The sequence below is a fragment of the Anser cygnoides genome, chromosome 11, assembly GCF_040182565.1.
Source record: "Anser cygnoides isolate HZ-2024a breed goose chromosome 11, Taihu_goose_T2T_genome, whole genome shotgun sequence".
Taxonomy (NCBI): Eukaryota; Metazoa; Chordata; class Aves; order Anseriformes; family Anatidae; genus Anser; species Anser cygnoides.
In genome coordinates this window covers 9,220,362-9,787,934 of record NC_089883.1, presented here as the reverse complement: position 1 = coordinate 9,787,934, position 567,573 = coordinate 9,220,362, and the positions used below count along the sequence as shown (strand labels likewise).

Here is a 567,573-nt window from a genome sequence, read left to right as displayed (position 1 = left end):
AATAACTGGAACTTGGCAATTTTGTGAGTAAAGAACCTCTCTTGATTGGACAGGTATTTCTTAAATGTCTGAAACCTTTTTTCATTTATAAACCTAGTGCTAGACAAGTACCATTTACACGTAAGGAACAGAAGCCTGTGGATCTGCTTAAACCTTCCACGGTGTGACTTGGCAACTGAACTGGAACTGGGAATTCAGGTGACTTTTCTCTTGGCCTTCATCGTATCAACTTAAGTTCTGTGGCAGGATATCTTGAAGTCTTGTTCTTGTTTTAGGGTTTCTTCTTTCTATTTTAGTTTGGTTAAAAAGTCCTGTGTAGAGTTTTTCTGAGCTTCTTCCTAGTTTTCTTTGTAAGCAAAGGGGCACAAGCTGTTTTTATGAAAAGCTGAGGCCATCTCCACAGCCATAACTCAGGCTTCTTGGGATTTTGTGAAGGTGGGATCCAAAAAACTTGGAGAAAGATTGGTAGAATGTGGTGTAGGATCTCTAATTTTAGACCATGCACAGATATGTCTCAAATTTGCTAATATCTGTAATTTGCTTTTTTAGTACAGTCCTGAGAAGGAAAGCAGTGTGTTAACTTGAGATGTCTGTGCAGGCCTGGCTGACTTAACTGGTGCTCAGGAAAAAGTTTACATGCAACATAAAACATTTACATGTAAATACCATTTTGATGTAGCAATATTTCTGAATTTTGGTCTCTATTTGATGTGGCTTGGTCATATTCTTCATTGTGAATATGTGCTTTTTGATCTGTTTTGTGCTTGTTTGGATCTACTGAAAAGTAGATAAGAAAAATGAATATTAATTTTTATAGTTTCTATTAATACATTGAACTAAAAGGTTTGGAGGCACTGGTCTTTTACAGCTGTATCATTCCATGATTATAAAACTCTTGCAAAGCATGACTAACAGGAGGAGAAAATAGATACCATAAAGTGATGTGGTTTGGGCTGTTTGGCAGAGACTTTTCTGTTTCAACAGATGCTGTTTTCCTACAGGAGCTTTATTTATTTATTTTTAATTTATCTTTCCTCCCCCTCTACTCATTCTTCCTCCTTCGCTTCCTATTTTACCAGGGATCTAACTCCATAAACTCCCCTCCCCCTCACTGATTCTTTAGAGGAGTATTTTTATTATTGATTTACTTACTTATTTTTACTGAAACCATTCATCTTCCCAAAGACTTGCTCATTCTGGAATTTAAACAAAAAAAAAAAAGGCAAAATTTCAGTTGTGTTTTCCTGTTTGCATTTTTGATGGCCATGTGAAAGGATTGTCCTTCAGCCTTCAAAAAGTGGTATCTCTCATTGTTCTCCAGTGATATTCCTAGGTGCATTTCCCACCCCCCCCCCGAAAAGCTGCTGGTGTAAAAGGCTAACAATAAATAATAATCTACACAGCATCAAAATAGGCATTTCTCAAAAGAATCTGTAGCCTTTTTAAGCTCTGCTTTTCCTACATGTTCACAAACACGTTTGCTATCCCCCGAGAGGGAGGGGAATTCAGTAATGTTATGCTGCTTTTTGTGAAGTGGACACAAAGCACAGCTAAAATATGCATCTTCTCGAGAGGAATTACAAATGGGAGGCAGATTGATCATCATCACCAATTCAGTGCTGGCTTTTTTCCCATCTGTGGAGAGCTCTTTCCAGAATTTTCATATGGTTCTTTTACACTGTAATAAATTAAGTCAGGTAATGAATAAATCGCTCTTGTTTCATTGCTTTCTGAATGATTTATGCCAGTGTAAACTGCTACCCTGGAGTATAATGCCATTTGTTTTGCTGTAGCACAAGTCTTAAGAGGTCTTAAGTCTGGGGCTTCAGTGATGACTCCACGACAGTCATGAGCACCATTGTCCCCTCTGTCATATTGTCCTGCAAGCAATAATTTCCTGCTCCCTCACACTTTGCAAATAAAAATAAAAATAAAGCCCAGAAACTTAAGGTAAAAAGAAGGCTATGGAGGAGCAAAAGGAATTTTGGAGAGGGTTAGCACAGAATGGCCTCCTAACTAGGTGCACCCTATGAATGCAATTTGTTGCTGTATTGATGACTTCAAACAATTTGAAGAAGGGGGTGTTCAGCTGTCTTGTGATTGTAAGGAAATGGTTTGGAATGGTCACTGTGCAATGCAAGCTGAAGTGCTGTCCGCAGAGGAACTGTAAGAAGGTTGATCATGATGAAAAGGCAGGTTTAGTCATGATTAAAGAGGACTTGAACTCCATGGCAGCTTCAGGAAGTCCACTCCTTTGCCACATGTGAAAGCAGCATAACTTTTTGGGCTAGATTTAATGCCTGAGTGCTCTGAGATCTTAATCCTACTTGGTGCAAAGGGGAGCATGCAAAGTCAACGTCAGGCATGTAGGAGTAGGGACTGAGATGACATAAATAAATCATAGTATGTGTGATACAAAATAGCAGTTTCTGGTTGCCTCTAACGTGTGTTTGAACAGAAGTCCTTATTTTTTGTTTTTCTAATGCTCTCCTTTACGTGATGAGCTTACAGCAATCCACCTAACTCCAAAGACTGATTTATTTGCTCAGTGACACAGATGTATCCAGAGCCAATTGGTGCTGTAATACACTAACAGGTGATGGAGATGCTATGGAGCATACTTGAAGCTAATTGTTTGCTGTCTTTCTTCTCTTGTCATGGTAGCATTTACCTTTAGGAGGTCAAGAGAATGGCTCTTCAGAAAAAACTGGCATTGCTTCAGGGAGTGAGTGACTGACAGAAGGAGCTGTGTAAGTGGCAGCTGAAGCTGCACTTCCCCTGGAGACTAGGCACAGTATGTTCATGACAAGTGCTGCTATCACTAGTCTGGGGATTGAAAGCTGATCCTGTTCAGGAACCCAAGTCTTCTCCTTGTAATGTTGCTGTCGTGTAGTATGAACAGCTTAGGAAGGTTATTTTAAATTAACCTTCTTGTAATAAAACAATGTCTAGTCTGTTCCTATCACATCCAACATTGTAAGCATCAAGGCCAGTGCGTAATTCAGCTGCAGTTGGTGTGAAAGAGAAAGGCTAGAGAATAAATGTAAAAATGCCGTGAAAAACATCACATTGCACTTATATGGGTGCCTTTATAGTAACTATATTAATTGCATAATCAGATTGCATTGTTTCTCTACAAGTGCTCAATAATAAATAGTGTACAAGCACGCTGTATGAAAAGATAGGCTGTCCTGACAGGCAGAGTGTAATTACCAGTCAGGGCATGCCTTCTGTGCCATCTTGCCTTTGTGATGGAAAGCATGAAGAAACAACCTCTGTAGCTTTTTCCTCTGTCTCTCTTGCTGTCCTGTGGATTTCATAGCAACTCCTTGACTGCAGCAGGCTTATCATTTAAGGGAGCGTGGTGCATTCCCAGCAGCAGCAATTCCCTGGGTTCCAGTTTACTGACTGCATTGAAAGCAGTTCTGTGTAACCTTGTTAAGCCCTTTCTGCTGGGACCCAGCAGTGAATCATGACTTCTGTTGAATCTTTGCTGCTGGGACAGGTGGAGTCTACAGAACTAAACAGTATCTGTGTGCAAGGATCTTTGAAGAGATGTTCTGAGATCCCCAGACTGCGTGAGAGTGGGAGGCCCAGGGTCAAGGAATTACAGAGCTTCCTCTCCTCTTGTGTAGGAGAATGCTGTAAGGGAAACTAAAATTTTCTTTCTAACGGTTCTCTTTCAGTTGAGCACCCCAAAGCTGAATATTGCTAGGAGCATGAAGCTTGGGCTGGAAGAGTTTAGGCCTTAGGAGAGGGAAATAAAGTAACTGTCCTGCTTTCTGATAGCTGCTGGTTGTGCTTGAGCTTGTCAACACCATTTCTTCCAAGCCAAACAGAAGTTGCTAAAACAGTGCTTGACAAAGGAAAATATTTAAGTGTGTAGACAAGAGAGGTGGTGACTGACATACTGGATTCTGCAAGCTCCAGAACAAAAGCAGGTAACTTATTTCTCTGAACAGAAAGACTGAAGCTATAGATTTCCTCATAGCTAACTGAAAAAATTGCCAAATGGCTGCATCTTCTGAACATATTTGAAGGGTGAAGTAACTTTAAGGTTCCCTTGCTTTTGTTGTATAAACAGCTTTAGTATTGATATTAGCAGTTTGAACTTGAGCAATGTCATTGTCATATGATGTGTGATTCACTCGTAGACAATCAAGAGAGAAGTTACCCAGTTCATACTTTTGGCCATGTTAACCCAGAGACAGTATTTCCATTTAGCAGGCTGCCAAAGGAAAACAGAGACCAAAAGAGCTGGAATTCAGTGAAGCTGGATATTAGCTTTAACCTGGGCTGGGAGAAAAGTGAAAGAACAACAAAGGAACTGTTTGGTGAAGAAAATCATACACACTCCCAGTTGCACTGTTAGCAAATTTTCAGACAGCCTTTGGTGTTCTATGTGACTGGCATGGCATTTGCATTAGGGTGGTAAGTTGCCTCTGTGGAAGATACGCCCTCCTTTGTGACCGATTACATGGAAGTGTGGTGTGTAATACAGCCTAACTTTCAGTTTTAATACATATAGATTGAGGTTTAGGACCAGAATCTCATTTTGGGTAAATCATTGTGGTTTCTGTGACTTCAGTTGAGTCCTGTTTTGATTTCTGCCAGATGAGGAGCTGGGTTTTGTGCCACTTTCATTTTGTTCTTGACTTGCAAAGTAACAGGTATTTGTGGTGATAATAGCAGATCCTTTTGTATTTATAGTATTTTTTTATTTTTTTTTACTGGAGAGCAGCAATATGTCTGCAGGCTTGTGAGCACTCCTGTAAATAGCAAGCTACTGTGCATAAGGAGAATGTTATTGTTGCCAGCTACATGTTTTTGTGACAAATCTTGTGATATTTTGTTTTTCCTAAAAACCTCAGGTCTTGCATTTCATCAGAATCTCTGTTTTCATTAAAAAAAAAAAAGTTTCCAGCTTGAAGTTGGCATCAAATTAGAGGAGAACATGAAAATGTTTGCAGATTCACCATGATGGCAGAAAAAACCAAATGCATACAAGAACCCCCAAATATAGTATTTTGCTTTAAAAGCAACAAACAAAAAGTCCCAAACCACTAAGCAAATGAAAGACCTGTGGTTTTGAAGGACAGACTCTTAATGTCTGTGTTGTGGTCTTTTACTGTAACTGTAAAAGTGACTTTTGTAATACTTTTTATAAATGATTTATTTATTTATTTATGTTTCATTACAGATAAGCTTTTTGCAAAATCCTTCTTTAAAAAGAAAAGATGCTGAATCCTTTTGAAACACTGGTCACTTTATAAAACAGAGAACTGCTAATAGTCCCTGAACAGATGCCTTTTTCCTTAGATTTAATTCTTGATTTGAGTCTGCATGTTCCAGAGCAGAAGGGCTGGAGGCTGACAGTAAATCTTGTGCTAAAATATTGAGCCGTTGGGGGTAGGGAGGGGAATGATAGCCTTGGTTCTTTACTCCTTGTAGTATGTCTGCTGAGTTATTCCTGCTTTTTTTCAGGGTAAATGTTCAAAGAATAGTTGATTGTTTTATTTTTTATACCTTGGGTTTTCTTTTATAGACTTCAGGAAACAAAAAAGCACAGCACCACAATTCCTTTAGCCTCTCGCTTGCCTCAGAGCAGACAAACAAGCATGTTTGTACCGTGCATTTACTGGAGAAGTCAGTGCGAATTCTGTGAATCCAAGTGCTTAGGCTAAATCTTTGGGTGACTTAGGCAAGTGATACTGAATGAACCTACAAAATGGACTGGATCTTTCCTTCTTTCACTGATTCTTATGAATCAGCCTTTCTTTGCTCAGTAAGAGAGAAGAAAGACTTGATACTTCAGTCTTGCACAATACCATCATCCAGCCTTTCAACATAAGTGACAAAAAAGACAAATTATGTTTGATATTTTAGATGTAAAAATCTATTTGAAATTGAATACTTCAGATCAGCTTTAACCATCCTGAATAAGTAATGAAGGGCAACAAATTACAGTGTGAGCTTTTCACTCTGCATCTGTTGACAATAAATTCTGTTGTAGGTACAGCAGTAATCAGGGACAGAAGATAGAGAGACGGTTACTGGAGAAATGGGCAAAATTTAATTTTGAAAATTGTGCAACCAGAAGTAACATTATAGCAGTGAAAATAAGAATTTGGAAGATTCAGAGACCTCGCTACAACAAATACTATTTTGGAAAGGTTGATGGAGTTGTTACAGAAAAGGTTTGCAAAAATGATTTCCTGATAGAGATTGAGATCCTGCAACTTTTGTTATTCCCAAATCAAAGGATATTTTCCATAACTTCAAGCTACATTGATTTTATTATTCCCTAGAAAACATTTTCTGTTTTAGATTCATGACAATGTAAGAGGTAACTGTGGATTTAAACAAATATTTTGAATCATAGGTGTAATTTCAGTGTTTCAAAGCAAAGCTGGGGACTTCCCCTGTTGTGGCATGTTTCTTCTTCTGATGCTGTGTCAAACCTCTTGGTGATGATATTTATCACTGGCTGAAAATGACACTCCCAAATAGCATCCTCCTTTTCCTTTGAGGTATAAAAATAGGAGAGAATATCCCAGGAACTCATCAAGATATCAAAAAATGTGTTTTCTCTTTTGCTTGAGCCCTGGCAAATGTCTTTTTGAACACTGCATAATTTGCTGTACAATGTTTTTTAAAAAGCTAAATGCATACTTGTGGGAAGCGAAATGAATGATTTGTGGCTTGTGCAGCAGAGGAGGAACTGATGGCAAAATCTGGGGTGTTTTTTCTAGGCTGATTGCTCAGGGATGTATTATAATATCTAATCAGAAGTCATTACCGGTTTATGCAGCATTAACTGATAAAGCCTTCCATACATAGACCTTGTTGTGTCCCTCAGGGCAGGATGGTTCTTCAACGGGCCACATTCCTGTGATCAACTGATAGGGCTGTGTGCATCATTCACCTTCACCCACACAGAGGATCTGCAAGGTGAGCAAACATTTAACTACATTGTGAGACAAGTCCAAAACTGCATTTCCACTAAAGGAACAGCCTTGGTGTTGTGTTTTTTTTTTATTATTATTATTGCTGGGTTTTATTTTTTTAGTTTTTGTTTGTTTTTAGAGGTTATCCTTACCTTCTGGAAGGAATACCCAGAGGCAACATATTGTGCAGAGGAGTCTCTTTTCTCATGACAATCGGACTTCCAGCACACCAGTATTAATCAGTAAGGAAGGACTTGATTTTAGAAACTCCGTAGGCTATACTGGGATATTGTGATGGCATCAGGTGGGAATAGCTGTGAATCATGCCTACCACCTAGAGGAGCATTCCCTGTAAACTCAGAATGCGTCACAAAATTTTGTCAAGCAAAAGTGTTAGAGTTTTGGTACAGGGCAAATGGAAGGAGGATGAGTGTTGATGCTAAGTGATGCAGGAGTTTGGAGGTAGATCTAATTTTACTGATATATATAAAAAGAAAATACTAAGTTAATAACTCCTTTTCTAAAGAATGTTTTGAAAACTGAGGAAGTCCTTCCCCACAGCTGTAAGATGCATTTAAATCACCCAGCGGAACCAGTGATCTGTATTCATGTAAATGTGTTTTGATGTCCTCTTAGAAGTTTAAATGAAACACCCACATCCAGGAAGCGAGTTAGCTCATGTGGGAACGCAACTGCAGTTCTTTATTAAACGGCCTATGTAGGACTTCTTTTTCACTTCAGAAGCACTGAACTTTGGCAATTCATATTTATCTGAGATGAAAGAGGCAAGCTAACAATTGAATGCTTATAACTTCTAAATAAGAGGAGACCTCATTACATATTAACCATTTGTACAAACTGTCTTAATTTGAGAAAGTTGATGAACTGTTGATACTTGTTGCAGATGATTAGCATCACTCCCTGTTCTGGAGACACAGGTTTTCTTTTCACCACAGCACAACCACCACTTCCCTCCATGTCTATAGGAGAAACACAACCTATAGGATTCTGTGTAAATCACTCTGGGAGTAACAAAAATGAGGATCTTTACTCAGCTAAGTGTAAACTTGTGCAATTCTATTATCTTGGTAGCTAACATTATTTAGCCAATGTTGTAGCTTTGTTAAGTCAATGAAGCTAAACTATTCTGCTTGAAGACCTATGAAAATCAATAGGGGATTTTACTATTTAGACTGATTCATATCTTAACCAGCCTGTGGAATTTTAGTGCAGGGAAAAGATTTATTTTAAATCTTGCATAAAGGTTCAAAAGCAATCTTCCCTTTTCTAGTGAGTCCTATTATTTTGTTCCATGTAGGTACTAGTGCTTCTATTTGAAATGGAACCAAATGTACTTTCTGTTCAAATTTACATATGTTTAACATATTTTCTTTGTAATACTTTAGCAAAAATAAATGGATCAGGACCCTTGCATAATAAGCTTTTTCATGAGTGAAGCTTGAGAGCAAAATCTACAGTGCTCTACTGTATTACGTTGGAAAAAGTGCTGCCTCAGTAGCTTTTATCTAATGCTCAGCATAGTCTTTACGTGTAGGTTTGCTTGATTATTGCTCCTTGGAGCAGACAAGTATATGGAATGATCTCATTCTATTGTTAAGATAATTTGTCTTTGGGGATTCTGACCTTCTTCACATTTCAATGACATCACCCTTTTTACAGACTGTAAATCAGTAATGTTGACTCCTGGCCTTGCTAATAAAACCTGCAGAAATATACTGTAGAATACAATGTGCTTATGTTAATATTGTTAGATATGCAACTACCTTAGCTGCTCAAAACAACATTTTAAAGATAATAAATTGGGATACATAAAGCCACATTTAATGTTTCTAACGTGCCTGTTACATGTCACTCTACTGGTGTGGTACAAACATCCAGTAACTTAGGCATTTGCTTTTAATTTTGTGATCAAAATAGCTTTATTAATTAGCCTGAGACACAGCAGCAAAGATAAACTCTTCTCCACAATCACCAACTTTTAAATTTCAGAAACATAGCAAAAAATCAAAATGTATCAGTTTACTTCCAGCAAATGTCCTTCATTTATAGAGAAAGCCAATCTTATGTGAACCAACAAACAGTTTTTTCTCATTTAACACCACGTTTTCAGTAGAGCTTCTTGCAAATGGTTCTTTCAAAATACTTCTGAATGGTGCGTAGCAGTTTCTTTAGTAAATACTTTCATGTAGTCATCCAGGGTATTGCAAGTAGTGAAGAACTCCAATTTCTCTGAGTCTGAAGAACTGAATTTTCTTGCCACAGCCTGTAACTGGGTTGAAGCAAAGAAAGCCTCTTTCCTTTGTTGGTCCTTCCCTGTGCTGGCCTGCATGTATTTTGTCTTCAGAGCGTTACTGCTTTTCTCTGTTATTGGTCTTAAAATTTAGTGCCTAATGAATGCCTCATATAACTGTGCTAAAATCAACCAAATCAAAGCAGTGTCTTCACATTGATTTGCATACGGTAACTTTTACTCTTTCTCCTGCTTTTTCAGTTTCATGTTTTGTTGTAAGGCTTTTGACATGCAACAGGAAGAGAAAACTGTCCCTAGGAAGATACAACTGCAAGGTACCTATGCTGCCGGACAGTTTGGGAACTGGTGGAAGACCATAGATGGTACTTTTGACCATTTTTAGATAGACGTCATTTGAGGCCGACATGTCCTTTTTGGCTTATTAATGTGATCTGTGTCCTGTCCTAAATTAAAGGGAAAATGAGTAAAAAAAAAAAAAAAAGGCTGCTTGGCAGTAGCTGCCAATGTGTACAGTGATGTGCAAATACAATTTCTGTGAAGTTCCTGTCTCTGGGATTAGTTTGCACGGAAAAATCAGAAGTTCATAAGCCCTGCATTTCTGTACAAAGCTAATTGCAGTTGAAATAACCTCATCTTCACTTCAAGTTATGTATCAGTTCCAGGTCCAGTGATTCTATAAATGTTTTTAAAAACTTTGCTGTACAGAAGTGAGATTCACTTGTAGAAAAGATTAGGTTTGTCCCCTTTTCCTTTCCTCCTTCCAGCGTGTTCTTTTTTCTCTTTGCCTCTTTTGCTTTAATCCTTATTTTCCTGGGAAGCTCCAGAGCTGTTGAACATCCTGCAGTCTTCCTTGTCTTTTGACTGTTCTTCCCAACCAGCCAGTGTGCACTGTTTCGATAGTTAGTTTATTTAACAGTACTCCCCTGAGCTAAAACTAAACCTGAAATCATCATCCCACACTTCAGTGTCATTCTTCAAGTTTCTTGCTGAAAGAATTGTTTTCTACATAAGAGTCCAGGGGAGGTATATGTCATGTTAAACTTTTTTTCTGTTTTAAAGGAAATGTCAATAACAGCCAAGTTATTGACAGACAAGTGAGACTGTCCTCATATATCCAGACATTTCATTCAGAATTACATTTCATCTCACAGATGTGTTTAAAATGATCTGTGCAGTTTCCGTTTCTTTGTGTACAGAATTATGGGCTGTAGACAGCGACTTCTGGGCCTTTTAGAGCTGCTGATCAGAAGGTAAATGGGACTGTGTTGTGCTCTTTATGCATTTTCCAGCTGGTTTTGCTTCTAACCTTTAACGTTCCTCATGGGACGCTGATGCAAATCTGCATTCACTTTTTTTCTCTCTATGTATAATACACAAGACCTAAAGGAAAGCAATAATTTGCAGTATTAGGAAATGTGGCTTGGTGTCCCTGTCCCCAGTGTAAACGTGCACATTTAAATATGAATGAAAGTGGGCCAGCACTGCCTTGTAGCTGAGGCACAGACTGCCTGTTCTTTCTGGTTGAAGTACTGTATGTTGTCGGCTTTTTTTTTCCTTTGCTGAACAACACCTACCATATGGGCTGAGCTTCAGCCAGTCAACTACTAAATTACAAACACTCTTTTGACTGTAAATTGAATGGAAAAGGATGACAGTTATTTCTTTCCTCCCGTGGCCCCACCACAAGAGCACCTGCAGTCAAAAGCTGGCATTCATGCTCTGAAAGGCACCACATGCTTCTGTTGTTAGCCGAGCAGTATCTAACCTTGGCTTTGCTTACCCTGCTCCTATCGCAGTGAGAAGATTACAAAGATAAGAGCCTCGCTTTTGAACACAAGCTCACTTAGAGACATGTCTCAGCACTTATCCACAGTGTTTTGTTTCCACTGAAGGAAGTGCAGCTACGCTTAGGAAGATGGCTATCTGTGGTATCCTTCACAGAGCAGTCTGTGACTTAGGCACGTTTACCTTATTTATTTTGAAGTTTGTTATGAAATTGTAACTGCTGTCTCTGAAAGCTTCAAAGTGGCTGGTTCGGCTCGCTTGCAGGATTGTCTGGTTTCCAGCCTGAATGCCAGAATAAAACGATTCTGTTTTTTACCGTGGAAAGGTAGTGCGGGATGTGACCATCTCTGCATCCCCGGGGCAGGTTTGAACCGGAAGCCGCACAAAAGTGTGCAAAGAGGATTTGAGCAGGGAGAAACTGCTGATGTCTGGAAGCAGTGAACTGGGCAATCCATGAAGAGAGACAGCTGCTAGGCCGAGAGAGGTTCCTCGTATTCCAGCCCGCAGTGTGACAGCTGAGCTGGGGAGCAGGCTGTGAGCGGCCTGCAGCTGCTGCTGTCAAGGGCCCACCAGCCCTTGTGTTCTGGGAAGGCTGGTGAATCCGTCACCTGCTACATCCATTAACTCTGCCTTTCCCAGATATGTATGTGTTGTTGTTGAACTAGTCACAATGTTTATTCAGTCTGCGATTTAGAATTATTGGAAGGAGTGGGTGGCTTATTAATTAGGGCATTTTCTTTTATCTTCAGAGGCCTAAAGCTATGCGGCTGGCTAAGGTATTAGTGTTTTTGTTGAGTTCCCCAGTGGATTCATAGATGCATTACACATTTGCCTCATGGCTTTCATTCAAAGACTCCTTAAAGTTCAGTGCCTACAACCATAAACTCTGCTCTTGGATCACTAGAGGGTAGTCGTTAGGTCAAGGCTGAGTGCACTGAAGAAAGTATCCAGTCCTAAGGAATTTATGAGGTGACCAAATAACATTCAGAATGTTAATTTACAGTTACTGCTTATGACTTAAAACTGTACCTATGGAGGCCTTAAATATTTCTGCTAACATTAAAGCCTCTAATAGTTAAACACAACCAAATAATTCTAACATTAAGTCAGCTGTGCAATTCTGATAATTATCTGACAGCATATAACATCAAACAAGTCGTGTATTTTTATACATCATACAGTGTAGTTGCCCTTCTCCCCAAAAGTGAGCGTGGCTGTTCATTCTTGGTTTCTCTTCCAGCCCTGGGCCTTCTTTTGGCATTCAGGTGTATAACTACCTTAACTAACATGTCTGGAAATTAATTCCCTGTAGTTATTAAGTTCAGAATACGAAAGTTAAATGTCTTTGGTGATTTTTTTTTTTAGTATATTCATTTGGGCCCTTGTTTACCTATGGTCTGTGCAGTTTTGAACGTTATTAGCCCAGGTTTCCATTACCTGTACCATTTACTAATATTTAGTCTTCACTCTTTCTTTGTTTCTGATTCTAAACATTTTATAGATAGAGCAGGCATATGAACAATGCTTGTTAATTTTCAGTAGAACATCTAGGTTTATTATTATTGTTGCTGTTGTTGTTGCTATTTTTCGTATTATTTAAAACAGGTTTGGAAACATGCTGTGGCATAGCTGACAACTGGAAATCTTGTAAGCTGTTTCACAGCTAATGTTGCACCTCGTCTCTCATGGTGAGCCTGCTTTTCACATCTTCTCCAGATTCTTAAAAAGTATTTTAAATGTGGCACATCATCTAGGAAGACAAGTCCAAGTTTGGGATAGCAATACAATCGTTTATATTTTAAGCTGCACTTATATTGCTAGCTTTTCAGCGTTTGCTTCTTGACAGTTTCCCCATGAGTATCTCCAAAATGTCTTGACTGACAACACTCCATCTGTTTTTTCTTCTATTGCCCTGTATAAAAACTCCTTTTTTGAATTATATGGGAAGGTGCATTGTTGCAGAAATGTCTTCAGTGTTCATCTACATAATACTGTAGAGAGGATAGGGGAAGGAGAGCAGGGAGAAAAGGTATGGGATTGTGCAGAGTCAAGTGTGTAAAGGAGAGTGTGAAAATGTTCTGATGTGGATAAAATGCACATCTTCATTTCTGCTTTTCTCCAGCACCCACTGCCCCAGTCTGTTCCCACAGAATGGTTAAGGTTGGAAGGGACCTGGAGGTCATCTTGTCCACCCCCCTGCTCCACCAGGGACACCAAGAGCAGGTTGCTCAGGACCAGCTGCGGTCAGGTTTTGAATATCTTAAAGACATCTCCCAAACAGATTTGTGCATACACCTGCGAGTTCTTGCTAGAACTGCCAAAATCTTTCAGAAAGGTGATTTCTCCAAAGAGGCATTCTAAGACCTGTTGGACCACAGAAGGTTTTGCATGCCAGTTTTGCCTATAATTTAAAATTTCACTTAAAAATAGAAGAAAAACCTGTGTGGAGTGGGGGGACAGAATTCCTAAATAAACAGCAAAAAATGTACATGTGGGGAGGAAAGCATGTATAAATGTCAACATCTGTTAGGCTTGATCACACCTACAAACAAGTTTCTCCTGTACAAAAACTTTTCAAACCTTAGAGATTCTCTGAAACATGCAGGTAGATTCAGAAATTCATATTTCTGCTGGAATTAGGTGTTTGAAGAGTGATATATGTTTCTTAACTACACTCTAGATGCAATATTATGAAGGATGAATCCCATTCCTACCCTAGTGTCTTTGATAACTCAGTAGGAGCTCTTATTAAGATATGCTCATTCTGGATTTGCATTTGCTCAGAAGTGTTTAAGTGTTTTAAGTCAGGCAGCTGCTTTTATATCCTGTTTTTCTGTCTTTTGCTAGCTCTGTGCCTGGTATGGGACTTGTTGCTGCAGTCATTCTGCTTTGGACATGCCAGTTACACAAACAGAGAAAGGGATAGGTGTTGCTTCTTTTGGACTGTGTGAAAGTGGTGCTGGCAGCACAGAGAGACTTGAGCTGAAGTAACTTTCTTCCTTTAGAAGAATAAAAATCTGAAAATAATAAAGATCTGTATTGCGCATCTAGAGGTAAGGTGAATTTTCTTCATAATCTAAAATATGAATCCTTGCTTCTTCCTTCCTCTGAATTCTAGAAAATCTGATTTGCCTTTGATTATGGGTGGACTGAGATTTTTAAAGAAAAAAAAAATTAAATGGGTGGTTTCTTTGATATGCTGAAAGAAAATAAATATATTCAAAAGGGTTGAGTATTTAACCCCAGGGAGGAGCTAAAGAAAAGCTAGACAAATTCTTGTACTGATTTCACAAACCCCTTGAGGGACAGGTTCAGCAGAGTTTTCCCATTCACTTTACTGACACTTGGAGTAATCACAGAGTTCTGTAAGCTCCTGTCAGGGCTGGTCTGTGGAGAAGAGTTACACAGAAAGAGTCGTGCAATCGCAGGAGCTGAAAGTCAGAAGGATACTGATGCATGCTCTGCTGCTGTGGGAGGAGGGGAAAAAACCCTAAACCTCTAGCAAGTTACACCCACGCTGACGATTCCCAGAAGGCTTTGCTTTTATTTCTGCTTGCTCTCGCGGAGGATTCTCCTGCCTTTCAGTCATCAGCCTCTGAACAGTTTTCTTCTCTGGCCTCCCCAAAACAACTCTCAGGGAATTATAGCTAATAAGTGAGTAGCCCACAAAAGTCTATCACCTAGCAAAACTCTCTAGGATCTCCTATTTTAACCAGATGTTACCTGCATCACCCAACTCACAATGACAAATATTTCCCCAATATTTTTTTAAGGTGTAAAATACAGAGCTGGAAGAAACACTAAGAGGTTAATGAAATCATTTGTATTCGCTGTCTGGCTGGCACAGTGCAACCCAGCCAGGCGCTATCCCTGACTTAATGCTTCAAATAACCTCCTGCAGTTTTCTGTTATGAAACAGACCTGATCTTGGAAAAAAAGAGTGATTTGATAAAGAAGATGGCATGGGAGGCTCTAACTCTCCACATTTCATAATGGGATGTCAATAACCTACCAGTGACACCGTTGTTTCCTCAACTCTCTTCCCTTTGTGTTTACAGCATTTCTCCTGACAGCTGAGAAGGAACAAATTTCCAAAGGCTCAATTTTTTTCAGAAGCACCCAGAAGTCTGGCACCTTAGCCTGACCCTGTAAGTCTGCAAAACTGTCCTGGAAATTAAATGGAAACAGACTCTCACTTGAGAGTCCAGCTCCCTCCTACTCCTGGTTGGGCCAGAAACACTGTGAGAACAGGCAGATTTCCTACCGGCATTCTGGCACCTTCCTATCCAATCCCAGCCAAAACCAGAAAGTGTTTAAAAAAAAAAATCTATAGGAAGTAGGTGGAGGGGAGAGCACTTGATATTTTTAAAAGCCAAATCTTTTCTGAGTTTTGAGAAGAGAGTTTTGGGTCAGTTACTTCATCTGACTGGTTCTTCTACCCCTCTCCTAATCCCTGAGTTTACTGGAGAGCTTTGTGGCTTCCTTCTTCTGGTCCCCTTGGTTATCTGGGTTGGCATGGTGCCTGGGTTCTGCTTCCCTTCCTCCTTGTGCACCTTCGTGTCCCCAGCCACTGTGTCCTGCAAAAGCAAGTCTTAATTCTTCACACACTTTTGGGGATATCCAGCTACTGAGGCGCACCCTTTGCAGACTGTTGTGCTCAATCCTCACTCTTTTGCCTTCAGTTTGGCCTGTGGTTTTTGGTTTCCCTCTTTTTTTTTTCTTTTTTTTTTTTTTTTGGCTGCCCTGAAGTGCATAAAGAGCTGCTGACAACCCATGGAAAACTCAGCAAAACATTCCATGCAGAGCTCCTGCTTGCCTTCAGCATCCTTTCCTGTGCCACGTTCATTTGTATTAGGGGTAGCTGAGAAAACACGATCATTGTGCTTTGGCTCATCTGCTCCTGCTGCTTTCAGACAATGTGTAGGTCTGGACCTACCTGCTCCTACTGCAGCAGAACCAGATGGAGCGCAGTCTCCCATGCTTCCAGCCCAGCCTTTTAGCCCTGTGATTGTTTCCTCTGGTTCCTCAGCAGGAACTTGCTCTTCAGTCAGCTGCACAAGCCAACTGCTTCTAGCTTTCCCTAGGTCTACTATTCTCTAAGCTAATCTTTCTAAGTTCAGCTCCATCATTTTTGATTGTTCCCACTATCTACGGATCCCTTTCTCCATTGTCTGATCTGACAGCAAGCCTCCAATGTTTCAATACCCAGATTTCTGTTTGCCTGCTAGATAAGTAGTGATTTTATAGGGAGTTAGGGAGGCATCAGCTAACGTGAGCATGACTTGGTCCTGCCCAGCTCCTCAACTTGATCTGTGCTGTACTAACTCACAGGTAGTAGTAGGCACCTAATTGTAAGTCACAATGAAAGACGCTTAGCAGCTCAGAGAAAAGTGATGTGACAAACTGAGCCCACCCTCTGTCAGGCTGCCTTATGTGGCAAGCCTGGAGAAGAGGCTTCTGTCCTAGTTAAGGAATTTCAGATGATTGCTGGTCCATCTTTAATTAGGAGTGTTTGCTAAGATTTCTTTAAATGCAACTGTCACAAGCAGATCAGTTTGGCTGTAGGCTGAGACAGCATGTGATGAACATTGTAGCCCACCCCTTTTTGAATACTACCTAGCATCCTTTTAAAGACCTTACACAGCATCTGTGTAGATCCGCTCCCAGTAAAAGAAAGGAAATTTTACTATTGCGTAGGGTGAGCTCAACAAACTCAGAGTTTTGAAAATTTTTTCCCCAGTTTCTTGGAACCACATAGACTGTGCACCTACCTGTGGATGCTTGCCTGTTCTGCGCAGCCATATGTCACTTGGGAGCTTTGCTTTAAGGTACAGGTAACACTTCCTTGCTAACACAAAAACATCCTGAAGGATGAGAAGCCAGTCTAAAGGTACACTGGGAATGATTTGAGAATGAGGAGCTTTTTCTTTGAAAGCCAGCTGAGTGTTTTAAATACCAAACTTGTAAGCAGGTGGCCTTGTCTGTGTTTCTTCCTACCTCACAATATCTGTTTCATGCACTGGAACTGGTCTTTGCAGGTTTCTTTACTATACTGGTAGAACCTACTTTATTCCATTATTAATAACTATGTTGGACTTTAGTTAGAAAACATTTTCTCTATGGACTCCCATCTCTCAGATTTCATTCCAAACAGTTTTAAAGATTGCAGCCTCTGCAGGAGTCCCTACAAATCTTATGACTGGATCTTATGACAACAGCTTCTTCCATGTTGTTGATTAATCTTTGTTCTCCTGAAGGTTAAGAAGTTTGCACAAATAAGAAAGCCTTCTCTATTACTCAATAACCAGCCCAATTTACATCCCATCCCTAACAGTGGAAAATTTGACTGTTGAGGGCCAGAAGAATCTAACCGTGTTACCAAAGGCATTATGCAAGACTAAATGAAGTTACATTTTCTTCAGACTATTCAGATCTCTGCATAATTTACTTAGTAGTTTAATCATCTTTTTGAACAGTCCTTACTCTCGGAAAGGTCAGAAGTAGCCTAAAAATAGTCACCATCCTCTGATGGCTGCTTTGCTGGATATGAGATTTGATGTCCCAACAGACAAGATTTTTCACATGATGAAAGTGTAGTTATCCTGGCAATAATTAGCACCCTCATGGATGGTCTGATACAGAAATGCAAAGCCTGACTTTTTGCTTTCAGAAAGTGCTATTAATACGGTAAGCTCTTTGGGGCAGGGACTGTCTCACATTATGAATGCTTCATACAACTGAATCTTGAATTGGTTGAGGCCTGAAGGCACGAATCTAATTCCAAGAATAGTATGATTGAATGGACGTGGAGACTAAGCAACTTTCTCAGTCCTAGACATGACGTCAGAGCAGGATCGAGGTGGAAGCGGGAGAACTTGTACTGTGCAGGCTATCTGCTGTTCGAATGGAAACAGGACTTCATTCTCTACGTTTATCAATGGGTCACTGTTAATGCTTACCCTCAGTCCTGTTAAAGTTTAAGATCTGTCTGAGTACAGGAATTGCTCTTAAAACCTTGAAATAGTCTACTTCCTCCTTTAAAATACCGACAAGAGAAAAGTTTTACTTCCTTTGATTCTGCAGTGAATGTTGTGGTGGCTGTCGGTTGTTAGTAGAGAGGGTACATGCAGTAACAAGTGCCAAGTGGTAAGGTCATTGCAAGCTTAGGATTAAGGCTTGAGAAGACATTAGGAGAGTCAGATCTGTTCACAGGAAATGAAGATTTTTTTCTATACTTGTTTTGACTAAAAGAATAAAATCCAATCTTATATAACTGTTTGTTTCTTGATCAGGACATGTAGGAGAAATGAAGACAGACCTGGCAGGCAACCTTATAAACATTAATCTTAAGAGTGAAATGCCCAGACGTTAACTGGATCCAGAAAAGTGATAAATATCTTTCTGCTTTTAAATTGAAGCATGGTTATTTCTATTAGCTGAGTTCTTACCATTCACTCATTGCAAAGCAGCATTAGTAATGAGGAGCTGAGATGGCCTGGAAACTCCCACTGTGCCCCCTCCAATCTTCTGTATCACTGCACCTCGAGGTCTTATTCTTTGAAGATCTTTACTAATGTCCTCACAGGCTGGAAGTTGCAATAATGTTTCTGATACTTATTATTTAACCTCCTCTTTCTAAAGCTGCTATTTCTTTCCCTTCCTCTTCCTTTGCACCCATCTTCATGTATGGTAGGAGGAAATCATGAAACCCACCTAACACTTGTTTTATCCTGCATGGATAGGAAAGTTCATGCTTGACTCCATAAGCTGACCTGGTTGGTTCAGACACCTGGTCTGACAGCTATGCTGCCACCACGCAGTGGGCAAGGCAACTTTCAGACTGAAACTGGTCGTTCATCCCTTCTGTTCCACCAGCACAGCTGTACTGGGACAGACCAGAGGTCTGCCTGGGCCAGCATCTTGTTTCTGATGGAGGCCAACCGTTTATATGTATATATAAACATATACATATAAGACAATACGTATGAACTGATTTTCCTCCGCTGACTTTTCTGAGCCACGTCATTGTCTTAAAATATGCTCTGTTCTTACAGTCTTCTAGCTCGTGTTTCCTTTGTATCTTCTGAACAGAAGGAAATGTTCTAATCTCCTCCAAGTCAAACCAAATACTTGTAAAATTGAGAGGATGTGCAACCAGAACAAATGTTTTAGACATAGATGAGTGGTTTGAGCAATTTGTGTTGTTGCCACACACCTGTAACAGAGATATCACTAGCCAGCAAGAGTAGCTGTATGAAAATAATTTGAGCATGAAGGGATAGATGTTTGCTACTGAGAAGTGTCTCCATTACACCATATGCGTAAGCTTGTACCTGGAATTGGAAAAATAACTGTGTGTGTCTGTCTGTGTCACAGGAAGCTGTCTCTGCACAGTTTGGCCATGCCCCTGCCCTGCTCACCTACACATCCAGTTTACCCAGAACAGCGCTGTAGAGTGCCCCTCGTTGCAGACACTTTCTGTGTTATGTACAATTGGCCATCTTGCCAAATACATTAGCGCCTGAGGGTAAGTGAATCCCCCAAACCTCCCTTTCAGCCAGGTTCTGCTTTGAAACTCATGGTTTTTAGCACTTCCGAAAAATACCTGGCTACACCTTTCTCTTGGCTCCCCTCCCTTCTCCAGGGTAGATCACAATACTTCAACAGAGCTAAATAGCTGTAATTGGGCATAACATTGTGTCTAATGCTGTTTGCTAACATGCTTGGATGTGACCTCTTCTAGTCAGGATAAGGCCACAGTGAGAATGAAGTTTAATATTGAAGTAGAATCGTACAAATTTAGAGAAGACACCACTCTAGGTCATTTTGTCCTACGCTTTCATCCAGGCAGGACTGAATGTAACTGATTTCTGTTCTTGAAAGGCTGCTTGACATTTCTGTCTTCTGCAGCGGTTAGACTCCGGTTTGTACTCGCCTGCTGATGCAACAGCTTTTGCTCAGTTTGAAAGCAACGGAAAGAATAGCGAGGGGTCCTTGATATGCATCTAAGCAATAACTTCCTCTTGCAAGCAAACCTTGCTGGCACAGGTCAGTACATCAGCGCTCTGAACTGAGTCTTGTAGATGAGTAGCGTTTAAAATTCATACAGCTTTTACTATGCCCTGGGCCAGCCAATTTTCAATTACACCGATGCCTGCGCCTTCCTTTGATGTGCAGTGGTTAACCCTTTTGATGCGCTCTCACCTGTGCCAGTGATGGTGTGTGCCTGCCAGGAACAGATCAGTGTACACCAACATGCTTCCCAAGGCACAGAGCCGGCCCTACACTCAGCTGTTTCCTTTTTGTTGCAGTTACTGTTTTAAATGTCATTAGTGAGGGGTGAAAATACTCTTTTTCTGAGGGGGTTTGGTGGGATTTGTCACAGTCTAGGGCACGACAAGGTGTTTTTTCTTCTATTCTTCTGCCATATGTGAGTGGTACTTGGGCGTTTCCCCTTCCCCCCTGAGAACCATCCAGCTGTGGGGAGCTATCAACTTCTTGCTGGGCACTGGCAGCAGCTGTTGGGCTGTGGGCATATTTATCTTCATCGGATGCCCCTGTCAGCCTGCCTGTCCTGTGGCTTGCACTACATTTTATTTTTCCTTATTAAAAAGAGCCGTTCCATATTCTTCTAGGATCTGGTGTTGCCACTGTTGTTTGACAGTGTAAATAGTTAGAAGGGTCTGCAGAAAAGGCTGTCAGATGGGTTAAGCTGATGATCCCTTAGTTATGATCCCTAGCAATCTTGACTTTATTTGGCAGGAAAAGTAATTTAAGGAGTGAACTGCTTATTAAAATGACCTCTACTGCATGTGTCTGTGCTCAGTAATTGATACAGATTAGCCAGGAGTTAGTGTAGCTTTTGATAATGGATTAATCTTGGAAAGCTGAAGGGTTTTTTTTTTTTTTTCCTTGGGAGCAGTGCAGAACAAGAGTCTATGGTTGTTGCAGGCTTCTGTGTCTGTCCTGTGCAACATCCCCTTACTCCAGCTCCTTAACGGGATCAGTGCATTCAAAATCTCTGAAAGAGATATTGCACTGTGCAATGGTACATTTCAGCAGAAAATGCCTTCAGAGCAGGGACATGAAAACAACAGTTATAGGTACAAAACAGCTGTGAGATTTAGAACTAATGGGTGGTTAATTGCATTTTATTCTATATTGCACATGGAAGAATGCCAGGGCAAGCATGCACACATTGTCCAAGGAGCTCGCAGCAGCAGTTGTGTAAATTAAGGGAAGAGCCTTAAGTTATTTCACTAATTCAGTTTCGGAGTGTTGATATTCTTGGGAATGCATGCATGTACCAGCAGAGGGCATGCAGACTTCATTCAACAGGGACATGTGCTAATTAATAAATCTCAGATGTAGGTAGGTGTCTACCTGCATCCACGTTTGCAGACAAAGCGCTCATTCAGCCGTGCAGGAGCTGCCCGCTCCAGCAGACTTGTATTATCCGAAGCAGGCAGGAAGCGAGGGGGTATTGAAGCACATGTTTGGAATTACATAATCCGTCATCAAACTGTGATCGTGTTTCATGATCATGCTTAGTCAGACTGTGGCAGTGATTAGGGTTGACTAAACAGTTACCGTACCTCATTTTTTCCATCGTGCGGCATCTGCTAGCTCTGTTGATCATTAAGGTCTCAATCTAGGCAAGTGACTTGTATTGTGGATCAGACCCACAATGAACCGGAGGAAATCAGGGGGAGAGAGTCAGCAGTTTTTATAATATATTAACAGAGGGTTATTGGGAAATGTGAACTTAAAATGCAGATAGCCTTTCTTTTAGAAATAAAATCAAAGATAAACAGTACAGCAGAATTTTCTGTTTTATCCTGCCCGATGCACTCGCAGTACATTCATAATCTTCATAAAGGAGAAAATGAATTGGTGAAATAGGCTGTTTTATGATAATATCCCATATGTTATCAGATTCATGCAGGCAGAATCACGTTAATGAAGAGAAATTGCAGTTTATGTAGGGCTTGCAGGCCTTGCTCAGGCAGATTAACAGTGGCTAGGGTAAGAGGCAGCACACTGCCTTGGCAGGCTGCCTGAGAGCTAATCAATGCAGATGGAGTCAAAGGGACTGCCAGTCTGATTCCCAACAGTTTCATCGCAGAACAGGAATGACTGCATCCATCAGTGCTCCTTGATAAGACATCCTTTAAGCTCGTGGTAAGAACGAACCCATTTGGGGAGGCAGAGGCTGAGCGATACTAAAAGCGATGACTCCACATGCGGTGCAGGGTAGAGGTGGGTGTTTAATTTTAGCTGCTGACCTGATTTCGTGCTGAATGACAAGTATCTATAGGAATCCTCAAGGGCCAATCAGTTGCTATGTTAGTGAAGCTTTTGGAGAAATGCATTTAATTTTATACAAGTGGTGTCTTTAAGGAAGCAATTATGATTTCTGACTGCTTCAGGTTGATTTCGGCTAGTGTTAAGCTGAAATTCTTCCATGTTCCATGTTGATGAAGCTGGAGTCTAACTCTGTTGTGTACTTAACATGGCACACGCCAATGTTTTGAAATGCCCTCTTTTTCCTATGTGGCGTTCAATTTTTTCACCACCTGAGAAGTAAATGCAGTGCAGAACCAAAATGATTAAAGTCCTTTTGCCATTTGCATGCACATCCTGAAATGAAGTTTAGAAAATGAAGTTTAGAAAATGAAGCAACTGCAGAGTCTCGTCTCTGAGGGAAGTCCTTTGCAGAGGGTTCTCCTTTGTGGCTTTGTACTTGAGGAAAGTGTACTTGTGGTGACCCAGTAGAGGGCTTTCGTTTTTCAAGAGGAAGGCTAGACAAGGTCTCTCAGTCCACAGATTGAGTTCAAGAAAAAAAAACGAGAGTTGAGCCCACACACGGGGCAGATGCTTCACTTTTCACTGGTGATGAATCCTGGCCACTGTGAACATTAGTCATGGGATTATTTCCCTTGGTGTTGTGTGCTTCTAATCAAAAAGGAAGGCTGCTTTCAGCCAGGAGCTAAGCATCAAATTGTCCGCTATTATTCAATGTTTAAGTATGAAGCAGTGGGGCTTTTACTGCTGCTAATTTTGTGGCAGCATACTCAGTTGTTCTGTCCATATCCAGTTCTGCCACTGTTGTTGGCTTATAGAGGAAGGGTTTGGATCCAGGTTTGGTTCAGGCCCAATTTTCCATAGTTGTATTGATTGATCTAAAAATTTGTTTGAAGATCACTTTGCATTATCCCCCCTCTGCTTTTGACTTTAGTGAAAAATGGCTGGGCCCAAATGCCGGGTGTTGTGGATGGCATTTGTTCTTCTCGTGGCTAGCTGCTGACTGGAACCTCATCTGCACGTTTGTATTAGCTTTTTATTTGCAGTTGTCTCTGAATCTGTGCAGTGATTACTTTGTTGACAAATGGTTTTTCCCTTGAATAAGATACAGTGACAAGATGTTCTGAATGTCCCAGAACGGCTCTGGTGTTTGTCCTCAGGACAATGAAAAACACCCTGGCATTTTCTGCCTTCTGTGAATCTGCCTTTCATTTGTGTATTGTATGGATTCTTAGGATATGGAAAGAAAAATGTTAAAATGTGGTCATTCCAGGAAAAGTGACGGCTCAGAAAAGCCTTTTACTCAGCATACCTGCAGTTTTGGGGTATTGCAATTCACCCTTACTTGCTTCAGTAAGTAAATGTGTTTTTTTTTTACCACAGTTTGAAGCTGACACAGCAAAAAGAGAAGGATAGATTTGATTCCACTTGCTTTGTTTTGACTGAGTTCCCATCCATTGCACCCATGCAAATGGTTTGAGGCTCTGAGGTTGCACGAACAATGCAGACAGTACAATAGAAAGACAATGGGGTTTTCACACGGGTATAGTGGGAGCTGTGGGATGTTTCCTCAACTGGTGATGTGTGGGGAGAAAAGTGCTTAATCTGACTTCGGTTTGAGCTTGAGTCTGCAGGGCTGGCACCTAAGGGAGAGGAATATCCCTCTCCCTATTGTTGGTGTGCTAACTAGTCTGGAAATGGAATCATGATTGAAATGCAGAGAAATGCGGCATCCTGGGATGCTAGGATTGGTCCATCTTCAGAAGGGGAAAGAAGCTCAACATTTTTGTACTTTATATAATCTCTTAATCACAGCTCTCATGAAACAAAAGCCTTCCAAAAGCATCCTTTCTTTAACAGTTATAGTCCAAAAAAAAAATATAGAAAAAGCCTCATCTAAGTAATGGACTTGCTGAACCCACCCTGCTGCTGCAGCTGGCTACTAGGGACAAATCCACCCTTTTCCCCAGCGACAGTGATGTGCAGAAATCCACCCTCTACCTTTTTTTTTTTTTCCCTGCATCAAATTCTTCATTTTTGCAGCATGTGAGTCAACTTGTAAAAATGACTCACAAGCTCATTCCAGCCTTCTGAATTGGGAGCCCAATTAAAATACTACTTGTAATGCACATATTGAAGAGAGCGAAAAGTGTCTGCTCCTGTGTGTCAGGCATTAGCATAGCATATCTGAAGATCTGTCTTGAGCTAGTCTGGTACTTGCCAGCAGGAAACCTTGTGTTTAATTAATATATAAGTAACAGGAAAAAATATATATTTTGAAAATCTACTACGTAAAAAAATATATAATGGAACTATAAATTTGATTAATTATGAATACATCAAAGTTGTTTTTTTTAATTTGTTTATTTATTTATTTAAAATGACATTGTTGAATAGAATGTTTTATTTATAAAGCACTGAAGAGGTTGTTTTTCTGCAGGGGTGCAGTGCCTGGCAATCAGCTTCTGCTGCTGGTCTGATTGTTGAATAGCCGATGTCTTCAGTTTAACTCGGTGCCATGTTGGGCAGGTGCTCCCTGTAGAACTGCAGGGCTGATTCTTAACAATACCAATCTTTAGCCTCCCATAACCTATCAGGGCTAGCCAATCTTTCTGATGTTATCACCCATGTACCAAGGTCATCTCTGGAAGGCGATGTTGTGGAAGAAAAGGCAACAGCTGTACTGCAGCACCGGGACAGAGTTTGGGTGCACCGCGGGTCCCCGAGTGACTCAGTAGTGTCAGCCTCAGCTTTCCTGACGCATTTCTTTTCACAGGTGAGGACTCAGACAGTTGTGCTGCAGGTCATGTTAACATAGTCCCAGCATCAGACTTGTATTTTGACTGGTGGTAAGTCCTATGTAGTCCAAAACTACTACTCATCCCCACCAGCATTTCATCAGCAATCAGATTTTTGCCAGCAGGCAAAATACTCCAGAGAGAGCATGCAGGGTGAAAAACATTTCATCCAGGCTTGACAGAGATGATGTCCATGGTATTTGCATGTGGCCCTTTAACTATCGTTACTTCCTGGCATATATATCACAGCCCTTTTAGCTCCAAAATATTTCTATGGCATCACAGTGAACCTTAGGGCAAGGAGGTGAGAGTTGCAGCAAAAGGCAAGGCGTCTGTCTAGGTGAAACACTCAAGGAAAAGGTGTTTGTGTGTGACTGCTGCCTGGTGTTAGCTCCTCTGTCCAACCATGGCCCTCTATTTCAGAGGCTTTGTGTGGCTGATGCAGAAGAGAGGCCGTACCTAGGACCAGCACTTAACCAATTTCTCCTGCCTCGTCCCACGCCACCATTGTAATTTATGCCCAGTTTACCGAACGGTGAGTGTAAATTGCAAGGTCTGAAACCTGGTGGTACCATGTTACCAGCCTCCTCTTGTTGAGCAACAAAACCAGCCTCGTGTTAAAGGGATTCACTGGCAAAAGCAACACCATTAAATGAGAAATATTTAAATAAACAGCTATTATTGCTTCAGTTCCTATTGAAAGGAAGAAAATAAAAGCTGGTCACATGTTGTGGAACTACATGCACAGAAGTACGTTTGTCTTCAAATGCAAGTCTAATAAATGTAGGTATGAAGCCTGGTCTTTGTCCTAGCAAAGCTCATACAAACCAAATGTGCATATATTGTTACCGTTTATCAGTATGTAAATAACATATATGAATAATTGCCAGTAGGTGGTGGTGTGTGTTTTTCAGATAACTTTGTAAGCTAGAACTGCAAGTGTTTCATGTTTCAGGTGATATAGAAAGATCCTGTCATCTATAATGTATGATCTTAAAACATCATTGCTTTGAATTCAGTCCCTGATCTCACTGATTCAATAGTTCTGTTTCACAAACACCAGCGCATCTCAGAGAGGTGTATTTTGATTTTTTTTCAAGTTTATGGACAGACCTGACTGGAAACATTTTGAAAAGTGCCAATTAGTATAAGCCCTGAGAATTCAAATATGTGCATTCATTGGAATGACTGCATTGCTCCCTAGTGTTTCATTTTAGGAGGTGAGCTTTTGATAAATAAATACATTATTTTAATGATTTAGGAGTTTAGAATTTCTCTTCACAGAAGCTGTTCTGATAATTCCTGAAAGAGCTTGCTGGAAAAGGAACAGCACAGTTTTACTGGGCATCCACTTCTTTGCAGTGCTTCATCGTGCTTTGCAAAGACAGCAAAAAAGCAAGCAGCTGGGAGAGACCGGGTGGGTTTGGTGGCTCCTTGCTGACAGTAATCTGTACCAAATTAATGGTGTTTCCCCAGCTCATCACACAGGAAGAGATGCCCGTCCTCCTGCGAGAGCAGTTACTGAGGCTCCTACGAGCATGTTCCAGGCTGGGCGTTCATCCTTCCTCAGGTAACGACCAAAGCACTCCTCAGCCAGCTGGCCTCTTGCTGCCTTCGCTGTGTTTTTGGGAAGGGACTGGGTTTTTGTTTGGCGGAAGAAGGGGATGCCAGTGGTAAGGACTCTTTCTGTGGTGTTGCCTGCCAGGAAGCGAGGCAGAGGTCGGGAAAGGCTCTATAAATACTTCTGCAGTAACTCAAACGCGGTTAGCGTTTTGGTTCATTTGTTTTTCCTGGGGTGTGTGAGACCGCTCTCCTCTGTGCAGGTGTCTGATTCATGTGGGGCTTCCTTTTTCTTTCTTTTCCTACTTATTTCCTGCCTCTGTAATTGTTGCTTGCACTTGCAGCACTTTTACTCAGCCCGGCACTCCCACTGAATGCTATCAGGCTATTTGTGCAAATGTTTTTCGTCATGAATATGGTCTGCAGAGTCAGACCTTTTGCTTCTTCCTTCTGCTTGTAACCTGTCCCTCCCAAGTTTCCTTTCTCATTGTTTCTCCTTTCACTTATGTCTGCCTGCTGTTGGAGCGAGCTTGCAGAGAAGGAAGTGGGGGAGGGCTGCTTCTGCAGGGCTTTCGGTGTGAATAGCTGTGCAATTTATAATTTCTCGAGCAGATTAGGTTCTTGTTGGCATGTGCTCAGGCTGAGGGAGAACCACCCGCTGCCAGGTGAAGTTAATGGGCTTGTGGCATCGGGGCCCACAAGCTACAATGGCAGGAATGGCAGTGAAAGTAAGGGAGGAGTACTAGGGCCTACCCAAAAGCAGAATAAGCGTCATGCAGAAGGGCTGTGCTTTCTGTCAGAAAGCAATACTTGTGTCTCTCATTAAAGAAATAAAATGCAATGTGATATAAATAGGTGTTGGGGGTGATCCTGTGAGCTTGTGGCCTGCGTTGCCCCATGCAGCCCCATCTAACTGCTCTGGGACAGAGGTGAGGCGTAGTTAACCTTCCCTGTTTGCCTTCCTGTACTATCTATCTATTGTTCTTAACCTCTTCCCTTGGGACCTAAATTGACTGTGCTGTGGATGGAATCTGATTTTGCTAAGAAATTACTCTTATTGACTGGAAATGGTATCAAGTTAGACGTCTAAAGCCAGAGTCCATTCAGAGAACACTGACCTTAGTATTTCTGTTCAGCTTTCTGTGTTTCAAATGGTAACTCTTAGAGGTAAACTCCAGTAAGAGATATCGGTGCTACACTGATGTGTGTCCTCACCAATATATAAACGTGCCTGTCAGTATACTGATAACAGAAAATAGATTAGTGAGAGTGGGTTTCATGCTAGGAGACTGAGTTTCTTGAGAAATGTAGACTACCGAAGGGAAGAACCTCAGGGATGGAAGCTGGTGGTAGCACGTGGAAGGAAAGAAACCATGAACTCAGTAGGAGAGAAGGGTTATAGAAATGAGAACAGAGATATTAACTAAGCAAATGAAATCAGTGATGCTGGAGGCTTTTGTGCTTTGTTTGTATAGAAACAAATAGTCCATCCTGGAGCAACCGTACCTCTGCTGGGTGGTGTTCTTAGTGCACTGGTAACATCGTGCTGGGTGGTGCTAGGTCTCAACACTCCTCTGAGCTGTCTATTCAGAATTGAGGAGAAGAGTGGGAGGTAGCTTTATCTAAGTGCACACAATATATAATCTGTGAATGAATACAAAGTGTGAGCTAGATAGGACGTTATTCCTGTAACAGGGCCAACTCATCATCATTACAGAACTCTAAAAAAAAAAAAAAAATTCCTTCTCAAACTAGATATAAAATGGGGTTGTGCTCATAAATGTGCTTCATTTCATGCACACTCCCTTTGCTCCCTATAATTCTCCTTAAATATGGCTGAACTGTCTTTGTCCTTGTCTACATAATCTCAGAGTGGGGGTAACACTAATGCTTTTCATCAGAACCCCAAAGTGCTCTTCTGGATTCTGTTCACCCTCTTGAGATCAATCTCATCAGCTTTCACCAAACACCTTCGCTTCCTGTTGGAGACAGTGCAAGTTAAAAGTACAACTGAGGGTTTGGGTTCGTTATCCAAAGTATAATTTTGACTGAGAGTTACTAAAAGGCAGTAAAAGTGGAAGCATAATACGCCTTTTTCAGAGTCCCTTCTCAGTGATTGTCATTTGAGGAATGAGGATGTTGAATTTGCCACGTTGCACAAAGTTATGGCAGCTGTTCCATATCGCTAGATTGGAAATTAAAATGGAGATCTATTCAAATTGTCTGACACTTCCAGCAAGCTTGAAAGCAATGCTTTAAAATATAACAGAACTCTAATTTGGGTCCTAAAAGATACTCAGTAACATTGGAAGCAAACTTCTTACTTTTTCCAAATGGTCTTGAACTGCTTTTTTGTGTCTTTTCCTCTGCCTTGCTAAATTCTGCTTTCCACAACAGCCATGTGATCCAGCTGAAGTCAACAGGATTCCTGAGGATGTCAAAGACCAAAACCTAGACTAGAACATTTCAGTAGGTCTAGTCTGTTATGACAATAAATATTTTCAGGAATGCTTAAGCTATGCTAACCTTTAAAAAAAGAATGTTTCACATTTCTTTTTCTTTCTTCATAAATGTGTGGTGCCTGAATCTTCTTAATAGTTTCTTCATCTAAAGATAAGACTGGATTTATCTGTATCTGTAGACAGTAATGCAATCTCTTAGTTTAGGAATTTGTAGAGGTCAGACTTTGCCTGTCAACACACAGTCAAACCTAACTTTTGATCCTAGTGTGGCTGCTTTAGTAACACTAACTTTAACTAACTTTATGAAGGCTAGAAAAACTCATCTAGGAAATGAAGTTCCTTGAAACACACACAATGCCAGACCTGTGCTTTGGAACTCAAAGCAGAGTTTAGGCAGCTCGAGCTGTTGTCACCAGAAAATATTATTTGAATCTATGGATGTTTTTATCTAGTAATTCTTATTCCAAAGAAAGAATGCACTGTTGACAACTCTTAGCATTTGCTTTGTTGTCCTGTATATGCCAGTTCATCACTCATACTGAGCATTAATCACTGTGGTAAATGTAGCATTGTGATCTGTTCAGGAAATACTTGTCAAGGCTTTATAAAGACACTCCATAAAAAATCAGACAAAAGTAGTCTATTTTTTTTCCTTGTGGGTGAAATTCACCTGCCCAGAGCTCAAATAAATACATGACAGACTCCTGCTAGCACAGCTCCAGTCCTACTGCTATCTGTTCGGTTTTGCTTCCCACACATCCTGTAATGACAAAGATAATCTCTTCTAAAATGCCATTTGCTTTTCAGGGTGGCACTGGAAACTATTAAGGACTCAATGGGCACTGGAAAGAGCAATGTGTTATTGATTAATCTGCCCTCTGAATGAACTCTGGTAGAGAGCAGTATTTCCAAAATTCTAGATGAGAGAATTTGTGTACAAATAATGGCAGGATGAGTGCTCTCTGGGATGATATGACTACATAAATAAGCAGTTCTTCAGTGCAGCATGTGGTTTTCTAATTTCCAGTAAAATGGAATGAATCACACATGACAACACCATTGCCACTAACCAGTGTGGCATGGCATCTGAGAAAGATAGCACTGGAAGGGTGTGAACTGGAGAGCAGATGATGGGGCTTGAAACATCTTGTTTGCTTTGGCAGCGTAACCAAAATCTTGATGCTTTCCCACAATCTGCTCCAAGGATGTAGGTTTTGCTGTGCTGTATCAGATTATTACTCTGGGAATTTGTGTGTCCTGCCTTTGCCAATGGACAGCTCTTGATGCTTCAGATAAAGATAAATGCCCAGACTACCCACAGGGGAATTCCAAAGTTAGATGATGTTTCTTCATGTAGGGTTTACATTACTGCAGAATTACCAGGGGAGGTTTTCTCTCTCTCCCCTACCAAATCATAAAGGATACCTCTACTCAGTCAGGCAAACAAAGGTCCAAGGCTGCTCTCAAGTCCAGGCTCACATACCACGCATATTAACAGTATGTAAGTACATGCTCTGGTATGGGCCTTAGGCCGAGTTCACTCCTGAGGGGAAGTCTTAGCCATAGCCATGTCGTAGCCCAGTCCCAAGGTTTTCCACCCCAAAGGTGGGGCCTGGGTGCCCCAAAGGTGGGGAGTGGGGTGCACGGCAGCCCTTAGGGAGCAGCTCCAGCTGCCTCCCCTTTCCCTGAGCACTGCCTGAGTGAAGAGAGCCCCGGGCAGGCCAAGAACCAGCGCTGCGGCCTGTGGGCCATAGCTTCACTGGCTGGAGCTCTCTCTTTGTTTTGTAGATGTGGCAGCAGTTCTCAGGAGATCTGCTAAAGGCGAGCAGACAGCAATCCCTCTGACACCCCTGCCAGAGCTGCAGTGCCAGTGCAGCTTCACGCGAGCAGAACTCCCCGTTCACCACTCCTGCTGAGCCCCAAATCTGTGAGTTTCAAAAGATGGGGGGCCAAATTAGAGGGATTAAAAACAACCCCGTCCTCTTTATTTCTGCTCTTGTGCCTCCTGAGCTGTGTATCAAATCTTCTGATGCCAGAACACAGGAAAAACTGAAATTTGTCCTGCAGCCTATCCCCAGCAAAACTGGCTGCATCTGTTCAAAAGAGCTGAAAATGACCTGGCATGCACTCTTAGACCCTGCAGCTGGGCGTTAAGGTTGTTGACTTGGTGGTCATGAATGACTTGGGCTTTGTTGGATCTATTATATGAGAATGGCACCAGACACTTTTTCCTTTGAGGGTTTCTCAGAATGAATACTTGTTAAAGGCGGGGTGGGAGAGGGACACGAGTAATTCTTTTTCTCCTTCTGACACATTCCCAAACACAGCACTTGTGAGTGCTATATTTAGGCAGAGTTAATGATGATCTAGATGTCCAGCAGACATTTATTTGCATTTGCTTATGTTGTTCCCCCCCATCAACATGGTCCATACTAAGAGCTCAGTAAGAGCAGTAGCGTAAGCTGCAGTTTAAAATGCCCTGTAGATGGAGATTTGCTGTGACAGAAATGCCTGTCGTCCTGGCAGTCTCTCACAGCTGCTGGAGGCAGAAGAATATGTGAAACAATAACTCTGCCAGCAGATGTGGTTCTGTAGGGACAGTAGTGTCTGTGGTACGAAAATTCCCTCCCAAAATACAGATCGGTGGGGACAGTGAGCGTCTGTGTCAGGGACAACTTTGCAGCATCTGCTGGGACAGTAAAGTCTGTGATACATAAACACATCTCTGCATCTGCTGGGTCAGTCAGAGAGAGATGTATTGTATATGTCTGGTTTTAGATGTGCAAATCCCCTTCACTTTCCTTTAATCTGGGGAATTTGTTTGATTCTTCTTCCCACAGAGCAAATAAGAACCATCTGATGCAAAAGAGCTAGAGGTATTTGTGAGTCTTTTCCATGTAGGAGAGGCATTGCCACATTTCAGCTGCCAAGAAATACTGCTACATTCTCTCCTACCATAGTATTAATCATTAATGGCTTTGTTCTCAATGAACAGCCTGAGTATCTTCAATGATGCTCTTGTGAGTGCTAATGCTTTGTGGCTGCAGTGAGACCATCAAATGAGAAATCTGTTTGTTTAGAGCAGCGATGCGCCACAAACACAGCATTCTGACTTGGACAATATTTCAAACATTTCTAAGTACAGGTGTATGCAGATAAAAGAAATTATTTTGGGCTCATCTCAAGTTTAGGCACCAAACGCGGGTTAGGAAGGATTGCACTGGAGACAGTCAATTTTCCAGCAGAAGCAACTCCATTCAGATGTCAGGGTATCTTGCTGCAACAAAGGCTGATGTTGACATTTTTCTTGGATAGAGACAGATGCAAGAGCTTCTGCCTCAAGGTTATCCATTATACAGTATATTAACTAGATGTTTTAACATTGTGCTTCCTGCAGAGACAGAAATGAATGATGATTAATACTTATCAATTAAAATCTAATCTTTTCCCATGTGTATTTATATGCTGAACTTCAACCTACAAGGCAATTCTGTGACAAGAATTAGATACTCTTTTATTGGAGAGCACTGGAATTATGGTCAGGGATATAATATTCATTCGTTTATTATGAATATTGCATTTGTGCCTAGAGTTTGCCTAGGCATTTTATATAAATAGTCTCTTACAAAGGAGTTCATGAACAATTAGCATTAAAGGACAATTGTTTTATCTTTCTTATAACAGCACTAAGATTGGAGAGGTAAAGGAAGCAAAGGTTATACATGTTTTATGACCATAATTATAATTAACTATTTCAGAGATTAAAGTAAATTAAAATGTAATTATAATGTACTATTTCAGAGACTAAAACTGATGAATAAAACTCAGTTGTGACCTGTCTCACAAATCTGTGGCTTATCCAGCTTAGTCTAAACATAAAATCTTTTTTTTTATTATTATTATTAAATCTAGCTGCTGTTTAATAGACAGTGCCCACAAGCGAGATAGGTGCTTTATAGACTTGAGACGCCAGCGCTGCGTCGCAGGCTGAACACTGGCCCAAGGGCCCTGGTAACAAAGAGCTCCAATCCCGCAGCCGCGTGCGCAGGAGAGCTCCGCTGGGAGGCCTGCATGCGGAGCAGCCGGGAAGGCTGGCCTCTGAATATGCGACGGGAGAGCAAAGGAAAGGCAGAACGAGTTTTCAGATTTGAACTCTGGTCGGCTCGACTGTTGAACGCCATTTAGCTCAGATATACAGTGCGATAACCTTTGTTCTTAAGTGAGAGGCAGAATGGAGCACTGAATGAAAGACGCCACTTAGACTCCAGGTGGAGGGTTTTAAAGTGAACAAGTGATCCGGCTGGTTACTTCTGATTTATTATAAAGGCATCTTTATGCATTTTGAATTGCCTTCCATCAGTCATGTCAAACAAAACTGCATTCTTATAAGGCAGTTCATCCCCTACAAACATGCATGCTCTAATCACTGATGTCAAACTAACAGCAAACGTGTATGAAGAAAATAAAGCCTATGATGACTACTGCAAAAATCTTTTTCATTTTAATGTACTAGAAACAAGCATTTTAGTAAAGTCATTAGCAGCTGACATAAGTTTATATTACAGTATCAATATTTTTTGGAGCCTGATTGTGACTGTTAAAGGTCTGAGATTCATTCTGGATTGGGGCAAAATTGCTTTTCACAAGGTGTCCCAGAAGATCTTTGTGTTCAAAAACATATTTTGCAAATGATTTTTGTAACAGGGAGAGGTGTAGAATTACAGGTATGGAAGTACACATGGGGAAGCATCAGCATCACCTCCCTGTTTGTATTTCTTGACATGACAGTCCATATCACAAGGGAAAAAGGCACTTCTGCATCTTCGTTACCCCTGAGCCTGCTTCCATCTCAGAGAGGCATCACAAAGCCTCTCACTAATCTATCTCCATTTTATTTCTTGTAGTCTATTAACACACCTATGCTGTTTTGAGAGAGCTCTCCCCACCCTTCATCAAAAATCACCCAAAATGCTTGGAATGAGTGGCATGAAAATAATAAACATTTTCAGCTGCCTTTCAGATTCTGGATGAATTGTTTGTAAACATCTTGTCTCGAACCATCAAGAGGCGGAGCTAACATCACTGAAAGATGATAAATTCCGACACGGCGCTCTGAGATTTCACGGCCACTGAATGTAGGTTAATATGGGATTCAATAGGAAATCTGGCTTTTGTGTTGTGATATATTATGAAGGAACTTGTCATTTGTCTGCAGATTGCTAATTGCTGCTTACTGCACGTGCAAGAGGTTAATTTGGGTATGTTATGACAGTAATCATATGCACTATCTTAAAATATATATACTCATAATCTGATTGATAATCTGTCCTGTGGGATTTGGGACATTATTTTGTAAGATTATGGCAAAAAAGAACTTTACAGTAAATGCTGTCACAGTAGGCAGTAGTGTCCTTGAGTGCAGGCACATGGGATAGAGTGGAATCATGAGTCTGGTATGAAATACCTTTTTCCTTGCCCCTTAATTTAGTCATTCCCTGAGATGTGTGATTTATTCTTTGTGATGATACATTGAAAACAGAGGTCCCATCTATTCTAAATGAAAATGATATCCTATTCTTATTATTGTTAATGCTTTGTATGCAGAGTAGCATTTAAAGGCCTCGGATTAATTTGTGACCTCTTCATGCTCAGAGCTGTATGTACACACACAGTAAGCTCACTGCCCCAAAGACCTTACACTTTAATTAAATAAAGGTTGGAGGAAGGAAGTTTTATTACCTCTGCCACAAATGGGAAATGATAAGAGAGAGAAACTAAAAGGACTGAGAATTACAGTCCTCCTGCAATAAGTCCTGTATTTGCCTGTAATATATCCTCCCTTCCTGCTTTTGTTAAGCTGCTGTAAATTGGTAGATGGTTGGTCTCTTCCCCAGAGATGGAGCTTACTATAATTCTGCATAATTTTCAAGGTTGTATGGGATGAAAGGAGTTACAGATAGATAACCCTTTAATTTACATCTGATCAAATTATTCTGAAGAAATACTTCTGTGGAATAAGTACATGCATATGAATCTCACATGCATTACTTGTTGCCACATGAGCATGCTATTGCATAGATTCTGTATTCCCAGTGGTGTGTGCAGTTGGTGTGTACATGTTTTAAGGTATGTCGGTATAACTTTTCAATGGTGGTTGTTATCTCTTTGTATCTCTCTGTAGTTTGCTCTTAAAAGTTTTCAAAAATATTTAAAAGAAAAAAAAAGCAACAGCCCTCAAGATGCTGGACTATTCCACCAGATTCATAGGAGACTTAAAACACCAGTGCACACTTAGTCTCCCAGAAATGCATCATCTTCTCCCCTCCCGGGAATCTTATTCTATAGAAAGGGCTGAAATTAATTTTAAACATTTTTAATTAGAGCTTCCAGCTTAACATCAAAAAATAAAGCTAGATCAGTACAGATCTTGCTTTGAGAATAAAATTTTCCCTGTAGAGGAACATGAGCCTGAAGATAACTTGTTTTCCTTTTACTTGTAGTCAGTACATGGATGTTTAGCATAGTGATCTTGGGCAGAAACTCTGATAGTTTTAGATATGATGGGAAGTGGGGGAGAAAAAAACAAAGCAAAAAAAAAAAAAAACCACACAACGAACAGGTAAAATCCAAGCACACCCAACCACTATCTTTGTATCACACCCAACCACTCTCTTTGTATTTTAGTAATTCTGCCAGTCACTGCTGTATGTCAACAACAGTAATCCTCTATAATGATGTGTCTGCCTCACAGGTACGGTCCCCTCATTTCTGTCTTGTCCTGTCCCTATCTGGGAAATGTGAACAGTTATTTTCTTGCAGATTTTGGATTCCCTGAATTAAAAGGACTCCAGAGAAGCAGACTTCTTTTTGAAATGTATTTAATAAAGAACGTTATTGCTGTCAAAGGTTGTGTCCATCTGCCTTTTTTTTTAAATGCTCAAAACAGTAAAAGGCCTTTACTATCCTTGACCATTTGTAAATAATCTCTTATTTTTCCCCCTAGAAACTGTCACTGCTGGAACTGAAGTGTAAATTTGTGAATTATGCCATCTTTTAAATATGAAACTACAGAATTTCCACAGTTGAGGGGACAGCCTCAGCACGTAGGAAAGCACATCACTGGTGTGTATGCCCGTGCTAGCAAACAAGCCACAGGAGCTTTGTTATAAAACATGCAAACATCCTGAGGAAGTGGCAGTCATTTGCCATAAACACGGCGTGTAAACAATTACCTGTAACTCGTTACACTCGTTTGTACAGGCAGCTGGCTAAACACATCCCTGTGTGCTTGTAAAGGGCTGTCCCCACCGAACGTGAGGCTGTCAGGCAATTAGGGGGTGGCTGCCTTCTCTGAAGCCTTCTGCACATGACAAGTTGGCACGGTCTATGTAAAGGGGGCCAGATGATCTTGGAAGTCTTTTCCGCCCTTAGTGATTCTAGGATTCTGTCACAGAATGACAGAAGTTTAAGTAGGGGTGCTCACGGATATGTGGGGGAAAGAGGGAGAAATACGCTGTGGTGGTGACACTTCGGTGACAACAGCGAGGGCTCTCTCAGCGGGTGGCAGGGTGGATGTGGGGACGGGACACTTGCAGAAAAGGCCATTTATTGGGTGCGGGGGCACAGAAGGCGACGATGGGGGTGTTCAGAGACCGAAATGAAGGGGGCAGCAGGCGGGGAGCCCCTCACGCGGGCTGAGGGGGGGCGGGCCGGGGGGGCGAGGCCTCGGGCCGCGCTGAGGGCGGCGCAGTGCGCATGGCGCGGGGGAGGGGCGCGCAGGCGCCCGGCGGCGGAGGCGGGCGGGGACGGGGACGGTGGTGCCGGTGCCCCGGGGCCGCTCTGCCGGCCGGGGGCTGGCGGCCGCCGCCCGGTGGCACGGGGCAGCCCGCTGCCCGCTCCGGGACGGGAACGCGAAGCGCGGAGCCCCCGGCACACCCCTCCTCGGGTTGAAGAAAATTTAAAAAAAAAAAATAAAAAAAAATTAAAAATAGAAAATATATTTTTTGAAAAAATTAAAAATAATAATGGGGGGGGGGGGGGGGGGGGGAAACGAAAAACCCCGGGAGGGGCGGGGAGGGGGAGGGGGGGCGCGGCGGCCCGGCATTGTTCGGCGCGCGGCAACAAAGAGCGGCGCGCGGCCGGGGGGCGGGGCCGGGGGCGGGGCCGGGGGCGGGGCCGGCCAATGGGAGCGCGCGGCGGTGGCGGCGCGCCCCAGCCCTCCCCTCCCCGCCTCCCCCTCCCCTCCCCTCCCCTCCCCGGCTGCCCCCCAGCCTCCCTCCGGCCTCCCTCCTCCCTCCCCGCCCGCCTCCGCCCGCCTCTCCAGAGCCGTCTGGCTGCAGCGGTGCCTCAGACAGAGGAGGGGAGAGGAGGAAAAAACGCTGAGTGAGTGGAGTGGAGCCTGGGAGGGGCTCCTTAAAGAAACGCTGCCATCGCTTGGCATTGTGGCCGGCGAGGAACTCGAGGGGGGGAAGCCATCGGAGCTCCTCTCGCTCTCCGCTGCCCACCCCCACCCCACCCCCCCCACCCCCGGCCGAGGGGGGGGAAAAGAAAAAAAAAAAAAAAGGAAAAAAAAAAAAAAAGAAAAAGCCTCGAGGGGGGAGGTCGTGTGTGGGGGGGGGGTCCTGAAACCATCTTATAAACCGGATTGCACTGAGAGGAGGAAAAACAAAACAAAACAAAAAACCCCACCGCCGCCACCGCTACCACCACCACCAACAACAAAAAAAAACCAACAAAACAACAACAACAAAAAAAAAGGAAAGATACAAAATATACAAGCGAAAGGCAACAGCTCCCCGGTCTCCAGCAGTCGCCCACCTCCCTTCCTTCTCTGCTGCTGGCCATCTGCCTCGGGTTTTCCTTTGTGTCTGATCTCTTACTACTGAGCCGGGCGCAGGAGGAGGGTGCAGCGCACGCAGGGACCATGCCCAGCTCGCTCTTTGCAGACATGGAGAGGAACGGGAGCGGCGGCGGCGGCGGCGGCGGCGGCGGCGGCGGGGGAGAGACGCTGGATGACCAAAGAGCCCTGCAGATCGCCCTGGATCAGCTCTCCCTGCTGGGGCTGGACAACGACGAGACGGGCTCCATCTACGACAGCGAGCCTCGGAAAAAGAGCGTGAACATGACCGAGTGCGTGCCGGTGCCCAGCTCGGAGCACGTCGCCGAGATCGTGGGCAGACAAGGTGGGTACCGCGGGGCGCGGCGCCGGCTCCCCCAGACAAAGAGAGCGCGGCCGCGGGGCTGCCGGGCGGCGCTGCCCGGAGGCGCCGTGAGCGGCCGGCGCGCGGACAAAGCAGGAGAACGATTTTTTTTTTTTAAAAAAAAATCTCGCCGTTCCTCTGGATGCAAAAGTTAGATTTGCAAGAGGAAAAGGGGGGAAATCGCGAGCCTCGGTGCTCTTTTTTTTTTTTTTTTTTTTTTTTTTCCTTCCCCCCCGAAGTTGGAAATCGTGGGGTGTTTTTAAGGACAAGGAATGGAGTGGGGAAGTGGAACAATGGGATTGGGATAAAGCATCCGCATAGGGGAATGTGGCTCATTCAGTGCAGCCGCTGCTCCTCACCTTCCTCAGAACCGATCTTATTTCATTTTTTTTTTTCTGAGAGGAAAGTGCTCAGCAGGAATGCGGACTGGCGCGTGCGGTGATTTGTTGGGGCAGCTCACATTTTATTTTTATTTTATTTTATTTCATTTTTCCGGCCGTGCAGTTTTGCTGCACGCTGCTTTTCCTCCGCTGTTGCCGTTCCTCTGAGCTGCACGTTGGTAGTTTTGGGGCAGTTGCATGGCAGATGCGGTGCCGGCCACTTGCAGTGCCTTTGGGCGTGTGCCAGGGCTGGGGCTGGCATCCCTCAGCGCCCTGACCGGGATGCCTGGACGAGCTGCCAGCCATCACCTGGGGTAGGGGGCAATGTGTTTCGGGTGGGTGTGTATTTTCCCCCCCCCCCTCCCCAGCTGCACCCAGCTAATGGGTTGTAACCGGTTCTCTCCCCCCCTTCCTTCCCCTCCCCTTTGCCTGCCATCTCCCGCATCTTGTTCCCAGGTTGTAAAATCAAAGCTCTGCGGGCAAAGACCAACACCTACATCAAGACCCCGGTTCGCGGGGAGGAGCCGCTCTTTGTTGTGACGGGCAGAAAGGAAGATGTGGCCATGGCCCGCAGGGAGATCATCTCGGCGGCCGAGCACTTCTCCATGATCCGAGCCTCGCGGAACAAGAACACGGCCCTGAACGGCACCGTTCCTGGCCCCCCGAACTTGCCCGGCCAAACCACCATCCAGGTGCGGGTGCCTTATCGCGTGGTGGGCTTGGTCGTGGGGCCCAAGGGGGCCACAATCAAGCGCATCCAGCAGCAGACGCACACCTACATTGTGACCCCCAGCCGGGACAAGGAGCCAGTCTTTGAGGTGACGGGCATGCCCGAGAACGTGGACCGGGCCCGGGAGGAGATTGAGGCGCACATCGCCATGCGCACCGGCGGTATCATTGAGCTGACGGATGAGAACGACTTCCACGCCAACGGCACGGACGTGGGCTTCGAGCTGAATGGCACGGGCAGCCTCTGGAGCAAGCCCACTCCGCCCAGCATCACGCCCACGCCGGGCCGCAAGCCCTTCTGCAACTACCGCAACGACAGCTCCAGCTCGCTGGGCAGCGCCTCCACCGACTCCTACTTCGGCGGCGGCACGGCGGGGGGCAGCGGCGCCCGCTTGGCCGACTACAGCCCCCCGAGCCCCGCGCTGAGCTTCACCCACAATGGCAACAACAACAACAACAGCAGCGGCGGCAGCGCCAACGGCTACGTGTACGGCGGGGGTGGCGGGGACGTGCTCTCCTCCCCAGACTGCTGCTCTGAGCTGCCCTTCGACTCGCCGCCCGGCTTCGACCTGGCCCCCGCCCCACCGCCGGGGGCCACCCTCATCTGGCCGCAGTTCGAGCGTGGCCCTGCGGCCGCACCGCCCTCACCGGCGCCCTCGCCCGCAGCCGCCACCGCCTTCCCGGGCGCGACGCCCGCCAATGCCAACCTGGCGCTGCTGGTGAGCGGCCCGAGGCGGGGCGGCGGCGCTGCTCCGCCCCCGGCACGGCTCTCCCCGCCCCTGCATGGCCCGGTGGCGGCGGCTGCGGTGGCCGGGCCCGAGCACCCACTGGCACGGAGGGTGCGCAGCGACCCGGGTGGGCGGCTGCTGGCCGCCTCGTACCCGTTGTACGCCAACGGGCTGGGCTCCCACCTGCCGGGGCTGCCCTCCGACTCGTCGGCCTCCTCCTCGTCATCATCCAGCTCGTCGTCCAGCTCGTCGTGCTCGTCGTCTGGCGTGCGGCGGAAGGGCAGCCGCGACTGCTCGGTGTGTTTCGAGAGCGAGGTGATCGCGGCGCTGGTGCCCTGCGGCCACAACCTCTTCTGCATGGAGTGCGCCAACCGCATCTGCGAGAAGACGGAGCCGCAGTGCCCCGTGTGTCACAGCGCCGTCACCCAGGCCATCCGCATCTTCTCCTGAGCGTGACTGGGCCGAGGGGTGCTGGGGATGCTGGTGGTGGGGTGCTGGTGGTGTGGGGGTGCTGGTGGTTGGGGTGCTGGTGGTGGGGGTGCTGGTGGCGACCGCGCGTGCATGCTATAAATAATAACGGGCGACTCCATTCTAGTGCTAGGCTAGTTTTTACACTGTACTTTAATACGAAGCTTCCAACCCCCCCCCCTTTTTTAAAAAAAATTAAGAAAAAACAGAAACAAAAACAAAAAAAATTGAAAGTAGGAGATGCTTATGATGATGACAATGGTGTGTGGACTGTTAGTAAAATGTGCTGGTAGTTCCTAGGATGCTTATTACGAAATAATTAAATCTATGGGTGGATACTTTTCTGAATGTTCTTGAAAGGGCAAGAAGTTCCTGTGAAAACCATGATACTGCAGCTTTATCAACGTTAAAAAAAAAAAATATGAAAAAGAAAAAAAAAACAAACTGTAACATATCTCTTATATATATTAAAACGTTTAAAGGTTTTAAAGATAAATTGCATTAATACAGATTGAAGTATTTTATTCTTTTTTGACTTGAAAAATTATATTTCATATTGCAAAGATGTTTACAAGTATTTTAATTTAAGTTCAGTGAACTTTTTGTAGCTGGGTTAAATCTTTTTTATTTTAGTATGGCCTTATGGCAAAGAACACTGTATTATTTTAATATCACACAATTGTGAACGGAATTACAAACCATAAAATGTGTAATGCTTTGAACAGTATTCTGTTGGGATGGAGATTTTATAGGTTCAGAAAAAAATCTTTTAAATCTGCTTCACCCAGCATATTTTCTATTCAGTGATATAAAGCATATTTTATTCTATATTATTACAAAAATGGAAATGTATAAACATATGTCAAAAGGAACTGTTGAAGCTTTCTAACATTTGTATAAATAGAATTCAGTGGAAATTACAAAAATTCTGTTGCACCACTATAGTTTTAGTATTTCTATTTTAATACATTTGTTTACCACTTGTTTATGTATATGTAGGTGACGTTACTTGAGCTTAAATGTACTTTACTGAGCAAAGTTTAAAAACAAAGTATATTTTATTTTATGATAAAGGGCCTTTAACCTCATGGTCAAATACTAATATTATATTTGCTGAGACAAGATTTGAAATTGTATCAAGAGTTTTATTTTTCTGACATTTAAAGTTCTACATAATAAAAGTAAAACTTAAGTAATGGTGCTACTTCATGTTTTTTTAAGTATTTCTATATAAATAAAATATTACAGAAAAAAAATGCCGTGTGGTGATTTGATTTGATTTGATGTGCTGAGAGTTTCTTTTGGAATTTTTGTTCCCCGCTTGTGACACTCAGGCATGTTCAGAGTTTGAACTGTGTCATGTTCATGTTGCTGGAACCCTTCAGCTCGTGAAGGCTCCCAGGATAATTCTTCCAGCGATAATACCATAAAATATGGTTTTAGGGAATTTAAATATTATATTTTTTTATATATGTGGCATACCTCTGGGGGTAATTCCATATGTAAAATTACTCTTCCTTAAGAATTTTTATTCGTGAAAAATAGTCTGCTTCATATGCATTGGTACTTTTGGCAAATAGAGTATATGTAAGAAAAAAAAAGCCTGCAGCTTTCTTAGATTTGTGATCTGAAAGCAGAGAAGAGGGGAGGGTCCTTTGTTGTAATGCGCTGGTAGAGGGCTGAACCCTGCCGGTCCTTGCTCCGTCCTTCCACAGGGTTTCAGACTCGCATCCCAGACTGAGTGTTTCCTAGAGCAGAACAAGGGCTTTTGTGTCTTCCCTGAGTTCTTGAAATTGCTTCTTGGTATTTGGCAGTTGTGGTTCAGATAATTGGTGTTGACAAGCTTATTTGAATAAAAAATGTATTGCTGTGTAAAGTTTGTTTGCTTTTGATGATGCCCACACTGGTATTGGGGAGAAGGAAGTACAGAAGCTTTCTGACTAATGAGTCGTCAAACCCACCAGGCAAACACTGCAGTATTTTTGTTGCTGATTGTAGTCAATGTGTTTAAGTGAACTTGCTGGATAAAGCATGTTAGAGCAGATTTCAGAAGGTAGCTGCGGACCATTTTAAATGTTTGTTTTTGAACGTGCCAGTGCACTTTTCAGCGGGCTAGCGAAAACAACAAAACAAACCCAAACTGTGTAGCACATTTCATATGTTTTACTTTGTACTTAGCAGTGTATGCCAGAGCTGCTCTGCTCTGATCTCTTTTATGGAATCCAGAGCTGCTTGTTGGGTGGGAAGGGGAGGAGGGAGGATGCGGCAGGGGATGATGGGATCTCTTTGTTTGATTTGATTTGATTTTTGCTTCTTTCATTTAACTGTGATTGTGGTATCGGCTGAGTTACGGAGTTAAAAATTCCTCACTGAAGTGCCGCGTTTGTCTCAGGGAGCTTGTCATTTTGAATGGTGAACAAAAAAAAAAGCAACAATGCCGTGGAAAGGAGTCCAGGGAGTGGCAAAGGTGATGCACTTAAATGCAGGAGTGGCACGGGTATCAGAAAAGCCTTGGCTAAATTGGTTACTTTAAAGGGGTCAGGAAGTTTAAGTCCAAGTGTGTATGTTCTTAATGACGGGTGTTTAGAAATTGACTCAAAACGCGTCAATCAATTTCTTGTTTCAATGTAAACATCCTGTGCTAGTGTCTGGGAAAAGTTGTGAAAATGGCTATAAATAAGAGTGAATTTGATCGCTTTGCTTGATCTCCCAGGCTCAGTGACACCGAAAGGTAAATAGGATGAACAGTGAAAATTAAATACTCCTTTTTCTTTTCCTTAATATACGATGCCGTGTGACTTGATGGCATTAATAAGAGTGGCTGAGAAGACCGAGGGCAGCCCTGGCACCTCTAACGAGCAGCCCTTGTGCGGCAGTCACAAAGGCCCCGACCTCAGCGGTGTGGTGTGGCCTGGTTCAGCGCGCTTGCCAGCCTTCGCTGCTCCCCGCTTCGTTAAGTGTTGCCAGCCTCGTCACCTGTGCTTGTCCTGCAGGACTTATATTCTTCAACAAACCGTGGCTAAAAATGAAGCAGTGACCTCTCTGCCCGTGTCCCCGGCCCTCTTTTTGGCCTCCTGGTGCTGTTGGGCCGCGCTGCTCCTGTTCCTCATGTGTATCGTTTTGAGGAGGGAAGATGACCTGCTCGGACTCCTGTGGTGCCTTATAAAAACTGATTGTGCTTGTTCCTCGTCAGCAATTATTTCACCCACAGAGGGACTGGTCTGGATTATTTGTGCTTTGGCATCTGATGAGCCAGTCCTCAAATGCTGCCAGCAGCAGAAGCTGCTGAGCCAGACCCTTCCCACCTGGTGTTGGCACGGCCAGCGGTGCCCACCTGAAGCTCCTCCACCATCAGCCTTGGGCAGGGTACATCCGATGGAGGGCATTTCCCTGGTGTGCCAGCGCATGCCATGTCTATTATGTTCCTCTTCTTGTTGCTTACATGCAGCACTGTGTAAAATCTGTTGTCTTTCGTTGGTAGAGACCAATGTCCCTCAGCAGAGCCAGTATGGGAGGAACATGTAGGCTGTGCATGTGTGCTGCCCCTCAGCTGCACATCCTGGGCCAGATTTATGCTGTAGGTCAGTGCCTCAGATTGCAAGGGCCATAAATCGGTACAGAATTCGTCTGAGGGTCTGGGGCCATATGCTGTGTGTGAGGGGTGCCCACACGACCGGAGAATACAGGCCTGTGTTTGGCGCAGGAGTATTTCAAAGCCTGAGAAAGGGGCAAAGTTCAGCTTCTAATTGAGTGCTGTGAAATACATACATGTGTATGGTCAATGTTTGTCTTCCGGAACAAAGATCACTTTGTTTTCCAAAAGTATGCCTTAGTGCCTTAGTGATGAACACGGTACGAGGGGGTCTTCACCAGAGGCTCCTCAGAAGCCTGGAAGGACTCAGGCTGTGAGCACTCCGCTGCGCCCCAGTGCTCCTGGCAGCCATCAGGCCAAGCTTGTGCACTTGGTGTTGTCCTGTCTGCACAAATGTAAGGGTATGGGTCCCAGGGTGTATACACATTGTTTTCGCAGAAAGGGGTATGTTTTACAGTTGGGAGAATTATTATATACAAAGCCCTAAGTTCAATTATTCCTCTGTCCATATCTTGTACTCCACATAATTTGCATAACAATCAGACATCAAAGCTGGAGCCATTTAGTAGAAGAAAGGTCTTTTTACTATATTATTTTGTTGCCAAATAAATTATAATGATCAATTTAATGTAAATTTACTCTTTAGATATATATATTTTTGGCAAATCAATGAAAACAAGACTTAAAAGCAAACTTTTAAGTTAGTAGTAAGAATCTAGTTCAGTAAGGTATTTTAATTAGATTGCTCTTTGTTTGATGTTTCTTACTCTTCTTTCCCAGCCCCCCTCTTACCCTTTTAAAATTTTTCTCCTCTTCTCCATTTTCCTTGTCTTACCATTCTGGAAATTAAAATGATGCTTTGCTGTCAATGAAGTGAGTGGGAATTCTGCCACCGGAGAGGATGCTGGTGAGTATTGCATTTAATCAATCTAGAAATAGCAAAAAGTAATTATTCACCCTGCCTCTGCTTATTTGTGTTTCCTGTACTCATTGTCTTTCCAGTAGAGATGCTTTAATTAAAGAACAAAAACTATTTTAATGCCAATGTGGCTAAGGGGTGTTTCAGCCTGTATAAGCATTTGAATTTCTGATTTACCTATTTATGATTGCCTACCTGGCAAATGTCAAAGGGGCCGGGCTTGCAGGTAGGTAAGCACTCTATCCAATGGCGAGAGATGTAAGAAGACACTCTTACTGCGATCACTTACTTTCTTCTCAGTGTAAACATACGTACACACATATATATATGACTGTATATTCAATATATACCTGTGTACATTGAAGTCAGCTTAAAATCCTCCAGAAAAATATGGATTAGAAAGTCTTTCCTTTTTCAGTACATAAGTGTTAACAGAAACTCACTGTAATACTAGAAGAAGTGTTATTGTAGTTTTATTACTTAATATCAAGGCTTTTAATGAGGCTTTCACAGTTGGCTATGTAAAATAATTACATTGCATCCAATTTCTAAGTTTGATTAAAACGTAAAAAGGTTATTCTGGCTTAGTTTTAGTGAATTTACCTGTATCGTGATGTGTTATATAGTGATGAAGCTGTATCAGAAACAGTAAAGCTTTTGGTATACAGATTATTCTTTGATGTTATCTGTACAAGTGTAGCATGTGCAACTCTGTGTCATAGATATAAACACAGATGCATGTAAAATGTTGTGAGTACAATGTAGCCCTGGTCTTTTAAGATGTGTGTAGCTGTGACAGGTAGCTGCTCTTGTATCACATTGAATTTGTGGCCTTACAGAGTATCAGGTGGGGTCATGGCGTCTGAAACTGTCTCTGTCCATTCTGGACTTCATTCTTCTGAGTTTTCGCCTCCATGAAACCACCAGCAGAACTTCCATTTGATCAGAATTTGGTCTCCCCATGAACTGAACTCTGGCCAATAAGGCTCCTTTACATATAGAATGTTATCAAAGGTGCACAGATAATATTTCTCCCTAATGTGGGTTTGTTGTTTTATTTTTATTTTTGTTGTTGTTGTTGTTGTTGTTTGCTAGGAAGGTTATTGTTATTTCTTTTATAACTAGTTATAGCCTTCCGCTAATATGTTGATTATTAGTGAAAAAATCAGTCAGTTAAATACATTCATACTAAATGCACCTTATACCTGTAGCAGTACGTGTGATTGATTAGCTGTCTCCAGACATTTATAGACTTTTGTAAGATTGCACTGAGAAGTGGCCTTGTTAGTTTTAAATGGAGAGAAAAAAAGAGATTTTTGATATTCCTCATTACTGTTTTTCCACTTGTGATGGATGTAAAATACAGTAAAGTGCTTTTTCCTTTCATGTATAAGGGCTCTTCTGCCTTTCATATCAGGCAGAATTGGTTGGCCCACTTTACATTAGTATGAATGGCAATTGCCTTGTAAATTTGACTGTCATGAATGGCTGAATAGTCTGCTGTCTCTTGTTTTGTCCTTTGTCTTTATGTTTTATTCACTTCTACCCTCTACAAAAGAGCCTTAATTTAAACCTGAGAAAGTAGTGGCAATGCCCCAGTTCATTGTGGATCTAGTGGCAGGTTTTATTTGGTTTTGATGTTCTTTATATTTTGATGGTTGTACTAAACAGTAGAAGCTATTTTAATCAAAAGAAGATTTCAACGAGAGCATGACCCATAAATAGTGTTTTTGCTAGAGTCACAAAAGTTTCTGTTGCACATTTGGAAATCGTTTCCACTATTTAGCTGCAATGGGCAAGTAACTTGTGCCACTTTAAGAGTTAGAAAAAAAGGAGTGTTTTTCAGGATCTTTAGTTCTGCTACAGAGTCATTGTATCATCTCAGCTAATTAATTTCACCTTTTATATGCTTCAGTATTTCCATCTGTGAATGAACTAATGACACCTACTTAAAGGCAGCATTGTGAAGATTAATTAATTGACATTATTGAAGTATCCTGAGGTGGAAATTCTGATGTAAGTACAAAATATTGTTACTGATACTTCCTAATTAATCAGCTCATAGTAGCCAGCATGTGGTAATCATATTGGTCTAGAGCAAACAAACAGAACTGGATTATATTTGAAATCTGTGGTTCACTCTCTCTCTCTCTCTCATTTCTGTTTTCACATGTTAAAGGAACAATCTTATGCACTGAGTGTAAGAATCTCTCTTCTTTCCATGGCACTTACAGGTGCGGTGGGTGGGATGAAGGAGGAATATGTGATTACAGTCTTACACATGTAGGCCTGATAGGCTTTGCTGTGGTTATGGAAAGGCAACTTTGGATAGCAATTTTCTTGCCTCCATTGGAATAGCATCACTAATCCTTGAAAATCTGATGCTCTTTTATAATGGAGGTGAAAATGTTAGCATTATAGAGAAACATATAGAACTGATATAGTATCCCTATGGATGTGAGTGGATATTACTGAATAGAGCTTTTCTTGCATGAAGGAGAAAGAGAGGAATGATTTCTTCCTTCATAAAGAATTGCAAGGGAGTCGATGTTGTGAAATTGTTCGTAATTTGTATGGATAGTAAGATCTATTCTTACCACTCATGTCTATGTTGCTGTTTGCATAAAGATACGGTTACAGCTGTGCAGGTCTTAGACCATGTATTTTAAAATGGTAAGAATAGCTGGAAACAGTGGAATGTGTATGAGCTTTGTTTTAATTAAATAATATGGAATCTATACCTACGTTTTCATAATGTTGAATGTACGGCAGGCAATAAGGTGAATGCAGTTGCTGCATGTGTTTCTTTCCAGAGACCAATCACATTCCTAAATGACACAATGCTTTTTGTTGTTGAAAATGTAAGTCACAAGATATTGTTTTGGAATTATTTGCAATTGTTGCACAAGTGCAAGAGGGAGGTTTTAAGCTTCACAAACATTCTTATTTCTTTCTCCTTATGTCATTTCTTAAAAAAAATAAATAAATCAATCACATGCAATTATGAAACTACTTTATGTTTGACGCAGTTTAAGATGTTTTCAGGCCACAAAAATGTAACTTTCTATGAGTAATTTGAATTAAAAGCTCACTCCAGCAGAAATTGTCCTCAGTCTTTGGAGTCACATGGTTCTTGGAAAGCTCTTTCTTGGCTGTGCAGGAAGTCAACCTTTTAAAGGGAGAGTCTATGCACAAATGTGCAGCTCTGTTAATGAGAGGAATTTCACACTTCTCACTCAGCCATAAGCTCTGTGTTCAGCCTGCTGACTGCTGCCTCAACAATGTTTTGCTATTAGGCTGGATGGATGCTGGACCATTACTGAGCCAGAGCAGCAAAACGACATAACTCTAGCTGAAGAGATGGTTTCTAGAATTTAGGGTCACCCACTCTGTAAAAATAAATTAAAAAAAAAAAAAAAGTTTTAAGTAGGGTCTTCTGTTTGTCTGCAAGTATGTCTCTGTTATACGGCTGCCTTTCCTTTCCCCAGTGGTGATTTTTCAAGTCAAACGGCCCTTTCATCACCACTGTGGCTTTGCAGTGAAGTTGTCTGTCGCTAATAGCAGGCTTCACTTCTTCCCCAGCTAACTGGTAGTCAGACAGGCAAAGAATGGCCTATCCAAAATTAGGATATGCTTAATGCACTATCCACTGGTGTTGTTCCCATAAGCCTAATTATATGACTTTTGGGTCAGACAATGTCTCATTGTGTGGCCCTTGGCAGCTACAGGATGCCTAATGCTGCATGAATGTCTAATGTGGAGTTTGATGGCTATGACCGAGGCTACTGTTCCACGGTGGAATTGAAAACATCCGTGTAGTTTCCATAGAAAACCAGGTCAATGGTGCTTCCATAAAGTATTAGCCCCAGGGAAAGCCCTTGGTTGCATGTTGCCTGTACAAATCCATGCAGGGTGAGTAGCATAAGGTGCATTTCTCTTTCAGGTAAATTACACTTAAGGAGTCAGATCGATTTAGTCTTTAGTGACCTATTTCAGAATCCTTCTCCAGACGTTAAAGTACTAATTGCAAGTACCATCCCTCATCCATTTATGTCTCTTTTCTTCTATTTTGTGCATTTAGGAACACTTATGAAGTATCTCACGAACACCGCATGCACAATGAATATGGTTTTGTATCGGTATGTAAAAAAATCATTTTATGTTTTCTTTGATTGTAAAATTTTAGGTAGAACTATCCTATCTTTATAACGTTTCCTGTAAAATCTTGCCTTTTTTTTTACAGGCAAAAGCAAGGTATGAATGTAAAAGAGAATTCATTGTAGATGAAAGCTGTAATATGCTTGTTCATTTCAAAGGAGAATGTATAACTAATTACATTTTAATTAAATCTCTAACGTCAACAGCTGTTTTTAAGGGATCTTTTAAAGCTACATTTATTTTTAGTATTGTTTAAGATCCTCTTTCTTTGTGTGCATTTCACTTCATGCATTATTGCCTTTTTAAAAGTTTTCCCTCTTTTAAAGTATCAGCTACTGCTGGCATATATTCAAGGCTAAGCGCTGGTAAAATTAGTTTTTTTTTTTAAGATGCTGGCTGTTACTTTTCTAAATAGAGAGCAAAAAGATGTGAAAGCACCAAAATGACGTTTGTTCTCTTTTCCTTCCAGAAGTAAAAGGTTACGATTCTGAACCCCAAATCGCAGAGGCCAGTTTTCAGCTGACAGTAGTTCATGCTGTACGTCTGTTATCAGTTCCTTTATAGTACAGCTCTTAATTACAGTGATAACACAACTATGTCTTCAGACTGTGATCCCTGCAGATTTCATCTGTTCCCCCTAAATCAACAGCAGCACAGTGAATATCCTTTACTTAATTTGTAGAGGGGAAAAAAATATCTAACCTCTTTTCATATGAAAAAATGTAACCAAATTTAGGGTTTCCGTGTATCAGAGCTTTGTCCTGTTGACTTTCCTGGAACTTGCGTTAGTCCATAATGCTTCATATGTCATTGCAGCTTCTTAGTGTTCTTTGTCATTTCCAACCGCATCCTCCAGAAGGTAAAACAAGTCCTTGCTCAGCCTGTAGAAAGAAGATTGGAAAGTGTTTGATGGGAATTACCAGAGCCTGCTGCCTCCCAGCTGCTGCCTGACTTTGAGGTGAGCTCTGTGTCAGGCATTAGGGTCAGAGCCACGCTAGCGATCTCTGTGCCTGGCCCGCTGAGACCCAGACCCCTTGCTCACAGCCTGGTCTGAGGGGACGCAGTTTTCCTGCACCTCTTTATTGCCATCTGAGTTCATCTGGCAGCCGCTAGCTTGGTTCTGTGGAGGAAGGAGTTCACTGCCTGCTGTAGTGCAGCTCCCTATGGTTGGTCTGAGCATCTCCAGGACCCTCTAGTAACACTGTCTCAGCCCTGGTAAAATCATTTAGAGGAATCTTCCAGACCTGCGAAGAAGTTAAAATACCCACCCTTTCTCTCTACTGTGATCAGAGCGGTGGCATTCACGTAGAAATAGAATTGCAGATATCCTATGTCTTGCTGATTGCCAACAGCTATTTCCCTGGAGTCAGTGAACTTCCTGTAGTTGTGGGACCAACCCACACTAAAGATACCCTCTGTAATCTCCTCTGCTCCCGGTATCACCTCTCCTCTTGCTGAGCCTCATGTTTTTGCATGATTCAGAGCGCTTAAAGCACTCTAGAAATGGAGAGAATTATTTGAGAGATGATTACTCTATTGCTATGCAGAAATATGTAGCTAGTATCCGTTTACAATCTAAGCCCTAATTTTTTGTAAACATCAAAACTCAGTAATCATGAGAACCCTGTGTCAGTTCTGGAAGGTAGCTACATTATAGATTGGAATGACAATGTATTTGCTAAAATTGCACCAGCAATAAGTAAGAATTCATTATCTCTTTCATGAAACTAGCCAAGAGGCTCAGAAAGACTTGACATCTGAGGCTAAGATAACAATTGATGTAGTGGTGGTAAAATGACAGCAAATCAGAAAAACTGGTGAATCTTCCAGATAGCACTCTAAATGCACGGTGTTTATGTTTCTTACTAATAAATGGAGATTTGTGAGACCCATGCTTTGTGAGAGCGGAGTTGACCCTTGTGTTTCACTGTTAAATTTTTCTTTTCTCCTTATAAGTGGGCTGGATCTAATTTTGATCTCAGCCAAGCATAAATCACAGTTCACACCGCTGACATGACTGTAATTGCGCATATCTGAAGCCAGTGTATTTGAGAGAAAAGCAGACCTGTTTGGTCAGATTCCTCAGAGGGGGGATCTCTGAAAGCAGAGCAAATTCACACAAGTGATAGGAGTTGTTCTTAGCCCTACGCTGCTGTAAATGAAAGCTGGATCTGACCAGCTTAGCTCGATGGCTTGAATAGTATCTTTGATGAGATATGCCACAGCAATATCTACAGCAAAAAATGTCTTTTATTTCAACAGTGTCAAGCAATCAGAAATACCAAGATGTGTGGCATTTCTTCAGGGTGGTGAAGGGCAGTTTTGTTCGCTTCTGACAGGTGGGTCAGCCATTCTTGGAGCAGCAGACAGCTCGAAGTGTGTTAATGGGGTAACTGCCAAAGTGTGTTAATGGTGTAACTGCCAAAAAATGATCCTGAAGGCATTCCCAATATTTCCAAGAATATTATACCAAGCAAAACCACTTCTTATGGTCATATGGGACACACACAGATCAGAGTTAGAGTTGGGCTAGCAGCTATGCCATGTGATGTGAGTAAATTACCATCTCTCTCCTCTCAATTTAGTCACTTATTAAACTGGGAAATAGTCTCAGCATGTTGTACGAGGGTACTGGGAAGACAACTTAGCCTCAGCTAAAAGTGTGCTTAAAATTTTGCATTGGAGAGCATAATAGAAGTGTGAAGCATCTTATGTTAGACGCTGTGGAATTAGCAAGCATGGCTAATCCCTAGCATTCAACAATAATTTCTCTGTACTGGGACAGAAATACAACACCAATAAGAAAAGTGCAGTGGCTAGACCAATGGCAGCTGCAATAAAGCAGCATTTTGATTTGTTAGTCTCTCAGAACTTTGCGTAATGTGTTACTATTTCTTCTTGTTAGGGCTGATTGAATCACATAAAACTGAATTCCAGTAGCTGAATAGCTACACGGCATTGTATTAGGAGACATACCAATCACTCTAGGATTGCTTTCCTGATGTCAACAGCAGCTACTGCATACCAACATCTGCAGTGTACCAGAGAGGCTCTTCTATATGTCTGGAAAACTGCATGACAATTTGTGCAAAATGAGCATATCTTGCATGCTGGGTTATTGAAAAGTCGAGCAACTTGACTTATGTGATTTTTAATAATATTTACTAGCAGACTCTATTTATTGACTTTTAGATATACTGTCATGTTGGATTACCATTCCTATCAGGTAGCAATCGCAAAATTCTTTTCTTTAGTTTTCCCAGGTAACACTTTAATTTAGCAGAGAGTCATGTAGAAAGCTCCTGTATTTTTTTATCTGACTTCCCTCCTACCTCTCACCTTTCAGGTCATAGTAGTTTACAGACAAGCAGCAGCAGATGAATTGTGAAGAGATGGTGAGGATTTTCATGATGCACTGAAGCATTCAGAATTTTAAAAGTCCTGGTGAACACTAAGCTGCCCGAGTCAACGTGAGCTTTGTTACTGACCTCAGTGAACTCAGGACTTCACTGTCGTGTACGTTTGCTGCCTATAAGGCAGGTAAATACTTCTTTGCCTGTATGATCTCGTAGTAAGGCTTCACAGAGCAGATATGTTCTCTGTAGCAGGTAACTTGGGGAATGTGTGTTGTCTCCAGTCAGGAACATGCTTTTCCTGTTGCAAAGTCTCTGGACGTAACATCAAGAGCTGGAAGAGAGTGGATTTGTGACCTTTGAAGAAGCTCCTCCAGATTCTTTTTGTTTCTCTTTAGTGTGATACACTGCTATTTAAATTATTTTTTCTCTCTCTCTCCTCTCTCTTTTTTTTTTTTTTTTTTTCCGTTTGCTCCTTTCTTTCAAGCACTTAGAACCTGTTTTTGCTCTTGCTGGTGGGTGTAAGTTTTCATTTCAGCATATTACTGGATTTTGTTGTTCTGTTGCAGAAGCCAAGCTGTCTCCCAGCATCTCCTCTTTTCATTAGGCTGTGGCAGGTCTTACACTGATGAACTTACTAAAAACTTAGTTATCTATTAATTTCCTCTTCACTATCTTGGGGTATTTGCCTGGACTTTGAAATGATCAGTCATACCTTTTTCATGTTGTCTTGCTTTTTTTGTTCTCTTGTGTCACTATGGAAAGCCATGGAGTGGTACAGGACTTGCTTTTGGAAACTGATGTTTCCAACCCGTTTATTTGTATGATTTTTTTTTCTAGATGATCTTTTCTGCTTTTCTAAATTAAAACTGCTAACATGAAGACTCAATGACCTTTCTTTTTGCCTTATTTGCTGAAATATGGCAAAACCTTTATATTTACAGACCTTACTGAATAACCTAACATTTTTTTTTCTCATTTCTGTGGAACAAAAACTTGTCCGTTCTCAATTGTTGCATTTTTATACCTGCCTTATTTTGTCTTTTGCTACTTAAGACCCTCTTAAATGAACTGATTTTTGGAAGAAATAAAAATAACATATTACGGTAGTGTCTGTTGGCCTCATAGTGCTGGAGGTCTGGCTGCTCTGTTTCCTAGCTCCTGTAGCTGAGAGAGCCCTCGGAAATGGAAGAGAGAAGATTGCTCTGGCATCTGAAAATGACCCTGCCCAGCACTGTCCTAAAGCCCTGGCTCTTGCAGCAGGGTGTACAAGGCCCTTCATTTCACACAGCCACTCCAGCTGTGTTCTGGCAGGAAGGTAATACACGGGCTGTCTCTGCCCTTGGTCCAGGAGAGACCCTAGCAGGAGGGGATGATGTGCGTGCACACCTGTCCTGGAGAAGGGAGAATAAGCTTGACTTGTTTTGCATAGTGGGGAGGAGCTTTCAAAACAGCTACCACCCGGTAGGGATGCCCAGGGGTGAAAGGATGGTTCAGTGTGAGAGTTTTGCTTCAGGTTGTGTTACCCTGCAAGGTTTTGGTGTTAATCTTGACTGAGAGAGAGAGCTGATTTAAAGAGCCATCTGGGAGAAACTGGCTCCAAGCTGCAGCCCACTACACATCCTTTTGAAGCATTCTACTTGAAGACTGGAGATGTAAATAGCATATTGCTACAGCCCTCAGAGACCAGACTGGAGTGTGTGCGGGACGAAAGGGGCTGAAGGGATTTCTCCTCCTTTGCTATGTTACTTAAACAACAGAAAGCCAGGAGTTAGAGATTTCAATGGGAAACAGCAAATAACACTGGAGAGGAAAGGCCTAGGCACAGATAACCATGGAGCTTCCTTAAGGCAAGCAGGTATCTGAGCATGTAGAGCGATAGCACACGTAAAGCAAGAAGTGAAAGATCGGGAAGACAAATAGGTAAATAAAGGTTCTGAATCAAGAAGTTCCACACAGCGGTTTATTTCAGGAAAACGAGCATTTGCAATCTCCTGGGTCATCTGCTAGTTCCTATGTACAGGTGCTGCTAAATGTTTTAAATTCAAATAGTTTAATTTTGAGGGAAAACCGACTAGTAGAAACCAGTCTGGAAAGACTCTTCTTCATACAAATGCGAAAGGGGGAGGCTTCCTTTAGAAGCACAAATTTAACAGACATTGCAAAACAGGAAAACTGCAGGTATTCTGAGAAAGCAGCACAGAGGGAAAACCAAGTGTCTGGCAGAGATAGGGAAAGGGCCTTTTATAGCGAATTCACAGCAACGTGGTGACTACACTGAGAAACCCTAGCAGTGCCCTCTGAAAGCTGCTTGGTTATCAGAATTAAGAGGAAATTTCCTATCAAATCAGTCAATGCTCTAGATGGCACACAAATAGGCAATTTCCACGATGTAAGTTTGTTTTTCTTTTTCTCTTTTAGCAGAAAATTTGCTTTTGTTTTTGAAGAGAATGGATGTGAAGCAACACTGGGACATGGCGAGGTTATATTTTCACAAATGCCCTGATCATTAATAAGGGGCTGTTCACAGTGCAGGTTATCACCTGGTAATATAAATTTGATCTGAATCAAGAGACACTGCACAATCACACTCCTGTCAAATTAGCTAGGATGAATGATGCAAAGTTTATGCAGCTTTATGTTTTCAGATTAGCTTTATGCTTGCAGTGGGAGGATGGCTGACAGTGAGCCAGACGAGGTTAGAAGCTGATCTGGCATAAAGTTTTCCAGTACAGAGTTACCCCATTAGACACTTTAAAATAAATTTGCAAAGGCAAATTTACATCAGCTCAGTGTTTTCCGTCCAGTGGTCACAACATTGTGTGATACCATAAAACAGATTTAATTTCTCCTCAGGTTGCCCTCACATCTCCCTGAGACTCAGTTTTCCAAGGTGCAGGATCCCAGCAGCCCCAGGCTGAGCAGGGCAGGCATTCTGCATGCTGAGTGGCAGCCTGGCAGGTACTGGAAGTGCATGTGAGGGGTGTGGAGTGATTGTGGCTATGTGTGGAGAGCCTCAAATTGCACTTACAACTTAATTGTGGGCAAGTGATTGGTTTGGGGTTCTCTCTCTTTTTTTTTTTTTTTACATAACAGTACACAAGTTAATTCTGAAAAGAAAACTGCAGATGTTTTCAGCACAACAAGCTGGAGAAGAATGATCTCACCTGAAATGGTACGTTAATATCTGAGTTTGTGTTAAAGTTGGTTTTGTTCCCTGGAACCAGCTGTAAAAATCTCTGCTGACTTCCATACTGACATTAAAAGCTTCCTTCAGCCAGCTCTGTCCCTACCCTGTGCCTCCTCCCAGAAACCTCTGGATCTGAAGTGAGTCTGAAAGGGGCTCCTCCTTCTCCCCACTTCCTTTCTCCACCTTACACGTTCATGCTGCCCTTTTCTCCATCCCTGCCCTCACACTCTTCAGCTGTATTTCCCGCTAATAGTTAATGCTGCAACATACATATGGTAACAAGGCAACCAAATGAACCTCGTGAGTTAAATGCTAATGGGAAAGTGATGGTCACGCAAATATTTGTGGACCGGGGCCTGATAGAAGGAAGCTGGCATACTTACAGGGTCAGAGTGACTCTTCTTTGGTTTCATTGATATAATTCACTTTCACTTGAATGATGGCTCTCCAGGGTCTGGTCCATCAAAGGTACTTGTTTGACTGCAGCTTGTCACTCCCTTCAAGCCTGGAACCAGTATCAGGCATACTTTAACATAATTTAGAACAAATTGAGAAGCCAGAAATATTGATGCAGGATTTTAAAACCTCCAGAGTGTGACTCTGAGGTCACATTTCTCTGTGGTTTCTGCCTTCAGTGCTCTGTCAGTCAGGATTTGAAGGAGGGTGTGAGCACTATGGTCACCTACTGCTGCAGCCAGGGATGGTGAAGTCCATGTGGAAAGCTGTTATTCTAGAATTACTTCTGACATGCTTTCTGCGTTGTTCATGCTTCATTACAGATAGGAGTAACTCTGAGCAGCTGGCTTTGTGATCTGTTACCGCAGCTTTGGTCAAACTGTTCCATATGTAGATTTGTTAAAAGATATTTAACACTTTTTTTTTTTAAGCAGTGACTGCAAGAGAGGTTTCTCCTTGTGATTCCTCATGGGAAGGATTACCTGCCTTTCTGTTTATCACATAGCTGCTCTTGCTCGAAGCTATAAAGGAAAAGGGGAAATCTTTGGAAAGAAGACAACTGTTTGGAGGTGTCCGTCTTTTTTCTTGGTTAGGTGAAATTCGGGGAACCTTTCTGGTGACTGCCCTTGCTTTTGTCATCTTCACATCACAAGAGAAAGCTGCAGGGCGAGGAATTGGTAGAGCAGGACTTGGCCATGTGTTTTCATAGTACAGGGTGGTATTGGCTTGCAAATTGTCTTCTCCTCCTGGAAGAATATAGTGATTTCCGACAACAATAGCTGAGTCATACGGGAGACAACTTCTTCCACTCATTTGCTGAGTAGTGCCTTGCTCCAGTGGAGCTCTTCTGCTTATTTCTTGGAGTCAAATTGACATAGTAAAGCTTGCAGAATTTGCCTCTGAAAGAAAACTTGCTGATCTGAACTGATCACAGAAACAGCAGACTGGTCTCTGTGAAAGAGGGTTCATCAGCTGTACTGGACGGGAATGAATTCTGTAAGAGCAATAATCTATGTCTGTCTATTAATTTACAGATGAGCTTTGAAACTGGTGTTTAAACCTCATTATTTGCACTATTTGAAGTGAAAGGAAGCCACCCAAGTAAGAGACCAGAATCAGTTCTATTGTGTTTTCAGTTTCTCTGTTAGAAATGCTGCTTTTTCTTTGCCTCTCCAGGGAGCGTAGAGCCTTCTCCTGTCACAGTGAGCCAGCACCAGCGTTTGTGCAGAAGTTCTTGCTCTGGCTTCCCCATTGTGATCTCTCTGACCCCGCTGCCCACACTTGCTCTCTAGAAAGCACCTTTCCATCAAAATCCCTCAACTAACTATGAATGGTGCCAGGAAAGCACCTGACCCTGTTACACCTTCACTGACCCAGATCTGGTTATTGGCTGAGGGGGTCTCTGTATGGTTTAACTTTTGCCATTTCTTTCGCTTCTTCCCAGATAAGCCAACAGACCTGGGAGTCCACTTGGCCATAACTAAATTTAAACGGTACATAATCACTTGAGAAAAACAAAAGTGAAAAGCCGGAAAAATTATGGTTTCTGGACAAGGCATTTAACTGGACTGAGGCAGGTCTGCTTTCAAACATCAGCTGTAATTTTATGCAAGTCACTTCACTCCTCCATGTCTCCCTTTCTTATTTGAGCAAATGGAGGTAACAGTGCTTCTGCTTCATCTGTCAGCCATTGTTTTTGATTGTTTGTTTGTTATTTCCCTGTTCATCCCTTAGAGCAAGGCATCTCTTTGTTTATGAGTTACCCAGCATGAGAGTGATATGATCTTGCTTGAGGTCTGTGCAGTCTTTAGTAGTAGTAACACAGGCAATCAGTTAACTGAAACAGAAACAAATATTCAAACAATATGCCCGTGAGGTTTCTCTCTCCATTGGATTTTATTATGATATATTTTTCCTTTGATTTACTTCATACCTCTAGGAATATTTGTTTAGCTTTTACATGACATTACGGCTTTCTTGGAAAATCAAAACATGGTTCTGAGTGATCAGATGGCTAATGCCTTTATTATTGTTGCTTCCCATGTAATAATCTGTAGCCTTGACTAAAACCTACTTCAGGCACTATATGTATTAAAATTCTTGCATAGTTTTCCTCGCTCAGATATCATGAAATGCTTACCCTCAGCTGGCTGGATTTGACCCTCTCTTTGGGCTGTGACAACCACATTACTCCACACTCAGTTCCAGTGCATTGCCAGACATCTCAGAATGAGTAAGAGAATCTAGTTAGCAGCAACAGTATGCGCTTTATTTTTCCCTTTCAAAGGTTATATCTGGTGACTGTGTGACTGGAACAATGAGACTAACCTCAGTTTTACTGTAACAAAGCAGCTATGAGTTTTCTGGGTAAAGTATATTTTGACTGACATACAAGTAGCTGTAGCTTTGCTCCACAATGGAGAAAATTACTTCATTTAACAGCTCTCTGTGCCAAGAAAGAAATAAAACATTTCTGAGAATGTGGAAGATTTTTTTTCCTGTTTTAATTTTAAACCTAAAAGAAAAAGCAGTTGCCATATAAGTCCAAGTCAATGGAATATATAAATCTTTAAAAAGGTTTCATAAAGTAATAATGACTTTAGTATATGTACCGAATGAGATTAAAGAGCTACATTTGGTTCTAATACAGAGTTTCACATTGAAAAGAACCATCAGTTTCCTGTTTAAAATCTACTTATATTGAACTGAATGGAGTTCAAACAATGCCATTGTATTTCAGACATTTATCTTAATTTAAAACAACTGAAAAACATCAATAACAGAGCATTTTTTAAAGTAATAAACTCAGATGTAACGTATTCCTGCTTACACTGTTCTGTTGGTCTTGTAAGAGACAAGGTGTAAAATGTTGATCCCATTGAAACCATTAGAATAATAATCTTTTCAAAGGAGCAAAGGACATGGGTGAAACTTGCTTCACAAAGTGTCCGTTTCTGAATAGGCAGGTTAACTAAAATGATTTATTTAGGCAGTTTTTACCTAGATCATCTTCATGAAACACTTCCAATAGAGGCACACGAAGCTGAAACATATTGGAATGAACACTTTTCAGCTTTGATCCCAGTCTCCTCTTTCTTTCCAAATTCTGCCTCTGCCATGACTATCTTTAAGCCTATAATATTGCAAATCAAACCATCGTGCATTTTATATGTTCTTCATACAAATGTAACCTTCTACATTGTGATTCCACAGAAGGATAGTTAATTTTGTGTCAGTCAAGAGCTTTTCAGAATTGTTCAACTTCTTGAGGCTCTGAGTTATTGTCAATAAAAATTAAAGTTGATTTTTGTATTCCTATTAGAGCATCATCTCTCTGGAGGACTGGCTGAATTTAAAAATATGAGTGAAGAAAATGAATGATAAGAGCAACAGAGGTCAGTTTTAGTATAAATAATTGAAATACGCTAATCGGTGCTGACCATTCTTGTGCTAGGTGCTGTACAAACACAGAGAAGAGATAAGTCCTGCCTCTGAACATTTATAACATAAGTAAGCTTTACAATAATTTTCCAGTGAGTATTCCTACTAGAATAAATTACCCTGAAACCCCTTCAGAACGATAAAGGAATGTTCTAGTTTGATGTTCCACTTATGTGGGAACACCTTTTCCCCAAAGACGCCAGCTATCCCACCAATCAACTTATCTGTCTAGTGGAATAATGTTAGAACGTAGTTTTTATTATCAGGATCTTCCCAGACAGCTTTAGGTAGTGCTATATTCTTTGCGGTTCTCAGAATCCTGTGCATTAGAGGTTGCTTAACAGCTGGTGAGTCACACAGCTTGTTCTTTGAGCTCGAATGCTCCATTAGGACACATCCACGAGAGGTAGTTTAACCTTTGAAAAAATCAATACAAGTGGCTTAAGCATAGGTTTTAAGAAAAAAAAAAAAAAAGGTGGGGTGGGGGGGAACAACAGCAGAAAAACCCCCATAACAGCAAACCGTCTGCATGATGTGTAATAAATTAATCTCTGATCTAGTGGGTACATCTTAGGGTTGTAGTATTTGGCAGAGAGCAGCAAAGATCTGGTTTAAAAAGTCACAGTCCTTTAGCACCTAGTAAAGCTGAGCCTGTGGAAGAAGTAAAATATCTATTGAGTTAAAATCTCTTGCTCATTTCATTTGACATTGCATATGGGGACAGGAATGGCACTTGGAAGAAGAGTACTCCCTAATTTTGCTGGGGATTTGGCTCTTTTCCTAGACCATGAACTGCATTTACTGCAGATAATTGCAAACATAGCAAATAAGTAACAAGCCACAATGCTTGACTAAATAGCCAGAATGAGGGAGAAATTTTGCAGGCAGTATATATTTCCTCCAGTTTAAATGTATCTGATGTTAAATGAGTTGAACTAGCCCTACTTCAGCCAAATTTCTTGAGGAAATAAAAATACCCACTCTCATTTTGCTGGTCAGTGCCAGTGCCTCTCTGTGATATAACTTCTTGGCTAAGAAAGGCTGATTTGATTCAAGTTTGAGTATAAGATGGAGTTCTGAAGGATATTGCAATCCTCCAGATTTCATAAGAAGAGGCAGTCCAGCAGAGGGAAATACAAATTAGTGTTCCCTTTAGGGAAAATACAGCAGAATTAATTCAGTCTCATTATTAGACACCAGTGAATCCAACCCTCCACCACATACGCACACGGAAGACATAACTGAAGAAAACCATATTTTCCTAACTTCTGATCATGGAATGATTCCTTTGCATAAAAAAGCAAAGTGGTTCAATTTTCTTTTACAGTATGACCTTAATGACTTCATTTCTCATTAAATCTCCTTGAGATAAATTACCAAGCTGTATAAAATCACTACACAAAGGTAGTCCTGCTGCATCCCATTGCTCCTGGATTTCCTCTACTTTGGTTTCTTCGGCTTTAATTTTATCCTGAGCAGAAGGATGAGGGTAAAAATGTATCATTGTGTCTTGTTGCCTGTCCCAGATTTTCCCTGCTCTCACCCACGTGTCCTGCATGCTCTCAGCCGTTTGCAGTAGCTTTGTGGAGAGCAGCCTGGAAGTCCTTGTGCGTGTCCTCCACCACGGGACTGGGTGGTGTGGAGATGTCCTGCATCGCCTCCGCTCCTCTGAGCCACCAGGGTCAGTGCTGATGGCAGAGTGGGCTGGGAGCAGTTGGGGTCACAGCCTGATGTCAATATGCAGGCAGCATATAAACAGGCAGTGAAACTCTGGCCAGGCTGAGGTCAGCTTAGGATCTGGCTTGAGGTGAGCAGAGGGCAGTTCCCTGCACGTGGCAGCGATGAGCTGCCCTGTTTTTAGGACGCAGTCCAAAGCTACAAGGCAGCCTAAATATCCCAGGCTTTGAGCACGGCACCGGGTTACCATCTCTGTTAGGAACAGAGTCTGGATTGGGTGGAAAAACAGCCATTTTGCTGTGCTGGAGAACAGGCTGTGCCCACCTCCCTAATGATGGTGTGCACCAATTGCAACATGCTGTTAAAATTTGCTAGGATTGCTGAGAGGCAGAGCACAAGAGAGGAATGCTATTTAATACGAGAAGAATTTTCTGGTACTTAATGCCACCAGAATGTCAGAAGAGTTAATGGCAGATGTGGCTGTGAGAATGTTCTGTATTTTTAGACAACCTTTAATTAAGACACTTTGTATGTAGCAGCGACCAAATAATATGCTGCCACTTGAAAGCTGTCAGAAGGGAAAAAGTGTACAAAGCTTCTAAATGCAGCCCTCTTTATTTTTATCTGAAAGTGAATTAGGAAACCTTTCCAGTAACAATAACTGTCCTTTCGCATGAAATGATTTATTTAATGCACACTGTAAATACTTTGGGCATCTATATGGATTTATACTTAACCCCTTTCACTTCGTGTTGTTTAATCTAGCCTCATATTAAACAGATTACATCTGAAAGCTGAATGGGTTTTGTGATCCCAGCCTTTTCTTCTGAGACTAATGTTTTATATAATTGTTTTGATACAGAAGAATTTTTTTTTCCATCCTATAAACCTTTGTAAGAGGTGAATAGACCTTTCATTAAAAAAAGGCCTATTTAAAAAAAAAAAAAGTTTTCAATTTGATCAAATTAAGAAAAAACAAATGTATAGAGTACAATTCCACTTTGAACTTGAATCTGCCTTTATTAATAGATTATTTATTTGTTTATAAGATTAGAAAGATGCTCATGTGATAGAGGATTCTCTAGCAGAACACTAATTCTTACTTTGGTATAACAGACATAACATTTATTGCATAAGCTCAGGCTTGGATGGAAAGCAGTGAAGTGTCAGTAAATCAACACAAAAAAATCTGAAAGAACTGTATAAGCATCATTTTGACATTCCTAGAATTTTTATACCCATCACTGGTAGGATAAACACAAAGTAAATAGCAATTAGATTATTAGTTAGCCAATATATTATGCACATTTACAGAATTAAATTGGTTAATGTATTTAAACTGTTCCCAGCCTGCATTTGTAGGCTGCCGTTTGAGGTAAGCAGCAGGCTAATTGAGCACTGCCACGTCCCTCATTATTCAGCTAGCAGTGTGCGATGGGATGAACAATACGGAACCAGGCTATGAGTGGAAGATATAATCTCTAAGAATTTCAGCAGCAGTAAGTCTCCTCTGTGCAGGTGGATATTCATTTACAGACTCACTCTGTCACCTGTGGAGTTACAAAATCGCTGTAAGACAGAATCGGGCCCAAATCAGCCCAGCACAATTTTGCCTTCTCCAGGGCTGTTTATATTCAGCTTCAGCTACTCACGAGTGGAAATGATAGCAGGCGTGGTTATTTTCTGGTTACTCAATTCAGTTTCAGCAGGTCTCCTTCATGCTTTGTGTTTTGTTAATTTTGTTGTTGGTGTATGCTTTGACATGCTAATGTGTAGGAACAGTTTGCCAGCAGTTGCACAGGGGGAGACAATCAGCCTTGCAGGCTGATCAGGTTGTTCTTACAAGTCCACGTCAATGTGCATCACGGCTAACCAATTCCAGCCCACTTGCTGTTGGGTAGTAGCTATCACAAACTCATCGATACCTTTTGTAACAGCCTACAGATTATTGCAATTATTTAAACCATCTAAATAATGCCATTAATGTGTATTCTGTATTAATACAAGCAAAAAATATTGCCTATATGTTCAGTCAGTAGTAATGCTCAGAGAAATTGGTCTTGGGTTTTCAGCTTCTAGCGCTTCTAATCTCAAATGCAAAAGCTCACTGAAATACAACCTGTGTGTGGTAGGGATGGTAAGAAAAGAGATGGGTGTCCATAGACTTTCAAAAACAATGGGGCTGTACTCTGTGCAAGTAGATAGTGCCTTGTGCATATGGACTGGCTGTTGGCTATGGATTATTTTTAAAAACATCCTTCATATGAAGAACACAAAAAATATCAGCAGAAGAACATGTCCTATTGCTAAAAACACCTATATATGTATTTTTAATTCAAAAGCTGTCTGTAATTCAGTGGGGCTTTGTACCTCTGTACCAATTTGTTTGGCAGGCAATAAGTTTCACGATTACCCTCTTTCCACAGGTATGTTCTAAGACATCGCTACTTTGCAGTGGATTGGAGACCAGAAGAGGAAGCGAAGGGAGAACCCATTTCTCATGTTATTTCTCAGAGATTCTCTTCTAATGCCTCTGGGAATGGTATCTCAAATATCAGCATCTGAACCAGATCTGATGTCTTTGCTCACACTGAATAGCACTCTATTCTGCTAGTAGGCCTTCAAAAACACTTGAAAGCTGTTAGTCACAAAAATGCTACCTCTAAAAATAGTACTTTAGGCAGTGACTTTAGGCCAGAAATCAATGGGATTAATAGTAGTGCAGGTGATAATGGTTGTTACCAAAGGCATGAGAATTTGTCCCTGAAAGGCTCTTTTTGAGCACCTTATATTGGTGGTTAACAGCACTCAAGTGAATATTATTTCAGAAAGACAAATTTTGTACTAAAGGTAATGTTTCTGTTAGACTGGCTGATATAATGAAAATCCATGGTTGCAGTTGTAGGCACACAAACCCTTCTTCAGGGCTGATACTTAAACTCCAGACAAAAAGAATCAATTTATAAACTGTAGTTCTTTTATTCTGGTGGCAAAATACCAAAGCTGTTAGAAGCATCAGCGTGCCTAGCATCAAAGGCACCTCAGTTCTCCGTACCACCAGGCCCGATCAAAATCCATGCTATAAAAACATCTGGTGTATGGAACAGGGAGGGAAAATATTGAAGTATCAAAAACTGGAACAAAGCGATGCTGTCCCTTTCAGGTGTGATAAAAGTTAAATAGTAGAGCTCTCACTGTCCTGGGCTGCTAATGGATTGTGTTGGGTTGAGATCCCTTCACTAGCTTTCTATGAAGCTGAAGGTGGGGAGACCAGATCCTGACCTGTTACTTCTATGTAACAAGGGGTATGTCTGTGGTTCAGTGATTGCCTCAAACACATATTCATGAGTTTTTACAGAGATATTTTGACCAGGAGTGTACTGCAGCTGTAAAACCCACTCAAGAAACTGGGTAAAGACTGGTGATTAACTTGTACGAAGTCGTTACCATCAGCTACAGAGCTGGTTTAAAACCAGCTTTGATAACATCTATGGGAGTTGCAGTGTGTAGATATACTCGAAGTTTAGGTTATTACTACTTACTTGTGAATCTACATAACATTATAGCGGCAGGTATTTTTCCTTTTGTCACCTGAGCTGTATGCAAGGAAAAGGGAATTAGCCACATGCTGAATTCTGGCTTCTTTGGCCAGCGGACAGTCAAACAGCTTCTAAGGAGGTAGTATCTGCTTCAACAGACTCAAACTATGTGTTACCTAGTTAAAAATTAATTGCAAGCTAGCAGGCAAGTTTACTCTGGTGGTACTGAACAAAGAACGTCTTTATGTTATTTTTCAGTATTTGTTCAGTATCACAGAGTGCTCATGCTTGAGTCTAATTGCTTTTCTATGCAGCTGAAAATCAACATGCTGTGTGGCAGTTGAAGGTGATCACTGGAAGCCCCATGGCTTGATGTGCTCCAGATGGGGAGCTGTTAACGAACATATAAAGAAATTAGGTGCTTCACCCCATCCTGCCTAGTGCTTTATGGCGTATAGAGCTGTAGGTTTGTTTCTTTGGTTTCTTCCCCCCCACATCTTTCTCTCAGGGCTGTATGGTTCAGCTGGGTTTAAAAATGATTTGGCGTGGTCTTCATTCCTTTATCTAGGCTGTAGTATACCTTTGAGGGCATGCTTTTTAGTTGCTCTTTATTCTTATCTCCAGGACTTTTTCTCCTCAAAGAGGCACTGTACTGATTTTTCTGGCAGGACGTTGCTATTGTAGCGGTAGAGGGCTGTGAGTCCTCATCGAGAAATGTCAACCCTTTGCCATGAGGCAGTGTGTCCCCATCTGCAATGCTTCTGATGGGAGGTATCACGACTTAGCGAAGAGATTTTGACAGGTGATGACAGTACTTCAGAGGGTAAGTTAAAAGCAATACACACTTGCTTCACTAAACTGGAAATGCACTTTTACTTACACTACCTGCTAACAAAGAATGGCAATGACTAATCTTCATTTAGAGGCTTCAGTCTTACACTGCATATAGTTTGTCATTTGAAATATGTCCAGAGAGGCTGACTGTGTTCTCAGTAAATCCCTGCGTGGTGCCAGCCTGGTGCTCAGAGATAGTGTCTGTGTGTCCTCGCACTGACTGTCAGATTGACTTGCAAAGGGGGCACCTGACTGTGTGGTACTGTACGTGTGTGGTACATAATTTTCTGCTTCACAGCGTGCTAAATTACTTTTTATTGGGGGCTGATGGGCTGGGTCTGGCACTAGTCCTTGCTGAGCCTTGGTCTCTGACAGCTCTTGGGCTGGCAAGGCAGGATGAAGACCAAGGGTTTGACTGATAGGGACCAGTGAACTACCCCTTTTGATGATTCTCAATGTTACTACCTTATTTTCCCCGTTAAACTTTTAAAATTCCCTCTAATAAATGTCTTTTGTTGGATTCCCTCCCAGATTCACTTCCAGTAAAGCTGTGATGCCTTGGAAAGCCATTCATTCAGGCTCTTGCCCACATGGACAGGAGCAGGCCTTTCTTCCACGTGCAAATAAGCAGGCCATTGCCATGCCAAAAAGGAGACACTCAGCCCTCCGAGACAGCAGCTGCTAGGAGATGCCTCTAGAGCTGCATGTCTCCACCACAGCTACTTATTCCCTGTACGTTTTTAATAAACATAAAATTGCCTGTGCCTGACCAAGGGATGGTGGTGCACGGGTGATGATTAGGGGATAATTAGTGTAGCCTGTTCTCTATTATCTTTGTCCTCAAATTTCCTTGTCTGCATCTGGACAGCAATGTTTCCTCTTGCCTTGTTTTCTCTTCAGCACTCTTTCTTCTATTCATGCTGCTTTTTTGGACTTATTGGCTCTCTAGTATCCTCCAACTCTTTTGCTTACATGGGATGAGTGTTTGAGAATGCTTTGTACAATGCCATATTGAACTTCCTACCTTGCTGCTTCCAGAAAAGCTTCCAGTTGCTCTCTGAAATGCTGTGGCTATCAAGCATTGTCATTCTCTTCTTGCTGTCACACCCAGAGTACCTTTGTGTTGCAGGCTTCTTGAAGTAGAGGAATTTCTTGTCATTATTTACCTGTCCGCTGTGAGCTGATGCTTACACCAGTGTGCTGTATCAATAATATTCCTAGCCCAAGTCACAAAATGAGACATGCCATACTTGACACAGGAACACATGCTCTTCCATTAACATTCATTATTTGTGGTCACAGTCAGACAGATCAAGATTGACACTGATAACTGCCTGAGGAGAGGAGCTGCACACCAGCCAGCCAGCGCTTTGCTTGCTGCTTTGATAATGCTGGGATGAGAAGGGAACAGCCACACGTGGGGGGAGTGGCTCCTTCCTTGCACTGGGTGGCAGGTGTTTGGCTGTCATCTTCTATTTTTCCTCTTTGGAAAGGCAGCACTGGAAAGGAATTCCCATTAACAATTCATATTTACTTAATTCAATCACACTCACCTGCTAGCCAGCAGTCAGATCACTGAGACTACCTGTCCATAGGGATGAAAACAGATTTACTGACAGATTTTCCTTTTTGCTACCTATTCTTCACTTGGTATTTATTTATTTATTTATTTTTAATTTATTTAGTCTTCCCCATCTTGTGGCAATACCTAGACATCCCATGCATGGCCACACTGTTATTTCGGTATGCTGTAAAGACTGTAGTAAGCAGGGCAGCTCAGAAGGACTTAGAAGGTAGTTGTATCTGTTACACCTTTCCTAACCTGCGCTGGGAGCTTGCTGAGGCTTCTTTCTTCTGTTCATTTATTGGGTGCTGGCTGCAGTGGGGGTCTTAAGCTCACGTTCTACAAGAGCTACTGGCTATACATCACAACACTCTTTTGTAAGTGTCTTGATATATGAATTCCCAATCAAGCCTTGTTTTTAATTGTTTGAAAGGGCTTTTAGTGCTGCAGTATCTATTTACGTGACCTTTCTGCTTGCAGGCAAAATATCTATTATCTGCTTTTTGAAAAATAACAATTATACAGCTAGGATTTTAAAAGAAACTGAATCCCCCAGCTGCAGAATTCTCCTTGAAGGATAGTCAGGAAATGGGTATCTAATCAGGCTGCTTTGGAAATGCCAAAGTTTTACATGGCTTATAGCCACCAAATGGGCTCTGTAGAAACCGTACGTATGGAGCAGGCAAGCTGCGACTTACAAGCCCAGGAATCCAACCAGCACATTTGTAATGGGAAAGTTTTTGGAAAATCTGTCATCTTTGAGAGGTGACCATTGATGTAAGTAATTAGAATTTTTGTGTTGCTTGGGGATGATAAATGAAAATGGGTTATTAGACAGGTTTTACTGGAAACAATTTGTGAATAACTACCTACAGAATAATCAGAAACACTAAAGTAAAAAAGAATAGATCTGTCATTTGAAGAAAAAAAAAAAAAGGAGAGACAGGGGATCAAAAGGGATCTGGAATTAGCATTCTTCATTATTTTAATGCCAGAACATGCTTCTGTACTATTAATAGAAGTTAAAGCTGCTGCAGATTTTTCTAACTACATTTCTACAGCTTGAAGAATCGTAATCATCCTACAGCTGAATATCCCTTTCTTAACAATAGCACCTGTTTTACCTTCCTTAGTTTGTCTCCCAGAACAAAGAAGGTCCTGTAAGGTCATCTTCAGCTCTGTCCAGAACCAGGGTATTTTTCTTTGGTTTACTCATCATAGACCAGGCAGACAAGGTCTGAAGTCTTTTGAAAATTGAATAGTCAGGTATTTTTTTCCTCTTATAAGCATTTTACAGTACAGCATTTTGTTTCTTACCCCTTTTAATGGTATTTCCTTCCAAATACATTTTTTCTCTCTATGTAACATGTCATTAAACTACAGAGCATTTCAGTTTGGACTTTCCCCAGGCATTATGGGACGTTTACAGCTGGCCCCGGGAAGTCGGCTATTATTCCTCATAGCAGGGTTTAAAAATAATTGCCTGGATCCACACACACACAAAAGCTAGACAATGATTTAGTCTACATGGTATAGTTACTGCTACAGAGCTTGGTAATGATGCAGATCTATTTGCTTATTGGGTCACAAGTACAGGACTGATGCTGTGTGTGTGGAGGGGCTGGCAGCGAGCCCAGGGCTACCACCCTGGGGGTCTTGAGAGGGAACACCCATGGGTGCACATCCCCACCCTGCTCCAGGCAGCTGGCAGGTGGGTGCCCACGCCGAGATTTCTCCTTGAGCATCTGGACTTAAGCGAGAGCGTAGTCGTATGCTGATGTGTCCGGGAAGTCATTTCTTGCAGCTTAGTTTTGAGAGGGGGCAGACCCAGAGGCAACCCCCGAAAAACCTGGTATAAGGATGATGAACAGGTTAGGCAAACCAACCCTCATTTGCACAAGTGCTGTTGGGGTTCTCTTGGGTTTTAATTTAACAGCTCTGTTTTGTTTGAAACAAATAACTGCAATTTGTATCTTATATCAAGTCCATTGAAGATGGTGGAAAGACTGCTGTTACTCATACTGAGTTTTGGTAATAGTTATTTCGAAAGACTTTTTCTCCCCCCTCTCAGTTTATTAATTAACCCTCTTGGTTTTCTTTTTAATTGCTGAGACAGAAATTCGATGGGCAGAGTGGCATTAAATCATTCAGAACATATTTGAAAACTGTTTTCACAGGGAGGTGGGGGATATTATCCTTTCCTAATGCACTGAATTAATCCTAGAAAAATAACAAATTAAAGTAATAGGAGGATATAACCAGACAGCCACAGCTGAGAACAGGTTATTTTACTTACTTGCCCTGTGATTCTGTGGTAGAAATATGGGGTCAGGTAATAAAACCAGAACACACTCCCACTTAAATGAATGGAGCCATTCATTTCAAGGACAGCTTCAGGGTTTTTTAGTCTAGCAATGTAACTAGCTGAATTCCCTGCAGGCAGATGAGCCAGTGGAGGAAAAATGTTCAGAATAAGGGTTCCAGGTTATATGCTTTGGAGTCTGTTTTTTTTCTTTTTTTCTGTTTTTCCTCCTCCCTTCATTTCTCTTTAAATGTTGAACCTAATTATTCCAGTGGGGATGGGGAGGTGACTGAGAGGGGAAAGCTTGGTTTGGTAGAGAGGAACTCTGTGAATATTTCCTCCAGGCTGCAGGAGCAATTGAACCATTAGATCTCTGCAACTCTAAAATTCATCTCAATTCAGTAAAACATAGGCTGCCTCTTTCTAGGTGTTTGGGACAAGCTGACAAGAAATCCACTACTCTGATGGAGACCAAACTTCCAGGGATCTAAACAATGAAATATGATTATTATGTTTTAGTATGAAATATTTTAAGATAATGAGCTCAGCTCTCTTAGAGCCAGGTCATAAAGATAAGCACTTCTGGAGCACTTCACCCCTTCCAAGTGGTGTTCTGTTAACAATAACATCTGTGATGCTGAAAGCAGATACAGAAGGCTCTTAACTTCTCTTTATTTCTGCGGAAGGCTGGTGTTGACTGTGGGAAAATTCCTATTAAAGAATAAAACGTGCTTCATATGAGCCTTTTCCTCACTCAGGATAATGGTCTCTTTCACAACAGATTTTCAAATGAGGGGAGAAGAAACATCTTCTATGGTCAAAACAGATTGTAACAAGAAAAAAAAAGGTAAACCAAATGAGCAGATCTTATGGGTGTGACTGTCCTGCTAGGAGGTCTGTAGCAATGCAGAAACATGACATTATCCTTTGCAAGCCCAAAAAGTAAATAGTGCATCATCATCTGTGCCCTATAGGACCTTACTTAAATATGCACTTGTTTGTGATTGTGGGGAGTGGTGGATAAGTGGATATGGCTTTGTGTTTTTGTCTGAGTCACCTGGTCCATACCCTTCACAGTGGAACACCAGAAAGGCAGAGGGAATTAGCAGGACTCCCCCCCCCCCCCCCCCCATACAATCAAGAATATGAATGAAGAAAGCGTCACTGTTCTCTTCCTTGAGAAAAGTTCGTCTTCTACAGGAGAAGCAGAAAGCAGGAGCTACCAGGTGGGCTAGCTGTTAGGTATCACTGGTGCTTCAAAAGACAAAAAGAGTTGGAGGCCCATCACTCCCCCCATACACACCCATCATAAACTCTGGTTATCCTAAGTGCTCACTTCGTCCTCAGTGAAGAGGTAGAAAGGGATCCTTCACAAATCAAGGGGATTGCATAGGATGTCAGTCCTACCCGAAGTGTCATGTCTATGTTTCAGGGTGTTAACGAAGGCTTTCCCCTCATCTGGCACTGCTGTCAAATGCTGTTCTTTCTTCTTGCCTAGCCCTTGAAGAGCCATCTCTTCATGCCTGTGGGCTCATGGGATCCTTAGCATTTCCCAGAAGATACAACAGACTTTAGCGAACGCTTGGCTTTCAATAGGAAGTTGAAAAGACTGGGTTTGCTTTCCCAATTTTCAGCATATTTTGTTGCATACATGTTAAGATAACTAGATGCCTGGGAAAGCATAAATGCAAAACCACTTGAGAACATGGAGAAAGAAATTATTTCACAACTGGTTGTATTTCTGAGTGAGTTTAAAGATGCTCATTTGGTACCTGCATCCACTAGAACAGAGCAGTTATCCTAGCCCCAAACTCTGTGATAGAGGTGATGCTTCTGGAGCAACAGAAATGGGAGAGAGATTGCAAGGTTGTCTAGCTCAGTCCACTGCTCTGGGCAGAGTCACTCCTGTCTAGGTCATTCCTGATCGATGTTTATTTGATATGTTTTTGAATACCTCCAGTACTGGGGTGCTTCCAGCTTTCTCAGAAGTCTTTCCCTGGGTTTTCCTAGTCCCAGGGCTTCTGTATTCTTACCTTTGTAAAACTTTTTTTCCTGTAATATCTGTTTCCTGCACATATGAGCCCATTATTCTTTATCTGCTACATGTGTGGTGAAAAGATACTCCCCTTCCTATTTTAAATGTAAAAATTACATGTATTTATTAATATGCTTCTCCTTAGTGCCCCTGTTCCTGGTTTTCACACTGCCCATTCATCTCCTCAGCTCTCTTTATGTACCTCTCTTCATTCTCCTTTCTGCTTTCCTTTGTCTCGAAAAATAAAATCCTCCTCAGACAAGAAAAAACCCAACTGGAGGAAAAAACCCTGAATGTAAGATGTTTGCAAACCCTCACCCAGCATCGTAGCCCTTTGTCTGTCTCCTCTGTTTAGACAGTGAGCTCTTCTGAGGAGGGGCTCCTTTCCTGTGTTTGTACAAGTGCTTAGCAGGCTCTGGCCCTGATACAGCTTGGTTCCTTAGGGGCTATCGTAATGCACAATAATAATGAACCATATGTCGGTTGAGCCAGGAAAATACTGAAGCAGCAGGCCAGTAGGCAGATTTTTCCTTAGTGCACCAGGTATTGCTCAGACAATGCAGACCGTTTCCCCTCCTATCCCACTAATAACACACTATACTTCTAGAGGAAGTAGTCCTAGGGATGATGATGTGTTTTAAACTTTGTGGGCCTTATTGTTAGTCTAATTATATTGTGGACATTCAGAAGAATGCTTCTGTAGCGCCTTGCACAGCGGGCGTGCATGAGGTATCTGTGCCTTGGCTCTCCCAGGGCAGCAGTGGTGAAGCAGTGTTGGTGCGGGGGCCAGCCCTGACCTCAGATGTGGCATAAGCAGCAATGCACACTGGCTTGGGCTCAGCATCCTGCCAAACTACTTGCTTTATTATTTTTTGGATTACTTTTGGTTTGGCATGCTGGCAGAACAAGCTTGTGTCTGCTTGCAGAGCTCTGCCCACGTGTGCTTCTAATAAATAGGTGCAGTTATTGGCTGATTTCACATAGGGACCAGCCTCAATGTTATCAGCAGCTTTGGTAGAGGGATCTGGTAGGCATCAGCAGCATTGGTCTCTTTTGCAGCTAGATGGGAATTTTCCTATTAACTTTTTTAGTCTTTAGTGAGGTGCTATTAACATGTTTTATTTCACTCTTACCATTTGTGTATTATTATAAAAAAAATATTTTTGAGTAAAAATTCAGTTGTGTAACAATGCTTGGAAATGTTGGCACTAAGATGAAGCATTCTGACATTTTTGAGAAGAAGCAATTTGGAATTTTCATTTCATAATCTTGTTTTTAAGTGGCTTGAGTCAAAGCAAAAGAGATAAAAGGGAGTGTTAAAAAGTACTTAAAGGGATATCAAGATTCCCCACCTTTCAGACAGAATTTGAGATAACATCAGAAACTGAATACCCAGCTCTGGAGGAGCTAGGCAAGGTGAGGGTTGAAGCAGTCCCCACAGCTGTACCATCATGGTCTGACTCTGCTAGGAGGAGGGTGTAAATCTGGCAGAACTGTCGAAGGCTGCACCTCTGCTGTACATGGCTGGGTTCTGCAGGAATTGCTGGGAACAGAGGGAGGGAAAGCGAGCATTTGCCGCTTGGTAAATCCTCCCACTTCCCTCCTCCCAGCGGACGCATTTGTGATAATCATGGAGAATGCTACCACTTCAGCCTGCAATAATAACCACAGAGCAACCCTCTCACTCGTAATTGCTTTGCTGCCCAGGGGACAGAGAGGACTGTTTTCCTTTTATCATTGTCTTCAGTAGTGGGTTTGGTTTTTCCTCCTTCTGCCACTTAAATATTCTTCCATTGCATCATTTTGACTCCTCTCACCAAGTAGCATGCGGTGTTATTTTTAGGTGGTGCAAGGGGACATGCAGGGCATGTCCTGAGATGGGTCCTGAGATGTCGGGGCTGATATTTATGAGTAAATTCAAACTGGGCATGATCTGCACAGTCCTGTAAACTGCAAATCTGTTTGAATCAAGAGAGGTATTTTAGTGGATTTATTGTTGCCTTTGATATGCTTTTTATGTGTTCTTGTCAGAAGCTGAATTAAAAAAAAAAAAGTGCTGCAGTTCAGTGTTAGCCTGTAAAAACATAAAAATCTGGCACAGAAAGACCTGTCATCATAACTTTCATCATGTTACAAATCCTTACTTTGCCACATCTGCTCATTACATGAGACAGGCAAGAATTCAGAGCAGCTGAGCTTCGAGACATTCTGTTGCAGAAGGTAACAACTGATTAAAAAAGGTCAGGAGATAGGAAAATTTTGGGAGCTATGGTCTCTTTGGTCTGTGAATTTCATAAGCAGGATGTCAGTAGACTACATTGCTGCATATGTTTAGATAGAGATTAGGCTGGGGAATGAATTACAGTGAGGTGTAAAATAAGTGAAATGTAAACTGTACAGTAAGAGTCCTTTTTGAAATGGTTGGGGGGTTTTGTGCAATAAAAAGAAGAAAAAATATATATTCCATGGCCATTTTGTGAACACACTGGGCAAGATCAAGTGTGGAGTGGTAAAGTTAATGGTGCTATGGCAATTCATCTTAGCTGATGATCTTGCCTATGGGCTCTAACTCTGCCGCATGGTCAATAAATGTGATTGCAGTTATTATGTTTAAGGGAAGCTATGGATTTTCAGTCAGAATGATCTTTGCTTTTGTTTTTGCCGTTATTCTCTTTCCATCTGAAACATGGCCTCCTGCTGGAGTCCTGTTTGGCTGCATCTCCTCTCAGCTGCCAGCCAGGTCCCATTGCGGGGGGTGCCTGGGCCACCCCACACAGGCTCAGCTCCCTGGGGGTGCAGCTTCTGGTGGCCCATGGGAAAGCTCCCATGTTCTGCCCTTCCTGAACAGCCTTCTCCATCATCAGAGGTTAGCACCTGTTCTATAACAATTCACAGCCTGAAAGAATGAGCATTTTATTTAGGTGTCTAATTCTTCTGAGCTCTTGGGGAGATTTTAAGCCAAAAAAAAAAGTGATGGTCAATGACTCCAGAAGCTCAGGATTTAAAAAAAAAAAAGGGGGGGGGCTCCAACATTGTGATATTTATTAGTTATCTAAAGAAGACTGGAAAGCAAGGTGCTAGTTATGCTTTCATCTGGTCAGAGGACTTCAGAGGTTTTGCAACTTGTACATGGAGGAAAAAGGCTTTCCCCAAGGCAGTTTGTTAGCTGGTTTTTAAGGTCTTTGGCTTTTCTGAGTCACCTGGAGATGAGCTACTTCACAGCTGGGTGGTGTCAAGGCCGCATATAGCCCTCTCATGCAGCTCTGTGTTTTAAATGACAGTATAATAGTCCTGTGTTGCAGTTGCAATATCCTCTAATAGATAACATTTTAAAATATACAAAGATATATTTGGTATAAATATAGCTCACAGCATGAGGCACTGAATAAAACATTTCTCTTCACTCATCGGGGAGGATCATGCATAACTTACTCTTGGATCTGCTTCATCACTCAGGCGTTAGAGAGTCACCCCTAATTTGTGAAAACATATGGCTTATTCCACCCTTCCACACTGAGAATTCGTTACAGGCATGCTTGCCTGCAGTCTTGTGTTCACCATCTGGATCAACCTTCTGCAAGTTGAGGTAATCGGAGTTACAGTAAAGGGGAGCAGGGAAATGTGTTCCTCCTTCTCCTCTGCTAAAAGCAGAGGATGTCTCTTCTAGCTCTTGGCTTCGTTACAGCCTGATGGGCTGAATCCTGGGGGAGAGGGGGGTGGCAGCATGGACCAGGCAAATAGCCAGGTTACTGTAAAAACATTTAGCCAATAATTATGAACTATAGAATTACTTAACTCTTAGATTGCATCTTGATTAACTACCTAGCAACAGTGAGTTAGGGAAAACTGGCTGTGGATCCAGTAAAAAAAAAAAAAACATCCGGCATGTCCCAGACCTATTGTCTATCCTGAGCCACAGAGCATAGCTTCCATCCTCCCAGAAGTTGAAGTTCCCATTATTCACATTCAAATTTGATGTAATAGGCAAATCCTGGGTTACTTACACTACAGTTTGGCAGGAGTTTTGCACAGGCCGTGTTACTCAAGCAGGAATGAAATATCTACGTATTTTTTCACCGGTTCCTCGATCTCTGTTGCTCAACAAGAGACAATTGATTAGCTGCATGGAGGATCATTTGGGTTCTATTATTTACAGTGGTCACTCATGACTCAATCAAGTCAATGGCAAATTAGCAGCTCTGTTTACTTGTTCTGTTTCAGTGTTTTAACTGGTGTAATCACGCAAGGATTTTTTATTCTGTTTTGGCTCAGAAAAGCAGTGTATGGCTGGTTCACATCTTCCTGTTTAATGCTGAATCCCCGTTCCCTGGAGGGAGCCTCAGGCAGTGGTCAGAGCCCCCTTGCTGTGTGCAGCTTGGCTGGGCTGTGCTCCCCAGTGTGCATATATCCAGCTGGGCAACCTGCAGGGATCAATAACAAAACACCAAGGTGTGATGGCCACACCTCACTCTTTGCAGCCCTTCATCTTCCCTTTCTTGTTTTTTTTTTTCTTTTTTGGTCATTGTTGTTGTTTTTTTCCCCTTTCATACAAAGAACTTGTAGCTCATTCTGGGTTTGAGTGCAGTCTGTGCTTAGTTTTGCTTTGTGGTCCTCTGTAAAAGCCTGTGGTACTTTAACAGTGTGTGTGGACCTGTTTGTGTCCTTCTGGTTTATTCCCAAACAGAAAAAGTAAGTATTGGTTTAAAGCATCCTTATGTTACTGAGATTGGGAGCACACTGGTGTTTGTAGCAATGGTAACAGTATAAATTTTTATTTTTATTTTTATTTTTTTTTTTAGAAAATAACTTGCGGCTTTATCCTACATCGCTATGCTGATACAGAGCCCCTGTGAAGCCATCTCTGCTTCTTTCAATAACTGTAACCTCGTACCGTTTAATTACCGTTAAATTAGTCCTGGATTGGTACATCACTACAGAGCCATATATCCAAAAATCAAAATAGAAAACTGAAAAGCTTTCTTATAATGATTGTAAGCCACTAACAGTCCATTTACTGGTTGTGAATCCAGGGCTGTAAAGCACAGTCTGCTGTTACAGCTGGTTTCCTCACCTAGCTTCTCCCATGTATGTTTTCAGTGCCTTGAATTAACAGGAACTCTTCCTGTCTGCTGGTCAAGCAGCACAACTGTGCTCATCCGAACTCTGCATGTGAATTAAACTGGAGTTTGCACATTTCCTGTCAATCCAGCCAGAATAGGTATTTAAGCAGATAATGGCGCACGCAGGGCTAAACTGGGGTCAGGATTTGAATGTGATTCCTCCCAGATGGGTGAATACCCATTTTTCTCTATAGGAGAGGGTTCCCTGTGGCCATGTGCATGTCAAGCGATTTGTCAAGACCCAGCAAACAAAGGAAGGCTGCCAAAGGCTGCCACCTTCCCTCAGTTGGCCCCTCTGGAGTGGTCCTTCTGGACCCCCCCCCCTTCGCCTACCAGCTCTGCTGATTGCTGCAGCTAAAGGAGACCATGTTTGCGGGAAGGCAAACCCAGCCTTTCTTTCTCAGAGGTTGCTACTGTTTGCTTTCTTTAAAAATAATTTGCATTTTCTGAGTCTGTCTTTCTAGCTTGAGCTGTAGTCTATTTCCCCCCCTTTCAGGGCTGGCTTTTAGGTTCTCATGGCTTTGGGGATGTTGAACATAAATGCAATAATACATTACTTGTTTCAAAGTTGAGAAAGACATAAAATTATTCTGCATTGGCAATGCCTTCAAATAGCTTTCACAATTTCCTCTCCCCACCACTCCCACGTACTCTCCTATGCATTTCTGCAGTAATTTTGTGCAGTGCTTAGTGTGTGCCAGAGTCAGCTCTTTCCCCCATCACCCAGCTTTTGTTCACACAGTTGTGTATTGCAGAGAATCACCAGCATAGTCTGAGCTTTGGGGTGGTGAGAGGTGCTTCAGGACAGCAAAGCTGGTCTTACTGTTCTGGGGATAGTGCACAGCGTGTGTCCAGACTTCACCCTGGGATCCCAGGCTCAATGCACTTAAGGGTATCTATGATAAGACTGTGCCTGTCCTGATCTACCCTCTTTATTCCTTCCCTCTTAATTATAGCATTCAAGATGATTAAATCAGATTAAAATGCAAACCGGCACCATAATCAAACAGAATGTAATAGCTGGTTTTTGTGAAAGAACATTAAAATAAAAGATAAATGATTTACACCAAACTCCCTCTTCAACTTTGGATGGCCACAAAATGATGCTAACGAACTGCTGCCCAGACCTCAGGAATTCATGTACCCAGACTGCTCAAGCCTGGCTTTCTTCTCCAGGCCTTGAACGTGTCTCAAATAGCAACGTGCTCTGTATGCCTATGTTACAACTTATACTTTTTTTTTTGGTGTGTTTATAAATGTATTTATTTTAAGAATTCGTGCTTGCCTTTAACTGAAGATGTTCAGTATTTTACAAATATAACTTTTTATTAATGAACCTGCTCAAGTCATCTCTATGCCTGCTTAGTCATAACCTGGATTTACAGAGAGATGCATTTGAGAACATCAAGAAACAAAAGCTCAAGCAAGATGTGAAAGAAACCTATGGCATAGCTGTAGCCCAAGTTACCAAGCTAGCAGGTCCTGGATTATGGTGTTTCTGAAAGGCTTTGCCACCAGCATTTCCAGTATTTGCAGAATACCTCTGAGTCAGGCAAGTCATAGCAATTTAAAGTTCTTGAATTTAAAAAAAGAAAAAATAATACCAAAAAAAAGCTATAAATAAGCATCTGTACCCCCAACATTAAAAAAAAAAATCAAATAGTTTTGATGAACATAATGAATATTATCTCTAAAATGGGATGAGAGCATGTTTCTAGATGTAAATTTGATGGGGTGAATAGCCTGAGAATACTTCAGAAATGCTTGAGGAGTTTCTTTCTGTTCAGATTACCATTTTTTTTTTGCCATATGGATAGGTGTAAATGTAGATTGATGGGAGCTGTTATTGAAATGTACCCATTAGATAGTTCCTTTGTTTCAATATGTAGATTGCATTTTGGAAAAGATGTGAAGCTAGTTTAAACAAAATGAGATGTATAGAAACTTTGTTCTCCTTTGTCTTCAGCTTCTGATCAGACTCATGTAATTTTCAGGAAAAGGTTGATAGTTTGCAGGGGTTATAGCATATTGGTTCAGAAAGCAATTTCTTTTCTCACCCATGGTTTTTGAATGAAAACAGCAAATTCTGATGAAAAATACATTTTAGTGAGGAGGGTGAGGAGATCATAATCTGATCAGCGTAAACTCATTCATTTTAGAATAATTCTTGAACTAAAATGTGCTGTCAGTGTGCAAAGAATTCAGTTCACTTCATGTTCATAAAACCCAAATGTTTATGAATATTGATTTCAAACCTTTTATCTGCCAACCAGCATTCGATACTGTTCTTGGGTGGGACACATGGGGGAAGTCCACATCTATGTGCATAGTTTCAGGGTTGCTTCAGCTGTGCTTTGCAAAGCACAAATCTGCAGTGTTTCTCTTCCCTACCCTGGTGAAATTCCTCCCATTTGCTGCAAAGAAAGGATGTTCACTTGCTTAAACACATTTGGTGAAGGAAGGTTTTATGAATTGACTATGACAGTCAATGAGTTTCTGTTTTACTTGTGGTGTCTCATACGGAACAATATTCTGGACATTCGGTTAAAATGAAGGAAGCTGCTTCCCTTTCTCCACACATCTTATTTGCTTCAATTTGTGTGCTATAAATATATGGGTATATATATGTATATATATAAAACAGTTTAGTGTTTGTAATCTGTTTACTTTTCCCCTCTAGCTCATTTGCAAGCTGAAGCAGGATGTTGCATTCTAAGTTTGGAAAACATTTGATTTTGATACAAAAAGTAGATCGATTGTAATTCCCAAGATGAGAGTATGGTTACTAATTTTATTGGATATCACAGTCCTTTCACTGGCAAGAAAGAGCTCTGAACCTTTTCTGCTACAGTGAATTCCATCCATTTTAATGGGTAAATCTGTATTTTATTTATTTATTTTTTAAATTACACCCCTTTTAAATTCTTTTGAAGACATTGATTGTCTGTTGGAGCATACCATCCAGTGCTAGCTTTTCTTGGCAGCAAAATATTATTCATGTCATGTATTTTAGCTCCACATTGTCTTAAAGAGTTTGCGCATAGCTGGGAAAGACAAGAGAGGTATTTGTCTTGTGAAAGAAGCTTCCTATGTGATTTCAGCTGAGAGGTGGGTTTTGGAGCCACCTTAGCTTTTAAAGGCTAGGCCCACTTGAAAATATCTAATTACTATTTAGACTAAATGGTAGCACTAATTGCAGTCAATTCTCTATAAAAGGAATAAACTATCACTTAATTGCATTTAAATTCATAATACAAAAATGCATCTTGATTAGAGAAAGAAATAGATCAGGTTAATTCTTTTCTTTGGTAATGGCTGAAATTTATACAGAAAAACTGCATTACCCTGACGAGCTGTCATTGGTTTCTTCCTGTAGTTGAGTCTCAGTCTTCAAATAGATATTTGAACACCCAACTGTCATTTAAGCTTTGGATATTTCTCCTTCTCAGACAATAATTCTCTGCACCCAAAATTGAAAGCTTTCCAGCTTTATGCTATCTCTCTTCCGTGGGGGGTGCAGGTAGGAAGCAACTGTATAAATTGGCATGTGTAGCTCCTCATGGTACAATTTGCAATCAAGTGGAAATGTGACTATTTCTTTTTTTTTTTTCTGTGATTCAAAATCCTGCTTAAAAATTCCAAATGTTATTCCAGGAGAGGCAGGAGAGAAAGGACACATGTCCCAAAACACTGTTAGGGAATGAAAGGTGCTGAACAGAATTATTTTCTGGAAGATTGAAACCTGGTGTGTTGTGTGAAGTCTAATTTTAGACCGCATTATGCTGCAATATGGTATCAGATTCAAAGAGCAGCAGGTGTCAGAATCTGCTAGCTGACACTCTATGTTACAGCAGAAAAGCTTTATTAAATTCATTTTCTAAGCTGCAAATAGGACTCTGACATGGTGTGAAATTCAGCTAAACTGAACTTCTTCAGCTCCTGCTCCTGCATGTCATGGATTTGCTGTAATCGCCCACTGTGATCTGGCTAGCCCAAGTTTGGAAATGCTGGCTATTAGCCCTAGCAGGAAAATGCTTTGCTTTCAAGTACCGCGTGCTACCCACCCGCAACCTAATGAATCCTCAAGGAGGTCTGAAATGAGACAAAACTCCAACCTGAACCAAGTGAGAACAGGAAAATCTATTTCATGCCATTCCCACGGGAGATGAGTCTAATTCACTGGCAAATATTTTGTGATGGGGCTGGGGTTATCTGGGTGAAACAGCTATTTTTATTTAGAGTATTTGAAATCCGGCTATAACCTCAATTTTTGTATATAAGATCTTTTCCTGAAATTTTAAAAAGTTTGTCAGGATGGAGATATAAATTGTGCGGACACAATTTATCACAGCGAGGTGTTGGATTTTTTTAATGCATATTTTTTTTGTGCCAGTGAGCAAGCAATGCTGTCCTGGCCAAGGAAAGGTCTTCTAGAGATGGGTGGATGGATGAGGGGAGGGAATATTTGTAACACTGCTAATTTTGACTGTGTAGTGCCCTGATTTTGCCTGTAGTTGTTGTCTAAGGGGAATTCAGTAGCCATAGCAATAGGGACAGAGTTATGAGAAGAGTTGCCATTCATTTCAGGCTGTTCTGACTGGGTTTAAACATCTCTGAAAGTGTTAGAAAGCAGCAGAGAGGATCAAAAAGGAATTGTTAAGGCTCTGAGAAGCCTGTGGAATTAATTTAGAGAGCTCCCCTCGGACAAAACAGTGTCAGGTAAAGATGGTGTTTGATACAGATCACATGCAGTCAGCTGGGTATTGCTGGCAGTCCTGGGGAGCAGCAGAACACAAATGAGAAGGAAATGTTCAGGCTGGGATTTAGTCCTTCCTTTGTTTTTATTATTTACTTTATTTATTTATTTTGCAGGATGCTTGCCTGCATCTTTTTTGGGAGATGGCAGTCTGATCTCATAAAGGCTAGAGTTATAAAACACAGGCATACTTTCTAGGGGTGCATATAATTGATGGGTTTTCTATTTGCAGTTTGTGTCCTTCTTGGGAATCTGAACTGCCTTCAGCCAGCCAGGCTGCTTTGTCCTGGAAGGTCCTTAGTAGCAAAGGAAAATAGATAAATAAACATAGACTCCTTCAGAGTTGGGATGCTTGGTTGTTCATGTGAGCTGTGAAAGGCAGTGTTTATGGGTAAGGTAAGGTACTGTAGGTCCAGATTTTCACCCAGTAGTTTGATGCAAGTAGTTCTACGTTCACTGATTATGAAAAATCATATTTTTGGTCATGTTTCAAATACATTAGTGATATTTGACATAGGGATACTTTTCTTATACGTAGAAAGTGTAACTGAGCAATGATCTGGGGGGATCAGGGATCAGATCCCTGATCAGGGATGTTAGTTGAGCTGTATGGAGTCTGAACAGTTTGGGCTCCTGCTACACAAAGTGCATTGAAGTGCTTATAGTAGCCAGAAATATCAAGCGCCAAGACTGTGCGGGGGGTACTGTACAACTTGATGTGCGTTGTTAGAAAGGGCCTCTGTGGCTTGTATCGATATTGCTGTTTTATTCTAACAGGTAAAACTGTTAGATGTGTTCGTATTTGGCATAAGAATTTTTATTCTGTTCGTGTATATATAAATCTTTTTATACAAAAAAAACAAGACTTCAGACTGGGATCTTCATCATTACTTGGGAGAAGAAGCCTAGAGTGTTCCATTTTAATTTCTGGCATTGCTGTTTTAGTGCAGAAACTATCAATATCATTATAATGTATTTTCAGACCATATTATGTGGAGGAAATCTGACTTCATCGCAAAGGTGACCCACAAAGGAAACTTTAAAATTGGCTTCTACCACTCCTTTTTGTTTTGTTTTTCCCTTTGGGCTTTAAAAATGTTGTGCAAAGGTCTGGGAAGCTTTGAATATTCCCAGCTTTCTGCTTGCAGACTTTTTTCTTATTATATTTAAAAATAACAGGAATGCAAAGTCTGCTTTTGCTGCTCTCCTCCTCCCCCTTTTCCCCTTGGACAATTCCTCAGGGATTTCAAGGGCAGAAAAGTGAAACATGGCTCAGAGCTGGAGGCATTTAGTTTTTAGAAGAGCTTTTGTCTAAGTGCTTTGACTCAACAGGTGCTACTGGAACAAGCAGATATTGGATCTGAACAAGCCTGACTGGAAATTTCTTCTTTCTCTGTAGCTCAACTTTCATCTCCTTTTGCAGTCATAATTACAGTAGTTTTCACAGGATCCTTTTTAGGATAGATGAGGTATTAATTTTTAATGTTAAAAGTTTTTTCCCCCTTTAGTCATCTTATATGTCACAGATGAGAGGAAAAACGAATTTCTTTGTTTCTAAAAAATTATTATTAAGGCTCCAGAAGCTCCAGGTTAGGAGCAGAAGTGAAATCAACAGAAACTCCAACAACCTTTTGTATGATACAGAGGTACATGGCATCACAAGCCATGGTTGCAGTGTTATGCAAGATTAGGAAGGAAACCATTACTTTTTGGCTGATCTACCTAAGAGAAGTTGGATGTTTATATACAGCAAGAATTCTACATTTGAAATCAGGTCTGAGTGGTGGGTTAGCAAGCAAACATATGCAGTGGAGGAAAGTGAAAACATTCATTATGCCAGCAGCACCTGAAGTCTCCTGCTGGCAAGAGGATGGGGTGGACCAGCCATACTGCGTTTGTACACGAGGCTTTTGCTGGTCTTACTCCGCTGCTGAGTTTGAGGTGCCTCCTAAAAAGGTGTGGGCTGGGAGATGTGTGCAAAGTAAATTGCTCATCTGGCTCAGAGCCTGCTTTCTACTTGTGCCTTGGGGGGCTTCTGGGGAAAATGATGTCTGGGAGCAGACTGACATACAAAGCCCATGGGTCATAACTTGTGTTCCCTCTGTGTTATTTTGTCTGCTTGGATGGGACGCTAACGTAATGAATTTTAATTGAAAAAGAAAAATCTTCTGGTGGAAGCGTATTCTCAGACGGGGAAGTATAAATTACAGAATAATTCATGGAGTATTTGTAGCTCTTGAGAATTCAGCTGGTCTAAATAATGTATGTTTATACATACAAATTGTGTGTGTCCCTGCATACTTAAAATGTTTGATTGTTTCATATTAAGAAACAAGTGAACAAGTGCTGACTGCGGAAGACTGGAACACTTGCCATTTTGGTTTAAATTCTTCGCTATTATTATGAATCCCACACAGATTTTTATCAGTATGGTTTTCATACCTGCATTTTATTGCTGGCCTAAAACTACATAGGCATAGCAGATAGACAGCATCTATTTAAAGCCTGAAGATACTAACGAAGAGTGTCAGTGGGGATAGGACAGCCATCACCCCACAGCTAATTAGGGGTAGGAAGCAGTGGAGGATCCAGTACTACCCTCCTTCTTGTCCTGCCTGTCTGGTGGGCTTGCTCCATCACATAGCTTGGTATCTCACGCAGAATACAATTGCGTGAGAGGTTTTCAGTGCCTGGTGCTCTGGCTGCTGGCAGAGCTAATGACAGAGCAGTCCTTGTGTGCTGGCAAATTGCGAGCACAGAGGCGTTGGGTCTGCAACAGGGGGTTACTGCTCTGGCTTGCGCAGGCCATGGCCTCCTAAATCTGCCTCTTTGTAAGTAAAGGGAGAGCTTCCCTCAGCTAGAGGAACAGGAAATAAAAGGCTTTTCAGTGTGTGCACATCCATGCAAATGTCATAAAAATCACCTGTTTCTTTAAAGACCGCGGGGTGGGGAAGGGTTAAACAGCCGACAGTAAACATTTGGAAATGTAGCTGAGCTTCTGGATGGTGGTAATCCAGTCACTCAGGCGCCCAAGCTGCTAATGATTTGCTTCTATGGATGTGTTTAGGCCTCAGGCTGTCATCGACTCTGGAGGAGACCCTGAAGATGAAAGGATTTTGGTGTACAGCGGTGTCAAAGGCTGGTATTGTATGGGCACAAGCCTTCAATGTCTGCAGTGCTACCTGCCGGTGTCTGTGCACATCCCCATCCTGATTAGGGAGGACAGTGTGTTCTTGTATAATTATGCTACTGGATTGAAGCAGTATAGGTATATCCAAGTAAAAGAAGTGAGTGATAAATTTAAGGGAATTATGAATTAATTGGAATTCATAAATTGTCACATCTGAAATAGGGATGAAATGAGAGGATCTTCAATTCTTCTAATTGTGACACCACATTTGACAAATACCTGCAGTTTTCATGTGCTGTCTGAGAAGGCCAGAGTGAAGCAATGGTAAGCAGCTGGAAGAGTTCTGCCTTGCATAACCAACCTGCAGGTCTTGCTGCCCTGGGCTGCCCCACGTAAATAGGGCAAGCTGCGCTGTTCAGCAAGTGCAGAGGCTGGGGTTGAAATGCAGGGGCAAAGCACACCTGTAGCTGTTGAAGCTGCTTTTGAAAGATTAGGAAAGAACCCTGCTATATATATTTTGCTTGGCCAACATTAGATGGATTCATAATTTCTTGCACAGATTGAAACTAAAATGCACTCAACCCAAAACAATGTGGTGAGATGCGAGAGCAGGGAAAAGATTTTCAGAGATAATTCAGGTTCAGTATTTTGTAAAAGTTCTGTTGGAGAAGGGGCCAGAGTCTGAAATTAGATTAATTGACTTCTGTCATGTTAGCATCTAGTCCTTATTTCTTTGTGAGGAAACTTTGTAGTTTCAGGTCATTTAAGACTTAAGCATGCAGGACAAAGGTGACATCAGACTACCAAGCGTACCCTGGGCTCTGGGGAGTGGGGTGACACAGCTCTCAAGCCTGGCAGTGGCCCTGTTGCAAGGCTTGCGAGCCAAAGTGAGACTGTACCTGTAAATCAGCTTGTGCAGGTCACTGAGCATCTTCTCAGGGGGACTGGTTTGGGTCACTACTGATTTGAGCTGGATTCAAAGCAACAACCTAGAGGCAAAAGCTGTGATTTTTGTAGGGCATGATGGCTTGCTTACTTGCAGTGTTTTGGTGATAATTCTTTCACCTTAGGACAGTAAACTATCAATAGCTGCATATTAAATAGCCTTGTCTTTTAAACAAGATACTGGTAGTAACTAGCATTCGCTATTAGGTGTAAACAAGTCCCAGAAGTGTTGCCAGCTCTGTGGGTTTTCTCTAATCTGCATAGCTATTAAACCTGCTTTTTTTGCGGTCCTGGCTAGCTCTATACTATATTATTGTCACTGCTCCTGCTCCTCACAGGTGCAAAAAGTCACTTCCCAGCAAGACAGGTTTACCACAGTGCTTTCTTTGTTGGCTCACCTGACAGCAGCACTGCCAGGGCCCCATGAGGGTCCCAGTTTGAGTGCTGGCCATGGCTGTGTGCAGATTGCACGCGGAGTTCAACTACCAGATGGGGGACACTAAATCTGCTCTGTCTCGCCAAGAGCTGGCAGACAGAGCACCGCTGCTGTCAGCCAGAGAAATACTGAAAATTGCTCAATCAACATAATTCATGAAGCTTTGTGGCAGGTCTGCAGCTCCACAGGCTGGTGTGGGAGTGCCAGGTAGGCCGCGGAGCTGTGCAGACCCATGGCCCTGCTCATCGCCTTGGAGGGCGCGTGCAGCCGTGAGGTGTTCTCAAAGGGAAAATACTGTGAATGACACTTTTGCCCAGTAATTCCTGCTTTGTTTGCTGAGAGGGGTCATGGCTAAGAGCTGTGTCCCTGATCCCTTTTATGATGTTGCCTTAAAGCGCTCTGAGGACTGTGGAGTTACTTGGCTCCCCCTGCCCCACCTGCACCATCCCCACTCATCGTACACTACAGGCCTCGAGGTGAGGGGAAAATAGCAAACAAGTTTAAATCTTTATGGGCTGAGCTGGGCAAATAATCAGGCAACTCTTCTCAGTCATTCCTGCAAACAGAAGAAGGTTTAATCTCTTAGATGGTATTTTCAGCCCTTTGTTTGCTTTTTGTGCTCTGGGGCAGAGGGGTTTCAGTGAGCTCGCCTTGAGCAAATGGAGTCTTCAAAGGTCCCGGCAGAAGTGAAAAGTGCCGTGAGCTGTGGAAATATACTGCCTCCTGGGCCTAGTCCAAGCATGTGTTGGTACCCAGCATATTCGTGCCCAGCTGAAGTGTCCTTTTTGGTCTGGGGAGGTGTTGGGCCAAAAAGCACAAGAAGGGGCTGTCCCTTGTGCAAAGCAAGCAAGTAGTGTGCGATGGGGAATGGCTCACTGGTGGCATGAGGCTCGCTGGTGTGAGTGTGATTTAGCCAAACAGATATAGGCCAAACACCAACTGAGTTTAGGAAAAAAATACATTTTTCAGTAAGCAAGGAATAATATAGAAACAGTATATTTCTTATAATCTTCCTAACTTCTTATGTCTCTAGGCTATAAAATGTGTACCAGGTGGCTCCTCTCATAGATCCGAATCCTCCTGGAGATGTCTCTGGGTGTCTGGAAACCCTGAGCTGAAATTTCAGCGTTAGTAAAGCCTTAGTAAAGCCCATGAATGCAGGGTGGGGAATTCATCCTCGAGGCATTCCTGTTTCTGTTGCCACCCAGCCCATCAGGCCACTGAACTCCCTGTATGTAGCTTCTCGCCCTTCTTGGGAAAGAGTGCTGGATAAATAGGAAAACTCATGACAGAAGTGTGCAGCCACAGGAATACTTACTGTACAATGTCAGCGTGTTACTCAATATAGCCAAATGAAGTATTCTGACAGAAACAACAGGTTCATTTTCCCCGGAACTTTGTAGAAAGGAACAGAAAATGGTCAGTTTCAATGCCTATGTTTTTGTGGGTCAGTCAAAGCATGCTGTGAATAATTTTTTTTTGTAAATATGTATGTGCAGTCTGAACAATGAGATTGTTAAAGGGAGGAATTTACATACAGACATGTAGAAGTCTGCTTGATTATAGATCAGATGAGTCACGTTCTGAATTGATGAAAGGTATATATTCCTCTCTCCGGTCTTTTGTATTCTAGCATATATGTGTAGACATGTAACAGTTTGTACGCATGCAGGTGCATGTATGTGTTTGCATCTTGGTCTAGCCTTTCTCAAGGCTTGCAAAACTGCTTTGCAGCATGCTGTATGGAATATATCTTGCAAATATTAAAGAATCAATTACAGAGTTAATTCAATAGCTATTAGTAATGAAACATAAATGCAACTTTATAATTCTGCCAGCTGGCTAAGGTACCATGCTTTCATCATCTACAGAAGCAAAACATTTTTCAAATCTCTGGCTGAATGTTAAAATCCAAAATTAAATTATAATTACCAGAGGGTTTCATAGCAGGCTCTACCAGACCAAAGTGGACTCCTCCCTCTCGTGTGTCCTGCTGGGGCTGCTGGCTGAAGCCTGGACCCGTAGCTCATCACATCTGCGCAGGTGGGGCAGGAAACTGTCAAGAAATGTGTTTCTCCTGCACCTAGTCAGGATTTATATGAAAGAATGTAGATTTCTCTGCTTTGGATTGTGGCTATAGTCTTCAACTTGTTTTGACCTTTTTTCCACTTCTGTCAATGGCAGGGATTACTTCTGATGAGAGCAGCCATATTTCTAGGCCTCTCTATTCCTTCACTGGATATAATATTTTTGGCTGGTCCTGCTCAAGTTCCCCTTCCTCTCAAACACCACACTTTCAGGCAGGATGTCTTTCTATCACCTGCATGTCCTACTGATATTACACTTTAGCTCATCCTCAGTGATCCTGGACTTGATACCAGAACAGAGGCACATGGTGTTATTTTATAAGCAGCAATGCAGAAAACAGCAGTCGACTGCCATGCTAATAGAGTATTTCAGTAACTAGGATGGTAGCATACTGTATTTTTATGAGGTGATTTATTTCTGTTAGTGGCCACTGGGTGGAGGAAAAACAGAAAAAGCTGAAAGTAGGAGCAGAGAGGAAAGCGGCCTGATTTCCAGGGCATGCAGAGCGCCTGCGAGTCCTCTCGCCTTGCTGACAATGCTTGGCAGCTCCTGGAGGTCAGATCGCTCCTTTAGGTGCCTGATTTTGTAATACGGCAGCCGGGCTTGGGCTCGTGGCAACTTCAAGGCACCGTTAGAAAAAAAGGTCAAGAAAAAAGGAAGCAGTGGCTGAGTGAAGGAAACCAGGGCAGCATGCGGTGGCACGCATAGCCAATGCCAGTAGAAACAGGGCTTGAAAGGGGAATTTGGGGAGGAGCTTTTGTGAAGAGAGGGCAATGCTTATGCTTGCTTTTTCTTTATAATTTTCCTCCCTATTCATTTGAGATGTGGAGGACCAGAGGATTTGCAAAACTCAGTGGGAATGTGCCTTGGCCATACAAATGCTTTTTTCTTGACTGTGTTACATACTGCATATAGAAATTAACAGTGGGTGTAAGGATATAAAACGCTGTTTCCTTTGACCTACCCTGTTATATGTTAATCTGTTAGCATGCAAGAAGTAACTGTTTATAACCCACTTTCCTGACTCTCCTGTGGGCTGGGGTTGGGACTAGCCCCTGAAGTTGCTGCTAATGCTTCTGCAGCATGGGCTCAAAATGAAAATGAAGCAGTTGCTTGGAAACCCTCCTCCTCTTTGTGCTACTTATTTTACTTCTCAAAATGCAATTAATAGCCTGGAAAAAGACAAGTGGCAAAAATATTACAGGCGGAGCTGCTGATGTCTTACTTGTTAATGTCTTGTAATAGTGCCTTTTACAAGCTCCTGTTTTGATTGGCTTATACTTTGCCAGACTTCAGCCATTTTGAACAAAATTTGGAGGGAATTTTCCTTGCTGGATGTCTCCCTCGAGCTAAACCCTTCAGAAAGATCTCAGCCTAAATGATTCCTGAAAACAGAGCTAGAGAACAATACCCTGGCAAAACAATGCAGTGAACTTTGAAAAGGTGAAATACCTCAAGGACACAACATTTGGTGAGGGAAGCAATGTCTGGCTTTTTACCTAGGGATCTGTGTTTTACCATTTCTAATCTATGCCCATTTGGCTAAACTGCTAGGATTTCCATAGCTGCCCAAGAGGGACAGCTTTGGTATATTTAAAGGCTAAACCCAAAAGCTATTTCAGACTGGCTACTCCAGGCCTAACTGAGGTCAGCAGCCCAGGGGTTCTGCCTTCTTGAAGGGATATGCGGGATGTGCACAACCTGTGTGCCGAGCAGTCCTAGTCCTGACGCTTCTCAAACTGAGTATTTCACTTTGCAACTTCAATAATATTCTGATAGGACAGTTTTCTTGTGCAAAGTATGTATTTTAAATTGGGCAATTCAAGCATCAACTGCACATATCTCAGTTCTTCTGCAGTACTTTTCCATACGGAAAATAGTTCCTTCCCCCCCCCCCCCCCCCCCCCCCAATTTTATTACTATCCATCTGTTGGCAATTCCAGTAGGCATGGGATCCCGTGTCTTTGATAAGAGGGATATTAGTGCAAAAGTCTATGTATAAAATTCAAAGTGCATGGATCCATAAAATGCCTCAGGGTTACCCCTATTATCTGTAGGAAACAGTCCTACAGAGAATACCCAGAGACTGGATAATACTGGGAAAGTAGCTTTCCTGACACTGGATCAATGATTTATTTTATTTTGGAAGTCTCTTCTGGGGAGTGGGGTGGGGGCAAGATAATTCTGAAGAGGACTTAGCAGCATGAGATCTCTTGTGCAACTAAGCAAATAGTTGGGCAGTCTGGTTACACAGAGTTTCAAAGTACACTAATCATGCAAATATTTTTTGAATAAAACAGTGAAAAATGCTGTTTGTTTCATTGGCATGCCTAATATGATACATACTAAATTTTTTTTTTTGTGGAAAAAATATTAGGAAGCCCTGGATTGTAGGAAAGAGACAGCAATTATTTGCTTCTGTATTTTTAGATGTTAATGCAAACCATTTTTTTTTCTCATGTGCTAAGGGCAGTGCTGTGTAACTGGGTGTTTGGAGGTGCAGAAGAACCATTCTGTGTTCAGCAGACTCTAGTGTCTTTCTGGGACTTGCATCTCCTAAATGAGGGCAAGATGATGGGTATGTGCAGGCTAATGGGGCCACAGAGCATCATTTGGATTAAACTGAAAGGGTTATGAAGTAGGGAGGAGATCAGACAACCTTTTTCTTGACCATGAGCACTAGTTTAAAACAGATGCATCACCTTATATTCCATTATGTTCCACTCTGGATTACCTTTTTCCTGAGTTAGTTGGTGCTTCTTTTTCCACCTGAAAATTTTGGTTGGAATTTGAGGACTTTGGCCATTTCTGAATGTTTCAAATACCTGGAAATTCTGGAGACACAGTACCTTGCATAAAGTGTGTGTCCAGACACCCATCGCCCTGGTCCTGCTCTATTCTGGAGCATCTGGACACCTCAGATTTCTCATAGGGTCTCATTTCTGCACCTCTCCCTTTGCCTCAAACATCCATGTCCCAGAAAGCTGGCAGAAACTACACGTCAGCAGGGCTAAAATATGGCTGAAAGCTGCATGCATCTCTCAGGAGCTGTGCGCTAGCATTCCCGCACTCAGCAGGGGTGTGATGAGTTTTTCATTAATATTAGCTCTCTGGAAGGAGCAGATGGTGCCAAGATCTTGCACCTCAGAGCCAGAATTGCAGTTGGGAGCCAGCTGCATCATTTTCATTACCTCTAGAGTTTCACAGGCCCCTTCTAGCCTTCATTTACCTTTGTAAGTGGGGTGAGAGTGCCAGCTCAGTGAACTGGTGTGTTAAACATGAATAACGCATTGAATGATTACTCTGAGCATCCGTGCTGACTGATGAGAGAGTACCATGTTTCCATTCTCCCTCTTGCTGATGGCATATGTTACTTTCACCAATTAAAAAATCTGTAGACTGTAGAAAGCTGGCTCTCCAGTCGCATGGAGAAGGCTGTGAGTCAGCAGTAGGATTGTCTGAAGGAACTGGAAAGCCAGCAGTGGTTCTGCATAACTCGTAACTGGATGGCGAGGGTCTTGAGAAGAGCTAGTGGAAAGGCGACCTGGGAAGAATGGATTAGGTCAATTTTTGGACTTGGGTTGGTGAATGTTGAGTCATCATGGGCATATTTTATAATACAGAAATGAAAGACTAGAAGCATTTTTTTTAATGCTGTAAAATACAGTAATAAAATGAAGATATGTTATGGAAAAGTGTAAGATACAAGACTTACAGGTAGAACAGAGATGGAGAGGAGAACCCTGAGGATCTCAATGCAAATTACTCAATGGCATCTGAAATAGAAATAGTAACTTTCTTATGCATTGGTGTGCCAGTTTTCCATAGGCGGGTTCTATTAACTACATTCTGCTTATGCTCTCTAGGAATGTGTTCAGACACATGACTGAGGATATGGTGTGTGTAGCTTGTACCAGCAGCAAGTGGAATTTTGAACAGTTGGTTTAAGTAATGCGATGTGTCATTCGCTTCCCAATGTGCTCTAATCTGCTTTAAAACATAGATGGGTTGTCCCAGTAACACAGTTACAGACTTCAAATGTCCTGTTTGTGGCAAAATAATTTAGCCTGAAGAGAAAGGATGTTTCTAAGTGTTTACAGCCATTTGTCGAAGAGTTCTGATGCTGGAATATAATCCCTCTTTTCCAGGGACTGATCTGCATACAGTCAATGGGAACATTGCTCTCAGCTTGGCAGGGGCTATAACCAGTACTGATGGAGATTACCGCTCTTGCTACACTGTAAATTTGGACAAGCTAGCTAAATAGTGCAGTATTTTAAGTGACATTCTTCTGAAAAGCTTTTAAATCTGGCCTTTTGTCTCTTAATGGCTTTTCCCTGTTTGTTTTTTCTTGTTGCAGTTGGTTTGATACAGATGCAGTGAAACCATCCAGAAACACATAAGTTATATCAGAAGACAACTTTTAGAACACTTTAAAAAAACAAAACCAAAAAACCTATAAGACTTCAGGTAGGTATAAAGAGATCTCCTGGTAATGTGTTTGTTTTTATTTTAATAATTTGTTGGCTGCTGCTGTTCCTGGATTTAACAGTGTGATTTGTTCTTTCTCCTAAAAACTTGTGATGAAACACAACAGGGGAAATACGTCCCACTGAAGTAAAGGGCAAAACTCCCACTGTCTTCAGTGGGACCAGAAATACACCCAAAGTATACATGGAGAAATATTTTGAACACAGTGCTATAAGCTATTCTTTGTGGTAGAAAAGATTTTATTAAGCTCATAGCTATAGCTATTCACATAATGCCTTTGAGTGGTCTTTTCTACATAGCTGTTTTTCCTGACTACTTAAAGGCACATATAACTAATTATAAAAGGAGAATTGGTGGCTGCATGTGTTGGTGTGTTTCCTTCAGGCAATAAGTGTAAACAGGGCTTCCACATACCAGACTTGTGCTAGCAAGGTGGAGGAAATGAATCTTTTGTAAGAGTGAATAAAACAACTTGCAAAGTCTCATCCAAGCCTTTTTTTCCTGGGCCAAAGGAAGGATTAGAGTCAGTTGCACCAAGTTTCTGCTCTAGCCTCATACTCTAGGATCAACTGACACTGTGGCTTCATTAGCCGTGTTCGTTAATGAGAACATGTCTCTTGACTGGCTCGTGTCCTCTTCTCCCCAGGCGGAGTTGCTTGTCTTGCAGTAAGGCAGTTAGAGTGATATCCACGTTAACAAGTCTTGTACAGCCACATGGCTTCTTGTCCGCCTCTGCCTGCGTGCCAAAACTTGGTTAAAAGAACAATTGATCTCATTAGAAAATTAAAAATAAATAAATCAGTATGGGAACATACTAAATACAGTTTGTGGGCTGAGAGGGAAAAGAGAGGACCTGGGGCAGGGATTAATAATTACTATGGCTCCAGCTGGACCAGTACCCAAATACTCTCATAGCAAAGAGCTTCTCGTTTAATAGACACCTTGGGCTGCTAGGGACTCCTCTACCCCTGTGTCTCAGTCTGTTTTCTGCTTGCTGTTTTCCATTGAGGTCTTGGGAGGAGGAAGTGGGGGACAAGAATTCATCAGAAGGAGTGAAGCTAACTGTGAGACTGTCAGGGCTGTGGGCTGGTAACTCATAGAGATATTGCTTGTTACAGGAGTAAAGAGAAAAAGAAATGAAGCCATGAAGTTGAACAATTTAGCCACAAAAGTATATGGTAGTCTCCTTCTCGAGATAGCCTCTGATAGAAGGACAAAATGATGAATACAAAGCATGCCTGTGCAGATCCCTTTCTGAACGGCATTATGTATGCGCTTCACGTGGAGGTTATTTACATGCTTTTAAGCAGCGATCATTGTCCATTGCACTTCAGTTCCAACAGATGAAACTCCCACAAAAACAGCTTCTGCTAGACCCTGCCAAATAAGCCAGATAGTTTTGTGGCTGGCTGGTGTGCTGGCAAAAGCCATGCTCACTAGTATGCTGTGCACAAGCAAAGGAGGGCCCCAAATGGGTCAAGCTTCAGCTTTCTGTTAACATTTCTTCAACGGGTGTGCCTTCTTCTCGTATTAGAATGTCAATAACATGGAAGTGTATTGATAACACATTTTTTCCACACTTGAACAGAGTGAAATGAAACTCCACCGCGTGTAAGTCAAGTGCTGTATCTAAATCAATTGAATTACCACTGGGAGAAGAGCCACAGACTCTCCAGGTACGCAGGGTGAATCTCACACCAGTGAAGCTGGAGAATCTGACTTTGAATTGACATAGGATAGAGCCCATACTCTGTGGGGGGATTCTTAAAGAAACGTGTTTAATTCTTGTTCATATGTAAGGCCCACATGTGTGGGCTTCCATGGTATGAGAAATCATGGTTTGTGGATTTGGTCTTTTTTTCTTTTAATTGGATGTGAAGATTGACTTGAAGAGCTTCTTTTGGCGGGGGGGGGGGGGGGGGGGGCAGCAGATCAATGAACAAAAACTCACATAAAAGTGTCTCCATTTAGAGAGGAATATTAACAACTGATTCTTTGACCCAGTATCATACCCCATATAGTGAATTCTGTAGTTGTTACAGCTTTCCTGTGTACAAAGCATAGGATAGAGTAACAGTTTTTTCAATTAGTATAATATTAAAAATATACAGCATGGTGATACAGAGCTGAAAAATTGTGGCTTTGTGATAGTCATGGGAGTAAAACAATGAAATGTTGGAAAAAATACATTTTCATCTAGTAAGACTTGACATATGCATCTACTTCAGGTTTTGTTAATAATGTTCTTAATTTGCAGTGTGTCATAGGAGGGCAGCATTAGTTATTGTAATGCTGTATTTATGATGTTATCAGTAGCAGAGCTGCAGTATGGTTTTCACCACAGAGCAGAACTCAGATTACTGGGGTTTTAACATGAAAGTTCAATAACAGTAATTTAATATGTACCTTGTACAGTTAGAATGATAGCTTTTCTTTCTATCTGCAGGAAATAAATGTGTTGTATCATTAAACCTTGCAACCCTGTTTCCCATTCAGAGAATAAATATATGTATAGGTCCATATTGTTCCACGATTTCCATCTTTGCAGTTACATTGGCTTTTGTGGTGTGACGCTGATTTACATTAGCAGAGCATCCAGCCCACCTGTCAAAGATGGTGTCTTTATATGGCCATAAAAGTCATGGAAAAAAATATTAGATATCAAAGGTATTGAGTTTATTTGAACATACTTTGGTGAAAAAGAAACTGGGGGTTTGGGTGTAGGGGGCAATCCTTTTCATTCTGGCTTCTAACTTCTTGTTCAGTGTGAGCTGTCAAAGACCAAACACTGACTTCTAGAACTTCTAAAGTGAATGTATTGCTCATGATACGTGCTGAATTAATGGTCTCAGGGACTGAAGCCTTTTATTTGGGTGGATTTCAGGATTCCCACACAAAGCCTGATTATTTCCATTTTTGGAAAGGGACTCTCTAGTTGTCCCTTGTACAGTTCCAGGCATATTGTCGGTGCTCAATAAATAGTCATAAATAACAGTGAAGTCAGAACAACTTGATCTGTGCAGCTGTCCTGCAGGGGGCTTTGAAGATGAGCCCCTCTTTGTTCTGGGTCCCAGTGCTGCTGCACCTCTCCAGGCTGTTGCTCCGATACATACTGCGTAGGGAGTGTAGGAGTGGCTTCTGGCCTCTGCCTGCTGCTATAGGGGCTTTACAGGGTGTCCGGCCTGTTCTTTCTTTTCTCTGACAGTCTTCTAGGCTTCGTTCACCTTCCTCACCTGAGGTGTGCTCTGCTGTGCAAAAATTACTTTGCTTCAAACATCCCCTGACTGTGTTTATAGCTTTGCTGTGATACTCCAAGATTTACTCAGGATCTCCACAAACTGGGGCCTCCTGCCCCAGCGGTGGTGTGTTGTGCAGACTGTGTACCCTCTCGGTGCTATCAGGTGCCTTTCAAACTGAAACTGCTACATGAGTCAGGAAAGCTTCCCATTTAGCTTCTGCTTAGACTTGAGTACCAGTTCTTGGTTTGCTCTGTTGGTAGGCCAGGTAAGATCATAATATGCTGCTCCTGTAAGGTGTCAGCCTAAATGTTCGCTCCTAGTGCCACCACAGGAGCTAAGGCCAGTAGCAGCTTGCAGGCAACACACATCTCGCAGGATTAGCAGGCGAAGTCTTTCTCCTTTCCCATCCAATAAATCCACTGGATCTATTGGGTGAGTGGAATGACAGACCTAAAGTGTGCCATAGGAGGAGTATATGTTGGTGTTTGGACTTAGTTGTGTGGCTCTGTTAAGAATGATCTTGAGCAGGTCATTTGTGCTTGGAAACAAGAACTGGACAAAAATGGCCAACGTAGGATAAGAGTGACTTATGCTAAAATCAGGATGCGGGACAATTGTGAAAAAGCAGAGCCAGGTTTTTGCCCTTTGAAGACGGGAATGTCTGAGTAATAAACTCGCCTTTATACAAGACTAAAAAGAAATCATTCTTTTTTTGTTGTTGTCACGTTGGCATGAAGTATCACTGTGAATACATCTAGCTGTTTCCAGTTGCCTTTAACTGAGCTAGATATTGAATATTTGAGTTCTTTATAAACACAACATGAAATTATCGTCATTTTCTGGAAGGCTCACAATGCAGTATAAACAACTCAGCTGAAATAAAGTATTTATTAATATCTCTGAAACACTGTAAAGATTATTTCTTGGTCTGTAGCTTGAAAATGCCACAGTCCCTGCCTCTGCCTCCACAGGAACAATCTATTGCTGGCTCCCAGGCACTTCCTATGGGAAGGCAGAGAAAGAGCCAGTCTGTACAGCATTTGGTATCCAGCATCTGCTGGTTGCGGGGACAGTGATTTCTGGTAGCTCTTGGTATCTGGCCATTTGTCAATGGTCATAAGACTAGACATTAAACTTTCAAGTCCATTAGCAGGACTTGGGCTCATGTGTTGAACTGATTGTTGCTGCTGTATTGTCAGAGCTGACTTCCTTCAGACAAATTAAAGAGTTGGTTTTTTTCCCTTTCTGACTGATTCTGATTACTGTTCCACCTGCAAAGGAATGCCGTCTCTTCTTAATGAATTTCGAGATTTTTGCCTCCCCATTTTCTTCCCTCTGTTCCCCCAACCAACAGGTGGTTGCCCTGCCAACTCAGCATACTTCTGATTAACAGGAAAATATTTTATCTGTCTTTAATGTTAAACCAGTCTGTTTCTTTGCCCTTGTGGGAATGAAAAAATCCAATGGCATTACAAAAGGAACCATGAAGACTCCTAATGTCATCCTGTTCAGCATTCCCCTTCTTAGTAAAACAAGCCTTAATATTCAGGGCATTGAATAAGCTGTAGTGAGTGCCAATTTCTTGCTTGTATACTTGTTGCGTTGCCAAAGTCTCTTTGGCTCTCCAACAGGGATGCACAATAGTAGAAATGAGTAAAGTAAAATACCAGATCCAGCTCTGATCAAACTCTGGAGAAGTTTTTATTTAGATTTGAACTTTCTCACACCCATTTCTATGCAATAGTTGCTGGTGGTTGGTGGCTTGCCACAGTATAAATATCATATATTGGAATGTGTTTGGCTTTAGAGGATTACCTGGGAAAAAAAAGCCTTTCCAATTCTAATGCTTTAAAAGGTCTGCTTCAACTCTGACTTCCCTCACCCCTCCTTTCTTGCTTTTTAACATCTGCATGTGAATATAATAAAGTGCAGATTGAAGCCGGTCATTTACAGAGAAGGAAGAGCACTGGTGTTGTAATTGAGATGTTACTGCCTGCCTCTATGGCACATATTAGCTGAATAAAACATGCAGTCAATAAAATGAAACAAAACAATAAAACTAAGCCCTTTGGTGCTCTGTTATAGGGTGTTATGCAACATAGAAACCTGCAGTCGTAAAACTGAGAATGAGGGAAACCTTACACTTTCAAGAACAAAGGCATCCAAGCATTAAGTTGGAAACAGCACTAAACCTCTATTCTCTTTGCACCTGGAAGCAGTTAGTTTTAAAAGCCATACAGGTTTATACTGTTCTCTTCCAATTTAAATAGGGCCTTCATGTGTTCTTGTTAGATGCTTATACAGAAACACGGTTTTAATTAAGGCATGCATTGATCCAAGTCCAAAAGATACATTTATTTCGGAAGATAAATTCATTAGCCATAGGCATAAAAAGCTAGTGTTCTTACCGAGACGGTTCCAGCCTTGGGAACTATGTTCTATATCCTTTCTAAATGTATAGTATGCCATAGAGCTCTATTTTGCATGGCATCAATCAAATATACTGTATCCTTAAGCCGTTTGGCATAGTTGATTTTGAGAAATAAAGACAAGCTGAAGGAGGAAAATTAAGATGTATAAGCATCGGGAGGACAGATGTTTTCAGCTGTCAGATTTCACTAGTGTTTATCAGTAATTTATGCATGATACTTCGTTATGGAAAATAAATATAAATGAATAATTTATTGAAATATACAAGCTTCAGTAAATTGCCCAGACACAGTAGCAAGTTTCATGAATGTCTTTGTAGGTACTCATAGCCTAAAGATATATTTTTTTCAATACTACTTGGAGTCTAAATGAATAGACCTCTTGGGGACATGCTATATTTCTCATCAGATGGGCATAACTCATTCCCTGTACTTAGAAGTTGAGAAGTGTAACTTTTTTTCCCCCAGTTTTTAGCTTGTTAAAATCTATTCCTCCCAAATACCCTCCAATGCATATTTCTGAAACTTCTTGTGGCACATGGAAAGCATAAAATGTGAAAAATGTTGCACAAATAAAAATGACTATTTATGACCGCCTCTTTCCAGTTGTAAATGATTAAAATATTTATAGAGTTATATAAATTATATACAGGGAGAAGTTTCAAAACTATAATGTGAAAGCTTAGGAAGAGTTAGGAATTTGGAAAAATGACATTTTCTGCCTTACTTTTTTACCTTTCTCCCTCTTCGACTTCAAGATAAAGTCTGGTGTAAAGTGCTGGTTTTTGAAAATGTACCATGTGTACATTTATAGATGTTAAGAACTGTACATCACTTTCTGATAGATACTTTACTAAATTCTGGCATTCTTCCATGAACTCAGACTTGAAATGATTTTAGGTAAATATATCCTTGACTATCTTCATTTGCAAGAATGGCCGTGTCAGACTTCTGACCACTTTCGTGCTTGATGTTTATGGACCTCATTTAAAGTCCAGGCACATGACAGATGTGCCTTGACATCAATGAACTTTGAACATGGCACTGCAGGTTCAAATGCTTGCGGGCCTGGGTCATTAGTGTGCCATCTGCTTTCCATGGAGCTACAGGATAGACATTATTGGACCATTTAAGGGGAGTTAGACTCCACGATCCGAAATAAAATCACTGACATACCTCTTTTTTGATTTTACTATACTAAGCTAAAGAAAAGAATGCTCTGATAATACTAGTAGAAATAACGTGAGTAATCAGACTTCATTGTCTGCGGCTTTCTTACTTCTTTAATATGGAGTTAAACAGTTCAACGTAGCTTGTAGCTTCCTGCTCTGTATAAAACTGTTGGATAATCCATATCCTAAATCGCTAGATTTGGCTGGTACAGCACTGAGGTTTTAGTGATGGAGCACTGCAGTGGTTAATGAACCTTAACTTTTTTTAAACTGATATCTGTGAAGGTAACTCACAAGGCTGGATAAATGCTGAAGTTCAAAACATTGTCATGGGTGGTGAAAATATTGACAGCCATTGACCTGTTCAAAGTGAATAAACTTACTGTGAATTGGCGTGTTCCAATGTTAGCATTGCTACAGAAACATCCTAACATCCTGTATGGATGGGATTACCCCTTCTGTTTTCTACTCCACTTCAGCAAAAGCTCAGCATGAAATAAATGGTTTGCCAAAGCTACTAGGTAGTCCAGCAGAGACTTCAATGTGTGTATGTCTTTGAATATAGATTACTTGAAAAACCATAAAAAGCTGGGTTAAGGCAGTCAGATTAATGTATTTACCGTTAGAATAGAGTTTTATTAGAAAATCCATTTTCTTTGGCTCCCTAAAATATGATCCGGTATTGTTTTGAAAAGCAGAGTGTATGTTTTCCTCATGTAATGAAAGCTTGTATTTGTTTCACTGAACTTAGTTTCTTCATAGGTAATTACCAGTTTCTAATTTGTGATAGGCAAGAAGTCTAAGGAGGATGCAGTGGTTGTGGTAGTGAATTAGCAGATACCAAATAATATATTTTTTTTCCACCTCATCATTTGCCTGCTTCCAGTTTTATTCATCCTAAGAATTGTTACTAAGTTTTCAAGTGAGAAAACTAACCAAAAATTGCAAAAAATTGCAGTTGGCTTTTTTTTTTTTTTTTTTTGCTATTTAGAAAGGCCTCCAGAAACAATAGAGGCATTCTCCCAGCCCAGAGTTAACAGAAAATTCGTGCTCGCAACATCTGTAGGCGAAGATGTGGTGGAGAACGAAGAAGAGTTGAAAGTGACAGTGATTCTTCTCAAAAGCTTTTAGATCTAGTAACATCAACTTAGTGTGCAGCCTTCAACCAGATGACATTTATTTTTCTTATCTCTTTTCTTGCTACCCCTCTGATGATTTTTCATAGGCATTTTGAAGGACATTGAAGGAAAACTAAGACTCTGCTTAGGAGATACTTTCCATGATGTCACATTGTTTAAATCTTAAGTCCTTTTTGTTCTGCAATGGTACAGCATCTACTATGAGCAGACCTTGGTCTATGACCAGAGGTCCCACTTGTTACTCTAATTTCTAGAGGAAAAAAAAATGTATTGAGACTTTACATCCTCCAGGACAGGTTTAGATAAGAAAAAGTATCTCAGGGCTATGTCAACTTTGATTTGAAGAAATAAAAGTTGTTTTTTCTACTTCAGGCAAAATGCTTAGCAAAACTACAACAAATTGGTGAAGTAAGTTTGTGGCCTCTTAAGTGAGTGTAATACAACTTGGTGCCCTGGCTTTCTGCCTCCAATGCTGCTCTCAAATCACTAGAGAGGCGGACTCTGTTCGCGGTAGGCCTGCATGAGTTCTTCAAATGTTCAGAAACTTGCTCCTTCCCTAGGCAAAAATCCTTTGAACTTTTTCATGTTCGAGTCATTTTGTGCTCTTGTCTCTCTTTCTGGAAATTAGTCTCTCAATTGGTATAGATATAAATAAGCATACTAAGCACAGTGTGTGTAACTATACTGTGTCCGTTCACGTTAAACATTGAACATGCAGCTAGCCAGTGAAGTATGTGAATAAAGGTTATAGAAGATTAATCAGTATGCAAAACGCTATGTAAAATGGGAGAATTAGAATGGCTTTCCAAGATTTCATTTTAAGAATTCAACAGTACAATTTACAGAATATTACAGAAGGGTTTTATAGACTAAATAATGGTTGTTTGTGAACTTCAGTGCCAACATAGGGATTTACTGTGGTGAACTACAGCATTTCTTCCTTGCAGAAAAACACAGCCTTGCTCTACATCCTCCAGTAAAATAAGCATTTTAAAAGGACTGAAGTTACAGTATAATTTATTGCTATCATTTTAAGCATTGAATTCTCAGACCATTTCCCTCTATTTTTCTCACTGGTGAGGAATGTTCAAGTACTGTAGTATCAGCATGTCTCCTATTACAAAGTTAAACTCCAGAAACATTTAAGAAGGTGAAAGTTCTAAAATTAGCCTGTTTTCCCCAGCCCACATATCACACACCTGGGGGAGAACACGACCGTGTGTAGTGTACTCTACACTTACTTTCCTCATTACAAATCAAAACACTCTAACCTAGCATACAAAACCAAGCATTGCCTATTTTCATTAAATAAGGAGACCTATTAATTCCAGATGTAAACTGTTCCACTCCTTCTACAGGCCATGAAGCATGTTTTCCTGTACCCATGTCTGGCCTTTAGCATGTGAGCTCTTTCTCCCACATCCCCTGGCATGCCCATTGCATGCTGCGCCACTGCAGGTTTGTTGCTTCAATTGCACAACTGATGCATGCTAAAGGCATATGTACGTGTAAGGGGTTCAGCAAATTCAAACTTTTAAACCTGCTCCCATGCTTCTGAGATTTGATCAATGTGTGCTCATTTTCTGTATTTTTTCTGACCAGCGGTTGCTAAGCTTGGGGCTACAAACCCCTAACCGTTGATGACAACTTTTAAGGGTTATGCGACAGATGTAACAACCCTAAGAAAAACAAGAGTTTTGGTATTGTTCTGCTCTTGGGGATCTTTTGTTTTGGCTAGAAAATAATTAGATGCTCACAAACAGAAGAGGAGGGGACCACTGATTCAGATAACAGGGTTTCAGAGTAAGGGCCACCTTAATCCTGAACCATTTTTGGATGTTTGTGTGTCTAAATTATTTGTTAGCAAACCACCTGTTTTACTGATGGCTTTGCAGTGTTGTTTTGCTGGTCTGCTGGTGTGAGGTCTTCTTTGTGTACTATGATAATTTCCCAGAAATCACAGCAATTGGAGCAGTTTGGGGTACAGGTAGCAAGTCTGTAGGTGTAACTAACAGAAAAGACCACAACAATTCACGTGCTGATGGTTTCTGTCACAAACAGTTTAAAAGTTTGTTGGTTTTGTTCTTATTTTTGTTCTTCTTGTTTGTTTTTAGTATTCACGTGATGAAAGGACCTGACCCTTCAGTCAGTTAAATATGCGTGGATCTGAATAATCCTATTGACTGCCAGTTGACAGTAAATTTATCTGTGGTAAAGTGCCTATGGAAGCTGGTGTTAGCTGTAGATTTTCCAGCACGAGGAAAAGAGAATCCAGTCCTGTTGTGAACTGGGCAGGGGATGTGCCTTGGCAGCCCTCAGAAAAGCTTGTTAGGTCCATTGCATCTTGACTAAGCAGCGGCAGCAGTGTGATATATTGCTGTCACTACTGAAATTTTATACTTGTGTTGATGTGCACAACAGTAAAAATTGATTTTGGTCCTAACGTTAAAAAAAGGGGAACAAAATTGTGAATATATGGATAAACTCATCAACAGCTGGTCTGGGGCATAAATTTTACAGGGGAAGTTTTCAGGGGCAGCGATTGCTGCTTTGATGTGTGTTGGCTTCGTGACTAACACCGAGGGGTAGCAATCTGTGCCTGTGGCTGTAAATGCTGTGATAAGACAGATGACTGCTAAATTGCCCTTGCTGCTGCTAGCTTTGTGATATATCTGAGTATATAAGTGTTTATAAAAATTATTTACACCATACCTTCGCTTTCTTTGTATTTCAGGGTAGCACTTAACCGAGATAGAGAAGTAGGCCTGTGAACAACCAAGGGGAATAAAATTGGCACTGGATTGCTGGCAGACTTTGAAATGAAAATGCCATGTATAATGTTTTCAATGTTTTTCTTTAACTAAGAATAAAAAATGAATGTTTAAGGCACAAGTCAGGTTGAAAATGATAATTATGGAAAAAATAGAAAAAGAAAATAGGAAATTAGAGACATGAGTCACATGATTCTTAGGTGTAGACAGCACATGAAATTCACTGCTTGGACTGATGCCTTTGCAGCTGAGAAATCCTTTAATTATTTTTTTTAATAGTGATTCATTTGGCGCACTGAAGTAAAAGAAATAGAGGAAAATATATTTTTTTCAAGTCTACTGTATCTGTAGTTTGGAGTTAGTAATCTACAGATATTTCCAGTGAAATTTTTTGTTGTGTTGCATTGGGTCTTGTAAAAAGTGAGGATTTTATGGCATTTTCCAGCTCTCTGTTCTCAAGTGGACCTTGAATGCAAAGACTACAGGAAAAAAGCCTATTTGGAAAAGTTAGTTGTGACTGCTGAAACACTAACTGTTAGTAAATTAAAATAAGCATTCTTCGTATAATTTATGGTTTGTTTGTTTTAGAGGCTGGAAAGTCTGGAGTGGTGCTTGCAGAAGTGTTTTTTTTTTTTTTTTTAAGCTTAGCTTGCATGGCTTGCAATGAGAGAAGGCATCATGTTAATCATATGCAAATGGAAATGCAGATTTCTTATGAGAGGTATCAGGAGTAACATTTTCCACTGTGTTACTATGCTACTGTAAATTGGGACACAGTTCATTAGGAGCCCGTCTTGCTGCAGGCTGGCTGTCACTGCACGTTCCCACCCAGTGGTGCTCATGAGCAGTGGGATCAAAAATAACCAGTTGGGAGACAATAAAATGAGAAGGAGATAGATGATGATAAAGATGTCTTGGGAGTGAATTCCATCTGCACGGTGCTCTTAAAGAGCCGTTGACTGCATACAGTGCATTAGCCTGTTAAAATGCGTAAGAGGAGACTTAAAGCAGGAAGCTGGCTTGCTGATGGCTACATGAACCCCATAAGGGTTGTGAGGGTCCATGCGCTGTGCCCCTGCACAGCTGGTGCTGGATGCCATTGCTCAGAAATCTTCATGCTACTTTTGAGCAACAGGCGAGTCTCTATTTTGAATATGAATGAGTGAAGTCAACTGCCCCTTAATTTATACACATTGCCAGAGACTGTCCCAGGGTTTGGAATTAAATACTCCAGCACAAATCTCTTTAAACCTCTCCTAAATAAGAAATTATGCTAAAGCTCTTTAGTAAGGAGGTTCTCCCCCCTGTTGAAATAAAAATCAATTATGTTTGCTCTGCTGTGAACAATGTCGCTCCGTAGCCTTGCTTTCTAATTGGGTAATGCCTTAATGACCTGCTGGGAGGCTGTGATGCATTGCTTTGGACCCTCTCTGCAGGCTTTTAGACTACCAGTCAGATGTCAATGAAGCTTGACTCAATAGGGGTCCTTTTTCTAAAATTCCATTATTCATCAGGGTTTATGCACTAAAATGATCACAAAATAAAACCTTCACATCAAGCAGAGTTAAATAGAATTATGGATGCTTTACTTCATTGTTAGACTCTGAGATTGTCACTGGATTAAAATTAGGTTCTTTTTTATTTGTTAAATTTGATGAAAACATTTTCTCAGTTTCGGGTTTTTCTGTTAAGAAGTATTGAAAGAAGCAACTTTCAAGTTGGTTTTTATTTTTTTTAAAGGTGGTTTATATGTATTTTAAATGAGTTTTATCTATTACCTTTTATTTTAAACCATGACATGAAACAAATGCTTAAAAAATCTTAGTCAGTCAGTTAATGATAAGTGTGAGACCATTTATTTCACTTAATAACTTTGTTGAATCATTCTGGTTTTCTATCAGAATTGACATGAATAAGACAAAAGTCCCATATTTGCTCATGTTTTTTTCCTAATGGCTAATATAAACCAGTAAAATGAAACTTTAAAAAATCTTGTAGGCTGTTTTACTAAGCTGGTTCCTGAGGAGGGTTGCTGCCAGTACTGGAGGGAGTTCTCTTCAGAGCAGCAAGGACCATCATTTCCTTCTCATGGAGAAGATGCTTTCCATGATGAGAGCCTGAGGATATGTAAAGATAAGAAAGGTAAATTTAAGCTGGAAAAGCATAATTAGTACACATACATATATATACACAGATATATGTATTATTCAATTTGGGAAGTAAAAAGGAAATGAAAAAAGAAGGTTTTTATAACAACATCAAGAAAAGTTTTGAAGCCATTTAAACACAATTCTCTTATGCAGTAAAAAATTAGGAGTTACCATGGCAACTGCATGTAATAATTTATTCATACCACCTCTGGAACACATTACCTTCTTAAAGTGACTGACTGTGTTGTGTTAAATGTATGTATTTCAAAATTAGCAAGGAAGTCATCTCATTACGATCAAATAACACTTTTTCCTCCAGGTTATAAATGAAATGGACAACAGTTTATTTGGCTTTACTTCTTCAGGTCCACATGTTAAGAAAAATTCTCTAATTTTTATGATTTTTCCTTCTGGTTTTCAAATAAGGCCAGAAAAGTAGATCTCTGAGGATCTACATCGTACGCACTGAACATTGTATTTCAGCCACCCAGTTCTTTCCGTTGTTTCCTGATTAGTATCATCATGTTTACTTTTAACAAATTGCAATAGGAGATAAAATAATCCATATACTTATTAAAATCGTCTAGCATGTAGGTACAGTCTATGATTTACAGTCTATCTTTAGGAATATATAGGATCCTCTCATCTTCCTCATTATCTAGCACAGAGGAAAATGAATGATGTTTCATTTCACACATGAAGGAGATTGACACAGTTGTTTTCCTAAAGCCTTGGAAAGCTGCATTAAAACTAGGATCCCAGCCATTTAGGCAATATATCTTAGTCCAGTATTTAGACATTTTTTTTTTTTTACATTTATGAAGGTTCCATCAACATCTGTATCTCTTCAGTTGCAAACTAGGTCACGAAAGGTAGTTCTAAGTAGAGTTTTCAGCATCTGCTTGCAACTTCTAGAAAGCCCATTTTCTCCTCTGTTGTTCAGTATTTAAGCAGCCTGTCCAAATGTGCTGTGTGTTAAATTGTCTCCAGGAAAGAACACCCACCACAGTTATGACTGACTACACCGGCTTCTCAAAACAGCGGTACCCAGCCCCCAGATCCGTTTTGCCCCCGCGCACAATTAGAATGATAAGCTTTGAAATTTCAGAAGTTTGCAGCGTTATTTTTTTTATATGAAAAGCCTTTAATCCTCGATTAATATGTTACACCTTGTCAAGAACAAAGCATATTTAGAATAATTGGAGACTTCATAGTTTTAGCATCGATCAATTATTTAGGGTGAGAGCATGAGCTGGAGATCTGGTATGTTACAGGCTCAGCAAATGCTGGCCTTGGGAATTCAGAGAGGCTTGTTGTGGATACAGCCCTTGTGTTTGATCTGTAAAAGTTAAAGCTGTTCTGTTGTATAACACCATACCCTCACCCCTGTCGTGCAAGAACTGTTCTCTGCACATCTAATTCTAATCATTAAAGTAAATAAACTTGAACTTGGAATACTGTCAAGAGCACTTGCTCATGTTTTCATACACACTTAGGAAAGGACCCAAGTTTCTGGTAGCCAGTATTAAAACCTTAGCTGGAATACTCATTCCAGCTGTCCCAAACTAGAGTTTCTTCCAGGATGCACTTAGAGAATTATGAGACTCTAGGAGGTGACATGACACTCCTCAGGAAACCATAAAGTCTTCTGGCCCTCAAATACAGGACTGCAAAAGTCATTAGAATTACTTTATTCATAATCCTTCTGGAGGTATACTTCATACTTCTCTCTTCCATCCCTCCACCCCCCTTCTGCCCCCCGAAAATGAAAACAAAACCAACCAACCAACCAACCAACAGAGACAAATGCCTGTAGATCTATTTGGTTGTTGGGCTTAAACACTTTAATTTTCATGTTTTGTAAGGCGTGGTGGGAGACAAGCCTCGTTTGTATTTGAAAGAGTACAAAGTAGCTACAGAAATTAATATACCAATGATGTTTGCTGGCATCGAGATACACTTTCAAGGTTATAGAACATCAGTGGGCCAATGGGCTTACCATTACCAGCAGTGCAGACCTCTCTGCTTGCTAGGGAATGAAAGGGTACATTTAACTTTGATACACGTAGAAGTTTATGGAAGGCCATTAACTTGTTGTTGGGTGAATTGATAGTATAAGTTTGAAAAAGCTGGACAACAGACTGGATCAGATCTTGAGGGAGATCTTCAGATCTTCAGTACTTCTCTGTGTTGTCGTCTTAAGTGCCCCCAAAATATCACAATACTGCTTGAGGATTTCTTTCACAAAATGGTGAGGGTCTGGGGAACACCTGCCCCACTTGAGACAAGTATGAGACTTGTCCAAGCTTCTTCAGACTGAATTTCTTAAAATAGCACCTAAGTGTTATCTAGGATTTGTGCTGTTCAGTTTGCAAGGAGTTGCATCACCCTGAAGGATTGAATGCTTGACTTCTCCTGTCTGGTAACATCCAGTTATAATTTAAGCAGCTTTTTATCTAACTATGGGACAGCCCTTGTAAGTTTTCAAAGAAAAAACAAAAAGCTTTAATGAGAAGACCTGTTAAATTCTAACTTAATTTTAAATATTCTGTTTTTCTTTCTCATAATATGTTAAGAAAAATGAGAAAGTAGTTGTTGCTTTATAATCAGTCATATTTGTAAAAGAAATGTTAACAGTGGGGTTGATACTGAAGCAGATACCTTTTCTCAGTAGGAGTCCAACGTTAGCTCAAATTAGCTTATTTTTTCACTGACGCATCCACACATGCACTCATGCATATACATTCACTGTGCAAAAGGAACTCTGAGAAAGAAAAGTGCATATTTCTAGAAGAGGTGCCCAGCTGAAATTTTTGGCTGCTACACTTATCAAAGACAAGAGCTACAGAAATAAAGCAACTGCTGTGGATTGTCAGCTTTTACATGGCTTCCATGCCTTTGCTGCACGGTCCCACTTACTGGAAAAACCAGAGAGAAAAATATCTTCAGGTGTCGACTTCTCTCCTGACCCATACCTTCCCTGTTTGATTGCAGATTTATTTTAGGACCTCAGCTGATAATTTTGCAGACTTCTGCAAACTTCTTGAATGTCTTAAAAACATGGTATTTTCTGGTAGACTTAACTGTAATAGTAACATTTTGGTGTAGAGCTGAATGACAAAATCTTTTCACCTTTCCTTTTCTTTCACTTACTGAAATGTTGACATTATTATAATGTCATGTCAATACATGGCTCCAAAAGATTGTGGTAAGTTTTCAGTTAGTGGATTTGTAATGAATACTTTACATATGGCATCACAGATTTTTCTAGGCCAAGACTCTACTATGTGAAGTCATATTAAAAATACTAAGCTGGGTTCATAGTCACTATGTTAACTTTTAAAAGAACTTTTATAGAAAAATAATACTTTACCATCAGAGTGCTGGCATTTTCTGTTTCTCAGATGCAAAGTGTGATTCTTCAGCCATTCTGGTAATAAAACCCTTGTTGAAATTAGTTTACTGAAAGGTATTTTTCCATGAAAATATTACCTAATGCCACTTAGAAGTGTGACTGAGATGTCTGTCTTTGTGCTAGCACAGGAGGTTATTAGTCCCTGCCCTGATCACAAAACCATTGTGAATAAATATAAGTTCAATAATTTCATGAGCCTACTGCTGTATCCTTCCTGTTTTCTTTCAATTCATCTTGCAAATTGCTCTCTTTTATTGCTTTTAATTTCAGGGACTCTTTGTGATTTATTAGTATTTGTGATGTTCACCATGAGATGTCTTATGCTATTGCCACATTAGCAAATAAATCAGTGCAATAAGAGCAGATTAGTTGACTAAAGAAGTTGGTGCTGAGGTTTCTGTACCCACTGCAATACTTCTGAAGAACTACATGTACTTTAGAGGTTTTTCTTCAGAATAAATTCAGTCTGGTCTCCTGAGCTAAGTTTCAACATTATGAACATGGTATAAAGCCACCTGAAGGGGCAGCTATTGGTTCAAACCCCACGTCCCTGTACATAGGTTCACACCTGAGGACAAAATTCCAGTTCAGTCCTCTCTGAAAGGAATCAACATTGCTTCGTGAATCAAACCAGCACACAGTGACTGGGTTCAGGTGGAGCCTTGCTTCAGAGCTGCTCCACTGCTGCAAACCAAAATGCACGTGTAGGCACAGGTCACCTTCTGATTTCTTATGAGGAAAGTTCTCTGAATTTCTGAAAGCTAGATCTCTGTAAGGTATCTCAAGTTGGACAGTTAGAATATTAGTCAATTTTGAAAGTGTAGATCACAGTAAAATAAATAAGAGATGGTTTAACCGTGTCGGTGCATAGGAGTAGTTGTGCTGCCATTACATAGGAGTAGTTGTGCTGCATAGGAGTAGTTGTGCTGCTGATACAGAACAGTAAAGCGGCTTCACTGAAAAATCAAGTTCCCAGAGACTGAAATACTAAAAAAAATTGGATAAATTTGGGGGAATTATTTCAACCATAATTTGGAAGCTTAAGTAGGATAGCATTTTTAACATATTAATATTTTATTTTATAGATGGAAGCTTTTCAGACTTTCAAAACATTTTACATTGGGTTGGAAGACAGCTAACTTTTTTTTTTAATTCTGCCAGAAAGCCAGAGACATTTCTGTTTCAGTTCATTTTTTTTCCTGATTTTTTTTGTTAAAACCACAAAATGGGAAAATCAATTTATTCACCTGCTGCTTCTTATGTTTAATTAGCTTCAGATGCAGAATCTTAAATTCTATTCTTCTCCAGGGACAGGCTGTGTCAAAATTTTCTGTAAAGCAGTTTCTGTAAATCAGAGCATTATACAAATAAAAGGAATGGAGCTTAGAGCATTGCCACTTCTCTGCTTTCATCATCAGCCAGAGACTTCTGTATTTTAAAAAAATTCTTGTGCTCCGCTTCTGGTTCCAGCCTGAACCAGGAATTTCAGACACCTGATGAAACAGGAAGAGAAGTGAAGTGCTAATCGAGCCTGGGTGCATTCAGCAGTGCCAATGCAGGACACCACCACACTGGACTATCTGCTTGATGCTGTCCCTTTTTGCCCTTTGTAGGCACTTCTCGCCCCCACGGTGATGTAGAAGAGATGGATGCTCGTGCCACTCCACTTCAGTCTGGCATCCAGGTGCAACCCACCTTCTTTGGCAGTTGAAACTAAAAGGTCTCAGCTGGCCATGCAGCACTGGAGGTGGACACACGGCAGATCAGGGTTCCCCTGTTGGCTGCTGTTTCTGGAGTCTGCCCGTCCAGCAGAGCTCTGACCCAGGCAGGCTGAATTCAAATTTGAGTGCATCATTTTGCATCCGCGTTATCTCTTCAACATACATATTTTGGGGAGGCTGCTTTGTAATATACCATACAATATATTAGAATGTTTAACAGTAAGCCACCCCTATCCCAGTAATTTGAAATCCCTGAACTGGAAATTAAAATAAAGCTACAAGCAAGTGCTCCCTGGCCCTTTAATATCTTACCATTGTTAGAGGATATTGAAGTGCTTTGCCAGGGAGATACCTCCTTTCTGATGTAGTACACAGGAACCTGGGTTTGAAAAGGTTGACTGATTTACCCAATAACAGTTTGGTGGCAAAATTTAGTTCCCAATCCCAGGCCCAACCAATAGCTCTCACTACCTCTCTTTAGGGATAAGCTGATTTAAGTAGAGTCATAAAGCTGCGCTGTTTGGGTGAGCTAATAATTCTGAATCATCCCAGGATAACTGGTTTGCAGTAAACAGACAAAAAGTGAAGGGAAAACTCTTGTCACAATTTTGCATGTGAATACAGACATGCACCAAGCTGATGAAAGGGATAAAATGGTCCTACAGCACATCTTTACTGTGTGATTCTATTTCACACAATTGGCGCTCCTGGTTTTTGTGGAAGCCGATCCTAGAATTCATCTGTCTATGAGGAGGCAAAAATGCTCTGCCCTAGGGATAACAATTGAGGAAAAAAAAAGTGTTTCTTAAAATCCTCAGTAAAAGCCTTTCTGCTTTGTCTAGAGCTCATTAGAAAGTTTAAAGAAAACCAAATGTCATGTTTAAATGCTTTTTCCCCCTCAGTTTTATAGATAGTTAAATGGCACACAGGTTGTGGCTGTCTCAGCTATCAAAAGCTAAGAAAAGAGGTTAAAAGACCCCAGGGATCCTTCACATTAATTACTACCACTGTCAGTTGGTGTGAAACCACGTTTGGGCCTTTAAGAAAGGAAGAAAGTGTAATTTGTGCTTTCAGTTTAGTCTGAAACAAATCCTACACATACCGATGGTATATACTCACGTGTAAAAATGACTAATTTCTTTCTACTGCATTCTTGTAGTTAATGTGGAAAAAATTTATGGGAAACCCCCTCACCCTGCCCCAATAATTCCAAATGAATTTTAGCAATGCGAATTGGCAGAGTCTGTAAAACTGACTTGAATTAATTGGAAGCCTAATCCACGGAAATTCACTAAAAAATGCATTATTCACTCCAGTGTAACAGCAGGGAGGAGAAATGAAAGAAGCAGAGAGGAAAAGCAGAAGCAGCACCTAAGGCAAAGGGCTGTCATTTGAATTTCATAACCGAGGGTGAGACAAAGACACCTCTTTGTCCAAGTAAACTACCTTCTGAAAGGGAAAATCTGAAGAAAATACAGGCCTACACAGCCTGGACTCTGCATCTCCCATCTTTTACAGCAATGCACAAGAACAAACAAAGTGCAATGAAGTTTCCACAGCACTGCAGCACGGCACTTGGGATGCATTTGCCCCACAGTCTCCCACTTGATTTTGTCTTTTGTTGACAGCCTGCTGAGAGAGACATATAAAACAGAATTGAGGTGCACCACAGCCACAGGAAGGCTGTTTTGAAATCCCTTCCCACACCTGCATTCTGCCCCATGTGATGGCAAACAAAATAGAGACATTATATGCAAGCTACTAATTTTCTGTATGCATGCAGAGAAGTGGCAAAGGTTGAAAAGATGGAAATTATCGGAGTACGTAGCTGACAATTGACAATTATCTTGACAACTGGTGATTCTCTTGCATTACCTAACAAATACACCTCAGGAGGCTAGAGAAAGACAATAGGAGCTGGAAGGAGAGCAGACGAATACCTGTTTTTCATTTTTAAGAATTAGTTGAAAAGCCATAGACTATAGCATAATCCTATTCCTTCTTATGAAGATAGATGTTATAATTAGGAAAGATGACTTCAAATTCAGTCCTCTCCTGAGTAGGAAACATCCAGAAACATGTTTGAGGTTGTTCCATCACACAGCCAAGGTCCTAAGCAGGGCACTGGCTGCAAACTGATGCAGCAGCACAGCAGAGTGGTTGTCTGCAGGTTCTGAGAGCTGAATGGGCTCTGGGGTGGGCCAAGCACCAGGCGCTGGGCCACGCTGCTGCATGGAGAGGAGCAGAAGGAGCCCTTCTGACAGCAGGGAGTTGTTCGATCCGCTCAGGCATCTGCTGAATCCTCGTCCTAGCAAGCCTGGCCCCTGTAGTTTGACTCAGCAATGTTATGCTTCTCCTAAAGTCCTTTGTAGTATTCTGCATGGAGCTCACCCTTTTTGAAGAGATACCGTGTTAATTCATCCTGGTAACGAGCATAGTTTGCCTACCAAAATTTGGCATGCAGACACATTTTTATCTTGGGAATGCAGCATTTCAGAAAAAAAGAGAGAGCAAATAATTTAAGTCTTCCTTAGGGGAGGAGAAACCGAGAAAGCAGTCTTGTTCTTGCAGAAATACAAACTGTCTTTTTCACCCTCCTCAGCGGAAGCACAGAGAAAGTTAAAGCATGGAGCTGCCTTGTTATTTTTAATTAGTGCTGCATCCCCAATGCACTATGACCTGCTTTTTGGCTTTGCCACATCCATGTTTTATGATGTGTAATCTCCCACTGTCTGTTTCCGTCATCTATAAATTGGGCTGCGTGCAGCCACGCTGCCGGCTGTACGCAGGCACGGGGGGAGGAGGAGGAGGAGGCTGTGCTGCCTCCCAGCTGCTCCCTGGCGCTGCCTGCAATACGCACGTAAAACCGCTCCTCTGCTTACATGTGCACACCTTGCAGGCGGGATGGGGACGCTAATTACTTGTTGTTTAAGGAGTGCTTTAGGATATTTGGGTGAAAGTGCAACTGAATAGGAAATGATTGAATTAAATTTTCAGGTTGGTGTAATCCTGATACAAGCAGGGAAGGGTAACCATGGCCCACATCCACTTTGGACCCTGACCTGCACAGGCACAGATGGAGAGCTTCTGCGTTCCTCAAGGGGAGCAGGTGGGGCAGAAGCTGATCTTGCTGTGGCCTGAATATGTGCCTTTTGTTAGACTCTTTTGGAGAAGGTGGCTGCTTCACAGAGGTTTAACATGTTAAAAACTACAGCCGATTCTGATGAAAGTCATGTTCTTCATGCCTAACACAGGTTATTTGGTGTTTGGTGATGGGATCGGATACAGGTGTGCCATAGAGCAGCAATCCTCTGCAACAAGCTAATGAAGGGCCTAATTACTTTCTTCAGCCGTTACTGAGAAGCTGATTAGAAGCAGCCGCTGCAACTCTGGCTACCCTGGTTAGATGGGTAGGAGATAGAGGTGTGGGGCTGCCCTATGAGCTACCAGAGAGAGAAGGTAGGGAGCAGTGCAAGGCAGAGGAGTGAGGTTCTCTGCTGCTCACCAGGTATTTGCATGCAAAGCGCGGAGAGAGGGTCTTGGTTCTTCTCCCCTGCTAATCTGGGGGAGAGCTAAAGGTGCAAAGGGCAAGTGAAGTCTATAGGGGGGTATAACCAATGATTCTTTGGTATGTGAAATTAATCCTTGTTGGACTGGGAAGGGTGAACCCTTGAGCTATGTGGAAGGAAAAATCTGTGCATTTTGTGCCCAAAATATGGTATGAAGAAATTGTCTGTTTGGTACTCTAAGAGTCTTTTTGCAATTTAAAACTCATTTGCTGTGGAAACTCTATAAGCTTCTCTGTAATCTCTAATATGTTTGATTAGAAAAATCATATATGTGTAATGATGTGAGAAGTTGGCCACGTGTCTGGTTACTCTGGAAAGTAATATCCTTCAGCTCTAGTTTACAAACCTACATCAGCAGAGAAGAATTTGCAGAGGTCAAACTCCTCTTATTTCTCCCTACCAACATATGATTTTCTCGGTTTCTCAATCTCCCTCAAAAATAAAAGAGACTTTTAGAATTCAGTGGCTGAAAAAAATAATAAAATCTTAGTCTCTGTCCTCCTTTTCTACTGTATAGAGATCATTGTGTATGTAGTACTAACGTTGTTAGGAAAGCTCGAGGAACACCCCCATCAGCCTCTCTGATAGGATCTTTCTTTTTGGCACATACAGTCATATTCTCGTTCTTCTCATCACAAAACCAAACAATAACGTCCAGTTAATCAAGGTTTGATTTTTGGAGCCTATGAATCTCCCATTGTTTTTGGGCACGGTATGAGCATTGGGCACTTCTGAGGTCTCTACATTTAATTATTAAGACAGAGTGATAAGGGGTTTTTTTTGTTTGTTTGTTTTAATACGTTTGTGCAAATGAAGGATTGGTATGGTTTTGGAAGCCTTTCTGGTGGTCTGCTGAGGCTGAGAAGTCCTTTGCTATCTCCCAGGAGCAGCCTGTTGGCTACTACTATCAGAGTGCTTTGTACTTCGCTTTCGCAAGGAGCCATATACTGAATTATATTCTAGTTATTGGTTTAGACTTATTTACCTGAAATGTTGCGTAGAATTCATCATTCAAAGGGGAGGTGATACTGCAATAGGATTTAATGAATTGTGTGCCTACAAACGTGATGAAGTTCACGGCATACTCAAACAACTGCATAACTGATCGTCCTTATAAACACAACAGCTGAAAGCTGCCCTAGTCCTTTCCCAAGCACTGTCAGAATCTGCAAATTAGTTTTCACAGCAACAAGGTAACGATTAGTCACTGATGGGAAACACATGTGCAATTGTGTTGGGCTGCAGTTTGGGAATGCCTGGTTGTGATTCAAGGACTTTGCATTTAGTGATCCTAGTATGGAGACTGTCGTTGGCTTCTTTGGTGCAAAATCACCCATTATGAATTTATGGGTGTGAAATTAGCATGGTGCTTGGAGACATGCTGCCATCTTGTTGAAGAACTTAGCCTGCTCTTTATTCTTTTTTCTTTGACAATAAGATCATATAGATCTTGAGATAAAGCTAAATATATGGTTTATTCATTGTTTATTTATATCCATATTCATGGCTTGAATCAGTGCTGGGGCCTGTACTGCAGATTTGGTCTGATTCCTGGAGCTTTCCAACCAGCTGCATCTGGTGCTAGAGACTGGGGTGAGTGAGCATTGCAGTGGTGATGTGCAGCACCTAAGCCTGCAGCACCATTTTCCGAATGGCCTCTGCCATCACAGGGGTGAGATGCTTAGTGGTGGGTGGCCTAACATGGGGAGGGGAACAAACGAAGCCTCCCATGAGCAGCAAATAGCAAAATCAGAGGTCTGTATATCAGGGCAGAACTTTGTGGGGCAACTCTTAATGTGGAGATTTCTTCCAGGGCTATTTCTGCCCCCTGGGAAAACAGAGCCCTTCCTTTTTGGGGTGGTCTGCAGGAGAAACACTTTGTGACAACTTCTCTCAGTAAGAAAAAAATTGCAGTAATGACAAAGTGCAGCTAATGGAGGGAGGAGAAAAAAAAGGGGGGAAAATTGTAGTAGTGAGACAGAAAAAGAGGGTAAAAGACAAAAGGTGAAAAGAGAGGGAAAGGTGTCAGATTTCTTTTGGCATTCATGTGCTCTCAATATAGAGTTTGAATATATTTTCCAGAAGAGGATTTCCCCTTACATTTGCAATTCAAAGCTTCTAGCAAATTCCACTGTTTCCCCTGGCATTTCTTCAGTCTCTGTGGATTTTCCAGTTCTGCTTTTCAGATGCAGTGCAATTGTCAAACAGTGGGGTTTTATTTATTTTCCTTCCAGAAGTAATGTGGCTTAAAGTGTACTATGGTGTTCCTTAAGGTTTTTGGCTCAAAAACTGAAAAGGTGCAGAGACTTCACTCTGTTATAGATTCCTGGTTTAATTTATGGTCATTAGGTCTCCTTCGATGTTGAATGTTGTCTGTATTCCTTTGCTTTATTCCCATGCGTGAATAAGAAGATTTGGGATTCTCACTGGTATGGGTAGCTGATGATCTGCAACTACTGTTCAAATAAAATGCCAGTGATGGGCTGTTTAGGACATGCTCATAAAAATAAATACTATCAAATATTTGGGATAAGTACAGAAAAGGACTTGACATGGCTGTCTTGGGAACAAAAGGGCTTCAAACATATGTTGTAGCCAACTCCATGTCCATGTGGGCCTGTCCACAGTATCTCTGGAAACATGTGGGCCCGTCCAAAGTGTATTTAGCTAATCATTTTGAAATTGCATAGACAATATTTATCTCAATCCAATGATAAACCCTACTTATAGTTTCTCTTAGTTTTGTCTCCTAGATCTCCTGGTGTGTAAAGTTAATGAATACTTTTTAAAAGTTTTGATTAACATGCGTGTTGTTGACAAATAGGAAATATTTTCAGATTGTTAAATCAGGACTACAAAATAGAACTCTGATTAGAACTCTGAAGCCTTAATATCTGGAGAGAGTCTTTAAGTTGCAGAGCAGAGTAGTTAACGTGGCTCTTCAGAAGTCCAAATGTGCTGAAGATGCATTAAAAAAAAATGAAAGTTGTTTCAACTTGTTCTGAACTGAAGTAGGATTCTGCTAATGGATCCATTACCAATATGAAGACGTGCAGTAAGGCACTTGCTAATCACTGCTGTGACGGGCTAGGGAAAGTATTTGGGATAGGCCTCAGTAGTAGCTAATTGTACGTGGAGGCCCAGCAACTTGACCAAGCAAAGGGTTTCAAAGGGCTGCATGGGAGAATTCACTTCACAAGAGGCCCCTTTCAGATACTCTCCAGGTTTGGAGCTCCTTTCCTTTTAGTACACATTCTGGGAAAGCGCTTTTATAATCCTCCTTTAGAGATATTGCAAGCGAATGCAGTGATGGTTCAATGAAAAAGCACGAAAACAGTAATGGAATTTCTTTTCTTCCCCTTTTCCCCTCCTTTCTTTCCTAATAGGCTCTTTAGAAAGTCAGGCCATATGTGTAGAAGCCTTACTAACTAGAGGTCAGATTTGTAAAGAGCAGTGGTAAATTACCAAAACGAATTTGAAAATAAATCTAGAAAGCACACATTCAAGTTCAGAATTGGTACTTAAAAACAAAATTAAAAAACTTACAATTATTTGGCATCTTATGACAGTACAAATGTTTTGTATAATTTTTGAGACTGAAATTTCTTAGGCAGAAAGAGTACTGTTAGGAAAAATATAGAATGCTGCATATTTCACTTAAAAATGACTTTTTTTATATAAGAACTTTATTTTTACTTTTCTGTGTCTTAAGACACTTAATACACCTGCAAAAAGGAATTTTGGTAGACTATGTAAATGTTTATGGTGACCTACATATGAAATGTATAAATGCATTAGACTGTTTTATGTAACTGAAACTTGGAGAAAGCTAGGGCAGGAGGTATTATTTCTATGTCAGTGTACGAGGATTTTTTTAAAGGAATACCAAAACATGTTTGGCCTACGTGTTTCTCTGTTTATACTTGTTCCTGACATGTTATAGGTATGTGCATTGTAGGGCTGTCTTGTTTCTTGCTATTGTGCCAGCATAAGCAGAAAAGATGAACAAATTAAAGAAATGATGAGCCTATCTTAGGAAGAGTTTTATGCCCAATTCAGGTATGATCTGAACTTCCTGTCGATTGCAAAGGTCTCTGAAAACCATCGTTTCTACCCTCTCATCCATAAGAATCTATCAGCTGTCCACTCTCTTGAAAGGTGAAGAGCTGTTAATTGTCAACATAATTCAAAATTAATATCGGTATGGTTGGTGTAAAATTAGTGTGTTTTAGAACAAACATTCATTGCATATTTAGTGTGATTAGTGTTTTTTTAAAGAAAACGTATTTCTCATTTCTTCCACCAAAGTGCAGTTAGTTACAGCATAGTCTATCTGGTTGAAGTAATACCTCTTTACATGAACTTCTCTTTCATGATGACGTGATCCTGCAAACTATTCTGACCAAAAAAAATAATAATAAAACCCACCACCACAAAAAAAAAAAAGCAGACACAAGAACCCTCCAGAGCACAACTGGTAGAACTGACTATCTTCAAATAGCTCAAAAGTTTTGAAATCAAGTGAATCAAACTTCCTAGCAGCTTGTTTCTTTTATTAATTAGTTACTTAAAAGTAAATAAATCTTACTGCCGAAACGTCTTGGAAATCACCAAATAGAGCATGTTAATGGAAGGTAATGAGAAGTATAAACAAGAGAAGGTTTTTCTTTTATACAGTTTCCATTACCTATTATAAAATACACACTGATCTTCTAGTTTATAAATTCCTTAAACTTTTCCTTTTTCCTTTTTCGAAGTGATTTCTCATATGTTATGCTTCTTCGACTGCTATAGAAAGGCAGTGTAGGCTGTTAAACTTAACTGACTCAGAAAACTGTGGTACTACTTCTTCTTGCTTTGGTCATTTTGCCCTAAGGTTTAAATGTTTTTAGAGGTTACTGCAAATACTGAGAACCAGGAATTTGGAATGACGGTGCAGACTAATTGGCAACAACAACAAAATTAAGCACGTTTAAGATGGCAAGAAATAACTGTCCTCTGGTTACCTTTAGGTGAAGGGAGAATAAAATTGACATAAGATGCTGTTTTTTTTTTTTTTCCCCTCCTTCCTGGTGGGTTTGGGAGGTCCCTGGTCTCTAATGCAAGTCATGGAAAATAGGGTAGACTTGCTACCTTTCTATACTAGAGAGACAGAAATGGTTATAACATGACAAAGAAAAACTGCCAATTGAACAAGCCCAAAGCAACATGGACTGGAAGAAAAGTTTGTGCTGGAAGCTTCCAGGGCTGAGAGGTACTGCATCACTGTTTCACTCCATGTGAAATGGCAGCAAACTAGTAACAATAAAGGATTCTCTTTTAGCATCCTTATCTTAGAATGTATCAGACTGCTGTTTCTTAAATTATTGGAAAATTACTTCCTTTTGGTGGTCAAATTAATTGTAAGTATGTATTTTAAGCATAATAGAAGGCAATGTTTATTTAGAAATGTGTTTTTTCACTATCTTGATAGTTTACTGGACACACTAATTGAGCACAGCTCTTCTTCCTTGTGGCACCACACAAATTAGGTAGAAACTCTGTGAATTAACATAGATTTGGCTACAGATGGAACTGGTGGCAAATCACTATTATGGTCGAAACCTATTAATGTTTACAACTGTTTTAAATCAGTTTTTTTTTTTTTAGCTAGGATGATTGTAAGAATTCTTCTGGGTTTCTAAGATGAAAGACAACAAGCAAAGAGCTGGTTAGCTGTGGCATGTATATTCATTGTACCTTTTGATTTTTAGAAAATGATATAAATTGCAAAATAGAGCTCAACTCTAAAATTTCAGTTATGCTTGTGGAAAAAGATTGCTATTATCACTGTTTTGTAGAATTATTGTAAATCTCAATAGTGTTCGTTGCCTGGGCTTTTGGAAAAATCAGAGATTGAATTGCTTACTTAAACAAGAATATAATAAACGTAGTGTGAATGTTTCTGCTTTTTCAATTACTTCCAGTGCATCTTAAAAAGAGCATCTACTACTGAGCTCACAGTAAAAAATTTTTAGTCTGAATCTTCTATTTTTTTCCTTCAAGAAAACTGATGATAAAAATGGCCTAAGGAGTGTTCTGCAAGGCCTGGACGTGTCCTGGAAACCTGGGATAGTTAAACAGCTATGAAGCTCTGTTTTGCTACTGCTGAGGTAGTATGTCATGTTTGGCAAACAGCTGAACATAGGAGGTGAGGTTTAGCCTTGGCACTTATATCCGATGGTGAAACTGTAGAATGCTCCGCTGTGCTGGGCATTAAGATATACATTAGCTTCTGCAGTTCAAGTTTCTCTGAAGTCTTATGGACTCTACTGAAACTCTTCACTATGCTGGACTTGCTTGCATTTTAAAAGAAACAGGAAAATGAGTGTTTAAAAAAATAAATTAAAAAATCCCCCAGGCTAGAGCTCCCAAAGAGGTCCTTCATTTTCATAAGGAAGATTAATGAAGGGTAATCATTCATGTAGGAAATCTGTTTTATATTTGAAGTAGACTTCCAATTAAGTGGCAGAACTATGTCATTTTTAAAACTTATTGGAAAAAGCTTTGCTATATACTGAACACAACTTATTTTCCTTTTTTCCCCCTACATTTTTAACTATCAATTTTCATCCTCCTCTAAAGTGGAATATTGACAAAGTAAGAGCGGGTTATTCACAGTGCATCAAGGGCATCTCGGCAAGCTTTCCATGTGTTCTATCAGCTTTGATATGAGAGAAATTGGTGCTGTGTCTGAGAAGCTAATGCTAAGTTAACGTCCTTTGTGTTCTTGACACCAGTCCTCAAGAGTTCATGAAGGGTAGCTGTTACCACAACTGTGTTTGTAATGCAGGCACATACACATCTAGAACAGTTTTCTGAGCAGCAAACAACTTCCAGTCTCCAGTAACTGTTGCCCACAAAAAGGTCTTTAAAGAAAAAAGAGCTGAGGTTCCTGAGAGGCCTGACTGATTAAGAGCTTTGTGATCTGTATAACAGCGATAAATACAGGATTGCCTCAAATGAGATGCTTATCTAGTCACAGTGCTGGCCTTCAAAACTTTAGCACCCTGAAATTAGGCTTCAAAGGTTATGTATTTAGTAAGCAACTACATATAGGTCATGTGAATTTATTTTTTAGATTATTTTAAGGAGCCAAGTCACACTTAACAGTTTGCTTTTGGAGTGTTTTTAACGATGGAAGTCTCTAATGTCTGTCATTCAGCTTGATTCTGCCTGGCCATGAAATCACTATGAATTTTGCTTTGTTAGAGCAGCTACACCACTGTAGAGGGAAGATTGCTGAACTTGCATGCTGCTTGTTTCTGCTGTGCAAGCATTCAATATTTCACATGATAAATTTAATAAACTTCATGCCTCTCTTTAGAGGGACAAGCCTAATAAAGAAACATTTAAAAGCTATTTTTAGTTAACAGCTAACATGACCAAGGCAAGTTTCAGACAGGTTAGTGGGAGGTGAGAAGTTTCCAATGTCCTCAGGCATCTAGTACCATTGATGTTTTCATATATGATTAAATTGCTGTTTCTGGGTGTAAATATTGCCAAATAGCTGCTGGCTTTTTATATAAATTATAAAAATGTAATAGTGCAAAATAAACTTGATAAGCTGTATGGAGGCAAAGAATGTGTTGCTTATGCTCTTCTCTGGGCTAATTGCTTGTATTCACCAGTTAGCAAGAACTCTCTCCAGTCTTTTTAAGCAAAGTGCTGCTACGAATTGTCTTGTGCATAGTGGCCAGAGCTTAATGTATGTGTATATATACATATTTATTTTTGTGAGCAGATACGGTAAAATAATACTTCTATTTATTCTTTATCTTTGTTTTAAGTAATCTGACTGGATGGCTGGGCCCAATGAGTAGTGGTGAAAGGAGTGAAATCCAGCTAGTGACTGGTCACCAGTGGTGTTCCCCAGGGGTTGGTGTTTGGGCCCATCCTCTTTAATATCTTTATTGATGACTTGGATGAGGGAATTGAGTGCACCCTCAGTACGTTTGCAGACAACACCAAGCTGGGGGGTAGTATTGATCTGCTGGAGGGTACGAAGGCCCTGCAGAGGGACCTGGACAGAATAGGTTGATGGGCAGAGGTCAATGGGATGAGGTTCAACATGGCTAAGGGCTGGGTCCTGCTCTTTGGCCAGAACAACCCCATGCGGTGCTACAGGCTTGAGGGAGAGTGGCACGAAAACTGTGCAGAGGAAAAGGATCCGGGTGTGCTGATTGATCCTCGTCTGAACCCAAGCCGGCAGTGTGCCCAGGTGGTCAAGAAGGTCAACAGCATCCTGGCTTGTATCAGGAATAGTGTAGGCAGCAGGACCAGGGAGTTGAACGTCCCCCTGTACTCTACTCTGGTGTGGCCACACCTTGAGTACTGTGTTCAGCTCTGGGCCCATCAGTACAAGAAGGACATTGAGGCCCTGGAATGTGCCCACAGAAGGGCTAGGAAGCTGGCGAAAGGCCTGGAATACAGGTCCTATGAAGAGCAGCTGAGGTAACTGGGGCTGTTTAGTCTGGACTAACAGACTAGAACAGACAATGTATAACAATGCAGAGGTTGCACATTTTTCAGGTTCAAGGGGTAAGTTTTTCCTGATCAGTAGTGACAGGCTTCCTTTTCTGCTAGGCAGTCTTGGCTGACGCATGTTCAATTTTTTTTCTGTATTTAAAAAAAAGACTTTGGGGCTGTTGCTTAGTGAGGTCTGTTCAAACTGATTGTGCTGCTGTTGGGTATACTTGATGTGGTTAATGTCTTCACTTGTTGGGACTTTCCATCTGCTAGCCCACTGTTCCATTTTCATATTCTAGTGTCCTCCAATTGAGAAGCAGTTTTTAGGTTGGAGCGTTGGAGAAGCTCGAGAAGAAAATGGAGATGCTGCTCTGTCTTGCTGTGTAGGCAAGATGGCGGCACAGGAATGACTATAGGAGTACCCCACCTTTGTGCAGCAGGCACACAGGATGACTGCTTTTACCTGTGACCTTCTCCCTGCCCTCTGGAGTGGGTGCAGAAAGGGACATTGGGATTAGAGCAGAAGGAAAATGTGGTTCTCTCTGATATAGAAGCCTGTAATTACCTTCCCCTGATGATAATATGTTTTTAAAGGTAACTGCTTACCTCTGTGGAGCAAACAAAACTAAATGCCCAGCTTGGCCCCTTTTTTGGAGGTGATCTTTGAGTGTATAGTAGCTCTGAGGCCAGACATTATGTACTGAAAGCTATTTATTCATTATGTCCTGTAAACAGAGCTAATTGCCTTAGGTGTTGTGTTAGTGCCATGTAAAACAGGGTAAACCCAAACTAGTTGAATAGACTTATCTAAGTATGAATAATTAAGTTGAAAGCAAAATGCACTCATGGCAGATTTTTCACTCTTCACCTCCATCTTGTAGTGCAGCTCTCTGAGGAGAGTGCAGCAACCATCTTGTCTCATAAGCCTTCCTGTTGCTTATGGGGGGGGGAGTAGCAGGGGGGAAGGTGGAGAAAAGAAAATGGCTGCTGCTCCTGGCGCTGGCTCCCCAAAACTGAGATGTGGGTGGCAAACCTTAAAAAAAAAAAAAAAAGGCAAGGTGCAGCTCCTCTCAAGAGAGGGTTAAGTGAGCTAGGCTCTTAAAGGTTTTAAGTATTTTATTCTTTTCATACCCTGAGAGCCATGTACAAATTTGTCTGCGGTCCTTGGGCCTAGTCAGCAGCAAGGTGCCAGGCTGGAGGGCTATGGCAACAATCACTGTACCTACTGAGCAGCTGACAGGGGGCTGTAGTTAGCTCCTAAATGCAGGAATCTGCATCAGAATATGGCCATGAGCATCTGGTCTAGATCAGAGTGGGAAGCAGTGCTCTATAGCCACTAGCGAGGTTTAACTTTGTTCTTCTCTTATTACAGTCTCTTACCTGCAGACTCCTCTCTGAGACACTTGGCAGAGTTTGTGTCAACCCTCTTTTGTCTTGTTTCTGGGAGGAAGTTTTGAAGTCATAATGGTTCTTGCTGTCTGTATATAATTTTTTCTTTTTTTGCTGGTGCTGTTGATGTGCCTGTGTCATACAGTGTTGTTTTTGTTTTTGACTATGCATCACAGCACTTAGGACTAAAAAGGCATCCAAAAGTAATTCAAGTCTGTGCAGGTTTGCCTAGCAAGTCTTATCACTCTCTATTCCAGCACAGTTGTCCCAGTGCCATTTCTTCATTGAAATCTCACACTCCCTCTTTCTGCAAGAGGGCAGTCTTTAAAGTTACTTCCCCCATGCTGTCATGTTTTCCATTCCAGTCTTCCTCTGTACTGTAATTCTATTTGGAAAAAGTGATCTAACTTTACTGCTGTTATATGTAGATGATGTGGTTACAGTTAGCAAACTCAGGTCAAGGGGCTGTTATTTCTACAGCCCCAGACCACAGGAATATTGGCTGGCAGAAAGGTCACCCTAAAGAGTGGGGAGTGACAAAATAAATTGGCCAAGACATTAGTGTGTGAGAATACTTAAAAACTTTTAAAATGTCTTGAGCATATAGCTCTCTACACAGTTTTTAAACTCTGTATTTTCGTGCCGAAACATGTTTGGGATATTGGAATATGACTTGATTACATCGAAATAGTATAGTGTAGGTCAGACTACTTTGTGAGGCACTTATTAAAGGATTAAGCAAGTCCAAGGAGGATGGCTGGATATCTTCACCTCAGAGGCGAGTCCCACAATTAAATTCTCAGCTGTATTTAAAAACAAAACAAAAACAACCCCACCCTGTACTGCCCTCCCTTACCCCCAAGAACAAATTCAGGCAAAAATCTTTAGTTACTGCGAAGTTCTAACACAGCCTTGTAAAATAAAACTCTAAGGCCCTTGTGTGATCATCTCAGAGGTTTAAATGAAAGGAAATTCAGAGTTAAGGTTGCATCTGAGTCACTGTCTCCAAGTTGTTTGCTTGTAAATAAATGTGCAGTACTGCGTGTCTACAGTTCAAATGCTCTGAGCAATCAAATTGTTCAGTTCTTAATACTTGCTTATAGCAAGTGCTACTTAAAATACATACTAAGTGTCAGTCCATAAATGTAATGCATCACTGCTTAACTGGGTCCTGCAGTGGATGCAGCCAGCAGCTCTACATTTATCCTCTCACCAAATCATTTTTAACAGAAAAGCAGTAAGAACTAATTCTGTAAATATTCAACATTGATGTTGAAACAACTCATTTGTGTTTACATACAGTTAAGTTCTAGTCTTCCTCATTCTCTTGAGTATTCATGTTTTCTGGAGGGTAGGCTTCAATAATAGTTCTCTCAATAAAGATATTCAAAAAAAAAATTAAAAGAGAGTGCCTCTGGCTCTGACTTAAGTTGAACCTCTAAGTGTGGTATGATTAACAGCTAACAAAGAGTGGAAAGATGTTCTTAATTTTAAAGAAAGCCAACAACTTTCACTCTGGAAAGCATTTGGAAAACGATGCTTACTTTTTGAAACTCATCCTGTTGTCCACGTGTCACTGTAGTTTATATGAAAACATGCATTCTAATACATTTGATGATGCTTAACAGCTTGCTCAGTATGCTTGCAGTTGAGAACATGCATGGTATATTACGTCCTTTTATGACTGCCAGTGGTGAGCAGCAGCTTGCTTGTCTTGCTTTTACAGCTGCTCCAGGAGGCAGGTGAAACCTTTGGGGTTTAACCAGGCAGGTTCCTCCATGGCTTGCAGGGAGGGGAGGCTTATAGGAGGTGCCAGCAGAGGTGAGCAAGTAGGCAGCCTGCAGCAGCAGTTCAACCCAGGAGGCTGGTGAGAAGAGTAACCCCCCAGGCAAACTTCAGAGGTGATGGAGAGGAAGATGATCTCCTGAGGACTTGGATGTGACTATAAATTTGAGACACCAAAAGTTGTATTGAAGCAAAGGACCAGACCTGCAAGTGTAATTAGGAAGATTTGTATTTAACCTTATTTTAATCCAGCTCACCTGATATACCTGAAACAGTTGATAAAATCTTAAGGAGCCTGCGGTACCTTTCACTGTATTTATTTTAAAGAAGACTGTCATTTTGCTTAGGGTACGCTTGCATGGCGATTCTTTATTTCAGAAATAAAGATGATCCAAAATCAGTGCCTTTTTTTCCATTACCTTGTTGTTTCATGAGGTTCTTTGATAGAGAAGACAGGATTTGGCAGTGTTCTGCTTTTCATTGCTGTTGAGCTGGACTGTACTCAGGGAATAATATGTTGATGAAAACTAGAAAGAAAACAGCCATCCCACACAATCACCACATCTCTCAGACTGATCCTCCTGTGGTTTTCCCCTTATCGTGCACCCAGTTCTTATCTTAAAAGCAAATAGATACTGCTGAAGAAGGATAAGAGAAAAGGAGGGATACCAACACTTTAATGATGAAGCTAAAATCCATGCAAGTTCCAGATTTGGATGGGGCTTTGATCAACCTGGTCTAGTGGAAGGAGTCCCTGCCCATGGCAGGTGGGTTGGAAGTAGATGATCTTCCAATGCAAGCCATTCCATGACTTGGCTGTGCAGTGTCTTCAGGATGATGTGCACCTACCTATGGCCACTAGTATGTTTTTACACTCAGGACTGTTGTCTGAGCACTTTCAAAATGGTTGTTTGGGATTTGTTGTTTGGGTTTTTGGAATTCCCTCTAGCTGCAACACCTGTCCCTCTGCTCAGTACCTGCACAGTAGCTGTGCTTGCTGAGGTGTGTTTTTGTGTGCACTGTATGCTGTTTGTGCTTCTATTCAGAAATAGGATCCTAGGTGAGTTATTGACTCTTATTTTGTACCAAAGTGCAGATTGCTTTGGGTGCAAATGAGACATGATCTGCCTTAATCCCAAGAACTGAATTAAAAAAAAAAGTTGAATGTTGCAGGATCATAGTCCTCATAAGGAAAAAATGTGTGATATGTTTTTAAAAACAAACAAACAAACAAAAAACAAAGCCCAATTGTTTTCCCTAAATTGATTGCAAATGTGCAAGTATAAGTAACATTTGGGTTTCTTTAGCAAATTCCCAAGTGGTTCAGCAGTTGCCAAGGTAACAGTGCTACTTTTAATAACAATAAAGAAAGCATATAAAACTTTCACATTTCCCATTGTCTAAGATAATGCCGCTGTGATTCTGTAATAACATTATTAGCATATACTTTCTTTTCTTCATTGAGAAGCATGTCTGGTTTGTGAATTTGCTGTACAGTAGTGTCTAGCACGGTGTGGTCTGGGTTCATTAGGACTCCTGTACACTACAGTAATATGAAGAAATAAAGTATTTTTTAGCTCATTTCTTAGAACGTCCTTTTTGATTTTGCTTCCTGTGGATGTCGTTGTAGTATGTGGTTGCCTTAGATTAGTTAGTTGAATATTGCTGTGATCTCTGTAATGCAAAAGCGTCAGTATGTTATAAGCAAATGTTGCAGATAGCCTTCATGACTGAGCTACATTTCATAAAACATTGGGGGCGCTTCTTTATTATTCATGGGAAGCTGTGCATTACTAAAGAAAACACGTTTTCTAGTTCTAAAGTGTTCTTGCATCTTTTAGAGCTGCCCTTTTCGAGTCTAAATGGATGTGTTCTGTTGTGCAATTTTTTTTCCTGAAACTTGAGCTTCAATTGAACTTTGGCAGCTATCTCAATGTGGTGACTGTGGATATAAACTCCTAGGTCTGGGTGGATTATTTGCATTCTGAGTACTTGACCTCATGCGCTTCGTTCTAGCAGTTTTCCACCTTTCTGTCAAGATTTTGGCACTTCACAAATGAGAGAAACCTGGTTATTTCCTTAGTACTCTGCAGTCAAACATCTGATTTGAAGATTATTCTTTTTTCTTCTCTAGCTGTGGCAAAATGGAGTCTTTTAATTAAGATCAAAATAAACATGCAAGAGACTTTCACTGGATATGTGGTTTTTCTCTTAAAACATTCCAGTTCTTTTTCAGTGTTCTTGTTTGTAGGAAACTGCAATGAAATTGTTTGAGTAATTATGGACAACTGTCGGACCAACTGGGTTTCTTGTTGATTTGGAGATACAGAAGTATAATCCAGGCCTCTAGAACAAATGCAGGCCATCTTAAGTTCAGCCCTCATGGGCTGAAGTTGAGATGTGGAAGGAGGAATTGCTTCCCCATTTATCATCTTGTCATCACTGACCTCTTTGGCTGGTCGTTTCTCACCAACGTTTAATGACCTCAGGGGAGGTCTCCTTCCTGCCTCAGCATCCTTTTTCTTCTTAGCTTCCCATAATCTTCAGCCCCTATAATGTGGGGTCTGTAGCATGGGGTCGGTGAAGGCTGACAGAAGGGACGTGCTGCTGTTATGGAGATCTTGTACAGGTCTCCGGGTAGCAGTACACCTGGAGCACACAGTGTCCAAGGCACTTGTGGCAGAGCCCAGAAGAGGGTATCAGTTCTGATGCTCTGTAGGGATGCATGTCCTTAGAAAGCACAGAACACCTCCCAGAGGGAAGACTGGTGTACGGGGACACCATTGACCTACTCAGTGCCACTGTCAGCATTGGAAACCCTATTATGTTAAAGATGTGAAGTCATTAATACCAGCTTTGTATATCTGCTGTGCTTATGTTGTGTAAACTGCCTGCTTTGGTAAACTATGATACTGAAGGATTAATGCTTGGCGAGTGCATTTAAAACAGTATTTTTCATCTTTTATCTAGCACCTTTTGTTACATGAAAAAGGTTACTTTGTCTGGCTCTGTATGAGGGCATATTTTATTCATGACAACTACTAATATTCAATATTTATTTGAAGAATCCTGGCTACATTTAATAGAGAAAAATCTATCCTAGGGCAGAAAGTTTGCTGAAGGCATTTATCCCAGTGAAGACCTCCTTTTATTGGTCTTCTATGCAGGAGTCAGTTCCAGCTTGATCCTCTCATTCAGATTCCTTTTTGCTTACACTGAGATGCTTTGGGGCAGGGACGGTCTCTTCTGATTTGTGTACACAGTGCCTAGGACAATGTGGTCCTTGTCCCTGGTGGGGCCATCTAAGCCGTGCTGTAAAGCAGATAAGGGGTTACTGGAATTATGAGGAGGACAGGTCAGGCTGTTTTGTGGCTTATTTACTTATAAAGAACGATATCGCCAGACAGAAGATATAAAAGAACAGAAGAGTGGTGATGACCATAATAATGATATGTTATAGAAACAGACTAGAGCAGATAGCATAACTACCAAAATTTACAATTTGAGATAAAACATTGCTGACTTAAGCTCTGGACAAGATACACTGCTTATAAATCTTTTCACCTCTATTCCAGGAAAGCTTGTTCTTTTTAGGATAAGTATCTGGTGAGTGTAACTTGAGAAGCGTAGAGCAGTTTTTTTCTTCATTGCAAACTTCATCCTGTAGTTAGGATTACAGTAATGGGTGTTTGTGCCTAAATACCAACATCTGCTCTTAAACATAATAATATTGCTTTCTATCTCCCCTATCCAGGTGTGCATACACCAAAAGTGCAAATTTGCAATTTCAAAATAAATAAATAAATTGCCTGTTAGTGGCCAGAGGCTGATGTAACGGCAAACTGATGAATCCAAGATGTAATTTTTGACATCTTTCCTGTTGGTTGGGTTGGCATTCATCATGCTGTTGTCTGTTTTTGCTGCTGTGCAAATGTTATTGATAATCTTCCTAATATAAGAGTCAGTCCTTAGCCCTCTGTTCTTCCCTCTTTGTTCACCCTGCAATTCTCTGTTGGACAACAGTTTTAACAGAAGAAAGCCTGTAGCTTGGTGCAGGCCTGTAGGAAAAGGGAAAGTATGCATCACTGAGCTTTTTGTTTGCTTTCTTAGATTTTATTGGTAAGGAAGCAAAAGTAATTGAAAGTATTTTGAATTGTCTGGTTCTGCTCTGTCAGGGTACCCAGTTTGTGCTCACCACTTGTCTTCTGAACACATCTGGCAGTTGTCTGCTTAGATGGTGTTGCAGAAAACTTTATCTCCAAAGTTGTGTGCCCGTGACCAGCACCTTGTCTGCCACGAGCAGAGGTATGGCTTGAAACACAGCAGCTCGCTTTGACGTGCAGTGCAACGCCTGGACCAATCGGTGATGCTGGAAAGGAGTGTTTGAAGAACATCTGAGAGAAAATGGGGCTGAGGACTAGGGGGAGAAGTTCAAATCAGTGTCAAAACATTTCAAAGATTTACTTGGATTGATGGGCTTCTGCTGATTCATTAGTGGATCTGCCAGTAGTGCTGCTGCTATGTTAAAACACAGGCCTGCCTGGCCTTGGATGGAAAAGCAGGAAATAGCCTAAATCCAGTTAAGGGCTGAGTTATTGCAAGCTTCTGTCTTGGCCTAATTGGGAGCAGCAGTGGACTTCACAATATACAGGCTGAGGGAGCGTTTGAGCTTTTCCTGTAAAACTTCATGCTCAGCAGGGAAAAAAATGTGCCAATTACTGTTCTTTTAAATTATAATAGTCAGCTGTGAAGAGAGCCGTGAATGTAGCCCTGATGCTATTTGGAAGTTGTTTTACTGGAGATGGTTCTGTAACACACTGGGATTCAGAGAAGCTTAGGTGACGTTTTGATCAACTTCCACCCAAAGGTGACGCAGCCCAAGGCCAGAGCTGGCAAACACTGTCCCCTTTTCTAATCTCGAATGAAACTCGACTGCTACTCTCCCGCTGTAGTCACAAACACATTTTATTAATTTTCATCATGGACTGCCTGGTAACTCTTCAGCTATACACTCTGGTGGATGCCTAGCCCCTTGGCTCACACAGCATGAGTTATTTCTGGATGGATGGCAGAGATTTTTCTTTTTTACTGCTTTTTTTATGAAAGCTAAATGACTAGTTTGAAATAGATCGTGCAAAGCATTTCAAGATAATTTCCAATAAATGCTGCGTCTTGTGGAATACTGATATCTGTAGGACTTCGCTCATATGAAAATAGCTGGAGTATCCTGTCACCGTCTTATCAACAAAGAGCAGCAAAGCCAATACTTGTATTGGTGAAAGCATTTGCTAACAATTGGTTCTAAAGCTTGATCAGCTCTGTCAAACTGTAAAAAAAATTGATTAGTTGAAGGTGGCAGTTAAGAAAAAAGTCAAAGTTGTAAACCAATCTAAGACATTCTCTGCTTGAAGCATTTAAAATCTCATTATGGATGTTTGAAAGGGGTGATTCTGAGAGCAGAAACCATTTTTACCTTACTTAAAAAAAAAAAAGAGGAAAAAAGGGTGGGCTGGTTGAAGGGCTTAGATCAGTACAGAGCAGGAAGCTGATGTAATTTGGCAGTTTGTCATGGTGTCAGGGTATAGAAAGGTGCTGCTGCTTGAGAGGTGCTTGGCGTGTGTAGACACCAAATACTGAAGACTGCAAAGTAGTCTTATGCAAAGAGAGCACTGAAGAAACTGTCGAGCAAGTTGGGATGTCTGAGGACTGTTACTGCTGTCACTGGATGGTGGAGTCCTGCTTTTCAGGTTTTTAGAAAACATTTTATATGGCATGACACTTATGGTCATGCTGATAGCTTCAATGAGTGCCTAAGACTGAAGCTTGTAAAGCTGTGAGTTCTGTCTGATCGTAAATCACTTTGCTAAGCATGTAGTGGCAATTACTGCTCAAGATCAAACATCTTTGACAAGTGCCTGTTGGAAGGGAATTACCAATAACCCTCCTGGTTATACTCAGAGCAACATTTGTTCTTTAAATTGGTAGTTATTTAAAAAGAGGCGTACATGGATTCAGTGGAGGAAGAAGAATGCAGCATACCCAAGGAAAGGTTCAGAAAAACATTCCTTATAATCACTTTAATATGATGAAACTAAGTAACAGGACACTTGCTATGGAAATATTCATGGTTGGAGTAACAGTGATCCTGTTATTTATTGCTACTTAATGATTCCAAAAATGTATTTGAAAGATTGAACTTCAGGAGTGGTGCTGATCAGGCTTTGATTTGTAACTGGGAGAAATAAAACTCAGTAGTTTTGGTCATCTTGCATGTAAGCAAGCAGTTGGGTAAATTCAAAACAGTTCAGGGCTTGTGAACAGACAGGAAAAGCTGGCTTAAAACCTTGTTTTTATAAATCATCCTCAGGATGTGGGGGCTATATGGAGTTAGTGTTAGCTGTTCAAGATGGCTACATTTTCTGGGAACTGAGGTAGTGCAGAAATAACATCCGTGATAAGAATCTTTGCTGTTCTGCTGTCTTCTATAGCTTCCATCAGTCAGGTTCTCCCTTGCTCCACTGACATTGCATTTGGAGGCCAGTGCTGAAGTAAACCAAAAAAATCGTATCCTATCCAATCTGTGGGAGACTGATTGCCTCTCACAGAGGCACACTGGTCAGGAAGTGGAGGTAACTGTTGTATTCTGATTCCAAGCTGCCCTTCCCAGCTGTGATGGACGGCTTTTTGGTTTGGTTTTGGCATGGGAAAGTTTCTTTAAGGAACGATTGGGTGAATGCTCTGGAAGGAGGGAGAAAGTTCATGAGGGGAAAAAGTGATCTCCTGAACAGAGTCATGGGAGAGATTTGTAGTCTGTGGAATGAGGTAGATGCAGAGTCATGGGAGAAGAGGCTACTTAAGAGTGACTGAGGATGCTCTGCAAAGGGCAGGGAGCAAATAGCCAAGCCTTGGACAGAACAAGAAAGTATTGTGAAGGACCAGAGCACTCTGGGGAGAGCTATTTGCACCTCGGACTCCGTTGCCTGCCATAAAATGCAGCAAAGAGCCACAAAAGTAGCTTGAATGCTGTGGCTTTAGCATTTGCTCTTGCTTTTTGGTGGAGTTTCATGCTGATGATATGGAAAATGCTGCATTTCTCACTGTTTGACCCTTTGCTGAACTGTAAGTGTCCCATGTGTGAACATTATACATAAAGGTGGTATTGTCTGCGAGCAGTGCCATCAAGGCAGCTTGTCATGTTGTTAGGGAACTATAAACTGGATGATGGGTTGTAGTTGTAACACGTCTAGTTTAAGATCTTTGGGATCAGACTTTCCCATAAGACCTGACAGAACTGAAATGCATGTTCCTTTTCAATGTGCAGCTTTTTATTTTCTTTATTTCTTACGTTTTTAAATAAGAAATCCCTTGGCACAAAAAAAAAAAAAGCCACAGAAAGAAAGCGCTCTTCTGTGGCTGTCTTCAGCCTGTGATGTTTTTCCCAGGCTTGGGAGCAAGCCAGTGTCCACACATTGCACTTAGGCAAGGCCGTGTCTTGTTAGTGTTTCACAGATCAAAAAATCTCTTCTGCCATTCATTCTGAACTCAAGGGATTTTTCTGTCTGTAGGAGGAGAGATGAGCTAGTCCTCATCATGCTCAAACTCTAATGTAAATGACTTTCCTTTGTTGGTCAGCATTTGTTTTTTACCCCAATATAATTGTGTTAGTAACAAGCTGCCACATCCTTTTCTAGAGTTGGTTGCTTCTAGGCAAAGGGGCGAAATGGATTTTTTACAGGGAAAAAAAAACTGTAAAGAGCTTTAAGGTCCTTTATAATAAGTGTGAAAATGGTTTATAATGTAGACTGTAAGTCAGACAGATTTTAGCCCAAACTTTTCTGCTTTCTCTTTGTGAGAATCAGATTGGGCTGATAGAGGTAACATGAAAACACCTTTTTGCAGTTGTAATTCCAATGTTTCTTGAAAGACTTACTGTCAGGTTTGTGTGTGAACTGTTCTGTTTTTCTTTCACTTGAGCAGAATTTCGAGCTTCAAGGGCCAGTATGTGTATGATATCGGTCTCTTTGCAAGGTAGTGTAATCCTCACTTTTTTTTTTTTTAGGAAATAGCCTTTCATTCTCAGTAAATTAAATAGTTTAGCCAAAGGGAAAAAATGTAGACTTTCAGTTTAAAGAAATCTTTATTTCTGTTATTGCACACCTATAATTAACAACTGGTGGCATAGCTGTGCAAGCTTTTACAAGTAAAATGCTTGTGCTCTTGATTGTCTGACTTACAGTGGCAGATCAGGCTATTTAGTCATTGTGATAAAATGAATCGAGTATCATGGCACTTAAACCTCTTGAATACTAATGGATTTAAAGCACAGACTTTTTGAAATGGTGCCCACTCATCCTCGTGCTATTCATCCTGCTTCTCTGGCTCTGCTCTTTACTAACCACCGGTAGCAATACTCAAACATCTGGACATTTAAGGAGGGGGGAAAAAAAGAGGATGTAGCAAAGCACATAGGATACTACACATATAATTTAAAACAAATATCTATGGGATGAAAGGAATGCCAGCAGGATGTAGTATAGCATTTGCTCTAGATGTTAAGGTTCTCCTGGAAAATTAATTTAGTAGCCAACTTTCAGGATAAACGTGTTTTGCAGTAGGGGGGCTGGGGAGTTTGTGGGTTTTTTTGGCTTTTTTTTTTTTTACTTGTTGGCTGCTTGGACCCCTTTTGAAAATCTTCAGCTGCTGAAAGATGTAAGGCTGGTCCATGTCGGGCTCAGTCTGCTGTCTCTTAGCTCTCCACTGCCACCCTTCTCGTGCCTCCCATTGGGAACAACTTGAATGAGTCTTCACAAAAAGTGCATTGGGTTGGTGGGATAGGCACGGCTTTCTTCTTAGGGCTCCTTAATACTTGAGATTAACAGTTGTTGTTTGCAGGGAGTTGTGTGCAAGCAACTATCCTTTCTTCTGTGCAAACCTAATGAGAAAAATATAACCATATGCACCTTTTAATAATGTAACTGACTCAAGTTACTTTGTTTGAGCTGATTACTGTAAACAGGACGAGGAACCAATATTTACTTTTGCTTTAATCTTTTCCTGGTGATTCATAGCAACTGGCGAAATTAAGCAATAATTAGGATCTTATTCCTGCATAAGAAAATTAATACCATTTAGCATGTGGTGTTTCTTTGGTTAAAGGTCTGACTTAAGAAAATATCTCAAATCTTCACTTCTTGGTGAAATTTGAATATTACTTCTGACTTTTTGTGGCCGCATCTGTTGGAGAGGGTGCATGTATGCATAAATTACTTGATGTATGTTTTCAGGATCACAGGATAAAAGTTGCTGTATAAATGTGAATTAAGGTATCTGATGAACTATAGCTTTAGGGCAGGGATGAGGGTTTTTGGCTAGGGCAACTTACACCTCTTCTTGAAGGTGCTGGAGCACCATCTATCCAATCCTTTCTTGTTTAATTGGCCTGGGTGATTTAAATGCTGCTGTACTCTGTTGTATGACAGGCACTTCTTTGGTCACATGTCACTGTGATGGTTTAAAGGATGCACAGTCACGCAATAGATTTAGACTTTGCTAAAAAAGAATATTGGGATCCTGTCTAAGAAAGACTAAACAAAAAGTGCTGAGGGCTGTAACATTTATAGAGCCTATAGAGCCCTTCCAACCAGTGATTGCAAGTGCTCTTGCATGGCAGGTCAGGAAGGTGCAGAGCCAGAAGCAAATACTGCTGTATGATGAAGCCTCAGCACCCCTCCATCCAGGAGGAACACTCATGGACTTAGTCCTGGGATGCAGGACTTCTCCTGGGAGGTGATTCCCATCCCTGTGCTTTCTTCAGGTTTTTCTCAGCATTATCACTTCTTTGTTGTAGTATCCCCTCTTGGAACTTGTCCGTTCTCCTTTTACAACCTGGACCTGTCACTTTTACGCTCTCTTCCTTTCTCTCCAATCTCTTCTTCTAAATATCCTCACTTCAGTCTTCTCTTTCCTTGCTCTTAAAGGTATTCTGATGATGTTTCATGGAAAATCTGGCTTCCAACCCTTCATCTGGGCACGCCAGGAAAAGATCTACATTAGCAACTGGGAGTGCTGTCTGTGCTGTGCTCTTGGGAGATGATGCACTCGAAAAAAACATGCCAAGAAAAGATTAGTCGAGGTCACGGGCAATCTAGCCTGGACTTGTCTGGGTCAAAACATGCCTCCTATTTCGAAGTGCAAGCAAAGTATCTATTTTTAATGTCTTTCCAAGGCAAGGATGTTTTGATTTGCATCATTCCAAAACCTCTCTAGGCCATAGGTATAGCTAGATTCCTCTGATCTGCCTGTGGCTTCATAAAGGTGGTAGATAGGTATCCGTTGTGTGATGCAATTAAAACCCACCTCCAGCCCCTTTGCTGTGTCAGTGCAGTTCTAAGAATCAGCTGCTTATGATACTATTGCCTTGCTGATAATGAGTAACACTTGTGATTGATTACTTTCGCCTTTTTTTTGAAGGTTGAAATGTAAAATGTGTCACTTGAGGATCCCTTGGAGCTAGGAACATGTTTGATCACATCTGCTGGCAAGCAGAGGCCAGTGAGGTGTGTGAGGGAGAGTCTGGCCGTGGGATCAGGTGTTTGCTTTCCCTGCTTATTTGCTCTGTCTGAGATGAGAAAATGGGGGATTTCTGAAAACCTGTTCCTCTTGGTCCCAGGCTGCTGGGGAAGGGCTTCCCTCCAATTTTTCCATCCTTTTTCGTGATTTTCTGACAGTCCTCACCTTCTCTCTCTCACCTTGGGGCTAAAAAGGGGCTGGAAAAGAGAAAGACTGAGTGATGTGAGAGGAATGAAGATATATGTAGGGTTAGGCAGCAATTAAAATGGGATTGTCTGGAGGGTGGAAGGGGAAGGAGGAAAACTGCTTATGGCCTGAGTCCTGGTAGTTTTATTAACTCTGTTGACATGCTTAAAAGGCCTGCAAATACTAGTTTTGAGCACCTGTGCTCATTCAGTGGATTACTAATTGAGACCTGTGAAGCAGGTTTGTCACTCAGGGCTTTTGTTCACTTGTAACATCATAAACCTATGTCTGGAAGAACATATTGTTTGTCTTGTTTCCACTGCTCTAAGTATACCCAGCCCCTTTCCTGGGTGTCTCAACACAGGAGCTGTTTCAGCTGCGAAAGTTGTAGCACCGTGAATCAAGAAGCAGCAGACCCGTTTGGATGAGATTTCCTGCAGATTCCTCTCTGAATGCTGGCAATGATTTATTTACCGCATTTTAACCTCTTCTCATTGCTTGCAGATAACGTGCAATTTTCTCAGGTATATGGCTTGTTTGATGCCAAATAACATCTACAGAGAATTGTAGGACTTTATTTTGACAGGTATATATGCAATTAATTGGTCAAATTGAAACTGAACATTATGGTTTCATTTTTATTAGACATACAAATAATCTTTTCTGTTTTTTCCCCTAAAAGAGTTCTGATCTGCTAATATTCCTGCCAATAAACTCATCTACTGGATTATTCCTGGAACATGAACAGACGACTTCATAAACTTTATGTAAATTATTTCTTTTAATTTGAGTGCATTTGCATGAAAGTTTTTTTATTTTTTTTTTAGTGTACTTCTTTAACCAGAAAAATAGCTGCTTGCCAAGCTCCACCTTGACCTCTGTTTACCTTTGAAGGCAGCCAACCTCTCTTTTCATCATTTTATGTATTGAACTTCAGGGTTTCTGGCTGGTTCAGCAGAAAACATCCAGTTTCCTGAAAAGCAGCCTGAGAGGTTGTTTTTGCAGTACCATTCATGCTTGAACAGACATGGGAAGTACTAGAAATCTCACTCAAGGTGTTCATGAGGCTTCCAGCTCTGTTTTGCAGAGAACTGAGTTTTCTGAACTTCTGGGTTCCTATCCTGAACCAAACCTCCAAACATCTTTTGAAGCCTGCCTGTCCTTACAAGAAAACTTAGTACAGAGGAGGTTTGTTTATGAAAGGATATATTAGGCTCCTTCATTTGCAGCCAACAAAAGCAGCCTCTCTTCCTGGCTGCTCTAATTGATTTTTATTTTTTTATTTATTATTTTGAAGTTAAACAAATCATAGATTAAAAAAACCCTCCAACCAATGTCTCTAGGTATTTTTGCCACATATTAAAAATAGAAGTACCAGTGCAAGTGAGAAGTGAACCACTGAAGCTTGGAGCATAACGTTGCTTGCAGACCTTTTGTCTGTGCCTGTTAACTTGCTCGTGAGTGCATCTCTTTGTGGGCTCTGCTGCTCTGAGTCTGGTATTGAAACCAGCAGTGGTAGCAATGCCTGAGTTCAGAGGAAGCTGGCAGACGTGTAAGAAACACACAACTTGTTTTGATGCTGGTATAATAAGAGTATCTAAGTGAATATAATAAAGATTGTTTTTTAAATGGACTTTTTCTTTCCCAGGAAGAGTATAAGCAAAAATACTGTCATGACTCAAAACAAACAGATAATTCTACTTTTGACCCCAATTCTTGAACCCAGGAAGACAAACAACGTGTAAACCCACTTAAGAAAACACAAAGCTTTTTGTTCCCTCTGAAAAATTTCAGTATAACCTAAGCCTAGTAATGTTTTCAATCTGGTTAGACTTCACCTACCTGTCAGTTGTTTTCCTTTCCCCTTTTATTGCACACAGCACTGCTGTTGGCAGCATTTAACGAATATTTAAATGTATGTGATGAATAGGCTAGGTTGCTTAATAATAAAATATGAAATGTCATCCTGACAGAAGAAACTTCTAGAGTCATGATAAAGCCATTGGGGGGAGAACAAACCAAACAACCCAAAAAACAGCCACCACCCTTTCTTTGCCATTCAGTTTGGGCCACTATGTTTGTTCAGAATGTAATTAAGTTTGTAGTCAATACCTGGTTTGATTTTTAGCCTATGTACATTCACAGGTTGGTTTATGCGTAACAACAGGCAGTGGATCCCTGTGGATTTCTTAGTTATGGAAGCAGAGTGCGCTTCTGAACCAGTGATGGCAAGATACTGCACATCTTTGAGACCCTTTATTACCCTTCCTAAAGAGGTCTTAAGTCTTCCTTCCATCACCCCAACATGCCAAGTAATACAGGGAAGATTTAAGAAATCCCTACTTAAAGGAAACTGATAAATGGTTAAGCTTTCTAAAGGAACTCATAAGATCATAAGAATTAAGGAAAAAAAAAAAACAGTAATCTGAGTTATTTACAATGTAGAACTGGGCTGTTGCAGTGTTGAATCCAAGTCACTAGCTTTGGGGACAGAGCACTTTGGAAACAGTCCATTGAGATGAGAGATTGTCCTATTAGATATTCACGTGTTAAATGGCATCAGAACGTTAACAACTTCCACTTTTCAGTCAAATGGACTTCTTAAACTTTGACTGAAATGTTCTTAGTTCTTGCTGCATAGCAAGATAGAAGAAAAGAGCTTGAAACATTTGTTAAAAATAATCAAAACCCCACATCCACATTAATTTCATGCCAAGTTGTTCTGTGTGTGATTTGAAATGACTGTGATATTCAACTTCAAGTATTCCCACTATAATGGGAATTTTAATATGCCTTTATAATATTACCATACTAGTGCAAATGATGCAAACATTTCCTTTGTCAACTGAGACGCATGAACAAATGTTTTGAACCGGCTGATCTTTAAAACTTCTGATGCATTTCAGAATTTTGCATATTGTTTTAACTATGAAGGGAAGGAAAATAAATCGGCCAGATGTTCTGCTTGAATTAACAGTATTTTAAATAGATTTAAATGTCATTTGTACTTGCCTTGAAGAAATTATAGCCTTCACTTGAGGGAGGATGGCTTACTCCATCGTCTACAATTGCTGTTCAAATTCAGTCTCATTAACTAGTTTCCTGAGAGTTCTTGGCTCCTGACTTTACTTTTTTAACACCCGCCTCCTTTTTTTTTTTTTTTTTAAACATTGATTCTGAAAAAATCTGAAAAAGATGATTGAAAAGTACCTTGGGCTACTGCAGGCATGGATTTTCCAAAATGACACATCGGTAGGGTCGCAGTGTTCAGTAAAGCTGCTGTGGATAAATTAGACATTATAATACCAGAGCCAGTCGTTTACAACTGTCTAGTGAAAACAAGATAATAAAGGCAGAGATCAAATTACCTGGAAGTCTGCGTTAGGGCTCTGTACTCCTGTCCGTGCTGCACAAATACAGTATCATGTATATTACAGCAATTCCCTCAGGAATGACAAGAAATACTGTAATATTGTGGCTGTGGTAACAGATAAATGCTGCTTGCAGGGAGGGATGCTTTAAAGACAGTGCCATGTCTGTTTGCTGTAGGAGTTGATGAGCATCTCTGGATACTGTTAAAATTATAGTCCTGGCACTGTCAGGGCTACATTAGGAAGCTTGTTTTGATATGTTTAGAGAAGTACTTAAATTTAGTTAATTTTGAAGCATCTGAATTCCTGCAAGTTTGTTCTGTGAAGGAGGAACGTAAGAACCCCCACCCCAAACTTCTTGTTTGACATGAAAAGAGATGCTCTTCAGGCAGTCAAGGTGTTGATGTTGGTTGATTAATTAACGTTTTGCTGTATTTAGATATAGGTGTTTACTAGAGAAAGTCAGGTACCTAGTGCCTGACATACAGGAGTTTGTGCATAAATTGGCAATGGTCTTTATGTCAGAATTTAATAAGAAAATGAACAAAATGGGCAGTACCCACAATCTTTTGGCATATTCCATCATGTTTGAGAGATGTTACTGTTCTTGAATTGAAAAGTCAAAGGAGAATCAGGTGGGAAAGAATGAGGTGTGATGTGTTGCTGTTCTTCTACCAGAACAAAACGTGTTTGTTCACCCCTTTACCAATGCTTAAATGTTTTGATATAGTGCGTGTCCTGCAGATGCTGCTCAGCAGGACTCCTTCTGTATGTACAGAGCATTATTGCTTTGTGCAATACTGTAGCAAAACCCCAAAAATTCTTAGTTGGTTGTCTTGTGTAGAAACACATAAGAATAGGTAAAGAAAATGTGTTTGTCAATAGCCCTGTTCAGCCCTTCTGCCCTGCACCTCTCTCTCTGGGGTGAGATGGTGTAACCTATTCATGTGTGCTGTTTTTAGTAAAATCAAAATGGAGACCCCTGTGCAGGATTTGGCTGCATCTATTCCCTTCTTAATCTCCTCTAACACCATGTAACTGTGCTATTCTCTCACTCTAGCAGAGAGCTTAAAAATGAGCTTTTGTCCATTTGTCATCTGCTGCTTTTAAATGTGGGCAATTCTTCTCTCAACAGAAGACTCCTGAAGAAAGTACAAGTAAATGGAAAAAATGACAAAGCTTTTCTTAATTATCAGTGTAAAGGGCTGGAAGGCTGTTAAGCTCTTTCACGTTTATGTGGTCTATATTGTGTATCAAATGCTACATACTAGGAATAGGCTCCAAGTCGACTGATTTGCATGAATGTAGGCATTAGGCTAAAAACTGTGGAGGAAAAGTAGTATGCTAAATTGGGATCAGTGAAAGTATGAACTTTCATGTTCTTGTGATGTCTGACTTAAATATTTGTCTTCCTTTTTCCTAAGGTTGAAAAAAAAAAAAGTAGCATAGCCTGTGGAAAATATCCAATATATGGTTTCAACTTAATCACTGCTAAAAAAAATAGCATCCATTGCTAAGAATTACACTGAGGGACTAAAGGAGTTCTTCACTGGGCTACCTATGGAGTTAGAATAATTTTCTCTTATTACTTTGTATTTATAAGTCCAAAGTGTAGCACAGGGAAGTCTAGTAACCCCAGTAGGAAAGCAGTGATTGATTTTTGAGTTGGATAAATTGAATTTGATAAATTATTCTGACTTGTGATGAAAGATTTGCAGGTGCAGTAACTAAGTGGTAAAAATGCAAGGATTGGTTTTTATCTGAGAAACAACAGAGGAATTGTTTCCAAATGATAGAAATAGTAAATAACGTGGCATGCGTAGCTGATATCCTCCAGTATTACATGGGCAAATAGAGACTTAAAAGCTTTTGTAGCTTTAAGCGGACTTTGAAATAAATAAAACGAATACAAATTCTCAGTTTAAGAGATTCCTGAGGTCTAGAATGTGACTAATGCCTTGAGAGGGTCAAGTAACATACTGGAAAACTTTAGACTTCACTGTTTGATGTCATTCATTTGGAAAGTCTTAGAAGCTGTTTTAAAGTTGACGGGACTTTTAATGGACCAAATGAGAAAACACTTGGAAAAAAGTGATGTTTAACTGTTTACCTGCTGAAGCATAAACCAAAGGATGATGAAAAGCCAAAAATAAAAAATCAAATCCTTCCAGAAACATTAAAGCTTTGACAAAAGTGGAAGAGCTTGGGGAGCCAAATTCAGGAAGCAAATGAACCATCAATATGCCCTACAGGCTACAAAGAAACCATAGTGCAAGATCTTGGTATCTGCAGTGGGATGCGGGCTTTCCTCATGTCCTGTAATTGCCTCTGAGGGTGCTGCACAAAGTGAGGATTTCAAGGCTAGGAACTGGTGAAAAGGCACAACAAATAACGAGGCATCCCCCACTACAATTAGATACAGGAGATTCAGATCATTTAAGCTTCTCATAAATTGCAAAATGCAGTCAGTTAGGAAGCTATAAATAGGGAGGAAAAAAAAAAAAAGCCTAACAGGAGACATTTAAAACATCATATATTATGGGTGAGATTCCGGAGAGTGCTGCCCAGGAAAGACACTTTCAAGTGAACATAAAAATCCCTGAAGTGCTGATCCCAACATGTAAGCTGCAGTAAAGAAGGCAAAGAGCGTCACTGCCAGAGGACTGCGGTGTAAATAAGGGAGCTGCCTCTTCCTTATCTCCTGGTTGGAGCATGAGCTTGGGGTAGCCTGCTCAGTGTATCTTTGGCAGGAAATAGCTCCCCCCTTAATGGGATGTGAGGGAGATGAATCCAACTGGCACCATCAATCTTGGAGGTGTTGGTAAGCATAAGGAAGTTAGGACCCTTTTCCCTGCAGGAAAGAGACAGTTTTATTACTTATTTTCAACTGCATTTTTCCCTAAGTGATATAGGTGCCTGTTTTGAAACGAGTTCATTTAGATACTGCAATGACTGAGGGAAAGTAATCTCGACGGGAGAAGCAATCTGAGCAGGCTATTCTATACAAACCTGATCCAAACCAGCTGTATGCTAGCTTTAAATAATTCAAAGTAGGGTTTGGTGTATTCACCCACTGTGCACACTGTGCAAATTCAGGCTTCCAGTACGGTTGCCCAGGCGGTGTTGCAGAAGAGCTGCTTGGCAGGTGATAGTTAACTGCTTCTCCAAACAGTGCATTCCTTTTTCCCTCTTAATCTTGGCCTTCAGTCTCCCTCACTTACCAAATCCCGTGGTAATCTTTTGGGTGCAAGTGGCGTCTTTGGACTAAGTGCTTCTGGGTGTGAGGATGGCTCTGCAGGTGGCACAGGGCACTGGTGGAGGAGAAGATGGGTAGAAAAGGGGATGCGTGTCTGTCAGTGCAGCTGCTTTCCCAAACAATTGCAGAGTTAATGTTTACATCTAGCTTAGAAAAACTTGCTTTCCAAACTTTGCCTTTTCTGTGTTTTTTTTTTATTTTTTGTTCCCCCAAGTTCTAATGCAATGGCCAAAAGCAAGTTCAAAGCTATCAAATGCTGCAGATGAGGCACTCCATAGGACCTAGCTAGGTTTCTCCCATGCTAACAGGCGTACCTCTCATTTTTTGGCACAAACTATGTCTGACCCCATTTAATGAACAGCACTAATAGAGGATTGTGCCTCTTTCTGTGTAAGCGGGTGCTCTTTGTTTTTATTACTTGCTCATCACCATGATATCTGAGCGCTTTTTTTTTTTTTGCATTGATAATTTTGGAGCTTCTGCTAATGTATGGAATCGTTTTTTTCCATTACTTTTTCCTTAAAGACCACTACCTATTTTCCTATACCAGCTGGGGAGATCACTATGGGTTAGCACTCCTACCCCAAGCTGGAGGGGGATGGTTTATTCAGATTTCCTTCCTTCAGAACTGTGCAAGTTCTGCAGTAAATGGCATACACATTATACAGCGTATTTGTGTGGTTTCTTTTGGTGTTCTTGTATGCAGACTACAAACATATTGCTACCTGCAAATTGTTCAAATACTTCATTCTGGTACAGAAGTAGGGCCCCTGCTTTGGAAGTCTGTTTTAGAAACACTTTACACGAACTCTGTAGTATGGTTCTCAGTTTTTCTCCACCCTGTCTGCATTATAGCTTTGTGTGCAATCCGGATGCTGAGCTCTTAGTCACATATCAGGGGAAGAGCAATTGAATGTGGTGTGCTGAGGGTTTCATATGTGACTTGTCTGATTCCTGATCAAATTGTCTGAGTCTGAGAAAGAAAAGGCTTTTTCCATTATTTGAAAGGGCTGCAATTTCCCCTGGATCTAAAATACAATGTATTTCAATTTTTACGCACGTTGCTAACAGTGATTTCAGTAAGTTTATTCTGGTCTTAATCTTTTTCTTACTTCAGTGTCTACATATTTGTGATGCTTACAGTTGTAAGGATCTGTCACCCTCAGTGTTGATACAAATAATAATGAGAGGCATCCAGACCTTTAGGCATGCCTGTAGGTTTCAGTGGGTCATTGTAGATATAGGTGTTGTCAGTGAGGCAGCATGTGTTTAAATGATGACAGTTTGTCAAGGAAAAATATCTTCTTGTAGCCATAGGATTGCGCTGTGTAAATAGCTTATTTTCATTTTCTGAAGTTGTATGAAACGGTCCCACTGACAGCTCATTTGGCTGGTGTCTCCACTTCTGATTCCTCACGTAGTCTGGTAGCATGGTCTGTGAACAGGGCTTGAGTTCGTCTGCAAACTTCCTTACATTTGATTAGGGCTCTACCCCTGAGAAAGCTAAGGTTACAAAACTGATGGTTAAGCAATGAATAAAAGTGAGAAATAAGTGATACCAAATTCTTATATAACTTTAGGGAACCTCTGAGTGAAAAAATTCCAAGTGCAGGGGTATCTGGTTTGTGGCATTTGTTAGGGGAAATGAAAGTTGCACTTAGGAAATTGAAGATCCAGAATACAGTATACAGACTTTGGGAAATGATCAAATGGAAGCTTGTCTGCAACAAATTGCTTTAATGATCAGCATAAATGTGTTTTAATTTGGATTAATTACAGCCTGGGAAGACTTTACTTCTAAATAAACTTCAGGAAAATGTCATCCATAATGAATATACTAAATAAACTTCAGTATAAATAAATGGGTCACAGCTCTCCTTCCCACTGAAGACTTGCTGTGTTTAGAAAATGTAAACAAAGCCCTGCATATATGCTATACCTTAAGGTATTTATGTAATGACAAAAGATCGCTTTTTCATTTTCCAACCATCACCAAGGGATTGCAAAGCAATCAAACTTTAACAGCCAATTAATCTCTCTAGATGATGTTTGTGTAGCACTTAACCAGTTTCAGTAAATTAGATCCCTGTGGGCTGGGCTGTTACATTGATAGAAATGTTACTGCTAGCTGGAGGCATTCATTTACTAGTTTGTAAGAACAGCAGTATTGAGAAATCATGAGCATATGGAAACAAACTCTGTACCTTTTTAACAGAAATGCTGTTTGTAAAGAATAGGAGATTCTGGGAGTCACCCAGCATGGAGCCTCCCTAACTGAGTAGCTTGTCAGTTCTGTAGGACTTCAGACTGCTGTTAAATTCCCTGTAAGAAACATAAGAAGTCCATTGGGAGGCAGCTGTGGCTAAAGAAAGATAACTCATTGCAATAGCATCCTCTTAAGCAAACTGTTAAAGGAGCAGATTTACTTAAAGCACTTCTCCGTACCTAAGCAAAATACATTAAAAATCATAAAAAAAAAAAAAAAAGTATCTAGGAGAGTGTAAGATTTCAGTATACACAAGTTTTTTTTTTTTTTTTTTAATTAAAAACAACGCTATCAGAAAACTATCATCTTAGAATGGAACTGGAAACTTTCCTTTTCAGTGTAGTGGTTCAAGGTATCTGTGCTGGTTTTCGGGCTCCCTGTAGCTTGAAGCCTACAAAGCACATCTGCACATCTCCATGTGGATTGCTGCAGGACTGATGCTTACCCCGGACAATGTAGCTACAATTACTGGGTGCTGGCTTCTCTGCCGGTGTTCTGCAAGGATGCCAATTAGCACCATGATTTCTATGCTAAGTCAGTGTAAGGATTCCCTTGCCTGTGGTGAGGCTCTGGGAGATGGGTCCTGGGGGGTTCATTCATGAGTTCAGCTCTATCTGCTCCTTGCTGTGGTCAGCTCCAGCTGGGAGCAAGGCAGGATTGTGCATCAGAAAGTTCCCGCTTGCGTCTGCACTGGTGTTGCATTCAGGATGCCAATAGAAGGAAAAAGGAGATGACCTCAGTAATAGCTTCTGATCCTAGAAGATGGAGGGATGTGTTGAGGAAGGAATTAATTCCTGCAGAATTAAGGCACTTGGTAAAAGTCACAGCTCAGACTGCTGCTCTTGAAGCAGGTGTGGAGTCAGTGACACACGGCTAGGATTGCATCCTGGTGTTGGCACCATGGATCTGGAAATTCTGTAGAAACGCTTTTCCTGGTAAGCACTGGGAGGCTATGGAAATTTAGAACTAGCTGTTACCTGGTATGTAAACTTGAGTGTCATGGCCAAACGTGTTGGTGGGCCAGTTGGAGAGGCAGTTGGTTTACATAGCTATGAATTTTTATTGCATGGTGAACGTGCTGAGTGTGACCAGGAACTTTCCTTTGGGAAACAGGGTCCCCAAACCCTGCTCAAGGCTGCAGTGGTACTTGCTCCCAAAATTCACTTGCTATGAGGTGTGTGTGAATATCTGAAGCTGTTAAAGCTATTCACCATTCTGTGGGTGTTTGCTGAGGAAAAGGCAGGGCCGTGAGCACCTGCTAAGAAAGGCAGGTGGTAGCAAATAGGAGGTGACCTTTGGACAAGACCTTCTGCTTTATTCCTTCTGATCACTTATAATATCACGCGGTGGCTTGTGATGTGTCCTGACCATATGGTGCTTAACAGGAGAAGGTTTCATTATATGGTTAGACAGACAGCATATATACTTGGAAGGCTAAAGAAAAAGGTGGCACAACAAGCTGCTAATATGTGAAGGAATTCTGTTCCATTGCTGTCTAGGCTGATTGTGGCCTAGAAATGATGCTGTTTGCTTAGATGCTGTCATTCCTGGTGGCCTGTCTGGCAGGACTGGGTACTTGTTCTGGTGCTGAGCATGGTTTAAGACCTTCAGTTTCTAGTGAGGATGTGCTGCATCTGCAGTGGTTCTTAGCTCTCCCTTGGTCAGGACTGACCCTTACTTATACCAACTTCTTCGGGATGTTTTGTTTGGTATTTTCCAAATGCAGCTCTGAACTTTTGCAGTGAATAGAGGGGAAGGACAACTTGAGCTACAGCTCTAGATTGCTCCATAGGCAACTGGAAACATGATGGGGAAATGCCTTGCATGGGTTTACTTAGCAGACAGTACAGCAGCTGTCATAGAATGAAGGAGATAAATATTAACCAGGTGAGCAGCAAGTAGCCCAGCGTATATGGGTACAGTCGGACTAATTGTATGGGCCCTCATAGCTGTCTCCCAGCATTTTTGGAGGACTTGTACTGCAAATGTGTATGTTCAGAAATTCTGCCTGAAAGCAAAATTGGAATTTCTCCCCACACTGTAGCAATTGTAGCACTAGCAAGGGTGGACAGGAAGGTTTTTGAGTGTGGATAATGTGGTCAAAGCATAGTTTAGGACATAGGAAGCCTGTAGCATAAATGTGCTATTCATTACTGTTTCCTAACAAAACTGTGGTCTGAATGGTTGGTAATGAAATGCTTTTTCAATGCTGTGATTTTACTTACTGTTTAGATACGTGGTGGACAAGTTTAGATAGATGTTCTTTTTTGAGAACAGATGAACAACTTAATGTATTGAATAAAATTACAACTTCCTAAAAAGCCATGCTGGGAAAATAAATGCATCTAAGTGATACTTGGCTCTAGGGGTGAGATGAAAGAACAAAACTGCAGGCCAGTCTCCAGCTAAGTGAAGTTCTGACAAGGTCATATAACAAAAGCATAATAATATCACTCCGGGTTTCTAGTTATCATTTCAGTATGTGCTCTGACCAGTGAAAGCATTGCTAATTTTGTTTTGTGCAGCTGTTCTCCATGTCATGACTTTTATTTTTGCATTGTTGTATCTTGTTCTCTCCCAGATACGCCTGTTTTCATTCTCTTCAGCAGTAATAAGCAGGTTTGAGACTGTTAAAACGTTCTTCTTGTAGTTTCAGCTGGAAGTGACAACAGAATATTTTTCTGCAATTTAAGAGTTGGATGTAACTGAAAGGTTATACCATGTATCTGCTAAATATCTTCTCTGCAATGCAGGCAGGAAAATGCATCTGACTTTAAACTGCAGAATCTAATCAAACACTGCTGAAGCAGGAATGAGTGGTGTAAAGATTCAAGAGGTGATGCTTCCTCCTGTTCAAACATTAGACCTTTGTAGAGCACTTTAATGGGGTGGGAAGGTGCAGAAAAAAACCATCTGACACTTCACTGTCTCTTCCTGAGATCTGCAACTTGGGAAACTGCCAGCCACAACGGTACAAGTTAACATGCTGCTCCTGTCATTACAATGAAAAAAAAAAAAGATACCCCCCGTCTTAAATTTATTAAGGTTTTCACAAACAATTAATTTTAATGGCCTCTTGCCATCCAAAGTAAGGCAGCTGCCATTTCCTGGAGGAGGCCAAAAGTACAAAACCTAAGCACGTGTTGTAGGATGCTTCAGGGAGCAACCAAAGTTACACTGGAGTTTGGATGGCATCCATGAGACATCCCTGGAGCAGTGGAGTGGTGATTTCAAGCAACCTTTCAGACTGTCCTTCCTTAGAAGCAATGCTCAGTATCTGAATTATCAACTAGATTTTACAGCAGTATTTAAAACACTTTTTTTTTTTCTTCAGGCTAACATGTTGTTGCAGGCCTGTGAGACTCAGCTGACTTTGCTGTGAACTAGATCTGTCAGGTGGTAATTATCATGTTCACATGCTTATCTTCTATAAAAGAGAAGGGAGTAAACTCAGTAAAGCTCAGATAGTATGTTCCCCATCCCCCCGTAGCCATCTGTATTACACCCATGGCCCAAAATTCAAACTGAAACTTGCTTGGAACAGGAATTACACTTGGTTTACTCAGAGGCTTTTCAAAGCTATGCTTTTTAGATGATGGGGAAGAACGTAGATAACGGGTTCAGGGTTGACATCTTTGTCTGCTCGGGTCACTATTTGAGGTTGCTAGTTAGAGAGCAAAAATTTTAGTTCCTTAGTTCACTCAGTAGTGTTGGAAATAGCTGGCTTGGGTAAAGAAACTTAATGGTGATATGAGGCAGGTGACTAGACTTTTTTCTGAACTGGAAACTGCCACTCATGTATCCCTCGTGAAGTGGAAACTTTCATCGAGTTAGGATTTGATCCTATGGGTATCCTGGATGTTGTCTTGCAGAAGCTTGTAGTGGGGCTTGGCATCCTCTTTTCCAGGGTCCCTTGGTGCCTTTGTAGGCACCAGACAAATTGGCGGTGTTCAGTTCAGACTAACTTTGTGGGTTCACTTGAGGGACACTGCTCCTAGGGCTGTAGAGAAAACTGCTAGTTTTCTTGTAACACGATCTAGGCAGCAAGGAAAGATGCAAATGGTTTGAAACAGCCCAAAAGCTGTATGAAACATGTCATGTCACCTGTAACCAAGTAATTTACCTCTTTCTCTGGCAGGGACATGGTTTGAATTGCAGTAGAGATGTGGAGGGGAGAACACATTTTATTGTATCAAAAGCCTGTAAGTTTAGGAAGACAGATGTACTATTTGGTGAAAGATGTTGAACAGTTCCTGGCAATAAATAAATAAATAAAACTTAATTCTGAATTTCAAAGGGTAAGGGGGCTCTTTGCACTAAATTGTTTTATGAAAAGCCTTCTGAGCCAGCAAGACAGGCCCTGCTATAGGGGAAATATTGATCCTGTCCCTTCTGAATTGTTTGGTAGCTTGGTCTTGTCTGAACTGTCTGAGTAAAATAGCACATGTTCATCCTGACTTGAAGGATGAGGGAGTTAAACTTGTTTAAAAAGAATTCTTAAGAAGGTATAGATTTTTCTCATCTTCTTTCTCCTCTCCAGACAACATGGCACCTACCTAGGGGAATGTGGGAAAATACCCAACACCAACAACCAACTGTTATTCTGGAATAACAGTTCTGCACTAGGAAAAAACACGTTCAATCACATATGCATAGAAGTGTGAACAAGCTGCAGTAATCTATGCCCCTGGAACTGGCTCCATTCCAGAGGCTTGCTTACACTGCAAGGGGGAGCAGGTGGCATCTTTGCACAGTCTCCGATTTCAGATTGCATGTTATCTTTAGGGCAGCTTTAAATTCTAGCCAGCGCTCTGTGGGAGTCTCTTGGCACACGCCATCTGGTAGAAACACTGAATCAACCTGGTTTGGTCCTGTCCTCTGGCTGAGGTGGTGGTGTTGAGGAAACTTCTCTACAACCTGGCCTGCTATGTGCAACTTGAAATGGCCTTTCAGCTGGGGACTGTGAACTGAGGAGCTGTCAGTGGCTCTCTGCCACGAAGTCAGATCCTCCAAGTTGATTTAAAGAAATGTTCTAGTGCAGAGGAGAAACTTTAACTCTAGAGCTGTGTTGTGATACTTTATTTTCATGTTAATCATATCTTTTCCAGTCTGAAAGAGTACGTTAGTTCCATGTTCTTCCAGAATGAATGATGCTTTATATCTCTAACTGCCATTTTCCTCTACAATTTCCTTGTCCGTAGTGTTCCCGTGGGATTAGAAGCAGAACTGAACACAGTCAAAAATAAATAAATCAAAACATGCACGTGCCATAGGTTTGTGGTGACAGCCATTGAGATATTTTCTTTCATTCCCTGCTCCTTGAAGGATTGCTCTTCTGTTTGATTCATTTTTGCTTTGTTGATGAATGCTGATCTGACACTTCTGTAGGACTGTCCGCAGATTTCTCTTCTGAGTGGCAATAGCTGATCTAATCACTGTGTATCATGGCTGGATTGATTTCCCCATCACGCCCGCAGAGCACGACTTTGAAGTTGCTGATGTTGAATTCCATCAGATAAGGGCCTCTGGTCTCTGCAAGAAACTTTGAGGACTGGCCAAGGAAACTTAGAAGTCACCAGGCAGGGAATAGAGTTATTTTGTATTTTGAGTTGTTGGCTTTGGCTCTGTCACTTTCATCTGTTCGCACCTCTGGGTTATTAAAGGTTTGTCCAAAAAGAAAGGGGAAGGGGGAAGAGTAGCTTAAACAGAGTGCTAGCTGTTCAGTCTTCCGGGTTTATAGGCACTACTGTACTAGTTTTTTTGTTTGCTTGCTTAAAATAAAAGAGAAATTTAGCTCCAAAGGCTGGAGGAGATGTGAGGATGTCAGCTCAGGCTGTGTTCTACCCTAGCATGACTGTGGTGTAGGAGTGGGGGAGAGCAAGGGGCCATCCAGCCACAAAAGAAGACAAATTAAACAAGCTCCTTGGTGCCAACCCTCTTGAAAATACCAGGAACTCTCTACGCAAAAGTGAAGAAGTTTAAAACTGTTAAGTAACTCTAATAACCTCATAATCCCTCTTTGGAGAATATAAGATAAAACAGCAAGAAGCTAAATTTTGCTGTCACCACTACTATTTTTTAAAATTCTTAATTTTGTTTTGCTTTTTCATTTTGCGTGGTACCCAGCCAAAGCTGTGCTACAGGCTGCTACAGGCTAATATTTTCATTAGTATCCTTATTTATTTAGTAGAAACTCTTCACATGTGAAGAAGCACGTGCACAAGGTGTGTACAAACTGTGTCCTCGTTTTGGAGACTTTCTTGTCTTTTGACTTTACTGTAGCCTTAGGGCTCTCATGCTGACCCTGTTAAGCACAGAGTACTGTCACTCACCAAGTGCTGTTTGTTTGTTAGGGGTTTAAACTTTTCTTTGCAAATATTTTTACTAGATTTGCTGTGTTCTTTGCCTTTCAGCAATTTAGGTGTTCAAACTATACAACCAATACTCTATTGCTTGTTTCCTCTTCTTGCTGCTTTTCTAAAATATTACTCTTGTAATACAGCAATGGGGAAAGGTTCAGAAAAAGAGTTCCTGGACTTGGACACTGAGATTGGTAACGAACCTGTGAAGTGTTTCAGCAGTTCTGGATGGGATGGAGGAGGAAGAGTGTTTTGGTTTAATTGTGGACTTGGCAGTGCTAGGTTAAAGGTTGGATTAGAGGATCACAGAATCGAAGGGGTTGGAAGGGACCTCAAAAGATCATCGGGTCCAATCCCCCTGCCAAAGCAGGCTCCTTAGAGCAGGTTGCCCAGGTAGGCATCCAGATGTGCCTTGAATATCTCCAGAGAGGGAGACTCCACAACCTCCCTGGGCAGCCTGTTCCAGTGCTCCGTCACCCTCACCGTGAAGAAGCATGCTGGTGCGGAACTTCCTGTGCTCTATCTTGTGGCCATTGCCCCTTGTCCTATCCCCACAAACCACTGAGAGGAGGTTGGCCAAATCCCTCTGTCTGCCATACCTCAGGTATTTATACACATTGATAAGATCCCCTCTCAGTCTTCTCCAGGCTGAACAGACCCAGGTCTCGCAGCCTTTCCTCATAGGGAAGATGTTCCAGGCCCTGTATCATCTTTGTGGCCCTCTGCATGACTCTTTCCAGGAGTTCCCTGTCTTTTTTGTACTGGGGAGCCCAGAACTGGACACAGTACTCCAGGTGAGGCCTGACCAGGGTGGAGTAGAGCGGGAGGATCACCTCCCTTGACCTGCTGGCCACGCTCCTTTTAATGCACGACAGGATCCCATTGGCCCTCTTGGCCACGAGAAAGAGATCTTAGAGGTCTTTTCCAACCTAAATGATTCTATGACCAGACACTTTATGTAAATGTGCATGGCTTGTTCAGGAGGAGAAACTAAGATCTGCAAACAACTTCATCGCAGCAACACTGGACTTTCATTGGCAAAAATCCAAGCTCAACCTTTGTTAAATGTAGCTAGATAACTTTGCATAAAATGAAAGTGCATCAGTAATACGTTCTCCTAGTCTTCACTGGGGCCAGCTGCACAATATGTGAACTGTGCTGGGAGTCTCCTGCCTTCCCACCTGATTCCTGGGAACTGCAGATGAGAGCCAGCAGACTGCTCAGGAGCTCAGCAGTAAATGTAGAAGCAGCTTGCTGTGGTTGTGATAGCTCAGCTACTATAGATACCTCCAACATGTTACTGCCTGAAGACACCGCCGCTGTTTGCAGAGCCGTGTGCTCTGCATCACCTAAGGCAATGCTGGGATCTGCAGAGTCAGGAAAGAGATTGAGGAAGGAGCAGATGGGCAGGAGGTGAAAGGCTTTGTGGTGGGCTGGGACTATAGGGCTGCGAGGTATTAAGCCTGGAAGAAAGGGATATGACAATGAGGTCCTGATTAGGGTTGGCAAGATGTGCCATAAGGGAAGGGAAGAGGTTGGAGCTCAAGGCTTTTGGGGTGAGGTTTGGGCAGACAGACCCAGAGTAAAGAGACAGTAAAGTAACAGAAGAGGCTTCTGCTTCTCAGCACTATTTGAGGTCTTTCATCTAAGACTGGTCCTGATTCCACATCTGGCATCCCTACATCTAAACAGCGAGAGAAATAAAACTGCAACAGGGAGTTGTCTCTTGCATATTAATATAAATTAGAAGGAAATCAGTTGGGAAGACTGCGTTATGCTGGGCCATTTCAAAGCAGATGTGAATGTGTCCTGGTACCATGCATGCATGAAGTCTTGCTAGCAGTACGTGTGCCAGGAGGTTTGGAAATAATTAGTAATGTGGAAACTAGCACTGGGCTGAGTTCTCAATTTTGACTTGGTTAGGAACTTTAAAGAAAAGTGAAAAATAAAGATCCTTGTTTTGAAAGGAATAGCACTTTGTAGGCCACCTTTGGAGGGACATATTATTGGTGCTCATATGTCATCAGTTGCTTTTTGAAAGTCCCAACTCGTAATTTCTAAGCCAACAGAATATTGAATAAGTGAAATGTTTAACAAAAAGGAAAATCTGTCAAAAATATTACCTCCCCTGCAGGAGAGGGTAGCTTCTTCAAAAATGTGAGAGACGCTTAAAAAAAAAAAAAAGAAAAGCGGTAGTATTGCTGTCTCTTTTGAACATATTTCATCCTTTCAGTTCTTGCTATGTTGTTGTCTGTGGGTGAGACCCTGTACTGTCTCCCAGGAATGATGGTGGAAGGCTGAGACGTATGCCCATTTATATGCATCTAAGAATTAAGTCACAGGCAACATAGTTATGTAAAATATATCCTGCGGAAAGGTATTATGGTGTAACTCTTCTCATGATGAAATTCTTTAAATAAAAAATTAAAATGTTAGATGAATCTTGTTGGTGATAGTGAGCTCTGCACCTCTCTCCATGAACTCCAGAATCCTTTAATCTTTTGCATTTGCTGCAATTGCACCTACTTCAAAGCATTGCTGCAGGCATTGGAAAGGATTCTGGCACTCAGTGGGAATAGGGCGGGGATGCAAAATTCTGTCATCACTTGGGGAACTGCAGCCATTTCTGAAGTGCCAGTGTCATCTACCTTTACAAAAAGGCAGCAACACAACTGATTTGGGAATGCAGGGAAATATGTATTGGCTGTAGTTTTAAACAGTTTTCTTGTTGAAACAGTTTTATTTTGGTTTAAAAAAACAACCCTTTTATTTTCCAAGCACATCTCAATTTTAATCTCAGAAGAGAGATAAATATAGCATGGTAATGATAGCTGGACATGTATACGGATATATGCCATTCTGTCTAGTGGCTTTGAAACCAGCCCTGGACACAACCCAGGGGCTTGCTATACTGGAATGTAGCAGAGGGTCTCAGGGAAGGGCAGGAGAGGGAGTGAAAAATGTGCTGTGTTAGTTTTAATAAAGATGGCTTGAATTTTAGCTGTTATCACTTGTGCCTCTCAACTGTTTTTTCAAGAAGTATTCTACTTCGGTGCATGCTAAGTTTTAGGTGAGCTAACTTAGTTTAGTGGAAACTGAAGGTGGTGATGCCTTAAAAGAAGCAAATCCTATCCTACCGTTATCAGTAGGAAGAGTACGACAAAACTCCTGCTGACTGCTGTGAGAACGATCCAAGCAGTAATGAAAATACTTGTCCTTTTTTAAGCCTTATATTCATATGAATACACAAGAGCATGTCATTCACAAATACCTTGGTGTCATATTGGCTCCTATTCTGAAGAAAAGTCTTGATGGTTAATGGCATCTGCTTCTACTGAGTTGTGCTTTAGCTTATACAGCTGCTGCTTTGACTTGCAAAATTACAAGATACTGCTTTTCATTGAAGGAATTTAATTGTGGAAGTAGCTGTAAGGTTTTTGTGGTACTTAGATTGTGTTTTATTTTAAAGGCCATGTTAAGAGCATTCTACAATTAAGTCTCAAAAGAATTAGGCATTGTAATGCATTTCAAGCTGCCACTGTTGTAAGGAATTACAATCCTTGAAGTATAAAAAGTGACAAAACAGCTTCTAAAAGTGAAATCCAAGTGTACTGTAGTTGTTTATTGTGCAGTGCGCTTAAGTTATGAATTCACATGGTGCTAGGAACGGAAGGCAGTTTTCAAGGTGCTTTCAAAATTTTGGTTTTTTTTAATAGTGAGTTTTCAGCTAACCTGTACCACCAATATCTTGCTACTAAAATGCAGTAAAAGCTGAATTGGTTGCAAGGATATCTAATGTGGATAAAATAAATTTTAAAATAATGCTCAGACTAAGTTTTGTCATATTACACCAACAACACTGTTCACTCTCAGTAAGAGAGAGCGCTACAAGTCTGTGCTCTCAATTAACATACATCCTAATGTTGGGAACAAAGAACAATTTAACAGTTTGAAAGTTAGAGCTAGGAGAAATATGGATTGCAGTGTCCAGCAGTTGGATTTTTAAGTTAAAATATTATATTGCAGAAATAACCTGTAAATATAAAATTTTCTATAAGAAACTTAACTCCAGTCTTTAACCGCTGTTGGAAAGGAAGGAACTTGACTGCACTTTGATCTGTGCTTAATAAACTTGATCTTGGTTTACACTTCCTTCTGTTATGAAAGATCAAAGGATACTCAAAGCTGAAACCTTCTTGGATTTTGCATGTTTAATATGATGTTATTTTGTTTTTGGTATTGGAGACAGTGCCGTTTCCTCAAGGCAAGAAGATCAGAACAGGTAGCTATTATTGGGCCTTTGTGATAACCGCTCTGTGTTAACGTTATAGGTGCCCTAACAGAATAAAATCTATTCATAACATATGACTTCATTTAGCCCAGTTAGTTACATAGTGTTACTAGGAAAGTTGAGTGTTTTTTCTTGTTTCTTAAATAAAAGCTTCCATATTGTGCAGTGCTTCAGAAAAAAAAAAAAAAGTATATTACTTTTCTCCACAGAGGCTGTAAAATCCATAGGAAATCTACAGTCAAAATCTCAGCCAAAAATTAGTACGCTTAGTAACTAAAAAAAAAAAAAAAAAAAACCAACATTGCCAGTGCTGGCATGAATTAATTTGTATATTACTAGACATGAATGACATCATTCACAAGGAACATGTGTTCTTTCTAAGTAATCTTGAATAGGACACAACCTCTTACCTGCCTGGGCAAGAAGATTAAGGCTGTCATATTGATTCTACCTCTGTAGCTTTCTGCATAGGTAATGTTTTGTAAGTATTATTATTGCAACATGAGTATTGAGTTTTTAATTGCATGATTAAAACAAAGATTTTTATCAATGTACCTTATTCCCCAGGCATTCCACTACATAACCATATGCAACATAACCATGTTTTTGTTGCACAAATATGAGTTGTGGAAACAGTGAGTGGAAGATGCTAAAGGAAATGATAAGGAGATAGGGGAAAAGATGTGTATAAAAATTAAGTTGAACTCATAGATGATCTATATAACATCCTCCACAACTATTTTAGATGTGGATATCTTAGATTGACCGTAAAATTGTATTCCCCTTGTGACATTTGCTGATGTCTCACATTGTCCGAGATGATATAAGGTGAAAAATTTGGTCCAGGGTGGCTGGAATACTAGATAACTACAGAAAAATGCAGAAACTTCCTGCTACCAATTTTACCACCTGCTTATCTTTGATCTCCTTTTTTAATTTATCAAATTGCTGTGTTTTGATGATAATTGCTTGCTCGCTTTCCCCAAAACTGCAAGACCTAATCTTAGTGGACTGCATAATAGAGTATTTAGAGCATCTAAGAAATGTCAGTGTTGTGGGTTTTGCTAGTCAACGCTGCCTCAACAAACATGGTCTAGCGCAGATTGATTCTGCAAGCTCAGCAGTCCTAGACTAGGTTAAATTTTGGCTGAGAGGCCACCTGGGAATCCCGGGTACTGTAGGAACAAACCGAGAGGTCAAGATTAAACTCTTGGCAAGTATTAGACCACAGATGCTGAATGAGCAGAAAGACTTCATTCAGCACCATTGGTGCTGCCGAGCTGACAGATGGGAATAAAAACCCACCAACAGCCCTTCCCCTCCTTGCCAGTGAAAGCTTTCTGTTGATCTATGAATAGCTAATCACACCCAGGGAGCAGCATTCTGCAGTTGCCTCGTTTGGGGCTAATGATACTGTGCATTGCTGTCCATAAATGGCTTTCCTCAAAACATTTTTTTCCAAAGAATTCTCTCGGTTTCTCTCATGAGACGACGTAGGACAGATTGCCAGGAGACAGAAGAGGGAAGTGTGGACCTGTGGCTGAAAAACCAGACTAGAAATTGGGTTTTGCCAATTCCAGTCTAAAGAGTGGTTTTGAAGCATAATTGTTCTGTGGAAGTGGTGATAAAAATACGTATCTGATAGGTTTGTTGTTGATGAAAGTCTGTAGTAAGAATGAAGAAGAAAAATGAGAAGTAAGTTTCCACTGGGAGCCAAATTTTCTGTCTTTATGACCGTCTAGCATTATGAATGAATATTATGAATCTAGCGTTCCTAATTATGTTGTAGCTAATTTGTCCTGCCTTCTTCATATTCTTTTGTGACTTTATATCTGATAAAGCATATCTTTGACTGTTGAAAATAGTGACATGCAGCTTTTCTGTAATTCATTTTTTGAATAGCTTCGTTTGCAGACTTACCAGATGATTAGTGCCAAGAAAAGACAACTATTTTTCAGCTGTTCTCATAGAGCTGGTTGGTGTCTCCTCTCTTGATAATTTATGCCCTCAGAAGATTTATTTTGAAGAAGTAAGGCAAAGACTAAATTTCACTGAGTAAATTTCACTAAATTTCATCAGATTTTCAAAAAGTTGAGCCAGAAGATGAAGATGCTTCTGTCTATTTTTGATAGCATTGCACTTCTTAAAAATTGCATCTCTGATCTCTCTACTTCAGTGATCATGGGCTATTAGTCAAAATATTCAGCCTCTTTTCTAGGAGAAAGGCAAGCCACACAGAGTGGACTGTGAAGGAGCTCAGCCAAACTGTGGAGTTCTTGTTCCTGTTCTGAAATTCTTGTATCACGTTTCCAAGTCTGAATTAGAAGAGCAGGGCAGATGAGTTCCTGTCTGCTACTGCTGATTTTCCAATTATAACTGTGGTGATGCCATCTACATACCTCTACAGAAAACCGATGTCATAAGCAGAAAGGACAGTTAGCAGGAGATCCACGTAATGTTGATTGACTGACCATAGGCAGGTTCATGGCTTTGTGAGAGGTTCTCAGGTCATCATCGTGTAGCACAGCTCAGCTGTCCTTGGCTCAGTACTTGAAGTAGTACAAGATCTATGCCTTTGGAAAGTTCTTGGGTGAATCTGAAGGACAAGTCTTTCACAGCACTATTTAATGTCGCTAAAGCACATCAGATAACCTGCAGTTCTCCAGTAGGCCAGTACCTGACTGTGTAAATTACTAATTTGTTGATTGCCCATTAGAAAAGCTTTGCATTTTTCAGTTTTATTCAGTCCTCATCTTTGGAGGGGAAAAAAAATAAAAAGTATTCTCGCCCTGCTACTTAAAGGAAAAGCAAAGCAATTGGGTACAGTGTCACTACACCTACAAAACATGCTATTAAAGACATGATTGTAAAGAGGAAGAATTAAAAACTACTTTTCATAATGCCTAAAGTTCTGCGTGCTCTTTGCCAGTGTTCAGTGCAGAATTATTTGCCCCCTGGAGGTATAATATCCAAACTGCTTATGAACTTTACCCACAAAAGCCAAGAAATATTAATTTTCCAGGGATGAAACTTCCCATCAGTGTGCTCGGGTGACAACCATGTCACCCACACCGCTGCTTGTGAGAGCTGCCTTCCCAGGAGAGCTCGGTGTGATGTACTCTGGTAACGCGGACAAGCCACCACGATGCAGTATCCCATACGCTGTGCACAGTTAACATCTACTCTGCTCTTTCAGCTGAGCGCATGCGTGGGAACAACTTGTGCTATCAACTGACCTGCATCTTAATATTTGTTTCCATCCGCATTCTTTCAATACTGCAGAATTCAAGATTATGTACAAACCAGCCTGGTAAACTTGGCAAATTTTGACTTCATTAAGGAAGGCAGTTCTAATGTTCCCTAACAAATTGTTCCAGAGAAACTCTTGTAAGATGCAGAATGCACCAGTTTGTTTTACTACCAAACTATATTTCTATTAGGGCATAGTGTTAATGATTCAACGTAAAATGCAATGCCGGATGTGGAGTGAATCTGAAATCATTTAGCATACTTGATTGTTAACTGAACCAGCTCTCCTAGAGTGCGTTGGCTGCCATCTGTCCGTTTACTGACAGCCTTGTCGGGGGGGGGGGGGGGGCGAATCTTGAGAGCTGGCAGAGGTCCAGTTTGCCGCAGGTCTGCTTTCTAGTGTTTTTGTAACAGATGTTGTGCCACATGCCCAGAGCTGCTGCCTATAAGCTGCTGTGTGCTCAAATTTTTAATTCGGGGGATGCCTGACTCTCTCTGATGCAAGATTTGCATTTATCTTAGCAGCCTATTATGGGGTTCCTTTGTTACCATGACAGTCTGATGAAAGAGCGGGAGCCAAAACTCAAACCCCCTAGGCCTCTGTCACAGGTTTTCTGATGACTTCAGTGGTCACTGGATTGAACCTGGGCTTGCTGGTTATTAATAAGATACTTCTTATCTTTTATTTTTTGAAAGATGTATTTTTGAGTAGTATGGAGTTCCTAAAGCATACAGTGTGGAGTCAGGGAGCCTGCAGGTCTGCATGGTGCTTTTAAGGAATTCAGTGGCGTCTGTCTATCCAGGATGCTCAGAAGTGTTTATACACGCAGACACCTTGCCTCCTATACACAAACTAGAAATTACACTAATTCTTCCTCCTCTGTTATCTTCCATATATAACATAATTCGACAGTGAAACAGTTCAATCTGAATTTATGTAAATCAACCAAGGTGAGATGAAGCTTTAGGAACTGCTGTGTTTTTCAATTCCGTGATTGAAATGCTTTGCTCCTCCTGTGCAGCTCGGTGGTTGTCAGCAGCATAGCAGGAGGAAATTATCATCTTCCTGCAGCAACCCCTGCTGCTGCTGATAGGAAAGATTTCTTCTCCCCTTCCTTTCTTTTCATGAACAAAAAGCAAAAGAAAAAAATAATAGATTAATGGGGTAATACAACATGCAGCATCATGCATATCCAGACGCTTTCTACATATGTTTTCTGTTTCCAGGGTTTTGCTATATAAAACTAATGCCACGGTTGTCCACAGAATCCTTCTTCCAGCCTAATTTATATTTCCACTTGATCATTTTTTAGTGGCCTGCCTGCATGATTTCTTGGAGGATGAAAAGTGGTTTGGCTATGTGTCTGTTCAGTTGTAAAAGAAACTGCCCATTGATTTGCTGCTGGAGCTGTGCGTGTTTGTGTGTGTAAATATGGTACAACAGGTGACCTATTTTGTGTGCTGAGCATGCAAAACTTTCTGATCTCAGCAATTCACTTATCACATTGCTGTCCGAGAATCTCTGAGTTTAAAATATTTGGTCCAGAGACCCTCCTTTTCACAATATTAATTGAAGGTATGTGAAATAAAAAATGTAGTTACAAACCTGAATCTTTTTGGTTAGCTTTCATCATTTTGTCTGTTAAATGCCATTTACCTGTCAGGGAAATGCTTCTCATGTGCTGAGATGCAGCAAGGATAATATGTCTGGGACATTCTGAATTTTGGGGAGGCTTTCATAATCCTTCATAATCTAACTAGAACAGTGACTAGCTAGTGATCCTAGCATTTTAGGATCTCAGTCTGAGAAATGCTGCTACTAATTCGTGCTGTGTATGCAGACAACTGTTATTCAGCAACAAATATTGCTCTCCTTCCCGATAAGTTATTAGCAAGTCTTAAAAATACAAGTAGACAATAAATGTTTAATGCCCATGAAATGACTTGGAAGCCTACAAATACCTTAGCATGCAGAATATAATTGAGTCATGAGAAGATGAGCATTCCAAAGTATGAATGATGATTTAAAATGAATAAATAAAGAACTCTCTCCCTCCTGCACACCCCTAAACAGCTGCCAGGTTAAAAAAAAAAAAAAAATCAGTTTACCATCCCAACAATGCATGCTCCACAGATGTGCATGCTGTACCAAATGTACATGCTATGGTTTACAGCAGGCATTTAACTGAACAAGGTGACGATTTTTTTTCTGCCTTGAAGTAATATAAGATGCAAAGTATTTGTCTACAGTTGAAACGGTGTCGTTTTCCTAAAGATTGGAGGTAATCTTACTAAGAGCAGAGCAAGAATGTTGCAATACCAAGATATCAGTAGAAAGTTGGCAAACTTCACTGAAGTCGGGTGAAGCTACAGCATGTATGTATCTTGGCTGATAAAATACCTCTATAGCTAGTAGCCTAACAACGGAGTTAGAACAAGCTGTTGCTAACACAAGCATTTAATTTTCCATACTGTGCATAGTTTAAGTTATGTAAAAACACGTGTCTGCAGTATTTCTCTAAAATACAAGAGAACAAATTCTACAATAGCTATATCAGGACAGTTTCTGCAGTTCTTACCTGTTTAATCCGGAGACAGATGTTAACAGTTCTGGTGCGTAACTGCTGGTGCTCCAGGATGCAGCACAACCCTCTGCGAGCTGGATATATGTTGGTACAGATACTGAACCAGATCTGATTAATTGAGGTATGAACAGTTTGGAAGACAGGCAAGGAAAACACAGAACTTTAATGTTCACTATAAATAAGGCTATGTAGAAACCGTGGTGCCTTTTCTCCTCTCTGTTCTTCTATAATCCTAAAGTCAGGCACTCTCCCTCTCTCTTGCCTTCTCTCCATTGCTTAGCAACACTCATGGATGAACTTGCTTAAAGCAGAGCTTTGTTCCCAAATGTGATTTCAGTAATATTTGTAGGCTCAACAATTCTGAGATGTGAAAATCAGCCCCCTTTCTCCCCACCACCATTAGCGTACTTCATTAAATAATCTCTTCCTCTCTGCTTCTGCACCCTGGGCATGTTTCAGTTTTTGTCTCTACTGTTTTGATCCAACCAAGAGTGATGGAGAAGGCGGGGGGAGATTTGAATAAAGGTTTAATTATAGAGGGCACTCATACAAAATGTACAACAAAGCTGTGTGTTGGGTGTAGATTGGAGTACAAATGCAGAATGGGTCAAGAAAAGAACCATTATTTTTCTCCACTCAGCTTTCAATTTGATTTTAAAGTTGAGATTGAATAAATGGTATTTTTTTTGTGCCAACAGTTGCATGCTGAATATGGTATGACCAACTGCATATTACAGCATAGCCTTGAACAATCATTTTAAGTAGGGAGAAACTACAGTAGCTAATTGCTACCTGCATAGTTTCTCTAATTTCAGCAACACAGTGAGGTATCAGCATTTCCTAGAAATTCACTTTGCCAGGATAAATCTGTATCTGCCTTCCATCCTTTTTCTGGAGGATGCTCTGCTTTATCCATTCTATTTCTTCCGCCCTAGTTCTTTTTCTGCAATTCACTGAACTTTCAGTTGTTAAGAACTGAGGTATGCACTCTTGTGCTCTCTCAGCTCTAAGACAAGGAATAAAATGAGACATCTTAAGAAAAGTCAGTGTATAAAATTCCATAGCAAATCTCTAGCATGTTTTGTAGGGATAGTCATAAAACATTCTGGGAAAAAGCTGCAGAATTTTTCAGGTGACTTGGAGAATTGTAACTTACCTGAATCTAAAATCTACTTACCTCACAGTTTGTCTGGATAGAAACCAAATGAAATTGAGTTATCGTGCTGTCTCTCACTGGGTTTTGTCATGGAGCTTGGCTGTAGGATATTGTCCTTTCAACAAGAGATTGAATCAAAAAAAGGCCCAAATATCCTCATGTGAAGTTATTTACCAAGATAAGGGGATGTCTGAAAGCTCTTATGGCAGGAGTACTGAAGAACTTTGTGATTCCTTGTTCTCTCTCGTATGTTAGCTAGTGTGCGTCTGCCCCTGCACCTGTTTCTGCATCGAACTTGTGCTATTGCCTTCATCGTGTTTCATAGTAGCTGGATAATTTCAGTACTTAGTGTTATGATGAAGAAACAACAACTAAATTGAGGAAAAGAAAAACAGGACAGAGAATGTAAGTTTATTCTCTTGTGTGAGAAGTGGGTTTCTTTTGTCATTGATCTTAAGATATCAAATTGACCCCTGCCCCTTGACTTTACCTTTGCAGACCAATTTCTTGGTGGGATATTAGACGAAAACGAAAACAATTACTAGTGTCAAATGTTTGTTAGTTCCTCAGAATACTGCAGGAAAAAATAGTCCATGGCAGTCTGTGTCCTGTACTTGTCTTGTATGTTGACATCTAACTTTGTCGTACTTCTGAACTATGTTTACCTGGCTTTGCTTCTGACATCTGGGAATAAGAAGTCATATGGAAGTTAAAGATGATACTCTGAAGGAAAGAAAACTTGCATTTATTTTCTATACAGTGTAATTCTATCACTTTTCATTGCCAGTAAATGTGCAATCAGACAGCAGAATGTCAATCTTTTTCTCCTCTCATCCATTTAAGTGAAAGCTGCTTTTCAAGAGTTAATTGAAGTCTGGGGTTACCACTTGCAGCGGTACTGTTGTCTGAATTCAGTCTAACCAAGAGTGCTAAGTGAAAGGGTTCCTCAGCTTTGCTCTGAGGTCTTAATGGTAGAAGTGATTTTCAAAGGGAGGTAAACAGTCGTAGGACCACCAGACTGGGCCTCAGGAGTTATGATGTTTGTGTATGAAATGTCAAAATGTCAAAGCCAGAGAGCTGATAATTGCTTTGTTACTGTCACAGCTGCTTATGCTTTACACAACAATAATAGTGATTTTTACCTTTATTGTTGTATTTTTTTTAACCAGAATACATTAGGATTTACTGTTGTGCTGATCTGAGTGAAAAGCAGATTATTTTTGCAAAAGATCTCACCAGTGATCAATTGTCACTTGCTTTAAAAGTATGTAAAGATTTATTTGTAGTATGGCTAGATATTCAATTGAAAATGTACTGCATTTTAATCTTACAGTCTTCCTAACATCTTCAAACAACTTGAACTATTGATCAGAGTGAAACTGGCCATGGTTCTGTCTGAGGCTATGCAAGGATGGAGCTGGTTCTGCACTAAAACAGCCCAGTATAACGCCCAAGGTTCACAAGATACCTTATACTGTTAGGTAGGATTAGGCATAGCGGTAGCAATGAGGCTGAAGACAGCACATTTATCTTGTGCTTTTCATGTTCAAAGCACTTTAAAGACAGTATCTAATTAATCCCTACCACAGCCAGATTAAATAATTCAAGTGCTTCTCCAGCTCAGCTGCTGTCATTATCAGCGCTTTGCAGGTGATGGGGATATTCTGCATTTACTCCTGCGTTTATTCCTGTTGCACTTGGTTGGAATCCTGCTGACCTTGCTGTTCTGGCAGAAACCCTGAAAAACACTTTTTATTGGAACAAAATGAAATGCTTGACTCTGAGTATGTGAACAAAAAGCTGTAGAAAACCAGGGATGGAAAAGCGGAGAAACTTAAGGCCTGTTGGCTAAGTGACCATCCTTAAGGTTTGTACTAGAGAATCACTCTTGGATTAAGGTGATAGTTGTGAACCGAGATTACACAGCTATGGTGGGAGAATCCTGAACATGGGGTTTGGAAACAGCTGGTATAATGAGGAGAGGGGAATGGGAAGTCATTTCCTCAGGTTTGGTGGAAGATTCTCCCCCTCTACACTTGTTTAGTAGGCAAAACTATTCTCTGAAATTGCAAATTGGCTGAGAAAACTCAGGCCACTTGAGAAAATTGAAGTGCCATAGCAGGCGGCACTACGCATCTGGAACGCTTTTGCAGCTGAGTTCTAGCACATGGTGCTGTCACATTGTCTTAACTTTCCAACTCTCTCCCCCTCATGATTCAGTATCTTTTTCAACTCTTTATCTCTGTGGACTTCATGGAAGAAAATGTGCGATGTTTGTGCCCAGCAGAGGACAGATGGGGGACTTGGACTGGAGCGTTGTTCTGATGCAAACAGTCAGTAATAACTGCAGAGCAAATTTGCTGTTACAGACACTGGCCTCTGTGCTGCACACACAAAAATCTTCCATATGACATAAAAGTGAAATGTTACCTTGTTTTTGCAGGCAGTTATAGACAAAAGCTAGGCAATGACACTGATCTTCCCTTGCTCCTGTGTTTTCAAATTAAAGAACCAAGAAGCGCGACACGTAAAATCCTTCAGTAAGTTGCTCCTATTATGAACCGCAGAGTTGTCTTTCAAAACTTTGTAACCCTCTTACAGTAGAGCTTGCATGATGTCTAAATAACCCTGCTAGATAGACAGCTGTCATTTCCCATTCTGGCAACCCACCTTTTGTTCCGAGGTGTGTGCAGCCCAGAACAGAGATGGGGAGCAGTAATGGAGCCCTCCTGTGGCTCACTTGCTGCCTGCTCCTTCCCATGAATGGGCTAAGATTTGGACTGGGAAGCCCTACAGTTTTATTAGGATTGCACCCTATTAATGTTACAGAGGTAGTGGAAAATCTTGATTGTTTACCAGTTGAGAAATTGATACACCTGACGTGGATAAATTCTGCTTGCGTGTGTGGATAAATTCTGTGTTATGGTCATACTTCTATTCTCCCTGCGTTTCTAAGGGAGGTGGGGTGGAGGCAAGTGGCTCTAAGAACCCAGGCAACAACTTGAGCCCCAATCCTGCAAGCTGTAGGCACTTGCTAAATTTATTTGCAGACAGTTGTATTTATTCTTCAAGCTAGCTTTGTAGGTCTAAGGGGTTTTAATATTGGGGCTTGAAGGTATGATCCTGTTCTATTATAATAGACAGTTTTGTCACAGATGTCAGTGGGAGCAGGAGTGAGCCTTAAACAGGTAAGATTTTTTTCCTAACATGGCTGCTTTAATAAGGGCATATTGTCTCATCAATTTTTAAGCTAAACTCCCTGTAGAAATCAAAGAAGAGTTCTGCCAAAAAAATCAATAGTACAGTATGACCCATAGGTACTGCATGTCTTACAAGATTGAACTGTTCTTTTTGCAATTTGGCCTATTCCCCACCTCCACCTTTTTTTCTTTTTCTTTCTTTTTTTTTTTATTTTATTAAAACAAAGCAAAGCACGTACAATCTCTTTGGAGCACGTATTTAAGCATGCCATCTGATGGCTGAAACTGCTTCATTTCCCTTGGCTGTGGTGGATAAGTTATCTCCACATGAAGCTTTGCCTCCTGCAGACACCAGAATAGTATGTGAAATATTTACCATTTTAATTGTGTAAGGCTTCATTGAAAACCTTATTTTCTTTGCTATGTGTCATTTAGAGAGGCAGCACTGAACTATTGCTGAAAATGGGAGCCCTGACAGACAGGGAGCATGGCACTTGTTTAACAAAGAACAGCATGCAGGCTCCACATACCATAATGCTTAAGGCTATATAATTCCATTTTCTTCTGTAGATTTTGTTTCATTGCTTTAGCGTCTCAACACAAGCTTTTAGTATTCAAGAGAAAAAAATTCAAAGCCTCCACAATGCAATGCCATGTGCAAAATAATTTAGGTTTTTTGTAATCGAAATTCACTTTTTAAACTTAAATGTGCTATACAATGAATATAGAACTATTTCAAAAAGCAAACAGAAACCTAAACTCTTTTCACATTAGTTTGTTCATATAGGAAAATCTGTATGCTTTTAGTATCCCTGTTTTTGAATTTCTGATTCAGAGGAAAATTACTTTTTCACACCAAACGAAATATTAGTTCAAAAGATAATGATTTTCTTGACACTCTAAAAGAAATGTCCTCCACCAAAATAATTAATTTTTGCTTCATTACCATGTTAGGAAAATTTGGCTTTCTCACAGGGGTGAAAACCAGCTTTTCCTGGCAAATTTTTCTCATACTTCCTTACCCCCAGCCTTTAGTCATGAAAAAAAATCTGATAGTGAAGCATGATGTATGTTATTTGTGTAAACTTAAATCACTCGTTGCTCTAGCTAATAGCTCATATCAGTTGTCTCAAGAGCATTCACCCACGTGAAAAGTCGAGTTCCTCAGTCTACGGTTGGCTTTTCATTCTTTCAGGGACATAGTACGTATACATGTAATGTACATGTCTTAGGTGAACTCAGTTATGTTGAGTGTGAATTAACACGTGGCTTCTCTATCCCAAATCCAAAATGCTTCTGTAACTTTCCTTTACTTCTTGTGTGGGTCTTAAACCGCAATTCTGAACTTCAGCAACAACCAGAAGCAGAAATATCAAAGTCCTACAAAAATAACGCTTCTGTTACCTCTCACCTGGATAGAAAGCTGAAAGTGGGGTCGAGAGATTTTCACAAATGCTACCTCTATCTTCACCCTGGTTTTTCAGATTTATTTAGTTCATATAAAGTTCAAGAAAGACCCTTTGTAAATGGAACCTGAAGCTTTTCAAGATTCAGCCATCATCACTAATTCTTTCTCCTGCTTTGACATGTTTATAATTCATTTTGTATCATGTACAATTTGTTTATGTAAGCCTATTAAATTATTCTATGTAGAAATTATAGGGTAAAAATAAACTTTGCCAGTGTTCCAACAAGAGTAATTATGTAGCGTATTTGAGACTGTCAGTATGTATCCAGCATTGATAGGAATTTTCTTCAGTAGTTATCTGTCCGTAGCTGTAGACTAAACAAAATTATATGTATATATCATCTACATTTAAGATATAAATACTCAAGAGAACTCTCCAAGCTTAAAAGAACTGTCACATGCAGTGTTTTGGTGGCAGGTTGGGCCAACTTGCTTTGGTGTCAGTAGTTTTTCCATTATGTACCTTTCTATACAAATAACGTGAAGCATATTTTCTCATGCTGTATGTAATCTTTTAGGTTAACTATATGAAAAGTCAGTGGCATACAGATTTAAAAAAAAAAAGGGGGGGGGGGGGGGGACGGGGGGAACCTATCATTTTTATTTGTGTATCCAGACGAATAGGTTCTTTGACTTTGCTTAAATTAAGAATCAAGCATCCAGGTCAATCAGGAATTCCAGGCAGTCCTTGAGGTGGGAATTTTGTGAATGCATGCAAAAATGCAGGTCGTTCCCTATTCATTCAGTTAATAAAGTACACACAGCTGGATTTTTGTTTTGCATGTGGGGAAAACGTATAGAGAGCACAAAGAAATGTTGCACCATCCCTGAAAAAGAGAAGATCTTAAGTGTAGTCTATGCAGCGAAATCCTTAATAGTATGCTTTTATATTTGCTCTGTGCTGACATCCTAAGTAGTTTAGGAGTCTATAATGGCCCCATTATATATCAGTGCACCCCTTTATCCAGCTTCCCCTTGAAATGGAGACAAGTTGCACAAATTCTGCAACAGCCATTTGTTTTGAGGGAATTAAGCTGTAAAGCTGTGGGCTCGGAGGGGAATCTGAGCACGCTTCCTGAATGTGCTTCCTCATGTCTCTGTAGTCTTTCATTATCAAATTTAACCAGGATGTTCCAGGGATGGGAAAAAGACCAAAAAGCTTCCATGTACCATTACAGTATCCAAAAGTTCCTCTTGCATTAATTTCTCAATGAAGTATTTTTTTTCCATTTGCTTGAGAAAAACATCTCTTAAAAATGAGAGCAGCAAAATAAACACCACCACAAACTAAGGAAAACAACAACAACAACAACAGTGCTTTCCAAGCCCTTTGAGACCCTCTATTTGTGTTTTTGCGGTAATATAATTGCGATGGCTGTCACACCGTGCACTTAGTGCTAGCACTTCTTCCTGGAGCTTATGGCAAGTGCTACAGTTACAGTGGTAACATGAAAAGAAGTCCAAGTTCAAGTAGTGTTACTTTGGGAAATGGGTACTAAGTACAGATTTGAGTGTTATTTTGTTCAAAGAAAATTGATGCAACTTCATAGTGGTCACCGGTAGTTCCGTAACTTGTTTTCACACTGTTCAATGACGGTTTTGTTCTTGCAAACAAATCTGGGAGCACTACTACTTTTGTAAATCTCTTCCAGCATAAAACCATATGTATATATTATATGTTGTTGCTTTGGGATGATATTTAAATTCTTTGGTTGATAGATTTATTTTTTTAGCAAAATGGTCGAAGTTTACCAATCTGATAGTTTTCTGTTTAGTTAAGCACCTGAGTCTGTACCAAGACATTGAAAATAGATCATGTTTTAGAACATATGAAGTGGCAAAATAGGCTTTAGTCAGTGGACTGAAGGAATTGGGACTCCTGAAAACTAGGCAGCTTCTTTTACATTTATTCGTACTTAAGTAACTAGGCATAGGTGTTCAAGTTGAAAAAGCATCAGTTGGACTTCTTCATACAAGAAATGTGTGAAAAGATCATAAGGAAAAATGGAGTGGTCAGTGGTCCCATGACTGGAGATAATGTTACTAGTAAATAAATAATTCTGGTGAAAAACAACTTTGGGTATGAAAAGTTGGCAGGATTGAGAAAGATGCAAAGAATAATCTTTGAACAACATGGTTGGAGGTGAAATGCCTTTGGAAGCATGTCAGGCTAAAAAGAAGCATTGTTTATAAAATTGAGGGGAAATGCAATACAGTGTTTTGCAGTAAAGTATCCTACTGATTTGGAGGGCAAGGAAAGAGAAGGAACAGGAGAAGAAGAGACTTGAAAGAAAGATAGAATTTTTTAATCTAGTGGTTTTGTTCCTCAAAATCTTGTTCTCTTGCTTCATAGTATTTTTCCACTTTGTTTGAAATAGTACCTGTGAATACTATAAAAGTTTTATATACACAAACCAGTTAGATTGTGAGATTTGCAAAATGACTGGAAGTAATCTCACAGTGGTTATAAAAATACCCATGTTATATGAGGTGCCGTTATCAGCTAACATGGGTGAAGAGGTTTGCACTGTGTAATGTGCAGGAATGAACCGTAGTTCCTTTGCTTGCCAGAATTTATCAGTGCAAACTGTGTAGTTATGTATCAATAACTCTACGGCATCTCTACCTTCCAGTGACGAGACAACTCGATTTGTGATTGACCTAAGTTGTAAAAGTGTTAACTATAACAGGAGCTCAAAGAGTTTATGCATATGTGTATACACTTCAAACCTCCAAATCAAAGAGTAATTATTGTAACAATTTGGAAAAAGAAGAGAGGTGCTCTGTATAACACATTAATGCACATGTTTCAGCAAGATGTGTAAAACATCTGCAATTATGAATGAATGGACTTGTTATTCTACCGTGCGCTCACTGTGCTGAACAGAAAGTAAAAATAAATCTTTGAGACACTTCTATCATTTCCTTTTTTGTCAAGAATTTACATCTGGAATCCTCATGGAATCTTTCAGACTACCCAGCCATGTAAAGTGATCTGCCTGACTAATATGGCTATTACATTACATTGGTTATGGCTTTCTTATGGTTTAATTGTTGTAGCCCCTGTAATGTTAGCCACTGGAATGGAGAGATGCTGATCTGTTAGATGACAGATATTAACCTTTTGTTAACCCTGATCGATATCTTCTGAAGAAGGTCCTTTTTTTCCTAAAGAAATAAGCAAATTTTCACCCAGGCTGCTGCTGTTAAACTGAAAGATTGAAATTTATTTTTCTTTAAATAATTATATGAATTTATGGGTATTTCATAGTAGGTACTCCTAAAGAAAAATCATGAAGGTGTTGTGTTGTTTTAAAGACTTACTACATTTTCATCTTGAAATCCGGTTTAACTTTGAGCCAAATGGATAATCCTGAAATAGCTTTCTCTGCTTCCTGTCAGCCGCATGCTTTCATTCTGCAGAGAGCAGCAGGAGGCCTTTTGCATGTTTGGAGTACTGCTCATAAATATAAAATTGGACTGGACGCTGGAGTTTCAGAGTGAAGAATAAGTGTGAATAGGTCACTCAAATTGGTCTCTGTTGCTTCCAGAGCCTATAGCATGAGGACTACCAATTGCCAGGCAGAGAGAGTTGTACTAGGATGTAAGGATGACTTTCTTCAATTTGTTTCATGCAAGAATAGTACCAAGAAAAGAAAGTTTCCAGATTGCTCAATGACAAATTGATGGGTAGGTTCTTCCAGAGCATGGAGAGATCATCTCAAGATGTAAGACTGTGTGTAGTGCTCGTTTACCCAGTACTTATTATTGAGAATTTCAGCAGGGGTTTCAATAATTATTTTTTTATTGCCTAGTGTATAGTTTATAAAGCATTCATTTTCTAATTATTTAGATTTGTGATATGCTGTGTTTGAAAGACTTTACCTGAAACAGCAAAGTTAACTAACTCAAGTTTTTCATAAAAGGTGAAGTATGTAATGTAACCAATACCAGCTAAGGCTAAGAAATAGATTATGGAGGACAGACCACAGGAGAATGAGCTTTTCTGTAACCCGTGTTGAGCCATGTGTCGAGATGTGATCTTGATTAGCACAGTCTAATTACAACAAGAGTTGTATGTAAGAATTGACCAGGTGGCCTCATGGTGAAGAATGAGTCATATGTATAACTTCCTGTTACATGTATACTGTTTAGCATTATGAATTATATTTTACAACATGTGAAATCTAAAATCTGTTGGAGTAGAAGCAAGCAGACAAAGAGGCAAAAAATTTGTCTTAAGTCACCGGGTAAGCGCAGCAGAGAAGGGGGGAGTTTGTGTTTCCCAAGCTTCAAACGCAAGATTTCATCACTAGATTTACTTTGTTTTGTTTACAAGCCCATCTGGAATTATATGAGAGTTTCTTCCAAGTCGACTTCATTTTTTTTGGTTGTGTAAATTGATTTTAGTTGTGTAAATGTAGCTTGAAATAGACTTGGATTTACCAGGGAGATTATGGGGACATTAGTCCAGGCTGGTGGGCTGTGTGAGGTCCTGCCCGTAGGATGAAATATGATGACGTGGCTTCCTAGGCTGTCCATCCACCCCCAGCATGTGCACTGTGGCTTCTGCCTCCGGGTAAACAGTCCCACTTCTTAAAATTCAGGCACTCTATGTATTTCCTGTCTAGCCTTGGGAATTCACCCTTGAAAGGCACCTAGTTGTAAGACAATTGAAATTAGTATATGTCTATAGTGTATGAAAAATGATGTATTCTAAATACTAAAGATTTGAAAAGAAAGAAAAATTACTGGAACTATTTAGTTACTTTTAGCTTTATGCTTAGCCTGCTTGACTGTGGCAAAGGAATAACTTTGTACCTAGATGAATTCCAAGGTACAACAAATCACTAGCACAGGTGAACAAAGTCTCTCTGGTGGAAACAAATCGCCAGAGAAAAAGCAATGCTTGAAGAATTCTGATTGACCCTTGAACAAGATAAAAAGATAATTAGGGAAGGCTTCAAATTGGAATAAGATGACATGTGGAGCAGTGGTCATGCGGTGAGAAATTAAAGCTCTATGAGACGTGTACTCAAAGTTCATATTTTAATGAGAATTTTTCTGACATTTGGGAAGATGTTCTCCAATTTCAGATTCAGAAGATCTCTGAACAAACAAGACGGAAACCTGGTCTGTCCTGAAGGAACAGTAGATGTAGATCAGATTAGGTTGCTCATTCAGAAGAGCTCTTGAATAATATCAATATACATTAAGTGCTTGCAGAGCCTTTGATTTAGGTAAGAGGTCCTTATTTAGGGTAATGTACCTGGGTAATGCAATAAACACATTGATAGCAAATGTAAATTCTTCATAAGCACATGAATAGTTACCTTGTTTTCTTAAGAAAGATCTCATTTAACCTGTTTATGCCTATGTAAAACTGAAGATCTAAAAAAATAAAACAAACTACCAAAACAAACAAACAAAAAAAAACAACCAAAAAAATGACAACAAGAATCACCATGATTGGACTTACTTTCTGTTATGGGATTTCAGTTTGAGATCTAATGTGCTTCTTGAATAAAGACATGCATAATGATTGTCTCGAATTTGCTTCTGACATGTATTTTTAATGTTGTTTTACCCAGTTATTTAAGAGGCCTAATGGATGATAAAGTTGGCATTCCTTACTGGTTTTGCATAATTATTTTAATAACAGCTTTCCTTCATGACTAGAGTATCAAAGGCTTTGTGGCTTAAAATCTGAAAACAAAGATTTACATGTCACCGTTTTACTGAACTGTCTTAACTATGCCTTTCAAATATGCTTGTTCTTCTACATAGTGTTTCATTAAGATGTGTGGACTTTAAGCTCCATGATGACCTATAGTTTTTGGTGCTCTTGCTTTTGTGGCAAATATTTAGGGGAGCAAGTTTCTTCCAGAAATGTGGCACGAGTTCAAAGATTGGTTCTGTGGATGAAAGATCTTTTGGGGTAATTGAATGTTGGGAGTTCAAAATAAACAATGCAAAAATTTGTAGAAAAAGAAGAAAACTATTCATATGGGAGAGAACTATTCTGAAAGAGTACTAAGAGCAGCAAAACATGTATGTCTAAACTCCTGCTGAATTTTAACAGAAAAAACATTCAGCAAATGCTTGACCTACGGTTTGCTAATTCAGTAAAAAGACTCCTGATAATTAAAATCTGTACCAGATGGTGGATACTGAGAAAGGTGAAGGCAGCAAATGTGACTGGAGGCCAGATTTGTGGTCCCAAATGCTGAAACTGAGGATTGATCCAGTCTGTTTGCTGACACAGGTTAGGGGAGTCTGTGTTATATGCACAGCTGCCTGCAGCCGCAGAAGGCGTGTGTTTGGGGGAATTCTTGGGCTTAGTTTGGAGTCTTTTATAGGGGAAAAAAAGATGAAAATTGAAGTGATAAAGGTTGCATTGAGGAAGTGATGTGCTTAGTTAGAAATCAGATTTAAATTTAGGTTCAGTTAGACTCGCTTCTCAGTTTCAATTCTAAACCTTTCTCCAGCCTCTTAGATAATTCTGCTTGCCTATCAGATAGGGTTAATGAGAGAATTAGGTCTTTTTCCAAGTTAAGTATGATCTTAAATTTAACTCCCATCTAAGCACTTAGACGAACTGTGTTTTGTGGCCCAATTTCATCCACCTTAACTCCACGTAAATCCATATGTTGTATCCTACGATGAGGTAAAAGGGGAGAGACTCGAGTGAAATTCAGGCCTGGGGAGCCCAAACTGAGGACAAAAAAGGGCAGTTGTGCTCCCAGAGGGGAGTCTGGCTCTCGCACAGTGCTGAGGCATGGCTGGACTTACTGAAGCCTTCACAATGCTTGGGGGTTGTAATGGTGAGTAGAGAATAGTTGGAGTGGACTTTTAGCACCTGGTCAGTCAGGTGTCATCATCTGAGTGGCCTCTCTGTCCCCACAAGGCTTATAAATACAACAAATTCCTTTTTGTTGTAGCTCCCTAGCTGAAAGGGATGAGTCCTGAAGAAGCACTTCATAGGAAAACAAAACAAAACAAAACAAAACAACCACCATATTTTAATATGTGAAATCTGGTCAAAATTCTCCAATGCAAATACCATTTGATGCCTTATTCAGGGGCATTGGGCTCGTACACATTTTTCCCGAGAGGAAGAAAAAAAAAGGCAAGCTGAACCTGTGCAAGCTGAACCTGTATTTACCTTATGTGTATTTTTATGAGATGTATTATGAGAGATTTGTTTCCTGTTTGATTCTGTTTATTTTAGTTACTGTGGCATGAGAGCTCAACAGGTAATTTTAGAGCACTGTGCTGTCTGTGAATGAGATGGGTATCTGTCCTCTATGGACATCAGGTTGCTGATGCTTACTGGGAAAAATTCAGTACATAGAGTGGAGGACTCAAATTGCAGAATAACATGGAAGTTCCTTAAGTATAGTTCTAGATCTGTTTTGCATCTTAAGTTATCAGCTTGCCCCGTGTTATGATGGAGAAATGAATTTTGGCGTTTTTGGGTTAAGGTATAATTTTCTCATATCCTCTCCTGATCATTTCTGAAAATGAAATGGCAAAAAGCCATGAGAATTGGCTTGAAGAAGGAAAAAAAAAAAAAAAGGCACACAGACGTAGTTATAAGATTGCAACTCAAACATACTGAATCATACAGCAGAGTCCTTGAAGTCTCTTCACAGGTGACTTGTAAGTTATCATCAAGAAAGGCTTTGGATGGATGATTTAGTGATATTCATAGGATATTTTGAATGTTGTCATCCTGTTGTCACTGGGTTATATGAAACTCCTTTTGTAGAATATCAGTGAAAAAAAACTTTGTTCTGGAGTGTTTATAAAAATCTCCATTATGAGAGACTAACAAACCATAGGAAAATAATCTGTATTCCAGACATGCCCAAACAATGGCTTAACACTGAATATTCAATAAATAAGTTGTCTTTTTAATAGTCATTATGTTCAGTATCAATGGCTGACAACTGCTCTCGCCCCATCGAATTGTGCTAAATCCTCCTAAACAAGACACCCTTGCAATAAAGCTTCACTTGTAATCATTTTTTGGCAAGCACATCTTACAATTGTTATTATGCTAACTGCTCACACTCGCATACAGCATGAGGTGCCAATGTTTTCAGTTCCAAACATTAAAGATGTGGTGATAGAGAAGGCGAACCCTTATTAATTCTGAGAGATTTGCTTAATTGGGACACAATGTGAAGATTCTCAACAATAATAACAGATGATGGGGAATAAATAGGCACGGCAGGAGAGAGGCAGTTTCTAGTGTGAATTTCCCTTTGCTTCTGTTTAATTGCATTACATACTGTGGGAAGTATCTGGAGTATGCATTTTCTAGTTAATTTTTCTTGACTGCATCCATCTAGCTGCTGCTCCTGGACATTTTAATGTTTGATAATACTCTATTTGCATATGACTACACATCTATAGCTGTCATTAGAACCAATTTACACACATGATTTGCTTCTTGAAGTGTCAACGTCTGAATTTTATCTAGAGACAGGAATAGGGTCAGGGAAGTTTAATTGATTGTATAATGCAATTGAAAAGGCTGGCAGGGATCTAGGGCAATTTTGGGACATCTGTCTTTGAGTCATCAAAAATAAAGCACATAACAGCTGTGATAACAGCAGGATTATGATTAGATATACAGCATTCACCATCAGATTGAACAAGGACTGAAAAACAAAAAGGAGGTAAATAAGTCAGTTTCGATAACACGAATTTTGAGTAGATCTTTATTTTATGCCCTTTACAAGTTTATATGTAAATTCCAAGTTGAACAGAAATATAAACAAAAGTGCTGTTTATTTTTCTTCTAGCAAAAACTTTATATTAGTCAAAAACAAAGCTTTTTTTTTCCCAATAGCACAGTTCTATAGCTAAGTGTTGCATCCTGCTTATGACGTTGTGTGTTGAGCAAGCAATTCCTGTTCCAAAATTGCAGCTACCAGCTTCTGCTCTTGCTTTCTACTTAAAAGGGCCAGTAAACATTTCTGATTGATTCTGTAGCAGGAATGAGATTTACCTTTACGTCCATGTTGTGTATCTGTTATGATTATAAATACTGTTAAAATAATCCCTTCAGAAACAAATGTAGTGAGCTCTACAGTGCCCTTTCCAACCAGAAGGCACTTTTAAATCTACTCTATGTGTAAAGGTATACCTGTCCTCTTTTCATCTGCTTTAGGCTTTGCCCTGCATGGCCCTTAGGCTTCAGTTACTTCATAGGTGAATGCCACCTGAAACTGACTTTAGTTTTAACACATTAACATTTAAACTACTGCCTAATTCATATTATGCACACATAAGAAGCATTTCAGTAATGCATCTGAAAAATTAAGTCAGTTGTTTGCAATCTGAAATTTTCTTAGTTTCAGAACTGATTGTGGAACATGAGGAAGAGCCAACTCTTTATGTGGCGAATCTTACATCATTTCTAGTTAAATGTAATTTCTAGTTAAGCTTACAAAAATTCAAAAGTAGCCTTGTATATCTAGATATCCTTCATATTATCAATTTAAATCTACCTCTTTAATGTAATTCTGTTAAATTTGGTTGCATGCCTCTGCAGCTAGAATTGATGTACATTTCATATACTGTAGTCACCATATGAAATAAACTGAAGAAAATGCAAAACTTCAGTATTCACTTTCTACTTAAATTATGTAATTTTAATTAATGAAAACTGGATAGATAAGTAATGACGCTTTCAAAATTAAAGCATCATGTTCGTTCTATCTGTATGAAAAACTGTCATGCTACAGCAACATAAGGAAAATTACAGAATGTTTGCAAAAATACACAGCCCAGAGCTGTTTCCCTGTTCAAAGATAATCAGTTACCAAATTCATTTTGAGGTCGAAGACCAGCATCAGTTTGAGTTACTAAGATGCTCTGCGGTTGCCTAACGTTGTGATATTGGCTTTGCAAAAACATTTCTGCTTCTGAGAATTCTCAGCAACTATCCCATGTGATATAAGGCAAATTGGAGCCTTGGAAACTGTCATTTATTTTAGATACCCAAATTACTGCTTCATTTAGAAGTATGTTTTGGCACAGAAAAGCATCAACTGTGGAGAAGTATGCATTTATGCCAACTTATTTTTTCCACCCCTAAGTGTCAGTGCAATAATGATCATGTCATAATCAGGGTTTAGCAGATGCACTATTGATTTAATTCCTGCAGCTTCTGTAGAGTTTTGTTTCGGAAACTTCATGTGAACATAACATCTTTTGCTGCAGCAAGTGCATGTAAAATTTTTGCAATGCAAACATATATGCTGCTTTACTGATAGCTATTAAAATTTACCAACAATCAGTGGGGTTCAAAAGAGACAGGTAGTGTGTCTCAATTAAGGATGGATACTGTATGATAACCTGGCAAAGTGATTTAAAAGCTGCTGTTGGTTAGTTCTGATTGTGGCCATTAAAATCCATGGGTTATTGACTGACCTATCATACGCCAGTCAGCAGCTGTCTTCCACTTCGGACTAGTGGCTCGCTAGTCTCTTTGAAATGAAGATGAAACTTCAAGGGGGAAGTATTAAATATGGGAAGAAGTAAAGTATGCTCATAAAGTTTGCCTATACAGCTAGCATAATGCCAGGTAATGCTCACATGAGCAATTTGCATAAATGTTGTACAAATTTGTTTCCATTGATGATGAGGATTAATAGTTTAGTGGAAATGGAGACAGAAAAATTCTTCAAATCTCTGAAAAATCAAAATAGAGCTAACTAAAATATCTTTAACAACTTGAATAAATGTCCACATCACTCATTACTGCAAGCACAGCATACATTTCTACTGAAATAGAAACGGCAGTAAACGTCCTCATCTGAGAAGTACGTGGAATATATCAAGTTTGAAAAACCTATCACAAGGCCTTGGATGGCGCAGAATTCTGCTCACCAGCTGATGTCTGCCTTGTGCATGTGGGCTTCCCCATTGCTAAAGCCCTGGATGTTCTGGGAGGAGATGTAAATGCCTGCTGACCCAGCAGATATTGCTAGGCCTGCTCTGAGTCTGCATCTGGCACGTTATGATATTAGTAAAGACAGAGGAAGAAGGATTTTGAAGATTGAGCTGAAAGACTTTGAGGGTAAAGGGAAGCCATGCAGGAAATTGCTCTAAGTGTGTGCAGCTTGGTGCAAAGCTGAGTTCAGTCAGAGGGGGGAGAGGTGACCAGTGCATGGCATTTGTGGAAAGTAAGAATATTCTACTGGCAGTGCCTTGACAATGAGGGAGATGTTACAAGAACAGAAACTTTTTCAAGAAACCTTTTCAAGTTTCTTGCGGATTTGGAGGGATTTACTTGCTTCATCTCCCAAGTAAGGAACTGCAACTTAAGCTTGTAGACCTGGTCTGTATTTCAGGCTCCTTTGCCAGCTGTGTTCACCCAGTGCCAAGGAGCTACGTCTTTAAGATGCTTTTCATACTCTTCCCTCTTGCAGTGGCTCTGTGGGGACTGTGTGATGGTATTCCCAGGACCCAGCAACGTTGAGGGTACTGCTGTGCATGGGGTGTCACAGAAGAAGTGGGCATCTTCATTAGCTCTTTCTTACTTGGATTATGAAGATAATATGCATTTCCATTGTTCCTTTTCACAAAGAAAACAATTCCTAAACAATTCCTTTATGTAAATGCAAGACAGTAATCAACATCCCTTCCATTGAGGTTAAAATTGCAGGCACAGTCTGGCAGTCCCCCAAATTGAAGTCTTTGTTTTCCTGTTCGGGTGTGAAGTATGATCTAGCCTTTTCTCTTCCAAGCTGACATTTTGTCTTTAGAGCAGAATTTCATGAAAGAGGGTCTTCTCTCACTTCTGTAAGATTTGAAAGTTAGCTTTCCAACTCACTATGTACACATGAATTGCAGATAAATGATTTTGATCTTATTTCATGAGGTCTTGGGAAAGGCTAGTGTAAGTCCTAAATATGATTGACAGCTCTGTTCAAAACACAGCAGTTTTAAATCAAATCAAGGCTCATAAAAGATGGCCATGTTTTTGGCACAAGAATAAAAGACAATAAAATGAATAATTATTTTGCTTGTGACACCCCTGGGCATGTGAGGCAGTTGCAATCTTTTCTGTTGAGAGGCCAAGGAAAACACTTGGGGTGATATAGCTGCAGCTAGAGAGAATCTTATTGCTCAGGTGGCTGGAAGCATAAATGGGTTGCACAGTTTTTTTTCTTTTTTCTTTTTTTAAGGCTTTCATCTGCTGAGGAGGTTTAAATCCTTATAGAAAAGCTACTGCAACAAAAGTGCTTTTACATGCTTGGATTGTTGTACGTGAATTATTTGGCTTCTGCAGCAGGATCTCAAATATTAAAAGCAGCAACACCTTGTCCTGTTTTGCTAACTGTGCCAGCGTAACTGATAGAATCTGCGTAATCTTAGGTACGAGTTTAACAGAATTTAGAAGTTAAACCTTACCACTACTTCAAAATACTGGAATTGCTGGCTTGGGCTCTACAAGGGATATGGTGGTGTGGCGGGCTGCCTTGCTTGGCTGCCAGACCCCTCTGTAAAGAGCCCCCCAGTTGGGCTCTCATTCCCCTTCCTTAATGGGCCAGGGTGAGAAAATAAGATGGGCAGGCTTGTGTGTTGAGATGAAGGCAGTTTAATGAGAAAATCAAAGGCTGCATGCAAAAGCAAAGTGGAAAAAAAATTTATTCACTACTTCCCATCAGCAGGCAGGTGTCCAGACACTTCCTGGGAAGCAGGGCCTCAATACATGTAGTGATTGCTTTGGAAGACAGGCCATAACCATGAATGTCCCCTTCTCTTCCTCCTCCTTTCCTTCAGCTTTTATTGCCGTGCATGGCATTGTATGGCACAGAGCATCCCTCTGGTTGGTTTGGGTGAGCTGCCTGTGCCCCACACCAGCCTCCTTGCCTCCAGGGACAGGTTGGAGAGGGAGCCTCAGCGAGGGCACTGCTCAGCAACAGCCAAAACATCAGTGTGATATCAGCACCCTTCTAGCCCCAAATGCAAAGCATGGCACTGTATGGGCCGTGATGAGGAAAGTCAACTCCATCCCAGACAGACCCAGGACAGATAGTATTGAAAGAAAAAAAAGCTGAGAATCCTGCTAACCAGACTTCATTTTCTCCTCTTTTCCTTGCATTTGCTGCAATGTTATTGATTTCCATTAAATTTATCTACAGTAATGTCAACCTCTGATCCGAAGCACAACAGGAAGGCAGGTCTACAGGTAAAAGAGGATTTGTCAGGAACCATGTTGTTCATGCTAGCGGGGTGGATGTGTTGGAAGTGCATGCTGGAGCAATTCTGAGAGTATGTTAAGTTGTGCTTGTAATCTAAACCTGATCAGCAGTGAGGCCTGCAAACCTTGAAGGTGACTTTTCCTAACTTCAAACAGTAGTTCTGCCTTGAAGTAAAACATAGGTCCTCTGCTAAGACAGTTGGCTGGAAACCGAATGTATGTGATAATGTACTCATGTGCAAGGTTCTCATGAACGTGCATGATGCGTATGTACAAATCTTGCAGAGCTCATGGGGAATTTGTACAAGGAAAACAATTTGTGGTGCTGGCTGACTTGGTTACGAGTCCATCAGTGGATTTGGTTCATAAACTCTGCTGGAAAGGCGGCACATACTGTGAATTTGGTTGCTTTTAGCTCTGAGTCTTTCATGTTCCAGACTTTTGTGTTACGCAGTCCGCTTCCTTTTCTGCTGAGCTTGAAAATACAAGGCTTCTGAAAGAAATAACATGTTTTGGCATGAGTTTCTCCAGTCACTTTAGCACTAGTGTCTAAGAGCTTTCCTGTATTTATGAAGATTAAAGCATCCCCTGATTAGTGCAACATTTTGCAAATTGCACAGAGCTGGTGGTGAAGGACTCTTGCAGATTGAGAGCCTGTTCCAGCAGCCTCTGAAATTGACGTAAAGATGAGCATTAGCAAATGCCACTTATAAGTGCTTTAGCAGAGGAACAGTTCATTAAAATCAGTGGCTTTTTCACAAGTCAAATGCAGCCGAAACAGAGCAATTCTGTCATCTTTTACATAACTTTTTGTGTGCGAGAGGTTTGGCAGGGAACGCTCAGCAGCAAGCCACTCTGCAGCCTGTAGCTAAAGCCAAATGCATTCCTCCTCACTCTCTGAGGACCAGAGATAAGATATTATTCTGGCTATAAGTTGGGATCGATTTTCATAGAGTGGGGAAGGAGAAAATACCAGAGTGGGAATTATGATTAGAATTCCATTTTCTCTAAGTGTCATTTTGACGGGGGGGGTACTTCTAAGCAAGATGCATTATCTAATACCTGGGAGAACTTAAGCTATATACTGCAGACAGTGTCTTTGTATATAGGAAGCGTTTTGTTGGCTCTTACTTGTGAACTTTTCTCATAGTATTGCCAGGCAATGTGGCTCGGGTATCTGAAGGGCAGTGGGAGTGGGAAGAGCATGTCCAATACTGTGTGTACTAGAGCTGGCGTAACAGCACTAGAGTCTCTGAAGAGAGAGACCCTTAAATGCAGTGTTTTTCCCAGCTGGACTGCCAAATGTCTCTTGATTACCAGGCTCTTGACGGTCTGCAGATGAGGGGCAGAATGCACTCAGCTTTCGGAAAAAAATAAATAAAATTACAGCTAACCCATCTCTTCTGCCTTAGTACTGTAACTCTTACTGCTCTCAGACTATATAGACTGATGCTTTTGCTTGAAATTTTGAACTTATTTTAAAATATTTATTTCCTGAAACACTGCTTAGGCATTTATTATTTGACAACATAGGAGTTATTTTAAAACTCCAAATTGTACACTGTCAGGTTTTCACTCATAAAAATTCAGTCCGAGTCCTTTTTAAAAAAGTCTGAAGATATGTAAAATGTTCTGTTTAAAAATGGGAGGGGGAGAAGAGCAATTAAAAATGTAAGAATAGAAGCTAATTATGAGCAATTCAGGCAGAGCTTTGTTTAGAAAATGTATCAGTATAAAATGGATAGGTGAATAGATTAGCGCTGATTGCAGTTTTTACATATAATAGTCTCTTTTTCATGAGTAATCATTAGCAATTATAATATAGGCTTTAAATCAGCCTGGGAAGGGACTGCACTGTAATATGAATACTAAATAATTGTACGTTCCCAGCTAGAAGAAGAAAACTTTGATTTGGTGATAAAACCCATAGCCCTAGTATTTCCTTGGACTCTGTTTGTCACTTGCTTTCTGTACTTCAGCTCTGGGTTCAATAATGTCAGTATTGACTGCCAAGGTTCATCGCACAAATGATCATTACCTTGCGTTAGTTGGTGGTGGAAGTTGCAATAATGCTTTTAAAGAAGTTGGACTTCATATATTAATCACGGGCGTTATCATAAATTGCCAAAGGAAGAAAATATGGTCCAGGACATAAGGTGGATGGATAAATGTAACACACTATGTGGCTGTAACAGTGCAAATGTGTTTGGAGGCTGGCTATGTCACCAGTCAGTGATGATTTACTTCCCAGACCTGAAGGTTCTGTGCATTAATGATTGTGTAGGACTGCATGGGAAGACCTTTATTCCACGGTGCCTGTTAACACCTGGGATACCGTTTCCTTTTTGGGGTTGCTTGCAATGAACTTTCCAAAAGCAGGCTTGGTTATGCAGAGTGGTATCAAGCTGCAAATGCAGATGTAGTAGAACAGGAGCTTAAACTGTTCTAGAAAAACTTCTGTTTTATTTTTGAAATCTTCAAATTAAAATGTCGTTAAAAAACAAACAAACAAAAAAAAACAGCTAGTCCTGGTGGCTAGTTCAATTTTCTGGGGAGTGCTAATGAGCAATTAAAAAATTGTCCCAGTAACGCATCTAGGTTTAGGTTTAATCCTTCCCTTAAAAGTATTCATTTTAAAAGGATACACACTTGACCAAGACTGAATGAAGCAGTCCAAGTAACAGCAGCAAAGAGTTCTGTGAAAACATAGATCCAGATTCAGTTTCCTGTTGCCTTTAATTTGTTGATAATGGTTTTCTATGGAGAGGAGGCTTGTGCTTTCTGTCTGTCCCACTGCCAGTTTTTGTTCCACATCCTACCCCACTTAGTGTCTAATTTTAACCAGCCAAGACAGATGGTAGAAAATTTATGGAAAATTATAGAAATTTTCATTAGGCTTTGTGAAAAATCTGTATCTGAGCAAGGAAGAAATAGTTGTTTGCAGCAAGAAGAGTGAAGATGGTGGAAAGGGAAGGAGAATTGAGCAGGAAAGTGTGGGAATATAGATGTCAACCAACAGGAAAAAAAAAAAGGCTTTCAAGTGCAGCGACTAATATCTAGGCTTAAAAAAGGCTTTTGAATGGGAAAGCAGCAATCCCAGTTTGGCACTTCTCTAATGTGTTGATGCTAAGAGGTTTTTACCTCTTGCTCGGTACAACATTTATAATAAAAATTAGTTTTAGTCTAGCTTTTTGTTCCCCCAAAAAAATCTTGGATACAGGAAACTGCATAGCGTTCCTGTACACCCAAACAGAACCTGGAAGTAATTAGGTAGAAAATTTCCATAAATATATAAGCTGCTATTCAGATATCCGCTAACTGCATGGACTTTCCCACAGGTATAAAAGTTTCAGTGCCTTGAAAAACTAGGAAATGTTCTAAAATATAGCAGCCAGCCAGGTGCTAGTTCACCATTCACTGGTGCCGCCATCCCTCCCTGCAGTGCTTGGTGCCGCGTGTTTTTTCTGGTGACAGTGTCGTCTCTCAGTATCTTCACACTATATCTGCATCTGTTCTTGTTGGCAGCATCATAAATACTAGTGAACAAAGGCAAGCTGCTGTTTCAGCATGATGGTTTGTGAGGGTTCATCTCATTGGCAAAATCGGGGTGGAATTCTGAGCTTGCCCCATCAGTATCAAGCAGGGTTTACAGGACGTCCCCGACAAAACTGCACACACACCCCTTTTATGGGTTTAGATCTACATTCTTAGGTACCAGTTCATAGGAAACGGGTATGTATTTTCTAGAAATGTGGCCTGGTGTTTTTTCTTCTACTTTCAGATTTCATTAGGGAAAATGTTGAGCTTATAGCTTAAATATCCACTAAAAACAATGCCAGCCATCAAAAAAAAGGCAACATATGGAAAAAATGGAAGTAAATGCACCAGGACAAAACTCCAGGGCCTCATGACTGCATTCTCGCCCCTCCCCTCTCTCCCGCAAAAGAAAAAGGGGTTTTTGCTTATAAGGCCTGAAATCTTTGTCTGTCGTTGTTTTGAAGGGGAGGTAGCTGACCAGCACCTCTGCATTTCGATTTTGTAGGTCCTAGCTGTCCCTTTCCTCCCTGGGGAGGACTAACTTCCAGAAATATGGGAGAGGGAGACCATAAACTGCAGATATCTGCATTCTAACATGCTGGCTCTACCCTGAGGAAATGCCCTGCAGGTATAAAAGCACTGCACACATTATGCTTGGCCAGTCCAAAATGAATACTTTCCCTCCTAACAAGGTCTCCTTTCACATGAGTCCTACAGGTTTCTATAAATAACAGTGTTTTTAATAGCCCAACCAACACACTAAAAAAATATTTTGGGAAATGTGGAATTAATTGACTTCCTTCTCCCTATTTAGAGATTTCTAGGACTACTTTTTTTTTTTTCCCTTCCCAGTTCCCTGTTAGAGAAACATGCAGCAATTCTTTACCCTGTAAGGGCTGAATTATCCACCATTTTCTCCTCAATTTGGCTATTACAACTGTGTTAATATTAGACTGTGAAAGAAGTAATCTTATTTTTAATGGATTTACCCACCTCCACAAACAAACAAAAAAACACAGCCCACAAACATTTAAACTTTAAACAAAATCACTTTTAAGGGAAATGGTTCCAGTTTTCATTAATTCTTTTTAAAGTTAAAAGTAACACTTTTCAGCGATGTCTGAAATCTTATATTAGAGTGTATTAAAGTAGAGCAATTCATTTTTCCCCCAAAATGTTGAATATTCTTTTTAACTGCAGTGACTCAGAAAGTTGTGGATTACTACAATGTGAATTATTTTGGCTCAGCCAAATCTCAATATTTCAATGAACGAGTACCGGAGAAAACATTCTGTGCTGCTGTGTTAGCAGTGGTGGTTAAGCTGCTGCAGCTGGATCTGTGATATGGTGTAGCTGGAGATATGTGATATGGAGGCGACCAGTCTGCGGGCACCTCTGGACTTTCTGTCCATTTAATTGTGCTCCTTGGTCACCTTCCTGAGCCTTGTGTCCCCCGGCACATGTGCTTTCGCCCTGCTTTCTGCTCCCTAGCCAGGCATGCCTGGAGCTCCAGGAGCCACCTGCCCTCTTGGTCTGAGAGCCCCCCGCTCTCCAGATGCCCCTGTGGATGCCAGTAACAGGAATGTGACTCAGCATAAGAAAATCCACCAGATCCTGGCTGCTAGTAAGAAGCCATGATGGCTCTGATCACAGCATACTCTTTTTTTTTTAATATCTTTTTCTTTTTTTTTTTTTATAAATAGATTGGGTCGCTTTAGGATTGGAGCAGTCCAACTCCCACTTTTCATTGGCTTCAGGAGACACTCTGTATTTTTTTCACTTTTTTTGTTGTTTATTTTTAGCAGTGATACTTCATAAAGTCAAAGGAACAGCCTTGATACAGAGTGAAGTACAGGGAAGGAGGGCTTTACCCTCTTCCTTCCCAGTTGCTACTTTCAATGTGGTGCAGATGCTGTGGTTCCCCACTGCTCCCCCCAGCAGCAATCTGGTCTTTGAGCAGTCGCAGGAAGGCATTTGAGTATGAAAGAAATGATGCATCAGGTGCCGAAGGAGAGGTTAAAATGTCTGTTTGCCCGGAGTCAGATAATAGTGTATATACTACAGATAAACAGATGCACAGCTGTCCTTAATCTTTCACACTTTTGTTTATATACAGAAATAAATGTGTTTCCTCAAATGTAAAGTTACTATATCCATTTAAACAAACGTTACATGTGTATGGGAAACCTCAACCTTTATCTAGTCCATAAAGGAGATAGAGATTTTATTTTCTCTTCCTATAGGGGAGCTTCTGGAAGAATAATCTCTTAGCCCTCCTTTAATTTTTTTTTTTTTTTGCACTGTCCCTTGAATAACCTTGTGGAAGGCTGAAACAAATGGAAATTCCTGTGTGAGCAAATAGCAATATGCAGCAAAATGGGGATTAAGCAGAACTCATGTCACTTCCTCAGTAATAGATTGCCATTAAGGAATGCAAGTAACAAGGCAAGCTCTCCGCCTGCACTGAATCAAGGAAGTTGTTCCTGCCCTGACCCTCCTATGTTTTTTCACCAGAGGATTGAGATTTAATTTCCATATATGATAGAGGGTTTTGACAGCTGGAATTTCTGTAGTGCTCGAGCTAAGCACCTCTGAGAGCGCTCTCGTTTGCACTCCTGCGGTATTCGCCGCCTGCTTTTGCAGACAGTTTTTTGTACTTGAATTCTGCTCACCTCCACATCTGGCTCGTCTGTGGTGAGCTGATAAGATATCAGCATATCTAAACGAGGAGCACGTGAATGATCTCTTCTCGCTCTATTCTTTTCCTCCCGTGATTTGTAAGTGTTAAAGCACTCATCTGTTCTGGCAGTTAATGTATGCAGCCTCTCAATAGCTAATATCCTGTCATAGGCAGTGCAAACCAGCTTAATCTGGTTCACTGCTTTAGCAAGTAGTAGAGAAAATATAGGTGAAATGAAGAACTCAGCTACTAGCTTGCAGACTGGCACTTGCTCGGCTGTAAAGCGATACAGAAATATTACATGGAAGATTGTGTCTGTAACAGAAAGATCTACACTTTGTTGCTCACAACAGACTAGCCATAGCTCTTTGTATCACTCTGCAGCTCTGAAGTCTATTACTTTGCAATAAGAATGCTTATGTTTGAAGATTTAAAATGCAGATGCAGAAAATCTGCAATGAATTGTAACTTGGCACAGACGACAAAAAGTTGGGAGAAAATTTGATATATATACATTTTTTTTTGTCTGCAGAATCCATCATTCTAGACGTTTGGAAGTCAGTTTCATTTGTTTCGGTAATAAAAAATAAATAAATTAGTCATTTGGGCTCCAAATGCTTTTCTGCCCTGATATGTTGGGAAAGGAGTTAATAAAAATAACTTAAACCCCAGGCTCTTTCAGAACCTAACACCGGATTTTGCACCTATGGAAAACCTGGTGAAGTTAAGCTCTGTGCCATTTTATTGCCAGCTTTGTCTTTTCTTTTGAGTTCCCCTTAATGTTTTCACAACTTTCCTTCCTGCTTTCCCCCTGTGCTTTCACAATATGAATATTAATAATTAGAGTGCAGACCCAGTTGAACCTGAGTTTAAAGTTCAGTGTCCTGACTTTGAACTTTTTTGTCATCTCTGGGGATTTTTTGTGATGCACCCTAAATTATACAGCATCTCAAGAGAGGAATGGAAATGAAGCGACTTTGTGGTGCGTGTCTTGGCTCCCCTTGAAAGAGCTCAGAGCTTTTGGGAGTTTCTCTTGCTGTGCCAGGCACTTCTTTGTGGTGGAGATGAATGGTAGAAACCTCCAAAGCTACTTTGCCGGGAGAAGACAAGACTCTTACTTCTTCTTAAGAGAACCAGGTGGGATTAAAAGTGAGGATATGGTGGCAATGCCAGGGGCTCAAGGGCAGGGCTGGGGAGATGCAGCCTTTCTGTGGTGATGATGCTCTTTCCTTGGGGCTGATGAAGCACAGAGGCACGGACAGACACTGGTGTGGTCGTACTGCAGCCCAAAGCTCCCTGTCTGGTGGGGGACTGCCAGTGGCTCCTCCGAGGTCAGCCTGGCTGTTTGGGGGAGAGGTGTGAGAGCGTAAGACGGCCCCTAATGCATATGCTCGTGGTTATGTTATTAATTAACTGCATGATTATGAGCTTAGGAGATGCTTTTTGGAGATGTTGAGGATATACTGTAATGTTTGTGGAGTGATATGTTTGTATGTTTAGTGACGAGCCTACAGTTGTCTTCATCGCTGTGTAGGTCCAACATGGCTGCAGCACCTCACCCCTCCTCTACCTGCTAGAAAAATCTTGAACCACCCCCATGCCACCCTTTCCTTCCACTTCTCTGTTAAGGGAATAAGGAATTGCAGGCAAGAATCTCTTTAACATGAGGTTGAGATATCTTCCTGAGGTGCAGAGGTTAGGGTAACTCTGTTCATCTTTTAATGATAAGCAAAGGTATGGCTTAGTGATCTGTTTTTGAATATAGCTCCCCTTAAATGGAGGTGCCTGGTGAAATGTTGTCTTTTCTGCTCTTTTAGCCATGTTATGTGTTAGAAGGAGCTGGCAGTGACATTTCTGAAGAGAACTCCTACCACCTTGCTAGAGGGGATTTTTGCGGTAGGTGGAGAAGCTCAGCGCTTCTGCTGTGTCTCCAGCCTCTGGGAGTCAGCAGAGAGAAGTCTTCAGGCAGCACCATTTTCTTGGTGCATTGGTTCTGTTGGTGCATGAATTCTGTTCCGTCTAGGCTCAGATATAGGCTGGTGATCATCTTAAATTTCCTTTTTTTTTTTTTTTCTCCCTACAATAAAAGTGTTGGTATTGGACCAAATAGTAACTTCAGCAGTAAGTCAAAAGCCAGTTTCTGTGGTGCTGCCGGAGCCTTGGAGGTCGTGGCTCACAGGGCCTTTGACAGAAGGGGGTGGCCATCTGCTGGGCTGCCTCCTGGCCCTTCTTGAATCAGCCCTGAGGTGTGCTAATAATGGGGGTTGCTGCAGTCCTACAGCTTTAGAGAGCTACGCAGTTTAATATTCATCTGAAAAAACGATAGCTGTTGCTGCAGGGCCTGATTGCGCTGAGGCAAATCCCCTCGGCAGACGGGCTTAGTCACCATACCCTTGGATACAAGCCAGATATTCCTTGCTCTTTTAAGGAGCCGAACTTGGTCACCTTGCCCTAGTGGTCATTAGGTTTTTTTTTCTTTTTTCTCCTGGAATAACAGCTTTCTTCTTCTGCTAGCTACTATATTTAGTCCTGCAAAAGTGTGATAAATATGCAGCGTGATAGACATTCATTTATAATCATCTATGTTTTCTTGTGTGATACCTCAGTGCACTGAGCAGACATGCAAGAAGGAAGGATAAAGACTGCACAAGTTGCCATGAATCTGAATTCCCCAGCTTGAGTGTGTGTTATCTTGCTTTCTAACTAATGCTCTAGCAGCACAGTTTTTGGCTTTTAATTTGCACCCAGAGTTACTTTTTGTGTACTTGTGCTTTCCCTAAAATTAAGGCTTTTGCACTGATCTCCTCAGTGCTCACATTTTCTCATTAGTATTTTGCTTAGGGAGTGTTCTCTCAGGCTTCTACCCTATTGTTTGTAAAGGAGCGCTGTGGGATGCCATTATCAGGCTTGCACAATCCACTGTGTGCTTGGCGTTATTTATTGTGGAATGGTTAGTGCATGCTGCGTCTAGTGCTTCTTAGGTAGCAAGCATGGGAACTTTATCAGTCAGAGTAGCATCTGCTCACGCCTGGCCTTGCTCTCTCCCTTTTATATGGGTTTTACGGCAGTGCAAGTGCATTGGTTATAATCACACAATGGTTGAGGTTGGAAGGGATCTCTGGAGATCATCTGCCAAGCAGGGTCACCTAGCGCATGTTGCACAGGATGGCATCCAGGCAGGCTTTGAATATCTCTAAAGAAGGAGACTCCACAACCTCTCTGGGCAGCCTGTTGAAGTGCTCTGTCACCCTTTCAGATGTAATGAGCTACATTTGGATCCTGCCCTACAGAAGGATGATTAGGCTTATAATATTTTCTGAATTATAGGAAAAGTATAGAAGTGATAAAAACGAAAATATATCAATAATGCATAAATCAATGATAAGTCAAGTCACCAGCAAGAAAATGAACTTTGAGCACTGCTTTCAGCACTGATTTTTTTTTTTTTTAAATTCCTGTAATAGTTAGAAGTTCTAAAGTATAGTGGAAAGCTCCCAGAGAGCAGCAGTGCTTCTCGACCTTTTAAATCTGTGCATCATTTCAGTTGGTTACAAATCCTTTGTATGCTTCACTATGCTGCAAGTTGCAGGAGTTTCGCAGGGTCCTTGTACCTTCCTTATGCAGACACCTCTCGGGCCAAGGTGGGATTACAGCTTTCTAGCTGACAGCCAGGGGCCCTTTGTTCCCAATGCAAACACGTGAGAGTAGCTTGATATGTATTTTATTTTCTCTTTGCTTAGTCATGATATACAGTCTTAAGGATGTTATTACCTGAAAGTCATCTTTGTAGCAATGAGAAACCAGCATTATAGACTGTTCCTGATTTTTTTCACCAGCGTAGCACTGGTGTTGGCTTAGAACATGATAAATGTCAGCTGAATTGAGCTGTTGCCCCGGTCATGTGTAAATATTAATCTGAAAACTCAATGTGAAGGCTAAACTTCACACACTAGTGTCATTGTGGTGATAAGAGGTGTGTGTGTGGGGGGGAGGGAGTATGTGCTACAATGGAGCTTCTGCACCTACGAGGGCAAACCTGGTGTATGCAGGAGGAGACTTGTTTAAAAAAAAAAAAAAAACAAAAAACACTTATGAGAGTATACTTCTTAATTTATTTATTTTTCACTATTTTATTCACAACCGTATCATGTTTCTTACAGAGGAGAGTGCCCAGGCCAGGTGGAGCTCCCTGGGAGATCAGGGGAGCAAGTTTTCAGAACCTAGCAGGCAGGGCAAGGAGTGGGAAAGACATACCTGGGGCTGGAAGGAGTCTTGGAGATGGTAGTGAGGAGTGTGGAGCAGGCAGGCTTCAGGGGAAGTCACAGGCTCATTTTGCTGTGGCATGGTCACTGAGTTAACTGAAACCAGACCTGGAAGTAAGAGCCTGCCTGGAGGGGCACAGCAGGCAAGGGGAGACTTGGTAAAAGCCCTTAAAACACTTCTGTTGTCTTTTGTCTAATGAAATGGGAACTTTAAAGGAATGCTTATGCTCCAGATGGAGGGTTGAGGGCTTTTTTTTTTTTTTTTTTTTAAAAGAGGTTTTGAAGTTGTAGTTCTATCTCCCTTGGACTGGGTACTACATTAAGTTTAGTTGTCTGTATTTAAGTAGCCCAGGTTTCATTCCAAGACCAGGTTGTTTAAGATTTGTTATAGACTAAAGCTTTTAAAATGTCACTGCGTAGAAGTTGGATTTACAAATCTCTCTCTTTGTGTGTGTGCTTATTCTCTAAAACAAAATTATACCAAGAGCTTCAATCTTCAGGCCTCCCTTACCTGAATTACTGGTATCCAACTGCTGAGGGAGGGGAGAGCAGCTTGCGCTCAGGTCTCTTATTTCATGGTGCTTCAGAGTTGGCCTCTTTGCTCTGGGCACAGCTGAATTTCGTAACATAAGCTGAATGCAAAGGCCAATGTCATGGTCCACAAACAAAACAAGAAGCAGACTGTGGAACTCATTTGCAGGAGTTTTAAAAAGTCAATGAATTAGGCTTAATGGAAGCAATTTTTCCCCTCCCTTCTAGTTGCGAATGCTTTTGCTGAATTCCTGCAGAGGGCTTACATATGTTGTAGCTTGTGACCCCGTGACATAAAGGACTTAGATTCCCTCCCCAGGAAGTGGTCTGGTCAGGAGTTGGACCAAGCATAGGTGAAAACAGAGTAATTCCCAGAGAGGGTGAGTCCAGCTGCTGTTTAGTTAAAAGCTACTTTTTTGGCACTATGAACATAAAGCAAGGCAAAGAAAAAGAGAAATCCAGGACATATTAATATGACTGAGTTATCATTTAAAAAATATTTATCAATAAATAAATATTATCAATGTTTATCAAGTGTGATTTTTCAGTTTTTAAAACACTTTTCTCATTGAGAACATGTTAGTGCTTTTTTTTTTTTTTCCATTATAGGAAAAAGCCTGATGAAGGGTGGTACGTGCTTTTCTGGTCGCACTAAACCTCCCCTGAAATCTCTGACAATTTTTCTTGATCTCATAAACTGCATCCATTGTCTTTGAGGCTTAAAAGTTGGCGTTGCTTAGGAGAGGTGGTATTTGCATCTGTTGTGGAAATATGAGGTCTTTTCATCACAGACCCTTGGGCTGTGATGAAACTTACGTATGATTACCACTGCTCCTCGCTTTGGAATAAGCCTTCTCCAAGTGACATGAGTATGAAGAGATTTCAGTTACAACTAAACCCTTGCTGCCAGTTTTGTACTGACGTGCTGCCTCATTCATCTGTGTTTTGCAGGACTGGGACCCACCAGCCTCAGAGCTGTTGGGTGCCAGTTTGAGTCTCTGAACTGATATCTGATGGGCAGGCAGAGTGCCCTTGCTTGACAGCATCATTTTGAGCATAGTGGGGTTTCGTAAGGCACCTTTGTCATATGAAAATTGGAATATGTACTTTAAAAATTTGGGACTGGGAATCTTAACCCAAATTCCTTAAAAGTAAGATGATGAATAAACGTGAGGAAAACAATTTTTTTTCTCAAAACATTCAATCCCTATCAGTGTTGCCAGGAATTCAAATAAACGGGCAGCAGGGCTTGGTGATGCATGTTGCTGCATTGCCACCTAATGGCAAGGTAGATAAGGAAGCGGTATTGCTGGCGGTGGTTTGGCAGTGGCTGGGAAGGAGCTTGAACAGAAGAGCCTAGCTGAGCGCTGGTCTCCTGTGACTGGGTCATAAATATTAAAGCAGGATCTTCTGATGGGGTTGAACACGAACTACAAGAGAGATCTATGACTGGGAAACACCTGTAGGCCTTTCAAGGGTGGTACCATAGGGAATTAAGTAGTCTGGTGTTTGCTGAGCATTCACCTGAATGTTTTAGGTTAGTTGGAATTCTTCAGTCTTGCTAGTTGAGAATTTTCTACAGAACAGTGTTGTTTTTTTTTCTTTTGTTTTTCCAACAACTAGCTTGGTGGCTCTGTGTGTCTTTCATAGGTAAATATAAGGGTTCAGGGTGCCCCCAGCTTAATGTTTTCAATGGGTATGGAGTAACAGAAGTCTGAGAGAAGTTAAGGTCTTTCTGATACTATACTCTCATTTAAAAAAAAAAAAATCCTTGAATTGTAAACAGCCCATATATTTTAAATATGTTTAGCTGAAAGGGGCGTTTGCCTTATGCACTGTACTTCTAAATTAAATGTAGTCTGGATTTCAAGAGCTAGGATCAAATATTCAGTGTTGGTCTTGTACTACTGTAGAAATGTCAGAATTTGCTTTCAATGTGCAAACACATGCTAAGGGTGCTGGCAAATATTTAAACGAACCTTTTTGCCGACTTTATGCTTAAGTATTTGTTGCAATCATGTGTAATGTACCTGTTGGATGCTTATGCTAATGACCAGTCAGAAATACTCAGGTTAAAATAGTATGATCACGCTGTTGCCAACCCCAAACATTACAAACACTAATATTCTTCCTCAGAAGTTACGTGCTTAGGAAATTGAGGTTTCTCTTGTGCCTGTTTTATTCTGGAGAATCTGAACTTGTATCTGCTCATGATTAAAAATCAGAGTGGCAGAAAGCCAACTGTGCATCACTTGCTGAATAACCTTCAAGACACCAAAGCTCCCTACAGCTTGGCACAAGGGTGGTAATGTATTTTGCCAACAAAAATAGTTTGTTCTGTCTCAAATGCTCTTGTCTTTGTAAGGATGGTATGTTGGCATATTTTTCGTAATCATAAACTCCCTACATAATCCAGTTGAGAGGCTTTAATCACGATTTTGTGTGTGGAGGTCTTCAGTTGGAGTGTAATATGGTGGATTCTGTTTGTTTTAATTTTTATAGCAAGATACAGTATATTGCCATTTCCTGCATGGAAAAATATTTGCACACAATTGTGTGGTTGGTGAATAGTAACTTATTTTCTGAGAGTGAAAGGCTGTGTACAACTTCAGGTTTAAGATTTTTTGTTTGGTTTTTTAGAGTCAGAGATTGTATTTGGAGGTGATACTATGCCCACTGCAAGGCGGATAACTAAGTAACACCCAAGGATTTCATTCCAGAGCATTGCGTTGTTCCGGCTTTTGTCCAGACACATTCATCATCTTCTGTGCATTATACATGGATTATGATTTATACATTAAAAAAGTGTTTTCTTGCGGTTGCTTATCAGACTTGGCAGATGCTACTGGACAGAAGAATGTAGCTCTATGTTGTCTGATAGTTACACAACTGTATAGAATTGTATTTACTTTGTCTGCAGCACATTTATTATTATCGCTGAAAGATTGTTAACATAATGTAAATACCCTATTTACAGGAAGGCTAAAGGCTAAGTTAGATTTTATTAGAAGAAGCCTACTTGGCTACCAGCTGTGCAGTAGAGGCATTTCAATGCATAACCTGCAGGGCAGCTTTCCTGCTTTAAACAGATGTTTTCTTAATGACATACATTCTAAGAGGGATCTCATTCTCAAACAAATGGTTTGTCATTGTATGCAAACTGAAGGAGAGAAGCCTGCCTCTTTTGGTAAGATCTGGATGCTGGATTGCAAATTCCCATTTTAAAGCTAGAACTCTGGTTCTGTGGAGGATCTTGGAGTATTTACATAGCCTTAGAGAATGCTTGGCTTGATTCAATGTACTATTTTAAATATGAGGATGTAACTTTCTTAAAAGAAAAGGAGAATACTAATCTAAAATATATGGGTGAGAGTTTTTCCCCCACTGAGAATGAAAAAGAAAAATGTGATAGTGTTTTTCTTCACTTCCCACTGTGTCATGTCTTTTTAACCAACGAGACCCATAGAGGACAGCTAAGGAACTGTAGTAGCTTCATTACACTGAGAGCTCTATTGTTGCTGTCCTGATGCTGCTTTGAATATGGCTGGAATATGACAAGGCAGGAAAATCTTGACAAAGTGCTTCACCATTCCTGAAGTTTCTAGTACTGGCGTTGAATTTTACTAATTTCAACTGGTGTTGGAAAATGAGCATTCAGATGTTTTCCTTATGCAAAACATTTCCCTCGCTGTAAATGAAATAGAGCCTTCTCACAGGTGGCTGGTGGTCCGTGTTTTTGTGATCAGCAAGGAGTGTTGAGGATGTGGGGCTTGGAAGTGGAAAGGTGGCATTCTAGGAAATCCACGTCCTGCCATTCCCACTAGTGGTCTTTCCAACACTGCTGAAAGATGAAAGCTGTACACCGGGAGGGACCGCAATTACTGTCACAAGTAAATAATGCCCCTTGGAAACATGTGCCCATAAATCCACTCTGGGGAGTAGAGCCTGTTGTCATCTCAGAAAAGCTAAATTCCTGAGCACTTGAATGAAAAGAGGCACTCGCTGGTTGCGCAAGGGTCTGTATCCCTTTTGGAAAACTCTTGAAATGTGCTCTTGACAGGTCACCCCCACCTGTTTCTGCACCCTCTCACTTAACCTCATTGAGAGCTCTGCAGACACTGCAGTGTGTCAAAGCAGAGCTGATTAATATTGTCTTCCACTGAAAAGCACTGCTGCTTTCTGGTTCACCAGTTGCTGTGCCCACAGAGCACATGTGTAAGTCAACAGAAGTCTTTTTTAAATTTTGAGCTCTGGGTGGAAAAAGTGCCAGCCCAGAGCTCCCAGAGGTATGCATGTGCATTGAGAGCCCAGAAGGTGCTCAGTTCCCTCCCTGGAGAGGGTCTGCTGGAAAACCTCCTTGGTGGGAAAGGCTATGTGCAAACAGAGGTGCCCTGTTTGGGTGGTGTAAGTTGGAGATTCCCAGCCTGGGGTATTCAAGCAGCTCATTCTGCCCACCTAAAGAAACTTCTGCTTCATCATAAGGTGTGGAACACTTGCCGGGGGGGTGATGGAGCTGTACAGCTTTAAAATTTCTCCTGCTGCTGTCAGTAAATGGTTGGATAAGGGATGCACAGGGGGGTGAGGTAGAGAGAATTGTCTGAATTTGAGACTTTTTCAAAAACTCCTGTTCAGTTGTTGGTCTGAAACTAAAACGCTTTTGCAGCTTTCCATTTTCACTTCTTAAATAGCTACCAAAGGCTTGGTACACTGTTGTGTTACACATTTAAACAATCCTTTAGAGGAGTTTGTGGAAATTGGCTTATTTTTCCTTTTGCTTTTATTACTTGTGTTTTACATGAGGTATGCAAGAAAATATGTTCTGTTTAATGAAACGTTGGTGATTTCCTGCTGTGGAAAAGACTGGCTTATCTGAGGCTGTGACACTTGCCTGATATTAATTGATTAAATATTCATTTGCTAATTTTGAATCCTGTGGTTTTGTGAGCACAGCGATCAGCCTGCAGAGGTCAGAGCCATTGCAGCTGGAGCATGAACGTCAAGTTGAGAGGAGCTGGGCGCTGCTGGGAGTTGGGGGGGGAGATGTAGAAGGGCCCATCCAGCACAGTTCCTACCATATGCGTCTCCTGTGGTCCTCCACAATGTGTCCTGCACCCTGAGCTGGTGTTTCTGCTGCTGTTCTCCTGTCCAGCTGCAGCCACCTCACTTCATGACCTCCTTTTAGGCTGTTACAACATCCCTTGTGAGATCGGGTCTTGTCCTGTCTGCTCCCCCTGCCCTCAGTTACAGACCCCAAGGTTGTCTTATGCTCGGTGGTGAGGGATCTTACCATCTGCCCACAGGGCCTGGCTCTGCTTGAGAAAAACTGCTGATGGACACCATGCTCTGGAACGGGTCAATTCCTTGTACCGAGTTGCCACGTACATCTTTAGGAATGAGACCTGTGTGGAAAAACAGTGGTAACTCTGCCAGGAAAATGAGAAAACATTTGCAATTAGATTTCAGCTACACAGGGAAGGGAGACAATAGCATTTTCTTGTATTTATTCAGGCCGATTCCTTTTTAAGCCATATTAAAATGCATCAGAAGTGCCAACCATTATAAAGCTCTGAGATACCAAGCAAATGAGGTAAGTAAAATTAGCGGCAATTGTGCTCAGACTACGTTCTACTGCGAAATATTAGCAAGATGGCTCCCTGGAGACAGCTGGGCTTTTAGGGGAAGGATCGAGATGGTTGTAGTGAGCTGATGAGGTCTCATGACTTAGTTATGAGACATCAGATTTTTATTTTAAAGCTTACATTATTGTAATTTCAATATTTTACGTGCCACTTGAAGCATTGTCTTAGGGCTGTACCCTTGTTGCTGATTATTTTTATTCAGCCCCCCTTGAAAAACAAGCCTGAATTGAAACGCATACGCTGTACCAAAACACTGAAGGGACCATGTTCAAATGATAGAACCAAAGCAACAATTTTTGTCCAAATAGGTCTCAGAAATTAATAAAACAGGTTGCAAAATAATCTGTGCATTGAAACAAGGGAATCTTAGTACGTTTGGGAGTTCTGGAGGTGTGCTTAAAGCTTGTAACTGGAACCAAGTTGAGTTGCTTTCCACTGCTTCATTATACAAATACCTATACCATTTGGAGAAGAGTTAGCACATCTCTTTTTCTGGATGCCAGCTCAAAAACTCAAATAAGATTTTGGAAATCACAAGTAATTTCTGCATGCCTGTTTTTTCAGGTTCTTGACATAGAAGACTGTATTTTCCAGACTACTGCAGGCGCCAGCAGACTTGAGATCAGCCTGGAGGAGCTGGGATCTCCTTGAGATATTTAAGCAGTGGTGCAGTGGAACCCAGGGAAATGGAGGGTGGTGCGGGAAGGCAGTGAGGAGCAGAGATGGCTGTGGGGACATTGCTCGTAGGCCCAGCCTCTCTGCCTGTTGTCCCTGGGCTACCACCAGGCTACAGACTTTGTATGTTGGTATAGGGGAACAGTTTTTGGTAGAGGAACGAGGTAAATGTCTGAAAAGAAGATTATACATCTGGCTGTCTCTCCTCATCACTTTTTGTTTACCTGCCGATTTCTGTGCAACTGATAGAATTATAATATTCCCAGGGAGCAAATGTAGCTCAGATAGGCCAATGTGTTGAGAAGCTGCTGGGAGGATAGATAGTTGGACAGGCACATGTATGTGTACCATGATTGCCCAAGACTGACTTCTTTTTGAGAAATTGGACTGAAAAACCTGCTTTGGACAGAAACTTTTACATAAAGGATGCTTGTCTGCTCATTGTGTATGCATGAAACTTCATTTAGCGTTAATGAACATCAAAGGGACTCAGTTATGGGGCTCAACTTATTACTTTTTAAAAATTTAAATTAAACAAAAACACTTTTGGAAATTGCTAGGTTATAAAAATTGGGAAGAAAAAACCTTTAGTATTATTGGTACATTAGTATTTGTACTCAGTGTCTGATAGCTGTATTTGCCAGGTATTGGGTAGTCATCTCTCTTATAAAGTAATAAGCTGAGCTGTTTTGTTTATACAGGGATTTCTCTATGCAGTGTTTGGCTCCAGACTTGCAGGTGTGAGACTTGCTCTGAGATTTTTTTTCCTCTTAAACATTGCAGTTTGCTATATGGGATATGATTTTTTTGCAAGCACAGCGCAAGCCTCTGGCTGAGGTCAAGAGAGACAGCAATGTGTGACTCAGTTTTCTGTGCTCACGGGTGTACAAATACAGTCCTTCAAGTGACTCCTAATGGTTCATACCATACAGTTCATGAAGGAATCCTGTATTAGGAGAATACTGCCAAAATCTGGCTATTTGATTCCCCCTCTATCTTATTTAAAACGTGCAATTAAACTGATGGTAAAGGACATTTTGCCTTGAAAGCACGGAGATGTGTAATTAGGATAGTTGATCCCTTTGCATTACAGAAACCTCAGCACTGTTCACCAGTGACTTGTACAGACTAATTTGTCCATGTTGGTACTGCTGGAACCAAAAGTTTGTAGTAGTTTCCAGTTGGAAGGCTGGGACAGACTAACAACCTAAGCATTAGATAACCTCTATTAAATGATCAAATGTAAGGTGTGGCAGCAATGCGTTGCAAAGCTACATGTGGCATACAAGTGCAGTGTTTCACTCTTACTGATTCTGCCTCCCAGGATTGGTGCTGCCATTTGAGAAAAACATGAGAGAACACTGAAGTCTCTCATTATTCATAAAGTAGAATCAACCATCCCAAGAAATACTCCATCACTTATTAAATGTGGAATATTTTAGTCAGAATTCCTGTAGACTTTGATATTCCAATAACTTCTGTGCCCTACCATGTTCCACAGTAAATGATGCATTTCTGCCATGCAATGTTGTTGTGTCTTCATCACCTATCTTATTCCTTCAGGTTATCTAGATTTACTAAATTATCTGGAAATTGTATAATTCAATATTAATGATGTGATTCTTAGAATAAAAGGGGGAAGCAAGTCTATTTTTTTTACCAAATTCACATGGTCTCTGATCACTTTGAAATTTTATATTTATTGATTATTAAATTGACAGCTTTTTTGCGGATATCTGTACATTTTCTTAACATACTTAACCATCTTTCCACATCCTTTTACTGTTATAAGGGACTTAACTTCCCCCCAGGTTTGAGTATGCTGTTAGCACAGCCCTGCTGGAGGGAGGAACGGATTTCCCTGACTTATGTTTGTCAGAAGAACCTGGCTTGGAAGCAGCGCTTCTTGGGTCGAAACCTGAAATGTCTTGCTGCTTTGATAGAATTTTGTGCAGGATGAAATTAGTACAAACTGCTTAGAACCAGGGAAAATGGGAGGTCCTAAAATGTCTGATGTTGCTCGGTCCTTACAGCCTTATAGTGCCAAGTACTTACAGGCAGAAGGATAAAGGGTACTGTGTAACTGTCTGCATTAGTATTTTCATAGGTAACTTACAAGTATGTAATGATATGGAAAAATCAATTTTGACAAACACAGTCAATGACTCTAGTACATCTAATTTAAGTGTTCTAAATTAACACAGTCATTTCTTGACAAGTAATGCTCAGTTATGTGCTCTTGGGCAAATAATGCTCTAGCCAGCTCTTTCTTCATTACTGATCACAAAATACAATCAACAATGCTCTTCACCGCAAGACCTTCACTGAGGCAGGAGTTTGTTTCAACTTATGTGATAGAATTATCCAGTCATTAAAAATAAAACACACAGAAAACACCCTTATTTAAGTAAATGAGATTTCTTATTTGTGTTTTTTTTTTTTCATGCTTTAAAACTGTTTGAGAAAATTAGTTTCTTTGTATTGCTGAGTGCGACTTTTGCTATAATTGGGAAATTTGTTGAAAGGAGAAGTTCACTTTCTGTTTTTTAAACTTGCTCTACTGTGTGAGTAGCAAATTGCCATTGGCAATAGTTTTGCACATTAACCATATCCAAAATGTTTGCATTGGCACGTGAAGAAGGAACTTCTACATCCACAACTAAATACACTTTTCAAATTGACTTGTTGTTTGTCCAAAAATGCACTGATTCAATAGTGATGTAGGATGAAAGAAATCGCGTGAAATCATGTGCTATATTCATCTATCTGGTTTCCCATTCCTGATCTTGAACATGGAGGAATAGTCCTTTAGGAAAATAATTTTCTGGGCATGTTTGTTTGCAGTCCTTACTGAGGCTGTACAGACCTATGATCTTGTTGCATAATAAATATTACTGCTATTGAAGGTGTTTTTGGGTGGTGTAAACCAATTGAAGAAGAAAAGTGATGTAGTGAAGCCAATATTGTTATAAAGTGCTAAAAGTTATGTATGTAACTGAAATCATTGTTGTGTAATTTTCAGATTCAAGATATTTCTTTGTTTTGTTACAGGTGCTCATCTAGGAAGACGTTGTAAGATTGCTTGAGGTGAATAAGTCTCTGGAAATACAATTTGCTTAGCAGGTCAGTTCGCTTGTTTTGATATAAACTGCAAAACATTCTCAGCTTTTGTCCCTTTTCTGATAACCTTTATAACTCACAAAACATAAGTATTTTAAGTAATTTGTGATTAAGACTAAACTAGTGATGTTCACTGTCAGGGACAGTAACATTAGCTTTTTCCTTCTGTTCTCCTTTACAGTTGCTTGTAATTTGTGAAGAAAGTTGCTGATTGGCCTTAGATGTTGAGGCCATGTGTTAATTTTTAGGAGTGCAGACCCATCTTTGACTCTTAATTACTGCATTTTACCTTTTAAAATATGCAATTTCTCTCTACTTTGATTGTTTCCTCCCTGCCAGTTCTATCATGAATAATTTTTTATGCACTTGTGTAGCAATCTTGTGTTCTGTAATCAACATCTACAAGCTATTTGGGATTCATAGCATAACATATTTGTTTATTAGTTCAGAAAATATATGTTAATGAATTTTAAATCGTTATGGGGAAAGTATGTCTCCATATGTTATTGATTTATCTATAAATTAATTTGCCAGGTCATCCAGAATAAAACCAATCTCTTGCAGTAATAGGAAATCTACATTTTCATTTCAAATATTTAATATCTAAAAAGGCTCCTAGTGTATTTAGCTAATAAGATCATGTACGGGTTGCTTCCAGTCAATGCAAGTGTAAGACATTCTGTCAGTAATTAGTATGCACTGCCAGACTTTGATTATACCAGCTCTTTGACCTATTTTTAACAGAAACTAGGGCAGTCCGTTGGATTGCCTTTCCCTGTCCCTGGACACCCTGCTGTGTTATGTTCTTCATATTTGACATTATAACACACAGCTGCGGTGCCAAACTGCAGAATATTCCCCGGGGGTTTTCATTGAAACAGATGTAACAGATGTCTGCCCACTCTGAAGAGCACAGTGGTTTCTGATAATGGTCACACAGTAAATGACTTTTCTCCATTGTTTATTAAAGATTGCTTCAGTCAAGAGTGCCTTTTGGAGCACACTGTGTAGAAGATTCATTTGGAAATAAGTTTCAGACTGATTTGAAAAGACTCTTTGCCTCTTTCCCTCCCCACCATGTTCAATTGGATCTCAGGCTGCAAGGGTATGGCTAATGACTTAATAGCCTGGTGGGTATCCAGGAGATAATAGTATTAACTATCAAACTATCAGGCACATGCATACTGGTGTGAATGTGCTGGATGCATGTTAGCTACTGGGAATTAAAGAGCTAAAGCCACTGTCAGGATATTCATTAATCCGTGGTTTTGCTAGGAATGCTTTAAGGTGCATTTAAACAACAGCAGCAAGGCAGACTTGAAACACGTCTAGTCCTGAAATACAGGGCTAGACCAAAGCCTTTTACTTTGCTCTGTTTAAAAGTGTTCTTGAATATCTGTCCTTACCTTTGGGGAACTGAGTGAGCGTGAGTGGCAGCTTCTATACAAGCTGAACAGGCAGATGAACTGAACCACGCGAAAGAAGAAGGAAGGAGGGTTGGCTGTGGATTTGAGGGTAGCAGAGGAAGAGGAGGAGCAAGCATTAACAGGGAGAAGAGTGAAAGACAGGAGCTGAGTGCTCTACTCAAGCAGTGATGTGTGGAACAGATGCTTGGGGCTGGAGTGAATATTTGTCTTGAAAAGAGCTGTCTGGCCTGGATGCTGAAATGCCAAATACTACCATCTACTTAGGGGATGGGAGGGCTGTACCAGACGACACTAGCTCTGTCCTGTTTGCATCCTCGCCTGCACAACCTCATCTGTTTGCATACAGCCTTTGTGCTGGGATTAAATGGATCAGCAAATGGTATCAGGTTGCCCTTGCGCAGACTTGCTAAGGAGAAGCCATGCTCTTCATGGTTGATTGAACTAGCAAGGAGACTTTGGTCCCACTCTTGTTCGGAAGTCTTGGTGTTTCTCTTTAGGAAATAAAACCGTGGAACAAAATAGGCAGGTGTTTTTGTTTTCTATATGAGTGGGACACAATGTCAGACACTTTTCTGAGTGCAAGAATGTGAAGCCACACAGTTCTCCTTGAGAACTTGCCTTGCTTGGAGATAAACTACTGTTTCGGAAAATCCCCCTTGATTTACTTGCCTGAGCTAGGAAAGATTTCTTTCACAGTTACGCTGAAAATACCAATTTGTCTCTTGGGTTATGATGATACACTTGTTACTGAAGTTGTATCTGATTGTTACACAAAGACACTACTTGATTTTTAAATCAACATTTGATTTTTTTCCTCTGTCACATTTATTAATAACACTGTCTTCTAGTTGGCAAATTAATTCCAGCCATCATGTACAGTGTTATCCTAGCAAGCAGGATCACTCCATGCATATGTAATACTCTTACCATGTCAAAATTTCTTATATTTGGAAGCTGCATAGGAGTAATGACTGAACTTCCTCTACTTTTAAAAAATATTGCAGCACTTCAAGTAAATCACTTTGTGGTAGACTAGATAATCTGGGGTAGATTAATGACCCCTCCACTCCAAAAAGTTTGTGTTCATGCCTGGACATATCTTCTTTGCTTGCTTGGGTCCATGTAGTTCAGTTGAGCCCATTGGAGTGCTTGGGATTCATCTGGATCAGTTTTGCAGGATGATGTTTGAGAAGGCAGAAGCTGGTGGAGAGAACAGCCTGACTTATGCTGAGCACTGAGGAAGGGTGGCCTTTTGAACTAGGCAATGCCGTCATGATGATTGTTTGTCTTTTGGTCCTACAGCAGGTTACACATTTTTAACGCTGTAACTAATGAATAGAAAGAAAATAAAATTTCAGCTGAAATTCCAAATCTGCTGAAGATGTCTTGGAAACTAAAATCATTGGGAAAAGATCATTTGTAGGTTCTAGTGCAGTGACTGACCTAGCACTGACTCTGACCCTGGGAAGTAGTGTTCTCTTTATGCAGCTTCAAAGTTACCATCTTTGTTTCATCATGGCACCTTTGTGAAAATACTGTGCCCCCCACAAGATCAAAGAAATCACACTTCATCCTTTTGCTTCCTTTAGTAGTCAATCCTGTAATTCATTATAAACCCAGTCAGAGCAAAGATTAATGTTACCACTTCATTTAGAATAGAGCTCTCTTCCTAGACCATAGCAATTGTACAAACACATTAAACGGGTCCTCCAGACAACTTATAAAACACAGTGGGTAATGTGGAGGCAGAGCTGGTTTATGAACTTGTAAAATGAAATACCCTGAAATTTGTGCTATGGGCCTACAGTTGATTACTAAGCACACTTTTATTTTTTTCTTTTGCTGCTACTTCAAGTGTTCCCAAGTATTCCCAGTATAATACAGTGAATCCTTCTGGGTTTGGGTTGTTGAAGTCACTGCAGTGTTAAAAATCAGTGTCACTGCAATTTTATGACAGACATCACTAGATTGTCCAAGTTCTTCTGTAAGAGTCGCGTAGTCTTAAACTTTATGCTTACATTTATTTTTGATGGAGCTGTTGCAGCTAGTGAGTGGCTGTCCTTTCTTTACATTGAATAGCCAAGCTCAGTTCTTGGAGCAGCTATTTTTGAGAACTGGAGAACCATAAATAGGCTTTAGGACAATTGAATTTAGATTTCTGCAGATTAAGTCCAAGGACTCTCAGCAACAACTTAATGGAACAAATCTGGTTTCCTTTCAACTTCAGTGAAGACACATTCTTTCCTTGAGTCAATTGGGTCAGTATGAGGACATTATTTCATCTAATAGTGGAGTGATGATTGCACATCAATCCAATCACATTGTTAAGGTGCCAGTGGCCCAGTTAGGAATTCTGGTAAGCATAATAGATAAATAGTAATGAGAGTAAGAAGTAGAAAAAAAATCTTAGACAGAGGTTGCTAAAGTTGTGAATTAAGTAAAATTTCAATACTTGCATTACTACACTGAAATGTAAGTTTTATTTATATATTGCAAGCAGAAGGTACGGGTATCTGAGTTCTTGGTTCCATTTTGTGAATGGACGGAGTTCTGTGTGGGAGAAAACTTAATGCTAACATGCTACAGAAAAAAGTCTGTCCTGTGACCAAGAGCTTAGGTCAGAAAAGAAAACAGGGTAGTTAACTGTAATTTTTTCTCTCATCTTGGTTCAACACTACTATTCACATCCACGTTTAATTATAGAGGGATTGGAATATACTTTGTGCTCTAAAAGAAAAATGTCGGATTTAAACCTAATTTGCAGCACATGCCATATGCTTTAGGTTTTCTTTCGGAAATTCACACAAATGAAAAATGCTGTTACAAAGTGCAGCCTGTTTCCTGATCTTAAACGCTAATGTAGTATGCTAATCCCATCCTGCCTAAATGTGTGTTCCTAACAACCCCTCGAGGTCAGTGGTGTCATGGCGAGCACCTTTCTTCATTTCTGTCTCCAAAGATGTAGTATAGATTTATAAACTCATAGGGGAAGAAGTGACCTGTAAAGAATTACACCCTTGAAGGCGTACTGACTTATTAAAGCCATTTACCCCCCTGAAGGTATAGTTTTATTGTGAAATGCTTTTGCTTTCCAAAACTAGGACATTTTTGTCTCCTTTTAGGACTTAAAATATGTTGAATAAGAGGATTTTTTTTGTTTATTCAATTTACCCTCATATCATTTTTAAATCTACCATTTCCATTACACACTTGATTCTACTTACGATAAGATTTTTCAAAGGAGAGCTCCAGCTAGACTGTAGCCTGTTTGGGGTGTGTTGATGAACCAGAGCCGTTTTACCCCTCCGATCCTTGGTTCCTTGTGAATCAAGAAGTGGGGTGGGGGGGAGTAGCTACAGATGGCTGTTCCTCATTAGGACATCATTTACTTTTTTTTTTTCCTGTTTCATTGCTGTGTTTTCTGGTAGGTTTTTAAGAGCTAAAGTGGAATGAAATGCCCGAAGTGCTTGTGTTGAAGATGGTGAAACTTCTCTTGCATTGAAAGGAAATACTCTCTACATAGGGTAGCCAGTGGTAACAATTGCTCAGAGATCTGTTTTCACTTCTTAAATGTGTTTTCAAAATTATTTTGTATTTTAGTTTAATCAAATAAAATAACATGCCTTGTAAAAGTCAATAGCAGAAGACAAAGTAAAAGAGTATTATTATATATAAATATTATATTTCCCTTATAAGTATAGGGAATGCTGCAGAAACCACAGCAGAGATTAATACAGGCTGCATTAAATGCTGTTTTTATGGTAACTATTATTGGGATGTTGCAAACTAGCAAATACTCAAAGCCAGCTTCTTTGCAAGATGCAGTAAGCCTGCTGGTTTACGCAGTGGTTGCTAAAGCAAAATCTTGATCCTGCAAAACTTCAAACAAGTAAAAAGCTTTGCTCTGGCTATGGATAGGTTGATTTATTTATTTTAAGCTGGCTGTGAGGAAAATAAACCTGTGCTGGGGGAGAATAGGTTTTCTGTGTTAGTATCTTTTTGTGCAGTGAAGGTACATGTTGACTTTCCTGTTAAAACTGCTCCTTCCCTCAGGCAAATAAAAAGCTGTGTTGAGGTAGCTTGTCAGGTTATGTAGTGACTTTGGCTGTTCTGTTGCAAAGTAGGATGTAGCAAACTTTTTGTCAGGTTAATAAGGAAACATACTCCTTCCTAAGAAAGTTAAGCAACTGTATGTGTCTCCTGAATGTTAGCCTCTAACTTAATAAAAAGGGTGAAAGAAGCTACAGCCAGATACAATCAGACTGTGGATGCTTTTGGCTGGCTGGCTGTCACATGTGGCTCTGTGGTACAGCCATTTACCAGTATTTTTGCTATAAGGCACTCATTTTAGTTCCTAAATTCACTGAGTTCTAACTTTCAGGGTGAACTTCTCCACAGTTGAGTTTCAGGTTTTCTTTCGTTTAAGTGATGTAGGCACATCAAAGAAAAATGGTTGGAAAAAATATAGTCCTTTATCCTTTTGAAATAAATACCTTCCAAATATTTTATTTACAAAATTAATTTTGTCATATCATTCATAAGATGTTCTTTTGACAGTCCAGAATGTAAACAAACCTACCCAAATCTGGCCAAATTTGGAGCACATCTAGAAACATCAACCTTTTTAAATCAAAATTTGGTCTTTCATTTCCTATTAAATGGAGGTTAGCACAGGTATGAGCAGTTTTGGCTTCGAAGGTGAGCATTGTGCTTACAAATACTGAGCTGGCTGGTAGTTGCTAATTATCGTTCCTTACAGTCTCGCTGGAGCTAGAACGGGAGATTCTAACCAGAAGAACAGATGGTGTATTATTTCTTTACAAATCTCACATGATTTGCATATAATGGAGTAGGTTTCTACTTTGTATTTTCAAAATCAGTGAGACCATTGCTGTCTTTTTATGACTGTCCTTGGGAAGAATTTATATCAAATATATAACTGGATTATCAGTAAAATATATTTTTAATGGGAAAAAAAATGGTTCCTATGAATATTAAGTGGTGAGAATTACAACTTTAAACAATTAGGAAATGTTTTATAATTTAATGCTTCATTTGAGAGCACCCTCTGGAAGCATGTAGCATCTGTTTAAAAGAAGCAAATATTGATGTTTGCCAGTGTGCCCTGATATTGACTTGGTGTGCCCTTGTAGGCCTCAGTTCTGACCTTACTGTCCTTTGCAAGTTGGAGCCAAATCCTGCATCTGCTGAAATCAGCGGGATTTTTTCCTGGCTCTGGCAAACCTGACATTTGGCCCATTTATTTAAGCATTCTTTGTGTAGCTTAGTGTTATTTTCTAAGCCTTTTTCTCTTTGTACATTCCTGCTATTAATTGAAATATTTTAACGTGTTTTTGGGTGGGGTAAGAAATTGATTACTGATTAAAATATTTCCAAGCCTATCTATAATTTAAATGTAAAAACATCATTTAAATATCTCATTGAGTTTAAATGGAAATTGTGACCAGATTCATAATGTGTTGAGTTTGTGTTATGGCACATCTCCAAAGCATCAGCTCAGTGCAAACTGCTACATCTGCATTTCATGACTTCAGGGGAATACCAAGATATTTCGATGGGGTCCAACTGCAGAGCTGTATAACAAGGCAGTGAATGCCTTCTGGTCAAACATGATTGTAGAAAATATTTGAGCAATGTGTGGCCTAGTAGAATGTCTCCCTTGCTGATGTTGCAAAGCTTTAGTCAGAGAATATTTTTATATGCTTTATTTCTTCAACTTTTAGCACAATAACAGTTTTATTTAGACCTATAAGCATGTGACCAGGTAAGAAAACGAGATTAAAGGTGGAATATAGCTATTAACAGTGAAATATTTGTGTTCTGTTAACACATTGGTGCATGGGATTATCTAAATCCCAGAGCTGTTTGGAGAATGGGTGTTCAGGTACCTTAATCTTGGAATGGCGCAGAAGCATGAGGACCAGAAAGAGCAGTTGGGGGGGGGGGGGGACACTAAAAATTGTGGAGAGAGCTTCGTTGTGAAGCGCTAGCAAGCTCCTTTGTGAAGGTGTGGCTTGTGATTTGTCATATAGCCAAATAGCTATTGCTATGTAAATTAGAAACAGCATCCATTTCAAGCAAGGGAAGAACTCCATGGGACTATAACCATATATGTGGATTCTTGAATTTATACGGCTTTCATAGGAAACAGTCTTACAAAATATAGGTTCCCTGGAGAGAAGAGTCTTGCTTGGAGTCTGCTTGCTTTCCCTTTGTGTATTTGCTAGTAGGTCATAATCTTCCTGATCTATACAATTGCTGATGGAGAAGAGTATTGGTTTAGCTTCAGACTTGTATGGATGCAAAAACATGGCACTTTGCTACCTGTTTTATTCTGAATAGATCAGAAGTTTAAACACAGCTGCAAGACCTCATTCTCTGAGATGAGATCTTAAACCAAGGTGTGAAACCAAACACAGCCCTAACTGTGGCCTTCTAACACTTGTTCACACCATTTCTTTGCTGTTAAGTTTTTGTTGTATTGTCTTAAAATCTCCCGATGGCACTTGTGAAGGGCAGGGTAGAGCAGCCACAAACACTTCTGCATTGTGCCGGAGCACAAACAGCACATCCTCTGCCACAAACCTCTCTCAGGATCCAGTAGCAGTGGCTAGAGAATGGTCTTATGTTTCTGTTTCAAACAGCTAGGAGGCTGAAGGCTTCTGAGGCAGCAGTGAAGCCGGTGACTTAACTGCTGTGACAAATCAGTGGGAGGTTCATGCCTCTGTGCTGCTGGGCTCCTGTGCTCTACCTGTAGAGTTTGTGCAAGTTAAGCCTTTAGCGTATCTGTCTGAAGAGCGAGGTTCTAACTCATGGTGAAAACAGACCTGTAATACACAAATTTGCTCTTAGTATAAACTTGCAACGTTAGATAAAAGAACACAGTGTTTCCTCCTTCCTTCCCTTCAACTGTTAGGAAGGAATCTGGATGATATTTAAAGAGCAGACAGACCTTCTGCAAATAGTGGCACTTGTTTTCCAAATTTTGAGGACCTACCAGATCACAAAACACTGCATTGCCTTTTTGTAACTCTTATCGCAGGACTGTTGTACGCTGAGATTCTTCCACTGTGACTTACTTAACAAGTGATAAGCAGTATTGATAGGTAAATTTCATATCGTAAAATCAAAGATAAATTTCTTATCTCTGTAATGAGCATGTCCTTGAAACAAATGACAAGTAGGGTAGAGTTCACTGATATACTGAGGCTTAGAGTGTATCTGAAGTCTTTCCTTCTGGATCAACCATGCTTTTCAGTGTTGAGTCCTTCCATCTGAAATGGCTTTTGTACATTGCCTTGCAACGGAAGCAGGGAGCTGCAGAGGGGCTGGGAAGGGACCAAAGCTATGGATTTGATTAGGTGTTTCAGGCAACTATGACACGAGGTAAAATATGGATCAGATAACCATCTTGGCTGGGACTCAAATGCTGTTGGAATTAATTATTGGACAGGGCTTCTTTCCTTGCTGCAGGAAGGCCTGCATGTAGTCAAGGGATTGATTGGAAAGAAATGTTTTTCTGAAGTCTGTGTGTAGTTTGTGTTTTTCATTGCTCACAAAGGTTCTTCCATTTTTGGGATGCTTTGTGGAAAGCAAAGCTTGTTAAGAACTGGCTGCTGAGGGACCAGTTCCCCAGTTGTTACCATAAGGAACCTGGATTTTTGCCTTGGTCTCTTTCTGTCTTAATACACAGGGAGTAAAAGATTTCTGGAGGCGGCTAGCATCTGCCACCCAGACTTAGTTTGTTTCACATTGATTTCTAATAAACTAGAAACGTGAGGAGAGCAGTAAGGAGCAACGTGAGTGCCAAAACATCTCCGTTACTTTCCAACCAGCCATAGCAATTATTTGATGTGGTTTTGTCACATTGCTGGTTTGAAATGCATTTCCTCTCCAGGTACTTTATGGAAATTTCAGATTGACCTACAGGATGTTGTGACAAGCAATCTCAGTTTCACCAGTTCCTTTTAAGATACAAAGGATCTTGCTTTTTGATCTTCCATTATTTGTCCGTTACATTTGCCCTGTACATATTGCAGTTGTTAATGGACCTTGAAATTATCAAGAATGAAAATTTGACCTTCTAAGAATTATATATATTGCTTACAAAGCAGGGGTTTGCACTTAAAAGGGTTACCCACAACCGGTAAATGAGCAGAGACGCATGGGAGGATGTTTTCCAGTGCATAACTGTGCTATCATGCCTCATTTTGTTGGATGACATGAGTTTCATTTCACTGTACTCCAAGTGCAAGTCTTTGCATTCAGACTGGGATGACTTTTGTTTCACACTAATATCTTAGTGTAGCAGATGGTGGAGATGTCAGGAAGCTGCTGAAAAGAAGCTGCTGAAAACTGCCGTGTTTATTATACCTCCTTAGCACAGAGTAGCTCATCTGTTCCTGCTGGCATTGGTCCCCAAGGGATTAGATGCAAGTGAAGATATTTAAAGTTGTGTCCTGGCCATGTTCTTGCCTGACCTGGCATGCTCTTGTCTTTGATCGTAAGGTTAGGGTTTGGTATAAGAGAGGGGTACGTGTTGGGCGAATGATCTCCAAGTTGAATTTATCCCTAACAAACACAAAAGTGGGAAGAGTGAGTGCTGCTAGGCAACCTAGTCCAGTGCTACCTTTCAGTGTTCAAATGGTTATAGAGCAGGAAACCTTTGGTCAGTCCTATGAATCCTCTGCAAGAGGGCAAGGTTACGGTGGAGTCGCATTTCTGCAATATAGCACGAAGATGCTGAAAATAGTGTTAAATATAGCTCAAGAGTAAGCAGGGGAGCAATTCTGGTAGCCCAAGCTGCCCATGGTCCTAGTATTTGAGCTGTATTGTTAGAACCTAACCTAGCAAGCTGCTGCCATGAGTTTGGCTGTGTTGTATCCCTTTACACTTAAAGTTGCTTGATAAATCAAAACACAGCACTTGAAATCTGAAATTACATCATTGCTAAATGTGTGAACATAATTGTGTAATTTCTTTTGATTGCACTTCTGCAGACAGGCTTTTAGATTAGGACGGGAATGAATCTGCTTTCATCGATGATTTTTTTTTCTGAAGCTTCTATATAAAGACTATTGTTAATATTCTTACAAACCAATTAGACTGTAAAATTTGTAGAAACAAATGGACGGCAAGTATTTAGCTTAATCAATGTTAGTGTAGACTAGGAAGGAGTTAAGAGAATGTAACCAAACCACGCAGCATGGCTGAAGTTGCATCTGATGTGGAAGGAAATGGTGTAAAGAAAGTTCACCTTTCTCCTCAAGTGCCTCTGTGTGCCAGTACAGCTGGCCGGTGTCATGTGAGATCCTATACCCCTTTTCTGTGCCCAGTCCCACGGTCACTGTTGTCTGTGTGGCTCTATCTGGTGCGAACAGCTTGCCAGCAGATGAAAGCCAGTGTAGGTAAGTGTGAGGTATCTTGCATCGGAAGGAACAACTTTAAATTACTTGCACACGTTGCTTGATGAGAAATTAACTGCTCGGGGAAAAAAAAAAAAAGGAAAACACCATCTTGGCATCATTGTAGATATATCACTGAAAACATCTGCTCAGTAGAGAGCACTGGTCAAAAGAGGAAATAAATTTCTTCTCCAACCCAAATGGTCAGTGAATTCCCTGGGGCGTTGGGATGGATAGTATTTGTAGGGCCAAGTTTTTATCAGAGTATGCATGCTTGGACACAGCTCACTGACAATCTATGACATGAGCTTGCTGCTTGAAACAGTTGCTTTTCCTTTGCACTTCGGTGTCTGTTGCAAGAATAGCTCATTGTGCTACCTGACTGAAAGTCTCAAAGCTTCCATGCAGAAAAAGATGATGATGATGAAAATCCAGGATGACTTGAAAATAAACAGAAAACAATGCCCTGTCCTTAGCATGATGATAGATACAACAGCTCCTTTGTTCTTGAGGCTAACCAGGTTCTCTTAGGGAAACTGAGGTACTGTACGTGGGAGTTACACCATGTGGGATTGACAAAACACAATTTCCTTTTAGCTAGAGGTGAAACAACCAAGTATATATCGACGATTAAAAATACAAGCTTTGCTTCTTTCTTAACAGTTTGCATTTACTGATGTTTCCTATTAAGCTGAAAGTATGTGAAATGTTTTTACATGGGTTGTTTTGGGATTAATTTTATTTTCTCTACACTGCAACAGGCTAAAACCTAGTAGGAAATTATTTGGGCTGAAACCTTTCATTTAGGAGCTTGATATAGTATAAGGATTTTTAAATATTATTGAGGAATAACAATGGAAGAGTTAAGTTTCTGATTTTGACAGCAGTGGAGGGTGCATGAAGGTAAAATAAAGTTATATGTATGTATTCTTCCTCTGGAAAAATTGCTGTCTGAGAGTGGTGCATGTCTCTAGTATTTCATTGTGTGCACGGTTCTGTAAGGAAAAGGTGGTGCTGTGTGATGACAAGTTAGCTGCCTCCTTTGAGAAAGAGATTTTAGCTGTGGGCAATGAAAATCAATCAGATGAGATCACCTTTCTCCTTCGGTTGATTGGCAGCAGTGATGAAAAGAGCTCAGGCACCAAAATCAGCTTCTGATGTTGAAAGGCTCTGAGCGCCAGGACAACCTGAAGCTATTGACACAGTTTTTGTTTTGTGTTGATTCCAGCACATCCTTGGCTATGATTATGAAAATATCAAGCAAAAATTTCAGGGGTGTCTTATAGATCCACCTGAGGGAATTTACACAAGACTAGGATTCCCTTTTCTTTGTGCAGAGCTTGCGTGCTCTGGGAACTTACTTAGTCTGGGGGATGTCAGAATAGTATCCCACAAGTTTTATACCTCGCAAGGAGTATTTTTCAGTGTGTGCTGGGAGAGCTCAGGTTCTGAGACCTCAATAATCCTTTTTCCCTGAAACAATATCCTGGTCCAGCAGTGATGATCTGACTAAAAATAAATAAATAAAATATTGGAGCCACTGTTTTTATAGGGCTGCATTCAGGAGGAAAAGATGATTGCATTAAAGGATTTTTGTCTTATCACTTGGAAGGAAAAGGATGGCAATCAACACAATAATCAATAACCAACACAGTAACCACTCCTTTTGCGTTCCCTTTGGCCATGTTACTTGCTTCACACTGCTGTACCTGTGGTGTGGCCGCAGCCGGACACAGCTGCCTGGTGGGGCTGACGTGGGAGGCTCAGACCTTTCAGAGCTTCCCAAATGTTTCCCTCAAGGAAGAAATGTAAGGCTATTATGTTAAAGCACCAGTGTTGCCCTAGATAATTTCCTCTCCTCTCCACCCTCACTTGCTTTTTTCAGTTTGTTCTTCTAAAGGGCCAGGAAATCTTTTTATTTATTTATTTTTGTTTTGCTTGTGTTTCTAGTAGATTGCTTTTTGGGGGAAAATATGGCTTATAACAGGCTGTTAACATCTTAGCTAAGATTCATTTGCAAAACTGTGAATTTTCTGAGTAACAGTATTTCACACTTCTGCATGTCAGTGATGGACGTTGTTGTGGAAAGTGTCCATGCTTTAGCTGAAATCTGGGCGGAATTAATTCTCTTTCTCTATTAGAAAGAGAGAAGGGGGGAAAAAAATTACTGGTGGTCCCCAGAGACATGACTGCTTACACAATGCTGACTCCTCCTCTGTATATATGTTGCTAAAACATATTGTGTTATTTCTATAGTGCAGTGAATTACTTTTTTTTTTTCCCTATGTAAAGTAATTGCTGTGGTTACCTCATGAGCTTTAGGAACTCAGCAGTGGGCGGAGAAGCGCTAGTGAAACACATTGTATAATATGTTGTGAATCATACCAGGAATAAGTTTGTGAGGGTTTTGCTTCAGAATGTAAAATCAATATCTGGGCCACCCACAGGTCATCCTCTTTATGCAGTGCAGAGTTTAACAGATGCAGTAACTGCCGAACGGCTGCTTTCAGGAGAAGTTAACAGGGAATCTTTTGCAAATGACTTCAGCCAAGCTTTCCTGTGTCAGGGAGTTATCTTAGAGCTGGCTGAGGTGCTTCTGTGATTTCACTGTTTTGCAATGAGTCAGTGAGGAGCTGGAGTTTAAAGTGAGTTGGAGATACTGTAAGATATCAGAGTATCTGTTATCTTTGGTTAAAATAAAAAGCAGCTGTATACTTTAATCTGAATGGGTTTATTTCATATCAGGAGCATACAGGAAATAGAAACATCTTGAGTTAAAGGGATGAATGTCTTCAGCAGATTTGTCAGCTCTGAGGACTTGTGCAAAAATCTCATGTTTTGAGGTTTTCATAAAGGCTTTTGCGATTAAGTCACAGTCTGGTCCACGTAGGAGGAGGTTTCTAGGATTTATTTTATTATTTATTTTTGGAAAATGTTTTGAAGTGCTCCCTATTGCATCATCTAGCTGAATTGCTTGGTTTCAATTTTTCTCCTTTGGCTGCCCTGAGCTGAAGTTGATGGGAATGTTGTACTTGAGGTCATACATGGAATACTTTCATAACAAAAGCTCCCAGATAATAAGGTGGTGTGATTCAGGGGAAAAAAAGTACGCCTGTTTCTGATATTGTGCTGCAGTTTGCTTAGTGAAAAGCTAGCTGTCAATTACTGTCCCCACAGGCCCCTTCAACATACTAGCAGAATTGCATAAACATATATCCTGTGGCTGGCGGCTTTTGGTAGCCCAACTAGACCCTATTCCTAGAAGAGTCTATGCCATGAAGCAGAATTTTGCTGAACAGATTTCCCATGGTCCTAATATCAGAATCATTGCTGAAGAATTGAGTTCTTAGCTAAATGTTATCCAAAAGAAAAAAAAATCTATTGCTGTCCCCTTTTTCTTTTTGTGGTGTTAACCCCCCCCCCCCAACTTTATAGTCTAGTTTCCATCTTAAACTGCAGTATTAGGAGAGGTGGGTGTCTGATTATTTGGGCAATTCTGGCAAAGTTCCTTTTTAACATCCCCAAAGGCCACGTAGAGTAATATGAATGTTTTAACAAGTCAATGGATGACTTCCCTGCATGATAAATGCCCATTGGGCAACTAGAATGATTTAACATGACTAAATTTCTTTTGTCAATGAGTGCTTTCTGTTACATTACCTGAACAGCCTGGTGCAGTGGCCATAATTGGTTTAGATGTAAAAGTGCACAGTCATCGACAAAACTGGCTGCCCAAGATTTTCAGAGAAATCTATTTGTATAATGTGAAAGAAAAATGATCCTCGCCATCTGGCCTCTACAGGTAGCCAGTTTGAACACAGGCGGAATTGGATAGTGCATCATCAAATACTTTTTATTTTATTTTTGTTTTCTAAGTTAAGATTGATAGAGCTGCAAAACGTTGGCCAGAAGATTATCCCATATCTCATTCTAATGTCAAAAAGCAATGTGATACAGTCGAGTATATTATACATGTCAGGCCAATGCTATTTAGTGGTTCCTCTGATCATCGGATGATGTTAAGGCTCAATGATTTAAGCCAAAGGGGAATGATAAATCTTCACTTCTTTTTTAATTAAGTGCAAGCCATACTACTGTCGCCATGACTGTGGTTTTGAGTCTTTTCCTGCCTCTCCAAATTAACAAAATGCCCTCAAATAGCCATGTAGCTAAAGAGTAATCAGCTGTCTTTACTGACGTCAGTGAGTGGATTTTTATTCCTGACCTGGAATGAATTACAGGGGTATACATTTGGTCACCAAAGATGACCTTTAGTGAAGCTGCTGAAACACCTGGTGGTAGGAAACAGAACTGAGCATAGGAATAGAAATTATTCTCACAAGTTATCCAAATTGTAGATACTAAGCAAGAGAATGGAAGTGTGGCTTAGAGTGAAGAATTTGACTACTTAAATCCAATAAACCAGGACATCCAAACAAGCCCTTCAAGAGACAGTGTGTTTAACCACAGCTTAGAGGTGTAGCATGTAGCTAAAGAACTGACCTTAAAACTTGTGCTGTGGATAAACTAGACAGGCACCATTCATAGCATTAAAGAAATCATCTTAGTTTCTTTCATTTTAAAGAAGGCATTGCAGGGACACGACTAACCTGCTTACCTGCAGGTGTTATATCAGGCAGTGTTCTCACACAGATGTATTTGGGCAGTAGCCCTGTGCATCAGGGTGCCCCTAACAAGGGTGGTGCAAAAAGCCTGTTCCTCTCTGAGCTGTCACAAGCTTCAGACTTTGCTAGATACACCTAGAATTGACTGGGCAGAGCTCTGGCTCAAATGTGTGATTAAAAGATTCGTCAGAAATGGGCTGGTTGATTGCCTGACAGGTGAGCTAATATTTATTACAGGATTTGGTTTTAGATTTTTCTGGATGTGATTCATTTCCAGCCATTAAGACATTTTTCAGTGCTGCATTATGTGCATCCTAAATGAAATATCGATCACTTTAATGTCAATTGTTTTACTTTTTTATAAATGACTTAACTTATGCAAAGGTTTACTTTTTGGAAGAGGACGTAGTAGGAGAAGTGGTATTTCACAGCAGGTGCCCTCTATTTGAACTCTAGGATGGCTGTGGGTGGCTGGTTACACTCGGCTCTTCAAGCTTCCTTGTACCTTAATGCATGTCTATATATAACGCTGGTGATTTGTGAATAGGCGTGCACAGAGAAGCCAGGAATAGATAAACTTGGATATTTATTTACACGCTTTCAAGAACAAAAATAGTGATTACCACTTTGCTTTCATAAAGGTGATTACTTTGTAGATGAACCAAATGTTAACCTGTAATTACACAGAGCAGCACAGCGTGATGTTTCCACTTATTTCAAAAATCTGGGAAGAATGTTCTGCATAAATTCAAATGCTTGTTCTTTGATTTAGAGATGTTCCTTTTAACTTAATTTTGTAAGGTTTTAAATAAATATATTAAATTTAGCGCAGCCATTACTATCTTGAAACAACCTTATTTTTATAGTGTATTTCTTTTAATTGCAGGCTAGATAGAAGATCAAATTAAGCTCTTGCTGAAGCTTTTAAATTTGGTTCTGAACAATTATTTTTTGAAGAGACTGTACTTTTATGACAAGGATTGTGGTCCAGGTTGATAAGAGGGGAGAAAAAATCAATTTAGACCTTTACATACTTGAAATCGTTAAATTGGTCTTACTGTATTAAAAGAACAATTAATTTATGGCAGCCAGTATTATGTAATTGCATTGGAAGGAAAAAAAATGCAGTGTAATAATGATGATAGATTTATCAAGTTACATGGTTGGAACTTATTACCTTGAGTGACATTAATTTTGTATTCAGTTAAAAGATTGTAGTTAATAATAATAATAATAGAGTATCCAAGGATCAGGATTTGAACTGATAGATCCCTCTATTCACTTTAGCTCTCTATATTGCAAATAAGAATTTGGCATTGATGTAGCAATGAAAAAAGTCTTAACCGAAGCTCATTTTTATTCTTCAAATAAAATTTGAATAGGTCTTTAAGTACTTTTTGTCTCCTCTTGGCACACTTTGTACTGGTACCTAAAAGCAAGCTTTAGTCAGAACTATTTATATGTAATTCTGTGGTTAATGCACCAAACATTCTTGAAAAGTATATTACTGTCTGTAAAATGTTTCTAGCTCCGTGGAAAGCAGAGCAATTAGTACCTAAGAGAGATTCTCTTTTAGCTTTTCCTTTTCAGAGAACATTAACCATGGCAGGTTAAAGACTGATGTTTACTTCATGCTCTTACAGGAAAGCTTTACTTTTTCCATTGGTAGCCTATATATCACCAGGCACTCGCAGCTTATTGCATCCCAAATCTAGGGTTTATGTATGTATTGCATCCCAAATCTAGGGTTTACAGTATGTTCTAAGCCATTTTTGAAAGGTTAGATTGAAAATACAGTAATATGCCAGAATTTCTCAACAGAAATGGTCAATTGTAAATCCAAAGATTCTCTAGGATTTTGGTGGTGGTTTTTGCAGTTCTTGCTGAGACAGCTTTAAAGAAACATGAGTAGAAAATTCAGTGGGTAAACTGATGATAAGCGTCTCTGAAATTGACTAATATGGGGTTTGGTGAGGAATTAAACAATTGTCACATATGTGAAACAAGTAGCTTTAAGTTGCTGTTGGATGCTGCTGTGTTAGTGGCCTGACTGACACCATACCAGCCTCCCTCACTGGTGATGACGGGGGGGGTGGGGCGGGGGGAGAAAACAAAATTCTTTAACTTACTTAGCTTTCATTTTTTGTGAAACCACAGATGCATTGCCAAACTTGCCAGTCTTGCTAATTTAACTATGAGAAGAGCTTAAAAAAAATAAATAAATAAAAATAAAGCTACCCTGGAGCCCTGGGTACCCCAGTGCTGTGCCAGGCTGTGCACATGAAGACTGTTTTTTTTTTTTTGTGGTGCCATCAGAGATGCTCATAACTGCATTGGTATTGCCAGGATCTGTCTGTCTACTCACTTATCCAGGCATTACAATAACTATGCAGTTTCAAGTGAATTAAAACCAAAATTAATCAGCAAAATGCCTGCTTCTTCCTCTGTTCTTTCAACATGGCAGAAAATACAGTGGGATTGTGCTACAAATTGGGATAGTTGCTCTAATTTTTCAATGAACTTGGTATCAAAAATGTAATCCTTTTAATACATTAGATCCATTGACTGGAAAACTAGATCTGCATGGCTTAATCTGTCATGCCAAAGGTAACAGCAGCACACCAGCTGTAGTGCACCTGCTGCACAAGTATCCCCACCTTCAGGGTTAGTAAAATATTTGTTTCACTTGAAATGATCTGTGTTAATTTAATCAAAGGCTTCCAAGTTCCCTTTACTTGGTTCTGTAAAAGTAGGTGTTGTGTCTCCTGGGGCTAATATGAAATTGTTACATCCTGATTTGTGGTAGTCTTGCAGTTTGAAGACCAATTAAATATCCAGCTATGGCAATGGTGAATGAGGTGATCTTAAAACCTTTGGTTACAGATGAACGGGATAAGTAGATTCAGCTTAACACCATTCATATTCAAGCACTAGCATGACTTGAAGAAATCTGGAAGATCCGATTTGGCTCAACAAGTGCAATTGCCATTTCAGGGCCCTGAGGTCCTTGTGGGGTATGATTCTGCCTGGCACGGCCACAGTGAGGTCTGAGCTGTTACGCAGGCATGTAGACCTGGGCCAACAACCTGCCTGAGGCCTTTCCTAGCTGCTTATGCTTTCTCAGGGCACCAGACAAAATCAAAGGTAAAATGAATTCTTATGCATGCGTCCCTTCCAGGAAAAGGGAACGCAATATGCACACAGGCTTTCTGCTGAGCCCAGTCCCTTGGTGTAGTGCTGATGGTTGTTTTAAGTGCATGAAAAAACCTATGTTGAAACAATTGCCATTTCTAATCCTTCGTCTCCTCCCTCTTATCAATTTACTTCAAAAAGTAGGTGACAAAAGCTAAAGTGAAGGTGTGAGTTTCTCTTTTTGTTCTGACAGTGGTGAGAATCGTGGCCCAACCTAATGCTCCCTTGAGGATGGCAACGTCCAAGTTGCAGCCAGCTGCCGAGAGCGTGGTTTCCTGTGGTTGTGGGTGTTGGCCTCTGGCTGGTGGCTGACCCCACAGAGTCACAGGAGGGGCCCACCTTTCAGAGGGCTGAGAACAACCCTCAAGAAGACTTCAAAGATTAGGACTGAAACTTTGGGTTTGATTTGTGTTAAAAGGAGAACTTTCAGCATAGTGCCTGGAGCCCTGAATGATATGTTCCTGGTGACCTGCTGTGAATCTATAGCATGATATAGCCAATAGTACAATAGAGGCGTAACAAAGCCTCGCTATGTTGAATAGGAAAATCAGATGTGGAATGCTACACTGCCTTAAGTTTGTTTAAAATCAAAAAGTGGTTTATTGTCTCAAAAGTTACCCAAGAGGAGGAAGTCCAAGAGTAAAAGTTGGTGGTGGTATTTAAATTAAAAGGGGGAAGGGAGAAGGTTATGATTGATTTGTGAATGCTGTCTCTGGTGTGAGGTTTCTGATGAGAGAATTCTTTCAAAGATGCTAACTAGCCCTAAGCAAGGGATTCAGTAGAAAGGAACAGATAAATATATACATATATATATAAATATCCTATTGCCTGTTTAACTAGATTCCCAGATAATGCTCGTAAGTAGCAGGAGATGCCTTGTTATAACTGTTTTTGAGCTCTTTGTTTATCGGTGATTTATAACAGTTTAGTGCACTTCTATGTGGTATGTAGTGGGGTGTTAGAACACGACGTGTTTTCTCCTAAGAAGATGAGCAGAAAACCCCAAGAAGGTGAAAGTCAGCGTTTCGTGTAAATAGCCACTGAAACAGCTCGTTGTGAAAGCAACTGTTCTCCTATTACGTGACTCCTCAGAAATCTTAACCAAGCTCCAGCAGATGCAAACACTGTGCAGACGGTCGCAGTAATTATGCTAACCAGCGATAAAAGCTTCCATTTATGTGGCCCATCTACATCCTCGATGCAATCACTTCCAATTGCAAAATGCATCTAGCAGTTGGAAACCCAGAGCTTTATTAGATTGCATTGACTCTGCTCCCCACAGCTGAGGGAATGCTCTTTCCCTGCAATACATTTTCCTAACAATTTCAGGACCATTGAGATACACCCTTGAGTCAATTAAAATTATCTCCACTAAACTAGACTGCAGCTTTTAAAGTGTTGTCTAATAGCTCATGCGAGCAGCGCCCATCTAGATTACAGTTCTGTACGATGGTTTTATAAAATATAATTTGTATTCTCAGCATGTCAGTTCAGAATGGAATTCTTATTCATTTACAGTGATTTCATTTTACTAACAAAGCAGTGCATAAAGCCATTTTTAGTACAATACAGAGTATTGTATTAATCTTACAAGAAAGAATGAGCAAATGTAAATTGGGGTATTTTCATCTGTGTAGCTGTGCTTAGGTGCAGGGAAAGCTGCACTTGCCTAAAGAGAGGCAGGTGACTAGGAAAACAAAATGCTTGTATGTTCTGATTGCTATTTCTGCAGATCCTTTTTTTCTTTCTCCTGTTTGTTTCATAACTTTTTCTCACCTCTAGGTTCATTGGTAAGCTGCTGTTGAGCTCCTGCTTGGATGTAGGGATGGCAGTTACAGGTAGCTTTTGCTATAGGGTCTGAGCAAGGGCAGTGGTAAGCTGCTAAGTGACAGAATGATGGCAAACAGGCCAGCTAACAGGGAAGGAAGGGTTTTCGCTATATACACATCAGAATTAGATTTAAATTCAAGTTTAGACGTAAACCTCAGTTTAAGCTTTTTCTTTAAAGAGACAAGCAAAGAGGACAAAATGCTGCTTTTAAATTGACTTAAAAACCATACAACTCTACTGTACAGGGTTGGAAGAAGGCTGAGCCCATGTCTACGTGGTTGCATGTGGCAGTTTATCGTTATGAATGTCTCAGAGGATTGTGAGATGGAAATTGATGTTCTGAGCTTTCACTTTATTTGAGGGATGCAGGTAGTTTAATTTAGTAGTAGTGGGCTTAGATAGAAGCAATTCTAAGAAATAATATATTGCTTGGAGATGGTTGTGTTCTTAGAGGTAGTTGGAGGGATTAGATACCACTTCCCAAGAGGATGATTTCTGCCCAGTCTAGAGGGCAATCCACTGGCTGTAGGACTTCGACTGGGGGGGGTCTGAATGTGGGACATGTTTGTAATGCAACAGCGTAACATCCACATATATGCTGACTCTGAGGCTGCTATAAGCATTGGAGTCTCTATAACGTTTTGGGCGTTATCTTGTATATGGTGAAGTGTTTCTTTAGAATATTATTCATTAGACATCTGTGAACTTTGGCACACCATCCTGCTGTGGATTTACAGTTCTGGACTTGGTCATCTGTTCTGTAATGCAGCCTTGAAAGGACCCCAGAAAAACTGCATTACAGAAGCAGCAGGAAATTCCGATGTCCCTGATTAAGCAATAAAAGATCTGCTGGATTCAGAATGAGATCATTTCCTCACGTTTCATCCTTTACACAACTTTTGGTACGTGTGAGTCAAACCTGATACTGGCTTAACGTATGTCCGTGAAAGACAGAGAAAGGGGGAGTGAGTACCACAGCAGGCCTTGGGAGTGCGATATTTGGTGTCAGCTTTTAGACCTGGAGGCCTCGTCAGAAGCTGAGCCCTGATGCTACCTGAAGCTGAGGCCTCTTCAACTGTGCCTCTCTAAGTACTTACACATTTGCTTTCTTTTTTATTTTTGTGAGCATTAAAACATCAAAGACGCTAAAAGTTTGAACAGAGTCCTATAGTAACAAGGCTCGAGTTCAACATTAAAACTGATAGCTATTAGCATGAAATTAAAACACAGCAAATAATTAAAAACATGAAATGACTAGTAAAATTTAACCTTCTGCTGATTACACTTTTTCAAACCCCTCTTTCTTTCCACAACTTCTTGGATTTTCTCCTGTACCAGTCTATTCATGGACCTCATTGTTAGTCTTGTAAATAACGCATTGCGTCCAGCCATCTGACAGTGTGTAAAATTTAAAAACCCTTCTCATAATAAGCAATATAGTTACCTAAATGATGTTTATCTAAGTGTACATTCCTGTTTAGCAGAAGTACCAAATTTTAGGATAAAAGTTCTTTGTATTTGCCTAATCAGTGGTGTACTACTAATGCAGTCAATGAGAATCACACTTTGGTTAGGAAAGCGGCTGAAAAATAAAACCAAAGACCAAGATTAAAATCAAATCCTTAAAGCAAGGCTTCTAACTTGAAGATTGACATCAGGCTGAAGTCAGTGATTCAGATCATCCTGTTAGTATTAACGCACTCTGGGTGGATGCTGTATCATTTGTCTTAGTGCACATCAGTTAAAACCTGGCACAGCTTCAGTCGAGACATCTGGGAGAGCATTGCTCCATTTGTGTGTGGTTGTATGGGGGGGGGGAGAGGTGCTGAGCCTGCAGCATGTCGCCTCCCGGGCTCCCCTCTCCTCCATCCAGGGCCTCGGGGTGGCTCCTGCTCTCCCTGCATTGGGAGCTTGTTGTCTCCTTCTCAAAGTTTTCATGGTGCCATGCCTTGTGGGGTGGGATTCAGTCCTCTCTCCTGGTCTCTGTATTGTTTTGTCTGTAGATTACTTTCATTTCTGTATTTAACCTGCTAAAAAGGAGGTAAAACAAAATGAAGTCAGAAACAATGCAACTTGATTTCAATGTAACGTTTAGGGAAATCATGGCATGTGTTTTATGGGGAAAACATACTTTGAATGAGCATAGAGTACCTTGATGGCATTCATTTGGCAAGTCACCATTAAAAGTAAGTGTGCAATTATGACAGTAGGCATCCAAAGCAACTGCCAGGATCTGAAACACTTCTAGCCGGTACTTAGTGTGCCAGGCTCAGCTGCCCACCTTGGCCAAGACTGGTTTCTGACTTCTGACAGTGCAATGCAGGGTTAGGGGTCTGTGTGTGTGTTGAAAGAGCAGTGATGTACAATGGATGAATACCTGAGGAATAAAGAAACAAATAAATGAAATAAGGAACAGTTACATTTATTTCTTGAATACATTAAGATGTGGAGTGGAGATGGATACAAAAACTTTGGGAAAGATGTTAGGGAAAGTCTCATCCAGAGGATGCTTTTAATTCACTAAAGAGTTTATTCTGCAGTTTGAAGTTGTGAGAGGTAAGGAAATATCTTTAGAAGGCTGGAGGAAGGATGTGCTGTTTGTTAACTTTCATAGAGGTCAGAAACCTTTCAATATCCTGTTCAGAAGAATGAATGAAAAAAAAAATACTGAAAAAGGATACTGAGGAAAGATGGCATTAGCGGTGTCTTCCGGGGAGCAGCTGCCTTTGTTTGGCTTGGCTGTGGGAGGGGGGAGGTTCCTAGCCACGTACGGCTGGAACATTATCTTCGTGGGGGCCAGAAGGGAACGTGCTGTGCTGCATGAGAAGTTACTAAGTGAATTTTCAAAACTACAGGTGAAAAAAGTACAGACTTGCCAAGTCTTTCACTGAACTGGTGCTGGAACTGGCAGGCTGAGAGATGGGAGGCCTGCAGCGATTCACAAGTTGAGGGGGAAGCGCTATTCTTGAAAAGAGGGAAAAATAGCTATATAGTGAGAATTAAAAACATTTATCGTTGATCATGCAACTGAATCCTTGCTTGTGAGTAGATTATAAAATTCAGTTGTTCAGGGAGGCTTTAGTGAAGGTATATCAACAAATACAAACGAGGAAACTTTAGTGAGCTTGCTGACAGTCCCTCCAAACACACATTGATATAGGAAACATCCCTCTTTGCCATTGTATGTTACAAGAACAATGAGAGAAATGGTGATGGAGCATTGGGAAAGCATCCCTGAGGCAGAATACAGGGAACTTGCAAACAAAGAGGTTTGTATTAGTTTGGAGTAAGAGTGTGCTGTTTTGGCACTGAAGAAAGGAGATGAAAGTGAAGATGCATACAGTAACAAAGGGCTTCATTTCATTTGATTTTGGGCTGCTGTGCAATTATTTTTATTTCTTAAAACTTCTGAGGCCTTGCCAGCTGTAGTTACTGCCTTCTGCTCTTTCTGAGGCTGCCCAGTGCCTGTTAAGCAGCTTGCGAGGTGCCAGCCCTCGTCCCCGTTATCGATGGGCGGACACGAAAGGAGGGGTGTGAAGGCTGGCGGCGGCCTTGAGCTGTTCTCCCAGCCCCACGTTTGGGTGGCCAGTACTCACCGTGCCAGTAAGGGAAGCGCAGGGCTCCAGCTGGAGACAGCAGGCTTTGATAGACGCTGAGCCATAAAATAGTGGAAAAGACGAGAGAAGGATGGCTAGGCTGATCGGGGCCATTACTTCTGTGTCAAATTTAGCCAATTTGGATCGCCACCTCTAAGTTTTAATTAAAGCTGGTGCTTCTGCCATTGATTGTATATTCTGCTAACTTTAAATAATGCAGATGATTTTTATTCAGTTGTCCTCTCCTGGCCTTGCCCCACTGAGATCACTGTTAATTAGATACTACATTACAATAGCAATGTCTTTATTGCTGTTAATGTTGCTGTCTATATTATCGGGATGGCTCCAAAGCAAGAACATGCTGAGAATTTAATAAGATGACTGGTAGTTGAGGAGCAGATATTAATGTGCTGTAAAACATCTCATATGACACTTTTTTGAATAAGCGGCCATGTCATGGATAGAACAGGATGATGCAATTCATGGCCAAAACAGAATTAACCAGTTCAGCTGCTGAGAACTTCCTCCTCCTCTTCAGGACTTTTAAATTAAAGTAAGGGGTACAATGGCCATACGCAGAAAGGTTTCAAAGTCTCTCGCTCATGTTTGCCCTGTGTCACAAGGATGTGGATTGGCACTGTTAGAAAAACATTTGCGATGAACTTGATTTTGACACTGCTGAGTTGTAAAGTACGATAGAGGCGTTTCTGGGGAGAAGAAAACGGCTGCTGGGGGAGTCGGTGCCCAGAGCCAGCCTCAGGCATGGGGCTCGGCTGGACGCTGCTCCCTGCCCTGCTGCCTTGGGGGAAGAGAGGGAGTGCTCGAAGCAACCCATCAGGCTCTAGTGGGCAAAAGAGTCTGTATTTATTTGTGCCTTTTTTTTTGCTCTTCTACACGAGTGCCAGCTAGAAATTAAAATTTGGAAGAAAAAAAAATGGTAAATTGTGGAACTTTTGACATTTTCAAGATTGAAATGTATTTCAGTCACTGTTATTTCTGCTGCTGTTGTCACAGTGAACCTACTCTTTTCTTTTTTGAAAGAAATAATTTTCCGGAATCTAAGAACATAGGATATTTTTCAATAAAATGAAATTTCAATTTAAAGTGGGTAAAACCTTGTTCAAATGTCTCTGTTGCCTGCATAGGCTGACTGCTCTTTGTGCAAGCCTCCTTGCAGCACAGACTAGAACAAATCCCAGAGGGCAGCGCCCTGTGCTGCGGGTGGCTGCCTTACAGATAACATTGGGCATGAAGCGGGCTGCAGAGAAGCAGTGCCAGTCTTTCCACTGATAAAAGCTTTCCTTTGAAGCTCTTGAGCTGTTATTTTGTCTGCCTGTTTATTTCTGAAGAGCATTGTGTACGTTTAGCGGCGTAAATAAATAAATAAAGCCTTGCACATTTATCTCTGATGAAGGCTTGCTGTAAATTTATACGCAAATGAAGCTCAGCTCCTGGTGAGGTGCCAGTGCGGCCTTCAGGGATGCTCGGGTTGGGCACTGCAAGTCTTACCCTTAGGAATTCTTCCCTGATATCCAGACCAAACTTTTTTCACCCTTCGTTTAATCTCTTTACTAGAGTTATAACAATATCAGTCACTGAGACTGCTGCATATTTCAGTGATGTTTTAGTCTTGTAATTACAATGGGAAAAGTTTTCACCCTTCACTTTGCATTGCTGGGTGGAACTGGACATGAAAGCGAATTTAAATACTTTGATTCTCGAGTAACAGTAATAAGAGGTACACATTCCTTCAAGTCCTATAGATGCAGATGAGGAACAGCAATCTAGTTCTGTAGAAACTGTTGATGTATGGTAATTCTCTGTATGCTGAAGATACTGAATGATATTGTGAACCATTTTTCGCTGCTTTCCTTTCCTAAGGAAAAAAAAAAAGTTAGTATGCATTGTATATACTTCAGTGTTCTGCATACGGGGATTAAATTACAAACTGTTTTCAACATTGCTTATGAATTTAAAGTCTGGAAAAGAAAAGATCTTCCTTTGGGTTATGGGTTTTGATTATATCTTTCTAATTGCACACATCTACTGAGATTATATCATATTCCGCAGACATGACCAAAGAGTATGGCTCAAGATTTATGAGATAAACATTAAAGTGCAAATGCATAACTGCAGAGTAATGTAATGTCAGTTAGGAAAATTGGGCTGAGACTTCCAGACTAACCACAAGTGGATCCAAAGCAGAGGGGAAAAATGCACTTTTTCCTTCATCTGCTATATATTAGGGATTGCATTTTACAGATGACTCTGTGGGCATCGTACTGCTCTTTGCCAGCATTTGTACATAAAGAGATATTTGTGGAATCATCCCAATGGTGGGAGTAACTACAGGGAATTGTGGGATTAAAAAAAAAATATATTTTATATATGCATACATAAAAAAGCAATGGCTGTGCTTTTCTTGTTATGCTCAGTGGTTTCTATAGCCCTGAACTGTCATTCTTTTGCTGCCCAGCTATTAACTGTAGATACAATATTTTTCTTGTTCTGGTGAGGTTGAGCAAGATGCATTTGGTTTTAGTTTGATCATGACCGTGTCACTTGAGCTGTCAAAAGTTTGAGCTATTGCTTAATGTGGGGAAAAGAAAAGAAAAAAGGTATAACTCCAAATTTCTCCAGAGCCTGGATCTTTAGCCTTCAGATGGGGCAAGCAGCATCATCCACCAGCTGGTAGGGAGTATCACACCTGGTTAGAAACGGTGCTCTGGCGCCTGTAGAGTGAAATGCAGAACAGGAAAAGGAATTTCTGCTTTGCAAAGAAAGATGTTGCCAATCTATACTTTTTCATGACTAAGGCTTCCAGTTCCTATCATTTCCTGTTTTGGTATGGGGGCAATTTGCCTTGCATTTCAGCAAATTAGTGCACCTGCTGGAATATTGCCTCTGCAGCCCTGCTGAGCCATTTCAAGCACTCCTAATGCAGTCATTTGTATCAGAAGGGTGGCAGAATGGGGCTTTTAGCTTGCAAACCTGCTAGAATGTACCACTGTATTTCAGACACTGAGGGCAAGCTGTCTAGGTAGTAAAGCCATAAAATATTGCAAATAAAAAGAATAATTATTTCAGGAAAGAAATAAGTCTTAAGCATCTACTTCCATTTTAATATTCATTTAGTTCTGAATGCCAATTAGATCTATATAATCATTTTGACCTCATTTTTTTTCCAATTCGAGTTCCTAATGTTAAGCATCTAAAACTATATTTAGACATCTCAGTGAAAGTGGCCTGATTTTTAAAGGTGCTGAGCAATTACAGGGATGGGAGAAGTGTGATAGCTTTTGTCCTGGATTCCTAGGCTTAAAAAATTAACACAAGAGCTTGTTGTTGGAGAGTATCAGCCTATGAGCTATTTTAAAAGACTGAAGTCATATGACATTGCATGCTAATGGCAATTTATCCTTTAAGTAGAAAAAAGTTGACTGTGGATGTTCAAATAAAAACTCGTAAAATTTGAATAGTAAAAGGAAAAGAAAAAAAGTAATTTTTTACATTATTGTGGAATATGAAAATGCAATATTATAAATAAGGCATTAAAAAAAATATCTTGTTAGCCCATGTCTGACCTCAATCATTTTGTTTTAATCGTTATAAAATCAGGAAATTAAGGCATAGGATGGAAACACCAACACCCCTTCAATTTGTAATGGCAGAAGGCTGGTCCTTAAGCAGCACAGTTGTTTCTGTAAACCTGGGCAATGCCTTTAACTGCAGGCGGTCTTCACATCTGGTGAACCCTCATTTGTGCACAGGATGTTTTAAATGACTGCATCTCTTTCCAGTTTAGCAGTTACTGACGGGCATTTAGTTTTCGTAATGTTGACTCTAGCATTCTTCAATGATCTCTGCATATGTTTGTTTTATGGCCTTTTTATGGTTCCAGTGGGTTGACACAAATTGTTTGGGAAAAATCTGAAAATGACAAAGAAAATCACTTTTTCCTTACAGCACATGTTTTGAGCCTCTTGCTTTGTTTTGTTTTCACTTCCTTGGGTGAATGTGAAGTGCCCGATGTCATGGGTATGTTTTTCAGGTATGCTAAAGATTGATTTATTTTTACTCTGTCATAACATCAAGTGGCCATAAATGGAATTGAAAACTCCCTGAGAGTACGTCCTGTGGGTGAACCTCACAAGGTGTTTTGGAGCCTGAACTAGGGACTTTTTTATTTTTTGGGAAATTGCATTTGTAAGGGTTGTGGTCAGTTGGGCATAGCATTGAGATGGGTGAAGTTGCTGAGCACTGTAAATAGGTAAAGCTCAGCATTGCGTGGTTAGGTGGGGCTGTGGAAACTGTAGAGAGCCTGTGTACATATTGTGATGGCTTTATTCCTGCTGCTTGGGCCTAGCTTTCCCTCTGCTTTGTGTGCCTCTAAGGGGAGAGAATGTTCTCCTGCCTCAGCCTTGGTCGAAGAGGTGTCTGAGAAAGTGATTTCTTTTTAGAAAAGGTTTCATTTATCTCCACACATTGCTTAAACCTCCTGTACAGGTTTAGAGGTAGAGACTTTCCCAGAGGTGATGACTTTTCATCGCAAAGATGACTTAGGTTACCCTAGAGTGTGGGCTTTATCGAGGCAGAGCATTCTGGCTCCCGGGTCCATCTTCAGCCTCAGGTGGGCAGGAGCTCGCTGCCTGCATGGAGCCAAGAACCAGCACCGAAGGGATGCTTGAGGAGGCCAGGAGTGAAGTTTTTGAAACAAGTCTGCAACAGAAAGAGATTTGTCTGCTCTGGTTTACAGCAGGCAACGGAGAGCTCTCTGAATGACCTCTTGTATATGAAGAATAGAAAATATTTTAAAGGTCACTCCAAATATAGCAGAGTAACACAGAATCAGGCCCATTACTTCTCCCTCTATCCAACAGCATGACGTTCCCCAGCTGCACAGGTACCACAAATTATTTTCTATTCCTAAATGCAGGCTGATGTGATGTCTAAACCTCAAGGTTCTCTCATTCTTGCTCCACGTTAATTCCAGTTTTCTTGTAGGCTGAATTTTAGTACTGTAAGCATACTTCCACAAATACACACGTACTTGCATTTAAATATAATATTCCTAAATCCTGAACTCAAAACTGATCTCTGTTACTGGCGATGCAAGGAAGAGCTAATATGAGGGTCATTAGGAGGTTGGAAGAATACAGCTGGCATATGATTTTCAACAGCTCAGGGAGTGCTTGTAGTGAGGCTGCTGCTCCTAATGTGCATGTGAAAGCAAATCTGGCAAAGGAAGGGTGGAGAAGAGAACCATGCTGAATTGGTGGTACTTCATTGCTATTGTTGTTATCAATTATTTGTAAGTCTGGGTGTGAGATGTAGCTTAAAAACAAGTGCAACTGCCAAACCACCTTTTGCTTGGGAGGGCAGCTAACAACATACTGCTCTACTGGCCTGCAAAAATGCAACAGTGGAGGATTTGTGTTGTCTGTTTGTGTTCTCTGAATGACACTGAGTCATAAAAGGTTCAGCTGAGGTGGCTACCCACTGAGAGGCGTGGAGAAACAATGTTTCCCTTCAGTAATAAATTGACTTTGGAGAAAATATGTATTTTATTAAAAAGCTTGATTAAAGCAGACTGTTACTGCAAAAGAATAAGGGCTGAATACAGCATGAATGAGGTCGCGCAGCTGCTGACTTGTATGAACACCCTGGCATCTTGGGAAGGGGAGCAGTGGCCCTTTGCGATGTGAAGATTGCTCAGCAGTTTGTGGAGGTTAGTAGCGTGCACTGAACATGCGACAGCTGAATGTAAGAGGAGTCTTTTTCAAGTGTACTGGAGCTTACTCAGACCAGGAAAAGTTTTGAAGAAGTCACTGCCCACAGCTTTTTTAGCTGACATCCGTTCTAAAGTTGAACGAAAGGAGGAGGAAAAAGTTATATTGCTGGAAGAATTTTTTTTTAAATGAAGTTAGAAACAAGAAGAATCTTTGTGCTCTGCAGCCTGTCTTGTAATCTTCAGCAAAGAATGAGTAACATTGTGGCATAAAACCTGATTAAGCTGGGGCAATCTGTCTTCTAAGCAACCTTTTATGGGCCAGATCTTGATCCATTTTCCTATGCTCAAAGTTATTGCCATGGCATCATTAAGCACTATGCATGCTGTTGATGTTCCATAAATAGGAATAATTGTTGTTCTAGCCAGAAGGCTGGTCTGCTCCCAGCCCTTGTGCTGGGGAGATAGTAGGATTAAAATGAGCTTTTAGATCCTGGGAAGTTGAAAGAGCACTTTCTGGAAACTGTCTTGTGTGCATTGTCATGTTTTTAGGCCAAAGAATAGATTTAGCTTATTTCTTTCAGGGCATCTGCAGGAGGACAAATATTCTTCAGTTTGGTTTGCTTTAATACACAGTATCTGTGAACCTTTTGAGATGCCAGTTGGAAAGTGGATATTTTGAACTACTACAAGCTATAGCATTAGTGCTTCTAAAACATAATCTGAGAAGCTCTGTGTCTGAAAATATATCGCCAATTTAGTATATAACCAAAACACTTTTCCATGAGTTTCTCTGACATAACTCACTTTACTGCTTATACCAATACTCAATTTATAAACAGCTTGCTATTTACAAATGATATTTCTAAGTGGTTTTATGCTAATTGAGAACTAAAATGGCACTATTATAGTTATTTTACAGCACACAAGAAGGAAATCCCAGCAAAAGACTAATTTAGCCTATTTTCCTGTGCTCTTCTTACAGAATTTGACCAACCACCAATAGGTTCATGGTTACTGCAGACAGTAAAAGTAATTATGCTAAGCAGATAAGAAAAGCTCCTATTGTTGTGGTCCATCTTTAAAGCAATCACTTTTTGTGACAAAATGCAGCCAGTATCTGGAAAGAGTGCCCACCCTTAAAAGCCATTGACTGAAGTACTCACTGCAAGGGAAGTCACCTTAGCAGTGCATTTTCCCAACAATCTGGGGACCTTTCATATATTTAAATATTTGGATTTGTCTTCAATTAACTGGTCTGAGTTGTCTATCAACACTATTAGATCATATTAAATCAATACTTGAATGTACTGTACAAATATGCAGCATTCAGCATATATTGAGAAAATTAAGCTTACACTCTGAGCTAAATCCTTATTTGATATTCAAATGCTTTATAGGCATAGATGAAGGCGAAAAGCTCGTTCAGCTTTGATCATCTTCTAACTCTGCTGATTGTGGTCAGATGGGAGGTGAAAAGGCTCCTCCTAACTAAACAGCAAGGCAGTAGGTCACATGTATAGAAGGTACTCTGGTTTGCTCCACCTTAAGGCTTTTGTCACTGGTGGTACTTGGCTGCCTGCTCTATATAGCTTTCCAGTGGGTGTGCACCCTTTATAAATCTGGGTCTCAAATCTGGTGATCTTGTTTCTGTAGAGGTTTGCTCTTCCTTATGAAAAATACAAGGCCTGACTTTTGTCTGTGGGCCAAGCGACTTAATCGTAACCAGCCACAGGAATTTTTTGCTCTTGTAAACTCTTTATGAAGAATATAAGTGTGAAGGAAATTGTGCTACTCGTTTTTAAGATTGGTAGAGTTGTTTTTAATCAATACTCTTTTTATCTCTTGTTTTCAAAAGGAAGAGAAATTTTAAACTTGTCCAGGACTGAACAGAAGAAACTAGAATAAGTTCACTATTGCTTTAAGTTTGTCGTCGTGTGCAGTTATGCCAGTGTCTCCTCGTGACTTCATTCTGTTACATAAGCTACAATAACACAAACACGCATGAGATTTACTTCACTTTTGCAGTTTGTCTTACTGGCATAATGTAAGGAAATTTAAATATGTGCTCAAGTGTTTGCTGTATTAAGTTAGGATTTACGCGATTTCAAATGTTTCAGTGGAAAACTTATAATTTAAACCAAAATTTTTTGTCCTTTTGCAAAAGTGCACTGATGTAATTGTTACAGAATAGCTTGCTATTAAGAGTTGTCTGGATTTAATGTAAGCCAAACAAACTAATGACTTTGACTTTTTAAATGCTGTGATGATTTTTATTTTGTTTTATGGCTTTTATTTTAAACAAAAGTTACAACATTTTCGCAATGCAAATGCTCATTTAAGCAAGCAGAAATTCTGCATAGATTTTACAACAGATTTTACAACTGTAGTACTGAGTACAACTGTAGTACAACTGTAGTACTGAGGAGCTTAATGGCTTCAAGAAAAAAAAAAACTACCATCTTCAGCAGTAGGTAAAAAGGAATGTTTATAAACTTTTTTTTTTTTTTAAAGGCAATTAGAGTCCATTCCAGCTGGGGTTTTGTGTTCTTGCAACTAATTATAGTGAGTGCTCCACTCTTCTGGAGAAGCTGAGCCGAACTGCTTTGCAAATGTGGCCACTGTGGCTGGAACGAGCTGGCTCAGAACTAGGTCAGGCCTGGCTCTGGGGCATAGCCCTGTGTGCCTGGTGCTGTAACTGCTGTCCCTCCTTTGTAAAGTTTGAGCAGTGCTTGAAGATGTTGTAGTTAAGAGAGTTACCAGCGTGCCTGTGCTAGCCTTGCTGAGCTTGCTGCTGCTGCTGTGGTGGAATAGGTGGGAAGTCCTGGAGAAAGCAGACCGTTTTTCCTGGGGTTACAGTAATAGGGGAAAAATTCTGTAGGAAGTCATGGAAGAGATGAAGGATAGATGATATTGTGTCGGAGAACAATGAGAAGAAAGATTATTTTCCATAAACCTTTATCCATCTTGAAGAATAACTAATAAGCAAGTAATTATATTCATTCAAGCTTGCTAGCCCATTTACCCAAAGGCGAAGTACAATGATTTCCTAAATGATTTCATTCATAAAATGCTTAAATGGGTAAAGTAATTTTACTCAGATACTGAAGGATTCCATTGTCTTTCTCGCAGTATGATGTGTGAATGAGGAAGGAGAGGGTAAAAGTTTCAAGCTATCAGAAAGAAATGACATTCAGTCTGCTTCTGGGTCTGCTCCTGTTCAGCCAGGCAATTTTAGCTGGCTGAAACTCTTCACTAGGCTTGAGGTAGTAATTCTGTGGCTGTGATTATCTGAGAGAAGTGAAGTCCTTTGGAGAAGGTACGGCTTTGTGTTAGATGACTTAATGTAGCTGGAGTAAGTGAAACCTCTTCCTGAAACCTCTTGGTGGAAGATGCCTTTCTTGGCAGAACACCAGAACAACGATCCCTCCTTCACCTGTGAATTGCTATCCCAGATGTCTGCCCCTTTTATAGCAACCCAGCATGTGAAGTCTCACATGTGTTAAGAAGCCTGGCAGTGGTGCTTAGGTGCTGCAGAAATGAGAATAAATAGCATAAGTTGTCACCTGGGCACTGAAATGCAGGGATGAATCAATTTTTTTTATCCTTAATAAAATTGAATCCACGTTAAGAAAATCACTGGAGCTTGAGACATTCACCAAGTCCTCTTTGTTATCAGCTGTCTGTGTCTTCCCTTGTGTAATATCATGTTAGCTCTCCAATTGCCATATGATCTTCCAGGGTCAACCAGCTCTCAGTGTAAAATATTCAAGGAAAGCCATGTATCTGTCAGTAAACCTTCCATGTAACTCCCCATTTGATAGATTTCCTTACCTGATGTTGCTGTTGGATGTTAGAAGATCTTCCAGGTCACACGTGTGTTGAGCACAGGCTCTTGCTGGGGAAGTCTAATGGCACAGGACTTTGCGAAGGGTGAGCTGGGTGGAAGGACCATGGGTGCCTCAGGCAGAGGTAGCTGCAGGGCAATGCCTGGCAGCGGCTGCAGCAGTGTGACCCTTCATTTAGGAGCCTGCCTGCCCTCCAGCTGCCAAACCACAACCCTGTGGCACAGTCCCAAATGCAGGAGAGGGGCAGACGTGGAGGCTGCAGGTGTCATCCCAGCATAAAATCATCTGCGTGAGGTCAAAACGAGTGATGCTTCTGGTAGGTCTGTGTATGCAATTTATGGTTAAGTAGCAGGAAGATGGGAAATGTACCAGAAAGAATGAGGCAAGTGAGAGCAAGACGGTGACCTGTACAGTTACACACACATATTTTTTGCCCTGTTATGACAAAGACTCAAACACCTCTGAGACACTGCTGTCTTAATACCTGTAAATGCTTAAGTACTGTCAAAACGTAATTGTTCCATTTCTGGGAAATGTATTAGGCTTTGATCCCTGCAAGACATAATCAATAAATTTGTCAGGAGAAGAACCTTCTTACTAGTTTATTGTTGTGAAATGCAAAGGTAAGGTTTTTTTGTTTGTTTGTTTTGTTTTTAGATCTGTCTCTTGACGTAAAAGTGGCTAGCATGAAATGCATTTACTTTAGCTTTGGAGTAGAGGGTATAAATAGACATATCTGTAGCAAAGAGGATTCATAATAAAATCCAGCTTTGTGATTTAGATTTCAGATCAATGGAGTGCAAGTCATTCTTACAGGAAAAATAAGGTTTTTAATTATTTCTGTGTACATGTGTAATTTTGATCATGTACCATCTCTTCTGTTTGTTAATGGTATTTTTCTCTACTGTGCAGAAATCTTGTCCAAAGTAAGACATTACTTTTAGTACATTTTTTTAAACTTTAGGCACACTTTTATTGTGATTTTATAGAGTTTATCAAGCAATTAATGACCTCTAAAATAACAGGGTTCCAGTATTGTGCATTTACTCTAAATTTCAATTTATGGTAACTTTCAGTCCTTGGTTTTCTTTTGTCTAAGAATACTCTCTGCTGCTGCAGGTTTCTGGTAAATGATCAGCCAAAAGCCAGTGTTTTTAAGTGAACTTTAGTGCAATGTGAAAAGAAATCTCCAGTTGTTTGAATTGTGCTGCAACAACTAATACCTGTGCTGCTGAGCTGCGTTGTTCATGCCCCAGCAGTCAGTGTGCAGGCCAAGGCTTGTGTCTTTAAAAGCAGAATCTCAGATACTGATTATCTTGAAAATGTCAGCACAGCTTAAAATACACATTGTGTCAATTAGCAACTACAGAAAATGAGAAAATCTGGATTTTTATTTATTTTATTTTTTTCTGAGGGAAGCTTTCTTTAATTAAATTGCGTAGCCTGCTCCAGAGAGAGCTACTTGTTCATGAGGACTTGGACATCTTGCCAGCAGTAGCTGAGGCCAGTATTAACTCAGTGATTCAAGAGCAGGTTATGAGTGTATTACAGTGGAGTTCTGCAAGCTGCCAGAGCAGCAGAATGAACTAATCTAAGGTATATTGCTGGAACCTGCTAATTTTGTTTTTGTGTCTGTGTTACAATGAAAGGGACAACTGCAAGGAGGAGCTCATGTTTTTCTTGTTGTTTTTTACAAATACTTTTCCAAAGCTTTCCATGTACACTGACTAAATCCCTGAACCGAAGGGATCTTTTTTCTCACCTCTGTGCTGGAACAGTGTTTGGTGTAAAACTGCCTGAGAAACACTGCAGAAGAGCCCCCTAACTGAAGCTTCCAGAGGAGCTGTTAGAAGTCTGCTTCAGTAGCTGAGCTGGTGATGAGCATAACAGCAAAGAATGATGAATGTCGCCTTGTGCAGTATGTCGTTTTTCTGATGAAGTCTCCAATATAATCCCTTAATATCTTCCTCTGGTAGTGCTTGTTACTGATTCAGAAGCCAACATATCTCCTGCTGAGAGGTTGTTTCTGTACCAGTTGCAGTGAATAATCTTTGTTCTTGTGACTAGTAAATGCTGTTTAAGGTGCAGAATTGCACATCAATTTACAACGTACTTCTGCAGCACCTAGTTCTTTTTGTGTGATTTCATATCCAAGCTCTAACTTGAGGTGAATTCTCAGGGATCATACTGTTGTGTATACTTTGGTGTGAGGTATGTAATTCAACATGTTAGCTAATATTTACTTCTGAAACTTTGTGTATTTTTATGATTTACTGTAAAAACAGTTAATCCTGCTGGTTGTTGTCTCCCAGGCATCCATAGGACAGTGACTCAATGAAACTTTACAGCAGTATTTAGAGAAATATATCCCTTAATTTATTATGACTAACCTTCAAGGGAATCAGCCAAGGTTTTGAAGGTACTTCAATATTTTACACATCTTTCTTAGAAAGTATAAATATGTTTGATAGGAACTGTGATTTCAGTAGCAGTAGTACACATGGAGCTGCACAATATAAACAAAATCATGTATTAAAATATGCTAACAAATGGGAAGTAAACACTAAAGAACAGCATCTTAGGCCCAAACATATTGAAGGTGCTTTCTAGTTCCCCTCCAGCTTAGAGGCTTGGTGGGGTGGTGCAGAGCTCTGAGTGTCTTTAGGACTGCAGTGCAAAAAGTACTACAAGGATATGTTATGAAATCCAGAGATGTGATGATCACAGGCTTTCTGTTTTCTGCAGCTCTAACACTTTTTTTTTTTTTCTAGGAACTTATTAGGAAAAGTCTGTTTCAATAAAGTGTAGCTTGAGCTGCAGAAGCACAGGGTTGCATACTGTTAGTAAAGTGCAAGTGTGAGTCACCCTAAGCATTTCCCTCAGTCTCTAGAGTTGAAGGCTCTGAGGGGAAAAGCAAGAAACCTGGGAGCTAACAATAAACACATCTGAAAATGCTTTGAGGAATAGCTCAGATTTCCTATCATCTGCAAGATAGGAAAACAGAGAAAACATGCATTGGGATGGTGGTGCTGTGCTGCTCAAATGGTTGGCAAAATAAGATGATCACAGACTAATTTTGGAGTCTCTCTTATGCCTCACTGACTTATGCTTCATCCTCATCAGGGTGCTGTTCCCTCCCCTGGCAAACACAGTGAGGTTTAACCCTGCAGGAATCTGTGGGCTGCTGCCACCTGTGGGCATTACAGGTGAGGGACGTGGGAGCATGAGAAAAAGTGGGGCATAGGCATTTCAGAGTTTGTAAATATCTTAGCAGAAAGGTTTGCATCCTGTAATGGAGAGAAATCTCAAAGTGAGGAGAGCAAATCTTGTTGGTTTTCATGTTGTTTTTTTGTTTGTTTGTTTGTTTTTACCAGACCACAGCTGCCTGATGGGGCTGAAGTCTGTTCAAGTGAGCCATTTGCCACCAGGCTCCCTGAACTTGGGAGGATGTCAGAGGCTCACTTCTGCAAAGAGAGGAAGGAGGAGGAGAGGAGGCATCCCGTAATGGTAGCTCAGATACCTCGGTAAATGCTGACAGCCAGGCCAACACGTAGTCCTGGAGGTGAATTGGTCTGTGGTCTTGCACCACAGGGCTTTGGCCAACAGCAATTTCCTCCAGTAAACAAGGAACTCTGAGAAGTTTTTATTCCAAGCAAATCCTGGTTGCTGCAAAAACCAGAAAGTCACATGAGGGGGCATATCTCATTTTCAGTTCATCAGTTAAAGGCCTGAGGATTTTTTGATTAACCAAGAAATTCTTTCTAATCCCTTCTTCCAATTTAAGCTTTCTGGTATTCATCTGTAGATGAATCAGCTGCAACCTTATCTCGGTCCAGGAGAAAACCTGCAACAGATGCATCATGCCAGTAGCAAACGATTTCAGCTAAGCTACTCAGTGTGCTTTGCTCTCTTTTTAGCCTGGTCGCATCCTAAAATGGCACCTTGACTTTTAGTAGCTGAGAGAAATATGTAATTGAATGGGAGGTAAACACTGCAGAAACAGCATCTTAGGCCCAAAGGCATTGCAGGCACTTTGTGATTCCCTTTCAGAAGTCCTGCTGGACAGGCGTGATGTGAAAGATGTATTAAAAACAACCAACAAAGAACCACCTTGTGGAATAAGGAGAACTTCCACAATTTGAAAGAATAAGCCCTGATTTTATTTGTTGTTTTACCCTCCTGGGAAGACGATACAGCCTTCAGAAGCAGTTGTTCCGAATCAAGCTTTACATTTAGGTGGGGCAAAGGATTTTGTTCCTCAGCCTTGTACCAGTGCATTTGTGTGGGCTGACATGACAGCTCAACTATTTCCAAGAGTCAGACCTAACCAAACATTTTAAAATAAACTGAAATGCTATCATGGTATGCTGCCACAGAGAGCCTGCCATTCTCCTTGAAAGTTCTGTTATTAATTTAAAATAGCTAAAGATCATCCATAAGTAAAGCCCATATTAATTCCTTGGTTATTATAATTAGGTCCACTAAATTTTACCTCTGTGTGAAACAACAGATACGTAACCTGAAGTGCAGTAAACTAAAATTTTCATGTAACTTTGGAAGGTTTTTAACAGATGTTAGTATTTTCTGTTAGCTTGTGTCACCCTTAAAATTGCTTTAAAACAGTGCCATAGTTTCATTTTTGTGAATTGCTTTAGAGATGAAAATGAGTCAGTCTCTTTTCAAAATAATCAGATTCCTATGAAGTGATCTCAGTTTGATATCAAAGGGAAAATACTTAAATCAGTCTTTTTGTTTCAGATTGAAACATGACTTGTACTTGTCCTACACAGCCTGTGGAAAAAACACCAATTAAATATGCTGCTCTGGAGGGCTCACAGATTTATTTCTAAGTGTTTCCTAACTACCTTACCAAAAAAAGGGGGGAGGCAAAACTACAGCCAACAAGACAGAATTTGTTATGCTGTATTAAAGGCACTGCATGAGCGACAGAAGAAATATTAAGATTTCTGAAGAGATCTCTAGCTGCAAGAAGGGCTATTTGTGTTAGCGCAACTGCATCAGTCCCTATGGATATGAAGCAAAAGAAGTGGGAAAATAATTCAGATTGCTTTAAATTAAATTTGAGAGGTTGTCAGTGGAAAATGGTCATCATAAAGCCTAGAGACGTAACTTTTTTTTTTTTCCCAGAACAACAGAAAAGGGATTTCTTTTTTGCTGGTCTAAATGATGCTTGGCTTGTATATATTTCCTGAATGGATAAAACAAGCAGAAAGCTCTTTTAAATAGACCTTTGGTGGCTTTTTTGGATGTCCTAAAACCCAAGGGAGACACCAGGGACTGCGAAAGGCCATGCAAGTGGGCTGCTGGTGTCCACTGACACTGCTGTCAGCTCTGCCGAGCAGGCAACTGGTGGCACCTCTGCCACCTCACTCGCCCCAGGTTCTCCACAGGGTGAGAACAGAGGGAAGAGAGGCCAGCAGCTGCTAGCTGGGATGGCAAGGAAAAATGGTCTGTGCCTCCCTTGGCTCCCAGAAGTCACTAGTTTTAAGCTTAATTATGGCTGCCCTTAAAAGCTTTGCAAATACGTAAGCTGTTTTTAATAGCGCCTCGGAACAGAGGTTTGTTCACCAGCACCCCACCACAGGTGTGCCATCCTGGTTTGGGTCTTGCTTTTAGGAAAAAAGCTTTTATAAGCCAAGCTGTTCTTCAGCAGAGGAGCTCTGCTGGACCTGCTGTGTGCAAGCTTTTGGGGAATGTGGGGAAAAAACAAAAAAAGTCCCCTTGGATCTTTGAATGTGACACTTCCCCCATTGTACCTGTATTTCATAAACTGAACTTAAACCTTTAAAGATATTCCTTAAGTGTTCACGTAATCTTATTACAAACCATCACTAGGAAAAATAAGAGCTGTACGGGTATGTGCAGCTTGGTTTTAAGATAAAGGGGTAAGCAGATAATAAACGTATGGCTACGTACTTTTGCTGAAATAAGCTTTCTTTCGATCACTTTTTCTTTTTCCTTCGTGTGCTGTCAGCCAGATGCTTGGCCAGTTTCTCTTCTCATTAATGTTAGTATAAAAACTCAAGCCTTCAGTGAAAATGGAATGTGATCCTTTTCTAACAAGCAGTTGTGTTTATTAAATGTCAGTGTTTTCATCATCTGTGAAAGTACTCTGTAGGAATAAACTGTTGTGGTGGTGGTGGCATGGTGTTGTCTTATCAGTTCCTGATAAGGAACATTTTACTGAAGTTTCATGTATCAGTTAACTAAGGTAGCTTCTGGGTTGGACAAATAAATGTCTTTTCATTTAGAGTCAATCTGTTTGTCCACAATATGATGAAAATTTGAAGCAAGTTTCCCATTTGTCTTAAATAATTTCAGTTGCATCTTCTGATGTCCTTATTTAATGCAGACTTTTCCAAAGAGATCAAGGAAGAGTGTAGATAAATAATTTTTCATACTGAACGTGCTCTGCAAGGTGTATATGTATCTAAATTTTTGTTTGTTTTTAATTGTAATTAACCACATGTCAGTTGCAAATATTTGCAATGAAAATCTAATAAAGCTTCTCTGAGATTGGTTTTCATTACCATTGCAAAACTAGGAACAAATGAATAAACATGTATAAAAGGATCAAAAACCGTATTGAATGTACGAGGGATTACTTCCAAGCCTTCTAGCTCCCTTGGATTTGTGAGCTGGCCTGGTTATGGTTTTTGCAAATGCTAGAACTTGAGACAGATGTAAAAAGAGACTATCCGAAGATTTTTCTGCAAATATTCATAATAACAGCAGGAAGTCTTTCTTAAAATTACAAGTCCTTCTGTAGATTGCTTTTACAATTTTGTATCACAAATCATATCTAGACGTAGAATTTGGGATGCAAAAGAAAAGAAAAAACTGAACAGCTTCTGTCTTGCTGGCCTTGAGTCTTGCTGACAAGTAGTGATGTAAAAATTGTAAAACTGCTAGAATCACAGTGTCCAGAGTAAAGCCCAGACTTAACTTAAAAATCTGATTTTAATAGGAAAAACTTTCTTTAGTTTTTTCTTGCAGCTTCACTAATATGTTAGTCTGGGCTTCACTAATGTGTTAGTTTGGGTAACTCTTAAATATTTTTCTACTGGTTTCTATTTACATTTGAACAAGAGACTGTTTACTGTACACTTAGAAATGAACTCTTGTGAACAATTCTTAGGTGAAAAGAATGAAATAGCTAAATAAATACTTCTGTTTATGCCAATCATCAGGCGGGATTTGCTGTATTTGTTTAAGATTTTTTTTCACAGATCTCATTAGAGTAATTGTAGTTAACCTCTACTATCTGTACATCTGTTCTCAGATTAGCTTTCCTTACAGAATTATATTATTTGCTTTTACAGAGATTATCTCAAAGCTCTGGATTCCTAAATCTATAGATTAATACATGGAGCCTACAACAGATACATCTGTATATCTCCTCCTGTCCGTCTGCACCACCATCATCTGGTTGAGGCGTAGGATTACTGAGACAGTTTGTAATGGAAATACATTGCGATACCAGAGTTTGGAGAAAGTGAGAATTCACTGTGGAAAATAAGAGGCTACTTGAAATCTGAGGCAGCAGCCTGTGTCGTTATAGTAGGGCTGCCTAACTTTGCATTGAGAACTCAAATAAGAATTTTTACAGCTGGCTTTGAATCTCTAAGCTTCTGTCTTTCAGACTGTCTGAAGCTTCTCGGCTGTGACTGAAAACCCACTATGGGATTTAGTCTTGCTGACTTTCATAGCTGTGGTTTAACATGCTCAAGATGAGAGCTTCATTATGGAGCCTTTAAAATTGTTAATTCTTAGCGAGAATACTAATAGTGATAGAAAAATAAAATCTGCGTGCCTGTAGCAACAGGTAAAGTACAATCCCTGTGAAGTAGATGGGTTGAGAAGAATAGGCACAAGATTGTTTAAATAAATAAATAAAAATCAGTTTGAATACATGTGCTTACCTTTCAAGTGACTTGATTCGGTTGTGCCTGTTTTCCTTCTTATAAACATTTACACATTTGAATTGGCATTAATGTTAATGGAAAGCAAATTCTGAACTCACGTGATTACCTTCTAGAGCTGAATCTGAAATGCTGTATCCTGCTGGGAGGGGGAAAAAAAAAAAAAAAAAACCTTGCTAAATGTCAAAAACATTTACAGGTACTGGTAAAATTGTATTCCAGGCCTTGGACCTAAAGATATGCTTATTTCAGCCTAGTTATCAACAGTTTTTCATCCTTGTCTGAACAAACTTACCTGAGAATATGATACAAGGATATTTCCATTTTTTTCACCTTTTTGACACCTTTTAATTTATTAGCATGACACCTTCTACAGTAGAGAACACGGAGCTGTTCTCTTGTCCGTGGCATTCAGGTAAAGATCACGTAAAGCTTTGTTAATTTACAGGGATCCAAGGTTTTGCATGAACCTTGAGCTTACTTTGTGGAGGCACCAAACTCTCTCTAGAGTTTGAGCTAGAGGCCATTATGGTGGATGAAAGACTCTGTGACTTACTGGGCACTGGTTCAATACTTTGAGCTTGTCCTGCTTCCTTGTGGTCCGTTTTCTTCACCTGATTATTAGGTGACTTCACAGGGAGTTGCAATATCATATTTGAGGAATGCGCTAAATAAGTGAAAATAACATTCTTGCACTTTTCGAAGCTTTTTCAGATGTATTAATCTCAGAGGCACAATGAAGCATAATGAAAATGTTATTAAAACCTCTATTTAAATGTGAGAATGAATGCATTATAGCTGCCTTAAAGGGTATTTGAAATATCTGTTTCATGGTCAGACCGGATTTCTTTGACCCCAGCTGCTTGGTGAAGTTGTTGTACTGTAATCTTGTGCAGAGGTTAAACGCAGTGTGCACCAAGCTAAAATAACGAGACATGCAGATTTAGAAACACACTCATGCAGCCCTTAGCATTAGTTAAAGTGTAGGTAGTACTGTAGTTTAATACTGAAGATTTCACAGTGCTGATCAAACCTTAGTACCAAATTTTCCTGCGTGCTTGGGCGTAGCTGCGGAAGGACTGCCCAACACGGCGCTGGCTAGGCATGTCTCCATAGGTAAAAAAAAAAATACCAGCACAGAGTACAAACAGTTGTGTCATCCACATTATGCACTTTATTATAGGCTTTCTCTACTTTAATATGTGCAAATCTGTTGACTACCTGTCACGGGATCCATGCTACTGCCACAGGAGCTCTTTGTGGAGGGACAGGGTGCAATTATATCCAAGGGCTTCTTAACCTCAAAAGAAAGATTGCTGTTTCCCACTCACTCTGGTATTTGCTTACACACAGCCCTGGGCCTAGGTTTTTGTAAATAATAATAAAAAGCAACAGTAGCTTCATTTAGAATAAGGCTAATTTTAAAGCATAGATAATGCCTAAGATACACAAATATATGAAAAATATAACCACCCCTCACCTCCCACTCTAATGTGGCATTAAATTTCAGCTGGGGAGAGGACACCTAGACTTCCCCCCAGAATGCAGCTGAGCAGAAGCTGGAATATGTTATTGTCGGCCCCTTCCATGTATGTATGGACAATGGGAGGATCTCAGCTATTGTTACTACTTTTTTCTCCTTGCCCTACACGCAAGATAACTATCGCTGGTTGGCCCTGGTGATGTGGAAGTTAAGATGCATGCACCTCTCAACTGGAAGGACACTTTTTTTGCAATCGCCGTCTGATGCAAAAGTAAATTCAGTCCTATTTGCAGCTGGATTTTTCAAAGGTACCGATCTTTGGAGAACCCTTGTTGCTTCACTGAGGGATTTGTAAAAAAGATTTTTTTTCAAAGCAGTTTAAGGAAAATTCTAAACACTGAGCCAGCCGTATACATTTTCATTTTAATGTTTCTAATGAGATTTGATAGCATGATATTTAATAAGCAGCAGCACGTTGAGTGTCCTGGCCTGAGCCTGTTAGAACCATCTACGCTGGCCTCTTATGCTGTGTAATGAAATAAATGTAACCCGCTCTGATGCATCAGCTTTGAGATGTCACTCCTGCTGGGGCTGGGGGAAGAGGACAATGAATCACGATGCTCAGCAGCTTTCCTATCAAGAACGTGTTACAGATATTAACCAATGCTCATCAGCAAAATGCAGTTTTAGAAAAGGTGGCTTAAGAAAGCCGAGCTGTTGGAAAACAGGCAACAGTACAAATCAGAATACTCATGACTTGTGAGCATTTTAGTGGGTTTCTTTTTACTGCTATCGAGATAAAGCAATTCTGGAATGAGCGTAAATGTGAAGTTGCTAATTAGTTGTCCATATTAGCTCTGCCTCATGATGATAGGATAGAATGTTTTCAGAATTGTCCAGTTTTATCGCTTCTTTCCTAGAGGCACAAAGCATCATTTAATGTTGCAACTTCAGCTATGTTCTTCTTTTCTTACCTCCTTTTCATGCCTTCACATAAAAGGAATGTAGTTGTCAAATGGTGTCTGTAGGAGCTGAAAGACGACTGCTAACATTCGGATCTGGTAAAGAGCTCAGCACCTTCTCTGTTGTTTATTATGTCAGCAGGCTTGTGGATGTCTGGCATCTTTTTTCTGACTTGAACTTGGGACCTCGTGCAATTGGGTTGTGTTAGAGTGATAGTCTTTTGAATTGAATGTGAAATAAAGAGTTCAGTAAGAAATTGTGAGGCCAAGTTTTTGGGCTGCCTTCTTATCTCTTGCTCGGGTTTTGTTTGATTTATAAGAGCTGTTGTCTGCTAACCAAGCAAATCAACACTGAATCTTTAAATGAAGATTTGTCTATCATCTATCTACATCCTAGCATATCTGTGTTATATGTCTCCAGTAGAAATGTTAATGAATCAAGCAGCACTGTTCTTCCCGTGAGGTGAATAAATACTACTTATCCCTTGAGAGGCTGGAGTCTGGGGAAGGCTGTGGTTTTTCCAAAATCACGTAAGAAACTAGTAGTATAAGATGCATTCTTTTTCCACAAATTTGTTAAACTTCAGTGATAAAGCATTTGTGGAAAATGTTGTTGTTTTCTATGCAAAGTATTATCAATGACATTTCTGTTACAGGATTAGCCAGAGTAGCCTTCTGATTTATGCATTAAATCTGTGAGCCAAGTTCTGGGAAGACTGAAGTTAAAAATAGGTCAGTAATAATGAAAAAATTGAAGTAATTTGGCCATGGAAAATGTTATAGAAAAATTCAATAAAAGATGATAAAATGAATTTAGAAGATAGTCAGTTTTGATTTAATAATCAGGGAAAAAAAGGAACTCGTGAAAGACAAGGATCTCCCTTCTGCCTGCTCATCTTTTCTCTCATACTTCTGTTTTTTAATATATTGAAATATGTCTTATACCATGCAGTAGTTTGCGCTAACTGTGATGGATTTCGTTTTGTGGTTGGGACTGGGGATACCAGCCATTGCCAGCCAATCCATGGGCTGTGCTTGGCCTCGTGCTTGCTGATGGATGGCACAGCAACGCGTGTTGGAACTAGCCAGGCCTAGAGCCGAGCGAAGCTCCCTGACAATCTGCCAGTTCAGCATATGTCCCTGGGCAGCGTGTTTTAGCAAGGTTAGTAGGAATCCCTAGCAGCATTTTAAAGCCTCTCATCGCTACTGAAAACCCTGGGGAAAGAACAGCTCCTCCAAGCACAGCTCTACTTGCGTGGTCCTGGGGCATTTGCACTTTAATGCCCTGCAAAGTTACCTCGAAGTTCTATACTTTTGGCTTAATTGTTCTAGTGTACACCTGTTCTCCACGTCAACTTCTGTTTCTTCCCCCTCTTTTCCAAGTGTAGTTGTAGTTCCTCTAAGTTGCTTTGGAGAAAAGTGGCTATAATTGTGTTACTTAAGAATTTGAAAGTTAAAAAATAAAGCAACCCCCTGAAAGTTAGAGAACAGATCAGAACTCTGCTGCCGCTGATCAGTTCAGTAAGACAGAAGAGCTAGGTGGGGATAGGGCCCTCAACCTTTATCTCTTCCAATGAATAATGCAGGTGTCAGTTTTGCCAGGGGTGTACAGCAGGGGTGGGCCGTAGGACCTCCAATGTGTTCTTTCACAAGCAGATAGGGAACAGGAACAGTTTCAGAATGATCGCACCCATAGGGTCATTTTGCTTTATAAACTAGCAAAGAACTCGACTGTTGTAATGACAAGAATAGTGAAATCTGTTTCAGCATGAAGACGAGCCAGTAACATTTCAGCCATGTTCCAGCCATGTTCCAGCCATGTTCAGCTGCATCATGTCAAAGGACCACGTTCACCATGTTAACAGTTAGGAGGTCTTTCTTCAGGCCCATGTTCAGGACAGACAGAAGTGCACCAGCCCTTTTGGTGGTTTTTATTGGCATGTTTCCTTGTGTTTGAACCCTATGCAGCACTCTGATATTTGCTAGCTTCTGTTCCAGGGAAAAACTGATAAAGTGGACAACAGGGGAGAAGCAAAGGGGGTGGGCATTTCTGATTTCAAAATCTGCATTGTTTTGAAGCATTAGTTTGCATTATGCTGGTAAGCACTTGAGTTATTTGTGGAGCATGGTGTTGCCTGTCTCAGTTGCTGAAAGCTGTTGCGATGAGGCTCTGCAGGTAGAACTTCACACAGATAATTCCTCTTAGTGTAGGGCAATAAGGTGAGCTGCCTCTGTGCTTTTTGTTGTTGTTTTTTTCTTTTGTTGTTTGTTTGTTTTTTTTTTTGCCTTTGGCAAATATAGAGAGGTGTTACTTGTTTCAGTCCTAGGAGGAATTGTTTCTACTGTGTACAAGAAACCTTGATGGGAAGCATATTTATTTAAAAAAAGAAAAGGCAGACTGTTTTCTGCTGATAGGCTTGGGATTGGTATAATTGAAAACTTCTTTCAGGATTTCCTATTACGAGTTCCTTTGTATTATATTCCTAGTGAGTGTGCTTACATTCATTTTAAGATACCATATTTACTGGAATTAGGTACAGACGTTTCCCATGGTTTTGCTTAACGTGGCCAAAGCAATGATGTAACTGCTGCCTGCTGTCTGAGTGTGAATAGTCACCTAATGCATTCATTACTACCATAGGGCTGTAATTTGAACAAATATGCTGATTTGATTATCTGCTCTAAACCAAAGAATTCTGGGATGGTTCAGGATGAATTTTCATAGTGACTCTGCCATCTTTGCATTCCTTCTTTATCCTTATAGCTATTTGCATGATTCCTGTCCTGTGCCAATCAGCTCCGCTAATATTCCTTAATTTTTTAATGATAGTTTCCCATATAGCTTTTTGTGGTGCAGATCATTGCTTTTGCAAATTATGCAGGCATTAAAGAAAATCCTGTTTTTTCTGATAGAAATATTTCTGAAACTGGAGAATATAACCCCTCTCCCTTGTTTAAGATAAACTGGAAAAATAAATTGCCTCTCCCCCCATTATGAATGCTAATAACTAAGTGTTCGAGTTCAGTTGTGTGATGGAGGGTTTTATTTTGGAGACTGAATCATTAAACAGAAGAGCTGGGGCATAGGTTGGTGGAATTTCTTGTTTCAGAGAAGGAATCAGCTATAAGGAAACACATAGCTGAGTGTGCGCTTTGGTAGAGTGATGGCCTAGAGATGAGAACAAAGAATTTTCTTCAGATGGTTTCATTCCTGTTTTATTCAAGGAGTAGGATTTCTGGGACTCAAGTAATTTTATGCCAGTTCTCCAGATTGTTGCACTGTTGTTCTAGTGCCTATTCAATAAAGTCTGATTCTTCCCCAAAGTGTTGGATTATTACACATGTGCTGTTGATTTCTGGATATAGAACAGTCCTTGGCAGAAACATTAGATATATTGCATATGTGCCCTGTGAGGGTATAACATGTCTGTAGTCAGTCTAGGGTTTTTGCCAGGAAAAGGCTACCTCATGTCTGGAAAGCCCAGACAAATTCCTTACAATTCATCCAGATGAGATTAGAAAAGGAGGGAAAAAAATATATTGTACACCCACTCCCCCCAGAAAGACCCCAGGAGACCTTCAGGAGTTACCTGTTATGTCTCCTTGGTGGAAAATGATGTCAGCTACACCTATGACATTCCTAATTAATGTCTCTAACCTGCTCTGAAAGACCTCCAGGAAAGGTTCTCTAGAGCTTCCCTAGGCAAGTCATTCCCATGCTCCGCTGTCCTTAATTTAGAAAGACTTTTCCTAAAGTCTAAATTTAACCACTTCTTTTAATCTGTTTTCATAGATCACATTTTCCAGCACTTGATTATTCTAATAACTTTCTCTGTACTTGGTTTGGGTCTATTGTCACAAAAAAAAAAAAAAAGAGAGAAAAGGGGAGGGTAGGACAAAGGGAACCCTAAACCCTACTTTACGTATCTTTGTGTCTTGAAGCCTGTTTATGCTCCACATATCCTTGTGAGGTATTTTTTTGTTTGTTTTGTTTGTTTGTTTGTTTTTGAGGAAAACCTGCAGAATAGCATAATTGACTCATGTTCATCTTGGAGATCCCCTGCAAGGATTCTGAATTTTAATCCACCTTCCAAAGTTTTGGCACTCTTGCTCTACTTTGTGATATTTGCATTTAATAGAGCACTCTTCCATCAGCAAATCATCAGTGATGATTTTGAGGGGAATGGCATCTAGATGGTGCTTTGTGCAGTCTTGTTTGATACCTCTCTCTTCTTTGACAACGTGTGGGTCACTAATCTACAGCCATAATTTTGCCTCTGTCATACAGGTGTTTGAAAGAGTAAACTTCCCTGGTTTGCATAGGAGGACATGATGGCGGCATTAGATGCCTTAAGTCAGAGCTTTTTATTTTGTTTTAGAAAGAAATTAGGCTGGTTTTCGTGTAATTTGCTTTGGACAAATCCATGTTGGCTGCTCATAATCTCCTTGCTGTATTCCAGGTGGTTACAAATGGTTTGTTTGTTCCAGATTTTTTCCAGGAAACTGCAGTTAAGCTGCCTAGGCTATAATTTTCTTCTCCTCAATTCATCTTTTTTGATACTAGGCATTAACTCTATATTTCTCTGCTTTTCAGTGGCCTTGCCTGTCTCCTACAAGTTCTCAGAGATAACTGCTAATCATTGTTCCATGCAGTTGTTTAGGTAAAAAGGGGATGTGGGATATCCCTTGTACACCAGAAAAATATGACTCTAAATTATCTTCTTGGAAGGAAGAAAGCCCCCCAAACCCTGACAATTGGCTGTATGTGTGGGTCCAAGCATTTTATAATTCTTCATTTAGCAAACCTGAAAGTGGAGTGCAGTAGCATAAGAAGTAGGGGAGAGAGCACAGTCTGCCCGGTGAATAAATTGCCTTCCTCCTTTGTCTCCTGCAGACCATCTTGTTGTCTTTAATAGCTTGCCTTGTATTTCAGTAGTTGCCATGGCAGCTAATAATTTATTGTTGAGCTAAGTAATAATTGCTTTATAATTATAAATCCAAGCAAGATGCTGGCACATCTATCTGAAAACTTATGCACTAATTCTTTTCGTATCAATCTTCCTCCTCACTTGATCTTTTTGCATTTGTGAATTATGTTTTATCTCACCTGTTAACAGCAAGCAAAATTAAACTAAAGCCTTTGTGTTTTAACTTTTTAAAATCCAGGTGCTAGAAAGCCTCTCTGACCAGCACAGCACTAGGTTACCTCTTTGGATGCCTTGATATAAATCAAGCAAAAAAGAAAGTTGTTTAAAGCCATCCCTATGTGGTTCTACTGAGATATTTTCTCTGCTTTGTCTTTAAAAAAAAAAAAAAAGGCGATAATACTAATAAATGTGCTTTGTTTTTTATATGTATAATATTAAACATTAATGGAAAAGATGCACGTGGGCAAGAATTTTCATACATTAAGATGGAAATTTCCAATGGGAACCATCCTTTGCTTAGATATTGGCAAAAATTGAGCACTGATTTGGTTGCTGATAGCTCGTCTTATTGCATCCTTAAGTTGCTTCCAGTCTGTATGATCTGTTGCCTCTTGTAGCCTAGGTTTCAGCTATTTAGCAACTATATTTCAACAGGTTGAGATAATTATGAGTAGAGCAGGGAACTGATGTGGCTGAAAATGGAATTATATTGTATGTGTAAATGACAGAAACACTCTTTTTCCAGCAGAATATTTTCAGATAAAGTACATTGTAGATAAATGCATGTTTTTCTATGTGGGAGCTGCATTTCTCATGCCAAAACTGAGAGCCATTTTTATTTAGTAACATTTCTAAGCCGCCTGTGCAAAGCTTTAGTGGTAATGCAACAAATCCAAGTCTTGTTATATCATGCAGTCCTCACAAGCTAGATGACTTTAATCCTCGCAAAGTCCCTGTCTTGAAGTGTTTCTAGGTAAACAGGCACAGCATACTAGTTTTCATGACCAGTGCATCTGCCTTGGATGTGGTACAGACCACAGCAAACGCCCGATGTGCAAAATGCATGTGAACTGCTCTCCTAAGGATGCTGAGATACTATACACACGCTTGATCTCTGTGCTCACTTATTTGAAGATTAATCTTGATTTAGGAGACATTGTACTTTGCTTGGCAGTGTGTCAGTTCTATGAAGGCACTGTAATAGGCTAAAGTGTTTCGTGAAAGAGGAAGCAAAAGCAGTTTAGTCAACAGTTCAGTAGTTATAAATCTAGAAGTAGAGCAAAACCAGTGAATATAGGCTTCACCTTTTTCTAAATGGATGTTTCTTTCATACCTGCAGTAAGATATAAGAGAAGGATTGTGTACTGCATTTATAGTTTAGGATCTTCACAGTAGTTTCACTTGAAGGCATTTGAGATGGCTCTGCAGCTAAATAACATTAAACCTTGGTGAGTAATTTTAACTGCTGCATGGTAGAGAATGTAAGCAAATATTTCCAGGTAGGTGATAGCATGGAGATATCTTTCAAGAAGGAGGCTTTGAATTTCAAAATGTATATGAAAGCTGTATCACTTGCTGTGTATTTGTTTTGTAAGACAAAATGTTTTCAGATGCATTTTCATCTTGATTTATTTTTATTCTCATTGATAACCAACGTAAAGCACCCTTGAGCATCAGGCATTTACTTGCTTTTGCATCTAAGCAGGCCCAAGTACCAAATGTACCGTTGGGCTGTGAGCATACTGTTAAGCAGGCTGCTGATGATGGCCAGCCTAGGGAGCCTTTGTGAATGCAGGCATGTCTGGAAGCCCATACCGTAGCCTCAGTAGTGAACACACACCTTTCACAGCACCATGCTGTTTATTTTTTGCTGTAGTTTCTGGTATCTAGTTGATTATAATATATATATATATATATATATATGGCATTAAAAGCCTTAAAGGTCTCATGCTGAAAAAGCGTAGTCACGCTGAAATGACAGATAAAGTAGTTCAGCCAAACCAACAACAGCCTTCAAACTTGCTTTCCAGGTTAACTTGGACCACTTAAATGCACAGAATGGCTTTTTTTTTTTTTTTGAGGTTGAGATGAGGGATTTGGCAGAACTCTAAGTGCCCAAATGATGTTTAAAACTCAGCAATTATTTAGAATTGCTCAGACTTGCCCGTGAACTAAAATATGTACCTTAAAAACAAGAAGGCAAATACATCTGGATGGTAAGTAATGATCAAACCCTTGTCTATTTACTGTTAATGCATGTGGTCCTATCTTCTGGGGGTCAAAGAAATCAGCTCTGGTAGTGAAAAATTGCTGCTACCTAGGGAGAAGTCATGACTGAGCACCACAGGGGCCTTTCCGCATGGTTGGGTGCATCAGCTATGAGCTGTTCTGCCATGGCCAACCTCAGTGCTGAGCCCGAGGGGTTCTGGTGGGCAGCATCCATGTCAGGGTGAGCTGGTGAGCTCAAGGACAAAGTCCAGCAGGGCTTTGAGCTATGAGTGTGGGCTTTCTGCTACCATGTCAGTGACTTTATTTTTTATTTCAAAGCTACTTTGTGATTCTTACAGTACTGTTACAGGATTGATCCAGAGCTCTGCTCTGTCTTTGACCCCGTTCTTTGTTGCAAGTGTCAGGCAGGGCCATAGCTCCCTTCCTGTGTCTGTAGCTGGTTGCACTGGTCACTGCTTTCTGTTTCAGTGTGCTGTTTCATTTACCACTAGCACTTGCCTTCTTCCACTGCTTTTTTCCCCTACTGACTATAAGGGATGGTTTACTCATGTTACATTTTAATTTTGCCGTTAATGTGCTTGATTGGAAAAATGGTCTTGTAACAGTAACAGAAAAGTGTGTGCAAGACAGCACAAATGACATGTAAGCTTATGCTGTGAGGTTTGGTTAATTGAAGATAAACAAATTTATTATCTTGCAATTAGTGTGGCTTGTATATGTAAATGGCTTCCTAGCAAGTTCAACAACTTGATTCAACATGCTGCTTTTGACTTGGCACCAGGTTTCATTTTAACTTAAAAGCTTCTTGGAAGAGTTTTCCTCTTGGTTCTCCTGGCTCCTTGATATATAGACTAGATACCATATCATGCTCTTTCAAATTTTTCTACAGAAAACTATGTGATGGTAGGGAATTATAAGCTCTCTGGAAAATGCACTTTTTTTGTTGTGTGTTTTTGCAACATCCTTCACAGCTGATAAGTGATACAGGGGCTGTTAGACACTTCAGCAATACAAATATGAATGTGAGCAAGCACAATACAGATGTAAAATGCTTTTCTTTTCTAATTTCAGAGTATAATCCAGCTCTATGAGATGATTCCTAATTGATAGGAGTGATTAGCTTTCTTTTATTGTTATTGTTTTCATAAGAGAAGAGGCATACAGAATAGGAGAAATTAGTAGTTTGGGATCATGGGAAGGAGTGCTGTTGAAATGTGAAACTGTTGTTGGAGCTAGGCAGACTCATTCTGCCATAATTACCCCATTGACCCACAAATGAACTTTACTTTTCAAAGAAACAATCTTGGAATGTTTCCTGGGGAACATTTTGCTGTTGATGTGTGAGCATACAGTGCAAGATGCTAAAGATATATCAAAACTTGTGGCTACGTATTAGCATAATGATGAATGCAGCTGCCTAGCACTGCTATACAGTCAGTTCATAGCACATCGTAACTTTTATAGGATTGCTTCGTGTCCTTGTGAACAACTGTCCATGGAGCTGTGTGATGCTCAAAGATGCCATTATTTCTAGATGTTTAAAGTGCATTGTTCGAGTGAGTATGGAAACCTCGGGGCCTGATGCTAGATAGTGCTTTGTATTGAAGGGAGACTCGGCACCTTGTAAATAGGACCAGAAGTATTTTACAAAAAAAGATGGCATGGAGGGTTTGTTTTTAATTCAATCACGTAGCTTCGCCTTCTCCCATTTAAAGGTATGGATGTGGTTGCCTTTGCTGGTGCCTGATCAGAAGCCAGCAGAGAGATCTATCCTGCATTAGCCAGCTTCTAAGCCTCTTTCCTTCTAACCTGTGTGCAGTGCAAGGAGCTGTGAACCAGGACTTGATCACTTGAGGTATCTGTAGATTAAAAAATGTGTTATAGCAAGGAGCTAAACATGCTGGAGTATGAACTTTCTGATTAGAGTAAAATCTAGTTCTTTTCATGAAATAGCTGTTTCTGAAGAGTAGGTTTGCTGCAGCTACTCAGATTTCCATTTATGTTATCAATGAAGTCTTTCAAAACAAATCCCTGGTAAAAGAATAATCCTGACAATTCAAGGATGAGTTGTAGCTGATTAATAAGTTAAATCATAATATAATCTAAAATGGTCTAACACATTGAGAGTTAATTAAATAGACAAAATTCTTAACATACTGATGACCCAATTCTGGAATTGATCAGTAAGCTTTTGCCTTTGTAACAATAAAGATTTTTTTTCAATTCTTTGACATGGTTTTAATAAGGTAGCTGTGGAAATTCTTAATGCTTATAATGGCATTTTTTCACTGAACTAATTTGTGGAACTTATCATAAATATGAATATCACTATTAGATTATATTGTGTGGAAGTGACAAAAGCAAAGTGTTTCTGAATTATCAAAAGTTCATCTTGAAAACACTTCTGAGCTTTTTATTTGTTAATTGTATTTTCCTCAGAGGTAAAAAGTCTGTTTCCACAGACAAATAGTCCCCTGATTCTTCGGAAGATGCAGCTCTCAGGTACCTTTCATTCCAAATCCTTGCCCGCATAATTAAAACACAAACTCGAGACCTTTTTCTCAACATTTCCATCGTCTATTTCTCATTATGCTTCTTGATGAGATTTTTAGGCTTCACAGAACACCGTCTAGGCAGCTAATCCGATGCAGTGCTAAGATCACAGCACTTCTTGTGTAATTCTTATTAGGTTAATCAAGAAACTTACTGAAGCAGGAGGTTTTTTAAGGCCTGCCAAGTCTGAAACCATAGATCAAAGTTCATAGCCCTCTGACCCTTTTGCCCTAACTTGCCTCAGCAAAGTCTACATGAATGGCCTTATTGTGGTTATGGCAATGTCCGAGAGTCTGTACATTTGCAATTGTTTAGGCTTAAGAGAGGCATTGTGTTGTGAGTGATGAAATGCATTTTCTTCCCTTTCCAAAGTGTAAAGGTTTCTACCTCCATTGCCTATACAAGTGCACCGGTGATCACAATAGCGCTTAGGTGATCCTTGTTCCTGTCGGACTGAGCACCCGGCTTTATGACAGGGTGTAATTAAATGCCTCAGAAGGCAATGTTAGGAAAACAGCAGTGAGGAACAGGGGAAAAGCTTAATTTCCATATGGTCAGCCAAGCAAGAACAAGACCATCATTGTGATCTGGAGTAGACAGTTTAAGCATTATTAAAGAGATGTCTATTCTTTATGTTGTCTCTTGAATGGCCCTGCACTTCTTTGATTGCACTTCTTCATGCTCAAAACCTCTCCCTAAACCAAATGCTTTTTGCATGGCGTGACTTCTTTGGTCATTAATTTATTATTAATTGAATAGCAAGGATTATTTTGAATAATAACACTGTTCTTAAGAATGAAAGTGAAATAGTTTAATTAAATGAAGTTTGACCCAGAAGGGCTTAGGAAATTTTCATAAGGTTGCCTTAATAACATTTTGATTTACTACTTCCTTTTTCAGGGGGAAATTACAAAACAAGATCACAGTAGGGTTTGGTGCTCTTAGGTAGGGAACATGGGGTAGAAATGCAACCTGTACTTCTAAAGGGGATCTGAAGTTCTTTGGACAGTTTAGATTTCATTCAGTTTTTTTAAACTTCCCAAGTTAACTTCTCTAAAAGATAACCAGTGGCTCTCTGGAGTTAGCAATTAGCTACAAGGTTTTCGGTCTTGTGTGCTCTATTTTACAAGAGTGAGAGCTACGTAAGTACTCAAATGTAAAACTGACGCCCTTATTTTAGATGTGCACGTCATCACACAGCTGCTATAATGCTGGGGTGATCTTGTGCTGCACCTGACAACGCTCGCCCCAGAGCTGGTGGGAATTTGGGTGTTTTGGGCATGAGCTGTGGCTTTAAGAAATTTGTCTAAGCAGGGTCTGTGTTCTCTCATGGTCAAAAGAGCATGGGTAAAAGTATGCAACTTCCACAGTGTAGAAATGAAGGGAGAGGGGGGGCAACACGGATATTTTTTTTCTTGATATGATTGATTAAATTGAAAGTAAATGTTTAAGCATAACACTGTTTCTGGAGGAGCTAGCTTGAAAGTCAATACTTGTATAACAATAAAATCTGGCATTTCTGAGCGCACACTTATGTATGTAGCAAAGCATAGGAACGTGGTACCAGACACTGCAGGAGTTTATTAAGAGAAAGCAAGAGATGTTCAGATCACAAATTTACTAATTAAAGAGGAGTGTCGATTGATTAAAGCAGGATGTTCATTTACAAAACAAAGCAAACAAAGCGGTTCTGGCAATTATGGCCCTCCCTCTTATTGCAGGAAAACATTTGAAAGTTTGACAGGCAGTTGTTTACTTAGTGTGTGCATTCAGTTCTCCTCTGATCTTCAAATCTATAGAAAATCGCTATCACCTGCAGGAAGTTCTCAAGATAAATACCCAATGGCACATCTTGTGCAGTCAGGCTGCTGCCTTTCAAACAGGAAAAGTGAAAGGCAGAAGCAATAAAAAGGGTGTCTTTGAGGGGTCTAAATTTTTTCTGCTCAACCCCATCTTGACTACAGCTTAATATTAAGATGCATCCTTTTGCCTGCCTCAGCCAAGCCACTTTCCACTCTGTGTAAAACAGAAGTGTCAGTTTTGTTCGATCCTTAGATACTGAACATTAAGATGCATTAGTATTAGAGGAGGCAAAGTTTATTTTGGTAGATTGATACCAATGGCAGTGTGACAGATATGATACAACCACACACTGCATCACCTTGGGAAGAAGCATATGGGCAGAAGAGAATATTTTCATCACCCTAAGCAAAATAATATGCAGTATTACCTTATTTATGGCTTGAAAAAGTGACAGAGACAGTTAAATCTTTGTGTCAGTCAAGTCCTGATTTAAAGCTCCAGCTGTCAGTATTCAAGAATTCAAGAACTCAATTACATTATGACCTTTCATCTTTTTCCACTTTATGGCCCAGGCTCCTCTTTTTTTTTTTTTTTTTCCTTCTCCTTGTGCTCTTTTCTTTAAATAAAAGCAGGGGTTGAAAAATCTCTTTCCCACAACTTTTTTTTTTTTTTTTCCTCTTACATAATTATCATTTTCACAGTTGTTATTCTATGGCATTTCTTCCTGGTGTATTCTCACTTGCAGAGCCAGTGGAGCCAAATGGGATTTACCAATTTACTTCTGGAAACTAAATGGCCTAATGTTCCTCTGTGGTTATCTACCCTTTCAGCTGGTGGGATATATGCTCTGCTTTCTGCCTGCTTAGTGCCCTGTAGATAAATTTGTACAGAATTTCTTTAGCTGTCAGGGTGATGGATGGGCGGTACAGTGGAGCCTGGTCAGCCAGAGCAAGTGGCTGCCTTTGCCATCCATCACTCTTCTGCTGTCAACCCCCTGATCGGGACTTCAGAGCAGGTCCAGATTTCGTCTAGGTCACAGTGCCACAGAAAAACAATTAGTTTGTCAAGGATATACATATTTTAGCATGAGGATATTTGACATCTGAAATGCTGCTGTGTCCAGTATTCCATAAATCAGATTTTTGTTTTAAGTAGGGGCTGTGTGCAGAGGAGAGAGTGGAGTGTGTCACATTGGGCATTGCTGTAGCTATGACTGTGGATGGTGGGGGAGAAAAAGCACGTAGCAAGTTAGGAAAAAGAAAATGGAAAAGAAGCGTTTGATACCTGAGCACTTGAAGCAGATGTATATTTTAACAGGGATGTTAAAAAACAGCTCTGGCCTTTTTAAGGATTTAGGTTTTCTTTCCTACAAGTAATTTTTAGTAACTCTGGTTGTCTTTGGGCTTTAGATCATTCTCTGGCTTGATTTGTTGGCTCCTTTGACTCACCAACTATTTGCAAAATAGAGAGAAAAGTACCAAACTAAATTGAAGTATTTCTTCCTACTTGTGTTATATTTCACTAAGACTTGGGTTTTTCTCTATGTCACTACATTTCACGCGTTTAGCTGGTAATTTAAGTTGCTGCTCATAAACACCAGTCAGGATTTTTAATTCAGGGCTGTCCTTAGCTCTTGCTCATGAACTTAATAGAACTTTTTATTTTTCCCCAATTTAATGCTGTTGGAGAGAAGAAATGAGATACCTAGGCTGACAATTCCTTTACTTGGCAGTGAAACGGGGTTAACTGTGTGTTGATTGTCCTGCAGTGGTTTTTTGCCGTTCTGTGAGGGACTCCTCCACAATTCACAGACCTGCTCAGCTTCTGCTGGGGCCAGCCCACCGCAGGCATGCTTCCAGTGGCTAAATGTGGCTTCCCTTCAGAGGTGCTGGTTGTTGTTGCCTGCTGGAGAATACCTGAAGCATGGGTCGTGCTGAGAAGAACCGCTTTTGGTGTGAAGAAGGCTATAGTGTTACTACAAACCTGCTTTCTGGGCATGAATCTCTTCAACAAAAGATGGAAAACCCCAGGTTTGAGGTTGTCAAAGTGGTTACATATGTACAATACTACCCTTGAGCGGGCCGTGGGGTAAGAGAACAGATTACATGTGCTTTGTAACCCTCTCCAGGCTAACAGCAGTGAACCTTGTGACAACCTGAGCAGGGTTTCCATACTGGCCATGCACACCCACTGAGCCTGTTGCAGCACTAACATCCTTAATCTGTATGCAAGCCTTTGTTCTTGGGTCCCAGCAGTTCTCTTTTGGGAACAGACGTGGTAACAGTGACTACTTACAGTCTGAACAATGTACTTGTATTTGCGTGTATAAACCAATTAGCTACAAAGCGTGCTGTGGTACTAAAGTTGTATTTAGCATTTCAATGCCTGAAGAAGGTGTTGCAGCATTTTGCAAATTAAATGGCTTTGCAAATAACTATAATGTTCTGTGCTTAAGTGGAGAAGATGCTTAAAATCATAGCCTTTCTTTCCAACTTGTGTGGCATGCTAGAAGTCTGTGGAGACAGGATAGCTGTGTTGTGGGTGTGCTGAGCAAGCGCAGCAGTAAGTCAGCTCCTTGTTCGCTTATATTCCCGTTATCTGTCACCATCCGCTCTGTGTCAGTCTGAGCAACTGTGGTTACAGGACTGTTTTCTTAGGAGACTGCTACATATTTATATTTGAGCGAGGAAGATTTCTGCTTGGAGCTGTTACCAGTGGATCAGCAGGGAAAATAAATCTTTGCTAAATTTGCATTTTTACATTTTCAAGTGATCAATTACATTTATCAAGTTTCTGGATAAACACAGATTATCTCTTCAGCTCAGTAAAATTAAAATGTTTCTTCTCCATATGCAGGGCAGAAGCTCTTGCTGCATGGATGCTGTGCAGACAGCCTTCTTGATGGCTGTGAGAAAGATGATATAACTAAGTCTGTGTTGACATATTTAGAAGGAATTAAGCCCTCCCTGCACATCTGTATTTTAAGGACGTGGCTTTTTCAGCATTTGTTTGCACAGTGGAACAAATCGGAAATAGCCACTGTAGCTGAAAGCAATGGAGACTTTAACTTGAGCAGTGGTATTTCTTTCCCAATCCTCTTCTGAACTTCTTTTAGACAACTGTTTGTTGCACTATTGTATTCAAAACTGTCCTTCCTGTTTGGGAAGAATTTAAACCTGATCCTGGTTTATTGAGAGAGAAAATGAGTCTACAAAATGAATAAATAAAAAATATTATCATAGTGGGGAATAGTTATTGGCTTCTTGTTTCTGGTAACTGATAGAAGTTCATGGAAGCAATATGCTCAGGGAATGACTCTGAACATGGGCCAAGTGGAGTGTTTTCATTCTAACTTCTTTCTTTCAAATAAATGGAGGACCTGGGCTTTGGCAGATGGATAGCCAAGAGTACAGGAGTATTGTAACTGCTACAGGAGCTGCAAGCCAAGCACCAGGCTGAGGGGTCACAACATAGATGGTAAATATTTAAATGCATTTTGAAATGAGTGCCTCTGATTTTTAAAGCCTTTTAACACCTTATACAATATTTGGACAGAATAATGATTCTTGTGCTTCACTCATCTTGAAAAATATCAAGTGACAGTTCAGCTAGCTGCTATTTTATGCTGCTATGTCTGCTTATTTGCATTGCAGGTGGCTGTAAAGTCAGCTTTATGAGGAAACTAGGGCTAATATTTCTGAATACCTGTAGGATCATCATCTGGGGCTCTAAAGTACCATTGCAGGTAGTGTGATGTGTGTTCACATGGGCATTGAGGAATTGTCCATCTAGTTTCAGTGGTCACAAGCTCCATATAAATATAGTGACTGAAGTCTGATGCTGCCAAAGAAAGGAGAATGAGCAGTTTAAAGCAGTGAATGAAGGACTACTGAAGAAGGAACAAAATGGTAAGAGTTTGTTTGGAAGATAAGTATTCAATACGGCAAGGGCAAGGTATGCATTACATAGTATCTAGGGATTTGACTTAGTTACCTGTGACAAGGCCCTGAGATTGTGCAGTTGGAATCGCTGGGTGTTCGGTATGTGGAACTGAATTTTCCATCTGAATATCACCTTGGTGTTTTAAAGCTTGAAGAGACCACTACAGCCACTCCTTTGTTTTATCAAAGAGTACTTGTATATTCAACCCCAAATCTGTTTAATCTTATTTTCTGTACCTGTTGTTGTTTATCAGTCCTTGGTTAAAGCCCTATAGTTATCAGTGCACTGTCATTAGGGGTGAGATATCAAAATAATGCAACCGATGTGTCCTATGTGTACTGACATTTAGTGACTCCCACAGTTCCACAAGAGCTGCTTTTTCTCCAGGGCTCTGGTATGAACATGACCTTCTATAATGCTAAATATTAAAACAACTGTTTTAAGCTTCATGTTTTAGTTCTAAAAGCAAAGGAACAAAGTCACAGTGGAAGCCAGCTGGCAGACTTGCATAGCAATGTGCAAATCTTTCCCCTTTAGACATACCAGAATTTAAATTTGCACTTAAATCACAAGTCAATATGAATTTGAACTATCCAAGAACTCATTTATGCACATCACAAAGCCAGCCCACAAATTGGTACAGTACTTTTCACTTGGCAGTCCTTCCTCCAGAGATATCCAGGACAGAAATAGCAAGGGTACCGCAGGCCAGATATATGCTGGCAGAGCTGCTGAGGGTAGAAAACTTGCTCAGCACCTGCCTGGTTGTGCTGTGCCTGGCTGCCATCACCTCCGTCAGACTTCTGCATTTACAATGACTGAGATTGTCTGTGTTATTTAAGAGTAATGGTGTGTGTTTTTTATTGTTTAACCTGAGCTAAAATTTTAAATGCTATTGAAGTGCACAAGAAGATAGGAGAGCACAGCAGGGCTGAGCAGAATCAGTGTTCAGAAAATTGTCACTTCTTGGGACTCAGGCTTGCAATCAGCTGTGCCTAGGCAAGCACTTGTTCCTCTTCCCTGCTGTGCGAAGCTCTGTCGGGGCTGACAGTTCTCCACATGGGTGTGGAGATCTCTGAATATAACAACTCCTTTTTCCTTAGCATTTAGAAAGTGAAATTGCTATAATTGTTAATCAGCCTGTTTATTTCTGTTTGCTTGAGTTAATATCTGATGGTAATCCCAATGACTTTCAAGTGAACTGTGTAATGTCAGGAATAAATGTGGATCATTAATTAAAAAAATAATAATAATGAATGTAGGTCAGGATGAACTTAAATCCTCTCAAGGCTATGTGGTCAGCACTGGAAGACATGAAAGAAATCCTCAATCCAACTTGTTTTTGAGACCCTGAAGAAAGAGGTTCCATGAGTGACACAAAAACACCATGGTGGTCTTACTTGATATGAAACAGAAAACTGTGCCTATGGTGCCTGCAAAGTCAGTGGCACTGCAAAGAATGTAGGAAAAAAAAAAAATTTACCTGGGGATTTTTGCTGAACACTAACCTATCATTGAATCCTGCCTGGATAATTCATGAGATGGCTAAGAGTCTCCTCTTATATGCACGCTGTCTCCAGCACCCTGGCGTGCTTTACCTTCTGGAGAACGAGAAAAGCTGGCAGGGATTCCTCTTGCTGGCACTGACAGCAACATGTTCGCTGGCAGAAGTATAAAGTTCCACTCCGCAGAATTGCTTTTAACGAGTGTAGGATATCTTGGAAGTACAGAAGACTGCAGCCAGCATTGATTGCTGTCCCAGCTAAATTCCTTCTATACGCTGTGCGTAGGACCTGTTGTATCCAAGTTGCAACCTTTTAATTCTTAGTTTGTTTTGTATCTCTGCAAATCTACCCTTGCAAATTCTGAGCAAGATGATGAGAAATTCTTGATCTTACTTTTGCTGTGTACTTTTTAAATAGTTGTGTTAGAAAAAAAAAAAAAAGTGAAGCCTGATCCATTTCAGAGAAATAAAAACATCGTTTTTGGTTTTTTTAATGGCTTCCTTCAAAACTTTCCTGAAATATTCAATGATCATTTAAAGTGACTGAGAACCTGGGGAAGAAATGGCAGGCACTAACTAAAGCAGTAAGTACCCTGAGAACCCCTCTTTCCTCTTGTGTATGCCAAAATTGGGGTGCTCTCAGTGCAGAACTCTTGCTGTGGCAAAAAATAGCAGCCTGTGTGGACCTAACTCCATGCTGTTCTCTGGGAGCGAACCACAGGTTCCCTCGGAAGGGCTTTGCTTTTGATGGGATCGCTTTGATCCAATTGTGTTAATCTGTGTTAGTCTGTCTGCTCTAATTACACCAAGGTTTTAATGGCAGTGATAAGTGGAGTTAGTGCTCGTTATCTTAGTTGGGAATGACTACAGTAGTAGCCTGTTCCAGCAAGACTGGAAGATTTTAACTATGATTCCTTCATGAAAGGCCATCATTTATAAAGACAGTGCTGCACAGCTGGGGAACACCCCTGCTGGACATCCCCCGCCCGCTCTGGGTGCGTCCTGCCCTACAGTCTGCGGCTGGTTTGCAGTTCCTGAGGTTGAAACACAGGAAGGATGGGCACTCTAGCATGGTTTCTCTAGCATGCGTGCTCGCAGGTCACAGGCTGGCTGTTCATTTTCATAAAAATGGGACCTCGTTGCCTAACTTTTCTGTTCTGGATCACGAACTGCCTTTTGATACACAGCTAGCTGCCTTCTTAACTTTGCCTCTGGTCTGCTCTGTCTGTCAGCAGCTGACTGGAGAGCCTACCTTTATAATTTCCAGTTTGCTTTTGGTAACCTGCTCCTGCACCAGCAAAAGTCAATGAAAGCTGCTCAATCATTTCACAGGGAGTGGATCGTGGTGTTGCTCTATAGATGGTGTTTGGTAGAAATACTTTTTGAACTATGGACTACAAATCTTGTAATTCTTGTTCATGTTGTCTTTGATGTCTATGGCTGAACTGTTAGGTTAACGACTTGTTTGCTTTATCCTCATTTATATATTTGTTTTCTGGACGAGATGGTTCAATAGAAGTGTTTGGAGGGAACATTGTGTTAGATATCTGGCTTTTTCTAAGAGAAATATTTTTCAAAAGCAGTAACAATGTCTTATGAGACTTTCACTTATCTGTAGTGTGATAGGATGGAGGTTTTTATAGTAAATCTTCAAAGAATCTCCGTCTCTGATTCATGTAGATGGATATCTTACTGAAACACTCTTCTGGCATGTGAAAGCAGATGAATAATTCTTGCTTTGTTTTCTTGGTTATAAAGGGAAATGATTTCTCTTAACAGTAAATGATTGCAAGAAGCTTATTCATGCCATGGTTTGAGAAAGTATGTGGAAAATATGGCCATGGCAGAATTGCAGTTTGGCCGTAATCCGAAATTCGCATGGGTACGGGGTTCACCTGAAGGACTCTATAGTACAAGAATTGTGACCACAAAAAGAGAGCTAGGGAAATGGATGAAGCATAAATAGGACTTCCAGACCTGGATGCTACCTAGCAAAAAAGACATGCATTGGGTGGAGAGAGACCAGAGGTGAGCAAGAAGGATGGCAAAAGAAAATGCAAGCTATGAAGGCAAACTGAAAGAATTTGATTTGTTTAGTCTAGAGGTTAAGCAAAGAAGACAGAGAAGATGTAGGCAAAAAGCTGCTGTTTGAAGGAAGAGAATGATCTGTTTTTCATGTCCGCTGGGGACGGGACAAGAACTGATGAGCTTAAATTAAAGCAAAAAGAGATTAGAAGTTAGATATGAGGGGAAACTTTGCAGTTGTAAGGATAATTAGTCACTGGAATAGATTGCTTAGGGCTGCTATGGAATCACTTCAGCTCTGTAAGAACAGGCTTGGCAAACATCTGCCATAGGCAGGGATGCCTGTGCCTGGGAGCAGCAAGGTAAATGAGGGATGGCTGGGGCACCTTCCTGTCCTTCATCTCCTAATTTCTTTGATGTACTGGTTGTATTTTTCGTTCTCACACTGCTGCTTTTTGGCACCCCATCTACCCGAAAAATCTCGGGTAAAATGGAAGATGTTTCTTTGCCTACTTCCATCAATTGTCAGGAGAACAAATATAGCATAAACTTTTATGACTGAAGAAGAGTTAGCCTGTAGCTGATTTTGCTCGGGAGCCCAGCTTTAGGACTACCACAACTCCTGCAACATCTGCTTCACTGTGGGGTAGCAGGAAACAGCTTCTATTACGCTTTATCAGCAAAAAGTCAGATCCAAAAGTGACAGGGCAAGCTCAAAAGGAAAAACAGCTGTTGATGAGACTAGTGACTGTGCTGTGGGCCTCAGCAAAATAAAACTTGATGGGAAGGGAAAGCAAAGTATCGCTTGATTCAGCTTGAAGAAAAATTTCCATGGTCACAGATTAGCAAATGGATTTATTCAGCAGTTTGCACAACCTGTTATTCACACTGCTGCTTTGCACGTTATTGTCAGCTGTCTCGGTCACCCTGGCAGTGCCTTCCTCAAGGCCCCAGTACATGGGCTGGTTTTAACCTAACAGCGGGGGTTGTTTGACAGAGAAAACAAGGTGGGGGTTGCAGTTGCATAGGTCAATTCTGTTGGATAAAAGGAAATGGTGGATATGTTCAGTTGTGTAATTGTACAGGCTTCATTAGAGCAGTAGGCTACAAGAAGGGAAAAGAGGGAGGGCTGAGGTATAATTCAGGAGTGCATAACGTCAAAATTGCCAGCACTCAAATATTGAGCGGTCTGTAGTACTAAGAAGACATAAACTATCATCCTCAGATTATTTTCTCTCAGATTTAGGGCTAACCATTGACTTTAAAACAGAATTTAGCCATAAAATCAAGTAAAAGCTTTATTGTACTAAATAAAGTGGTGTTAAAGCATCCTAGTTCCTTACTTGTCTTTTCAGGAAACACTTCAAAAACTGTGGTTGTTATTTAGAAGGAGAAGCCGGAATTCTTGCTACAAGCAAGACATTTATTGTCAGTGGTATCTACAAGGGATATTAAAAAGATAGCGTGTCATAGTGTCCACTCCTTTAAATTCCTTCTTTCATCTTTGGTTTAAACCTTTTATTGAATAACTATCAAAATATTGTTTGAATAGAAAGACATATTTAAAAGCAGAGGTGTTAAATTGTGCGAAGTGTGTGTCTGTGTGTATCCATCTATATAGTTACAAACCTGCATTGCATAAATGCGAAAAAATACCCCAAATTTGGTGAGGTGTCTGTGTGTGTGTAGCTGTTAATGAGCTAAGTGAGCTGAAAAGCAAACAGGATGTGCCTCATTTCCCCTGATGAGCTTTTCTGAGCAGGATCCTGGAATTTGCCTTCAGGTGAAATGTCAGGGATTGCACTTTCCCTTGGGAGAGCCAATTCTAATTAAGCAGCATACAGTCAAAATCATCTCTTTGTTCTGCCTTTATTGAGAAGCACTTGAATACCAATTTTGTCAGCGCACTAATGCTGAGATCCTGACAGTTGCACGCTACCTGAATGTATCTGAGTACTGCGGTATTACAGTGGAGTGTAGGAGTGAGTATAAAAGTGATGGTGCCTACAAAATCTGCTAAGTGGAAGGAGCAATAGCTGATCCTTGTTATACCGGCTTTGTTTTCAATTTAGACAAGGCGCAAGTAATGAAAACTTGTTAATTAAATAACATTTTGTTGGATTTATTTAACCTGGTGACATAAATGGCACACTTAAAACAGTGAAAGCTAGTCTAGCAAAACACTATAGGATATAGAAAACTTACCCAAACAATACGGAGAGACTGTAGTTTATGCAGGAGAGGAAATTATTTTAATTAAATAGGAGTTGTATCTGTTTAACCTGAATTTTATACTGCTTTTTTTCCTAAGCATTCCAGGAGATAGTATTGCACAGTGTGGTACAGAGAAATCTCTGTATGATTTTGTATGTTGATATATGGACTCAAGATAGCGTAAAGATGCAAAAACAGATTTCCTATGCACATTTGTGCCTCTGGAGTCCAAGAACATTCAATGTGTGGTTTTTAAGCACATCAGAAAAGAAAAGCAGAATCAAATGTGGGTGTACATCTGGCTTTAAATTTTTTACTTCCTTTCAATTTTAATCCATTTTGGTTGAGCTGAGCTTTTATTAGTAAAGGACTGATTTACTACCCATATCTGTGCGTTAGTTGTGTAATAAGGCTGATCTGCTCAGAGCACATCTCAAGATAAGCCTGTGAGATATTGGACAGTGACACCTTCTTTTTCAAAAACTTTGTAGGCATTGGGCAAAGCCCATGGAAGAGGCATTAAAGTGAGATTTACTGATTCATGGGTTACAGTTTGCCCTGTCTTCAGTGGTATGCTTAAGGCAGTGATTTACTCTATTAATGTTCAAAAAAAAAAAAAAAATCTGGACCACGTTGGCTTATGCTGAACTCGGCCATGTTATTTTTCAGAGATGTTTTGAAACTTCCTGGGGTTGGTACTGGAGTGGATTTACATTCCTTCAGTTTTTGGAGCAGGTTACAACTCAAATAATTCTCCAGATTCTAACACGTAAATTATTCAGCCTTGTCAAATTTCACCCATTTTTATTTACTCAAAGTTGCCAAATTCTGCATAGTCTGTATAAGATTTTCAACTGACTTCACTAACTTGCAGGTAAGCCTTTGCATATGTAGTGAAATCCTTAACCTTGGGAGAATTGTACAGCCTGTGTTTTTGTACTTTCCTAAGAAGAGTTCTTCTGAGCTGCTTTGATTTGAGACTTGTATTTTACTAATGGACATTTTGCTTTTACACTATGTGGAATCAACTGGATGTGATTATAAATGAGTGTGATTATGACAATGAAACAAGATTTTTAGAAGCATCTATTAGTATTTAGTTGTCCAGCTTTTGGGATATGTTAAAAGTTTGTGATTTCAAAGGGAATTGAGATCTGTTTCTGAAAATGGGATTTATCTGGAACCTCACGCATTCATCATTAGTACTAAAAGTTCTCCAATGAGAAATAACACATTGTTCAACTTAAATGTGAAAACGGGGTGACGACTTTTGGCAGTAATTACTCAAGAAATCTTGTTCTTGACCTTAAGAAATTCTCCTTGAGAAATCCTGTAATCACAGCTGGTGAGGCATGATGGGTGTATTTAGTAATTAGGAAGTGGCCATCAGATAGCATAAAACTGCAGGTCACTATCTTGAAATGTTAAATATGTCAACCCTCGGCCAGGCCTGCAGCCTTCCAGATCTTCCATATTATGGCCATTACTGTATTTAGCAACCGAGACAGCTTTGTTGCACAGGTTGTGGTGGGACATGATGCAAAAAGTGCAGGAGCTGTGTTCCCAAGAGATCATTGTGCAAGTTGCGAGGCATCTTTAAAATGCTCCCAGAAATGACATACCGCTTGCAGCTGAGGCAGAGCAAGATGCTCATTTGGTGAGCATGCCTCCTTTTGGCTTGAGCAAGATGACTTCTTGCCATGTATGTGCTTCAGGCTCTCTTTTCTTTTATTTTTCTATTGTCAGACATATAGTAATGCCAATGAAGAACTGAAGAGCCACTTGGATTAATATTGGCTAATGTGATGCTGGCATAGTTAGGCATCACAACTGTTCTGCTGGCAAGGAACATTTTTCTTTCTTCATTTTATTTCCTATTAAGCTTCGTTCCCTTTGAGAAACAAACTGAGGTATCACTGCAGGAATCAAACAAGTGTGCATACAGGAGAGACATTAACGGTCTGGCTCAGGCATTTATGTTAGTGAAGAGCTTCCTGGTGGTTTTCGTAACGCTTGTTTTCCAATACATTTTCTGTTTGAATATACCTGAACATAGCAAACAATTCCTAATCTGTTTTGGTTCTTCCAGAATACTATTTCTGTACCTTACTGTAACTCACCATTCTGACATATTTTGGTGAGAACACTAAAGGTTGCTTTTTTAGTTTAGTAACTCAGCTTCTGATGCATGGATGTTGCTGTAAGTGAGGCTGTGAGAGTTAATTAAGCTTCATGGTGGAATGCTTTATTGATTTGACAGATTATTCACTCTGTAAAACTGAAAACATTTGTATGCATGATGTAGTACCATAAGGAAGTTTGGTAAACATTTTGAACAGATATCTTTTAACCTGGAAGATTTATAGGCTCTTCATAGGCCTGTAAGTTACATTAGGGGAAAAACAAAAACAACACACACAGAGGATGAAAAAAAAAATGACACTGTGACTGATGAGATTAAAGAACTTTGTAGTATTTTTGGCTCTATTCCAAGTTTATGTAATATGAATAATATAGTTTAAATGTAGGGCAGTTAATAGTGATTGCCACTTGGCTAAAATCAGGGCTTGCTCAGGTTTAAGGTAACATTGGTTGCTAGAGGAAAACACACATGCATTGTCATCTTTGTTTCTGAGATAAACAGGAGTTAGTCTGAATTCAAATGAATTAAAAATTTGTTTTTGTTGGTTAGAGAGGAAAGAACCTGGCGGAGGTTTGTCTGTCCTGTTGGTTTTGTTGGTTAGAGAGGAAAGAACCTGACGGAGGTTTGCCTGTCCTGTACGGCAAACAAAACGCGAGGCAAGAGTGAGCGTTGGTAAAACAGAAGGTCCTGGGTGGAACCTGTCTGAGGTGTAAGTGCTGATGGAGGTTCAGTGCAAATAAGATAAAAGTAAACTTGTCCCAGAAGTCTTCAATGTTGGAGCTTACTTTGCTGTATTGCTGCAGCTGGCCGTCAGCACAATGTGAGTGGGTCGAGAGATCTATTCCTCGTGCCGTAGATGTCTGGGCATACAGCTCCAGTTCTCACCAGTGCTGGGAAAGCGGTGAGTTTGTTTAGGTGGTACAGAAACAACAGCAAAACTCCTCAAATAATAGTTTAGATAATATCGCTCGTTTGAGATTGTATTCACTGCTACTAATTAAATTGTCGGCCTAACAAGCGAAGAGGTAAATTCTGGCACCATACTAAACCACAACAATTATTAATGTAATTAAGCTTAGTTATCTGTGTAGATTAGCAGAATGGGGCATTTAGTATGGCATAAGCATGTAGCTTAAGCTGTGTTGTGTAATGGGGTATAACATAGGAAAAATCCTTCATTTTTTCCCTTGAGCAAAACAGCAGTAAGAAGAGAGGATGCCTCAAAGGTACACTTTGCAGAGTTAGAACAGAACTGCTGATTGATAACAGAGGAAATTTAATATTCTTATTCTGTGACTAACTTTGTAGTAAAGCCAAGCTCTTAGAAACAGTTGATTACAGTTTCAGTAAAAATATTTAGATGACAGCTGTAAGCCTTCATCATTTCTACACATATGTTACAGAGCTCTTTTGTTGTTTCAGTATGTGTAAAGGAAGAAGTCAAGACGAACAAGTAAGAACAGATCTGACATCCTTAAAGTTATTACCAGCAAAAGCACTGAAAAGACAAGGCAGGTCGTTTGCTCCCACCCCCCGAGTTTAACTAAACATGGTGTGAATTATTGATGGATGGGGTTTGCGCCTCAGTCAGCATTTCTCTGCCAGGCTGCACATGCCACGTAGTGTGAAGGGATCTGTGAGGTGGATAGTAGTTGGGACACGCTGAAGAGAAGGGAAAAATCCCTTCTTGCCTACCTAATAATAAAATCTCATTATCAGTCTAGGTTTGAAATCTGTTTAGACTGTCGGTTCTGTGTGAGAATATTGAGGCTTTTTCTTCGCTCTCCAAAGGTGATGGATTGATGAGAATTTCCCATTCTCGGTATTGAAGTCCTTAATAGCCTGGTGCCATGTTGTGTGGCCAGCACGTTGCTACAAACCCTATTGAATCAGCTAGCTGAAGTGAGCTAGGCATTGTCAGCAACCCGGTGGTGCTTCATTGATCCTGGAATCAGACTTCATCTATACCGCTTCTCAGGTAGCTTCTCTGCTGATGCATGTTGGTGCTCGCTGTGCTAGTGATGGGGTTGGCTGCAGTCAGAAACAGCTGGCGAGGATTACCTTCCTCTAGGCTGTCATGCTGGCTTTTACAACTGATTTTTTGGCAGGGTGAGGGGCTGAGCTGCATTCTGCAGCCGGGGGAAGATGCTGACATGGCTAAATCCCATCCTTTTGTGGCTTTGCAAACTTGCTGCCAAATGGCTGCAGTTCTGAAGAGCTGAACTGTATGCAGAGGAAATGATTCTCTTCAAGCCTATGGGTTGCTGGAAATTTTAAAGAGAATCCTTTTCCAGGGATCACAGACTTTTATTGAGCAGTGTTTGAAGACAGGTTCTGTTTTGGACTTACAGTTTCATGTGTTTATTTTCATGAGAAATGTTAGTAACAGATGTTCCTTTGGGAAAAGAGATCTGTCCCTTGACAGTATTTTTTTTTTTTTTAATTTCTTGATCTCATGTGTTTATAATCAAGGCATTTTCTGCCCCACCAAAAATACTGTTTTGGCAGTGCTCTCGTATTGTGTGCTTTATTAACAGTGAAGCAATCATACACTGTAAACAGTTTCAAGCAAGCTGAAAAGAAGGACAATGCCATCCACATGTGCTGTATAATGAAAAATCCTGAAGCAGGAATTGGGGGAACTTCCTATGGAAGTGACAGTGCATTCTCAACAAGTCTCTTCATGTCAAGTATTCTGTATGCGGACTGAGAGGTGATGTTTACATGCAATCAACTGCTGATTTATTCATAATACTTTGAGTCGTTTGTCCTTGTCTTAATACACACTGTAGTTTTCTGGTATTTTTATAAAAAAAAAAAAAAAAGGAAAAAAAAAATCTGATATCTAGAAAAGTATATTTTGACTGTGTTCACTCCATTTAACTCTGTTCCTTTTGTTTTCTTCCTGAAAATTATTTTTGCTTAAATATTTTGATGTGGGAAGGTCTTGACAGGGCTGTTTACTTTGACAACAAATTCAAGTGTCATATAATAGACTTATTTATGGCAGTGGATTTGAAATGTGTAGCTGTGAATATCAAGAATGGAGAAGAAGGTTCTTGTCATGCTCTGGAGAATTTTCTAACATCCCAAGCACCTGAGAGTCCACCCAGACTAGCTGGGAATTTGAATTCTCAGTACTGCAATACACTGTTGGAAAGGATTATTTGTGGAACGGTTCAAGAGTAGTATTTAATCATGCCTTTCGTTCTACCTGTGTGAATAGGAACACAAGTCTCAATGCAGGTTTTGCTTAGGCTTTGTCAAGTTGTGACTGGCTAGCCTCATAGGCAGAATAGAACTGAAAATGTCTGTATGTTAATGCATGGAGAACAAATGCTTGTGAGGAAACCTCTAAGTCTGTCTGTGTGGAAACGTCTAACAGTGTGCAAGCCTGTTTTGTGTGGTGAGATAAAAAGAAAACAAGCTCTAGATGAGGTCTCTGTCATGATCTGCTGTAGCTGGTCTTGATCCAAGCTCTCAGTTGACCATTATCTAATAACATGCCAGGAAAAGAGCTGTAACTCTTTTCTTTTAAAGTGTTTGGTAAAACTTTGCCCCAAACTAGCCTAATGGGAAGATACTCCACTCCAAGTAGAGTGTTTATTTTATGCCGCTGTAAAAAGGTCTGTCCTCTTCTTCCCAAGCTGCACCAGAACCCCTTGGTTTGGAAAACAAAGCTGGTGTCCTGTCCCAGTTGCACAATAGCTTCACCCTTGCCGGGACAATGTGGGAACGTGGTGGCAGCAGATTCCAGGGAAAAAAAAGCATCTGAACACTTTCCCTAAATTATCATTTACCTCCTAGACTCTTACCATCAAACACTGAAAGGTACTCGATTTGACTTGGAATCCAAACCAGGCCTTAAAATTAAACAAGCGCCCAGACACCAACTCAGTGCCCCAAAAGTGAGAGGCAGGGAGCTGCTGAAATGCGAGGTCATGTCCAGAGCAGGATACAGGCTCCGTGAGCTCATCCGAGCTGTGGTGGTGGCTGTGTGTGCATGCACACGTGAGAGATTTGTGCCTGAGGCTGCTGGGTGATGCCTCCAGCAAGGGGAACCCGAGGAAGGAAGGAAGAGAGGAGGGAGCGGGAGTGTGGATGGAACAGCAAACCACAAAAACATCTCTTTGATCTCTGGGGGGAAGAAAAGAGCACTTAAAGTGAAAGGCTGCGAGTCAGAAAAGCTGCACTGCTGAACTAATTGTAAGATAAATTGCAGGACCTTCAAAAAACAACCATAGTAGTCAAGGTGGTACATTGTACGATAGCCACATTACAGAATTAGTAAACATACCATAACTGATTGCGTATTTTTCTGTGAACTTCCGAACTGCCCTCACGTAATACTTCACCTTCCTACTGTTTTATTAGTTAGCCAATGCAATGTATTCAGAGAAATTTCAACAAAACAGTTGCACAACTAAAGTCAATTGGGTGTTTTTGTGGTCTTGGATAACTTAGCTCATGATGCATCATAACCTGTTTTTTTTTTCAAAGAAGCTTTGATATTCTTTGATCATTTGTAGCCATTTTTCAGAAGAGGTCCCTCACTCATTTTTTTGGATTCTTTGTGGTTACAGTGTGTGAGCTGTGCCGTGCATAACAGCACATATGGTGCGTTGGGACTGCCATAATTCCAGGGCCGTGCCACCATGTGGTACGTAGAAAGGGAATGAGGGATGAGCATATTGTTTGTTGCCAAAGAAAGTAAGTCTGAGTTCATTCCTGAAAGCTGTAGTTCCTGATGTGTAGGCACTTCTTGAGAGCTCAAAATCATGAGATACAGCAGTGGGTCTTGCAGGGAAGGCTGTGCAGCATATGTCCTCTGGGGGCATCAGAAAGCCCAGGAAAGCTCCATCTGAGCTTTGCGTTCCTTCATGCCCTCCTCCCTTTCTCATCTCTCTCATTTCTCCACTTCTGAAAATGTTCTCCTCTCTGACAGCCATATGAAGAGTGTGACTTTTATTTTAACTGCTGGGCTTCAGTCTGAGATTGAGATCTGTTGTGTGCATGCAATGGCAAGAAGCTGACAGGGAGGCTGCCTCCTCCCTTCCATTCCTTTCCCCTGTCCTTGGCAGGCCGAGAAGTGTGTGAGGGATGTAGGCTGGCAGCTGCTTGGCTGTGCTTCCTCCTATGAAGCCTTCAGACCCGAGCACTGTGTCTGTGTGTGAGAGAAAATGAGGGGAAAAGGAGTCCTTGGTTTAATACTTCAAAGAGGTTGTACCTGGAGTGGAAGGGCAAGAGGGAATGTGGGTGAGCAGGAGGGTAGACAGCTGGGATCGGGGGACAGGCTGGCCATGCTGAGGCAGCACAGAGATGAGGTCCCAGCTCCTGGGAGCCCTCTCAGGACACTACAGGCACTTGCGTGCACAAGGGGTGCCTTGAAAGTCCTGCACGTGTCTGTGTAACTGCTGGTGGGTGGGTGGACCTGTGTCTGGACTCTCCAAGTGCTGTGGATGTGAGTGGAACGGCAGTGCATGCAGGGATGCAAATTGTAAGCCTTGTCTGAGATCCTGCTTGGTGCCTCCCTTGCTGTTATTTGACTGGCAGCACCAGATTTTCTGGCTTTTGAAGTTTTTAAAGCATGCTTGTATTTCCAAAGAGAGAAAAAACAGCAGTCGCTGTAGATCAGCTTTTCAGTCGAGGATTTTTTTTTATTATTATTTTTTTTGTGATTCACTTAAGAAAATGTTGACTTAAATAATGGTATAAACAGAATCCATATGAAAGTTCTTGTTATTCTTTCTTTTGTTTTCTATATGTTGTATTGCTGTGATGGCATCAAGGAGATTACCCTTTGCAGGAGTGCAAGACACCGAATCCTTCACAGCTCTGTGCAAAATGTTGCCCTGTGGCATTTCAGCACAACAGTGCAGCTTGTTGCAATTAAACTGTTTTTCGTTCCATGTTCCTATCTAAATGTGCCTCCTTCTTCCTGGAAAATTAAGTGGTTTAAACCCTAATGGGAGGGTGTGCAGACTGTAATGTTCCTTCATGTGTTCTCAGATGGGCTTGTCTGATTTTTCTCCTTAAGCTGCAGGAGGAAGCTGATACTTACAGGCTTTTTACCTTTTAAAAGAGTATAGAATTGGGGGGTGGATATTTTTTATTCACTTTTTAGAGGCAGAAAAATCAAATCACTATTGTAACAATTTTCAGTTTTTGATTACTGCAACCACAAAGTGCCTAAGTGTAAGTTGTCCTAATGTAATGACTAAAAGGATGTTGGAACTCTTCTCATGAATACAAAGACGTGCATCATGCCAAGCTAACTTGCTAGAATTGCATCTGTTGCTTGGTTCTGTCCTACCATTTTGCTCCAGAGCTGGGGCAGGCATGAGAGTGCACTGTGTTCCCTAACAGAGCCATCCTGCTGCAAAGTGTCAGACCTTTTCTCATCTGAAAGGACTGGCCTTACACCTTTCTCATTGTTTAAATAAACAACAACAAACTGATTGCTTTAGGGAAGCCATAGCAGCTGTCAATTTAACTTCTTTGAGCCTCTTTGTCCCTAAGATTTTTATGGCCATTGTGCCAAGAAGCCCTGCCTTTTTACAGTAACATAAACATGTTACTTAGACTTATTTTGGTATAAAAGTGAATTTGCATAAATGCGATTTGTTTTTCTGGTGCTAGCAAGCCTGTCAACTTCAAATGGAAGCCTTGTTGGTTCTGCTGGTGCCCATTCCTGGCAGTGCAAATGTATATATGAAGAGATGATAGAAAAAAAAAAAAGGGGGGGGGGGGTGGGTGGTGGAGGGCAGAACTTATTAGATTACATTCAGCTCTGTAACTGCTAGGTTTTTTTACAGCTTTCTGAAAAAAAAAAATGCTTATTAGAAAAACAACTACCACACTGAGGAGAAGAATCAAGGCTATTTCAAGCATATTATTTCACTGTTTCTTGCCAGTGGGAGACTCAGGGAGGGGGCTGGGGGTTTACAGTGGCTAGACAGACCATTAAATTGGTATTAAACACTTTTCCATATGAAGGAAGTCCCCTTCTGCCAAATATCCAGGAGCAGGGGGATTGGTTTCAATGCAAGTACTGCTGGGATGGGGCTAGATAAACTTTGAAATATTAAGAGGTCGCTGGGGTCAGGGCGCAGGCTTCAGAGCCCGTCTGGCTGGCTTCCTTGTAGACTCTTGGAGAGCTGGCACACCGAAGCAGCATGACGTCCTGCATAAACATCTGATCCTCCTGACCAGTTTTTTCCATGGTATTAACTTTCTTAACGCAGGGGGGAGGGGGAATAAAAAAAAAATGACCAAAGCTGTTTTATGTCAATTTTTACCATGCGGAGCCACAGCAAGATTCCTGTGCTGTCCCACACAATAGAGAGGGCAAAAGAAGAAAAAGCAGGTTGCCAAGCTGCTTGTATAGATTCACAAACTTTGCTCTAGTTCCTAAAATAGCAACACAACACAACGGAGGGCTCCTCTGAAATTATGATAAAATGCACTGCTATTGATTTTTCAGCTGGTTAATCAAATGGAAAAGATAAATAATATAGACCCTGCAAATCTGGAAAGATGCAGACGAATGCTAAAACTCCAAATCAAATAAGTGGTAAGAGGACTGGCTAATTCCCCAAAGCAAAGAGAACCCAAGTGGAGCAGCACTGTCAGGATGGAGGCCTGGAGATCAATCCCAGGTTGTGTGGGCAGTTGGCACCTTCGTGTTGCTGGTCGTTGTCCCTTTGGGGCCACAAGTTGGTGCCACAGGAGCTAGTGCTGTTCCAGGCTGCTGAAGCTGCGTGTTGTCCTCCGCAAAGGTCTCTGGAAACGAGTTTGTCCCACGGGACTGCTATGCGCAACGCAGTCATGCTTTCTGTTTGGAAACCAAGACAGCTAAGGGGTAGCAATGTCCTGGCTAAATTGAGTAAGGTGGGGCTGAAGCCTTGGCTGACTGGATATGTTTCACTTTCCTGGAGACTAGAGCCAAGAAGAATTAAGGATTTGGCCCGTAACTTCTATTATTAAGAACATCTCTTCTGCCCAGCTTGGCTTTTGTTCACTGAAAAGCAATCTTTCGACTTCAAAATACTGATCTCAGTTCAGTAAAAACAAGCAAGCAGAAAATCTCTGCTGTGTTATCATAAACTTCTCTTTTATACGCTGGAGTTTTGCTTGGTTGTGCTTTAATACAGACTCTGGAAATAAACTAATAGGTTTCCTTTTCTGAGCTTGACCATGTAAAAGTTCATTAATGATCCTGTATACAGCTCGGTACAAACTTAGACAGCACTCTACATGGGAATCCACCGGTGCAGAGCTTGGTGGAGGCAGCTCTGCTCATTTCCAGGGGAATTTGCTTGGTATCTCTGTACTAGCAGATGGTATTGTAGTAGCTGAGCTTTACCCAGAGAATGTGGAACCATTAAGTAGTCAGTGAAGCAGCTCAGGAGTCTGCATTGTCAATACAGAAGCATGATGGTTTGTTAAATCTGCTAGTTGGTTGTGTAAAAGAAAGAATTGCTTTCTATTTTAAATCTGGAAACTATTTTTTCATAAACATAGCTTCACTTGCAAAGCTGTTTTGTTGTTTCTGTAAGCAGTGGTGCCTGCCCTCCTGCCTACAGAAATATAACCTTTTCTGGAAGCCCTTGAGGGCCAGATGCTACAACCCTATGCCTATAACCTGACCAGAGAGCAAAGCAATTTGATCATAACAGGCATGCATATATATGTACAAGTGCAATAGGACTGACTCTATGGTTCATAGCTTGCACGTGATCAAAATGCACTTTGTGGGTGATAGGTTTGCATCCGAAGCATATGCATTCCTGCCATAAGGCTGGAAGAAAATCTGCAGTATGTTGGGAGTTTTTGTTTTCTATTGCATACAACATCCAAATCTGTTCATCTGAATAAAAAGGGACATGCCAGGTTATACTCCGAGATATTGTGACGACTAGTCAGTCAGCCATGAAGGCAGAGACTCTAATGACACAGAAGACCAGTGAGTGTAGCATGTAGGGGGAGAGCAGGAACAAATTAAATGACAAAGGCAACCAGAAAAGATGGAGTATGTTGCACTAAAAGCTGAAAATAACTCAGGGAGATGAGAAACCCTGTGGTATGGGGTGTGGGGGGGAAACTGGAGCTTAAAGAAGAGAGCAGTGGAGACCACAGCAATGACCGTAGTCCATTTTTATTTTGACCACTTACAGGAAGGTGGTGAGTCACCTCTTCCAGAGCTCTTTGATTTATTAGCGAGGTGAGTTTCCTGCTATGGAAATTGGAGCCAGAAGAACTGCCAAAGAGGGAGGAAGAGTGTGCACAGATATCTTTGTAAGCTCTGCAAGGGGAGGAGGAGGAGGAGGCAACCGTTTGGCTGGGGAGAGGAACATAGCAGAGACACAGAAGTCAGAGAGCAAGAGTTATGTTAGCCCTCATAAAGGTGAAAAATATAAAAATATTGTCGGAATTTCAGATAAAAAATGCACACCAGTAAATGAAGCATTCTGACTTTTATTTTTATGGATTGGTGAGTGCAGAAAAATTCAGTCTTGAAACTATAATACTCCAGAAGGTCATTGGAAGGTCATCTGTCCAATAAGTTACAGAGCTATGTTAATTTGTTCCACATTGGGCTTGAAGCCTACAATGAGGTGAAACAGAATTTTATGGAAATGTTTTTACTGAAGAAAAGCTCAAATTTTCAGGTCCTGTCATTTGTGTGCTCTTTCTGGACCTGACTAGCAGCCCTGCTGGAGAGCTTCAGAACCTTTTGGTAGTACGATGTTGAAATGCATATTCTTCGTATATGATTTTGATTTTAAAAGATTTTTTTTTTATTCAAATTTTTCCACTTAAATGTTCTGTGAAGTTGTAATAGACAATAAAGCCCATCAATACAGTAAAACACTTCTGACAAAAATGCAACATGCTGGACTGCACGTCTGCATCACCTGTATGCTGCTTGCTTCTCCTTGGAAGGAAGACAGGTCACTTAGAGGTGACCTTAGCTTCACCTTCCAGCTTCTTCCTTAGCTGAAGTGCTCATGGATTTGAACTGAAGTAGGTGTGTATGTAGATGTGTGGGTATCGATAAAATATTAGCACTGGGCACTAGCAGAAAATAGGATAAATCTGTTTAAAATGCTCTTGAGTAATTACACAGCTGTAAATAAAAAAAGAATATGTGCTGTGTGTTCACTCACCCACCTTGTCGAGGATCTTTTTTAGCTGTAGAAATTCACAATATCTGAAGCTGATCTTCACAGGAAACCAACAGAAAACCAACTTGTACTTTTTTTTTGGGGGGGGGGGGGGGGCTTGACTGGGGTTCAGGCTACTGCCACGTGTTGATGGAAACCTTGGTTTCCATCAAGGTGGTTTCCTTTTGGAGCTTCGCGGTTCAGGCCAAATTATTGGCCAGGTGCTATTCATCCTCACTAGCTTAGATAAAATATTCATCATCATCAACATGTTAATATTTGTTATGTGGATTCATTTTATGTTTTTTTTTCCAATTTCTTCTACCTCTTCAATAACTCCTCAATTTCTTGCTAACCTTAATGCGAAACTAAGTTTATTATTTCGACTTCCAAAGATGATTATTCGGCATTGAGTAAACAACCTTGGCAATGTACTTGCTCACATTCGTCCATAATAACTCCCTGCCCCTATTTTATCGTTTATAGAATTGCTTTCTAATCCTTTTCATGGTTCTTTTTAAAATAGCTTTCTTATATAATAGATAATAACATTTGTTATAAAATGAAAGTAAAACCAATTAAATCTGCCTTATTGTACTTGCAAAAGATTGATGTGTGTAAAGTCTAACAGCTTATTTGGGGATTTTAATCTAAAAGTGCCCTGCAATAACATTCTGTTGTGTTCTGGGAACTAGCCGTAATAGAGAAGCCACTGCCTGCAGAGATGCTGAACTAAATTAAAGTATTGTGTGCTGGTATTCTAGCATCTGCCTCCTACGTTAATCTGTGGAAAATGCCTGAAAATACCCTAAAGTAGCAGCCATTTCTTTGTTTAAGTTTGAAAGCTTTTTGTATCTGTTCTCATTAATGCTGCAGTGCAGAAGATTCACTGTTCAGTAAATGAATTGAACAGAAGCTTCTGCAAACCAAGACCAGACTGCAGTTTTCCCATTTCTGTCTCCATTTTATTTTTTTTGTTCATAAAAGGTTTCAATTTGAGCTCTAGGGACCTGGGTTTTACTATGCTTGCTTCAACATATGTATTTCCTGCTAGGAAGAAGCAAACTAGTTAAAACAGAATGAACACTTCAAAAATTTAAATATTATTCTATCTGAATGATTGAGGATTTCTTGATCTACCTTAGTCTTTCTCTTGAGTTATATTTTCATATATGAGACTGTAAGTGTATACTTTCTCTGAAAGGTGTGTTCTGAAAATGCTTCATCTTCATTGTAAAGTCTCTCATTTTGCTCCTCCTTTATAACACTTTCATTCATCCAGCCCTGGATTGAGAAACAATGCCATGTGATTTATGACTGTATATGATATAAATAGCTGAAGCTCTAAGAGCAGCAAGTAGTAAACAGACTGTAGGCAGTAATATATTTGTGGTATTTTTATACATGAATAATCCATGAGTTTATTAAAAAAAAGTCTGTTTCTAGATAATTTAGGAATAGAAGAATGCTTTAATTCTTGAAATAAGTTATCGTCTCCAGCTTCAAAAATAATTCTGTGAAATGAAAAATAAATAATATAGAAAATAACTATGATGTATAGACTTGTCAAACTTAGCAGTTGCTATTTCAGAAAATAAAATATACATTCGCTGGGACAAGGGCTGCAAACAGAGTATGCATCTCTGAGGGTGCTCCCCCAGCTGCTAATCTCCGCCATCGTACCTAAACTGTAGGTGAACATCCTTGAGCATCCTCCTTTGGCTGCAGCTGTACTGGTTGAAAAGGTTCCTGCTTCCAGCTGCTTGTCCCTGTCCCATGTCTGGACGTTATCGCCCCCTTTTAGAGCAGACAAAACCATGCTGTTTAAATGGTTTTAGGAGTTTCTACACACCTCACTGTCTCTGGGCCAGTGAATAAGTTCAGTATTGTCATGCCAAGCACTGTCCTAGCATGCAGTATAGCCCTGCTTGGAGATGCTCTTGGAGTGCCTGGGGCAAAGAAGGCCTTCTTCTATACGAGACAGACCAACCGATTTGTAAATCTGGCCTGAAAGAATACCCATGCTTTATAAATAATGATTATGGTGTTTTTGTGCCCTTTCCTTCATTGTTTCCTTTAGCCAAGGATATCTGTTGAATTTGAACCAAATTACATCCATAGGTTATGACTGATTTGAAAATTATTTTTATAGCTGAAAAACTCATTTCCTTCTCCAAAACAACAACAACAAAAATCCATCAATTCCTTTCCCATCTGAGCTCTTTTCTGCTTCTGATTTAAGTTACTTTTATGGGTTGTAGCAAGCTCCTATATGCCTTTCACCTCAGGTCTCACATACTTAAAAACTATTCTTAGAAAAAAAAGAGGCTCTGTTAAGATAAATTGATATCTTAGAGTGCTTGCAATATGAAAGGTCGTTTACTAATATTAAGTAGGAATAGTAAAAACTAGTTTTAAAATGGTTACAAAGGCAACAATTTGAAATGGGAAATCAGAAAAGGACTGTGAAGAGAAAATAATGAAGGCATTAGGAGAGTGTCGTAGTGCTTCAAACTGACGTTCCTAATATGTATTTAATTAAGAGCCAATAAAGTGGAATTTAAATGTACATAAACTAAACACAGTAGAAACTTGTTAATTTGCACTCTAATAATTTGCAGACTTTATAATTCATGAAAAGAAAAAAAAAAAGCTTCCTTCTGCCTCTCAGCAATGGTTTAAACTAGAGGCAACAGTGAACTAGCCTGTTATTAATACTTAGTTTCTTTGGCAAGTATATGAGGAAGCGGTGGCTAGTGTGTATGACCATATTGTAAGGTATTAACTACTGGATCAGAGTTAATGAAATGAAGTCCAATTTACAGTGCATTATCTTTGTATTCCCCCCTCTTTCAGACAGCACCCAGTGCAACTCCAGGATTTTCACTGATTCAGAGTTGATCATAACAGAGCACTTTTCACAAAGGCACAAACGCAGCAATTCGCAGTAACTCTCAGGCATTAAAACCACAAATCACTGCCACCAGTGGCCCAAAGGCCTGATCACAGAGGCTTATGAAGGTGCACCTGGAAATTCCTTGGGCTTGTTCAAGTTCTCTTCCAGGAGGCTTGAGTGAGTTGTGGTGGTGGCAGGAGGTCAGCTCTATTGCTGATGTGCAGTTCAGTGTCTGCTGGAAAGCTCCCAGTCTTCACAAGTTATTCTCAGCTCCTTTGCCTTAAACAAGCTTTCAGATTGATATGAAGTTTTCCGAGATGAATCCCTATAGGGACAGTTCCTGTCCATTACTGGTGTTGGTGTTTGTAATCAATGTAGGTCTGATTTCATTGCCTGCTCTGACTTGTGCAATATATCCAGATCGTGTTGTTTGGTGATGCAGTTTTACTCTCTCTTCCTATAGGCATATTTACATAGAGGGAAAATTGAATTTTATGCTATTCCGTGACACAAGAGATGGTACTAAATTAATATTTGACTATCATTTTTCAGCCACTTCCAACCTGTTATTCTCATGTTGTCTGATATTTTCAGCTTTAATGGGTGAGAGTTCACATGGCATCTAAAAATATTAATCAAACCTAGGGAAATTCTAAACATAGCATATCCACTTAATTCATTTTGTAATTAGATTGAGTTATTAAGTAGATTTTTATTTCTAAACTCATGTTTACTTGAATGAATTATGAATCGTTGATTACCACCACAGTATTTATAGTACTTTCCTTTGAATTCCAGGTGTGTGAACTGACCTTGACATACTGCACCAGCTCCACTCTCAATCAGGAAAAAAACAACGAAAATGAGTGTGACTGTGTCAGATGAAGATGTTCCAGTCTGCTTTAATTCTGACTCTAGTTACCCAGAAACTGTCTATCCAGTTGTATGTGAAAACCTGGAGTAAGGGATATTGAGCCAAATTTCATCATCTGCCAGGTAATTATAGGTCTTGTTATCTTCAGCTGGGAGTAACCCATGTAGAGGTATGGGCAGAGTGGGACCCATTTGTATTTGTTCTTCTCCTGTGGTGTATTTGTTTAACCAAACATACTTACCAGCAGCTTTCATTTTGCAGCTAGAAGGCCTGTAGCAAAGTAGAGGAGCAGGCATTTGCATTGAGATTCCAATTAAGTTGAAATTAGCATGAACTTCTGTTCAGTAGCTGATGTTTAATGTAAGGCAGATGAAATGGTACTTTGATAAACTGACTCCAAGGATTGTTATGACATTTCTTGTCTGCCTCCTACAACGTGATTAGACTGCCGTAGTACCATGTGCTTAATAGTTAGTGCTATCTTGTGCCATACCTTTCTGGCACAAGAACTATCCAGATCAGTGTGTAAGGCAAAGCTTGCTTGTACAAACAAACCCCTCAAAACCTGACACGCACACCACACTCCACTTTAAAAAAAAAAAAAAAAAGCCCCCCTAGACAATTGAAAAACCCATCTCAACTGTTGTGGCAAAAGCAAGGATGAGAACCATTTTAAAATGGCATAGTAAATTACTTTTCTGCTTTATTTTATTTTGTATTTTCATTTAAATAGGTGGTCTCTTAGAAATAGAGTGCATTAGAAATGCTTGCATTACATTCTCTTGGCAAAAACCAACCAAAAAGCATTAAGTACTTCAGCCATATCATGTGTTGCAGAGGCTGACCAGCTCCAATTTCTTCATAAAAGAATTGTTTTTTACTATCATTTTTTGAGGAAATGTGGGTTACTAAAGTTCCATTAAATCTACGGTGCTGAGGCTCTAACAAGAAATCAATGTGCCCTGGTGACTTAAACACTTCCCTTTTAGGTGGTCTATGTTTCTAGAACATATCTCACGTTATGAATTTGCCAAGGCTCATTTAAGCAGAAATTGGTTTGCTTCTGTAGTAGGAGAAATTTCCCCCAGAACAAAAGGAATCGGTTCATCTTGTGCTGCTTCTGTTGCAAATGGTACTGTTTCTCTTCACCACATTGCTCTGTTTTTTCCTCCCATTGCTTGCAAGGAAAGCTGCTCAGGCCAAGAGGCAGCAGGAAACTGTTGACAATGCAGAGAGGCCCCGAGACAGGCCATAATAGCACAAGCCAAGTGCTAGGAATTTAGTGCAACATTCCACGGCTGAGAGAAGATGAGCAATAAGACAAAAACGTTATCCTGGCAAGGAAGTGCTCAAGGATGTAATTAACAATGGTAAGGGAAGAGAAGAACAGGTATGGAAGTGTGAAATTATCAGAGCGAAGAATGCAAACCTACTCTTGTTGGCCAATGTTAATGGTTTTTAAACAAAGTACGACCGGGGAGCATCAGCTGCATTTGATTTAACTGCTGATCCATGTGGCAAATTACCATTGCTTCCATTCGCAAAAAATGTTATTTCACAGGGTGGCACTGAAAGGCATGGGGCTTTCCTGTCCCATGGCACCTGTCTCATGGAAGTTCAGCCTTCACAGTTCCTGGGGAAGTTGTGCCACAGCTGAGAGCCACGTCTTTGCTAGGGCAAACCATACCACATGGGCAGCAATTTTCTAGTGCTCCTTTTCTGAAGGTGAGGCCATCTTCATGCTTTAGTTTTAAAACATGGCTGACAAGATGATTTATCTCATTTTTGTACTAATGCAGTTGTTCAGCAATTTTTTTTTTATTGCAAGTTATAATTTAATTTGTGTGTCTTTGAAAAAATGTTTTGAATTCCTCATGGTAGTCAAGATCTTTCTCAGTCTATTTTTTAACCATTTTTAAATTGTATTGCCTCTTTGGTAAATATCAGTAATTTAATATTTATGGGTTTTGTTCTTTTACATATAAATGTTTCTACTAGGATTAAGCTTGAAATAAATTGCTTCATGTTGTTACCCATTACTTGTATTCATGGGTAAATTAAAGTGTCTGGTTCCCTGTCACTGATTTTTGCAAACGTTAGTAATTAAAACTGTAGAAGCATTTTTAGTGCCAAAGATTAAACAGATATTGGTGGACACACCAGCTTTAGACACAGATTTGGCAGGTAAAATTGAAAGTAAGAATGGCTGATTTTATATTCATCTTTAATTTTAACTTTTCTGACCGTCCGGGTGTGTTTAAAATGAAAAAATAGATTATGAAAGAGTTTGCCACAATTTTTATTGGCTTGCATCTCTAAAATGAGAACGTGTGAGAAGAGAAACTTGATGTATGTAGAGAGATGTATGTAATGGTTGGTATCAAAAGTTGTTCACCCATTCTCTATGAACTTAACCTGAGAGCTCTTACTCGGTTCATTACAGCAGCTGAAATGACTCTTCCTGCTATAATCTGACCACTTTGGGTTCTGTATGTACTAACTCCAAAGCCCATTCCTTATGCTGATGAATGTCTTGCTTCATATGGTCCTAGAACTTACTGTTGTTCTGAATGTCTCTCCCTGCTTCCCTGCTATTGTTACCTTGTGATTTCTCATGATTACAGCACATTTTTGTGAAGCCACATTGCATCTTCTGTCCTGCCAGACACGGTCCTCTGTGTCTTAGTAGGTGGAGGGCAGCCAGAGACGATTTTGCAGCTGCCTTGTGAAAATCCCAGTGGCTGAGACCTCAGTGCTGTTAGGATATACAGACGTCCAGATTTTCAGAATTCATGCAGGACCCTTTCTGAGCCTCAAAATGTTCCCAAATTCCTCCAATAGGTGCGCCCTGCCTGTCTCACTGTACTGCACTGTACTACTTCAATGTCTATTCTTTCTCCAGAGCATAGATATGTATATATACATCATATATACATATATATATACATCAGTATAGATGGAAAAAAATGGTTATAAGCCACTTTATACTTGTCTAAATACAGGCCAAACCTCACTGTAATATAAAAATCAGAGATGATTAAAAAATACTCTACTGTATTTCTAGATGTTGGAGTGTTCGAATACTAAGTGCTGACTCTTGCCATACTCTCCTGTACCAACAGCCCACCAAGGACTAGCAGATTGCTGATCTATACCATGACATGTGAGGGGTTCTCCACCCTTAGGGGATTCTCCCAGCAGACTAGGAGCTCATCTGAAGACTGTTTTGCACTACTGGAACAGTTTGAAGGAGCTGCCTCCCATCAACAAGGGGAGCCTTTTGTGTTTAACAGATATTCGCGCTCCTGTCTCAGAACTGCGTAAATTCACATCTGAGTCTTATCCTGACCAAGTATGTTTGAGTGGGGTCCTTTCACTTATGCCATTTGTGGGTCCACCCAATTTAGTCTGCCAGTCTGTCTGCCAATGTTGAGGTTTAGAGGCTCAGGGTTTAGAGGATTTTGGGGGGAGCTTTTATGTTAGCTGCCCGAGTTCAGCCTTAGCTGTCTGAAAGCGGGCAACTGCTCCAGCTGGTGCCTGGATGGGCTGGTGTCTGGCAGGGAGTGGCTCTATTTGGGTATGGGGACAAATGTCAGACTTTCTCAGTAACAGGAGAATTTTGCTCTCTGATGTGGTCCTTTAGTGCTTTCTTACTGAACATGCATTTAATTTTCCTTTGAACTGTCTGGTACATTTAGTAGTTGGAAACAGCTTTCTTTCGTTCCACCAAGTCCAATCAAAGATGGCATCCGTCTTGTATTCCAAGTGTTATTACCTTTACGGGAAGTTCACATACCTTTTGAAACAGTGCATTAGGCTCATGGCTCTATTTCTACGTGTTCATATGATTGGCTCAATCAAAAGAAAAAAAATCTCATTATGTTTGTGAGGACATTTGCTTTCCTAAATCATTTGAAGCTAACTTTATCAGGCCATTTCCCCAGAAGGTTTGTGATCTCATCTTTTATTAAACTCTGACCTTACCTTGTCAACAAAGGTCAGATGTATTAGTTTATAGCTCCCTAGCTTCATTTTGCCCGAGTGGCACCCACTTTGCTATTTCTCTCTCATTCAGAGAGCTACTTTTCTTCCAGCTGTGCTGCAACTCCTTAAAGGTAGGCTGAAAATGATTCATCCCTGGAGTTCAGCTTTTCTCACTGTTAGTATGTGGGTGTGGTTTGCTCTGGGCTGTTTGTCGTTGCCTTAGTTTTCCCCTTTCCCCTTCTCTAAGCATGTAGCCTGATCACCCACTGCCAGCCTCCAGCCATGCCAGTTAAAAGGGTTTGTCTGCAACTTTATTTTACATAGAAAATCATAGATGTGCCTTAGCTACTCAGAAAGCTACAGAAACCTTCCTGAAATCAGTGCTGAATCCAAGTCTGTGTGACTGTGGTATCTGGATGCTAATTTCACCAGCTCGGTGTGATTCAAAGACCCTGTCTCTCATCCCTTCAGTGCCAAGGGGTGGCTGTCTGTCCTCAGCTCCCAGTCCTTTCTGTTGGATGGGGCATTTCTCATTTCCATCCATAAACTGTTCTGCTGAGCTGCTGAACATTGTACAAGAGTTACAGGAGTGCCTCAGAGGTGGGAGCTTCGGTAGTTTATGTGTTGAGGTTTGCTTGTGAGTCATGGAAAACTGGGGGAGTTGGACTTGACTCTATGTTTTTCATTACAATTTTACTTTTATCCAAAGGGTTAGGGTTTTTTTTTTGTGTATTTTTTTTAACTTGCTTAATCAAAGCAAATTTTTCGTCATCTTTGAAATGAGCGTGAACAAGTGTGATGTGTCTGTCTTCAGCTGGGCTTTAGCTCTAGGAAAGAGAATCTTCTCCATGCTTCACTGCCACTCTCATGCCAAGCGAGTCCATGTCTAACCAGGAATGTAAATGTCTGGTTGTTGCCTCAGCCTAATTTCTGACAAGTTTAGAAAGTAATTTTATTCTTGTTGAGAATTAAGAATGTATCATATCTTAAGCTAAAACAACATCTGCGAAAATATAAATCAGAGTTTCCACAGCATTTCTGTTTCTTCTCCTGGAAGATATAGTCCAATTTTGGGAATTGGTTGGCTGTACATCCCTGTTGATATTGGGGCATAATATTAATTTATCATGTCTGTGAATCCTGTGTGTGTTGTCGGTAATATACTCATGCAGCTGTTCATTGAGCCTCATCTGATCCCCGAGCCATCCTGGAAATGTGTGTTAGTGTGTCACTGTTGAATGAAATTTTCCATTTTTACAGTCTGTGCCTCCACCTATTTATCACTTGTATTGTCTCAGATTAACTCTAGTACTTACCGGCACCTTTTCTGCCTTTCTATCTTTTTACCTGTTAGTTATGTCCTGTTCTGGCTACCTTTCTCGCTTTGCCTGCTGCTGTATTTGTTGATGAATGGCTCATTTCACCCCAGGCCACATAATCAGTACTCCTCTTCTTCCCTTGTTGAAGATTTGAAAAATGTACTTGCAGAAATCTGTACAGATAGGACATTTTGTGCATTCAGACCAAAGTAGAGACACAAATCCCATTAACTTTAAGGTACACATTTAATATGTTGTGCAGCTCTTTGAAAATTTATGCTCTTGCCTTTGTTTCTTGTTTAGGTCACAAATTATCCCTGATTGTATTATGGCTACCACTGCATCAGGTGTTTTTTTTTTTAATTATTGTTTTTGTTTTATCTCACCACCACGACCCCTTTTTTAAACAGTTCCCATGCTCTTTCTTGCAGGTAAACTATTTAGTGGTTTTAGTATTTAATTCAGTGGTGAAATCGTCACTGCCTCCAGCATACGCAGGATCAATCCTTACAGTTTTCTGTCTGAAGTCTTATTTCCCCTCTTGGGCTGGAGAGATGTGTGTATTGTACACCACAGTGGGTGGGGTATGGGCATGCATGCAGTTTCTGGAAACATTGCCAAGGCAATTGTCACATGCTGTTACTAAATATTGCATTTCTTTGGGCTCAGAAAAGCAAAATAGCCCTCTTCCCCAGTCTCACAACATGAGTTAGACATAGAAATAGTATCAATGCCTCCTTTTTAAGGCATGGTGTAGAAATACAATGGGAACAGAAGTCCAAATCTGTGGGGAAAAAAAATCCACAATGTATATTCTCTGCATTTTTCTTGTAGGTTTGCATTATCCTTTATCAAATCTGTGTGGCCACCTCCTTATCTTGCCTCTAGATTTTAGCATCTCAAATGGCTTCCCAATTTCTCCTTATTTCACTGCCTAATTTTGTTATCAAGCAAACAATGCTCTGCTGTAGGTTGTTAAGTTATGCTTTAAGGTTGTATACAGGGAGAATCACTTTTTGCTCTGAGTATTGCAATAAACTGATGCTTTTGTTCCTTACTGAAAAGCTCAGTGAAAAATTCTGTTCTAAGTTATGGTGGGTGGTGATCAGCGTGTTGGATGAAATTACTGCTATTTCATGCTGCTGCTGAGTGAGTAAAGGAGACCCAAGTTTTAAAACATGACTGTCAGGTTTGGGGTTTTGTGCTGGTTTTTGGTACCGCATTTGAGGTCACACAACCTAACTAACAAAGTACATTGTTTTGTCTTGAATATAATAATTGGTTCTGGGGAATAACATTCAAACCTTGCTTTCAGTTGTTTGGAGCTGCTGTTAACTGATAACTGACTGCTAAAGGGAGGAGGAATGGTCCACTGAATTTACCCAACTTTTTTCTACCTGTTCCTTTGCTATAGTTATGTGCTTTAGTTTCTAGAGATGCAGTAAGCAAAGTAACCTCCTAAATGAGAGGACAAATCTTGTTTTCAAGATGAGTGCTGTTCTTCCATGACATCCTTTCCTTTTTTTCTTCCCTCCCAAACACCTTTGCCTCCTCATCTGACAAGCTGCACGAACCCATAGTGTCTTTCCTAGTGTGTATTTCCACAAGGCATGGAGATGACTTTTATTTTGGGATCATCACAACTCCTGCTGGATGAACGCTGGAGAAAGAGATGAATGATGTGGGAAGCTTGGGATAGTTCAAGTCCTTGGGTGACATAAGATAGGTGAGATATAGTGAACACGGGGGAGGATAGCAGGATAGGCTGAGTGGCCCTGTGATCCCAAACTTGAGGTGGTTGCCAGCAGCTTGCAGGTGCTGTATATTTATGGAAAGCTTAAAGAAAACAGCTGGCCAAAGAGTCCTACTCCTGCATGATCTTTCAACTTTGTGTGGCCCTACATCCCCCTGAACTCCTGAGAGGTTTGAAGTACCTCCTGCAGTTTCTCAGCTTTGGCCTGAAGCAGAGGATAAAGGATTAGTGTTGTCACTCAAAACCATCTGGAAAAGCTTTTTGTGGCACTGCTATGCCATTTCAATGACCATGAAACAGTGGGAATATGAGAATTTTCCTGTGCTGCTATATTTCCATGCCCTGCTTTTGCTGTCCATTACTTACTGTTAGTTTAAAAAGCATTTGAGAGGCTGCTGAGGTTACTGTTTGCCCTTGCTGCTCTGAAGGCCATGAAGGTAAAAATGTTTGCCATTCTTTGTTTTGTCAGTTTTTTGTCTCTTGGTGTTTCAATAAGATTATTGGCTTTACTCCTGAGATCAAAACAAGAAATAAAATTGTTCAATAAGAGCTGTAATGGGGATGCTACCTACTCCAAGAAAAGAAAAATATCCTACATTTTACAGTCTTCTTCACATGATTTTTACGTGTAATCAGGAGCAGCCTGTCCCTCCAGTAGCACACTACAGGTTGTGACCAGGCTGCCATAATCTCTTATTTCCAGATTTTTTTCTTTCTTGCATCCACAAATGAGAATTTATGCCATTTGTATGGATGTAACGTGCTCAGATCACAAGCTCTCATCATTCTGAGATCTGTGTCTGAGCTGTAACACTAATTTTTGTCACACCAGTATCTCAAAGACTAAATTATGGGGTTGCTTGTAATTCTGCAGTGTATCAGACAATCTGATCCCAATTTGATTACTGACTGCAGTACAGACCACAGACATCAGGTCCTAGCCAATATGCCTACATTATTTATATATGGTATATTCTATTTTTATTTTTGTTGACTTCAATGCAGCTTTATAATTAAAATCTCTCCATGATATCCTGGAAAAAAAATAAAAGTGCCCTGTCGTCATCGCCAGTTGGATGTTCTCATTTGTTAGAAAATGTTGCAATGATAGTTATTGCACGTTGCTTCTGCCTTTCATTATAGACTGTGGTGTTCTAGGGATCTTTAATACATAGATTATTCGACCCAACTGAGTGAAGTTCCTGTTCTACTTGTGAATTTTAATTTTAGGATTATTGGTTTGTTTACATTCAACAGTTCTTTCTGTCAAAACAATCAAGCTTTTAAGATTTTTCTGCTTTATTTGTGTGTTATGACCTAATTCTTATACATTTAAAAAAATAATAAGAAGAAAATACATGTAGATAATACAGCAGTCATACAGTATGGGTAGACCCCTGTACTGGAGTCTTATACATTTAAATGCTCAAAAATAAACGTGTACAAAGGCTATTGCATGTAAAGTCAGTTACTCAATATTTAGAAAACATCAAGATTAAAATTCTGGCATGCAGACAGGCATTTACAAGGATTTTCAGAAGGGTCTAACAAGATAAAACGTTGAGCTTCTGTTTAAATTTTTGAAAACCTGGGCCTAAACCATTATACTTTTGAAAAACCGTACAGGTGCTGCTTGGATATCTGTATAATTTTGAAAATAAGTGGTATGTGTTTCACTGGAAGTCAGTGGGATTTGGCCACTGATGTTTTTGTATCAGTATTAAATACTGTATACATATCAAAAGAGTCATTCTGAAGTACTAGACCACTTGTCAGAAATGTGGATTTTGTTTAGATGTTTAGGGGATTTTCTCTAGAATGCACACCTGAAAAACTTAATTGGAGCAACTCAAAGAATATAAAACTTCTTCACAGAGTGAGGCATGTGAATGCAAAACTACCAGACATATAAAGTTCTTTAGAACAGAAAAGGCAGGTGCTCTTTGCTTTTGAATGATTAATCTAAATCCAAAACTATTTTTTTTTCAGGCTAAGCATGAATTTCCATCATTTTTCAGTCCTGAGCCAAGTCTTTACTCTTTGAAGATGTCATTAAAACCACCTCAAAGTCCCTCTGCCTCACACTGTTACTTTCAGGAATTGCTTAAAGGTAAACAGTAATATAAGTTGGTGTTATAAAGTGAATAATTAAGAAATGAGAAGAAAGATGAATTAATGTGCTATCCATGAAAGTATCTTGCTGGTAATTATATGGTTTGCAATTATACCTAGTTTAATCTGACAGTAACAGTGAGGAGCTGTGGCTTTTTAAACCATCCTTTGTTTGGGGGAAAAACTCTAATTTGTTTGACATGATTCATTTGTGTCTTTGTTTTCCTAAGTGTTTTTTTGTTGTTCTTGTTATACTTTGAGCCATTCACTTGCACAAATAGATGCATTAAAATGGAAGAGAACATACATTTTAAAAAGAAGAACGGAGGACCAAGCTGAACATTTGCTGTTGGAACTAAAAATATTAATCTTTATGTTGCTGGATATTTCTTCCCATCTGTAAATTGGGGAAACAATCACTTTCAGAATGAACTCGCAATTTAAAACTTCAAATTACAGTATTTCTACTTATACACTTAATGGCTTCCCATAGAGGACTCTATTGTGCATAAATTGCAATAGTACTACCCAAAAGAGTTAAGCTAATATTGCTTGATAAGATAAGGTAGATGAACACAATCAGTCCACTTGGGAAATGGAATGGAAAACTGTTCTATTGTTTTAGGTATCTTTCAGGTGTTTTCTCTTGTCCTTTCAAGTGTGATCTTTCTGTATGTATGTGTAAAATATCTGTCTCTTCCTATATGCTATTTCATTTTGTTAAAGGCTGTTTTTCTACTAATCTCATTTTAAATCATCTTTGTTTTCCATTATTACAAAAAAAAAAAATCAGATCATTTTTAGATGGTTGCTGTTTGTAATCATATGGCAAAAACATTTAAAAGTTATTGATGAAAAATGGAACATCCCCCTGGGTTTTATTGCATTGTTCAAAAAGCCTTACTGCAGTTTTGGCCTCTGGTACAGTGGATATGTAGTGTAGCAAGAGAAGAAAACACTAATCACTGTTATCTTTGTTAAATCTTTCATAGAATCTTGTATGCATGATGCAGGAGTGAGTGATGAATACTGTGGATAACGCAACCATCATTGCACAATGAAGCTTTTTAGCTTGTATAATTTATACTTCTGTTGATCCAATTCACTGCAGATTTTTTTTTCACTCACCAAACTAATATTTGGGTTCAAATGTTCACTCTAATGTCAGGGTCTGATATTTTTACCTCTCCCTTTCTCTTAATTTTATTGATTTTCTAAGCCAAGCATTCCGTAAATTAGTTAGAGTAGAAGGCTTATTGTGGAATGTGATATAATTGGCAACTGATTGTTGATGTAGGAGATTTATGTTGGCCTTATAGTAATAGTTTCTTATAATTGAAAACATATGTGATTTCTAGTGTCTAGACTTGGGAACTTTCCCAGGAAGGGAGTTCCAGGTGGTTATCTAAGCAGAATAGGCCAAATGGCTACCACTTAAAGTCTGCAGACATGGGAAATATGCAAATGCTGCTGGCAAATATAATTATATCATAAATCTACGTTTTAAAATTGTAATATATCCATTTACATCTAATAGTTTGACCAGCTGATTTGTTTTATAGATTAATTTGCAATCTGGTTTTAAAACTTGAAATTTGCTTTCCCTTGATTGCTCCCTAAACTGAAATAATGCAAAATGCTGAGGTGAGAAGTTCTTGATATGCCTGGATGTCAAAAAGTTCTAACTCTACCATGTGCCTGATTTAGTTGGATTAATGTGTGTTTATCTTGAAGTAGCAAGTAGTTACACCGCAATATTTATGAAATTAATTGTGTGAAATTTTGTTTAGAATAGGTAAGTTACATGGCACTTTGAGTTTTCATTTGCTAATTGACTAATTTGTGGAAGGGTCTCAGGAAGGAAACATGTCTGGAAGCTGTACAGCCTAGTAAAACATGTGGTGATTTGATATTGTCCTGATCCCAGTTTGCTTCGAACATGCTCTGCACGTTAAAATATCCCTGGAGAAGGAAAGCACAGTTGGCTATCCCAGCATGAATACTCTGCAAATATTGTTCTGGGACCCGCACAGCCTGTGACTCACAATGAATATTTTCAGCTCTGGTTCTTACTGTACAATAGGAAATACAAAAGAAAATAAGTAATTTGCAGGGGCCTAACACAGTATGACTTGATCATTGTGTTGCTAACAGAGAAAAGAGAAGAGCTACGTTAGGAGAAATGAAAAGTCCTCTCAACTCAGGTTTCAGATGCCAGATGGCTGTTTCTTGTTGTTGTTTTGTTGTTGTTGCTGTTTTGTTGGGTTTTTTCCATTTTTTCTTTTTTCCTACCTGTTAAGATAGCAAAGAATGACATACGTTATCTGGCTCTGCAGCCAAGTGTGTGGTCCAAATTATTTTCACAGAATGCCTGACAAAGTCTGCTTGCTTGCCTGCCCGCCTCAATCATTTTTTCCAACTAATTAGAAAAGTCTGCCAAACATTGTTGGGCTAAGGCACTAATTATTCTCAAACAAATGTTTCAATTTTGCACAAGTTAGGAAGTGTCTCTGTTTTAAATGACTACATGCCAAGATGCCAGAGTAGTCAATCCACTTTCATTTATCAATATGTCTGGAAGTCCTGGGGGACCAGGGGATAAAACTTAAAAGCACCATTTTGAAGCAAATGGAGGTCTCTGGACTTCGGTGCTTTTTAAGGAAGTAATGCTGCAATACTTATTTTGTATACATGAGTTTTAATGAGAAGTAAAAGGTCTCTCTTCCTTCTAGAAATGCTGTTTCTTGTGATATTTGTAACTGTGTTGGTCCTTGGATTCTATTGTTTCTGGCATGGAATCAAAGGAAGTTTTGTTAGTCATGCAAGACTGGTCTATCTAATCCTGTCTCAGGTTTTATAGCCCACTCGTTACCACCCTATCTGAGCATTACAGAAGATGGTCTCTGATGCCAAGAGCACTGGAAAGCCTTTCTTTGTAAAAGTTCAGGTTGAATTTGGCAATCTGAAGAAACTTGTATGGTTTAAAGAAAGCTTGCAGCTAGTTTGCTGAGCAATGGCCCTGAGTCTGGATTCCGTACTTCCCTACTCAGAAGTAGCAGTCAGCTTCCAGAGCAGTCTCATCCCACCTCAGATCTGGAAATGTTTTGGAAATATTGATTTATCTGGTACAAGGTTCGTAGTCTAATGGTTTGGTGTGTCACTAATGAGATAAGTGCTTCTGATCAGCTGTATGTGTACTGATATGTAATACTTCTGCCATCTGTCTCATACTGTTTGCCCTCATCCACAAAGTTGCTCTGTACGAAGCAAATAGATTACCATACTTGAGTTTCTTTGGCTTCTGTTGGATCTGCCCATGTATAATCAACAAAAAGAGTTTCCAAGAACAGCCTTCCTCCATTTCTTGAAAGTGGGGGGATGCGTTCTTTTCCAGAGAAAAATGTTTATTTTATGCTATGAGATGACAAGAAATTCAACAGTTTATTTCACAGGGATAATTGGAGTGGTTTACTCATGAGCCAACTCTAGTTTGTTTTGTAGATGTCTTAGCTCAAAGTTGCTGGATTATTATTTTTTTTATTGTATATTAAGGGGGTGTGGAAAATGAAATAATTAAACCATCAGAATGGCAGAAGAACTTGGAGCATTTCATTATTTGGTCAGGTTCCAGCAGCCACCTGTGCCAAGGAAGAAAATGTGCCTAAGTATTATGGTATTTGTATCTCCTTGAACAGTTATTCACGTTAGGGTAAATGGGCAGTCATAATTTGTATTTGAATAATGTTTTTTATGTGTTTTTCTTTTTAAAGCTTCCCCTTCCTTCTTTTAGGGGAAAATATTGAACCTGGTGCCTGATTACTTTGTATCATTAATTACTTTTGCCCTGATCTGCACAAACTGGCTTAATTGCCATCTGTCTGTGTAGAGTGTTGTGTGTGATGTTTTTCAAGAATTTTGAGAAATTATTTGTAAAGAGGAGGTAGACACTGAAAAATGTTGTCTCTGTACAGTGCTGGCAGCTCCTAGAACTGAATGCATGGCAGGGGTACATGCAGACAGATGATCTCAAGTGAAGATGTTGCAAATAAAACATTCCTGGTTCTCAAGTATGATGCAAAGCAACAAAAGACAAATGAGATGTGATTCCCAGGGTGTTCCTCAAAGTTCAATCCATTGTCATCTCTCACACAGCAAGGAAGGTTTTAAGAGAATGGTGTTACATGCTTAAAAAAACTTTATTTTTCTATTTTGTTCCTCTTTTCCTTCTTGTCCATTCTGTGCATTGTTATTTGCTAGATAATTATCCCTGCTGGTTTCAAGGTACTGACTGCCCTTTGTGAGGACACGAATCTTCCTTGTAACATCAATTACCTGGTTTACAACTGGTTATAAGCACTGAATGTATTAGACAGTTGGTAACTCTTGTTTGCATTTTTGACAGCTGGATATCTGCAGATTCAGCCCTCTTCTGAGGGGTAGGGCAACATGGGGGCGGATATGGATTTGTTCAAGGTGGCAGCTGCTCCCCAAGACCGGTAAGAACCTGGGGGCAGCAAAAATATCAGGTTACCTAGTTATGCAAAGGTTGTGATGAATTCAGGATCCTCAATACTTCTGTGCCATGAGGATCCCCCTGTAGCTATATAAACTTCTCAGGTCCTGCTTCATCCATTTGAAAGATTCTTTATACATAAAAACACTGCAAGCATTGTTAGTATAGCAGAGGATCCCATTCCCGTACATCAGTTTTTCTTCGATTTGTATTCTTCAAATACAATTTATGCATCCTCTGTTTGCTTTTTGGAAGTGATAAAGGCACAAAAGGAGCAGGCTAAATATTAATGCATAACCTGTTATGAGTCATCTTTGTAAGATAACAGAATGGAGTACCCTGAAATCAGCCCCAGTTACAAATGAAATATTAGGTGGAGTATATTATACTCCTTCAGAAACAAAATAAATTTTTTTGGAACAGATTCCATTTTCATTGACACTTGGTAAATTTAGGGTAATTCCAAGCAGTAAGTAAGGTTGTTGGAGGCCAGAATTTAGACCCTGTACTTTAGCACAAGTGCTTCTCTTCTCATGAAAATGTCCATAAATGACTTAACTCTTTTTTTTTTTGCATAAAAAATAAATTTGTGGATGTCCTTAGAACATGGTAAGTTCAGCTGTGTGTTTTTATGCTATATAATCCGTTGTACATTGAAGATCTTGAGTTTTATGGGAAACCACAGTTGTTGTCTCTAGTGAAAAGCTATACTTTGTCTGAGAACATTTCCTATTTTGTTTATCTGCTCATGTAAGTTCACAAAAGTGCAATGGAAATCCAGTGGGAGTAGCATTCCGTTGTAGCTATATGACTGTTGCATTATTTTAAATCAAGCAATTTAATGGTATAAAACCTGTTGCTTTTCTTTCTCGTAATGCATTGCTAAAATTAAACTTGATTCAGTAGAGACCTGGTTGTACTTCATTTTTTAATTTGCTCTTTTTGGAAGTATACGTTTGGAACTGTTTTCTGATATCTTTTTTCACAAAAACAGACAAACAAAAAAACATTAAAATATGCACAATTGAAATAACTGGGAGGAAATTTCCAAGTTAGCAAATTTTTCTTCAAACGGAGGTAGCTGAACGCTCTCGCAGCAGCTTGGTAGTTTCCCCATTTGCACATATTATGTAACTAAGAACAAATTTCATCTGTGAACTGATTTAATATGGCTTGTCATTCATACCTGACCTTTTTGTTTCCTTAATGCAAACTAGAGGACATCCTGATTGAAAGCAAGAGGCTGGGCCCTTGGCTTGTTTTATTCTGAGGAGGAAATGTGTCAGCACTGTCCAAGAAACCAGTAAATTGCTCTTTCTGTGGTGTTTGGGCGAGCGATGAATTGCTCTCTCAAGGGTGTCACTAACTCAGGTTGTTTCTCAGCGCGTCAGTGAAGTCTGTGCATTGCATAAAGTAATTTCCACATGAGAGAAGAGCATGCTCTTACGAAGGTTAACTGTAAACTCACCCTAAGGGGCACGGAGTGCAATGAATGAGCGTTTGAAGTTGTCAGGTACATGATTGCACATAATACTATTCTAATCACACTCCTCATGATGGAAAAAAAATTGGCAGAAATGGAGGAGATTCACTGTTCCAGAGAGAAACACTGGCGCTGGACAAGTAGCAGGGATAAATCTTTCTGTTCTCTGATATATTGGTGTGGTTGCTGTTGTGCTTGGCAGAAAGCATTCAACCTAAAAGGTTGTAAAGTTTATAGCTGTTCACACTGTGTCGCCGTGTTATGGAACCCAGTAGGGCACAGCTACAGAAAGAGATTTCTTGAAAATCTTGTCAATATATTTTGTCATTTCATGATTGATTGAACTGCAAGCATAAGCTGTGTATTTTAAGACAACACTTTTTTTGTTATGAAATTACTGTATGGAAACTAAAATCTGCTGCTTGCTATAGGTGCATCATTCTAATCCAGCAATAGTCCTTCCTCCCTTTTTAGTAGGAACGTCTCCGTGTCCCAGCCTATAAGTATGATGCACGGGTTTTCAGCTCAGAATGGATTTGGTTGCAATATATAATTGAGCAGTGGAGTGAGAGAGTTTTTAAATTATGGAGTTGATTTTAAAAGTTGACATTGGCATTAAATGTTCTATATTTGGAGCTCCTGCCTAAGAGGCTAAAATGGACATTTATAGATAGAAATAGTGATCTGAATTCCCCTCGTGGGTTTGGCAGATAGGTTTGAAAGTTGTTTCATTTTTGTGTGCAATTTTCTTTTGGCAAGAATGTGTGCAGAGGGGTGGAGGAGAGGTCAATTTGTCTATGTTTATAGGTGCTGACAAGCTGTCTGAGATTTATTTTTAATTCAGCTTGTTTAAAAATTGCATAGCAGTGTGTTTTTTAAAATACACTATTGCCAAAAATATTCGTGTTAAGTTGTATGTGTATACCATAGATTTTGTGACAGAAATTGGCTTCATCAATGCATAGTGCATTAGTTAGACAATAGCTGGTTAAATCCGAGCTTCCAAAAGTAAAAAAAAGAAATACATTTTTTTTGAAAGAAGTGGTGATGACTGAAAAGTTATGCATTCTGTGGTTTTGAGAACTAGCTTATACTTTTACTTATTAATCCAGTTAGTAAGGTAAATGCTTTTTGGATGTTTTTTCTCTGATGTGCATCAATTTCAGTGTGAAATTAATGTTTAATGGTAGTTTAGAATATATGTTTTCTAGGTATTTTTAAAAAAGCTGCTTTCAAGGTTGGCAACATTATCGTAAAAGCTCTGGTTGTTTCCAAATAAAATCAAATTTACCTGGTTTGAAACAAATTACAAAATAATTTGATTGAAATCTGAAGTAAAGAGCTAACCTGTAAATGTTGTGGTTAGTTCACGTGTTTTCAGCCCACATGGATTATAACCAGCACGGCTTTATTTGCCATACAGGTCCTTGGGGAGGGTGAGCGAAGGAGCAGCTCACCTGGACCCTGCTTAGGATCGGAGCCTCCTTGCCAGCAGACTGGCTGAGTGTGTTTTTGCCAACCCTGGGGGGGTACTGGAGCTTTCTGCTGCATGCAGTGGTAACTTTCAAGCATAATGTTGATGAAGTGAATTGCTGCGGTACTGTGTTACCAGCCAGATTTTCTCTCAACTGTACTGCATTGATACTGAAATGATATCAAATAATTGTCAGAGAGTGAGCTAAGACCTGTACAGCAATGCCTGCTGTTTTCACAAAGGCGCTCTCTTCCTTAGCATGGCAATTTCAAAAGGCTGTAGGCCAAGCATTGCAACCCAGAGAAGATGTATAATGAAATTCAGTTAGTTATTTTTGTCTAATTTAAAACAGCCCAGGATGTGAATCGGTTAACACTTCTGTAGATATAATTAGCCATAGCAGTCTGCACTTAGGTAGCTTTAGCCTCGAATCTTTGGTGCACCTTCTCTTTCTGAAGCAGTGACTCTTCATCCAGAATTTGATGCATCACTTGACCATGGACTGATCTAAAATGAAAACTTATATTAAGAACAGTGCCAGTAGTAGCAAATGGTTACGTTGCAGGAATCATAGCCAGTTAAAAATTGGAATTTCTGAAAGGGGGGCTGGAGTCTTAATCTCAAACAGCTCTGGAAAAATTGCAGCTCTGGTCTCCACAGGGAAGGAGAAGGGGGAAACATTAATTCAGAAAACATGTGCAGCACTCCACTGTATAAATCTGGAGTTCAAAAATAAACTTTTTTTAGCATGCTTGAAAGTTGTTGCTGACTACTGCCAACTAGAAGATTTAATAAAGAGTTTAACTTTGTGCAGCCCAAGCCAGCTCTGCAAACACATGCTTTCCCGCTGAGATCAGAATGAATATCTAGTGCAGTGTGCAAGAGCCAGACTGTACGAGCAGGCCTGTCTACATGCATCCCTCATCTGACTTCAGTTATTGTTATGGTGGGCACAGTTCCATGGCTGTAATCATTGCAAAGAGTGTGTGTCCAAAGCTCTGCTCCAAACTCTATCATGCTGCTTACATTTTTCAATTATTTTAGTAAGGTCGTTTCATCCGCAAGATTAGGCTGTTTGGTAAATGGACACATTTACCTTCGCAGCTATAAATCTCTTTATAGAAGATATCTTGTGCTCTCCTTACATATCTTCCAGCGTAGGATTTTATACTTCTTGGAGCTTAGCCCTGGCCATTTTAGAAAAGTCTTGTAATATAAAGAAAGCGAATTAATAGATGGTGTAAAAAGTCACATTTTTTGTTAGTTCTTTTTAAGGTGCATTTTCAAATCTAAATTTAATCTTAAACATACCTCAGTCAGTATCTTGATGGGGTAGATATGGGAATGGAGTTGAAAACATATTTTTGTTTTCAGCCAAGAATTCGGCTTTTGTCTAGGAATGTGTGCTGGTGAGAGTGTTTGGGAGAGCAGCTCATCAGGCTGTGCGTTGGAGTTTGTGTTTTCAGCCTAGACCTTCAGTCTTCTCTGAGAAGGGCCTCAGAGTACTGAGAAATGAGTTTACTGTGCTTGTTCTGGAAGGGATGAGAATTCTGTAACGTTAAGCAGCACTGATTCAGAGGAAACTTGTCAAGCCATGTCCAAAATCTGTTTAGCCGGATATGTTGTGACTGGGGAAAGTCAATAAATAAAGGAAGGAACCTTTTATACCCATGGCCACATGATCAATCACTTCAGAAGATACCATCTTTGGTTCTATTCCTTCACATAAACACCCCTTTCCAGAGTGGCTTGTAGGAGGAATATGTTTTGTTTATCAGAAGGTAAACAGACTAAAACATTGCCAACCTGTCAAGAAAAGTTGAGGGAAAAGAATGTACCTTCCTGATATTTGGGTGTAATGGGACCAGGGGACTTAGGGAATAGCAAGGAGAAAGAGAGTTCTTTTGACTCCTCTGAAAAGCAGATTGAAAAAGAATACTTCAAAATGAGAAGCTATTGGTGATGGGATAGGACATGGGATAGGACTACAGTTGTGCACCAAATCCAAGTTCTGCAGTGATAAGCTCCCTGACTCCTGCTTTGACTAGCTTAGGCTTCTTTTCTTTCTTTTCCTGTCATTCCCTGATTACCAAGTAAATATAAACACTTTGTATTTTCCTGTGAAGATACAAGAATTAATACTCTAGATCCATAGATAAAATTTTGCAAGCTAATGCATTCTAGGATATTGTGTGTCTATAGAGAAACAGGTGAAATTAAGCTCCCCTTGCTTAGAAACTGAGTCTTTTGCTTCTTGGAGGCTTGTTCTGAAGCCTTACATGAACATTGCTGTTTGTGGTTTCACTCCCTTTGTTTGGTTTATTTTGGTTTACAGTCATGATGAAAAAATGAAATGAAAATAAAAATGAAACAAGCACTAACCAGAGCCAATTGGTCTCTGCATATTTGTGTGAGAGAGAGTATTGAGGTTTGGTTTTATTGTGTCAGTCTCAGGCTGGTTCAAGGAAACAGTTGGCAGTAAGTGTTCTGCTAACAACTAAGCAGTTGCATTAAAGTAACACTAGAAGACTGAGAAACCAAGAAAAGAAATGAAATTCAAATGTAAGAACTGTGCAGTGTTCAGGGGAAAGAAAAAAGAGTGAGTTTACAGATGCTGGTGGCTTTGCTACTTATTCTTGGAGCTCCAACTGTGTGTTGCTGGGGAAAAAAAAAAAAAAAACTTGCCATGAGGAAGTGTTTTGGATGTGAACTAGAGTGTTTTGAAATGCCCATCTTGTAAAAGTTTATAAGGACAGCAGGGAAACCTGATAGCTGAAGTTTCAATGAATAGCCCCATTTGGCAATTATTCCCAACAGAAACCAATGCCCCAGGAATTTTGCTTGGCACAGCCTACTACAATTTTTGCATGGCCTGACTTTAGCTGTGTAAAATCCACCTAGGAAAAAGTGGTTTTAAGATTTTAGCTATTGGCCATAGGGTTGAGGGTACTGGGGTGTAGGGAGTCTGGCTTAGATTTTTAGCTGCTTTTCTGTTTTCATCTAACCCCAGACTGTTTTGTCCTAGAAATGCGAATTCCCAGAGTCATCCCACTTAACTGAGCTGTTAAATTTAGGATTGTAAATGTCCTAGATTCTCAATATAGTCAATGAGATATGAGTATCTCCAAAGGGTAATTTGACCCCTCCAATAGCTGAATCTGCCCCTGAGGGTAACTCTTCTTTGCCTTTATGGTTGTGAGAAGTCCTTAAGACTTCACAATTTATGTGCCTAATTTATGTAGCTATGAGTGTGAGGATTGCACCTGAGCATGTCTTACCTAGCTTTTCTTCTTTAGGCAAAATGCCTTGTGGTATTTTGATACACAAAAATTTGTCTTAAAATGCCTGAAAAGAGATTGCTTCTGACGCTGAAATTCTGGCTTCAGCTGCTAAGCTAAGGCAGAGTGGGGCAGGATAAAGGAAGGCGGCAATAAATATTTTCCAGCAAATATTATCCAGCACATAAACATGGCAAGTGCACAAACCTTGGAGATGGGGAAAGATGCCATAAGTCCTCCAGTTCTGCGGAGAGATGGAGCAGGGAAGTTGCTGTCTGGCAGCTGAGGTCAAAAGAAATCGGGGAGGCAGAGGAAGATGTGATGCTGTCAGAGCACAGGTAAAGGGATGATAGAAATGATGTCCTCGGTGCTGAGGACAGAACACACAGATCCTAGAGAGATACTGTGCCCATCGAGTAGGGGGAAAGGGGTCTGCTGTAAAAACCGTTAAGGGTTATGAATGATGTTCTCAGTGTTTTCCCCTGTTAGAATAAAATCAATGGTGCTGCCTCATTTTGAATGCTTTGTGCGACTCCAACCGTCCCATCTCAAGAATGGTGTGATGGAAGTTGTAAAAGTGCAAGAGAAGGTGACGTGATCAGAGGGATGCGATGGCTTCTGTGCAAGGGAGGTTTCAGTAACCTAGTTTTTTTTTTTACAGTTTCAAGAAAAGGTGACTAATCAGGGGAAACAAGATATATTGGAGCTACATAAAGTCAAAGTGATATAAAGAAAGTGAAAAGATAGTGATTATTTATTATTTCTCACTATACAAAACCCAAGTGAAATTATCAGGCAGCACATAATTAAATTACGGAAGCTATCGCTACAGGATGTTGCAGATGCCAAAATAGAAATGGTTTCTTAAAGTGATTAGATAAATTCATGGAAGAATAGTTCATAAAGAGCCATTAAAGACACTGATGTGGGGCCAGCCTCCAGCTCAGGAAGTTTCTAAACTGCAGGTTTGCTTAGAATTGGCAGGGCATGCCTTATGCTTGTCCTGTATTCATACCCTTTCTGTAAGTATCCGTTTTGGCTGTTATCAGAGACAGGATACCAGGCTAAATGAATCTTTGGCGTAACCCTCTGTATGGCTTTCTTCTTGCTAAAACACACAATAAAGGTCTGCATTAAGTATCTGCGATGCAGACCGGATGCAATTTAGCTCTGAGAATTCTAATTTCTGCATATGATATTATTCTTTCATTTACAGTGTTACTTAAGCACTTGCATAAAAAACAATCTAGAGGACTAAATCCAGTGGTACAATTATGTGTCAGTTCCCAGTGCGCTCTCCTGCATTATGTTCTACATATGCTACGTCGCTACTGGCCCATATTATGTGTATGTTAATCTGGTCTATGCAAATTATCTTTCTGCATTTCTCTGTAGCTGTTTAATAAGAATACTGACCTAGGTCAATTACCTTTAATTATCTAGGAGGTTTCTTTTTAGTGTTAGTATAACCTTGGAAAATTATTAACTAATATGTAGACCCTTGTGTATAGGTCTCACTGAAGGCTGTTTCTACTAGCAATTAAGAAGTGAAATGTAATGGAATTGCTACTATCTTCTTGGAATTATTAGTCACATCAGTCAAAATAGTTTTCACTCCGGCCCCCATTACTCTAACTTCTTTAGAATAGCAATGTTTGTAGTTTCCTGCTGAAGTAGTGCTGAGAGCCAGAACCAAGCAGCAAGCACAGTGGGATGCTGTATGTCTTCTGTAGCTTTTCTAGGGTTTGTCCTAAGAAGAATTTCATACCCATGTGACAGTTGCTAGCAGGACAAGAAGCTTTTGTTTAATATTCAGCATGCAAACTGATTTCTAGCTTAAATTTTGGGTGGCATTTCCTTTGAATGTAATTTGTTGGAGAGTATCTGCCTTTCCCTATGTATGTTTAGTATATGTGGGTTAGTAGTCCCACCAGTGCAAATTAAATGAGTTCTGTCAGTACCCATTTAAAGTTTTATTTGTAGTAGACCCAGTGAATCCTTGTGGAAAATTGCTCATACAAACTTGGAGTCATATAGGTGTATTTACTGGTGCATTTAATGGGTTGTTTACAAGCAACTTGGATGAAATATGCAAAATTTGACACTCCTGCTGAGGTAGAGGGGGATTCCAAAGTCTTAAAAATACAAGCAATAAAAGTCTGAATATTTTACTTTTGTCAAAGTAACAGTTAAGTGTTATGACTTCCTGGGCTCTTTAGCTTCCCATGATGCCAGCTGTGTGTTCCAGGAGTCTGGAAAGCATGCAAATCCTTGAGGAATCAATGTAATAATCTTTTGTTGGTGTGAGTGAACCTCATATTGACCTGAAACTCTCAGAACACCCAGCTTCCAGGTGTTTGGCCCCAAAACTATAGGATCTATAAGTGTAGTGCTGTTTGCACGATAGGGTGATCTTAGAGTTTAAGGCCATGGGAACCTAAGCCTTTGCAGCACCTTAGAGAGGTAGCCTGAGAGGAAATCAGGCGCTCTTTTTGTGTTTTCTTATTCCTGTCATTCTGTTAAAGTGGGGACAACCACTTTTATGGGCCCTCTATGCAGGAGCAGGACTGTGCTTTGTGTGGAAACAGGTTTTCTCTTTTTTAATTCTTAGTTTTATTTATTTTGATTATGGGTGTGTATTGTCCTCTCATCCTTCCCACCCCCACCTCTGGAAGGGTGGAAGGGTCCTTTCTAGAGATTTGTTATTCACATATAGCATTTGCTTTTGAAAATTTTGGAAAGCTGCCAAGCCAAAGAAAACGCTTCTTGTACAGTCTTTTCTGAACATGCAGGGAAACCTTGCAGAGGCTTTAAAGCTGCAAAGTGTTGGAAAAAATCAGGGACATTTGTAGTATTTGTATAGTGCTACAAATGTGGTGAGATATGAAAAGCTGTGATGGGGGGAAAAAAATCTCTTCATTTGTCCTATTCTAGAGAGAGTGCTGTGACAAACATGAAGAGAGCAACTGCTGCCCAGAGAACGGAAGTGGGTTACAGCTCGGAGGCAATTTGCAGGGGAAGGAGAACATGAGGTTTGATCAAATGCCAAATTAATTTGTTGCAAGTTCGCTTGTGTAAATAGACATCATCTAAGACCTCCTAGTGTGTCATTAGAAGGGTAATATCAGACATGTCTTACAGATGGGAAAACTGACGAACGGAAAGATTAAGTGACTTTCCTATGGTGTAAAAACAGGTCACTGACAGAGCTGAGAGAAGAACTGAAGCTTCTGGAATCCCGTATTTTTCCTCTGTTGAACCATGTTATCTCAATTACAGGGATGAGAACACTAAGAAAACCAAGCCTGGGGTGCTGTTTGCCTCCAACCTCATTGCATTGGTTGCATGCTATTCTTCTAAGAGAACTACTTCAAGGATTGCAGCAGAAGAATGTGCTTCTAAAAGCCATTTTGATGAAATCCCAAAACTAGCAACAGCAAGCAAACCTTTCTCACTTTCCAGCTTGATAATAAACCTCACCAGTTGACAGTTTATTTTCTATCCAACAATCAAGTCTTGACTGAAAGAGCACTTGATTCTTGAGTAGGCAATAACAAGCGTAGGCATGGAGTTGTTGCCACTTGTGCTTTCATTTCAACAGAAAAGTAGAAAACCAGATTTGCTGAAAATGAATTGAAATGTTTCCCTTAGCCCTCTTCTCCATGTATATCTATTTTCTGTTCAGTTTTCTTAAATGGCATTCACAGAAGCTGACAAAGATCCTCACTTAGATTTTTGTCTTTTTCTTTTGGCTTTTCACTTTAGGCTTATATAACAAGGTAAAAGACTTGTCTTTCTTTCCAGCTTTTATAATGAGGTAAAAGACTTGATTTTCAGTCCAGTTATGGAGGTGGTGAACAGAAGAAGTGAATATTAAATAGAAGTGTTAAATTGAAGCTGTATGGTTCACATAACCTGACTATATGCAGTGAACTCAAATGAGCTGGAGGTCAGTGAGCAAAGAATAAAAACGTGCCCTTGGAAAATTTGGTTAAATCAGGGGATGTATCACCTCGCTTGTGTGTTTATAGTATCTAGAGGAGGAGATAACACAGAAATTGCGGATTTGACTGATGTATCTGTTTTGAAGGCAAAATAGGCCTGCTGTGGGGCACTTTGCCATTCCTATTCCTTGCAGCGTTATTCCATTCCCAGAGCTATGTTTCAAGAAAGACTAGGACATAGGTATGCTTGCTAGCTTGGAGCTCTGGGGGGTAGGAATTGTTAGTTTTATACAAAGACTGGAGCACTGAAGCATTGACCTTGATTTGGATCCTGAGGTGTTACCATATAGAAGTTTTCAGTGCGTAAAGGAATAGGATTATAGAATTACTGCAAAATGTTCCCATGCATAGCACCATACAAGCTACTATGAAGAAAATTAACTCTATCCCAGCCAAAACCAGTATAGAGTGTCATGTCCAGGGAGACATCTGGTATGTTCCCATTCATTGGAGTAAGATAAAGCCATTGGCAGCTACCTCACAAAGCTTCCTTTCTTAAAACTACGTATCGTATTTCATAGGTTAGCTAAAGGAAACTTTTTTTCTCAATTAGTATAAATTACCATGGCTTCATTAATTCCTTAATAAGGTTCCTTTGCATCAGGTGTTGCTACCACCCCAGAATTTCTGTACTGTTTGAGTAGAGAGAGAGAACCTTTAAATCCCATCCTTCATTAGAGTAAAGCTCTTTTTTCCTTTGTTACCCTGCATAACAGCTGGTAATACAAGAAAGTGGTCTACCATCCCCCCCAAATTCTTTGAATTCTACTTCTAAAGCTCTTCTTTGAATCATATTTTCTAACATCTCTTGGGGCTTTGTGAAAAAAAAAAAAAAAGAAAGAAAAAAATCATTCTCTTCAGCATTGCACAGACATTGACTGGGAAATCTCTTTATCAGTGGTTTAAATCAAAAGTAATTTTTTTTTTCTCCAGAATCCATTTTAGTCTCCTGTACTGCTGTTTCTCAGTGTGAAAGAATCTATTTAACTGCCTGCTTTTTGGATGGCTTTTAATGTTGTTTTTAGATTTATACAAGGGGTATTTTGCCAATGAGTCTCTTCATCTTTACCACTAGAATGATTTTTAATGGACATCCAGTAGTTTCATACTAAGTAGTTTCTTTCAGCTTTATTCTCCCTAGGGAGGAATGCACTGAATGGCTGGAAATGTCAGCAGCTGCATTAGTCGAAGCAGTTTAGCTGCTGCCACCTCCTAGATAAATCTTGCCCTTTTTCGTTTCTGTGTTTCTGACTGTTTCCCTCAAAGTAAGAGAGCCAAAAAAACTTCCTGTCTGGCATAATACAGATTAGGAACTAAATTAGCTGCTATTATAGATGGGCATTTTTCTATTGATTTCAGGGTGAAATCCATTAAAACTGGCAGAAAAGTTGGCTGCATTTCCGTAGAGTCGATGAAATAAAATAGAAATATGAAGCTGAGAAAAAGGAAGGAATGTGTGCGGCTGTGTGAAGTAGAGTCGAGCTCAGCCATTGGAAAGTGGAATGAGGACCTTGCCTGCCTGTCAGAGAAGGTAGGTACAGCATGGGCACTGCCACTCCTCTTGGCTATCGCTTGACACACAGATGAGATTTAACAAGGAAGCAAATTAGCCAGGATACTCATCCTGTCCTTCAGAGCATCTGAACATGGGCCTGGTTGGAGGCTGGAAATGAATTCAGTGAACCTTTGGTACCGTGCAGCCAGGCATTGCCTGTCTTGCCCTGTTCATAAGCTGGTGAAGTTGGCACTGCAGTTGCTGATGGCTTAGTCGTGTATTTTGTCTGAAAATGTGTAGAGCCAAGTCTTCTCCCAGGAGTAGAAGTTGCTGATAATAATAATTCTTTTACTTGTCTTCATTCATATACATGTTGCAATGATTAAAAATAGCAGCTAGATGGCTGGAGAAATTCTCCATATAATAAAACACATCTGCCAACATATTTTGCAAGTTGGCCTGTCAGGAAAAGTCCATAGTCTTAAATATGCTTGCTTTTTTTTCATGTTAAGTGATCAATAAATTCAGAGTTCTGGCTGTATAATTCCTTATGTTACCTGGAGGCATCACAGGTTGTGCCTCAGAGTATAGCTGTGGATCTGTCCGACATCTAAGGTCCTCAAAGAAAGGAGAGATTGTGCTTTAGACCAGTAGAATTACATTAAATGTATACATAGCTGCTTGATTACAACTGTGATCTTGTGTTAAATGTTCATGATACTTGATACTGGAGCCAGCATATCCCACAGCTGTGCAGTTGTTTGCAGTGCTAAAAATCAGGATTTTAGGAAAGTGATTGTATGTTTTGAGTCATCAGCACGGATTAGCCCCCAGAAATATTTTTTAGTGTAATGGGTTATCAAACTTTATGGTTGCTTTCAGAATGTGTGTTTTTACTGCTTCCTGGTACAAAAAACTCTATTTTGAAACTATTTTTTTGAACTACTAAGGCACAGTGACCACCTAATTGACAGGGTGTTGTTAATGAGAACACTGGAAGGCTTTCCGAAAATCTATTGTAACTGTTTCTGAGTTAGTCAAGCAGCCAGCCTGACAAGTTTGTTCCAGTTAGGAGAATTTGGTGCTGGAGACAAATGTCTTTCATGAAATCCTGTTTACTTATAGAGATGTGCCAAGCACCTTTTCCCTGAGCATAGGAGGATCAAACAACAGGAGATTGTTTTCAGCTGGTACTCAGACCCAAAAGCTCTGTCTAGGATTTTCTCAGTGCTGCATCCCACATTTGCCCAGCCTGCATCTGGATATCCTTTATAAAAATCTGTTTGTATGTGGTGTTTCTGCTGTCCTCTTAGTCACACCCACACACCAGTCAGACAAATCTTCTTTTGCATAATTCAAATTCCTGCTTTGGCCTGTGACAAGCTGTATGGTAGGATCAAGGCTGTTTATATATTTTTTAATAAAGGAATTAGACTATGAATTGTTTTTTAAAGAAAGTGTATTGGTTTTTGGTTATAATAGCAGCTCCCATAGTCTATTCTATATGGATATTCCTTTTTTTAAGCAATGATAAAATAGATATTGTGTGGACAAGCCCTAAGTAAGCACCTCTCTTGCACAGGGAGGGTTCTAGAAGTAGGATGCTCCCTGTGGCTGTGGTTTTCTGTGAGCATTAGGAGGATTGTCATGTGAATTGCTTGTTTAGCAATTTTTGAGTTCAACATCTGTATTCATCATTGTCTTTGAGTGAGTGGGTGTTTCTTAGCTTTGAGAAAATGCTCTGCTGTTCATCCCATCAGTGTGTGAAATATTAAATGCAAGCAGGGAGGCTCTGACTCCAGGTCAAGGTCCAGAAATACTTTGAGTCAGAGAAGTGTCTCTGACAGAAGTCTTACCCTCCTGTCACCTTGCTTCTGGGAGCAGTAGTTGATCACTGGCCAATACAGCAAGTGTCTGGGCTGCAAGGAAAGTGAGAGCTGAGGCTTGCTGACCTCTTCCTGTGGAAGGGAGGAGATGTTCGGGATAAGGGTTGTTCCTCCTGGGAGGAGATGGCTTTGCAGCAGTGTGGATGGAAATCCAGGTCATTTGCTGCCATTCCTGTTTTCCTTCAGTTACAGTTTCTACGTACTGTCTAGGTACGCCATTGTTTAGTACTGATATTGTTAAATAGTATTCCCCTGGTTTGTACTACCTGTGAACACTTTTCGTCAATCTGCTTCTTGGGGAATAGAGCTGCTCTGTGGATGGTCAGACTGAGAAAGATGTTTGCAACATAGAGCAAACACCTAAGGCTATGGTTACCTGCCAAGTCATTGTAGAGGACCAGGAATGTGTATATGCTTGCCTGAGTGTTCATTTCAGAGGTGAATTTTATTGAACTTTCTCTTTTCAGCACTCAAGCTACAAAACAAATGAGCCAGAATTCTTAAAGGGGTGATGATAATACTAGTATATTGTCTAGAAACTAGCAACTTCAGGTTGTGCTTCATTATTTACAAATCCCAGGCATATTTTAATACAATTTGTACAAGCAGCATAGTGCACTTTTATCATGTTCCTTCCCCAGACCATCTTTCCTCCTTATCTAAGTGTCCCCAGATTCTTTCATCTCTCTCTGGGAAGCAATCAGATGGTTATGGAAATCCAGCAGGCAGGACGAGTCTTTCAGTGGTGCTCGTGACTCTGAAGACAGGATTCTATCCTGCATAGAGCAGCCCTTGGGCAAACTAAAAGACCTCCCATTTGCAGGACCAGAATTCAAGTTTCACATTGCTTTTTCTCGGCACCCTTAAGCAGAAACAGACAAGGCACAGGGCTGAATTTGCTGCTTCCATACATACTTAAGGATAACTTACTTTTGGAATATCAGATTTGCAATAACCTAAAGCCATTAGGAATGGTTCATGAACATTCAGGCATGCATATATAATTCATGCTAACTGAATACATTTATGTGCACGCTTGTAAAACGGAAACAGGTTGCAACTTATTAGTGGAATAAATGGAATTGCTTCTTTATAGCATGTTTTATGCTTCTCTCTAATTTAAAGCTAGATCATTGAAATATAAAATTGGCTGATAATTACAATAAATATTCCTAGAATGTTTCTACTTTCCAGCTTATACATAATCTTTGTTTCTTTTTTAAGCGCTTTTTTCTCTTTTGGATCGTTCAATATATACTATGAGGTTTTCAAATCTATGCTTGTGGGTAAATAGCTTCTAAATGAAGGCTTGAGGGAAAATGTCAAGTTTTACCTGAGTTAAATTATTTTTACTGGAGATTCAATGAAAGGACTGAATCCACTTCAAAACAGCTGTTGCTCTTAGCTAAATTCCTCCTATATTATTAGATAGCTTTACCAATATTATGTTACTAGAATGAGTTGGGGAGGGATGAAAACAAACAAACAAAAAAAGCATTTTCTCATGTTGTATTGAGTAAGAAAAAGAGTTGAAATGGGAGGTTGTTTCTTTTTCATGTGTAAAAATATCCTGTGTTTTATGATCTAAATCCTCAAATGGAATAACTCTCAGCTGTACTTTTTGATGTCCATGAAACAATGGAACAGCTCATGCACAATACGTCTTTAGACTCATAAGGCTGATTAGTTTGGGGAAGTATGTACATCCACAGCTCTACTAAGAGAAACACACAGGCTTTCTTAATATTGTTTCTTCATAGTGTTTAAGAATAAAATTTTTGTGTGGCTGTGTTTCTGAGCTATATTGCGGTCAAAATAATTATCCCTATACTCAAGAATTAATGTGGATCTCAGCGCTTGAATTTTTAGCAGACTAATAAGCAGACATGTAAGTGAATCATTATCAGGGCCTCTACAGACAAGATGGGTGTGGAACTGAACATTTGCAAAGGTCTTAGCTAGTATCTGAGTCTTATGACCACAATTTAAGATCTTAGTTTAAACTTTTATTTAATTGAAAGAAATAAAAACCACAGTAGACGTTTCTGATTTAGTTCTGATCAGATAGATTCAGATCATAATGATTTCTTTATTCTTATTTCAAGAAAAAAAATAAGTTATGACATGTTCATTACTTGTTCTTGATAAGATAACTACTATATTTTGTGATTAAAAACCATGTGGAGGAATGTGGTTGCAAAACCACAGCGTTTGCACAGAGAGCTAGCTAAAGTTAGAGCAATTGGAGTGACTTCTATTGATGTATTTTTTATTGTTTTTCCTCAAAGTGAAACAATTATAAATATTAAATCTCTAAATATTGATATAAAATATAATACTGTTCTTATATTTAAAGGAATGAATGCAGGAAGTTTTTTATCTGCCCTTATTTTAATGAGTTGAAACACCAATGGAAAAAAGAAACAGAGGAGAAAATTCTGTGGATTTTTTGAGATTCTGTGGCAGATGGAGCTTTGCCTTTTCCTTGTGTCAGGTTTCATTTTCAGTACTTCTCTTTCCTCCTTAGAATGAAAATGTTAACTAACGCTTCCTCCCTTACTTAGTCCAGCTTTATCAAAGTCAACACCCGAAGTTCTGTACTACACAGCTCTCCTTTTTAGAAATGTTCCAAAACATTCTGTTGTTATTTTTGTCTGACAGAAATCTATATGTCTTACAAATGCTTTCTTATGTTGTATTAATGAAGGCAGCTAACATGGCTACTACGTGGTTATGGTGGACAGGAGACATGAATGTTTACAGAAGTGCTGAACTTTGAAGGCTGGCCGTGGCATACTACCTAACTAGTAATCATTGCAATAATCACCCTAGTTTTTCTATGTCAGATTGGTTAATAACAACCCAGGATTACACGGCCGTGAGACTGTCGTCTAGGTCAGACTACCCAGAATGGTTAGAATTTTAAATCCCTTACATTAATCCTTTTGGTGTATATCATGAAAGTATAGCCTGTAGCTGTCAAATTACATATGCACTGTGAGTGTAGTCTGTTTAAGTTCAGGACTTAGCATCATGTATTCCAATTCAATTTATTTTTATATCTCATCTTTCACACAGAGGGTCTGAAAATGCTCAACAGTGAGAGACAGAATAATGAGATAATGCTTTACAGAACTGTGTAAAGTGTCTTGCATATAGATAGCAAGCAAGGCAGAGGTTGGATTTCAGTGAGAGAAGACAGTTGCAAATTAAAAGCAGTGGTAGTATAAATACAGAGCAATACTGATAAATGAGACTTTAAAGGGTGTATGTTACTTATGGGAGGAATAACACAAGGATGGAAAGGTAAAAATGGCATGATAACCTCTGCCTGAAGATGAACTCAGAAAGTTGCTGAGGGGCTTTGAAAGGACATCAGGATTCAACTGTGAACAAATGTAAAAATGAAAAGAAAAAAAAAGATGTTAAGGTTCATTTTAGACAAAATTAATCCCGGTCTGAGCAAGAGTCACAGTGATGTTATAGAAATAGAGGGAAGCAGGGGGGAGGGTAGCGGATGGAATCAATATATATGAGTGTGGTGAGATGAGTAGGTATCTTGGATTGAGTGTTTACTCCCAGATTGTTTCACATCTAGGACGTGACACTTTTCCCATTTCTCCCAATATGCAATATCCGGCATTCCAAAAGCAAAGTGAGAATTCCCCATTGTGGGATTTAATCTTTTTTTTCTTTTTTTTCTTTAAGACACTGCCTTTCCTGGACTGAGTCTCATGAATTGTAGTAAGGAAGTAACACCAAGTTCTTATTTGAAGACAGTAGCAGTAGAATCAGGGAGAATATTCAAATTGCTCTACAGGAAAATCAATGTAATTTAGATTCACGTTCCTGAACCACCTTAGTTAACTTGTACAAATCTTCTAACGTAGACCAAATTTGAGTTGAGGACTACAAATACATTTACACTAATTGCATAAAACTGATGGGCCAGGCTGAAATAAGCATAGATCAGGAAAAAAAATAATATATATATATATATATATATATATGTATAGTTAAAAGCATAGAGCCTTAAGCAGTAAAGAATGGAGATGCTACAAAACCAGAAAGTAGAAAAAAGCTTCAAATGTTTTTTGTTCTTTGAGGACAGCACAAAAGACAGATTGTTGGAAGTTCTGGGAAGGACAGACTAAAAACCAGTGCTGCCTTAGGAGAAGAGAGAATAATCTATGTCCAATAATAATTTAAAAAAAAAAAAAAAAAAGGTAGGGATTCAAAGTGAGGGGGACGGTATTTGGGAAGAGGATATCATCTCATCTCCATTGAATTTTCAGAGAAATAGGCAATGAGAAATGAAATGGTGATTAGGTAGTTAAGGCCTTTTAAGGTTGTGAGTAGAAAGAGCCAGTGAAGGAAATCATGAAAAGCGAGGGATGGAGAAAATGGAATGAGAACAGGATGGTATAATGGAGAAGAGATTGAGATTTAAGAGGATTCAGTGCTACCTACTGTAGTTTAATTATATTATACCATAATTACATTAATTACTTTTCCACTTCATGTTTTTAGGCAAAACGTTATGCTAATTCTAGAAGAAAAAAAATAAAGTTGTCCCTCTCGAATAAACAGAGTTTTTAGAAGGAGACTGAGGTTTCTGAAGGGATGCAATCAATCCATTGTGAGCAATGAGTAAGTGGATGGATCTCTCTGAAGAGATGACTCTCTGAAGAGAGGTTGGATGCACCTCTGGGCAGCCTGCTCTAGTGGTTGGCAACCCTGCCCAGAGCAGGGGGATTGAAACTAGATGATCTTTAAGGTCCTTTTCAACCCAGGCCATTCTGTGGTTCTGTGAAGAGGAGGTAAGTCCTGTTCCAAATACTTCCAACCGACTGGTTGTCTTTGCTGACCTTCACTCAGCTTCTGGAAAGACTTGGCTTTAGAAGGTAACCTCAATCTGATTTGATGAGATGTGTAGCATCTGTACATAGTTTTCTGCAAAGTTTTGATACACACCTTAACGTGTTATAAGATTGTATAGCGTGCTATGAGATTGAATTACAGCAGTTGCTTTATTCCTAAAGAGCGTTTTATATAAATGAACTGGCTGGAAATCTTAGACAATTGTGATTTTTTCCAGAGATGAATTTGTCATAGGACTACAATAAGACTAGTTATTAAATATTGTTAATATATTAACTACTAATAAAAAAGTCAAACTGTTTAATGTCATGATTTTTAAAAAAATGACCCTTAACATAAGTCTTGACATAAATTATAATTGTTTACACAGCCCTCCCAGCAGTCTACTAAATGCAGCTTGCCACTCAGAGTTTTATAGCTGTTCTGCTTGAGACAAGCTATTCTTTTACATGTAGTACTGGGCTGTAATGCAAATTATCACTATAACAGGGCATAAATAAACCCTGTTTTTTGCATCTTTTAATTATATCACATATGTTATAAAAATAGAAAATATTTGAAATGCTATCATCTCACATGAACCGGGCAATCTTTCACATTTTCTCTATCTCTTTTATCAATAGTTTTCCCCTAGTTGTTTTAAAATGTTAGCATGATATGAAAGGTTTCATATTTAAAAGATTTCATCACCTTTAAATGACATTAAATGGCTGAGCTTAGTTGAACACATGCACTTTCTGCTCTGTGGGGTGGTTAATAAAATATGAACTTAGCACACAGTCTAATATTGATTTCTCTGGGAAAGACTGGATTGGTATTAGGTAATGTTGTTTCATATGGACAGCAAATGACTTAAAAGACCTTCTCAGCTTTTTGATACTCACACTGTACTTTCAGCACTTCTGCAAATATATCTGTACATTTTCTGTCTGACCAAAAGTAGTGTACCTGATACATGTCAGAAAGTTGGTCAGGATTTGCTTTGTCTCTCTTTGAAATGCTTAAAGTCATCTTTTGTAATTTAGGGGCTTGGTTACAAAAAGCCGTGATATAGCCTCTGATATTCAAATAAGAATGCCCTCAAACAACACAGCCATGACTTTCTTATCTTCCGGAAAGAGAGTTTGAGAATGTTTGGTCTGTCTTCTGGGGAAAGCAAAACCTTAGCTTTCTGTTCCCTTGCATTGCTAGTCCAAGATCCAAGCTGTATTTCTATAAAAACATGAGCAGATTCAGGAAAGTGTGAGGGAATACTCAAAATTTCATTAATGCAAGGGCTTGAGAGGGAAGTTAGAAGATTTGTGTTAACTTCCAGAGAATGGTGGGTGTTTTTCAGTATCCATTGATACTGAATTTTTCCTAAGCAATTCTGTGTTTAAACCATGTCATCAAAGGACCAACTATAAACAATTCTTCTTTGGTAATGTCTTCTCTTTACTGAGACTGTAAGTACGCTGTGTAGGGTAAGGGACCATATAAATGAGAATGTCTATTATTTTTGGAACCTCGCAGTTTTGCAGTGAGCCTCAGCCACTGTTAGGGTAAAGTGGTCATATAAAAGAAATGTTTTACCAGTGGATAATGAAAGCCTAGCAGGACAAACAGGATGGAAATGTGAGAGTTTGGAGATCTGCTCAGAGGTGAGTGGGTTATAGAGGGCTATAGTTAGATAGGGATAAATTTTGGCATTAGGGGTACCTGTAATTTTGTAAATAGTGGCCTGAACAAATTCCCTCAATAAAGTCTGGGCATCATTATAAAGAAGCTACTAGAGCTGAAATGATGGAACAGATCTAGTAATAATTGAAAGAGAATCTTCAATTTGTGTTCAATAGCTATTAGACCAGATCCTTTCTGACTTCAAAACATTTGACTGTTCATTTCCCAAAGGGTCTGCTTCATAAGCTGAAAAACTCCAGTATTTTTGTTTTCTTTGTCATGTAAATGAGCATGTTTGGAGTCCTCTTACACGAGATTCTTAAAAACATGAAAAGATTTTCCAAATATCAAATCAAAACACCTAAAAATGAAACAAAACAAACACAAAAGGCCTAGATACCACCCCCACCCCTGCAGCTGGGAGACCATTGTGGAAATATAAGGAGTGCAGAACCACATCTTTTTTCTTGGTAATATTCTAGTAATATCCTCATTGACTTTTTCACTGTACTTGTATTTATTGTATATTTATTATATATCTGCAGTGCATAATGTAATGTAATGCAGAGTTTCTTTTGCCCAGATGCAGGTGTAGTTAGACCCCCAGATAACATTTATCCGATCAGAACTTTGCTGAACCCAAACCTTTGCTGAACCTGATTATTTTCCCTCTAAACTGAACGAAGTAAACATGCTAAATTTTTTAAGCTCCTTTTCCTTAAAGACTCAGGACTTAAATCAGGTTCATCAGGTTTGTTGCTTTACATGTGAAGATTAGGATTGGAGTTACTTTGAATACGAAAAACCTATGGATAAAAAGCTGACATATTGGAATTGGTTTAACGATTGGCAGAATTCTGTAGGTAGTAACTTGGTCCATGATGCTTAAATCCTTGAGACCACCTTGTACGTTAAAATAAACAACCATGTGCATTTCCAGCTGCACATTTGTCTTGTAAGTGGTGGATGTGTTTTGAGTGTTTTCGTAGTTCTTTCTGAAAAGTGGGTTATTTACTTATTACATATTTAGAATAGTCTGAACTGTCTTTTCTGAGAATTTTTTTGAAAAACATTGATTTTATTTTCCTTTCATGGTCAAATATGAATATAAATCATGACACAAGGGATAAGTTAAAACTGAATCCACTAAGGGAGGTATTAACTCCTACAGAAAAGCTGTGGCAAAACTTTCTTTTTACTGACTGTCTCATTCAGAAAGTCTTGAAGCTTTCGAAGTGGTCACATACGGCAGAAGGCATGTGATAGTATTGTCCTGGTTTGAACAACCTGAACTGCAGATGTCTCCTGCTTGAGAAACTCAACCCTTTTGCTGTTTGGTTGTGCAAGCCATCAGGTTGTGCAAGCCATGAAATTCCTTACACTGTGGAAATGTCAGGTCGAAATTTGATGGGCTGCAACTACCAAAAGGGAAACTTGAAGAGGATGCTATGATTAGCACTAATATTCTAGAAAAGACACTTTGGGATCTTTGACCTTGTGCAATTAAAGGTCTCTCTTTAGTATCTGCTTCATCATTTAATGTCCCCGGTGCCTAATATGCTGGTGCTTTGTTTCAGTACCAACTCCAAGGGAAGAGTGCCACCTACTGAACTACCAGTTCTGTTTTCTGCAACATCTGTATTCACCAGTTTTCACCCAAAATACTAAATAAATCCTGTCTTGCTTATTGTAAGAATTATGAGAGGATAAAGGCCTTTACGTGGCATGGGCATATGTAATGTTTTTAATCTGGATGAGATTACTACAGTGTAATAATGCACCCTGCATTTGCAAATGTATTTTTTTTCCAAGTGTGGACATTGGAACTTGTATTTTAACATGCTAATTATAAGAGACTGCAATAAAAGTGAAATTAATAGCAACCCACAAAACATTACTATTACCTGACCCTGATTCGAACTCTTCACTGCTATAAGTGCTAAAATATACTGATTTCTTCAGAAATATGCTAATAATTGATGCAATATTTCAGTCTGTGTCACATAAAAACTAGAAATGTCCTTTAAAAAGAATTAAAACAAAACTTTGTGCATCCGGCTAGATGCTCAAAAGCATATCATTGAAGTCTCTCATGCAAAACCTTTCAATTATCCTTCCATAAATATGGATGGAATAAAGTATATATTTATTCCATAAACTCTTCATTCCAGCATGACTGCAATTGCAGATCTTTCTATGTTTTTTCCTACTAAAATCTTTCTTTTGGCAAAGCAGAGGGGAAAAAAAAAAAATCCATCTTTGGACATGTGTATTTTCATTTCCAAAGAAAAAGAGGACAACCTCAGTTTTGTAGAAAAACTGAATCTCATGGAATGAGTATTTTGAATGCTTTCCAGACAGAACTTCAAAGTTTTTGTTCAAAGTTGGTAATTTGGATTCCCATGTATTATTTGGATTTAGAGGATGACTATAGTAACAGCATGAAACCAGCCCAAGTGTCAGAATAGAAGTCTTCGTTTTACATGCCTGTGCTTGAAGAAGAGATACTGAAGTAGAGATTAAAATAGGAATAGTGAGTCTTTCTGATGGGGTGAAGTAGTTTGAGAATTTACATTTTTTTGCTAATATTTGCATCACAATCCCTTTGTGACCTCATATAAACAAGATTCTGCATCTGACAACTTGAAGTCTTTCCTTTAGGAAGTTGCTGGACCATTTGTAAAATTAAGATGGCTCATAGTTCATGTCAATTCATCAAAATCTTCCACAGACATTCCCTCAAAATTTGGCAGAAAAGACAACAATGGGCATGAAAGGGAGTGGGGGGAGAATATGCACAAAAAAAAAATGCAGAGAGAGAGAATTCACATCTGTTGTTTTTGTGTTGTTTTGTTTTTTTTTTCCATTGACAGGATTCCTCTGTCACTTTGTGAAGTAGACTGTGCTGCCCCATGAATCCAGCCTATCACAAATTTATCTCCAAGTAAAAGCAGCAAAATCTTGTTGTCCGTACCCCACCCCTCCACACCCCTGGGCACATTTTAATATTTGTGTTCCTTTTTATTGTGTAGGGTATTTTTAAAAGCCCTGAAAGTTTGCAATCAGTATGCTTGAAGTAAATGCACAAGTTGTTCCAGGTGGCAGATGGTTCTGGATGTTCCACTCACGGGACAAAGCAGGTTATAACTCGGCCATAACAGAACTTACTTGTATTTCTTCGTCTCATTTTTTTGCATTTAATAAAGGAATTAGCTCATGGATCCACTCTTGTTCCCTTCAGGCAATCAGAACCATGGCTCTAGAGCTGTACTGTGAGGAGGGTACAGAGGATACCACGGTGGAAATTAGCCAAAATGTTCACCCCAAGCTCAGCAGTCTAGATAACTTCAAATCTGTGTTCTCATCAAGTCCTGTTTTAGCTCAACTTCATCAGAACAACTTTAGGCATCCTGAATGGTTATTTTGTTTTGGAAAAAAACAGCTGACATAACCATTCTTATTTTGTGATGAAGCAGAAAATTTGATAGAAACAAGCTGTTATAATGTGCTTTTAAGCCTTTTTCTTTGCCCTCCTCCATAGTTTCCAACCTTGGATTCTTTTCAGGTGAGTTCTTCCATGTGTGAAAGCTGACAGGTTTCAAAGGCTGTTCAAATAGCTGCTTCTGACAAGAAGGTTGCCTTTCCTGGCATGCATCGGCTTCAGATGCACCAAATATTAACCATCTTCCACAGGGATCAGGACCTCAATTCTGGAAAACACTGAGGCATCCATACACTTGTAACCACAGTGAGATTACTCATGGGCTTAAAGTGCTTAGTACCTGGCTGATTCATGGTTTAATAGGAAGCTCTTTTTACTGTAAAGAAAATCAGTAAGACACTTGACTCTATCAGTTGTTAGGTGAAGTTCACTGGTAAAGCTCTTATCCCCATACAGCCCGTATTTAGAGGGTGATTATATTCACAGAATTCAGTGATGATGAGGAAGATTTTTATGCACATTTTTTCTTTTATTTCCTTGTATTGTTTTTTTGGAGATGTATCTGTTCTGATTATCATAAATACGTAGGTTGCTAGAAGTGTTTTTATATGTCATGCTTCTTATTGTATGCAAGAACAAACTGATGCTTTATCCTTTTCGCAGCAAGATGTTGCTGAGTATAGATGGTGCAGAGCATCGGGTTTCATGTGTTTTCTTTGTTTCTTTGCAGAAAAATGAAGTGACAGGTGCTTAGCCTCATTTTTCATGCTAGCTTTGCCATGCCATTTTCACCAATAATGAAGGCAGCTGCCAGAGCTTGAGGAAATCAGGCGAAAAATTCAGCTGGCAGGTAGACCCAGTCACTTTAAGAAATGTAATCTTATGTTAGCAGATGGTAATTAAAAGGCAGAAGAAATAAAATTTTGTCTCAGTTTTCTGCACGGTTACATCAATTAAATCTGCAACAGAAATGCAAGCAGAAAATATAATTTATTGTCATGTGGCTACACAGTATGATTGTATGCAAATCTAATGATTTGTTTTACAAAGACAATTGCAATTTTTTAAATCTAAGTAGAATAACTGATCGTTACTCCAGAGAGTATGTGTATGCTGTAAATCTTCAATTTTCAATATGCCTAATGTAATGAAAAGCATCTCCTTGTTTTCTATTCATTGTTAAACCTCAAATTAGGGTTCCACTGCCTATGTGCTTCCAGCTTTCAGTAACACCAATTTTAATTCTAAGAGTTCAATAAATCTTAATGTGGAGAACTAATCTAGCTCAGGCCTCAGCAGGAGTACATCCTATTAAGAGAATATCAAAAAAGTGCAAGATTGAACCTGGTAAGAGTTATGATCTAGCAGGAAAATGATGTTAAGGTTGTGATGAGATTCCTAAGGTTTTTCTGTTGTTCCTTCTACTTAAAGACATCTAGTTCTGAGAGCAGAGCCGCATCAGTCTTCATATGTTACTTCTTATAGCTGCTAGGATTATGAACATGTGCAAATCTGTTGAAGTGTGAAATAATTAAAGCTCATTATGGTAGTGACGAAACTGTAATGCTACTGTAGCTACGTCACTGTTTCCATAGCTAGCTTTGATTTGCAGGGGTTTTATGAGTCATGCATAAAAATTCACCCAATTTTATAACCATTCACCCAATTCTGAACATTATGGTATAGTCAGACTTTGAATGATATTTTACTAAATACAGTGATTATTTTTAAGACAGGGAGTTGCTTAGTTCAAAATTGATTGAATAACTAGATGCATATTTTGTAATTTTGCAAATCCAAGCACATTTGGTTTGTGATACTGAAACTGTATGTCCATTCTTAACTCTCTTGCACAGTCTTCATTAAAGACAATGAGAAATAACTAAGATACGTTGCTTAAATATGCTGTCTCTGGTTCTTCTGTCTTGTTGACTGATTGCTGATACCTCTAAGCATAATGGAAATTTTATCACTGTAGCTCCAGTCTAGTGAGACTGGTATAACAAGCAACGCTTTTTAAAATAGATTTTAAGTGCTCAGTCAAATAGAAATGCAAACACAGTCTGTAGAGCTGATCAAACAGATTACTTCAGATCCACTAGTTAACTCTAGCTGAGTCTGGTAACATCCCTGCTTGTGTGTGTGTGTATATATATATATATATAAATAGAAGATCATATAATGATGTAGGATTTTTAATTTTTTATGGGTAAGAATGAGTATTAGTTTTGAATAACAGTCATGGGTTCACATTTATTTTGTGTTTGCCTGTGGAATATCTTTAAACCTTTGCGTTTAAGAAAATGAACCATATTTCATTGAGAATTTGTTTAGTGACTGCTTATGAGAGAAGCAAAACGGGGGGGGGGGGGGGAAGACATCTAATGTGTGGGGAGACAACCATACCGCTCTCAGCTGGGCTTGCTTTTCTTTGTTTTTCATTGTGGATCTCAACATTTGTCTTGTGGTCTCTGGTGATGGGCATTCATGTCTACAGTTCCTGTTACCATCCCTTGGTATCCTGGATGCTAGATGGCAGGGTGAGGAAGAGGTGAATTTCAGTTATTCTGGGTCTTAGGTGGTGCCTTTTATATCCACAACAAGTAACAAATCTCTTGGTAAATCACTGAAAGAGCTGGAATTGTGGGCAAGCAGAGCGGTGGAGTTTGACTTCACTGGAAAAAGCCTTTGTTCGTGGTGCCTGAGCATCGGCAGCTAGCTGAGCCTGTGGCTGAGGATGTCCTCTAAAATTCCTAACACCAGCTATTTGCTCTTACCACCATCCTGACCCACAATACTCTTGTTACACAGTTCCTGAGCTCTTTTTCCCCCACTAGTACTTCTATTGCCATGTGGTGTGGTACTCTGTAAAGTGTGTGTGTGTCCAGAGAGACCAGAAATGCATTTTCCCGAGTGACCTAAGCCAGGTCTAATTCTTGGACTTTGCTGAAAGTCTAGGGCGTGTAACCTGTCCTCCCAAGTATCAAGTTTTAATTTCCTACTTTTTGTCACTTATGCCATATCACATGGTTGAGTCTTTAACCTTTTTGAGTATCAGAGATTACAATGGGACAAATGAATGAAGGAATTAGTAAAGTAAAAGTACAAGTGGATGAAACTTCCTCTGCCTTCTGCCTGCTAAACACTTGATACTATTTCTTCTTATTTCTCCTTTTTTTAACAACCTTTTAATTGTATTTTGGCAACAAGGAAGGTTCTCCAACACTATTAAACCTTTTGCTTTCTCTAGACACTGACATTTAACCTCTAAGTTGTTCAGCCCCAGGTTTTAGATCTGGGAGCTGTGTTTGTACTTGCCTTTGCTACACACAGCAAGTCTGTAGTAGGCTATGAATTCCTGGGGTATCTGGGGGTGTTCATTATTGTCCAAAAAGCCAGTGCTGCAGCTTTTGAAATTTTGTGTCTCCTCTGAAAAAGGATTATTATTTTATATATATGTACCCAAAAGGATAAAAGCCTTTTTCAGCAAAGGCCTTCGAAAAAATAAAAAAAAAAAAAAAAAATGAATGCTATATTTCTCCTGCTGGGACTTGGTGTTGAAGAAGGAAACAGATGCTTCATTTGGTTTCTAATCTCACACAAAAATCAATGAGGAAGGTAATATAAAGTCAAGATTCAGAAAATGTGTGAAGCAAAACTGATGCGCTTATACTGGGCATTCTCTAAAATACTTAAATGTGAATAGGGATTTTCTGGCCTAGTCTTTAAGGGGTCACTTAGAGGGACCTAGAGGAAGCTGAACCACTTCTCTTGACAAGCTGGGGTTTCTGTGTACTTCACACCTTTCGCAGAAACCACTGTTAAATAAATAAGTCTTGGCTCCAATATTAATTCCCGGTCCCTTACAAACCCTCTAACCAGCTTCCTCTTCCATTTTCAGAACTAAAAGATGGTAGGGTTGGGCTGGTTTGGAAATGGCAGGGGTGTTGGGGCTGGGACAGGCTGCGGTCTAAAAACTGAGTCAGGGGAGGAGATGTGGGAGAATAAGAAAATAGTTTGGATTCAGTTTGATGTTTTCTTTTATGCTTGCCCTCAGTCAGCTCATGCAGCAATAGTAATTTCTCAGCGCAGTGTCGGGTATGTAGATAAATGTGACAGCCTTGCCTGCTAACCTAGGCCACCTGCTAGAAATTATCATTAGTTATCATTATTATTATAGCTAACTAACTCTGAGTCTGATCCCACTTCAGTGGTACAGAAATGGCAAAAATCCCAGTCGCATCAACAGTGTAGGCTCAGACCTGAAGCTCTATTATTTAAAGAAATCCAATGGTGATTAGTGACCATAGTTCTGCTATTGTACCTGGGATTTATGTTCTGTTTCTAAATGGAGTGTGTTAAATGAGGAGCTGTAAAATAGTAGCTACTATGAGAAAAATAGTTTAATGTGATTTTAGAGTTTTGATCTGATGTGTTACCAGATGTAGCCTCTCGATCAGTAAAACAGCTTTTCTTGGACAACATTCTTCTCCAGTGGATAAACTTTAGTAATTACCCTGCCACCACAATTAAAAAATAGAAATAAAAGTCTTATTTAGACTTCTCGTTTGTTCAAGCTGATGAGAAACTGATAAGATGGAGTTTCAGTGCCTGTGACATGTTGTTATCACTTGGCAGCGTTCAAATGCAGAGTATTTTAAAATTAAATCTGAAAGTCTGCGCATTACTTTGAGGAAATGTGTCAACAAAATGCTGTCAGCTCTTTGTCTTTTGACAAGCTGTATGGATTTCAGACTACTCTGAACTGTAGCTTGTCCATCAAATCATCAGATGTCCTTTTTTGGCACTATTGGTAGAGTCGTTAGGTTGCTTGTTGGCTTTTTTTCTTTTTTATAAAGAGCAGAAAGAGAATCTGATTGTAACTGAGGCCTCAAATCTGGTCTTGATGGAGTAAAGATGAGCAAGTGAAGCTCATTTTCTGATGAACTGGCAATGAGAAGGGAAGCCCTGAAGACTTTCATGCTTTGCTCATTTGATTTCAGATAGGACAGGGTGTCCTGAATGGCAAGAATGGCTAATTGGAAGCTGCTTCCTTCAGCCCTACAAAAGGAAATAAACTCCTGCAACATTTGTTCAAACTGTTAAATGTCACATCTTGAGGATTCTTACTCTTGTCATTGTAGTGTATAATTTTCTATCCTCTTAAAAGGATCAGCATTGAAATGGCACCTATTTTCCATTCTGAGAAAATCCTCTGCTTGTGAGGTACTTCTGGTTGCTGTTATCTCCACATCTCATGAATTGGCTTGGCTGGAGAGGTTCAGCTGTTCCTAGTTTGCACTGAAAGAGAATATAATACACAGATTCAGTAGGTTTAATATTTTACCTGCCAACTTAATGGATTGTTAGATTGAAGCATCTTGTCATGAGTTGAAAGATGGTAGAGTGCCTTTCTAGGTTAAGTCTGTAGATTTACTTGTGCACAAGTGTTTTATGTGCATCCATGTACTGTGCTTATGGATTGCCTTCTTGAGTCCATAAGCTGCTTTTATTTCCTAGGATCAACGTGCGTGTTCTTCTCAAATAATACAAAACTAAAGACTATTGTATAGGGGTTTGTGGAAAGGAAAGCTGATCTTTTCTATCATATGCATTCTTAAGTTTTGTTGCAAAACGTAGGCTGGCTGAAGATCCTTCATGCGGTTACACTTTCAAGTATATTTATTCAAAATTCATGCACTGTGACTCTATCTTTTGTTTGTAAATTAAATCTGATTTCCTTGCATTCTGTAATAGCCTGCAAGTTTTATTTTTCCTGGCATAAAAGCACTTTCCGTATGTCCTTCAGTTAGTCAAAGGTAGAAGTCTCTCCCTGAGAGAGAGATTAGTTTGTCTCATTGGAATTTTGTACTGCAGGATGACAGTCTTCTCTGGCACAGAGTAAGCTCACCACCATCTACAGTATATGTGAAATCATAATCAAAGACAGGTGCTTTTCCCTGTTATAAATAATCAGTGCTGCTTGCATAGGCCAGGAAAAAATCTTGTTTAGACTGCTCTTACTTTCTTTCTTGGACCTCTGTATTTCCCTTGGCCTTCCCTTTTTTCATCTTTTCTGTCTCTAATTCTAGATAGTTGCCTAAGGAAATAAAAGGAATGGGGAAAGTAGATCTTGGCACACTCTGAATTCTCAGAAGTTTACCCTATGGAGTGAAATTAAATACACATGACATATAAAAGGGAATGGCCTTTTAATTTATAGCAAAAATCCCAGTTCACAATAAATCCGTTCTTTCCTGTTTGTTCTTGTGCATGATGAGAACATGTCATAGGCTTCTGCGAAGCTGATATAAAAGCTCTTTGTTCTATGTAGGATTATTTTTTTTTGAATTGGTGAATGTTTTTTATATAAATATCAAATAACAATTGTACACTTTTAAATTGGAATTTACTTGCTTTTCAGCAAAACCTAGTACAGTACCGTCTATTTAAACGGCTTCTTACAAAGGCCCAGTCCTTCAAATTACAAATAGTCTTCAAGTAGTTGTGAGATATTTGAGACGTCAGGACTCCAATATGAAAGCCTCTTATGGATAGTATTTTCAGACCTCTTGTGGAAAAATTCAGTTCGGGGTAGATGCCAGTAAGAATTTTTAACCTTGGGCAGTGCACAAAACACTTTGAGCTTTTCAGCTGCAGTCACTACCCTACCAACATGCATCTTATTTAGATTTTCTGCACTCTTTTCTGACTAAACTGTGTGTGAATGTTTGGCTGTAGTGTTTTGCATTCTAGGCTTCCAAATTCTTGTGCTATTTTCTTTCAAATATAAGTAGTGTGCCAAGGCAAGGACTGTGAAGAGAGCATTGCATGATTGACTGGTTGCTGCTGCACAACCGACATTGAGTTCTAATCCTTTAAATATCTAAGCACTACTGAGGTCAGTTTTTTGCCATGTTCTGTGCTCTTACAGGAGTTTGGCAAGAGCCTGCCATTAAGAAATGAAAACATCATTTTGCTTTGCAAAGAGGCTCAATCAATGTGCTTGAGGTATCAGTTTTACTCCATTAGATTATATTGCTGCAGAAATATGCTTACAAAGTGCCCTGGAGTCTGATCTCAGTAAGACTGAAACTGGTAGCACAGCAGATCGTGATCGTTCTTACACCATTCATCAGCAAAACCTTCTAATGTGGAAAGTAATTTAAAAAATATCTGACTAGGGTGGGCCATTATGATGGAACAGCTGGATTTTCTTTTTTAAATCCTAGTAGATTAACATCTAAAAATAAAAATAAAAATAAAAACACTGCCAGTGGGTGTGATAAAAATTCTGTGCTGGTCTCCTATGAGAACTAACATTTTCTCTTCAAAAGTCATTTTTGCTTGGGATAACATGGGGGCTGAGAAGCAGTTTTTTCTTCCAAAACATGTGGGCCAATTGCAGTCTTGACCACTAAAACTCTGTTTTCTTGCCTGGTTTAAAAAAAAAAAAAAATAAAATAAAGGCCATGGTGGTTTGCCTGTTAGTATTTGTAGTTTTCTCCTTTACCTAATGTGTTCCTCCTCTGCACAAGACCATAAATACATTAGGGGGGCAAAGGAAGGTCTGATCTGTTTGCCCTTGAAACATACACTTGAATTTGTTGACATTAGTCACGTTAATTAATCATTTTATAGACTCCAGGTTTCCTAGCAGAAGGATCATCTGATTCAAGCAATTAATCCATTCATCTGATAAACACCCACTCCTGGTATTAAGGTGACTTATACCTGTTGCCACCAAAAAAAAATAAATAATAAAAATAAAAACCTTAGCAGACAGGTCAAATGCAGCTAAACTGGCTCTTAGATTTCAGTGCATGGCAGTGAGTGTTTGCCTGTCATAAATTTGCTCTGTTTTCTACTTCTCCAGGAATCATTTAAGAATATAATGACACAAATCTAAGGAAATGAAATCCCTCAGCTTGAGTTTTCTTGGTAAGATTTTGGTTTTTTCCTACCACAGTGAGAAGGATCTGACTACATTCAGCCACTTGTATTTCTTTCTCGTTGAATAGACAGATGGTTAGCTGTGTAGGACATGGACAAGGAAAACCACAAATCAGTCTGTGCTTGCAGACTGACTCTGTTTCTTAGCATGTTCAACCTTGGCACAATTCTCTGATTATAAGAGTCTGGGCAGTGAAAGTCCTATGCAAGCTACATGCTCAAACAATCATCAAAATTCCTGCTCTATCTGGAATGCCATGGAGCGTTTCTGAAACCTTTGTGTTAGAAAATAGCATGTTTCCTGATAGCTGATACTTTGAATTTTGGGATAAAGCCGTGCCATAAATGTCATGGTGAAGAATTACCCAGTGGATATTTACACTCAGTCATCCACTGGAGAAGCAAGGCACTCACTGCTAGTGATATGGATGTTGTGTGTTGACTTTCCAGCTCTACTGGATGTAGCTTAGTCTTATGTCTAAGTTAATGAAACCAAAACTTTAGCTGTGCTCCATTCTCTGAAAGAGGTTTCTTTTTTTCCCTCTTTCCCTCTCCCCATATTGCTCAATTTCTCTGCCCCTGATAAAATGGCAAGTTAGAATGGAAGCCAGTTAAATCACTTCACTAGGGAGCGGTGAATCATCCTGTCTGTGGGTGAGAGCCACAAACAGTAGCTTGACGTCCATAAGCATGAATTTCACTGCACTTTTGTTTAAAGGCTGTTTAGCTAAACCAATGCAACCCGTTTAAATGTTTGTTCTTGAAGGTGTGATAAACTTAGCTGATAAATATTTTAGGCTAAATAATGCAATGACTAGGTTAAGGTAAATTGCTAAAGGAAGTTTTGCTACAGTTTGTGCTTCTGTGATTGACCAGCCCAGGTTGCTTCCCTGTAAACTGGCTGGTAACACAGTCTGCACCTCCAGCCTTTTCAGGTTCTCTTCCACCAAAACTGGGCAAGGTAACAGTATCCCTTGCGGTGCACTCTGTGCCTAAATAAGACTTTTGTTTCTAAAGCTATCCATCAGACTAACTTTGTGAGTACAGGAAAAGTATAAGCACTTGCTTTTCAGTTAGTAATTGTACAGTTGACCGAGTGCACTGTTTGCAATCCTCTTGACTGATGTCACTTGAAAGTAAGTCTGTTTCCTCCTTCCCTTCAACCCACGCAGGATAAATGTAAACCAAAAACCAAGTAACTGTGATTTCATCCTGTTACACTACTGAGAAGCCTGGCCTAACATTGCTAGGAAGTAGCCATCTTGTCTATAGAAACAGTAAGTGAAGAAAATCATTCAAAATTTGTGCATGGGAATGCAACACAGGGGACTTAGGTAGGAAAACTGTTAAAAAAAAAAAAAAAAAAGCTCATTACAAAAAATAATTTATGAGGTATCTTAGAAAATTTCATTCTCAAGCATGAGTTGTTAGCCTCTAGTAACTGCTATATTCATCAGAGCTAGGATGTTTAGCACTATGTGCTATTTAAGCCTGGTTTGGTTTCTGTGATGTGCACAAGCCCATGTCACAAACTCAATTTGAACAAAGTGGTTTTGGGGGCAAGCAAGAGTCAGCAGATCGGAGCAAGTTGGGTGGTTGGCATTGCAGAGACCTTCAGCTCTGTTTTCTGAGGTGTGTGTGAGTGTGTGCCTGTGTGTCTGTGCTTCAGAAGTAGGTGTGGCTAAATGGGAATGGCCAAGAGCAGGGACAAAGGCAATACCAGACTGATGAGGAACAAAGATGGAAGGCAACATGGGACAGATCGGAAACAAAATGCCTCAGAGCTGGAAATGGGCCAGCCTCTTGTAGTTTTCTGGGGGAATTAATTCTCTCCAGCACATTCAATTTCACATCCTCTGTCTTACCTTTCCATTCAAGACTTCCAAAAAATATCTGTTTTAGGTATTAAAATGGCCCTTCTTAGTTGTTCCTTATCTTGGCAGTTTTCAGCAGAGCTGCCAGGAAAGCAAAACAGTCGTCTTTAATCTTTGAAAGTGTCATCAGGGAGCTAAGAGGCCAGGATTAGGTTTTTTAGTAAATGTGTGCAAGGGGGCTCCTCTGGGGCTTTCTGCTTTTCTAACTGTTTGCTTTAAGGATGATGAGTTTGTGCCCTCCCCCTGTGAGACAGTCGGAGTTTGCCTGTTGTTTCCTCCAGTCTGTTGTGGAGAGGAAGAGAAATAACCCAATCAGTCTGCTCTTCAAGTTCCTGAAAGATCTCTTTTTCAAGCTTTTTGGCTGTAGCAATTTTGTGCTTTCCAAGGGTATTACTGAGTCACTCGCCATCCCCCAAAGATCTGTCATCAGTGCTATCTGGTTCCTCCAGGGAGTAGCAACAGGGATCATAGCTCTGTCAAATTACTGTGGGTTAAGGTCACCATCCCTTGGGCTAGCTGGCTGGCTTGCCTTGGAGAATGGGGGCGAGGCTCTCTAGGTAAACAAAAATCCCTGTGTGATAGTGAGCTGACATTCACACATATTAAGAATCCTTATTTGAAGCTGCTTTACGCTGTGTGAGAACACGTCTCAACATATCTTTGTCCAATCTCAGCCAGTGTGCTGCAAAATGAGCAGACACTTGAGCAGGTCTGGAATTTCCACCTGGGGAGGGAGGAGAAGCACACCAGCCCATCAGGCAGCATGTTGGCCTCTGTCAAAACCAGGCAAATGGATTCAGGCTGCTCAATGACTTTGTGCTGGCTGCAGTCACTAGTTACTCCGAACCCATTCATAAATTACGGTTTAAACAGGCTTTTTCAAGAGCTTGAAACAATTAGGTGCATAGATCTAAAATAATGCACTGCCACAGTAATTTTTGTTGTGTGTCTTGAGTATACAATACTCAGTCTTTGGTGGAAGCCTCCATCTGTGCAAACATTATTACTGACACTGTTCTGAAAGAACTTTGAGTGGCAGAAGAGAAATAAGTTATTTTATTAATTATTTGGCTGCACAGATGGATATGTAATCCCTAGCCAGATGAATGTAGACATTTTTATATAAGCAACAAGGTAGATCTTCAGATATCCAGTTACAGGCATCCACTATAAAATTAATATCGTCATGATCCCATCTTGAATGTCTCCCCCCCCCCCCCCCTTTTTTTTTAAGGCATCCCTCTCCTCCTCTTGTGTCTCAGCTTTTTCCTTTTCAGTTCAGTAACAATCCCTTCAGCAGAGACCCTTTAGATTGCTTTGATAAAAGCATTCAGAAAGATCAAAGAGAAAGCACAACTCAGCTGGTGGCCTTTCCCTTCAGAGCACTGGCTTTTAGGCCACGTCTCAGCTACAGATGTTTGCTGGCAGGGCTGTGTCAAGCCACATTTGATAAGGAGTTTGATCCCTGTCAGGAGAATTTGTGCTAGGAGAAGCCCCAAGAGCAGATGCAGTTTTTCTGGCTATGCTGTATGTACTTGTTGGGCAGGAGCGAGCAATAAATAGGACCAGAAAAAGCTTCGTGGTGTAAACGCAGTTTTGTCAGTACAAAATGCATTCTCACATCCTCAACGCTCCTACTGCAGTGGCATTCACCTGCCTGCAGTGCCATTTCTAACACAACCTCAGCACATCCCAAAAGTTTTTGCCTAAGTCGCTGTGCTGCACAGGAGGTAAAGAAATTGGGCTTAGAATGGATATAGCTCTATGGGTAAAGACCCTGGAGGAATAACATGGTAAAATATCGCTCTAGGGTTGGATTATCTTATTTATTTTTTTTAGCAACTGCTTTAGTCTAGAGCGGAACAGAAACTCGTACTGATGCAAGTTGTTGGTTTTTGTTTTTTGTTTTGATTGATTGATTTTTACAGCTGGAAGGGGTTTATATTACAGTTTAATTCTATCTCATTTGCTGGAAAACCTTTATATAAAAGCAAGGCATTAGATTCTTCCAAGTAGCTGGGTTTTTAGTGGATAGAAATCCTGCTGTGAAGATCAAGGGAGAGGAGATGGACCTCTAAAAGGTGACTGGAGGCCTTGGAGGCCTTTCCGTTTTTGGTGGAAATGCAGCTCTTCAGTGTTTGCCAGAATGGATCATAATTCTATTCTAATGAACATTTCCTCTTGGTAATGACTCAAGCAAGTCAGTAATTTATGTACTTAAATACAGAATTCCTTCCATTTTCAGGATGTTGTGTTTGTAGTGACAAGGAGATGCATTTTGGGGAGGGCACCTTCCAGCTTAAATGCTAAAATACCAGAATAGAATTATGGGCTGCTGAGAGTGTGTTTGACAGTGGTGCAGGGTCAGGGTGGACATCAAAGGCAATAACTGTGATTCAGAGCTGCACCTTCTTGAGCAGAAGTGGCTCTCAGTTTTGCAATGAGAGCTGCTCTGGGCTTGCTTATTTCAAATGAAATGTAGGGCGTGACATTGTTCTCTCCTGCCGCACTCAAGACAAAATAGCTTTCTTTTAAATTTGTATCTTATTGCATTTGTTTTAACTTGAACAGGTGCAAAAGATGGTCCAGAATGTTGATTTCATGCTACCTTTAATGCTTATTACTGAACTCCACTGCTGTGAAATCAGGTAAGTGCTCTTTAAGCACAGGGTTGGTTTGTTTGTTTGTTTTAATAAGAGCACTTACCTTTACTGAATAGCAAGTGTTTATGAATGCTATTGCCTAATACCTGCATCTGTTTGAATGAATGTGAAGTTTACTCCCCTTCCTGATCAGCCCTGGAGTTTTTTGGCTTTTATTTTACGTGAGGTTTTTGCAAGGGGTTCCAATGTTGGTAGTCTTACGGGGCTTCCAGTAAAGGATTTTTATTATTATTACTTTTATTTTAGATAATGATCTGATTAACTTTTTTTTCTTGTTATATTTTTAGTTATTTTTTTCAAAAAGTATGCTCTTCAATCACACTTCTGCAACAACCTACTCACTTGGGAGACTGATCCAAAGCTCTTTGAAATCAGTGGAAAGCCTCCAGCAGGTTTCATGAGATTTGGCTAAGGCCTTTTTTCAGAGCATGAAAATGGAAGCTTTTTTTGTTTCTTACTGTTGCATTCTTAAATATGAATAAGTAGAAATTTGAATTTATAAATCATAGTGGATCTACAATAACAAAGGACTTGTAGTTCTCAACTCTAAAGGATATAGTTTGGCAAGATGTAGAGCAGGTAAATCTTACAATGTGAATAATGTAGACAACCGGAATTAAATGCAACCAAATGTACCCTGGATCCAAGGCTGTAATTTATAATGTGGTCAAGAATGCATTGCAGACTCCTCAATCGATAAGCTAACGAGAAAAAGCTCTGCAATTAATTACAAATCAAATGGGTCAATATCCTGTAAATGAAAGATATGAAATTGCTAACATTTGGGTGAAATTTCTTTGCCAAGTCTATTTATAAACTGTGTATAAAATATGATATTTATAAAAGAATAAAAGCTTCTTTCACTGTTCAAAGGCAGCACCCTGAATGCTGATTTCTTTTGCTCTGAAAATTCAACTGAACTGACTTTATTTCATCAGCTTTTTGTCTGCGTGTAAAAGAACTGAAGACATTTTTTACCTTTAATTTAAGACCTTACAATGAAGCAAAAGAGCTATAAATAGGGCTCCCAGGGTGATGCTACCCGTGACTTAATGGTCAAACATCTGAAATACTTAGAGTTTGTGGTCAAATGATTCTCTTAGTAGATGGCAGGACTTGAAATGTTCTAATCAGCAATCTTGGCAATCTAACATCTTGTCACATTTATAGAAATAGTCCCAAAAAGGGCAGCTGGGGAGTGAGGAGGTTGGCTAATGCTTGTATTTGAAAGCAGCTTGTCATCTGCATGGGTCTCCAACTTCAAACGGCTCTATGCCTTTATAACTTGCAAAACTGGGAGTGCTACTTACCCGTAATCCTTTTCATCTGGCAGTGATGATTTTTTTCATATATATTTTATAACATTTCTGCTTTTTATTAAAAAGACAGAGGATGATCATTTCCAAGCAGGAAATAATAATATTAAACATGTGAATTTCTCATTTTCTGTAAGATAAGGTTGTTTTATTACCTTGCTATGTAATTCTACTTCCTTTTTTTCAGGGGCAAGAGAAATCTGAGGATTGTTTTGTAATTATATACAACAGTAATGAGAGTTTAACTAAACAATAACTGTTCTTGAACTGTAACACATTCATTGATATTGGTGAATTCTTTTTAAGCAGGTGGACAAAATGCCCTTAAAGATATTGACAAGAAAGGAAGGGGTCAGGACTTTATCACCTAGTTTTCCCCCATACATTGTCTGTAAAGACTCTGCTGGTTTTAATTTTGGGGTTCATAGGATTTTACAGAGATGGCATTATTATTGGTGTATTGGTATTTCCAACATAATGCTGCTAGGCTACCCGGGTTGTCTGAGGTTCCTACGGCTGCTTGTTTGCGTTAAAAATGTACTAGTCCTGTTTGTTGTTGCAAAGAGGAACAATTTTTTTTTTTTCAATACATAAACGAGGAAAGCAAACCCTTCCCACACAATGTTCCTGGTTTTACCATGGAAATCAAAACCATAGTAGCCATGGGAGTTGCTGAGACATGAAGAGCTTGCTGTGAACAGTGTCCCTTTGTTTTCTTCATCTCTCAGGGTAGACTGAGGCTGCACTTCTTAAGTCAGTGAAAGGAAATCTGAAAATCTGGAGAGAGGATCTGAGATAGAATATGGAAAGCAGTGAGTACTGAAGGGGGGTCTTTTCTCTACAAGGGGCAAATGTCTGGAGTGATCCTTAGCAGGGAAGTATAGGAGTAAGGATGTTTACAAGCTTTTTTAGGCTTTCTGAATTCAGAAGTACTTACTTCGATTCTGCTTTGCCATTGTTTTATTACTATTGTTAAGAAAGCCATGGTGCAAAGCCCCTGGAGACCCTTTTTATTTAACTTGAAAATACTACTAAATCAAGGCCTTTTCATTTATATTAAAATGCTGGTATTTATAAAGTTGACTGTTTCAAACAAGTATTTCATCTAGCACACCAATTAATCATTGACTATGGGGTTAAAACACCAGAATGTTTGATTAAAAAAAATATGCTAATCCTTCAGACTTCTCTTATGTATTAGGAAGGATACATAATAATAAATATAGCTAAGGTACAAAGTATATGATTTTAGAGAAAAATATCTGGCTGACAGCTTACATCATCAGAAATGACAATGATATTGGATTACTATCATCAGCTTTAATTGCAGCTCTACTTTCATGCTTTTTCTGTCTGAATTCAGTGCAATTGCCTCCACACCTGAATTCAAGCATTTCATGCAAATATTTATAGAATATGGAGTTGTATTACCTATTTAGTTTTCTGCCTATTTTGTAGTGCTCATGAGTCTTAATGTTTAATTTTTTTTTCATTTTTTCCTTATTTCCAGATTGTCATGGTTAAGAGATGGTCTCCCCATCTGCCCAAAACCCATATCTGTAGACCTACAAGGACAACAGTGAAGGAAGTCTTTCTGGAGTCTTGGCTGCTCTGTGAGTTTCATGAGATTTCCATAAAACTGAGATTTCCTTTTCAATCTGGGCTGTGGTTTTCTTTTCAAGAAGGACGTTGCTAAACTAAGCTAGCTCTGTTGAGGTTAGAAGAGTTAAATCACCAACAACCTTCCAAGTCATTATAGATGTGAAGCATGGTCTGTCTTCACATGAATGATGTACATAGCACACACACACACACAAAAAAGTAATAGTTTTTTTTTTTTTTTTTACTTTGAACAAGAATGAGATCTGTTTCCAGTCCTCTTTGTTCTTTCTTTTACCACATCTTTTCTCAGCATCTTAAAACATTTTGTTGGTGGTGTTATAATATTATAGTACATTAAAATATCTATATTTTATTATATATTTTCTACCATTAGACTAATGGCTATAAGAAGCCTTCTTGAAGGTTCATAATGAAGGTTCATGATTCCATTGACGAAAACTTTTTTTGGAGTGGAAAATGTGTGTTGTGATGATTGTGTGTTAACGCAGCACGTAGAATTTCGTATGTCATTTAAATTTTTCAGTATGTTTTATATGCAGCTGCAAAGATCTCTTGCCATTTCTTTTTCTCATCAAGGCATGTGCCTCCAGGCTTTTAGTATGTCTGTCTTGGTTTCGTTCTAAAGACTCAGCTCTGATCTGAGTTACTATTTCTCACCTGCAGTAACAGTGAGAAATATTAGTATTTAGTTGCCTCCTCTGAAAGAGGGATTTGTTGTACAAATATATAAAATAAAATAAAAAGGGGGGCGGGGGGCAACAGAAAATTAAAAGAAATATTCCCAGTGGACACTGGGAATGACTTCAGGCAACAGTGAATAAATCAACTAATGATTGTTTTAATAGAGTATAATTTTAATGCAACATTGAGAAATATTATTGTATCACCACCAGTGATGTCATTAACAAGTAGATTAAAACAGACACCTGCAAAAATGCTAGAGAAAATGCCTACATTTCGTGTGTGTACTGTGAAGCTAGAACTCTTCCCATTTCCAAACCACTCCGCCTCCTCAGGAAGTTGCATATAGATTAGAAATGTCTAGGAAATTTGTCCAGAAAGAACATTTGTTACAGTAACATTAGTTGGTTTCCATTCAACCTGGAGAAGCACAATCATTGTTTTGTCTGCATTTTCCTTATTAGACATTCAAATGAAATTTAAGTACATGAAATCTACATTACTATGAATATATTTTTTCATTAAGCTAGAGAAAGTAATTGGCACTGAAATTAGATTTCAAATACAATTCATGATGTTAAGTCTCTTAAAAAAATAAAAAACAAACGCAACAATTAAAAAAAAAACTGCTATCAGTTTTACATCTGCATTTTTAGTCTGGTCAGCTTACAGATGCTGCCTCCACAACTCCATTATAGGCCACTTTTCATCTGACTTTCTCTTCAATTAATCACTTGGTTTCCTAAGTAAAAATGCATTATGTCAATAATCAGGTTTTAATTTAAATGCATTCCTTAGTTTATCGGGTTGATCAGTCTTCCTTTCTTCTGATGTGTTTTTTGGGGGGAAATTGTAAAGTGTAATATCACAGTTTCTTTTTTTCTGTGTTTGTCATTGTTTAATCTATTTATTAGGAACAGACTGTAAACTTCTTATAGTCATTAACTTACTGAATCTATTGGCATTTATTGTTCTAATGGTGTGAGGTTGTGGAAGAAGAGGGTCTCAGGATCATCATCTTCATGAGGAATTTGTAAGTGGTGCAGCACAGATGAGTTGAGGGAACTGGGAGATGGAGATGTCTTGAAATATGCATCTAGAGGTAATTTCTTGTCTTACACTTTGCACTGCTATTTTACGAGTTGCTTAGGAGACCCTGCAAAACCAGTAGTCCTTGAACAATATTTGAGAGTGAATTGCAATAGCAGTGTTCAGCTATGAAAACAAAACAACTACAAAACTTACCCAGATTTTACAGGCTGCACATATTGTTTGTTTTCAGGAAAAAAATTGAGACATACTATAATGGACAATTAATAATTAAATGACAAAATAGAAAAACAGAGCAACCTATTTCAGGTTATCTTCCACCATACGAGCATGTTCCTACATCTCAATTGCAAAGACAATAAAACATTCTTTTCTTTTAAATAAAAAACTGTAGTTTATATTGTTCTTTTCTGTTGCATATTCACCATTTTCAGCAAGAAAGATGGCTTTTAAGTTTGCAGATGACACAAAACAACAAGTAGAGCTCCGGACAGCTACAAGCCTCTCACTCCAAGACACATCTGCTCAATGGAGAAGGCATGCAGTGAAAAGTGTGTCTCATATGTTCTGCTTATATCCGGTGGGCTTAGTTAAAATAAGTAGCTAGGTAAGATTTTTCACTTTTATTTCCAAGTCTCCTGTTACTTTGTTCCCTCACCTTGGTCAATTCAATTCAGTTTACCTAGTTGTAAAATGTGTTCCATAATATTTATTTGATTTACTGTGGTTAAATCTTCTGTTGTTAGTTTAGGTCCCCTTTAGGTCCCCCCCTATTGTATACATATATAAGCAATCAAACTCCTGCTTCAGGGAATGTATTGCCTTCATAAATAATGTAGGTACAGGTAGCAAAAATTCTAGGATATATTGGGGAAGCTGAGCAGCTGGGATCACACCTAAATAACATGACTTTTTTGGGGGGAGGGGAATAGTCAGGAAGTGTTGGAAATTGAATCAATGAATTTATGAATAAGTGTTACCTGCCCTTCTAAAAGGGCTAACTTAATTTTTTGACAATTTGTTAAAAGGATTTTCTGAAATCTTTGAACCCTTCCAAAAAATAATGATATAAACCCAACTAAAGCATATATGTTGGGGTTCTTTGACCTGTATGAGGTAAAGAATATAAAAAGAATTTCTGATAGGAGTGGGCTTTTTAAAAACATATTTTTAATGAAGTGACAATTTTTTGAATTAAAACAACAGCCTATTTATTATGAATTTTAACATGAACTAACTTTTGCGCTTGCTTCCTTAAATTTCCTCATATAATTTCTGGAATTGGTTTTATCAGCTATGTAGATTTGTTTAGATGCCTTATCTGGAGTCAAATGCTCTTTCTGATTTAGCTTTCAAGTTAAAATCACACATGTTCATGATTCATATTCAAGGCAGCCTATAACAAAGCTCAACTTAGTTGTTCTGTTCTTACCAGGCAGTAGCATAACAATATTATATATGGGTTGCTTGAAAGTAACTGCATAAACCTATGCTGTATAGAGCACCCTCCTTGATAGTTTTTTTCAGAGGTATTTTAGTGTCCTGACACAGTGTCTCCTTGGTATAAACAGTAAATACAAATCAAGTCCATCCCCAGCCTGTTTTGTGAAATTATGGCACAACATTTTGAAGTTTTGCCAGTTTAAGATACAAGCAGAAGTGCTGTTGGCTCTGGCTTGCTACTGTAAATGTAAAATGTTAAAATGGTGAGTAATGAGAAATTGATGTAATTCAATCCTGCCCAGGAAATTCAAGGACATAACAGGGAAAGAAGGTAGAAATATGTATCCTGGCTCCGGAGCCTGATTTGCTTTCTTGAAACTTGATTCTTCCCTGCCTGGGGTCTGCTGGAAGTTACAGAAGATCAATAGCAACTGATTGCATGCCCTAGAAAGCAGGGATTGCTAGGTGGTGCTAACCACTGGTAATTTGGTTTTGGTGCTGTATTTCTGCCTCCCACCCCCCCTTCTCTTCACTTGGCTGCCAAATTCACTTTATCACTGGTTGGTCTGTGACCTTTTTATCTAACTTGCTTCTGGGGCTTGCTATTTTCCTTCATTACCCTCCTCATCTAACTGTGTGCTTGTCACCACTTACACATCCTTCTCCAAAGGTAGGGGTCATCATTCAGATAGAGAATAAGCTTGGCCAGCATTAAGAGCTAAACATCAGCTAGTAGGTTAAAAGTAAGTAGACTGAAGAGTTAATCAGCTGTAGCTTTTCTCCTTTCTTTAACATGGGTAACAGGCAGCTTGGAGAGTCCTAATGTCCAAGGGAGGCTTGAAAGAGAGGAGATGTCTGCTGAGACTTTCACTGTGCTGTCTGAAAAGCTCTGCTTGCTTTTACCCTTTCCTGGTATATATTTTATCCTTCTTCCAAATCTTTCTGTTGCTGCCTCCTCAAGACTCTCATGCTTCTTGGTTATTTCCTTATTTAAATACTACTACTAATAATAATGACATCATCTTGGGTGATTTTAAGGCTATTCGTTCATCTTTATCATCCTCAACTTTCTCAGCTGTACAGTAGCAATAGATATATGCCTAGCTGCTGCTATTCCATTCAGTGTGTAATGTATGAGGTATTATTAGTCATATTATTATTTAGATAAATATAGATATTTTGTTAGCCTAGCAAGGTTTCACTCTAGACTTTCATTTTAATTGCTCAATAAACTTAGTCTTCAGAAATCCTCTTCTCCCCTGTAGTTTGGAAACATAAATGGATTTGAGTGACACACAAGCCAAATCTGACTCAGGACGTGTCGATATGGATAGAAGTACAAGTGGCACGTTCCTTAATGCTGTATTTATATGACAAGTGAAGTCAAGGGAACAGCAGAGAACAGCCATGTCACTTATGTAGAAGACTTGTCAAGAGATTCTCCGCCGGCACTACTAGAAATGCACACGACTTCGTTCTGATCCCATCCAGGTAACTTAGCTCTTCAGTAGTTGGTGGTACTTGTTTTGTGCTTGTGCTACGGTCGTGCAAAAATATTGAAAAGAAATAAGTAACATAGCTGGGGTGAATTTCACTTCATTAAGTTGAAGTGTATCATTTTGTTTAAAAAGTGAACATGGCAACAGATTTCGAAAGTGTGTTAATTAATAGATACAAATTATCATAATCACGTCGAGATAGAAATGACTGTAATCATGTCCGCTTAAATCTTTCAGTGATTATAATGCCATCATTTCAATGCCATGTTCCTAACAAGATACTAATTTCTTGTTGTGAGTAATTTTGGAATTGTTATAACTGCATTTTGATGACCATTGCGCTTGGGGGAGACAAATAGCACTGTCAGTGGAGAAAAAGATGCTCAAAAGCAAGGGAAGTTAATGTAGATAGGCACACTAATAGGAATACCTATATCTAAGAAATCACTCGGATAACTGTGGGTCCATATTACCTAACTGCCAGTGTGCCATGCCATTGCTACTTTTTTTTTTTTTAAATGATGGTGGTGACTTCACAGAGAAACTAGAATCCAATAAGTCATCCAGTGGGGGACAATAAGTGATAAATTTTCAAAAGAGGAGATCTGTTGTATATAAAATAAAGAGAGCATTGAAGCAGTGTGATTCCAAGGGTTTTAAACAGCCATTTTTTCTGCTGCTATATGAAATTCAGCAGGGCACTGCACGCACAGTGCACGGATCCTCCTTAGAGAAACACACGCGTGCTACCGTGAATGTTTACAGTGACTTGAGAAGATTGCCATGGCAGTGAAAAGGGCTGCTATTTTCCATAAATCTAAGGGCCAGCTGCTGTACTATTTAGTTCCTGTTTCCATCAAAAATAGCGTAGCATTTGTGAGCCAAAACAAGAGAGGAGTCTGGTTTGTAACATTTTTCTGGGTGTCACTTTTCTTGGTGTGGGTAAGGGAAGGGGAACTATTTGCTCTGGAAGCTTCAGCACTGTAGGCAAAGGAGGGTGTTCACAAGTTACAGATGTTTACTGCATTGGGGATTTTTTCCTCTCTTGTTTTTTGTTTTTTTTTATATTTTTGCTCTTTTTTGTTAGTTTTTTTAAGTGAAATGTGCTTTGCAGGGTCTAAACTGATTTCCAAGCTTCTGATTTGCTTAGTCAACTCCTTCCTTGACAGCATATTTAACCCCATATAACTCAAATAATTCTATTTGTGAGAAATGTATTTATTGTCCAGTGCACAGTCTTTTTTTATTTCCTCTTAATGACTGGCTCTGTTCATTGGGAAATATGTAAATAACGTTACAGCCAAGGAGGAGAGTTAATAGATTTTAATGGCTTAAGTTCTGTAAATGATGCCTAAGAGGAACTCCTTGCACAGACAGTCCTGGGGAGCTCAGTGCTACTCCTCACACAGTAGATTTACTCATGTAAGTAAGTGTTTGAGAGTAAAACTGTTAGTGTTCCTCTCCAGCATTCCTCTTATTCTTACTCCATTACAAAAGCAAGCCAGCACATGAACACCAGAGGGCATTTTTTAGTCTAATATGGCCCAAATAAGGATTTAATCTAGACTAAACAACAGTTTTGAATATTTGCTGTAACTATTAATTATTGAAAATGTTTTGAATTTTTCTACTTATTTCGTAGCTTTTAGTTCTTGATTTAAATCATCTGTAATATTCCTACTTAGTGTGTTTAATTTATATTTAATGTTTATTATATCTGTTTGTTACAGTTTAACAAGCTCTACAGTTAGCTGCTTTTTACTTAAAATGAATTTATTACTCTAAAAGGTTCTGGAATGAGTTATTTATCAAAGAAGCAAAAATAGCTCAATCTTATGTACTGCTAACAAGGCGCTGCAGATTTGTTTAATTGTAAATGCATATTCAAAGCATAAGCAATAAGTTGTAGTGTACTTATCAAAGGTATGTTGTCTGTAAAAAGCTGTCACGTTTGCCTGATATGAGGTTCCTTCAAAGTCACAATTTCCCCTGCAGGTACTGCGTGTTTTCCAATTACACTTCTTATTTATCTATTGCAATTATTGCATTCCTGGTACAGCTGTTTCATGGATACATGTTTTAATTAATTGATAAAACAACTATTTTTCTCAACCAGTTAGTAAAATTGTTCACAATATACACGTGAGTTTCTAGAAGTCAGTATGTCGGTATGCAAAATTTCCCATTGATTTTTTTTGGGGGGTGGTTGTCATTGTTCAGTCTTTTTTATTTCCTTTTTTTTTTTTCATTTTTTTTAGTCCATTGTATTATCCTTTATCCTAACAGTAAATTACAAACAAACTGCATTTTAATTTAGGCTTATTTGGAGTCAACTATTATCTGATCTGCAACTGCTGAGAAAGCTGACTGGTTCACCCTGTAATTAGTTCTCTGCAGCACCTTCCTCCCACATAAATGGACAGATGGAGTCCTGGTTGTTTTCCTGTGGTCACCAATGCAACTGAGGGACACATCTAAGTGACAGGCACTTAGATTCATTTGGAATTTTTAATCACAGATTAACACTTGTCAGCTTCAAAGTATACACTGTTGGGAAATTAGTGTCACATCATGCGATACAGCAGTTGTAAGTCTGCAAAGAAAACAGATTTTTTTTTTCTCTTCCCCCTTCCCCCCGTCCATGGCTAAGCTTAACTGTCTGGACAGCTGTGAGTCAAGCCTTCAAGACACACTGCTTTATCTGATTGGTCTCAGTCTTGATCTGGCACATGAAAGGAAATGTGAGGAAGTTTCAAGCAGAGATCATTTTGCAAGTCCAAAGCCGAGGGTGAGGTCAAGTTTGCTGGCATTTTCGGAGTATCACATTGCAAACATAAAACAAAGTACCATGCAGACGATCTGAGGTTTAGTGGAGCAATGGTTTCAGCTTCAGATCTCCATTTCTGGAGTATTTTTTGTTCTGTTTACTAGCATAAATGAAAAATACCGCAGTAAATAATCAGCAGTTATAAATATATTTTAAAGGTGACTCTTCGTTCTAGGCAATAGGCATATGGTGACTTTTTCGAAGTTTTGATGTTTAACTTCCGCAGGTGTTGCCACCATCTCATGGGGCTGCAGGGTAATGTTAGCATATAGTTAAAGAGCAAGTTGTTATTACTCATGTTACATTAACTTAGCCCATAATGTTACTGCAAATGCTTTCCTCCTGCGGCAAACTACCTCTTTTTCTGCGCATTCAGACCTATGGAGATTACTGTGGGAATCTATGGGGTGGCAAAAGCAGATTTTTTTAACGGTGTACTTTGTTTTTTGTGAGCTGTATGTGAAGCTTTGGGGTGTTAGTGTGCAAGGTGGAAGGAGCTACCTTTGCACCATGAAACTCACCAAAACCACTCCCCAAGATACGGATGAGTGTTGCATTACAAAGCTAATCCTACCGACTGCCTTCCTTCTCGACAAACTCTGTTCTAGTCTCAAGGCTGGCTCTTCAGTTTGTAAAAAATAAATAATAATAAATTGTCATAGTTCCACCATGGTCTTATGAAATTTCCCAGTCAGTCCTTTTTCTGAAGATGTTTAAGCCTTAAATGTATGCATTGTTATGCCACCAGGCTTTACAGATATATGTAATAAGTTTTTTTTCTTGTTGGTTAGCTGTACATTTCAGTACAAACACACTGTCTAACATTTTGTTATCTGTAGTAACATGCAGTAAATTCTGCGGTTAATGAAAGAGTATATTGAGTAAGACTCTGTGTGCTCTTCAGCTTAGTTGTGTAAAGTGTTATTTTGTATGCTACGCGTGAGGAATGGGTCTCATGCTTGTCACTGTTGCAGTATGAATGTTATATTTCTCAACATCTACCACAGAGAAGCTGAAGTTGAGAGGTTTTTCCCTCCAAAAATAGAAATGCAGAAAAGATATGAGCAGATGTTGTTATTGGTTATATTTGAGCAACTTCCAGGGGGTCACGGGGAATCAGCATTTTTGCACTTTGCGTGTTCAGGTAAGCATGGGGAGCTTCTGTATGCAGCCAAGGTAGATGCTTAATGTGATACATAGCCAGGGAAAGCACTTTGTTTCCTTAAGTATTATCACACTTCTAGCTTTTATTAACAGCTATTACATGTCGGAATATAGGTGATGCAGTCATGTGATGGAGAATTTTTCTGAGGCCTTCAGCTGAACTTTTAAAAAGTAATGTTCCCTCCAAAGTAAAAATCTGGGCAATAAAATACATCACTCTTCCATGAAGGCACTAATTATAAATGCCATTAGAATGTAAGATTATAAATTACTTGTAGAATATCTTAATAGCTTGTATGCAAATTTTTATTACGCATTATGTAAATGACCATAATAATAGGCTCCTTTCTGAACCCTTTTGCAATCTTTGTTCAGAAAGGTAACTACAATTGTACTATTTCTAATGTAGAAGTGAAGTGAGTGATGTGTTGCTAGACAAAACTTGAAAGGATAGACAGTGATCTATTAGCAATCCATCTATATTTTTTATTTTGAAATTGTAACTTCTCTTCATTGTCTGTTTGGGATTGCAGGATGGGGCATGTCTTATTTTTGTCTTCAGAAGAGCATGTTTTACAATCAAAAGGGCACAGTTCTCTCATCACTTGTATACTTGTCAGAGAGAGCTCTGCACAAGCTGGAACTAAATTTAAACCTCAATACAAATCCCTATGGTGCTCTGAGAGGAGGATAATATGAAAAGGAGCATGACATGGCCTTGAATCTCCCTTGCCTTAACAAGAGCAGGAAGAATTTCATGGGGGAATAACGATACTTGCATCTTCAGCTATCCTATAGAAATCAATACAGAAGTGTGCTCCCGTTAGGGGGCAAAAAGGCTCAAGGGCTAAACATGTTATACCAATTCCAGCGCAATTTTTATCATTTCCTTTAGAAGTCATTACTAGCACCGAGTCTCAAAGTATTCCTCTGCTTTTCTGTGTTGTTTTCACCATTTTATCTAATACCAGGAAACCATGTTTAACTTAGTATAGCACTTTCTTCCAGGCAGAGCTGATCACCACACAAATTTATCCTGATCAGTCTGCGTCCAATCTGTTACTGGCTTGATCAGATAGAAATGGATGAGATCAGTGAAGCTGGCATATTGCTCCTAACCCTTCCTGATGGTATATTCGGTACTTGAAATACCAAAGGTCTAATTTAAAGGAAGGTCTGTAAAATCATCGTACCTTTTCTAAGAAAAAGGAGCAATTCCCTATAATACATATCTTCTCTCTCCAGAAGTCTCAGTTCAAAATCACTTTTTGCTACTGTTTGGTCTTTATTCCCATTTAACGTCCAAGATGTGTTATATTTCACCAAAACACATCCTTAGCTTTCAACTTTTCCTCGTTATTTTGCAAGGCTTTGTGAACAAAAGTAAGGAGTGTCTGCCTTTAAGCAGACCTGTTTTTCCTTTCCAAAGCAGTGTCTTTCATCATTAACTTTCAAATAGCAAATCAATCACACTAAACTGCCACAATTCTTTTCCTAATTATTTTTCCATTTGCTGTGAGTGTTTCTTTTTCCACATGTGCATTAATATAATTTTGGTCTTCTCCCCTTTTTTAAGTACAATATTAATACTTATGTCCCTTTAATTTCCAGCTTTATTAAGCCATTATTGACTCTCATCTTTGTGATTGTTTGCCCTTGAAATTTCAACTTTTGTGATAAATGTGCACTTTTGCTGTTATCAGTAACTATAAATTAATTACTTAAGCTCAAATTCAGCTTCCAGTTCTCCCTGGGAGAGAGTAAAGCATCCTTCTGCTCCTAGCCAGCCCTGCACCAGACGGTCTGGGAACCAAATTTCGCCATTTTAAGATCTGCACCTCGGTATGTCATTGTTTATAGTCAAGAACGTCTCCTCCTTTTCTTGCTCTTTCTTGTCTAATGGAAAACCTTTGGATATTTCTGATAGCGTATGTACTGTCTGTGCTGAAATACTAAGACATTCCAAGACAGTGGTATTATAATCCTGACTCATGACTCTAGTCACTTTTTGTGGGTGATACTACCTTTTTTGTGTCAGATCATATACTTAATCTATGAAATAAGACTCTCCTCTGTTGTTGTGACTGTGCATGAAGAGAATAGGTGTCCAGTAATATAACCCATTTCAGTGCAACATGCTTGTGACTTGGATAATTTTGAGGTGCAATTACTCTCTACAAGAAGAATCTGGCAACATACAGGTTCTTATTTTGGTCCTTGGATTAAATGTCAAGTCGGCTGTATGCATGTGGTAGGCCCTATGAAAGACAATATTCTCTGTGTTTCTCTGATAAATCTGCATTTTTAGATTCTTCAGTCAACTGCTTGAGTTTGAAAAGCAAAGATAAAAAAAAAAAAGATTTGGAGACAAGAGACAGACAATCTCTGGTATTAGTTCAGAAAATTTCAGGGGAGTCGTAGGTTGCTTGTAAAGAGAAAGCATGAAGACACGAGTTAAATTCTGACAAGATACCGCCCCTTAATAAGAATTTGTTCTAGGAATTCTATACAGTCTGATGTGGCTTTGTAGTTGGCATCACGTTTACACATACGCAGATGTTTCTTAATTGAGCAACATAGGTTGTTTAGATGTCCTGGTAAAGTCCCTTTGTATAGCACGTATGGCAGCTTTACCTCACTGCAAAGACGTAATTTAGCCTTTTCGTTCACTTCCTCTCAAGTTTATGTGGATTCCTTGTTTGTTGACATTTTTTGTGCCAACAATGTATACTTTTCTAAGGTCTTAAAAGACTAACACTAGCTTCTTTTCACTGGACCAGCGGAAATGACCTGAGTAGCAACTACTCTAGATGATGTTCTAAAATATGCTGAATAAGATTTAAAAATCCTAGTCCAAGGGAAAGGGTACAGCACTGTCAAGTGATCCTAGAATATTTTATTTGTTCCAAAAGACACAGACTCAAATACATTGGAAATTTGCATATTAAAACGCTTCTTATAGGGTCAGTTTTTGTAGGCACTGCACTGTATAGGTCAGTAGAGTCTCTTCCTAAACACTGACACCAGAGGGAGAAGAACCAGCTGAGCTTGCTGATACAAACTGCACAGCACAGAGGGGTTTCTCCTGACCTCACCTGTCCATCACCACTGAATGTGCCCCTTTAACACAGAACGTGCACAATATGTGGCAAGCCCTCTGTGATGGAATGCGTTGTGTCAAAATACCACATCGGATTTAACAGAGAAAAACAAACACTGCAATTACTCTACTTCCTAGCTACAAGGAGAATTAAACACCGTGGGTGTGTGTGGCTTATTAAGCTGCAGTGTGAAATTCATTGCATCTCTTGAGCCCCCAAAGGACCCTTCTCTTGACCTATCTGACTGCTTCTCGGCTTGGTGGATTGGGCAGCTCAGCATCTCTGTGAGTTGCTGTCATTCTGGTGGTGCGCCTGTTTGCCGCCAGCGCAGTCACCAACTGAGCCCAACAAAGAAATAATGTGGTGAGGCTCACCCATGAGGGGTGGGATGGAGGGGAGGGCTGCAGTAGGTGGGGTGAGACTATTGCAAGCTGAAGGCACTTGTGTAAAACTTGTGTAAATGTTGGTGACTGAACAAGACCCTTGAGCTGTGCTCGAGCTGCCACAGCCCCTGGTCCCTTGGGCCTCCAGTCCTGCTTATGTTTTTTCACTTTATTCTGCCGGTTCTCTCATATGACAAGTATAACAAGGGACTATTTCTAACACGCTTCGCTGTTGGTTTTTTTTTTTTTCCTTTGTCTTGGATTTATTCTGAATGTACCTTAAACCCTAGTGCCCTCTTCTGATCCTGAAATAGGTGTCAGCTCTCAGCACACCTGTCCCTGCAGCTCCAGCTCAGCAGAGAGGGGCAGCCAATTGTTTGAAGGCACGCAAGCATTTGGGGACAGACAGATTTTAATTTGTAATCAGCTTTAAAATTTTCAACTCTTGCTCTGTTCAGAAACAGGAGCTTAGGCAGAAATTTGTCTTTCCTACTTATAAAAAACATTTTTCTCCCCTGGCAGGGGCCATAGGTTTGAACTGAAGTCCACTGAAGTAAAGGGATAAACCCTTATCAGTTCTGGTCCAGCCCTTAGCATAGCAAGTTCTTTAGCCAGTAGAGTCACTTAGGCTGGAGGAAGCATACTATTGCAAGATCTTCCAATGATAAATACTAATTAAGAATAATTCTGTAGAAAATATTACTTCTTTGGACATTTATCTTGGAAAATATCGAGAAGTGATAACTCTAAAATTCCTTACTTTTGGGACTCTTTCCAGTGTTATTAAACCAAATTCAGTTTGTGTACATATATCTAGACAGATGTACGTAATGCATATTAGATCTCTCTTACACTCAGATAGCTACAGACTCTATGAATAAGTTCATTCATCATTTATAGGCTGCCACCTCTGGGATGGAAGGCAGCGGTTGTCAAGCAGCACACAGCAGTGCTTCACAGCAGTCTCAGGACATATTCAGCATTTCTGCATCCAGTTAATATTGTCATGTGATTCTGTGTGACTGGACAGAGAATCCTCTTTTTGAGTTAAGAAAAATAAGTATATTTTTTTTCTGAAATCTTGATCATATTTTTTGAGTACCATTTAAAAACAATCCAAATAAAATGTTTGCCCTTAAGGCACTAACATTTAACAGACTTTGGGAACATTACTAGGTCTTGTAACATTAAATTTACTTCAAAATAAGGTTATGAATTAATCTTCTCAGCACTGGATTTTATAGTCTGTGGCTGTTTGCTTATGTTTTAAGCAGCTAATATTCTGCAAATTGGGAGTTGTGTAACTGCAAATAAACATTTTGTACTAACAAAATTATTTGTTGATAATTTTAGATGAGAATTACTGAGACACTGATGGGCAGATTAATACCAGAGGCCTCTCTAGCAAGAGATTTATCAACACATTAAGCAACAAAAGAGATATTTATAGTACTCTCCTAGAATACGCTTTTTCTAGCTCTCTATTGCCATCTTGAGTCTCTTACCTTCAAGAGAAAATCTGAGTTGGGGCATATACAAAGTGAAAATAGCTGGCCAATTCTGTTTACTGTACACGTCTCCAGTCATCAGATGGAAGTCATCAAATATATATTTTAAAAAATTATTTAGTTTGAGATTTCCTATAGTTTGTCACGAGTCATATAAGAATTCTGGGATGTTTTGATGTTAGTGGAAACTTGTAAGGGGCTGCAGAATAAGGTTCTTAGAAAGGAGCCGAGCTCAGGTGTGGAGTGCTTGGATACATGCATTGTGCAGACAGCGCTGGCACTGGCTGTCAGATGCTAATGAGATTTTAGAATATATTTGCAGGGGGATAGAGGAATACTGGAAGCTATAAGTCACCAGTTATGCAGATATTTTGATACCACAAACTGTTTTTCCTATAATTGCCATTATAAATTTTTTCACCTTCCTTTGAAAATCAGCAACGCGTATTGTGTTTCCCATTACTCTATGTATATATGAAGAAAAATCAACGTTTTTCAAAGTCCCATGAGAAAGCTGGCATACAGAGCAGAATGCTGAGGTCTTCTCATGTAGGCATTTCTCCAACAGCTGCTGCTTTATCCTTCATCACGTGCAGACTTCTTTCTGTAGGTTAATAACTTTTACAAGTCTTTCTCTTATTATTCCCCATTCTGTTACATTGTATTATTTCACGCTTGGTGACAGTATTTTCAGTCAGTATTCACAACTCGGTATTTTATGAGTAACCAGTGTCTCAGGCAGCAGTAACATGACTGAGAGATCATTGTAACTAATTGAATATTTAATGGGAGAACTCTTCTCCTCTAATGAGTGCTTGATATGAACTAAAAATAAGTTCCTACAGTTTGATTCTAATAAAACCTATTGTCCAAAGCCTGTTTTTATAGTCTGAGCATATTTGGGCATACTGTTAGGAATCCTCTTCCAAACAGAACACACTGTTTTAAGGCTACATTTACACTCCTTTCTAATAAATCTTACAGTGGTAGCTCACAGTAACACAGCTTAAGCTGTGCTAGCACAGGGTTAAATAAAACCCTGATGAAAACAGCCTGAGCTGGTTTTTCCACCCAGCTTTCTGCTGCTGCTCTAGTGCAGCAAATATTGGCCCTCCTTTGTTGCCTGTAGACAGGGGATTCCTGCAGTGTGTTCCAAGCCAGCATGACCAGCTTCTAGACCCTCCTGACTGGTGCAGGGGGTGTGCTGCGTTGAGGTATTAAAATGGTTTATTAATTCTTCAATGAAAGTACACCTCTGAAATTGTTTGACCTCAATACCATTACCCTATAGCATATTGGCACAAAGGAAAAACACGTTTTATGCCCCCTGCAGCTGAACAAATAGTTGTCTTCTCAGTTCTCTGGAAACCAAATCATTATCTATTTGTGGTTGTGTATTCAATTCAGTACTTGTGATGCCTTCCAAGGAACTGGATATTTCTTCAGATACTGGTTATGTATCAACTCTGTCATTTCTTCAATAGCATGGCCTAATTTATCAGATTCTTCCTCCTGTAATCTGACTGCCAGTGATGGTCTTCCAGAGAAGTACTACAGTACCTGCTAGAAGTACCCGTTCTAGGCGTTTGGAATTCATAAAGGTGATTATTTTCATACCATTCTTAGGAATAATCTTTGGATGATGTGTATTTACATTTCAAGTCACAGCACTGTTTTATTTTCCTTTTTTCAGTGCTCCTTTTTATGTGTTTCCTGCAAGTGCCACATTAAATGATCATGGGATTCTTGGAAAAGCAGCAGGAAATGATATAATGGTGCCCGCAAGTTCTGTGTATTGACTTTTCCACAGACTTGCTAGTCTTTGAGCCTAAGAGTTGCTGGTAAAACCAAGATATTTGATCTTATTCTCTTTTTCTTTATTCTTGTTAGTGTGCTTGAAGCCCTGACCTTTTGCTCCTTTATTAAGGAAAAAGAAAGAGGGGAGTTAAAACAAACAAACAAACAAACAGAAAAAGCTAATTATGGAGATTATTGTGGTTTTGATTATAGGGATAGTTGTTTATTTTAGTTGTTTTGCATTCCTAAGTAACTATTAGCAGGCCACACTGTTATCTGCTTACAGCTTGATTTGAGATAGAGCAGAAAAGTCTGTATAATAGAGTCATAGCTCCACTATAAAATTTGTAAGATATGCAAATAAGTAATCGCAATTTAAATCTACCTAAGTACATTGAAACTGTAGAGAATAACCTGAAAAAAAAAAAAAAAAAAAAAAAAAACTACAGGGAAAACTTTTCTGTGGCATTGTTCCTCAGCAGCTTTACTGGGGTTATGTGCTGTGGAGGACAGGGCAAAGATTTCAGTGGGAAATGATAGAGAATCACCCAGTGCCAGTGTTACAGAAACAGAAGGAATAGCTGGAAGATCTGTGCTTTTGGACATGTTTAAGGAGATCTAGAAGTGCTTCTTTGTAAGATTATGAACATTTATAGCTGGGAATTTTAAAACTGTATCTCTTTGTTGGCCTGCAAATAGCTTTGCTTTTGAGATGACTCTTTGTGGTTTATCGTAGTGAGTTTACCAAATAACTTTCCCCTCTTATGGATTTAGTTTCCATCTGAGGGATAATTTATCCCCTAGATGCTAACAAGAGTAATTACATTGTTTAGAGCTTTCCAGCCTCATTTGGATGATCCCTTCAGTAAATTCCCTTCTCATTTGTGATGATTCCTCAATAAATTCCCCAGGCCAAGCTGGGTTTTCACCACATTCCTTCAGAGTCTTGTCACTGGTTGAGTCCCGTTAGATGTATTAGTTTAGCAAAGTGTCAGGGTGGTGAAACTGTGCGTCCTTGCCTGCCAGGCATAGTGCTGTTCGCTCGTGCCGCACCATTGAGCGGTTTGCTGGGAGCCTACTGTGGTGCTCCTGCCTTGTGCATTCCCCGCATGTGTTACTGTAGGAGGTATGAATACACTTTTTAAGCCGATGGTCACAAAGCCAAGGAAATGAAAAAAGCAGTATGTCTTCACAGAAACCTGCAATGAAATTCTTCACTGTTAAAATCACTCTGGTACCAGAAACAGACTTCTCTTACCAGCTTGAGGTCAAAATGTGCTATTTTACTCTAAACTGTACCCAAGCAGCAGATGAAATTAATCTCTCCTGATCGCTCCATTGCAACTGCTGGATGGCTTCCAAGACTCAAGCAGGCCTGTGTAACATTAACTTGAGTAATTCAGGATTCCTGCCGTCTGAAAAAAGACACATCCTATAAATGCCATTTTAGTCCTTCATTCGTGGCGCTCAGTAATGAGGCAGAGGACAGAACATGATGGTAGACCATGGGGGCTGTGTTTTCTGAGCCTTTTAGAAGGACACCAACCAAGTGCAGTTGCCCTGCCTTTTATAGCTTATCAGTCCTAGACTTTTCCCTCTCGCAAGCAGAGACACTGTCATCCTAAACAATTAAGCACTTTCATGTTAATAAAAGAAAAAAAAGGAGGGGAAAAAAAAAGCTGGGGTGAGACTACTGTGCTTTGCTGCTTTTCTGTAAGGGATACCCGCCCTAGCCCACAATCATTATTAATTTTTCCCTTAGAAATATCTAGGCTGACTCTCCCCTTTACTCCTTACCACCTTTTTTTCCCCTTGAGAATTGTCCTATTGATGTAACTTTAACTGATTACATGAAGGTCAGCATGGCTTACTGCTGTTATGCATATAAAGCAGGAAGAGTAACAGCAGGGTCACAATTCACTGCAGAATTTTTCCCAAGCTTGGGCTTTTTTTTTTCTTTTTTAATAATTTCAGTTGTAGTGAATTTTGTTGTTCGCATATTTTGGGGGGATGCAGGTGTCAATCACATGGTTTAGCTGCTTAACATAAATAATACTATATTATTTTCCTCGTAGTCTGATTCTTATCATACTCTTTTGAAGAAAAAATAAATTCATACAAGTCTTTTTAAAGCACTTTAACTTGACAGATGTGAGATTCTCAGACTCACTGTGACTCCTGAATTTCCTACTTCACAAGTAATTGAAATGGCACATGGATTTGTATCTTCTGAATGAGAACAGTCCCTCTTCAGCTTTTATTTTAAGACAGAATACATGCAACATAAATTCTGAATAAAATTGACATCAGCTCAATGTAGTAAAATACTGAACAGAAATTTTACTGAAAGTTCTTAATTTTTTCCTGTCCAGCATGAAAATTTTGTATTACTGTGCCACGTAAGCTGTTTGCTGTCTGCTGTTTGGGAATTTAGACAGTTTGCAAACTGAAAACAAAGTATTGGAAACTTCTACTGCATTTATTGAGGGAGAAAAAATCACTTTTATTTAGTTGTTCACTTAAATCTTTTTTCCCACAGCAGATTTCTGTAGCCATATTATGGTATGCAGAAGAAAAGACTTGGTTTAGCTGAGGAGGTAAATGAGATCAGAGTGTTCTGTCAGGATTGAGAATGAAGAAAAAGTAAGCCTCTTTCCATTGTAAATACCTGTTGAGTAGTGCAAAAATTTGCTTTGGGATAAGTGTTTATAGTGATCATTCTTTTAGTAGTCATACTGTTATGAATGTTGTTGCTAAAGTTTATTCTTTTATTGTTTTCTGATAGGCTGTATGAACTGTCATGTAATACATTTTTTTCAGAGCACAAAACATTGTGGTGTTTATCTGTTTTGATCAGTGTTAAATTATTTCATTCACTATCCAATTACATTTCTGAGTATGCTCAATTTAATAGGCTCGGTATTTTCCTAATTTATCTGCTAATCACTAGAAGCACATTCGCCTCAGTTCAGAGACTGTTGTGTCCTAAGTTTCAGGCTGGGATTAACATAGTACTAACAAACCTAATGTGTAATGAAATTAGAGTATTTTGCGCGCACGCGGGTGAGAACAACTAGGGCTGATCCTTTGTATGCTCAGGGTTGTGTTTACTCATTTAAGTTTGCACCCACAAAGGGGTCAGTAATTTTGCTGGTTAATGCAACTTCCTCAGCAGGTTTTAAGTACCAGAAATAAAAGTGCATGCAATGACATGTCAGTTTACCATGTAATTAAATAGGTCTTGCACTGTTTTAGAGAGTTTTTTTTGTTTGTTTCTTTGTTTGTTTTTGTGACCTGGATGAATAGTTGTATATACTTGCTGTGCAGTGACAGTACTCTAAGTGGATTCATGATTCTTGCCTGGAATGAAACATGGTCTTCTGAAAATGTGACACCTCGTAGGAATCAGAAAAGGTGAGATTAGCTTCTGGCACTATCATAAAATTGTTTAGCACAAATTTTATCTGTAAGTCTAGGATGACTTTAGGAACCCTCCCTTCACCTTAGTTAAATACCTGAAAAAAATTGGTCATCTCTTATCTAACTGAAAATAATCTTTATTATTTATTTATGGAAATTATTATAATTATCAATTTTGACAGTATCATCTATAATAATGAAATATTTTTTGAAATAAGCCTGAGCAATATAATCAGGTGGTTTTTTAGCTCACCAAAATTTGATCATGTTTTAACTTGGTCTTGCCATGAAGATAGTACCAAGAAAGGGTTCCAATAAGCATGAGAGCATTCTGCTAAATAGAAACTGACCTCAAAACTAATCTGTTTTAAAACATGATTAGGAGATTTCATAAAACCCTGAGTCTTAATTTCACTACAAATGGCAGTGCTTGGACATGGTATAATGTTCTGTTTCCTGTTCGTCTATTCTTAGACCTAGGGAACCAAGCTTCCCAGACTTCCCCGGAAATAGGCTTATTCCCAAAAAGAAAAGCTGACAACAAGAATTATTAATGTCCCCAAAAGCTAACTTCTACTTTGCAAGATAAATAGAAATAGTTCAACCATCTGCAGTAATGTTAGTAGAGTTAGAAAACTTATATCTAGAGTCAAGAAGGAAAGATAAGGAAATAATTAAAAGTCATCCTATGGGTGATGTAATTCTTTCTGTCAGCTGCAATGTTTAGGAAATTATATGTAGACTAAACATAGTTTTGGTTTCACTCCAAGACACCTACAAGAGAATTTACATAATTTTAACAGAACTCCTTTGACTGAGATGAAATGTCTGGTTTGATCCCCTCTTGGAGAACCATATTCCAGGATGATGTACTTGATGTTGTTAGCTTTTTTTCTTCCTTTTTTTTTTTTCCTCTTTAGTTATGCAGTGAGAGTTGACTGACAAACAGCAAATGTCATATGCCTCCTCCTCACCCTGTAACCAGAAGGTTGGGGTTAAAAGTGGGAGGGAAGAACAGGAGATGAATAAATGAGAGCGCTAGAAATTTGGCAGCATCTGAAGTCTCTCTGTACAGTAAAGTGCTGAATGACGCATTAAGGCGGCACACCTTAATTGTAAATTAGATGTTGTAAATTATGAGATAAAAGTATTTTAGAAACTAAATCCATCCCATATTGGTATGTTGCATTATCCTGAAGTGACCCGGGGCAGCCAAATGTTCTTGCAGTCTGTCCTTGGCTCTTTTTGCATTATACAGGTTCCTAAGCCAAATTTGCTAAGTTTAACGTCTGAGCTGTAAATAAAGATCCCCAAAGCCTACTGTGTTTTCTTTGTTCTACGAGTCCCTTCACAGTATGGCCCCAATTCAACTAAGTACTTAATAAGTACTTAAATCCCACTTAAATCAATGGGATTTAAGCATTTGCTTAAATGCTTTGCTGAATCTGGCCTATTAAACTGTCTGTGTTGGAGATCAAAATGTAATTTATATTGCAGTGATTTCTTTTTCTGGTGTTATATACAAGACCCCAAACTACATTTTACTGTAGCCTTGCTATAACCAAAGCTGGAACTGTTTAGAGGGAATGTGTTCAAGACCTGTATTCATCATGTACAAGAAATAGGTTTTTAATTATTTTGGGCATCAGCTATTGTAAACTTTTGTTCATGATAAATGAAGTGAAACTCAGTGGAGAAGACTGATTGTTTTTCACGCACCATGAAATCTTCATTTTGAAGTCTAGTAATATGATTTTTTTTTCTTTTTCAGTAATATTTGCAATCCTAATTATACATGGGAACATAGAAATTTTGAAGAATGTAGATACATGAAAGTATTTGAGGAGGAGGAGAGTTGCAAGTTTTTTCTTCTTTGGCTGATTTGTTGGCAATCCTTCCCCCCCCCCCCCCCCCAACTCAGCAGCAGCAAAGGAAGGATTTTATAGCAAAGGAGGTGGCAAGAAAAAAAGTCACCAAAATAGACATCAAGAATCCCCAAGTCATTTGATATGTAGGGAAAGTATGTCAAAAATACTGCAACTGCATATATGATGCTAAAATTTTTTGATGTTTGTGATATGTCCCCCTATGCCTGGGGTGCTAAAGAAATTACATTGGCCTTGTCACTTCCTTTTTGTAGAGGAGTGAAGATGGATGGTGGGAAAGTGAGGACTCTTCTTGACTTCTCCTATAATGCAAGCTCCCTGCTTGTAGTGGAAATCAGCCAAAAGACAGCTCATATGCCAAGAAAGCCCAAGTTAAGAGATGAGTAGAAAATACCAGATGCTTAAATTTCTTGTGGATTTTCTCAAAGCTGCTAATACTAGTTTCTTTCTTAATTAGCCAAATAAGGGATGGACTGTGTTTCACTATTTCATGTATAGATCTTTCTTCCATCGTATAAGAATGTTAGCCACTTCGAGGACACTACTATCTGTGTATGGGAAGAGCTAGATCATGGTTTCTTAGTTAAATAACATTAATAGAAGATAATTGCTATAAAGCAGTTATCCTCACACTGAAACCAAACTCCTCCTCACGCTCCTCACACTCAGAACACAGTTACCCTGCTAGAATTTCCTTAAGGAAGGGATTCTTAAGACTGCTTTGTCTGGAAGATTATTTAGGCCTCTGTCCCAGGAAGAAATTACTGTCTATTGTTACATTTCCCCAACTAGGTAAGTTTTACTTGAATTTGAAGTGTCTCTTTTGTTCACCATTTAGTTTTCCTTTAAGCAACTAGGATTTTCTCAAGATACTTCAATATTTTGTCTTAAACCTCAAGGGTATGGATGGGCAAATAAACTTGCCTCTCTTGGGCATGAAGTAATCTTTCTGTAAGGGATGTTTCTGATGGCCATCTGTAACGCTCTTCAGCTTTTCTGTGCCTCCTGAAACGTGTGAATAAGTCAACTATCTGTGGAGGCTGTTTAAACACGCAGAATCATTGGAACATATGGAAGGGCGTTAGAAGTAAAGAAAACCAGCCGAGTAAAAAAGCAAACATGTTCTGGAGAACAGTAGGTGGGAACAACAAAATCATCAATATTAGATGCTGTAAGACCATTTAAAGTATACTTGTTCTTGGTGTCACTTGTTTTGTTGCAAAATTAGGAAGCCTACAGTACTTGATTAGTCTACCCATTATATATGGGTATATATATAATATATATTATATATGGCCTTTTCAGACAGTCTGAACACAAATAACTTCGTAGTAGTTTTATTATTCCATTTGTTTCCAGAATTTGATAAATACCATTTATATTCATCTGTTTGCCTTTACAGAAAAATGAAACACATTCAGAAAAGGTTTTGACTTAAAACAAATGGATATAAAGGCAATGGTCATATTCAGAATATAGTTTAATAATTATTTAATACTATTTTTTCCAAAGGATGATGCATGAATTTTAATCCTACTTCAGAATGTGACACATTCAAAAAATTAGAGTTCATATCTGATTGACAGTTATATGGTGTATTAATTGGTATATATTATAAAAGTTTTTCTTGCCAGGATATTTTTTTTAACATCTCCAGTGTGGCTGAGCCATTACAGGGTTTCTGTGAAAGGTAGAAAATAGTCATTTGAATAGGGAAAGTAACTCTGTTTTCATAATACATCTTGATGATACAAATTCTTAAACTTTGTGTTTTCATTGAAGAAACTTTCTTTTGCAACTTCCTTTGTTCCCAAGTCTGGATAAAATTTATCACTTCTCTTTAAAACCTTAAAATATTGCAGCGTGCTTTGTTTCACCTCAAAGACTATGATTTGTGATTTGTACATGAAAGGGTTTCATGTTTTCATGTTGTTTTTTGAAGATTTCACATTTCCCCAAATATTTTATACTACTTATCCTTTTCTCACAACAGTGAAGTGTAGTTATAAAAGGATGCCCCTTCCCATTTTCACAGTTTCCTTATCACATATTGTATAAAATAAGAAGGGAAAATGGAAAAGAAATTAATTTGCAATTATTACTTTTCAAATAATCATAATTTGATTTAATTACAAAACAAATATTAATAAAATATTTTTTCTTAGTGAGAAATTACGTCAATGGAACAGCTTTCCATGGTAAAAGAAAAAAAGTGTTTAACTGTCCTTTCTGCTTTTGGTAATGAGATGTCTAAAATATGTAATTTTGACTGGTTCAGTATTTATCTCTGAACTTATGCACAGGTCTAGGACCTTGGCCTGTACCTGGCATATTATAAACTTTGTTTTGTGGTATATATATAATTCTCACTCTTTTTAGAAGTTGTAAATTAATTGCATCTAATTTCCGTAACATAATGACTGAAAGTATTTTTTGAAGAACACAAGATATTTCTAAATGCAAATTCTCATGAAAAGCTTCAGAGTTTCAAAATTACATAATTTTAATGTACTCTTATGGTTGTTTTTCAGTTAAAAAAAAAAATTAAACTCCAGAAAAGTCCCCCTAATTAAATGAGGTTTCTGCAATGTTGAAATTAATCAGCTCTTCGATAAGAGCCAAGCCTCAAATCCTCAGGCATGAAACAACAGCTAGTAATGACTATACAAATTGATTTCAGAAGGTTAAATGTGCACATTCAGGGTCTGGAGAACAAAGTCTTATGGTCTTATCCAAAAGGATATCTGTGTGACTCACACTACTTTACATACCCTGTAATCATGAAAATTAAGGGCCTGGGTTTAGATGAGGCCATGAAGTTTGATTTATGTTGAGAAGTTGTTTTTTTCCTGATGAACTAGGTCCATGGATGTCTGATGCTGAATAATTTTGTTTGTTGCTGGGGCAGAAAGAGGGATTTAAAACCAAAGGCATTAAGTATTTTTGTAAGCGTAGAGTTTTTGGTTGATGTTTGGGCACAGCTAACGGACGAAAATTAGGGTTGCTTGTTAGACCTAGATGGAAACCAAGGTCAGCAAGAGTAGCTGGCTCCACGATGAGGTTATAGCTGAAGCTGGCATCAGCAATTTGACTAAGTTTCGAAGAACCCATCTGAAGAATGGGTGCATAAGAAGGGCATGTGAATCCATAAGTAATCAGGCCTGAAGTCTGACCGAGTTGAAGTAGATGGGCTTTGCTTCAATGTTTAGACGAAATGTTGCTCCACTACAGGGATATGAAATAGATTTGAGTAAGTACAAGAATTCTGATCAGCAGGGAAAACTTATAAGACCTAGATTTCAACCAGGGACAGGATAGAAATTCGTTTGGGAGTAGTCTTCTGTAGGCTTTCTTTGTGGGACTTTCCAAACTAAGGCTGCAATTAGTTGTGGACTAAAAAGGGATCATGGACTATGATGATACTTAATATCTGTTTCAGAAGATGTTCCCAGACTAAAATCAATGTTACGTCCTTCAGACCTCAGGAAGTTAGGGCTGTGTAAGGGCATGTAGATCTCCCTGGTTTAAAGCTGTTGCAGTGCCTGTGCTAAAACTGTTGCAGATAGAATGAGGCAGAATTTGGATCACAGCTGTTCACATTAAGACACATTGAGTACATATCCTTGGCTTAGATTTCTGTTTAGGTTGTGTTGATGTTCTTTTGTCAGGGCAAAGTTTCCAGGGCTAGGTGACTGGCCAAGCTTTTCATACCCAAGCTTATGTCTGGATTTGTGCTTGTGTTCCTTGGCTGAATTAGAGCTTAAGACCCACAGCCAGTGACAAGCAAGGGTGTGGAATGGCCAATTATCAAAAATTATAAGCTGGGAAGGGACAGGAGGTGTAGTGAACAGTAATAAGAACAGCTGAATGACAGCCAAACATGGGTAAGAAAGCACGTTTGACAATCAGTGTAATCAACAGAAAAGTTCTATCTGCAGAAGACAGAAATGCAATGTTTTCAAAAGGTCTTTAAAAATAATAGTAATAAAAAAAATATATTTCAAAATTTTTAAAAAAAAGAAAGAAAAAAGAAAAGAAATGCAGTGCTGGTGATTTGGAACATGTGCTTATGCAGCATATAAAAACCAAAAGCTGTGAAAAACTGTATGAGCACAGGGATGAGAAAAACACCTCAAAAAGGGAGGAATGTTTCCTTTAAATCTTACATCTTTTTTCATGAAGTTTTGAAAAATATCTTGGGGATTTGCATTTTTGAAAGGTGCAGCTTTCTGTAGTGCCCATGCGCATTTGAAATACTCCGAGTATCTTGCCCTTGGATTGAGATGCCGCAGCTTCAGCTATGATGCTGCAGTCTCTGCAGCCATCTCGCGGGGAGTCTGTGCACGTCTGCTGAGGCAGAGCTGCCAGAGGGATTCATGCAGTAAGCAGCGTGTAGCCTTGCTGGTAACATCCATTGAAGCTTTACTTCCATGCCCCTGTGAATTTTTGCTGGGTCAGAGTGAATAGAGTCCTGTGGCATATGTCAGTGAGTAGTGACTAGGTACTGGTAGACAATTTCTCTTTTACTTTTAAATCTCGTCCCCACCCCACATCACCACAGACTTACTAGCAGGGCTGAGGAAGGCTTTAGTTTTTTTCCACCCTCTGTGGCTACTTGATCTTAGTGTGCAAAACGCCACTGAGCTCGTAGGCTTTTTCCAGCCCCTGGAAGCTCGCTTGTGAGGTACATTAAATCTCGTGTTAAATCTGCTGAACCCGAGCTGCCTGTCCAGAGAAAAGCCACGTTACTGCCCAGCTCCTGGGGCTGCATGCTGCTGCCAGGCACCAGCCCAGCACGAGGGCCTGACTCTGCCTCCCGAGCTGCCACAGGCTGACAGGAGGCTGAATGCAGAGTTTGGGGTGCAGGCTGCAGAGCTGAAGGCCCCTGCCACGATGAAGCTTTAGCTTCATAAGAAATTACATCTATTGGATTGTGGCACAGCAGTTGTCAGAGTCGCTGCTGACTTCCCTAAGGAGTTTTGGAAGGATTAGCTGTTTGACAGCACTACAGAGAGGCTGAAAGGCTGAACAGGCCATGTCTGTTTTATCCTTCCGTCAACTAGATGCCTTCTATTTTCCCACTCTCTCTGATTATACCCTTACTGTTCTTATCCTGCCAACTCAACCAGTTGAATTTGACTTGGGGACGGCATTTCCTTTCTTTTCATAACTGCTTTACTGTCCTCCCCTCTTGGCACTTTGCTCTGCAAACCAGCAAAACAAAGGATGCTCACTTCAGTAGAAATAGCATTCATTTCCCTGAGGGTTTTGTGGATTCAGCTCATAGGAAGGCAGAGACCAAGCAAGTTTCCTTTGGAAACAGATTTGTACCGACTGACAGTATCAAATCATGAAGGTACAGGCCATTCAGTTCATGAATTCCCCTCTAAGAACTATTGTATATTGTATCATTTTTCTTTTAATTCCTTAGTGGAACTTGCTGAAGCTCTCTAGCAAGCTGCCCTACTACCATTCTCCCCTCCTGACTTGTGTTGGCCATGTTTAACCACCCAATTATTGATAGGAGGATTTCAGCACTCAGGGATGTCTCCTAGTATCCTTATTTCCTCGTATAGTGGGCAGCGTGGAAATGGCTTCTTGGTGATGGCTTATGTCCTTGTTCTAAATTTATTCCTGGTTTATCGTGGGGAAATTTATGCACTGGAAATCAAGGTTATCTGTGCACCATTTGGGGAGGCCGTGGCAAAAGGCTGCCACAAGAATCTCGTGACCAGATCTTCGTGGAGAACTGAGCAGCTGGAGAGGCTTTGGCCTTTGCTTCCTCCTCAGGTTCCTCCTGGCTTTACTCCACTGTTGAGGGTAGCTCTGGTGGATATATTTGAGAAATATGTACATAGAGAGGGATTAAAACAAAAGAAATTCGCTTCCTGTTTGATCAGGAAATTGCAGTTTATTGCAGCAATTATTTAAATGCTCACTGATAATTACCCCCAACAGATAATCTCACAATGAAAAGAATTAAAGACAAGCCATCCACATTAAAAAAAAAAAAAAAGACCTAAATTGATTAAGCAGTTGTCAACAGGGTCTGAGATGTGGGATGAGATTTGAGAGCTGAATCAAAGTGTAATTACCAAGAATGTAATCAATATTGACATGTTTATCTGGGTTTGGACAGATGTTTATTACTAAGAGAAAATCCTTAAGCATCCCCATGATTTCTCTGTATCTTCTGTTCATAGCAATCTCTTAAGATTGTCCCAATTAATAATTCATCTTCATATTTGCTGAAACATTGATGGTTCATGATCAGTGAAACTCATTGCTATAATTGAGCTTTTAGATTTTCTGAGATCTGAACTTTGTGGCACATTTAGAGATGACAAAGTGCTGTTTATCATACCGGTCTCACAAAAGAATTCCTTTTGTATTGGTTTGGATATATGGCAGGAGTGATGACATCCTGAATAACTGAGCTCTAGTTCTTCCTGTTGGTGCCTGGTAGGTGATGCATTGCTACATATCCCACTTTCATAAAATTGTATCTTGCAGATGCTATCCCTAATCCAGGGGACAAACACTTTAGGCATTGCTTTTATGCCTTTTTTTTCCATTCCTGAAACAACTGTTTGCTCCTGCACTGGCCAGGGTGAGAATAGATTGCCAGTAATGGGTGCATAAGAATTTTCATCTTCTGAAGCAGGGATTTGTGACCCAGTGACTTGAACCTTTCTTTTTCAGGTGTTCTTGGCTCCTAATTGATATGTAGCAAATCGTATTAATATTAAAGATTCCAGGAAATGATTGCATCTCAAATGATGGAATCTTGTTTTGCTACATTCATCTCAGATTCCAGTTGTTTTGTCTCTGTGTATGTCTGTGGATTATTCTATTGGCTTATTTCCTTAGAGAAGTGTAGGTTCCTAATCTCATTGATCTGGTTTCTTCATATTAGGTCATGTTACAAATTCCAAATCAGATTAAAACAAAATCTGATTAGTTTCTTGTTCTTAAACAGAACAGCTTAAATGTCTGGGCTTGGTACTTACAAATTTATATTTTCTAGAATTTGTCTACTTCAGGTGTGCATGAGGAAAAGAACACTTGATATTGGATGCATCGCCCACTTTTCAAGGAGTTTTTCCAGTGTACGTAAACAGTGAATTAAGCTGAAAAAGTAGTTTTCAGAAAAATGCTCTGGCAGTCAATACGTCAAGTGTTGTTCCCAATGTAAGTTTCATTTACCTTCCTCAAAAACTTCTATGAAAGTGACAAATAATGTGGTCTGCACGCCGGGTTTGTTTTATGTTCTGGCATGTACGTTATTCATTATTCATCATTACGAGAAGAAATTTTTCTATGACAGACAGTAGAGTCATGTTACACATTTCTAGGAAATGTGGTATATGCACTAGTCATCTGAATCAGACACCTCTTTTAGTTTCAAAAATATCTCATTTATTATGAGAGCTTCACCTTTCCACAGAGGATGCTGCTTTTGTAAATGGATGAGTTTGTTCTAGGTAAGAAGGCGTGGGATTAGACTTTGAAGAAAACTCTGTTGCATTGCTACCTTTTCCGCTACTCCAAACTGGGAAATCAGTAAATGGTGGTAATATTCTCAAGGTCTTTATGGCTGGAATCCCTGGTGTTCTGCTAGAGCATTTTAAAGGCCTTAGAACACACTGGAAAAAATAAATAATAATAATAATAATAATTAAAAAAAAACAACACCTTCAATAAGGTTTTGAACCAGAGCCTAAATGAGAGCCTAAATGTCCACTCACTTAGCTTTCTTGTCAATATGTCTTAACAACAATAATACTTATCTCTATAGCCATCTACAGATATTGAACATTTTAATAGGGCATTGAATATTTATGCTTCACTGAAGAAGTAGTGCTTAAAAGGCTTACTAAGGAGTTCAGCAGAAAGGATGAAGTAAAAACATTCTAAATGTTTTAAATATTAAAAATAAAGGAAAGTAAACAAGAGAAAGAGATGCACCCTATATCAGTGAGGAAAAAAGAAGGATATAAAGTAAATAAAATACATTAAAATAACTGAAATAAATGTATCTTATATGTTACATAGACTATCTTTTTTATTCATAGTTAACTGCTCACCATTTCTTATTAAAGAATCTGAAGAATATATATTTTCAGTTTTAAATGATTTCATGTAGGGATTTAATTGTTTCTGGAATTTCACATTCATTTTCTGTGACTTTAGTATTCCTCATCTTGCCTGAGCTTCCCAGTGCCATCCCTTGCTCTTGCTGTGCAACTAGATCTGGAGTGTAAAACTGGATCTGGAGCAGTTTATTAGCTAGAAATGTCTTGTCACAAGTGTACTACAAGTAAAAATAAAAGGGGGGGGGATAATATCAGCAAAGTTTGTATGAATCAGGATGATTGCTATTTGAATAGACTGTACATCTAGAGTCTCCATTGTACCAATTACTAGTTCAGAGGCTGTAATTGTCATTGTGTTCTAGTCAAATGGACAAGCAATACGTTTTAAGTATTCCAAGCGAAATTGTGATAGCTGAAATAATAGGTCAGAATACGTCTTAATAAACTATCCACCTGTTTTTTTGTTTAGCTGAAAAAAAAAATCTTTTCAATCTGTTGTTTGTTTTCCCAAGAGCTAATCTAAATATTACTAGGGTTAAAACACATTTACAAAGGGAAACCATCGTCTCTGGTAACAAGCAATTTACAAGGAAGCAACTTCACCACATGGTGGAGCTTTCTGCTCTCCCCGCAAGAAAAAGCGTGCTGATTGCCAGAATCCTCCAGCAGAGAAGGAGGTGCCAAGTCCTGTAAGTTCCCCCTAGAAATGCCATTCCTTATGTGGGGGAATTATCCTTATACGTGTAACGAGAAGTGTGGATGGATGGCTTTCATTTCTGGAAACTGCATCTAATTGTGAAATTAATTACCAATTCAATCAGACCAGCAAATTCCGGTTTATTTCCAGCATTATGGTTGTATTTAGCCTACTGTCACAGGCAGATGAAGGGGTCCTTGGCCTATTTTTCATGCCTAGATGCATCAAATTCTGATATACACAGTTATGTTTACAAATAAAAACAGCATATCATTTGCACCCTGTTTCTTCTCTGGGCTTCTGCCTGTAAGAAGCTCATTATATACTTTGTTTTCTTCTAGGCTCATTTCTTATAGCACTTGACTTGGACCACATTGAAGGGAAAGGCTCAGGACCAGCAGCAGATGCAGGAACATTACTAAATAAATTGCTAATCTGTCCTCAATAACAGTGAAGTCCTTCCAGAGTGGATTTTAAGACAAAGAGCTTTTGGCATTTGTGCAGACTTAGGGGAACATCTGTGTCTGTGATGGCAGAAGATTCACTGTGTGATAATGGAAATGAAGCCTCAAAGGAAAATCTTTTTGCTGATAAAAGTAAGACTTTTTTTTTATAAGAACTCTCACTGATTATTTTTTTCCTACAGATTTTATTTTCGTTACCTTTTCTTACCTATTGGTAGTCATGGCATCCCCTTGGAGCTGGGTGCACATTCTGAAGGAACCGATCAGATCATAGACTAGTACTTCGAGTGGGTGTGTTCTCTGACTCTTTCATGTGCTTTAAATTAAAATGCAAATGTGAAGGTCTGTCTGTATGTACAAATTGCAGAGGCTGAATTAAATAACATCCTAACGTAGAGTTGGTTCAGTTTAATTCTTTAGGTATTTAAACCAGTTACCTGATTTTAGTTACCAATTAAATCAGTATTAGTTACAGCTAAGATGATTTAGAAGTTCATAAGAGATGGCACTGATTTAACTAAACATGAAAAAAAATTGCTTTAATTCCATTGATACAATTTCTGTGGTTAAATTTATTCTTGGGTATATTTTTAAATTATGAAGAGAACTGGGTATCTTAAAACCTTGAAAAGAACATATGTTTTGGTTTTTTTAAAGTGTGAAAATTATTTTTTGTGAGTACAGGAGAACTGTACAATCACATGATAGATAAGCAGGAAAAAAGAAAGGGGAGCAAAACATGAAGCTGATCAGTCTAATTTTGCTGTACAACAATAATGAAAAAATATTAACGGTAGGTTGTGATCCACAATCCTTTTACCAAGGCTTAAACTGCTTTGCATGAGCCGAGCCTTAGGGTTTGCCCATATGAATCTTCACAACACATAACAAATCTTAGATAAGTTAATTTAGCTAAGCCCATACTGTCTGTTTCTCAAAACATTCCACCTACTAGGCATATAAAAATACCATGAGACCAATGAGCACAATAGACTCTTAAGAAAAACAGCATGTGTTTCATGCATGCTGGCAGGAAGAAAAAAATCATTACCACAGTATCTGAGAAAGTCTCTATGCTGCTTGTATAATTTGAGCTTTTTCTAACTTTTGGGGCTCAAAACTCCACATAAATAACCTGGTTGATAACAATTCAATAGCAGAGTAAGGCTTAGGTATTTGCATCATGAGGCCCTTGGATGAAAGGATTATTTGAAATGCAGAGATATTACAATTTTGTAATACTTTCCTTAGTGTTTTAAACTATATTTTGCTTTTTTGCATTGTTTTTATAATTCTTTTGTGTGGAGGATAGTGCACACAAAAGCCCACCAAATCCAGACAAGCAAAAACCCAAGATCTTTACCCTGTTAAAATAGGTTAAGAAAGAATACCCCCTAGAAAATGTGATGGTGTTCTGTGCTCCCCTCTAGAAACTAGACTACGAACATTTAATGCAAAGGCTGTGGGTCTGACTTATCATCCACTGCAGTTAAGGGCAAGAATGTGATTTTATTCATCATTGCAGTGTTCTTCTGTTGGCTCAATAGCATGAGTTCAGAATACTCTAAAGCTCTACAGCTGTGTCTTTTCCTTTTGAGAATAAAAAGCTATTATGAGAAAAATTACATTGAAAAAGTGAGGGTGCTAATGGATTATTAAATGTCTGGGTTAACCTTACTAGAAATGTTTTCATTGGTATAACTCAATTTAATAAAATATAATAGAATTTGCTAGTATATGTTAAAGTCCAAATAGGGATGTGTAAAAGCAAAGAATGAAAGTCCCTTTGAGAAATCTGCTTGAATGCTGATTGTTTGAAATTGCCATAACCTTATAACTCTTTATTCCTGTGATGAGATAATATAATTCCAAAGCGGGTGGCTTAGTGATATATGTTGCATTCAGATTCTTTCTACCAGGTGACATTTATTGAAAGCTGACAGTTCAACTGTGTTCCATGCCTTGTGCTATTTATCTCCTTGGAACTGTTGGACACTGTAATTACATTTTGCTTCATTTCCTGTATAATTTATGTGAAAATCCTTCCATGGTAGGAAAGTACAAAGTCCAGATAATGAGAACATGACAATGTGTATGATTTAGGATGGTTGTTTAGATGGCAGCTAGAATTGCCCATGACTCAGGCACTTTCAAGGTCATCCAATACAAGGGGAGTTCAGGCAACAGGGCACTTTAGAAACTGCATAAAACAAAAACATTTTGAAACTTTTAATAAACATCAATCTTAACATCATTATTCCTAGAAGTTGAGGCGTATTTTATGGGTAGAGTAAGAAGGAATGACAAATCTTACTGAATTACTGTGGTATTTAGCACACTGTTTTTGCGTGAAGGTATTAAGAATGGTTTTGTGCCAGTGCATAATGTTTTGAAGTCTTCAAGGCTTTGGTATTTTGTTTTATTATACTTTCAGAGTTTCCCCCTTGGCAGTTTCTTGATGTTGCTAGATGTATTTATATTTCTTATATATATTTTATATATATACACATATCTATATATATAAAATAAATGTAAATATATTTATATTTATGTATATTGAATATATAGTATATATATTTAATGTGCTTTTTAATGTCTAATGTGTTTCGTAATGTCAAATACGTTTTTTTCCCTTAGAAAACTCTTCTAACTAAGTCATTATGCTGCCAGTTTCTCTCATCACCAGCCTGGTCTAAATTACATCTAGAGACAATCAGCTCGATTTGTTTTCCAGGCAAAGGATATTATATATCTTCATCATGCACAGTTGACTCTGATGGTTTGTGGATTTTGTCTAGGTAGAGCTTTTGAATCCTGGTTTAATATTGCAAACTCTGTATATGCTTGACTGTCTTTCATTGTATTTTTACTGTGTACTTCATGCGCTGAGAAACAGAAATGGGCCACAAGACTACTTCCAATGAGCACACTGGTGGCTGAAAGCTGGGTTTGATTTGCTCTGCCTCCTTGGTCTAAAGAAACAAAGTTTGTGCTGGCTGAAGGAGTTTGGGACTGAATAAGGAAATAAGACAAGCTTAAGAGAGGAATCAGGTACATTTCCAAGGGAGGAAGGAAGGGACCAGCCAGAACTTTGAAGGTAATACTCTACAAGAGGCACAAGCTGTGAAAGAACTACTGCAGTGGGATTTTGTGGGCCTTAACAATTCTCAGGTAGTTACAACTTTCTTTTGACATAAATCCATACTACTGTTGAAAGGGATGAGCCTACCCAACTGGATGTATCCTCCTTGGTTCATTCCCTCCACCTCTCCTGCACTCACAGTAGGGATTATGCTGCTGAATGGGAGCTCAATCAAAGAACTGAGCTGCTAAAACCTACTCTTGGAGGTGGGTCAGTATAGCCAGAAGTACTGTGAAGAGGTGCTGAATTCAGGTGATCATGTAACTGCAGGCTGGTGCACCTGGCTTTTCTGAGGAATTGTGTGTTGGAGTATCCTGGAGAACAAGCTCATGTCTTTGCAGACAATACTTTTAATAGCTGTGCTTGGGATTTTTCCGTGGACAAAAGATTATTTGCTGATGAGATGACTATAGTGTATCTGAAGTGTCTTCCTATGTCATACTATAGTAGAATTAATAACATTCCTTATGCAGTCAATTAAGTAGATCTGGATTTTGTGTTCCTCCTGACCTCTCTGAGATCACAGCTCATGAAAAATGGGAAGTTCAGAGGCTTTTCTGTTGGGGCACAGAAGTCCTTGCCTTTGCTGGAAAAAATGCTGACTACCCTGTTTCAATTCTCCTTAGCATCCCATGTATTTCAAAGAATTGCAAAACCAAAGTTGTGTTTTTAGTGAGCATTAGAAATGGTGCAAAACTGTGTTTTAATGTTTGGAGGACAATGAAAACCAACTTGAATTGAAACAACCATTCTGTGTTTCAAAACATTGACAGCTCTTCATGACCTCATTCTGAGCCAAAATGAGACTTTCTAATGGACAAATAAGTTCCCTGCAGACTATTAGAAGCAATTGTGCAAAAGTTTTAATCTCATCCAAAAAAAAGAAAAAAAAAGTGGGGGGGGGATTCTGATTACTTGGTTACTTTTTGCCATTGTGAAAATTCTTGATCTTCTTTTCCTCTTTTTTCTTCCAAAAAAGTGAAAATTCTCTCTCTCTCTCTCTCCCCTCTCTCCTTTCTCTTTTAATGTTATAAAATTGTCTTCTGCATTTTCAATGACTCCTAGGTCTGGCTTGTAATGACTCACGTAAGCCTGGAAAATAATTTAGTTACAGTGCTTTCAGAAAGGTCTCTGGTGAAATGAATATGTCTGTAGGATGCACGTCATACTGCTGGATAGACAAAGCTGCACAAAACACAGATTCCCTTATAGAAGTAGTAGCTACGGCCTATGGCAATTGAAAAGTAAGTTTATCTAGGTGTCCAGTTACTTTCTTGCTACCTGAAAGTAGGAAGCTGCAAGTTGGAGGGCAGCGTCACGCACGTCAGGGCAGCGCTGCAGGCCTTGTGCTTTGGTTGCATTAGCTGTAAAAGCTGGTGGGACATGGTCTGCCCCACCACGGGTGCTTGGCTCTGCTTGTGGCTCCCTTTGTCTTTCGCCACTGTCAGCGTTAGGCTTTAAAATGCTCGTGTAAGCATTACCCTGATTTTGCTCTTGACGGTTTTCTGAATTTGATGTATTCTGTTGTGGTTTGTACTGTCACAGAAATGTATATTTTAATAGTCATGGTAATCATCTAATGAATAAAAATATACCTATTATGATGATGTAAGATCAGTTAACTACATAAGGAGCTTTTTAAATGAAAGATTTTTTATGTGGGATGTGAATTCACGAGAAAATTGAACTGCAGTGGGAGTATTCCCCTTGATCCAAGTCTGATAAATGTCAGTAAGAGTTATGAGCATGCAGAAATTGAAGAGTGAAACCTACTGTATGAAATTAAGCTGTCCAAACAAACTCATGGGGAGACGATGATTTAACAGAGTCCAGTAGATTAATTTTACTCTCAGTTCATGAAGACAATGGCTTTGGCAACATTACCCAGGAAATCCCATATCTGCTTTTTTATCCAGCTGTGCATCTCTAATATCTTTGGGGCCTGAACAGGTGAACTGAGATTATAATTTGATAATGGAACGTATTTCTTTGAAGTCCAACTGGCTTGTCTTCTGATCATAGCTCTTCCAGCTCTAAAAGTAAATGTTCGCAAACTAAGAGGGGTTTGTGTTTTCACACAAACCTGAATGCTGAACAGCATCACTACCTATCACTGTATTCTACAGAGCTGATTTTTTTTTTAGCACTACTGATAATTAGTTCTCTTAAAGATGCACAAATTTCTTTCTTCAGTGTTTCTGAGTATTTTTTTCACCATCTGTTTTATATACTTAAGAATCTGGAGGGGTAGTACTTTTTTTTTTTCTTTTACAGACACCACTGAAAACATCAGTCTTTTCTGAATTTTCACCTTAGAATTGGGATGTCCCCTTCCCATGTAAGAACATTTTGGAAAGGTCCAAGTTTGACTGCAATGCTGAAAGAAAGAGGAGATTTAAACTGAATCTTCATAGGAATGGACAAGCATGGGGAAGATAGCTCCAATTACTCCAATTTTCTATGTGCAGAGTCTACCCACTTGTGTGTTTTTTGGTTTTTTCCCCAGCTAAGTATTTGAAAATGCAACATGGCCCTATGCATCAAACGTGAGATTTGCTTTTATGCACAGAGAGGTGCCACTATACATGTTGCAGTAAAAGTTTAACATCCTGTTTTACATCCACTTAATGACAATTGAAATCAAATCTATAACAATTGTAGTATTCATTCACAGTAAAACAACCCCCAGTACATTTCTGGATTCGACAGAGCGTATTGAAGCAGGCTGCTAAACTGCTTGCCGAGCTGAACAGCCAAACCTGAACCCTGTTTGTGATCCGAGTGAATCCTAGAGTTCTTTAGAGAGGCTATTGCAAAGGTCATGGGTAACGGAGGATGCCTCCAACATCAGGGATAAACTCTTGAAGCCAGCTTTCTCTTGTCTCTTAAAAAGCACTCTGCATCCTCCTGTCAGATGGGCTCTGAATTCATGAGTCTCTGGCTGCTCATTGTGCTTTTAGTGTTTGGTAGTAACTTCAGATTGCATATGTGATTCCAGCACTGGCAGTATTAGAGCCATATAAATGTCAGGCTTAAATTGTCCCCTTGTTTTAATACTTTGGGCTTTCTTCTAACAAAGGGAAAGGAAATTAATATGTTCCCTGTTGATGCGTTAAGATATACAAGCTAATTAAATCTATATAAATCATTAATCTTAGCATTTTAATGTCTTTGGTAGTGCTGTACCACCATCGCATAAAAGGACACCGCTTTATCTGTGAAATGTAGCAATCCCTGGGAACTGCCATTGATGTGAAGTCTTAATCTCCCATGTCGTTTCTTCAAATAAAAACTGGTGTGTCTGGAAGCCAAGCAAGAGGTGAGAAGTAGGACCTGTAATACAGAGGGAGAAGTGGACAGGTTTTTCTCCTGTTGTTTTTGGAGGTCTAGATCATGCTCTCTGAGGGATTTGGGATGTTAGTGTTAACTTATTTTCCATGGGGGAGGAAATTTTCCTTAGTAAGACCTCTATCAGTGACGTGAGTTTAATGTTTCTACATGTTTGTCACATTACTCAGGGCTCTTTCTCAGATTATTCTGCTTCTGTTGGAGTTTGTGGTGCAGGCAAACCACAAAATGAAGACCTAAAGCTGGATACCCTGGCTGTTAGGACCAGCACAGCGGCAAGGTCAGCTTACTGTAAAGATACCACCAGGTGTCAGGTGCTTCAGGTTTTATCTAGGTTTCACCATCTTGATTAGCTTGAAGCCTTCAGTTTTAAGGGTGTGTTTTGGTTTATTAAATGTGTAATAAGTTTCAGGTGCACTGAGTTTCATAGGGCATGTTGTTACATTGATAATGGATTATGCAGAGATCTTCAGCATTAACCAACTGGCACTAGTCAATAAAAAATAAAGGCACGTTAACAGTCAATTAGTGCTGATGGAATGGGCTTGTTACCTGGACACAAAGCTGCACTGCTCTTCTGGCCCAGAATAGTCTCTCCATATGATACAGGGTGACACACAGCCATGTGGATGCTAGGTTGCTGCATTGTTTGAAATTATGTATATATGGAAAATATTTGATTTTTTTAAAGGAGAGCAATGACTAAACATAGCTGGAATAAGTAGCAAACTAATGGATTTTAGTAGGCTGTCCTGAATAGAGAGGCATTTATTCTTCTGAGCAAAGCGGCAGAATCTGGTCCCCATTGCTGTACCACTGGCCAAAATGCAAAGCAAATAACTAACTACAACCCAGAAAATATATTTGAACTGATGTTTCATTGCTTTCAGATTATAAAATTGAAAGCATATCTTGCAGCAGGTCACAAAAGTGGTGATGTGGGTGTGTTTGCAGTACTGACTGAACATCAAAGCTTTAAAAGGCTTTTCTGGCATCCAGAATAGTTCCTCTGTTTGTTTTTCCAGCTGGAAAGTGGTGATAAGTCTTTTGATGGAGACATGGTTCTGGGCTGAAACATGTTCCTTTTGGCTGCTTGCTTTCACTTGATGGTGGTCTGATGCACAGAGAGGATGTTAGGGTGCTGCTTCTGGCCTGTGAACTTGAAGCCAAACAACAAAGCCATTCCAAGGCTGGGGAATTTAGGTAAGGCACAGGTAGCTTGATATGCCAGAGATCTAACAACCTTTGTTTTACAGAATTCACTATGAAAAGAATAAAATACAGCACAGAAAAAGTAGGATTATTATGCTCCATTCTTCTTGGGAAGCTGAATACTGGAGCCTACACCCTTTAGTCTCCATTGCTGCCGAAGGAGGTGTGTACAGAAGATGCCCAGAATGTGGTTGGGATGAGTGAGTTGAGTTCAGAGAAAAATCTACAGAGTAAATAGAACATGGCTAAGTGGTGTTTCCACCAACGTTTTTAACTATGTTTAGAAGCCATGCACATGTGACAAAAGGAGGAATTAAAGGAGTGGTGCAGAATACAGGTGCCTGCTTTCACTGAGCTCTCGGTGGGGCATTTCTGGAGCTATTCTGTGGCTCTTCCCCTTTGTGCTAATGGAAGTCCCAGATTTCTGGTGAGGCTTCAAACAAGATGCACCTGGAGCTCTGGGCTTCACAAGCCTCATTATTTATGGTCTGAGAGATACTTGTGTGGTAATGAGGCTTGTGACTTTTTAGTCCCTTAATTATTTAGCTAAATAAGTATAGTACAATGGACTGAACCATAATAATGGAAAAGTAGGATTTCTCAGCTAGTGGCAGTATTTTTGATTAGCTCAGGGCAAAGGGGAAAAGCAGTCTGTGCGCGTCTCTACAGGAAATGTAGCAGAGAGAACTTAATGTTCTTTCTTGTCAGAGGCTGCAAATAAAAGTTAACTACAACAGACCATTGATTTATGCAACCGAAACCTTTGCCACATTGTGCACAGAGTTATTACAGAGAGAAACACCAAGTTAGGAACAAGTGAAAACTCTCTGTAAACTCATCCCTTTCCTCCCAAGTTCTGAGCAACAAATTATGTCCATAGAATCTAATAACAAAGGTGGTTTTTTGGCCCATTTTGCTCTGTTTTAATAACGTGACCTAAAATACCTGTAACTTTTATGATGGAGAAAGGCTCTGGAAATTCACTTGACGATGTGGCAAGTTGCTGGTCCCAACAAAACTTGGAGCAGTCTATTCTGTCCTGACAATCCAATACCAGTACCGTGGAGAGGTGGTGTTGGAGTTGACTATAGGAACTTTAGGAAGTTTATGCCCACAATGACTGTTAATGAAGTGCATTACTGTGAATAATACATAATCATCATATGATAGACACAGAGTACCTCAAAATTTGTGATAAATTGCATGCTATTCCTGTGAAATGCAGAAATATTCTGTATTTGTTGGTGGGAAGCGAGGCATAAAAATGCAAGAACTGGCCCCAGGACTTGAATAAAGTGAGAGAAAGATAGTAGTTACTTAATACAGGTCCTTAAACTGCCATCACTGATCCATTCGTTGACTTTTAAAGTGACTTCATGTTAGGTGTGCATTTAGTATCTATGAAATTAATTTTGTAATAAAATTAGTTAAGTAGTAGGGCTGAAGAAATGGGAAACGAACATCAGATGACAATATTTTCCTGTGTTTAAGCTCTAGGAATAATTATTAATATTGATAATCTGAGAAGATGCATAAAGTAAATGGCGAAAAAGTTACAGTAGTTAATGGAATTGAAAATAACTAAGATACTACAAGTTTTGAGAAAGAGTGAATTGCTTGGTAACATGTACTTGTCTGAATGGCAGGTATTTTGATGCCTCCAAAAGAGAAGTCATAAATCCAGGGCCAGTGAGTGCAGGTCACGCTGCAAGGTGGGGCCAGGGCCCAGGAGGGCAGCAGCTCTTGCATTGTGGCAGGGCTATCCCCTTGGTAGTCCTGTGGGAAAATGCCATCACATTTTTGTCTGTCAGCAAAGACCAAAATACAAACAATTCCTGCTTTACACGAGCAAGAACTTTCTCTCAAACACGTGAAGCAATGCTGACAGTCTTTCCAGCGCGGTCATTGCAAACATCACCCAGCGTGATTCAGCCTGGTTTGGTGGGGCGGCACTTTGAGGGATCACCTCATCCGTCACAAGGGAAACTTGGCTCTGCTTTAAGGACTGCAGCTGGCCCACCCTTGGATCCTGTTCCCTACCTCACTTCTAGGAAGTTCATTTAAAAGCACCCTGGCTGCTGTGTGCTGCCGCTTTAAGGCATGCACGCACTGCCAGGCTTCAGGTCCTGCCACTGCAGGAGCACCAGGCGCAGGCAGCAATCCTCTGATCAGGGCTCGGCACTCCCTCGCTGCTCTCTACTTAATAACGTTTGCCTGCTTAGGAGACAGCTGACCAGTGAGCTGAAGGCTTTCGTCTAGTGTGGCAGAGTTTCACCTGGTGCTGGCGGCAGCTCCCACCATGGCAGCAGCTCCAGGTGCTGCTGCAGTAAAAACTGCAAAGTCCTGCAAAAAGTACCAGACAGTGAAGCGGCACGCCAGCATCTACACGTACCAGGAGCCACCCCACAGGTAAGGCATCCTGCTCTCTCCTGAAGTGCAAATATTCCTTACTGAGCAGAAATGTGGGGTCTTGTCTTTTGCCTTTCATTTAGGCAGAGTGTAGTAACGTGAAAAGGAGCATGAGAAAAATCACTCCTCTCTCTATTTTTAGATGTACTTTAAACCTCTTTTCTTCTTTTTTTCTTCTCATAAAAGTAATATTTCATACTGCATCATAAACATCTTCAGCATAACTCCAGTGAGTTCAGGGTATAGCAGGGTAATAAATCTCTCTATACTTTTCCGGTGTATTATAATTTCCCTTGAATATCCACTGTGACCGAAGGTCAGGGTGAGGACTGTGGATCAATGGACCAGCAATCTGACCACGTATATCCTTTGAATGCTGTTACAAGAAAGCGTTTAGGTTGATTTATTTCAAAGTGATTCAAAAGTGTTCAGTTCTGTTCACATCATGCAAGGGGAAATCATGGCAACAGGTTTTTAGCCGTGAGTCCCTGCAAGAGTGAATATTGCTGCTGTCAGGTACAATAGCCTGTTTAAAATGGGATGAGAGAGCTGTAGCTTAGCAAATGTGGTGACAGCATCAGAAAAGATGATTTAATAATCATTCACAGAAATCTGCATTGGAACACAATTTTTTTTACAGGAATATGTAATTCTTGGTGTGCTGGGGTCTTACACTCCTGTCCTCCCAGCAGAGAACAGGCGCAAAGGGCAAGAATTTCTTAGCATTTCTTCCCCTCATCTTAACAAAGAAAAACTTCTTCATTATTACCATCAAAGTAAAAGGCCAACACCGCATGGCAAGCAAATGAATGTTAAGTGCTCTTGCTGGAAATGTTTAGACTGCACTTTGTTCCAGAAAAATATACAGAATGTCTTGCTAGCCTGATGTAAAAGCTGTATGGCTGGAAAGGCTGGGAGAGCAAAGACTGGAATTCCTGCTGGGGAGCACGGATGAGTTATGACTGAGTAGCAGGTGGTGGGGAGGAAGAGGCACATCCTAGAGATGGGGAAATCATCCGAATTATTCATCAACCCTAAAAACAAGAAGGTCATTCAAGTTCCCTAGCTTATTGCTGTCATATTGCTCCCACAGATTGGGTGCTGTACAAATCAACAGTTTGGGGATCTGGAGGGTAATAATTTGTCTTGTTTTTTATTTCATGGGGTGTGTGCTGGACCGTCAGCAACTCAGATGAGGATATCAGTGAGGATAAGGCTGACAACCACGACCCCGAGCAGATCTTTCAGAACATTCAGTACCAGAAGGAGATCATGTCCAACATCCGCTGCAGGCCGTGGCCGATGAGGCAGAAGCTGCGGGCGCTCAGGTAACGGTGTTTGCACAGAAGCTCTCAGGCTTACTGACTGTGACCGTGTTTCCAGCTGCAGTTTTCCAGTGTAAGCTGAAAGGGAACGAGCCCAGAAATGATTAAGAGTGGCTAGGAAAGCACGGTGTGAGTACGCTCTGATGAGACCTGAGAGCTGGTTGTAATCTTCAGGTAATACATTGTAAATGGCGGTAAGTAATGCATGCTGGTAGGCACATTTGGTGTAGTCATGATGTTTCACAGCTTAAGATCTCAATAGTTATATTAACACTGCCATATTTGGAATGCAAAAGGTGGGTGTCCAACTCTTTCAGTTAAACTGTGTTAGGTCTTTCACAGTATGGTCTACTTGGGACTTGCTCTTTTTCCTCTTCATCAGGCCTCTTTCTCTTAAAACACTGTCTGATGCGAGGATGGCATTGTAGTCCTGAGGAAGTCCCAGCAGCAATAGGATCCTTGCTTAATTTTGGAAACAAAGTGATTTTTCTCTGTTACACAGAATAGCGACTTGATGTCTCCCTGCTCCTACATGACTTCTGTGTTGATGAGTTTCCTGTGGTCCTCATCCACCTTCTCCTGAAGTTAAAGATCAAGGATAAGCACCTTTAGGATCGGATATGAATCTATTTGCATCTTGAAAGAGCTCTATACCATATTCTTATGTATTCACATACGATTAAACATGCTGTCAGGACAGTTGTCTTATTTTAGTCATTTCGGTTGTGCTGCTTTAAGAAAGATTTGAATTAAAAGGACATGGGAGAAACACACACACACACACACGAGAGAGAGAGAGAGAGGGAGAGAGCGCTCTCCCTGCAGTAAAAGTTTTTAATGTCAAGTTTTCTCAGACAAAACTCTCAGTGGTTTTAAAGTGGTAGTAAAAACTTCAGTATGAAAAGAAAAAAAGCTTTGCCTGGTTAAGGATTTTACGGTGTGACATAGTCCATGACAGCGTTTCAGAGCACTTTACTAGTTGCTGCCTGTGCAGAGCTAGGGGCTCAGAGTAATGGCATCAATGTAAAACAAGATTCCACCTTCTTCTGCAGACAGGCAAAGGAGATTGTGCTGAAGTATGAAGGGAGGCTCACTAGAACAAGAGGCTACCAAGCTGCTGGTGCAGAGGTATGTCTGCTGCTTCTTAAATTACAGCTCCTCTCTATACCTATAGTCATCTGCAGTTTTTATTCACAGGAGTGTATGTTTTCTGTGCTGTCCCAATCTCTATCTCAAGAACTCTGTTGAGGGAGGAGAAAGGAGTTAAAAGCTTCTTTTTTCTTTTTTCCTTTTTTTTTTCCAATTGTGAATTTAGTAATTACATTTTTGCAGACTCATTTAATGTGTGAGGAGTGGATCACCTATTAACGCAGGATAAGCTTCCTTCTCAAATAATATATGAATATTGATGTCTGCCAGAGGGGGTGATGGGAATGGGATACCAACAATACAATGTCAGTATTCTCTGAAGAGCAATTTCAGCAGACTGTGGGGCCACAGTTCAATGGTTTAGTATGAAAAATGTGTCTAGCTTTTATTTTGGAAGACAATCCTACAGTAGCTTATTGTAAATACATTGTCAAAGAAAGCTTTTGCTTGCATAATGCTCAAATAATTTGAATCTAATCTTAGCAAATCTATTTATAACACTAAAAATAGACCCTGGCCCTAATTGCTGGAAATTAATAACACATAGGAATTTGTCCTTAATATGCAACGACCAGAGAAGAGGTCTTTAGTCATCTAAGCAGTCAAGAATATTTGTGTCATCATAATGAGTAGACTTTTAATGATGTAATTCATCTTAATTCTAAAAGTAAGGGTTGTAACAGTAAAATAGAACACCATGTATATTATTTGTGTGAACAAGTGAAAGGCTGCATGTAGCTTGTTTTCTGTTATGGTGGCACACAGCAAAAGTTAAAACTACTACTTTTTGAGGGAGGAAAGTCTCATCTTTTCTTGTTCTGCCTTTTTGTGTATGGCAAATGCAGTGGAAGTAAGATGCTGTTAAATACTGTTTCATACCTTGGACTTCAGTGGAAGTAGGATGTTAACTAGAAAGAGACATGCTAAGGGTCTGCAGTATGTGTTGGTAAATCAGGTACTGGGCTCCCTTCTTGTTCTTATTCCCGTTTCTATAACAAAATCAAGATTTCATCTTAAGAGTTCACAATGATTCAAGCCTGTATCTAATTTATTTGCGTCTACTGCATGCTTTTGCTTGAAGATATTCTGCATAGAGATATAATTCAGAAGTTAATTAGCACCACTTATTATGTGTAGGATATTCTTTTTTCCAGCACAAATTAAAGAATATAGCCTTTATTTCAGGGCTAAGTTATTAATAATAATAAGTATAACAGAATGAGCTGAATTGTTTATTAAACTGGAAGTGTTATCTTAGAAAATAGTGTGGTGACTAAAAATGCACCACAGTAAAAACAAGCACTAGATCATCAGAATACGAATTTAATGTTTGAGCTAAAAACAAAATGTTTGCATCAACCTGTAAGATGTCATCAACAGTCTGAAGGCAACTGAAGCTGTTAAGTGTATCCATTTTTAAATTAGCTTGTAAAATTGGCAAAATACACACTGTTCATAACTGGACAAGCCATTCCTGATGGTATTTATAAAAATTGAAGCTAAACTACTTATTACTGTTTTGACATTGGCACTGAAGGCATTTTGTTTTTCAGTTCAACTGTTTTCCCATTTATTTTTTTCTTTACATTTACATTTACTGCTGATATCCATACTCTGGATTATAAGGGTATAATTATCCTGTTTTATTCAGGTATGTAATAGGTAGAAAAAGAGATGATGGTTATCTAATTATAATTGTAAGTACATGGACATCTTTGTGTACTTTATAAAACTGCAACATAACTGGTGCAAGCTACTTGATTCCGGTCTCAGCCTTGTGAATCCTGTTTTCAAATGAAAGTAGCAATCCTAGCAATTCCCATGCAACTCACAACATCTACAATTTCTTTAATTAAAATAGTTCCAGTTCATGCAATAAAAATACTCACATCACCATAAAAATTAATTAACTTTGGCCAAAAAGATTGATGATACATTCAGTAATTAAAATGTGATTTACTTCTCTTTGGTTTAAGGAGATGAGATTTCATGATACAATATTGACACTGCTGCTGACTAAAATAGAGTTTTTTAAATATTTAGCTGTACTGTGAAATGTACTTTATAATGAATAAGATATACAAATGTTATTTTTCTATTGATACTGTCATGTTATAGCTCTAATTCAACAAATCAAAGTCTACTCTCAGTTTTGCTCATGCAGATCTTTTCTTTTCCTACGTGCACATCCCACTGTGTGCAGGAAGATGCTTTGCTTTGAGCATGCCAAAATATGGAGATTGAATAAGGATTGTACAAAGCATAAGCACAGTTCTTCTGTAGGTGCCAATTGCAATGTGCAGAGATGAGAATATAGTTGTTGAATTTACTGCTGTTGAATTATGAAAAGCTTATTTGTCCTCTGAGAAAAACTGGTGTCCCACTTCTCTTCAAATTTGAAATTTGTTGTACGTTCATTTGTTTGCCCTAGAAATTCAATTTATTATGTTTAGTACAGTGGGATTCCCTCATAAAGTATATGGAGACTGATTTGTATTGGCTTGGTCGATCTAGAGGACCTGTAGAATTCCTCTTAAGGATCTTGGTTGTGTTTTGTTTTGTTTTGTTTTTGACTCTCAGGTCTAGTTATATATCTTTGCAACTTCTTACCCTAAAGGCATATGCCATGGAGTCATCTTGTGATGCTCTTCCAGGCATCTTGCAACCAAACCCCATCTGGCAGGCTGGAGAAGGGGGTGATGGGCACAGGCAGAGTGAGAGCTGCTTCCCCCAGCATCTCCCTCCACAGCCCCAGCCCCAGCCCAAAGGGGCAGCGATGGGGAACAGCGCCCATCAGCTTCTGTATGCCTGGCCCTTGTGCGTCAAAGGTGCAGGTTGATGGCTACTGACTGTACCCACAGAGGTGTATAAATCCCTCGTATTTGTTAGGATTTGATAGTAAGCAAGGTCAAGGGCTCCTGTGCCTTCTCACATTTTGCGTGTTTCTAAAACTCACCGTGGTTTGCTTTGTCCATCTCAACCCCACAGACATGCTCTGAGACCACAGCAATTAATAGTTGCAGTATTTCTTGTGGTACCAGATAAAAGAGAGGTGAGCAAAGTGCTCTGATGGATTTTTTTTCTTTTCCATCCAAAATTGTCAAATTTCTTTGTGTTTTTTTTTTTTCCTCAGCTTTGGAGGAAGTTTCTTCGACTTGCATATAATTTTGTGGTCATCTTTATTCCTTGGGAAATGAGAATAAAAAAAATTGAGAGTAAGTATAAAGATTTAATGGGATTTAACAGTAAAGCACTTGCTGAAATGATTTACTTTTGGGTTTACTGAAAAAGTAGTACTTGGGAGGAAGTGTTAAACATAAACTTTGAGCAGCAACACAGTTTTCATTTAGAGCTTTCCTTTTTTCTACTTTGCCTCAGACACTGCACAGTTCTCATTTATGACCTTAGTTTGGGGTAGCTTTAAAAAATAAAATCAGTTCTGTCCCATTGTGGTTCTTAAAGAGCAGCAAGCTTTGGGCATAGCTTATTGCAGTCCATGGGGCAGCATCCTTGGGCCAAGCCCAGATGTGCCCAGGACCACGTGTGGCATACAACCTGCCTCGCCAGCCCCGGTGTCAGTGTCGTTGACATGGATTAGGGCAGTGCTTAGCATCCTCCCAGTGAGCTGGGACATAGCTCTGTGCTTCTGCAGCAAAGGAAATGGCTGCATGATGTCACCCAGTGTGGCAGCTTCTTGTGTAAATGCTGCTGGTAATTATCAGACTTCTCCAACAGAGTTTGTGTCGGAATTGTGTTCTCCACATTGACATGCTAACATATTCACGACCTTGCTGTTTGCACTGCGTGAATGAGGCATGGTTTTCTTTGGTCTTCAAGTAATACTTCATGAATAAATGATATGAGCTTTTATATACTGTGTAGCTCAGATAACTATTTTCTGTGGTTTAAGGTCATTTTGGGTCTGGAGTTGCCTCTTATTTCATCTTCTTGAGATGGCTATTTGGAATCAATATTGTACTTACCATAATGACGGGAGCATTTGTAGTCTTACCAGAGGTAAGAACGTATGGTTAATATTTGCAGAAAAATGCTTACTTGTTGCACTTCCCTTTCTGAATTAAACAAGTGCCACACTTAAAGGCATACATCAATTTAAAATAAATTATTTAAAATAAATTCCACTGTTAAGAGGGTTTTTTTCTGCCAAAGGGTAAGAGAATTTTTCTATTAGTGTTAGAGATTATATTTTGTCAACATGGTACTAATGCTTTTATAGAATATGTTTGTATCCGATTACTAAAATGAAGAATCAAATCCTAAAAGCTGCAGCTGGTGTGGAGTACACTCAGGTCCTGCTAATGTCATTTACAGGCAGAAAAACATAACATTTGCGTCCAGGCTCCGGTTTATTGTCCATTAGAAGGCATTTTCTAGAAGTCTGAACAGACATAACTTTGTTTAGGTCTTGCATACAAATAAGGCTATTTATTAACTTTGTTAAATAATTAATAAATGTTATCTTGCCCCACCGAACCTGTGTTTCAATAATGTCACCAGAAACATGTCAGTGTCTCATTTTTCTTCACATTGGTGAAGATGATAAAAGAGAAAAGCACCCCCAAAGCACAAAAAAAAAAAAAGAAAAAAAAGTAAATTGAAATGGAAAAGATTCATTTTCATTTTTTTGATTTTGTAAGTAAAAGTGGATTTAATTTTAAAGTCCTATTTTGAGATCAAATATTGTTATATTTAGTTTTAAAATGCTTAAATTGAAATGAACTATATTTGTCCATTTTAAATATGTATTGTTAATGATTTCACTTGACCTCTCTTTTCATTTTTCAGCCATTTAGAAGATGTCTGCAGAGCACTAAATTACCTCATAGGTAGACCACAGATGGCCAAAAAAAATCTGGTTTAGCGGAAAATGAATGCAGGATTTCTCGTGGAATTGCTAGCTGGGGCAGGGTGACCAAAGCCCTCGCTATCTGATATACCAAATGGGGGGCAGGCCTTTGAGGGTCGGAGGGGCTCACACAGTTTTTGAGACTTTGTCTCTCTTTTCCCAGCTGCTGGCCGGAGCGCCCTTCGGCAGCACAGTCAGCAAGACCATTCCCAAGGAGCGCATCGCCTCTGCTCAAGATCTGGACACCATCTGGTCACTGGGGGCAAGGCTAAATCCACTCTTTATTTTAAACCCCTCGCTGTTTGGTTGTAGCCGTTATTTACTGACCTTACTTACCGACTCTGCTCTCTGCAGGGCTACCTCCAGTACTCCGTTCTGTTTTACGGTTACTATGGTCGGGACAGGAAGATTGGGAAAGCAGGATACCGGCTGCCCCTCGCCTACTTCCTCGTGGGAATGGCAGTGTTTGCTTACAGCTTCATCATTCTCTTAAAGAAGTAAGATTTCCCGTTTGTTGCCGTTCATAAGCTTACATGTTCTGGCAGTTAATGGTGTATTTATCCCATTTCCTCTGCCTTTATCCTGCATGGCTCTATTAACCTGCTAATAGCAGGGTGGCAGACTGGTTTTAATTATAGCGTGCTCTTTATCTTGCTGTTGATCTCTTCTCCCTCTTCGGTTTCCCAGTCTATAAAAGGAGGGCAGCACAGAAGATCCGTGTGGTTTATGTTTGTATAGAGTTAGGTCTGACTCTCCTGGAAATTTTCCTCTTTTCCTCTTTACTGGTTTCAATATTGCTATGACAGAAATTTAGATTTTACGTGTAATGCTTTCAAGCATTATTATTCCCATCTACTGAAACACAAATATAAAAATGCTCTCATAGATGTAATATCCTTTGCATCATTTCAGCTGGTATGTGGTATCCCATTCAAACATGAGCTTAATTCCTTTGCTGTTTAAGGGCCAAGAGTTAGAAGAGAGCAAGACTAAGTGCTGGCCATAAATCCAGGAATGTGCAGTGCCTACAGAAGGGCAAGGTCACTCTATCCTCTCAATTCACTTTCTCCTCCCTTCTGGATACCCATTTATCTGGCACAGTGCGGTCCAGGGTGATTTTTAGTGTTGCCTATAATAACTCTCTGTTTCAAAACTGATCCCTTTTCATTTATTTTTATTCTAGCTGCTAGTTTGTGTCGGGGTCACTGATACGCTTGGCACTGATTTACACATCTGCAGTTCCTGCAGATTAGCTTTTCTCCTTCTGATTTAGCCCACTGACTTCTTGCTTGCCAGATTATTGTAGTCCTTTTAACACTGTCCTTTTAGATGCCCTTTCTTTCATAAGCTATTAATCTTCATTTCATTTCTTAGAGTTTGCAATATTCTGCATTCTTGACTGTGACAAGTAGGTGTTGTGTTTTTTTCTTTTTCCCAAACTCAGTAAAATTGCACTGGGCTTCTATTTGACAATAACATATATTTTGAGGATGAAAACAAAACAACAACAAACACACACAAAACAAAAACAAGCAGATCTTCTGCATGATCATTAGTTTTGCCAGACTGGCTCATAATCACATTAATTGTGATGATATGTTACAGCATTTTCTAGCTGGATCCTACCTGGAGATCTTAAAACCCTTTTAGCTCACAGCTCTAGTGAGATAGGTTTGCTTTTTTTTTTTTTATTAACTATAAAGAATGTAAATACCAAACTGCACTTCCACCCTGAGTCACTTGTGCACTAGGACAAAAGTGAAGTTCGTTCTTGCAGCCTCACCCTATTTTATTTTCTTCAGAGAACTTCCAGCAATGACACCAATTGCCACAAAATTTTCATGGTTCTAAAACAAAGACAACTGAAAACTATGAACCAAACCACTGACTTGATACTCATCTTCACACATCATCAACGTTTTTTTCTTTTCTTTTTTTTTTTTTTTTTTGGTCCAGAATGGCGAAGAACTCAAGAATGAGTTTAGCAAGTGCCTCTGATGAAAATTACACTTTCTGTTGGAGACTGTTCTGTGCCTGGGACTATTTAATAGGAAATCCCGAGGCTGCAGAGAGCAAAGCTGCTGCCATAGTTAACAGCATTCGGGTGAGCATCCACCCCACAATTTTTTTAGAACTGAATTGTTTGTTAAGCTGGAAGTTAAATATGCTTTTCCTCTCATTTCCTTGCACTCTGTTGTTTCTTGGTGTTCATTGATGAATGTCTTTGCCTAGGGGAGGGCTGGTATCATACCTCTGTGTGGTAATGCAGTCGTATCATACTTGCTGATGCTGTTGCTCCTTTTCATACCGTTTGTCGTGTCCCTACATGGCCATTGTGTTCCTCTCGGGAAATGTTTTATTTAATGCCACCATATGTGTGACAGGAAGCTAGAAAATTTGCAACAAATTTGCTCATGATGCAATTTCATTGAACAGTAGAATCAAAGTTACATTAACAATGTAAAAACACGGATTTATTTCATCTCTCTGTAACAAATGGTCCAAAGACACCTTACATCTCTATCAATATTAAAAAGTTGAATTAAATACAGATATCTTCCACTTAGAATTTAAAAACAGGTATGGTTTTCCTCAAAAGCAATTTACTTCATAAATTTAGTGTATTCTTATAAATCATTAAACCAAATTACTTCAACTGCATTGAAGACAAATTAATAATGAGATTTAGTTACTTCAGTGACTGAGGATAGCTTTTGACAGTTGTGTATTATATTACTAACTCAGAGATTTTATAGGCACATCCTGCAAAAAGGATCCAGTGGTGTAAACCTCTACTAGTAGACCATGAAACCACTGCGACAACACAAGTTAGCAGGACCTGTCCAGCACAGTAAGAGACAAAAGTGGCTGAAAGTGCACAAATATTTTATTACTTGCATGTTTATTTCTCAGAAATCTTCAATTCTTAAGCTCCCTTAGCACTTCCAAAACATTATGCAGAACAAAGAGGCATTTATCTACTTGCATTTCCAGGATGTGAAGTTTTTTTATTAATATACTTAATATTTACTGCGAAAGATGCACGTGTTATTTTTGCTGAACGCTACTAAAATCATAATGTTGTGTTTCTTTCAAGGAAGCTATATTGGAGGAGCAGGAGAAGAAGAAAACCAAAAACCTGTATGTATATAAGATTGGGGATACTTTCCAAAGCACTGCTTCAATGCAGATAGCAGGGCTAATGTACTCATTTCATACTTGTAAAAAAGCATATTAGAAAAGACCCCTGGTGTCATAAGACAGCCTACTGTACTGGCTGTGTGATTTTTTGTTTTTCAGGGCAGTCACTATAAGCTTAAGGATTATTGCAAACATCCTTGTGCTTCTCTCACTTGCTGGAAGTATTTACATCATTTATTTTGTCGTGGATCGATCCCAAAGGTTAGAGCATGCCAAAAAGGAATTGACTCTTTGGGAAAAAAATGAGGTATGCTGCATTTGTCACCACTGTGTTAGAAGCAGCATTATTGTCTCGAGGCTCTCCATAGTGATAGTGTGCACTGAGGTGTAAGTCATGAGAGATGAGTCAGGAGAAATGAGGAGCAATAGGGCAGAGCTGTGGTTACCTGGGTCTCTTTGCTTGTTGGCTGTCTCTGCTCTGCACTGAGGTGTCAGCAGAACTGACACGGACAGGGGGGTGCTGCAGGTCCTCATTTCACAGAGACTGCGCTTCTAGCTGCCCCTTATTTCATGAGGACAAAGCATAAACTCTCCGCTGTCACTTACAAATCTACTTTTGTGCCCGTGATTGCGCTGAGCGAACACTGGCCCAAGGGACTAGAAAGAACTGTTAGAAAGGAATCAGCTTTGACAATGGCTATTGATTTCAGCTGAAGGGTACTGAATGTTCTGTGAATATTTCAGTTCAGAGGAACAAGTGGCTGCTGAGAATAAGAAGTGAATGGATATGGAGAAGACACTCCTCAATTTCAGAGGAAGATGCTGTGTTTATATTTTCAACAAACATAATTTAATTAATAAAGTAATAACTTGAAAGCTAGACTTTAACTATCTAGAGTAAAAATTCCTGAGTGATGTTCCAGATCTATAATTTTGGATCTCATCTGCTGTTATTACTGATGTCAATAATAACCGTTTAACATATATTCTTCAAGAAAATCAATCACTAAAATATGCAGTAGTATTTCAGTCATTAGTCAAGGCACTACAGGAGATCAACATGCAAAGCTACAAAATGCTGCGTCTTTCTGTTCTGTAGGTAAGCGTGGTCGTGTCACTGATCACCATGATTGCACCCTCTGCTTTTGAACTTGTGGCAGCTCTAGAGATGTATCATCCAAGAACCACACTTCGCTTTCAGCTGGCCAGGTATGGGCATTCTGCAGCGTAGAAAAAGCAAGGGAGGAAGAGGAAAGGTGCATTCTGGTCACAAGTTTTATTTCAGACAAACCAGAGGATAGAAGAGAAAGGTTATTGGCATTGATATCCCATGGAATTATCTCTTTCTTGTTGTTTTCAGAGTTCTTGTTCTGTATCTGGGAAATCTCTACAGTTTAATCATTGCTCTCCTGGATAAAGTGAATATCATGAGTGACACTGTAAGTTTGATGATATTTGCTTATGTGTAAAACTAGTTGGCTTTATAGATTTTATATAGGTTTTATTATAGAATTCCTTCTGTTGTAATATATATATCAAGTCAGGTGAAAATTAGTTTCAAATCAAAGTATTAAAAACACTACGGCTTGATAGGATTGTAAAGTTTATTTTGTAATGTTCTTTTGCAAATACCTGTATTCTTTTAGGATAATTGGATCCATTTAATCACTGATGTATAGTAAGAAAATAGATTTATGTGCGTTGTTTGACTACTCAAATAAGTCAGCACTTTAGGTAGTTGGAAATATTTGACCTCCACTCAGCATTTAGTGCTGTCCTAAAATTGCATCTGGACTTTGGCAGCTACTTGAAAGTCACCTAATTGCTGCTTGAAAATGCATGAAGAAATGTCTTTATGTGTATGTATGCCTTGTTGAAGGCATGGGGCTTTTGTATGTATTGCAAGTAATAACAGCATTTGAAAATGCAGCTTCTCAGGACATTTATTTTTTCAGGGCTCCAAAGTTAACAACAACGCAAGTAATTCTACTGCCTTCTTAGCAACCAAAACTTTTTCTAAAGAAGACAATTTATCTACAACTATTCCTTATGTACAAATTATGAGTAGCAGCATTGTCACATCGGAAGAGTCTCACACTCAAAGCTTGACAGTCCCTGACTCACAGGTTAACAAAACAGCTTCCTATAATACCCAGAACCCACAGGATCAGTGCTGGGAGACCTATGTTGGCCAAGTATGTAACTGTTATATTATTTAATCAATTCATTCCTAATCCATATTTGACCAAAAAGTTAATATCATGTTGGGCTGTATTCAATTTTAAAGGTTTTCTTTGTGCAAATTCTGGAATTTTAGCTAAGGGTTGTGTAGAAAGAGCGAAGACTATGCAAAATGATACGGCCACAGATCCGAGCTTTGTTTTTTTGTTCAGTATCTACAATGTGTTTAGTGTTATGTGAATGTCCTTTTGTCGGGCTTCAGTCTCTGTCTTCAGCTCTGCACAGGCAGATCTCTACAGATGCATGATACTGACCCAGACTGTATTTTAACAGGATGCATAAGACAAAAGTTGTCATTTGATCCTGATGCATTTTGGTCTCTGTCAGTGCTGCACATGTCTCGTGTCCAGGCCAATGGAGCAAGAATGACGCTAGTGTGCACCTGACTTGCTTAGCTCCTTGTTCCAGAGTGAGCAGTATTAAAGGTCTTGCTTGACCGTCAGGAGCAAAAATCTCCTCCCAGGTTTATTAGGTTGACTTCTATTCTTGTATAGCCACTCTCCCTATTACACAGGCATCGGGTATTTTTTCTAATTGGTGTTCTTTTTTTTTCTTTTTTCTTTTTTTTTTTTTCAGAATGGGCTAGAGATCCTTGGAAACAATCTTTTTTAATGTAATTTTGTGTTTTTAAGGGTCAAATAAGGAATAACTATTCCTTTGTAAGCACTAAACAGATTTCTGTTATGGCTTGGTGATCTTACTGTCATTGGGTTGTGTTTTTGTATGAAGAATCAGCATTTCTCATTGTGAAGCACTTATCCACTGTGTGTTACAACGGTGAGGATAATAAAGCATCGAGTTCAACAGAGTAAAATTTTCAGAACAATCATCAGAAAAAAAGGTTGAAGCCACTATGACCAGTTATATTGTTGCAAGCAGTAGAAGGCACACTGGAATTTTGATTATATTTGTTCTCTTTGCCAGAACAAAGGCAAATAAAAGAAGTCAAACAGGAAAAGCTTAAAAGGCAACAAGTTATATATTCAAATCATATTTCATCAGGGTACTAATCTGGAGCCAAAATATGAAATAGAAGCATAAATGCAAAAGAGCCGTATGCGAGGCATATTTTTCCAGAATGACTCTGTGTTGGAACAATATGTATTTCAGGAGATGCTAAAGCTGTCAATCATCGACATGATTTTCACAGTTGCAAGCATCCTGCTAATTGATTTTTTCCGTGGACTGTGTGTCCGATATTTAAGCGATTGTTGGTGCTGGGATCTAGAAAGCAAGTTTGTAAGTACAGGCTTTTATTTTATGAAACTACGATGCTAAAGATAGGTAGGATCCTTCCCTTAGTACTGGATGTTCTTAAAGCCTTTCAACAGATAAATAATTTCTTGGTAGCACATGTCTATAAAGGCACAGCTCACACTGAGTTTCTCTTTGGAGGGCACGGGATAAATGCTAAGATTGGGTGATTTTCTCAAGCCTGCTCCCATGGTTGTGGTGCAAAAATTTTGTTTTTCCCAAAATGAGATGATGTAACAGTCCCAGAGAGAAAGACGAGTAGTTTGGCCTTTTGAAAACAAAGGGCATGGGTTGCTTCCCACATCCTCTTTTCTGTAGCTGTCACACAATCCATAACGGAGATAGTAGTCCAAGAAGCAAGAACCAAAAGCATATAGCCCTTTAAGAAAATTAAGCTAAGTAATATTTGGTTAGCAAGCAGCTCTTGTCATGAAAGGCTGAAGTCTGTTCTTTGTCCTTAAATAAAGAAGTGAAGTAAATTAGAGAGGAATTAGTTTAATCCCCTGCTACAGAGTAGGTTTTACTGTGTTCTCACTGCCTGTCAAAACCGCGTATTTGATCTGGACGTTTCAGGCTATGTGCTGTCTGACAACTGCATCAGTCAAATACTTATAATAAATGATCTGGGGGAAAAAAAAAAAAAAAAGGATTAAGGTAAGGTATTCATCCTACACTGTGTTTATTGTAGCCAGAATATGGAGAATTCAAAATTGCAGAGAATGTACTGCATTTGGTCTACAATCAAGGAATGATCTGGTATGTAATCCATAAGTGATTTTTCTTGTCCTTGGTCGGTGGGTTGATTACTAAGTCTGATAATTCCCAATTAAACCTACTTAAGTAGGATATTACACATGCATTTTTATACTTTATTGTAATAAGAGATTGTCTGTTGATAGTTACCTATTTTTCCATGCATTTTTTGCTATAAAAATTGCTCCAGCAATACTGAGCACTGAAATGACATTATTTTTGCAGGATGGGAGCCTTCTTTTCACCTTGCTTACCAGCATTCAATGTTCTCAAGTTGATTGGACTCATGTACCTGAGGAGCTGGGCTGTGTTAACGTGTAATGTACCACATCAGCAGGTTTTCAGAGCCTCTCGGTTAGTCAAAATAAGAATGAAAGATAAAGAATAAATGAAATGCAGGCAGTAGAAATGCCTTCTGTGCACAGAAGCAAAATGAAAGGAGCTTTTAGTTCTGAAAACTGACAATCAAAATTGACAGATAACAAAGGTCTGCGAAGAAAAAAAAAAAGTAGAAAAGTAGTTACTGAGAAACTGGAGAGTTCGAAAAGCTGGGTAGTTAAAGATGTACACAGAAGAGAGGCAAATGGCATTGAATTGCCCAAGGTTGTTTTGTGATTGCACTGAAAACTCTGGTGGACATTCCCTGCAAAAAGGCAAGGTATGGATTTTGATGGGCAGTATCCAGGGCAGAAGGATTCATCAAGGGTTGCCTCATTTCACTGACGAAATTAACAAATAGTATCAAAAGTATTCTTATTGCCAAAGTTTGGAGGTGAATAGAAATCAAACAGCATATTCCCTCCCTGACATATTTTTCATAGACCGGTAAATGCAGTCTAACACATGATTTATTTCCATAGAAATTTGATTAAGGTGCAATAAGCTACATGTGTAAACTGTTGCAAGTCCTATTTCTTGGTATTTCTTTTTATGATTAAGTATCTGATTTTGTCTGCTGCACAACACAACAGAGTTCCACATTTTTATTCTGTCAGGATGAATATCAGAATTGTTTACTCAAAATGGAAATAACTTAGGGCATCTTTAAATCTTAAAAGTCAATTATTTTTAACGTGTTTTGAAGATGATTTAAGTTCTGCCACTTTTTTTGTGTTCTCCCCATGACATGTCTGGGAATTAAGGCGAGTTTTTTAAAGACGAGTGCTATAAACAGTTCTCTGGCTGTAGCAGTGGTATCTGGAAAGCAGTGCAAATATAATTTCGATCATTAAGGGTCTGTTTAAACTGGCTCTGTTCAGACTTTTTAATCAGAACAGAATGATTTTGATCTTTCAAAAACATAGATCTTGAACTTGTTAGGTAGATGCAGACTTACATCTTTCATGTTGCCTCTGTTTTTCTCCCTGATTAGTATAATCTGAAACATGTTATGCCTTCTTGCAGATCCAATAATTTCTACTTGGCCATGTTGCTGTTCATGTTGTTTTTATGCATGCTACCAACAATTTTTGCTATTGCCCGATATAAACCATCTTTAAACTGTGGTCCCTTCAGGTAAGTTATAATGGACTAATGAAAATTGAGAATGTTTTATTTCACCCTCTCTCAATAAATTAATCAGCTTTAACGTTACCCAAATTACCAACAAATAGAAGTTTATGGATGGGACAATGCTTTTGTGCTGTCAGTGTTTTCCAGTTTAAGAATTAATTAGCTGAATATATCAACCTCCTGAGTGAGTTGCTTTATACATATGGTTCCAATATTTCATATTTAGATGATGTAATGTGCCAGCAAGAAATCTAGCACATATCACCATCCTGTGTCTCAGTTCAAGCACCCTTCAAGCCTGGTCAATGCTTTTGCACTTCTGTAAATTTGTTTAAAAAATAATGAACTTACTTATAAAAGCTTATCTTTTTTTTCTTCTCCCCTTGGACTACACTGTTCCAAAGTGGTCTTTGGATGAAAATTCTTATTTATTCAGTGCAACATTCCTTAAAAAATTGGTGTACCAAACATTTCTTACAATTTAATTTTACTTCCTTTTTTCTTCCTCCTGTAGCGGACAAGAAAAAATATATGATATTGTTTCTGAAACAATTCAAAATGATTTTCCCACATGGTTCAACACAGTAATTACTTATATCAGCAGTCCTGTGGTGGTCCTCCCTGCACTCCTACTTCTATTGTAAGCATTTTTTTTCATAGAAAAGTTAGCTTGACTGTTAACTTGATCTCTTGAGAGTCAAATGTTGATACTAAGGAATAACCACTGCATTATTGTTAAGCGTTAAGCATATCTGAAGGGAAAAAAACTCTTACTGAATATGTGGTATATAGATCAGATGGGAATGAGAGGATATTAAAAAGACTGTCAACACGTTTTCAAAAGGACATTTCTTGTTCTGGGAAACAGTGTTAAAGCAAGTTCATTCCATTTTGTCAAGGCCTACAGTGCTGTTGGTTCTAGGAAGTTTTAAGATCTTTCTTCCCTCTCAAGAGCTCCTCAGAAGTTAATTTTTCATTTCCTCATAGTGATTAGTTGAGCTTATGACTGTGAACAGGGTTCAGGCCATCACTGAAAGAAGCTACCCAGTCCTGCTGATTCCTGACAAGATAAATCAATTATGAAGGTCTGCTCTTAAGTGTTAATGTAATACAGCTTCCTGTAGACCTTCCAGTGGAAGTCCTTTCTTACTCCAGTCTCTAAATAATTGTTCACAGCTGGGAATTAATATTTGCTTTGAGCTTTTTGAAATTCACTTTGCTTCTGTGAAGTGTCATGTGTTTTACTTGAGTCTTTCTATTCTTTTTTAGCAATAAGCTACAGACGACTGCAGAGTTTGTCCCACTGTAGTACCAAGCAAGTTTTTATAGCAAATCCCCAGCTTGATTTTCAGATAAATTGAAAAGACATAAAGCAGTATTTATTGTTTGTAACTTTTTCCTTTAAGGTCACAGCTTCGTAAATAAACATATTTACAAACTTAAGTAGATCTATAGATTGTTTTTAAACTGATGGCTAAGCACATATGTAAATGTTTGTGCTAACGAGTCTAGTTATAAGACTTTACATCATCTGAAAGCCAGTGTAATACATTGCCAAGCCAGATCTGATGTCAGCTGTGCCAGTGTAAACAAGGTGTTATTCCAACCAGCCAACAAAATGACATTGTGATGAGCATGCACCTCAGCTGTAGTTCCTCTCCAAGTAACCTTGGACTGGAAAAAGAAAAGAAAAAAAAAAAAGGAGGAGGAGAAAATTTTCATTTTGAGTGTGTCCAGAATTGAAAGAGAAAGCTAGAAATGCACACAAGGTTACATGCAAAATGAAAAGACCTGTAAAAAGAAAAACACAGGCACAATTAGCACTACTGTTAAAACTGTTTTCAGTATCATTTCTTACATTTCATGTGTGTTTGCTTGAAAAAAGGCTGTGATCCATTATTACAATATACAGGAAATGCTAGAGAGCATTTCCTGTACACCATTTTGATGACTTATAAACCTTCAAAGAGAATATTGTCAAGAATATTTGATGTGATTCATAATCACCTCTTTCACTTCTAGCATGCTTATCTATTACCTACAAAGTATTGCAAGATCCTTGAAATTCACCAACAATCAGCTAAGAATGAAGATCCAAACAGTAAGTACAGCTCAAAGTACTTTTATATACAATTTGGTGGGTCTTCAGGAAAGTGCTAGCCTAATTACATCCTGAAAGTCACTTTCAGTGTTTCACAACGTAAAACACATCCTGTATTTCTTATCCTTATGCAGCAATGAATTTAGTTTCTAGTCCATAGTAATCCACTGCTTCTCATTCTCCTGAATGCATTTTAGGAAAGAACTGAAGACAAGAAAAAGGTGGTTCAGATGGCAGTGGGTAAGTTGTTGAGCTTTAGAAATTCCACTATTAATAAAGCATTTGGATACAAATATATTTTGATTTCTCATTATGTAGAGAGACATTCAACCACGTTTAAAAAACTATTTCTGGTAGTCATCCTTTTAGATGACTTTTGAGCCCAGCTTGACTTGATCTGAGTATTTTCTTACTTTTGTCACATACAGGGCAGAACCTGGTAGGCATCCCTGATTCAAATCATGTCAGACCTTGCTCAAAATTCATAGGGTAATAGGCAGAAGAGGGAAAAGGGAATGGCCCCTGTTCTTTGACCTCCCTGGGTTGAACATTTCATCTGCAGTGAAGAATTTTAAGTTTTTATTGCTTACTGTGCCTGAGGGAATTTGAGCCTGCACCTTCCACCTCTCAGATTTTAGCAACAAGAAACCACAAAAAGGATGCAGTCCTTCTAACCCCTCCCAGTGAAAGGAATAAGTAGATATTTGCCAAGATGAAAACGAAAAAGACAATCCATGGTTCAGCAGCCTTATGGCTAGATCTTAATGTTACTGACCACTTAAATCGCTACCGTGGAGATGTAAATGGTGAAAAACCTGATGTAGAGCAATGTACTGATGAGGAGTGACTGTAAAGGGCAATGAAGTGTGATGAGGTGTGTGCGCTAATTTGATTTCCGTTGTTACAGAAACCAAATGCAGCTTTTGGCTGTGACCAGCACAGTCACTGGGGTCAGTTTGCTCAATCTGGCCATCTTCTTACACGTTATGAACTAACTGGGCTCTTGAAAAGATACGGTGGCTTTGTGCCCACTTGGATTTCTACAGTGCAAATTTCTAGTGTTTTTCTGTGTTCAGCGATAGTACGTCTGCTGCGTACTGCAGCGTGCCTATCCACCCCTTTTTACCACCCTGTCTACAAGTAGAGCGCCAGTATCTCTTTGCTGAACACAGTGGGGTTCTGTCATCATGCGATCCCCTGACCGGTGGGTGAATTTGAGCCAATGCATTTACACAACTGCTTCTAAATGTAGAGGCGTGGAGAGATCGTGTAATAATTTCTGTTTTCTAGCCAGAATCCAGAATCTGGGTGGGAATGACAAGAGACCAGACCAAGAAAGTGATCTTATCAGTCAGGAATCTTCTGTTCGGTCCTCAACGCCACGGAAGAATGGCAGTGTCCTGAACTTTGAATCTCCTGTGAGCAAAGGCACCAGAATACAAACCATTTCCCAATCTGTGCCCCAAACTGTGCCCTCAACTGATGTTGCAAGACCTGTCAATGCAAATCCCACAACTTCAACTTCTTTAACATCAGCTCCTTCAGTATCAAGTGTACAGAAATCAAGAAACAATCATACAACTAACAGGCAAGACTTTTTGTTTTGAAATGACATTTATTCCATCAACTCCATGACATACCCGTGTTTATTTGCAAAATAGCTGTGCATTCAGACTAACTGTCTGAAGCAGTACAGCAGCTAAGGAATTTTGTAAAAGCAGATTCATTCATGGGTACTATTCAGATTGCTGGTAACAGCACCTCCTTAATTCTCTCTTAATTCAGCCTGCCAGACAGGATTATAAAACTTGTGAAATAATGTAGTTGATGGAGTTTACACATACCTCAAGCAGAGGTAAATATTAAGCTTTCCGTCTGGCATATAAGGAAAATAGTTTGTGTGGGACACTATTTAAAAAAACAAGACAGACACAGTAACAGTGAAGTAATCCTGTGCAGAATGCCTGTGCAAGTCTAGTTGTTGCATGACTGTTTTTGGACATGTTGGTTCAGACAGCACACTGATGATTTAAGCTACCTGTGTGGGCTTTTTTGTGTTGTGTTTTTGTTGTTTTTTGGGGGACGTTTATTTATTTTTTTCCAAGTGATGAGATTAAAAGTGTTTTTAAATAGTTCCCAAAATATTAAGAAAACAGATCTAGAAACATGCTTTGAAAGGTCAACAGTCTGTTGCCATTTCCTAGGGAAGTACAAATGCATCTCCTAATTTCTGTGTGTTTCTCTAACTGTTCCTGAAACTTTTGAACAATACAGATTCTGCAACGGAGATCTCTGTCCTTACAGTCCAGTGTTTGACTTCTGTGTAGTTAATTTCTTACGTGTTTCAATTATATTGAGACATAAGAATATCTCTCAACATTTGATTCATTTTTTCTGTCTAAAGGTACCCAAGTGTTGTGCATGGGAGCGCAAGTGAGCTCTGTAAAACAAAGCCCTACACACCAATGACTTTCAAAAAGCATATGGAAGATGTTCATTCTGAGCCTCTGTTTAGAAAAAGCATCCGGCAGGCAAATTCAGATGCTCTTGGGGCGGGGGCTCCTGTTTTTGTGGGACGCAGACCACATGCTACCAGATACATTATTGTTAACGAAAATGAGTCCCGCAAAAAATCGTCCCGTTTTACCTCCCGACTCCACAGGCAATTCCGAATGGAAGAACCAGGAGATGTTATTGAGTTGTATCCACGCAACGTTAGAAGATATGTGGTTCGAACACCACACCGGGTGTATTCTCCTCATCCCAGTGAAGAGGAGGAGGAAGAAGAGGAACTTAGGAGACACTACATGAACAGATCCCACCGCCCTCGTTCACTGTCTGATCTTCGCCCGGCACCACGATTTTACATTGGGGAGCATGCTGATGGCCATGTTCTTATGAGCAAGGATCTAGCCAAAGTGCATTATAAATCCTGGGATGATGGTTTCGAGCTAGACCTGGACAGACCTCCATATGCTTACAAGAAAGTGCACCTGAAAAATGTTGAAGCTGACCAGCACTGTCCTGAGCCACATATGAAACCTAAGTCAAAGCATAAGCTGGAGCAATCTCCCACAGAATCTGATTCGGTTTCCGTTGAATCCAGCAGTGATCCGCAGAACAGCAGCAATGACCAATATATCCAGGTCATTCACAGCAAAGAAAAGTACCTGAAACCTGGGTCAAAACTCACCAAAAAGAAATCAAAGAACAGTATTGATCTAAATATGTCTGAGCCTAATGAACTGGTATGCTCAAATGTCTGAGAAAGTGCCCCAGCCTTTTTTGTGTTTTGGACAGGTGTATGTACATTTGTTGTACTTGCTGTTTGAGGTCTATTGGAATAACTACAACGGTCTTTGGAACAACAGTGTGTGCAGCTATTTGAGGTGGGAAAGTATAGATAGCCTTGTGTTTTACTGTTAACTGTACCTCGCTTCCATATCACAACTGATGCATTGCAAAACTTGGAAAATTATTGCAATTTATTACTTGTTATGCTGTTTAAAAATACTGGAAAAGCAAAAGCTATGTACTCGGGGCATTTAAATTAAACCTGTACCAAAACATGTCAGATGAGGTTCTCTTTGTCTCGTTGACACAGTCACAGCTTAAGATGCTCCCAGTGAATAAATCGAGCGGGTAGTAACCTTCCTGCAAGCAGGGCCGCAACCTGCAGCCCGACTGACATCTTGCCGAGTCTACCCTGAATATGGGGCAGCTCAAAGAAATCAGTGACAGGTCAGTTACCGAGCCTAGTGAGTTTCTTTACACTGTACTACATGGACAACTGAATTATTTGATCGTGGAAGTCCATGCAGCCTCACAGATGAAGTCCTAGGTCTTCTGTTCATTTTCTGGGGAGACTCGTCAGCCCACGCTGATAAACTTCACTACAAGCCTTTGGGGAAAACTTTCTCTCCGTGGCCTTTTAAAAACGTATGTCATTACTCCTGATTTATCCTGTCTTTTTTCACACAGTCTTGCAATTCCGCGCCTCCTTTAGATGCTGAAGATGGTTTTTTTTCGGGATGAAAGCCTGCAGGCGGCCGGCCCGCCGCTCCGGCCTGTCGGTACGCCATCCAGCTCGGATGAAAGCAGCAAAACGCTGGCTCCCGGCGCTCCTTGGAGGCCGGAGGCGACCCGATCGACGTCCCCCCGCCGCTGCCTGCCTCGGGACCCGATCTGGGGCGGGCGCCGGGAGGCCGCTGCCCCTCAGGTGAGGGGGAGGCGCCGCCATCGGCCCACAGGGAGCGGGCGCCTCACAGGCTGCGGCCGAGCGGCGGCTCCGCCCTGCCCGGCCATGGACTACGCGGGGCTCGCCGAGGCGGCGGCGGTCAAAATCGGGCTCTACCGGCGGGACCCCGGCGGCTGGCGGGGCTGCCGGAGCACGGTGAGCCCGGGGAGGGACGTGCGGTGGGGGGATCGGGGCAGGCAGGGGGACGGGGGGGTCAGCTCGATGCCGGCTCACAGCTCTCACCCATCCCCGCAGAGCGAGGTTGTGGTGTCGTGGAGACCCTCGGCTGAGTTCAGCGGCAACGTGTGAGTAAAGCCGGGGGCGTTTTGCGGACCGACCGGGGCCGGGCTGGGGGCGATGCGGGGTGGAGCAGCGGGGTTTGCTTTCGTTTCGCCCTGCCGCAGGTACAGGGCAGAGGGGACCGTGCCCGCCTGCCCGGAGGATGTCTGGGAGTGCATAAAGCCGGTGGCCGGCGGGCTGAGGACCAAGTGGGACCAGAACGTGAAGGACTTCGAGGTTGTGGAAACCGTCAGTGATGTGAGTTCATTAAGAAACGTGGCGGTGGGGTTAATGAGCGGGGTTTTCAGAGGAATTGGGCCCTGCCTTCTGAAACAGCCTACGTCACGTGCAGGTAAAAAGGGTCTCAAGAAGTTGTGCAGCCTCTGTCTGGATCAGTGTGACAGTACTGGGATGAGGAATCTATTTTTTTGAGTACAATTTTGAGTAAACTTTATCTATTATCAGTGGATTATCTTTGTGAAAGGAACTACTGTACATTTTTGGCTAAATACTTTAATGTTGTAAACTTACATGTTTTTAAACTGCAAATATTCCAGCATTACATTGTTGTTAATGCTGTAAATCGAGGTAAGTGTGATTATTTTTAACAAGATACCTGTGAGGAAAGAGAAGGTTTAGCGAGCATATAGACTTAAGTAGCTAAGGTTCACGTTACCAACCATTAATTCAGGCCCTGTCTTGCACCATGGCAGCACCCGGTGCTCTGTGCTGTGTGCCACTGTCTTTGGCTGGCTCAGCACTTTGCTTCAATGTCTCCCTCTTCAAAACACAGATGATGCACTTGGAGCATTACAGATGAAAAGGGCTGTGTGTGAGCAGTGGCTGCTCCTGTTACTGTGATTGTACAGTCTAATTTCCTTTTTTTTTTTTCTTTGTGTGTCAGAACTTTAAAAACATGTTGGATTTAGATCCCCAAATCAAAAGTGGATATTCGTGCTTGGAGATATCCAGGGTGCAAGCACAACCATTCCCAGGGATGTTTGTGGAAGTCCTGTGAAAGTTTTTCTTGTTGGAACCTTACAGGCAATCAGTTATAATCCTTGATTTCAGAAGTGGTACAGCTTGCCGTTTGAAATTCACAGACATTGTCAGTTTTGCCAGCATTTACCAATGTAGTAGAAACCTCTGTTTTGGGGTGCCCATCCACTATAGAGCCTCTATAGAAGGGGATGGAAGTCTTAAGGTTTCTTCAGGGTAACAAATCTGGGTATCAAGTTGCCTTACTATGTGATATGCTACAAAGAAGCTATCTTCATGAAATTCCTGGAAAAGAGAAGCGTTTTAACTGTCCCATGAGCATACATGTGCCAGATTTGCTTTTCAGCACCCCTTGTGGTATCTGACCTTAAGTGACCTGGGAACAACGTGGCATCATTGTGTTTTTCTTCATTAAGCTGTTCTTTGTCAACATACCTTGGTGCCTTTTGCCTGTGCTGATTTGCGTTTTTTTTCAACAAATGGTGTAATAGAACTCATGATAAGTTTTTCAAGCATAACTAAAAGAGTACCAGAAAGCACAGGGATTTTTACGCTGAACTTGTGAGAGCATCAACTGACGTAAGGCCTTTGTAATTTCTAGGCTGTCTCTGTATGCAGAACCACAACCCCTTCGGCTTTCATGAGGATTATTTCACCAAGAGAATTTGTGGATGTGGTCCTAATGAAGCAATATGAGGATGGGACAATGCTATCTGCTGGTAAGATGCTTGTGCTCATGCTGTGTTGGGAGTTAATTGGCAGCTACCAGAAATAAATATACAATACAAAGTTATATGCTGCTTAGTAGCTATTGGTCTGATTTTGATCAAAAGGTAAAATATTAGTGGTCTCTATTCACTGTTTTTTCTTAGGCAGAGTATATATATAAAGCCATGGTAACGTTCAGAATATCATACCGCTGGCTTGTGGTTCCTATGAAACCAAATAGTGCTGATTTTTTAAGGGACTGCTGCATGGAGGGATGCTTGTTTGTTTTCCTTTTCATCCTATTGTTTGCTTGTTGCAAGTCAGTGCTTTTATTGTCCCTCTGTTCAGCTGCCCAATTTTCCCATCCTGTTCAGGAACAATTTGCCAGGAATTTATATTCCTGCTGGAGTGCAGCTTCTCAGCAATCAAGGGGCCTATACCTCTGTGGCATAGATTACTTGGAAGCAACTTGAATGACCTCTCAAGAAAAGCAATGCACTGTCACAGCACAGGTTCAGTAAAACTCCCTCAAAACATCTTAATACTTAGAGCTCAGTAACAGTTGCTTCTGAATTTAAAACTTCTTTGATTTTTTCAATTCTGTAGCCAGAGTGGTTCCTTTTTAATGGTCTTTTCTGACTGCTTGCATGGCGCAGCCCAACATTAAAAATGTTACGCAACCATTCTTAAATATATTCTCTTACAGCGAGTTTGCTGCTCAGCTGGTGCTTTGAGTACAAAGGGCCCTTTCCCATCTCCTGTGAAAATTACATCTCTTACATAATTGCTTTTTCTTGTAGCCACCAATGTGGAACACCCACAGTGTCCTCCTCAACCAAATTTTGTGAGAGGGTTTAATTATCCCTGTGGCTGTTTCTGTATACCTCTTCCAGGGTAAGTAAAGATCTATTTGACCACTTTGAATTCTGAAGTCCTTCTTATCCCTTGTGCAGTGTGGTTTTGTGTATATGGCTACACGTGATCTGCAGCACCTCAGCAATAACACGTTCCCATCTTCCTGTGACTTGTAGTCATTATGACTGAGTGCCTTCTTTGTTCTATTCTGTGTGGTGAATTAGTCTCTCCTAGAAATAAGTCTTCAGTGTTACAGGGACTATCATTGTGGTAGGATTCTTGCTGACCTCTTAAACAGAGATTCAGCAGAACATACAAGTATGGTCTTAATTTGGGGGAAATGAGTATCCAGTTGTTTATTACATTGTCATAGTTCATAAACAGAATCGTGTACCTAATGAGGGCCTAGCTTAACTGTAATTTGATTTGCGGGGATAGCCACATTCATAGAAATAATGTCTGTTGTTTTCTTGTTTCCTAAAAAAAGAACTTAGAAATATCTGTCATCAGATAATGCATGTAAGAGTAATTGTGAAGTCCTAAATATTTCCAAACCTCTGCCTATAAAATCATTTGCATTGTCTTTGCAGGGAACCAGACAAGACTCAGCTCCTCAGTTTCTTTCAGACAGATCTTGGTGGCTATCTTCCCCAGACGGTGGTGGATTCCTTCTTTCCAGCTAGCATAGCTGGATTTTACAGCAATCTGACCAAAGCCGTTAAGGCATTAAAAGCATGACAAGACCAAATGCTGGCATCACCAGCTGAGGGTAGGAAAGAACTGGTAGCTTGAGGGTAGAAATCATGGGAGATATGAAGCTGACCTATAGCCATTTTTTTTAACCAGCAAAGATACTTGGGAAACGTGAAATGGGAAGAATGGATTGAGCAAAGTACATTTCTAAAACACCATTTTCTGCCTGTCTATTCAAAGCAATGCATACTTTTCTAATAAGCTCTCCTTCATTTTCGTAATTAGAGGAATGTCATACCAGAGGCTGGAAGAATCCTAGAGGCAGCACTGCTGGCTGGTTGCGGGGAGAAGATGTGTGTACTAGAACTCTTCTTTCTCATTGCCTAAGAGGAGGAGCATCACTAAAATCCACTTAGCATTACCAGTATTAGTCAGGTGCAAGTGAGCCCTGTTTTGTCTCTGAAGCTCCTTGTAGACTCCTGCAGGACAATGTTCCTTCCCCAAATGAAGAGGTAGCTCTTCTGCTGCCAGCCCTCATAGAGCTGCTAAGATGTTCCAGTGAGAGCAGGCCAGTAAGATTTAAAAGTCAGAATTGATTGGATTTTTTTGTAGGATCTACTTTTTTGTTCCCACAGATAACAGGTAGTCTTCATGGTAAATATATCTTAGGTGCTTCTTTTCCTAAATCAAGATCTAGCAGTGCAAATCAATTCATGGGTCTGTTGGTTGACACATAGACACTCTTCTTTCCTTCCCTCTACCAAAACCAGTGATTTCCATAATGTCATGAACCAAACTGCACTGACACAGTGGCAATAAATAATGAGCGTTAAGCACTTTACTTGCTATTTTTTAACTGCACTTGTAATGATCATATATTTTAAACATTTTACCGTTTTTTGTGGTGAGAGGTCTTAACGGGTAAATAATCTTTTCTGTAGCTCAGTAGTGACTTGACAGGCTATAAGGACGTTTCTTTCTGTCTAAGACTGGTTTACCTCGCAGCACTATCTTGGGAAATCAGCTCCTGATCTAGTGTGTAGTGATGTGTGCAGCTTTTGAAAATATTTATGCTTCTGGTTACTGCAGGAGTGTCAGACATTATTATGGGTTACATATAATTACAAAAGGAAAATAAATTGCTGTATTAGAAATTTAAATGTAGGTTGTGATTTTAATGCTGTAATTTGGTTATTTAACAAGGTTATTATGTTTTGCTGTTCTATATTTGTTTTATGTTTAGTATGGGGTATAGATTTGCATACAAAGTTTTCCACTGTAATTCTCACCCTGTGGAATAGATTTTTAAAGGAAGCAATTTTTAATCTAGTCTCTTTTGCAAAGAAAGATGTAAAAATCTGTACAAGTGTGATGAAATAAATATTTTTTTGCTGTCTTGTTGTTTTTCTGAATGATTCTCTAAAATTGCTCCACATTCCCCGGCACAGAGAAACTTAAAGAGACACTCAGACCTCCAGCATCTATCTGAATTCAACGCAATAAGGCAGAGAAGAGCTTTCACTCCTGTTTGTGCTCCCCACTAGGTGTTTTGGTGAGAGCACTCACCCTCTCAACTTCTTTGTCTGTGGTTGGTCCATATTTCCATTTTAGACTGCTGCTTTCTGTGCTTAAAGAAGGGTAATACATTCACTGAGGAGAGATTGGGGCCTGGTATTACAGAGGTTTGTACGTATTTAAGTAAATATACTATAGTTTTTAGTTGGGCATGAAGTTTGATATCTGGGCAGATCTTTGCAGGATTATGATTAATTAGTAAAAAGTTCAATGAGCAGAGCTTACATCACCACTGATTATTCCTGCAAGTAAACCTTTTGCAGACAGTGGGGGCCTTTTATTAGCTATTTATTGTATATTTGTTATATTTTTATATTACTCTGAACAATAAAGGTGATAGGTGAATCTCTTCATTGGAATAACTTGAGGATCCTTTCTCTGAGTGCTCAGTGTTTTCTATTCAGAAGGAATTAAGAGCACTTAACATTCAGTCTTCTGCTATGCCAAATTGGAGATGCAGATGTCCCAGTGAGGATCATCCTGTAAGATCTTGGAGGACTCCCCCATGTAACCTTAGAAGGATGCAGCAGATTCCCAGAATATGGGAAAGGTGAGCAGCCAAGGATGACAACCACTGTAGCCATATGGCTTTCAACTAGTGAATGAATACTTCTATCCTGGCGTTGTTTGTCTCCCTTGAGAGAAACAGGTTAGAGAGAACCAAAGGGTGCACAAGATCGCCTTCCTGTAGGTGCACGTGCTGTTTGTAGGATTCCATACAGTGTTTGGAGGGAGATCAGTCCCAGAATACTGATAGCAGCGTTTGAAGTATAGATTTGTGTCCAAGTTATTCAGTGTTTCTAGAATAAATATATGGATTTGGAAGGTTTAATTCGGAAACACTGGCACTTTTCCTTACAAAATTAGCAGAGATATTTCAAAATACATGTGTGGTCAGAAGGTAAGTCTTGGTTCTAAATGGCCTTGTTGCTCTCCCAGTTTAGTACTCTGAGATGTCTGGCCAGAGGAAGGTTGGGAGAACCTCCACTGTATTACCCTCAGCTTCCAGCCTCACCCTTGCAATACGATGAGACACTCCCCTGTGTTTGCCTGCTGGAGTCAAGATGTCTCTTTCAACTGCTAGTAGAAAGTTACCCTAGTTAGTTTTTGGCTGTTCTGCAGTTTGAATAGAAAAGCTGGAGTTTCTCAGGGCACGTTTTAGTTTTGATACACTAAGATGCATCCCACTTTCTCTGCCTTTTATGCATCCTGTGTTGCAGTGTTTAGTTGTTGGCTTTCCCTGCTTCTGTGAAGGTAAGGCAGGGAGCAAAAACAGCAGAACAGAACTGAATACTTAACCACAGAATGTGCTTCTGATATTTAAGTTAATGGCTTAAAATAGGAGAGTACTTACTATAGCTGTCACATTTTATTACAACCAGTATATTATTAATAAAGTAATTTTTATCATTCTACAATTTGTAACAACCATTTCTGAATGTTGAAATAATAATACTGCATGTTTTGTGCACATCTTCGCATTTTATCCTGAACAGCTTTCTCTGTAACTGCCAGTAAAATTGTATGTACTTTTCATATATACTTTCTGAATATCTTGCTCTGCTAGCCAAATGATAACCCCCTACACCCCATTTTTTTCTTTATTTTTTTGGTAATATTGGCAGTAGTCTAATAACTCCTCTTACAAAGTTTCAGATGCCTTGGTGGTAACGGAGCTTGGATTCCTTCTCTTGATGATAGCTGTGATGGGCCCGTCAGGTAATGCCTTGATTATATTCCATGCTTCAAAACGAGTGAGTCCTTGCATGGCAGTTGTGTGTACTTGTAATAGCTCATCACCAGGCTGAACAGTGCTGCTTTGTTCTAACGCAGTCCCTAGAGAGGGGTAAAAAGAAAAATAATAATAAAAATTCTTTCAATGGAGGAATTTTTAGTGATTCTTTCACTCATTAAGAATCACCATCATGTTTGGTATAAACCACCTGGTCTCAGCAGGCAAAAACTACTTGCACTGCATGGGGTAATGCTGCATTTAAAAACAATCATTTTCATGGGTATAAATCAGCAGTCAGTTATGAACTGCACATTTGTATCAGCTAGGAACCTGCATATACACATTTAAGTGTGTTACCTTTAAATATTCTGTTGATGACAATGGGTTTATCTCCATGAATAGAGCCCTTCCCTCCTTCCAGACTGAATCCCAAACCAGCAGGTGTTTTTTCTAGAGTTACAGTGCAGATTGTATCTTCAGTTGCTGAAAATAAATGGAAAGTTATCAGATGGGCACCACATATCTAGAAATGTTACAAAATCTGAATCTGTTATAAAAAATGAACTGTTTTGTTTGCTAAGGCACTAAAAACTGCCAAATGAAAAAGAAAACAATAGTTTTTAATTCCTCTTTTTGTGATTGTAAGGCCCTCTGGGAAGCTGGAGTAAGTTGTATTTGAACTCATGGCAGAATAGAAATATAAAAATGAAAGCTGGTGATATTTACTAGAATTATAAAAATATGTTCAATGAACAAAATTTATGATAAACATACTTGATGTTAATTTCGAAATTTTTATTAATCATAACGGGTTAATTTTTATTTGCAGTACATAACTAAAGCTCCAGATCTCCAGATTATGCTTTAGAACAAAACACAAAAAATATCTTAGAAATGTCAAAGTTTCTGCAAAAATCTGTCCTTGCCATGTTTCAGATGTAGCCACCTGCTACATCAAACACTAGCACGATGCTCAAACCAAAAGTTCTTTCACAAAGAAAAAGTCTTGTAAAGTAGAAACTGTAATATTAAAGAATCACTGATCGCTGAACTGTCACTATAACTGTATTTAGGCCTGTTACTACGATAGTAGTATTTGCATGTTTTCAGAAATTCATACTGAGGATCTCACACTTCCTTCTTTTTTCTCCTTTCTTCCTTCAGAATGTTCATTTATTTTAGAAATCCATCAATTCTTTTCCACTCTAACAAAGTTATTCCAAATATCTATTTCAGGATTGTTTATTAACTATCCTGTCCATAATCATGGTTCTCAGATTTACCCAGCCTTACTGAGCTGCTTTATGAACAGCAAGGATTTCAGGTGATGATTAAACACTTAGTAGGTGGGGGCAGCAAGGTAACGGTACTGAACTTACCAGAGTCTTGTGAGGCATCACTTGCTACTGAAGATGTACTAGAATCAATTGAAATGCTGTTTTTTTCTCCATCTTTAGCTTTTCTAGTGACGACAACAGCTTGTCTGGGTTGTCGAGCCTGTCGCATGATTGCTGAGGCATCATTGTGAGTTGCACCTTTAAGGGACTTTCCATTAATGGACAGTACTTCATCTCCTTTCTGAATGGTTCCTTCCTGAGATGCTAGTCCATTGGGAAACACTTTATGAACCTATTGAAAAGCCCAGTCACCATGCAGACACACAAGAAAAGAGAGGGGGAAAAACAAGATAAATCACTATGGTTAATAGTTTTTACTATGTGCATTTTTCATTCTGTGACAGGAAAAAATTGTTTCTAGCACATTTCAGGGCTGAAGGCTGAAAGTATTTGTACAGATAAGCTCTCCAGAACACAGGACTCATCAGGCAGCGAGGCAATCTTTCTAGCCCTGGTATCAGATGGCCAACACCCTGCTGCCCACAGTACGTACCATGCCTGTACTTCTTGACCCTCTTGCTACTCTGCCAGTCAGATGGTATGAAGCTAGTCTCTAGCCTTGCCTGTCTACACACACACCTCACTCCTCCTGGTAGGACTGACCACCCTGTATGGTCTTCTATAAGCACTGGGATCTTCTATAAGCGTGAGGGCTGTGGGTTGTTGGATTTCAGAGCTGTTTAGGGTGGTGCCCGAGAAAACAGGACACCACTGCCAGTCACCTGGAGAGGGCAGCACTGTGCAGAAGGATCTCGTTCTTGCACACTTAAGACCGTGATTTTTCTGATCTATCAGCACAGCTGCCTGTTTTCATTATGATGAAAGACAGCCTCTGTAGTAGAAAACCAGCAACATATACATTTCTTTTTAGATAGAGTAGTTGTTTTCAGAGTATTTTTTGAAAGATGCTACTTACTGTTATCACTTTGTTTTCTAGATCAACGCCCCCTGCCAGGCTAAATCCAAGCCCAGTGTCTTCCTCTTTATGCAAAATTGTAACATGAATATCGTCAAATTCCTAGGCAGAGAAGGGAATTGTGTTAAGAACATCTTAGTATATAAATCAGAATAACTGGGAAATCCATACATTTTGTTTTTGTCCATGGGAATTTTGTAATGAGACCTAAGGACATAGACATAATGCTGAGACATGTTAATAGTTTTGATCAAATTCACAAATCAATTACCTATTTTATAAAACGTTTCTGTGTCCAAAACTGTTACGTTCTGTAAATAGGTTATCTATTAGGTCTGGACTATAAATTGGATTATATTAAAGAGAGCTGTAGAAACTGAAAATATTTAATTGTGTAGAGGGCCTTGCTTTGGAAAAAGAGGAAAAATAATTTGTCATACAACTAATGTGGATATAAGTGCCATAGCTTAAAAATTGCTTCCAAAATGTATTTTATTTTTTTAACAACAGTCTAGAATCAGAGTGAACTGTTTTTGACAGTTATTGCAAAAAAGAGTTTGTATATGGTAACAACTCCTGTTTAGTGTAGTTTCCTAAGGAAACATGGCTTTCTTGACCACATTTCGTAATTGTTTTCAGTATGTGACCAATTGTCATTGCATCTGTTGCTATTGTCTTGTTTCTGCAATGAGACAGAGCGTAGGTGCTGCTCAGAGATTGTCCTTAAAGTTTCATTGTGGAATAACTTTACAGGTAATAAGACCAAGAAATATCAACGTGGGATGTTGACAAGAAGCACAAACTGATACGAAACTTGGCTTTCATAAATTCTGCTTATCAAACTGCTTTTTTTTTTTTTTGCAATTTACCAGCAAGTTCTTAAAGAACTAGAGGCTAATATTGATTTCATACAACATGAAAATGTGTTTTAGTAGCTGCAAGTTTGTCAGTAAGAAAATGTCCACCTGGCTGGTATTGTGATAGGCAGACATGAATAGGCACCCAAGCTTCATTCAGTACAGATGCAATCCACAACTAACCTAGGAGTTGTGCCACTGCAGTTTAGCTAAGAGGCAAAAATATATTAACTTAGGCTCATTGGCACATTAATATAGTTATACTGCTTTTGGGCTGCTTGTAAAGTCTAACATGGTAAACACACAGCTGGCAGCAGAAGACTGTTTTCCATGCAAAGCACTAGATATTGTCTGCTTTTTCTTTGAGTGTGGGCAGTCTTTTTAAAAGTCTTTACAGTTTTGGAATACACGTTTAGCCTTGATTTTGGCTCGTATTGAACATTATTACAATTCTAGATGAATCCAGGAGGACTAAAGGATGTTCAATCCCCAAGAGGAGGCATTAGGCGTCTCAGACTGGGAACCCACAAAAAATGAAAGGTGTCCCAAATATCAGTGTCTACTTCATACACTGACCTCACTTGCTCTGTAGCTGTTATCAGTTACTTAAATGGGTGTTAGTCTTGCTTAGTTATCTTGGTAGACTTCTTTAAGATTTCAGAACAAAAGAGCTAAGTATTACTACTGATACGTATTGATGTAACTTGTTCATTTGTGAGAAATGTAAAGTCACAAAGTTTAAGTAGGCACATCCGCTCCACAGCTCTCTGAAAATCATACAGAAAAAAAAGTTGATTTACCTTTAAGGTTGCTTCATCTAATGATTTTACTTCCTCTATAAGCTTTGCTAACTCCTCAGGGGAGAGCAGAGAGATGACGGACTGCCCTGACACACCGGATGCTTGAGGTGAGCCGTGTTCCTGTTTCTCTTCCTCTTTCTCGCTGTCTGCTAAGCTCACAGTGTATTCTCTCAACTCAGAAAGGCTGTGTCCCATTGTGAAAAGAATAAAAAGGAAACGTTGAGTTATGAAAGAATATACACAAGCATAGAACAGACTAGAGCAGTCATATTTTGATCTTACCATTTTTGGGGAGGCAGCTCTCTTGTAATATGTCTTATAAATACATATATCATAGTCTAACAGAAGCAGGATCCATCATATAGGAGAACAAGAATAATCTCTCGGCTCCAGGCTAAAACAGACCTAAATAAATGTCTGTGGTTTTGTTGCTGTTTGTTTTGTTTTTCAGTCTCTCACTTTCATGTGATTTTGTGTTTTCCAGATAAGCCTGGGATTAGATAAAGAGGTGGGTTTTGATTTGGGGCTTTTTACTTTTTTATCAAGAAAGGAATTCTTGTAGGTATGCATGTAAGGTTGTTTTTCTAAGAGGCAATTTTCACAGTATTTTTAATTAGAGCTAGAAAATACTACTCAAGTTGTGCAGATTTAAGAGATACAGATGGACACTCGAAATCCAGGGTTTATCTGGATCACCATGTAAATCTCTTGATGTGCAGCCATCACAGACTGTAACTCTCTGGCAAAAGGTAATAAGCTTTGTTAATAAAACTGTCTCTGAGAAGACAAACAGTAGATTTGATTTTTATTTTTATTTTTATATTTTTTTAACCCGTGCAATAGAATTTTGAAAGAGTTTTGGAAGGTTCATATGTACTTTTTGAAATATTTTGTCAAGTGTTACCTTTATTCACTTTGTTCTTTCCTGAAATCCCTGACTAGCTGTTAACAGAAAATGCATATGAATCATAGGAAGCAAGACTGAGCAGGGTGATACTATTGTGTCATGGGGAATGCCTAGGCTCCACTCTGCAACATCACCTTTGTGTACTTGAGCCAGAATTGCTTCTGCTTAAGACAGAAGTATTATTGCAGTGATACACAGTATAACTGCATAACTTACCCAGAGAGTTGGTGGCACTCAAGTCAAATATTAGGAGCATCAGGATTTTTACATCGCCTCATCACTGTGACTGGCTACAGCAGTGTATTTTGGGGAAGCTTAATCATAAGGTTTTCACATAACTTAGAAATAGTGTACTCAAATTCCTCTGCTTCCTCACTGGCAAATGCATACTTTTCATTATCAGTAATGATGTTTTACCTTCTGCCTCTTTAACTAGGAGGAAGTTTGAAATATGCCTACATTTATATAAAACAAATTAAAAATAAAAGTAATAATTACACAAGTCATTCAAACTTTTGTGTTCTTAAAAGTTCCTTAACTCAATTTGTGTTTTACAGTTGTGCGCTCCTAACATAGAGTGTTAATCTGTCAGCTAATCACAACACAGACCCAGCAATACTGATCTGCAAATCTGATTTTAAATACGGTATCTTACTTTAGAGAAAATCCAGTGTCCATGTGATGATTCTCACTTGCAGGTAAGAGAGAAGTCCCATCCTCTTCCACAGAGGACTGAGACAAGGTTTCCAGAGCTTCCCATGCACTGTTTCCCGAAGGGACTGGGGACTGAGGAAGGCAAAGCAAAGATTTCATTAAAGCAGATGACACCTGGCTACTGATGGAATAGATTTTGCTATATTTTTCATCGTATGTCTTCATCATCTCACAAGACTGGGTAGCGGTAAGTGGAAAGCTTCGTGATCTTAGGTTATGTGCTTTTGTTACTGATAACGCGCGGGAAGTTGCAATGGCTTCTGTAGTTGAAAGGCCTGAGGAATTTTCAGGGTTGGCATTGTTGCTTTCCTCTGAGCTAGCTGCAAGGACCTCCTTGGGAGAGGAAGTTCTGTCTAGGCTTTTTGTACCCATCGCCACAGATGACTTTGACTGTTGTTGGCTATTTTCAGAGCATTGGAGAAAGGCTTGGTTTAAATGGGTTGGAGACCCCTCTGACCCTTTTGGGCTGGGAGGATGCTCTTTCTGGACAGATGTTTTCAGGCTAAGCCTTCGGTGTACTTTTTCAGGTGACTGCGGAGCACTCAAAGATTCAAATGAGCTTATTCTTTGTTTTATTGATGATCCCCTGGAAGAGAGACAGGATAAACTGGATTGCAGTTCTTTGGTGGAAATACTCTGAAGGCCAGGAGGACTTTGATCTGCCTGTGTTTTCAGGTCTGAATTTGCTTTCCTCAGTCCTTTCAGACTTTGGCGAAACCAGGCTGGCTTAGGTGCAACAGGAGGACCCTTTTTCACAATGTCATTTTCATCTGATTTTAGCACTTTTGAACTGACTATTTCTGATTCTGATTTCAGCAGAACCGCCTCTGAGCTGCTTCGGTTTTGATTTTCTTCATTTGTGTTGATGCCAGGTTGCAAATCTAAGTGGCTGTTGTCTTCACTCATTGTAGGATTAAATAAGCTTTTTATGCAGTCAGAAATCTTAACCCAAGGGTCTTCTGTTGTTGTATCAAGAGTATAATCTACACGTGCTTGCCTCTTAAGTACAGGCCTTTGTATTGATGAAAGTAGACTTCCTATATTAGAGAAAGATCAATTATTAGCAAGCTGCCTCCTTCTTCTCCTTATTCATCCTTTATTTGTGCATTGCTATTACTTCACTGAATTTGAATTTCATTCATTGCTGTAAGTATTTACTCTAATATATTTTCTAACATTCTCCAGAAAACTTTAAATTCACAACTCTTGATCTACAAGTTCTGTTTCCTGACACTGAAATTAACTGAAAAAACAAGGCTTGCTTAGGCACAGGCTCTCTTTTCCAAAGGGGCCTGTAACTTCTAAAGGTAACCTGAAATTTTGAGACACTGTAGTCATGATACAAACTATAGCAGTTAAACTAGATGGATAAAATTGCAGTGTCATCTGCAGTGCAGTGAAAAAGCTGTTGTTACAGTAAATTCTCTTAAAAGCTCATTTTTGTTTCCTACATTTTTAAGTATATCCTGCTGTAAACAGACTCTCCCATGAAGATCTTTGATTAATGTTTATGCTAGCTGAAATTTGTGCAAACTTTTCCACTTGTATTTTTCTAGTAGTTACAAACTGAATTCTCTTGTAAGAATATTTTATACGTCACAGACTAATAAGGTATCCTAACGTCTTATAGGTTAGATACAGTAGAGATGAATGGAAGCAAATTTTTCTTTGTACGTTTGCACAGTTACTTTTATCTGCCTCAGAATAAAAAAAGATATAATGTTTAAGGAAATATTCTTTTAATGATCTGAGACAGAAGGTACAAATTTCTGTAAAGGTTTAGGTTAGAAGGGGACTTCTTGAGATTGTTTAGTTCCCTTAACACTGCTTCCTTTAATTTTTTAAGATACTAATTTATTATCCATGGTTTCGTACCATTACAATGCTTGTCTTGAATCTATACATAAAATTGTATTTTAGAAATGCTAAAACAAAACTTTAATATTATTTTTTCAATATAAATAAGCAAAGCATCATCTGAAAAAATACAGTAATAGTATACTTGTAAAAAGTTCAAATGGACAAGAAATCATCTAGTATCCTTTTAATGTAGTTTCTACTTTGTCAAGGCCTGATCAATGGATTAAAATTTCATCTGTTCACCCAAAAAATTACAAACATGGGTGAAGTCTACATTTAAAGATGGAGGTCAAGTCAGCCCAGACTAAATGCTAGTTTCATCTGCAAGCGTCACATTAAACATACCTAAATTTGCTTTTCTGTCTTGATCTCTGCCCGCCGGAACAGCTGCTGTGTGTTCAGCATGATATGCTGTAGGAGAAGTGGTGAAGACACTGTGAGTTACGTCTGTTTGATGTCCCTCTAGCATTGGTTCTCTAACTTCCTGCTGAACAAACAGGAAATTGAAGCATGTCAGAATGTAATTATACAAACCACACTACATGAATCTGAAGAAAAACATATTTTCATTTACTTCTAATCTGAAAAGAAATACTGAGTAGGAATCAAGCTTTCACTTCTGCTTGAGATGTATTTCTCATATGACTTAACTGTTTCTGTATTTCAAGAGACCCAGCCTGGTATTTTATGGCACACTGGTAAACAAACTGAAAAAAATGCAGTTAACTTCCCAAAAATTTAGTCAACGGCAAAAACACCATAAACCAGTTTTTTTCTCTTGAAGACCTTTTGCCCTGAAGGACAAGTTAAATCATTACTGCATCTTCAGAACTCTCCCTTTCATGTTCTTGGCTGGAAACACTGTGAGAGGATTAATTTGAGGTTACAATGAATGCTATTCTCAGCACCGTTAACAGATGCTCTTGAAATTACTTGATTCCTTTGTTAGCAATGACACTAAATTGCCATCTCCTCTATTGTGATGCTGGAAGCGCCCTCTTTGTAGTTAAACTACAGGATTACAAATAGGAAGCAAAACCAACCAGGGTCTGTCTGTGTCCTGAAAAAAATCAGTAACTGAAGATTTCTTTAAGTTTTCCGTAATGTGGTGGTGGTGGTGCAGCTTTCTTGATCTAGGAAAACCTTCCTCCACACTTACTAGGGGCCTACTTGAAAGTTGTGCTTGTATTCCATTGCTGTTAGGTATGGACATTGTACTTTCAGTAAGTGAAGTACCATTTTGTTTTGTACCCAAACGTGCAGTTTGAGCTTACTCTCTACTGATAGGAATTATAGCTACTGTATCGATGCGGTTTAAAGCACGGTCAAAAACATCAATTAATCAATAATCATTCTTGGTTATGAAAAAGCAACCTTACAGTCTGCAGAACCCCCATACAAAACTATGGTGTGCAGGCCTCAAACTGGCTAGTATAAAAAGGTTAGAGAATAAAGGAAAGAAAAAAAAAAAAGAAAAGGCAGCAATAAAACCTCTTAATGATCTAAAATACTTTCTGACATGAAACTCTGTCTCTGTGGGACAGAGGACTATTGTCCTGAGATATACAAGCCTTCTTTCTAGAGGAAATTATTTTCATTAACAGAGAAACTTGACTTTTCAAAGACTTTATTGATCTTAAAATGGATTTTTTTCTCCCTATCATTTGGAATAACTGAGGGGTGAAGGATAATAAGTTGCTTGCAGATACGTTCAACAAGTACTTAGCTTCCCTGAATTTTATTTTTGATAGGTGATTTTCTAGTAGCTGTTGATGACAATGTTTCTACTGCTCTCTTCTTAGGGGATGGGAAAAGCACCTTACATGAGGTGCTGAATTGAAACTTTCTTGGATGTTAACATTATACCTGGACTTCAGTCTAAGCTGTATCAGTTTATTTTGACTTGTGCAGCTTGGGAAATGTTTTGCGTTGCATTGAGATTTGTTCGTTTCTACTGACATTAAATTCAGGGGGAAGAGGTTCCATTTTTAAACAAACCACAACTTTGTTTCAGCATGCGTATCTCACAATCCTGCACACTCATGCAAATGTGAAACACTGTGTCTTACTATTTTATCTTAGATAAGAGAAGGAACTGAAATTCAGTAATGTATAAATATGCACTTAATTTTCAAATACTCATCAACAAATGTGTACCTGATAACTTATATGGGTTTATTTAATACGTCTTCATCTCCAAAAAAAAAAAAAAGAAAAAAAAATCCCAGGATTACCTGCTGCATATTGTTAGTGCTTTCTTCCAAAAGAAGTCCAGTGGTGAAACAAAGCAATTGTTTCACAGCTTCTCTGCTTCGCAAATTATATGACTCTGTGAATTTTGAAGTTAGGAAGAACCATAGCAACTGATATCAGAGTCAGTCCAAACTCCTCCAGTCCCAGCCCACAGAACCTCACTGTTGCAGTCCCACTGGGAGCACAGAATGCTCGATACTACCAGTGGCACATGTTCCAAGGGAATGCCAATGTGGATTTTTTCTTGAGGCTGTTCTAACTGGGATTCAGACTCACATTCTCAGATATGGAATCAAATTTCCTTCAGACACGTCTCTGCATTGTGGCTTCAGTTTTGAACATCAAGTTTAGAACCCAGGTGGCTCTACTCAGATACTTTCTCTATTATTTTCAAAACAGAACCTCATACCCTTCCCCCAGTGCTCACAAACATAAACACATTCTTTCTTCCCTGTCTTTCTGTTATCATTGAAGTCACTCTCTCTGCTTTACTCCTTCCCCTGCCTCACTCACAAATGCACACACGTAAATTTTGCAAATTTTGCTTTACCTGAAGGTTTGCAGAAGGTGATACAGCCACTTCGGATACAAGCTTTTCATTTCTGTCTGCATTACACTGGTCATTTCCTGTGCAGTCTTGCTTAAAGTATTTCCTTGGTGGAGGTTTGGGCTTTGATGATTTAGGTTTTCTAACAAGAATCTCTGTTGGTTTCTTAGCATTTTGCAAGGGTCGACCTCCTTCACTACAAGTAGGAGGGGAATTTCTCTCCAAATTATTTCCAGACAATGAGTACAGCAGGCCAGGCTGTCTTGTAATTGGTACATCAATGCTATGTACCCTTTCTTTCAAGTCACACAGTTGGTATGCAGCTCCATTATTACACAAGGACCGAGGGTTGTAGCTGCTGTCACTGCTGGAGCGGGTCATTAGCTTCTGTGCCCTGCGGTTGCAATAAGCAGCGTTCTTTTCAATATGTTTTTCACATGGGTGTCTTCCATGCCAGCTTGTGTCTAGTTTTTTAACACCTGTATCAGGAACATGATCAAAATGGCTATTCAGATACATGCAAAGGGCTTACTTCTAAGATTCAGTTGGTTAAATTTGTGGCTAAATGCCATCATCAGTTGATGCAAAGTTGTGATTTATGCATCACACCATAAAAGGAGTTAAAGGCGTGTAAGTGAATGTCAACGGTTACATTTACTTCCTTGTTGTCACGGTCTTGTTACCTCCTGACAGTTGTTTGAAAAGTTTTAAGCAGTGATTATGCACTGGAGAGGGTAAGCAAGAGCAAGAAGTTGTTTGCACAATGCATTTCTTTTTCTTGCTGTGGATCAGAGAAATGTCTTTTTCTTTTCATTCTTTAGTAACGTATCTTAGGAGGCATGTTAGGAGTCATGTCCTGTGAGCTTCTCTCCTCTTCTTTCTGACTCCAGGCAACTTGAATCTTATAAGGATTCTACTATAGCACATACTCATCCTATATATCTTCTAAAATCAAAATTACTGCATGTAAGTGAATGTGGTCATCCCCTTACCTTCAGTACTCCATTGGTGTCTATCCCTTCCAAATCTGTTGCTTTCCACAGCTTGTGCAACAGCTTCTTTTAGCTGTTGCTCAGATACCTAGGAAATATCATGCTATTACACTCTTACAAGATTGCTGTGTGATGAGTAACATTTAAATCTTGATTCCTTTCACAAAGTTTTCTAATTTTTGTAAGTTCTCTAATTGAAATAAATAGACCTAGTTATATCATGTATCAGATAATTTTAAAGCTAAGCAAGTACACACCATTATATTAGCATATATTCCAATATAGTTGAAATTTCTCTATACATCTGCTGTTTATATCGGTTGTTTTGGTAAAATGGGATCTGTCAAAGATAAGTGTCCTTTTGTATATTTCACTAGAAATTTAATTCTGGACTTACCAGTGTAAGATGATTTAATGCTGAATTTTTATGATAATTTAATGCAATGAATTAAACATTATCATTTGTACTGTACTTGGTGTTAGGAAGCATTTTGTAGAAAATTATTGTAAGAAAAGATATTTTAATAATAAACATTGGTTGAGCAAGCCCTAAATTTTAATTACGGTATGAAAGATGATGGCTGTATAAATCTTTCTCCCCCCCCCCCCGCCTCTTTCGGGGTGGAGGGGTATGTTCCTTCTTCCAAGGGAAAACTTATTTCTTCTTATTAAGAATTCTTTCTTGAATAAAGTTTATCGTTCTAAGATATATAATTTGTTTTATCCCTTAAATGTTATTTCTGTAGCTTTCTTATTCACAGCACAGAAATTTATGTAAGACAGTCTCCATCAATCTTCAAATCTTACATGATTATATGTAAGAGCATATCTCAGGTTTGTACCTTAATCTGTCTCATACTTGCAGTGATGCTTACAGAGGGATCACAATCTTTGCTATCAACATTCTTTCACTTGTTTGTAGATTAGCACCTCTTTTCTTACCTAATCTTAGTTCATCAGTTTGTTTTTTTTTTTGGAAATCAGAAAGAATACAGTGCTACCTGTGGTTCAGGGTGTCTGCTGATAATAATTTGCACTGCACCAGGATCACAGTGACTCAGCACAGCATAAACTTCATTAAGGGTCATATTTTGTACTGATGCTTCATTAATTTCAATAATTTCATCTCCACACCTACAGAGATACAAAAAAAAAAAAAAAGGATGTGAACAGAACAGATGTTTTGTTTTCCTCTCAACCTTGTCTCACCCATGTAAAAATATGCAAGAAGCAAATTCACGTGGTTGACCTCTAACTTGATCACAGATTAATCACCATGTCTCATTGTTCCCTTTACAGAAAATGGAATTGAAATGAGTTGGATGTCGAGTTTTCTTCAATTTATGGCCTTGTTGCATGCAACTTACGAACTTCATGCTCAGCTATGCACGCTTTGTGTCTGTGATCTTTCTGCTGTATGCAGCTCAGCTGCAGTTTCCACCTACATCTTCCTTCCTTCCTATCCAGTTAACACTTCACTTTTCATATCTTTATGGTCTGCTAGTGTTCTGTTAGTATTATGGTCTCTTAAGATCAGAAAGGATGTTTGTATGTCTGCTACATATGAATAACTTGCTAGTACAAAAATTCTAATGACAAACTATTGTAATCCTGGTGGCTGCTAGACTGAATCCTTCCAGATGAAATCCTTATTTGGCCCGCATAGAAACTGAGAACACTCTTCTCTGCTTTACTGAAAATACCTACATACATTGAGAGACCTACTGAAGCCATTGATTCATATCACACAAACTTTCAAATAGTGAAGAACAGTTCTTTCAGCTAAGTTCTTGGGCATGTAGAGAGAGGAGGATTACAGAGCACACAAAGTTAAATCAAAAAAAGCCTCACTGAAAATGCTGTGTTCTATTCAACTCTAAATATGTTCAACATGACTACTTGTTCATAAATCTTATGAGGTGAATTTCTACTAAATATCATTTTGTAAATTTTATTTTTATTGGCAAGAAGGGATAGAATTTGAAGAGCTTTCATACGGAAAAATTAGTGCCCATGCAAGCCAGAATATACCACCTACTTTTTGTTTGTTTTTCCCCCAGATTTGTTTTTATTGCTTCACTTAGAAATCTTCTCCGTAAAGAATTCTATATGCTTGTCTAAGTCCTCTAAAGCTTGCCAAGTGTAGATGAAAGACAGTAGTGCCACTGGGTTGCTGTGTTTCTAGAAGTCCCAGATATTACAACTATACATGCTCAAACACTCAGAATAGCACATGTGCTGTAAACCCAAAACTTCCAGAAAGCACTATGCCCAATCAGGTCAAATATAAAGCTATAAAACATATCAGAACAATGGAAAACTTTTGTCATAAGACACTGTTTTTATCCTACCTGAGTCTCCCATCCATATGCGCCACAGAACCTGGTGAAAGGGTGTGAATAAAAATCCCTGAAATACACTGGAAGTAGGGGATGCTACATAACCCAATTCCAAGGCCAACACCTGGCTCTGAAAGAAGTAATAATTTTAAAGAAGCGTTAAGAAACAGTTAAAACAAACAATTGGAGAGAATGTATTTTTTAAAACTATCCAACTGTCTTCAGTTTAAATAACTTATTCTGAATGAACCAGGCACCTACTCTTGTGCTTATTAATTTTACATATCCAATATTAGCTGCTGCTCCTACTGCTTTTTTTTTTTTTTATCCATCCAAGATCCGGTTCATATTTCATTACTGGTACATCACAAACATGGTGAGATGCAAGTTTATTTTGCAAAAAATCTTTCATGACAGTGGAATTCAAACGTCTTTACAAGGAAATGGAATTAAAAAATTAAGGAGTAAGTGCGATGTGTGGCCATTGTTTGATGTATCATCACAATCCTCTTTCTGCATTCTATAATGCTGCTTAAGATTTTTGCAAATTCATTTTTGCAAGCTAATGCCAGATCCCATACTGGTTGATAAGTCATGCTGTTACCTCACATAGACTTTTCTTTGTTCGTTATTTTGATGTTCCCATGTTTAAAAGTGTATTTCATCCTGTCTGTTGTTGTTTATAAATAGATGATAGAAATACAAGAAGATAGGTATATATTTTATTTCTTTTTAAGCCTTCTCAAGAATGAAACAAGCTGCTTGAATAATAAAAGGATAAATAATAAAATATCCGTGAATAATAAAGGATAAAAGTTGCATAATCTGCTTAATAACTAGTAGTTGTTGCTAAGAGATTTACTTTTTCATGTGACGGACATGAATGTGACAATCACATGCTTGAGTAAAAAAAAAAACGAAAACATAAAGATTGGCTCTTGAGGACAGATGGTATTCAAAAACGTGCTGTTGAAGGATAGTTGTTACTACTGGCAGGTACCGAGATCTACTTTAGTATGGTAGGAAAGAAAAACTTAAGAAAAGAACCAGGTTAGTGAGGAAAGATTTGGATATTAAATTAATAGTGTTTTGTGAATCAGTGCCTTGGTTGCAAGTGCTAAATTAATTTTGGAACTTACCTTTGTTGAGGCTAACTTCCATTATTACCCTGTCATTGGGCTTTGTAGCATTTAATGAGAACGTTGTGCTTTCTGAACTGAAAGAGCTGTTTTCTTTGGTTATGCATATACTAGAGCTCAGTGACTGACATAAGTGGGGTGACAAGTAGCTGGAAGCAGAATGTGGTGTGCTGAAGCTTGTCCGGACTGTAAGCGTCAGAAGACCCTTTTTGGCCTGTTGGAAAGAAAAGATGATTGAATGGGTTGACTTAACATGCATGTTGCATATAAAGAGTGAAATTGTGCTGGAAGGAGAGTACATAACCTTGAATTTTTGTAGAGCATCATAATGTGTTAATCCATGCATTGATTCTCCATTCAGTTCTAGGATTTCATCACCTGTTTTTAAAAGAAGTCACACTGTTACTATTCCTATATTGTGCAGTAAGTTGCATTATAAGCGTACTCAAAAGGAGACTTGGAAATGCAATAATGGATGCAGATGTAAAAGTTGCTTATGGATCATTTCAGCTTTACTTTAATCTGCTGTTAGATATCATTCTTTGGGAATCTGGAGTGGGAAAAGGGAGAGAAGAGGGTTTTCCCACCTTCTTGTAGCCTTCCATCAGCAGCAGCAGCTCCACCAGGAAAGATGGTTTTGACATAGATGCCTATTGGCCCATAAATGCTGTCTTTCCCTCCAACAATGCTGAAGCCCAGACCCTAATTTATGGAACAAAAATGATGTGTGAGAGCCTAAGTTCAGTTGTCATAATAGCTTATTTGCAGTGTCTTCTGCATTAGCTATATAGGCAGTACTAGCTAACAGAATAGTATAATCCATGAAAAAAAAAAAACTCACAAAAAAACCCACAACTATATGCCAGTAGTAAAAGCAAATTAAAATTTCAGTTGAATACTCTCATGATTTGCATTTTGTTTCAGTTGCAAATGATCGTTTCCTAATTATAAACACACAGGAAGGCTTCTAAATCCCCCCTCCTTCCACATTGGACCAGTATGCGACTTTCAGAGATTCATTTATCTGTTGTTTTCCTTGATTTACTTTCCCATAAGCGAAAGTAATAAAACCACCATATAAGATCTCGATCTTGCAACTAACTGCAGACATTTAGAGGAAGATCTTGTGGAGACAGCTGTCTCTTACCCTCTACCAAACAGAGTTAATGCATCTTGTAAGCTTAAGCAACGCTGATAGCTCCTTGTAGGTAGACACCTCTCTTTATTTTTTTTCCCTTCTTTCTTATATAAAAAGTCAAATGCTATCTGCTACCCTTAGAACGATGTCGCAAGACTAATTTGTACCTCTGAAGCCATTTAACATCTCTCAAATGAAAAATTAAAATACTATGCTGATGATGTCCTTACATCATCCCAAAACACAGACAATAAATGATGATTTTGTAAATGATGGTTATCATACTTCATGGAATAACTTCTGAGAGTCATCTCACAGCTTAAATAGTTATAATTAAAATATTAAATACTTAAATAGTTATTAATAACTTTAGAACCTCATTCAACAAGTTCAAAAAGGTATATTTTTAAGTTCATAGCTTCTGTATTCTCTCTGTATTCTGTACTCTCTGTATTCTGCATCTTCAGTGACAATAGTTTTCTAGATATAACTGTCTTCTGTCTTTCTCCAGACTTTACTGTGGTTTTTGCAAATGTTTTTTATTGAGGTCATGTGTGTTTCCTGGTATATCTTGTTTTCCTTCTCAACAGAACGGTCTTTATGGCTCACATCTGACTTGAAGGAAGCTCTATGGTTGCTGTGCTATTTCAAACCCACAGATGACACTGAGTCTGATTTTGAGCTTACCTCAAACTGTGAAAAAAAAAGTAGCAGTGAACGTCAGCACTGATGCTGCTAGCTTGATGTGAGTGTGTTATTAGAACTTGAAGACTGTGCTTCAGTTCATTTCACAGGTATATTTCAGTAAGTTAAGAAGGTAGTGATGATAACTAATCACTCCTAATGAAGCCTGGATATTAGTTGGTAATCTAGAAGGAGCAACTTAAACACCCTGAAGTAATTTCCTTGAACTTCGCAGTTTACATTTGGGAAATAAATTAAAGCTCCATTTATGTTATATTAACAGAACCAGCCTCACCTTCCCTTGTCCTTTCATCAGTACGATGTTTGAGATTACTGAAGCCTGTGAGCCACAGGATGTGTGCACTAGCTGTGCTGTACTTAGTGATCTAGACGGCCTTGAAATTGCCTGTGAACAAAAAAAAATAATAATAATTTAAAAAAAATAGATACACTCTTAATGCAGAACCAGATATTTTTTGATGTAGATTAGAGTAACTTGTTTATTTTAAATATTCTTCTTTATAACTGATGTTACTAAGCGCTTTTAAAAAAATCTTTCTCATTTTCAGAAGCCGGTTGTTTCTTCAGCTGATCAATTTGCATGAAACTGAAGACCACACTGAGTAGTCAGGGCTTTTTATGCTAAAACAGGCCTTTTTTGTGGTACGTTCAGCAGTTGGTGGTCTGTCTTTTGCTATCTTTAAATGCACATGACTTGAACTTTGAGGTCTTGCTTACTGAAATTACCCTGTAGTGACTAAACTAGAGCAAAACTAAAACAATTGGCCCTTGAGGTTGTGTGATAGTGTAGAAAGACACATTTTTGTGGTCGCACTTGACCATCCATGCCAAAATCTTGTTTATGGATATTAGGGGTCCTAGACAAGTATTATGGTATTTACCTCTAAGAACTGAAGTAAGAAACAAGAAGTTCTAACTTCTTCCCTCATTTTACCACAGAATATAATGGGACATACAGAGCCCCTTTTCTGCATTTCCCCAAAAATATGAATTAGTGCTCACAAAAGCCCTTCATACTACAAACTACTCTGCACTGTTTTCCATAAGCAACCAAATAGGTTTCTTTCTACATCTGAAACAGGTGAAGCACATTCTTTTTGCTTGATAACCAAAACAAGGAATTTCTCAGTGCTTTCTCCCTCCATTACACAGCTAGTAGATATATTAATTCCAGCCCCTGAGATTTGACCCATTTTAATGAACCTTTAATGAAATATTTAATGAAAACCTCCTAACTAAACATAGAATTGGGAATTAGAAACTAATTTAAGCACTGACAAAAGTCATTACCTAAAGCTAACACAAAGAACAAGGTTCAGCAGGGCCAGAGTTAACAGCACTCATTTAAAAGTCCAAGCAAATTCAACACCTTTTTTTTTTTTAATGCAGCAAAGTGAAACTAGCAGGTGTGAAAGTGTGTGGAACATCAGTGAAAAATTAGGCTTTCACATATACCAGAAAATAAGGCTCAATTTGACCTGAATACAAGCTTATTTATTCAACGTGGTATTGGGAACATAAGTAAGAACAGGGAGGTGCCTATGAAAGACCAAAAATATACTCTGGTAAGTGCACAGTGCCACATCAATGTGATTGGTTACTCCCCTTTTTCAGGTCTCCTGAATCTGAAAGTGGAAATCTTCAAATTTCCTCTGCTTCTGTCTGTGAGAGGAGCTATTTCTGGCTGTGCAGGATGTGCTTTGTATTTCTGCGTGTGATGTACACAGAACAGTAACCAGAACTGGGATGCCATCAGAGAACTTCTGTGGATGGATGGGCAGCATCTGCCACATGCAACCTTCAAGCAAGATGAAGTCCAGCAAGTCCCTGAGGGTCTGTCTGCATGGGCATTGTTTGGCTGGGATTTGTGCTCCAGTTTGCCACCTCCTTACCCCCCTGTTAAAGCCCTCAGTCAGGCTCTGGTGCCCTCAGGGTGAAGGACTGCCCAGGGAAAGGCAGGGCAGCAGCAACGAGTCCCCCAGCCAGGCTTCAGAAGGTGGCAGCCGACTGTGATGAGCTTTGCCTCCATCACCCCACTCCAGGCTTGAATCTGGGGACTTCAGCCACAAATACCCACATGCCCTCTAACCTGCCTCTGCTCTTCTGGCCTGAAGTGGATTGCTTAGCATCCACCTGGATAGCAAAGGGGCATTGTTAATGAGGTTGTTGAAATATGTCTGACTGCCAGTGGAGTAGAAAGGGGGATGTCTCACACAGCTAGGGGCAGTGACTACCAGCCACGAGGCAAGTCCATACCTGCTTGTGGCCATGTCTGGGCCAACGGAGGTGACTCGGGAGGCTCACGGCGGCAGGGCCCGAAGCTCAGGCCGGGGTTTTATCAGCCACGTGCACAGAGCATCTCCATGGCCAGCGGCGGGGAGACGCCCAGGAAGGGGCCTCTTCAGCGGTGAGCTCTGAGGTGGCTCCGGGTGGCTACCAAGGTGGTGCAAACCACACGGGGCGATTTACACACACTGTAAAACCTGCCGGGGCAAGGGGAGGGAGAAGCTGCTGAAGAAAAGGGGTTTTGCTGGCACAGTGCTTTGCCCGCTCTCCTGCTCCTCATGGAGGAGATGTGGGGTTTTAAACAGAGGTAGCAGGCCTGACAGAGACTGGAGGCGTCTCCAGTGCCATCTTCCCTGACAGAAGGTGTCTCCGGCGCCATCTTCCCTGACAGGAGGCGTTTCCAGCACCATATTCCCTGACAGGAGGTGTCTCTGGCGCCATATTCCCTGACAGGGCTTGAGAGGAAGGCACGTTTTGGTGGAAAGCGCGGCTGCCAGCATCATTCCAAGATTCTCATGTGAGTGTATTCTGTATGTTTTTCAGGTGATTTCCTGTAGTACTTACTGGGGTTCTCCCTCCAGAGCAGTCCAGCTGTTGGGAAAGTGATTTCCGACTGGTATGGAGACCGTGGGGCTGCCGATCTCTGAAGGGCACGGCTTTCCGGGGCGCTGTGCAGTCTGTTTCCCCTGTCCAGTATGGGTTTATGCCTGACGGACATGGGGAAAGGTCTTGGTTACTTCTCCTAGCTTTAGGCATTTCTGCACATTGATCTGATCAGGTAAATTTTACTTAGAAATGTTTTTCCAGTTGTAAATTCCTGCGAAGGGAGTGATCTTTTTTAATTCTAACTGCATGAGTAGCCATAAGTGTTAAGTATAGTAAAAGCAAACATTCCCTACCAAAAGAGCATTGGTTTATTTAGAATACACCTTAAAAAAAAAAAAAAAGTTTCTGCACAACACCCTAGATTGTAGGATACTGTGAATATAAACGCTGATGATTTTTGGTCAGCAGTTCAGAGCTGAGGATGCCAGCCTACGTCTGGACAACAGCTGCAATTTCTTTCAACACTGCAGTACCATCACATGATGAAGTGCTGTGCTGTTTGCTCCCCGAATATTACAAGAAGAAAGATTACTTCTTTGCAACTTACTGGTTGAGTTACTGCGAGTCCGTTGACATGTGGCTTTACTGTGCAGAAAACAACCGTTTTGTATTTCCAAAGGTCTTTCCTTACAGGTTGACATTTCCTTAAAAACAAACAAAAAGACCAGGGACATTTTAAGTAGAAATTCTTCCACATATTGACTTTTTATAATAAGACTGCAAGAAATTATTGAAAGTGATCTCAATTTAAAAATAAATTTTCTACTAATTTGGCTTGCACAAATTGCAATCTGAATCAAAAACATTGAGCAAAGATAATTATTTAAAATAAATAGGATGATAAAAGAGAACACAGCTCAAAGCTTTGCTAAAAACATGATTATAACTTGCCAAAGGAATAACATAGAAATAGATTCTGGTCTTTAGTCAGAATGGACAGCAAATTAGTGGACATCCCCAGCCAATTCAGAGAGACTTAATGTTTTGATGTACGGGTAAACTGTAGCCATACTTGCCTAATTTTTGGAGGTGACTGGCACTTTTGGGTACTAAGCTTTCCTTGTCTTAGAAGGTCATTATTTTCAAAAAGAAGATGTTTAGACCCAGCTTTGCAAAGGTGAATAGGTGTCTAACTCCTGCTGATCTTAGAAGAATGACCAAATATGATCTGGGCATTTAAAAACCTTTGCAGCCTAGGCTTTAGTGTTTTCCAAAAACTCAGCTCCTTCTATTTGGAAACTTGTACTTCAAACTATGGCCATTAGTTTAAAAACTTGTAGGTAACACTTTCAGGCTTTTAAATACAAGTTTTTAAAACAGTTTGAAAATAAATAAATGATAACAACTGAAAAACAGTTTGATGTAAGGAATAACTTCTGGATATATATGGTTTTTGATAGCCCTATTTCTGTCGTGACACAACGAATGCCATTGATTGTTGAAGGAACCACAGTTAAAGGAAGAATATTATTGAATGCAGACCATAAAGGGAAACTGATTGAAGTATAATAAAATTCCAAATATAAAAGGGTTTTGGTAAGCAATATTCTGCAGGGGCTAAGAAAGTCATAGAGTACCATCAGAGCAGGATCTATATGTTCTACCTTGTCTGGGGTCAACCAAGACAAATCCTTTCTTCCAGAAGCCAAACAGTAGTGCTGTTTCTCATGAACTAAGCAATGGTAATTTTCCCTTTCGACAGCAGGTGGAGACATCTGCTAAGTAGCTAAATCCTACTAGGGCTTTCTGGTCCCTTCCTCTAGGGAGCTTTTCAGAACAAAAAAAAAAAAAAAAAAAAAAAAAACCACTCAGATCCTTAAAGAAGCATTATGAAACTGCTTTTTGCAGTGTTTCTCTCATGAGCTAGCTTGCATGAAAAGCCTTTACTGTTAACCTTAAGTATCTTGTAGCAGATTTGTCTTTAAATGCACAGTTCCCCTGGCTGCATCTTGGGTGGTACTATACTACAATAGTTTAATATAGTCCATCTCTGGCCACTTAGGCATTTAAAGGAGTGAAAATAAACAAAAATTTTGGTAGAATCCAGTAGACATCTGTGTGAGACAGTTCACAACACTACAATCTTAGAAAGAGGTACTTTGTACCAGACCTGATAGCAGCTTCAGTCAGGACTGTTTTCTCATTCCAGGATTATACCAGAGCTTTCTATGTGATTTAACTGTAGATTAAAAAGCAGAAGATGACTTGTCTCTGTAGCAGACTCCGGTAACATTCATCCCAAGAACTTCCTAGCTGTAGACCGTACATTTAAAAAAAAAATAAATAAATAAATAAAAAGAACAAACTCACTACTTCAGTACAGGGCCTGCTTTCTGGATTCATGGATCTTCCTTTAATCCACTTCTGTCTTTGCTCAACTTCCAAATGGCAAATGAAAATTGGCAATCAATTGGTTTCTAAAAGGAGGGATTGTACAGCCTTTGCTAGAATTTCCCAGGGCCTTGGCTTCCCCATAGCCTCTGTTTATCTGGGAAAAAGCTATGCTGAAAGCTACCAGAGTCTGACCACAAGAGGTTTGGGGTTTTGTCAGGAAGAGCAAAAACATGTTCTTCAAATGTCTGATGCACAAATTCCCCATCTCTCTCAAGTAAATGTTGTCAAATCACCCCACAGTTGGAGGGAAAAACACAACTTTCATGCTTACTTTGCTAGCCATCACTATGTTCACCAGCCGTGTTGATGATTGAATGAGAGTTTCAGCCTCTTTGCCAGACAGATCTTTAAGTGATTGTCCATTTAGTGTTAATAGTTCGTCCCTTGGGCTCAGACGACCATCCCTTTAAAAAAAAATAAAGAAAAAAGGAACATGCATGCATATAATTTTACAGACAAAGAACAATATAGCACTAGTGTGCTACATGCCTTACTAAGGAGTGAACTGCAATTTTCCCCTTGCCTTGAACAGAGCTGCCATGGCATGTTTTGATGTATGATGCACCCCACCCCTTGCTAGGACTTCTTCCTGTTGCTACTCCCTTCTGCTCAGTCCTGGTGGTCAACAACTACCTTTCCATGTACAGCTGCATCCATTGATACAGTTTAGACTTGAAGCGTACCTTAGAATAAAGCCATGGTAGGTGCTGTTGTTGCTGTATGGCTGCAGTCCTGCTCCAGGCACCCAGGGATACCCTGATGTGCCTGGTTGCACTGTCCTGACCATGAATACTCTTACTTGCAAGCATTCCTGGGCTCTAACTACTCTACCTTTACTATCAGGGCTCTTGTTTTGCCTTAAGTTCTCAGTGCCACATGGTTCAAGCCACTAGTATCTGTACTACCTATGGGGGCAGAGCTCAAGCGTGAGCCATTCCCTCCCTTTTCCTGCATTTCCCTGCCTGGAAGCTCCCATGCTGGCCAGCTTGTTGTATGTAGACAGATGCTCAACCAGGCTACCATGACAGTAGAAAATAACCCGTGCTTGTCATGGTCATGCAAAATCCATGCAGACAAATAGCTCCCTAATAAGCTTGCTAACTCCATACATACTGTACCTGTTTGCTGTGCTTCCAGCAGGTACCTTGCAGCCTGTGAACCCTTTCCAGAGAGGTGCACAGTTTGGATTCCTAGAGAGCTTGATTCCTGAGCTGCTGTTCCCTGTGGTTGTACACAGTCTGCAGATGCAGCTGTCCTGATTCAGGAAGATGAAAGATTGCATTGAAAGAAAACATACCAAGGATGTTAAAAGTTACTTATCTTGAGCCTTTTTAAGAAATGCAGAAAATGTCCTTAGAACCAGGCTGCCTTTAAGAGTAACAGGCCTTTATAACACTGTGCAGTTGTGAACGAATAATTACATTATAGAGTCAGTGTTTAGAAAAAGTTGTTTTCCTTAGGACATCAGTGGCTTCTGTCTAAAAGAGGGAAGTACTACAGCAGAGTGCCTCTGCACAGAGGGGAAGAGAACCGATAATACACTTTTCATAGTAACTAGACAAATTTTGCCTATGCTAACTATTATAAGAAAAGGCAGGGAGGAAAAGTAAACATACACCAGAAAAGGAAATACTCCAGAAACACAAGATGTCTGAATGAAAAATAAGTGTATACAAAACACTGGAAGCTCCACCCCAGCTGCTGACTTGTTAAGGAGGGGGCAGGGGAGCAAAGATGACTGCAACAGTGGAAGATTTTTGTCTGCTCCAGGCGGAGGTTGCTGTAGTCTGTGTGTTGCATCTGGAGGACTAATTGTAAGCACATTTGTAACACAGTTATGAATCATTAACATGTGGGCATACAGAAAGAGAAATAGTCTTAAGTCATATGAGTAAATAAAGCAAGGAATGAATTGACTAAGCATACAAAGGGCAACACATCCGTCTAGGAAATACACTCCTGTAGCACAAATGCTTAAACACTTCAAAATTCTGAAGAAACAAAGGAAACTGGGAAGTTAGCGCACAATTTCTTCTCCATTTGCTCAGTTACATCTCCTAATTCAAGTATTCACTCATTCTCCTCCCTACTAAATCCACTTTCCCTGCCCCCACCAGCCTCTCCATACTCCACAAAGTGAAGAGGGTCCTCAGTGTGTCCTAGATCCAGGCTTGTTCCCAGAGATCTGTATGACTGAGGTATAGATTTCTGAAGGGAAAGCACATTTCGTACGTTAGGACAGGCCGTTGTCAGGACTGCTGTCTTGTGCACAATATATGGCAATTGACTGTCAGTATTGCTCCAGAATCCCCTGGTCAGAGTGCCATGAACTATTTCCAGTGATTTAAAGTCTTCTGGCAGCACAAGGAAAGCTATGTAATCACCTTCTTCAGCATCACTAGGGTTTCATTTCTGCTCTAAGCAGAGTTCATCCAGCCCTGAAGGTTAGAACCATGATGCCCTTTCACCACAGATCAATCGGGATCACAATATACCTGACTGACAGCAAAGGCAAACTTTGAATTTACAACAATTCCAATAAAGGTCATTGACATCCTGGCTGTTGAAGCCTGGTTCCCATTCTGAGACCTGCCAGAGTAAATCTAAGGGTGTGAATGAAAGAAGTATTTGAGCCGTACGCTCACTACAGGCTGAATTCAGTAGGTAATGGATAAGGGCTATACTTGTATTGACCGACTTGTTAACTCTGTGGGTTTGCTTGCATTCCAGATTGTCTGCCATTAATGAGGAGTGTCTGAATTTTACGAAGCCTCTTTTGTTCAAGAAGAGTACTTCTAGTGAGTGATAGGTAAGTGCATGAGTATGGACAAAATTCCATTTTAAACCAGTTTGTTTGAACTCTAGTATTAGTTTTGGAGCTTCTGTATTTACTTTTTACCTAAAGTAAGTATCTGGAAAATACATGCTTGAAATCGGGACTATGTAATGTTCTTTTTTTCTTTAAAATCCTTCAGCATGGTGACATAACAAAGATTAGAATTCTAATGTCTTCAAATGTCAGATCTTGAGTAGCAAAAATTGTTAGCTAACTTTATTTACACTTGTTCTTTGCTTTATATATTAGTATACATATATATGTGTATATATATACATATATTTATGTATATATATGTACACATATATATTAGTATACAAATACATTAGTATACATATATACATATACAGGGCGACGAAGATGGTGAAGGGCCTAGAGGGGAAGACGTATGAGGAGCGGCTGAGGGCACTGGGCCTGTTCAGCCTGGAGAAGAGGAGGCTGAGGGGGGACCTCATCGCGGTCTACAGCTTCCTCGCGAAGGGGAGTGGAGAGGCAGGTGACCTATTCTCTGTAAACACCAGTGATAGGACCCGCGGGAATGGCGTTAAGCTGAGGCAGGGGAAGTTTAGGCTGGACATCAGGAAGAGGTTCTTCACCAAGAGGGTGGTCGCACACTGGAACAGGCTCCCCAGGGACGTAGTCACTGCACCAAGCCTGTCTGAATTTAAGAAGCGATTGGACTGTGCACTTAGTCACATGCTCTAAACTTTGGGCAGACCTGTGTGGTGCCAGGAGTTGGACTTGATGATCCTTATGGATCCCTTCCAACTCGGCATATTCTATGGTTCTATGATTCTAGTAAGAAATTACAGGCTACATTCTGCAAACATGAAGCATCCATTAAATTTTTAAGGTTTTCAGAAGGGCAGTGTGCTAATTCTAAAGCATAAAAGATGTAAGATAGATATTAAAGGTAGGATCCCTTAGTCTTGTGTACCGCTCCCTTGAAATATGTTGACATGCTCTCACTGGTACTGGTTAGGCACACACATGGAGAACTTTGCATAGTTGTTCTCCTTTCTCCATTTCAGTTATGATTTTAACTTAATGGTGGGCCTTTTCCGACTGTCCCTAACTTGTCTCTGTTAAGAACATCATCAGTTATGCTCCTGCTCTTCCAGTAACTTGCTCATAGTGCTCAGCTGCTGCATTGATAGTATTTATAAAACCCTTTGTAAACTAATTGTCAGAAAGGCATTTGGCTCTCATCAGTTTCTCAGGACTTCACAGAAGTACAATTGGTTTGGCTCTGAAGTTTTTGTTTGTTTGTTTGCTGCACTGTTTAAGTCCTTTGGGAAAGATGTGTTTTGTACAATGGGACAAGTGCTAGGGTGGTAATTTTGGGACATATATGTGAAACAACAGCAATCAGAACTTATATGAATGTTCTTTCTAAGAGCAGTTGCATACACTTACTCATTTGGAAGAAAAGAAGTTAAATTCATTGTGAACTGCAGAAAAATCTTGGGAAAAATTTTTGTTTAAATCTGTAGTCATCTTAACATGTTGATCTATATTTCAAATAGGCTCTGTGTGTCAGTAGTTTTCAAAATTCATTTATGTGAATTACTTAAAAATTAAAAAAGATTACTGGGTTGCAGAGACATGTGGCAAATATCTGTATGTTGTCAGCATTTGCACTTTTTGGGATCTTGGATATAGATCACTATATTCACATCCAAGTTGTTGCAACATGACAGAAAATTAATAAAAGCTGTTCTTTAGAAAAATAAACATTTGACCAATTCACATTCCAGCAGTCAATTTGCTTTGGGTTTTGTTCTTTAATGTCTTTTATTTCCTGTCTCACTTGTTATTTTATGCATAGAAATACTGCTGATGGTTCCAAAAGTAAAGGCAGTATTTGTTTTGTATCCTCCTCCCTTTTAATGTGTCCTGCTGTTTTTGCAAGGTGATTTATAGCTCTGAATGTAGCAAATGCTGAAAATTTGCTAAAATAAGGTTGACAGGTCTGGTGTGTGGGCAGGTGGATTCTAGGTCAACTGTGCCTTCTCATTATTAGAACATATGTTTAAATGTGTATTTGCTGCCAGTGAATAAAATCTTTCTCTGCTTATAAGGGCCTTTGCAACCCAACACTTTGAAAGTGCATTATAAACAAAATTAGTCTTTAAGCTGAATCTACTTTGCTGAAACATTAAAATCAAAGGTAGGGTTCAAGAGTCGTCTTACATTTATTTGTGTTGCAGGTGAGAGTAGATTAATTTTTCATGTGTTTTGTTCTGGAAAAGTCATTTGCAAGTCCAGGCCAACTCTGTCCTTCTGCTCCCCTTCTTTTGTCATGCCAAATGAAAAGTTTGAGGATGTTTTTCTATCTGACATTTAAGAGATTTCTTTTCCCTTCATGTTCTCATTAAACGTTTCTAGCCCAGAGTCCCGTCTCAAAACATCTCATTCCAGATGTTGTTTTGAAATAAGGGTAACCATGGCATCTGTGAAAAACTAAAAAACTTTTGTGCACTCTTAACATAGGACACAGTAGTTAGATTGTCTGAAATGAAGTAAAGTGTTATACAAGGCTAGTTCAAGTAAGGTCTTTGACTCAGTTAACTAACCATGTGACAATGAGCTGATTGACTGTTGTTTAAAAAAGGCCAAAAAAATAAAAAATAAAACAAAAAGTCTTACAACAGTACAATAGTGAATTTAAATATTTGGCTTTTCTGGCCTTCTGACTGTGAAATGGCTGGGATTTCCAAGTGGAAGTTTAAGAGAATACAGCCTTTGGGGATTTTCTTCAAGAACCATTTTTTTCTGCATAATTTCTAACAAAGTTCCAGCTTATATCTGGCACAAACTGACATGACTCCACTGATTCCGACACCCCAGCCGATGCCTTGGTCCTTCCAAAATATTTATAGTAGATGTAATTCATTTTCCCAGCAGCATATTCCCTTTGCAATTAAAAAAATGGTAGAAGCCAGAATGCCTTTAGATGATGCAAGAATCAGGGCATGGGATTTGGGTTCTGCCCTCCGTAGACAATCAGAATATTAGATGTTACAGACAGACCTTTCCACCCTTCGTTGGTATGTTTTTCTGGGAGCCTGTGCAATGGCCCATGTTTTGCAGCATGCACTATCTTAATAAAACAGCTTCTTTCCCAACTTGCTCTGGGCATAGCATGGTCCTGATGTCACAAAACAGGAAGACTGGGAAGACAGAGCAAATAGAAAAAGGGAGGAGAAAACATAAATGTCTAAATAAATACAATCTCCCTTACTTGCTTTGTTTTTCCATCCTTGCCATAGGCTCATGTTCAAGACATTACAGTCTGTTGCCATAACACTTGTCCTGGTACCAAGCAGCCAACTAACTGGCTTTTGCACAAAGGCGAGTTAATAAAAATAATTCTTGTGACGACCGAGAGAGAAAATGACCTTTTGCTTTTTTCCTTCTTCAAGCAGACGGTCAGGGACCAAGGGGAGCAACGACACAGAAGTTTCTAGAACCAAGAGGAATCATTCAGTCAGATCAGTTTGGATCTAATGTTTGTGTAAAGAGCCATCCCTTCCATGTTACAGTTTATTCTAAATGTTTTTTCACCCCTACCATCATCCTCTGTGGCTCATACCTCAGTGCTTCCCAGACTGTCCACAGTGCAGGGAGGAGAGCCCACTGACTGTAATGGAATGCTTCTGGGAGCGTCTCTCATACCCAGCATAGACTGCTCTTCTCTGAAGAACAAGTCGATATTGTCTGCTCCTGTCCATCCTTCCTACAACTGACAAAGCCTCAGAGTTTGTAATGACATGAGCAGGCAAGGCTGTCTTCAAAAGTGTTTGCTTTGTCAGTTCATCAGGTATCAGATAATTTCTTTTTCTTTTTTTTTTTTTTTTCCCTTTTCAGGCCAACTGAAACTGCTGAGTTTGTGAGAAGCAAGCTATAAAGGAGATCTGCTTATTTATAAATTGACAAGCTGGTTTTCCAGCTCTGTCAGTGCCAGAGTAAGTACGCCTCACTTTAGAAGCTAAGTGGTTCAGGAGCTGGCTGAATGGATGATGCCTGGGTAATGCCAGGTGCTGTAGGCACAATGAGAAAGAGTCAATATGAGCGAATCTTGGAACACAGAAACCAAATGAATTAAAAGACTGTTCTCATCATCGTTAGCAGTACGTTTAGAGAAGGGGGGAAAAATCATTGTTATTTAGAATATATAATGAAAGTAGAGGAGATGCATTGAAGAGGATAAGAGAGAGTAATGGATCAGACTGAGATATTCTTTCCCAGGTACAATTTTACAGCGTGTGAGTTATGTGCTATAAGATTTTGATCCAGCTTTTCTTTGCCTGGGTGTGCATGGTTATGTGTTATTTGCTTTTATTGCTTTCCTGTACAATCGGTCAGACAGAAAGAAAGAAATTGTTGGGAAGTCTATGAATTAATGGCCCTTAGGTATGTCATCTATACTTGCCTTTCTGCTGAGCAACATGTAGGTGAATAAAGCTGCTGTTGCAATGCACAAAATGCACTGGGGAGGCAGAGAAGGAAAAAAAAGGAAGAATGTGGTATTTGATAGGATGCCTGGAATAGTTAACTAATGCACTTTGCTGTAAGTCTGATTCCTTCACTGCTCCTGGTTGTTGCTTTTTCCTCCTCTTGCTTCACTTGCTTTGAAGTATTTTATAGTCAAGTATACATTTTCTGTTTCCTCTTTTCCTGTCTTCATAATTCTTTATTTTCCCTTCTCCATTTCCCTTTTCCCAGATTGTCTCCTGTCTTCTCCGTTCTCTGCATGTCATAACAGCTTTTCTGTGGCAAAAAAAAAAGTGACTGGAAGGTAGGACTTCAGCAGGAGAATGACATATGTATGGCAACAGTGTAGGCTAAAGTCATGGAAGGGCATAACCACTAAGATTTGGTACACAAGGCCCTATGCAAAATATAATGGCCATGTTTTGTCAGGATTTGAATGTCCAAATGTCTCAGGTAACTGCATAGTTTACATGGATGTAGCACTCACTGAAGTTTTTGCCTTGAATGTAACGAACCACTGAATAGATGTTGATAGGCTCCTACTTAAGTCTTGTTTCAACCTTCTTCCCTTCCACCAATGAGGTTATAACCTCACTATGGATGACGTGTCAATGACAACAGTTAAAGTTGTCTGTCCTTTACACGGTGACTGTGCCACCATGCCATATACTTTTGGAAGGAAGTTGCTTAGAAGATGCAATTATAAACTGAACCCCTGTCTTCTAGTCACAGAACCATAGAATATCCCGAGATGGAAGGGACCCATACGGATCATCAAGTCCAACTCCTGGCACCGCAGAGGTCTGCCCAAAGTTTAGAGCATGTGACTAAGTGCACAGTCCAATCTCTTCTTAAATTCAGACAGGCTTGGTGCAGTGACTACGTCCCTGGGGAGCCTGTTCCAGTGTGCGACCACCCTCTCGGTGAAGAACCTCTTCCTGATGTCCAGCCTAAACTTCCCGTGCCTCAGCTTAACGCCATTCCCGCGGGTCCTATCACTGGTGTTTACAGAGAATAGGTCACCTGCCTCTCCACTCCCCTTCGCGAGGAAGTTGTAGACCGCGATGAGGTCCCCCCTCAGCCTCCTCTTCTCCAGGCTGAACAGGCCCAGTGCCCTCAGCCGCTCCTCATACGTCTTCCCCTCTAGGCCCTTCACCATCGTCGTCGCCCTGTACTGCCACACATCATCGCAATTAAAATGGTAGTCAGTGTCACAACTTTTAGCAGCATAAATGTTGGCTATGAATGCCGTGGTTAAAAACAAAAATGTGTGTTAGTACAAGTCAGTGCTAGCACTGTGCTGTGGGGCCAGATGGTGGAGGAACAGTGACATCACTTTGCAGTCCCATCCCGATCAGTGCAGTATGGTTTCTGTAACAGTGAATCCCATGTGATTGAGAGGGTATGGATTGGAGAGATACTTAAGTTTTTGAGCAGTAGAGAAGAACTAGTATCAGAAAGACTGATGCTCCAGGTTCCCCCTTAGCTCTGCAGAAGAGAGTCTCAGGGAGCAGTAAATCATGCTGCACTTTTAAACATTCTTCTCTACTTCCAGTGTGACAGAAAAAATTAAGTTATTCAGTTCTGTGGGAGTTATTAGCACCTTCAGAGTCATGCTTAAGGCTGCAGGCACTGGAAAGCAAAAGAATAATGGAATAATCTCAGCAACACCACAGAAAGAATGGAATCAATTTTCCTGAAAAAAGACAAGGACCCTTTAGCTCTGAGTCACACATCATGAATTTCTGAAGTGTCACATGGACTGAAGAGAGTGTGGTACATTAGAACTTGAAAAATAGTTGTTGACTCCTTTCTTAAACAGAGAGGTTTTAAGCTTAAGTTAACACACATGGTATAGAAAGATTGTTATGCCAGGCTTATGCCATATGGAAAAAAAAGATCACTGCTTTCATAATATAGGGCAAAGCCTCAGGAGCAGTGGTACAGGGTAAGGTCAGCGTAGGAGTTATCGTATTTAGCATGCTGAGATAAGACTTTAGAGTTGCTGATCCATGACTCTGAAAGGTAGGAATATTAGCAAGTGGCACCTGAAGAAGTTTATATTGCTATGAGAGCTCTGGAGAAAGAATTTACTGTGCCTTTTGTCTATAGTGGCAGTAAGCAACTCAAATGCTGCCAGAAAGGCCTGGGTTACTGACTGATTTATGTCACCCTCCATCCAGGCTCCTGACCCACCCTATTCAGTGACACTAACATTCCAACCTAAGAGAGGATTTATACCCTCAGCAGTTGTATTTTACCTGTTCAACAGCATTAGTTATGAGACTTACTCTGTTCCCCAGATCCCTATTTGAGCTGCTTCCCAGCTATAAAAGCAAATGATCTACACTTAGAGTCTGCAATAAGATATTGAGTAGTTTCACAAGCATATGGATCATGACAGTTATTGGAGCCTGGCATATTTTGGAGGTATGCAAGCAATCAGACTGCAGCAGCTGACACACACCTAAGAAAGTGTTTCAGGCTGTAATAAAAGAGAAAAGGGGAGAATCCACAGAGGCCAGCTCCTTCTTTACTCACACATAGAAATCAGCAGAGTGCATGCAAACTGTTTCCAAATGGGAGGAGGCGGTACGGTTTTGCAGGTGACTGAGTGTATTTTGGGACTTTGGTCAGTTCCACCTATTTATGTTCTCTGTCAGAATGCAATAGGAAGTTAGCTTGTTTTTGTCCTCATTCTGTGGTTTTGCCAAGGGGCTAAAATACGTCCTCACCTGAATTCTGTCCTGCTGCAGTCTTTGTAATATTGGACTGTGTGCTGTGATCATCAGAAAGAAACTCAAGAAGTAAGGGGAGATTCAGATTTTCAGTGCCACTCTGTCTTTAGATGTAGAGGTCTGATTTTAGTCAATTTTTACAGAAGGTAAGTACAATAGAATATGTAAGAGAAATATTATAGATGAAAGAAACTTTTTTTTTCCCACATAAGCCACTATTTGCATAGGTAAAAAGCATAAAATACTGGGTATTAGAATGATATTAGGTGCTGGGAGGACACAGACTATTAAAAATCATATCATAGTTGCAGTGACGTCCCCCTTCCCCTTCACACCAACAGGTAGAGAGAAAGTGAACAAATAGGATATGTCACAGAGAAGCAACTTTCTAAAGGCATCTGAAATACATTGCCTAGACTGAAAAATGGTTTGGATGTTAAAATAGTTGCTTCTTGATTAAAGAAAAATGGAACATTTACATCTCTAAAAAGATGTAAATATTTTCCTTAGAAAGTGACCTCTTTGGTTTAGAGCCACCACTACCTCCTTCCTGAATCAGATGGAATCTGCCTGCTGAATCTCCTGCGTCTTTAACAGTGTTAATATAATTTATGCTCACATTCATTTTCCTATAGCGACAGTTTTGTATTTTGAGCTGAGTACATATTGCAAGTAGGGAGCATCAGCTGTGCTAGTATGAATACACTGAGGAGTGACCAATCAGTCACTGATTTCAGTAGAACGTTAATCAGCAGAGTGTAACAGCACAGCTGGGAAGCTAATACATTTTCATGCAGTTTATACAGAGCAGGAACACTGCAAGCTCATAAGCTCTGAAAAAGACAGACGGAATCCTGTGTTCCTGAGAAATATGAATTAACTCATTTAGGAATGACTGCAATAGGAAACGTTACAATATAACACGCTGTTGCCTACCTTGATGAGTAACTTTCTTCTCATGTTGTTGCAGTTCTCATTTGCTGCAGCCTTGGACTGGACTATGCTGGTGATGACACGTGGAGGATCAGGTGGGCTGTCTTCTGTCTCTGTTGTGCATTGCAGTTGTGTTCTAGGGCAGCAGTCAAAATCCTCTTGACCCCAGCTAGTAGAGATCTCAAAGGGATCAGGGCATTTCTCATCAGGACTTGACCCATCATCACTGTTTTTGGCATTGCACAATATAAGTGATCTTGAAATGGAGCGAAACTTTCTTGACTTCCTGTTCCCAGCATTGCTCTTTCGATCCATCTTCAGAGAGCTGGTGGTGCTGCTCTTTTTCCTATCGTTCTCCCACTTATGTGGCATGATACCTTCAATAACTTTCTCCGCTTCTCTGGTGCTAAATATCCTCCAGGAAAGGAAATATAAAAAGTAAGTTGTAATATACCCCTACTTAATAACCTACACTACTGAAAAGCCCTAATGAATAAATTGAATCAACAGAGCCTTTCAGTCTGCTAACAGCCACGTGATATCTCATGACTTGCTAATTCTGTTTCTGTGCAGTGCTCTACTAAATTCTCCTTCACCTTTTCATTCTCTTCCCATGCTCCCCAAGCACAATGGAGTGCTTTTAATAAATGTTTTTGATGCTTCCATTGTGCTACTGCTTTTTGGCTTCTGCTGAATTTGCATGTTGAAATCCTAAATTGAAAAGGAAGATACTTTAAAAGCATTATTCTGTCCTGCTAACATTACTTGAAAAGAGGAAGCTCCTTCTGAAGTTTGATTCATGAAACCACTATAATTCAAAGATTAATCAAATTGTCAAGGTTAAGTTCTCTGCCTGGCACATCTGATTTGTAAGTGGTTTAGCAAAAGTAAGATCTTAGCCGTGAGAGAGTAAGGAATGTCAGGCTGCTATAAAGCTCCTACCTTCACAGACCAGAACTCACTTAAGACTTTGCATTTAACAGTAACAGAGATCCAGTGAAGCACTTTAGATATGAATATCTGATTAAGGATTGAACTTTATAAAGGATTACAGCGCCAATACATCAATCAAAAAGTGTCCCATTACAGAAATTGTTTGCTTCAGTGTATGATACAGCATACCAAATTAAGAGAAAATGGAAGAAATGCTATACAATCAAAATGTGACAAGTTGCAGCTTTTGTAAAATGAAAAAAACGTAATGAGCATGTTAAGATAGCAAAGGGGAGTTTTGTTAAAGCTGTTTCCTTTTTCTCTCAGAAATTTTGTAGAACTATTTTGCTAGGAATTTATTGGTGTTAGAAAAAAATCAACGTGAGGAAGTCTAAATGAATTGCTTTGGCTTGCTTAATTTAGATTATCATATTTATCACAAAAGACATTCTCAAGTATACCACTGAGAGAAAACGGTTGTACAGTGTGCTACAAACTGTCCGGTTTGGGTTCGATGCAGAATTAGGTGGGCACATATGCACTTTTTGCCCAAAATGGTGATACGGAAATAGGAGAAGGCAGATTTTCTAAAGGCTCCTTACAGCCCTGACAAGAAACATAGGCCTGCAAATTCTAGCCAAACCAGACCCATATTTATAAATAAACACAAGACAGCCATAATAAATCCTAAGGATTATATTTTTTGCTTTTTTCATCTCATACAAATAACCAGGAAAAAAAAAAAGGAAAAAAAAAAGGAAAAAAGATGGTAAGCACTATGTGGTTGGCTGCCTGTTTAAAGGAGCGATATGGCATTCCTGGAGAAGTACACAATCCAGTGTGAATCTGAATTTGGATTTATAAAAGGAAAACCTTGGAAATAGCTCTTCCAGGAGGAGAAAAGAGGTCCCTTTTTCTCCCAGGGAGTGCACTCCTTTCTGGTGTTTTTGATAGGTAATGCTCCTGCAACCCTCATTTATAACTTACTTCTGTCATACCAGTCATAACATTGATCTGCTGCCTGATCTCTCTCTTCCAAAATAAAATCCCCAACACTTCAGAAACTCCTCAGGATTCCCAGAAAGACATGGTGCCATGGCAAAGCTGAAATTTTAAAGTTTCTGGAGAACATGTCAAGTTGAACAAAACCATTATTTTCTGACTCTCTCCTGTGTGTCTTTGGGAGCCTCCCTGCTGATGTGGAAAAATCTGACCCCACTTTACAGGAATATTGGTACCAAAGTTACTGGGCTCCCAGCCTTCCCCACACTGTCATGAAGAAATCTTTCAGGGTCAAACTAAGCGTATTTTCTTTAGTGCACTGAATGTTCTTTTTTCTTTTTTTCAGAATTCCCCCTCTTCTTATGAAGACTTGCAACCATGGCTGAATGCAGCCACAAGTATGGATGGAGGACAACCCAACAGCACAGCCACGCTCCCTTCCTGTGATGTACAGCTCACACTGAAATAAAGGACATCTGAGCTTGTATGTAAGGATACAGAGGGGATGGGGAAGGGGTTGACATGGAATTCAGCTTTAACAGATGGACTTTGTGGTTGACTTGTGATCTTATTTCGCTGGGGTTAATCTCCCTTCCTACACTATTGAGAGAAGCTACTTCTCAGAACTTATTTTGAAGTACAGAGATGAAAAGTGAATTGAATTAATGAATTAAATTGAACAATGAATTAAATTAGAACAATAATTTTGAGAACTGCAATAAGTAATTGTTGATGTAATTCAGCATCATGTTAGCAATTTTTGTATGCTTTTTCACTGATTACATTAGTTAAAAGATGACTGATACTACTAATATATAAAGACTTTCAAGGCTTGGTGATTTTTTTATTATTTTTTATTAAAAAAAAAAGAAAAAAGAACCCTTTTTAGTGTTTTGCTTAGCACAAAACTTTAGTATACCATAATAGGTATGAACTTAGTTTCAATTTTGGGGTTGCGAAATCTCTGTTAGAGTCACTAGTATATTAAGAATTTTATCTTGTAAAGCTTGATATTGCTTTTCCTGTATGTCTGAAGGTATTTCAGAGGAAGGAAAAAATGTAATCTGGCCCATTAGACAAGAATGTGGACTTGAAAAAGCAATAGGATGGTTAGGATGAGGGGAACTTCATGCTTTGCTGCTGATGTATTAAGGTAACTTCTTCAAGCTTCTACCTCATCACCTGGGTAGAAAGCAACAGAACTAACTTGCTGAAGGTCTGTGGATTGCGCTCACATGAAAGTCTACAGAAGGGATTGTTGCTTCTTTTGTGATTCTGGCAATCACTATTAGATATTAGCAATAACAGTGTCAGAAATGAGCCCAAGTTGCACATTCATACCTAAACAATCTTGCCTAGGGGAGAAAATTAGGAGAAATAGAAATCCTTGAATGAAATACTATGTTGTGCAAATATTAACTGCACTCTTACTTCTGTGAAGAGAAATAATTAAAATAAAAATAAAAATCACAGCCGTTAAGCTCATGGGTAAGCAGAGGACTTAATAGCTTAACGGCCAAAATACAGCTCTCTGGAGACTGGCAAGATAGAATAAAAGATGGGGAGAGACGTGGGAGGCCTTTCTCACTGCCTGAAGCTGCTGAGCTGAAGAACATCAGGATCGAGCACTGCCTTCAATAGCAAATGCTTCAAAAGGTGCCTCTGACTAGTGCTAAGCATCTGGGATGCAGGGAAAACAGAAGCACCTGTTGACACAGGGAAGGAAACATTGCTTCCAGTGCACTCTTCCATCCCACCCCTCTGCAATTCTCCTGAGAAATTTTACATTATACAGAGAGAATTTCTCTTTAGCTCTGCTGCATCAGTTACTTCCTCCTCCTCCTTTGAGCTTTATTAGCTCAAAGACCAAATTTAACCCTGAATGACTTACCTAGTATCTCAACACAGTGGCTGCAGTGAAAATAAGCCCATTAGACCTGAAGATTTTCAGTTAAATGCTCGCTCTTGCTCTAGGGATTAGATTACAGCCCAGGTCTTTAACTAAGGCAACATCCTTTCCAGAGCTGCTGATTCAGGGTTGCATGAGTGACAGAAATATAGGAGCCACCAAAAACATATTCTATAAGTTTTCCAATAAAAATATCCAGAAACATAATGTTACACAGAAAACAATATCACAAGTGCTGGAAAAGCTTTATGATTAATTACCATATTACAGCAAACTGAATTAAAGGTATTGTGGGCATGGACAATTACTTCAAAGTCAATTCTCCAACCCATTCATCTTTACCTCCTGTGCACTCACTGCTTGTCATTTTCTCTTGCCATTCTTATACCTTCAGCATGCCTGATGGAAGTTGTCTGTGGTTTGTAATGCAAACCAAATGTTCCTTCTGTTTCTTTTTTTTTCCCCCCCAAGCTTTATTTTTCCAGCTTTAAATCTAAAAAGTCCTAACTCAGTCTGCCTTCTGCAAACAAAGTACATGATTTGAGCTGTGCTCATTTGGTTCAAATTTTTGGTTGATATTAAACCAAGCATTTACAAGATGTAAATAATTTGGTGTAGCTCCCAGATTGAATGGGAATGCACTACTGTTAACCAGACAATAGGAAAGTTAAAGCTTCTTTACTAGCAAGAGCAAGATGAGTTTTACATTACCAAGTGCTAATAGCGTGATATCTTGCATGCCTTTTTAATCTAGATCTTGTGATCTTCATCAGATTCGTTACTGAGCAGTACTATTAGAACTGAACTGTTGCAGATGTCAAGGATTTCCAGGCAGCAGGAAGAGCAAGAGATTTGGAAATTCTCTAATAAAAGAGCAAGAAACTCTCTGAGAGTTGAATTTACAGTTAAAAAAAAAAAATCGGTAATTGTAAAATAAAAATTCAAAAGGACAAACTTACAACAGCGAGGCAGACAAACCTGACTCCTGCAGAAGGCTGTTCCTCTTCATAGGCCTGGCAAAAAAAGACAGAGTGAATAATTGAAAACACACTCTCGTGGCGTCACGTGACTTGGTTTCAGTAATTCTGCTCAGTACATTGGAACGGAGCTATTGTTTCCTAATTGAAGAAAATGTCAGCAAGGATAGATAAACAAAAGCAATGGGATGCTGTATTGGGGGAAACTTTCCAGCAAACTTCCAGTTACCCAAAGGCGCTACTCCATTTAAGGGGTTTGTGTAATTTGTTTTTATGCGTTGCTCTCTGGTCCTAGGATTGATGGGGTTCAAACATGTTGAACCTACAGGGGAGCATGGGGGAATCTATATTAATCAAGGGCAGGATTTGCTGCTGGGGGCTGAGATGGCAAGCATGTTTTACACAATTTTTTTCAGATATTTTAAAGATTAAGCTAGTAACAATTTCATACGCAGCTTCTGCTCCAGGAGCAAAAATAATAATAATAATAGGAGCTACTTTTGAATGCCAATTCCTTGTGTTTTTCATCACAAAGTGTCATGGTCCCTTTAACCTGCTAGTTTTTAAATACTCTCCTCTTCATGGGCTAGACTGCACCTTTGTGATCCAGCCTTATCAAGGACTCAGAAAATTGTTGCTCCTTCCATGGGGTATGTGGGAAATGAGAGCTATGCCACAGATTGCCCATTTTCTCAATTGCACCGTTAATATGCTGTGAAATAAATCGTTCATAGTCCCTTCTATTATTATGGCAGCTCCTCTCACCAAAATGCTGCTTGAGTTGCATCCACTGTCAGTGGTAGGAGCAGGCAGCCACCTTTTTGCCATGTCCATAGGCATGCTCAGCTGTTTTTCATTCATCAGTCTGCTCTTCTCTGCCTGTCGATCCCTAGCTCTGCTCACACATTGATGATTAGCAATCTTCCTTCAGAAACCTACTTTCTCTCAATGGTGTGACTGCTTTCAGGGGAAAGTAGGAACAAGTTACATAGAGAGTTTGTAAATTAAAAAAATAAAAATCTCTGAGACAGCTAATGCTAATTTATTGAAATAGTGAGACCTCTTTGGAATGTTCTCACAAACCATGCATCCTATACTTTTCTGGAAAATGTAAACAGAAAGCCGAATTTTACATTCAGACCTGTCTGGTCATGGAAATGGCCAACAAGAGTGTTTAGACACCTGCTGCCCTTTGCATTATGAGGCTCGAAGATCCTGGTTTTATTGGTCTCTCACTAAACTCTCAAAAGAGAGTTTTAAAAGGATTGTAAAAATTTTGCTGACATGGTCTCATGTTTAGTGGTCTCCTGTGACTTCTAGATAAAATGTGGACTGTGAAGACAAGCATCTGCTCCAGGAGAATGACATACTGGGACAAAAAGTGAGGCTGAAATTTCTGCTTTTTACAGCACCTACAGTAGCCCTGAAACTCTCTGTCCCTGACAATAGAATAGTGGTTAACTTGTATTTTAAGTATTTACAAAAAAAGAAAATTTGGCATTATTTTCCCAGCTAATGGGTTTTCAGGTATTAGTTACCCTAGGGAAATATGTTGTAAAGGACACAGTTTTAACTTGAATCACTAGATGACAATAAACTTTACCACAGTCTTTTAAATACTAATCTTTAGAAGAATCATGATTTGATGCTGAGTAGTGAACAGTGGATATCAAGTAGCTTTCCTGGAAAGGTCAGAAATAGGGATGTGATTTTCTGTTTTAGGAAACAGTTCCGCACTGTGTTTGAATAGAGAGGATATTGGCCTTCTATATAAAATGGAATTTTATAAGTTCTAGTACTGTGAAAATGAAACATCATTGAGGCAGCAGAGCCACGTACTGTTTACCATTTAACTGTCTTACACTGTAACACACACATGTTTTTGTTTAGCAATAGAGAACTCATTCATGCAAAATCTCAACAGTCCCTGTATTTTGATCCAAACTGATTGAGCTGGAAGCTCAAAAGGATTGGAAAGCTTTTTTTTTTTTTTTTTTTTAATTCCCATTGTCATATGCTATTGCATTTCCTGACTATGGGCTGAATTCTGTAGTTCCTAAGCCACTGGGAGTTTTGTTCGTTCAGAATCTGGACTTCTGCCAGGGCCAGCAGCAGAAACATAAATATCACAAGGAGGGGCTGTTTTTTCTTGATGTTTCACTGTAACCTTTTGCAATTTTTTCCATCTTCTCTGTACAGTAATTGTTCAGTGCCCAGTGGTGAACAGAAAAGCATGTTTTAAGAAGCCATAAGGAAAAGGAGAGAGGGAGAGAGAAACGCTGCTGCGCCTGCCGTGTTGCACTAATGGTATGCTTTGATATTGGATCTTGTGGTCAATCTTCATTACATAGCTCAAAGTTATCGTACTAGGAAAATGCCAATGAACACTGATCAGAGGCTGGGATTTTGTTTGAAAAGATTGAAGTGATGTGAACTCTCTCTACAGAAAGGAGCTGAATCGTTAAAGGTTTATGAAATAATAGTTACTATGGGGAAAATCAGCTGGGTTTCTTTACTCTCTTCTCATGTAAGGGACAGGAAAGGAAGAATGCAATAAAATGAAGAGTTCAAATAAATAAAAGGAAATACTTGAAATCTAAAGCATAATTATTATGAGGAACAAGAAGGTAGAAATTATTAGGTCTTTGAAGTTAGCTGTTTTGCCTTTGATTTCAGTGGGACACAGATTTCACCCCAAGAGGTGAGTAGATTAAAAAAATAATAACTGCAGTTAAAGGAAATAGCATGCAGAAGGGGCAGCAACTGTTGCTTCAGAATAAAAGTCAAACAGTACCATTCACAGGTAGAGTGATACTTCTGCCCTGGGGTAGCGTCCTAGCTACCACAAAGTGGAGACACTTTTCTGAGAAGGCAATAGAGGAACCATTGAATTTATTTTTTTATGAGAGTTCTCTTTTGCCTAAACTCAAGATGTGTCTGGAACCACAGCAGATACAGGAGCTGATCCTTCCTTCCCTTCAAATTATTTTCCAAATCCAAAGGTTTGGATTGTAGAGGACAAATTTACAGACTATTCAGTACCAAATATTTTGCCCGTTGCTACTGGTGATAACCTTTTCCAAAAAGCAACATATAAATTTAAACAGAACATTTGCACTGGGCAAAGCAAATCTAAGTAATGATGGAACTTAGCCTCTGTCCTGATCCCCTCCCAAGTCCAAGCAGTGCTTGTGTTAATAGGAGAGAAAGCCAATAGTTTGAGGTGTTCTAGTTTTTGTCCTGTCCTTACATTGCTCAGCAAACTGATGAATTAGTTTTGCCTTGAGCACAGTGACAGTTTTCACACATTGCCACATTCCAGACAACAGTTACGTTGCACAAGACAGTCTCTTCCCTCATTGCGGCTAAGCCAGGACTGGATTAGTCATCTCTGTCTTGGGTTTTGCAGCTTTCACTCTGCCCTTCCATCCATCAAAACAGAGCAACATATGAACTGGCACATTGCGTCACCCTATAAGCACAGTTAATCCAGTATTTTCTCCAGCAATGGCTAATAGCAATTGCTTCAATAGAATTACCTTGGAAAAAAAAGTACTCAAGAGGTAACTTGCTTTCAGGAAGAGTTTCTTCTGAGTGCCTTGTTGATAAGAGTAGGCTGGCACTCTGAGGTTTTGTATGAATTCCAAAACTGTTGGAGCTTTTTACATTATGATTGGATAGTATTGTTTTAAGAGAAGCTACATGAGGCCGTAATGGATAAGTATTGCGCTATGTCAAATTAGGTAAATCTCTTTCTAATTCTTTTCGTCACTTAGTACCTGCTTTTGCCAGGAAGCATAAAGGATATTTCTTCTACAGATGAAATGAATCTTGTGTAGTGTAACTATAATCTACCCATTTCTGGCTCCCATTAAGTTTTGATTACCCAGAGGCAATGAGTTTCATGTGCTACCTAAAAATATACTTCTTTGTAATTGTTTCAAATTTGTTGCCTCTAAAATTTGTTCAGTTCTTGTACTAGGAAAAATACCCTGCTCTTCAAGTCTTTGTAGAATTCTTTTCTCATTTATCTCTGTACTGATGTCATCCTCTATTCTCTGCATACTTTTATCTTTCCTTCCTCTGCCTCTCTTTTCTCTCAGCCTCATGCTGCTCTCATATATTTGGATCTCCTCCTTTTTCTTCAGATCCTTTTTTAAAAATCGACTTCCTTGTGTGAGCTTTATTACCCGACTCTTTCATAACGATCCAGTTCTGCAGCCTCCTAGAATCTTTTCCAATGGAGTGCCACCCTTTGAGTTAATTAAAGTTCCTAGACCTGGTATTCCCAAATACTTTATGTTGCATGACATGCACTTTCGCTGTGCATGATTACTAACCTTATTCAGGTGTTCTTGCTTGTTGTAGTCCCTTAGAGAGAACCTGTAAAATAGTGCTTATGTAGGTCCATGGACGAAGATTTAATATGAAGCGTACTCTCATCAAAAGGTACTTTTGCTTCATCTCCCAAACTCTGTTACTCTATGCATACAATGCTTTGTTTACAGAAAAGTAACCTATGTGATATAAATACTCCATTAAAAGCATGTCTAATTGAACAATAACAGTAGTGTCAGTGGTTAGTGCATTGACTTTAGCCATGGTATGGTGTATCGCACACAGCAAGAATGGTACTCTTTAAACACGAGGTTTTGAGTTGTGTTTATTATTTTAATATTTTTGTATTGAGTCTATAGACTGCATAAATGATTATGTTGGGCTTAGAGAGATACTACAGGATGCTTGTGTCTGCACTATGAAATTACTAAATAGCTGGTACTGAAAAAAAGGTCCATCAATTTCTTTAAAGCCATTGACCAATACAGAGTTTATAAGTTACTGCAGCACAAGAGTAGTAAAAACAGTATGTGAGCTCCCCTGTATGGTGTCATTCTAATTTAAAACAAATATTTTAAAAAGTTATGACTTTACTTCCTCATTCCACATTTCCAGTCACATAATGTTCCTTTTTCATCTGACTTTGCATTCCTTTTGATTTATATTCCCCTAAACTGTAAGCTGAAATAAGGGGCCCTTTAGGTTGAATGAAAGGGGAATTATCAATTGCCAAAACTATGATTTATCAGGCAAAAAAAGCAAAGGGCAGAAGAAAAATGAACTTATTCCACATATAAAAATCATATGAAAATTTTCTCTGTATTTTTCATTAGTTCAGTATAAAAGGTATATTTAGACCTGTCTGATGCTGCATTTTTATTGTGAGTCTCTGCATTTTGCCATATTTGTTGCTACTACCTTTTCCTTTATGCCTTGAACAGAGAGATAGGAATGAATGGAAGTAATCAAAGATGAATATATTAAGTCCATTTGAGTACTAGTGGCAGAATTTGCTCCATATTTTACTTTCTGTCACAGGCACCACTTTCTATAACCTGATCTCAGCCTCACTGAAGTCTGGGGCTTTTTATCACTTAGCATCTCACAGGTAGTATGCGTGGTCCTGGCTTGGTTGCTGGGTTTGCTGTTTTTTTGTTTTTAATTTAGCATTGTCAGTGGTTGATGAGAAATTATGCAATCTCTTTCTTGTAGATACCTATGCCTGAATAAGATGACTTTACTGCATTCATAAGTACAGTAGTCATTTCAGTTGCAAGGCTTTAGCTAAAGCTACTTCTGAGTATTTGTCATTCCTGATGCCTCAAAGAGGCACAGCTACTTAATACAGCCACTTCTCTGCACTAACAAAACCTTGACACACATTTCTTTTGCTTTACTGTGCCTCTAAGGCTGTGACAATCAGAATGAGTCTGAGTGGATGGTTTTTATTTGTGGTGTTGAAGGTAACAGTATAAAGCTCCAGTGGCAGCTGTCTCGCTCTTGACTGCATGCATTGCTCACTAGCATCATTGTTGACAGCAAGATGAGACTAAATTACCGTACATGTTTCTTGTGGGTGAAATAATATAGTCTGTCAGAAAAAATAGCTCCCTGGTAAGACACAAAACATAATGCTCCTGGCGCTTCATGAGATCCAATGATACCTTGCCTGAGTGTGTGATTGATACTGGAGCCAAATTTAGCATTCTAAACAGTCTAGGATCTACTGTCTTTGGGAGACAGCTTTTCTCACATGTTTTGAGATCAGTCTACACCTTCAGAGCAGTATCTAATGTTAAATAGCTTGGAGTTAGTGACCAAGAGGCCTCAGATGACGATTCCTGACCTGGGATTTTTTATTTTTTTCCTACAGATTTTAGGTTCAGAAGAAGTTGTTCAAATTAATTAGTCTAATTGGCCTGACAAAGAAAATTTTAATCTGTTATTCCTGTCTTGATGGCAACAATTTCTGCTCCGGGTAAAGCATATCTTTTAAAATAAGCATCAAATCTGAATGTGAAGACATTATCCCCCCAATCTTGAAAACTTGTTCTAGCCATATATAGATTGTTAGTTACTATTTCTTTTAAACATCTCTGTATTCAGATACTCATTTGCATTTATTTACATATTTGTCCAAAAGAGCTTGAATAGTACTGTTATGGCACATTAAAAACCATGATCACTTCCCTAGCATTTTTTCATGAAGATCAGTAGGTGGTGGTCGGGAGGTGTCATGAAATGTTATTGCATGTCCTAATATTTTATTGTTTTTATTTTTGTGATGACATCAGTTTTAACACTGAAAAATAACTGTTGGTTCCACAGTGTCTGTAGTCCAGGGCTCCCAGAGAGTGGGTAATTGAGATCCGTTGCGTTAAGGAGTGGAAGGGATACCTTATTCCATAAGAAGTAGTTATAACTCAGATCACAGCTACTATATTTATTTTGCAACTGATGTAGGGGACAAGAGCAGCTGTGAGATCAGATTATGCAACAGTTTGTCTACCTCCTGACTGCATGTCTGTCTTGTGAATAGGAAAGGCTCTCTGGATGGCTGTCTGGGTATGTGCAAAAACCTGGTATGTCTGTGAATGTGTAAAACAGCACAGTCAGGCTTACAGATTGCCATGTGCTAAAGCAGGCTTAGGACTCAGGGCAGCCACTGAATGATGACACTGGAGCAGAAATGAGCTCAGGCAGGTCAAATTTTCAATGCCTTTTTCCTCACATGTGCCCATTTTTGAGTGGGAATCCAGAAAATATCTAGTGTTCTCTCTGTAAGAAATAATGCTAAATCTTTTGTCTAAACTCAAGTATCCCAAAAGAAACAGTCTTTTCTGGAATTTGAGTCCCAAACGATTGTCCAACATCATGTTCTAAGACAACCATACAACCAACATTGTAACCCAAGATTTCCAGTCTGGTTTTCTTTCCATTTTCTTCAACATCTTTTTAACCGATTATAAATATTGTCTTTTAATTTGTGATCTTAAAATACTTGACTCAAACATTCAAGAGTTAAGAATATCCAGACTTTTGGGGGTAGCATACAAGAACAGGAGTTTAAAAGTTGGTGGTGGTTGTTTGGTTTTGGTTTTTGGTTTTCCTGTTTCTGGCCAAAACAAAGGATCTCTATGTATAATATGTTAAGTTTTTGTCAATATCAGTGTAGGCTGACCACTAATCTTGGGCAATGACTTCAAGTACCTATAATTGAACCTTATCTACCATATCTAATACACACCACTCACTCCATAAAACAGTAACAATATGCCCCAGCCCATTTTTCAACAGAGCACTGTACTGTGAGTCTGGATATCTCCTTCCAGCTCTGATAGCGACCTGATGCTTTAACATCAGATAAGTTTACTTCCCTGTGCTTCTGGATCCCTGTCCTCATCAATGCAAATGAGTTGTGGCTGTTACCTTCTTTCTCAGATGGGTGGGGATTTCTCTGATAAAAAGTACTAAAAGAGAATTAAGTGATATTCTTTTAATTAGACAAAGCAATTAACTACTCTTAGAAAACAATAAGTATTTGCTGCTGTCAAGTAATGATATCCTATACCAACCCATCTCATTATGCAGAATATATTTCCTACAAAGTTTATTCTGTATGGTAATTCCAGAAATATCAAAGCAGGAAAATATGCAAGTTATTTTACAGTGTACAGTGTGTGTCATACTGTAATACAGGCAAGGTAAATGTTATAACAGTACTAGAAAAATACAAGGAGCAGATCACATCCTTGGTGCTCTCTAATAGCAAAACCGTGTTGAAGTGATGAAGAGGCCATGGTCCATAGGGTCTGTCCCTCAGCACAGATTGAAGCAATTTGACAGCCGCAGAGCACTATGTCATCTGTTCCCAGCCACAGGATGGTATGGTGGGGGGAAGAGGGGAGTGTTTTGGCCCCCACTTTCACCCTGACAGCAATCCCCCTGCAGAGAGCCTCTGCACTGACTGCGTCTCCCAGGGGGCTGCTGGCCAGGAGGTGTGCCCTTGGCTCACAGCTTACCAGCTGCACAACAAATGAGGTTACACTGGCAGTATGGACAATATATCATCAATGTGTGTGTTGTACTAGCCTGCGTGTTTTTTCTGTAGGCTCATACTGTATGAATCAGTTACTAATGAGGCTCATAACAGAGGGAACTATTAAGCGAGCATTGCATTAATAATGTTGGCGCAGTTCCAAGACGACAGATGTTATTTATAGTATATGACTAAACAAATATGCATCCCCTTTGAGTCTGAGACTCTGGACCAATTTACTGATTTCCTGTATAGGCTAGTTCATACAGAGATTCAAGTAAATAGTGCATTTGGATGTCTTGCCTGGAAGTATGTTCTGAAACATAATAATCATATTAATATTTAATTGTAAAATGGATTGGAAATGCGCATGCGTTTTCAGAGGATTAGATAGTACTCCTATCCAGTTCTCATGAAGACATACATTTTTCTACATTTCTTCTTTAAAGAAAAATAAAACATTTAAGAGTAAAGCTTGCAGCTACACAACATTTGAAGTGAGCAGAAAGTTTAGAAACAATTCTGAAAAAAGAAAAGTACTTAGCAAAAGCTAAAAAATATCCCATATCCTCTCCTCTATATCCTGTTTTGAAATTAATTGCTTTCTCTTTTTTATGAAGATGAATTACCATTGAGAGAGAATTTGTAAATTTAAAATGCATTTGAGCAATGAATCATTTGATTTATGTTTTTGTTTCTTTTCTGCCTCCCAATATTGCAGGTTTTAAGAGGCCTTCAAAACTGAAGAAAGCTACAAGCTCACAAAATTCTCTGGTACAGTCTGCTGACTTTCATATGTGTCAGGAGAAATAGGAGAAATATACAGCAAAGCAAAAGTGACCTAAGTTAAGGTACTTCCGTGTACAGCATCTCTCTTTTAAATCATAAGACTGATAATTCAACAATAATAACTTCCTTCAAATTTCTCATATAACTTAAAAACAAAACAGTGAATAGTAAGGCAAAAAATATATAGTTTGTGAAATACCTCTGGTTTTATGTCTTACCTGTTTACTCTTCTCATTTAAATTGTCAAATAAAAACAATTGAAAATGATACATACTGACATATAAAAACAGTTGACTGTATGATGCCCAAATAATTTGATATAAAAATATTACTTACCATTGCCAAGGTTCTTCTTATTTAAGTTCACTATTATCATTCCTTCTTGGACATGATATATACAGCAGAGTCAGTTCCCAGTGTGTTAAATACTTGAGAAAATAATAAATGCAGTGTAACTCCACAGTGTTTGGATATTTGACTGTAACTCCTAAGCATTCAAAGTGACTACTCAATATAACAATTTTTCCTCAGCAGAAAATGCCTTGCTATTTGCCAGCAAATCTTTAATGCTTTAGATTGGGTATTTCCAACTACCGCCCTACTTGCTAGGCAGATGTGTATAAAAGAGATGTTATTTCACTGAATCAACCACTGAGATCGTAACCCTTTTCCTGTACCACAAACAGAAATGTAAAACCTCAGACTTTCCTTTTGGACTTTTACTGACTTGTGTCTGTTGTAAGAAAGCAAAACACAACTAGTCCAAGGACTAATATATGGAAAATGTGTTAAAATGCTTTAGATCATCTCATTGCTTCTAATCCCTGCAATTCATTGGTTAACTGGCTCATTCTGTGTTTATGTAGTTGCATGGTACAAATACAACACCTAAACTCCTTGCCCAAAGTTGAAATGATTCATTTATTACTCCTAACCTTAAAAAAAAAAAAAAAAAAAGGGAAGAAGAAAGAAAACACACAGTGCTCATTTAACCCAAGCGAGTGAAAACGCCTTTCATAAGCTCTGCAAGGGTTTTGGGAGGTTGTTCTTTGGTGAATAAAGTCTGTGTAGTGGAGCAAAAAGTTTTGTCTGCGGATGGCAGAATTTAAACTAAAGTAAACAGATAAACCGGGACCCTTCTGCTGCATGAAAAGAAGATAATAGTAAAGAAGGTGCAAATGTTATTCATATCAGGTCACTTTTGAGAGGGATTCATTCTTTTGGGGAAGGGAGAGGAGGCAGAAGGAAGGAGAAGGGCAGGAGGGAGGAGGTATGTTTGTGAGGGTTTCTAAGTCCCTGCCAGCACTCTGCATTCTGAAATTACATCACTGGTCAGAGTTTGTTTATGTCTTTTTGTGAGGTAATTACTCACCTTAAACATATAATATATAGGGCTTTCCATCTTCTGTGTGCTTATAAATATTAATTAATTAAATGTTACAGCCACTGTGGAGAAAGCACAAGAGACGTAATGACTGGGGGCCATAGTAAATAGGTGGAAACCAGGACCGAGTAAAGACATTGCTGCTGCTGCTTTGCCTATACTGAGGCGAAGAAAAGGGCTATGTGGTAAGTCACAATTCCATAGAATGTACCCCACTGTCTGTACCATACTGGCTGTGGAACCAGTCACTTACTGGGAGAAACAGGAATACAATGAGTAACCCTTGTTCTCCGACCTGTTTTCCAGCCGTAATACAAATACCTCTAAGCACAACTCTGATGGTATTCTGTGGTATTCTGCCTTCATTCATCATCTTCTCCAGATGGGCATTAGGCTTAATCAAATTCTAGCACTAACAGCTTGTTTCAGGACCACAGCTGGAATCAGCATGTCTAGACTAGCACTGATTTATTCCTGGCTCTCAGACCTATGTGCAAGCTACTATTCCATATGCTTTTTGTTAGAGGTAATAATGCCATTTCACAGCATAACTTTCTTTTCTTCTTTTTTTTTTTTTCTTCTCCTCCTTTTATTGAAATAAGAATTTATGGTTATGTGGGAAAGTGCCCTGCCCCTGCTCTGGACAAGACTACTGCCAGTTCTGCTGGTATAGAGCAAGCTTACAAATAAACAAAATAAAGTTCATAAAGGAAACAGTTAAATTTTTTGACTGCCTTCACTCTGTCACAGAAAATGCTAAACACATTTGTAAGTTATATAAAACTGCATCAGTTCATATTTTCCCTTGCTGGTTTCACAGCCCAGAACAGCGTAAGGACCTAGTGACATCTTTAGGCTCTCAGGAGTCTAGTAATAAAAATAAAAATCCTCTGCAGAAAACAACACTGTCTCACTCCACACCCTCCCACTGCTGGGCAAATGAGTTTCCCATTTTCCTCACTTATCCTCAGACTAAACAATGTTGAATTTACAAATCTGACATCTGATTACAGCAAGCACTACGAACCTAGGAACCACACAGGTTGGTGTATATCACTGTCCATAGTTCACAGGACAGCCTTCAATCTGGAATGTCAAGTATTCAGGAGAGAAACCTCTGCCTTAAATAATATCTAAGCGATATATGCACTGAGGTATGCTATAGCCCTAAACTGGGTGGGTGTGTACATGGGGGGTTCCTCTGCCATAAATTAACCTCTGATTTTAGTCTTTCTAGTTTACTGTGTAAGTGATAATGTCAACAACATCATGCATGTCTGACAGTGGTCTGCAGAACATGGGGAAGCGACCTGCTGCATAAATACTGCAGGGGAGGCAAATAAGGGATGTCCAACAGCATCAACAATCCTGACAGCAAAGCTGAAGGAACTAAGCTGGTGAGCTGTGCCTCCAGTGGGGGAAAAGTGGGTCATAAAGTCATGTGGAAGAGCGCTGGGATAACTGGTGTGGGACTGTAGAAGCAGCAGAGGGTTGATCAGCTCTGAGATGTGCAAGTGTGGGGCATGAGGAAATGGAAGGGATTAAAGGAAGGGAGGTCTCAGGTTAGGGTGCTGGACTGGACCTGGGGAAGCAGGTGAAATTTGAATAGAAGGTGATGGGTACAGACACCAGCTGAGTGTAAACCAGATAGGAAGTGGCACTGGATTGGGCCCTGCAGACTAGGGTCAGGGGAGAGCAGAGAGGAGGCTTGGTGAAGAACTGCCCCTTTCCATTTTTCTCAGCAGTATCAGAGAAATGACGCATTTGTGCTGGAAAGAGGCCCGTCAATAGGCTGTATGTCGTTTTTAAGCCATTCATCTATAGATATGGTAAAGGTAAGTGCCTCCCACTATCTTTGTTTACAAACTTATGAACTGAGGAGCAGATAAGTTTTTTAAAGGAAAAAAATTACTTTCAAGGATGTCACGATTCTGATATCCTTTAAAAAAACTTTCACTTTATAGAAGTTTTTCTATGCCTTTAAATCCACTTCAATTCCATATTTTAGGTGATTTTCAAAGAGTGAAAGCAAAATAAGCTATTCTTAAAACAGAGAATACATTATTGATGTATTTGATGGTATTGTTATTATTTCCAGTATTATTTTCCAATCCATCTTTAATAAAGCCTGACATCTTGTTTGCTTTTTTTGACCACTGCTGTGCACTGAGTAGAAATTTCCATTAAGCTGTCCACAGTAACGCCTAAATCTTTTTCTTGAGTGATTTTGCAAACCATCAGTGTATATGAATAGTTTGAATTGTTCCTTTCAATGCACGTTACTTTACACTTAACTATGCTAAATTTCAGCTGCCATCTTGTTGCCCAGACCCTTCCTTTAGCTTTTGTTTATTTCCTTTATTTCTTTAAGTTACAGCTTTTCTAAACAATCATATGTAATTTCACAGTTACGCCATCTCTGTTGTTGCATGCTTGCTTTCCAGATGAGTAGTAAATACATTATATTAATCCCAGTTTGGGTGTAGATTTTTGGATATCTCCTTGTTAATGTGCTTCCTAGCTGAAAATAGCCATTAACTTGTGGTTTTTTATTTGGTCTTGACTACTGACCCTAAGTCAAATGCTTTACGCTATTTAGAATATATACCTAATGATACCTCTAAAATTATAACTTCATCTCCTTTTGTAATGTCTTTAATAAAGAATTTAATGGAAATTGGCTGTTGAAACTGTGTATGGACAAATACAGCCAGCCTAGCTATAGGCAAAAGTAGCATTTACCTAGAGCAGCAGAATGGTTGGGAGTGAGAAAATCGTAATCCTACTGTGCAAGAGGAGTCCCTTCTAGTCTCCCAAGAGCAGCATGGAATAACTCAGTAACACCTGAATTCAGTAAAGCAGCTCCTAGGTGCTTTGAGCCTATCTATTGAACGCACATGTTGTTCCATGCATCCAATCTCCCTTCTCCTTCCTGCTTCCTTGACGCTGGGGAAGCAGCATGTGCAGGTCTCAGACTACTCCAGCAAATGGAAATGAGAAGAGGAGACTGGAGGACTGCAACCCTTTTCTCTGGCTAGCCCCAAGCCACCCACCCAACCTCACTGTGGATGCAGTCTTGGAAATGGGTGTGTGTGTGCCAAGTTAAGGGGGAACAGTGTCCTTACCACTGAATAAAGCATTACGTGAGCCACTCTGCCCGGGTAGGGCATCCACTCTTTTTAGAAAAGATGTTAACAAGGTGGAAAGAGTTCAGAAAAAAATATATAAAAAGTCTGAGGAGTGTGTATTGCAGTAAGAGACTAAAGAATCTGTTTTATTTTCTTCCGGCAGATTGTTGCAAGATGATTTCTTTGCTGTCTGTGTACATACCTTCATGAGACAGAATTCAGAGGACTGGGATGGAAAGACAGACTTATTTGAATCAGAAATACGGTTTTAAAAAATGTTCATAATTTAAGGTAATTAAAGCATTCTGGAATGTTTATTCTGCTCTGTGAAATTTACTACAGCAGCAATGGGTTTGGGGTATAATAGCTGATCTTCAACAGCTGTTACTCTTGTAACCAATTTGAAGAGCTATTCAGTTGTTGTTTTTACAAAAGCCTGCCCATCTATTCACACTTTGCATTAATGTTCTTCTGGATTGGAAGAATGTAACACAGTAATTTGGCAAAATTGGGTAAAATAGATTCACCTCACTAATGGTTTGTTTTCTTTACCTAAGTGAAGCTATTAGTTATACCTCCCCTGGTGCTGCCCTGATTCTACTCAACAAGAAAATGGTACATAGACAATGAATTCAGGGCTGTAAATGCAACACACTTTTTTTTCCATAACTTGAGGCATACCAGGATCTTTGCACAGTAACAGGAACGATATGCAACAAACTATTTTTAACTTTTGCAAAGATCTATTTATTTTTTAGTCTCTAAAATACTATTTATAGTGAACATTTTTAACTTGGATCAACAGGGGAGAAAAGTATCAGCAAAAAACTTCATAGACTGTTACTGAAGAATATAATTATAGCTATATCTGACTACTAAACTGAAAGATGATTTATTGTTTATTTCTGTGGGGAAAATCTCCGTTCACGTTCAGATGTTTCATGTCATATTAGATTCTCCCCAGGCACAGATAGCCATACAAATTTTAAAATATTTTGAACAGCTTTAGTTTATGTTCTTCTTTTTCTCTGTAGTTTTGATTTCATAGATATGTTTTGCAGGCTCTTTAAGAACTCTTTCCTTGCCTATCAGTTCAGTTTCAACTTCACTGTCCCACCCTCAGGAAGCATGTCTTAGCCAATGGTGCTGTTATGTTGCAGGCACAATGTCTCCAGCTGATGAATACTCTCTTCATGGCAGTTACACAGGAGAATTGTCCTCAGTTAATTACACTGTTCCTTTAGAAAAATTGCCCTACCCCAGCACATTAATATGTTCTTTTTGTACAATAACTTGAATTATGTTTGAAGAATCATTATTGTGCATTTATACTGACTCTGACATCTTTCTTTACAATATGAACCTTGTGTTATTGCAGAAAACCTAAAATTGCTGTAGGTTACATGGACCGACCAAATAACCTGCATCACTTACATGTAACGTTTAACTTCTAAAACCAAACAGCTAATGGTTGTGTTGTGTAACTGGTCAAATGTGTGGTATAAATCAACTTTGTTTCAATTCTTTTTGTGATGAATGAATGTTCTGTTCTCAGACATAATTGCTTTGATGAAATGGTTGCTCACATCAACCATATAGTGCAAATGGTTACTCCCCAAATCCTTGTTAAGCTAATTTCATAGGAAGCAGGAATTTGTGTTGGTGTTTCTTAATTCTGTGTTAAGCCTAGTGTTCAGTAGAAACCATTCACAAGTCCCAGAGCATGATACTGTTTAAAATCATTAGCACTTCAGGACAAAATTCCAAAACCGCCTAACATGGCATAATCAGTTGATATATGCAGTTAGATGTTAATTAGCATGGGACAGAGGAAAATGTTAAAATACAAGCACTGCTGGAAGCATCAACATTTTCAATGAGCAGTGAGAACAATAAGGTATGTTTTACCAAAGGTCATGCACTGCAATTATTGAGATAGTTATGTGGATGCCTTTTAAACAAATTCTCACTTGTGCCTGAAAAAAAGAATGTGGGGAAAAGACAACAGATCCTGAGTATTTTTGTCATGATGGAGTTATCAATTTTATTTTTAATTAAACTTGTGAATTTTGGTGTGATTTGACACCAAATATATGCAGAAAGACTTTGTGGTACATTTTAGAATGCCAGGACATTTATGAACAATAACATTTTATTTGCAATATTTATACGGTGCTTTGGTCAGCACCTAGAAACCATCCACAAAGTAGTTCTTATTATATCCTTTACAAAGGAGTTATGCCCATTTATCAGGCAAGGATGCTAACACATAGGTATGGTAAACTAAGGATGAAAATGTACCTGATACATGTATGACAAAGTGTGAAATAGGGTACTGTTACTCATGTTAGTTAGGGAAACGGAAGGAGTTTTCACTTTCTTTAAAACAGTGACCAGAAATACAAAGATCAAATCTAGGGGACTTTTGGCCTTGGCATTCTCTTTATTTATTACCTCTATCTACCACGATCACTAAACAAAGATGATGCCATAAAACCAAAAGACAGAGTTAGTTACAGTCCTTCACCTGGGCTTCATCCGTTTACCATGCACGTAGAAAACTAGTCCACTCCCATTTTTGTAAGAAATATGTTTTATTATTTTATTATGAGTTGTGATTTTATTTCGTAACAGGTATGAGCATGAACTTGTTATGCCATGCAGCTTTGTGACTGTCTGATCACTGGGTGACTTCCTCATCCTCTGAAGCTTGTTTCTGGGCTTACCAAGGATATTATAGCTGACTACTTCCTTCTTAGGCTGGGGTTAACTGTTGTTTGCAGTTTCATACCTCGATTTTCCCCTTTATCTTGGTTGGCTTCCCCTCTGTAGGAAACAAGGTGGAAGGCACTCAACATGGTCATCTGCTCAACATGTCCTAGGGGGAGGTATCACACTGGCTTAAGAGGACCAAAGAGCACAGCCTCATAAATTGGCCTGTCTCTGAGTGACTTCTCAGCCACAAGTAGAAGCTGAGGTCAACTGGATTTGTGGACAGAATTGTGCATCAGGCAGAAAGGGGAAAGATGATGGACGAGAAGAAAAGGGACATGATGAAGCATAAAATGTAGCTAGAGTGCTATTCTGGATTACCATGTGATGTGAAGTCATTTGTAATCAGCCTTGAGTATGAATATGTCCAGGACCACACAAGATTACACTGAAAGAACAGATTAGTTCAGGTAGTTTCAAAAGAAACCAGTTAATATTTTTAGATGAGGTAAGATTGTTCTCTTTCACACACTGAACTACATGTTATTGCTGTGCCAACATTAAAGTACCTAGTATGTGTGTATAGAGCTAATTCACTTTTATTATATGTACATGTGTACATATATGTGTATGTATACATATATATGTATACATGCATGCATAGATATATATTTATTTGGCAAAATATAACTTTTCATGGTCAATTAAATTCACTGGTTACTTGCAAGGCTATAATACATCTTGGGTGTTCTGGCTAAACTGATGCTGCCAAAATTGTCAGCAGAAAGACCGGAAAAGCTGATGAACCTTAAACTTTTCCCCAAACAACTGCTCAGTTGTTTCTTCAGGATATAGAAGAGGCACAAAGCCCAAGCAAGAGAGGAGTGGTAGGAAACCAGGGAGGAAGGATAGAAGTTGCTGTCTGATGTGGATTTCACAAACTGCTGTGTTTAATTTTTTAAGAGGCCCTATAACAATAATCCATGCTAAATAGTGCTTCAGGAGTTTTAAGAGTTTTATTAAATATTGCCTATAAAGGACAGATAACTCAAGCTTTAATTTAGAGCTTTGTTTATTCACTAGTTTCTTGCTTTCATGCTGTTTCAGGATATAATATTTTTTATAAATTCTACATGCAAAATTTTCTGAAACAGCTAAATGCAATTTTTGAAGGTGTTTTTCATAGACTGAGATCTTCAAAGGCATAGATCACCTAACTCCTAAAAGTTTTAACGTGAACAAGCTGCAGAAACAACTCTTTGGCTCTTCAGGACTGTTGCCACTTTTGGAAATGGGATTTATGCTAAAAGCTGGTTAGGTATTTTTAACTGGTGTGCCATATAATTAAATAACTATATATATGTATATATAAATAAATGCTGGCATGTATAATTCTTATTCCCTTCTGTGGGCTTGTCAGACCCACAGAGACAGCACTGTGGTTTGTGGGCTCTTCTCCTAGCAACTCCTATTAACGTCAGAATTACTCGGGCAGCTGCATCTTTATACCCCACACTGAGAATTTACTAGTTGGTGCTGGTTTATGTGTAGAATTCATATGCCTGTATCTCTGGTTATTTGCACCAGGTCTATTTCAATTTCCTGTCATCTTTCAACCACTTTTAATAACAACTTTAGGCTATTGCTTACTGAGCATCTCTGCTGTAGTTGTTCCTATTTGGGAAATAGATAAAGGTATGGTCCCTGCCCCAAGGAGCCTATAATTAAAACAAGACCAGCATTATAGAAACGTATATACTAGCTGGCCTGTAACTGGATGGTCTGTTTAGTTTTGTTTTGACGTACTGTATGAAGCAGCATTTAACAGATGTTGGAAAATGAGCTCTCTGAGCTTCTCATATAAATATACAGCAGAGATGCATGTGTATGAATTAATTTCATCAGTGAATGTGTGTATTAATGTCATCAAGCATTTTCTAATGCTTGTGCCTATCCTGTTGCACTTTGAGACCTCCTAGACAAAAAATACAGAAACTTCTTGAAAGAAAGCTAAAGTGACTCTGTCATGGCAATCCTTTCTAGCACAGCACTGATGATTCTGTTCTCTCACATAAAAGGCATTGCCCACAAGCCCACCATTTGTCAATCGCTTCATCATATATCCTCCATTTAAAAAAAAAAAAAAAAAGCAAACAATATGGGTGTCTCTCCCTTTGTCTTTATAACAAGTTGTCTCTCTCATTATAAGCAGTGCTACACCTATCATGCAAATCTTGTAGATGGCATTATTAGGGCTGCACGTCTCCCTGCTGAAATAGCATGTCACAGCAAGGTGACAGGTCTTTCCAACCTTTACTCTTACCCAGGGGAGTACAGTATTAGAATTAGGATTAGATTCCCTTTTACTACTTCCAGGATGAAGCCAAGCCAGCATGATATAAGGTGCTTTTCCCTCTTTATACTGCATACAGGCAAGGAAACTAAGGGAGAGCAGGTTAGGCAGGGAATGGAGGCAAGACCAGAAAAGAAGAGAGGTGTAGGTGACAAAACAACGTAGAGATTTCTTAATTTCCACTTGTATTTGATGCCTTCTGCATTTCATGTCTTATGTATTCCTCATCTGTGGCCCCCTTAGTTTAGTTTTTATGCTTAAAATATCTAAGTGTTTCTAAAGAACGTTTTAGAAGGACACTCCCTTCCATCCCAAATTACAGCATTTATGCAATATTAATTTAGGGTGAGTGGGCACAGATGTTATCAAAATCACCCTCTTACCTGCCAACTCCACCAAAGTTTCCAGTGCTTGGATATATTCTTCCACTGCTGTGTGGAATTTCTTATTGTAATGTTCTCTGTGCTTTTCTTTTTTCCTTTTTTCAGATATCCAGTTATTAAGTCTGCATATGGCTTCCTCCTCTGACCAGCTGACTGAGCTAAAAAATACCTCTTGACAATCAGAAAATAGAAAGCAGCCTAGGAAGATACTGGTATGATTAGAGTGAGGGGCGAGGAACTTGGACTGAGTGCTAGAAGAGGACTTTATAACCATTGCAAATCAGTAGGTTTGGGTAGATGACATGGCAGAGGAGAAGTGATGTGAAATATGATATAGGGGATCATGCAACAGAGCAGGGAAAGTGAAAAGGCAGATGTATAACTGGATTTTCATTTTTCCAGCGTTATTTCTGTGTCAGTTAACTAGGAAGATGAGGGCTTTCTTGAATTCCATACTTCTTTACTTCAATGTTGTGCTGTTAATATACATCACACAGCAAAACGTATGCAGATGCGAGTGCTCTCTATACCTCAGGCCTCCAAAAAGCTGTATCAGCACAGCACCAAATCTGATCTAATGCACCCTGTCTCTTAGCGGGGACTAATAGCTCAGGATTAGCTTCATGCTAACAGCTTTTGAGCTGCCTGGAAGTGAGTTTCATCTGCCCACAATGTACTTTGTAGACCTTTCTTTACTGGGTGTAATTTGGAAGAAGCATTAAGAGCTTTCTTAAGACATTTTGCTTTTCATTGTTATATGTCAAAGTGCTTTGCAAATGAGGCAATATGAATCACTGTCCATATTTCATGGATTGCAAAACCAGCAAAACCAAAATACAGTGCATGCCCTTAGTTGCTCAATGGTCAGGTCTAGAGCATGGTTCAGATCTCCATTACTCCATCAATTCAGGCCACACTGTGGCAGTCACAGGATTGTTCAGATTCTGTGCTAATATTCAGTCCCATAAAGCTTTATATTAAACCCAGTGTTTACCAATAAATGTCCACACTGGTCAAATTAGAAACTCTGCAGTACATTCATGCAGCCTGTTTTTTTCTAGTTAATTACTCACAACATCAAAGTAGAATTATGCCAATCTATTTTGAAAATGTGCAGAATTTTAATCTCTGTAAATTGATGTAAATAACAGCAGTGCCCCTATATAAACATGCATCATTTGCTGCACATCAGGTTTCATATCTTTATGTAGAAAGTATTACTCTTTCTTCAAAAACGTACTTTTTCTGTGAGTATGTTTTTTGTTAGAAATTAATATTCCAATTAATTTTAAGAAATTGATTGCCTGCAAAGCACATATGTTGTACTGTCTTCTATCTACCTTTGTTGCTTAACTTGATTTTATTTTCTAAAAAGATGATAAAACATTGATCACATTTCCTAGCCCAAAATTCAAGCCTGATTTCATCGAGTTAGCTTTTCTGGCATTGTATCAAGAACTTATTTGAATGTGAACATTTCAAGTTATTTTTACATATGTAGCAATAATCCTGCTGGCAACAATCACCCCTTTTAGACAACGTGGTGCCATCGTGTGGACAACATTAAGAAGTGTAAAAAGAAGTTTTAAAAAATGAATAACAGACAAATATCTGCATTTGACATCAAGAATCAGCTATACTATAAATAGATATCTTGTGATATACGAAACTTTGCACAATCTCTGCTCTTAAAACTGTACTAGGTCAGAAAAAAAAACTGATAAGATAATCAGGAACTGATTCAATCCTGTTTATTTTCCAACAGTTTAGGTAGTCCTTTCCCATAAGGTGCAGTCTGATCAAAACATGTGAAAGACTCCAAGCCACTTTTAATCAGCACTTAATTACAACATTGTCTACTTCTGCACTCATTTCTGTGTCCATTTATCTCTGGTTTTCCTCTAAGACCATACAAAACTTGTTTTTGTACAGTCTGCATTGCTTCTCTCCCACACAAATGCGCACACACTCACACAAACACTCCTATCCATAACATAGGCCAGCCAAGACTCTCTGCCCACACAGTTCTCATTCCTGCATGAGTTCACATGAAGCTTTGTTTCAATAATGGTTTTGTTTTAAGGCTTCTTGTTTATTACATTTAACTCAATGAAAAGAAGTTTTGCTGGATTTGAAATAGCTTTATCTGTAGCAGACCTGTCAAGGCTCGCACACATGGAATGTGATTCAAAAATGATCCTCTGTGATACGCTCCCCCAGAGCAAATCTGCATGTCACCGAACTGTAATCTTTCACCTGCTCCGAGACACTGTATGACAAGTGCCAGTTAGCCTAACCTGCTATTTAATTTATATTGAATAATGGCAAGAACTTCTAAAGTTTTCCCAGTTGGTTTGAAACTGGTCATAATCTTTCTGGGACAGAGCTTGAAGTCATAAATGTTTGGATTGATCCCTTCTTTTGTGAAAGTTTCATATTTTTGTTCTGGTTAAACTTAACAAGTTTAGTTTAACCTTTACGGACATTGAAGATCTTTGGAGTGCTTTGTGGGAACCGACTTATTAACTCAGAAATTCAATTATTTAGTTTGTGCAGAAAGAGCCTGCCATTGCAGTAAAATAAGAAATGGAGTATGTATACATGTAACTGTACTAAATGTATATAATGGAATGCCAAATATTAAGAAGTTTCTCTGTGGTAGTTTCAGCTTCTATATAAAGACAGATAACTGTTTTCCATATCTTTGCATCTCGTGATTTGTTGATTTTGATGTTTAAGAAAATGTGAGTTCCATCTTTTAACCATTCTTGGGCCATGTATACTTTCACGTGGATTCTTCATGTGGTGTCTGATTAGGTATGAACATAGACTGCAGTCTTATTGGGCAAATTTACAGGGTCTCTCATTCTTTTCCTATCTTGACATGTATGAGCTTACTTTTCTTTGAGAATTTTACCTTGCTGTCAAACTTGATTGAAATGATTATGGATTGAAAAATTCTGCCATTAGGAAGCAAATGGAACATGGTGATGCATTGAAACAGCTCTCAGAAGTTTCTAGTCTTCATCGCTGTGCACTGCTTGAGTAGCTGGAACTTAAATTTTTAGAGCACACAGATGAAAGTAAAAATTTATACTTTTTTCTTAATTTAATTCCCATAAATTTGAAGCCGATCTTGAGATATAGAGACCATACTTGAGATTTTTTAATAATTGGCAACATTGCATTGTGTGGAACAAGCTCAACCACCAAATTTCTCTCAGATGATCTTTAAATGTCAAAGTGTCCCATGATAGCTTGCATGAGTTTGGTTTTTAGCGTTTTGGAAACTGTACGCTCATTCTTTTCAAAAGGGTGACATTGGTTTGGTTTTGGAAGCATTGGTTAAATACACTCTAAAGGCCAGTAATTTTGTGCAAATACACTTGATTTACTGTGTTTTGACTTCTTTTGCCATCAGTGAATGTGAAAGTACGAAAATGAACCCTTGTTGATTCACAAATTTTTGATGTTGTGCATTGTTCATCAAACTTTATTAGTCAATTTTTGCCATCCACATAACCCCGATGAGTTAATGAGATTACATAAAATTATTAATGGTAGACTTTCATTTCTGTTTTTAATTAAACATCTCTCATACTAAAATCTGAGCAGAAAAAATAAGAATCAGAATCTCATCAATCTTTGTCATTTGTAATCTGGGATTTTTATATTCTCTTGTCTCTTGACAAAACCCTTTCTTTCAGATTCCCCCTGGCTGAGAGTCGGGTCTATCAATCATAGTACCATCGTCACTGGGATTTGCTGTAACTATTACCCAGTAATTCTTACCTTCTTCAACTCTATGGGAGTCCAGGTAAGTGTGACAAATAACTTCATACTCCCTTCCAAAATAAGACCTGCAAAGCCAAAGAAAAGGGTGTGGGCATAGAATGAATATATACACATTCAGCAAGTCTGAATTAGCTGCAAGACATTCAATGTTTTCTCATGTTTTTCTTGGTTTATTCAGAAATATTAGCATGCACTTTCAAAGATTGGACACTTAATAGAAACACAACTATATATCGCTTTGTTAGTCACTAATAACCTAGGAATTTGAAATCAAAGGGAAATGCCACCTTTCTAGTCTCAGAGCTAAACCAGCCCCAACAGTATACAGCACTGATACCCTGAGTACATGGAAGCAGGTTAGGTTCTCTGTAGCCTTTTATATCACCATTCTTTCTGACTGAAGATGAATCCGGCTACTTAATCATTTCAGTCTCAGCATTTCAGACCTTGTTTCATACTCAAAAAACTGAAACAAATCCTCAGTCAATTTTTTTCCTCGATTTAATGAGAAACAATTTTTATACTCCTTAGCAACGTTTACCCAATATTAATTCAATACATGCATATGAACTTGAATTGTTGGACTAACTTTCATTTGTTGTGAGTCATATGGATATATAAGAAGCATAGAATTTTATGAAGTGTGTAGTTATTTTCTGTTACTCCTTACACTTCTTGGCATACCATTTTTTCTTAGAAAAAAATAAATTTAATTGCTCAAGATATTGAAAGGGAGAAACACCAAGACACTAAGGAAGGCTAGAAGCATGATGTGATACAAAATAAAAAGGAAAAACAAATATGAGTAAGACAGCTGATTGTCTACAGGATCACAGTAGCACATATTACAGCCAAGAAATAAAACTGGGGAAAAGGAGAACATGCATTCTGCATTCTTTTCCGTTTCGTCAGTGTATTCCTAAAGCAACTATATTGCTTCTTACAGTAATTCTGATGTACTGAGCTGGAGTATCATAATGCATATTGCATCCAGTTACAAATTATTCTTACCTTGCCCAAAAGTTTCTTGGAACGGCTAAGCTCCGATTAGTATGGCAATGAGTAATAATCACTTTAGAGTTTGCCTGGAAAATAACAAAAACAAACAAAACCAAAAGAGGGATAGATACTTTTAGGCTGATTTTAATAACGCTTATTCAAATTAAATGATTTACTTTACTGCTTAATGCAAGTCTGCATGGCTGTGTATCACGTTGTACATTGATAGTGAGGTATTTTAAGCCATCCGTTCTTAACACAACTGTCTTAACAGTTCAGACTAGCCAAACACCTAGCCCCCAGGTCAGACACATTCTTCTGTCCAATACAGTCCACTCCACTCCCTTGTGTTGGCACTTAAATAATAATAAAATAATAATAATAAGCAAATAATGGAGAGTTATGCCAGTAATCAGGGTAATACTGCTTACAGTGGATATTTGCCAGATGAGAGATCCAGGTGTTTTGGGGATACAGCCTAGATCTGGACCCTTATATTTTACCTTTTTTTTCGGTAAAACGGAATCTTTAGTCACCCTCGTTTACCACCACTGTGAAAGAATGTTGTCTTCGACAATTACGTAACTCTGTGTTTATTAGTGAGCTGATTCATGTAAATGAGTCACAAATCAAGGCTGTACTGGAATTGTTATATTTGTGATACTTTGCTATACACCCAGCACTTTGGGAAGCCAAGAAGTTATGTGGAACAGGAAAACACTGTATCCGCTTAATGTATTTACAACAACAACAAAAAATTTGGAAAAGCATCCACTTTTCCAGATGCCTTGCAGTTTGTTGTTGTTGCTTTTTAAATTTAACATTCTTAAACAATCGAAGCTTCCAATATTGGAAATGGAATTTAGTGCTCAGAAGTCCTGAAATGCAGATTCCAAGTACTGCATCCTCCAAACACGTCAGTGCCCACCTTTGACAATTTTTGAAAAACTGAGCAAGTCAACCTCAAATGAGTACCAGATTCCCTAGTTTAAAAAAAAAAAAAATCTTCCTTCTCTTTCTTAAAATTACAGTTTAGAGTTTACATATGCAAAATGAATGAATAAAATGGATGCAACTTTCTTTTAAATAGTTGATCTACTCTTTCAATTAAATACTCAACTTTTTTTTTTTTAACATTTTTAATTTCTTACAGGAACTGGAGATCCTTCGTATTCAAGACGCAGCTGTGGATCCAAGAAGGTAGCTTGCCAGCAAGTCAAATAAGAAAGCTCATCTGTCAAAAATACTTGCTGAAGGTGAGATTTTTTAGCAAATCTGATGAATGATTTATGGTCACTTGCTAGATATAACTGTAAACAAAAATACATATTAATGACAATATAAATATAAAATGAAAATATATGTAATTCAAAAAAAATCAGCACAGAAAATATCTCTCTGCTTCTGAACGATGTCTTCCAAATTAAAGCTACACAATTAAAACCCACAAAATAGTCTACAGTGTTGATAAACTCATAAAGTAGCCATGCTATACTTAAACCAGTGAATATTAACTTAAAATTGAATTTACATTCCAAAGATTTTTTCTGAATCAAGTGATAGCTGAGAGGGAAAATTTTCTTGTAGTTGTGGTGATTTATTCTGAGTACATATATAACATGAAATGTCTATTTTGCCTTTAACTTGTAAAGGAAGACAATGTTAACATTTAATAGAAATCTGCCTCTGAATGATAGAATAGCATGTTACTTCATATACAGACTATAGCTTTCTCTTCGCAAGAAATGGAATCAAATGAAATCTTTTCATTTTGGACTTCAAAAAAAAAAAAACAAAAAACTCCTTTATCATTCTGGCTCAGTCCCCTCGGACTGACTGCACACCTGAGCTCAGACAAGTTGCATGAACTTTCTAATTAAGTATTGTTTGTCTTGATCTGTGTATGGTTCTTAATCTGTTCTGTAAACTAAGACGTTGAACCACTATACAGCTTGGTGTATATATATACATATACCGTAACTAAATGCATAATATCAGTATATGCTGTCACTGTCATTTGCAACTTTATTTCCTTACCATTGGATCAGAAAACCCTCCTGTTGTCCCGAGACCAAACTTTTGCCCAAATCTAATGGGTTCACCCACTGAACTTCCATCAACACTGTCAAAATTGTAAAAAGAACGAAGAGAAATTCAAATATATCAGCTTTACTATTAGTTTTTGGTGTTTTAAGTCTATGTGTTAACTGAAAAGATATATCATAAATTACTTACTGGTTAAAATATTTAATGGAATAGAAATTCAAACTTCATTGATTACTTTTTATGATGCATTCATTAACACGCAGGGTGGAAAGATAATATCCAATGAAAAATTAATGGTAATTAAGCACTGAGGCCCCCTTCCAAATATACTTAATACAAGCATCTGAAAAATCACACTTAAAGCAGAACAGTGTTTGTCTGTAACTTAACATCTGTTGCTAATTATACACATAATTGATATTTAGTAATTGGGTTTATTACATCAATGTACATGCTGGTATATCTATATTTTCAAAATGATTTCTGTATCTTACATTAAAGAATCAGTAAATTGAGTGCTAGGCTGTTCTAAGTATATTTAGAGTAGAAACTTCTGCAGCTGATGAACTTTGTAGTTAGCTAATGAGGGATCTGAAAGCACGCAGTGCCAATGACTAGCATCAGACAGCTGCTGAGCAGAAGTACTTTGGTTGCATTTCTAGAAGGCCTAAATTGGGATCTTGGCATCAAAATTCTTTATTATGTCTAACTGAAAGTGTTTTGCTCAGTCAGCGTTATATAGACTAGTTTGTACTCTTACACAATGTTATTTTTCTTAAACACATGCACTCAGGCAGAGCCTTCCACTGTTGAGCAGGGGCCTGTTCCATTTTTTCTCCTGCAAGCAGCTGGAATCAAGCATGTCTGTGAGAGTGAGTATTCTGTTTGAGGGTTTTTTTTTTAGGACAACAGCAGTAGCAGTCCACTTTACAGACAGCAAAGGCATTGACTCAAATTTCCACTTCAGAGACTTTATTTGCAGGACAATGAATTATTTGGACGTGTTTTGTATTCTACAGCTGAAATATGACCACATTAAAAACAGCTGCAGAGTTTACCAAATGACACAGTGAACTTCATTCTGTTTTCACACCAGTTCTATGCTGACTTGAACTTCCTTGGCATCATTCACAGTGATATGCACAGCAGAAGCAAGCTTAATGCATGACCCAAGTTAGAGTCTTTCTCAAATATATTTCACTCAAGTTCATTTGTATTTTAGCAAAATTCATTGAGTATTTCTCAAAGTAAGATATTGAAAGCTAACAGAATAATTGAAAACAACATAGAATAAAGTACCAAACCTTAAAAGACAAAATGTGTTTCGACCCACGGGGTCCACGGTTTTGACGGCACTAACTCCACAAGGGGCTTGCAGTGACACAGCTGAATATATGGATATTTCCTCCAGATTAATTGCCAGCGTTAGGTTGCCGCACGCTCCAGTGTAACTGTCCACTGAGGATTTGTTGTCGGGGCTCAAAAGCATCACAGTGTCTCCAAAGCAAATAAATCCATCCTTAGACACTGACAGCTTTATCTAAATCAAAATACACATGATTTTATACAAATTATCTGAACTTAGTATCAGCAGTATTTTAACCTATGAAACGCTAACCCCTAGCATTCTTCACACGTAAAGCACACTAATAAACGGCTATATCGTTCTACGTGGAGTCACAGAGAACTGACAAAACCCCCTTTAAAAATTACCTTCTTTAAAAGATTCTCTTCAAGTCTGCTTATTTTCTGCATTAAAAGTTCCCCTCGGTCTCTTTTACGTATAAAATCCCTCATGCGGTCCTGTTGGCAAAGGAGAGAAGGGGCAAACGTTACCCAGCGCAAACAACCTGAGGCTTAGCGAGAATTGGGGGGGGGAACACCGTCGGGCGAAGAGGCAGGCAGGCTCCGGGGGAGCAGGGGCGGGGGAGAGAAGGGCCCAGCTCCGCGGTCACCTCCTCCAGGAACGCCGCCTCGTGCCAGTTGCCCACCAGCACCCCGGGGCTGTAGGCGGCCATGGCGGCCCAGGCCGCGCCGCCTCCACCGTCGCCATGGCGACCGCGCCAGCCGGCGATTGGGCGCTGCCTTGGCAGAGGCCGCCAGTGAGCGGAGAGGTCGTGAGGGGAGGGGGCGGGCTCTTTTTTCCCGCCGGGGCAGGGCGTTACCGGGGGACGCTGAGGAGAAAGAGCGGCACGAGGAATGGCGTGAGGAGGTCGCCACAGAGCGTGGCGCTCCGTGGCTGTTCCCAGCGTGGGGCAGTTGGGGAGCAAGCCCCTTGAATTCGCTCCTTCTTAAGGAGTGACTGCCAGACCCCAGACTGCCCCCCTGTCTAGCAGGGACAGGCCACTGATAGTGAAAAAAAAATAAAAATATATATATCGGTGTGGAGTCCCTTGTGATTTGGCCCAGTCTGAAGGCAGCAGGCCGAGAGGCTGAGTCCCAGGGCTTTGTGCTGGGGGGTTTCGGGGCACCTGCCTTGGTGCTTGCACCTCTGTGGCCAGGCCAAAGGCAAGCGTTATACTGGGGTGGCTGCATGCGTGTGGGGCGATAGGCCGGCACCCACTGACTGGAGGCACAATTTATCGATTCTTCAAAGAACAGCAAGGCTGACACATGGTCTTGGACTGAGCGTTATTTGGAACCCACCAGTTTTACATTCTGTACTGGCCAAAGAGTTGTTTCATCTTCACCTACCTGACAAGCACAAAACTACCACTATAGTGTTGCTGAATATGGTGAAGAGTTTGATTGCGAATGCTTTGGTTCTGTGATTATTTTAGTTTTGAAGACAACCACGGCAAAACAAGCTGTGTGAACATACTATGGTTTTCCTTTCCATACAGCTTAAGCCAACAATTTTCAGTCATGGCGTAGATCCTCGCACAGGACATTTAATCCCCCTAATAGTCTTGGTTTTCTTAGTTCTGGTTTTCTTGCAAGCTTACCATTGTAAACAGGTTTCAAAGCCGGGCAACTTAAAAGCCTTAAGAGAAAATGGTTTGTTTTGTTTTATTTTTGTTATTTGTTTTAATGGAAGGTGGGGCTACATGCTATCATCGGCCATCTTGGTCAACAGTTCACACGATAGCTCGTTTGGTTTGGTTTGGTTTTCTTCTCGCTCCAAAAGTTATTCAGCATATCTCAGAGCCTTCAAGGACGGAATAAATCTATATTTGTTCAAATAGCACCACTCTGTGGTCAGTTCTGGTAAGCGAAGTTTTCCTACACCTAGCGACATTCAGAGTGATGCTGAAACTGGTTTGTTGAAACGGAGGAAACTTCGTTCATCTTGGCCAAATATCAAAAGCCAATAAATTTTGGAAGCCTCAGAAGCCTGTTGCTGAGCCTCTTGCTGAGCCTGTTGCTGCCATCTGAGGGAGGCAGAGGCACCGTGTGTGTGAGGTGCGAGCAGGTGGATGACCTGGTCCGCCTGGTGGTAGAACTCAGGAGGTGGAGAGGTTGAGGGCTATTAGGGAGTGTGAGCGGGAGATAGACTGGTGGAGTGACTCCCTGCAGGGCCTGAAGGAGAGGTACTGGGGTGAGACACCCCAAATGGGGATGGACCCCCTGCCCTGTCGCTGTCGGGCAGAGGGAGGGGACCTAGGAGTTGAGGTGGGATGGAAACAGGTCCCTGCTCGACCTTTCAGGCAACGCCCCCCCCCTACCGGCCCCACCTTCCCAGGTGCCCTTACGTAACAGATTTGAGGCCCTGGAGCTTGAGAGACCGGTGGGTGAGGACGAGGTAGAAAGTCTACCCAGGAGGATGCCTAGGGCGAGGAAGCCGACTCCACGCCTCAAGACTGCCTCCACCAAGAAAGACAGAAGGGTGATAGTAGTAGGCGACTCCCTTCTCAGGGGAACAGAGGGCCCTGTTTGTCGGCCTGACCCTACCCGTAGGGAAGTCTGCTGCCTCCCTGGGGCCAGGGTCAGGGATGTTGCCAGGAAGCTTCCCAACCTGGTTCGCCCCTCTGACTACTACCCTCTTTTGATAGTCCAGGCTGGCAGTGATGATATTGATGAGAGAAGCCTGAAGGCTATCAAACGGGACTTTAGGGGACTGGGACGGTTAGTGCATGGAGTGGGAATACAGGTGGTGTTTTCGTCTATCCCTGCAGTGGCAGGGAGGGGTACAGAGAGGACACGGAAAGCCCACCTGATTAACACGTGGCTCAGAGGCTGGTGCCAACACAGAAATTTTGGGTTTTTTGACCATGGGGTGCTTTACTCGGCACCCGGCCTGGTGACCGCAGACGGGTCCCTGTCTCTAAGGGGAAAACGGATCCTAGCCCAGGAGCTGGCAGGGCTCGTTGAGAGGGCTTTGAACTAGGAAAGAAGGGGGATGGGGCTGAAATTAGGCTTGTTGGAGCTGTGCCAGGGGGAACAATGGCAAAGCCGGGGAAGAAGGCAATGGCCCAGCTGAAGTGCATCTACACTAATGCACGCAGCATGGGCAACAAACAGGACGAGCTGGAAGCCATCGTGCAGCAGGAAGGCTATGACTTGGTTGCCATCACGGAAACGTGATGGGACCACTCTCATGACTGGAGTGCTGCAATGTCTGGCTATAGGCTCTTCAGAAGGGACAGACAGCAGAAGGGGTGGTGGTGTGGCTCTCTATGTTAGAGAGTGTTTTGATGTTGAGGAACTCGAGGCTGGGAATGATAAGGTTGAGTCTCTATGGGTTAGGATCAGAGGGAAGGCCAACAAGGCAAGCATCCTGGTGGGGGTCTGTTATAGACCACCGAACCAGGATGAGGAGACTGATGAGGAGTTCTACAGGCAGCTGGCAGAAGCCATGAAATCGTCAGCGCTTGTTCTCATGGGGGACTTCAACTTCCCAGACATATCCTGAAAGCACAACACAGCCCAGAGAAAGCAGTCTAAGAGGTTTCTGGAGAGCGTGGGAGATAGCTTCCTGACGCAGCTGGTTAGAGAGCCTACCAGGGGAGGTGCCCCGCTAGACCTTCTGTTCACAAACAGTGACGGACTGGTGGGAGATGTGGTGGTCGAGAGCTGTCTTGGGCAGAGTGACCACGAAATGGTTCAGTTCTCTATTCTCGGCGAAGTCAGGAAGGGGACCAGTAAAACCGCTGTCTTGGACTTCCGGAGGGCTGACTTTGAGCTGTTCAGGACACTGGTTGGCAGAGTCCCTTGGGAGGAGATTCTGAAGGACAAAGGAGTCCAGGAAGGCTGGGCACTCCTCAAGAAAGAAATCTTAATGGCTCAGGAGCGGTCTGTCTCCACGTGCCCAAAGACGAGCCGACGCGGAACTAGACTGGCCTGGCTGAGCAGAGTTGTGGCTCGAGCTTAGGAGAAAAAGGAGGGTTTATAATCTTTGGAAAAGAGGGCGGGCTACTCAAGAGGACTATAAGGATGTTGCAAGACTGTGCAGGGACAAAATTAGAAAGGCCAAAGCTCATCTGGAGCTCAATCTGGCTACTGCCATTAAAGATAACAAAAAACGTTTTTACAGATACATCAATGCAAAAAGGAGGACTAAGAGGAATCTCCCTGCTTTACTGGGTGCGGGGGGAAACTTAGTTACAAAAGATGAGGAAAAGGCTGAGGTGCTCAATGCCTTCTTTGCCTCAGTCTTTAGCGGCAAGACTGGTTGCTCTCTGGATACCTGGTACCCTGAGCTGGTGGAAGGGGATGGGGAGCAGGGTGTGGCCCTCACTATCCACGAGGAAATGGTTGGCGACCTGCTACAGCACTTGGATGTACGCAAGTCGATGGGGCTGGATGGTATCCACCCAAGGGTACTGAGCGAACTGGCGGAGGAGCTGGCCAAGCCGCTTTCCATCATTTATCAGCAGTCCTGGCTATCAGGGGATGTCCCAGTCGACTGGCGACTAGCAAACGTGACGCCCATCTACAAGAAGGGCCAGAGGGTAGACCTGGGGAACTATAGGCCTGTTAGTTTGACCTCAGTACCAGGGAAGCTCATGGAGCAGATTATCTTGAGTGTCATCACGCGGCACTTGCAGGGCAAGCAGGTGATCAGGCCCAGTCAGCATGGGTTTATGAAAGGCAGGTCCTGCTTGACGAACCTGATCTCCTTCTATGACCAAGTGATGCGCTTGGTGGATGAGGGGAAGGCTGTGGATGTGATCTACCTTGACCTCAGTAAGGCTTTTGACACCGTTTCCCACAACATTCTCCTCAAGAAACTGGCTGCTCGTGGCTTGGACTGGCGCATGCTTTGTTGGGTTAAAAACTGGCTGGATGGCCGGGCCCAAAGAGTTGTGGTGAATGGAGCCAAATCCGGTTGGAGGCCGGTCACTAGTGGTGTCCCCCAGGGCTCAGTGCTGGGGCCAGTCCTCTTGAATATCTTTATCGATGACCTGGATGAGGGGATCGAGTGCACCCTCAGTAAGTTTGCAGACGACACCAAGTTAGGTGCGTGTGTCGATCTGCTCGAGGGAAGGAAGGCTCTGCAGGAGGACCTGGATAGGCTGGAGCGATGGGCTGAGGTCAACTGCATGAAGTTCAACAAGGCCAAGTGCCAGGTCCTGCACCTGGGGCGTAACAACCCCAAACAGCGCTACAGGCTGGGAGAGGAGTGGTTGGAAAGCTGCCTGGCCGAGAGGGACCTGGGAATACTGGTTGATAGGCAGCTGAATATGAGCCAGCAGTGTGCTCAGGTGGCCAAGAAGGCCAACAGCATCCTTGCCTGTATAAGAAGCAGTGTGGCCAGCAGGTCTAGGGAGGTGATTGTCCCCCTGTACTCGGCTCTGGTGAGGCCACACCTCGAGTACTGCGTTCAGTTTTGGGCCCCTCGCTACAAGAAGGACATGGAGGTGCTTGAGAGAGTCCAGAGAAGGGCAACAAACCTGGTGAGGGGTCTGGAGAACAAGTCTTCCGAGGAGCGGCTGAGGGAGCTGGGGTTGTTTAGCCTGGAGAAGAGGAGGCTCAGGGGCGACCTTATCACTCTCTATAGGTACCTTAAAGGAGGCTGTAGCGAGGTGGGGGTTGGTCTATTCTCCCACGTGCCTGGTGACAGGACGAGGGGGAATGGGCTAAAGTTGCGCCAGGGGAGGTTTAGGTTGGATGTTAGGAAGAACTTCTTTACTGAAAGGGTTGTTAGGCATTGGAATGGGCTGCCCAGGGAGGTGGTTGAGTCACCATCCCTGGAGGTCTTTAAAAGACGTTTAGATGTAGCCCTTAGTGATATGGTTTAGTGGAGGACTTGTTAGTGTTAGGTCAGAGGTTGGACTAGATGATCTTGGAGGTCTCTTCCAACCTAGACGATTCTGTGATTCTGTGATTCTGTGAAGCGATTAGAAATCTGAAGTGTTTTCAGGAAAAAAAAAAAAAAAAAGAGAGAGAGAGAAAAGATTTATTTTAGCTAATTTCCTGAGTTATTAGCAATTTCTACTTAGCACTTAAACTGACATTCGTGTTCTTCACAGAGCTAAGGTTTTGCTGAGGGTGACCGGTTAGTTATATTGGTATGTAAGTGGTAATGGGGACTTACCAACCTTTAGTTCAAAATTGCAAAATCATAGGGTTTTTAGAGCCTTATCCACTCGAGGGTGCTGAGGGAGTTGGTGGATGTGATTTTCGAGCCGCTTTCCATCATCTATCAGTGGTCATGGTCATCCGGAGAGATCCCAGATGACTGGAGACTTGCTAATGTGACACCTATCTATAAGAAGGGTCATAAGGAGGAACCGGGAAACTACGGGCCTGTCAGCCTGACCTTGGTGCCAGGAAAGGTGGTGGAACAGGTCATCTTGAATGCAATCATGCAACGTATGTGGGACAGCTGGGGGATCAGGCCCAGTCAGCATGGGCTTATGAAAGGCAAGTCCTGCCTGACCAATCTCATCTCCTACTATGATCGGGTGATCTGCCTGGTGGATGAGGGAAAGGCTGTTGGCATAGTCTACCTAGACTTCAGCGAGGCCTTTGACACAGTCTCCCACAATATTCTCCTGGAGAAGCTGGCAGCCCGTGGCTTGGACAGGCACACTCTTTGCTGGGTTAAAAACTCTGGATGGCCGGGCCCAGAGAGTGGTGGTGAACAGAGTGAAATCCAGCTGGTGACTGTCACCTGTGTTGTACCCCAGGGGTTGGTGTTGGGGCCCATCATCTTTAATATCTTTATTGATAATTTGGGGGAGGGAATTGAGTGCACCCTCAGTACGTTTGCAGATGACACCAAGCTGGGGGGAAGTGTTGATCTGCTGGAGGGTACGAAGGCCCTTCAGAGGGACCTGGACAGGATGGGTCAGTGGGCAGAGGCCAATGGGATGAGGTTCAATGTGGTTAAGTGCTGGGTCCTTTACTTTGGCCACAACAAGCTCATGGAGTGCTACAGGCTTGGGGGAGAGTGGCTCAAAAGTTGTGCAGAGGAAAAGGATCTGGGGGTGCTGATAGATGCTCACCTGAACATGAGCCGGCAGCATGCCCAGGTGGTCAAGAAGGCCAACAGCATCCTGGTTTGTATCAGGAATAGCGTAGCCAGCAGGACCAGGGAGGCGATTATCCCCCTGTACTCTGCTCTGGTGAGGCCACACCTCGAGTACTGTATTCAGTTTTGGGCCCCTCAGTACCAGAAGGACATCAAGGCCCTGGAGCATGTCCAGAGCAGGGCTACGAAGCTGGTGAAGGGCCTGGAACACAAGTCCTGTGAGGAGCGGCTGAGGGAACTGGGGTTGTTTAGTCTGGGGAAGAGGCTCAGGGCAGACCTTACTGCTCTCTACAACTACCTGAAAGGAGGTTGTGGGGAGCTGGGGTCAGCCTCTTCTCGCAGATAACTAGTGATAGGACTAGAGGGAATGGCCTTAAGTTGTGCCAGGGTTTAGATTAGAAATTAGAAAATTAGAAATTAGGAGACATTTCTTCTCAGAAATAGTCAGGCATTGAAACAGGTTGCTCAGGGAAGCGGTGGAGCCACCATCCCTGGGGGTGTTCAAGGAAAGGTTGGACCTGGTGCTTGGGGACATGGTTTATAGGGTGACATTGGGCGGTAGGGTGATGGTTGGACCAGATGATCTTGAAGATCTTTTCCAACCTTAATGATTCTATGATCTCGTGGATCAGTCTGTACTTAGTTACCTACAAAATTTGATGCAAATGTTACAGAAGTATTTGTACTCAAAATATAATTGTGTACAGAAATTTCTACATGCATCTCTTAGAAGGAGCATCTCTTAGAAGGGTTATGCAGTGACTATCCTTGTCACCAGGAAGGGTTTCAGTTCTGATTGCATAATACTCCATGGGGAAAAAAAAAAAAAAAAAAAAAAAGGATGCCTCTATACATTTTTAAGTTGAACATCTTTTCTGCAGGAAAGTTTACAGGCCTATTCAACTCTACTTGGTTTCTTTTTGATCAGATATGATCTGTGCCTTCTCCTAATGGTTTTTAGCATTATTAAATGCTGTGTATAAAAGCTGTATGTGTGAAAGAATTGTTCCGTGTTTTGTGTGTTAACTTATGTCAGCATACAAAAGCTTAAAGGTGTTTATTAATTATTGGAAACAAATACTTCCCTTTTTTTCTTCAAGTCTTTTTAAATAAAAATGTAGTCGGCGTGCCTTTGATGTAGTTGAGGAGATAGATGAAACTGCATCATGGTAAAGAAGTGAGAACCTGACCCCTACTGTTCTAGAGTCATAGTTTTTTCCCCCTATTTTCCTTTTTCTTCTTCCAAAAACTAGATGGTTGAGAAGACCTGAAATATCATATAGAGCTATATGAAATATCATAACGAAATATATTTCATATCATATGAAATATCATATAGAAAATATCATATATGAAATATATAGAGCTATATATAATATATATATAAAAATACTTTAAAACATAAATGCATTGGCATATGTCAATAGTGCAAATTAAAATAGTTTAATCTCCTTTGGCAGAAAGAGCAAGGTCTATGGATATGAACATAAATTAAATCCAAGAATAATGCAGGTCATCTCTATTTAGAGGAATTGACAGAGCATTAAGTAAATCTGTAAACTCTTGCACTCATATACCTCCCTATTTTGTGGTGGAAAACATGATTTTTTCTTGCATTGCTGACGTTTCACAACTTCTGAAATTCTTTTCATACTGGAAAAAGTTCTAAAACAATGTTTAATCATATGCAGGTTGGATGAGAATATTTTTAATACCTGCCTTTTCTGCCTTGGAAGAGTATTTGTTTTTTTCCTGTTTTGCCTTCTTTTTTGTTGTTGCTTTTTCTGTTGAAAATTATGAGTGTGCCAAATTTGATTACCAATACAGAATAAATAGTACTACATAGGAGTAAATCACATTCTTCAGGACTGTGTCTCCTTTCATTTTATTGCTTCACACTAGCATTATTGTGACACATGCTATAAATCAGACCATAGCTATCTTTTTTTTTTTTCTGTTACTAGTTTTTTGGCTATTAAAATGATTAATCTGCTTGTTATTAATATAGCCACAGTTTCTTATTCTAGCCTATTCCCCAAACACTCATCTGTTCGCAGTACAAAAAGCATTAAGTATTTTATGCGCTAAGATTTAGGGATTGTTGTTGTGCCAGATGCTTGTGCTGATGTCTCCCATTCTGGCAGTGAATTTCCACGTGGAGTTTTCCTGTCACGCTTGTTGCTGAGGAGCAAGCAACCTGTTAGTGGTGTAGTAATTCCTGAAATGTAGTAGTGCATTAAGCAGACCTCTCAGTCCACCTCCTACAAGAAAGAGGTGCAGGATGCTTGTGTGTTGTTCTGGCAGCAGGTATGCTGATATGGCTACACAAGTGGAAATTTTCCCAGTATTAGATCGGATCTGGCTGAAGACATCTAAAATTGCTACAATAGCTCCCTTGGGGCTTTATAACCAAAAAATACTGTTAGAGAGACAAGAATATGTCTAACACTGCCAAACACTTGCCAGTTAAAGTTTGGATTGAGTTATCCACCTCCCCGTGGTATTTTCATTCTAAGGGGTCTTTAATTTAGGCTTGTGCAAAGCATACTCTTTTGAGAAGTGGTTATAAAAGTGATTTTATCTTCAAATTGAGATAATTTTATCTTTAAATTGAGCTGTTTCATCATGACTTGTCATCCTAGATATTTGAAGATGTTCTCCCCTGACTGGCTGAATCTTTGGAGGTGATCTTGAAAAACCACTAGAGCTCTGAAGCGCTCAGGAAAGTGTTGTCATTTCAGGAGCAGTGAATTATGAAAAGAATATAGGAATGTTAAAGGATGCCTTCAAGGAGCATTATTTTGCAGAGATGCATATTAACCCTGAAGAAGCTGGAATACTTTTGTCAGCAAGAAGTAGCTTAGTTGATGACTACTGTGTTTATCAGCCTAAGCAGAAAGACAACTAGCAAAGCTATATCGCTTCTTATACTCTTATGTTCATCTCCGCACAGAGCTATGCGCTTGTATGTATATCCTCAGGCAATTAAAAAAACAATTTTTCAAGTTACGGAGTCTTTGTCAAAGGTGTCACGACCAGAACACTGAGACTGGCCATGTCATTGGTTAGGTGAAAGGTTTATGTTAAATTTGCAGCTTTTAACATACATGGTATGATCTCAGCTGGCTCCCTTTAAGTACTTTTTACCAGGAATATGCTTGAAGAGACTTCTGTTAAGTGACGTTCCACCCTACTTCCAATATATTGAGTGCATTACACTCACTAACTACAAAGTTCTGTCATCACCCACAGTCACTGACACAAAATCACTGTGGGTGAGGCGTGGTCCTATTTATAAAGGGTGGAAATCAGGTCATTGTCTCCCTTGTTTACTGATCTGTTTAAACTTTGGTTTCCATGAAGACTCATGCTTGAGATTTTGAAATTTGCTTTTTGTTAGCTTTTTTTTTTTTCATGCTTGTCTGATGGAAAAAAAGCAAAACCAAAAAGCAAAAAGAAAAAAAAAACACCTAAACTCTGACTTTAACTGACTTTGACTTTTGGGGTTGTTCGAGCTTGTAGTCCTGCCACTGTGAACCAACTGTTCTTGAAACTGAAAAGTGACATTTTTACATGACCTGTTGTGAACCCAGCTGATTCTGTTTCTTCCCACTTTAGAGCTATCTATAGATAGTGCTAAGGGTTGCCTCTGCTTCCCTTTTTAGCCTTGCCTGCAGCATAATCCTTATCTTCTATGGTGAATCACCTCTGTGCATCAGTCATTGCCCCTGTTTCACTCGTCTCCTTTTGGATGTCACTTCCCTGTGGTGATAAAGTTTAGAAGACACTCTGTTCCCTTTCTTTAGTAGGAATACCTGCTTCAATCTCTTGAAGGAAAGTAATGATGTTTACAAATAATGGTAGAGGTACATGTCAGTCCATCTTGAAACTTATGTTAAATTTGCTTGTTGGAAACTGTGTCCCACTGGGCAAACATGAGAAGTTTGTGTTAGGCAAGGTTTAGAGATAAAGAAATGCTAGTGATCAGAATACTTTTGTTTTGGTTCAAATGAATCTGTATGTTACATAAAATGAACTATTAAAAAACAGGAACAGAAACTGGCCTATGTATTTACACCACAAACAATGAATCAGTTAAATACTTCTGGCATAACAAAAAGGAACATGATGAGAATCTCTTGTCCTAAGGGGAACAGAACACATGTATTGTGATTGTTTTTAACATTTTCTGCCACCATTCCACTATTTATGGTTTTGATTTGGATGACCTTACTCTGGCAGTGTATTTATGTCAGACATCACAGCCTACAGAAAATATTTTATATGTCTGAAGACTCTGGCAACTGTTCTAATTTGAGAGATGGACATTTTGGTATTTCTTTCTTGCCATAGGTCATCATCTATAAATTAGCACTTGGTTGTTTTTCTTTGAGATGTGGGAGGGATGGTATGTCAATATAATGTTGAGAACTCAAGGAACAGACAGCACAAATAATGTAATGATTGAGCCACGTTCAGTTACTAAAATAGTCATTGCAATGTGTAATGCATTTGCTAGTCCAAAATGAAAAGCTAGATCATTCATTCCTTGAATACCTGTTTTGGGGAGGAATAACTTTGTCACAGAAATCACTTCTAAGTGTTGGTAAGTGTCCTCCTGTTTGTTCTTTTCAGTGGAATGGAATGATATGGAATCAGCCATTTTTCTTCAAGGTTTACACCTGGAAAAAAAAAAAAAAAGTGTAAAAGCAAGGGTTGGAGCTCTTTAGAAAGGAGGCAAGGTACCTGTAAGCAGGAAAAGTACTTTGTGCTCTGATAAGCACATCTACTGGTGTGTGTGTGTACTGTTCACATATACAAGCGGGCAGCTTCCACAAGGGGGTGTCTGAACGCCCTTCTGAGTAAAGGGAGCCCTGAAAACACCGCGAAATTGCATTTCTGTCCATTATATATACACGGAACCCTTGGCTAAGGTTCACTTTGGAATGGTCCCTAAGAAAATTTGTTGTTTCATCGTAGTAGGAATTACTGAGAAGTATGTAATATCAAATAACTGCAGCAGTTGCAAGGCTTTTTTTCTTTTTTTTTTTTTTTGGCTTATTAACTTTCACATGGAAAGTGAAAGCCTGATTATCTTTGAGCAACCTTAAGCAATAGTAGCTGTAGGAAACAAAGAATGAAATCAGTGATATAAAAACCAATGGGCTATATTGAATAAGAAATGAGCTGGTAGATTTTCTTCTTATTGCAAGGTACACCACTGATATAAATGGACATATTTGCATATAATGATAATCAAAGAGGGAAGATATTTGTATTTGTCTCCATTTTATATAGTCTTTCGACATTATGAGCTGTTCTGCCTCTTAAAGAAGTTGTGTAAGGATGGAGTTCTCTATGAAGAACAATCACCAAATCCACAAACTACTTTTTAGTCTATGTTGGTCCTGGCAGCAGTCCTTGGCAAAACTTAAAGCAACAGTGGTGTCTTAGAGAAGTTTAGCGTGATTTCTTATAATGTAACAGGGTAAGAAAATGATTCAGTTGAGTAAACCTTGAGATAAAGAATTTCTGAATAGAGATAGCCATGCAGGAATGCAAATTCCAAGTCTTAAGAATACACACATGCAATTAGAGCAGCACTGCAGGTTTTTATGTCAACGTATTAGTGAATACAAACTGAGAAACATCAAAGAACTGTTAAAGAGATTTTAAGTGGTGATCTTGGCCGCTTGCGTATGATATGACGTTGGGAAACTGCAAATAAATTCAGAAAGGAGGATGGTTTAGCCTTGGGAGACCAGCTGGATCTGAACACTGGCAGAGAGGAGAGTGAAAAGCTTGCCTCTTAGTGGCTGGAAGGAGGAATAAGTGGCATTCTTCTGATTCTTTTAGACTCGGCATGAAGAGAGAATCAAATCTGACCATGTGGTTCTGGTTGATAAGGAATGCAATAGTTATCAAGACAGAAGGAAGCTTTAGAATAAACATTCCTTTTTTCCACTCCCCTTCCCTTTTCTTCCATTGTTCTCCTCTCAAATACCACTTTATTTACTTTCGCTACCTCTGAAATTGTTTTCTTCATTCATTTACTTCTTTTCCTAATCCCATATTTCATACAATCTGTCAAGGCTGCTTAGTCCCTAGAGACTTGATAGGCATTTCAGATGAGACTCTACTGTTTACATGTATTTTTGCTGATACGAGTTCCTTCAGGTACTTACTGAGTACGGTGCATGCTTTTGTTATTTTATCCATTATGTTCTGCAACTTCTTTTTTTCTTCTCTTCTTATGCCTTAGTTATACCCTTTCTAAAACGTAGACCACAGTAAATGTGAGTGAGAACAGTGCCTTAATCTACTCTAAAAGTTATATTAAAAACCTGTGATTCCTTGCATATATTTGCAAAGGTTTATATTTACAAACCAGCTTAGCATGCTAATTCACTACTAAGGTTCATTGTTCCCATTGTTTCATTACCCTGGCTTGGGGACCAGGCACTTGTCTAGTTTATTCATCTGTTGTTCCATGTCCCGTTAGTGAATTTGTAATGCTAGCAAAGGCTATCAAGTGGGCCAAAAAAATAAACTAGGTTTGTCTTCATGAAGTAGTAAAGAAGAACAACTTTATGATACCTTTTTCACCTAAAAGACTACTAAATGTAATGATCTGCTTATAGTGCATAGCTGTGTTTACTTCCAGACATGCTGAAGTTTACCTAGAGGAACCTCAGCACCTCTGGATGACAGCTGTTTGTCTCTGTGCTTTAAAGGTAAATAAACTGACGTAGGGTGAGCAATTACCTTACATAAGTTGATCATGAATTTTGAATTTCTATGAAGAATATAGAAACCCCTGTAGGGTTTGAAGGCTCTCAAGGTAATAGTGATTCTCTGACCATTTTCAGAATGGTAGTAGGAAATGCTGAAGAATTGGTATTACTATGGTTGGTGAGACAGGTTGATAAATTTTGCATTTTTTGTCCAGGCATAATACATGAAGTTAACTTCCACGTGTTACCATTTTCATTCTTAGGATTACTTGCAGGCTAGGAAGAAGCAGCAAGCTTGTGAGAAAAAATATTTCCAGGGCAGTTTTCTTCCAGTATACTTCATAATCACTCAGTGGTTTAAGATATGCATTTCAGTATAGGATGGCTAGGTGGCACCTGGAGCTGTCCAGAATTTTTTGTTACAGCTGCAGCAGTGCTGCTTTATATTCTTATACCTGTCAGTAGCAAAAAAAACCAGAAAGCAGGCAATTCAAAACACTGGAATTAAAAAAAAAAAAAAGGCATCTTAATTGTTAGAGTCATGTTTGTAGTCCAGTCTGTTAACATAATGTTTTCATACCTGTGGCTAGAAGAAGCTTGCTGGTAACAGGGGGAATCTCGTAGTGGTCTTACCATTCTTCTCAGCCACATGTTACTCTGGTGTCTTCTTGTGTTGTCCTAATGCTCAGGCTTTGACGTGATAGTATCCTGAATCCTAGATATTGGTATATTTTCTGGGGGAAAAAAAAATAAAAATACTGAAGTGCATTTTTGACTGTCCAAGCAGAGCAAAGGTCTAGAGATGAAGTGGGCACTGGAGGTGGTGGCAGAGATGTATGGCCATGGAATCATCGAATATCCGAGTTGGAAGGAACCCACAAGGATCATCGAGTCCAAGTCCTTGGTAACCAAAGGACCACCCCAAAAAAATAATAATAGTAATAAAACTCAAAAAGGGTAAAGACAGGAAGTTCAGAAAACAGAGGTGAAACGTATAAGTGAAATGCAAAGAGGAGATGAAATATGACTGCCAGGCAAAGCAAACGATAATTCCAGAAACCTGGATACACTGGAGAGCAAGACAAGGATTTCAGGAAGGAAGAGGAGGCAGTGAGATGGAATAATTTTTGCCAATGTGGTGGAGAGCAATTAATGCCTTAGTGATTTTTTTTATAAGAGCCTATATTCCAGAGCAGTCTGGCCCTTGGAAATCAGTTTGTGCTGTAGGTTGTGCTGATTATTCCTAGAGATTTGCTGAGGCAGGAGTAGGAAAATATTTTTTAGCGCCAGTCAGTCCTGCAAATAAGTGTTATAGCACCACCATGTAATTAATGCCAAATGTGTCATCATGCCTTAGTCATTGAAAGGAATTTAGGAGGGATGCCTGCTTTCTCAGTGAATGCTGAGGAGAACAGTTAAATTATGTTAACAATAACTCTTCCTTCAATATTGTGACAAAGGGAATGAATATATATTAAACCTGACTCAAAAAAAAAAACAAAAAAAAACCAGTCATTTGCAGTGGTTTGAGTTCTTTGTTGTATGATCAAGTGAAAAACAAGTTCTGCCAAGTAGCTAGCAATGCAGATATTCACCATGCCATTGTCTTCAGCTGGGAGTTTGTTTGGTGGTGGCTATGGGCAAATGTTTCCCTTCATTGTTAATAGCAGGGCAGCTCCTGGTGGGAGCTCCACTGTAGGGAAACCTTCTCTGACTGAATATATTTACTGTCTTTTAGACCCGCTTTAAGGTAGTGAAGCACCTGCAGTTGCACAGCCTTATATCAGTTTGCACAAGCTTTGTCTTCATGGTAATTCACTTACAGGCCTCTCCGTTTTGCAGATAATTTTGCTCCATTGTTCAACATCCTAAACTGCTTTTTAGTAATAGTAAACTAAGTTTAGTGCAAGCAATATCTCCTGTTAAATCGTCCAGGTATACTAATGTAGATATTTTGTTCATTGTTGTGTTTTTTTTTCATGTAAGGGAATGAACATGTAGTGGTTCATCCACTAGTTGTGTAATATCTATCAACTAGTACCACTCCTACACGTACCTTCTTTATTTTTCTTCCAGATTCTGGAATAATATTACTCTGGACTAACTAATTTATGATCTAGACGGTTATCCTGCTGGTGTCTGTAATTGTACAAAATCCAGCTGACACAGGTGGAGGAGTGATGGGCCAGCAAATTGTACTGTGCAGCTGCGAGAGAGCCATGTGGGAGAGGAAGTGACAGGAGATGATCTGGTACAGGTTTTGGAATCGTGATCAAATATCTGGGAAGTGCCATTAGGTGATGATACAGGGTCAGAGAACAACGGGGTTTTAGAGAGTTATCTGCATTAGTGCTTTGGCTTGAAGATGTAACATGGTTTTGAAGCAAATCCCAGTGCATTGGATTGATTTGCAGAATAGTTTTGGCATATGTGAGCTAGGCTGTTCTTGGAGAAAACTAAACAAGAGGCTTCACAGTGGGTTTGCACCGCGTTTGCTTGAAGCCCTGATGGGGACATTGCAGACTGTACCATTGACTGGTCCTTTTTGTAAAACCAAGTGTGGGAGATGTTTCATCTCAGGACCAGACCAAATATAATCCAAAGTGAAATCCTAGAAAAACAGGTTGTGGAGGCATAAAGGCCTGAGAACAAATTGTTTTGCTCTACTGATCCATTCCTGTTGTGCTTGTATTACTTGCTAATGTGGACATAACATCTGTTGACAAACTGGCAATTCTTCAATTCTATTTTTATGTTTTATTCTGAGTATTACTCCAAACCTCTGTTTTAGTGCTTTCTGGTAGCAAAGCAACAGCTACATCTGTTTCTGCAGACCAGATTAACCACGCACTTTCTCTTTAGCAGGAAGTCTCCAGCAGAAAGATTTTTGAGTCCTCCACCCAACCATAGATCGGGAAAGGACACACCAAACCTGCCCTAAGTTCCCGGACTTAAGTGTTTGGAAATTTCACTCTTGGAAAGATTAACGGCGCAAAGACACAATGGAACCATGTCATCCTCGCGATTCCCATACGTATCACTCATTCCCGTGCTCATCATTCCGTTTTCCGTCACATTTAAGGGAACAAAAAACTGCTAGGCAGAAATCAATCTGTCTGCACAGGAGCTATTTAAAGCTGTGTTTAGAATAGCACACACTTTTTCCTGAAATGTGCTCAAAGATGATTGTTCGTATGACAGAGTGGTGTGTGTACACATGTCATTTCTGATGGAGCTTTCAGGGTTCAGAGAAAACAGGAGCTGCTCAGGAGCTAGCAATTACTAAAATGGTCACTATGCCATCATTTGAACATTTAAAACTTTGGTGTATATAACAGGAAATGCTTAAATCTGGGAAAAGCAGCAGGCAGTTAGAGCTTTTGTATCTGGGAAGGATTTCCCTATTTTATATGTGCTTGTAAGCATGGCATAAATTGTACTGAAACACGTGGGGCAGTTGTAATGATTTGCATGTCTGAGAATTTTCCCCAGTGACAAAAATAGAAGGAATTTTATTTTTAAAACTTTGGTAAAGTGGTACCTAATCTGATTGCAGGGGCAGCTTCTATTTCTACCCACCGCATTCATGTCTGTTAAACTGTAACATTCCCCAGTCAGATGTGTAACACTGCTTCTGCTTCTCAAGGCCAAATAAATCATAAAGGGAGGGCATAATAACTGGGTCTCAAGAGGATAGCTTTCTTTCTTTCTTTCAAAGAAAATGAATGATTATTTCTAATCTTAATCACAAAATTAATCTGGGTGTAGGATCTGTTTGCATCAGAACAACACTGATGTGAGCAGTTCTAACTTAAATTTTATTTCCTTCTGAGATTACTGATTGAAATACTTGAGGATATGCTATCTATTTTCATTAAAACTAGTTGTCATTTCTAGTTTTAATGAAATATAATGAAACATAACTAGTTTTAATGAAAATAGTTGCAGAAACAAGTCTGAAAACGCATGCTATTTGCCATCTGCTATCTTCTCTTCTAGTACAGCCTTGAACTCATGGCTCACAGCTATTTTCTAGTAGTGCTATACATTTATTAATATTTTACCTTTTTTCTCTGGCTACTCCAGAAGAAAAGCAAACAGGCCAAACCCTTCTGGGTGACAGACAACAGCAAGATGAAGAAAAGGGAATGTCTGAAATGAATGCCCTGGACTGGGGAAATCAACAGATTGCCCAGAATCACACCTGAGCCAAAAACACATCATGGGACAACAGAAGGTCTGAAACTCTTGTGCAGTTGAGTTTTACTCGGGAGACTTTTCTTTATTTATTTTTAGTTCAGTTCTCATACACATATTGTAAGAAACTTATGCTAATGAGGATTGCTGTGGAAAAGCAATGGCCTCCAGAACCATCTGTTTTTCTGTTTGCCATCTTTGTAGAAAGTGAAATTGAACTTATGTATTCAGAAAAAAAAGATATTTCATTACTCACTGATACAAGTACTTCTAGCCTTTAAAACCTGCTTCATTGTGGTTTTAGGTTAATTTCAACAAGAAACCAATTTACTTATTGATTAAAGACATTTATAAAGCAGGATTTCTTTGAGTTTTGCCATCTTGGACCCTAACATCTCATACAGCATGATGCTTGTAACAAGTATAGAATGGAAGTAAATTAGTAATTTGAATTTCAAGGCCATTAGTTTGTTTTCTTCCTAGGCACCTGTTGTTCCTTGGCACTGCTGGTCCCACCAAGCCAGAATACAAGTTTAAAAAGATTTGAGATTTCTTTAAAAAGAAATCTAAGAAGCCTAACCATTGTGTAACGATGTACACATGGTGATGGAAGACGTGATGCTACTGGGAAAATAATTAGTTCTTTTAGTCCTCTCATAATTAGGTTTGCAGCCTTCAGGGAAGAGCTATGGTAAGAAAATAGAGAAGTGTTTCTAGAAGAAGGAGGAAAAAAAACAACCTTGAAACTCTTTCAAAAATATGGACACAAGAAAAATAACCATTAAATTATGAGCTTAATTAATATCTAAATATAAATGCTAACCTGGCCTCTATCTACAGTCTAAAAACTCACTTTCCCATATTTTGTGTGCTGATAAGAACTGGAGGCCATTGAGGCAGCTGCTAGACAGTTTGCCGAATGGAGCTTGAAAGCTACCGGACACGCCACCCTCACTTCCATGATGTGCTTCCATGTGGAAGGAAAAAAACCTGCTCGGTAAAAATCACATCATAATGATGTCCAACTTATACACCTAAAGCTGGACACAGAAAGATGAAAAGACCCAGTAGTTCTCTTACAGGGGTTCCTGTTCACACAGATCTGTTTCAGAGGATTTGAGCAAGCCAAGGAAAGACTGATTAGCCCAGGGTGTGGTGCAGAGCACTAAGGCTTGCGTGGTTCCAGCAGACCGGGGTCAGCAGCCTTGCAAGCTTGCCAGGCAGTATTTTCCTTTCCCAAATTAGTAGTTGAGTGTGCCAGTAGAAGGTTTCCTGGTTAATTCTGAACTGTAAATTGAGGGAGAGCCAGGTGCCCTGCCTTCCTCCAGCACCAGAGAGTTATCAGTAAGCCCGTAGTACGGCGCTGCCATCAGCTCAGCAGGAGCCCCGAACCCCCGGTTGCCATACGAGGAACGTGTCAGCCGCTCTTTGTATTCCGGTATTCCAGAAGTCAAACTTCTATTGCAGCATCTGGGTTTACACAGAAAGTTTTGCCTTTCTGAAATCTAGCTGATTTAAAAACCAATAATGCTGTGGGTGGGTGTGATACCATGAAGGGTACGTGTATGCCATAGCCAAAAGTACTTTCTCACTTTGAGCCATCCTTCAAGTACAAAAAAAGAAGCAAGTTAATTCTGATACTCCTCTACTCTTGGATTGAGACACCAGCAAAGTTTCTTTTTCAGTTCTTCATATTTATAAGTCATTCAGTATTCATGTGACAGAAATTCTCAGCCCAGTCGCTGTCAGACACTCGTATTTGTTTTGTACGTGCATAAAATGATGGCTCACAGCGTTTGGGGGTATGGAATAAATGTTACGTGTTGCATTGCTGTAGTCTGCTTCTAATATTAGAACAGAATGAGCAGCTCACTTCCTGGAGGCATCGGCAAGTTTTATTTGCAAATTTTTTCAGTGGTATCAGACATGTGGAATAAATTATCATCAATTGCTTGTGATTAAATGTAAAGTACCAGGGTGATTTGCAATAGTTAATCCTTTAATTTCTGGGGTCTGTGAAGAGCAAATTAAGCTGAAGACTGATACATGACTGGTTTTCATTAAAACTAATGCTCTTATATTATAGTATTGTTTTGTTTAATTATGGAACATAATTTCAGAAATTATAAGCTATAGGAATAAGGCAGTTAGCAATGTATACTGAACTCTAACTGCTGTTATTCTGTATAAGCCACAAGTAGCAAAAATAACATTAGAAACGTAAAGACTTCTTCAGCATTTCATGATATACTCTTACTTTGTGCTAATATATTGCATGGCTATGGCCAGGATCAGAATTTCCCCCTAAATTCTGCTGAAAGGCAGTCTACTTACATACATTTTGATATCAGTAAAGTTCTATGTGGGGAGACAGTTTGCTTTCTCTTTAACTAAAATAGATGAATTTCTGGCATCTGGAAGGGTTTCCTGAGGTAAATGTGAGTTTATGTCCAAAAAAAAAAAAAAGGAAGGGGGGGGAGAATCAATCAACGACCTGAAGTTATATTTTGTTAGCATGCAGAAGGCATTACTCTCTTTTCTGGGAACCTGTTCTTCTTTAATACTTTTAAAAAGCAATGTTGCTTGCAAATAAGTCCTTCTGTAACATTAGTAACAATAATATGATTTTATCTGAAAATGGCTCACTGGAACTGTTATGGGTTATATGGCATAGAGTGAGACACAAAAGAGACCAGCACAAGCTGTACAGAGCGGCAATTATGTGCTGTGGTGTTCTTGGGCAGGCACTGGTTTATTCAGATGTCAGAACATCTATTTCATAATAATAATTATAATAATTATTATTATTATTTTAGCTGTCTTTCACTTCCAAATATCATGAAATAGCAATAATTCCTCTTTGGCCATCTCTGCATTGTAGTCGTTGCTTGTTTTGGGGGAGAGACAGGTGAACGAAGTAGGACAAGAACCAGAGAATAGCTGCTCAGTGATGTACTACTCTAAACTGTCCTTGTTTTAATAAATAGGGCTATTTTGTGCTCTCTTCTTGCTATTGAGAAGTGAAACCCTGAAGTAATCCCTCTGCAGTTTATTTAAAATAAATTCACTTCATTGTTACCGCTTACAATGCTGAAATGTGAGTTGAAGATGAACAAAAAGAGAAAGCATAGAACAGTAAATGAGCTTAGTTTCTCATTTTGTTCTTTCTCCTCCTCCTCCTTTTAGCTGTCTACCAAAGGAGCAGTCCCCTGTCGTGTTTGGGATGTAAATGCAGCCGTGTCTTGAGATTTGGACAAGAGGTGCTATCAAGATAATATTCTTCAGGGCCAGAGCAGGGAGTTCTGAATTGCTGGCAAGTTTGCTGTCCAGTCCTGTTGGCTAACCGTGTTTTTGTTTTCCCATAGTCCCTGGAGAGACTCTGTTTAATTCATTATCTATATGGCTACAAGAGTTTGGAGCTAAACCTCTAAGCATGTGGTTCTGTGAGGCACAAGGTGAGCTGATCTGGTAGTTCACTGCTGCTGGAAGGGTCTGGTCTTGTTCCTTTGCTCCCAGCTAACCGCACCCGGCACTTACCCTGCACCTTGACAGACTCCTCTGTGAGCCACTTTAACATGTTCAGCCAGCATGAAAAGGGCAGGATTTTCTTGAGTTACTAAACTGAATTGTTTCATGCAAATATTTGATTAGTGCTGTGTTTGGTGCAAGGGGCAAAGGAGGTTTGGCACAGGAGAGGATGGAAGCAGGACCTTTCTTCTTTTGCTAGTTTTGCTCAAATTCTTGTAGAACTGCGCTGTAAGATACAGCTCCTATTTGTTTGGTTTTGTTTTATTTTGGTGGTTTTGATTTGGTTTTGTTCGTTTGTTTTTATCGAGGAGGAAAATAATTCAGATAGCTGGAAAACACTGTTTGTAAAAGGAAAACAAAAGGTAGCTTTGGGTTGGTATATGTGCCTCTTGATTGTCGTGTGTATGATAAACATTCTTTTTAAATTGGTGCCAAGCTAAGCAAAGTCTTTTATTTAACTCAATGGCATATCTTTATGTGACATGATACCTTTGAATCACTGCCTTTCTTATCAGAGGATCAGAAGTCTGGCATAGAAAATGGGGAGAAAGTGTGCCCACATCCTTCTTGACAAGGGAGAAAACTAAGATTGCAAGGAATTTCTGAGCTGGGTTCTGGTTGGTCAGATTTCTCTGTATATGTCATCTTTTTCCATCTGGAAATTTGTTTGCAGGAAGAATTTGAGTCTTTTCTTTGTCTGTTCAGGATTTATGGATGTTCAGTAGATTAAGCAGAGACACTGCACAGCTTGGAGATTCCAGGTACGTTCATGTTGTGTTCACAACAAACGCACAGCACGTTTGCAGAAAGTCAGATGGGGTTTTGGGCATCATCACAGATGCCTTCTGTGGAGCTAATATGGGTTTTCTTGGTAATTCCAACGTGATCCAGAAGCACTGGGGCTAAGGATTTTATAGTAAGCATGAATCTTTCACTGTCCATGAAATCTTTCAAAATTTGACAGCCAAACCATGCTGTAGAGAATTGTGGGAGTGTGGCATGCCAGGGATAGGAGAGAGTGAAAACAAAACTGGTAGTATCAGTATGTGTAGCGAGCCTGGCCAACGCACAAAGCATAAAACATGCCATGTTTTTAAGCAGAACTCTTGAGAGGTATGTTGAAGGCTGTGAACATCAATTCAACATAAAGCAGCTTTTCCTGGAAGGTAGGGTATTTTCTGCCTTTCCACGAATTCTGTCCAGTTGGCATGTCGCTTCTTTTCAGCAGGTGCAACACGTTCTCAAGCACTGGTGTGCAGTTCAGAGCATATAAACCCTGGGGAACAGCACTGCTTAAAGATTTTGCTGCGCAGAATTTCTATTCCATGGCACTTCACACATCCTTCCACCCAGGCCCCACCCTTTCTTATTGTTGAAGGTGGTACATAATCAGTGGCAGTCTCCTTCAGTCAGACGGGTGTGCTAACAAGCTAAAGACAACAGGCAAAGGAAATATAATTTGGAGGCTTTGAGGTCCCCAGGGCTATGACTCAGGTTTGGGACAGGGTGCAAGGAACTGCTTTATTTGGTATCCATTGCCTTCTCAAGTGCGGTGTCATTGTTAAAAGTGAAAGACTGATGTGCTCAATCCTTTTCTCCTTGTTTTTAAGGGCGAGGTATGCGGATCATACTCCTGTTAAACAAACACAGTCATACAAGGTTTTCCATATTCTAGATGTAACTTGGCAAAGGCTGAGGAATTCTGAGTTAAGACTGCTGTTGCAGATGTAATTAACTCCAGTGCCATTACGTGTAATAGAGCTACAGAGTTCCATATGGGCCACTCGGTGCCTGGCCAGTTCCACGTACTGGGTTCAGAATACTAGTTCAAGCATTCTTATTTAGCAGGGGACTATATAAATACCTCAACCATGTGAACAGTTTCTAAGAATGTGGCTATTACGTGATAGCAAAGCAGAACTGGGAGCTAACTAACTAAGAGGGAGCTAACCTAATGTTGCGTAATGTGGCATGAGAAGAATAATCATAGTAAAATGATAATTATAATCCTCTGACCTAGCACTGATTTGCAGAAGTAGTCTTGCTGATGGTTCTTCTTGGCAGAGATTTCTGTGGTGCCTAAAAACTGTTCCTTCCATCAGATACCACAAGCTCTAAGTTTTAGGTTATCTAAAAGACTGCTTTACTTGATTCAGTTTCGGGTTAATTTTATAATGAAGGAGAGAAGAGCTAATTAACAAAGTAATATTCTGTGGTTTTCTAGCCCATGGCTGTTATGAGAGGTAAATCACTTACATCAGTGTGCTAATATGCATTGTAGAGCTTGTAACCCACAATGACTTCAATAAATACATTTTAGCTTGCATCCTGCACTGCAGTCAGGGCTGATTTGCTAGTATTAACACACCACATGTGTTGCTGTTATTAATTGTGAGCAGGAGCTTCTAAACAACAATAACGGACGGTGCATTCAGTGTTGTATACTGCTCCCATGCACTGCTGATCAAAATGGAATACTGGGAATGCTGCATTTCAGCTGAGCCCGACAGGAAGGATTAACTGGGACAAGCACTGAATTGCACTTGACCTTGGATGTTTCTGAAATGTACTGGTAAGAGAAGGTAAATATTGAACATGAAGGACATCCTGATTCTTTTATCTAAGCCCACTATATAGCAGGAAGGGGGGGAAGTTACTTTTACTTTTTGTGAATGCCTGAGGATCTGAGCATGCTCTGTCGAAGCAGGATACAGAGCAGACTGCAGCTCTGTTCTGTGTCTGTTAAGGAAACGAGCCCCACCTCAGCTAAAATGGGCAAAACATCCTTGGTAAACAGAGCGTTGGGCAGAGCTTACACAATTAGCAATTACTCCATAAAACCCAGGCTGGCCACTGCCCAACTTTAACTGAACTTTTATCCTCCCACAACATTTTGTTTAGAAACTATTTTTACTTTTAAACAATAATACTCACTAGCAACACCCATCCTGGAGGACATGGACTGCTCTAACAGCCATCCCGACTCCTGCTTAAATTGGGAACAGCAAATGCCCTCTCTCCTAGCAGAAATGATGAAAAGGCTATGGCTAGTACTTAATGTCCTATACATCTTCATTAATGAAAGGCAAACAAATTGCTCCTACAATGCTGTATTGTTAAACTCTGTCCTGCACAAAGGGCTCCTTACAGTTGTTGTGACAATACATTTTTCATGACGGAAAGCAAATATGTTAGAAAGCTGTCAAGCAGGGAACAGGGTGAGACTCCTGAAATCATCTCTGTGCTCAGATCGGATTCAAACTGCGTGCCAGAGACAAAAAGTGTTTTGCTGATTCCGGTTTACGTAAGCAAGATTATACCTTAGTTTCCTTTCATCACTGAATCTCATTTTGTAATTTGACTGAAAAATTCAAGCCTGTAGTGCTCTGCCACTTCCAATAATGGCTTAGAGCAGCTCATCGGGGTGGCAAGCGAGTGCTAGCAAATAAATGCTTGCTCTGTGACAGTTCTGGAGTTCAGGGTAGCTGGGAACTTGCCCAGCATTACTTGAAACAATATTAACCACTGATGGCTCCCCAGACCAAGTACCTCTTGTACCAGCATACTGAGTTCTTCGCAGTGCACAGGCTTCCCAGGACTATTAACTGGCTGGTTACACTCTAAGTCCAACTCTAGTGCATCCTGGGCCTCCTCTTTTTGAAAATAGAATCAAGAGCACCCTGCATCAATAGGAAGCGATGTAGAGAAAACACAAGGATAGAATTTACTTTTGTTTCATAATCCAATTACTTTGGATACACTGAATCAATGGGGCTATTCCAGCTCTGAGAATAGGTCCTGCTCATGTGAATACGTGCTTTGAATCCCAAGCGATGCCAATTCGTGCTGGCATGACTAAAGAGATTCCTGCTTCCAGCTCTCAGCCTTTTCTCCTGCAAGATGCTATCAGGCAGGAGGCAGGGGTGGCTCGCTAGGCGCTGTTCCTGTCTTGAGAAGCCACAGCCTATAGCAGATCAAGCTCCCATAAAGTTCAGCTTACTTTCCTGTGAGCTGCAATCGGTGAGGTCTTTGATTCAGTCCCTGATGGATTTTAACTTCAGCAGCTTAAAAGGTTGTGTTCCTACTATCACTCCTAATTGCAACAAAAACTGTCGTCAGTCTCCAGGCTAATCACACGGGGTTAACTCCTTTCTGTGAAGCTGTGAGCAATGCAGATCTATGAAAAACATTGCTTATGTCCAAGGTCAGTAAAGTCAAGTAGCCTATGTGTATTTATACACATATCCACATGCTTTTAAATACACTGCTGCCAGACGTATGAACTTCAGTGAGTGTTTGATTCCTATATGCTTCTAAAATCAAGCAAGCATCAGCAGTTTGTTCAAATCATATCCTGACAGTTTTTCACACCAAAAGGAATAGTAGCAAAGCAGCGTTGTGAGAAAAGCATGTGATTTATTGCACGCATGTTATAAAGGATGTTGCTCTGAAGAATATTTAAGTTTATGATTTAAATTAGATCATCTTTCCTCCCTCCTGCCACCAGGAATGGAATAGTAAGAAAATTCTGAATGGAGCCAGTTCTGGGTTAGTGTGAGTACCCGTCTTGATTTTTTGTGGGAAACAAAATGGTGAATTATGAGTCTGATTTAGAAAAATAATTTAAGAGCTATTTTGAGACCACAGTTTCCAAATTCTTACCCTCTGGTTGTAAAGCAGGCAAATGTCTGGATTCGCTGAATTAAAAAAAAAAAATGCCAGTAGATAACTGCTTGGAATTATTTTGACTGCAGCCAACAAATATATCCCATCACTATGGCTGCAAAAACAAACAACCACCAAAGACCTATCTCTGACACAGAGAAAATAATTAAGGGAATTGGAACAATTTGCAGTCTGTATTAAATTCTTCATGTTCCCTCACACAAATCAGTAAAGTGGGGTAAACTCTGACCTCGATGTAGATATACTGCTTGAGTTCTTGCCACTCTCACAGTAGCAAGTAGGGCAAACATTACCTAAAAATAGAAAGAGGCTTGAGATGTATCTTCCTACTCAGAACCTTTCCATCCCATATTTTTGATTATGGCTGGGAGCAGGTTAGAATCACTTCTCTGGATTTGAATTCGAGAATATAGTTTTGCTTTTAAGTTGAGTCTGAATTGAATTTATTTATTTTAACCCTCTGGTATGTTTGTAGTCACAGGCAACAGAACTTCCCCAAAGTGCCTTGCTCTTAAGAGTTCTGCCAGTTTAAGTTTAATGGGAACAGCCCATTGTTAACCAAGTAATCCGGTACTGTACTGCTAGCATCAATGATGTTATTTCCTATAAAATTCATTTATATATTTTAATTCCAAATATTTGTAATTAAAAACAACAGCAGCAAAGGAAAGAAAAGAAATAGTTATATATCCAGGACTAGATGTCCATAAAAGGAATATAAAAATCATCATACATTTCAATAAGTGAGGGGCACAGCTCACATTCGAATGGCTGCTGTCCCTCCTTGGTTCACCTGCTTATGCAGCAGCTGCTGAAACATCAGCACTTAGAGCCAGACTGAACATGAAATTGGTGCTATTTTACCTGGGCATAGTTCTTTGTAAATAGCCATTTAGCATCTTTTCTTCCAGGACCTGAGCTCCTCCTATTTAGCAAGGGAAACTTGGAGAGAGGGGAGCCCAGAGGAAGAAACAGCTATCCTAAATAAGCCAGCAGCTTTCATGAATCCATGCTCCAAAATGAATATTGTAAAAAAAAAAAAAAAAAAATCTAACCTAAAAAAGCCCTAGCTCTTTGGATAAGAACCTCAATTCCCCAGTCTCTTACCTATATTTTTATATCTTTCTGCTCAGGACAGAGCTCAGGGAATCCTTGTTCACTTTGCCATGAGCTATTCTATGAAGACAAGCTATACAAGCAATAGTAATGTTCTTCCTCTTCATCCTCTTCCTCTGGAAAGATCCAGAGCCTCTCAATAGTCCTGAAATACAGTATACATCTATGGGACATGAATCCCATTCTCTGATAAGAAGACGTAATCATGAAATAATATATACAAAACTTCAAAATAACGTATAAATTTTTCCTTCAGAAAAGTGTGCGAATTCCTTCCGCGCACCCCATCATTTATATAGAGAAGCAGTTTCAGGAAGGCTGAAAGACACGTGAATCCGTATCATTAGGAGAACTGGCTGTAATAAATTTGTGATAATATGCTTATTATTCCAGGCTATATCCCACCCAAAGAAAAACACTCTGTTACAGAGTTTACACCTTACCCAAATGAAATGTGCATGCTTACAAAGGTACTGTAAAATTAAGTAATACACCAATGCATTTCCAAAATCTTCTTGGCATCAGCTTTTGTAAAGTTGGAGTTTCATATTTACGTTGCAGTTTATGGATAGCCATAAACTTTACAGAAAACATTTCCTAGCTGGGAAAGGACTGAGGATCTAATTCTACTTTACCTCTTCTAATTTATTTTGCACTGTAAATGATGATGAAATGTTGTGAAATTAAAAACTTTCAGTTTCTATACTTTGCCTATACGTTCTAGAAAAGTAAATCATATAAATGCATTTCCTCCGAGCCAGCAGCAAGAGTGACATCATATAAAGGGAATGTACACAATGCTTGAAAGTGTCCTGCTGGTTTGTGTTAGCTTCCCTGGTCAGACACATCCTGTGTAGCACTAGTTAAGCTTTACCGGTTTGAAAATAGACAGATAGTCTGTCTGAGCAAAGAGCAAACCAAGAGCTCACTGTGGAGGAAAACTTCTCTGCAGCCAGCAAACAGAGCAAAACTGTCAGGACCATTTAAAGGTGGGTGCTCAGGCACAAATGGGTCACTGCTCTTCCGGGAGAAATGTAACGCCGCCTCCTCGAAAAGGCCACACTAGGGAACAGAATGAGAGAGAGGAGAGGTGAAAATTACTATAAAGAGTCTTTTAAAACGATCCCCTTCAGCCAGACAAAACTTGACATACTTCCCAAACCAGATGGGTAAACTGACCTGGGAACTAAGGAGAAAGCAGGTTCTTGGGCAAGGAAGGGAAAATAAATGCTGTTATGTGTTTAGAGCAGATGGTGTGCCGTGCTCAGCCAGGCTGGATAATGGAGGCTTCTCACAAGGTTTGTTTCTTGGGGACTTTGCTGGGGCTTCTATGCAGCTTCTGTTTCACTACTGCGAGCAACAAAGACGCATATTTCTTCTTCTTAGCTGGAAATAGTTCGTTTGTGAGGATGGATTTAAAAACCTCTCTGAGGAGGGAGCGTGGGGTGGCATTTCTTCCCTTGATACAAATTCAGCTCCTGAGGTGGTTAGTAACAGCTGCACGTGTAACTGTGGAGCTGCCATAGATGAAATGAAAATAAGCTTCAGTATTTTTTCCTTTTCTCTTCATTCTTCCTTCCTGAAGGCCAGCAGTTATACAATCCCTTCTGAAACGTGTGTGCTACAATAATGGCTAACCTAGTTTTATTTTCATTTTGCAAGATATTGGGTGACTTAAGGCTGGACACAGCCAAAAGAAGTTTCTATCATGTCCCTTATAGTATCCCTTCTTGAATCCCGTAGAAGATTTACTTTTTGAAAACATAATCTTATCCTAAATGTATAATTATTTTGACAAAATTTTGAGCGACACGGTGTTTGTGTGTCAATGGGTGATAAAGGCAACAGCATTTTTATGGCAACTTATTTAGCGTGCATTCCTTATCTCTACAGTAGCCACTTAAAACTGTGCTGATGTCCAGCTGTTGGTGATAATACAATTAGTGCTGTCATTGTAGTTGATAAATGGATGCTTTGAAAATTGAGGTCTTAAGGAAGATTGGTGAACAGAAGAGAAAAAACAACAGCAACAACTTGTATTTGGACTGTGTGTTTACTGAAAGGCCTCAAGCCTCTAGTAGGAGGTATATTGGGCAGATGGGTTGGCAGAGCCACACAGACAGCTGGTTCTGCCTGGCATACAGGTGTTTAACTTGGCTGCTTACAGATTAGCTACTAGATGCCAGAATTTTTGAGGGAATCACCTTGTTTGAGAAAAAGTGGCTCTTGTCCATTCCTTATAGCAAGTTCAGTGAGTGAGCCAGAGTGGCTATTTTCACTTCCTCCCTACTCATCTCTGACATGGTCCAAAAACCCCACTCACCTTCTGCCAGAGTCAGGTTTAGGTGGGAGAGAAAACAGTCTTTGCAGTTATGGCAGTGTGGATTTTGCCTTTTCTTGTGGTAGAACCAGAAGACGTAGCAAGAACAGACATTGGTGTTCAGTATTCTCTTTTCAGATTACAAGCTATTGTTAATGTTTTGTCATTGTTCAGAACATTTTATCTCGTTTTCAATAGATTGACAAACATTAGCCAAGCTCTGTGTGCCTTTACTTGCAAGAATGTTTTTCAGTAGTTCCAAGATGAGCTAGTCCTTGAACGTAAGTATGCTGGGATTCAGTCTGAGAAATTTTTGAGCTTTGTCCAAAAGTTAGAGTGCAGAAATAGCTGTCTAATACCAGCAAAGCCAGTCTGCCGTCTTCCAAGTTGTAGTGAGCCATAAAATAAATGTACTTGATGCACTGCTGATGGATGTCATCTGAGAGTCTCCAATAATGGTGTCAGATACACATGACACTGAAATGCTCTCTCCTAGAACACTGTTTGTCAAATTCAAACCTGGTATAAATACGTTAAGAAAATTTGCCCAGAGCATAATATTGTCGCTGGTGTACTTTTCTTCTTATGATAAGTGTGTTTGCAGATACGATGATCTAAGATGGCTATGGAAGCCAAAATTTTCCTGCTGAATTTTTGCCTGGTATTCCAACCTGCCTGCCTTGTCCACCTGATTCCTTTTGCAACATCTGTCTTTCCTGTATGGAAGCAGTTCTGTGAGAGACTGAGCAACCTCACTTTTAAATTCAGATATAAATTTCTGACTGTTGTAGGAAAACAATAGTCAAATGTTAATCTAACTTTTTTATCTTTAATCAATAAAAATAAGAATATATGTAGAATGTAATATTTTGTTCTTACTCCACAACAAAAGCTGGTTTTCATAACTTTAATTAATAAGCACTCAAAATGATATTAAAATGCTCTTCCTAATATTGTGCTTTATGAATGCAAGATGTGTAGTCAACTTCCTGAACATTGCATTTGAAATGTAATTCCTATCATCAGGATTCACTTGGTCTGCAGAGTTTGTTGCAGGCACCTGTATTTTGTGTTGAAGAAACCCATGTGAAGACTCTGGGCTTGTCAACTTCTTTTAGCGATGATTTCTGTTAGCATGGGATTGTAACAGCAGTTATATTTGGTTAACAGGTAGCCCCTAATATACATATATATGGGTTTGTGTGCATGTGAATAACATAAAATGGGTATTCTGTATATACATAGAAAGCTAATTCTGCAGCAAAGTTGCTAGACATTGCAATTTACAGTAAAGCTACAGGACCGCAGTGACAGCCACTCTCTGTTTCCATCTGTATGCCTGTTGTATTTTTTTAAGGATTTTTTTATTTTGTTTTATAAGGAGGAGGTGTCAGATAACTGTAGAAAAAATGAATGTGTTTATATTTGGGATGAGCAATCCTGTTATTTCCAAGTCCGCCTTAATGCTACATGTTTTCATTACGTTCCAGAGAGATGGCAAAAAAGGGAAAGTAAAAAAAAAAAAAATTTCAATGAAAATTCAGGCAGAGCCAAGTAAGAGTGGAAGAGTGGAATAAAAAGCGAATCAAGAGAAGCCTGTGTGTAAAGAAGCAAAGTGGGAAAATGAAAATTTTAATGCAAATAAGTGTCTGTGCCAGTCTAGTATTTAGAGACTGCTCTGTTTCAATGGAAGTTCAGTTAGTAGAAACCCAGCGTTATTAAAACTAAGAAAAGGGAGTCATTCTTTGAAAGGAGTATGAATTTAACTGATGGAAGAAACAGGTCCGCGAACTGTAGCAAGTTTTATGAACACTAAATATAGTTTGAGAGGTTTGAATTGCTCTTTTAACTCTTATGTATCTTGGTTTCTACTGTACACTTGTAAATCATGACAGTTCTCCAGACAAAATGTGTAATTTAGTGGATTCGTCCTAAAACTGCAATGCTGATTTTTTTTTTTCTTTTAAAGTGTTCTGAACATTCGTAATCCTTTCTGTGTGGTATGATTGACTATAGCCGTAGCACTTAATGATGTGTCTCAAGAAACCTTGTGGCATCCCTTGACCTACTGTTATACAACCGGCCAGTAGCATTAACATATTCAGCAATGACACAGCTGAGGCATTTCAGCATCTGCCCTTATAACAGACGTGTAGCTGTAAATGAAAGACAGTATTTTGGTTGTGGTTTAGACATCCATAGTGCTTTGTCTGAGTTAATCAATGTGCTTGTATGACATGATTAGTTACAGTTATGTCGTAACTCTTTTTTTCTAGGTGTGGTAGGCGTGAAGCAATTAGGTAATAGCCTATGAATCCAGAGCAGTCATTAGAATACCATATGGAACTTGGACAGAGTGACAGTGGTATTACACAAATGTATTGGGTATTCTTGTATGGATGTATTGATTTTTGTTTAGAAATGAAATTGGAAAAACAGTACGGTGGGTCTGGACAAATGATCCCCCAGCGGAGCCGTGCCATTATAGCACAGTGGCTTTCCTCCAGCCTGAAGCTGTGCAGGTGCCAGGACTCAGCAAACCAGGGGCTCAAAAGAATCAAAGGGTAATTGTCATTTGAAAGGCAAATCATAAAATGACCGGCACCTTCTTTTCGTAGGTGGCCCTGGAGACTTATCGCAGGCAAGCCCCTCAGAAGAGCAGCGTGCTGGAAAATTACACCTCCAGAGCGGGTTTGGAGGCTGGCTTCTCACCGCAGCCCTGCACCTTGCAAGCGTCTGCCACAGTTGGAGCTTGCACGCTCAGCCTGAGGTAAATCATAAAAGTTTGCTCCTGAACAGTCATTTCGTTGAGTGCCTCTAAATCTGTTTTTGCAGTCACGTCAGTTCACAAGTTGACAGTCAGCTTAACTTAAAACAGAGTACAAGCTTCACTGTCCTCAGTGCTGTGAGGCTACTCTGGAAGACGTGGTGTCTGCTCCAGCTTTCCCTCCCTGGGGTACTGCAGCTCCCCATAGACCCCTAACTGGTGGCTGAATGCCACAAGTTACACTTCTGAATGTGTCATTACTGCTGTTTTACTGTAGTGACTGATTTATTATGCAAGTCTGCGGTTGTACTGTAATCAAAAATCCATGTGGCTTTGGGGAGACATGAGAGGGTAACCAACATTAGTCTAGGGTGGATTTGAACTCTGTAGGTGTCGAGTTGTCACCAAAAATATTTACCTTCCCTTTAATATGCTACACAGTAGATTACCTTCTTATTCTAAACAAACAAACAAAATATAATGAATTAAAAGACCTTGTGATATATTAAAGAAATTCAAAAGACTTAAAAGAGGGGAACAAAGGGGCAGTCATATAGAACGTGATATCTGAAACAAGAGCCAAGTTTAAAAAATGATTAGCTGTTTACTGGCCAAAGAAAACAAATCTCTGTTAGGCTTAACCTGCCTATTCCTCTCCTAAGTCTCAAATACCAACACATGGGAGTCCTATGGTGGAAATTTAGGTTTAATTCTGTTTTGTTTTACTTGGCGATTGTATTCCTCCAACCTTATTGTTTTTCAGCATTCAGTATGTTTAATTCTGCATCTCAATATAAGGTATATTATAAGAGCACAGTCAATAGGTCCTGCAAAATAATATAAACATCACTTCTCCTTATGACATGTAGCATAATTCCCAGGGACTGGCCTAGAGGAAAAGCTTCCCTTACGACATATTTTACCCATGAAGAACCCATTTCATGTCTCCACAAGATAGATGAAAAATGTACTAAATATCAGTCATAGCTGACCGCTACAACCATAATCTTCATTCTTGATTTGGAATCCATTGATAAATGAACTTGTGCCAATGCAGCATTTTTGTGTTTGTGCTTTTGGGGAGTAAAGTGATGCGTGGTTTAGTTTTCTCTAGAAAATAAGAACAGCCTCACAACCCGTGGGTTTATCTGGTCCAACAGCCTGTCTCCAAAACTGGAGCAGTGCAGACAAATCTGTCATGATCCCTGCAAGTGCAAAACAGCAATATCAAAAGCTGGCATAAAATCATTTTGCCATCCTATGTTCTGGGCCAATGTTAGACACACGTGGTACTGAGGAACAAAGATTGACTTTACCAACAGAGAAGGGATGCTGACAGAAGATGAAGAGGAACATATTTTCACTAGTAGGCAGAACTCCCGTTAGTACAGGATTCCTAGTTTGTGCCTCATTGAGTAGAAGGATGTCAAGGATGGCAGAAACAACAGATCATGGCCAGTGGAGTAGATGATAAATTGCATGAAGAGTTGAAGCAGCTGGAGAAAATCCAGGCGTGCTGAGAATATAACTACTTCAGGAGCTATATGCCTGAATGTCAATGTATCTAGTGTCGGCAGCAGAGACCTGTTGGAAAAAACAGAAGTGTCAGGGAAGAGTAAGAACAGAGCAAGCAAATATGGTATTTCTGTCATGTACTCTCCTGTGTTCCAACTGTATTTCGTTAAGGGAATTTCCTGAACTTGTGATTTCTCTGTATAGGAACCTCTGAGGATTTCTTTTCCAGGTATTTGTTCAGACTCATAAAAATTGCATACATTTCTTGCATCTCTGGTATCCATTTTTGAATTACACTATTACCTCTTACATGAAGAAAATCTACGCTTTTGCTTTGAACCCGGCTTTCATGTGTTTGTGCTTGGTTTTTATGTTGAAAGAAACAGCAGTCATTCTTTATCTAACCCCTTTATGCCATTAATGATTTTGCAGCCTTCCCCTCTTTATTCTATGTGAAGATTCCCAGCCTACCTACTAATTTTTTTGTTTGAAAGCTCTTCTGAACCTTTATTCATCCTTGTTACTTTTCTCAGAACATTGACCTTTTCTAACATACTTTCTCAAGCTGAGGGCACCAGAACTGCACACAGCATTTAGGGTGTGGGTGAGCCATGGATTTATATGGTGGCAAGAAGATACTGCCTGTTTTGTTTTCTGTTCACTCCTGATTACTCTTTCTTAGGCTTTTCTATGTGACTTTATTCTAAGAGATGTGTTGTGAGTTTTCCGAAAAATAAAGTAGGAAAACTGGTGAATATTTTGGCCCTACTGTGAAAAGGTCAGATTTTAAAAAGACTTAGGTATCCTTATTCCATGTATTCTTCAGAAACTGCATAGCTTTCCTTCTGGAGTATGTAATTTCCTTAGAATCACAGGTCCAATTTTTGAGCAGGCATCTTGAGTTGAATGTGTTTCCAAGGCCTTTATAAATCTCTTAATAAAATACTGTTACCTCTCAGATGAATTCTTCCTTAAAGAAATGCCATACACATTTTAAACTTCTAGCATTACATAAAAAATTAATGTGGACTGTACATTATGCTTGGGATATTTGTGTACTTAATATTGGCTAATGTGTGGCTTATGTAGCTGTCCTTTGGCTCCCTGATGTAATAGGAAAAACAAATCTTTCAATGTGTGCATTAAATTCCACGGGATGTTTACGAATAGGAAAAAATAAATTATTCTAATCAATTCTATAGGTTTTCTTTCATAATCTCTTTGCTGCTGTGCCCTCTTGTTGAAATTATGTCTATTTCCACTTCCTGTGTAGTCTTATATTCTTTTTTTCTTGTGCCTGTTTCTCTCATAAAAAACTCATATTTATCACATTGCTTGCTTAAATTATATTGTCTTCGCTGCAGTCATTTTTAGGGCATAAACATTCAAGTTAGGTTTACCTAGATAGCTTATTTAATAGTAATAGTTTAAAGAAACAATAAGGAGTTTGGCAGGCTAATTTACTCAATTTCCACAGCAAATCACAGCTTTGACTAGACCTTGACAAACCTCGAACCAGACAATTTAGAACTGGTTTGGGGTACATCTACATTATTCTATGAAAGCTGCTATGAACGTATACTTGGATGGATTTTGTGTAGCTCTTTGAATGCCGGGCCTCTGTTTTACAGTCTTTGCATTTCTTCTGTTGTGAAAACAGAAGAAAATGAGCTAGTATATACCTTGCTCCTTCACATGCCAAGCATCTCAAATAATTTCTGTATTGTAATGACTCATTCAGTCAGAGAAACTTAATGTCCTTTACTCACACAAATGTTTTAACCATCATAATACTTTTGTGAACAAGTCGTGTTATTAACCCCCTCCCCACCTTTTTTTTTCCAGCGGAAAAGCACAGATAAAAGAGATTAGAAACCCCATTTTCAAAAACGGTCTATTTAAAAAAATGTAAAAAAATAGGAACAACATTTTGGATTTGGATGTTAGTCATTCTGCCAGTGTCACTTAGGAAATTTAGCAGTTTTGGCAACACATCTTTTGAATCTTGCTTTTCAGTTTTATTTGCACATTAAAAGTATTTGCTTCAAAATGAAAATAAAAGTACATTTTACTTCTCTAAGAGTCAGTTCTACCAAGAATAAATACTACAATACTGAATTCAGCATGGTTGTAAAGCTGTGCTCCAGCAGTTTATTTAATAGTGATGTTATTTATAGAAAGCTCCTTCACGTGATGTTGTTGCCAGTAACACAGATGTCTCTTGAATGCACTCTGTTTTAAATAAAGGTGAAAGGCTAAGGAAAATAGAAAAAGAACCCACCTTTAATATTTGAATTCAACAATAACAAGCAGGGTGTGGCCACTCTGAAAGCGTGGCTTGTCGAATGCTTGGGAGAAGGGAAGGGTGGGAAAGCTCTCTGCTTACCAGTTCCACAGTCTTGTTAGCAAAAACACATCTGACACCAGTGATTGTGGCCTGAGAGATACAGGGAGAACGGGTGGTGCTTGCAGTCATTACAATAAATAGAGTGTGTCACCTAGTACTTGGCATGTGGCCATGCAATGAGCATTTTTAGGGGTGTTAATGTACTTAATGTTTGAGAAGTTGTGAATGAAAACTTGAGAATTGTTGCCTGCCTATTTTAAAGGAAAAAAAAAATTTAGTTACCTTCTTTGGACTGCTTTTCTTTTCCCCCAAAGAGACTGTAAGGCTCTTCACATAAAGCTTATCCTGAAAATTTCTTCATGCTTAATTCACTGTAATTAAACTGGATGCTGTGATATTTTCAGCATTTTAGATGAGACTTACAAGCTGCTATTTACAAAAAAAAAAAAAGAAAAAAAAAAAGCCTTTTCCCATTTGACAGTGGTTTGGTAGTGAATGAAATTCACAGGAATGTGGGTAGATCAGAGACAGAAAAAAGTACATTTTACACATGGATAGTCGTCCTTGCAATACCAGGAAATTTTCATTATTTTTTGTTTATTTGATTGAATGAAAAGTGATGACCTAAAGTTTCCGTGAACCAAAATTTTAAGGCTTAAGTAATATATATTTACCTGAAATCAACATAGTGGAAGCTAGAGGCATCCTAAGCCTGGAAAAAAATCACGTATAGGTCCACCCAGAATAGACTTCCAGTAACCCACAATCACCCAGAACTCGCTCTCCAACATATGAGGTCACCTGGAACAGGCACTTAGTTTTTTGAATTCTCCTTTTATTGGGGTTATTCATTTAGTTCTGATTCAAGAGGAGTTAGAGCCTAAGAAAAAGTTTTAGTGTTGTATAAAACCACAACCAATGTGCTTTGCTATTCCAAAAGACTCTACCAAATAACTTCCACTCCATCTTATCCGTGAAGAATTTTATTCTGAGAAAAGGGAGTATTTTTCTGAGTGTGTAGCATGGTTGAGTGTCTGCCATAAAACAGACTGTTCACCTCTCCAAAAATGATACAAGCAGGTTGTAGTGAGCCTAGTATCTAGACAGATTTTGTCTGGGCTCATTCAGCACATGGAAAAAATATTTCATCTCATTTCTGCACAAACTGACACCACAAAGCCATTCCCATTTATTTTCCTGACACATTGTTGTGTTGTTCAATACTGTATGTAATTTCCCCTGACTTTGGAACAAAGTGGTAGGATTGAATGAAACTCTGACATTTCTGTAGTTACAAGGAAAAATGAGATCATAAAATACAAAGTTAACTACCAAATAATGATTGGGGTCTCTGTACAGCAACATCAAGTATATCTGAAGTAAAAAGCTTTAAGTTTTGCTAGCCAGATACTATGCAGATATTTCTGTTGCTTTCTATAACCTTGTACAGGCACTACCAAAAAAAAAAAAAATCACCAACAACAAATTCGCACCTAGTCCTGGGCTGTCAACTTCAGAAAATTACCAGTGCTGCAAATGGCACAAATAAGACTACTTCCCCGTCTGTGTCCTCTTCTAATCACAGTAGAAAAATATCAAACTCCTTTGTAGACAAAAGCAGCACTAAGAAACTTGCAAGGAAACTAAGCATTACAATTTCTTGTTCCTGCAGAACCCAATAGTGGAAAAGTAAATCTGCAACAAGCTTAGAGAAGCTTGTAGCAGTTCAGGGCTGAATGTTAAGTGCAGAGGTGAAAGACCTGTGGAGCAACTGGTGTCTTAGGAGCCAGGCTTTACTTGAACAAGAACAAACCTGGTTTGGAGTTCCGTATTAGTTGAGCTATGAAGGTAAAAGAAAAAGTTGCATTTCAAAAATGTTTAAAAGGTACAAAAATCTTGACTCGCAACTATTTGTTGTCTCTTCAGTCCATCACAGTTGGGAATCAAGCAATTTTTTACACTGATCCCACAAATTATGTTTGCTTATCAGTTTGTTCAAATTGCTGCATAAGCAACAGCTGAGGAAAGAAGTAGAGACACATCTGAACAAAAATATAAATCAATGATGGGAAAATTCAGGAAATGCAGTGATGTAAAGGTAAAATGAGGTAACATGAAAGCAGAAAAAACTGCAAACAGAAGCAAGTCCGTCATTTATGTGGGACCACCTGGGATCCCCCTTCAAATGGAGTCTACTTTGAAGGTGTTAGCAGAATCGTTATTTGTTATTTATCTGAAGACTATAGCTCTTATTCTTATTAAGGACTAACTGCAAAGACTTCACAGTTCCCCTTGAATTTACAACTAGCAGATCAAAGGTAGCTCATCCGAACTGGGACAGCCGCTTGTGTGCAACTGAGTCAGACGAGTGGCATGGAATAACAGCCTTTCTCTTATGCCTTTTATTATCTTTTGTCCATCAAGACTTCTGCAGATGCTCAGGCATCGGGGCCTTAAAATTAACTTCTATGAATGAGTGCTTTAGTAAAATGTGATCACTTGAATAGTCCTAGAAAGTTAATGCAAAAGCAAGAGGAGATAGATAATCTGTGGTAACTGAAATCTAAACTGTCAGTAACTGACCATGAGTTACTTGTAAGTCACAGTACATTGGGGTGCAACCCATGGACCTTGGGAGATCTGAGTTTAGTTTCCTGCTCTGACACAGACTTCACTCTCTGAAGCTGGGTAAATCCTCTAATCTCTTTCGCCCGTCTCTGCCCTTTTGCTGCTGTTGTCTCTTCCGACTAGAGTCTACTAAAAGGTGACAGTCTGTCACTACAGCACCTAAGCTCCATGCAGCCTGATTAGAGATGGGCCCCCTTGCACACTGTCATTTGAAAAATGCCATAACACTGCTCATAAATAATAATGTTTTACAATAGCCCTTTTCTTCAGCTCCTGAGAAAAGGACACAACGCACTGAGTTAAAGAAACAACTCTCACCTGGTAATGTTAAGGATGCTCTGAACTGCTCTGAACACCACAGAAGTCAGAAGTTGTAAAATCCCAGCAAGTTGGTGTGATTTTAACACATGTTTAGGCCTGAGCTTGAAAATATTTCTTCTAGAGAGAGTTCCTTTGAAAAATTAAGGTGTGAAATTTACTTCTCAAAATGATTGTGGGTCTTTCAGGGTTTCAGGTTTTATTCCCGTATTTATTGGTGCCTTTCGGCTTGCTAATGTCTTTTTTGCTTGAAATAGCAACTTAAAAATGGGAGGAAAAAAATCTGCTATTGCAAGTATATTAATGCAAGGCGATTCATTGCATGTGCACTGCAAAATGACAGCAGTGACTCCGTGACCTGTCCACACTCGGGGAGCCTTTTCTGTCAAATACTTACGGTATGACTGGATACATGCTCAAACTAAGATCTTTGTTTAGTAAATACTGAATATTCCCCTAGTCCTTTATATCCTGTCGTCATTTCCTTTGTACAGCTTGCAGCTGTAGTTTCAAGCCAATGTGCAGAGTTAGCTGGGTAGGCAGAGTTTCATAGTGTGTTTAACCGTGTAACTGAGATCTTTTCGCATGGTTTTTCCTCTCAAAGTTCTTGCAGCTCTGTAGCCTATACCAACATCATCTCTGGGAAAGCTGTAATCAGTGGATTTGTTCATTATCTATTTCAGAAGTATGAATATACTGTAATATATATATACATACATATATGCATAAAAGTAGGGAACTTGGTTGTCATGTAGTCATAGTTTGTGGTTTTGGAAAGCCACAGGCTCCAGGGTGGAGATAGCCATTGTATTACATTAGCTATTTTCTCACAGTCTAAGCAGCAGCAGCTCAAAACACTGTGGTCCAGACAGCAAAATACCCAACAAAGAAGCAGTTCCCTCTTGTAGGCCCACGTGTCTCACCGGGCCTCTGAAAAGGGGTGGTGGAAAGGGGATGCTGGCAAGCTCACGAGTGCCCCGTGCATAGGGCAGAAATGGGAATGGGGAAAGGGAGAAACTGTGCGGTGGTGAAGCCGTGTGATAGGGAACGTGAGCTGGGTGAGACAAGTAGGGTAGGAGGACAGCTTACCTTGGGTCTTCACAGGACTTGCTCCACCGTAATGCCTGTGTGTGTTGGCTTTCAGTGGCAAGGGGCAAACGAGCAATATTGCAGAGAGCTTCTGGCAGTTTTGAGTCATGGGCAGAGCACACGGGTTTGGGATTGAATTTTTCCTTTTTTTTTTCCCTCCAATTAATATGGAAATGGAAATAATCACTGTGAATATTTTCCTTTTATATTGTCCTCTTCCTGTATGATTCTGCTGTCTGTGTTGACTATGCAAGTGATTAACACCAAGCTAGAGTTAATTAATTGTATAATAAACATCGGTGTCAGGGCTGCTGCCCCTCTCAGTTCTCACTCTGCGTAAGCTCCGTTGATGGGCTTTGGTTGTGTAGGAAGGGAGTTTGGGTATGTTCATTAGGAGACGTATTGAAACAGTGAGCCCCATTCAGGTATGGGCAACTCTTCCATGGGAATGTGATTACGCTCTGTAACGTAGGGGCTGAAGACAAGTCATTATTTTCCCTTTTCTGCCTTGCAGGATGTATATGTGCTTCAAAGCCACAACATGAAACCTGCAAATTTTGGAAGCACTCAAACTCAGCACCTCCTGGGAGTTATTCTATGAAGGATGCCAGAAAGGCCACAGAAAAATAAACTTACTTGAGGTAGGATTCATGCTCAGTTCTCTGAAATAATGACTCTCAGCTTAAGCACAGTAATCCTGGACAGGTAATGATCAGTAAGCAGCATCCCATTTTCCACGCTTACCACCTGGAATGATGCATTGGTGGCCTTGTTCATGTCTTGTGTCAGATATTTGCTCAGGCCATGGCCTGTGGTTGATGCCTCCTGCCCTGCACTAGCAGAGAAAGCGGTTGAGACCCAGTACTTTTGCTAACAGGGTGTGTCAGCCTCCCAGAGACGGTTTTTCCAGCGTTAAGACAATGGAATAGCGCAAGCTTTCAGGAACATGGAAGCCAGAGCCTCTCTCTGAAATAGAAATTATTCTTTTGACAAGGTAGCAGAAGAAAGCTGATAAATCATGTTATCACACTGAAGGAAGCAATAAATTTGCAGTGTCCAGAATATCAAACCAATGATTAGCTCATTCAATTTCAAATTAACCTCATTAAATTTTGTAAATGTAAAACCTCTTTTGAAAAATTACTTCAAAACTGAACCTTACTCTAGAGAAATGGCTGGAATTCGACCTCTTTCTAATAGCTTTAATTTTTTCCCTTTTACTCTAACATATTATGATGGCGCCAATAAATACAATAAGCTGTGTCTTCTGCCAAAATACTTCATAAAGGGTTATCTGTCTTCCACGGGAATGGGGAGGGGAGACCTGCTAGTTTACAAATTAAGTGAATTAAAAAAATGAGATTATATAGAACATGTATTTCAGGATTAGACAATCTCAGAGGCCATGTTCAGAATTAAAAATGTTTTTTATTGGACTTTCATGCAAAACGGTTCTTGCCAATTCATTTACACCACTAATTATCTTGCAGAAATAAAAGTGCTTCATGAAGGCTTGGATCCTGGATCCCAGCCTGCAGCTTCACAGTCATTTCTGCTCGTGGGAATTTTAACACGATATTCCCCCAGGTGCTACAATCGGGTCAACAGCTCTCCTGGGAGCTCGAGCATAGACACAGCTCCGTGGGAGTCAGACAGCTTTAGCGCTGCTCACAGCAGATGCCATCCAGTGAACATGAAAGGAACATATATTTATTATCTCCAGACAGACTACAGAGCAGGAGCAGCTCTGTATAATGGCTTTCCTGCTTCACAGTTCCCCAGGGTTGTTGCTCAGCTGGAAGAACGGACAGGTAAGTCAGCAGTCTGCCTCTGTCCTTAAGGTGCTGGTGTCCTCTACACTATCTGGGCAAAAAAAAGCTAAGCTGTTCGCATTCAGCTTCATGATATGAGAGGGTGAACATACTTCACTGCTATTTCCAGAATTAAACATTGTCAGTGTAGCAAGGCTAGCTCTAACAGCACAGATTTTTTTTTTTTTTGGGGGGTGGGGTGGGGTGGGATTTTTTTTCTTTTGTTTCTGAAAACACTGCAGAGGGCTCTTTCTGTTATCTGGCTCTCCCACCTGTTCCAGCTGCGCTCGCAGAGTTGTGTTTAGTTTGCAAGGTTCAAGGTTAGCCTGAGGTTGGGCTCAGACCATGGCCAAGAAATGTAAACATGTAAGAGGCATGTGGTATGAACACACTTGGGAAATGCCATATGGTGTTCTTCCTCCTCCCCATCCTTGCTAGTGAAAGGCCACTGATATTTTTGCAACGAACCCTCCAGGAAAGAACAGATAGCACCAAGAGAAAACTGCAGCAGAACAAGGCTGAAGCTCAGATGAGAGTTTACCCCTTGTCTGAAATGCTTAATCATGCAAAGTGATTTAGGGACTGGTGTCTGTGGACTCACTGTTTCTGCCTGTCTCACATGAGCCGTGGTAAGGAAGTCATGTCAATCATTTCAGGTGCATCCAGGCTGCTTTAACCTGTTTCCAGTGGCTCCTGGGTATGTCTGCGTGGCATAGTGGAGATACCTGCTCTGGCTCCAGGCAAGTTTTCTCCAGAGCCAGGAGCAACACAGCTGTGTCGTTTTGGTGCTTTGCATAAAGGTCATTGTAGTGCTGGTATATCTGCATGGCTGTGCTTGGGGCTGCGCAGCTCTACCGCCTTGTTTAGGCAAATGGGGATAACTCTTGTACAGCTCTGCCTTTTGCAGCACAAAGCTTTTCTCTCCTCACGTACTCTAAGGATTTCTCCTAACTTCAGTTTCTGCAATTGCTTCAGCTAATTGCTGTCTTTTGTTTCAGCAGGTGATGAACCCACCACAGAAATCAGCCCCCGCTGTTGCTAGCTGTGCTGAACTCCTGCCACACAGTTGGAAGAGCTGGAGATCTCCAAATCAGTTTCTGATAAAGGGGACTAACATCCTACACCAAGGTATGGTGCAATACTCATGTTCTTGCTCTAGAGGCCCTATTCTGAAAGCCCACCACCATGCAGGATTGCCATGCGTTTACTGGGAATGGCTGCCCTCCATCTTCTTCTCCCCAGGTACCCTGACTGACCCAGAACTTTCTCCTTTCCATCCTACCATTTTCCAGACAATTAGTATGTTGCATGGGCTCTAAAAACGACAAGAGATAAATGCTTCAAATCTACTAGAAGTATAAACACACAAAAGGCCTAATTTTTTGTAAACCTTCCTTGAATTCAGCTAGAGTTGTATTGCAGTGCCCAATTTCCCCAGGCAGTTGGCTTACTTAAGTGTCTTGATTCCATAACCAGGTCTCCTGGGCAGCACGTGACTGGCTGGAAGGCACCCCCACCTTTGAATTTTTCCTTGAAGAGCTGGGCACCTCTCTGTAAGTTCTGAAAGTTTAAATTGTTCGCTGTTTTTGATTTGGTTTCTCTTGCCTGAAAATTCCCCTGGTAAAAACAGTGTCTGCTCTCAGCTCCTTTCTTGCTTCCCCAAATGTAATGGGGACACACGGGCCATACATTGCTCCCAGCTTTCCCCCGTACCTTTGCATTGTATTTTTGCCACCCTGGGTAAATCTCAAGGCTGACCTACAGCCACCTAAGTTAAGGTTATCATTTCTGCTTGTAGTCAGAGTGTGTCCAACATAAAGCTCACCCACTTTTTTCCCTTCATTCCTCTCTCTTTTTCTTTTATTTTCACACTTTCTTCAGGTACAGCATTGAGAGAAACCAGTTTCAATGTTGAAGTGGACTTAAACAGTCTGCATTTGGTCTCACCCCAACTCTGCATTTCTGTTTCCTGAGCTGTGATCCTACAACTGCTGTGGGGGCTCACACCAGAAGCACAAGCACTGATGTGATACAACAGCTATACAGCTGGGGATGGGGGAAAGAAGAGTGCAGAGAAATGTGTTAAATTGGCTTTGTCTCACACACCTTTTCTCCAGTAGAGTGGAAAGAAGAGTGTACTTGTACTACTGGAGCATGCAGGACAGAAAATGAGCAGCATGTCAGGTTAAACCAATTACAGTTCTGAATAGTACGGATGATGTGTTAACGGGGCTTCTCAGACGACTGACTTGGCCTCTGCCTGCTCCTGGGGATGCTGGGTGGTATAATGACAGAATTTTCACATGGCCAGAATTTCATTACATCATTTGCTAGTATATAGCATATCACAAGGGAATTTTACTTTATTTAACATAGTAACAATGAACAGCTGTCTGCATTACAGCCCTCTGTGTCAGTGAGGATACAGTCAAAATATATTAGTCTACTTTAAAACATTCAAATTACATTTTTGTAGGTTGGCCAGTATGCACTGTGAATGAGCAAAACAAGGAAAAGACAATTCAATAGTGGAAATAAAATGTCAAACATAATGAGAGCCTGAGCACTATGCAGCAGAAATGTTGGCATGAGAGGTGTTAGAGGGATTTAACCTACTTAAGGGACATAGCTTATAAAGGCATCTAGTTTCCAAGACTGCTCTGTTGCCTAGCAGGACTTTAAGCCAGGAGTTATATATGATACGCTGTTTATATCACTATTCTGATAAAATTAGGGTTTGACTTGCTTGAAAATTCCAGTGTTAAAAATGTCAGTTATTAGCTCCTTTTGTGCCTCTGTGAGTTTAGTAGGGACATTTGATCATTCCTAGCTACTGACACTGCCTGGTCTATTAGGATGGTGTCTGTACCACCTTCCCTTCCCCTCCAGCCATACCAGTGAACGATATTCTCCACCAGTTTTGGTACGTATAACAGAGAAGTCTAGGACCATCTGCACACCAGCACTGTGTGGTCTGTCATAGAAGCTAACACGCAGTTACAGCCTCTGTAATGGTTAACAGACTCTGCTCCATTAGCCTCTACTTTCTCATTTATTCCTGTCTGGCCTTCGTCAAGTCTCCTAATTTTTATGAATCTCAGTTCACCAACAAGAGAATTAGGTTTAAGCACGATTTACTTGTGTGTTTTGACAGATGGTTGAGTGCTGTAGTCTATTCCATAGCAAAATATAAATACCCTGCGCAAACTCTTATTCTCATGGGATTTTTAGTGAAGTTTACTGAAGCGTATACAGAATGATACAAGTTTATAATAGGAAGAAGAGGACTTCGATGTCACTTCTTGCCAGTCTGTGGTATTACCCACCGACCTTTCCAGAGCACTTTGCAAATGTAGTTTTACAAGCTGAAAAGGACACTGTGTTCCCACAGTTTCTATAAAAGATCATTCTGTGATATTAAACTACAGGATTGACAGGAAGCTTTCGCTGATGATTGGCCTGATTTTTTTCTTAAATACTCATTTTTATACCTTGGCATTTATATTTTCCTAATAGCCAGTAGAATAACACTGTCATTAGCTTTTCTTGCCATTAGGCACAAGGAGATGTATTCAGCCTGCTCAGTCTTAGAGTAGTTGATTTCTTTGGGCATCAGTCGTTTGCATTGCTTTTCTCAGAACATCCTCTGGCTCACCTGTTGTTCTGCTTTGGCGATGAATGGCCAGAACTAATTGGCCTTACCAACCTCTGAATAAGCAAACAAACTGGAGTCTTGTTAGACAATTAAATGTAACTTAGTTAAATGCCCAGATGGGGATTCAAAACTGAGATTTAAAAGAAAGAAAAAGGAAATGGCAATAATAATGTTGGGGTACCACTTTCAAAGAATGTTTTCAAAAAGATGTCCCAATTTAAGGTTGTACTTTGCAATTAGAAAAGAGTCTGAACAACATTTTACAGATTTTTCTTTCCTTTAGAAAACGATTTCGTGATCTGTGAAAGACAGTGAGGGGGAAATGTTGCCCTTAGCCCCAGCTGAAGTGAATCAAAATCCATTTATACAGGGCCTCTGAAAGAAATGTAGAGGGACTGATATCTCACGTCTTACAGTCACTGATGGAGAAAGTGACGACTGAAGGTTGTAAGGATGGGTGAAATTTCCCCAGTGCAGAGTCCCTGCTGCTTTGCTCCGTAACAGAGAAATGTACTTCTGGATACCATGAAATGCAGAGTCCTGCCTGCTGTCAGCAAGAAAACCACATTCTTGCCTTTCAAACAAGAGACACTGAAATGCAAAGCTGCTATTCTTAAGCACAGAGAGGTGTTAAAATGGTTTATCTAGCTAATAAAAAAGTGACTGGACTCTGTGTGAAGGAAGGTGCTTTCTACCTGTGGCTTCCCAGCTGATGAGGCACGCAGTAGGAAATGCATGGGGTGCTTATTAAAGGAGGGAAGAAAATGGTAAGTTCACAGTGCTGGGGCTCCTGACTGGGGCGAGTGAATTAGAATGAGACAGATGCAGAACTTCATGTTGGCTCCAACATCTCGAATGACAACCACACAGAAAACACAAATGTAATAAAAATTGTATTGTCTTTGGAATAATGGAGAGAGAAATGTATTATGTTTGTGTGACAACAAATGATGTGATTAAGACTGCACTATAATAGTAATTGTGATGATAGCTATTTTAAGGAACTTACACTTTTTGACAAATTCTCCTTTTAAGCTTTCTTGATTGCTTCAATAGCTGATAAAGAGAGTCATTCACAAGCCTTTTTTTAAGCTTGTTTAAAAAAAAAAATCTGTAGGAAATTAAATAAAACACATATCCTCATTCCAGGTTGCATCTTTTAACAAAAACAGGTTAAGAAATGTCATAGTAGGATTCAATGGAAACAGTTTTTCCCATGTACCAATTTCTATGTCTTCTTTATTTAAAGGCTACTTTAACACAGCTTTACCTAATATTAAGCATCTTGAACATCCCTAAATGTTCCAGCACTGGAATATTAGCACGTGCATTGCTTGATAATTCCGTTTTTAACAATTCAGCACTGTCTTTGTATTAAGCCTTTGATGTTGCATAATACTTAAGAAAGTTGTTCATTCTTCAGCATTTGCTTCTTTTTTTTGTTGTTTTGTTTTTTGTTGTTTTTTTTTTTTTTGCTAGATATCCATGAAGTTAAGCATGTGCTTAATTGATGTGTTGACTCAGTGCCTGAGACAGTTTATCTGCAGTGTTCCTGTAAAATGCAGCGCCATGTAATGGGCATTTCAGCGCTCACCAAGAGCTGATGCCGGCTGGGCTGGCATATCTGCCGGGAGGATATGCAGTAGTTAACAGCTGTGGTGTTAATGCTCTGCTCTGCAAGTAAAACATTTAATAAACCAGGCTGTCTTTAGCCTTCATGTTTTCATTGCAGCTATTTTCCAGACACCAAAAGTTTAATTTATTTTTTAAAAGAGACACCACAAGTATAAACTATAGCATATCTGTTTATTATTTGTAGACGTTGTATGTTTCATTGCTGAAGAGCAGCATCAAGTCTTTACACGGGATGTTGAATTTAGTGCTGCTAGGGGAAAATGATCCATCTTCCCTACGCAGAAAGCATTACGTCATGAAGGGATGGAAACAAAGAGCTCTGAGGGACTAGGATAGGCAAACTTCCCTCCTTTTACAGGAAATGGGTGAAGCCTTGCTTGAAATTATTATTCAGACGTTTTGTGCTGTGAAGGAAATGTCTCCTGATAGCACAAGCTATTGGTTTCCTGTTGTGAACTAACAGTTTTGGCATAACCAAGAATGGACAGGAAGGGCAAATGATTGGGGGTCAGCTGAAGAACTTGTTTTAATGAAAAGACCAGCCCAAGAAAGTGGGAAGAAATTTACCCTGGAAAAAAAAAAAAGAAAAAAAAATTAAAGGGGGGAGGGAGGAAGAAAGGGATCAGTTGTCAATTGCTAGGGTCTCCTCATGGAAGTAAATAATAACAAAAAAAAAATCCACATCAAGGTTTAGCAGGGCTAGCAGAAAGCAGGGGATGCTGTTGTTGCACAGGAAGTATCACGGGGGGAGAAAGCCCTTTGTATCCTACCTAATTAAGAGCCTGATTCAACAAATATATATCCGGCTTCTACACTGAGGAAAGCAATTTTTGGAAGTTTTCACAGATGTGGAACTTTTTTTCAAGCGGGACCTTATAACAGAGGCACTTCCAAGTGCTATTTTTCAACCCTGCTGTATAAATAGCACTGCCATCAGGTCCCTGAAACCGCCTTAGCGCCAGGCCCTCCGACTGCCTGCCTTCCCTTTGAAGCAAAAGCAGGCAAAGGGAAGGGGCACGTGTTATATTTTCCCACCTCAGACCTTCTTCCCAGCCCACTGCAAGAGCAGAAAGGAGGTGGCTTCCCCTTGGCTTTTCCTGAGGCCGCTGGGGACCTGTTCACCTTCACGAGCTTGCTAACGCAGCGCCCGGGCTGCCCTCACATTGCTGTCCGAGTCATTTTTACCATAGAATTTTGTGTTACGTGCTCTTGGTAGCAACCACTTTCACTGCAAAGATCATTTTGATTGTATGGAAATTCAGGTTGTAGAAAACGGCCGCCTATTGCTGAAAACAAAACATGAAAAGAGTCAGTCAGTGTTTTCCTACTCCTAAAAGGCCTTCCGTGAAGTGTTTTTTATGATGCCAAACCCATAATGGTTTGTAAAACTGTGCCTGGATTTCTCCTTGGATTTAATTTAGATGGAATTTTAAAATCCATGTACAACAACATTTCTGCTTTCTACTCTTAGAAAAATACAAACTTCAGTCATATTTGAATCACACTTTCTTTTAACATATCCTTTTAAATATTTTTGTTTCCATTTAGGCCTGCCAACATTTCCATGGAAACCCCCAAAAATAAAGACTTTCCCAGCCTTGTGAGAGCACACCTGCAAGAGCAAGAATTGCAGTGAGCCTGTTGCCTGTCCAAAGTGAATCTCCTTCGTTATTGGTGTCACCTAAGGACATTTTTTGTGGTTGGTATGATTTTTTATCTCAAAATTTATTGAAAGCATTAACTTAGAATTTATACAGTTTGAAATCTTGCCATGGAGCAGTAACAAAAGTCTGTTGTTATCCAATAGCTCTCTTTTTAATATACTATCTCAGTTTCAAGGAAAAAAAAATGCTTTACAGATTGTAGTGTTGAGATTGGAAGTCCTGAAAAAACAAGATGAAATAGGCACTCACCTCAGTGAGACAAACACATGTACAATGAAGTCCCAATAAGCTGTCTTAAGAGAAATCTTTCCACTGGCTTCAGGAGGATTTGTATCAGAATTACAAAGACAACTGAAATAATTCATCTGTTTCTTCCTAGTAGAAAGGTGCAGCATGTTTACTATTGAACAGCTGGCTACTGTGAAACCTGATGTTTAGACTTTTCAGCATTGCTGATGTTAGACACACACACACACACACATATATATTAGAGAGCTAAATTTAAAGCAGTCTGATCTGTAATTTTATAATTGCAACTAATTCTGTGTGGTTTTCCACTTAAAAATATTAATATAGACAATTAAAATGGCTTCACTTGGATTTTTTTTTTTTCAACCAGAAGGCAGCTATGATAGTAGAACTGAATTCAGACAGTCTGGCAATACATAAGAACGATATGTCAAGAACGATATTTAAATTTCTTACATAAAAAAAAAAAAACTCAAGCTGACAAGATTTTTTTTTTGGAGCCTACTGTCATTTTTAGCTATATGAATTATATATCCTGTTTGCTAAATTGTTAAATTTCCTGTATGTGAAGGCTTTTGATTTGTATGCATTTCTGCAGTGAGGTGTCAATTTGACAGCAAGTCTGCGTCAGTAATGAGCACCACTGGGAAAACAGAGACTTTTCTGGTTCTTTTTACTAAGGAAAGACTTACCATAGATCCCAAACCTAATGAAAAATTGAACTTTAAATACTGCTAAAAATACACCTTTATGTTACTAACGGTAATACGGAAAAATCTCCTACATATCTTTTTGATTTTTTAAACATACCAAAAAAATTAATTTAAATGCATTCAGGTCTCACCTAGGTTTGCTTTTCACCACCGCTTTATAACTCTATGGCAGAATTGTTAGCCAACACAGACAGACCTCAGAAATGCTAACTATAGCATATATGTCATATCAAATGATCCTGTTGTAATTAATAGGATGTTCTGTGAAATTCCATGCTATTCCACATGAACATGAGTATCAGCTCTCACGTCTCAAGGACTATGAAAGAATGAAAGGAAAGAGCAAACTCAGACCTCAAGCAAAGTGTTTTCGCTATGGAACTGAGTCTGAAGAGGGGGAGATTCATTCACAGAACATGGAAACTGTATGTGACAAACAAGTGTCATGACTGTTGCAACATCTCAGACTACAGTCTCATCAGAATATATGTTTTGCAGGACTGGAGCTTCCTGTTGTACATGTGAAAAAAAAAAATCAAAGAAGTAGCCTGGTGTTTGTAAGAAGAAACCTTCACAGAACGGCACAGGTACTGTTGACACTGGTCATTCACACAGAGACAGCTCCCTCCCACTGTTAACAAAATCCCTGTCCTAATCACAGTGTTTAATTACTTTTTGCAGAACTTACCAGCTTTAAGTAAAGCATTATCAAAGTTCCAAATATTTGCAGTCAATAAAGTTTCCATGTCACAAGAGAAACTTTTTGCTAACAAATGCTGATTCAAATGTCGTGTATTCCTACTGCTTCGGTTTTTGCTCTAGGCTAAGTAGATGACTATTTAGTGCTGTTACAAAGCTGTCAAATTACTTCCACTGATCATCAAAGAGCCAGTTGTGTTTGAGCATTAGGTGGGGAGTATTCCTGTGCATGCATTTGTGCTCAAAATGACCGTTACGTTTTGTTGCATATTCATTGATACCCGTTAAGATGGATTGGTGTTGCAGATGGGAGTTAAAAGTTGAATGTCCCTGTGAAGGTGGGTGGGAATCTCAGTGGCAATAAGATTAAACTGGAGAAGGGTTATAAGTGTTCTGAGTTCTTCGGTGGCAAATGACATGGAAACTGCAGATAGCTGAAATGCACAGGAATTCTCGCGCAGGGTCAGTTTTTCAGGAATGAAGTGGAGAAATTAAACTAATTGTAGAGAAAGTTGTAAACTGGCGTAGATTTAAGCTCAGTCATCATAAAATTGTTCCTGTTCCTTTGGCTACATGCTCTGCGTGAGTGTTAAAATCACCTCTTTCGTTTGTGTGTGCTTTCTGGAAGTGATGAGATGAAAACAGCATACTACTACTTCAACTCAATAGGGAATGATTGGAACTGAAAAGCATTAATTTGTTTGGCGTGAATCATTCTGCAGTATGTTTCAGTTCCATTCCGAAGGGGAGGTTTGTTTGTCCTTTAAAGGCTTACTTAAACAGGAGAGGAAGCGAGAACGAGCCCCTGGCAGCTTTACTTTGCTAATGCAGCTGATGCGTGCCTCACTTCATACTGCTGACGTATTGCTAAAGGACATCTAGGATAGTTTCAGCTATTCCAGTTTTACTGTTACTACATCAAGCTTTTGCCACTGGTTCCCATGACTTTTGGCAGTGTGAACAGGTATTAATATTGAAATATGAGTGTCAAAGAGAAGGTTACAAATAAAGGTGATAGGTTTTGCTGTAATGTCAGTGTCTATTGGTTCTACCTTGCCAGTAGTTTTTCAATGATCTGGACGTTAAATAGTTTTGTTTAAAAAATAAAGCAGATGCTATATGGTGAAAGATGTCTCTTGAAGAGGACTGATACAATGTGGAGAGGATAACTTAATATTATGGTAACCACTTGGATTTGATTTTATCTACATTATTAAATAGTGCCACATTAAGGACAACTTTCAGAAAAAAAACTCAAAAGTTGTAGTTCCTACAAATGTGAAAAGAAATACCAGAACAACGTTAGCTATTCATTTCTCTCGCTGCCTCTCTAAGCTTAATTCTGCCTCTTAATCTCCTCCTTAAAAGACATGTTGAGAAGAAGAAGCTTCATTTTTTTCTATGTGTATTGCATTTCCTTCAACTGCTCCTTGCTCTGAATTTCCTACATTAACTTGGTTTGTCAGTGTGAACTAGTGATAAACTGGGATCCCAGAGGAAATGGCTGCTTCTTACTGATTTCTGTATTAAGTCTTAGGACCCCTTTCAGTCTCCTTGAGTTCCACCTGGAAAGTTGGTTGTTTCCACGCAAGCGGGGAAGGCTCCTTGCCCAGGTTTGCTTCCCTGCTATACGTGTCAGGCACTGTTCCTGAGGCTGGTCTGAGGAGCAGATCTGGTCACAAAAAGCGGCGAGTTCCATTACAGCTATGGCCATAGGGACTGATTTATGTGAAGGGACACGTGCCCTGCGTGTTCCTGTATCTTCTGTGTAACAGTGACCTCAGGCTCCCAGACCTAATGCTTAATGCTCAGATGTTGAGGAGGAGTCATCTGGAGGAGTCATCTTGCACTAATGCACAGTAGCTTTGGCATGTATGAATATATTTTTAATGTAGTTAACGGTTCAGGTCAGATCCCTCTATTCTGATTTATGTACAAGCCAATCAAGGCTTAAGGATTGAACTGATGATGGTATTGTACCAAGGGAAGCAGAGTTTATCAGAAACAAACACATATAATTTTTATGGGGAATTATTATTGTTGGAAGGAACAGGCAGGCTTGAAGTCTCTTCCCTGGGTCTGAAAGGAGTGGCAAGATCTAAGCTAGAGACAAGGATAGGCCCAATTCCTCTTAGTTTAATCTAATTATGTTAGTCAGGCCACTTGAGAGATAAGAGTACTTAGCGTGTGTAGAGCAAAGCTCCCTTCCATATTACAGCAATCATATTCTGTTGGGAAAAGTGGTGTTGCAAGGCAAGCTGTGCAGGCCCGTACATAAATTCTCAGCGAGACCTCCTGGAGTCCTTAATTGCTGTTTAGCCATACTGACAGCAAACACAGCACCTCAGCCCAGCCACACGGAATACAGGGTCTATGGCGTTCAGAAAGCATCTGTTTTAACATCATGATGTGACATTCGTACATAGGGCTCCACTGAACCCGCGGTGTCGGTGGTGGCTGGCTACCTGCTGGGGGAGGCTCGTTCCCTGCGAGAGAACTGCAGGAGCTCAGTGCCTCTCATTTCAGGAGCCCCGTTGGGACCTCTTGGAGTCTTTCCCTGAGCTGGTGGGTGGAGGAGATTCCAATCAGGCAAATAGATGGATTACCAATAAGTCGTGTTGTTTGGACATCTGGATGTATGGCCGCTGCCAGGCTCATTTTTCAGCTTGATGACCGTAATGATTTTGGCAATAGTTGTGGCTGCTCCCATTCATTCTTTCAATAATTTCCATTACCCTTGCCAATTATTTTGGGGGTCTCAGCATTTACTTTCAGAGCTATGCATTTTTGTTTCATGATCTCTGAATGGTGATTTCCATGAGTATGTCTCTCTGGGACTGCTTTTGATCTTCTTAGAGCAAGTTTTACATACAGCATATGCCTTTTGAACTAGCTTGTGACAAAATGACTCAAACATTGCTGCTGTAAATAACCTTCCTGCAGCCAGTGAATGAAAAGGAGACAAGTCTCAGCTCTCAGCTCTCCATTTTGCTGGACAGGGCATGCACACTAAGCATACAATCAGATGGGAAAAAAAAATGTTTTTCGGAGTGTTGTCAGTAGCAGATTCCAGCTGTTCCCTTGGATATAGCACACAGAGGGACTCCGTGTACAGGACTGGTTTCAGCTGCATTTCACTCTATCGTTTTGTCCATTTTTAGTATTTTGTCAGCCCCAACAGGCTGAAACAGGCATCTTCTTGTGTATTTTAAGCTGAAAGAAAAGTCAGTGAACAAATACTGTCTATATAGGCATCCAGGTGGAAAAAAAAATAGCATTATAGGATATGAAACTACTTGTTCTGAAACATTGTTAAGTCTTACTCTGTCAAATACAGACTGTACAGCTCGCATCTTAGCCTGCTGGGGAAAAAAGGAGTTCCCAAACATACTCAAAATACTAAACTGTTCCCAGGAGAGAAAAATCTAAACAAATGCTATCCCCCTTGCTGAACACACCCAGTCCTTCCCTAATCTAAACAGCCACTGACACTATCACCTTCTGCCAGCAACTCTCTTTTATTGTTATGAAGGAAGGCTTACGCTGCTTCTGCAGGTTTTTGCCACCTCTGTACAATTGCATGCCTCAGATATTCAACCAGCTGTGTGCTGCCGATTCTTCGAGGGGTTGACGCACACAGAAAGGGATTCCGTATCAGAATGCTCCTGCATTAAGACTGCGTGGTGACTAGTGGTGACTGGTCGTTAGGTCATCACCAGTCACTCGTGAATCAGCAGCACACAGCTGGTTGAGTATCTGAGGCTAGTCACTTGGGGTGACTGGTGCCATCCTTTGCATACGGGACCAAACAGCAGACAGATTTTGGAAAAACGGTTTCAGAATTACATGCTTCCTGTTATTAACATAGACCGGTGTACATGCATATCACAAAAAACAGACAAGGCATCTCTAATTACCAACCCTAACTCATTAAAGTAGAGTCTGATAGTTTTATAGTCTTGATACAAGAGGTTATACTAAGGATCAAGGCTGTACTTGGTAAAAATCATCAGTTACCACCAGAAATAAAAGCATTTTAGATGTCATTTCCTTGAATATGTGCTTAACAGTTTCAAGTCTTTGAAAGCATGTACCAGCTACTCCCCATCACACAGCTGCACTGGCTCCACGCTCTCTGGATTCAGTTCAAATCTTGTTTTCAGTATGACAGGAACTTTTGTCAACACTGTATTTGAGCAACAAGATGCATGCCAATAACAAGACAGATAAACGAAAATACCTTAGCAAGTAGGCACGGTTCTGGATCCTAAAGCCTTGGGAAAGTTTGGTTAATTTCTCAGCATTAACAGGCATGTATCTATAGCACTGGACGTACGATTAAATTGTACCTGAGATGGCTGCTTCTCAAAGCAGGTACTGTGACATGACCCAACTTCTGTCCAGGTTGCCGTTGCAGACAACCTGGATCCACACTGTCTAAAAGTGCCACGTGTCCTCACGTCACGTCAGCCTTATCTGAAAGGCTGCAGGACGTCTCGTCTGTCTAGCCTCTAACATATGTTCTCATCACACGGGCAGATGGGACATAGGGAAGTGCCTGGGTCAAGTCATGCTCAGAGCCTGTTAGCACTGCGGGATAAAGATCAGATACTTGGAGCAAACTTGAGTGTTCTCTGAATATGTCACTTTGTCCCAAACTGACAGTCAGTCCCAAGTTTGCTGCAGGGACCTGATGGCGAATTTAATTCAAAGCAGTCACGAAGTTTTTCTGTAGGCCATGCTCATCTCACTGAGCTTTCTTATCCACTGAATCAAAGAAACTGCAGAAGATTACACATCAGGTATGCACAATTTCATAGTAAATGCAAATACACACTTTAAATGTCATATAAATACTGTGGATTGCATTCATAGCATGCCGGAGGCATACTTAAATACCATCATTTGCTTTTCTTAAATGCATACGTAATTAATAATGGCCTGCTAACCTCATCAAGTTCTTCATGCTTTCAGGCTGAGACAGTTGTATGTGATATACATCACAACCCCCAAAGAATAATGGTAAAAGAAAACAGGAAAATTCCCTCCCAATAGAGAAGACTCCCCTCTGGCTTTAAGGGCATACAGCTTCCAATTAAAGCCTTACAAAAGGGCTGATAGGAGACTAAGGCTCGGTACTGCCACAAAATACGTCTGTCTGATGAGGTGCCTACGGCACAGCTGTAGCTTTACAAACAAGTATCAGTAAATCCACCTTTGAATGCAGTTCATCTGTCTGGAGAATGAAGTTCATCTTTCACAGTACGACATGGTCTTCTAGCCAGAAGGAGAAAGGAAAAAAAAAAAAAAAACATTTATCATTCCTTTGCCAGGCAGAGTTCAACTTGAAAGAAACCGGATGAATTGTGCATCATTCATCTAAGGAACAAATCTACACTACAGATTTGTCTGAGAGACAAGTGAATGCAATCCAAAAAAGCTATCCATTTCAGAATGGGAGGCTTGAATTCAATCCAACCATAAAATGCATGCCGAGTAGCATCCATTTATTCAGGGTAGTAATGGCTTCTTTTAAAAGCACATTGCCTTGATCATTTGTGTTAAACATGGCATATATACCAACAAAAATCCCCATCTCTGTGAATGCAGGCTATCTGCCAGCTCCACAAAGGGATTTTTTTTTTTTTTAAACAGCTACTGAGCAAGGGCTGTTGCCTGCAGAGCAGATTTTATATGTTCAGTCTACTGTGATCATCAGGTCCGAGTGCACAGTAAATGGAATTCACAAGCCTTTCCAAGTCACCTCCTGTGTAAAGCCCTGAACAGACAGTCCCAGAAGTGAAGTAAGGAACAACTTCTCTCCCCGCCCCTTTGGGCAGCTCACATACATGCTTTTAGCAGTACCTAAAACAAGAAAAACACCTAGATCCACTTTGCTGGGATTGACGGAAACAGAACGGAAATGAGAAACTGATTGAGTGGTGAGCCAGGTTCTCTTGCAGAGAAACTTCCAACTTTCTTTCCTAATGATTTTTTTTAAAGCACTTCATTTTTGCTTGTATTCCATTAAAAAAAAAAAAAAAAAACTTGGCCCATGAGATGAGTTCTCAGTGCCTACACAGATGAAAGCCGTGAGAGGCCTTAAATGACTTCAGCAGGAAACTACTGGGAAGGGGAGTGGTCTGTTTTCTGACAGTCCCATTACACATTTCTAGGAAAAATCTTTTCAAGTTCTGTGTACGAAAATGAAACAGGATTACAGCACTGCCTCTCTCTTGGAGACAATCTCAACAACACTCTTTTCCTGCTGCCATGCTGCAATGCTGCAAAGTAATTCCCTTTTTCCTCTCTCCTTTTCTCCATCTATCTCAGGATCTTGGGCTCAGAAACAGCACTTGAAGCGTGTTGAATGTAAAACTTCAATCTGAAGTCTGCTCAGATAGGACCCATGTTTCGTTCAGGTAACCTTCAAGAAGACTTTGTTCTGCAGCTACATTCATAAATGCATCTCCCTTTACCCCAAACCCTCACATAAACTGTTTAGTGAGCTCAGGAGTTTTCCACTTAGTAGCGATGACAAAGCACTTGACTACTGCAAAACCCATGACAGAGAAGCTGAGCAATAACAGCCGCCAGCCAAATAGATCACTGGGGTGGAAGGTCATCCTTGAACTCTATTTCCATTTTTCCCCGCTTGGTAAATTGCTCTGGGAACAATCTTCTTTTCTAGCATAATGTAATCAAGAACTAGGAAGTCACCACCACTTACACAGCGCTGCAATTCCTGGCCTGACTGACCGTGTTGGGAATTTGAACTGAAGTCTCCACCCAGGCAGCATGTGGAACCAATGTAATGGCTAACACAATTCAGAGCTTAAAATGGAGCGACGTTGCAGTTCCAGCTGGTTTTGTAAGTCAGAACAAGAGATTCTTGGAAGCGTTATAGGAGAAATAGAAATAAACAGAGGTGAGGAATGGCTCCTAGTCTGACGATGCACACTAAGGAATATCTGAGTGACAAGGCAAAAAGGCAAGGCAAAAGCGAAGCACCACTAGACAGCGTTACGTAGCGCCATGCTCAGAACCAAGACAGCAACGAGAAAGTGATGACTCTGGGACATGCTTCTTGGGAAAGAGGCGCATTATTTTTATCTCTGCTTTTAGAACAGCTGCAGCCCTGTGCATATGGAAAGGTGAAGAGCTGTAACAGCCTAGGGGTAAAAAAAAAGCTTTCATTTTGCTGAAGAAGAAAGGCTTGCTGGATGAGTTTGACACGGCCCAAATGCCCTTAACAGGTTCTGTGACTCACAGTGCTCTACAAATCCCTTAATTATCTGAGTGGCATCTCCTGATGTACTGGTTAAATCCAAGCTCACTCTGGAAGGGCCTTCTTTCTTGAAAACTGGTATATTCTTTTTGATGAAACAAGTTTCTACATTATTCCTTAGTCCTAACACGCAGAGACCCAGAATCACCGACAAGCATTCACCTTACTACCAAAGGTATTTCCACGGAGGTTGCTGCCTCCAAGCAGAAGTTCTCAGCTAGCTGCTAATTCTGACCCAGAGCTTTAGCAATTTAATAAGTAGTGTTTACGCATTAGTATTTTTGCTGTATAATTTGGTAGATCTGCTGCCTACCCCATGCCCTTGTTTAGTGGCTATCTGCCTTTCCAGCAGACTCAGTCTTCCCAACCTAGCAGTCTTTGAAGGCAAGAAACCTACTGTTTTGTAGAGAAGTGTGTGGGGAAGGAAGGTCAAGCCACAGACTTCAGAAGGAGTCTCTTTTGTGCACGTGTTTATGCCTGCATACCTCGTACCTGCATCTAACACACCTGCTACATCCTTATCTGTCTGAGGAAATCCTGATCGCTACACCATTATTTGGAGATCACAGGCAAAGTTCATTGTTCTTAGAGTTCATCCATCAAGCTAACAGCACAGGTAGGAGGCTGGAGATAAAGTGTTTATACAGTGAGAGAACCATGATACAAGATCCGCACTGAAAAGAGATGATTTGCCATGTTCGTACAAAGCACTCGCTGTGTATTTAGAAAATATAAAAAAGATAATCAGTAGAAGCATTTGAGGAAAGAAAAAAAAAAAGAGGTGAGATCACCACAAAACACTTCTCAGATTTTCACCCACAAAAAACAAAATAGCAACTTATAAAAAAGAAATAGTAGATTTTTATTTTTTTTTTGTGGGGGGGAAATCTCAGATATCATCAGAGTCTCAAGCAATGAAGTTCTATACTGGCATTACAACAAAATACCTCAAACCGTGCTAAACCTGTACATCCCAGTTTAACATGTACAGGTAGGACTCATCCTGCAAACCAGATCTAACTAGCATCATTCTTCCTAAGTATGTTCTGAAAGGCTTTAATTCCCAAATGGCCTGGTCTGGAGGAGATAATTTTTACACTCTCTTGAGTGGTAACAGCTTGAAAACAGCATGCTTCAGGCTTGCAAGAGTCCTCAAACAAGCTACTACAAATACAACAGCCTTTAAAATTACTAGAATTTACTTTAAAATTACTAAAATGGTTAAAAAAAAAAAGAAAAAACATTTTTTTTTGCACAAAAATACATTTAAACTATTATTTTAAAATAGACTATGAACAGAAGCAAAATGTGAAAGAAGGCTTTGCATCATGTAGGTTATCTTTTCTTTTGTAGCTGAAGTTCTTTAAATATTTTTAATTTTAAATTAATATTCTTAAAAGGAGGGAGGGGGGCTAGTTCAGACAGCTATTGAGAGTTGTCCATCTTGAAGAATTTTCCTCTAGATGTGCTCTACACTTTCTTTATGCTTTATTCTCTGGATAGGACTGATTTTTGTGATTCGGGTGAACTCCAGATCACTTCAGCAAAGTGCAGATTTACAAGGAAGGACATGCAACAGATGAAGGACATGCAACAGTTCACAGCTTTAGAAAGCATCCAAGACCAATCAACAACTGCATCTACTGTAAGTAAAACTACTCCATCTTATAAAATCATCTCATGGGAGAGGAAATATCTAACAGTAACGTTAAACGAGTGTAACAACAAAAACAAGTAAAACTTTGGCTAAAACAATACCTGTGGGAAAAGCTTTGACAAAGTCATTATGATTTTTTTTTTATCATGTTTCTATCAGAGAGCATTACTAATTTTTAAAGTCTGTTTTACTTGAACTTTTGAACACCATCCTACATTTGCAAAGCATAGTTGTCATCCCAGGGAGAATCTTCAACAGCCTACTGTCATTTTCAAAGGGAAAGGAAAACATAGCAAAGGCTTCAAAAATGTGAGTGAATTATTTCATCCGCTTACAAGTGCAACATGTGCTCTCTCTTCTGTAGTGACACAGTACAGAAAACAAGATCTAATTAAAGCAGTTCCTTTGCCAAATGAGTGGGATCTTGTAAAGACTTGGCACGCAGTTCTGATTCAAGCTTTCTTGTCTTAAACAAAACTAAACTTAATACGGAATGTAATAATAAAGCCCTGATGGGGTTATTCAATTTTTTTTTTTCAGTCAAGTGACCACAACGTGCTGGTCCTGTAATCAAAGGGACACTCAGTATCTAAAACAGCAATATTGAAGGAAACGGAATTTTGCATACTACAGTACTGATGTCATGTAAGTGAGCCAAAGAACATTTGGCCTTTTGTTATCTTATATACTAAGACAGAAAAGCTTTGGTCTAGCATGCCTTTTCCTCTGTTCTACCCAAATGAACAGGTGTGTTTTTAACAACACACAAACCAAAAAGCTTGCAAGTTTCAGAATGTACTTTTGAAATTTAGAAGTAAAATTATTTTTCTAAGAAAGTGATTTTCATCTTATTATCTTGAAATAAGTATATATAGTGTCTTGAAATAAGAAACATAATCTTGAAATCTCATGGGTGATATTGGTGATAGGGGGATGGTTAGACCAGATGATCTTGGAGGTCTTTTCCAACCTTTATGATTCTATGAAGCTGTCCATAAAAGGTAGATAGGCAGAGAACCAGGTAAAATCAACAAATAGGGTTTTGATTGATTGTTTTCCAGTTGGAGAGAAAAATAAGGCAATTTTGATTAAAAAGCAACAACAACAACATCAAACTACCAAAAAACACAAACAAACACAACTTTGGTAATACAAGCTAAGCATGAGGTAAGGATCACCATTAATGTACAAAATTTTTTAAAAAGTCCCAGGGCCCAATATAGAAAACTCATAGAAGATTCAGTAATAAATAGATTTTACAGTGCAGTGTAAATCCAGATGCTACTTCTCTGTTATTGAACTCAAGTTGCTGATTAACTCAATACACAACATTAGCAGAACAGTATAGTTAATTCAAAGAGAGCCAGAAAATGCCCCCGAAAGCCTAAATGCTACTCTGTTGAGAAATCAGCGCCCAGGGCTGCTACAACAACTTTGTTAGCCACTAACCTACATCTCACGGTATCCAGCTAACTCACCAGCACCCCGAGTACAGAACACCTCATAAATACATGAAGCCAGATTACCCTTTCTTCTGAATAGCATTACAGCTCTTTGACAAACTGTGTGTGAAACATGGTTCTTGGGAATATGGATTACAGACAGCTCTTCAAGATGTATTTTGAAAGCACATATGTGGTATTGAGGTAGTTGGAATTTGCATACAGAAAGAACAGGTATATTTCTAATGCAATCTGGACCTCAATTGGCGTGAACTGTCTTTAAGTGCACGGCCTGTACGAGGATAACATGCACAGAGCACAAAGGGATCTCTGTTCCACATCTGGGTGTTGTACCAGGAGCAGAGGGCGGAGGGAGGGAGGCGAAATCTGCGATGCTGATGTGAAGGTAAGATGCAAGATATGGGCATCTGGCAGCCATAAGAGGCAAATGAGGTAGAGTCGGGCCTCTGGCTGCTTGCCAGCGAGGGTGTGTGCAAGGATAACAAGAGCTTTTAACCCGTACCGAGAGGTCAGGATGGCAGGAACAGAATTATGGCACATTGTACTTCGACTGCAAATTTCTGCACTTTACAGAGTTTCAGTAAAATTCTACCACAACATTCGATAATTAATATTTAAAATATATGCAATCAAACTTCAGCACAAATGACCAAGTCCACAAAACATCTAGATGTATAGCTCCCATTAAATTCGCTGGGGGTTAAGCCCCTAAATACTCCTACTGTTATGACCAAATATTTAAAGGTGGTTTTGTTTTTCTTTTTCCTTCTTAAAAACTACAGATTGTGCCCTCACTTTGAAACAGATGTCTGTTGCTTGTGGCTTTTTTCAGACCTGTATTTCGCTGTAGCTCTCCACAAGTACCACAACCTGCAGTGCCCCAGGCTGCAGCACGTATCTCTGAAGTTTCAAAGATAGTACTCGTGTGCCTCTGGAGCTCGTACCCCTCACTTCAACAACTGCTCTTCAGCCCGCTCGGATGCTACCAACCCCACTTACAGGCTGTTGGAACAAACTACCCTAACACAACAGTCAGAGGAGTAGACAAGATTACAGATTCGGAATGAGTTCCTGCCTAGATTCAGTATTAAGAAAATTTTATGCAGTTATTTTTGCGCACAGATTCTCTTGCAATGCCTAGGACCAATCTTAGTTTTCCAAAAAGCAAGTTTTTAATTATGAGCAGAGAAACAATAGCTTACTTCAACATGAAAAAGAATACACCCACTATTTTTCCATGTTCTATAATTCAAAAATAGGTCAACTAATTAGCTTTAAAGCTTTCAAGAGGATTAAAATTGAAATATAGGGCTCCGTTTCCTTTTTATTTTTTAAGCCAGACAGAGAGATTGAAAATTTTCAGACTAATGGCTACGTTAAGACAGTGAAAGAGGTAAAAGTTTTGAACTATGAATCTAACATTGCTAGAATGCATTGATTCCATAGTAAATTTTTAAATAGAGTAATTTTTTAAAACATAGACTACATTTAAAGCATTTAAATAAGACCATAGCATTAACTACATGACAATTCAGAAGTGCCTATAATTCATCATGCTGCACCTACATCTACCTGGCTTCTTTCACTTTTTTTTTTCCATAGAGTGCACATCTAGAATGCAAACGGGGGCCGAAGTACACCTGAACAGCATGCCTACCAGGTCAAGGGACTTCCTAGATTTAATGTGAACCAGACAGAACCAACATGGTCTGAAAAGAGTGACCAGAAAACAGCATCGTTTTTACTCTGTATATTAAAAACATAACACTGGAGGCCAAAATTTGTTTTGACTGTGTTTGGCAGTTAATGACAACAGAACTATAATCAGCATCATGTTGACCCAGTGTTCTCCAAGCTCTTTCTGTGGGCACCAGAGGAACACCTTGTACAGACAGAGTATGAAACACAGTCCCTCTGTTCATCAGTGCCACAGCCACTGTGCACAACAGGCACCACTTTGGAGAAACGTTCCTAGCTTCAGCGGCGTGTCTGAATTTCAAACAAAGGAAGCCTCACAACTAAAATCCAGATGAAGCCCAACCCTGGTTCTGCTGCTGCTGCTCTATGCGCTATTGGAGATCCTCTGAACTCAGCTGACTGAATGGGCTGAACGAAGAGTGAAGCACCCCCAAAGGGTTGGGGAGTAACAGCAATTTCAAACCACCTTGTTTTGAGTCCACCCTGGCATCTGTATGGGTTCCTGGTGCCAATGGTACGATTTACACACAGCCTCAAGGCTCCACACTGGTGATGGAGAATTTGATGTGAAGCCTCTCCTGCTCACCTGAATGCTCAGAGCAGGGAGGCAAGAGACGCAGCAGCTAGTACAGACACTTTCGGTCATCCAAAGGCTGGCTAAACACATCCAGGGATACAAGCTGCTTACAGCAGCCTAGCATACCACTGAACCACACCCTTCAAGTTATTTCCAGCAATCCTAACAGCCACTGCAGTCAAAGACCGTCTTGGGGTTTCCATCTGAAGTCCAGATCCTGCAAGAAATGCTACTGCAGGATTTGGGGCCATGTTCTACGCTTTTCAGGATTCTCTGTCCTTAGACTCAAGTTCAGGTTCCTGCCACCCAAACAAGCCTGAAGAAAAACTACTGGTAAGTACTGGAGGTAAGTCAAACAGCACTGAAAACTGACTGCTGAGGTATCCTATACTTACAGTCGCTTCACCTCAAACTAATTTGATTTTAAAACTTAAGTTAAGCAAGTTATTAGTAATCACTTTACACATATTTATTTTGTTGGGGAAGGAAGGGAGGGAGAAGAGAAAAAAAAAATCAAGCTATTTAGCTTTCCAACTATTTAACATAAAACCCAAAAAAGCTCCATCTGGCAACCAGCAGGATTTCTAAATAATCTAAATAGTATCTACATAAGAACCAGGCTGTCTATAGTAAGACAACTTCGACTTTTACAGGCACAAGAAGCCTTTATTAACATAAAAGGAAATTATAAAAAATTAAGTTAGAACAGGAACAAGAGTCTGGCAAACTGACAGAAGACCCCAGGAATCTCTGGATTAATCTTGAAATGCTGCTTTTGCCTTTGTTGGCATATAGCACCATACACTGTGTGGTTTAAAAAACAAACAAACAAAGCAAAAAAAAACCCCTTAGGTTCAAAGGACTGTAGTACAATAAAACCAGTTCCAAGAAAAGATTCAGATTCATTAAAATCAATATATGTAATTCCTCACTTTGCAACATGAGAAGACCCCTGATGTTTTAACATCGTGGAAAATATTAATATTTAATTACAGACTTAACTGAGTCATGGATGAGGCCCCATTTCCATAGCCATCCTTCTTCATTAAGAAAATAGTTTATAATGCCACTAATTCTGTCAGTTAAATATACCTTTGAATAACTTTTTATATAAAATTTTGACAATTCGTAATTTCCAAGTAAATAAACACCTCCCCATATTTAATTTTCCAGGTTATCCATAGGAAGGAAATGGCCTTCCACTTCATACCTAGCCTGCCTGGTTTTCGCCCTGTGTGTGTGAATGCCCCAAGCCTGGTGGTGTTTTGGTGTCTTACACAAGCTGTTAATGGTCAGGCTGCCACTTTCAAGCTGCCACTGGGATTTTTCTGTCAGTGTCCTGGACAAGAGCCAAAGAACACCACCAGTGGGCCCAAAAAAACCCCATGTTGTGCTGATCCTGTGAGGATGGGGCAGCCTTGAAGCTCCGCGCTTCCTGTAGCTCTCCTGGGTTCCAGGAAGGGAATTTCTATCTTTATCACTGCCCATCTGGCACCTCTCGCAGGCAGCAAGAACAAAGAGTTGGAGCTAAATGTTCTGGTCCCTACCATCTGCTTCTGCTCGTAAAGTCTACAGGGAACCTGATAGGGAGAGGAAACAAAAAAAACCACCTTCATCTCCCACCAAACTGCTCTGGCAAGTACCTATTTTTGCCTGTACTTCTCAAGGCAGCCCTAGAGGCCCTTGGTTCCCTACAGCAGTACAGCTGCTTGACACAGAGCATCCCAAATGCTGCCAGCCCAACATCTCCATTCACAAACATCTAACATCCCGGAAAGAAAGGTTGCGTTGTTTGAGATCTGCTTTACTGGATCAGCCTCTGTTCTATCTAGAATAGGAAAATTCCTGTGGGTTTAATAGGAGGTATTACCCTACAGATTTTCTCTGGTTCCACCTCCTTTCCCATCAGCCACATCCCCTCTTGCTGCAAGGCTGCATACACCATGTGTTGGCTCGACCCCTTCTGTCTCTGACAGAAGTTTGGCCAAAAAGAGCAGATTTTCTGCTACTTTGATCATTTCCTGTGGTAAAAAAGTGAAGGGAATTATCTGACCCATGGTCTTTTTTTTCTTAGTTTTGAAAAATAACAAGGATTTACATTTGCAAGTTCCCTTAAATAGCATACTTGCTTTTCAATAGCGTTTTGCTGCTAGTTTATTGGTTGTCTTACAGAACTTTTAACTTTACTTTTTTTTTTTTTAGAATCAGAAAACACATTGCTCTGTCAAATTCTGTAATCAACTGCTATATTTAATCAATACAGAACTTCATTATGGTGATGAAGCAACCAAAAGGTAGTATCAAATTCACAAGCAATGCAAAAGTGGCAGCTTCTACCCTGTTAAAAATTCTCACATTTAAAAAAGCAGCTTAATTCTCTTTTGGTGGGGATAGTGTTATTTTTGGCTACAAACATGCATTGCATAATGTATTTAGAAATAAGTTAACCCTTTTATTAAATACACTATTAGAATAGATCCATGATGTGTGCGACATAAGCAGCCTGAAATACTAAGTTTTCTCCCATCCGTGAGAGAAACTTTGGAACCAAGCTTCTCTCTGGAAGGTTCCAGTTCAAAAAACAGGTCTAATGCTTGTCTAACCCTATGTTGAAATAGTGACATGACCTGTTTACCCAAATGGTGTAAGCATTTGGGCAACATGGACCTCAAGTATGAAGCCAAGTGATAATCAGTGACCATTATGCAGCCTGAAACTGCAACCTGAAAACAAGTCCATTAGGTATATTTTTTCTGTCCCAGAAAATACAAAGTAAAAGAACAATATAAATATGCCCAGTGAAATAACCTTATATCAGAATTAATATTCTATAGGAATACATTCCAAAGCAATTATCACAATGTACATCGTCTTTATAAATAATTTTCCTGTTAACCGCTTACTCAGAGTGCATATGAACAGCTGTTTGTATCAAAAGCCCTTTTTTTGAACTTTGCTAGGTTCGTAATACATACAGTACAGATTTTGACAGATAATCCCTTGAGCTGAGGCCAGAGGAGTGCATGGCTACCTTTGCTATCAGTGGAAGTTCTACTGTGGAAAGAAACGATGAAGGTATGTACTTATATACTTCAAAATATTATCAGAAAGAGGGAGGAATCTGCAGTATCCTTGTTAAAAACTGAAATTGTACTGAACCACAACAAAATTGGTGCTATCATTAATAATATATTACCCTTCATACACAGAGGTAATAAGGAGGCTGCACTGTGATCCATATAACCTCATTAATAATGTATAAATGAATCAAAAAGAATCTAATTAGTTCAGCAGTGCCAAAAATTATCAAGTAGAAACATCAAAAGAGGTGGTGGGACTTTTTTTTTGTTTTTTTTGGTCAGACATGCTGCAGAGCTGCCCTTCGGAATCCTCTGGTCTGTATCTGGAAGCAGGGCTCCCAAACGTAGGTCGCGGTGACTCCAACGGGCTAGAGCCGGGCGACGGGCAGCCCCGTCTCCCCACGTCCCGCACGAACTCCTGCACCACCTAGGATCTGTGCAGAGGAAGGGTGGAGCCAGTTCCTCACCTCCTTTCCGCAGCCGCAGAAGATAGCACATCCTGAAAGCATTATGTTTGCTACAACCCCTTTTTCCTCCTTCCCCTCAAGTGCAACTGCGGAAAAGAAGGAAGGGCGGACTGGGGCAGCATCTCGGCTTCCATGGAGACATGCTAGAAGAGATACAAAGGAGAGCTGAGCAGACAGCCGCAAGCACGTAAGAGGTGCAGGACCTCCCTGTAGATGGCCTTGGCTTCCTGCGAATCCCTTGGGAGCCCTACAGCTGTTCCTGCCATCCAGCTGGGAAAACGTGAGTGCATGCACACACAAGTCTCTGAGGAAATACCTGTGGAGGTTTCTTCCACTGGATAGTCCAGCAGACAGGATCATCTAAGTCAAAGTTAGAACAGTATCTGTCTGTACCTGTGTGGGTATACACATATATAAAAACACTCACGCATCTGTCTATATCTATACATAAAAGTGAGAGAACTTTTATACCCTACTGCGTCCTCTGCAGCATGTAGTGATAGCGTTATATTGCAGCAGAGATGTAGTGAGAAAACCATACCCAGGGGAACGTAGCTTGGATGGATTTTTCACAAAGAAAAGTGCTAATTGTACAATTCACTGAAGTAAAAAGAATAAACAGACCAAAGAATAAACAAGACCTAATAGTGGGGTCTACTACACTGATTTTCTTTTCTGACCCTGAAGATACAGATACATAAGCTTAGCTTGGACCTCCTTTGACAGGATGTGTTTGTGCACTACACAGTCATGTTTTACTCCTGTCTGAAATTAAGTAAAAGCACCATATGCAAGACAAACAATAACGCTATAAAAGGAAGGCCTTTCACTACTCTGGGACTGTTCTATATACACAACCAAAAGACTCACTTCTTCAAAGAAACAGATAGGGCAGTGGTGGTACAGTAAAGGTTTAAAACACAGCAACAACATTTTTAGGTACATTTTCCAATAGCTTTCAACAGTGTTCGATTTGCAGACCTGTAAGAAAAAATAGTTATGCAATGGAGCTGTGCAGACAAATGAGGCCTCCTTGCCAAAAGACTTGCTTTTCTTATTTACCTTTCATGGAACATATAGAACGCAATGGACCCCACAAGTCCACCAAGATCAGGCTGAAAAAAATCCCTGCAGTTACGGGAACTACTGTGGTGTTCCCTTAGGTCCCCTCACAGCGCCCAAGGAATTCGACTGGAGCTGAACGGGGCCTCAAAGTTAGCTAACTTTTCACAGTACCTGCAACATCAAACTTGATGTGCTTTGACAGAAACCTGTACCGAGGAGCTCCAACACAAACCTCTGAGTAAATCAGAGTGCCCAGTCCAGCACGCCTTCACGCTCCTAAGCAGACACAAAGAATAAGCCGGGCTATCCAACAGGGTAAAGTTTTTCAGTAAGTCCTTAATAAATTAAAATGAAAATTCACAAACTTAATGCACGTGGCCCACAACATCTGCAAAAGCTAAAATACACAAACTGCTCAAAGATTACACAGAATGCTGATAATGACAAACAAAGCCAGCCTATGCCGTGCCGCAGCAACTGCAGATACAGAAACCCCAGCGCATCCAGCACTGTGCAGCTTTCCACAAATACAATTAAAGAGTATCTCTATCAGAGACGTCCGTCCCAAGGAGGAGGGGTGGTACCAGGGGAGGGACAGTAGTTACGAAAATAAAAGAACTGCATTGAAGCCTGTATGCTGCTGTCTCGAACTACAGTTACATTTGTACCACCCATTCCCTGGGGAAAATGACATACAATGCAAACAGGCCTGGTTGTTCAATTATTCAAGTATTAAGAGATTCACAGAAAGACATCTGAGAAACATAACATTTTAATAGATGAAATAAATACTCCAGTACATGCAAGATAAAAACTGACATTGGAAAAAAAAATTAAAAATCACTTTTGTTATAGTGTAATTTTTTGTTTGTTTGTTTAAACACTCACAGTAGCTTTTCCCCCAGTTTGGAAATCAACACATGGAAAACAAAATCACAACCTCCAGTCCTTCCACTCCTACACACCAAATGCACTTCTAACCTAACACTTGATGCAAAATAAAAAAAAGTCATACAAAACAAAAACAAACAAAATAGTAGCTACATCCATCATCTATGTGGTGGTGGTTTTTTTTTTTTCATTTTTTAAATGAGTGAGAACTGAGGTAACCTTTTTCCTGAACAACCGAACAGTAAAATTTAGAAGGGAAATTTCGGAAGACAAGACAAGACAAACTTTAAAAACCGCACCCAGCGCGATTAAAGCTATTTTTTTCTCCTTTTTTTTTTTTTTTTTTAAGATACCCCCACCTCCCCAAATATAAAACTCTTAAACAGTTGCTGTTACCATTTGTGTGAAGACCATGTTGAATAAAGGAACATTTATCTGCAGATACTTCCTTGACTTCAAAGTAAAATAAAAAGAAGCCAAAACCGGCTACCTTTGTTAGTACGTATAGTTTGAATATGCTGTTCTGCTTCTTCACCACATGAAATCAAAGGATTGGGCTCATCCAAGCAAATTCTTTGGTATACAAAAAAGGGGCGAGGAGGTGGGCTATTATTTTCCTTTAGCAATGACTGGGATCTAAACAGAAGGTGTGGGGGTTAATTCACAGAATTGGAGTTCACTGGCGGTAAAGTCCTGGGTGAAGATCTTTCTCTTAGTGCCTGAGATAACAGGTTGCAACCATCCGAGACGGCGCAAGCTGAGTTCCTCAACCTTTCCCTGTAATCGCTCATTTTGGTGCTACTTTCGGGGTGTTGGGCTATATCCCTGAGGCATTGGGTCAGGAGCACACAAGCGGATACCACGCTCATGGCTCCTCCTAGGATAGCAGTTTGCACAGCTTTGCCCTCTGGATTAATGGTGGCAGCTTTACCCAAAAACTGGGGCTCAGTGGCAAAGCCCACCAGAGCATAGACAGACTGCACCAAAGGTCCACTGAACAAGACGCAGCGGTTCCTGGTCAGCTCACTGGGTGAAGTCTTGACCTCCTTGACACACGCCAAGAGGGCGGAGGCGCTGGTGCTCATACATTTGACACTGAGTTTGAACTGCTCCTTCGCAAATTTATCCTTGGATTTCTCACTGGCCAGCACGCAGGCGTCTGTCAGGAATTTCAAGTTCTTGGACATGTTCTGGGAAACCTCCAGCAGGAGCTGAGGGCTCATATCTGCCAGAGGGGTGGTCTTCAAGACCCCGCAGCCGTGCTCCACCTCATGCCTACATCGGGTCACCTTGTAGCGATCCACCAAGCCAGGCATGGCAGGCTGGGCCCCCGGAGTCTCCACTGCAGCCAGGTAGGCAGCGTGGGCAGAGCATTCCGTCAGGGAGACCACCAGCTCCCCCATCTCCATCAGGCTTTCCCCCACCTCCCCGAAGCGTCCCATATTGAGCTGGCTCTGGACGTCGTGGGTCAAGATGGAAAGTCCTTTGGTCCTGGCAATGATCGTGTCCCTGCACTTCTCGAAGGACTCACCGAAGACAGACAAGCTCTCGGTGTTCACCGGCCTGGTCTCGCTCGACAGCAGCAGCAGATCGGCCACCAGTTGCATCTTGATCTTGCAGTGGTCGCAGATAGAGACGAGCTTCTTCCTCTGCACGGAGCCGCTGCTGGGGACGCCGCCGCCGGACACCTCGCTGCTGGACTTGCCGGAGCCGCCGCTAGCCATAGCGCCGGGGGGGCACTCGCATGCCGCTCGCTACCCCACTGCCACCGCCTCTGCCTCCGCCGCCCGAGCAGTCCCGACTGAGCCCGGCAGGATCGCTCTGCCTTTTCCGCAACATCATTCCATTAATCGCCGGGAGGCGAGGGCAGGCTGCTGCGGGGGGCGAGCTCCGCCGGGGCTCCCGCACCGCTCCGGCGCCAGCCTCCGCTCCTACGACGCTCCAGCGGCGGCTCGGCGCTCGCCGGGACCCCCGGGGCCCCGCTCGGGCATGGCGCGGCTAATTTATTAGCGCTGTTATTATTTTCCCCCTCCTGCTCGCACTTCCCTCGCCTTCCACCGCGGAGTGTGTGTGGGGGGGGGGGGATCCCGGCGCGAAGTTCCCTCCTTTAGGAGCGCCCCGGAGGAGCGGGGGAGCCGCGGGGAGTCGGGGCGAGGGCGCAGCCCCGCGGGTCGCCGCCGTGCCCGGGCTCCCGAGGCGGGCGAGCGGCAGCCGGGAGCGGCTCGCAAGGGCCGGAGGGGCGGCGGCTGCGCACCATGTGCCGCCCCCGGCGGCCCCGCGCCGCCGGCTCGCAGGAAGCGGCGCGGAGGGTGTGGCTGCCGGGGAGGGGAAGGGAGAAGGGAAAGGGAAAAAGGGAGGGAGAGGAGGGGAGAGGGAACCGGAGGGGTTAAGACCGCGGGAAGGGATGGGATGGTGGGGGGGGGGTTAAATTAAAAAAAAAAAAAAAAAAAAAAAGGCCACCGGATCCGGGTGCTGGGGGGAGCGGAGGGCGGGATCCGTTCGCCTTCCTCCTGCGGCTGCCTCACTCCTTCCTGCCTCGAGCGTTCACGCGGCCGCCGCCAGCTCGCTCCCCGCCGCGGTCCATGCCCGCTTCGGCCCCGGGCCCCGCCGACTGGGCGCCGCCGCCCCGAGTTAGGCTCTTCCCGCAAACAAGGGCGGGGGCTCCGGGCTGCAGCCGCGGATGCCGCAACCCGCCCGGCCTGGCGCTGCTCCTGCCATGTTCTGTAGCCGAGTCGCCAACTCCCGAAGAAGAAGAAGAAAAAAAAAAAAAACAAGCGGAGAGGGGAGGGGAAGGTCTTCTTTTAAATTCCCTTTCTCAGGCTTTGAGACAAACTATTGGGAAGAGGCGGCTGCCGCGGGTCTGCCAGCCAGACGCTGCATGGCTCTGAGGGAGGCTCCCCCCCCCCTCCCCGTTGCCTTTGCTGTAACCTCACTTAAGCCTATCACAATCTTTTGTGCGGTGTCACCGCCCTTCGTTTAAATCCTGCCCTCCCCCCGGCGCCCCGCTCCACGCCCGCCGCCCCGCCGCTCCTCCCCGCCGCCGGGGGCCGCAGCAGCGCCGTGCCGCGGCCGGCACCGCCCGCACCGCCACCACGGCAGCGGCCCCCGCGGCGTTAAGGCGTGAGGAGAGCCCGGTGTTCGCTTGGGAGGGCTGCGGGGGGCGAGGGAGGGCCGGGGGAGGTAGCGAGGGAGCGGGGCCGGCGGCCGGGCCCGGTCCGAGGGGCTGAGGGGAGGCGGAGGAGCCGCCGCCCTGAGGTGAGGGGCGCGGGCTCGTCCCTGAGGGAGGGCGGCGGGGGAAGGTGGCGGAGCCGGGGGGAGGCTCTCGCTGACTGAAAGTGTTTATAAACCCGGTCCTGCTAGCGCTAATCGGTGCTAAAGCGCGGTGGAAGGGGTCGTGAGCTTTTTATTTACGGGTAAACACATCCCTCGACAGCTCGCAGTGGTCTTGAGACGAGTTTTAACACCCCCCCCCTTTTTTTTTGAAGCAGTGGAAATGAATTTGGTGTGTCGCTGTCACGGTATTTGAAGATGGGTTGCTAGACTGTAGTGGGGAGAACATAATCGTACTGACACTAACCTCGTGTACGAAAAGTCTTTGAAAACAAGACTTTCTGCTCTGTATGTTTCTGTTCTGGAGCACTCCAGAAACTCTGGTCCTCTCGGAAGCAAGGTGTTACGCTCGGTAAATCTGAGGCAGCCGAGTAAATGCCATTAACTAATAATAAAGTGAAAATTATTAATTGTGCTCAAACAAGTTTTAAGAAGATGGGTTTAATGTTCCCTGGGATGCTTCCAAGGGGAATATGTTGTTTGGTAAATGATGATGGTGAGAATATTGATGTCCCACACATCAGATTATCTGCTGTCGTGCAACATCTCTATCAACATGATCCAAAAGAAATCAGAGTTCATGTTGGAACCACATTTTACATTTGCTACACATCTTGCTGCAGTTAAATAATAACATTCTTTTGCTCCTTTCAATCAGACTTAACTTTTTAACTCGGGCTCATAATTCTGGGTACCTACAACACATTTAACAGGCTACACAAATCCAGAAATACATTATTCTCGGTTCACGACTATGTTGAAGTCCTGATACATTCATACTTCTGTATGGGGGTATAAGTGACTGTGATGCAAGTGAAAATTGGACCAGCCCATGCCCTTGCAGGCCAAATCCAGTAATGTCCTGGCACAAACAGAGCCCACCTAATGGATTGCATCCGTTCTCTGGGCAAGTTTTATTTGTACATCTTCTCACCCGTTACCTGGAGGAATCCTTGGCCTTCTCTGCTCACTGGCAGGGAGGGACGTGAGCAGGATGTCTCCAGTTCTGGAAGTGGTAGGGTTAACAGGATGTGTGCTTTTTGGGGGGTGGAGGGGAACCCTTTCTGTAGAGCCAGGCTTGAGGGAAGGGGCAGATAGGCTGTTTTGGGTGTGACCAAAATTCGGCAGTTCTCCACCCACCCCTCACAGCAGCAGTGTGAGGGAAGTTCTGTTTACTTAAGTCGCATTATAGCAGTTTAAAGGAAGGTCACGATTTGGGCCTAAACAATTTTGGTTTACGGCCAACAACTCGTTTTCAAAACTATAAATAGGAATGATTTCAGAATACTCTGACAAATAAAAATCAATGAGCAGCAGAAGCCAGCTGAACTGTATTTCAAAATATTTCCAGATATGTCCTTAAGTGAGGCAGTGGGATATTACATAGCACAAGGAATGCCTTTCATACAAATATTAACCTACTTTCTTTCAATGAGTAGTGACTACATTTAATGAGGATTTGAAAATTTCATTTTAGAAACCTCAGTTCTCACCCCTGGCTAGAAGAGGTGTTAAATGACCTAATAATCTCTTCCATTTTTAGATGCTGCTACTATGATTCTACACATGTTGCCATTCCCCCGGGATGAAGAGGAGACATCCTTGGTTTGGACAGTTTCTGTTGCAGCTCATCCACAGCCTCCGTCTCTGCTGCCCACATCAGAAATACAGCGAGGCCTCAACCCATGGCAATTCAAGTAGATGAAAGGGCCACCAAAGCAGTTCGTAACTCCTTTAATATAAAGCAAATATTCTCTGCGCTCTTTTAATCTGTCCACAAGACTGAGGTACTGCTAACCATCAGCATTAGCAAGGTGCAAAAGTGGTGATTGTTTTTGTTGGTTGCTTGTCTCCAAGTCTCTTACCAAATGTCATTTTCTTCCAGTAGAAGTTCCGGGTGTTCAGCTCTTTTGCATATGAAATGTGTAATGAAGAGTGACCCAGCTATCCCTTTTGGCTTGTTTTTTGGAAGAAAAAAATGTAGAAAATACCACCTTGGTCAGTCATGGATGAGGCATTTCTTGGAGCAGCTGCCTGTTGAATCCTTTCTACAGATGTCATTGTTGCTTCATAGGTATGCCTTGCCCAGCTAGGTTCACGATCACTGGTAGTCTGTTCTGGTTTTATTTTTTTGTTTGTTTGTTTTTAGGATTGTTATAATTTGGTGGAATAAATCCTTGACTATTTTTGGTGCACCCGAGCATGTGGCCAGGTGAACATAACTCTGAAAGGTGTTGTGTGAACAGGGTGCACATCATTTAAGGAAAAATACAGTTTCTGTATATGCACAAAGGAACAGGGAAGAACAGGGTTAGGAACCATGTAGGCTTTGTCTTCAGTACATAAACTAACCAGTTCTCTCCCACTCCCCGTATAGCAACACTCTAGTGAAAAGGTATTTCCTTCCATTATTTTTGTACAATTTGCAGGCCATTATTTGACTGTAAACACATAGTCTTACTGTAAAAGGGAGCCTTGAAGACGGATTCTCTTGGGTCCAGTAATTTGAGAAGGATTGTGGATCAGCTTGATACGTGCTTTAAAGGTCCAGTAGATGTATCCGTATTGTTTAGGCTGAAAATTTTACTTGGTGACTTTTGGAGTGGTTATTTACTAAGTCCTTGGCACATCTCATTCAAGGAGGATTTGTACATACCTGCTTGATTTCATGGCTGCTGAGTCCAAAAGCATCCTGCAGGACTTTGTACCCTAATTCACAGAGCTGCCAGACTTAGGAGACATGAAAATCAGGTAGCCATGCTTGGCTTTAAAAAGATTTCACTGACAGATTGAATGAAATAACACTATGGGGCTGAAAACAGCAGGCATTGTCAGATACAAGGGATTAAAAGGCTTTTTAGTGTGGCTTAATAGTGTACAGAAGATTGCCTTACTTGTGAGGGCTCTTCTTTTGTCACATTGATCTTTATTTTGCATTGTGCTTCATACAACAAAAACCGGAGGTCGAAGTCTTCTTTCTTGAATCATCTGACAACGACTTGGTGCTTTTATTGCTTAGTAAAATCTTTTTTTTTTTTTTCTTTTTTTTTGTGAAGGAGAAATTGATTTTTTGCTGCTGTAACCAGTGTCGAGTAATAGCTGAAGAAAAATACCAAGTTGTAATAATTTTATGAACGCTGTATGTGGCCTGGTTGGTGAGAGGAAGTTACTACAGAATGGGTTACACTACTTTCTATTACTGTCCTGTATGGATGTATTGATCTAACATAATGGGGAGCTAGCTGATGAAGGAATAAGAGGTAATTCAGCGGTTCCCCTGTGTCAGCTGTATGTGACTAAACCCATGAGGTGGTAATTACAAGATGATAGCTCCAATTCCGAGGGATGCAGCTGTCTTGTCAGGCTGAGAACTAGAAATGAGAGGAGGATAGCGTTGGCAGAGACTGACAAAGGAAATAATTTAATACAGAGCACGACTTTGCAAAAGGAGCTGGGCCTTCCTTTCACCAACAATGGAGCAGTAAGTCAGACAGAAAGAAAGGCAAGCGCGTTGACTGGTTTATTGTTTTTGAGACCTATTTTGTCTTAAATGGTTTGGTGCTAAGTAAGTGTTTTGTGGTCAGAATTTACTGTCCCTGCTTTGTGAGAGACTAAACCTGCAAGGTCTGGGTCTGTCTCAGATCTGCAGAGGTAATCATGGTTGTTACACCAGGGATGCAACCTGAGACCTGGTCTGCATGTAGCAAAAAAAGACAGCCTGAGATCTGGAGGAGCAGTTAGCTGATCATTTGTGACAGCAAATTGCAGACACACAAGTTTTGTTTGATCCTCTTTGAAAATGATTTTGTGTATAAATAAATAACTTTTAGAATAATAGGTAGGCTTTCTCAAACAGACTTAAACTTGGTGTTTTGATGCTTCTTTTTCCTTTGTGTGGTGTAGTTAAAAATATGGTATCTGAGGTAAGAAAAAAAATTATGTAGCTATGGTAATATAAGTATCTCATTTACGTCTAAAATACTGTTTAGCTCCTGCTGCTGCAACAGAAAGATAATACAGCAAAAGTGGGTTTTATTTTTTCTTTCTTTATTCACTGTTTATCTTACTGTTGTTTTCACCACTTACCATATATAATTGGTTGTCCCCTGCTGTAAATATGGATTTTTAATACATTGATGTGGTAAAGAGACGGGTTTTTGTGTAAAAGGAAAATACAGCTACAAAACTTGGTTTCCACAGAATGGAAGGTTGTGCCATGTTTTATGCTGACAGAGCCAGTCATGGCTTTCTGCGTCATGGTCTCACGTACAGGTACAGGTTTGTAGATCAGTTGGCGTGAAACTCAGAAGCACTTAATGGAAGAGTAGTAAATGTCATTGGTAAGAGTGGTCTGGCATAAACAGGAATCCCAGGCCCTCCCTTCAGGCCCTTAGGTCTGTTTTTACTTTTTTTTTTTTTTTTTTTTTTTTGAGATCAAGGGAGAACTTTGTATTTTGAACAAAATGTGCAAGGGCCCACCCTTCCTGAATTGCATTTTTGGTTATATGTTCAGTCCTGCAGCTGTAATACTCAACAGAAGTTTTTGTTTTTGTTTTTTCTTTTCTTTTTTAACCCGCTCTCCTTTTTAATACATATCATGAGAGGATTTAGTAGATGTTTTCATAGAATAACTGCAAGGAGTCTCTGATTCTACACTTCTCTTATATTGTGCCTGAGTAGTCTGTGAGGAGAGCTGCTGATTGTTACCGGGTTAAGTCTAACACCTTTAATTCATCAGAATTTCGTGTAATGTATTACTTACACTGGATGTAGGTGCCAAAACTGACCTGTAAACCTAAAATTAAATTGGGACTACAAAATTAATTTGACTTAGAGTGTGGAAAATAGCCTATAAATGGAATTCTTGTGGGAACAGTATAAAATTCCTCTTTGACATTGATTCAATGTAATTCTTTTCTTAAGAGGGTAACTTTAAATTGTATAACCAATACTTAGTTTTAACCAGCACCAATACTTAGTTTTAACCAGCACAGACTTCTGCCAAATTTTGCGGTAAGACAGGTATTGACAAGAATGTTCTGTGGTGCTTCTGAATTTAAGGATTTCAGTGTCCAGCCTTATTGCAGCTGACTATGACAGACATCATACCCCCTTCCCAAACCTGATCAGATAGGTGATGCTATGAAATTAACATATTGTTTGCCATAAGTTTTAATTTATATAATGCACATGCACATAATAACATAAATTTATGGTAAAGATATGGTCAAAAGTGAATTCAGAATCTGATTGTCAAGGTTATAACTGAATCAGAAATTTATGTTCAAATCACACTAATTGACCCCTGATTTGGGAGAATTTTTCAACTTGGACCCAAGAGTTAAAGGTCTGATTAGCTCCAGATCAAAAATATGTATTCTCTTAATAGATGGCGAGTATTTGATTTGTGCATGAAATTAATTTGAGGACTGAAATTATTCTAAATCATTAATATTTTGCTCTGGATGTTGGCATATTTTGCTTGGTATGCTGCTAGGAACAGTATTAAGAAAAATATTTTCTTCTCTTTCTTGAGATTTAGAAATATTTTGTTGGTTTTAACAAGAACATGTTAATCATGTCTGATTCTTCAAGTTTTTCCCTGATTGTGCCTGTATTTAGAAGTCTGAATTAACACACGCACAGTCTTTGCATGAGAGCTCATGCATTAGATTGTCTCTGCAGGGGAAAATTTAGGGTACTTAAGCTAATTAGAACTATGAAAACACTAATTTTGAATGTTTTACTGAAAGTAACTCAGAATACCCTGGCATTCTGTAAAATGTAGGACAATGCTTTTAAACAGAGCAAGAGTACTCTGAATGCGGGGTCGTCTCAAAACTTTCTTCAAATTTTCTGACATCTGTAACTGACCAAGTCTTCCATATTATTTAACGCAGTATTGGGCTGGTCCTTTACTAACCATGTAGGTGCAAAAGCAGGTGTAGTGTCAGTCTGTCTGTAAAAAGAGCATGTCTGTCCACGAGACCTTAATCATTTTAGCTATTCCAAGTAATCACTGAAAAACTGCCTCTTGCAACACCTCATTCATCTGAGCCACTACTAAACATCCTCTTGTATTAGTAGAATTCTTAAAATGAGTTACTTCTTCCAGACACGGAATGTGTTGATAGCAGGTAGCTCTTGCATCTTTTTTCACCCTTCTGCATGCTTAGGGTTGATCTTCTGATGCTGTTAGCTTCTTTTCAGCTCTGAACTGTCTGCATGTCCTTCCAAGAAGGATCTGCCCTTTCCTTGGTGATTTCAAGTTCTTTGTTTTTCCCAAGGTGACTGTCAACGGAAAAGCTGTAAGATCCAGTGTATTACCTCTATTGTACTGTATTTGCAAATAAAAGTAAAATATGATGAATGAGATTCCATGCTTAGATACAAAACTGCACACAGAAACCCACCACCAGCAAAGACTTGAGAGAGCTTTTGGCAGTTCAAAATATATGCGTGTTCTTCTCCTAACTCATACGAAACAGCAGTATTGGGAAGTACCTTATGCAGAAGTATAGTTCTAAAAAATGAAGACTAGATTTAAAAAAAAAAAAAATCAGGTGTAGAGAGAATCCCAAACTTCATTAACAGAAATTTAGGACATCCTGAATCATCTCAAATTACAACTTGACCTAACCCTACTCAATAATGAAAACATTTTACATCAAGAGGGGGAGGTAGATTTGCGTTTTTGATAAAGTGTAACTTTGTAATTGAAAACACTAGTAATACAATTTGCACGTTGTGGAAGTTGAAATGATATTCACAGCTTGAGACTTCCCCTGGCATGGCTAGATGAGACTGTAAGCTACCAGATAAATCATTAAGCATCTTGCATTTGCAATCTATAATGGCAGTAGCTATTTATTATCAGGTATGCTTTGTATTGTAATTATAATAGTGTTAGCTGCTAGGACTATAAAAGCTGTTAAGGAATATGAGAGTGCTTAAACTATAAAAAGCATGTTTGTATGAGTCCATAGCTATGCTGAGCCAAACACAGCATGTTTCACTAAAATAAATAAATAAATAAATAAAAAAGCAATTGTTTTTTCTGTCAGTGATATGGATGTATAGCTGCATGGCTTTTGTTTCATGTATGGGAAAGAACAGTGGAGTACAGAGAGTATGAATAGGTGTTTGTCTTGCAGGTGACTCCACAGAGTGTATATACTTTGAGAAAGTTCTTCCTGGACACAGAATTCTGCCTGATAATTGCAAGTTCAAAGACAAGCATGAAAAATATCTCCCTTTCAAATTAACACTTTTATATGCATGACAGAAATGCATAGGGTTGTTTGGTGCAGTGCTTGATACACTGAACTACTTGTTCACTCAGCAAAGGAAATTGCATTGCTTTTGAGATCCACATGTGAACCTAGCACCAGATATTAAAGAAAGTCAAAGTTGGCTTGGTTGTTCTAATAAGAAAAAACAGTTGAAGAAAATATTTCCCAGTAGAAATTAAGTAAAAATACATTTTATGCTGCAAGTCTACCATTCCAAAATTGAATCTGTAGTCTTTTTCTTTTTTTTCCCCCTCAGTGAATGTAAGCATGATCCAGTAATAACAAAGTAAGCAGGAACATACTTTAGTAAAACCTCATTAATCAGGGCAATCTGATATTAAATATAACGAATATCAGGAAACTATGAGAAATCACCGAGCAAATGTGCTCATTAGTGACTTACTGGACAGCTTTGTGAGAGGTACTTGACTAAAACCCTGTTCCAGTTACTGTACATTTAACAAGCTCCATGAATAGCTATGGTCTAACAGCTTCCTGTTTCTCAGGCACACTCGGTAGTATTTCTGAAATTTTATAAAACAATAACCCTCAGGATGGAGGTTGCAGACCAGGCTGGTTGCTTATCGGGGCACTGCAATCTTGGATCCCACATCCTCTGCTGCCTGCTAAGTCTTGGAGACTCCAGTTTCTCATTCTGCATGTGTGCTTGGCAAGCTGCTGCTGCTTCGTGTGGCACGTCTGCCTGAAGTTCACAAGCTACGTGTCCCATCAGGATTTTTATCAGGTCAGGAGTTAGTCCTGGATTCGGAAAGCCTGCTGAACCCATGCCCCAGATGCCTACTTACTGCTTCTGTTCTGCATGCTGTGCCCATAAGCACAGCGGGCTCCTGGTTTGTTACAGGACTATGTGCAGTGGCAGAATGAGGGCTGAGGCGTTCACTCAGAACTGGTTCCATTGCCCCTGGGTGCCTGTGTGTGAAGGGAAGAGCACCCTGTTCGCTAATCAGCCTGGCCCAAACACCCCCAGTAACAGCTGCTCTGATGCTTCCTCATATTCCTAAGTTTAAACATACTGGAGTCCACATAAAAATAAATAAATAAATATAAGATCGTGCTATTTATAATTAAAATCACCTATATGAGGAAAAAAACGAAGAGTGAAGATCTGAATAGGCCTGTACAGACGTTAATCTGTGTAATTCAGTTTGTTTTGGATAGTGGAAAAGTAGAGTTACAAAGAAAAAGCCTACTCTCTTTCCGGTGGTGGTCAGATGCTCTGGAATATTATTTTAGTAACAAAGCAGCTTTATTTTTAGAAGTCTATTAGAAAAAACTGGTATCGCTGTGATATTAAATCAGTAGTATAGAGATTCAGTGCAGTGGGTCCGGTTCCTATCGCACAGACCAGCAGACACGGATCCTTGTCATCCTGCTTTAAAGAAAGGATGAAGCGGGAGGACCTCGCACGCTGCCTGTCCGGGAGCTGCCCAGCCGTACGTTTGTAACACCACGGCCGGGCCTTCACTTGCAGCCCGGGCCGTGTCCCCTGGGGCCGTGTTCCCTGGGGCCGCATCCCGCACCGCCCCGGCTGCCGGGCCGCAGACCGACAAGCCGCGGCGGGCCGGCCGCTCGCCCTTCTGCCCACCCCCGTGTCCCCCAGCGCCTCTCGCCGCTCTCTCCCCGGCTCCCCTTCGAGCTCCTCCTTCTCCTCCTTCCCCTCCCCGGGCTCCTCCGGCGGCCCCGGGCCGAGCCGCGCCTGCCCCCGCCCCTGCCAGCAGCCGGGGCCGCCCTCCCGCGGCTGCGAGCTCCGGCACAAGATGGCGGCGGCCGCTCGCTGGGCCCTGCTGGGCCTGGCGCTGTGGCTCTGCGCGGCCGCCCGGGCCGGCGAGCCGGAGGGGAAGCGTCGGGCCGGGCCGGCCAAGAAGAAGGATATTCGGGACTACAACGACGCGGACATGGCCCGGCTGCTGGAGCAGTGGGAGGTACGGCGAGGGGCTGGGGGCCCGGCCTGGAGCGGGCAGGAGGGAGAAGGGAAGGATGCTCGGTGGCTTTCGGGCGGCCGGGGCCGATTTGTGTCCCCTGAGGGGACACCGCCGGGCTGAGCGGGCTCCTCGGGGAGCTCCCTTAGCCTGGGCACCTCCAGCTGCCCTCTGCCCAGCGCCACCAGCCCCGGCCGCCGGCTGGGGAACGACCCCGGCTGCAAAGGCTCGCTGGCGGTGCGATGCCAGCGACTGGCAGCGTTAAGCGATACGGATTGTGTGAGTAGAGCTTGAATAGCACGAGGAATGTCCATTTCACCTTTACGGAGTGGTTATATTGTTGGGTTTTGTTTGTTTGTCTTTGGTGGTTTGTGTTTTCCTTTCCTTGCCACCCCTCATTATAATGTTTTTGGTTTTTTTTCTAATTCCATGTCTCTGTCCTCCTCCATCCCCATCAGCCCGCTGCCTTAACTTTCTTTGACAGGTCGCTTTGGACAGTTCCTCATCGCTCTTTTCTCCATGTGGTTGTCGTGCTACTGTTTGGTTCTCTGCGTTATTTTTATCTTCTGTCATCTTCTGATAAACGCCAGAGTACTCATGCCTTGTTTTTACTCATGAGGCTGTTCTCCAGAACATTCTGCACAAAAACTGGAGGAAAGCTTCTGTCTCATGCAACACCAGTGACGGCTGCAAGTCAAAATGAAGAAGTAGGGTTTGTATTCGTAATCTGGATGCGGTTACTTCTCTGAGAAGTAGGGATGCCTGCCTTGGACCTGCTTGGCAGGTTGAGGACTCCTTGTTCCCATGAAATGTTACCGTGTCTTCCCCTTCAGAAAGGCAGTTTCTTAGAAAACTGAGTTAAAATGTAAATTAAATTATGTAAAATGCCCAAAGTTCGCTTTCTGTTAGTGTTATCAGCCAAGGACCAGATAGTCCCAGATGCTAAAAAATCAGCTTAAATGATAGTAGTGGGCAAATTTAACCAAGTTTGGCATAGTAGGAAAAATCCTAAACAATAAGTATGTCTGAGCTTGTGAATTAGTTTGGTGAAAGGGAGACGCAAGTTACTGCCTTTGGGACTCTTTGGCTTCATGTTCTGTTCCAGCTGTGTGGTAAGCAGGGTTAGGAAGCTGTTCTGTTTTTTTCTCTTTAGCTGGAGCAGGACTCTGATCCAGTTCGCCATGTGCTGCACGAATGCTTGCAGTCATGTTGCATGCAGATGTGGCCGAGCAGCTGGAGAGTTTGCAGCTCAGGTTGGCATTGCCGCTGTGGAAATGCATGTACAGCCAGGGCCACAGAAGAAAAAAATCTTACTGGAGCAGGGGCTCAACAATTACCGATTGTGTGGTCTTCTGGATGGTCAGCTGTATGGCATTTCCCCCGAGAGTAGTTAGGGCAGATATGGGGAACATGAAAGACTTGAGGGTGGGGTGGTGGATAAAGAAGAAAGGCCGAGAATGGGCTTGATGGGGTGGGGATGAGAGAAACAAAGGAGCCATTATGAATTTGGATAAGAGCAAGAATTATGCTTGGGAGTGAGGGGGCACAGGGCACAGAGCTGTACAGAATCAAGTTTCCTTAGTTTCAGCCGAGTGAGATGATTCCTAATATTCTATATTTCCATGGCAGTTGGCACAGAATCACTGGAGGGTGGTGGTCTCAGCATCCCTGGGGTCAGCCACAAGCCTGGCAAGGTACTGTTTCTGCCATGTGTGTGGCTGCCTGGTGAACATAGCGTGATTTGGTGGGGAATGAGCGTGGGGAGAGAGGAAAAGAGAGGGATTTTGCTTCAGCAGCTCAGCTGCAGAATGTGAACCAGAGCTTTAAAGTATGAGCTCTGTCTTCTTGCATCCTGCTCACTTACTTGTGAGACTTTTAAAAGATTCTGCTTATATTAACTGCAGATAGATAAGTAACATTTCTTTATGAACGTGGTTTTTGTTAGAGATTTCATTGCAATCTTCAGCATTTTTGAAACTTGTTTTGATACCACTAAGGCCTGAGGGGACAAAGTTACTACTAAGATCTTTCCAAACTTTTAAGGTCAATAGGTTGGAATAGAGCGGGCTTGCCAAAGTTAGAGAAGTTAAAGGGTTTTAATTTTGACATCTTGCAGATTTTAATTTCGGTGGCTTGCTACCCCCACAGGGATCAGTAAATGAACTATGATTTATCAGCATTTGGTGTACTCAGCCATTACTTTTGGTAGAGAAGAAGTAGGGTAGGAAAAATGGGCTTGGTGTGTGCCACCCAGGGATTTACCGTGTGGTAAGGGACTCTCCAGCAGCCTTGAGTCCAGAGGAGCTGGAAACAGAACTGAGAATCTCGTCCGGAGGTTCTTCTGTTGCTAAAATGTCATTCTTTCAAACAGTGTGCTGTTGCTATAAGCGTCAGGGTTTCTAAGGTTTGACTCTGAGCTACGAGTATTTAATAGGCTATGGAATTAGGTGGCGTTTGTTGCTGATATTTTTAAAAATAAAGATACAGGAAGTTGATGAGAAAGGTACGAGAATGGGAACTGAAGGTGGACAAAGAAAGAAGGAATATATAGTTGTCACTGTATCTATGCAAAGCTTTCCCTCTGACACCTCATGTTAGAGTTCAATAAATCTGCTGGATATTTCAAAGCAAAAGCTTTCACTTTTCTGCCTTTACTTTGTAGACAGCTTTATAAATACAAAATTTTGCGATGTTCTGTACAAGATCACCAAGAAAAGTAGCATGTAGGAGAGCTTTTGACTGCTTCTTATAATGTTTCTACTGAAACTGCAATAGTGCTTTATGAACATTCAGTTGAATTGTTAAGGGAAAAAAACCAGATAATATATATTCCTAGGTTGGGCTGTCACTAAAGCCAAAGTCAGTTTCTATATTGTGTAAGGAATATTTGCAAACACTTGTTTCTGCCTTTCCCTTTCAAAACTATGAAATAAGTTGGTTTTGCACTAGCCAAACTGGTATAAAGTAAGGTTTAATTTGCTCTTACTTCTGAAGAACATTTTTCATTCAAAGATCTTGTCCTTCAACAATACTTTACAAATACAAGCATTTTCTGGCTTCCTCTGCAATAAGCCTTGTCCCGCTTAGTGACGGCAGCGGGACTTCCCTGGGGCTCTCCTTTGCTCCCAGTTCACTTGATGTGGAAATGTCAAAGGCATGTGAACTACTTAAATGCGTGCTTCAGACTTGAAAAATTGAAACAGATACGTAATTAGTAAGGAAAGGAAGGATGAAATGTAAGTCATTTACAAATCTCATTCTATAGTAATTAAATTTTGAAGTCCCCTGTCAGAAAGACAGCATATTGTATGTAATTGAGATGGGAAAAGAGCGTAGGTCGCTTGTATGAAACCTTAACCTTTAAAGGGTATGGGACACTCACTGTAGTGTGAGGGTGTTGTGGGAGTTTATATGCGCAGGCAGAAATGAGAAAGTAATGCATATGTAGCTCTAAAAATTAAGCTGGGCTCCTGACCTCTGAGGCTTCTGAAGGGCGAATATCTCTAGATACTTCTGCAGTTCACATTCCTAATGGAGCAATGCATATTTTTGCTAAATGTTTGAAGTCAAAACAACACCTAAAATATCTACCTTAATTGCCACAGATTTACTAGTGCTTGGGTGAATGCCAGTATAAGATTTCTGATTTCTTTTTTTCCTTTTTTTTAATTTCTGTAATATAAATACTGTTAAGTAATCAAATTCTGGATTAATGTAAGTTGTCACTATACTCACTCATCTCTGTTGGGAGCTTTTTCAAGGGGCAGTAGTTTGAATTCTGCCTTTCCAAATATTTAAATGCCTGTCAACGTCAGCAGAAGCATTAATAATTTCTTTTTTCTTTTATCTAATACTGATTTTGTCTTGGTGATTATGTTGTCACAAAGTGAACTTCTCTTCATCTGTGCGTTAGAAAAATCATGAAACCTTTAATATAAGTTTTCTTGTGACTTGAGCATTGAAATTCTGAATACATGTATTTGTTTAAAGACTATAGTGAGGAAAATGAAATTCTCATTAATGGCAAAGTTCCCAGAACTGAGCTTTGACCTCCTTTGTATATTGCTTTTATTTTTATTTATATGTGTATGAGGCTCTTCAGTTCAGCTTTTTCTCAGTTCATCTTGTGTGCTTAGTAAACCCTGTGAAACTCTGAGGAAGAAAAATTCTAAAGTTATTTTTGAAGTACCAAGTTGGAGTTGCGTTGAATTGGCCATGAGGCTGAAATATTTCTCAGTACATGGTAAAATGAGATTCTACCTGTTGGTATGAAAATGTGCGTCATCGCGAGGGGAGGGTTGTAAATGGGAAGAGCACTCTTAGTGACATACCCCAAGACAAAACTTGCTGCTGCTTCTTACTCAAGCGTCTCCATTGTTAAACTACATAGTGATATCTCTTTATCAAAGCAGAGTTACTCTCGAAATGACGGAGGGCTTAAAAAAAGAACAGTTTTGTGGAACAGTTAATTTTAAATTATCCTTTTCCTTTTCAAAACAGAAAGATGATGACATTGAAGAGGGGGATCTTCCTGAACACAAGAGGCCTCCAGCACCAATAGATTTCTCAAAAATTGATCCAGGCAAGCCTGAAAGTATCCTGAAACTGACGAAAAAGGGGAAGACTCTGATGATGTTTGTCACCGTGTCAGGAAATCCCACAGAAAAGGAGACAGAAGAAATTACCAGCTTGTGGCAGGGCAGTCTCTTCAATGCAAACTATGATGTACAAAGGTAAGCTGTTGTACACAAGGATAAGGTTTTTGCTTTTACAGAGCTCTTTATTTCTTTCTTCCTGAAAATCTTTTTGGTTGTTCATCCTGTGCTCCTCCCTAGCTTCATCAATCCTCCCTCTTGCTTTGTTTCAGCATCAGTTTATATACTATTTTGTTTTCCTTCAAAAGTCACTCTGGAAAAATTCTGGTGTGGTGCACAAATCTTTTTAACGCTTACTCACAATGTGTATATAGCCTAGCTTCTTTTTATCTCATTATGGTTCAGCTATTTATCAGTTTTAGCTGCAATAGTTTGCCTTTATGTGTTGATGGAAAACATCACACTTGGAAAACTTGTAACCACAAAAGGCTTTTTGTTCCCCTGGCTAAAAATGAGATTTTATCCGAGAGAGAGGATGATTTTGAAGCCGAGGAATGTTGCACTCTTGAGTTGAGACTGAGAAGGGTTGCAGTAAGAGCATGAAACAGATTTAATGTCCATTAGTAGATTTTATGTAGTGTCAAATTAGTTCTAGGGTTTTCTTCATAGTCTTTCTTCTACTTAGTTGTTTGTAAGCTTAATACTTTTTATTCATATGTGTGCTAGTAAACTGTTCTCATCCTCACACCCAAGCAACAGCAAAACCAAGACCAATTTCTTGCTTTTAAATGGATGTCTATCTTGGAGTGCTCTGAATTAAGCAAAATGTTTTAGCACTGGAAAGGCACAGAGCTAACTGAAAAAAAATATATGTATCTTTCCTCTAGGTTTATTGTTGGCTCAAATCGTGCAATCTTTATGCTGCGTGATGGTGGTTATGCCTGGGAGATCAAAGACTTTCTGATAAGTCAAGAAAGGTGTGCGGATGTTACTCTGGAAGGCCAGGTTTATCCTGGCAAAGGAGCAGATGAAAGTGAGAAAGGAAAAAACAAAACAAAACCTGAAAAAGCAAAGAAGAAAAAAGATGGAGACAAGAAATCTAAAAACAGCAAAGAGGACAACCGAGCAACCAAGCAGAGAGATGATCTATGACGGTTGCATTAACCAGACTGATTACTGCTCTGCTGTTCCTTGAAGGGAAACTGAAGTTTCTGTACAATTTCTGGCTTTACTGGGGGAAGGAAGGAAGCAGACATTACTGAGGTTAAAAGACTTGTATGTTGAAATACACCAGTTTACTTATTAATGTTGGCCATTTGTTTAGTTACAGGAAAGGTAATGTTTAATAGCAGCGACTGACTAGTTTGTAATTCTTCATGCTTTTGTTGTTCAAAGTTAACATGAAAGTCTGTGTGTCTAACATTACAAACTTAAGTGGAAGGGAAGAAATACGGTCTCGGAATACACCTGTGTTTACCTGTAGTAGCTGCTGTGTGTCATGGGTATGCAAATCGGTCATTCATTCATTGTTGCTCTTAGGTAGCAGAGTTCATTTCTAAAAGATTCTTTAGGAAGCCAGTTTGCCAGACTAAGTTTGCAAAACTGGCTGAAATTGCAAAGAACAGTGTTACAGTGGCCAAAGGTGCCTGAAATTACAGGGTTTAGGACATGTCTGACTAGACTGTTTCTTTAAAATAAACAAAAACTCTTCTGTCCATACCAAAAATCCACAGAAGCGCTTAGAAGCATTATAGAAGGTAGGCAGATGCTCAACTAATGCACTCCAAATCAGTACAGAAAAGAGATTCCATACATATCAGAATTGATGCCGTTGAGGTTAATGGAATTACAACACCAACAGGATCGGTGTCAGGGTGAAAGGAAAAGTCATATTCATGGCATTCAAGTTGCTACTGCTGCCAAAGAACTGTGCCCACCAATGCAAACGCTATGTATGCCCCATTATCTTGACAATGAGCGAGAAGATACAACTTTAACTCAACTTAATTTGTTTTGCTAAGGGTTTGCTTAAATCTTTAAAAAAAAACACTAGTTACAATATAGAGGTACACTTGAAGTAGACGTATCGCTTAATGATGCCTAATAACCAGATTATGGTGATTTTTTTTTTAATTTTTTTGGTAGATTCCTGAGGGACATTGTTGACTGTAAATGAACATTGATTTAAGTACTATGAAGATTGATATTTGGGAGCAAGTCGGATTTTTCCTTGAAAGACTTCATGTAATTAGGAAGGTTTATTCAATTGAATGCATGGCTTTATTCAGTTGAATGCATGGAAGGTGTATTCAGTTGAATGCATGGCTTAGAGTTGCATTTCCTTTATCCCTTACTAAGGACTAAATGCACCAAGTTTTTTTGTCCACATTGTTTATCGTTTTCCAGAGGATTAGCACAGTATTAATTGTCTTCATTCAATAGTACTAAGATAATGTTGCTTTGACTTTTTTTTAAGGTGCTAATATCCAAGTGTTTTGGATGAAAGGTCCTAATTGAACCATAATGGTTGATTCTGTGGAATACTTCAATATCAAAAGTGGGAAACTGTGACTTGCTGAGTGCTTGTTCCGAAATAAATTATGTGGCTAAACCTACTGTTTCACTGAGTAGTAAAACCTTTTAAATAATAATACATTTAGATAGATATCTGGGGAGAAACTAGCCTGCCTTTGGTTTCTGTAATTACTTGTAAGGACTGAATGATGTTGATGGAAGGTCCAGGTGATCATTTTTATTTACTTTCAGTGGCATTTGTATTGAGTATTAAATAAACCTTTCCTACCACACTTCACTAAAGAATTGTTGGAGTGGAAAACTGAAAATCGTGTATTTCTTCAGGTTTAACTTTTATATACTACTGTTAATCCAAAAACGTAGAGGAGTTGAGATAAGCCTCTGTACATCCTTGGATATTGCACTGGGGAGAGATGTGTAGTCCATTTCTTGTTCATAATTAACTGATCATTTTGTAATTTTTTCTGGTTTTGTACCTCCCTTTTTTTAAAGAATATTGCTTCTCAAAAGATGAACATAGTTCAAATGAAACTAAATATGACATTGACCATGTTTTGTCTTTTTACAACATAAATCTGTAATATAGAGATGACAAATCAGATTACCATCAGAAATGTGTGGAAATGTTCTGTCGTTTTCCTAATGTTACGAAGCATAAGCATATGACTCATTTTTTGATTAAACTGTTTTTTTTTTTTCCTGAGCTAAATAATTAAGCAATGCAAAATAGTATATGGATAATATAAAATCAAATATGCTAAGGAGGAGGGACAAATACTACCTTACAACTCTAGCCCAGCTTTTGAGAATAGACGCTTGTTTTAATCATTCATAAATCAGTGTTTACAGTAGGCTGGGTCTCTTCACCTTCAAGTGAAAAGAACTGGGAGAGACCAGCTTTGAAATTCGACCAGCCAGTTGGCCAATTATTTGTTTTTGAGTGATTAATTTGAATTTGCCAAATGTAGGCATGTGTTGTACCACATAGCTCACTTTAAATGTTTTTTTTTTTTGTCTTTTGTTTTTTAAAGATTTTGCTAGGTATTCTGGTGTTTGACTCATGTTTTTTTTTTTTTTCTCATATAAAATACAAAAAAAATGCCTTCAAGTAGACTTTGTCTTGCATTTTCCTTCTCTCTTCTCCCCCCGTCCTCTACCACCCATGCTTTATACCCAACACATGAATAAATATGCTATTAAGTGTAATGTGGTCATCTAGAAGTAACTTAATCACCAGCCAGTCTTTCTCCGATGTCACAGTTCATAAATTCTACTCCAAAACACTTTGTGTTCCCTTTTAAAACTCTTTGGGATCCTAGCACTTGTACTGGTACAGTGTTACATAATCAATGTTATTTTCTACTCATTTAAGAGACCCAAAGACAATATTATAGATTTGTATAAAAATATCTTCAAAAAGTTACTTGAGGTTGTTGATGTTCTAGAAGTAACCCAGCAGATGCTGGTTTTCACTGTACAATGTTGTGCATTCAAGTCTCACCAGACTTCCAACAAAAGGTTTTTGTGGCTCTATAAGCAGGCAAAAGATACAGCCTTTACAATGAAGTTCAACAAGTAGGTTGGTGATTATATTTCTCCTTGTTCTTTCCTTCTTAAGTTCTGCACAGAGGTACGTGGAAAAACATCTGCTGTCCTCACAGCTAAACTTCTGCTGTTTTTCTCTACTCCATTTAGTTATTTCTCTGTTCTAGTGTTGTACTTAAGTTTTCAAGGTTATCGTTATATTTTAATCCAGCTGCCCTTCTCAGAAAAAAAACAACAGTTTGACAATGGTACCGCACACGATGTGGTTGCATTTTGTAAAAAATTTCCGGTTGACAATATTTTGTCTGATAAAATACTGGAATGAATATCTGTTTTCTTTTTCAAGATAATCCTAATGTATACTGTTTGCCTTGTGTGTTCTACTGTGTGTGGGTTTTTTTGTTTTGTTTTGTTTTACTTTTTTTTCCAATTAAAATTCCAAGCTGGAAGAGAACAAGGGCATTTCCAATTCTTGAGGGCTTAACATCATCAAGCAAAGTAAGTAAGGAAGCTGACATTTAAATTAACAGGACGAGGACCTGGAAGACCTGAGAGAAGAAGCATATGCAATAGTTGAATCCTGGTGGTTGAATTTAGAACAGAACACCCTCACCAAAGACTACATCTTATTATTTAGGAGATGCAAGCAGTGTAAACATTGATTTCAAAAAGAGGAGAATTCCAGGTGCAGACCTGACTACATTGCTAAGGTTTACACATAACGATGTAATAAAGTTTAGTGCCATCAATTTAATATAAAAGCATTCCTATTACCAGTCTTTTATCTCTATCTGCTGCACAATCTTTTTCCTGCTAGCAAAAGATGCATAGGATTTGCAGTTTGCATTCCTTTTGCAGCTTCTCTTTTAGTTTGTCCCTAACACCGTTCTTGCACTTGATTGTAGGTGAAGGACACATTTTTAAAATTTAATCTTTAAGTCCATTATGACACACTTAGAAGTTCCCCAGCCAACAGGACTTCTGATACTCACTTCTCAAAGCATTTCTCTTCTCTGAAAAGTCAGGTCAGCTTTGGCTTCAAAAAGACCCCACATTCCTGTCACTGCTTTTAAACTCTTTCAATTTTCTTTCAAAAAGGAAATCGTAAATTAAAATATCATTCCATTAAGATATGGAACAGCCTATTTTTTGTTTGATATTTGGCCACTGTTCTCTTGGGCTTTATAGTAAGGCTTGGGAATTATTTCCAGTCTTTCTGTGGCTCATTTCCTTTTCTATTTAAGGAGTAACAGTGCCTTCTTCAGAATTTTCTTTGATTGCGTTGCATGTTTACAGCAATGCAAAGAGCCCATGCCTGGATGAGATGCATGGACATGCCTCTGTTTTTGCAAATACTTTTTCCATTAGTAGTGTAATACGTCTGATACTTAAGATTTCCATCCTACTGTGTGTGTTGCGATAATTTCATTTGATAATTCTTACTCTATCTGCATATCACTGTTTTCAGTCTTTCACACTGTCATTTTAACAGGGACAAGACTCTGGATTCAGTTTATGTTAAATTGCCAGGAGGTTAGAGCTGCTTGGATTCATTAGGGGAAAACACTCTGCTGTTTAATTTCCAATTAAAAAAAAATTCTGGCAATGCAACTTCTTGGACACACAATCTCAAGCACAAGAGGTTTGTGCACTGTGGATTCTGATTACTATTTAAAAGGTTGATGTAACACATTACAATCAAACGTTACACAGTGTACCAGATTTTATCCAAAGACAACTGGTTAATGCTTTGTTTCTTTCCAGTGTGATGCTACTTAATAGGCCAATGGTTTCACTATTGATACTGCTGTTAGTTGGGAATAAGGTATCGGTGTCATTGTAGCAATGGATTTTTCTAATATCAAAAGTAGGTCTGTTAACCATCACATAACAGTAAAAAATTCTAAAAAAAGATTTTTGAAAAAAAAAAAAGTTTTTTTGAAATGTTGGATGTTATTGTGGGAGGGGGAAATGGGATAGTTAAAGGAGCTGCAGCCTCCTTCCAGTTTTACTGGCAAAGGCCAGCAAATACATATTGGCAGAGCACATGAACTTGCTGTTAAGATAAGGATGGCCTTGGGTCAGGCACTGCTCCTCGCCTGCTGATCCCACACAGCTCTGCATTGTGTGATAACGACAGAGTCTTCCTGTCTTGTGAAGTACTGTAATTCATGCCATTTAGGGTGCCTTCAGATACTTCAGCTCTTAAACAGCAGCACTGGGGTGACCTCATCGAAATAGAGTCTTTCATCCTGTCATCTGAAATGAAATCTCACAAGTATCCAAAACAGTACATACTTCAAATTGCAGAATTCCTTTGTATGAACATCGTATTATTTATCCCGCCTGTCATAGCACAGTGCAACCCTCCTAGCTTGCCATCCTTGATAGTCAGCTGTTGTCTTTCTGCTGCTGTAAAACACGTTAATAGCTATGTGAACTTTAGATAATTGCAGTTATAATAGGACGCAGTTGCCAGGGAACTTAGTGGAAGCGTAGATATGGAGGTGTTTTAGCACTTAATACAGCAGGTGAGTAGAGGATTTTGAAAACTGTAAGCGTTTAATGTAGGAGGTAGGTATTTTGTGATCTAATGAGCTGTGTAACCCAACCCAAAGGCCATGTTCCCTCCACCTTCCATCCTGTCTCCGCTCCTTCCCACCCTATTCCCTCATCACATCGCCATATAAGCCATATTGCTCGGTCTCAGATAACCCTAGTGGTGCAGAGCCTGAAATATATTTCAGTCACCTTAGTATTTGTGGCAGTAGTGATAAGCCAGGACAGTCTTACTTCCTGGGATGGGAAATCAACCTCAGGTTCATGAGAGCAAAAATGACACTCAAGAAATACCCAAATATTTAGTAGCAGCAGTTGAATATTGGAGATGTGCAGCAGAAATAAAAGCCAGATCAGCTGCACCAGTTCCCTAAGGTGCTGCTACCTACTCACAGACCCTTGGGCCTTAGATGGGGGACTGGCACTTCAGGAAACATCTCCGTCCTGTACTGTTCATTGCACACTTACACAAGAGAAGACAACCTCACTTTACACCCTTTGCCAAGGGAGGAAACGTTTATTTCTAAAGGGCTTTCTCCAGACCAATTCCCCGGTGAGCCCTCTCTCCGCTTCCTCATTGCAGGCCACTGCCTGTGTCCCACAATAGCTGCTGGCTGCTGTGATACGCCAGCTAGGACCCCAGCTCAGAAATCTTCACGTATTTGTGAAGTGATGGAGCTCCCCTGGGCTTTTGTTTCAAAGGGGACACGCTGCCTGGACTCGGCTCTGTGGCAAAGAGATGGCTGCAGGGAGGGGCTTTTGAAGGTGCCGTTCGTGAGGAAGGCCTGCAAGAGGAAGGAAGGGTGTAGTTGCAGCGGTGGTTTCCCCACAGCCCTCCCCATCCTTTGGTCAGAAGGAAAGTGGTGTGACAGAACAGACCGGCCTCTGAGTCAGCGGATGGGACCATGGCCCATTGGTGATGCCGGGACTCATCGGGCCTCATCGCACCGGCCTTGTGTTCTGGTGGGAGGTGCGGGCAGGCTGGGCTGCACAAAAAGCGTGCTCTATGGGGAGCTGGTCCTTGCTGTCCGTGTGTGGGAGAAGCAAGGCTTTGGCACACTGTTGGCCTGTGAAGCTGAAAGGAGACCAGCCCTGCATCGCCTAGCTGTGAGCAGAACCGGTAACAAGCAGCTCTGTTCTTTGCTTGGCACTCAGAAGAGACTAAATATAAGCTTATGACGCTCTGCTGGGAATATTACTGTCATGCTGGGATAAGAAAGGGTTTATTTAAGAGCAGAATCTCAGTTTTGGTGGTTTTTTTTTTTGTGTGTGTGTTTTTTCTTTTGGTTTATGATTCAACCCACCCCTCCTGCTAAAATAAATAATAAAATAAAATTTAAAAAAGGTAAAATAAAATAAAATAAAATAAGTAAAATAAAATAAAACAAAAAATGAAATAAAAAATAAAATAAAATAAAATAAAATAAAATAAAATAATAAAATAAAAAAATATTAAACAAAAAAAAACCCGCCCCAAAGGCCCTTGCTGCCCTTCCCTCCCCCTGCAGGGCAGGGCTGGGCTGAGCAGGCCCCGGGCACCGCCCCGCGTCCCGCGCGCGGCCGGCAGGGGGCGGGAGCGGGCAGGCGGCGGGCGGGGCCCCACGGCGCGGGGCGTGAGGCGGGCGCGCAGGCGCAGTTGGCCGTCAGCGCTTTGTAACCCCTGGCAACGCGCGGCCTGCGGGCCTGCGGGGGGCGCTGCGCGGCCGTGCGCTTCGTGTATTCAGCGTGCGTGGGCTCTGTTTGAATATATGCACCCAGCTGAGGGGCCTGGTTATTTTAGAGCTGGAGTAAAGAGTTGGATATAGTTGTCTGTATAGTTTGCTGTTAGTTCTGACGGCTGCATATATCATAGGAATACGCAGCCATGAACACTGCCGCGCACACAAATACATGTACACACACATCTTACGCAAGTATATGCTTAAAGGCACATACAGGTAAATAAACACAGAATCATAAAGGTTGGAAAAAACTTCCAAGATCATCTGGTCCAATCCATCACCCTACTTCCCAAAGTCACCCTATAAACCATGTCGCTAAGCACCATGTCCAGCCTTTCCTTGGAACACGTCCAGGGACGGTGACTCCACCACTTCACTGGGCAACCCGTTCCAATGCCTGACTGCTCTTTCTGAGAAGAAACGTCTCAGAATTTCCAACCTAAACCCTAGCGCAACTTGAGGCCATTCCCTCTAGTCCTATCACTAGTTATCTGCGAGAAGAGGCCGAACCCCCCCCCCCCCCCCAGCTCCCCACACTATCTTTTCAGGTAGTTGTAGCGAGCAGTAAGGTCTGCCCTGAGCCTTCTCTTCCCCAGATTAAACAACCCCAGTTCCCTCAGCTGCTCCTCATAGGACTTGTGTTCCAGGCCCTTCATCAGCTTCCTAGCCCTTCTCTGGACACGCTTCAGGGCCTCGATGTCCTTCTTGTAGTGAGGGGCCCAAAACTCAAATACAGTACTCGAGGTGTGGTCTCAACAGAGCAGAGCACAAGGGGATGATCTGGCTATGCTATTCCTGATAAGCCCATTGACCCACCCTGCCCAGGTCCCTCTGCAGGGCCTTCCTACCTTCCAGCAGATCAAGACTTACCCCCAACTTGGTGTCATCTGCAAACTTTCTGAGGCTGCCAGTTTCTCCAGGAGAATACTATGGCAGGCCGTGTTAAAGGCCTTGCTGAAGTCTAGGTAGACTACGCCAACAGCCTTTCCCTCATCCACCAGGCAGGTCACCCAGTCATAGAAGGAGATGAGGGTGGTCAGGCAGGACTTGCCTTTCATGAGCTCATGCTGACTGGGCCTGATCCCCCCCAGTTGTCCTTCATATGTTGCGTGATTGCATTCAAGATGACCTGTTCATCACCTTTCCTGGCATCAAGTTCAGGCTGAAGTGCCTGTAATTCCCTAAAGACTCCTACACCTAAACATATATAAACATACCTTATACACACACATACATATACACATAGATATATTAGATATACACCCATGTACAAATACTGTATACACACATGCACATACACATATAATATACAAACACACAATTTGTACACCTATCTTATACACGCATACACACAGACATCATAGAAGCACAGAATAGTTTGGGTTGTAAGGGACCTTAAAGTCCATCCGGTTCCAAACCCCTGCCATGGGCAGTGACACCTCTCACCAGACCACACTGCCCAAGGCCCCATCCAACCCAGCCTCAAACATTTCCAGGGATGGGGTATCCACAGCTTCTCTGGGCAACCTGTTCCAGTGCCTTACCACCCTCATAGTAAATAATTTCTTCCTTATATCTAAATGAAATTTCCCATTTTTCAGTCTAAAGCCACTACCCCTTGCCGTATTACTACATTCCCTGACAAAGAGTCCCTCCCTAGATTTCCTGTAGGCCCACTTTAGGCACTTGAAGGTCTCCGCGGTGCCTTCTCTTCTCCAGGCTGAACAACCCCAACTTTCTCAGCCCATCCTCATCAGAGAGGTGCTCCTGCCTCTGATCATCCTCGTGGCTTCCTCTGGGCCTGTTCTATATGTCCATATCCTTGTGCTGGGGGCCCCAGAGCTGAATGTGGTGCTCCAGGTGGGGTCTCACAATAGCAGAGCAGAAGGGGAGAATCACCTCCCTCAGCCTGCTGACCATGATGCTTTTGATGTAGCCCAGGAGTCGTTGTAGTTGGCTTTCTGGCCTGCAAGCTCACATTGAAATTCTCATCAACCAACACCCCCAGATCCTTTTGCTCAGAGCTGCTCTCAGTCCTTTCTCCGCCAAGCCTGTGTTTGTGCTTGGGATTGCCCCAGCCCATTGCAGCCTCTTGTACTTGGCCTTGTTGAACCTCAGGATGTTCACACAAGGCCCAGCTCTGAGGCCTGCCCAGGTCCCTCTGGATGGCGTCCCTTCCCTTCAGTGTGTCGACTGCACCACACAACGTGGGGGTCATTCACAAACTTGCTGAGGAAGCATCTTAGGCTTGTGGGGAACAAAGAGACTGAGATGGGAGGAGGCCTCAGGTGGAGACAAGGTGGAGACGAGGTGGGAGGCCAGAAGGGGGGGAAGAGAAAAGGTGGGAAAAGAGTGAGACAAAGGTGAAGAAGTTGCCCTTGACTCCTTCCCACGTCATTGTAGCTAGACAAATCTTAAACGTTTCCTAAGCTGGGAGGCCTTGTGGGCTGTAGGTCCATGTCAAGGGCAACACACTTCTCATGTGGGTTTTGTCGCTGAGGGAAGGACTGTTGGTGCAAAATGGAGGAGCAGCAGGAGGGAGGGAGCTTGGGCATGTGGGCTGGTGCCCCTGGGGCAGCCTGGTAGCTCTCAGCATCGCAGCCCTTGATGCTATCACACTATTATATTAATTTATTTATATATATATATTTTTTTAACCTGCACTGGTCTGGTGTTGTGGATCAAGATTTCTGACTTTACTTTCAGCTCTCTCCCCTCCCCCCCCCCTTTTTTTTTCCATGTAGTTGATCTTCAAAACATGATTGCATCAGTAATTTCAATCTGACATTAGTAGGCAGTGTGTGTTTTCAGTCTCCTGGCCTGGAGGAGTTATAACGGCAGGTGATGCTATAGGCTAGAGCAGAGGCCATATTCTCTAATGCACTACCTACCATTGTGGGATTTGGCTGATTAAAACTTGTGCTTGGATGTTAGAGATGCTGATTTCGATAACCTGAAAAAAAAAATCCCAT

The 567,573-nt window shown here is 40.0% G+C and overlaps 7 protein-coding genes and 3 long non-coding RNA genes across 31 annotated transcripts; 7 read left to right on the top strand and 3 right to left on the bottom strand.

Moving 5' to 3' along the window:
- Nucleotides 1–37,416: 37,416 nt before the first annotated feature.
- Nucleotides 37,417–40,872, top strand: MEX3B (mex-3 RNA binding family member B). The gene is made up of 2 exons (XM_048072054.2): nucleotides 37,417–38,310; nucleotides 39,165–40,872. The coding sequence occupies exons 1-2, from the start codon at nucleotides 38,052–38,054 to the stop codon at nucleotides 40,613–40,615; spliced, it is 1,710 nt and encodes a 569-aa protein (XP_047928011.2). The 5' UTR covers nucleotides 37,417–38,051; the 3' UTR covers nucleotides 40,616–40,872.
- Nucleotides 40,873–49,307: 8,435 nt separating this feature from the next.
- On the top strand, nucleotides 49,308–55,320 carry LOC106043354 (uncharacterized). Its single transcript, XR_001211635.3, has 3 exons — nucleotides 49,308–50,260; nucleotides 51,565–51,641; nucleotides 52,649–55,320. It is a non-coding gene; the product is annotated as an uncharacterized lncRNA (long non-coding RNA).
- A 58,727-nt stretch (nucleotides 55,321–114,047) lies between these two features.
- On the top strand, nucleotides 114,048–397,658 carry TMC3 (transmembrane channel like 3). Of its 9 annotated transcripts, XM_067003575.1 has the most exons (41): nucleotides 114,048–114,203; nucleotides 201,503–201,574; nucleotides 282,832–283,029; nucleotides 284,093–284,277; nucleotides 291,953–292,073; nucleotides 308,187–308,358; nucleotides 332,589–332,665; nucleotides 334,725–334,808; nucleotides 335,507–335,609; nucleotides 337,287–337,402; nucleotides 337,785–337,957; nucleotides 340,059–340,284; nucleotides 354,400–354,486; nucleotides 363,406–363,569; nucleotides 365,513–365,767; nucleotides 368,273–368,732; nucleotides 369,843–370,021; nucleotides 371,956–372,096; nucleotides 373,151–373,328; nucleotides 375,560–375,746; nucleotides 376,931–377,074; nucleotides 378,124–378,199; nucleotides 381,354–381,435; nucleotides 382,131–382,237; nucleotides 383,251–383,349; nucleotides 383,442–383,584; nucleotides 385,044–385,191; nucleotides 386,185–386,228; nucleotides 386,388–386,535; nucleotides 387,328–387,437; nucleotides 387,589–387,667; nucleotides 388,184–388,423; nucleotides 389,580–389,708; nucleotides 390,412–390,479; nucleotides 390,702–390,830; nucleotides 391,881–391,991; nucleotides 392,503–392,628; nucleotides 394,011–394,089; nucleotides 394,287–394,329; nucleotides 395,380–395,677; nucleotides 396,494–397,658. In XM_067003575.1, exons 20-41 carry the CDS (start codon nucleotides 375,637–375,639, stop codon nucleotides 397,353–397,355), a joined length of 3,375 nt encoding a protein of 1,124 aa, XP_066859676.1. In that variant the 5' UTR covers nucleotides 114,048–114,203; nucleotides 201,503–201,574; nucleotides 282,832–283,029; nucleotides 284,093–284,277; nucleotides 291,953–292,073; nucleotides 308,187–308,358; nucleotides 332,589–332,665; nucleotides 334,725–334,808; nucleotides 335,507–335,609; nucleotides 337,287–337,402; nucleotides 337,785–337,957; nucleotides 340,059–340,284; nucleotides 354,400–354,486; nucleotides 363,406–363,569; nucleotides 365,513–365,767; nucleotides 368,273–368,732; nucleotides 369,843–370,021; nucleotides 371,956–372,096; nucleotides 373,151–373,328; nucleotides 375,560–375,636; the 3' UTR covers nucleotides 397,356–397,658. The 9 variants fall into 9 exon arrangements, with proteins under 9 accessions (XP_066859676.1, XP_066859673.1, XP_066859675.1 ...); XM_067003572.1 differs by lacking the exons at nucleotides 114,048–114,203; nucleotides 201,503–201,574; nucleotides 282,832–283,029; ... (11 more) ...; nucleotides 365,513–365,767; nucleotides 368,273–368,732 and adding an exon at nucleotides 372,296–372,405 and having other exon boundaries at nucleotides 369,318–370,021; XM_067003574.1 differs by lacking the exons at nucleotides 114,048–114,203; nucleotides 201,503–201,574; nucleotides 282,832–283,029; ... (12 more) ...; nucleotides 368,273–368,732; nucleotides 373,151–373,328 and adding an exon at nucleotides 373,382–373,500 and having other exon boundaries at nucleotides 369,318–370,021.
- A 136-nt stretch (nucleotides 397,659–397,794) lies between these two features.
- Nucleotides 397,795–403,254, top strand: STARD5 (StAR related lipid transfer domain containing 5). Its single transcript, XM_048071904.2, has 6 exons — nucleotides 397,795–398,482; nucleotides 398,582–398,631; nucleotides 398,731–398,863; nucleotides 400,206–400,323; nucleotides 401,113–401,206; nucleotides 401,758–403,254. Exons 1-6 carry the CDS (start codon nucleotides 398,096–398,098, stop codon nucleotides 401,903–401,905), a joined length of 930 nt encoding a protein of 309 aa, XP_047927861.2. The 5' UTR covers nucleotides 397,795–398,095; the 3' UTR covers nucleotides 401,906–403,254.
- Nucleotides 403,255–404,785: 1,531 nt separating this feature from the next.
- On the bottom strand, nucleotides 404,786–452,510 carry IL16 (interleukin 16). Of its 9 annotated transcripts, none has more exons than XM_048071901.2 (22): nucleotides 452,348–452,510; nucleotides 442,828–442,881; nucleotides 438,028–438,439; nucleotides 428,139–428,275; nucleotides 427,292–427,424; nucleotides 425,174–425,270; nucleotides 424,585–424,727; nucleotides 422,009–422,119; nucleotides 420,479–420,593; nucleotides 420,196–420,269; nucleotides 419,892–420,105; nucleotides 418,765–418,882; nucleotides 417,415–417,547; nucleotides 416,414–416,501; nucleotides 415,425–415,900; nucleotides 412,967–413,105; nucleotides 410,703–411,798; nucleotides 409,141–409,324; nucleotides 407,484–407,585; nucleotides 406,550–406,799; nucleotides 405,528–405,653; nucleotides 404,786–405,271 (listed from the first exon to the last, which is right to left on the bottom strand). In XM_048071901.2, exons 2-22 carry the CDS (start codon nucleotides 442,875–442,877, stop codon nucleotides 405,078–405,080), a joined length of 4,392 nt encoding a protein of 1,463 aa, XP_047927858.2. In that variant the 5' UTR covers nucleotides 442,878–442,881; nucleotides 452,348–452,510; the 3' UTR covers nucleotides 404,786–405,077. The 9 variants fall into 9 exon arrangements, with proteins under 9 accessions (XP_047927858.2, XP_047927851.2, XP_047927853.2 ...); XM_048071894.2 differs by having other exon boundaries at nucleotides 412,967–413,108; nucleotides 452,348–452,509; XM_048071896.2 differs by lacking the exon at nucleotides 452,348–452,510 and having other exon boundaries at nucleotides 412,967–413,108; nucleotides 438,028–438,430.
- LOC106043380 (uncharacterized) lies at nucleotides 422,033–463,662 on the top strand. 4 transcript variants are annotated; one of them, XR_010834122.1, is made up of 12 exons: nucleotides 422,033–423,567; nucleotides 424,564–424,798; nucleotides 429,751–429,829; nucleotides 438,062–438,119; nucleotides 440,306–440,443; nucleotides 445,045–445,152; nucleotides 451,944–452,073; nucleotides 453,455–453,580; nucleotides 454,680–454,792; nucleotides 455,138–455,230; nucleotides 456,687–456,814; nucleotides 462,077–463,662. It is a non-coding gene; the product is annotated as an uncharacterized lncRNA (long non-coding RNA). The 4 variants fall into 4 exon arrangements; XR_007166147.2 differs by lacking the exon at nucleotides 422,033–423,567 and having other exon boundaries at nucleotides 424,684–424,798; nucleotides 455,141–455,230; XR_010834123.1 differs by lacking the exon at nucleotides 422,033–423,567 and having other exon boundaries at nucleotides 424,684–424,798; nucleotides 440,306–440,447.
- A 1,772-nt stretch (nucleotides 463,663–465,434) lies between these two features.
- CFAP161 (cilia and flagella associated protein 161) lies at nucleotides 465,435–470,900 on the bottom strand. Of its 2 annotated transcripts, none has more exons than XM_013192752.3 (7): nucleotides 470,767–470,900; nucleotides 470,525–470,614; nucleotides 470,116–470,351; nucleotides 468,803–468,887; nucleotides 467,917–468,075; nucleotides 466,778–466,851; nucleotides 465,435–465,831 (listed from the first exon to the last, which is right to left on the bottom strand). In XM_013192752.3, exons 1-7 carry the CDS (start codon nucleotides 470,827–470,829, stop codon nucleotides 465,675–465,677), a joined length of 864 nt encoding a protein of 287 aa, XP_013048206.3. In that variant the 5' UTR covers nucleotides 470,830–470,900; the 3' UTR covers nucleotides 465,435–465,674. The 2 variants fall into 2 exon arrangements, with proteins under 2 accessions (XP_013048206.3, XP_013048205.3); XM_013192751.3 differs by having other exon boundaries at nucleotides 470,695–470,841.
- Nucleotides 470,901–486,827: 15,927 nt separating this feature from the next.
- Nucleotides 486,828–535,342, top strand: LOC106043384 (uncharacterized). 2 transcript variants are annotated; one of them, XR_010834198.1, is made up of 14 exons: nucleotides 486,828–488,198; nucleotides 491,345–491,418; nucleotides 491,524–492,447; nucleotides 494,086–494,268; nucleotides 502,427–502,578; nucleotides 510,987–511,113; nucleotides 512,060–512,283; nucleotides 513,282–513,411; nucleotides 513,760–513,836; nucleotides 519,122–519,272; nucleotides 520,698–520,786; nucleotides 527,232–527,320; nucleotides 529,690–529,831; nucleotides 532,909–535,342. It is a non-coding gene; the product is annotated as an uncharacterized lncRNA (long non-coding RNA). The 2 variants fall into 2 exon arrangements; XR_010834199.1 differs by lacking the exon at nucleotides 532,909–535,342 and adding an exon at nucleotides 532,089–532,517.
- A 3,607-nt stretch (nucleotides 535,343–538,949) lies between these two features.
- Nucleotides 538,950–542,017, bottom strand: TLNRD1 (talin rod domain containing 1). The gene has a single exon (XM_013192756.3). It carries the CDS (start codon nucleotides 540,806–540,808, stop codon nucleotides 539,741–539,743), a length of 1,068 nt encoding a protein of 355 aa, XP_013048210.2. The 5' UTR covers nucleotides 540,809–542,017; the 3' UTR covers nucleotides 538,950–539,740.
- Nucleotides 542,018–551,439: 9,422 nt separating this feature from the next.
- Nucleotides 551,440–560,992, top strand: MESD (mesoderm development LRP chaperone). The gene is made up of 3 exons (XM_048071975.2): nucleotides 551,440–551,649; nucleotides 556,147–556,379; nucleotides 557,129–560,992. Exons 1-3 carry the CDS (start codon nucleotides 551,485–551,487, stop codon nucleotides 557,391–557,393), a joined length of 663 nt encoding a protein of 220 aa, XP_047927932.2. The 5' UTR covers nucleotides 551,440–551,484; the 3' UTR covers nucleotides 557,394–560,992.
- The last annotated feature ends 6,581 nt before the right edge of the window (nucleotides 560,993–567,573 follow it).

What these genes read in the sequence shown, in the direction of transcription:
- MEX3B (XM_048072054.2), top strand. Translation starts at nt 38,052, where the DNA reads ATGCCCAGCTCGCTCTTTGCAGACATGGAGAGGAACGGGAGCGGCGGC. An exon ending in CGAGATCGTGGGCAGACAAG is followed by an intron (nt 38,311 to 39,164) that starts GTGGGTACCGCG and finishes TCTTGTTCCCAG; the next exon opens with GTTGTAAAATCAAAGCTCTG.
- TMC3 (XM_067003575.1), top strand. Translation starts at nt 375,637, where the DNA reads ATGGCAGCAGCTCCAGGTGCTGCTGCAGTAAAAACTGCAAAGTCCTGC. An exon ending in ACCAAGCTGCTGGTGCAGAG is followed by an intron (nt 378,200 to 381,353) that starts GTATGTCTGCTG and finishes TTTTTTCCTCAG; the next exon opens with CTTTGGAGGAAGTTTCTTCG. An exon ending in GGGATCTAGAAAGCAAGTTT is followed by an intron (nt 389,709 to 390,411) that starts GTAAGTACAGGC and finishes TGTTTATTGTAG; the next exon opens with CCAGAATATGGAGAATTCAA.
- STARD5 (XM_048071904.2), top strand. Translation starts at nt 398,096, where the DNA reads ATGCTGAAGATGGTTTTTTTTCGGGATGAAAGCCTGCAGGCGGCCGGC. An exon ending in TGGGACAATGCTATCTGCTG is followed by an intron (nt 400,324 to 401,112) that starts GTAAGATGCTTG and finishes TTTTTCTTGTAG; the next exon opens with CCACCAATGTGGAACACCCA. An exon ending in TTCTGTATACCTCTTCCAGG is followed by an intron (nt 401,207 to 401,757) that starts GTAAGTAAAGAT and finishes TTGTCTTTGCAG; the next exon opens with GGAACCAGACAAGACTCAGC.
- IL16 (XM_048071892.2), bottom strand. Translation starts at nt 442,638, where the DNA reads ATGAAGATCACAAGATCTAGATTAAAAAGGCATGCAAGATATCACGCT. An exon ending in TATCACGCTATTAGCACTTG is followed by an intron (nt 438,440 to 442,579) that starts GTAATGTAAAAC and finishes CCTTTCCTGGAG; the next exon opens with GATATTTAGCACCAGAGAAG. An exon ending in TGATGAAAGGACAAGGGAAG is followed by an intron (nt 420,594 to 422,008) that starts GTGAGGCTGGTT and finishes TCCATAAATTAG; the next exon opens with GGTCTGGGCTTCAGCATTGT.
- CFAP161 (XM_013192751.3), bottom strand. Translation starts at nt 470,829, where the DNA reads ATGGCCGCCTACAGCCCCGGGGTGCTGGTGGGCAACTGGCACGAGGCG. An exon ending in GCCTGCCTCTTCGCCCGACG is followed by an intron (nt 470,615 to 470,694) that starts GTGTTCCCCCCC and finishes CTTTGCCAACAG; the next exon opens with GACCGCATGAGGGATTTTAT. An exon ending in ACGAAGGATCTCCAGTTCCT is followed by an intron (nt 466,852 to 467,916) that starts GTAAGAAATTAA and finishes GTTATTTTCCAG; the next exon opens with GCAAACTCTAAAGTGATTAT.
- TLNRD1 (XM_013192756.3), bottom strand. Translation starts at nt 540,808, where the DNA reads ATGGCTAGCGGCGGCTCCGGCAAGTCCAGCAGCGAGGTGTCCGGCGGC.
- MESD (XM_048071975.2), top strand. Translation starts at nt 551,485, where the DNA reads ATGGCGGCGGCCGCTCGCTGGGCCCTGCTGGGCCTGGCGCTGTGGCTC. An exon ending in GGCTGCTGGAGCAGTGGGAG is followed by an intron (nt 551,650 to 556,146) that starts GTACGGCGAGGG and finishes TTTTCAAAACAG; the next exon opens with AAAGATGATGACATTGAAGA. An exon ending in GCAAACTATGATGTACAAAG is followed by an intron (nt 556,380 to 557,128) that starts GTAAGCTGTTGT and finishes TCTTTCCTCTAG; the next exon opens with GTTTATTGTTGGCTCAAATC.